The sequence below is a fragment of the Lacerta agilis genome, chromosome 13 (genome assembly GCF_009819535.1).
Source record: "Lacerta agilis isolate rLacAgi1 chromosome 13, rLacAgi1.pri, whole genome shotgun sequence".
In the NCBI taxonomy this organism is placed as follows: domain Eukaryota; kingdom Metazoa; phylum Chordata; class Lepidosauria; order Squamata; family Lacertidae; genus Lacerta; species Lacerta agilis.
In genome coordinates, this window is record NC_046324.1 from 1,498,771 (window position 1) to 1,949,655 (window position 450,885).

The window sequence follows — 450,885 nt, forward strand, 5'->3', positions numbered from 1 at the left end:
AGGAATTATAGGACCAGAGATCCCGAAGGACCAGACAAAACTATTTATGTTCGTGACCACGGCTGCGCGAACTCTGTTAGCCCAGAAATGGAAAGAGGGTACAACTCTGACCAAGGAAGAGTGGCAGTTAAAATTGATGAACTACGCTGAGATTGCAAAACTTACAGGAAGAATTAGAAACCAGGAAGATGAGGTCTTTAATAAAGAATGGGGAAAATTTATAATTTATTTGAAAAGCTATTGTAAGCAATTACATACATTTGTAAGATTGACAGAAAACTTGTAGTAAAACTTTGAACTATGGATTGACAAAGGTTTTATAAAAAAACTGAGTTATGAAAGAGATGCAGAGGGCAAAATCATTACATTAAAATCCACAATTGGTGGGGCGGGGGAGTCAAAAGGGATTGTATGTTTATGTACAGTGGTACCTCGGGTTAAGAACTTAATTTGTTCCGGAGGTCCGTTCTTAACCTGAAACTGTTCTTAACCTGAAGCACCACTTTAGCTAATGGGTCCTCCCACTGCCACTGCGCCGCCAGAGCACGATTTCTGTTCTTATCCTGAAGTGTTATTTCTGGGTTAGCGGAGTCTGTAACCTGAAGCGTATGTAACCTGAAGTGTCTGTAACCTGAGGTACCACTGTATTTAATTCATTTGTTTATGCAAAACAGAAAATGCAAAAATAAAATCTAATTTTTTAAAAAAATCCTAATTTGTTTCTTAGTAACTGCAGGATGTATTAGTACCTTTTGCTACTGAATCCTTAAGCTTAGCATTGCAGGGTGCCATTGTAACCAAATGAAAGCAATTCTCTAAAGATAAAATTTGGGGTTTACAAAAAGAATAATTTATTGATTTTTCAATCCCCCCAATCCAGTATTTCCATCTGAGAAGTTCTGCCCCAACTCAAACAACAATAGTGCCAAATCAGGAAAACAGCTGAAAGGATGAGGATAAGAGAGAGTGGGACTTTTTACCTCTTAATTTGAGTGCTCTAGCAAAAACAGCAGCATCAGCAACAAAAAACAGCCAGTAAACCACAGCACAGATACCAAGTTACCTGCATATTGCTGCTTTAAGCTGGTGTATAGACACACAGGTGTATATTTGAACAAGGAAAAAGAACTCCATCTGAAAATGCAAAAGAGGGGACATTTTACGGTGAAAATGAGGCTTCTTCAATGGAACACACACACACTCCTAGAATGACGGTAATTTTAACACTATTTTAAGCCTTTGTGGAAAATGTAGGGTGGCCCTGAAAGGCAGAGGAAGCCATGTCCCTACGATTTCTGGCTGGTGATCCGCTGCAAGCAGAGCTTCATATAGGAATCCTTATTGCGAATCTCAATCACTGCATCTCGGACGAGTTCAATGAACATCTGAGGCCAGAGCTTCTGCAAGGACTCATTCTTCATATTGATGTCAGCCGCTTCCTTCACCAAGTCTTGGATGTAGGAATGGCAGAAGTCCTTCCTGTCCTTCGCTTCCTATGCAAAAGAGCCATTTTCAAGGGTGAAAGTCAGGAAACAAATTTCTCCAGAGCAGCTAAGTTTAATTTAAAAAATGCCAGAGACATAAGTGTGTAACAGGGGCTGAAATGTTGGTCCTCAGTGAACAACAAGGGACACCGAAGGATCTGTTTTGAGAGCAAGTTCTGCTGGGGTAAGAGAACGCAAGTGTTTGTTCATTGCCAAGCTCCCTTTGGCAGAAGGGTAAGGAAGCTATTTTTCAACTTATAAAGCAAGCCAAGTGTAAGGACGTTCAGTGGTTGCTCATGAGTAAAGCGCCAAACGCAGAACTTCTAAAAACTAAGTTCTTTATTGTGCACAGCTACATACAGTGGAGCAAAACGTCCATCTCATCCATCCGCAGAGTCCAGGAATGACCCCTTCCTGTTCTTTGTCCAGCAAAAGAGGCGCGGGATTCTGAACCCCTGCCTCCCCCTTCCGCGTCCTTCCGGCCTGCGCCCTCGGAGCGTGGGAACCTGACCCCGTTCCCCACTTTCCCCTTGGCGCTGAGGCTCTGCGATCCTGTCAGAAGCCCCTGCACAGCCTTCCTGCCTCCGACTCCCCCTCCCCACTGGAGGAATGGTAGCTTCCGGCGGAGGAGGGGGAGGACGAGCTGGTGAAATGCACAGGAGGTTCCCTATACTGCAAACGCTCCCGCGATCCCTGCGATTGCGGGGAGGGGGGTTCCCTGACACCAAGGTAGGCTAAAAAACAAAAATATTCTAGTCACTTCAGACAGTAACCTGCTGTCAAAGTATTTTCCACTTCAAATGAATATACAAAATGTTAGCTCAGTTCAAATGTCAATATCAAAGCAAGGTGTGACCATTAGTGCCATGTGCTCTCCCTTGCTTGGCAACTGTTTGTTTATTGTTTGGAATATTTATAAAGCACTAAACACTACAAAATACCACAGCAGTGTACAATAAACAACTTTTCTTTGTACAAAAATACAAACCAATAAATCTATCATCAATTTACTGTTTTCTCTTTTTACTTTTCCACAAATGTATTATTATTATTATTATTATTATTATTATTATTATTATTATTATTATTATTCCCTGCTCATCTGATGGGGGGTGGCACTGGAAACAGTGAAAAATAATTGCAACAGGAGAAAAAGAATCAAACATCAAAATGCATTTTCAAAAGCTGTGTCAAAGAGGGAGCCTGTTAGATCTCTCTGGAGGAGTCCCCTAAGTGCACCACAAATAGATCTTCATTTCTCCTGAAGAGCTGCAGACAAACACATGCATCTTACAGGCCTAGCCAGGGGGACTGTGAGACATGTATATATCAAGCTTGCGTATGCCCTTCCAGACTTTATACCATGGGTAGGAAAACTAAGGCCCCGGGGCCAGATCTGGCCCAATCTCCTTCTCAATCTGGCCTGAGGACCGTCTGGGAATCAGCGTGTTTGTACATGAGTAGAATGTGTTGTTTTATTTAAAATGCATCCCTGGGTTATTTGTGGAGCATAGGAATTTGTTCTCCCCCCCCCAAAAAAAAATATAGTCCAGCCCCCCACAAGGTCTGAGGGACAGTGGACCAGCCCCCTGCTGAAAAAGTGTGCTGACCCCTACCTTATACCAACATTTCCCTCGGTCCCAATTTCCTTCTCTCTCCATGGTTTTAAGACACAAATAGTCAAAAGCAAACTTCCCCAACAGTCGTAATGTTAGTATCTGGCAAAAATCAATGTGAGCAAAAGGAAATATGGAGCGCCTCTTGTATTTCATTTTGCTTAAAACAATATCAGCAAAATCCAAAACACGTATATTCTGAAGTAAGTCGTATTGAATTCAGTGAGGCTTTCTCACAGGTAAGTGGGGTAATAATAATGTAAATATTTGTACCCCACCCATCTGACTGGGTTGCTTCCAACACATATATAAACATAATAAAACATCAAACATTAAAAACTTCCCAATACAGGGCTGCCATCAGATGTCTTCTAAAGGTTATATAATTATATAGCAAGGATTGCAGTCTTTAAAAAGCAACGATGTGTGTTTCTTTTAATGCCACAGTTGGCAGGAATCCGCTATTTGGATGTAACTATTAACAACACTGGTGTGTATTTCTTGAAGCTGGCAGTCATTAATCATTTGGATGCAGCAACTTCTACTGTCAATACTGTTGGAAGTCAATTGTTATGAAAAAGTTTGTTAGGCAGTGTACTTTAATATTGTGCCAGAGAGACCATTTCCCATTATTATGTATTGAATTTGTATCCCTGAATTATCTCTCTACACCCACCCACCAGTATTCCTTCTGTGTTGGACACATTTTTTTGATCAATGAGATGTAGAAAACCAAGCAATTTGCCCTCCACTGATGAGTGGGGAGGGGAGAAACTATTGTCGTGACACTGAGGCTTTCTTGTTCAATTATTCTAATCCCCTTCTATGAAGGCTTTCCACAAAGCCCTATGACAATTGGCTCTTTGGAAGCTGTCACAGTGTTTAATCCAACTGATTTATAGCCCAGCTGAAAATGTGAGGTCATGACTTGCTCCTGCAAACCACACAGAACTGTTTTTAATGGGTAGTAGAAGAGAGGGCAAATCCCTTCCAGCTGCCTCAATCTGAAAATGTAACATTAACTTGCTGCCCTCAAGGGTGAACTACCCTTCACATTTATGATGATAGTTTGCAGGTGATGACAAGCTGAGCTGGCAGTTACTCTTCTTCTTACTTGTTCATAGGATGTTTGGTAAAATCCACAGCAGGGGTGGCCTATGTGGTGCCCTTCGGATGCTGGACTCCAACTCCCATCAGCCCCAGCAACGCAGCCAATGGTCAAGGATGATGGGAGTTGGAGTCCAACAACACCTAGAGGGCTCCATGTTGGATACCCCTGATCTACAGGCACATGTGGAACACTGCCTTTCCTAATAACACACACACACCCTGCAAAAACCCTGCAATTTAACCAGTTGTGAGATTCCTCAAGGGACCTTATTTTGCTACCTAGTCTTTTCTTGAGACGTGACGGAATCATGAAGTGAAGCCTTGTTATTAGTTTGTCTTGCATACTACCGGTATTTACTGCTCCAAATCCCTGTGTTACACAGCCTCATATTCTTGATCTTTATAAGAATTCTGTACACATGGCTCTGGGAGTGGGGAAGGTCCTCTGTTCATAATTGACCTTGGCCATAAGAAGCACTAACTGGCCTCAGCCTCAGGCCCACCTATCAATATACAAAAGGTGGTCTCATGTCCTGGCCACATGCAGGCTAGACTACTGCAGTATGTTATGAAGTGGGCTGCCTTTGCAGACTACTCAGATCCTACAAGCGGTGAAGAAAAAGGAATGCAGACTACCAAGAACTCTTTTGGTGGTGGGTTGTTTTTTTAGATGAGTTTTTACATAATGTTTTAATCTGTCTTCTATCTTCTGCTACTTTTTTGCCTATATCCAGGCAATTCTAAACACAATTGCCTGGATATATGTGCTGTTGAACCCAATGGGATTTTAAGACCATACTGTTAGCCACTCAGGTCTCCCCTAAACAACACACATTTCTCAATGACAAACAAATTAACTGTTCCCCACCAAGGACCCCTAAGTGCTGCAGTTGGAAAGCAGTTGGGAGTGTCTGGAGGGGCACTAATCCTGCCTGAAATCTAGAAGGCTACCAAGGCACTTGGTGGACATGGTAGTAGAAGATACCATACCTCTTTCATACACTTTGGCTGCCCCCCCCCATCCAACACCACCAACCGATTAAACGGTGAATTTTAAACCTGGGAACTCTCACTGCTGAAAGGTGGTCAATAAAAATAAATACATCTGTATTTGCTCATTCCCAACTGCACATCTGCACCAAATATATATCGGCAGCTTTCTGCCCGTGAACCCTAACCTATTTATATTCATTTTACAGCAGAACAAAGAAGGAGAAAGAGAATGTCTTTGGGTATGTCCAGCCTGTGCTGAATATCTCCATTTACGACAAATGTGCATATGCCAGCTTTATGAATATTTTTAATAGTGCTACTGCTAGGTTGCAGAGCAGGAGGAATCTGTTATGTTCCAGTTAAATCTCGAAATAAACTGTTTCACTGGATAGAAGTCAACTGTGCTGTTCGGAGCAGAAGAAAATATACAATAAACCCATTAAAAAGTAAATGAGCTACTGTAACAAAAACAAACAGTTGGGAATTTTTATAGTCTCTGCTCCACCTGGGACTTCTTACCTCTAGCTTTTCTGTCTGGGAATCTCTTGTGGTGTAATTCAGCGCCAGCCGACTGGCATTCTCTCCTCCCAGCTTTCGGCGATCATTGCCATCCTCACTGGCAGTCCCCAATTTCTTCCCCTTTGCTTCCAAAAGATAACACAATTGTTTCTTCCTAAGGACAGGCAAGGCAGGAGGGAGAGAGATTTACAGAGCTAAATTATTGTAGGTTGGCCATTGCCTGAGTAACCTTTCATTTGTGCTTGTCCATTCGAATTCATAGGTTCCTGGTTTGCTGAATATCTTGCTGTCCAATTCATGCAAGGTATTCCTCTGTTATCTCAGAATTTCAGCCTCTTGATATATATGTTTGACAAATATTGTAAATGAGTCTCAGAAAGAGAGAGAGAAATAGGGGTGGGGTTTGGGAAATCTAAACACATTGGCAATGGACCAAAATGAAAATGAAAAAAGCAGTAGTGAAACTAAACATTTTCTATATTTAATCTTATATGAATGTTTCTATCTTGCTCTTCTGGTTCCCATGCCATCACGCAGGACAACCTACAACATTTTAAAATAAAAATATAATAACATATATGTCAGGGATCTGCCCTCCGCGGCCAGGCAAGGTCATGGTGGGTACAGGCAGCCCCAGCCACTCCTATCTAGTGATACGTCTCCCAGCGGTTCTTCCAGCACCTCCCCTGGGGAGGAGGAGTTATCCTCAGGCAGCCAGGTGGAGCGCGGGCTCCAGGATGTTGCTCAGAGACCCAGCACCGTCCGGCAGACCCACTCTGAGGGGGAAACACCACTTCCGTCACCTAAGCTGCACAGAGGGGTCAAGAGTCCGCACTGTAAATAGTTTTGACACAATAAAACTGTTAAAAGACAAGACGGACTTTGTCGTTACTCGTGAGCAACCCCCTTGCGGACCTGACAATATATATTAAAATACAAAGAATAAAAACAATACAAATATGAAAAACATAACAAATCCATTTAAAGAAACATCAGATATCAGCCAGCAAGAAATGTCCAGAAAGGAAGCCATCCATTTAACAGGGCAAGGTATTCCACAATACTGATGCATCCACTGTAACAGCCGTCTCTCTAGTCATCATCAACCATGTCTCCACCCGAAGTGGGACCCAAAGAAAGACCTTTCCTAGCGATCTTAAGGAGCTGGAAGAATAGCAGGGGAGGAGGCAGTCTCTCAGGAACTTTGGGTTCCACCCATTATTGATGACAACACACTGTAAACCCCTGGACCAACTCAGTGGTTCCACCAAGACATGTGAGCCTAATTGAAGTTATGAAGCTGCTTTATGTTAACATTAGGATAATAATGCTCTATGAACACAGCTTTGGAACTTTTGTGTTAAGTGGTTTACTAAATCTTCTAAATAAATAAAGGGAGGGTGGCTGTTTTTAATTCTGCCTTTCTACAAGAGTCATCAAAGTGGCTTTCAACAATTAGAGAGAAACATCACAATACAAAAACTAAAGCACACCTAAAAGCAGGAAGGTTGGGGAAAGAACAGTTTTTCTTACCTGTGAAAGGGATATCTGTGTGCACCTAAATCTGCCATCATTTTGGGAAAATATTGCCACCTTGTGGTTGTAGGCAAAATCTGAAACTGAAGTCTCCAGGAAAAAAGAATGAAGAAGTCTCCACTGAAGCAACACAATGATGGCAGACACATGCACACTAGATTTCCATGCAAAATGAAAAAGGAAGTGGAAATTGCTGGTTTGTGTATTTGTGATCAGAAATGGAAATCATTCAAGCAGATACGAGAGTTATTCATTTATGTTGGTGGGGGCTTTAAGTTCACAAACAATACATAATTAATTATGCTCACATTGTTTTGACGTTTCCTTTACATTGTAATGAATGTATGTTACATACATTAACTAGCATACAGTGAGAAAAATAACATAGTATTTGGCAGAAACCATCTGCAGCAGAACAGAAACAGCCATTTGTGATGAATCTCTACTTGAAAGTCAACATACTAGAACAGTAGAGTTTAAGAAGGAGGAAGCAAAACCTTACAGATGGCACAATTCTGAACAATTGCAACAAAGCAGGATGGTCTTCATGGCAGTTAAGGGGAACTGTACCTCTCTAAGGAGGACCTTCCGTTTTGTGGGTATCATCAAAGAAGAAGGTTCTCTGCCAGGGCCCTATTTGTCGTGCAGCAGGGGACTTGAAGGGTGACCTCTAGGGTGGAATGGCGTTCTCATGTGGACTCGAGGGGGGGGGTGGAAGCAAACTAAACAAAATCAGTCCGCCTGTCCCACTACTGTACTGTCTATTCCAAATGTCTCCAGAGATGCTCTTGTAGCTCTCCTCCAGGCAGGGGTGAAGGAAGGCTAACCGGCACCCGGTGCGGGGTGTCGGGGGCGGGGCAAACCGCCCGGCAGTGCATGCATGTGCGCCATACGTATGGTGCATGTACAGTGTCGCTATGTGCCGTGCATGCGCCAGTGGGCAGCAGCGGGACCCTCTGCCCATGGCTGCAGCTCTGAGAGAGCTGAAGCTGCAAAGCCGTGCGCAGCCGATGGCTAGCGGGTAGGCTTGCCTTGCATGCCGCTCTGCAGCTCCCCTCTTTCCCCAGCTCGCTGTAGGCTTGGGAGTCATGGGCGGGGGGAGGCAGCAGCTCCTTCACAGCTTTGCCGGTGGCTTGGGAGTCTTTGCTTTAGGCTTGGGAGTCGTAGGTGCGTGGGGGGCAGAATGTCACCCCTGTCAGGATGGCACCCAGAGTGCGTCGCACCCACCTTGCTCCGCCTCTGCCTCCAGGGACATCTGCAGGAGGCTTCTTTTTGTGCATTCAAAGAAGCTGCCCCTGTGTTAAATTGAATGGGGAAGCACAATCCCAGGGAAGCTCTATGTGTATGCAACTAATCAGAGCCTTGGCATACAAAGCAAAATGACTCTCATGTGTGTATTTATATTTACCTGCAATCTCCGAGGAATGAAAGCAGGCGGCAGTAGGGTACATCTGAAGATGCTACATATGCTAAGACACCAAAGAGATTTTCGGCCATGACCATGTCATTCTGGGTAACCTGCAGAAGGGGAAAGATGGAGGGGTCAAAGTGGGCACAATCTGGGCCATGGTAATACACAATGGGCCAAGGACCTCACCGCTCTGGTTGCATTCAAACATATTTCACACAGGCATCCATTTGGTGAGCATACCTATTTGGACAGCTGGAGGGCTTGTGTTAACTTACATGTTTAATTTAAGATTCAGGTACTGATAGTCACTCTATCCACAATGTGAACTGAAGGAGGTCTACTCTTATTATTAGAAATCTCTGTTTATTATTATTACTAGCTGGCCCAGCCACGCGTTGCGGTGGCTTTTTTTTGTGAAATGGAAAAGGAAGATCTATATATATATAAATGTAAACTGTCCATGTCCACAGCTTCTCCCGTTGAATTTCCGCCTGCCTCCTCTCCGTCTTTCCCCCCGTTTCTGCCTGCTACCTTCCCCTCCCCCGCACTTTCCCTGGTCACCCCGAAACTCTGTTGCTTACTGCTGTATAATTGCAAATGGAGCTCACGTTCTGGAAAGCGGCTGTCGATTGCCATGGCCTGCGAAGGCGCGCGCACACACGCAGGCGGCTTCTTCGGGGGTTGGTGGCCCCGTGTTACCATAGCAACCTGTCCTCTCTCTCTTGTCTCTTGAGGTTTGGTCGTGTTATGCGTTGTCAGGCCCCTTGAGGTGGCGGCTGAAAGTTAGGCCGCAAATGGCGGACAGCCATTTGAGGCGGCGGGTGTAAGTTGTCGCCTTGGGAGTTGGGTGGTGGCTTTCTACTGGTTGCTGGTCGTGACATCAGTGCTGTTGCTGGTGACATCTAATAGGCACGCCATTTTTTGCATTTATTCTTTATTTTAGGTATGTCAGGTGTGTTTTTTTTGAAATTTAATTATCCTATGTTATTCCCTGATGGTCATGGAATGCTGTGTCCTAATTTGTTGCTGTTTGGTCCAGTGGTTACGGAGCAAGTTGGTAACACCCGCGCCCGCAATGGGAACATTTTTATATATATAGATTATTATTATTTTTTATTGTGTTTTTTCCTTCCTCTTCTTTTCATTTTAATTCATTTTTTTTCTTTTCTTGTTAAATTTTCAAACAAAGCAATTAATAAAAAGACACCAAGTGATCCACTTCAAAGCGCTCTCCGTTTCACCAGAAAGGTTTTGCACAAATTTCCAAAAATGACTGGGTTTGGCAGTCATGGTTTCTGGTAGCCAATGAAGGTCAGCACCTCAGTATCCACACCTGCAAAGGCAAGCAAGCATGTCCCTTCCATACCCACAGCTGAGTATGGAGTTTTGCAGGAGGGGAGCAGCTGGTCACCTCTGTGTGTGCCTGTTCCCCCACCTTCCCTCCAGCCCATAACAAGAGCCTAACATCCTGGTGCCATTTTGACAGAGTCCTCCTTGTATTGCTGGTGGCCTTTTCTCCGAAAGTAGATTATGCTGGTTAGAGAACTTTACTGCAGAATTTTACACCAGAATTAAAATGAAAGGTTGCCGCTGAATACTGTATTTGTGGGCTCCCTGGTTTAATAACTCAGTAAAATGTCTCCCACTGAAATAGATGCATTGCAGGGGGTGGGGCTAGTTGACCCTTTGGGCCCCTCCCAACTCCACAATTCTATGATTTGTAAACTGCTTTCTTTTGCATGGCTTGTGCCCATTCTTACTTGGCATTTAAGGAGTGTGTGCTGTAGCATGCACAAGTGCTCTGCAAGCTTCCTCCTTTCACTTTCACAACTGCCATGGCATATAGGGCATAATTACTTCCATTTTACAGACAAGGAACTAAAGCTGACTAACATTTTGCCTGACACTGCACAGTAAGACTGCAACCAAACTGGCAATTATTGCAAATAATAATACATAGTGTTTCAAAGCATTTCACACAATCATTCTTACAACAACCATAAGGTAGAGTAGCATTTTTATCACCTCCAAACAGAGTGGCTGGGACTTGGGCCTGATTTTATGAGCTCACTGCATTACTCATAGATCCACCTATGGAGCATCCTTCCCCAAAATAAATAAATAAATAAATTATAAAAATGCATTAAAACATCAGTCATTAAAAACTTCCCTAAACAGGGCTGCCTTGAGATGTCCTCTTAACATCAGATACCGTAGTTGTTTCTCTCCTTGACATCTGATGGGAGGGTGTTCCACAGGGTGTGTGCCACTACCGAGATGGCCCCCTACCTAGTTCCCTGTAGCTTGGCTTCTCACAGTGAGGGAACTGCCAGAAGGCGCTCGGCGCTGGACCTCAGTGTGTGGGTTGAACGATGGGGGTGGAGATGCTCCTTCATATGGTGCCATAGCCTTTATAATATCTTTCAAAAGCACATTACCTACACTCTCTCTCTGCAGGGCCATTATTCTCCCCCTTCATACTGCAGACTTAGCTGCAGGGATCCTCCAGCTCACATATTTTCCTTTCCCTCCTCCAATATGGCTGCAAGGAAGAGAGTGGAACTTCCACTTCCATTTTAGTTTCACTACAATTTAACCCAACTGCCACTTATCCATTGCATGGTTAATTTTAAATCTGAATTGCTGAAACAAGCCAGCTCCATAAGCCAAGGCTTAACACTGGCTTGTTTCCATAGAACAGGGGTGGGCAACCTGTGGCTGGCTATCCATATGGTGCTGGGCTACAAAGCAGCCCATCCTCTGGCCCTGCTGCTGACCAGGCTGGACAGTGTGAAGGGGAGATGGAGTCAACAACTAAGATAGACTGAAAAGGGAGGCATTCATTTTGCTTGATAGTACAAGATGACTCTACAATGTTCTCATAAATATAATTTATGCTTAGCTAAGAAAAATGTCCAAACTGAGGCATTAGAAATTTTATGGCGTGTTCTGCTTCATAAGGTCCTGAGTTACTATAGGGTAACTATTCCATGTCTTTCTTTTTCCTCCCTCTGGGAGGTTTCAGTTGAGTTTACTGATTTCCCTCCCCCTCCTCTGCTCCACGGTTAATGCATGCCAGAAAAGAATTGGAAAGTAAATCTTGCCATTTGTACTCCTAGGTATATATTTCATTAGTTATCTAATATAAGCCCAGTTTGTAACAAATTATAAACAATGGTTTCCAATTCTCTGTTAATTTAAGTGTTTCCTGTATAACCAATATAACCAATTAAACATACTGAACTTAACAAACGATAGAATAGTTTTGCAAAACAAAAACAAAAAAACTAATTGCAGCACAGATCCTAATTTATTTATTGTTTGCTTCCTGACCTCCGAATTTCTTTCTTAGCTTCTACAATGACTTCCTTTTTCCTTTTTTTGCTGTTGGAATGACAGCTGGCTCAACAGACAGATCTGTCGCCTTGTGGAACACCAGAAAAATGGCTCAGATAAACAACCAATTCATGTAAGCTACGCAAAAGAGGCAGGAAGAACTCTTGCAAGTCCTCTGTAACTGGGGCTCCTTGGAGATGAGACAGCCCTGCTGTGGGACTCCTGCAAGCATACTTACGATTGTTTTACACTGTGAGTAGACCTCTCACACAAGCAATTTCTCTTGCAGAAGTGTGTCAGTGATAAGACCAACTGAACCAGCTCTAAGGTGTCTGAATACCCCCCATTAAAAATGCTGCCTATTCTTACCTCCATTCCATTTATTTTTTGCAGGTTGAAATGGCCCAGTCTAAACATCACGTAATACTTCCACAGGGTGAAGGTGACAACTGGATTTCCTTGAGCATCAACTGTTAGCTGCTCAAGGCGGCGAAGTTGGGCTAAGGCATTGAACTGTTTCAATACAGCAAGGTTGTTCTCCTTAAATTTCAAGTGCTGTAAAGAAACAAGCAAAAGAAGAAGGCAGGCAGCATTAGACATTTAGTGGAAGTTACGACAACTGCAAGGGGCTGGGTGGCCATTTTGAGAAATATCAGACAGCACCCCATTGGCTGGGCTAGTCAAAGGTCTCTGCTCGCTTTGACAGCTAGGCCTTTGCACTGAGACCCAGCACAACGTACCAAATAGGGCAATAGCCAAGACCAGCCGAACATTAGGCAGGGTAAGGTTGCCAGCTGAGGCAGCAGATGCTGAGGGATGTGGAGCAGACATAGCCGAGTACCACACATCCTGCTGCCATCAAGTGCAATGGGGGATGCTCTCCCACTGCCAGTGGTGAAGATTTAACTGCTAGCCAAGGCAGCTTCTGCATAAGGAGTGGATATGCCATCTTATCCTTTGCCTCAGGCAGCAAATCATCTTGAGCTGGACCTGGCAATAAACCAAGGTGCTGGGTCTCTTGCAATGAGTATTCATGAGCTGGACAGGACCTTTAATAGACCCTGGAATCACTCAGCACATGCTGACACCTACATCCAAGCAGGGAGCCCACTAAACGGCCTCAGCCCAGTATACCTGAAGGAGCATCTCCACCCCCATCGTTCAGCCCGGACACTGAGGTCCAGCTCCAAGGGCCTTCTGGCGGTTCCCTCACTGTGAGAAGTGAAGCTACAGGAAACCAGGCAGAGGGCCTTCTCAGCAGTGGTGCCCGCCCTGTAGAACACCCTCCCATCAGATGTCAAGCAAAGAAACAACTATCTGACTTTTAGAAGACATCTTAAGGCAGCCGTTTAGGGAAATTTTTAATGTTTGATGTTTTGTCGTATTATTATTATTATTATTATTATTATTATTATTATTATTATTATTTATTATTATTCTGTTGGGAGCTGCCCAGAGTGGCTGGGGAACAAATTTATTATTATTATTATCCCCTGGACCTCCTCCTCTTCCTTGCTGTTCACCTGCTCTTTCCAAGCACACATGTACAAATACGAGCAAGGAGGTAGAGCTTCCTCTACTCACCTTGTCTCTCTCTTCTAGGCATGCAAAAGGAGCAGTGGTGGTACAGACTAGATGGCTAAGGCTACAATGGCTTGTTTCTGGATATTTCCGTGCTTGTTTGCCCAAGTTAGCATGCAAACTTCTACTTAAACACACGACTATGTGCTTGAGGGTGTGTGTGTGTGTAGTCTGGGTGCCAATTATTTTCTATGGCTGAGAAGAGCAAACGTCTGTCATTCCATCATAGCAGTCAGCAGCCTGTGCCAAATTCTGCTTTTACAAGTTTGCCCAATCTTGAACACAACTACTTGCCACATAATGTCTCAGGAGGCCACCTGAGAACATTCACACATTTTCTGCTACAACATGAATGTCTGCCATCCATGGGAGTAAGTCAAGGGTTGTATGGTAAATTATCTGCTGCATGTGGTACGCCATACAAATAAGAGACAGACAAGCACCAGTCATAAATCAGAAAGTTTTAAAGGGGAATTATACTACTTCATGGAGAAGGAGATCTATTCATCACTGTTAGCCATGATGGCTAAACAGAACTTCTCTTTACCCAACCTCCAAGGAGCTCTGAGTAGTGTACAGGGTGCTCCCTCCCTAACTTTACCCTCACAACAAGTCTGTCAGGCTGAGAGAATGTGGCTGGCCAAAGTCACCAAGTGAGCCTCATGGCCATGGGTCTCCTCAGTCACCCTGGTTCCACATTCCACAATTAGAGGCAGTGTGCTACTAATTATCAGATAGTGGGGAGTATTGAAGGGAGAGTGTTATTGCCCTCATGTTCTGCTTGTGGGCTTTTCCAGAGGCATCTTGATGTCCACTGTGGGAAACAGAAGACTGAACTACAGGTGAAACTCGAAAAATTAGAATACAGTTGTGCCCCGCTAGACGAAAAACTCCCTAGACAAAAGGCATTCGCTAGCGAAAGGCTGTCTCGCAAGACGAATTTTCCTATGGGCTTGCCTCGCAAGACGGAAAAAAAAAAATTCCCGTCAAACCGCTATTCTCCCGTTGGTGCTTCGCAAGACGAAAAATTGGCTATACGACAGCACTCACAGAACGAATTATTTTCGTCTTGCGAGGCACCACTGTATCGTGAAAAAGTTCATTTCTTTCAGTAATTCAACTTAAAAGGTGAAACTAATATATGAGAGATTCATGACATGCAAAGCGAGATACGTCAAGCCTTTATTTGTTATAATTGTGATGATTATGGTGTACAGCTGATGAGAACCCCAAATTAACAATTTCAACTTTGGGGTTTTCATCAGCTGTACGCCATAATCATCACAATTATAACAAAGGCTTGACATATCTTGCTTTGTATGTCATGAGTCTATCTCATATATTAAACTCCAGTAGCTAATGAAAACAATTGCTTACATAAATGGACTTTTCCACGATATTCTAATTTTTCGAGTTTCACCTGTAAATGGAGTCTTGGCCTGATCCAGAAGGGCACCTTGTATGTTCTTTCTTGAACCAAATTAGACATTTGGAAATCCTGCCTCTTGTCCCAGATTGCTAAAAGATCAAGAACAAAACTTCTTACTAGAGAATTGGGAAATCTGATCCTCAGTTTTGGCAACACTGGAACAATTTCATCAAAGTCTATGAAATTAAAGGAGATTGTGGTGATGCTCCCAGCCGTCTGAACACTCCAATTTCGATCAAGGGATTCCAGAGCTCCAGAGCCATATAGGTACACAGTGTCACCTTCTATCTCTACCAAGTGTGAATCCAGGACAGACAGCCCTTGCGTGCCTTTGTTCAAAAGTGAATCAAGAGACCTGCAAGGAGAAATAGAACAGTCTTTTAAAGGTAAGCCCTACTGATTGGCAACTAGCATGTAGCTCAGTAACACTTCTACCCCATGGCATTTAGAATAGATATTTAAAATTACAAGTAATTAATTAATTTAAACACCACTTAATGCCAAAATGGGCTCCTAAGTGGCTCACAAAGTATAAAACCCTATTACACAATGTTTAAAATAAAAACATCCAAAACATTCAATAAAACAATCACATGCAGACAACCCATCAAGGAATGCCAAGACAGATTATTTTAGAAGTGAGAGATAGATAAATTGGCAGGAAGCGGAGTCAGATCTACCATCTAATTCAGTATTGTCTACATTAGTTGTTCCCAAACTTTTCCAGGCCACTGCCTCCTGGGTTCCATAAACTCATCCCCAGTACCCCCTACCCTACCCTATAAAATGCACTATTCAGAATAACAGTTTGCACAACCCACTTTGGAAGATAATACAATAAAATTCAAAACAATAACCATTAATTGCATTTTAATTCAAAATCCAATTAAAACTATTTGGTTTAATTTATTCAACAAAATGGATGAACTTGATGCTGTGATACCAGCTTTTCAAGTCTGATAGTCATTTATACATCCAGCACCCCCTGCCGCCCCCTTAATCTCTTAACAACGCAAAGCAAAAGAACTGAATATAGAAATGTGCTTCCTTGGCGGTAGGGCGGTATCAGCTTGCAATCTATTCTTTGGAAAGGGGTGCCCACAAGCCCTACGCAAGTAGCGTAACTGCTGAGAGAGGGGGCCATGCTAACAAAGAAGTCTTCTTTTCAAATCTCTCCTCTTCTGACGTAAACTCACTAGGCAATGAACCCTGCCTCAGCCTCATCACTGCTACAGATTTGGTGGCCCTGTGCCTGTTAGTTTGGAAGTGAACTAGGGCCACCAAGAGAAATGTGTTCGGAAATTTAAAAGAGTGGTAGTGGAACTCAAGCCCAGCGAGGACTGAATGGGGTCTTCAAGAGCCACAGGTCATCAGGGAAGAGCATAAGGAGGGAATTGAACTGGCTCATCTTATGGTGGGGGAGGTCAGGGTAATGTAGGGCATGAGATTAGAAAACTCCCCTCTTGATCACAGGTAGATTTCAGGAGGGAAGAAAAGAAAAATGACACTATTCCTCTTTCCTGTTCTCCAGAAACCTCCTCTCATACAAAATTTAGCAATGCTCAGGTTCAGGATTGACGTTCAGCCCCCCCTCCAGCCCCACCCCACCCCGCCCCACCCTGCATACAGGTTATACAGGAAGAATAGGACGTTATCAAGGCAGACATGAGAGGCTTATCGGGTAGGCAGGATCAATTAGAATTACAACTTTCTCTGCTTGACACGAGACAAAAATCCAACGTCCTTAGAATAAGAGATTTGCCAGAGAAGGAGGGGGAACAGAATTTGACAACATATATAGCCAAGACACTTGCTGATTGGAGGGGGAGAGCCAAGAATCGTTGGTGGAATCAATAGAAAGTTGTTACCGAATTCGATCCAAGAGGTCAAGAGATAGAAAGGAATCTGGAGACTGCTTGGTAACATTTACTTCTAAGAAAATCAAAGGTGCTATCCTTCAAAAAAGCTGTGAAAGCAATCTCCAGATTGCCGGAACTCAGGTGACCATGTATAAGGAAATCCCCACCCCCCACCCCAATTATAAGATAACGACGCCAGAGATTCCATTTTATAACAAATGGTTTGAAAAAAGCCAACATAAAATTCAGATGGGAATTTCCAGAAGGAGTTTCCTTCAAATTTAAAGGTAGAAAGCATAGATTGGCAAATGAAGATCAAGCACAGGAATTCTGGCGCAAATATGGCAAAGATTTTGAATTTGACAACCCATATCCAGGACCAGGCCCTTTGGGCTCACCAGGACGGGGAGATAAATCACCAATGGGAGGAGGAGAGGCAGGCAGTGCAACAGGTGATGATATAATTTAAACAATCAGGAAAAAGGAGAAGCTTAAACAAACTTTTAGGTTAAAACAAGTAAGAAAACAAAATGGCCACATACTTCCACATGTGGTGGGAGTGCCCCAAAATCCTAACATTCTGGACAACAACCACACGAGAAATATGTAAAATAACCAAGCAAGTCTTAGAAATCACCCCAGAACTGGTCTTACTAAACATCTTCCAAGACAATAATGCCCACTTACAACACAAAGAACTCATAATCCATCTACTCTCAGCATCCAGAAACATAATATCCAGACACTGGAAAGACCTGTCAGGAGTAAACATGGACCAATGGTACCAAGTAGTATGGGAAACAGCCCTACTAGAAAAACTAACCAGTAAGCTGAAACTGACATGGGGACAAACAGTAGAAGACACCTTCACCCCGGTATGGTTCCCCTTCATCACACACACAGCCCAACAAGACAATGACAAAAATTTACCGACAGCATACAAATCAATATGGCTAACCTGACCCAAAACATCCACCAACCCCACTCACACAGGAAACCAAAGATCACCACAGCCAACCACGAACGAACAATCACATCCCACGCCAACCCCGACATCTCTCACTGCCAAAGGAGCACAAGCAAACAACAGAGAACCTACATAAACAACACTGACACCAAACCCTACTCATATCAAGTAAAAAAGAAACTTCGTCACCCCACCCCACCTCTCTCCCCGCCCCCCCACCTCTCCCCCCCCCTTTTTAATGTCTCAACAACACTGATTTGTAAAACTGTTATATGGAAAAATACGAGAGAGACATTGCACTACCTTTGAAAATCTTTAATAAAAATATTTTTAAAAGGGGGGGACAAAAGGGGGGGAAGAAAACAAAATGGGAAATTTAAAAATATTAAGTTGGGATGTAACTGGCTTAAATAATAAAACAAAAAGGAACATAATACACCATATAATTCTCAAGCAAAATTTTGATATAGTTTGTCTCCAAGAAACACATATAGCAAAAAAAAATAAGAGAGTCCTTAGTAACAAAATGTTAGGTATGGAATTCATAACAGCAGATAAATCCAAAAAAAGGTGGAGTGGTCTTCTACATTAAACCAAAATTTGAGCCCAAACAAATATTAAAAGATGATCAAGGGAGAGTCATAGTGGTACAGATCGTGGTGCAAGGCAAAAAAAAATAATTGATAGGAATTTATGCCCCAAATGAAAAAAAATTGGAATTTTATTAAAAAAGAAAGAAAGAAAGAAAGAAAGAAAGAAAGAAAGAATGATTTAATGGATTTTGCAGATCAGAAAATGATTTTGATAGGTGATTTGAATGGAGTGATGTCAATGGACATGGATAGAACAATTAGGAAAAAAGATACTAAAGAGGGCAGACAAAAACCTTTTGTGAATTGGTTGACAATTTGAATTTGATAGACATTTGGAGAAATAAACTGTTAGAGACAGGTGGGTAGCCATGTTGGTCTGCCATAGTCGAAACAAAATAGAAAATTCTTTCCAGTAGCACCTTAGAGACCAACTGAGTTTGTTCTTGGTATGAGCTTCCGTGTGCATGCACACTTCTTCAGATACACAGAAGTGTGCATTCTTCAGATACACAGAAGAAGTGTATCTGAAGAAGTGTGCATGCACACGAAAGCTCATACCAAGAACAAACTCAGTTGGTCTCTAAGGTGCTACTGGAAAGAATTTTCTATTTTGTTAGAGAATTCACATTCCATTCTAATGTACATGGAAGCAATGCAAGAATTGATGCAGTTGTTGTTGTTCAGTCGTGTCCGACTCTTCGTGACCCCATGGACCAGAGCACGCCAGGCACGCCTATCCTTCACTGCCTCTCGCAGTTTGGCCAAACTCATGTTAGTAGCTTCGAGAACACTGTCCAACCATCTCATCCTCTGTCATCCCCTTCTCCTTGTGCCCTCCATCTTTCCCAACATCAGGGTCTTTTCTAGGGATTCTTCTCTTCTCATGAGGTGGCCCAAGTACTGGAGCCTCAACTTCAGGATCTGTCCTTCCAGTGAGCACTCAGGGCTGATTTCTTTAAGGATGGATAGGTTTGATCTTCTTGCAGTCCATGGGACTCTCAAGAGTCTCCTCCAGCACCATAGTTCAAAAGCATCAATTCTTCGCCGATCAGCCTTCTTTATGGTCCAGCTCTCACTTCCGTACATTACTACTGGGAAAACCATAGCTTTAACTATACGGACCTTTGTCAGCAAGGTGATGTCTTTGCTTTTTAAGATGCTGTCTATGTTTGCCATTGCTTTCCTCCCAAGAAGCAAGCGTCTTTTAATTTCGGGACTGCTGTCACCATCTGCTGTGATCATGGAACCCAAGAAAGTGAAATCTCTCACTGCCTCCATTTCTTCCCCTTCTATTTGCCAGGAGGTGATGGGACCAGTGGCCATGATCTTAGTTTTTTTGATGTTGAGCTTCAAACCATATTTTGCGCTTTCCTCTTTCACCCTCATTAAAAGGTTATTTAATTCCTCCTCACTTTCTGCCATCAAGGTAGTATCATCAGCATATCTGAGGTTGTTGATATTTTTTCCGGCAATCTTAATTCCAGTTTGGGATTCATCCAGCCCAGCCTTTCGCATGTTTAATTCCCAAACAAGAGGCTGATGTGTTAGCAGTTAGTAACTATAGTCCGATTTCATTATTAAATAATGATTATAAATTATTTGCTAATATAACGGCCAACAGAATGAAATCAGTATTGAAAGATTACATGCATCAGGATCAGGCAGGATTCCTTCCAGGCGGACAAATGAAGGATAATATTAGAAATATTATTGACATTATAGAGCAGTGTTTTTCAACCACTGTTCCGCGGCACACTAGTGCGCCGCGAGATGTTGCCTGGTGTGCCGTGGGAAAAATTGAAAAATTACTTTATATATAGTCAATATAGGCACAGAGTTAATTTTTTTTAACATTTTCTAATGGTGGTGTGCCTCGTGATTTTTTTCATGAAACAAGTGTGCCTTTGCCCAAAAAAGGTTGAAAAACACTGTTATAGAGTACCCGGAAGTGTGAAATGAAAAGCAAGCAGCATTGATGTTTATAGACGGGGGGAAAGCCTTTGACACAATGTCTCTTGGGAATTTATGGATTTTTTTTCCCAAGAAATGAATTTTGGAGATAAATTTGGGAAAGGAATTCATTCCATATATTCAGAACCAAAAGCACAATTAATTGTTAATTGTTAATCAGGTGGTTACAGAGGAATCTAGTATACAAAAAGCAACAAGACAAGGATGTCTGTTATCACCTTTATTATCTATATTAGTATTAGAAGTCCTGGTGAGAAATATTAGGGCAGATGAAAATATTAGAGGAATTAAAATAGGGAAAAAATCATATAAACTGAAAACCTATGCAGATGAGTTTGGGCAAGTTGCAAGATTTAAATTAAATAAAAGTAAGACCAAATTATTACTTAAAAATCTAAAAGAAGTGGATAAAAAATTATCACAAAATACAGAAATAGAAATCCATAAAAAGTTAAAGATCTAGGAATTTGTCTCACAACTAGAAATATTAATATTTATAAAGACAATTATGAAAAATGTTAGCACGAGATATAAAGGAATTAGAAATATGGGGAAGAATGAATCTCTCCTTAACAGGAAGAATTGCAGCAATCAAGATGAATGTTTTGCCAAAAATGTTGTTTTTATTCCAAACAATACCGGTAATAAGTGATGCGGTTTCCCTCAAGAAGTGGCAAAAAGATATATCCGGAAAGGGAAGAAGCTGAGAATAAAACATAAAATATTAACAGATGTGAAGGATAGAGGAGGCAAATTGTATTATGTATTCATTCTTAAGGAAATCAGCCCTGTGTGCTCACTGGAAGGACAGATTGAAGCTGAGGCTCCAATACTTTGGCCACCTCATGAGAAGAGAAGACTCCCTGGAAAAGACCCTGATGCTGGGGAAGATGGAGGGCACAAGGAGAAGGGGACGACAGAGGATGAGATGGTTGGACAGTGTTCTCGAAGCAACCAACATGAGTCTGACCAAACTGCAGGAGGCAGTGGAAGACAGGAGTGCCTGGCGTGCTCTGGTCCAGGGGGTCACGAAGTCGGACCTGACTAAATGACTAAACAACAACAACAATGATGTATATACAGAAACAATGCATTCAAATGAACTCACTTGCAGGATTTCAGTAATACACTTACAATGGACAAATATAAATATAAAACACACATTTGCGGTTAAAATGTTAAGAATAGATTAAGAATGCAATTTTAATTTTAGTATAAAAGGTATATAAAATTATAAGCAGAACAAACAAATATGTTATAAACCAGAAAGGGAAGTTGGGGGAAGTCGCAGGGGGGTGAATTGAAATTGTAAAAAGCAATTTGAATTTTTGAATATGTTAAAACTTGTTGAAAAATCTTTTAAAAAATCTTTTTTTTAAAGGATTGGCATCCAGCCCTGAATCCTGTAAGTGGTGGTTTCAGGAAGATGGGGGGGGGGGAGTCGTTGTTCTTCCTCACCGCCACTCCTGTGAACTCACCCCCAAGCCGTGAACAGCAATCCAAGTGTCCTGTTCTAGGCTGGATGGAACCCTATGCAGAAACACTTCTGTTAATAGCTGGGGGTGCACTTCAACCCTTTGTTGTAGAGATCTACTTGGAGGTATAATACTAATATATCTTACATGGCTATTGAGAGAATATATATGAAATACTTCCAACAGGAATATGCTTCACAGATGCTGTATTAGGAATAGTATTATTAAGCTTGCTCACTATCCAGTTCTGAAGTTTTAACATAAAACATTTTTATCTAATTTCCCCTGTCAAATATTTGGGAATATTGTAATGTACAATTTGTCTAAGCACTTACTGGAAGAATCCAACCTTTGTGCCAACATGTTTAAAAAAAAAATTGGCATCAACATCAATTGGGCATATTTCTAGAAATCTAAAGGAATCTAGGCACCACTCAGAGAATGTTCATTGTGCATTAAGTTTACTTTCCTTGTGCTGTGCTGTACTGGCTCAGTTCCTCAAATTTATCACGTACAGATCTTTTAAAAAAAGTAATTCCAGAGAAAAGTAGAACAATGATATTGGAAATAAGTTTGTTTGTGTTAACTTTTTAAATTAAAAAAATCAAACATCGCCACTCTGAAATTGACCTATTATACCATGACACAGTCTTTGCCAATAGGATGCCCTCCAGATGTTTTAGACTACGGTTTCTATCAGCCCCAGCCAGCATGGTCTTTCCTAATCTAGGCATGATTCATGTCAACAGCTGGGACATTCTCAGTGTCTTCCCATGAACTACAGACCCTCCCATGCATCGTGACTCCATTACACTAATGCTACTAAAAATCTGTCTGTTTCTGAATAAATATGAGATTAGACACATGCTTGCTGTATCATGGATTCTAGTTGTTCGTCCCCTTGCCAAGACTCAGGGGATTATCTTTGTTCTTTGGAAAGAATATGGGTACTGAAACTCTCTCTTGGGCACAGCAGAGAGTGAGAATGGTGTAGGTCTCCTGTAGGTCCCTCCTTTGGCCAGCACAAGGTGAGAATCTCTGCTTATCTTCCCTTAATCCTGGTTTCTGGGGGCCACAACAGGCTCAAATCCTGGCACTTACTTAAAGCAACAGCTTCTACCTGTATGTGCTTGGCAATTTAATAAAAAGGGGATGACCTGTTATTTTATTACCTACATAATTCTGATTTATAGAAATTCTACAGAGATTAAGAAATGTGAGACAACACCCTGACAAAGGCCTCAAATTTGGGGGGGGGGAGAGAAGCCCTGACAGCCATCCCAAAGTTGGTTACTCCAACATAGGCTGCCTTTAATAGTCTTCCTTCAGAGTAAATGGTGCCATGAACTGCAGGCCCACTTTACCAAAGAGAGGGAGAAATTTAAAAACTCACTGCCTGAAAAATGCCCAGGATCATTGTAAACTCTGCAGGACTGTAGCCCAGCAAACAGTTCAGCTTATTTTGTAATAAAAGTAGTATTTTTGCCACTTTATTTTGAGAGGGGGAAAGGCAAAGTGATTCATCCATCTTCTCCTATAAAAGTAAATTACAGCTTCCAGAAAGAACGTGGAAACTTATTTTACATGTTACATTTTATTATAGACAGCTTGGCTAAAGAACCACAGCATTCACAATCAGGAAATTACTAAGAATAAACCAGCTTCACAGCCCGCCCGAAAGTAAGTAAAAGAAAACATTACACAAAGAACTTTGCTTTAACTGGATGGAGGGGGAAATCTCTTAATACTACACTAATGCAGAGTTCTTGGGGCAAGGAAAGGGGTGGAATTATTAACATTAATAGATGCTACTGTAGGATGCAATGTTTTTTACAAAATAAAACTCCATACAGATGACAGATACTGAAAACAGGCCACTACAAACTATATGCTGGATAATTTGTTCCACTTTGTTGCAAAGTCTAAAGAAACTTAGCTTCAATTACTTGTTTTTGAATGCTTAGAATTAAATATGCATATGGGAGGGGAGTCAAAGCAAGGCATGCTGGGATTTATTCACATTTCTGCCCTGCTCTGGTATCAAGTGGGGCTCAGTCACTTCCCCACCTGCCTTTCCTCCCTGAATTCCGCTGCTAGAGGCTTCCCCACTTGGGCCAGCTGACTTCCACTCTTGCAAGGGAAAGGGGGCTTGAATTTATCTGAATGCACAAAGTGCTTTTCCTTGAGATATTCATTTAAAACATTTCAAGCACACCCTTCATCCACACAGATGCCAGGGCAGGGCATAATGGGGAGGATGAATAAAGCTATTCCAGACAGATACAAAAACAACCAAAAAGTAGAACATCAACTCTCATAATGCCATAGCAAAATGGCATTTTGCCATCTTTCAGAGGCAGGGTGCCACTGAATACCTGCTTGCGGATTTCCTGGCAACATAAAGCTGTGGACCCTTTCAAGTAGGCTGCTGGAAAAGATGCATTCGTGGTCTGATCCTGTGGACGCTTCTTATGTTCTTTTTTATTTATTTGCATTTCTATCCCACCTTTCCTGCCCATGAGCTCAAAGTGGAGTACATGCTTCTCCCCCTCCTTGTTTAATCCTCACAACAACCCTATGAAGTAGGTTAGGCTGAGAGGCAGGGACTGGCGCAAGGTAACCCAATGGGCTGCATGGCCAAGTGGGGATTTGAACCCCGTCTCCAAGGTCCTAGTCCAACACTCTCACCACTACCCCGCCCTGCTTCTCTCATGTTCTGCAGCAAGGCAGGGCACATCATCAAGACGAGTCCCCCGTTTCTCAACCAGGACTAAGACGGAGCCAGCATTACATTTGTAAGGAGGAACTTGCCATTCCCATGTATGAACTTACGGAAAGGAGTTCAGACATTTCTGCCTTAACTTTATGTCAACAAGAATTACAGTATCACAAAGTTTCCATTTAAGAATCCTAAAAGAAGCACTGGTGCCATTCGTTCAAAGATTTTTTTGTCTCATTTTTCCCCTTTTAAAAAAAGCTTAAATAAATTACAATTATTGGCTTTGGCAGGCAAACTCAAAGCTATATGGGGGGGGGGGGAACCAAAATAATTCCAGAAATTATCTTATGAATCATCAACAAAGTAACAGTTAAAGAACAGTTTCTGTTAAAATAACACAGGTGCAGGTGTCAACCAGGGAAGCAGACAGTTCAATTTGTGAAGAGCTGCTCAGAGAAGCCTGTGTTTATGAAGTCTATTCATGCACAAAGAATTAACAGCTTCATTCAGCTGATTTTGCATTATCCGTTTGTTTGTTTGATCTTATTAAACTCACTGTATATTTTGAAAACATGCTGCCAATGGGGAAGGGAGAGAGGGAAATCAGGATTTAAATACCAATAAAAATAGTATTTTGGAAGACTGGGATATCATATGGGGGATCATATACTCCTTTAACTATTAATACTTTAATTTAAAGCCAAATACTAAAATCACTGCACAAATTTAAAATACAGTACACTTACACTCTCTTGCAGCTTCCCTCCAGATGTTAATGGGCTCACAACCCCCTTCACCCCAGGCAGCAACGCCAATGGCCAGGGATGAAGGGAGCTGGAGTCCAGCAACATCCAGGTGGCTGCTGGATGGATCAAAGGAGCACTTTCAGCAGACCTTCATTGGTATTTCTGAAGATGGATTCCTACCATCTACAAAAGTATAGAATCAAAGAACTGTAGAGTTGGAAGGGATCCCCAAGGGACATCTAGTCCAACCCCCTGCAATGCAGGAATCTCAGCTAAAGCATCCAGGGCAGATGGCCATCCAACCTCTGCTTAAAAATCTCCAAGGAAGGAGAGTCCACAACCTCCCAAGGGAGACCGTTCCACGGTCAAACAGCTCTTACCATCAGAAAGTTCTTCCAAATGTTTAGTCAGAATCCATTAGTTGGAGTCCTACCCTCCAGAGCAAGAGAAAACAAGCTTGCTCCATCTTCCATGTGACAGCCCTTGAGATATGTGAAGAGGCTATCATATCTCCCCTCAGTCTCCTCTTTTCCATGCTAAACATACCCAGTTCCTTCAAGTGCTCTTCATAAGGCTTAGTTTCCAGATCCTTGATCATCTTGGTGTCCCTCCTCTGCACACGTTCCAGCTTGTCATCTTCCTTCTTAAACTGTCATGCCCAGAACTGGTGCACCAGTATTCCAGGTGTGGTCTGACCAAGGCAGAATACAGTGATGAAACCTACTGTAAATTTATTGTTTTTCTAAAGTAAATGTTTTACTGTGTACGTTCTACCTTTGTCCTTTCTCTCATTTTGTCTTTCTCTTTAAGAAAATTAAAATTAAAAAATGGAGATGTGATGGGGATACAAACTGGATGCAAAGAGATGAAGACCAATGGCCTACAAACATATTGGCAAATAGTCTGTCACTTTAAAAATGAAACTTTCAAATGGAATGACCAACTGTCCATAACACACATTCACAGAATAAAAGGAGCAGATTGCACAACGCATGAAAACACCACAGGAGATAGCCTGAAGAATAAAGAAGACTGACCAAATCAGATAGCTCATGCAGCAGAGGGTTGTGGGTTCAAGACCCAGGTTGGGCATAAAGATTCCTGCACTGCAGGGGGCTGAACTAGATGACCCTCATGGTCCCTTCCAGCTAAACAATTCTATGATCAAAATTTTAAAAAATTAAAAATGTCCAGTAGCACCTTATAGACCAACTAAGTTTGTTCTTGGTGTAAGCTTTCGTGTGCATTCACACTTCTTCAGGTACCTGAAGAAGTGTGAATGCACACGAAAGCTTACACCAAGAACAAACTTTGTTGTTGTTGTTCAGTGGTTCAGTTGTGTCCGACTCTTCATGACCCCATGGACCAGAGCACGCCAGGCACGCCTGTCTTCCGCTGCCTCCCGCAGTTTGGTCAGACTCACGTTGGTAGCCTCGAGAACACCGTCCAACCATCTCGTCTTCTGTCGTCCCCTTCTCCTTGTGCCCTCAATCTTTCCCAGCATCAGGGTCTTTTCTAGGGAGTCTTCTCTTCTCATGAGGTGGCCAAAGTATTGGAGCCTCAGCTTTAGGATCAGTCCTTCCAGTGAGCACTCAGGGCTGATTTCCTTCAGAATGGATAGGTTTGATCTTCTTGCAGTCCATGGGACTCTCAAGAGTCTCCTCCAGCACCATAATTCAAAAGCATCAATTCTTCGGCGATCAGCCTTCTTTAACAAACTTAGCTGGTCTCTAAGGTGCTACTGGACAATTTTTTTATTTTGTTTCGACTGCATCAGACCAACATGGCTACCTACCTAATTCTATGATCAATTGCACCTGGAGATGGAGGATGTAAACTGAAACTCAATTACTGAATAAATAGCAAACCTCTGTGGTCAAACTAGTAACTTGAGCTACCTGGATCCATGTCATCGCCTCAAAACTCTCTGTAATGCACAAGCTCTTTACTTACAGCCAATGATGTGTGATGGAAAATTGTCTGTTGCTTCATTCATCACAGAAAAAAATTGCTTTTCATAAGCTAATTATTAACAATGAATGACTGTCATTTGTAAATAAATCTTGGCAGTTTCAATTTTTTAAATTTTATTACCGTATCTAAAGATCGGGCACACAGAAGATGGTGCAAGCTTGTTTTCTCCTGCTCTGGAGGGTAGGACCCAAACCAGCGGCTTCAAGTTATAAGAAAGGAGATTCCGACTTAACATCAGGAAGAACTTTCTGACAATAAGAGCTGTTTGACAGTGAAATGGTCTCCTTCGGGAGTTGGTGGACTCTCTTTCCTTGGAGGTTTTTAAGCAGAGGTTGGGTGGCCATCTTTAGTTGAAATTCCTGCATTGCAGGGGGTTGGACTAGATGTCCCTTGGGGATCCCCTCCAGCTCTACAATTCTAGGATTCTAATAAATACAAATAAAATGCTCTATGGCAGTGGTCAGCAAACTTTATCATCAGGGGGCCTGTCCACAATCCCTCAGACCTTGTGGGGGGCCAGACTATATTTTGAAAAATATAAATACCCTACAAGCCGGTCCCGCAGCTGCCTCCAGACCTGCAGAAGGAACGCATTCTGCATGTGCTCAGGAGCGTGTGTCGGCAGCGCCCACTCACTGGCATTGTTTTCTGTGGGCAGGTTGCACATGCAGCGCATCAGGAAGGCGGTGCACAGCTCACCCTCCAGCTACTCCAGTGTAGCTGCCAAGCGCGCCAGCAGCAGCAGCGCTGAGCCGGGCACCAAGCTCCAGTTGAAGCCCCGAAACACACCTGTCACGATGCCCATGGCGCAGCCCAGACCTGCCGGCCTCTCCGTCCATGGCCGTGCTGGGTTTACCTCAGCACTCGGGCAGCGAGGCTTCAGATTGGCTGCAGGAACTTCCTGCAGCAAATCCAAAGCCATGCCAGTGTCAAAGAAGTCAGTCACTGCGCGGCGAGGCATCCATGGCTTCTTTTCAAGGAAACGCCATGCCGCACTGGTTTAGCCCAGGGTGGGGACTGATCAAGCAGGTGGCAGGGTCCGTGAGCCGGCCTTACGTGCCTGGTGGGCTGCATCCGGCCCCCGGGCCATAGTTTGCTGACCCCTGCTCTATGGCATGCAAACTAAACATTTTCTGATGCAAGCTAACTTTTCTGAAGTGAATTAACCTAATTTGAACAGAGAAATTGTCCAGTTCAACATTTTATGGAAAACACACATCACTGCTTATAGCAGGCTGTGGATGAGTTTGGGGAGAGACTGCAGGTGTGTGGGATGGTGGGAAACTGTGGCAAGTTGGATGGTATAGCCTTTAGCTATTCTCTTAATCACAAGATCATTTACTCAATCTTATCTTATAATTATAAGCTCCTTTTCCTTGCTGTCACTTGCTGTTCCTATTTTTAGGGTTTTATTGCAGATTTCTTTTGTGTTTATTTTAGTGTAGTTTATAGAGGAGAGGAGAGAAAGTGAGCCGCCTTGAGGACTTCACACCAGAAGACAGAATATAATTTCCCTAAATAAAGAAGAAAATTCTTGATACATTACAATAGCTTAACCCTTTAATTCCTATTGCAAATGGAATTAAAAAAATTCACAAACATAGAACAGCAAATGAAAAATACTTTCACGTTGCCCTAAAATTCCTGGAACTCTGAACACTTAGAGAATTCTCTGGTTTACTTTAGCAAAAGACCAAATGTGTATACTTCTCCTCATACTTTTTGTGGACCTCTGATTATTTAAATTCCGCCACTACCTTTATAAACAACAGGAAGATGGGGGTATCCAAAACAAGCTGAATCAAAGAGTCACCAAAAGCCTAAACTCCAATTCCAAAGGATCACTAATACTGGAGAATGCACAAAGACACACATTAACGTTGCCTAAACCTTTGGAAGATGTTTCAAACTGATGAAACAGCCAAAATTACACACACAGAACACCACTCTGTAATATATATCAGTGTAATGGAAACTTTCTTTAAAGTTTTTCAGTCTCAAATGCTGGGAGGCAAAGTCTTTGACAAAACTAGTGCTGCCACCCACCCTCCCCACAGCTAACAAATCTCCTCCATTCATTTTAAGAGGAATTTGACCATCCAGTTGCATAATGCCTCAGGCAGTACTTTTATCCCACATTCCATAATTAATATGTTGAATGACAAAATTTAAGGGAGTAATAGGGCATATAATAATATTTTGAGAGAGAGAGAGATGATTACCAAACTTCCTCCAGACAGGAACCAGAAACCATGGTTCCACATGTGATTCTCTGAGGGCCTCTAGTGGCCAATGGCAGAATCACATCCCACTTCAGTAATGGAGAAAGACCATCTCCCATGGTAACATGGGGAGGGAAGCATGTGGCTCTAGATAAGAGGTTCCCTCTCTGCTCCAGCTCCACATGGCAATCTGCAGGAGAATTAAACTCTAAACAAGATGCCCCAGGGTTTCACCTCCAATTTTGGCTTGTTTGTTGTCCCCTCTCCCCAGTACAAGATCCCATTCCTCATGACTGAGGCTGCTGTTGGGCTGTAGCCTTTCCCACTTTGTTGTGGATTTTCTGGATTCTTCCCCCAAGAAGCCATCAAAGTCCAGCTGACTGTTTGATTTTGGCTGTTAGAGCCGGAAAAAGGGGATGAGGCAGCAGGGCAGCAGAAGCAAGAGAATTAAAGTGAAGGATTTTTATTTGTTGATTTCTTTTCTTTTCAGAAAGTGAATATAATAGCAGGGAAGAGAGCAATTCAGAAGCTATGAGTGAGACGAGGGGAAAATCAGGCCGTAAAGAGAATGAATAGTAAGCTGTCTGTTTGGGATGGCAGGAAATGAAACTAGGGAAACACGGAGAGGAAGAGGAGGAGGCACCTTCCTGCCTGGGCGGCTCTAAGAGGCTGCGTGGCCCTTGTTGGGCAGGAAAACAAGGCCTCCATACCTGGTTTCCTCGGGAAATACATATGGAGTACTCCTGCTGTTGTGAGAAGATTCGTTGTCTTCGTTGTTTTCTTGGCTGGAAGGCAGAGAGCGGTTCTGTTGGCTCTCCCACTGATGGGCAATATTGCTAATGGTTAATCGTTTCTTTTCCTGAAATGAGATACAAATGAGATACGAATATACAGTTTGAGAAAAGAGTTTGCTAAAGTAAAACAAAATGGCATTCTGGAAACCAAGATCAAAGAAGAGGAATTACTGTATAGCAATCAGACAAATTATGTTGCTTTCAGTTGGCTATCTGCTTGCTCTCAACAAGGAAATCATAGAATTGTAGAGTTAGAAGGAATCTTTTGCCCAACATGGGGCTCAAATCCACAACCCTGAGATTAAGAGTCTCGTGTTCTACCGACAGAGCTATACTCCCATCCTAAAGTATCAGTTTTTCCATGGAGAAAAAATAAGACGAAGGGAGGGACATAGCAGGGGTTTATAAAATCATATTTGTATGTGGGAAAAGTTGAAAGATTTTCCCTCTCCTTCTTGAGGAGGGGACTAGAATTCCTCAGAGTCATTTGATGAAGCCCATAGATTCAGAATAGACAAAAGGAAGATCTTCTTACACAATGCAGAACAAACATGTGGAATATATTATGTAGCGATATCCACTGGCTAACATGTCTAGAAAAGGGTATATAAGACTCCCCCGTAGATTGTTCCATCGGTGGCTTTTAACCAAGATAGACCCCCTACAATCAGAGGCTGCTAGACCCTCAATGACAGTTGCTGGGGAGTTTGTGGGCTTCCCATAAGCCTGTGAGACGTAGGATGCCATGGCCTGTTCCAGAGGGGTTCTTGTGTGGGTAAGACAGTAGGAAGTATGGACAGACTAGATCAAATACTCTATAGCAGGAGTCCCCAGTTGGCCAAGTTCTGCGGACCCCATTTTTCAAAAGCCAAGCCATGGACCCCCTACATTTTCTAATGTTGATATCTCTGTGGTCGTTTTTGTTATGTGAATGGTTCCGCCATACCCTCCAACATGTCCCAGAGCAAAGCCAGGCCGCGTCTTGCAGGCCATGCTCCTGCATGAGTCACTTGACCCGCACAAGAACATGGCACCCAAAAACAGGACGTCCCATGCAGTTGACAAGTATGTGCCTGGGTGGGTTATGAGACCCACCAATAGGGAACCATGGCTTTATGGGAACATAGGAAGCTGCCTTATACAGAGTCAGATCACTGGTCCATCAAGCTCAGTGCTGGCAGCAGCTCTCCAGGATTTCAGACAGGGTTCTCTCCCAGCCCAACCTAGAGAAACAGTGGATTGAACCTGGGACCTTCCGCAGGAAGAGCAGATGCTTTACCACTGATCATTCTTCCCCTGCAATGAAGGATGCCATGTGGTTTGTTTCCAGCAGGGAAGGAGCAGCCATAACCAGGAGATGCAGCTACCAGGGGGGTGGGATAAGTGAAGGGAGCGAAGGGCCCGGTTCTCTTCCATTTGCATCATATGAAGACCACCGCTTGGTACCTTCAGTAAGGTCTGCTTGTGGCTTTCACGCCGCTTCTCTTCCTCTTTTCGTAAGGCAACAGATGCCATGCGCCTTTCTTCTTCCTGTGACAAAATAAAACAAAACACTTTACTGTGAGACTCACAACTGCACTAGTCAAACTTTGCAAGGTGTCGGTCCATAGTGGGGGTGGGGGGATCTAAAAGTAACAGGGAAGTTTTTACTGGATTTTGTAAAAACACTGAAGTCATGAACAAGCTTTGAAGTTCCACAGAACAGTGTCTCAGGCTGCTAAGCAAAAAATGAAGAAACAAACCCAAAGTATCCCTACTGGGTGGACTGTGTACAGTGGTGCCCCGCTAGACGAATGCCTCGCTAGATGAAAAACTCGCTAGACGAACGGCATTCGTCTAGCGGAAGCTGCCCCGCAAGACGAAAAAGTCTATGGGGCTGCTTCGCAAGACGAAAAATGTTCGTCTTTTTTTTTTCGTTTAGCGGAGCGCGGCTGTCATTGCCGCTTCGCTAGATGAAAAAACCCCTAGACGAAAAAATTCGTAGAACGAATTATTTTCATCTAGCGGGGCACCACTGTAATTCAATTTTAAAAAGTCCAAGCATTCCCATAGCAGAGTATGTTTAGAATACATACCGGTATCTTCCAAGTAACAAAGCAATGCTTACAATGAAATCAAATATTAAAAGGTTCTTAATAATAATAATAATAATAACAATAATAACAATAATAATAATAATATTTATACCCTGCCCATCTGACTGGGTTGCCCCAGCCACTCTGGGCAGCTTCTAGAATATATAAAAACATAATAAAACATTAAACATTAAAAACTTCCATATACAGGTGAAACTCGAAAAATTAGAATATCGTGGAAAGGTTCATTTCTTTCAGTAATTCAACTTAAAAAGTGAAACTAATATATGACATGTAAAGCGAGATATGTCAAGCCTTTATTTGTTATAATTGTGATGATTATGGCGTACAGCTGATGAGAATCCCAAATTAACAATTTCAACTTCGGGGTTTTCATTAGCTGCACACCATAATCATCACAATTATAACAAGGAAAGGCTTGACATATCTCGCTTTGCATGTCATGAGTCTATCTCATATATTAAACTCCAGTAGCTAATGAAAACAATTGCTTACATAAATGGACTTTTCCACGATACAGTGGTACCCCGGGTTGCGTACACTATCCATTCCGGGTTGCGGTACGTAATGCAGGCGTGCGTATAACGAACACAAAAAAACCAAAAAAAACCCGGAAGCAGTGCGATTTGAGTGCTTCTGCGCATGCGCGAAGTGCGCAGAATGCTTCTGTGCATCCAGGGGTCATGCACGGGTCATGCGCGCTCTGGAAACACTTCCAGGTTGCAGGCGTTCACAACTCAAACATCCGCAACACGGGGTGTGTGTAACCTGGGGTACCACTGTATTCTAATTTTTCAAGTTTCACCTGTATACAGTATTATTGTTGTTATTGTTATTGTTATTATATTTATACCCCACACATCTGGCTTGGCTTCTCCAGAAGAATACCATGGTCAATGGTATCAAAAGCCACGGTATCAAAAGACACTGAGAGATCCAGCAGAACTAGGAAACAGCTTTCCCCTCTGTTCCTAGTCTACCGAGATCATCAACCATCTTCCATTATTGGGAAAACTGACACAAAAATTGGAAGTAGCAAGAGGCCAAAAGAAACCTGACAATTTTTATGCAGTCTGGCGTCCATGAAGGGCATATTTCAATTTTCCACCTTCCCCCTCCCTATAATTTTTTATAAATTCTAATTGTTATTGATACAAAGTACCTTTTACTTATGGTCACCAAACTAAGCATTACACAATACTATACTTAATTTCATATCTGTAATAATTGTAAGTTTTGGTATATACGCTTTGACACAACTTTGTTAATACATTTAGAAATATTTACCTGAGTTTTTATTGTTTTATTTTTATTTTTATGTAAGTGTCACATGTAATATGCTCTAATGTAAACAATATCTCAATGCAACCATGAATGAATAAAAACTATGTTACCATAAAATATATTAAAAGGTTCTCCAATACAAACATCTTGTGACCATTACTTTTAAATTTATTTTATTCATATACATCTTGGACGTTTAATAAAAAGCCACAAAATATATTTTTATTAAGAGAAAGTTCTAGAAAGAAGAAAATCTTTATGTGCTGATAGACCCTGCATATTGAATGCAATGAGAGTATTCAGCAGAAGGTTTGTTTAAAAAAGAAAATCCTTGCTGTCAAATTTATTCAGGACATACCTATTCTGACATTTTCATTGTATTTATTTATTTACTGCAGCTGGGAGGATGCCTGTTGAGAGATGGTAATTATAGTAATGTTGGCATTTCCAACATTTTTAACTAAGCTGTTAAATAGGCTGCTAAAAGAGTCATTGGTTCAAAGTAATGCCTGTTTAGCTGCATCATACCTTTGGGATGGAGGAGTTGTTTGGTGCAAGGTTCATACAAACATCTTTGGTGGGAATGCTCATACTGACACAGACGGACATTTCGATGCCTTATTCCAAACATAAATTCAATGAGTGTAGACCTCACTCATTATGGGGTTGTCATTAAGACAAATCAGAGGAGATTGCTAAGCATTTTGTATATTTGTAAAAATATTCTAGTAACTGTAATAAGTTTTTTAAAAAATAATAAAAAAACACAAAACCTGTTTGCACTGTGAATAGTCTGGTTAAATAAAACTCCTTGCTTATTTCAAGGTTTAACCCATCACAGAGTATTCCCCGCAGAGTTTCTCTTACTGTGATCTTCTTCATATCCAGCTGTCGGAGCTGCATCATATGGTGGAGAACAGTGTGCTTGTAAAGCGCCTCTTGCGCTATCGGGTTGCCATCTAGGGTGACGTCTGAAAGGGATGCAGAATCGGCAAGGCACAAGATGTCATCAAAACTAGGTGAAAAGCAAAAGGAATAGAACACAAGTCATGGAACTCAAACATACAACCCTCAATTTCTATCACTATTAACCTTAAAATAACCATTATTAATATCATTCCACTAATTAAAAGTAAGCAGTAACAATACTATCCCCCCCCCCACCAAATAGAGAAAGGTGAATTTTCGCAATAACTGGTCAAGGTTTTTTGACATACAGTATCTGGTTTTATGTGACTTTCAAACTTAATGGGATGTTTCAGTTAACTTTTACAATATTCACTGGTTTTCTGTTGTAAAGGTTTGAAATGTGTGAATTGGGTTATCATATCAGGGATGTCATATCAGTTACATCTATCATTGTCATGGTTTCAATCACCCAAATGTTTATCATGTCTGAGTGACCAATAAACAAAGCACCAATGCACTTAGGAATGAAATATGCTCAGGAGAGGGCTGGCTGTTTCAATTGTCCTTAAAAAAAAAAGTATATCAAAAGGTTTACATGTTTCCTCTGCACCTCTGCTGGACCTGCAAGCTTGTCTTTCCCATTCTCCCAATGTCAAATTTGCCCAACAACACCAATGCAGCGGGGGGGGGGGGGGTAGCGTAGGGCTCTCTCATGCAATAGGATCCTGAACTGAACAAAATACAAAGTCTCAACAGTGAACGAGCGCAAGTAAAGGCAGGGGCTCAGATAATGGCAGGAGGGTGCAATCGCCAAAGAGATGCGAATGTGAGACCACTGATTCAGAGGGCATTTAACTGCAAACCTTCTGGCCTATTTGCTGGTCCCACTGTGGTAAGGGAGGGGGACACACCCTCAGACTTGCAGGAATGGCGGCTGTTGTTGATGATGATTTAAGCAGGAACCCAGAGGTCCTCCAGGTGCAGTGGCTCAGGGGATGAGGCCAAATGCCAAATGCCAAATGGTAGATTGGGGATGAAGTCCATTATTTACTGCTCCCAGGCATCAAATTCCGGAGCAAATCCTTTATCTAATTTCCCCAAACAGATGGACAGCTGGCAGAGACAAAAATAAGGTATTTAAGACACACATCAGTTTTTAGTTATAGGTTTCTATCTGTTTTTAGTTTATTGTTGATTTTAATTTTCTTGAACTTTTTAAATTATTGTCAGTTCTTTTCACTGATTTTATTGTTTTATTTTTTTGGAAACGGCTTTGAGGGTTGTTTTTTTACAATCAGTGTATAAAATTTATGAAATCGAAGTAACAGTAGAAATGACCTTCAGTTACTTTTATCAATAATTTATATTAATTATTGTTGCTGTTGCTGCTGCTGCTGCTGTTGCTGTTGTTGTTAAAATTTGTATGCTGCCCTTCATCTGCAGATCTCTGGGTGGTTCACAACATAATAATACAATAACTCTTTAGAAGAAGCAACTTTTCTTGATCTCTTTCAGCTACACAAAATATAAATGCTTTTTTCTCTTCTGTTGTGCTAGATTAGCTTTTGCAGAGAAATAAAGTATTAATCTAAAATAAATGAATACACTTGACCTTAAAAGCTGGAGTTGAGTATATTAAACACCTGCTACACCCGAGGGATCCTAGACCTTCCCATGATTTCCCCCCATAAGTGGAGAGAGGGCTGGGACCCCACGCTTGCCTTTGCCCCCCATCTTCTCCATGCTGATGGGGGAGGAGCCCCCCAGCTCACTTTCTGTTCTTTTTCTACTGCCTCAGTAGTGGTTACCTCTTTCACCTGCACCTTCTTTTCCCCCTTCTGACACTGCCTTCACCAGGTGAGCAGGAAGAGGCAGGGCCGCCCTCGCAAGGTACCCAAGGATGGGGCGGAGGGCAGTCACCACTGGTGGTGCCTTCCCTAGGGTTGCAGCTTAAGCAAGTCTGCAATATATCTTTAAAAACGCTGCCATTTTTAGTGCATAATCCCTGCTTTAAAAATACTGCTTTATACACAAAAACAATGGCAAAAGTGACAGCAGTTGTGCAGCCTGAGGTGGAACCTTCACTACTTCAGGTGATCTCCTGTGGTACATAGGCTCACAAGTAGGAGGAGAAATAACACATAAAAGACTAGCGATACAGATAGAGATAGAGACAAAGATAAAAGAGGGAAATACCAACGGGGAATATTGAAGGAATACAAGAGAGGGCTAGTCACAGAGAAGGAAAGATTGGGGGAGGGAGGGAACCTCTGCTGGAAAGAAGATTCCCTGTTTCTTATGTACACATTTACCTGGACAAACTAACCCAGGAGGAGCATGGCCAGAGGTACTACTCCTCTCCCCTCATACACACACCCTCGTTATTACATCTGTATTTAAAGTGTCAAGAATTTAAGCTTCTACTTTAAAGAAAAACATAATATTAATGAACTATCACTTTTTATTTAAGCACTAAAGAGTGATAAACATCACGGCTGTCCCAAAAATGGGCTGGCAAAAGTTCTTGTCTTTCAGACACTATGGCTTCCCATCTTGAATGCCATGTGAAAGCAAGAGATGTTCCAGTGTAAGGTGAACACTCCACCAAATCACAAGTATCAGGTTCCCATCACAGGTTAATCAGACATGAAAACACAAGCCTGAACCACAGATAAATAGCAGAAATTTATTTCTTTTTATCAGTAATTTATTAGAAGAATTTCATTTATAAAAAGAAAGATAAAAAACAATCAGAAAAAATAAAATAAAATAGAAAATATAAATATAAATAAAAGAGAAATACTTACATTTCTATACATTAGTATACAGATGCGCAGTCTTATTATCCTAGTACAATTTTTTTTATGATAACCTAATATATTCTTAGTAAATTCATTCCAAATATCATTATATTTATCCAAAGAAAGTCTGTGTTGCTAATATTGTCATATTGTCAAGCCACTGATTAAGGGGAATCATATCTCTATTGTTCCAGTATCAATCTCTTAGCCACCATCAGGGCATGTAGAATCTATTTTCACTGTCCCATTGTCACCTTCCATACAATAGGTATATAGGTCAAAATAATGTTCACCTCTGAAAATCTTAAATTCCTCCATAACTTATTATTTATATAATCCAATACTTTCTCCCAAAACTTAGTAAGTGTGGGACATTGTAAAAGCATGTGGGTTCAAAGAAGCATTATCCATATTACATCTCCAGCAAAGGGCTGCATTAGCCCTTTGTTATACAACGGTAAGGGAGTCCAATAAATTATATATAGTATTTTCTGCTACGTAAGTCTTAATTTAAGATCCATCAATACATCCAATACAGAAGCTAAAAAACTTTCCCACTGTCTGGGTAGCAGTGAACATTCCAATTCTTTATTCCAATCATTGCTTAAAGTCTGGATTTCAAATTTATTTATTGATAATTGCTGACTTTTTAGTTTCAGATGAATTATCCAATTGTTCCAGTATTCCATGTGTCTCAGAAGCTGAGAAGGCTGCCGGACCAAACAGAGTTATGAAAAGATGTTGTAACTGCAGGTATTGCCACTGGACCACAACTGGTGGGTGGTTTCTTTCTCTCAATGCATTGTACATATAAACTTCCTCATCTATCAGTTGGTCCAAGGTCAATACCCTTGCTCCCATCCAGTTTCTTCTTACTACCATGCTTTTTCCAATGTTTAAAGTAGGATTCCCCTAGAGAGTAAGTTTTGCATGTGATAACAGAATGGCAACCAAACAGCAAGAACATGACTTGAGTTACTTCCGTGAACAGAGCTGAGGAAACAGTTTCCTGTGAGGTGACTGCATCCCTGCCTTAGAGCATTTGGAAGAGCTAAACCCTCCTGAGTACAGCATGTCATCACAGGAGAATGAACCCTCACAGCACAAGAAACAGCAAATTCAGGAAAGGGCCATTTAAGTTCAGCCCCAGTCTAGACATTGTAGTTTTCTTTTTCTCCCCTCCCCAAGTACAGAACTACCACCACCATCTAGCGGACCTTTGCTAGAGAGAAACTGGGACACTGGAAGAACGATGTTCAGTTACGCTGAGCAGAAAGTAATTCTCACTGACTGCAGGGTTTACATCCTAAAGGCAGAGCAATATACCTCTGCAGTTTTTCAACTGCTGAGCCCAGCCAAACACTCCCCTACCAAAAAAAGTTAAATCAGGGTAGGATTTATTATCATTCAAAGTGAAACAATCCAAACCATAAAGGAGAGTGGGGCAGATTAAGCTGGAGTGTTTGTAGATGGCTGTGTTCATGTCTAAATTATGCTGCCAAATCCAATCTATGGAAGGATATGCACTGAATGTGAAGTTTAGGTTCTCGGCACTGTTGCAATACATAAACTCTTAAGTACTGAAAGCTCCACCCAGCAAATGGCACATATCCTTCCACAGTTTAAACTGCAGCCAACAAGCAACACTTTCACAACAAAAGAGTTACCGTTTTCACTTATTTCAATTAATTCACTTCCCCATTCCACTTCTCCAGAATATAAGCACAATCAAACAAACAGCAGTAGTTCCACATGGTTAAATTCCACTGAGAGCAATTAAGACCCCTTTCCTGCCTCCCCCACCCTCCCAATGTGTGAGTAATTGCTGCAATCCCAGGCTGAATATCCTGCAGTGAGGAATCGCTGCAACACATAATTGCCTCTGAGAAAGGATGTTAGACATACTAAATTGTGATCAAGGGGGAAGTGCATCCAGGAAAAGAATACATTCACTAATTTTGAAAACAGGCTTAATTAAACGCTGCAGCCAAAATTATATAAAAACAGAATCAAAGAGGGGGTGGGGAGAATAAGATTCAGAAAATGTATTTCCTTTATCATACTAGCAGCTCTTATAAAAAAGGTGTTACTCCTGATTTCATAACTAGGTTCAAGAGTAGCACAGCAAGGAACAAGCTGCATCTTAGAAACTAAAAAAGGATGTTCAATGACCTGCACAAATGGAAGCCTGTAACTTCAATTAAAGAGACATCAGTTTACATTACAGTCTGGAGCAAATATAATAGGCTGTATAATCTAAACCCAGTTAGGGCATTTTTAAAATGATGAGAATAATAGTGATTCACAAACTGACTCAGATATTGACTGCAGTATTAATATCCGGGCTTTCTACTTAAGTATGGTAATGACATATTTTAAAACCGAAGAGAAACATTTTTTCTCTGTGCACTTAGAAAAAAAGATCAAATGTTTTGCTAATTTTTGGTTTCATAGTTGTTCTCCTTCTCCATATACTGTATCATTTATCTAGCAGTCAGACCAAAGTAACCACTGGCAAATATTTAATTTTAAATGGATAGTGGTAGTAAGTGAGGCACTGAGAGAGCAAACGGACTCTCTCCCCGCCCACCAGCAGTTTCTGCTTACCGAGATATATTGTTAAAGCTGAGGAACAGACGTTGGAGGCAGGGCAAAGTATCCACATCTTTCTAGAACGAGAGAGAGAGCGAAAACACCAAATTCAGCATCTGAAGGACAGCATGCTCTACACGCTCTTGCTTCTCTGGAGGATGAAACATGCCTACTGCAATTTACTGTAACCTTGCTGCAGTGCCAACTGCTGTCAAACACGCGGCTCCATCCCTCTATGGTGCAGGTTACAAAGGAGTATTTCAGTGCATAGATCCTCTTGGAAAATGAGCTGGACTGCTTGCAACAGAAAGTGTTGAGCAAAAGAGAGGGGGAGACGCAGCGGCAGTAGATGCTGGCCTCTTTCTGAGCAGGCGTCTCAAAAAAGGAGCTGAGGTGCTGCCTCAGCATTTCAGCTGCAGGGGGAAGCATGCCGCTATGAAACGGAAGCAAAATAAAATCCAATTTTGTAGTCATGCTGTTGTCTAAAGCATCAAAGTGCTAACTCATGCATGTAGCTGTCCAACCAGCAGCAAGCAATACTGAAATGTGCTCTGCAGACGTCTCCCTGCTTCCTCAAGTAGGTTAACGAGTTGGAGTCCCATCATAGACAACACAGAGATGCACTCCAGATCTCACAAAATGGTTATCAGTTTGTAATGCACAGCCTTTGTGGGAACACAGGGAAGGTATATTATTATTATTATTATTATTATTATTATTATTATTATTATTATTATGAGTCAGAGAAGTTTATTTTTGCCATTGCCACCACCAAACTGATTAGTCAGTGGGTGAGGCAACTCTCCAACTTGCAATTAGTGGATACAAATACACCAAGATGATGTTGATAATGATGACAAAGATTTATTAAATTTCTATACCGCCCTTCATCCAAGGATCACAGGGCAGTTTACAATATAAAAACACAAAAATGTAAAACATAGTAACAAACAAAAACAATATCCAAGGGGTTTCTTTGGCTTTCAGGAGCTGGGCAAACAAATAGATGGTTCATGATATGGGCCAATCCATGGTGTTTCTCACCCACATCATGACAGGTACCCGGTAAAATTGTTGATTTTCTGGAACACAAAAACCCCTTCCCTACAGGATGTGAAAAGCAAGACTCATTTGTCATGCAGATGTTTCACTCTCACCACCACAAGGTCTATGCTCAAGATAACAAGGATTAGTTGCTTCTTTAACAATTGTTCTGAGTGCACAGTCTAGATGGCTAATGTAGCAAAAGGTAGATTCTTACAGACAATGCAGCAATTTCAATCTATTTATCCCCCCAACTCTCTAGCAGGATAAACTCCCAGAGTGTCTTACAAATAAAAAAAAGTTCTTGCCCTCAGGCTTATAATCTAAAAAGCTGTGATATTAAAGGGGAAAGGGTCAAAGAGGGGAAGAAGAAAACAGGCAAACTCTAATACCAAATTCTTAATGTTATAAGATCCTCAGGACCAGCTTAGCACATTGTTGTGTACTCCCAGCAAGGAGAAAACTATCACAGCAACGAATGGCCTGGACAATTTTGTCCCTCTCTGGTGTGCTGATTTTCTGCTCAAATGGACTTCATGGACCACCTCTCTCCATATGAACCAATCTAGACCCTGCAATCATCACCTGAGACTCTTCTTCATGTGCCTCCTCCGTGAGAGGTACAGAGGGCGGCAATACGAGAGCCTTTTCTGTGGTGGCTTCCTGCTTGTGGAATGCTCTCCCCTGGGAGGCTTGCCTGGAGCCTTTGCTACATATCTTTAGGCGCCAGGCAAAACATTCCTCTTCTCCCAGGTCTTTGGCTAATTAAACATTTTTTTTAACTATTGGGGGGGGTTTCTTTCTCTCTCTGGCCCTTCCCTGCTGTCCAACTCAGACCACCACCCCTTTTCTCTGAGCCATGCTCTTCTCCAATCCTCCTTTCCTAAAACCTGTTCCTTTCCTTGGTGTATGGATATCTAACCTCTGCTTCTCTTCCTTGCGTAGAACCTTTAGCTTTCCCTCTTCTTACTCAAGAACAATACAGTTCAGCCAATGGCTGTCAGAGACCTTCTGTCTGCCCTGACCTTAAGATTCCAAGGCTTGCAGCAATTCAAACATCCCTTCGGTATATCACTTTATAGATCTTCTGCAAAATATGTATTCATAGGCTCTGTCTTCAACTGAAAACTATACATGACAATAATACATTGATACCAAAAAAACCACCAAAAGAAACTGAAATTTCTTGAATCAAATTTGTTTTAAAACTCCAGAAGCAATATAGTTCATTCAAATTATAGCATTTTTTTCTAGAGCAAATGGATTCAGTTCACTTACCACAATTCTGATCTGATTATATCTAAGATTAAGTTCTGTCAGTGAATCTAGCCCGTTCAGGTTTTCAATGTATGTTAAGCAATTCCGGGCAAGATTCAGCACTCTGAGGTCACTTAAATGGTTGAGATTTTCTATGATAGCAATCTGTAAAATAGAAGATGAGGAAGAATGAGGATTGTATCAGTTGAGCCCAACCCTTCTTTCCCCCCTCTAAGAATGACACCATTAAACAAGCAGCTTCTCTTCTAAGCCTCAACTGTGCCTCCGGATCTTATGGAGGTAAAAAATTGAAATGTGTATGGTCACACCCCTATGCACACTTACATGGGAGTAAGCTCCATTGAGCACTGTAGGACTTACTTCCAAGCAACCATGCAAAGGATAAGTTAACACCAACTACTTAAGAAGCAAGTAACTGGAAATAATAGGGTTAGCAAGCAGTACAGCTGACACATCCCACAGAAATGGAGAACAGAAACAAATGGCTAAGAATGAAGTCTGGAACTCTCAAACGATGGCTTCTCGCTAGAAGTCCCTGCAGTGCCTGCTTTCTAAAGAGCAGCAGCATTTATTGGAACAGCAGAAATCTGGGATTCATGAAGAATTCATAGAGATGTTATTTATGAACTTCCTCTGTCAGTGTTAATGGAATTCCTTCCTATCTCAGCTTTCCTTCTTTCCTTTTTAAAACACACACAAACTATATATCTACACACAGACACACACACATATATGGTTTTATAAAATTATGTTAACTAAAGTACAAACAAAGCATTATATGAAACAGAGCTCAAATATTACAATATGGTTTGAGCACACACAAGATTAAGCATGATTTTCTCAGCTAGTCTGTCATCCTTCCCCTCTGTACACATGAATTCCTTTTAGCAAAAAGTACCATGAATGTTAATCCCTTTTGAAGCTATCTAAGCCAGTGACCATCAATACAGTTTAAGACAGCAAATTCCATAAATTAATTATGTATTGTGTGAAGAGGGATCTTCTTCTCTCTACCCTGGTCCTACTGGAAATCAACTTCTTTGGTTGTATGATGTCACAAGAGAAAGAAGCATTATTCCAATCTAATCTTTCCATATCGTTTTGAATAAAATGATGGGCAGTTTTGCATGTTTTGGTGGGCTGCCATTTCTGCCAGGCCCAGAGTTCACCACTGCTCCCAATACCTCAACAGTGTCAGCTCCAGGTTAGGGAGGGCTCTTGGGCAAGACGCCTTCCATGCTTCGCCTTCGCCCTGTCCCTCAGCAAGTGAGCCTGCTCATTGCAACAGGTCCAGGAGGGAACTCTTCTCCATCAGCCTCCTATGGGCCCTTAGCAGATGCTCAACTCTGCTGATCCTTGATGCTAGCCCTGTACATGAATTGACTAACACTTTTTGGTAGTCAGGTGGGTTCTGTTGCAATTTCAATGGCAGACTCTAATCCTAAATTCACAGAAAATATAGCCATGTTACTCACCATAGCCATCAAAACCAGGTCAGTTACTAAATGGAAAAAGTGGTCAATCAAAATTTTATGTATTTTAAACTATTTCTGACTGTTCACGCATTTTATTATTTTAAAAGGCACAATTTGTGTGCACATATATGCATTTTTTCTCTGCTGTGGTTGTCTTGATAACATATGTTTGATGTTCAATGTCTGTAGAACAAATGACCAAAATGACTGATTTTAACTGATTCATGAAGTGGCTCACAACAATCTTGGCTAAAAAGCACAAAACTGTACAAATATAATGAATCAACATGATAACATTATTAATATGTCACCTACAGGAGAGATCAATTATTTCATTTATTTGATTCCACTTAATAATCATTTCTCAAAAAATTACGAAGTGATTTCACAGTGAAAATATCAATAAAGGCTCAACAAAAATTCCCTATGTCAAAACAATTTTATATATCAAAACAATTTCAAATCCAATACAGTCGCAGATTAGATAGATAGATAGATAGATAGATAGGCTTGTTGATAAGGGAGGGTCTTTGATAGGCACAGAAAAGTGATGGCACCTGAAGAGTAATGGAAGGATTCTTCGAGAAGTATGTGCCACCACACTAAAGGCCCAGATTCTACAAAGTCAGATGGATGTCCCAATAAGATTGTATCTGATTTTGTAAACATTCCGGTGTGCTCCCCCCCAACCCACTGGATGTCTTTTTCTAAATAAAAAGCCCCCAAACACTTTAACTCTTCAATATAGTGAAGGAGCAGGTGGTTATCTAGTCATCTGACAGCCCCAACAAAATGAATGATACACTAGACTCCACAGGCTGATGGTATAGTTAACTCAATGTAAGATTCTGAAAAACTATGCAAAGTTAAGTTCCTTCAATTCGTCAGGTCTCATGAAAACAAAGGGGGGATGCAAAGCAGCATTACACCTAAAAAGCCAGCAACAGGTACCCCATGGCACAAACTGAAAAAACATTTAACGCATCATACCTGATTTCCATGAAGGTCCAAGACATCAAGGCTTACAAGGTTATCCAGGTTTGATATTCTCCTTATTCTGAAACATTCAAGCATTCAAGAAGTATTTTTATTTCAAGGAGGTGAAATTATTCCCATTTGACCCCTGCCCACCACCTGAGGATCTAATCCCAAGCAGAATGCCAGTACATCCCAAACCTCCAGCATACACAGCTCCCCAATGTGAAGGCAAGGACAGTGGGATTCAGCCACAGATCTACCCCTGCTGCTAACGTAAATGGTAAAGCCAACATGCTGAACACAGGCAGAAAAAAGGGAAGACCTCCAGCTTGGAATTGTATGGATTCTGGAAGTGGAGTGTTTAGCAAGAAGGTGGATACAGAACAAGATGCAACAGCAAACTTGGGAAAACAGCAGCTTCCGAGACTTCTTGCACTCCAATAAAGGAGAGTGAAATTATGAATCTCCTAGCAATCTGTTCCTGACTGGCACCAGGAGCTCTCCCTCCTCCAACCTAAGGATGGTTAGAAGAAAAGAAAAACGGAACCCCCACTTAATTCATAGTTACTTGTGGTTTGTCCCATATTCAGACTTGAATTAATAGCCGCAAGTGAACAACCTCCCCTCCAAGTTTGAGGCATCTCGAGTATGTGGAAGAGGACCTTGTATTTCTCCTCTCCTCTCACCCAGTTCCTGTTTGAGACCAGCAGGAGTGGTGAGTAAAGCTCGATAAGAGTCTCAGAGGAAAATGTTGGGATTTGCAGGAGCTGCTCACTCATAGTGGGTGGTGTGCCCTTCTGCACTGCAGGGGGGGGGGAGCCTCACAGAAGAATAGAACTATTTCCTCAAGCTGCCCTCATGCAAGACAGGGCAAAGTTGGCAGGGCAAAGTTGGGACTCTTTCTGGGGTTAGCTCCTGCTCCCAGACTATCCCAGCCCCAAAACCCTCAGATAGTACAGAGTCTGCATCATGTATAGTTTGGCTTGCTCTCTAGCAGAGTACAAGCTGGTATAAGATATTCTGTTTTTCTATTTGTTTGATGTTTTATGTTTTTATATACAGTGGTACCTCGGTTTAAGAACAGCCCTGTTTACGAACTATTCGGTATATGAACTCTGCAAAACTGGAAGTAGTGTTCCACTTAGCAAACTTTACCTCGATCTACAAACAGAAACCGAATAGTAGAAGGGCACCACCATCAGCAGGCCTCATTAGGGAAAGTGCGCCTCGGTTTAAGAAAAGCTTTGGTTTAAGAACAGACTTCTGGAAGGGATTAAGTTCGTAAACCGAGGTACCACTGTATTCTGTAAGCCACCCAGAGGGATATTAATAGTAATAATCTTATTATTTTTTAATATTCAAAGCCAGTATGTACATTTCCGCCACCAACTGGAAAACTATGCAGAGCTTATTAGGGTCTTGAAATATGCATGCTGTCGATTTCACCCATTTCTTAATGTATTTTTTTAAAAGATTTCTTGGGTTTACAAAAGTATGTGCAATATCTCTTTTTTCAAGTTACATTTTCTACAGATCAGTTTCATTTGTTGAGACATTAGTGTTACATCAGGAAGAAAAGGGGGAAAGAGGTGGGGGGAATGGTAAGTGGGGTGGGGTGGGGTGGCGATGCTTCTGTTCTACCTAGTGTATGTGTGGGGTTTTCTCTCGGCGTCTCTTGTGCAGGTTTTCTTTACTATTCACTTGTGTTCCTTTGGTGGTGAGAGAAGTTGGGGTTGACCTAGGGTGTGGTTGTTCGTTTGTGATTGGCTGTGGTGAACTTTCTATGTTCGTTTGTGGTTGACTGTGGTGAACTTTGTTTCTATGTGTGAGTGGGGTGGGTGGGTATTTTTGGATCAGGTTAGCCATATTGATTCGTATGCTGTTGGTAGATTCTGGTCGTTGTCTTGTTGGGCTGTGTTTGTGATAAAAGGGAGCCATACCAGGGTGAGGGCATCTTCTTCTATTTGTCCCCTTGTCAGTTTCAGTTTATTGGTTAATTTTTTCTAGTAAGGCTGTTTCCCATACTGTTTGGTACCATTGGTCGATGCTTTCTCCTGACAGGTCTCTCCAGTGTCTGGTTATGATGTTTCTGGCTGCTGGGAGTAGGTGGCTGATGAGTTCTTTGTGATATGAGTGGGCATTATTGTCTTCGAAGGTGTTTAGTAGGGCCAGTTCTGGGGTGATTTCTAATACTTGCTTAGTTATTTTGCATCATCATCATCATCATATATTATTTAAACCCCGCCCATCTGGCTGGGCTTCCCCAGCCACTCTGGGCAGCTTCCAACAAAACATTAAAATACAGTAATCCATCAAACATTAAAAGCTTCCCTAAACAGGGCTGCCTTCAGATGTCTTCTAAAAGTCTGGTAGTTGTTGTTCTCTTTGACATCTGGTGGGAGGGTGTTCCACGGGGCGGGCGCCACTATCGAGAAGGCCCTCTGCCTGGTTCCCTGTAACTTGGCTTCTCGCAGTGAGGGAACCGCGAGAACGCCCTCAGCACTGGACCTCAGTGTCCAGGTAGAACGATGGGGGTGGAGACACTCCTTCAGGTATACTGGACCAAGGCCATTTAGGGCTTTAAAGGTCAGCACCAACACTTTGAATGGTGCTCAGACACCTACTGGGAGCCAATGTAGGTCTTTCAAGACCAGTGTTATGTGGTCTCAGCGGCCGCTGCATCACGTCTAGCTGCTGCATTCTGGATATTTCTCTTATGGCTGTTGTCCAGAATAGTTGGGTTTTGGGGCATTCCCACCACATGTGGAGGTATGTGCCTGTGGAGGTGCACCCTCTCCAGCATTTTGGTGAGGTTCCTGGTCGTATTCCTTGGTGTTAGGTACCACCTGTAAGTGAGTTTCAGAGTGGGTTCTTTCCTTTTCGTTGATATGGATTTAAAGGGAGGTTTAGACCATATTCTGCTCCACTGAGTGGGGTTAATCTCATAGCCTATGTTGTCCTCCCATTGTTTTTTGATTACGTCAGGGGGTTTGTGGGATTTTGGGGTAGTTTGTATATTGTGAATACCATCCCTTTGCTGTTTCCCTTTGTTGTTAGGAGGAGGTTTTCGAAGATTGTCAGGGGCCTAGTTGCTGCTGATTTTACTACTGGATTGTTTAAGAGGGCAAGTAATTGGTGGTGTGTTAGCCAGAGCATTTGGGTGTCTTCTAGTTTGTCTTGTATTTCTTGTATTGATAAGGGTTTGTTATTTTTGTAGAAGTCTGTTAGGCGATATAAGCCTTTGGTTTGCCAGGTTTTTATCTGGAGGTTTTGTGCTGTGTGAGGATGGAATAATGAGTGCTGTGCCAGAGGAATTAGTGGGGCTGGGGCTGGGGACAGTTTTCCATGCTTTAAGCATGGTCTGTGTTTACCTGTTTAGTGTTGTGGGAATTTTCCTTAGTTTGGGAGGAAATGGTATGCTGTAGTGCAGGCATTTTCAATTGTGTCCCTCTCCAGGTGTATTGATTGTTTTGTCTCATCTTCTAGTATATATGGGAATATGTGGCATACTTGGTTGGCAATATAATATGCTGCTATGTTGGGGATTCCCCATCCTCCCTCTGAGGAGGGGAGGTGCAGGTATTGGGGTTTATTATTGGTTTTTTTGTGTGAGAAGATAAATAAATGTACGTATTTTTCGCTCCATAGGGCGCACCGGACCATAGGGCGCACCTCGTTTTTAGAGGAGGAAAGAAGAAGAAAAATATTTTTCTGGTTTGCCTCCTCTAGAAGCCCTTTTGTTTTTTTAGTATCAGCTAAAACTTCTGCAACTTTTTTTGCAAAGGAGAAAGCCCTGTTTATTTGAGGATCAGCTAAAAGTTTTGCAGCTTTTTTGCAGGGGGAAAAGCCCTGTTTATTTGAGGATCAGCTAAAAGTTTTGCAGCTTTTTTGCAAAGGGAAAGGCCCTGATTTTTTGAGGATCAGCTAAAAGCTTTGCAGCTTTTTTCGCAAAGGGAAAAATCCTATTTTTTGAGGATCAGCTAAAAGTTTTGCAGCTTTTTTTGCAAAGGGGGAAAAGCAAAGCTCCTTTTGCAAAGGGGGGAAAGCAAAGAGGAAAAACCCGTTTTTATGGGGTTCAACTCACATTTCTGCAGCTTCTAAAGGAAAGGGAGCCTTTTCTACAGTTTCCAGACAGATAATCTAATCAGCCAGTCACATGTCGCTGGGGAAACAAACAACCTCCCTCTGCAGCAAATTCAACAATGGAGGCCTGGGCAAGAGGGCAGGGCTGAAAGGGAGCCAGGGACTCTTATCTCTCTCCCGATCTCTTGCTGATCAGCGGGGTCCTTTCAACACCCCCTTTTTCTTTGTAAAATAAAAAGCATGATCCTCTTTTGGCCCCTGGGCAATTCAGCTCCAGGCACCACCATTCACTCCATAAGACGCACAGATATTTTCCCTTACTTTTTAGGAGGAAAAGAGTGTGTCTTATGGAGCGAAAAATACGGTAGGTTTTTCTGCCATTTACGGAGTTGGGCTGGGGGAATCCAGATTGGGAGCGTTTGGAATAGGTAGGTTAGTTTTGGGAGGGTGATCATTTTGATCATGCTATTTTGTCCGAGAGAGTGAAGTTTGTGTTGTTCCATCTCTTTAGGTCTTTGTTAATTTGTCGCCACAAGGGGTTGTAGTTGTGAAGGTATAATTTATTGAGGTTTCTTGTTATTTGTACCCCTAGGTCTCTGAACTTGGTGTAGCAAAGTTTTACCTTGGTGACATTAGCGCAGGCATAGGCAAACTTGGCCCTCCAGATGATTTGGGACTACAACTCCCATCATCCCTGACCTCTGGTCATGTTAGCTAGGGATGATGGGAGTTGTAGTCCCAAAACATCTGGAGGGCCGAGTTTGCCTATGCCTGCATAAGCGAGTTCTTTTTGGATGTGAGGAGGAGTGCTGAAGCACATAGCTTCCAACTTTGCAAAATTTACCTGGAGGCACGACACCATTGCAAATGTATTGAGTTATCTGATTAGGGAGGTTGCTGTGTTTATGTGGTCTGGTGTTGTGACCATTAGGTCATCTGCAGAGAGCCCTAATGTATAGGTTCAATTTCACCCATGTTATCAGTTTACACTTCGCTGTACTGTGGAAGTAGCCAATGGTTTTGATAGCACAGGTTATGCACTGAATTTGGGCAAAGCATGCCTGTGTGAGTATAATTACATAATTTGGCCCAACATTAACAGTCTTTGTCTAACAGCCGACCAATTCTGTCTACTCCATTTGCTTCTATACTCCTTCCCACTGGCAGCCCACCCTCCCACTTGCCCTGGGCTTTGTATGCTTCTGAGAAGTTGGAAGGTTAATAAACATACCATAATATTTTGGCAGCTGAGCTAGTGACTTGTGAGGGTTCATTTCAAGGTACAGCTATGGAGATTTCAAAATCTACAGTCTGCGTTCACCTCAGGTTGTGTTCTTGCTTGGGGAGCAAATTGGCAAAACTGCTATGCTTTTCTCACATCCACAAATTCTGTACCTTAGTTTGATACCACCGCCACCTCTGTATTGTCACATGTCCCAGTTACTCACGGCTGGCTTTGACTTTTCAAGCAGACAGCTAGGTAAGTTGTGCTTCCCAAGCAATAAGAAGTAGATTATGTTGCGTTCCGTCTCTGCCAACTGGAGGGGGACTTATTTGACATTACAGAGAACACATTCCATGCAAGTTTCACAGAGAACACTAGAAACGTGTTTTTTAAGCAGGTCAATTCCCCTCCCTTTTTTACCTGTTATTTCCTAACAGAAGAACACGGAGGGACCTTAGTGTAGTAAGGCCGCTGATTTCCTCTATCTGATTATCATACAGATCTAAGAAAACAAGATGCTGCAAATTAGAAATATTCTGGATCCGTGTTATGCAGTTATGCTGGAAGCTCAGCAGACGAAGATGCTCTTCTCCATCAATAATTGGGCAAACAGTCAGCTTTTGTCTAGGAGGGGGAAAGTTTTAAGTAATGTTTAGTACAGGTGACAACAAACACAGGGAATCACTTCTAATAGCAAACTCAAGCAAAGTGTTGGCATGACTGAAGCAGTGAGAAAAAAGGTAGTTTATCAGCAGACTCAGGGGAATTCCAAGGTTTTCAAAACCACAAAAATACCAGGAAGTCAAAAAGACAGCAATAAGGACTGTAGCCATGAGTACCCATTAAAAGAGAAAACCAGAAAACCAGGGGGAAGCAGGGATGCAAAGGAACTGATTTCCCAAACAGGTAAACTCCTTTTGTGAGGGAACATTTTGCCCTCAAATATTCTATAGTACTTTCTTCAAACTTCTGCTGTTGTTTAAATCCATGATTTTCCTATCGGCTTCCTCCATCCCTGCTTTATTCAACCTTTTGCTGTTATTTTAAACCACCCCACTCCCCCCCCCACTCGCTGTTTCTTCCTTCTCACTCCCATGCCATGTCCACTGCTGTTGCGCAACCTTCCTTCTCTTTTGTTTCCCTCCACCACCCTGACTTCATGGAAATCCAGGATTGTGATGTGGCACTACAAATCTTCCTATGGGGGTTGTGCAGCCTTACATTTTTATGTACATAGGAATAAAACCATTAAAGTTCTTAATACTAGCCACTGCTCATGATTTTCCCAGACAGACTAACAGTGCAATTCTATTCTAGTCAGAAATAAGTACCACTGAATTCAAATGGGGCTTACTCCCAGGTAAATGGAGTTACGACTGTGGCCTAAGGCTGCAACCCTATGAGTATGTGTGATATGATATCATAATAACTCCTTCTATGTAAACATGTGCATTACTGTAAAAAGCATCACCCACCAATTCTATTTTTACCTTTCAAGAGTCAGCCTGTCAGAATGCTGCATTTTCTCTTCTGCAGTTCGGTGCACTAGGGGAAAAGCAGTGTTCCCATAAGTGATATTATCTAATAGAAAAATAAACATTTAAAGGAATTTAACACACATATTATCATTTTACTGTCAAATGATGCACATGCCTAACTAGTTCTAACAACAAACATGAGAGACTTGATGCCAAGGTTGCAATGCCAGAGTTAAGGAAGGGGATGTGCTCCTTATGCACCAGTCTGAGGCAGTTTTGTTGGGAAGTGTTTGTAAGTGACATGGCAATATGACACATAGAAGTAAAGTATGTATATCCTAACTTCACATCTATGCTTATAGGGTCCAAATTAGCCATGACTATACAGGAAAGAGAAGTCAGGGATATTGTGGAAATATTATTCCTCTTGTTGGGCAGGGCAAACTATGCATCTAAATGTATAGCTACAATCTGCAAGTAGGCCCTGTTGGTAATTCTACCGAGCTCACATGGACCCATGACAGGGCTTTCTTGGTGGTGGTTCTGTCTGTGGAATACCCTCCCTGTCTGTCTCACTCCCTAGGCATTTGAAGGCTTATAGGCACTGGCCAAAGCAACCATGAAATTAATAGCTGTGATGGTATGAATGTTACATTTATGATATGTGGGGTTGTGTTTCCAGTATAACATTAAATAAAAACATTGACAAAAATAATAATAATGTGAACCAGCATGGTATGACTCGACAGCCTTCCCCAACCTCAGAATGTTTTGCACTATAGTTCCCATGATCCATGGTCACTGGTGACACTGGCTGGGGCTAATGCAGGCATAGGCAAACTCAGCCCTCCAGATGTTTTGTGACTACAATTCCCATCATCCCTGACCACTGGTCCTGTTAACTAGGGATGATGGGAGTTGTAGTCCCAACACTTCTGGAGAGCCAGGTTTGCCTATGCCTAGGCTAATGGGAGTTTGTGCCTTCTTAATGTTTCAGACTACAAGTTAGGGAAGGCTGGAATAAGAGTGTCAGACTGGAGAGCTGCAAGTTCAAATCCCTGCTCTGTCATGAATCTTACTGACCAATCAAAATTTATCAGTCTAAATCATGGGATTGTTCAAAAGATAAAGCATGACTGGGGTGGGGAGATCCATGGAAGACTTAAATATATTACTTAAATATAATACTGATGAATATAAATATTATATGAACTGGCATAAACAAGCATTGGAAGATATAAGAAAGGTGGAAAGGAAGATGCAGTGCCCATTATGTGAAGAGGAGCAGACACACAGAGCAGGGCTGAGATCTTTGCACAGATGCCCAATGCTCAACCCAGCTTCATACCCAGCATGAAACCTGGCAATAATAATTGTATTATTTATTTATTTATTTATTTATTCAATTTATCAGAAGATCCAAAGGTGGTGGGATACAACTAATAATTGTACTTATTAGTTACTGCCTCAGATAATGAAGGTAGTACACAGGTATCATGGCTAGTTACCAATGACAGCCTTACCATCCATGGATTTGTCTAATCCCCCTTTAATGCCATCCAAGTTGGTCACCCTCACAACGTCTTGCAATAGCAAAATTCCTTCTGTCCAGCCTGAATTTACCACCATTCACTTTCAATGGATGCCCCTACTGGGTTCTAGTTCTATGAAACATAGAAAAATATCTGTTTCTCCATATCGGCCACATCATGCTCACCTCTATCATGTCTTCCTTTACCTGTCTTTCAACAGAAGGCAAATGTTTGGAGGCCTGCTTATCCACCACACCAATGCTCATCACTTACCTGAAATATTTGGACTACCATTATGACAGCCCTGTTGAAGTCTGTATTTTGAAGGGTTAGGAAAGGAGGAGTCTCCAAATGTTGCCAGAGAGCCTGCACCATATTTCACCTCCATGCTGGGAATATCGGCAAAATTTGGTGCTACAGGGACATACAACTTTTTACTGCGTGATATAGGACTTAATCTTCCATCAGCTGGGGAGAAAATATATATATAAGGGTTATGACAGTGCCGCTCATCAAAATACAGAACTACAGTTGCAGTCCTTGGCGCACTAACTTGGGATGAAGTCCCTTTGAAATCAGCAGATGTGCTATAATTTATCAGCTATACCTGAGAATTTCACAAACTATCATACTTGCTATGACCACAGTCTCCCTCCATGTGTTATAGACCCAACTTCTACATGCATAGGAGAGAACCTACATGAGTAGAATAGGCTCCGCAGTATGGAAGTTACCCCTCCAACTCATGGAAAGAAACAGAGACTGCAGTCAGGGGCAGAGCTAGAATGATCACCTCCTATCCCCCTCATTGAGCAGCAGATGATGATGATGATTATTATTATTACAGTTATTCACTGCTTACTACATCCAATGACTCAAAGCGGCATACATATGTAAAAAGTATATACAAATACAAAAGCTTAATACAACATCAAAATAATAAAACACCAGTATTTCCTAGAACAACCATGTCAAATGTGGATGACCTGTGACTTTGGAAGCCCATGCAAAAGGTTTAAGAACCTGTTTGGACTGGAGCTCCCCAACACATCCCCACTGGGTGTGTCAGCCACCCTTTTATGTGTTTGCTGCAGGAAACATCAATGCAACAGCAGTAAATTCACAGTGACTGTATCTGCCGTGTGGATCACAAAGTTGTCCTAAACTAGAAAAAAAATGGTTTGCCTGCAGCTTTGCTACCTATTTCAAGAAACAGTGAGAAATTGAATTACAAATAATGAAAATATGCTACAGCTGTAAAAACATTTATTCTTTTCATAGTTGGCATGCACACTTTAAGAAAGAGGAGTCAGTCTCCCAATGTTACCTTGTTTTCCGGAATAGTTCTTTTCAAGATCATGCTGCAAGAATCTGTTATGAAGATATGGCTGCTCTTTGTGTAATCTGAACTCAAGCTGCAACGGAAATTATTACAACAAACCATTATACTCAATGCAGACACATGAGAAAGTAAGAAAAACGTGGATCTGCATGTATTGGGACTGCAATGAGGCTGCAATCATACACACACTTTCCTGGAAATAAGTTCCACTTAAGTCAATAGGACATACTTCTGAACATACAGGTATAGATAGGATTCCACTGTGCCCTTGGTTTCAGATGTAGACTGGAAATTTCATATAACAGCCCAATAATAGGTTGGTGTGGTTGGGAAATTCAGTCCAGGCACAGGAAACTGGATACAGAGAACTACTTCCATATGTGGAAGGGCCATTACTCAGTAGTAGAGCTTTGCATGCAAAATGTGCCAGGTTCAACCCAGGTAGGGGTGGAAAAGACCCCTGCATGAGATCCTGGAGAGCTGCTATTGGTAGTCTATGTAGACAATACACACAAAGACAATATAAATGGACCAATCTGTTTCAGAATAAGGTAGCTTCCTATTGTCCTATCCATAGTTCTATGAAGCTGTATCCCTTCCCCTCACCACACATATAACCAACCTTGTGTATGATGTAGAATATCAATGTACACTTCTATGTCAGTATCACATTTCATAATATTCACAACAGGGGGCAGTCAATGCCTCACTGTGCATGTGGGATTCCCTTACAGTTTGGGACAGAGAAGTAGATATACAGTAAATCTGCAATTTGCACTCACTTTACATGCGCAATCGCAACATTATCTGGGGGGAAATAAATAAGCAGCAGAGAGCAGGGTGTCTTCGTTTATTTATTTCCACAGACACACTTGTACACCCAGAGGATTTCTCTTGTTTACCATGCTTTGGGGAGGTCATGGCAGGGCCATGGGAAGCTCCCAGAGCCCTTGCACCTCCTTCCCAGAGGCTGGGAGGCAAGGTGGCACCTCACCTACTGGGCTTTGGGAAGGAGACGCAAGGGTTCTGGGATGCTGCCAGAACCCTTGTACCACCTTCCCAGAGCCCAGTAAGCAGCCCTCCGTCTTGGGGTGGGTGGGGGGCAGTTCCAGGGTTTCCTGAATTTGAGCAATTTTGCAATTCAGCACAGACCGCTGGAACCGAACCCCCACATAAGTTGTAGGCCCACTGTATATAAACCAGTTGCTTTAATGCTATGCCTCATGCTGCTCAGATAGACCATTAGTGCATTGCGTTTGAATGTTTTATATTTTTATTTTTTCTATCTCTTAAGAAAAAAATGCTTGTTTTTAAAGAAATGCAGACAGGATATCCTCATAATACCTATTAATCTGTTCCCAGAGAATGGAGTGATTTACTAGAGCACATGGTTAATATGAGGCTGTGTACTCATAGATACAGTATACATTTAAAAGACAACCAAGTGGTGCCAGTAAAGAAATTGAAAAAGGAGGTGGCAGTGATGTGCCCTGCCTGGGTCACCTACCAAGGCAATAAAAATCAGTAGCCAAGTGAAGTGCTGCTGGCTATTCTCACCAGTGATGTAGCATGTGTGTTTACATATCCTGGATCACTATTATTATTATTATTATTATTATTATTATTATTATATGCTGCTCATCAGGGTGACTCCCAACAAAATATATAAAACACAATAAAACATCAAACATTTGATCAGCCATTGTCAACCTGGAGCCCTCCAGATGTTTTGGACTACAATATGCATCAGCTCCAATCAGTACTGCCAAACTTGCTGGGGCTGATGATTGTTGTAGTCCAAAACATGTGGAGGACACTAGATTGACAAAGGCTACATTAGATCATATGCACAGTTGGGCAAGTGATGCCCATTGTCCCGCTGTGAACATGGGTCCCCTAAGAAGATGTGAAACCACACCTAAGTGGAGAACATGGGAAATTTCATTGAAAGCATTGTACTGCTATCATTTGATGACACAAAACATCAAATACACTAGACAACTGTGTACAGCTGTATTTCAATAATAATAATAAAAATCAGGTCTCACAGGTTTGGTTCTTTCTGCTGCTGATGTACTCTGGAGAACCAGCTGAAGCCCATAATTGTTTGCCTGAAAATCGAAAAGTGGTATTAATAACTTTCAAGAATATATAATTTAAATAACAGAAGGTGAAGAATGCTAGAAAATCAGAGACACTCTATAATCTCATAATCTGAAATAAGTGATGGAAGATCATATTAATGAATCTGCCACCACATCCAGTGACCAGTTTTTTACCACGTCATATAACAAACACTCCAATGTATGCTAAAGAAAGATATAATAATAATAATAATAATAATAATTTATTATTTGTACCCGCCCATCTGGCTGGGTCCCCCCAGCCACTCTGGACGGCCTCCAACAGATATTAAAATACATTAAAAACCTGAATTTAAAAGCAATGGAAATAAAAATTGGAACATTAATAATGATCTGTATTTTAGTTGTAAGCTGTCTTGAGTCCCTATTAGGGGAAAAGGTGGGATATACTAATAATAATATAGTACCTCGGGTTACAAACACTTTGGGTTACAAACACTTTGGGTTACAAACACTTTGGGTTACAAACTCCGCTAACCCAGAACAAGTTACCTCAGGTTGTGAACTTTGCCCCAGGATGAGAACAGAAATTGTGTGCTGGCAGCACAGCGGCAGCAGGAGGGCCCATTAGCGAAAGCACGCCTCAGGTTAAGAACGGTTTCAGGTTAAGAATGGACCTCCGGAACGAATTAAGTTCGTAACCCGAAGTACAACTGTAATAATAATAATAATAATAAGTACAAATGAAGGTGACAACATACACTTGTGGCCAAAAGTGTGGAAACCTTTTGGGAAAAGTGTATTTCTGAGGTTTGATGGCTCATTACACCGCTTATTTTTGGAGTAATACCATCAAATTATATATCAATGGAAAGATAATTTAATGAAGAATGTAATGCAACAAAGTTTGTTCACTTATCTGTATTCTATCAAAAGTTATAGCACAACTTGCTTAGGTTGATATGCAGTAGCTTTCCTTCATTTGAATGTAGCCAATGAGCATGAGTGTTTAGAGAGCCAATCAGGCACCATCTTGTTTTGGCAATGATTCAATCAATGTCACAGCAGGATTCGGCTATTGATGCTATGTACTGGAGATGAGAGGAGGACATTTTCAGTTGGTTGGTTCTTTTGTGTTCTTTCATTTAGTGAGCTTGTAAAACGTAATACAGTAAAATTAAAGAAATGGCACAAAGAGTTAACTGGTCACCCAGAAAGCGATGTAAAATAGTACTATTAAGTGAACAATGCTACAGTTATGAAGAAATTAGAAGAAAAATTGGTGGAGACCTAACCAAAGGTGGCATTTCTAATTTTTTGAAGAGGTATAAGGAGACTCAGTCACTACAAAATCAGACTGGTGAAGGCAAGAAAAGGTGCACAACAGCAAGTGACGATAGAATAATTGAGAGACTGTGCCTACGTGACAGAAGAAAATAATCTGGGTGTATACAATACAGTGGGGGTTGCGTACTTACCGTAATTGGCCCCGGTTTACAGTTCGTAACCCGAAAAGTACACGACCCGAACAAGCACGCGAAAAACCCGGAAGTTCGTAACCTGAAAAGTATGTAACCCGGAGCGTACGTAACCCGGGGTACGACTGTATGACATGGTGTAATGTAATGTGAAGTTGAGTGCAACGACTGTTCAACACAGACTGCATGCCTAAATGCTAGAATTCCAAGGAAAAAGCCATTGTTCTCTCTCAAAGATTCAAAAGATTAAACTGAGCTAAAACCCATGTTAACTGCACAGCGGAACAATGGGACAGTGTTATTTGGAGTGATGAGACCAAAATCTCCTTGTTTGGTAGTGATGGCATGAAATATGTGAGGAGAAGAATTGGAGAAGATTTACATCCTACTTGCATTACATCTACCGTGAAACACCCAGTGAGTGTTATGATCTGGGGTTGTATGACAGCAAAAGGTGTGGGCAGAATTTGCGTCATGAATTGGAATGTAATGTCCAGAAATACATGGCCCAGACCTTAACCCAACTGAAAATCTATGGAGCCGACTAAAGAAACTTGTTAGTCAGAACCAACCCAGCAATAAAACCCAATTAATACAGGCAATAATTCAATCTTGGTTTAACATTATTACAGCTGCAGAACTAAAAAACTTGATTCACTGCATGGGAAGCCATTGTAAGGTCATAATTAAAGCTAAAGGTTACCAAACTAAATATTAACTGACATGGTGAGAATTTTTGTGTATCTCATTTTTTCTATGTGTTTCACGTTTCTTTTTTATGACTGCTGTTGTAATAAATAATCCTTCATAAAAGTTATTGCATTACATTCATTAAATTATCTTTCCATTGATATATAATTTTATGGTATTACTCCAAAAATAAGTGGTGTTATAAGCCATCAAACCTCGGAAATACATTTTTTCCAAAAGGTTTCCACAATTTTGGCCACTAGTGTACATATAATAACAATAAATACAGATGAATGTGTATTTATTATTACATTCATCTGCATTATTATTTTTATTCTATTTATATCTTGCCTTTTTCCCTAATAGGGATTCACGGCACCTTAATTATTTTTGCATCCATATATATAAGGATGAGAAAACGTTATATAGATAGATATATATTACATATATGAATTTAAAAGTGGTAAATACACAAATGCAGGTGACTGCTGTGATAAGTCATAGACGTAGGAAGGTGCGCCTGTGATGGGAAAACCCTCCATGAAGGAGCGGATTCTGCTGCCTCTCCCTTTGTCCACGACGGGCTTTGAAGGCGGCGGAGGAGGAGGGAGGCGCCATCCCGCCCAGCGGCGCCCCCTCCGCCCCCTCGCCTCCGCCCCACCGCTTACCGAGACGGCGTGTCCCGGTCGGGCCCCGGCGACAGCTGGCCGGCATTTGCTGGGCACCATGGCAACGGGCTCCTCCTCCTCCTCCTCTCGCGGCGGCGGCGGCAGCGGCACCCAAACCCCTCAGAGCGACGGACGCCTCCTCCCGCTCCCCTTCGGCCGGAAGCCGCCTGGCAGTCGCCATAGCAACCGCAGCGCTTCCGGACAAGGCACCGCCCCGCCCTCCCGCTCCCTCCTTTCTCTCGAGGCTTCGGGGCGACCTTGCCGGGGGGCGGGGCCTCTCGACTTTTCTGGACTTCAACTCCCATCAGCCCTCAGCACCGGCCGCGCTTGGCTGAGGCTGATGGGAGTTGGAGTCCAGCAGCAACCTGGAAGTCTACCCGCCGCCTTTAAAGACATCGGTCTTCACGGGGACACTCTCAGTGGAAGTGCAGGGCTTTCTTTCGGTTTTGTAAAGGCGCCCCGAGAATCATAGACTCGTAGAGTTGGAAGGGATCTCGAGGGTCATCTAGTCCAACCCCCTGCAATGCTGGAATCCTGACACGTGTCAGTCTCCCATCTAATTCAAAAGCATATGCTGCACCCTGCTTAGCTTTGAAAATAGCAGTTTTGTTGCCAGCTGCAAAAGAAGGAGGCCAGTAAACTTAATAAATTGTTGTTGCTGGCATCCATCTGTCTCAGGACATAAAGGAGGAGTGCACTTTGAACGTTACAGCACCAGCTTTGGCTGTAGAGATATACAGGAGAGACATGTTTTGTTGCAGCTGGGGCAGGTGAAGGTACCCGCTTGTGCTGCTGCAGATGCCCTCTACTCTCCTCTCAGTGGTCATTCCTCCTGTGGTCACTGCTGTGGATACACAACCTGTCTGTCTCCAGGTGCTGCCAGGGGTTCCCACATGACAGGGTTAATGCTGCCTGCCCTCTTGCCATGTTGGCAGACATTTTTGCCTGAAGCCATCTCTCCTCCCAGAGCGGGTCCTTGAGGATCCTGCCATCTTCCATTCTGCGGACATGACCATCCCGGCATAGATGTCTCTGAGACAGAAGTGCAAGCGTGCTGGGAATGTGAGCTTGGAACAGCATATCTTTCTTTGTAGTTCTGTTCTGCCATGTGGTGCCCAAAATCTTCCTGATGTAGCGCATGTGGAAGCGGTCGAGGGAGGCATTGCTCCACCTAAGTCATAAAGGGAGTGAGGCCCCATAGAGGCAACACCTCCTGACCACCCTTTTAGCAACATTCACATAAGAGCTGGAGGTGTGGATTGTGTGAGGCACCTGCCTTGCTCCACCCCTATGGCAAGGGCTGGGGAACATGTGGCCCGCCAGATGTTGCTGGATTCCTATCAGGCCCTAGCCTCCGCGGCCAATACTCAGGGGTGGGGGAGCTGGGCTTCAGCAGCATCTGGAGAGGATGCCATTGCGTTGTTTAAGGACATCAGAAGAATCTGCTGGATTTAGTTTAGATTCCTGCACTGCAGGAGGTTGGACTAGATGACCTTTGGAGTCCCTTCCAACTCTACAATTCTATTATTTAGTTCAGCATCCTCTTCTCCCAGTAGCTGACCAGGTGCCTGTGGGAAACCAACAAGGAGGACCTGAGCACAAGAACTGCTTCCCCTCCTGTGGTTTCCAGCAAGGAGTATTCAGAAGCATTGCTTCCTTCAACTGTGGGGGCAGAGCACAGCCATCCCTGCTACCAACCATGGATAGCCCTCTCCTCCATGAATTTGTCCAGGCCTTTCCAAGTTGGTGACCATCACTGCCTTTTGTGGGAGGTAGTTCCATAGTTTAAATATGCACTACATGAAAAAGTATGAAAATCTTTTATCAGTCCTGAATCTTTAAAAATTCAACTTAATTGGAAGTCCACAAGTTGTAGGTAAAGGTAAAGAACCCCTGGACAGTTGAGTCTAGTCAAATTCGACTTTGGGGTACAGCACTCAACTCCGGCGTTTGTCTGCAGACAGCTTTCCAAGTCATCAAAACCACCGAGCCTCTTGAGCTTGATGATCCTAAGGTCAGCAATTCAAATCCACAGTATGGGATGAGCTCCTGCAGCTTTGTCCCAGCTCCTGCCAACTTAGCAGTTCAAAAGCATACCATCACATAATTTTATAAACTTTTATCATGTCACCTTTTTCTTGTCTTTTCTCTGAACAAAAATGTCCCACTTGATCATTTTCACTGCCCTTTTCTAAACCAAGTTTGCCAGCTCTACATTATCCAAATGCGGCCTTACAATCAACTTGTGTAACAGCATTACATCAGCAGTTGCATTTTCAGTTCCTTTCCTATGATAGCATGGAATTTGCCTTTCTCACAGCTGCTGCACACTAGGTCAACATCTTCAGTTGTCCACTATGACCCCAAGGGCTCATTCCTGTCAGCTACTGCCAGTTCAGATCCTATGAGCATTTATATGAAATTGAGGGGGTTTGCCCCAATATGTTATCACTTGACACTGGTTTAGATTGAATCACATCACCATTTTACTGCCCTTTCACTCCGTTAGGATAGATCACTTTGGAGTTCTTCACAATATCTTTTTGTTTCAACCTAAACATTTTAGTACAGTACACTGTATTGAAGACTTGGCCACCTCACTGCTCACCCCAACACTCTCTCTCCATTCCAATATCTGACAAACTATTCCTGCCTCCAGCTTCTTAGCCAATTCCTGATCTGCAAGAGGACCTCTCCTCTTATTCCATGATTACTACTAACCTTACTCATCAGTGAAAGCTTATTGAAAGTCCAAGCACACTATGTCAACCAGATCACAGCTATCTGTGTGCTGGTTGACGCCCTGAGACAACTGGAATAGGTTCCTGAGACTTGCTTAATGCTTAAGATAGACCAGCTGACTATAAAGGAGACAGGTGGGGTTTGGAGGGGCTGAATTGTGGGGCCCTGGTCATCTGCCTGGCCCTAGAGAACCACCATTGCTATTTCCACCCCTGGTCAGCCCGGTGTGGTGTGGTGGTTAGAGTGTCGGACTCAGAGGTGAGAGACACCAGGAGTCACCTCTCCTCTTGGCTCTGAAGCTGAGTGAGTGACCTTGCTCCAGTCCCTGCTTCTCGGCTGAACCTGCCCCGCAGGGTTGTTGTGGGGATTAAACACGAGGAGCGGGGAGAACCGTGGGCGCCCCCTCCAGCTCTTTGGACTGCCATCCATGCACTCGCTCGATCAGCCAGGGCAGCCCAGCGGGACGACCTCGGGGCTGCTGCTGCCCCATTGACCTCGTGCAGCCCGATCCCACGCGGCTCCCTGGAACGGCGCTGCTGCCGGCGACGCGCCCGGCTTTGCGGGGCTGGAGGAGGCGGGCAGCGGCTGGAGGGCGGCTCCTCCTGCGGGGAAGAGGCGGGGGCTGGACGCGGCGCCTCCCGGCTCAGCCTGCCGCTTCGTGCCGCGGTGGCCACGGCAGGCGGAGGCTGCGGCGCGGCATGGCGGAGACGGGCGAGGGCGGCGAGCTGGCCGGGGTCGCCGGACCCGTGGAGATCCGCGTCGCCGCGGCGCCCGATGCCCAGCTCGACGGTGACGACGACGAGCAGGAGGGGCGCCCCGCGCGCCTGCGCCTCGAGCCGTTGGGCAGCGGCAGCTGCAGCGAAGACGATGTCGGGCGGTGCAGCGGCGGCGGGAGGTCCAGGTAGGGAAGGGGCGCCCGCCGGGGGAGCCCCGCTTGCCCCGGGGCGAAACCGGACTCCCTGGCGGCCTCGCCTAGCCGCGCGGCTCGCTTCCTCGGCGCCCTTCGCCATCCCAGAAAAAGCAGCGGGCTTCCATCTCCCTCTTCTGGGCTGGCGAAATAACTTGGTCCCGCCGGCCGGGGGCCCTGGGGGAAGGCTGCGCTGACTGTGTTGGCTTGAGTTTACTCCGAATTAAGCGTGGTTGGTTGGAATTGAGTTGCGAGTCCCGGTGCTGAAAAGGTCCCCGTGAAGGCGCCCGCCGGGTGTCACTTGGCAGTCAGGGAGCTCCAAAGCTGGCTGCCTCGCTTCAAGGCTGATACTTTACAAATGCAGAGCGAGTGACCTGTGGCCCCATTCGGGACTCCGCTCATAAACATTCTCCCAGTCTTTCCCCCTCCAGGCCCCGGGCAGAGAGGTGGGTGTTCGTTGGGCTAGAGCAGCGCAGCTCTTTTCTTCTTTTGTGCAGTCGTTTAGCAAGGCTTGACTCGCGGTATTTGGTGGATGATCCAAACGGCGCTATTAGTCCGCAATAATGAACAAGGGTCACAATCCACCAGCGAAATCTCCTGCTCCTGTTGGGGAGGTAGGACTCGATTGACTCAAAGATTCATTGAATTCCAAAAGTCTAGGATTTCTGCATTTGGGGAATGGAGAGATGTCAGCCGTTTTGCTGGGCTGTTGCAAAAGAAAAAGAAAAAGCCCAATGGCAAGGGAAAGTCCCAAACTCTCCTCTACAGAAAGTGGGAGAGGGGGCAAAGAGAGAAAGAAGTTTATTTTCCACGAGCAGGGCTTCCATAGGAAGTTCAGCGGTTTCCATCTATGATGGAGGGGAGCTCGTCCCGGAGAGCAGGCGAGGGAATCGGTGGAACCGCTGGCTAACCTGTGTTAGCTACAAGGAGGCAGTTTGCCTCCAGCTCAGAGTGACCAGCTTATGTGAGCAGTCACCCTTTTAGGCACGCGCGGCCGTGTGTCTGTGACTGCATTTGCTATAATGCACTTCAGCTCTTATTCCATCCACACAGTAACTAGCACTAATTCAATGCACAAAGAAGACATTTCTGCTTTTGGTATCTGTGGAACAAAGGAGATGCGATGCTGAGTGATATCAGGATTCTTTTTTTTAAATGGTGGTGAGCGTGTGTGCGAGCGCGCGCGGTACTCCATCAGGTCCACAGAATATCAAGGGGGGGGGGCTAAGTCTTTCCTCCCCTTCCCACAACTCGAAGTGTCAAAATCTGCTCACCTGCGGCTGCTACTATCTATCTATCTATCTATCTATCTATCTATCTATCTATCTATCTATCCATCCATGACCATAGGAAACTGTCTTATTAAACCAATTACAGGTAGGAAGCCGTGTTGGTCTGCCATAGTCAAAAAATAAAAAATAAAAAAATTCCTTCCAGTGGCACCTTAGAGACCAACTAAGTTTGTTCTTGGTATGAGCTTCCGTGTGCATGCACACTTCTTCTTCTGTTTCAGTGTATCTGAAGAAGTGTGGATGCACAGGAAAGCTCATACCAAGAATAAACTTAGTTGGTCTCTAAGGTGCTACTGGAGGGATTTTTTTATTTTGTTTTTATTAAACCAAGTCAGACCATCATTCAGTGCCCCTAGCTCCTTACTTATAGGCTTCAGCCTGAGACCTCCTGCATGGAGAGCATGGGTTCTGCCACTGAGCTATGGACCTTCTCCGACAAACTCCACCATGATTGCTAAAGATGCATTTGGTGTCACATCCAGTTTGGATATGCGAAGATGTGAGTTCCATAAAAACCCAAAACCCAATCCTCCTTATAGTTGCCCTTTGGGCATGGGGGCGCCCCTTCCGTGAAAACGTTTCTACCCCAATTCCTCCTGTCCTGTCCCCTCATTTTCCCCTCTCTAATTGCAGAGTCTGGGAACTGCCAACATTCCCTTCCCTCTGCTGTGCAGAAAAAAAGTGTTCAGCCAACACTGGAACTGTTCATATTGGGAAAACTGCTGCCACCTGCCTTCCTTCACCAAGGAAGGAACAGAATCACAGCCCTTAGTTCAGAACCCGTTCTGTCAGGGATGGGGAATCCATGACGGTCGAGATGTTGCGGGATTCCCACTCCCATTGACATCCCACTCAGCCTGGCCAATTGTCAGAGTTGGTGGGCAGAGCGCCGGATCCACAGTCCCGTTGACTCTGCATGCAGTTTGGGAAGCAGTGCGCACGTAGCATTCCCCACAATCCTTATCCATCCTGGTGTTTCTTACGAAATATTCTGCTTTGATGTGTTTCCTTTCCAAAGCAGCTTTGATAAGAATTGAAGAAAAGAACGACCTCGCGTTTTAAGCAGGCCATGTGTGCGCAGCCTCAGAGTGTTGCAGCATCTGGAAGTGAGAATAACATCCTCCTCCCCGCGCAACCCCCGTCAGGCCCGCCTTCCCTTGCCCCCCTTTGCATGATGTTTTGCTATTGCTCCATATTATCTCCTGCTATAGATGCTGTTAAAACACACCCCCTTCCATAAACAACGAAGAGGGTACCCTGCCAAGGGGCACGTGGGCTAGCTTCTCCACCCCCCCCGCAAGGTGCAGGCGTATCCCCTGCATCCTCAAGGGGATCCTATCGCAGTAGCTGACGCAGGCACCGCGTGACGCGACCGAAGAGGCTCCCAAATCCTGCAGGAAGCTGGATGCAACTGGAGCCGGATGTTGCACCAAGCGGCCCTCGTCGTTTCCTCCTCCTCCTCCGGTCCGATCTAGCCCATGCGATGCTGCAAAGTCGCCTTTGGCAGGGAGCCTGGGAGACGAGGTTTCCCCCTACCCCACCCCCAGGGGAGTGGAAGGGATCTCCTGCTGACCTGGCACTGGCTTGGGGGGGGGGGGCGAGAGAGAGCGAGAGCGCTGTGCTGCGCCAGCTGAGCGCATATAATCTGATGCCCCCGAGGATGAGAGGATGAGCAGAAGGAGGTGACCTCCGTTACTTTTCCATCCCTCTAAATCCGTCTGGCTGTGTTCGAGGAAGCCTCCCCGGTGCGCTCGGAGGGTGTAAGCAGCCACCTTCGGAAGCGCTTACAAGTTAGGGGTGGGGAGCCGGTGGCCCCTCTAGGTGGTGCGGGGCTTGAACTCTCCGTGAGGGGAGTTGGAATCCAGCAACATCTGGAGGGTTGCACCTTCCCCAGCCTTATTACAGATGTTGTCCTTCAAGCAGGGGGAGGAGCGGTTAATGCCGCTAGCTAAGGATGTCCCAAATGGGTCTCCACCACCCATAAAGCTTGTGCTTTCATGAAGAATGTGAAAGGGGGGACCTTGGAGGTGCTCAGTGCAGGATCCACAGTTACAGCCTCCCTGACAGATGGACCTCTGGCCTCTTCTTAAATACCTCCAGTGAAGGGAGTTTGCCCCATTGTCAAACATCACCACTGAGATGCTGTCCCTCAAGTTCAGCCCAGATTTGGTTCCCTGCCTTTCCCATCCACTGAACATATTTGTATTGTCTATATAACAACCATTCAGATGTTTGAAGTCAGCTTATCCTCTGTACCCTTAATGTTCTCTTCTCCAGGTTAGATATACCCAGCTCTTGCAACCATTCCTCGTAAGGCTTTGTTTCCAGGAACCCCTCTGGACCAGACCCATGGCCCATCTAGTCTAGCCCAGCGTCCTGCTTACCATGGTGCCTCTAGGAAGCCCATAATCAGGCCCCAGAGTGAACCCCTCTGTTACTTCCTAGCACTTTATCTTCCCTTGCTAGATCATGTGCAGATTCCACTCCTCCCTGAATTTGCCTGATTCACTTTTAAAGCTATCTAAGCTAATAGCCAGCATCATAGCTTGGAACAGTGAACACCGAAACCTTTTCCTAAGAGAAAGTAGCTTCCTTGATGAAATGTTATGGAAGAAATATTGTAAGATGAATGAATGAATCAAGAAAGGAAAGACCTAGATTTAGGGAAATTGTGTCATAACAAGGTGATCTAAAGTACATAACAAACAGCAGACACAATGAATTCTAATTCTATTGCAAATTCAGTTCAGGGACATTAATATTGAGAAGTGAATTTATGATTCTCCTGTGCAAGAGAGGGATGGGCAGTGGTGTCAGGGCAGGACTTTGGGGCAGATGCACAGGGCCCCAACTGTCCAAATGAGCAGGAGGATTCCCAAGGGCAGTAGGACCAGCTTAGCACATTTTGAAGTGGGGGGGGGGGAGAGACGGAAACCATTAAGTCCAAAGTCTAAAATTACCTAAGTGCACCACTGGGGACTCCAAGACCTGTCACCTTCCACACCCTTTAACTGGAGATTGCACCAGACTACACTTTACAAATCCACTTCAGACCATGGGTTCTTTAACTGTAACTCACATCAATGTGGCTATGACTTTCAGAGAGTGTTTGCTTTCTCCAAATGACACTTGGAGAATGGGGGTGTTTTGTCTGTGCTGGATGTATGTGTGTGTGTTGCAGTCTTGTGCATGCATTCAGGCATGCATATGAACAAATGACTTGCTCGGCACCTGTTTCCATCAAGACTCTGGAGCAGTGGGCAGGTGGTTGTTTTTGTGGTGGAGGAAAAAAGATTAGGGTGGCTGCATCACTCAGAGATTAGTGAAATAGGGCAGGATGGCCTGCTAGGAAGCTGCTGTTAATTAGTGTGATTGGCTTGCTGAAGTCTCCCTCTGGACTGTGACGCACTACTGACTGGCAGGAAGGAGTCACCTAGAAATAAATGGATCTGGAAGATCCTAGGCATAATCTTGGATTGCCGCTGTCTTAATGAGCTGGTGCTGGACATCCCCCATAGCAGTGGTGTAGAATAGTAGCTCTGTAGCATTCTGTGCCTGTCTCTCCCTTCTTCACTTACTACTGTTTTCACTTGACTTTATAATAGGTTTCAAGGCAGGGAGAGATCTAAATGAACTCTGGATAATGTTTACCCCAGCCAGTAACCAGGACTCTCTGTCTGAAGCAGAATAGCTTTTGCCCAGTAAGTAGGAAGCACATCCAGAAGACCCACCTGGACTTGCTAACATGGCTCAGCATAGAAGTAACTGAAAACTGTAACCCAAATCAAAATGGTGTGTGTGACCTGAAAAACTTTCTGGTAGGCTACCGAATTGTTGCGAGGGTGTGCCAGAAGAAAGGGTCTCTCTCATTCTTGTCCCACCAGCATCCAAATCATGTTTGACTAGAAAATAAAGAGGAGCCTCCACACAGTGGCTGTCCCACCCAAGGGAGTCCCTCCTTGCCTCTCCCTGATGACTGTCTATTGGCTTGCAAAAGCTCTTCCCTTTGGGAGGGGAATCGGCCCTGGCTGGTGTCCCTTGAGCCTGGAAGCGTGGAAGGCAGGGGGGCCACTACTGTGGGTGATTGTAAGGGAGGAGAAAGGCAGGTGGGGAAGTGGGGGGCTGGCTGTGTGCAGACTGAAGATTGGCAGGGCTCCCTTTGCCCTCATGAACCATCCTCCACTGGCAGACATTTGACTTGCCTCACTGCTGATGTACAGTATTGAATATCCTGGGGCTTCTTTGGGGAGGGGGTTCTCCCTCTGTCTCCTGATATCTTTTATCTTTTGGTTTATTCTTGCATATTTCTGTAAGTGGCCCTGACCATTTTAATGAAAAGACAAGGGTGTAAATGTTTCCCCTCCCTCCAGTGAATGCAGGCATAAATAAGGAGCAGTGCAAGAGTCAGAGATGAGGAGCCTGGGGTCTTCCAGGAACCTGCCGGACTCCAGTGACGCCCCCCCCACCTCTGGCTATGGAGACTGGAGCTGATGGGAGTCAGAGTCCACCAACATGGGGCGGGTCACATACATTGCCCAGCCCAGCTCTGCAATGCATACATATATACAAAATTTTATTTGTATTTCCATAGTTCAAACCATGCTCAAGGTGGCTTACAACATGAAAAATATACGTAATTACAACATAACAAAAGTAGTCATAAGGAATAAATAAAACATCAACAAAATACACAAACAAATTCAACAATTTACACATACAAAAATTTTATATCAACAAAAAACCCTAAACACGACCCCTGCGCAATGCAGACACCAGCAGAGGAATTTCACTTTTTAACAGTGGCTTTTTACTACACTATGCTGACTTGCAGACAGCTCTCTGCATTTGTAAGAAGTAGCTGCTGTCCCCCTGTGACAGTGTTCCCTTGCTGGGTGTAAGTCCTTGATGCACTTGGACTGCAAGGGGCTTACTTCTGAGTAGACATGCAGAGGGTTGACCTGAAGCAGTGCCATCTCCTTGTTGGAAAGTATGACTCAGAACAAAGAGTTTTTCAGGAGTTTACTAAGGAGATTATGGCCAGTCTTAGACTCTCCGTACGCATATACCCTGTATATCCTTCCTCATTTCTGGCAATTGCAAAAATAGCACGCTAACAAGGTGAGATTGGATGCCCCATCAACCTCACCACCCCATGACCACCTTAGTGCCTGCAGGAAACTACACGCAACATTTTCTATCCTGAATTCTGCTTAATTCAGTAAATAAGCTATACTGATGTATGTTGCATGTGTGTAGAAACTAGGCTTGGGTACCATTGTGGTAACTTTGTGAACCTGGACGCTAATGGGATTTCGTTTACTTATTTTATTTTTGGTATTTCTTACCCACCCTTCACTCTAAGGTCCCAGAGTGGTTCACATTAGCTAAACTCCACAAGAAAGGCAGGCCCTTGGGTGGCTTGCTAACCCTGGTGGCTCCCCATATAAAATGTGAACACATTCTCCCGGCTAATGAAAATTGCAAACTTTTAGCATCAAAGATAGAGCTGGAGACCCAGAACATGTTACTGGTTAATGTGTATATTCCTCCCACCTCCACTGTCCCAGCCAAGAACCATCAATGCCATCAATGGGATCTCCTCGCACATGTGCTCGAGAATCTGGACACTATCTGCCCCGATTTACCCATCGTCCTGACAGGGGATTTTAATGCGCGCCTAGGTCAAGAGCGGGAAGTATATACAAAAGCTTGGGAGATCTTGGACTGACTCTACTGTTCTTCCAGACTTCTGCTTATGGGAACGAGAATCACGGGATTTAGAAATCAACCTGGCAGGCTTAAGGCTCACCAAGCTGACTACCACCAGGGCTGTGGTGTGGCTTAATGGGCTGCCAGATTGGGAAGGCTCTGGGAACTTTACCTTCCTTCCCCCACAAGGAAATAGTGTGGTGGACTATATTCTGGTCCCCACTAAATTGCTTCCCCACATGGCTGAGTTCCACATAGGTGATCCTATGCTAAGTGACCATCTCCCCCCTCCAATGTAAACTTGCATTCCCATCAAGAGTGCAAGAACATATAATCAAGCCACCCGCCCCCAGGAACCACGTCCTCAGTATACAAGGATCCGAATTAACGAGCATACACTATCGTTTTTTCAAACCTTGGTGTATTCTGATTGTGTGACTCATTTGATCTCAGTAGGGAATGGTGAACCCTCCCCAGTAACCAGAGTCACTTGGTTTGAGGAACTCATGGACACCTTAATAACTGAATTGCCCCATTCACATCCGCACAGGCCACCTAAGAAAACGGGGTCTGGTGAGTGGACGGATAATGAAATCAAAGACATTAAAGTGGAGGTTAGGAGAATCTACAGAGAGTTTAGAGAGGCAGGCAGCTCCCGATTGCCTGATATATACTTCGCTAGAATCAGGGAACTTAGGGAAACTATCCAGCTCAGCCAGATAAGATACAACATAACTGTCAAGTTTCGGATTTGAAAATAAGGGATCAGCGCACCCTCACCTGTCCATCTTGGAGACCCAAGTTGGAGAGAGAATGAAGGGGTGTCTTGACCTGAATGTGCCTTTTCTGGGCTGTTGTGTCCCGTCCCGTCCCCCTCTGCACCTTGAAGTGTTTTCCAAGTGGTTAGAGATGCATATGAATGGGAGAACCATTAAGCCAGTGGTCCATCTGGCCCAACATCCTGTTCCCCCAATGGTCACCAATTCCTGCATGGTAGGGGTTGGACTAGATGGCTCTTGGGGGTCCCTTCCAACTCTCCCATTCTAGGATTCTCTGCCCCAAAGTGGAGCCCACAAGCAGGATCCGAGCCCAAGAGCTTTCAGCAGCTGCTATTCATAAGCAGGAGCCTGGCCCTTGTGGCTAACAGCCAAGGTTAGCCTCCTCCTCTTCCTCCTCCTCCTCCTCCTCCATGAATCACAGAATGGTGGAGTTAGAAGGGCCCTCCAGGGTCATCTAGTCCAACCCCCTGCAATGTAACCCCTGGAACTTGTCTCATCCTCTTTTAATACCATCTAGGTTGGTGGCCATCCCTGCCTCCTGTGGGAGGGAGTTCCACGGTTTAACTCTGTGCTTCCTTCTATCTATCCTGAATCTTCCAGCTTCCAGGGATGCCCAGGAGTTTCTCGTGTTATGAGGGATGGAGAAAAACTTCTCTCTATCCGCTTCCTCCTTGCCAGGCAACATTTTACGAACTTCCTTGGTGATAGCTCAGTTGGTAGAGCTTGGAGCTCTTAATCTCAGGGTCATGGGTTTGAGATTCCTGCATCGCAGGGGGTTGGACTAGATGACCCTGGTGGTCCCTTTGAGCTCTACAATTCCATGATTCTGTTACCTCCCCTTTTGCTCACCTTTCCTGCAAACTAAACACCTCCAACCACTGCCCCCTTTCTTCCTCGGGGAGTTGCTCCATCCCCATTGCCCTCATTTCTGAACCTTCTCCAACTCCACGGCATCCTGCCTGGGTGGGATCCTGCACGCTGCAGGGGGTTGCAGGTGGGGGGAGGAGCTGCTCTTGTGCTTAAACCCTGCTTGCTAAACCCCCCCCCCCCGCACCTGAGCTTTGGCCAAATCCAGCCAGCTCTTCTTAGGTTCTTCTAAAACGAGGGATGCCTTGTTCACCCAGTGATAGGAAAATCTGATTGTCTCATCCTGAATATGAAAGGGGATTCTTCTCACTGAGTCTGACCCAGCAAATGAGCAGAGTTGCAGGTGAACTGAGCTACTCGATGACATGCTCCATCAGTTCCTCCAGCCCACCTTGGATTTCCCCAGGCTTCTTCTTGGCTAAGCATGTTTACACCGGCAACATTTCCAAGCAACCCAAACCAGCCGATTCAAAGCTCCAGTGGGGCATTGCAAAGGAGCTCTGGGAGGGACCAGAGAGTGGCAGCTGAGTGTTTTTTGTTGTTGTTGTTGTTCTGCTCCCCTGGCTTGCAGCATCCAATCCTTAAAGGCAAGAGGCGGGATTTCTTTGCTGTGGCCTTTAACCCTTGACGGCCCGTGACTTGTGAGCCGGGCAGAAAACAGTCCTTTTGAAAACTGGGATATACACGGGTTTATCAGCGATCCGGGGCAGCAGCGGGAAATGCGTTGAGATAGGGAGTTTTCTGGGGGGAACGGGAGGGTTGACAGCTACGAAGATACAACCAGGCTTGTTGGGATTCGTTGCTTTCAGCCATTCTTACCAATGATCATAAGAACTTTTGGAAGGTTATTGCAGACCCCCCACAGACCCAAGATCATCAACTGACATTGATTCCATCTATGTCATGGGTAGAGCATTTTAAGACGATCTTCTGTGACGATTATATTCCATCAGACAGCCAAGATCTTGCCCCCTCTTCGACCCTGATTGAGTGGCCTCCTGTCTCCATCACTGGTTGAAAAATTAATTTCTCAGATGAAACTAGGCAAAGCCGCAGCCCTGACGCCGTCCCGTCTGAACTAATCAAAGCCAAGCCAGACTGGTGGCCCCCGATTCTAGCAGAACTATTCACTATGGTGGATAGTACTGGAATTATTCCTAACTCAGGGCAGAAATCTATAATTATTCCAATCTTCAAAAAGGGGGACAAAAAGCTGCCATCCAACTATTGACCAATAAGTCTATTGTCAAATATTGGGAAATTTTATGGAAAACATCTATTATCCAAATTAACCATGTCGCTTGATGCAAATAACATCATAGGTCCAGAGCAGGCAGGGTTTAGGCCAGGGAAATCCACCTTACGTAACTGTATAGTGTTATCCCATCTAGCCGCCAAGTATACGCAGCACCATAAAGAAGGCTTATATGTGGCCTTTTTAGCTCTTAAGGCAGCTTTTGATTCAGTCAATAGGGGGCTGTTGTGGTCCAAACTGGAATCACTGGGCCTAGATCCTAGGTTACTTTTCTTGATTAAAAAGCTCTACTCAAGTAACACCTGTTGTATAAGAATAATCCCAGGGGATGAGGTGTCAGACTCTGTTGTTATAAATCGAGGCGTGAAACAGGGCTGTGTACTCACGCCCTCTCTTTTTAACCTTTCCTTAAATGATCTTGCCCCATTATTAAAACTGGTGGATGCCCACAGCCCAAAACTCAATGCATCAAAAATCCCCATCCTCCTATATGCAGATGACATGATTCTGCTCTCACGGACAAGTATTGTCTTAAAGCGTTTGCTAAATGCCTGTATCAACTATTTGTCTAGAATGAAAATGAGCATGAACTTTGATAAAAGCAAAATAATGGTTTTCGGGAACTCTCGTAAGAGCTATGGTTGGGTTTTTGTGGGAAACACATCCAGCAGGTACCCGAATTCAACTATCTGGGGATCACTTTCCATTACAGGCTCCGGTGGTCTTCGCATTGTGCAGCGGCGGTAAATGCCAGCAAGCTGTCTATGCAGGCCATAACGCGCTTATTTGTAACAAGAGGTAACCAACACATCCCTTCTGCCCTCAAGTTTCTTAATGCTAAAGCCAGAATGGAATTCCAATCCAGTCAGTGGAGCGAGTGCAGGCAGCCTTTCTATTTAAGATTTTCGCTGTCCCATGCTGTGTACCGTACGCAGCCTTGTGTCTAGAGGGAGGCCAACATAAGCTAGAGACAGTTGCCTGGATGAGTTTTCTTTTATGCTGGCTAAACATTTGCTTTTCAGCAGATAAAGACACTTTACTTAGCAAAGTTCTGTCAGACTCCTTCCCTTTCCCCAGGGTTACAACTGTTTTGCTCAAAGATACAGCAACTTGGGTTTTCAGAAGATCTCCTAGGTGCCATGGCTTTCACAATCACCAAAACCATGTTAAAAACTAGGTTAGAGGAACTAATTTTAGCTTTGGAAAAAAACATGTCCCCTTCTTTATTTTCGACTCTCTTGGGCGCAGGAATCTAATCCCAATTATCTACAATTTTTGTTTAAAACCTGCAAGAAAGAAGGGCTTTTTTGCTGGCTAGGTTCAATTCTAATCCCTCTAACCTCCTCTGGGGTAGGTTCGCGAGGACGGCAGAAGGAGATAGGATATGCCCATGTGATGCCCACCTGGTGTAAACTCTAGATCACATAGTCCTCAAATGCAAAATATATGATGATCTCCACCAACAATTCCTAGATCAACTATGTGTCCCAAAATGGAAACCAGAGACAGAGGTTATATGCTTCCTATTACAGGGGAGAGACCAGAAGCTCACCAGGACAGTAGCTAAGTTCCTCTATTTGATCTTTTGCCGCCAAAGTACATTACAGGACCCGCCCTTGTTGGAGACCCACAGAGGTGAAATAGATTGCTGGCCTTCTCTTCCCTTTGGCAAGTGACTGTACTAATGATATGGTGATGAGATCATACTGGCCTATTTATTTTGAATGTTTGTAAGTGATGCCAATAAAGGTTTTGATACTGATACTGATTAGCTAAATTACAATCAGAAATTAGTGAATAATCAGCAAACTATAAAACAACAACACCTATATATCTATATCTATATCTATATCTATATCTCTATCTAAGGTAAAGGACTCAAATTTTAGACTTTGAGAAAGCCAACTTCAGAAAACTTAGGGAAACACTGGGTGTGATCCCATGGTCAGTAAGACTAAAAGGGAAGGGAGTTCATGATGGATGGGAGTTTGTTAAAAGGGAGATATTAAAAGCACAACTTCAAGCAGTACCAATGAGACGAAAACATGGAAGGTGCCTAAAGAAGCCAGGGTGGCTATCTAAAGAACTTTTAACTGATTTAAGATTTATCAATGACTTGGATGATGGGCTTGAGGGCATCCTGATCAAGTTTGCAGATGACACCAAATTGGGAGGGGTGGCTAATACCCCAGAGGACAGGATCACACTTCAAAATGACCTTAACAGATTAGAGAACTGGGCCAAAGCAAACAAGATAAATTTTGACAGGGAGAAATGTAAAGTACTACACTTGGGCAAAAAAAAAAAAAAAATGAAGGCACAAATCCTTTGAGAAACACCTGAAAATCAAAAGCGAGGATTCCTGTGCTGAATCTCCATTGGAAGGGACCAGTGCCACTAAATGCCCAGCTTCTAGTTGAAGCCAGCTGGGCCTCTCTAACATAGGGGACAACTAACTAAAGACAGCCAGTGTGGTGTAGTGGTTAAGAGTGGTAGACTCGTAATCTGGGGAACCGGGTTCGCGTCTCCACTCCTCCATATGCAGCTACTGGGTGACCTTGGGCTAGTCACACTTCTTTGAAGTTTCTCAGCCCCACTCACCTCACAGAGTATTTGTTGTGGGGGAGGAAGGGAAAGGAGAATGTTAGCCGCTTTGAGACTCCTTCGGGTAGTGATAAAGTGGAATATCAAATCCAAACTCCTCCTCCTCCTCCTCCTCCTCCTCCTCTTCTTCTTCTTCTTCTTCTTCTTCTTCTTCTTCTTCTTCTTCTTCTTCTTCTTCTTCTTCTTCTTCTTCTTCCTCCTCCTCCTCCTCCTCCTCTTCTTCTTCTTCTTCTTCTTCTTCTTCTTCTTCTTCTTCTTCTTCTTCTTCTTCTTCTTCTTCCTCCTCCTCCTCCTCCTTCTCCTCCTCCTCCTTCAGAAGATCTCCATGATAGAGCTGGGACACAAGGGCTCAGGCAACCCAAGCACCTCTGTATTCTGCTTCTACCCAGTGTGGCAGATGGAGCCTCCCTTTTGAAATGGCAGGAATGCATGTGCTACTGAATCCATATGTGTATGTGAGCAGTGGGGCAGGTGGAGAAGGAGAACCCCCAATGACTCCACAGAGCCTAGCAATCTGCATTTGAAATATCCAGTGGGGGGTGGTAAGGGAAGAGGAGGGATGCAAAATTATGGAGAAGGCGAATGCAATAATAATAATAATAATAATAATAATCAAAAAAATAATAATCAAGGAGCCAGAAAAGCAACCACATGCTACTGGAAGGAATTTTTTATTTTGTTTTGTTTTCACATTAGATTGTGACTCATCTGCCTGTGAGTCACCAGACAAACCAAACACAGGCACGCGTCAAGGCTAATCCTTTGTCCTTTGCCTCTCCAAAGCTGCTGAGGCACAAGAGTATATTGCACTCTTCAGTGTGGTATATTTGAAAAAACACCATCTATTTTTTAATGGGGGTGGGGGAGAGCAGTATTCAGCATCTTTGCTCTCTTTTTCCCCAGGCCAAGTGACACTTGTAAGACAACAGCACTTGATGAATCATATCTCTGGTGTGCCATCCGTTTATCAAGACCTGGCATAATTCCATCACTTAACAAAGTGGTTTTTGCTACCCTTGAGGACTAGAGAGAGGTGACTAAAACATGTGGGTTTTGTTCCCAGAAGATGTAGTGATGGAGAAGGCTGTCAGTGGGTGCTGTTAATATTAGGAAGGGGCTTTCTCTGTACTGTTTCTGACACCTGCTTAAAAACTTTTATATTTGGGGAACATGTAATTCTCATATATATATGTTTTTAAATGGTTGACTTTTAGCGCCCCCCCCCCTCTATATATATACATGTATATATATGGGGGAAAGACACCCACATGCCTCCTGTTTTAAAACCACACTTCCATGTATCTGGGGATTTTATCAGTATTTCTTGGGAATATTTCATATTGTTTTATGTAAAGCACTTAGAGACTTTTGTTGATTAAAAGGTATATAAACCTTACTAAGTAAAACAAAAATAGCCACGGTGGCTGTATGCCACCTCCAGTATTGGGAGTGCTTAGGGGTACAAGAGGGGAGAGGGCTGGTACTCTTAAATCCTGCTTGTGGGCTCTCCAAAGGGATAGGCTTGTTGACTGTGAGAACAGATGGGCCTGTGGTCTAATCCAGTCCTAGCGCTCTTATTTTGTTCTTATATTGGATTGGTAATTGGTGCCTTAAATTGTTCTACATATTGGTTAGTTGCAGGATTCAGCATTTCTTGGCTTTGGATTTCTGCAAAGTGAAAAGGTGTTTTTCTGGGCCTGGCATCAGTAAGTCAAGCAAGCTTGTCAACCTTGTAAAGTGCACAGATTTTATTATTATTACCAGTATGCCATCATTCCCAGGGCTGGCAATCATGTCCAGTTCTCCCTCTAATACATGGATTTCACATGCTTTCTTTCCTGCTCTGTCATATTGGGACACATGAATGAAAACGGACAATCTCTTTTTTTAATTTTAAAAATAAATCTTTATTGAGAATTATAACATTCATACATTAAAAACAATACACAACAAAACAAACATCACACACACACATAACCATAATACATCAAAAAGAAAATTGAACAAAACAAATCATACATATTCATTCATTCATGCTATCTATTAATAAAATATCAATATTCACTACTTGAATAAATAAATCATAACCAATCCAAATTAATCATAAATCATAATACCTAGTTGTAAACTTGACTTAGGCTTCTGCCTGCCCTCCTCCCGGGTTGCTTAATTTACTCGTTACTGCGTTTTCCCATCATTTAACCAAATTTAATGTGAATTTATCGACTTTTTATCTTTCCTTCCCTTTTTTACCAATACAGAATGTTAGAAATGGATCCAAGTTTTTATATTCGGGCACTGTTTTTTCATATATATTCCAAATTTCTCCCATCTTTGATTAAATTTTTGATTACTACCACCTCTTATCACTTCTGTTAATTTTGCCAAATCCAGGAAGCTAAATAATTTTTCTTGCCATTCCTGTATACTAGGTACTTCTTGTGTCTTCCAGTAAGATGCAATCAAAATTCTTGCAGCCGCTACTGCATACAAAAACAAATTTCCACCTTCCTTTTTTACTCCATCATCTAATATACCTATTAAAAAGGCTTCCGGATTTCTTTTAATGTTATATTTCAAAATCTTCTTAATTTCTTCAAAAATTTGTGTCCAGAATTTTTTAATTTTACCACAGTGCCACCACATATGGATGAACGTCCCTGTTTCTTTCCCACATCTCCAAAATAAATTATCTTTGGTTTTATACATCTTATGGATTTTAACAGGTGTAAGGTACCATTTGTAAAACATCTTGATCATGTTTTCTTTTATTCCCTCTGAAGCTGTGAACCTCCACCCTTCCTTCCAGAGTTTTTCCCACGATTTTAACTGTATAGTCTTCCCTAAATCCATTGCCCAATTAATCATTGTCTCTTTTACCATTTCGTCTTTAACTTCCCACTCGAGCAGAACATTATACATTTTAGAGATTATTTTATTATCGCTTTTTAGTAGGTGTGTTTCCAATAAAGAGGGTTCGTTTAAAAAGCCTTTTTGCCTCATATCCTTATTAAACTTACCATGTACCTGATGGTACTGTATCCATCCTGTTAGATGATGATTAATGTCTTCATATTTCTTCAATTTAAGTATCCCTTCTCTCTCTTCCAATAAATCATTATATTTCCCCCAGCTTCTTTCCATATTTACCTTCTTTACGGTGATAATTTCAATAGGCGACAGCCATTTAGGTGTTTTTGGCTCTAAGAGGTTCTTATGTTTGTCCCAAACCCTCAACAGAGATCTTTTAATGATGTGCGCATTGAATCCTTTATGGGCTTTTAATTTATCTTCCACCATGTAAGCGTGCCATCCAAATTTATTTTCAATTCCCTCCAAGTCTAATAATTCTAAATTTTCTAAAGTAATCCAATCTTTTAACCATAAAAAACAGACCGCATCATAATATAAATTTAAACCCGGTAAAAACTGACAATCTCATAAGACTTTGGTTGCCATCTAGAATTGCTACTGTTCATTCATGTTCTACATACTTGATTCTTACAGACTTTATTCTTGGCAACCTATTGCATTTCACTGGTTTTGTTTTCTCTTCCTTTGGGCCTGAATTATGGTGCCTTGTTTTCTTCTTTTAATTTTAAAATATGGTCACAGTGCCACTCAAACAGGTGTAGAATTGCAAAGTGCCGTTGAAGCTTTTCAGTGCTAGCATTGCCTTTGAATTAGAAGCTTCCGCTTGTGGCTTTTAAAAGTACAAAGGTTTAGAAGTACAAAATCAGTCACTTCTAGTTCCCTGCAGGAGAGCCAGGAACTGACAGGCAAAGCCAAAGTGTCACACTAAACAGGAAGCAACAGCAAATAGAAGCTACAAATGGGAAACTCATAATGAACATTTCTCAGAACATTGCTTGAACAAGGCTTAATTCTGAGGAAACATCATAGTAAGACCACTGTTGCATAGCTGCATGTTAAGTGTCACATGAAACCATCATTTTAGTTTCCTAATCAGTTGATTCCATTAAAAGAAATGCTTCTGCAGGTCAGAAGGACTCTCTTCTGAAATTAGCCTTGCAAGAATGATTCCACCTTGCAGCAATATTTCACTTGGAAGAAGAAGAAATGCAGGTGTAAAATTGTAATAAGACATCAAGGTGTGTTGATCAACATCATCTTCTTTTCTCTCTCTTCCTAGCAGTGGTGAGAATGACGGGGATGACTTTGGCCACAACTGGAAACCTCCAGAGCAGGAGCTGATTGTGAAGCTGGTGGCCCAGATTGAGTATTACTTCTCAGATGAAAACCTTGAAAAAGATGCCTTTCTCCTGAAGCATGTTCGGAGGAACAAGATGGGATACGTCAGTGTCAAACTCCTGACATCTTTCAAAAAGGTGAACTTTGTTGCATGGTGGCTGTAAAGTGTTGATTCCAACCAGAGCGGCCAGCAGAGTCCATTTAGGCTATGCTCCTGTATGCATCTAGTTTTCCCTTCCTGTCCCTTTTCCCTTGTGTGTCAGCCCAGAACTTGGATACCAGAGGGCATTTCCACCATAAGAAAACTTTGCTGTCTTTCAGTTACATGGGCCGTAAAGGTAAAGGGACCCCTGACCATCAGGTCCAGTCGTGTCTGACTCTGGGGTTGCGGCGCTCATCTTGCTCTATAGGCCGAGGGAGCCGGTGTTTATCCGCAGACAGCTTCTGGGTCATGTGGCTAGCATGACAAAGCCGCTTCTGGCAAACCAGAGCAGCGCACGGAAACGCCGTTTACCTTCCCGCTGGAGTGGTCCCTATTTATCTACTTGCACTTTGACGTGCTTTCGAACTGCTAGGTGGGCAGGAGCTGGGACCGAGCAATGAGCAACGGGAGCTCACCCCGTCGCAGGGATTCAAACTGCCGACCTTTTGATCAGCAAGCCCTAGACTCTGTGGTTTAACCCACAGCGCCACCTGGGTCCCTACATGGGCCATGCAGGCAGCCTAAAGCTGCAGGAGCCAGTCATAGAATCATAGAGTTGGAAGGGACCCCAGGGGTCATCTAATGCAGTTCTGGCTGTCTTGCAGGATATGCAGCTGGCCCAGCACAGAGCCACTGAGTGTCCTGCTGCTCCCTCCAGCAGCCTGAAGTAGGTCGTTTGTGTGTGCGTTTGTGTGTGCCTGTGTCACTTGGTTTGCCAGGCAGTTAGTACTTGCCCCAGGCTAATGGCAAATTATACAAGTGAATGAAAGCTTCTCCCATTCACTTAAGGGTATGTCATACTATTCTGGTGTTTTATTTATTTGTTTGTTTGTTTGAATTTCTATAGTGCCCTTCACTTGAGGATCACAGGGCTATTTACAATATACTTTAAAACCACAAAAGACGTAACATAGAAAAAAACTAAAACAATACCCCCCAACAGTTTAAAAAACCATGGACAGTTCAAGTAGCCAAAGGCCTGGGAGAAGAGGAATGTTTTTGCCTTTTCTCAATGAGCTACCTTTCTCTTACAGGTAAAACACTTGACCCGTGACTGGAGAACCACATCTTATGCCCTAAAATATTCTGATGTTTTGGAGCTGAACGAAGACAATAGGAAGGTCCGTCGTAACACTCCTGTCCCCGTCTTCCCTAGTGAGAATCTCCCAAGCAAGATGCTGCTTGTCTATGACATCTGCTTGGTTTCTGATCTCCATCCTCCAGATGGAGGGCAAGAGAATGGATGTGTTCAAGAGAAGATAATGGAGCATCTCCTCAAAGCCTTTGTCAGGTTTGGCGTCATCTCGTCGGTTCGCATCCTCAAGCCTGGTCGGGATCTTCCACCAGATATCAAGAGATTCAGCAGCCGATACAGCCAAGTGGGAACCAAAGAATGTGCGATCATCGAGTTTGAAGAGGTAGATGCTGCTATCAAAGCTCACGACTCAATGTGCATCCGGGACAACGAAACTGCCATGAAGGTTATCCTCATTGGAATGAAGCCTCCAAAAAAGAAGGTCCTCAAAGACAAGAACCGTGAAGAAGATTCCAGCAAAGCTCTCAGCAAAACACGTTCAGTGAACAAGAGGGTTGAAGAACTTCAGTTCATTGGTGATGAATCTTCAGCCAACAGCTCCTCCGAGCCTGAGAGCAACCCAGCATCACCAATGTCTGGGCGCAGAAGCAACTCTTCCAACAAATTGAGTCTTTCTGCCTACCAGAACAATCATCTTAGCCCAAACGTGTCTCCAAGATCCAGCCCTTGGAGCAGCCCTTCTGCATTGCGCAAAGTGTCCAGGATGTCCCCACTTGCCGGAGAAGGAAGGCTTAGCCTGAGCACCAGCCCTGAGACATCAGGGAGATACGTGGATTATTCCTCGGACAGTAGTGTTACTCCTTCCAGCAGCCCGTGGGTCCAGAGGCGGCGACAAGCTCAGACTCTGACACAAGAGAAAAGTCCTGTAGGCAGCCCAATGCAGAGTCCAAAAATACAGAATGCAGTTGGGTTACCCGTCGGCGTCCTGCGTCTGCCCAGGGGCCCTGATGGTACGAAGGGATTCTATAACAGCCACGAAAGGAATAGGCCCACAAAGAATGAAGAAGCTTCGTGTGGTGCATCAAACTGATGGACTACTCCAGTGTTGTCCTCCTCAAGGACTTGCATCATTGTAGTATTTTCATTTTTTTTAAAAAAAAATATTTTCTATCTGTGTAGCTTTGTATGTTTGTATTTGCACTTAAATCTATATGTTGTCTTCATTTTCTTTTCTTTTTGTTGAAATCTCAGCTGTGCTGCATTTTACTTTTCTTTTTTTATACAAGGAATAACCAAACATTTTAGGGGGGAAACCTTTTTTATTTTGCAAAGTGCAAATATATTTAGTGTGTGCAATGGTCAGTTGTGCCCATTATTTTAACAGTATGTCAAAGCCTCTCTTATATGTAATCTTTGAAAGGAACTCTGGAGTTTCTGATATATTGCTAGCGTTGACTGTCAAAAAGACAACTGAGTGTTTTTTTAGACAAAAAGTGTATTGGTATGAATAAAAAGCCACAAACATTAAAAAATGTTTCATCTCCTGGCTCATCAGGCTTCAAGCTGAGCAGGTGTGGATTGGATTGTAGAATGTATAAAACTGTTTTCAGCCATGGGTTTGCTTTGTCTTCTCCTGCCCCACATGACCCTTGAGCGTTGCAAAGAATACTGGGTTCAGCAAAACTAATATGAAGTGAATTTTGGGGCCCTGCTGTGATGGAAAATATTTACACAAATTCTGAGGGAATCTGTAAACACCTGAACCAAAATTTGCTACATTAATCTGGGTTGGAGGTGGGGAAAGTTATTAGATCACTGTGGCACATCCTAGGGTAGGACATCCGTTTGTGTGGGGTCACCAGGTTATTTGGACCTAGACATGTCTCACCTGCATAAGCTGAGAGTGCCCCTGAGTGGGCATGGTTGTGTATTTCAGAGAGAAACCAGCAACAATGGGGGTTGTTTTTATTCAGGGAAGCTGTTCATGAACCTTGATAGATTTTGTTCTGAGGGATCTAAAGGGTACTGGGAAATACAGTTGGGGAAAGTGATGTGGCAGACTACAGGAAGTGAGATGCTTATGTGTCAGACTTCGGGGAATTGGATCCCTTCCCCGGTGGCAGTGATTGAGAAGATCAAACAAAAGGAGCATTCTTACCAGAGTTTCTTTAATAATCACAGCAAGAGACAAAGGAATGCATATCTCCCTAAAAAATGGTATTGCTACCAGTAAAGGTTCACCCCCTCTGTCTCCATTAATCTACGCCACTCCTACTCAGGTAATCTGTTGCTGTTGCGCCCTCTGTTCTCTCACTCTCAAAGCCCGTCTAGTCTTAGGCGAAGGGGGGTCAGGAATGCTGTCCAAGGACACTGAATCTGCCAGCTGTCTCTCTCTTGGTGTTTCCTCTTCTAGCTGTTCCTCACCCACTATTTCCCAGCTTTTCCCCTCTCGACTATGCGTTTCTGCAAACCACTGTTCGAAATCAATACTGTCCTCTTGTCGTTGGAAAGGTTCAGGAGAAGGGGGAGGGAGTTCCCACCATTCCTCCTCAGTCCAGTCCCTGACATCATGGAGGAAAAACAACTACACTGCCCTCCTATGGAATGGAAGGCAGGGCCAGCCAAGGAAGTTTTGCTGCCAGAGGCAAAGCAGAAAATGCTGTGCCCGCCCCCCGCCCCGCTCCTATGTGCCACCCCCAACTCCTCTACTGCCGCAAACCCACTGGCAATTGGTTTTTTCCAGCTGGAACTCACTGGATTTGGTGGGTGCCATTGCCATTCTAAAAGAACAAGGGAGGGTGTTCATGGTGAATTCTGGCACCTCTTTTTCTAGAAAAATAGCACTGCCTGCTGCCATCAGCGCACAGCAGAGGTGGAGGTAGAAGCCAGCAAGCAGAGGAGGCTCTCCATGAAGGCTGGATCTGCCAGCCGCCCTGCAGCAACGGCCTCACCTCACCTCATGAGCAGGCGACATTTGAGTTGCCTTCCCATTCTGATTCTAGAGCAAGAGAGAGGAGCCCTTTCCAGCCCAGGACCACATTCCCTCATGGGAAGCCTTCTGGGGGCCACACGCCAGGAGCAGCAGGCAAAAGTGGGCTCTTAGTCATTGGTAAGGCCATTTGCATTCCCACTACACCTGAGGTTTTCCGGTGCCCACCTCTCCATCCAGGCAAGGGAGAGGCAGGGCTAACAAGGGGGCTTGGGGAAGGTCTTGGGGGCCAGATAGTGAGGTCTGGAGGGATACACTGGGCCCACAGGCTTCTGTGTTCTGCCGCTTGTGAATAAACAGCTTTTCTTCTGCTCCAGCCTCCTAATAAGTCTTGGTACTGCAGGGGTCCAGCCTGGCAGTGAAGCCACACATCACAATGGCCAATCAGCTTCAGGCAGGAGCCATTGTGAGGTCATGGGTAATACATATGTAGGGTAATAGTGGTATTAATAATAATAATCAGACCTAGGGCCAGCCAAGTGCTGGGATGAACACAATATGGCTTTCCCCTACAGGTAAGTGTCATCTGCTCAGATGAGGTGACTTCACACTAGGGTCCTCCCTGCTTCTAGGACTGTGATAGAGGCTCTCTAAAGCAGGGGTGGGGGACCTGCCAGGGTCATCCAGATGTTACTGGATGACAGCTCCCATCCCTGCTGACCGTTGGCCATGCTGGCTGAGGCTCAGGGCCGTCTTACCCATAGGCGCTAGGGGTGCAGGTCACCTGGGCTCCAGGCTCTCAGGGGTGCCAGGCCAAGAGTCTGGGGCCCAAGAGTTGAGTCCAGGGAAGAGCATGTCACTTAGTTGGAGTGCCGCGGCAGGCTCTTATGCTGCGGGCGGCTCTGCACCACGGTTTCGGGGGTGACTGAGCCAGTGAGATGCTGAGGCGGCCGGCTGGCTGCGCACCTGGGACTGGGCAATCGGGGGGGGGGCGCACCGGGCGGATCTTTGCACCCCAGCGCCACATATGCTTAAGACAGCCCTGCTGAGACTGGTGAGAGCTGGAGTGCAACAGAATCTGGAGAGAACCACATTGGCACTGTCTTCTAAAGGCTGACTACCGAGGAGAGTACCCTTGTGTTTGGGGCCTGCTTGTGGCTTTCCCACTGGGATCTGGTTGGCCACTGTGAGAACGGGATGCTGGACGGGCCACTGGCTTGATCCAGCAGAGCTTGTGGGTTGTGGAAAGGAAGCAGCTGGCTGATGGCACTAGCATTAAGGCACCACCCGTGTAAGCAGTGCCTGGACCATGAACGGTTGGCAAATAAATCACCTCAAGTATTAAGGATGTTTCCCATGTGTTGCTTTGCCAAACTCAGCTGGCAAGTGCCAAGGGAACTTTACCCAAACAGGGACCCTAAGAAACGGGGGGAGGTGTCAACATGATAGTTGAAACTCCCAGGCTTTGCAGAAGTACAAAATATTTAGGGAGGTAGCAACCTGACCCTCACCCCAAAAATCACAGCCCAATGAATCCTGCATTTGCTCAGTGGCCACAGAATGTTAAATACTGTTCCAGGTGAAATGTGGGTTTGGAGCGGGGAGTTAGGGGAGGGGAGATATAGTTCATGCCAGGAATAATTCTATATTTTTCTCTTTTACTAAATTAATGGGCTCCTGCCCTGACCTCTTCCTCCCCACTCACCCCATAACAGCATTGTTAGTTGTTTCTTTTTGTGTGGCGTATCTGCCTGTGAAATTTCATTGGTGTTTTTAGAGATGGTCAACAAGGCGTCTGGGGAAGGGGGAGGAAATTGCCCTGCTGGGTGGGCACAGCCTTTCTGGATTTCTATTGTAGTAGCTGTAGGATTCATTTGTCAGAAAAGAACAGGAAAACTAAGCCCTTCTTGTCCTCTGCCATGCCTTTCCCACAGAGCTTACATGCCTCCCTATGCCATCGCCCCACAATATGGCATTCACAGGCCCGCCTGCCTCTACGTTCCTAGTCCCGTAAGTATGGATTTCCCATCCCCTATTTTTTTGTTGTTGTCTTAGCCTTGGTGTAGCTCCAAGCCTAGACGACTGCATTATGAGCTCAATGTAAGGCTGCCCTTGAAGAGTGTTTGGGAGACAATCAGTTTCCTGGCTGAGTTGGGTGACCAAAAGTGCACATTGTCCGTGGTTGAAAGTGTGGATTATTTCCCTCTGCCATATACAGGGAACAACCATCTTGTGCTCAACTGCTGGTGCACACACCTCTTTTGACCCCAGAAGGGCGCCCCAGAATGTGCTTACATGGAACTGCTGACACGTACAATAACCCAGAACACAACCCCCGTGCAAATGGGGAGTTGCCTGTACTGCACTTGACATGGGCAGCTCTATGGTTTGGGGCTCTGAATAGAACTGTCCCTTCTATGTGCAAAGTCAATCATTACCACTGACGTAGCTATGGACCCTCTCCATAATGGAGGTGATTATGATGAACAAAGCAGTGCCATTTTTGAAAACTGATTACATTTTAAAAACAACACAAAAGATTATTACTGAAGGAGTTTGGGGAAAGCATGTTGGTAATGCAGTTGGTGAAGGCCCGTGGCTCAGTGGCAGAGCTTCTACCATGCATGCAGAAGGTTCCTGGTTCAATCCCTGGCATTACCACTTAGGCCAAGAGAGAGTCCTGCCTGAAACTCTGGAGAGCTGCTGCCAGTCAGTGTAGACATTAGTGAGCTAGATGGGTAGATGGGTCAACTTGGTACAAAGCAGCTTTCTATATTCCTAATTTTATTTTATTTTATTGTCTCCTGGAAGATTGTAGACTACCGTGGATTCATGAGAGAATGCATTAAACACCGGGGAGCCATGATCATTGATCTGAGCGAGGCTACAGGTAAAAGCCTTATTAGGGTTCAGCTGATGTCTTGAAGGTGCCTGCATCCCTTGTTGCCACCCAAAAGCCACAGAATGCGATTCCCAGAAACTCCTTGCCAAGGTTTCTGCAAACATCTTTTACGTGAGGCATGTTTGGATTGAGACGGGAAACACAGTTCACTCTCCGCTACAAATGCCCTGGAGATTTGAAAACAGGATAAATGCACCTTGATAAAAGTTCATAATGTTTTGTGCTAAACAAAGTAATCTATGTTTATTATGATCTAATAGGAATATGTTCCGTTTTTAAAAACCCTAATTACTGATTTAATTACTCATTTTAAAGAGTAGTGATTTTTAATGATGCAGGTTTATGTGAATTCAGTTAGCTGGGTTTAAATTTTGTTATCTCGCTTTGTGCTGCTGAGGTCTGAAGACCAATGTAATAAAATATATTTGATTCTGCTCTCCAAGTTTTCAGACATGGAGTCTTTCCAAGCCCAGGGAGGCCAGGAATTGAACCTGTAGCCTTCTGCACACAGTGCATTCTCCCACTGACCTGCAGCCAGTTGTTGTTGCTGGCATCTGTCTGTCTCAAGAAACAATGGAGTGCACCTCTGGAACAAAAGTGGATCATTAGCGACCTCCCTGGGGCGCAAGCCTGAGCAGTGTGTAGGGAGGTCCTGAGCTGCCCAGACACAAGATCCCCCTCTTAGTCTCACTGATGTGATCCAAAGGAAAACAGAACAATACCTTTGGCACCAGCTTGCCTTGCCAGTGTGATATTTGCTTTGTTGACAAGTATGCAGGCAGAGCATGAGTAGAGGCAGGCAAATGGCAAGGCAACAGGTCTCCCCAGGTTCTGACTGTAGTTTCCACCACATCCAGCAAGAGAGGTTAACTGCATTGGAAGAAGAGCTGCAGCCAAGTAGAAGGTCCCAGGCTCCATCCCTGGCACTTCCAGAGAGGGTTGTGAGAGTCCCCTGCCTGAAATCCTGGAAAGCAGGTGCCTGTCCTTATGGGCAGGGCTGCCCCTGGGTCTCACTTGTATAAGGCAGCTTTCTGTACTGCTCTGTGTGGGACCCAAAGCTGCGACTAATGGAGAAGCAAGCTGTCTTCAGGTGCTGACTCTGCGAGCCCCTCCATCCTGTGCTCAGGCTGCACATAGGGATAAATAAAACCATCTAGCCTAAAGACACTGTGCGGTCTCTGTTGACCTTCATTCCAAGGAAAGTGAACCCCAAGTAAAGCGCTTGGAACCCTTAGGAGTCTCTTGTTTGGAGATTGGGGGGCATGTATTATGAAGATCAGAGTGCAGCACCCTCGATTCATTCATTCCTAAGAAGAATATTTTTTCTTCCATACGTGGGAAACTGTGCTAAACTCGTCACCTTCCTTTCTTCAGGACCTGGCCTTACGTGGGAACAAAAGTGGATCAATTATGTCAACGTTGTCAACTCCATCAAGCCCTGGAGAGCAGCTGGCAAACCCTTTGGTCAGTGCCTGGGTCTCCCCCTCCTTTCTCATCTTCTTTTCTTTCAGATGACACAGCGTGTGGTTTTCGATGCTAGCCCTGCCTGCACAACCCCCCCCTTTAAAATATGACTCACTTGGTTTTATTAATTTCAGCAGAGCTACTTTGAGTAGGATTAGTTGAATACCACCTGCTGGTTCTTGGAGTGGGTTTGGGCCAGTTCACACATGCATGCCCAACACTCAAGCAATCCCTCCGCCTGCGCGAATGTGGTCACAGGACTTCCTCTGCGTTATTGAGAGCCAGTGAAGGATCATGACTAGCTTGGACTAGGGAGGCCTGGGTTCAAGCCCATGAAAGCTATGTTTTGCCTCCACAGCCAGAGGCAGCAATACTTCTGAGTATCAGCCACTGGAGAGCACAAGAGGAGAGAAGGCTCTCATGCTCAGATCTTGCTTGTGGGTTTCCTCTGGGCTAGATGGGCCTTTGGTCTGACGCACCAGGCTCTTCTTAGGTGACTTTGGGCAAGTCATGCGCTCCCCGACGGGGTTGTTGCAAGGTTAAAGAGTGATATAAGCCACATGTGCACAATCCTGAGTTCCTTGCAGGCAGGTGGGATAGAAGTGTGAAAAATAATGAAATGTGATATATTTCACAGGAACAGAGGGGGCTGCCTTATACTAAATCAGGCTATTTTGGCTGCCTAGCCCAGTATTATTGACTCTGTCTGGCAGCAGCTTTCCAGAGTCTGAGATAGAGATAGATCTATCTCCATCACCTGGTGTTTGGTCACTTTCAATCAGGACTGAATGGCGGGGTGGGGGGTGATGTCCCTGAGAAGGGAGTGAAGGTGGACAGTGATCTGGAAAGCAGGTTCTATCAGTAAAGCTATTCGGAACACTATAGCAGGGGTTGTTGGACTGGACGACGTCTAAGGCCCCATCTAGCACCACATTCTTGCAAAGCTTGCAGACATAAGTCAAGGGCAAGGAAACTGGCTGTTGGTGGCCCTCAGTATGCCGTCCTTGCCCCAATTTTAGGCTTGAAAAAAGCCTCTTATAAAAGGCTGCTTGAGAGCCTACTGGCAGTGCTGATGGCCATTTCCAGAGAGGCAGTATCTCTTTCTGCGCACCTGCAACCCTCTGCTGGAAGGATGAAGTCAGGTAAGAAGCCTCACTAGCTTTTGTCCAGGGGTACCTTGCACTGCAAGATGCTCCACCTACTCCACCTGGGAAGGCAAGATGCTCATGTTCTCTTGGGGCTTTGGCTGTGGATTCTTTCATACAATTTGCAACTCTCTTTGGTATTTTGTAGTGTGTGACCGACTCTGGCTCTGGACCAGTTAAAAGGCAAGAAAGCAAGATAAGGAAGAAAGAAAAGACCAAGACAGCTTCTAAGCTCTTTGTGCTTTTATTAAACTTGCCAGCACCAAATGAGAATGTTTTTTCTGGGGTTTGAACCTGCAAGTGGTAAAAATGAAAACAACCAGAGCAAGAGCAGTCATTCGACAAGAGAGGATCAATGTTGACTGTAAGCGCAGCCCCCTTAAGCATTCCTGAATGTGCCTTTGCTCTTTGGAATGTTGTGCTCCTGGCATTAACTCATTCACTTTTCAGGAGGATGTCACAAGCAGAGTTTACAAAAGCAAAAGGTTACAATAGAATGGAAAAGACAACTTATCTGTTAGAAAAAGCTATGGCTGCTTCTCCTCCTCCACCCTTTTGACAGAACATGATGGCTCTAGGAGGCAGGGGCCACCAGGGGAGTGGGATGCCATGAATTTATTTCTCTCCACAAAGGGCAAAGGTGGTCCTTCCATCTGCATATCAATCTGGCTGCTTCCACTGCAGCCTTTAAAATGGCCATTTGCAGCTCCCATTATTTCCTTGGGCCTCACTGTTATACAACGGGCATTCTTATCCTGCATTTTAATGCCGCCTGCTTTTAATGCTGCCTGCTTAAGCGCCTCTTAAACGTCTCTCTCTTTGCTGACACTTCTCTCCTCTTCCTCGCGGGAGAGGGGTGGGGTTGGGGGACACTCTAGAAATGACAAATCTCCTAGAGGCAGCTCACACTTTTAACATGCTTCTGATCTCATTGCCCTCCCTACAGCAGAGAACAGAAAGGAGCCTCAGCCACCTTCTGCCTGCTTTAAGAACATTCCATCCCAGGATGTTGCTGGGTGACCTTGGCCTAGTCACATTCTCTGAAGTCTCTCAGCCCCACTCACCTCACAGAGTGTTTGTTGTGGGGGGGGAGGGGAGGGGAGGGAGAATGTTAGCCGCTTTGAGACTCCTTCGGGTAGTGATAAAGCGGGATATCAAATCCAAACTCCTCCTCCTCCTCCTCCTCCTTCTTCTTCTTCTTCTTCTTCTTCTTCTTCTTCTTCTTCTTCTTCTTCTTCTTCTTCTTCTTCTTCAGCAATAGAATTCACAACAACAAAAATGCGTGCCCCTAGCACATTTCACAGCTTCAACTGCTACACTGAAAATAATGCATTGGTCAGTCTGAACCATGTCAAGTAACTATGGAAGTACAGTGGTACCTTGCTAGACGAATGCCTCGCTAGATGAAAAACTCGCTAGACGAAAGGCATTCGCTAGCGAAAAGGGTGCTTCACAAGACGAAGTTTCCTATGGCCGCGACTTGCAAAACGAAAATGTTTTGTGGGTTTTTTCATAAAGCCGCGCTTCCTCCGACCGTGCTTTCCGCTGTACAATAGCACTCGCGGAATGAATGAATTTCGTCTTGCGAGGCACCACTGTAGCATATCCACAACACAAACTTTCTTTTCAGTCTAATTCCATAGTAGGTACAATCTGAGGGAATCACTATTCCCAGCCTGTGAAACGTAGTGGAACTTGGCTATCAGACATTTTGAAAATGTGATAATTACAGTACATTCTTGCAGCCCAACGCCAGGTTCTAGGCATTGCAGTGGGTTGGACTAGATGACCTTGGGTACCTTCCAACTTTACAATTCTAAGGTTCAATAAAGGTCCTTACAACATAATGCAGTTAGTCCCATATGATTAAGCAATTATAAATAAATGGTCCCCCCACCCTGAGAATAATGCACTCAGATAAACTGGTTGTGCAGATCTTTTTGGGTAAGATACTTTGGTAATAATAACAGGCTACATCCAGCTAAAACCTACTTAGGGCAGATGCTTTGAAATTAATGTTTGGATTTTTAATTCATTTCAGTGAGTCTACTCTGAGTAGGACTAGCATCCAAGCAGTGGCGGAGCTTCCTTCTCCAGAACGGGGGTGGGGGTGGGGAGCAGGCGGGGGCATGGCGTGTGTTCTGGGGGCGGAGCGGGGGCGTGGTGCACATTCTGGGGGCGGAGCACCCAGCAGGGGGGGGCAGCCGCGATGGAACCCCACTGGCTCCCATCGCCCCCCCTTCCTCCGCCCCTGCATCCAAGGCAACCTGAGAGAGAGAGAGAGGAGGGAGGGAGGGAGATATATGTCAATTTACATAGCAGGAGGAGGGCAAATGAGGGCTGACAGCAGGATGGGACAGCTGCATATTCCTGCATTGCAGAGGGTTGGACTAGATGATCCTCAAGAGGGTCCCTTCCAACTGTACAATACTATAATTCTAGGGGAAAGGAGCTAAAACTCTCTCTCCCACAGTGGGTCTAGGCACTACTATTATAGACAGATCCTACCTGTTGAAGGCTTTGTTTTAAAGGGACCGGAAATTGTGTTCTACCTGAGCTATACATATATCACATTTCTGTAGGGATGCTTGGCATTTGTTGAAGGATGGAAGCCACCTTGAGTAAACCTTTTGAGAAAGAATGCAGGGTATCAATGATAAAAAGAAACAAAAAATGGGTCAAGCTAGACATGACATTAATTGTGTGAACGTGATTAACTTAAACGCTTTACAGTGGTACCCCTGGTTATGTACTTAATTCGTTCCGGAGGTCTGTTCTTAACCTGAAACTGTTCTTAACCTGAAGCACCATTTAGCTAATGGGGTCTCCCGCTGCCGCTGCGCCACCAGAGCACGATTTCTGTTCTTATCCTGAAGCAAAGTTCTTAACCTGAGGCGTTATTTCTGGGTTAGCAGAGTCTGTAACCTGAAGCGTATGTAACCTGAGGTACCACTGTATTTAGTTGTTTCCCCATGGATTTTGCCCTATAGACAGGTCTTACGTTTCCCCAAACCTGTCTATGCCCCATTGATCTTAAATTGTTTAAGATGCTGTACTTAAAAAGATGGAAAGTATAAATTGCCAGCTTCTTTTCTAGTGTAATGTTAATAAACTGACAGTGCAATGCCAAGCTTTTCTACTCAGAAGTAAGCCCCACTGTGCTCAACTGAACTTACTCCCAAGTAAGCAGCTCTAAGATTGCAGCCTCGCGTGCTGCTTCTCCTGCATTCTCCCTGTTCCTTCTCCTCACTTTCCTCAAAATGTGAAATCCTTGCATCTAATAGGGGGGGGGGGGAATCTACTGACAGGGTTTGGGAGCTCAGGAAAAATCCGAGCCCCGAATAGGAGGGATCTGGGCGGGGGAAAGCTCTTTGCGGGCTGCAGCAGCTCCCCGCAGCAGCGCTCGCCTTCCCCACTGGCGAGAGGCAGAGCGGCCTGAGAGCGGACCTCGGAAGGAGCTGCCGGGCGCGGGGAGGAGGTGGGCGCCCAGAGCCGCCGCCATTCTGCTCAAGCCCCGCCCCACCGCCTGTCGATCAGAGCGGGATTCTCCCGGTCCTTCCTCGCCCTGACCAATTGGAGGCTCAAGCTCCGCCGCCCCGCCCCGTTAAGTCCTGCCCTTCGCTGCTTAGAGCTTTACATACTTAAAGGGCTAGAGTCGTACCCCCGCCCTCCCAGGCGCACAGGACAGGGCCGGCTGGCCACCGTGGGGCCTCGCTCACCCACGCCCAAACTCGAGCAGAGCCCGGACTCCAAATCTCGGCACCGGCCTCTCGGCCAGGCGACGCCCCGGTTCCCCGCGCCAGACAGTAACGCGTATGGTTAAGAAGTCCTGGCTGCGTACATACAGACCCGCTTCACCACCTAATCCTTCTGAATGTATAAACTGACTTAGAAAACATCCTGCGCTCTTTGCAGATGACCTAATGGTCACAACACCAGACCCCATAAACACAGCAACCTCCATAATCAGAGAACTCAATACAATTTGCAATGGAGTCGGGCCTACAGGTAAATTTTGCAAAGTCGGAAGCTAGGTGCTTCAACACACCCCTCACACCCCAAAAGAATTCGCTAATGTCACCAAGGTAAAACTTTGCCGCACCAAGTTCAGATACCTAGGGGTACAATAAATTATACCTCCACAACTACAACCCCTTGTGGCATAGCTGTCAACTTTTCCCTTTTCTTGTGAGGAATCCTATTCGGAATAAGGGAACTTCCCTTTAAAAAAGGGGAAAGTTGACAGCTATGCCTTGTGGTGACAAATTAACAAAGACCTAAAGAGATGGAACAACACAAACTTCACTCAGACAAAATAGCATGATGAAAATGATCACCCTCCCAAAAACCTACCTATTCCAAACCCTTCCAATCTGGATTCCCCCAGCCCAACTCCGTAAATGGCATAAAAACCTGCATTTATTTATCTTCTCTCACAAAAAACCAAGAATAAACCCCAATACCTGCACCTCCCTCCTCAGAGGGAGGATGGGGAATCCCCAACATAGAAGCATAATATTGCCAACAAAGTATGCCACATAATCCCATATATACTAGAAGATGAGACAAAACAATCAATACACCTGGAGAGACTGAGACACAATTGAAAATGCCTGCATTACAGCATACCATTTCCTCCCAAACTAAGGAAAATTCCCACAACACTAAACAGGTACACACAGACCATGCTTAAAGCATGGAAAGCAGAAATAGGTAAACTGCCCCAGCCCCAGCCCCACTAATTCCTCTGGCACAGCACCCATTATTCCATCCTCACACAGCAAAAACCTCCAGATAAAACATGGCAAACCAAAGGCAACAAGACAACGACAAGAATCCACCAACAGCATACAAATCAATATGGCTAACCTGATCCAAAAACACCCAACTACCCTACTCACACATGGAAACAAAGACCACCACAGCCAACCACAAACGAACAACCACACCCTAGGCCAGTGGTGGCGAACCTTTCGGAGACCGAGTGCCCAAACTGCAACCCAAAACCCACTAATTTATTGCAAAGTGCCAACACGGTAATTTAATATGGGATAATAATTAATATACCATAATAAAATGAGCTGGGGGGGCTGCCCTGCGTTGTTGAGCTTTTGGGGGGGGCATTGCCCAGAGTCTTTTGGGGGGATTGCCAAGACTTGCAGAGCTTTTGGGGGGGGCTTGGATAACAGTTGTTTTTTGGGGGGAGGAAAACGTTCATATGCATTATAAATGCTTCCTCTGGCGCACGGAGCAGAAACAACACATAGTCTCAAGGATCTCAGGCAGCAACCAATCAACGAAAACCCTTCACAAAACCACCAATCACACGAACTACAGCCTGCTGGCTGCAAAAAACAAAACAAAAAAAACCCACCTGCTTGGGGGGGGGGCAGGAATACAGCTGCTTTGCGGAGATAAACTGCCTCTAAGCTGCTGCCGGCGGGAGCAGTTTACTCATGAGGAGGCATGGGGGAAGCTGCTGCCCAATTTGAAAACCCCAAACAATGGCACTGCTGGAGTGATGGCGGGTGCCAACAGAGAGGGCTCTGCGTGCCACTCTGGCACCCGTGCCATAGGTTCGCCACCTAGGCCAACCCCAACCTCTCTCACCACTAAAGGAACACAAGCGAATAGTAAAGAGAACCTGCACAAGAGTCGCTGAGAGAAAACCCCACACATACACTAGGTAGAATAGAAGCATTGCCACCCCACCCCACCCCACTCACCATGCCCCCTCCACCTCTTTCCCCTTTTCTTCCTGATGTAACACTAATGTCTCAACAAATGAAACTGATCTATAGAAAATGTAACTTGAAAAAAGTGATATTGCACATACTTTTGTAAACTAAGAAATCTTTAATAAAAAAATACGGTGGTTTTTTTTAAAAAAAAACACACTCTGCGCCTGGAGCATGAGTGCCATAGTTGTAGGCGGTCTGATATGGCTATTCAAGCACAGATGCTTTCAGTTGATGCCACTGCTCCTTCAGTTTCATTTTTGTATGACTGGAAGCAAAAATGCAGTTGATGGCATTGTAGGAGAGTTCCCAGATCTGTGCTTTGGACAGCCGGAATGTGTCTGCAAGCAGCTGGTACTCCTGGCTCAGGTCAGTCGCAAAAACACCCTTGTCGTCCGTCTGGCAGTAAAAGAAAATGGTGAAAGGGTTAATTTTATAGGCTTTGGGCACTCAAAGGACCGCATCACAGAATATTTTCCTAGCCAGCAATGTAGCCTGCCTTCCAAAAATACTTTTAATATAAATATAAAGCTTCCTGTTCCTGACGTCAGTGCTGATGGCTGTCGCTCGCGAGGCCAGAATGGCACGGGGTGTGTGAGGTGCCAGAAAGGCCATTATGAGATGGCTTGGCTCAACCAGCAGCTGTTCACCACGAGGGGCAAGCAGAACTTCCATGGCCAGGGGCAGCATACCTGTGAATGCTGCTTGCTAGATACAAAGTAGAGGGAAGGGCTGTTGCCTTCATGCCCTGTTCATGGACTTCCTGGAGGCAGCGTGGCGCAAAGGTTGGAGTGTTGGGCTAGGACCTGGGAGACCAGGGTTCGAATCCCCACTCGGCCATGAAGCGCACTGGGTGACTTGGGCCTTTCAGCCTAGCCTAACTCACAGGGTTGTTGTGCGGAGTAAAAATGAGGACGCCACCTCAAGCTTATGGGAGAAACAAAGTGGGCTATCAATGTAATAAATAAATATCATTTGATTGGCCATTGTGGGAAACCAGAATGCTGCAACAGATGGCTCCTCCTGATCTGGCAGGGCTCATCATCTTCTGACAGAGAAGCAAGACTATTATAACATGCCAATGGGGGTCTCCCTGTCGTTTTTGAAGAGGTTCTCCACCCTGGCATCTTTGTGTGCCTGGATAACGCAGAGTGCCTTACGCAAAGCACGATGGGATGATCCAGGTTGTACCAGAATCCGAAGTGGTGTTGGTCGCTAGAAGGCACCGACTGGCTTTTAAGGTTTGAAGTCAGGCAGAGTTCTGAGGAAGACGAGAGAAGTCTGATTCAGAAGGGGTCAAACGGGGACAGCGAGCATGGAAGGCCAGCCAAAGCACTCGCCCTAAAGCGGACGTGGTCATCTCACACGAGCAAAGCCTCATTCCGGCGGAAGTGTAGCAGTGAAGACAAAGAAGCAGACCCTAGTGTGAAGGCCTTGGTGTTGCTCTGGTTGTGTCTGCGGACTCAACGTGAGATGGTGTCAGTAGTGGCATGTGGCACCCACCTCATACCTCATGGGAGGAAGCACAGGCTTGTGAGAGGGCTTCCACATAGAAACTGGCCCTTCGTTAAAGAAAGGCTTTTCCCAGTGGAAGTGTCCCCAAATCCCCTTGTGAAGCTAGAAACGGCATGTTGATGTGGACTGTGTGAAGAAGGAAGAAGAGAACCAACGGCGGTCAGCACCGGCCACCTTCCTTCCCTCCTCTCTCACCAGGGACTGGCCTCCGCCAGGCCTGAGAAAATGCTGCCGCAACCACAGTTATCATGGTAACTGTGAGCTCTGCCAACCAAGGGTGAAATGGCAAAGGAAAAGTGAATCCCAAGGACCCTCAATCTTTCCTTCAACGCCTTTCCTTACCTAGTGGTATGTGATTTTGCCGAACCAGCTGTACAAGATCCCCCGAGGCCAATGATGAAGAATGAAGAAATGTACCGTGTCCAATTCTGTCAGGTGGCACACCCAGCAGAAGCCTGGTCTCCTCTTCCTGGTTTGGGATCTGAGAGAAGACACACAGATTAACTATGCACTGTCTTTTGACCGTCCTGAATCCACCATTCAGCTTTGTTCCAGTATCATGAGGAAGGAAGGAAACCCCCCCCCCCCGTGTTGCCTTTCTGCCCACTGTGCATAATCTGATGGGCCTCTGCCGTGATTCCCCCATGCTCACCTTCATCCCCTCAATGCATTTGGTCACCCCATTGGGCACCTTTTCAAGTTCTATCAGCTGAAATAACCAGACTAACCAACCAAAACAAGAGCCCCATAAGATCTATTGCAGGAGAGTTTTTTTGGAAATAGTATGTAGTATAATAAATGTTTGTTTTATTAAAATGCAAAATCAAGTGTCCAACAAAATCATCACAGTAAACAGGTGTGAAATGTTGAAGCAGAGATGGGTATAGAGACATCAGTCAATACATTCCAGAGTTTTGGCAAAAGAGAAACTCTTACAAGTCTGTAAAAATCAAAACACCATAAAGATGGACATCCCTTATTTTCCAGAGGGATGAGGTGCCTTTCTAGCAAAGCTTAGTTTGGGAAGCTCTGCATGTATTCCTCTAGTTCACTGCATTGTTCACAGCTATTTATAGGGGAGGCAATCCTGAACAATATCACATCCATCACTACTATAAAAAACAATTAAATGCAAGCGCACACTGAATGCAAATAATTGTTTGTCCCTCTCCAAAATCAATTAGGATCCACCACCTCTCAGTTGAAGGTAGCCAGCCCTCTTTGTTAGCCTATTTTGCTAAGTTTCATTTGTCCCTCACCATCTCCCTTTGCACACAGAAATATAAGCAGGGGAATGATAAGGGGGGGGGGAGGAGTAGGGATGAAAACTGCAGCTTGAAAAAGGGAGGGAGGAATCCCTAACTGGAGGTATAGAACAAAACAAAACAAACAAATTCTGAAATCAGTTGTGTACAGCTGATGAACAAGATTGCTAAAATGTATAAATTACTGTCGAAATTTCAAATGCAAGAAGAACAAATTAAAGTATGCACGATCAAATGAGCGAGAAATCGTGGGTATACCATACAAGTGGAACAGTGGGAAAATGTGTAGACTAAAAGGTTAAAATAGGCACTGTGTTATAAAAGGAAACTTTAATAAAATGATGTAGCATTGATATTTAACACCTGAGAAACTATTTAGAATGTATAAGATATCCCCAATACTTGTTGGAAATGTAAAGAACAGGAAGGGAAGTCTTTCATGCTTGGGGGACATGTTAAAAAGCCACTAACTTTAGATACACATAAACACTGGAGAATTGAGAAGGCTAACTTTCAATTGAACCCAGAACTCTTCTTGCTGGGACTTACAGTTATACAAATAAAAAAAAAGACTATGGAACTTTGTTCCAATATATTAGGACAGTGAAACTTATATACACAAAGACTGAAAGATTAATTATTACCAACAATGGAGGAACGGTTATTAAAATTATTAGACTTAGCTGAGATGGCAAAATTGACATGTTTAATCAGAGAAAAGTCACTGTTAAATTATTAAAGATTGGAAAGCTCTCATAGACCTTTTGCATGAAAAAAAAATGAAATAATGGCATTTTGGTTTGAAGGCTGAATATAATGTTAGTTTATAGAAAGTAGTCATGCTGGGGGTTATATTGGAGTGGATGAGTTGAATAATGTTTATATTTTGCTGACAGATGAAGAATTCTAAGTTCCTTAGTTTCTTAACTTTAATTTTTTTGTTCTTTCTCTCTTGCTTTCTTTTGTATCTGTGTTTTTATCGAGATTAATGCTTTAGTCTGGATAAAAAAGATATTTGATAATAAACTTTGTATCTCTCTTTTTAAATTCTAATAAAATTTATCCAAAAAAGAAGTAGATTATTTACCCACGGACAGGTACTCCAGCTTGCCTTTTCAAGCTGCCAGCTTGAAGGAGGAAATATAAAGGTTTGGGAAAAGATCAAGGATCCCTCCATCGCCTCTTCCTTCCCCTCCACTGTCACCCGAGGTCAGCCATACCCTCAGACTGTCCCAGTGGCAGAGACAGGAAGCAGGGCTAATCCATCAGGGACCTCATTCCCTGAACCAGGCCGGCTGGCCAATTCAGGAACTGCTGTTTAGAAACTGGTGCCTCCATTCTGATTTTCCTCTTCCCTCCCTGTCCTTTCCCCTTGTGTGTCGTGTTTTTTAGACTGTAAGCCTTGTAGTAAGCCGCTTACTACACATTTATGTATTTATTGCCTATGCACAGTTCCCATGTGACCAGTGCAAACTGAACAAGTGGCCCCTACATAGGCGGGACTGTCACACTGCGGCTTTGCTGCGGAAATGGAGGCCACTGTGCTGATGGCAAAGACAACCTGCCTTCCAGGTGATGGAGGGAACCCTACACACATCACTTAAAAAAATAAATCCTGGTGCCACATTTAGCCGAGAAGCTGTTCAGTGAGCCCTCCCACTGCAAGCCCCTGCAGCAGAACGTTACCTCCGAAAGGTGCAACGCCAGCTTCAGCCCGGCTTTCTTTGCTTCTAGGAGAGGCTCCAGAAAGTCCTTGCCATGTCCTGCCTTGAAGGTAAAGCAAAAATATAGCTTAGGGGAGAAGATTATATAATTATGATGTTGTGGAGAATGTGGAGAGAGGCTAGAACTCGGGATGTCCAGAGAAAGCGAATGTTGAGAGGATTCAGAACAGATAAAAAAAAAGTGCCTCTTCAAGCAGCGCAATTAAACTATGGAACTTGGGTGGCTTTAAAAAAGGGGTTGGACAAATCAGGGGGGGGGAGGAGAGGGCTATCGAGGGCTCCTGGCCATGATGGCTATGCTCTGCCTCCAGAGTCAAGAGGCAGCAATGCTTCTGAATGCCAGTTCCTGGAAGTCACAAGAGGGGAGGGGAGTCTTGGGCTCAAATCCTGCTTGCAGGTTTCGCACAGGCACCTGGTTGGCCACTGTGAGAACAGGATGCTGGGCTAAATGGGCCATTGGCCTGATCCTACAGGCTCTTCTTAGGTTCTTAAGATACAGGTGAACAGAAGCCCTAAAACAGCCTCCACCAACCTGGTGCCCTCCAGCTGTTTTGCATTACAACTCTGCTCAGCTTGAGCCAGCACAGTCCCAGCATCCTCTTATTTATTTATTTCCCGCCATTCACCCAAAGGAACCAAGGCAGGTCACAACACTAATGGTTTAAAGCAGGTTGACGAAGGCTGGCTTGAATCATGATAAAAACATATGATAGTTTGGGTGATGGCAGAGGTGTTTCTTCTTCTTCTTTTTAAAGAAAGCTTACTGAAGGGTTTCCACTGAGGTCCAAGCCTACGACCACGCCATCTGTGGAAAGCAGGAACTCTTCGGCCAGTTTGACTGTTTCCTTGGCAACTGTCTGTCCTCCTCTTCTATCCACAGACAACAGAAACCTAGAATATAAATAGCCATATTATTGCAGAAGTAACAACCATTAGCTCACAAATGAGGATTGCAATGTAGGGACTGGTCCGGGTCTTCTTTTCCTGCTCAAGTGAATGCAATTATCTGTGTGGAGCTCCTCTTGCAGGAAAGGCTAGGGAGACAGGGCAAACACCAGATAAGCTCTGGGAATCCTTCGCTGGGGATTCAGCACTAGAATCAGTGGCATTTAAAACAAAAGGAGTCTGGCTTACAAACTTACCTAACATCTATATCCAATCCATCTTCCTTGCATTGTCTTACACCCTCAAGTACAGCTTCCACATAGGTCCTTTTGGTCATACCTATGAAGAGAAGATCTGCATTCCTTTTCAAGTAGAAGGTATAAAGTGTTTGTGACATACACACACATGGCTCCCCCCCCCCAGGGTTTTGCTTCCTGTTATGCCTGGGCCACAGTCATACCCCAATCCATATATCACTAAAGGTCAGGCCACAACTTTTCACAGCACTCAAGCACAGATACAGGCTGGACATTTGCCAAGCCAGGGTTGCACTACTGCAGAAAGCCACTGGGGTCAAAAAACAGCAGGGCTTTAGCTCCATCTGAAAGCCAGGAGGTTCCAGGAAAGGGCACGAGATGAGGCTATTCATATCCAGCCCGGCCCACTGCACCAAAAACTTCTTCGTGCCATTTAGTTATTAAGATGTGTGCTCTCGTAGAGTTTTGTTTCTTCAGCTTGTAAGCTGCCTTGTGTACAGCAATGTAGTAAGCTGTCTATCCCAATCAAAAAGGGAAAAGAAATGAAATAAATAAAATCTATTCCCAATAGTTATGGACTGCTTTTCACCCTAGATGACGAATCTAGGTGGGGAACCTCCACCAGCCCTGGCCTCCCCTTTGGCCCCCAAGGGCCTTTTAGGGAAGCCTTATGGTGAGCAGGTAAGGGAGGGGCTTCAAGGCAAGAACCTGGAGCTTGAAGTGAGCTGAAGCAAGAAATGCTCCCACACTTGACCTCAGCTGGTGGGGGGTGAGAACATGCCTTGCTCAAGAAGGGGGAAGCACTTCTCCCACACACAGCTGCCTTTCTCAACTGATGTTTTCATAATAATTTATTTTATTTGTAGTTTAGCTGAGTGTTGTTGTTTTTTTAATGCAAGCAACCTGGAGTAAGTTTTCTGTAAAGCAGGTAGGAAATAAATTGTTTCACTGAATGTATGCATGTGGAAAGCAATGCCCAATCTTGGAAGGGAGTGGCTGTTGTGAGGTATTTGGATGTTCCACTCTCCCCAAATTCTGGTGATGGGAGAGCATTTCTCTTGGATGAGAACTTGGGGGTGGAGGTGCTTATTGGCAAAGAGCAAGCAATTATAAATTGAAAGGCAAATCCATTTGTCACCGGTGGTCGGCTCATCTCTGGGCGTGCTCCTTAGCTCTAGGTACTTGACTCCATCAGCAGCAAATTCCTGGACAACATCTTTCATTACCTGAAATTATAGTGGTATTTTGAACCTAAAGAATATTCACAAAGCACACTGCCGTTGTTTCAAAGCTTTAACACACATGCACATACACACCCCCTGAAAAAATCAAATCTCAAATTCACTCACATACCTGGTTCCATGAATCTATTTTTCAGAAATAATTCTTTTATCATCATTAAATATAAATATATGCAAAATCTAGGATATAAAAGTTATGCTTCAATTCATTTACAACTAACACTTCAGAAATATTGAAATGTGAATTGTGAAATAGTAAGATATGAGTTTGTATTCATCTCCATGCCTCTAAAAAGACTCCATCCATTAAGAATTTTTTATTAACAATTGGAATTCAGCTACCTACCACTTCTCTGATTTTTAATAATTGCTCCAGCTGCCAAACCTTATTTAACCACTCCTACATGCAATATTTTTCTGTTTCTTCAGTTCTTTGCAATGAGCAGCTGTCCATCAGTCTCAAAACAGCACACACAAGTCAGCCTCAAATCCTGTTCAGCCAGTAAGCTCACTGGGTGATCTTTGGCCAGTGATGATCACGAGTCTAAACCTGCTCTGCTCCAAGGATAACGTCTGAGTTAGGAAGGGCAAGAGATGGCTGTGTGCCCCACTCTGAGCTCCTTAAAGGGAAGGGTGGAAGAAAAGCAGAAATATATATCAGTAATACACCCAGAATACAAAACAATAAAAAAACATGCTTGGGCAGTGATTGATTCCTTTTCATCATCAGCAAAAGACTAATTCTATTCTATTCTATTCTATTCTATTATTCTATTCTATATTTACTTACTGCATTTCTATTCCACCTTCTCTCCTCCAAGGAGCTCACGGTGGTATGGCTAGTTCTCCCCACCCCATTTTATCCCCCAACATCCCTGTGCTACGTAAGGCTGAGAGGCAGCAACTGGCCAAAGGTCACACAACAAGCTTCATGGCTAAGTAGAGATTTGAACCCTGGTCTCCTGGCTCCTAGTCCAACACTTGAGGCACTACACCAGGGGTCGGCCACAAGTGGCCCATGGGGGTCATTTAACCGGCCCATGGACCCCTGCCGTCGCTTGGTCGGCTCCCATGCGCCACGCTAAACCGGCACGGAGCAGAGCGGGGACCGTCTTCTGTAATGCTGGCCGGCTTCCCATTGGCTGCAGGAAGCTCCATGCTATGAGAACACACATTAAAATTATATTTGAGTTAGCTTACCATTAATATGTCTTCAGTCCTATTGGTAATCTGATGGATGATCTGGAACATCTGAAAACACCTAAAGAAACGAAAGGTTAAAAAGAGAATTGCAATGAAAAGGAATTCATCAAAACAAAGGGAAAGTGGCACACTCGCCCAAAAACAGCTTTTTGAACTTGTTTCCAGAGATCACATTTGTTTCAAATAGATTTCTGCATTTATCATGCATCCCTTCCACACACACATGCACCTCTGAATTAAATGTACACATAAAGGAGCATAAATATAAATATAAATAAAAATAAATAAATAAATAAATAATATAAAAAGGAAGACAACTTGTCCTCAGCATTATAATCTAAAAAGCCTCAACACAAAAGGAAAATGGATAGGGAGGGAGGAGGAAAGAAACAAACCTAAAGTTCAAGCTCTTACAAGTTGTTCTAATGACCAGCTGGGATGAAAGCATTCAAGGAACAGAGGCATCAAAAGAGCTGGTCCCTTGGATGCTGATGCAGAGGTCCTCATCCTGCTCTGCTACAGCCTGGCGCTGCCACTTGAGAGTATGGAGGAGTTAATCATGCAGCGGAGGAGGAACAGGAGTGCCAAACAAAGAGTCTGGCCAGGAATTAGGGGGTGAGGATGCAGAATCAGGCTATGCTTCATCTGAAGGTCAGCTGCTGCTGCTGCTGCTAACACATGCAACCTTGCACCAGGGATTTCTCCTTGCATCTAAAGAGCAACACACATCCATCTGACCAACAGGTGCAGAGGGTGGTATTGGGATATGTTGTGGGAGGAGGCAGCCAGGCAGATGGTTCACCTAATAAATTCCAGCACGGGCCCTTTAAGGCTCAGACTTAAGACATACTCACTCTTCCAGGCTTCTTCTCTTGCCCTTGTCAATTGTGGTCATTCCGTTAGGAACCTGAAGGTCTGGTTTCTGGGCCATCAATTTCTTCATGGTAGCAGAACTGATGGAGCCATTCAGGTGGGCATGCAGCTCCTAATTCAGAAGCAAACATGTGCTCAACTCTTCCCAAATTTCATTAGAAGCATTTTAAAAACACCACCTTTCCCTACCAGTCCCCTCTCTTCCTTAACCTTAAGCTGTGACTTCTTATTTCTGGCTGCCTACACAACAGGTGACTTTTTTAAGCGTGAGGGCCGCATTCTCCTCTTGACAGCCTCCTGGGGGCCACAAGAAGTAGAAGTGGTTGGATCAACAACAGCTGATAGCTTCAAGATGCTTCACAGGAAGAAATTCCTAAATGGGATATATAAATTCTCTCTCATCATCCATTAGAACTGACTGGCAATATTCATAAAAGACAAAAATAATTCTTTTTTTACAGAACAACCATTCACTTACAGAATTAACTGCATGCAGTGATGGTCACTAACTTGGGTGGCTTAAAAATTGGGGGGGGGGGGTTAGCAAGCGTAAGAAGCTCAGTAAAGGGACTGTGAAGATTGACTCTCCAGAGTCAGGCAGGAGACGCTCTCAGCCCTATGCCTGGACTGAACCTGGGACCTTTTGCATGCAAGACATGATGCGCGCTACGAAATGCCAGCCTCTGGAAGGCAGCAGATGACTATTCTTCATTGGATATTATTCTCGGCATACAAGGTTCTCCTGCTCCTCCTTTCATCCCCGCGACAACCCTGGGAGGCAGCGACCGGCGCAAACCACCCAGGGAACTCCGGCCTCCCCCGGGCCCTGGTCCGCCCCTCCCCGCGACACCTCCTGGCTGCCGGGTTGCCAAAGGCCGGGCGGAGCTCTCCCGAGGCCAGGGGCAGCCAAGGGCGTCTGTCTCGGGTGGAGGCGCCTTGGGGGCTGGACGTCCATGAAAACCCAGAGAAGCCGAGCGCGGAGGCCGGCGGGAAGGTCTTGGCCACAGCTCCCCTCCGCAAAGCGGCTCTGTCTCTCTCCGGCTCCCCGGCGCCGCTCCCGCCTCCCGACCTCACCACTTTGGGCAGCTCCTGGTAAAAGCGGCGCGCTCCCTCGGGCTCCGCCGCCATCATGGCGCATCTGCCATCGTCCGCCACCGTCCGGCGCCTCCCGGCAGGGACCGCCCAGAAGGAAGCCGCCGAGCCCGAGGCCGCCGCTCGCCAAGGCGCCCTTGCGCTCTTCTCCGGGACGCGGGCGGGCGGAGCCCAGCGCCGGTTCTGCAGCGCCGCCTCCCGTTCTTGCTGGCGAAAAGCTGCCCCGCGACGTTTACTCGGAGTAGTCCTACAGCGCTTCCTCGGAGGCGAGAGCAGCTGCGTTAGCTGGATTGGAGCCTGCGGTGCGATCCAAGGCAGGCTTGCTAAAGGAACTTTTGGTGGAAGCCGGAACCTAGAAGTAATAATTCTTAGAAAGGATCTTCTTGCATTTGCATTCATTTTTCAAAGCTACTGTCAGATCACACATCACATCTGCCTCTACAGACTTTAACCAGTAAAAATAAGAATCACCACCTGGCAACTTTTTTTGGCAGTGCCATTTCTACATGGGGTTTCCCCGCAAACATTGCGAAGTGACAACTCCTCGCTGCCCGCAGACTGAGCCATAAAAATCATAGTCCCATACTTTGGTGACACAAAAAGATGGATCAGTCCCACAGATGCTCTGGTGTTTTTTTTTACAGGGACCACCCCACACCCTGGACCTAAAGGTCAGGGGTCCCTTTACCTTTACCCCCCACCCCCATGTGCATCATTACACCAGGAAGACCATAGGTCCAGAGGTTTGCTGCATCACCACTGCACCAAAAACAAACAAACAGAATCCATGTGACTTTACAGGTTGCCAGGCAGGGCTGCTTTGATTCTCGGCATGAGAGGAGAAAAGGCCTGCAGTCTCTGTCCTCAGCAATGGCTGGGAGAGGTAAAGGTAACAGACTCTTGGAGAGTTAAGGCTTGTCGAATTTGATGCTGGGGTGCGGCGCCCATCTTAGTTTCCAGGCTGAGGGAGCCCCCTGCGCCCTAATGGCTGGGAGAACAGAGCTGTAAGTGCAGTTGTGAAGGACATGGGAGTCTTCCATCCCTTTCTCCCATCAGCCCTAGAAGGCTTTTGCCCCACTGATTCTTATTCTTACAGGATATGGGAGTCTGAATGTTAACTTTGGGTCCTCCCAGTTTTATATCTGAGGACAAAGAAGCGGAAGTGGCCAGAGCAGTCTCTGTGTTAAATTAATGGCTCTAGCCAAGTCTGCTTTTCTATACTTGCCTCCCAAGTATAGAACTATACCTTTGATCAGCATTGCTGTGGCAAATCAATTGGGGCAGGCGTCACGTGGGCCATAAATAAAAGGCTTCACTGTACAGATTAAGTCCAGGTGTATGCCCCTCCACTATACAAATGGCGGATTGAGCAGATGAGACCAATTGGTTCAATGGTCAAAAAGGTCCCGTACAGGGAAGTGAGGCCATCTAGGAAAAGGAAAAGCATTAAAGGAAATATGTGTGGTGAAAGAAAATTTTATTACAGTCATTATATTAGAAGACTCAACTTCTAAGGTTAACTAGCAATAATAATGCAACATTCAGTCCTGCAGGAGCCAAAGTATCAAGTTAAATTAACACATACACTGCATGTACCGTTCTCGGAAATGAAAATGTAAAATTGGATTTACTCGTGGATTTCTCAGGGGGTAGCAGAAAGATACTTTCTCTCTTCTCCTCTTCTTTATTTTCTTCCTTTTTCTTATTTCTCTCCTCTAGATTAGTTTGGCTTTTATTGTATTTTATGTTGAAAACATTTAATAAAAATTGATGATAAAAAGGGAACTTGCTACACATGTAGTGAATTAGTCTACATCTGTCTAAGAAACAGAACTGCACAACTTAAAACACCTTTTTTCATAGAAAAAAAATTAAGTGCATTTAAAAAGCCAAAAGGAAACTCCAGAAAAAACCCATCACCCAATGATCCATTCATTAATTTCACCTTAAGTTAAAGGCAGTCTAAGTACAGATGCTGTACATAAATAATGTGAAATATGGAACAAGTGCTCCTAGGTGTATTTTTTTAAGTCCAGTTTGTGTGTTTCCAAGTGCAATCCATCTCTGACGTTTCTTGCATTGATGGTTAGATGTAAAGTGAGCCGTCGGCAGGGCCCACATAACCAACACCTATGAGCAGTACATCTATGAGAGTCCAGATTCCCAGCCTCCAAAACTGAAGAGTTTGCCCAGACCTTCTCGCCACTGGCCCAAATAGAAACGATCAGCTCCAAAACCGCCGAGTGTGATGCTGCAGATACAACACAATTATGTCTTAGAAGATGTCCAAATCCAGACATCCATTACAGCAAAGCATTTAAATTATTTGTACCTGACAAATAGTATAATGAAGTTGATTAACAATGACTTACAAAATCATCTACTTTAAATTAACCTACTAGTGATTTTTAAAAAAATGAAAACTTTGCACTTATTTTTACAGCTTAACACAAAATACTGGTAGTATCCCATTCTACTTCCAAGACTCAGGACAGGCAGCATGCTTCAGAACTGCCTGAAGACAAAATAAAAAAACCAGACTCCCTTGACCAGCTTAACCAAACATCAAGTCCAAAAGAAAGTACGGTATTTTATTTAGAAATTTAGAAAGCAGGCAATCCTATTCCTACCTTAAAGCCAAGGCAGTTGACCATTTATAGCCTCCTGTCCAGTTACAATAAGCATCTTGGGAAAAGTACGGTTACCTTAAAATAAAAAGACATTAAAATAATAAAGCCAAGACCACAAATAGGAATAGTGCTGCGTAATGAATCCTGTTAGGTTGGCATTGTGCGCTTTGAATGATCTTAATTGATTGCAAAAACACTGACAAATACTTTACAGCCCTGATTTAAGAGTGATATAGGCTGATCTGTTATCAGTGTTGCATCTTTCCCCTTTTTATTCATTAGTATTATTTTTTGCATTTCTCCCAAGTCTGGTATTTTTGCCACCAAACATCTGTTAGGAGTTTTATGGAATTCTTCAGGAAGACCATCTTACTCAGGATCCTTTTAGAGATGTCATCTCTTGTTGAATTTCAAGTGTGGTCAAAGAGGTACTTTCATAACTGATCAATTTTGGTCATAAGGACAAGATCCTGGATCAGAATCCTTTTCATGTCGAGGTGGCTCACCCATCATTTTCAACAGCTACTTACCACTAAATTAGATGCCAACACACATAACTGATAACCTGCAAGGCTTTCCTCTCTGCCTAGTGTCTGCACAAGTTGATTGTGATTATTTATTGCAGTAAGGTCCAGCAATCATCTAATAACCAGAAACTTTCAGGAAGGTAGACAGTTACTACACTGTCTAACACCAAATGACCATCATGATATCATATTACTATAGATGTAAGCCAATAGGAACCCCCTGGGGTGTGAGAGAGAAAACCTTTACCGGGAAAAATGGGATTGGTGGTTTGCATTACAATACCCTCTTGCTCCAAAGTGATAGGCATGGGCAGGGAAGGTTATAACTATGCCTAGACCAATGTATATTACTTCATTTAATAAGCTGGATACCACACAGCTTAGTCATAACCTAAGATCCCAAACTTTTTCTGACTTGTATATTGCCACTGCCAGTAACAATAACTTGGTCTGAATAAGCTGCTCTGGAAATAGTGAATAATATTGTTCAGAAAGACACCTTTCCTCTCCCCACCACGTCAAACCCACACTAAGGCACTGCTTACCCAGACAATGAATATGATCCCGCACCGTGCAATTGGCACTATATCGTTCTCGTGGACAAGAGACCGTTTTGCAGTTTGTAGGATTGGAACAGACATAATCTGATGGAGGGAGCTGCCAGCAAAGCTGGCAAGTCATGTTGATTGTGAAAGTTTCTGGACGATTGTTTTTCTCATCCTGCATAAGAATCAGAAATCTTAACTCACCCTTCTGGAAATAATACACAGGTTAACCAGAGAGCACTTACTGGAGTGTGACAGAATCACCAAATACACTTGATTTTTTGGAAGCTGAGAGCACCTAGGTTCTAGATACTTTTACTAAATTAAGCAAGCACAAAGTCAAACACATGAGCTGTTATGTGCCAAAAAAGAAAAGTCCTGTGGGAATATACTGAAGCATAAAATTTCCTGGATTAGACTTCAACAGGTGCATGAAGGTTCACCCTCAACTGGAGTAGCTGCATGCATTATTTGAGGAAACTGATTGTCTAGACTCATTCCAATCTGGGTTAGTGACTGACTCTACCCTGGGTGCCCTAATGGATGACCTTTATTGAGGGAAGGACCTGGCTGCTTCTGCTTGATCTCTCACCTGCTTCTGATACAAGGGAGCATGGCATCTGTCTATACTGTCTGAAAGAAAGGAGTATCAGGGGCATTGCTCTGGTCTTCTCTTCAGGAACAGTTCCAGCAGACAGAATTTTATCAGTGTTTCTCAGCCCCCAGGCACTTGAGCTGTGAGGTGCCACAGTGCACTATGTAGTCCCCAATGCTATTTAACATCTATATGAAGCCATTAGGAGATATGGAGCAAGGTGTCATCAGTACACTGATAAACCCAGCTCTCTTTCCCCGTAACATCTGAATCAGCAGAGGCTGTGCAAGCCCTGGGTCAGTGCCTGGGTGCAGTGGTGGGCTGGATAGCAGCCAAGAGACTGAGTCTGAATCCTGACAAGACCAATGCACAATTTGTGAACACTTATTGAGTCTGTATAATAGGTCAATTGCCTGCTTTGGGTGGGGAATGTACTCCCCCGAAGGAGTGGGATTGTTGTCTGGGGGTCTCCTGGATCCATCTGTCACTAAGGTTCCAGGTGACCTTAGTGGCTAGGAGTGCCTTCTAACAGCTTTGGCCATTTCTAGACTGGGGCAGCTGGACCATTCGTAGTCATGCATCGAGGACCTCCTAACCCAAGACCATCTATACAACTTTTCAGCACTTGTTAACAACTTCTTCTGCTTTCAACAAAACTTTGAAGTAGACTTTTTATTCCAGTTTTTATCAGCACTGGATCAGAAACTGTATTGATTTGATTTGATTGTTGGTGTTTTTACGGTTTATCGCTTTGGGAAGATTCACTAGAAATGATTCATAAATGAAATGTGATGTATAATATAGAGTATGTAAAACAGGATGTGTCTTTTGAAAAAAATAATCTATAAACGCACATATGAAATGTTATAAGGGGTCATAGCAGCCAACCCCTACTGCTAACCACAAGCTGAGGACTCTGTAATTAAAGTATAGAATTGAATCTTCTCCCTATCAGATAGAAAGCAAATGTCTTGGCCCAACAGAATATCCTTTCATCTATATCCAGCATCTCCTGAATATGGTATCTATTCAATTACATATTTTACATAGTAATTGCAGTGGTACCTCGGGCTTCGGGTTGCGTACTTTTCGGGTTACGAACTCCGTTAACCCGGAAGTGCAACCCGGTGCGTGTGCGATTTGCGCATGTGCAGAGCGTTTTCCGCGGGTTTTTCAGGTTTGCACATGTGCAGAACGAATTGTTCGGGTTACATCCTTTTCGGGTTACGTACTGTAACCCGGAACGAATTAAGTACATAACCCGGGGTACCACTGTATTCTCCTTCAAGCAAGCAAGGTGTAGTATTTCCACAAGATTCATTTTCATATTACAAATGAACAAGCATTCTACTTACAACACAGTGGACCTGGGATCTGGCTTTACATTCAAAAATGGCAGTTTTGCCATAGATGCAGGAGCAATTTGTTTCACAGTCCATACATCCTGGAGGCAGTCGGCTGCACAGTCCATTACTAGGGCATTGGGTCATATACGATGGGGTCGCTGTGGCTTCTGAAGAATTAAAATCTGGTGAGAACAAAAGTTTCAGTATTCCCACACAAAAGGCTAGGGAACAAAATATCTGAAATTGCAAGGTGCTGAACATGAATGCCTAAGCAACTACATTTTCCTAACCTGCTCAATTTACATTTCACCTGTTTTAGTAATGTGTAGCCTATGCATGTTTACCCAGGAGTAAGATCCACCATAAGGCCCAAAGAATTGAATGGGTCTCCCTTATATGTAAGTTATTTTTAGGATTAGGAAGATATGACTGTCTTAAACTGAGCCAGAACTTTAGACCATCTAGCTCAGTACTGTCTACACTGGAATTCCCTGTGGCCTTCTAGATATTGTTGGAATCCAATCCTGATTAGTCCCAACCAGCAAGCCTAATGGTCAAGGATGCTGAGAGCTGTACTCCAGCAAAATATGGAGGGTCTACAGTGACAGGTGTCTTTCCCAGCCCTGCATGAAAAAGATGGGCACAGAACTGGGAACCTTTTGCATAACCCAGCATTTTTCACAATTCAGATACATTTCTATGGGGAAAGTTATGGGTCACATTCAAATGAAAAGGCAAATTACTGACTCATAGGCTATATAGAATTGGCTATATTAATACTCAAACAAACAAAAAGTCAGGTAAGCATTGAGAAATATTACTGGATTATCATTTTGAAACACAAAGCATATTTAAGTACCATAGCTGCTACACAAATAGGAGCTGCATCCATGGAGAGGGATGGTCTCGCACAAGGGAAAGTGAAAAAAAGTACTCTGGCATTTATCAATGCCACATGGTAATAGTATTTGTAATCACATGCATGAGTATTTATTCAGACCTGCTCACAATAATTCATGCTGGTTCCTCTGCTCAATTGGCAGGAACGCCTTTAGTTTCATTAGTGTTCTTTGGCTCTTAGTAGGAGATAAGCAACAACTTCTTTATCTGCAGGGTACAACTGTTTTGTTTCCAAATGGAAGACCTCCTTCATTTTTATGTTCAAGAAAATTATTTTTGTTCCTGAGTCACTCAATGGGCTTTATCCGCAGAAAAAGCTTTTGCTTCTAGTTTGAAAGGCCTCCGAATAAGTGCTTTTGGGAAACAACAACAGGAGTGGTTACTGCCCTCCTGCCCTACTTGTCCCAGAGGCATCTGGTTGGTCACTGCGGGAAACAGGATGCTGGACTAGATGAACCCTTGATCAGATCCAGCAGGGCTCTTCTTATGTTTTTGTTTCCTGTACAGGGGACCAAACAGTCCATTTCCCTCCCATTAAGGGTTACATTATATAGTATGCACAAGTGGAACATGCCCATGTGGAACAGATTGTTGGTGGCAGCTTGGGCAGTGTTCACAAGAGAGACTCTGAGTTGCAAAATACTATGATCTTAAGATTTAAGGATCAAGATATAACAGAACGGTGTGTCTTCTCTCATTAGCAAATGTAAAGCCCTAATTTCGCCATCTCTTACTTTTTCCCTTTTTTATTAAAGATTTTCTTGATTTACAAAAGTGTGTGCAATGTCTTCTTGTATTTTCCATGTAACATTTTTACAAATCAGTTTGGGTTGTTGAGACATTAGGGAGAGAAGGGGGAAAGAGGGGTGGGGGGGGTGGGGTGACAATGTTTATGTTTTACTTAATATATGTAGGGTTTGGTGTCAGCATTGTTTGCGTAGGTTCTCTGTTGTTCGCTTGTGCTTCTTTGGCGGTGAGAGAGGTCGGGGTTGGCGTAGGGTGTGATCTTTGGTTTCCTGTGTGAGTGGGCTGGGGGTGTTTTTGATCAGGTCAGCCATATTGATTTGTATGCTGTCGGTAGATTTGTCATTGTCTTGTTGGGCTGTGTGTGTGATGAAGGGGAACCATACCGGGGTGAAGGTGTCTTCTTCTGTTTGTGTGTCAGTTTCAGGTTGCTGGTTAGTTTTTCTAGCAGGGCTGTTTCCCATACTACTTGGTACCACTGATCCATGCTTACTCCTGACAGGTCTTTCCAGTGTCTGGTTATATTTCTGGCTGCTGAGAGTAGATGGTTTATGAGTTCTTTGTGTTGTAGATGGGCATTATTTTCTTGGAAGAAGTTTAGTAAGACCAATTCTGGGGTGGTTTCTAGCACTTGCTTGGTTATTTTACACATTTCTCGTATGGTTGTTGTTCGTATGGTTGGATTTTGGGGCACTCCCATCATATGTGGAGGTATGTGCCTGTGGAGGTGCACCCTCTGCAGCATTTTGGTGAGGTTCCTGGGCGTATTAGTGCTTATTTTCTTGGCGTTAGGTACACCTGTAGGTTAGTTTTAGGGTGAGTTCTCTTCTTTTCATTGATATGGATTTAAAGGGGGGTTTAGACCACATTCTGGTCCATTGGGTGGGGTTGATTTCATATCCTATGTCCTATTGTTTTTTGATTTTGTCTAGGGAGCGTGGGATTCTTGAGTAGTATTTTGTATATTGCAGGTACCATCCCTCTGCCGTGTCCCTTTGTCATTAGGATGAGGTTTTTGAGGTTGTCAGGGGTCTAGTTGCTGCTGATTTTACTGCTGGGTTGTTTAAGAGGGCATGTTATTGGTGTTGTGTTAACCAGGGCATTTGGGTGTCCTCTAATTTGTCCTGTATTTCTTGTGCTGACAGAGTGATTTCTTACATTTGAGAATTTGTTTCTAGAAGTCAGGGTTTTTTTTTACATGGAGGAAGTGGGACAGAGAGTCCTTCTGAAATAAGCTGTTCTGTAGGCACATATTTCTCACAAACCTCTAAAGATCTGTGCAGAATAAGGTTTACAAAGACATACATTTTCATTCTAAGAAGTACAAGACGGAATGGAAAAAAATACATACCTGATACTTTAGACACTGGAATGTGTGTGCTTGTAGGTACTACTGCAACCTTTGCCAGCTGAGCTTGTGGATGAGAGTGTTCTAAGCTCAGTGAACCTGGGGATGGGGTGGGGGGAAAGAAACACAAAATACTAACAGGATTCAAAGCACGTTTAATTATGACTTGGAAGCAACAGTGTGGTCCAGAGCATCATGCTTTGGTTCAAATCCCTTGTGTCTTCAAAATAAAGTGCTGCTGCTAAGATAAAGTGGCTTGAATTGCTCAGTACACTCCTCCTCTAGAGGCTAGTTGTCAATGCTTTCTCTGACTTTCTCTGCCCAGGGAACTATTACTCTGTAACAGTGCTGTCCCTCAGAATGTATTTCTCATCTTCCTCATCCTAACCAGGACCTCCAGTCCAAGGAGTAGTACTGTTATCTTTCCACACTTATTTCAATTTGAATTTTAAAAGTGTGGGTAGTTCAGACCGATGAGCCGGTAAGTTAAATTACACAGCAGCATCACTACTTTGAATTAAGGTGCTGGGTTGCGGAAAAGAGAGAGAAGAAAAACTGCCTGGTATTTGCACCTCTCAGATCTTTCAAGGCCTCTTAATGATGCACAGTGCAACAACTGAGATGTTTGTCTCTGTTGGACATTTCTTGCTTTAAAAAGTCCTACAGTAGCAAGACTGGATAAGACCTTTCTCTAGCTGAGATCCTAAAGCAACACTGCCAATCCCAGCAAAGGATAGCAGTGAGAAGCCCCAAAGACTGACTTGAATATAATAGCTTTGCAAGTCCTCATAATCAGATTGGGAATAACATAAGAAGAGCCCATCTAGTCCAGCATCGTGTTCTTGGAGTGGTGAACCAGATGCCTATGGGAAGCCTGGAAACAGGATCTGAGCACAGCATTCTCCCCAACCGCAGTTCCCAGCAACTGGTATTCAGAGATACACCCTTTAATCTAGCTGTGTAAATAAGACCACAAAAATGCAAAAATGTTTACTGGCCTACTGGGGAAATCCCTTCTCCGTTAGCCCCCTCACTCCTTGCATGCTATTCCTGGTCACCTATGGCTACCAGGTAATACTTAAACACAAGAAAGGCTGTGCCTGTCACCATATCCTGAAGTAACGAAACCCAGGTACATATTAACAAAATAAAAACATTCCACCCCCCTACTCCATTTCGCTCTCCTTTCTTGGTTGTTTCTCCACCCCACTCCCATCACCTCAATGCCAATTTCTATAGTGTAAGCCTGTTGGGGCAGAGTCCTGTTTTCCTAAGATTTTGAGAGAATGACCCAGCACCATGTACGAGTCTGAAAGAGGCTATTCTAGCCAGCAGGGGAAGCGATCCAAGGATGGCGGGAGCTGCAGTCAAAGGACAGGTTCCCTCTCTCTTGCTTCTGGGCAAATGTCAATGCAGCACAACGACCATCAGACCGGGGGGGGGGGGGCGGGAGCTGGGACGCCAAGGCCAGGCCTCCGTGCCTGCAAGGGAGCCAAGGACCACTAAGGACCCCGGGAACACCGCTCCACGGCAGAGGCCCCGGCACCGCGGGCAAGGAGAGCGGCCCTGGCAGGCTTGCGGGGGGGGGGAGCGGAACGGAGCCCGAAGCCCTTCCCGTGCCAGGCCCGGACGCCCTCCGCCCCCCCCCGGGAGAACCTAGGGGGCCCCTGAGCGCGTGCAGAGTGCAACGGCCCCGCCCCAAATGGCCGAGGGCAGCGGGGGGGGGTGCAACCCCTGAGCCCCAGCGCCTCTTGGATGTTAATTAGTGGGTGCTCATCAATGACTCGGCCTGCTCCCGCGTCCTCGCACTCACCCCGCCCGGAGAGGACGTAGAGCTGCGAGAGGAAGAGGGCGACGCGGCACAGCCTCTCCAGCGCCCGCAGCGCCGCCACCGCCGCCATCTTGGCCTCATCCGCCGGCAATGGAAGAGCCGGAACGTCCCGCCTCCGCTGCGCTCTACGCATGCGCGAACCCCAAGAGCCCGCGGGGTTGGCCGGGCAGCGCTCTCTGCTGCCACCGCGAGGCCGGGAGTAGAATGGCCTGTCTTAACAGCAGACGCCAGAGGGCGAGACGAGAAGGATAGAATCCTAGGATTGTAGAGTTGGAAGGGACCCCTAGGGTCATCTAGTCCAACCCCATGCAATGCAGGAATCTTTTTGCCCAACGGGGACTCCAACCCATGGCTCTGAGATTGAGAGATGCTCTACACACCCAGAAGAGACAATCCATGCACACAGTTATCATTTCCTTACATTTATAGCCCTCCTGTCCTCAAAGGAGCAGTGGAGAAATACATTAAAAACCTCCTGTCTACTTCTCAAAGGCAGGAGAAGCAAAGGACAAAGGCCTTGTTGGAGAGGAAAGCTTTTGCCTTGCACCTATAAATACAATGATGGTGCCTGGGCCTTCCTGAGGAGTGCGTCCTCCCACACCACCACTCTCACTCACCCACTAACCTTTTTGTCCTGCAGGGACCCTGTGAGACACAGTGGGATGGCAGGAAGCCCACCAAGGAGGAGATGGAAGGCAACAGGGATTGTAGGGTCACCTACACAGGCTGCTCCCTTTGTCTGCCGAGAACATCAACAAGGGGAGGGAGAGACCAGCTCAAGCCAAGAAGAGTACTTGGCTCCAAGTGTCAGTTGTGCTAGGACTGTAGAAGCATGGGGAACTAGGGCAACAGGCACTTGAGCACTCTGGCCCCACATCCATTGGTGAAAGAAACAAGTCACCACTTAATTGCCTTTTCAAGCAAGGGCAGCATCAAGGGGGATTGGCCTGGCCAGAACTGGACATAAATATCCCCTTATAGCTCCCCACTTTGTTCTGGCCTTGTGGAACTGATACCCCCACCCCCTCTACCTTTCCTCTCTCCTTGTGCGTATTGTCCTTTCAGTTTGAACGTCAGACTTGATTCAAGCAGGACACTTTTTTAAAAAAGCATGAGCCACTTGGGGAGGCAATTTTTATCATCTACATGAAGCTGCTGGGAGAGATCATCAGGGGGTTTGGGCTGGGTGGTCATCAGCATGCGAATGATACCCAGCTCTACCTCTCTTTCAAATCAGAACCAGTGAAGGTGGTGAAGGTCCTGTGAGTGCCTGGAGGCTGTTGGAAGATGGATGGCGGTTAACAGATTGAGGTTGAATCCTGACAAGACAGAAGTACTGTTCTTGGGGGACAGGAGGCGGGCAGGTGTGGAGGACTCCCTGGTCCTGAATGGGGTAACTTTGCCCCTGAAGGACCAGATGCGCAGCCTGGGAGTCATTTTGGACTCACAGCTGTCCATGGAGGCACAGGTTAATTCTGTGTCCAGGGCAGCTGTCTACCAGATCCATCTGGTACGCAGGCTGAGACCCTACCTGCCTACTTGGACTGTCTCACCAGAGTGGTGCATGCTCTGGTTATCTCCTGCTTGGACTACTGCAATTCGCTCTATGTGGGGCTACCTTTGAAGGTGACCCGGACAGGGCGGTCTTAAGCATATCTGGCGCCGTGGTGCAAAGATCTCTCCAGCGCCGGCGCCCCCCCCCCCGGTTCCCAGAGTTGTCGACCTTTAAAGTTGTTGATTTGTTGACCTTTTTTAAGGGAGCTGGCACCACAGGACATGCTCTAAGTGTTCAAGTAATTTATAGGCGGTACTAGTTGCAGTCAAATGAAGAATTCAAGCCATGCTTCCTCAGGTCATAAGCCTCCTGCCTAACTCCACCTAAAAGAATGAACCATGGAGATAAGAAAGTGGAGAAAGTGCTGAATCAAGGGTTCCCTGCTCCCTCCGAGAAACATCACTTTGGTCCACCAGGTTTGTGGCCCCGTGTGGCGAGCTCTGTTGGGCTCTTGGCTCTTCCCCAGAGTCCTGGATGACTCCAACTCAGCCCGGACTCCCAACCAGGCACCCTCCGGAGCTTTTGCGCCATGTCGCAACAAGCCACTTACACCGCCAGGTAAAGACGGCCGTGGACCCGGAAACTACAACTAATCCAGAATGCGGCAGCTGGACTGGTGACTGGGAGTCAGTGGCGAAGGAAGCCGCTTGGCCACCTGGAGCGGCAAACCCGGGGCGGGGTGTTGCTCCGTAGAGCGCATGCGCAGCGTTGCTACATGCGATGCTGTGCATGCGCGCTACAGAGCGGTGGCAAACCATGAGCAAGCCGCCTGGTAAAAAGCCACGCTCGGCGGCTTGCTCGCAACCTGCTTGGCACACGCTTTGCTTCTTCCGGCTCTGGCAGAGGCGAGGGGCGGGCCAGGGAGGGGCGTCAGCTGCTGGAGTACTGGCCAAAGTACTGGAGCCTCAACTTCAGGATCTGTCCTTCCAGTGAGCACTCAGAGCTGATTTCTTTAAGGATGGATAAGTTTGATCTTTTTGCAGTCCATGGGACTCTCAAGAGTCTCCTCCGGCACCATAATTCAAAAGCATCAATTCTTTGGCGATCGGTCTTCTTTATGGTCCTCTCACTTCCATACATTACTACTGGGAAAACCATAGCTTTAACTATACGGACCTTTGTCGGCAAGGTGATGTCTCTGCTTTTTAAGATGCTGTCTAGGTTTGTCATTGCTTTCTCCCAAGAAGCAGGCGTCTTCTGATTTCGTGACTGCTGTCACCATCTGCAGTGATCATGGAGCCCAAGAAAGTGAAATCTCTCACTGCCTCCATTTCTTCCCCTTCTATTTGCCAGGAGGTGATGGGACCAGTGGCCATGATCTTAGTTTTTTTGATGTTGAGTTTCAGACCATATTTTGCGCTCTCCTCTTTCACCCTCATTAAAAGGTTCTTTAATTCCAGACTTTCAGAAGACATTTGAAGGCAGCCGTTTAGGGAAGCTCTTAATGTTTGATGGATTATTGTATTTTAATATTTTGTTGGAAGCTGCCCAGAGTGGCTGGGGAAGCCCAGCCAGATGGGGGGGTATAAATAATTAATAATAATTCTTATTATTGCTTGAGAAACAGGATAACAATCTAGGAAATAGGCACTTCACCTCCTCTTGCTCCCAAGTGTACTGATTTGTACTGCATGAATTCCATTTAAGCTAACATGACTAGCAACCATGGGAACTCCTCTTCCAGCACCACAATTTTGTCTGATCCCCTAAAGCCATTTAAATTATGATGTTTACCACATCTTGAAGCAGCAGATTCAGTAAGTAATTGGGCATGTTGTGTGAAATAGTAGTTGTCTGTCCCGACACTGTCCACTAATTGCAAACCTTGAGGAGTTCAAGCACTGAGGGGAGGAGAAGGCCCTAACCACTTTTCTGTACTATGCATAATAGTACAAACTTCTGTTAATTAGGTTTTTCACCCCAGGCATCATAGTTAAGGCCAGCCCATGCTGGTTCAGGGGCAACACATAAAGAAACACTTCAATAATTTGTCTAGAGGAATTGTGTCTTTGTAAAGCGCCACCATTTTTAAAAAGTCAAGCAAAAAACACGTTCATATTTAAAAGATGTTGTAGCAATCATGATTACCATTTTCTCAAAAATGAACCATGAGGTGCTGATTTTCCTTTTGCCCCTGTGCAAGGCATAGACATATCAAATCAGTAATGTAGCTTTCTCTATGCACAAACACTGCACATTTAATAATAATAATAATGATGATGATGATGATGATGTATACCGTACTTTAAGGTAAAATAGTCATAATCAGACTTGAATGCGTTATTTCAAATAAGAAAATTACTTATAGAAAAAAGAGGCAAATCATGCTCATTATAATGTAATTTTATTCAAAAGCTTCTATGTGGGCTTATTCATTGGTCTAAAGTGGGGGAAGCAACTCTAATTTGTCAGAGTTTGCATTTTTAAAAAATAAGAGCATGCTATAAGGCTCAATCCATCAGGAAGGTGCACACCCAATGAAATGGACCAAACATCCTGTTCATTTCAATGAGGCTCCAGCAGGACTTCCTGGTGGATTGTGCCTCAAAGCGACAACACTACGTAAATACGGAGATCTCCCGTTTGTGCTGCACAGAACTGTAGCATAACCATACATATAAGCCAGTGAAAGGCTATTCGAGTTCCACACTTTGGAGTCACTCTTCACTTGACTGATCCTTCACTGTGTTTTCCTTTCAACACAGACGCTACTGTTTTGCAACATGACCTCTAAACATAAAGGCAACTCCAACATACTGATGAGAGAATCTAATATGAACAGGTGAGGTTGCCTCAAATAAGATTGCTCAGACAGGCTCAAAATAACTTGTACACTTGCTCACAAAAAGTTGCAGTTTGAGGATATGTTACTCTCCTCAGAAAGCAGTAGCAGTAACAGAACTTCTGTATGAACCTCCCAAGGCCTTTCATTCTATGAAAGGGAGATTTGCTGTGTAATTTTGAAGTGTTATTTAAAGCAAGATGCCTGTGGTATCTAACAATGCTTTTTTACAGTTTACACAACAGCTTCAAGGAGTTTTGTATCACCTTAAAAACTAACAAATTTATTATACTATAAACTTTCATGGACTACCGTCCACTTCTGCAGATGCATGAACCTGATAACCTGAGTAACAGGTGTTGAGTTATGGTTCAGCTTGTGCCATAATAAATAAATAAAATGGTTAGGGATGCATTCAACTAAATTATATTCAGAGGAGACCCCTTGAAATTAATTGGCCTGTTTGTCCATTATTTTTACTGCATCTACTGTGAGTATTTACAGCATTTATATACTGTCTTTTTGTCAGTTTACAATTTTAAAGCACTAAAACAAATAATATAAAATGTAAACTCTGAAGTTGCCTTTGCCTGCTCCCATCACACGATTCCTTCCTGTAAGACCAACCCTGAACACAACCCTAAGTCTTTAAGGTGACACAAGCCTCTTGGTTGTCTTTGCTACAACAGACAGGCTACCCATATGGAAATTGTTTCAAAAGAACCTACATATTTAGTTTTCTGAATGTCATGATGTACTATAGCATCAAACTACTGACTTGATGGAGGGCTGCAGTCCTAAATGTACTTGCCAGGAAGTAAAGCCCACCAAGCATAGGAAACTAAATTCAAGGTGAACACATTTATGATAGAGCCAATATTTCAGCTTTCAGTACACTCTCCATTAGCAATAACTAGAATTCCTCTTCTGCATGTAAAGTGTGTGATGCTTTCAATGCCTTTAGTTTTTCAATGGCAGATGTGACTGAAACTTCTCCGTGGACCTTGTTGTCTCTTGTTCGCACATTCACAGCATTATTGGTTTTCTCCTTTTCTCCAACCACTGCAAGAAACAACGCAAAGCAATGTTACTTGGCACACAGCCACAATGCCTTGTACTGCGGCAATGCTACATACTCACTCAATAAGATGTCCTACTGGATTCAGTAGGGCTGTTTCTGAGCAATGCTGTGGCTCACACTGAGATTTACGAGGCCCATGAAAATCCACAGATGTACTTTTTCAGACTATATCCTGTGCCTATAACTTATTCACTCACATGAACCATCAATTCATGTACTTCTCCTCAAACATATAATGATGCTATGGTCTCCCTTTTCTACTCTCGCCAATCAACAAAGGCCATGTGCACTGACAGATTGTTACACTGCTGAATGGTTCAATTGTTATGAACATTCTATATCACCACTGCAGCTCAGCAAATGTCTAGCAAGTTCTTATATCAATCTACTAAAGTCAGAGAACTTACAACCAATAGTGGTTTCTACTGGCCAGTACTTACTTTGGAGAAAAATTACCAAAGCCACTGTTTTCCAACAAAGTTACATGTTTCTGTGCTTTAATTAAAATCTCTGACCAAAAAAAGGAAAGCTAACTTCACAAGAAAACATTCAGATTCAAGAAGCATTTGCTGGTGCTTTTTTCCCTAGACTATGTGCTTTGCTCTTATATCTTTAGAAGTGAACCTTGCAAATAAACTATTAAGTAACCCAACGAAGTCAGAGAAGAACTAAATAGCCCCTGAACCTATTAAGACTTAGTATGTTATCCAAACATTAAAACTGGGGCAAGCTACCCTGCAACTGGCAGTAAATGAGGGACAGAACTCTTCCCTCTACCCAACAAGAACAACATTTGCTACTTGTGTCAACCATATTGGGATTTTCATTCTGAGTAAGGTGGGAGTCAAAATGATGAACGAAAAGTCATAGATACCAAAAATAAAATTATACTGAGCCAGTTGTGCGTTTCTTATCTTCTTGTTTAAGGTGCAGCTCTGATCTAGATCAACATCAGCCATGAATCCAGCCGCAAAAAAGTCACTGCAAATCTAAAACAAAAAACAAAACAAAAACGTAAAAATGTGTTAAATTTTACAATTTGGTAACATTTCTGTGCCAAATGATATATTCTGACATATCTTGAGAAGCAGACGTTTTCAAAGCTCCAAGGCTTTCATGGCAATCTGTACACTGAGAAACCGCTGCATGTCTGCCACAAAACCCCATGAGTTGCAAGGTATATTTCTGGGGGATGTGTTCTAAATGGGCCCTCTCCATTCAAATATGGCACCAAGCACGTTATGTTGGGCCACATCACTGGCCTAGGTCTAGTGACTGTGCATTTGAGAAGCCTCCCTGTGGTGGTTCATTGGCAGGGAAACTCTCTAAAGGCAAAGAAGCTGACCTTCTGGGAAGCTTGGCCATCATGATCAAACATCTCAGTGCAGAAGAGTCATCAGCCCCCAAAGAATACCTGAGTTCCTTGCAAACAGTTTAAAAGCAGCCGCTGGGCAGCATGCTTAGGTCTAAGTAACATTACTTACAGGCTTATACTGACTCAGACCACTGACCCACCTAGCTCAGTATTGTCTACCCAGAGTAACAACAGCTCCCCAGACAAGGGTCTTTCCCAGGGCTACACAGTGATGCTGTTGATTTAACTGGGACCTTCTGCAAGCAAAGCACATGCTCTGGCAGAAGGAAATTCCACAGAGTTCAAGGCAGAAGCATGCTGAGGGTTGTATACATGCAGCCTCTATTCCTGAAGTTCTAAACAGTGAACAAGTATCTCCTTTACATAATATACTTTTAAAATTTCTATTTAAAATAAAAACAACAACAAAATACACTAGGAAACAATTGCAAAACAGATAGGCTGGAAACAGTAGGAGAGATAAAAATACTAGCAGCAAAGATTCCCAAGCCATATTCAAGTCTTCGGAAATGTCATTAAAGTTAGCAGAGTGCACTCTTGCAGATCTGAACCACTTTTAAAAAGGGTACAACTCGGCTGAAAATTAGGTAAGTCAGGATTTTATACCTATATATAACTACACTTGACCTTAGCCAAAATGCTGAGAGCTCAGTGGTAGAGGATCTGCCTTGCAAGCAGAAGGTCCCAGGTTCAATTTCCACATCTTCAGATAAGACTGGGAGAGATGAAGGCCTGAAATGCTGGAGAGCTGCTGCCAGCCAGTGTAGGCAACAGACTAAATACAAGGCAGTTTCCTATGTTATACCTGAACAAAACCAAAACTTCAGTTGTTGTGCAGTTGCTCCCCCCCTTTTCTGTGAGCACTTCTGCTCTTACCTGTTGAGCATATTCTTCACAGGTGTGGCCGACAGGAACTACCATGACCTGCCGAGGAGAAAGCCAAAAGGGCCTGGCCAAAATAAGAACCTCAATGAATATGCAGCTATTATAAACTTTTTTTTCTACACAGCGTTAATCACAGTTGCTTATACGTCACACGCATACATGCAGACACACTTTGCATTATGGAAATGTTAAGTTCGTATTGTGTCGTGTGCTCATGTTTGCACTACAAACTTCGTAGTGTGTTTCTCAGACTCAGTTTATATAAAATGCAGATCACAGGTAAGTAATTACTTGTGCAAGTGTCTATACAACCCCAACCGCCTTGCATAAAAAATGCTTACCCTCTATGCCACCCATGCAGCCAGTGTTCTGGCAGAGGGTGCTGCTGGTACAAACATCCACTGTGACAAAGTGTTTCACGGGGTGGGAGTGCCGGGGGGGGGGGGGAGGATGGAATGCTCCCAGATGGCTGCTTTACTGCTGGCTAATGCCATAGGAACATTGGGCCTTACTGTTTTATGTTAGAGTAGCTGAAATGCTGCTCAGGAGCTTCTGCTCCACCATCCAGTAGGGAAGCCTTCCCCAGCCGGCACTTCTGAGGGTTTTTAGACTACAACTCCACCAACTCCAGGAAGGGAGGGAGCTCTAGTCCAAAGCGTCTGGAGAGCACCAGGGTAGCAAAGGCCACACTGTAACAGGATGAAATTGTTCTAAACCGTATTTCTGCAGAAATTAAACTTGGTGTTCACGACTACAGGGTGCTGCAACTTTCAAAACTGCTTCCAGTTACTGCTACGCACCATTTTCCACCATAGTTTTCTGCCAGAATGGCAATCATTCGCTCTACCGAGCCCAAAATAGCTCTATGGATTATCACTGGCCTCTTCTTGTCATCTCCATCTTTTCTGTGAAAGAACGGAAGTTAAAAAGTGGAAAAATTTAATACAAGCTTATTGCTATCTTGATTTGAATCTGGTTTCAACCCTCTTTTACCACAGTTAATTCTAGCACATTAAAAGGCACGCTTCTAATTACATTACATTACTGAATTGCAACTTCTCACAAGGAAGAGTTGGGAAGAGTGCCATTTCAACAAGCTGCATCCCATTGACAGATCATACAACACTTTGCATCATCAATCTATTCTGAAAACCTTGAGGCTCTCTTGAGCCTGCTGAAAACTTTCCCTTGTTCAGGATTAGTTCCATTTTGGCTACAGAAGGACTGGCACTCAGATAATTTAGTTTACTGTTAGTACATATTATATTGCTTTAAGGTATTCACAGTTCTTTTTTTACATCAGATTGTTGCAATCCTCAGAAATAAGAGAGCAATTTTATCTCCTTATTGCACATGTGGTAGTCAGTGCTGATGTGGCTCATCTCAAATCAGACTTTGGGCTCTCCACACGGACCCTTGTCCTGTGCTTTCTAACCATGGGCCTGAAAGGTTGTGCCTGGCCCCACCACTTTCCCCCAGAAAACCCACACTTTAGAGATAAATCAGAACAAACAGCAACCTCTGGAAAACATGATTCAGCGCTAAACCATGGATTTTCCTGGGGGAAAGCAGTGGGGCAAACGGAAGTGGATGAGCCCTTACTGTTGCTCAGTTACTATGCCACACCGATGCTCCAGACATCCAAGCATTTCTTCAGCTTGTCACCTTGTACCTCCAAGTCCATTTACAGCCTCCTCTGACCCCTTGTTTCCTAGTTTTAGGCTCTACATATTTAAGCAGATCAGCTCAAGTCCTAAAAGACTCTTATGCAAACTTACCCCACATAAGTAAGGTTAAATCTGATAGGTAGCTGGAAGTCAAGCTGGACAGTAGCACACTGATGGTACCGACCAATAGCATCTCTGATGTTAATATCAATCTGCAAAGGACAACAATGGCAAAATTATAGCTGGGGCTTTGCCATTTATCCTCCACCTATAGGCTTCAATAACAGCATGAATACAAAAGCATGAATATTTACTAACCTTGGGACCATAAAATGCTCCGTCTCCCAGATTTAGCTTCCAGGGCTCCCCCAAGTCATCCAGGCTGTTCTGGAGTTGCTAAGAATAAATCAGAAGAGCAGTTCTTCATTTACATTATCTTGTTGTATTCCTTACAACAATCCTCCAAGATAAATTAGTATTATTATCCCCCTATTGCAGAAGGGAAGCGGATAGTACTGACCGTGGCTCACCTGAAGTTAGACTTCTTCCAGCTTAGCCCCCATGGCACACCAATGCTTAAAACATCTAACCATCCTCCGACCCATGTGTCCTCATGCTCTTCCTTGCTAGTTTAAGTGCCAGAAATATAAGAACTGTTGCTATGACTGCTTCCACTTCTACTTCTTATTTCTTACCTGTCCTACATAAGGTCCAAGGCAGGTAAGCAACTTAACAGTTCAAAACAAACTAGTCACAATATAGGGTAGGTCACACACACACACAGGCATTGGCCAATTTGTGCAGGGGTTATGTCCCTCACCCCTGTCTCTGCCCCCCTTTCCGGCCATTTCCGGGTCGCCATGAACATGCATCCATCAGATATTTGTAAATACGTAAACACACAGAGAGAGAGAGGGGGAGAGACGTCTTCAGCATACAATGGAAACTACATAATAAAGGCGCCACACATGCCTGTGGTGAAGAACTTCCACAACTTAGGGGCTGCCACAAGAATACCCCTCTCAGGCTGCCAGCCTCCCAAACTGTGAGGGTGGTAGGACTACCAAGAACCCCCCCTGGCTGATCTTAACACCTGAGGGAAGGAAGTGGTTATTCAAGTCAAAGTCGTTGTGTTCTCTTTTTAGAGTGGCATAATTAAATTACCCTCTCTGCCTGGTCCCAGAGCTCCTTTTCCCCTAGGAAGTTGACGGGCCTGTGGAAAGATGTAGTTGGAAGGTAAAACCGAAGACAGCATATACAGACTGTAAGAAGTTCAAGCAGCCTTTCATCTCTTCTTCAATCTGAAATTTAAAATGCAAATTAATTTACAGTGGATATGTGTGTGGTGTTTTAATGGGTAGGAGACGATGCAGTAATTGCAATTTATCTCTCCAGGTGCCCACATGTGTGGCTTGAACAGAGTTTTAAAATCCCACCCTTGACAGCAAAATTAAAAGTATAGGAATTAGGCTGAAAAACCTTGATTTGAGCAAGTCCAGTTATGAAGTAAGGAGGCTTCCCCCTTCTTAAGAATGTATCATGCTACAACCTGTAAAAGTAGTTTTAAAATAATATTTAACTTACTTTATATGCACTGGTTTACAGCAAAGGCAGCAGTTAAAACTATGCAGGCACTTTTATTTACAGTATAACCAGCTTTGGGCATGTGCCTAACCAGCTTTAGAGCTGGAGTGAGCTGAGGCATGTCTGCATCCATCACGGGTCAAAGGAAGAGAAGGGGACGAACAGGGAGCTATGTGCTCCTTCCTCTCTAGCAAAAGATGGGAAATGACATCACACAGAGCCATCTCTGCTAATTGTAGTTCTATGGTCTGAATGTCTACTTATCAGCAATGCAAGTCTGCAGATTCAGTCCCTTCTCATGCTAACTAGCAAGAACATGCACCAGTTTGGTTAGATTAGGAAGCCTTTCACAACAGCTGCCATCTATTTAGCACTCAGACCACATAGGGACTAGTTTATCATGAACTCTTTTATCATTAAAAAAAATAGTGAAGGCATCCCTCTACTGTGGCAACCCCAACATAAGCGCAATACCTGCTCCACTGTGCAAAATATATGGGCGTCGTCCTGTTGGAAGCGCCTGACCCGAGTCAACCCACTTAGGGTCCCTGAAAGCTCATTTCGGTGAAGAACTCCAAAGTCAGCAAGTCTTAAAGGCATCTCCCTCCAGGACCGGGACGATGGGCAAACATCAAGCTAGAGACATGAAATAGTTTATTAGATCCATGCACAATTACTTGACCATTTATTCACATGCCCCATTTGTGTCCTGCCCTTTGTCCAGATGGGTTTTCCCACCTTTTATCCTCACAATAATCTTGTGAGAAGGGCAAGACAAGAGATGGTGATTGTCTCAGGGTCACCCAGTGGGTTTCATGCCATAGGGTCAAAATACCTATGATATGGAGATATGCTGTCGGTTCTCCTGACATTTTTTTTTATTATTACAGTTGCTAAACCAAACAATCCACTAGAAGACTTTTTGTGTTTAAAGCAGGTTTCTGTGCGCTGCTCTGGTTCACCAGAAGCAGCTTAGTCATGTTGGCCACATGACCTGGAAGCTGTACGCCGGCTCCCTCCGCCAGTAATGCGAGATGAGCGCCGCAACCCCAGAGTCGGACACGACTGGACCTAATGGTCAGAGGTCCTTTACCTTTACCTAAAAGACTCCAGATTTGATTGACCTAGTGGTGAAAACAAACAAAAATTCCTTCCAGTAGCACCTTAGAGACCAACTAAGTTTGTTCTTGGTATGAGCTTTCGTGTGCATGCACACTTCTTCAGATACACTGAAGCAGAAGTCACCAGACTCTCACTATATATAAGGGTCTGGTGACTTCTGTTTCAGTGTATCTGAAGAAGTGTGATGCACACGAAAGCTCATACCAAGAACAAACTTAGTTGGTCTCTAAGGTGCTACTGGAAGGAATTTTTAAAAACATGGCTACCTTACCTGTAACTAGTGGTGAAGGGAGAGGTTTGGTGGGATTTAAAAAAAAAAAATGCTTCCCCTGTGCCATTTCCCCTGTATAAATCCTGCAACCATCATTAAACCTTGCAGGCATGTATGTTTTCTCCACTGCAGAGCAATTGGGGGGGGGGGAGAGGATGGCACACCAGTGAAAGGTCAACCCCCGTAACAACACGGCTGCTCTGAAGAGATATAAAGTCCACCACCGCTAATAAATTGGAAAGGAAGGGAAGTTTATTCTATAAGACATGTTAAAGACAGTGACAGCCATAAAGGTAAAGGGACCCCACCCTCATAAAAGTTTGTCCCAGCAAAAGAGATCTTCTTGAACAGGGGTGGAGAGTATTTTCAGCCCAAGAGGTCACATTCCCTTCTGGGGGCCACATACCAGTGGTGGGGGAGGCCAGAGTAATATGTAAAAGTTACATTTGCACAGTAGTTCCTGCACACGCATGCACGCACACACACACACACACACACACACCTATCCTACAGTGGAGCCAAAGTGTTTATTAGAGTTCAAGGGCACAATCCAGGCAGGAAAAAACACTCAAGCAGGGTGTGAAGCAGGGCCTGTAGCAGATGTGGCTGAGGAAGGGATGTGGCCTGAGGAAGAGTCCCAAAGGCCAGAGAGACTTGGAGGGACACATTTGGCCCCCAGGTTTGAGGGCTCCTCACCTCTGCTCTTGAATGCGCATGTCCCCCCTATTATGACTTATTTTATTTAATCCAAACTAAAATAAATTTCCAATAGCTCAAAATAATTGGGAGTAATAATGAAAAGAACCACAAACCAGTGTCCAGGGCAGTTCATTGGCTTAAGGGCAAACATTTCCTTCTCAGCCTCAAAAGAGAACATGTTGTCACTGTAGTGCTGCCAGTGGCCAGAAGCCTCCCACAGTTTACTGTTGTAGATATTAGGAGACACAACCTCTGTGAAGTTACGCCGGTGATATTCTTCCTGCGCAAGGAAACCGAATTCTTAATAAGCAGTAGGCCAACACCCACCCACCCATTATTGCTCTTTAAAGTAGTTGCACTATTATTGATTTGATTTATTCCCAGCCCTTCACCCTAAGGTCCCAAGTCAGGTCACAATTTAAAGCACAGTACTAAAAACGCTACTAAAAAACTAAACGAAAAACTAAAACGGTACTAAAAGACCGCATCGAATGCCAGGCAAAGAGGTACATCCTTGTCACCTAAATTTATACCACACTTGCAAACAGGAATAGCCTTGTTGATCAGACCATTTTATAAGCATGTCGATACTTCTACACCCAAAGCTCATACCTGCTTGGAATTTATAATACTTTTACCCTACCCTTCCACAAAAGTGTTGAGAGGGTGGTGTATACACACTCCAAATTTCATCTTCACGAACCCTGTGAGGTAGGTTAGGTTAACAGGTGGTGACTGAGCCACTATTGTGCACTAAGCTTCATGGCAGAGTGGGAATTTAAAGCTGGCCATGCAACTCAGCTCCACACTCTAATCCCTACCCAGCACTTGCTCTTCAGTGGCACCACCTACAAAACGTCACAGTTTGTAGAGTTCCTGCTCTGGGCTCCAGCCCATCAGCCATGCCACTTTCTAGAATACTCCATTCCGCACCCCAACAGTCAGCCAGTATCTCGTAGCCTCTGAGCCTGCTCAGGCCTCACCGGGCTGTTCTTTGGAGTCCCCCTCGTTAGGGTTTCTTTTCTCCTAAAGGTTGTTTTGTACTTCTGAAACCCTCAAGCCAGCTGGTATTTGCTTATTCCAGGTTGAGCAACACTGTTTGGGCTAAATAAAGATCCAGGCCATAACAACCATATAATTAAATAAATAAGTAGCAACCAATGTTCATTTCTCTGCAGGAAAAAAATATATTTCATAACAATTTCAAATTAGTAAATGTCACTTACTTTGATAAAATCCATGAGTATATTATAAATAAAGGCACCTCTGGGCAGAAAGAAACAACTTCCTGGACTCAGTTCATGGAAGAAGAAGAGTTCTTGTTCCTGTATCCGCACAATCAAACACCAGAAGTTAAAAGAAGACAGAAATGAGGCTTCTGCAAGATGGCGAACAGAGCACAGATCTGATCGCTCTGACAGATCTGAGCCCCGCGGAGAGTCAGGGGGAAATGCCAAGGCGAGGCGTACCCCCAAAAAGTATTGAGAGGGTCCTCAATACGTCGAGGGGTAAAGCAGATTGCAAAGAGCTCTCCCGCAATTCCCAGGCCCCTGAGCCGAAAAGCTTGGGAGAGTCGGTGAAGAAGCGGGATTGAGTGCAGTCTTGGCAGCAACGCATCTCCGCGGGAGCGAAGCCTTAACGCTCCGGCCACCAACAGAGATTTTCCATAACCAACATTCAAGCTGATGGGAATGTAAGAAGATTTCCTATTGAAATTAATTAAGCTTAATTCGGTGCCAGACGAAGGATTAAAAGGAAGTCCGTTCTTCATCTTCTAGAAGACATGGAAAAACTGTACATGGAAAAACTGTAAGTGGAAAACTTTATGTTATTTGATATTTACAGTGTGGGCCTGCTGATGGGAGAATTAAAAGTAACTGAAACCCATTCTTTATTTACAGGTAGGTAGCCGTTTTGGTATGCTGTAGTAAAAAAAAAATAAAAAAAAATTCTTCCAGTAGCACCTTAGAGACCAACTAAGTTTGTTTTGGTATGAGCTTTCGTGTGCATGCACACTTCTTCAGATACGAAAGCTCATACCAAAACAAACTTAGTTGGTCTCTAAGGTGCTACTGGAAGGAATTTTTTATTTTGTTTCCATTCTTTATTGTTTGACATTGCTACAGGATTTTAAAGACTTGGTATTTGTGTATGGAAAAGGGAAGGTAGTGCCAGGACTCTGACAACACCTGAGAGTCCTTACGCAGCCCTTCCAAAGCTTTTCCTCAGTTGCGGGAGGAAAGGTTAAGGCAACTGAAATCCACTCTTCTTGGCTTGTTATCGTACTGGAGTACAAAAGTGGAAACTGGATTTTGAACTGCAGCTGCCGTTAAAACTGAACTCAGCAGAGGAAATTTGGATTAAAACAATTAAAGTACTCTGTTGGGGGAATATAAGATAACATATCTTGGCTGGAGGAATCTACAGAGCACTGAACTCGGTTTCCTGTATATAAATCAGAATTTTAATGAGGGGGGGGGGAAACAAGATATATACCTATTGATATACCTATTTTTAAGGATCTTCAAGTTCTGCAACTCTACATTCTACATTTTAGAAAATTGGATATTGAGTTTAGTACTCTCTCTCCTGGACAATTAAGTGGCAATTCTTATGGATATATTGTTTCGGTCTCTTCTTTAAGGTAGATATTTGTTATATATGAATATCAACTTAAAATTTAGATTTTATGTTAAATTGCATATGTGTATAAATGGGTCAATAGAAGGGGGGTAGTGGGAAAGCACAGAAACTGTTACTGTTTACTGGGAACTTACATTGAATGGCCTCGAAACTAATAAGGTAGTGGTGAAAACTGGCTGTTCTGAGAACAACAGAAAGACAAAAATATGACAATGATTAAACAGTCAGGAGTTGAGTCTGGATAGAAGGGCCCAAGTACAGGACCCGGGGGACAAACCTCAATCTGAATTGGTGAATCTTTTTTCTGAATTGGAAAAAGATTTCATGAAAGAGATGAGGGAAATTATGGCTAAAATAACAGACGATTTACAACCCAAATGGATCAAAGCATTAAAAGGGTGACAGAACTGATTGAAACAATAGAATCTTGGACAGGGAGATTTGAGGAAGGATATATTCCTAGGCAAAAGTTGGAGAGGAAGCCTGAACACTGGGAAAAAGATGATTGATATGAAGTCCAAAAGAACAGGGTAGATTTGGAAGTTTTGTGGTTTAGGCAGAGAACACTTGAGGGGGCCTTGGTGAAAGTACAACCTCTGAGACTGAGAGAAGTTTGGAGGGAAGGCGAGCTGGATCTGGAACTTGCCTCAACTGACAGATGTCTGCTGATGAAATTTAAGTACGCCAAAGTTAGGAAAAAGAATGGGAAATAGTCTTGGAAATGGTTGTTGCTTATGTGCAAAATATTGTGGATATTGGTAAATGCTTGCAATTAGTAGGATGGGGACAAAGTAACAGTTAAGCACAGATGTGGAATGCAGAAAGTTGTTTTAAATGATACTCTAGATGCTTCAATGACATCTGTGTTAAATAATGGTAAATGATTTGAAGTGTTAGTAAGTTTTGGGTAATTATTAGAAAATTGGATAAATGATATGGAAATGTAAGAGAATTTTGTTTATTTAAAGAACCAGAAGAGGTTTTGAAAGATACTGGTGTACATGGGGATTGGGGGGTAAAAATGTTCTTTTTTACTGTTAATGTGGAATTAAATTGTGACAAAGAATACAAATTTATTTAACAAAAAGAAGACAGAAATAATCATTATTCTGTGCAGTCATGCAATGCAAACATGTCATTCAACTGACTTATTTTTCTACAGTGAAATCAAGCTGGCATGGAGGTGGATTGCCACTCTCTGCTGTCAAAAACTCTCCCTTTCAGCACCTTGCAAGGTGCTTTGAAATCCCTACTTCAAGACTTCAATATATATTGCACATGGGGTCAAATTTGGCCCTCAAGACAGATCTGGACAAGAGAGCCAAAAAGGTTCCTCACCCTTGCTTCTCTTTTAACCCTCATGTCAGAAAGCTGCTTCACACCTGAACACAGCTGCACAATGCTGGACTGCCCAGTGTTGTTTTTAAATGACAGCACGCCTAGAACTGCAATAGTCCTGAGTTTCAGTCTTGAGTCAACCCCCACTCCTGAAAACATGGCAACTGTTCTGCAGTGTACACTTTTAACAGTTCTAGGGAGCCAAAACAATAAAAGGACTCGTATGTCACATTAAAAACCAACATTTATTGCTGCATTTGTTGCATATTTATTGCCTCTGACAAAGAAACCAGTCCACAAAGGCTTCTGCTGCAATAAATCCGTTAGTCTTAGATAAAAAATGTTTCAAAGCCAAGAGAATGCATACAAACCATACTTTGCCAATTTTCCTGTGATCACGATTTTTGGCTTCCTCCTGGACCTTCTCCCACTCTTTCATCATTTTGTTTTCCGGAAAAGATATTCCATAAATTCTCTGCAGTGTTTCCATGTCAGCCTTTCCCTCCCAATAAGTGGAGGAATTCTGTTGTTGAAAGAGTTACCCCAAATGTAAGTACATTGCAAGAAAAAAAATGTAATCTGAGCCATTTGTGGGAAATAAACCATCTCAGACTGCTTAGTTATGAAACTATCGTAAGCCTGCAATCCTGTGAATTATTTACTTCTGCTTAAGCCCCACTGAATACAGTCTGACAGTAATATTCATTCCTTTAGGTCTCCTGCTGCCCCCATATGCTTGGAACTTCCTCTGAAAACACCTGTGAGATGCACCCCCCCTCCCTCCAAACCCACCTTTTCTGCAGGGAAGCTCAAGGAAGCGCAAGGAGCGACCAAGTCACCCAGGATTCCATCTGCCCAAATAAATTAGTGGCTCCCACCTACTGAGGTGACAGATGTCCCAAAGGTTACAAGAATACCTAGAAGAAACCCTCTGCAGCAGACACTAGGCAAAGGTTTACAGAGAAATTTGTCACTTGAAGCTTTGAGGGTTAGACCTTTTCTCTCAGGCTCACAAGTTGAACAGGACACCACTAAGCAGCAGACTCAATTTGAACTCAATTGAGTAAATAATCATTTAAATGATTTGATTTCTTTATTATATAAAATGTTAATAAATATTTCATTTCAGTCTGCTCAGAATCAGAGACTCTGGTGAGAACTCAATTGAGATACTCCAGTGGAAGAGGAGTGGTGCAAAGAATTTTTGCTTAAACCACATTCTACGTCTGTCTGCTCAAACAAGAGAAATCTCACTGAAGCCAGTTTGTGGCTGGTACTTTATGCCTAGGCAGCTTTCATTTATGTGGCCAGCAGCTCACCCATGTGCTGGAGGAGTGTTAAATTACTGGCACCTATAGAAACATGTGGTGGGACTGCCCTAAGGTTGCAGAATTTTGGTGTAAATTCTTCAATGACCATTTCTTTAATTACAAACCAGACAATAACTCCATCTCCTCATTTGTGTTACTGAATCACAGAGGAGGAAGCAGATTTACAAAATAAAGAGCTTACCTTACATTTATTAACACTACACAGGCAGCTATCGCAAAATTTTGGAAGAAATTTGGTTTGGCTACTTTAGAATACAAAAGTATGGCAGACAGTCCTCCTCAAAAAGATTTCTCATTAAACTAAAAGTACCCAGAGGATCAATTACAAACAACTTTTCTTTTGCCCAATGGTATCATTTTATTGCATATACAAATTAGGAAGCTCGTGGCCAGGTGGTTCCTTCGGCATAGGCCAAGATATGGATCCTGTGATTCCAATTTGTTTGGGAGTATGAGTGAGTTTTCAATAGATAATAACTGTTATTAGAACACACCAAGTACACAGACTACAGAAAATGGGGTTGTTATATATGTTTTTCATAGCAAGCCTGCAAGTTCTCCCCCTCCTGTGTGTGCAGGTATGGTTATTATTTGCTCCCCCCCCCATTTCTCTTTGTCCCTGTATCTTGTTTCTCTCTATTTTCCTTAAAAAAAAAAAACTCAACAAAAGTATTTTGAAAATAACAAAAATTCAGTGGTTTACACATCAACCACCACATTCAATTCTATCAGTAAGAAAAGTCCCCACCTCAAAAAAATAATGTTTAATATAGTTATAGGGATAGCAAAGCTGAGGCAGTATTATTATTCGTTTGTTCTGAAATAGAAGAAAATGTTTAAACAGCCAAGCAATACAACAGCCTTTGGAAGATGAGTGGACACAGCACCATACAAAACTGCATTCCATATTATTTGATGTATAATCCAAGTTTACTACAAAGCAACCCCATTTCAACACAAGGGAACTTACTCCCTGCTATAAGGGTGTTTCACTCTTGAAAATCCTAATTTTTAAGGGCTTGCTTACCTTAAAAATCTTTAAGGCCTTAATTTTTCCAGTATGCCTCACATGAGGGCCTCTGCATAAATCAATCAGCGGACCACACCTATTAGAAGATTATAAAGGTTAAGATGCAATTAGAAAAAAATCAGGTTCCCAGTCCAAAGTCTATAGCCAATCACAAGGTAATCCACTCTGAACTTTGTCACACATGCAGTTGTGTTAATCTGAACTTCTTGCAGTTAAAATGAACCTGAGGCATCACACCAAGCCATGGTTTGTGCTTCCAAAAATATAACTGGGAACCATGCATTATGGCTGCTTGTTTCCTTTTGTTTTGCATCCTTGCAGCGCTTGTTCTCAGAAGTGCACCTCTCCATGGCGCAGCAGCTTCCAAGGTGGAGCAACAGCTTATAACTCCAGCTTTTCAATTCAGACATTCCAAAATACAGCTCAAAACCACTGTCTACAAAATCCACCTCAAACCATACCTTCCATTTCTGATTGCATTGCACAAACTGTTGTGGATCAAATGAATCTTAGTTATGCTTCCCTTTAGCATGATGTATGAACCTGTATGTGTATATTGTATATTACAGATTATATGTTTAATTGAAACAAAAGAACTTCACGAAACTGCATTTACTGATCCTTGCCTCATTTGAACCTCCTTTTGTAGAGTTGAGACTGTCAGATCTGTGCAGCAGCAACCTGCCTTTTGCTTACATTATTCCATAATGCACCATGCACACAGATGGTGTGATCAAAGAATCATCATAGAATTGTAGAGTTGGAAGGGACCTTGAGGGTCATCTAGTCCAACCCCCTGCAATGTGGGAATCTGAGTCAAAGCATCCATGTCAGATGGCCATTCTGCTTAAAAACCTCCAAGGAAGGGGAGTACAAAACCCCCTGAGGGAGACTGTTCCACTGCCAAACAGCTCTTACTGTCAGAAAGTTTTCCCTGATGTTTAGTTGGAATCACCTTTCTTGTAACTTGAAGCTACTGGTTTGGGTACTACCCTCCAGATCAGGAGAAAACAAGCTTCTTCTCTCCTCCGTGATGTATGTTATAAGCAATAATAATAAAGCAACTATGTTCTCATTATATATTTTTTCTAATTTGTTTGAACATACAATTTTCTCTCAAAATTTAAAATTACGCACATCTTACAAATGCCTTCTTCCTAAGTATTTTAAAAAATAGCAGATTTGAAAGTTTGAGTCAAAATTGTGCATCCTTTTACCTGTACACTGTAGTTGTTGGTGTGTCAACCTTGTCATTCAAAACTCGGCATTTAAACTGGTTATACTATGCAGAAGAGGAGCAAAAAGTTAAGGGAGGAAACAAAATGAGAATTTGAATTTTCTTGAACAAGCATGAAGCCATATACTAGCCTTCTGCAACCTGGTGCCCTGGAGATGTTACAGACTACAACCTTATCACCTCTACTCAGTGTGGCCATGGTCAGGCATGATGGGAGTTGCAGCCTGGGCTGCCTTATTCTGTCAGACCACTGGCCCACCTCACTGCCTATTCTGACAAGCAGCAGCTCCAGGGTGTTACTGTTGAATCTTTGTGAACATCTTTTAAACTCACAAGGTGTCCTGCATGCTCCTCTGAGTGCTCCACTCTGCGCGTTGTCAAGCCTTTTGCGGAGACAATCACTGATGCAATAAACTCACTTCATGCCCATGGTTCACGCAGTAAGGTTTATTGCCCGTTTACAGCATAATGGTTCTGTACATCATTAGCCCATAAATCAGTCACTAGCATGCTGCTAGGACTGTCTGCATCTGGAGATGGTTCTCCCCCTCCCAACAGAGAGAAGAGCAGAGAGAGAAATGAACAAACTCAGCTCTTTCTCTAGGCCCAAAGACACACTGTGCAGTTCTGATCTTGAAGCCACCTGCTTCTAGATGGTTTACATTACACTGTGCAGATAAGGAATGGCTACTAGTTTCCGTTTCACATATACCTACAATTATTCCATATCCTTTTATAATTGAAAATGCCAGAGACTGAACCTAGGACCTTCTGCCTCTAGAGTATGGTCCCTCCTACATTCTTATTTTAAATTGGCACAGCAGCCGCCTTATTGTGTAGCCCTTGCAAGATTTCTGGATGCCTTGCTAAGAGATTCTTAAGTCCTTTCTTCAGACATAGCCTGGGAAGACTGACATTCCCACCAGCCAGAGAGTATGTTACGAAACATGCAGGGGAAGCTAGACAGGGAAGAGATGGGTTGGCTGCATATTAGCTATATTAAGCACAGCTTCTTTCAGGACACAATTTCATCACGAATTAAAGAAGATGGTGAGGTCACCAGGGCCAAAGTAACTGCAGGCTAAAGCAGTCTCCTGCTTCTCAAACCAAGCACTGCTAACAGAAGCTGCTGCTCTGAAATAACTACAGGATTAAGCTATACACGACTACTCACAGTGACTTTCCCTCCCTGTCCCAAGCATCATTTCAGAAAAAAACAGACTTTGTAGGACAGGGCTAGGGAAGAGTACCGTGGCATGTACCTGATGTGCGGAGCAAGGAGCATAAAAAAATGGTTTGCAGCCTGTTGGGCAGGGAAGAGGAAAAAGACAACTGAGAAGAAAAACTATTATCCCTAGAGTGGGATGGGGAACCTGTGGCCCTCCATAGGTTGTTGGCTCAAAGTCCCACCATCTCTGCCCACTGTCTATGCTGGGGGGGGGGTTATGTAAGCTGGAAGCCCAACAACGCAGGAAGGGCCCCAGGTTCCCTATCTGTTGAGGGAGTATCTGCATTTACCTGCTGTGGAAACAGCCAGCATGAGCAAGTACTAGTCTTCAGATTCCAAAGTTCAGACCAATGTTTGCAGTAGATGATTTTGAACATTAGCAAACCCAGAGACTAACCTTAAACATATCCAGCAGGATTTCTTTGCGAACTTCTAGCCTTTCAAAAGGCTGCTTCTGTTTTATGATGTTTTTACACAGATTCTCCAGTGTTGGATATTCTGTACTAGATACACCTCTAGAAAAAAGAAAGGCCAATGATCTTAAAGTAAAGGAGCCTGTAGAGCAGAATGAAAGTACATCATCCTCCACCACAAGCTGAAAATCCTATGCAGTTCTTTTTTCACCATTGTAAGGCAGTTTAAAGAAGATGGTCTTATTTATGGCTAAAGTTCCTTTAAATTATAAACATGCAGCACAGCCCTAACCATGTCTACTCAGAAGTAAGCACTACTGAATGCAATGGGGCTTCCTCCAGATAACTGGGGTTAAGGTGGCAGCCTTAGTTTCTATACATTTAAATATATAAATAATGATGCATTTAAAGGGAAAACACTTTAATGAGCAATATAGACTTTTAATATTGATTTAATCATCTTGGATTTTGGGGACAGTGGCAAGGTCGATGTTTAGACACCAGGAAAAAATTGTTTATTTCCACATCTGTATGACCATTTAGCTTGCTTAGCTTTGCTCTGCATACCTTACTGTGGTATGTTGCAATTTTTGTTCTGGAGTGCCTTTGATCATTGTAAACCACTTTGGATACTATTGATGGAAAAGCAAGGTATAAGCATTTTATAAATAAAATACATTTTAAAATGTATGCAATCAAGACATTCAAGTGGCAAAGCTTTGCCTGGGCTGTCATCTGAGCCTGCAGGTAGGGAGATTTTACATGCGTCAATTTTCCCTGTCCCATGAAAATAAATAAATAGCTCCCAACACATAGGAAAAAATAGCATGTCAGCAAAGCTGGACCCTTTCCTTCTTTTTTTTTTTAAAAATTGTGCCACATGGTTGGACAAAGTATGCAACTATTCCAACATCCCATCCCGCCTCCAGCCTCAACTGATACTCTCAACATCTGTACCTCTTGATTTTGCTAAGTAAAGCTAATATTGTCTAAGATTTGCTATATAAAAATATTGGGTTCAGCCAGCTTTGGAGTATGAAATTCTATAACCAATGGTTCTTTCATTAAGAACAGTCATAATTTGCCTCTACATTTCCACTGGTGAAAGGAAATACAGGAACAAATACTTCCTTTGCAGAACACATTACTGCTACTATGTACTGATGCCATGGTGAAGATGGTAAATATTTTAACAGTTTTAAGGAAGAGGTTATATTAAAACCCAAGTTTATACTTCAATTGTGCTATACCAACTCAAAATGCCAACACTTGTTGACAAAACAATACCTGTTTTCAATGTACATGTCATAATAAAATCCATTCTCAATGGGAGGTCCATAGCACAAGCATCCACCATAATAATTTTCCATTGCTTCTCCAAGAATGTGAGCACTAGAATGCCAATAAACCTACACACAAAGATAAAAAATGGATCATGATCCAATTAATTATTAGTAAGTTCCCTATTCCAATCGCCTACTTCCCACCTTGAGCCAACTACTGGGATAACATTTAGATTTGTGTATCTGAGTTGCTTCAGATCAGGGGTTCAAACACAGAATTAGCTAGCAAAAATACCTGATCAAAAGCAATCCCTTAGCATTCATGTTGGGAAGCCGTGGGGGGGGGGGGCGGGGAGCTCCGGCCTGCAATGGCACCCACCTCGTTCCAGCTGAAAAAAGCCCTGTCTGTACAAGGATTTCCTTTGCTGGACCAGGACTTTTGTTTTCAAATAATTTTACAAAGAAAGAGATAAAGATAAAAGTTTACGTACAGATTGAGCTTCTTCACTATCAAACGTGAGCAGCTCCAAGGAAGAGTCTCTTTCCATCGGCCGATCTAAATCCCACAGTTCCCCATTCACTTTGGCTATGATGGCATTATCAGCAAGTCCACGACTAAAGAGAGCAAAGGCATGCTAAAAATGTTACCTCTAAAAAACCTGCCAGAGATGTCCTCCTTTTGAGGCCATCAAACTTTTAATTCTATAGTTGCAGAGAGATGGGTTTGATGGTAGGTCAGAGAGAAAGGTTAAAGCTTAATTATATGTAAAATAGATGTGCAAAAAAGATAATTTAAGCTTTGACTTTCACACACAGTATTTTTAGCATCCCCCCTCTAATCACAGCTATTATATATTTCTCTCCACGTGCTTTTTTCTGTGTGTACATGCACACATAGAATCACAGAGTCATTAATCTAACCCCCTGCAACGAAGGAATCCTGCCCACAACCATCCCTGGGGGGTTCGAACCACTATCCTTCTGGTTAACAGCCAGACACACTGACCATTGCGCCACCACACCTGCCATCTGAGGATGACAAAAACCCAGTCTGCAAGGAAAATTACCTAATCTGTAGAGCTAGCTGATGTGAGTTGTTTTCCAGGATTCCCCCTCCATCTTCCTCCCATCAGCAAGAGTGATTTTGATAGGTCTGCTTTGGCTGGATGCTCTGGAATCAAGGAGAGCATCGTGCTCTTTCTTCAGTGCTTCATATAACTTCAGCCTTTCTTTGATGAAGCTTGGTTCCTGCTGTAGCTGTTAAAAAGTGTGCAGGGCAGAATGTCAGTGCAGGCCTTCAACAGAAATAAGGCATGGAGAACGCATGTGAAATATTATATTATTATTAATAATATATCTGTATGTCACCCATCTGACTGGGTTGCACCAGTTACTCTGGGCGGCTTCCAGCAAACTATAAAAACAAAATAAAACATCAATCATTAATAACTTCCCTATACAGTTGCATGGAAGCTGCCATTCATTGCAAATTACCACCACCAATTACTTTCATATCTTTTCTAGACTGTATCAATAGTAGCTGTAAACACATGGGTCAGAATCGTGAACAGCTTGGACTTCGTTTGACATTTCCAAATGACATTTTCCAATTGCTGTTGTTGAAAAGGCAAGTCACTATTTAGTCTAAAAGTGGCTTATATCATTCCCTGTCAAATGGAAATGGCAAAGGCAAAAATACAGCCGTACATGCCGCTCCCATCCTCCTATATGTGTAGCTCCTCTGGACCATGATTCTATATTTCCTATAACTCTCATTCTAGCTAAATGATAACTCATGCCTTCTTTTTAGCTAGCTGGTCCTTATATTTGACAGCACTGGACATTTGTTAAGCTCATAGTTTTAGGGTTAAGTTCCACAGAATAGAGCAAATGCTGTATTTATTGCTGCTCATCTTCAATTGGGAATCTGTAGATAATCATAGTCCACCTCTTGAAGTCACAATTTGTATTGTAGTGGTACACCTGTGCCTGGGCTGCAACCATCTCAGGCTGTGCACGGGAACTCATCCTTTCCTCCCAGCACTGTTTTCCTGATGACTTCTACCCACCCAGCAGCTATTCTTGAATCCTAAAATTGTAGAACTGGAAAGAACCACAAGGACCATTGAATCCAACCCTCTGCAGTGCCAGAATCCTTTTGCCCAACTTGGTGCTTGAAGACACAACCTGAGATTAAGAGCCTCTTGAGCTAAAAAGAGGAAAGTTAAGGTCAGGGATCCCCATTGTCTCATCTAGTCAGGCACAACAAGGACAAAGACAATACCAAGAGTGGCTACCTGGACACCCTAAAAAGTTCACATACCTCGCTTCTACATCCATCAGCAGCTTGATTTTCCTTCTTCTCCCTTTTATGTGTACCCTGGTGAACAGCAAGGTTTGCATTGGGAGGATCCTAAGCAAAGAAAAGGTAGAACTACATTATATTTAAAAAAATTGCCAATCCAAATGCCAGAATTAAATAAAGTCAAGCAAAAAAGTGGTCAGAATTAGAAGCACAAAGACAGAGAGGGAGACAAGGAAATTAATTTCCAAAGCTCAAATCTCTGAACTGTAATGTCAATTACAGTACATTACTAAAGTGCCATGTATTCTAGAGATACTGTACTTCAGACCAGTTATTAACAGTTACAGGGCCTGCTGTGCCTGCAGAGTTCAATATGGAAGAGACATGTAACTGCAGCTGGGGAAGACGAAGGGGTGCGTGTGTAGATATGTATATAATGTTATAGGTTTTTTGGGGGGGGGCTAAACCCTAGAAATTAATAAATGGTAGGATTTTGATTAATTGGGATGTGGATGAAAGTACAAGCTGCAGAACATTGCCAGACAAGGAATCCCTGGCTCTCTATGAAACCAGCCTGGCTAGCTAGCAAAGAGAAATCTGTTAATATGACAAGAATGGCCTGGCAAGACAGAAGTTGCCAAGGTGGCTGGGCTGTGTGTTGGAGATGACACGAAAAGAGAGGTTTTGAGCAAGGTGTTCTGGGAAGAAGGAGAAGAAGGAAAGAAGAGTGGGACCTATCTCGGGCAGGCTGGCAGCGATGCCTTGGACTCCACGGCTGCACTGCTGTGGGTGGGTCAAGCTCCTCTTGAGATGACCAATGCCGACTGAAGGTGTAAATAGGTGAATAAACCGTAATTCTTAAGCCACGACAGTCTCCGCAGTGTCTCATTCTCCAAAGACCCTGAGTGAGCGCCCAGAACCCCCAGGAATCTTGCTGCATCTGGCAGAGAGTGTGGGCGGCACCCAACTTTTGTAGCAATAATACTGTCACTGTTTGGTATAGGATTGCAACTTTGCAGACCCTTCCCTTGTTAGGAAGTGTGCTGCTCCCCCCTTCTCAAATTTGCACATGCAGAAAGGAAGCGTGCCCGGGATCACACCCTCCTCTCCCCGATGCTCCAGCTGATTCCTGCCTTGCCAGGGGGTGGGCCAGATGACCCTTGGGGGTTGGGGCCCCTTCCCGCTCTCTGCTTCTAAGGGCGGAACGGGAGGTCCTCCTCAGGGAGCCAGGGACCTCCTCACGCCACAAGGTGCGCCCCGCTCTCTCCAAGCGAGCCTGGATGGGGATCTCCCGCGCCCCGTGGCCCCCGGAGCAGCGGCATGGCTTTGACTCCCAGGTGAGGCCCCTGCCTCCCCTCCTCCCCGCGAGGCCTTCTTCTCTCGAGGCAGCGCCTCCCTCACCCACCTGCGCGGCCCCCCGAGGCTGCTCTGGCCGGGGCTCCGGCGGAGGCCTTGTCCCGGCGCGGGCCAGCTCTGCTCCGAGGCTCCGCCGCAGGTGCCCGAGGCGGTAGCGGAGCTTCTCGTTCTCGGCCCGCAGCGCCTGCAGCCCCGGGCTCGCGTCCGGCAGCGGCGGCCCACAGAGGCCGCCAACGCTAATGCCGCTGCCGGGCCAGCGCTCCGGCTCCTTCAGGCGCGCGATCTCGGCTGCCAAGCAGCGGATCTCTTGCTCCTGCCGGGCCAGGCGGGACGCGATGCCCTCGGCCGAGGCGGACGCCGACATCTCCCTCTCCCTCTCCGCGCTCCGGCCTGGCAGCCTGGACGCCGGTCCCGAGCACGCCCGCCTCCGGCCTCGGAGGGAAAAGGAGGAGGAGGAGGAGGAGGAGGAGAGGGAAGAAAGAGGCGGGAGTTTCGTCATCCCTTTCATAATGTATAATTCAGACACATTGGGTTATGGTTATAAGATTATTATTAATTTTAAAATAATAATTCAGTAAATTAGGCCAGCCGAATATATATATATATAGGAGTTGGTCGTGCGATTCTAATACAATTGATGATGATGATGATGATGAGATTAATATTGTTTGAGGCTGATACATGTTTCCTCCCATGAACATAGGGACATCCTAAGGAAAAGTGGACATTCTGGATCAGAATCAGAAACCGGGATGATGTCTGTAAATCTGGGAATGTCCCTGGAAAATAGGGACCCTTGGAAGGGTCTGGAAGGTGCAAAAGGCATGGGCCAGATTGCTCACCAGAACAAGACGGTTCTGAGCACTATCACACCAATCCTTGGCCCAGCTGCCCTGGCTGACAATCGCTTCTGGGGCTCAATTCAGAGGGCTGCAGCAGTGGACCTCTAAAACCTTACATGGCTGAGGACCTCAATGCCTTAAGAGCCGCCTCTCTCCGCAAACAGACCGACCCAGGACGCTGCGCTTGTCCTCAGACCCCTTCTCTCTAGTCTCCCCTCTCTGAGACGTTCGGAGGGCGGCAACAAGAGAAGGGGCCTTTTCTGTGGTGGCTCCCCCGATTGTGGACACTCTCCCCCAGAGAGGCTCGCCTGGCACCATCATTACATGTCTTTAGGTGCCAGGCAAAAACATTCCTCTTTACCCAGGCCTATGGCCATTAAATAATCTGTGGCCTGTAAAAGTGTGGGAGAGTGGACTGTTATGATGATTATTTTACAATTAGGCTATTTGTTAGTCTGCTTATCACTGATGTTATGTGATGTTTTTAATGTACACCACCCTGAGATCTTTTGATAAAGGGCAGTATATAAATTGAATTATTATTAATAATAATAATAATAATAATAATAATTGAAAGGTTGGCAGAGTTCTATGAAGCTAGCAAACAAATTTGGTCCATATAGAGGCATGTAATAGCTGCCACCAAGCACAAGATGGCGGCATTCTTGAATATTTGGTTTTTAAAAAAAATAACACCAGCCCATAGTTTCTCAGCAATAGCAATGAACATACATTTCTTGAACCAGTTATCTAGGGAATAGCATGAAGTGTCATCCCAGCCCTAAACAATCAGTAATCGAGCACTGCCAGGAGATACCTATACTGTAAAAATCAACTGTTTATGTATAAGATCCACATTACCTTTATAAAAAAATAGACTGAAGATCACATTTTTACCTATTAAGTACTGATTTCTCTTAATTTCCAAAATTTATGAACTTTGGCACAACTCCACCACATCTGCCAATAAGATCCTCACTCCTTGCAGCCCCACCTGATCCTGTAACGTGAGCCACACATACCGGGATAAATACCACCAATCAGTAACATTTAAAGAGTTCTCTCTTATGCTGACAGAAACCAATCTAAAGGGTTGGGTGGACCAGATCTTTGTCCATGGAGAGGCCCCAAGATGTTCCTCAAGATCTGACTCCTTTTCCAATTTAAGTGAATCCTGGGGCAAAAAATTGTAACTGCAAAAATAGGGAGCATATGATTGATATCATTCCCCTCTGGATGCCCTGCTTAGTTTCAGCAGGCATTTAAAAGCTGAAACAGGCACCAGCTGAATCTCACTGATGGGAACCTTCAGCCAGAGTCCACTGCCATCCCTACCAATCAGACTGAATTTTCCTGATCCAGGCCCCACCTAATGAGAATCTTAAGCATCAGTCTCTCTCTCTCTCTCTCTCTCTCTCTCTCTTCCCTTGTCAGAGCCTGTCACCATGAATGACTGCTATATAGGCTAGGCTTATACTAATTTACAAAGCCCTGAACAACTCAGGCTCAGGGAACCTCTGGGACCTCATTCACTCAACTGCTGGTATCACCTGCAGGAGCACTGTTGGTAGTCCTTGGAGTTGGCGAGGCTTATTTGACAACAATAAAATGAGCCTGGGTGTCATTGGCCCAGTATTGTGGAACACTGCAATAGAAATTCAGCGGGCACTTTCTGTGCCAACTTTTAAACACCTGCTGCAAACTTTTCTATTCCACCAGGCCTATGCAGGCAATTAAGAACACATCTTTCCATAATACTGTACTTGGCTGATTTCTGATTTTAAACCTTTTCATGTTTTTGGTTTCCTGGTTTTCTGTACAATTGTAAAACCGCTCTGATTTTTTTATCATGAATAGCAGTATAAATATTTTTAGAAATAGAAAAATAAATATTGTAACATGACAAGGCCTCATGGCTCTGTCCAAGAGGTCACAGAACATTTATCTTCCATTCCAATACAAACCTATATACATCATGTCTTCACACATCTCAACAATTATATGCACTGAGATCATTCTGTTCACATTAGACTCTGTTACCAAGGACAGAGCTATCCCAGCACCCTGGCGTGCACTTCCAAGCAAGAACGAAGACATGGTAACCTGTAGGCCAGTCTTCACCAACCTGGTGCCCTCCAGATTGTGCTGGTGCTGATGTGAGTTTGTAGCCTCAAATTTCCAGAGGACAGCAGGTTGCTGAAGTCTGCTGCAGGCTGTATCTCTGCAAGTTATAAATGTGATAGTAATAGCATATGCAGTGGGAAATGGCAGAAATATATGTGAAAGTATATCTTGTGCTGGGGACTGAAGGTGACAGTCTGATGATGATTGAGGAAGGGAGTTGCCCTGGGCAACAGAGGCAGCATGAATGTCTCAAAAATCCTGGAGAAAGCAAGCAGATCAAAAACAAAACAACACTGCTGCAGATTGCAGGAATTTACACGTTAAGAGGGGATGTTATACAAGCATGATCCACAGTGAATAATTACTGCTGGCAGCACACCTACATTGGAGCTGTAAGAATCTCTCTAATCCTAATTCATTAAGTAGACACTATTTATGAGAGTTTTTTGTATTTTATTTTATTATGGGAGTTGACCTAGTAACCAGCACACATGATAGACATGCTCAGTGATGAAAGTTATAAATGTCAGGCTTCAGGGGGAAAACAAATTCTTATCATAAGGCTTTCTGATCATAAATGTGTTGCATGGAACATATTTCCTATGAAATACTACTTAAAAGGAGCAATCACCAATCAATCATACAGATACTGTGATTTGGGGTGGCGGTCCCTCCCAGGTCAAACTTACTATAAACCCTGAAGACACATCCTCTTGTCTTAACACCAGTTTGTCATGGGTTGATTCATCTGATATTTTGTCTTCTTGAAAAAAAAATCCTTTTCCATCTTAAAAAGAGGGTCTATCTTTGAAGATTGGTTACAGAATTAAAAAGTAACATTAGCCCAGCTATTTCCTATCTCCTTCACTATGGTTGCAGAGATGCTTATTAACGCTTGTAAAGGGATAATTAGTGTAAAGTAATCCTCTTAGGGGACTGAAAGCCCTGGGCGTGGGCTTTCCCCCCCTCCCTTTTATAATTTTGACATAGGCCTTTTCTATTCCAGCTGAATTGCAATAACCATAGGCAGCAATACCACTTGCACTCCCTCCATCCTTGCATTATGCGGCCATCGCCTGCTAAAGACTGCACAGCCCAGGCAGAGTTGGAATATCTGCATTTATTTTTTAGCTTAAATGCAAACATGTTTGGATGGTCGGCTCGGTCTTGGTTTTATAACTGCACAAAACTGACAAAAAAAGATAGAGAGAAGAACCGCTGGCTTGCTGATATCCTAAGCAACCACAGGGAGAGAATCGAGGCGAGCTGGATGGTGCAGAAAGTGCTGTCATATCTGGTTTATGAGAGAGTTTTTTCCTTGGAGGAGTACAAAGACATTTGTCCCAGGAGTGCTGTGAGAAGCAAGCTGCGTATCTTTTGAGAAACTGACTTGCAAGGGCCCCGGCGCCTTGTCCACTTTCTGTTCCGTGCTGGAGGAGGTCTGCCCCCAATTGCTCCTTTCCATTCTCCTTGACTATCAAGGTAAGGTCATAGGTCCTGCTCTGAAATGTTCCAAGTGTGTTATTGGCAGTGCCCTCAAATCTTTCCACCCTAATTGCCTATAATTAGAGGCTACTTTCTCTCCTGTGCTAGGCGTTTGCTCCCTTTATAGCACTTTGTTAAAGGGAAACCAGGAGAAGAGATAAAACTGAGATGCAGAAAGAGAATGTGATATAGATGTAATTTAAAGCAGTGTTTGTACAAATAGAAATCTTAAATGATTTAGTTATTTATTATTACATTTTATATCCCACCTTTTATCCAAGAAGCAGAAGAGGGCATGCACCATTATTCCTTTCTCCATTTTATTCTAATAAAATTGAGATGATCAATGATGCCGAAACTTTCCTCAAATTAAAAAAGGAAAAGTAGAAAAATCAGTGATTCATCTGATTATATAGTGGCCACTTGGTTCTATATGTTTCAGTGGATTAGTCAGTGTAATTTGCAGTGTAATATTGCCTATGAGACAGGTAAACATGGATAGTCAAGTTACATTCATGATAGGTTCTACCACATTTTATTTATTATTGTGCTTATATCTCACCTTTGGCTTCAATGAGCTCAAGGAGGCTTGCATGATCCTACCCCTCCTCATTTAACCTCCACAACAACCCTGTGAGGCAGTTAGGCTGAGAGCTATTGACTGGCCCAAGGTCAGATTTAAACCCTGGTCTCCCCTGTTCCTAGTCTGATACCCTAACTGCTATGCCTCACTGGCTTTGAGTCATAGGATCATTACATGAAACCATCCTGAGAGCTATTACTGAAGAAGGGAATGGTCAGCAGACAGTGGAAGAACAACTGCTAAGAGCAGGCTGCCAGCTACAAGTAAATGCAACATAGCATCAGGGCAGCTCTATTACATATCATAAAGAGATTTTGCAGGTCAACCCACAACACCGAAATCAGAATAACTGGATTGCTGCATTTGACTGAAGTCTTAATCCCATTTTCATCAGGGAAACTGGATCAGTTTCTCCTGTGCAACTTTACTCAGAAGCATGTCCCATTGTATTTAGTGGTTTACTTGTAAGTGTGCTTCAAGCACAGCCTATTTTAGCTCAAGCAGGCTGGGGACATGTGGATTTTGGTTTCATGACACTCATGTTGCTTGGGGTTGGGAGGCTGATTTATTCCAAAATTGCCTGTGAGTTTATTGTATTGATTGCACGCATCTCAAACAGAAACTTAAACGACCCGAAAGGCTTTCTATAGTAACAGCTACATTTCAGTAACCAAATGCACACCAAGGTGTGCTGATTAAAAAATAACACACCAACATTAACTTCTCTTCTGAAATAGCCACCGCTTGCTCTGCCATTATTTCACACTTGTAAACTTAATTACCTTTAAAATTGACAGTTGCAAATCCAATTATGCCATAAGGTGACGGGCCATTTACCATAATTTATCTATGAACAGACCACTATGCATCTCTCTGTGTTTCCTTCTTATGATTAACTGGACAGTTTTATGATGCTGACAAGGATGCATATGCAAGAAATTGTGTTTTCCAAATATCCAAGTGAATTCTCACAGGTGCTGATACAGTATGTGGGGACAGAGCAGGGGATCACATTAAGGAGCAAATGGGGGGCGGGGAGCCTCTATAGCAACATTAGAATAGTTTGCAGATCATGTTTCTATCCTTTATTCAGTATTTCCTCACCATTGCCATTTTGCTTTCTTTCTAAATTTTGTCCAGCCTTTGAATTAAGGCACTTTTTGTGAGGGCATCTAGATAAAAATAATATTGTGAATTCTTCACTTCCCTGAGCAGTGAGAAGTTCCAGGGTGGAGCTGCTCAGTGGACGTTTACTTTGGGTGAGAGAGTATTGGACACTTACTGTGCCAAGGCCAGCATCCATGCCCACAGGTGCCTCTTGAAGCCCACAAGCAGCGCAGGAGGACAACAGCACTCTCCTGCTTGTGTTCCAGCGGCATACTGTTTCCGATGCGGGAGATAATATACAGTCATCAATAGCCAATGATAACCACATCAGTTGAACCTACATGCAGGTAAACGGGGCACTTCTACAGTGTTGGATATATTCTACGCATTCTATATACATGAGGTCCCCCAGAGGTCCCCCAATCCCAGCGCCTTACATCTCTCTGGGTGTCCTTATCTCTCCTAACCTGTTATTTCTTCACACACACCCCTTAGGAATACATCATCCTCGGCCTCTTAGCTGTGTCTGTGTTTATATGGCAGGAGAGAGACCCTCCCTAGTGTTGGATGGTTATTCCATGGGTATTCCATAGGCCATAGCTTAGTGTTGGTGTGCTGCTTTGCATGCAGAAGAATTCAGGATCATCCCATGACATCTCCAGGTAAAAATATCAGGCAGTAGAATGTGGGAAACGCCCCTGTATTTCTCTGTCTCTGTCTACCTGAGACCCAAGATAACTTGTGTCAGAGCAGACATTATAGGGCTACACAGCTGTTCGTTTCTCATTACACTTCTCTGTTTGTTATTGGCATTGTTAAACATTTTTAATTGTACAGTACTCTGTTTTGGGACTCCAACAGAGCTGAAAAGTGTGTGAAAAACTGCATAATTGTCTAACAAGTCTGTCATAACAAATCTACATGACTGGTCTTCCATTGAACTAGAGTGACTTTGAATCCAGCACCAGTAATCAAAGGAATCTCTTTGTTCTAATCCAGGTGTGCTGACCAGGAGTTTTGCAGGCACATCTTTCAATAATACAAAACTGAGGACAGTGCCAGATATGGACATTCATGAACCCAGTGAAGCTAGTGACCAGGAAGGAAACCCTTTGCCCGAGGATCACATAAATTTTTCCTTTGACAAATACAGGTAAAAAGTTCTACACTAGTTTCATTTTGTTCTGCTTTAGTCAATCACAGAATGCTTTTTTGCTGACCTCTGAATATTAATTGGATAGGAGGAGTTTCTTACTCTTTTCCTCCCTACCATATGTCTAAGTAAAGGAAGATGTGGAAAAAAGCAGCCTTGCATTGCATGCAGGCCTGTGTGCATTGTTTGTGTGTGCATTATGCCAAAATACTGGATCTAAGAGACAGCTGTATCGCTTCTAGAGGGCCAGGTTGCCACTATGTCCAGAAATGTCCTTCAACAGCTTTGGCTGTAACCTTGAAAAAGCAGGTCAGGCCCGCGGGAGCAGGGGGGGGGGGGGTTTAGCTTTGAATAGTTGGTTGGTTGGGAGCACAGGACAAGGCCTTCCTTGTGATGATGCCAACCCAATTCACTAGAAGGCTTGTCTCTCTACCCATGAGGTCTGCACCACTGAGAAGACATCTCTTTATAAACAGATCTGATTCCCTGTTTAAATTTTGATTAGTCTCTGGTTGCTGTTTCAGTTCATTATGAATGTTTTATTTTACGTGATTGATTTGATCTTGTTCTTAATACACTGCTATTGATTGTAATATGCTTTGAGGTCCTTGAGCATGGTGAAAAAGGGGAATCAAATGATTGAATGTCATTACAAGCACACCAACCCACACACCCCTTAGGGCCCAGATCCCCAGTAAACCTTTTACACTAAGTCAGGGATGGTGCTGTCTGACCTTCCAGACTGCAGGGGGCGGCATAGTGAGGCTGTGTAGTATCCTGAACTGCAGAAGGCGAGGGGCATGACAGCAGAGAGGCACAGTACAAACCCATCAGCGGAGCCAATCCATTGCTGCTGCCAACACATTTGCACTGTGCCCACCTCACCACCATGTCCCTCACAGTCTCCATCCCAGGATGCAACAGCAGTTTGGCCAGATGCACGTCAGGTGAGCAATGCAGCCCCACTACACTGTCCACTTTTGCCTCCCATCAGCCCCAGTCACTGTGGCCAATGACCAAATGTGATAGCCCTGGGTACCTGCTGCCTGGAGTGCCACAGGTCACCCATCCGTCCCTTGACCGACCTGTGAATTTCCTTCTCTTTCAAGGTGGATTTGTGGATGTTCATATATTCAAGTACTCCATTTTTGAATCTCTTCTCAAGCCAGGATTTTTTTCATGCTTTAGTTGGTTATTAAAAAAAAGAAATAATTGAATTTGGCAATACACATAAATATTCATTTTATATATTGTATTTTTAAAATAAATAAAAATCTATTCTCTTTTTTGCCACTGTAGACAGTCATCTATAAACCATTGTTTTAAAAAAAGAAATTATATAGTGTGCTAGGCAAAATGTAGTGACTTGTGTGTGATCTATATAAAGAACAATATCTCCAACCAATAACTGATCTGAACAGTCTCTGTTGTTGAAATTCTGACCTTTTGCTCAGTGTGTTTAATTTCTTGTTCTTCATGTTGTGCGCAGCTAAGATGAAGACATATTCACTCTACAGGGCTGTGCTTATTATATCACAATGTAAGGTCACTTACAGAAGCAAACTAATTATAAAATGCCCAAATGCTTTCTTAAAAAGAAAAGAAATGGATAAATAGGGAGTCAACTGTCAAACTGATGTACGGTGGGAATGCTTAGTGGCACTAAAATAAATAAATTAAATTAAGCTACCACAACATACATTAGGCTGTGATCCAACCTTGCTTTTCAGTTACCTCTGTTCGTTTCAATTGAATTTGTGTTTCCATTGCATAGGGGTTTAATTGGAGGGTACACAATCTTGGTGTCCTTATTTTGTCTATTGGCCCTGGTTCAGAGATAGGGAGACAAGCTCCTTCCACCACTTGCCCCTGTTTGCAAGAGGCTTGTTAAAATTCAAAAGCACTTTGAAGGTTAAAATGGGAGATACAAAACTGATGAAACAATATTCCCCACTTTTCCAAACAGTGAGATGTTTCAGGGGTAGTGCTACTGAGTTCGGTTTCCTTTTGATATGGCCTTGGAGCCTTGGGCTATCTTTGCAATATTTGTTTTATTTACAAATATATAAGTAGAACACAAGTGGAGGCAAAGAGACTTGTCAACTATAGGCAGAAGATCTCCCAGAGAGTATTTTGGGTAATACCACCCTCAGACAGCACTCCCTAAGCTGGAGTGATGCCACTTCCAAACACCATTCCAAACTGCCTCACTCAAAAACTCACTGAGATTTCCAAATATCAGAATATCCTGATCCACTGAAATGCCCACCACTATGGATAGCTGAAGGAAGTGGGGTGGGCAGGAGCCCCAGGATTCTAGGCATGCAAGAAGGCAAGGCAAAATCAGCACATTGGAGAGGGACCTAGGTGTGGATTGCAGGACCACAGTTAATGACCCTGTAGTTAAGGCAGAACATAGAAGTTGTCTCAGCGGCATCCTGGTCTCAGTGCACTCCCCTATGGTATCCAGTGTGCCCCCCCCCCAGCCTTTGGATTTTTCTAAGCACTGCAATTTCAGGCTGTGGGAATACCTCCGCAGTGCTGTCCTGATCCTCTGAGGATTGTGTGTTCCACCATCCAAGTCTGGTGACAGAAGTGTCTCCATGGGGGTTTATGGGAGGATAAACAGACTCCAGTGACTGTGTCTCCACATGGGATGGATTGGGAAGTAGATCCATTTCCTCCTTGGGGTTCCCATCATCATAAGACTTTGCTTCTAAGAATTCCTGGTCTGAGGCCATAATACCAGACACCAATGGCTATTATTTCCCTCCTATTGATAATACAGCACCTAGCTGACCTGAATATAAACCAGCAATCTGCGTAACACATAGCTGAATTTCTCTGGTCTTGTTTTGAAACTTCCTAAACCCATATTAGTGTTGGAGATTCTAAACCCAAACATCAGAAAGGGGGGGGGACACAAGGGGCATAGTGGTAGGAAGTAAGGCCTTCAAGGTAAAAGCATTCACTGACGACTTGATAATAGCGATGGAGAACCCAAGAGAAAGTGTGCCAACAGTTATAAAGATTAACGAATTTGGGTCAGTTGCAGGCTTCAAATTAAATAAAGATAAAACTAAAATGTTAGTCACAAACATGAAAGAAGAGGATAAAAAAGAATTACAACAGTTAAAAATATAAATTTGTATAAAGATAATTATATACCAATCTGGAAAGAGATAAAAAGAAATTTGGAAATATGCGACAGGTTAAAATGATCATTCTGGGGTAGGAATTCACAATAAAAAATGAATGTGTTGCCCAAAATATTATTTTTATTTCAAGCCATTCCAGTAGTAGGAAGCACAATACATTTTAAAACCTGGCAGAAGGACATAACAAAATTTATTTGGCAGGGCAAAAGATCTAGAATTAGTTATGAACTCCTGACGGATAGCAGAGAAAGAGGAGGCTTTGCCCTTCCAAATCCTGAGCTGTATTATGAGGCTGTGTGTCTATGTTGGATCAAGGAGTGGCTGATCTTAAAAAACAGATATATTAGATCTAGAGGGCTTCAACAACCATTTTGGCTGGCACGCCTATCTCTGTTATGAGAAAGCAAGGGTTCATAGAGAATTCACGAACCATGTAATAAGAAGATCTCTTTATGCAGTCTGGGCAAAAAATAAGGGTATTTTGGAGCAAAAAACACCATGGTGGTTGTCACCAACGGAGGCCATGACTGTAAAAAAGGTTAACATGAGGAACGATTGGGTAACATATAAAGAAATTCTCTGGGAGGAAGATAATCAATTAAAACTTAAAAATTTTGATGAGATAAAAAAATAAAGTGACAGGCTGGCTAGAGTACCATCAAATATTTGATCTATTTAAACAAGATAAAAAGGAAGGATAGAACGGTCAGTAAAGACGAGGAGGTAAAGTCAGCTATGGTGAAGTGGGCAGTGGACTTGGGTCATACTATATAGTTGTCAGAGTGGGTGAAATCTATCATATTTGCTTCATCTGTTAAGGAAAGCTTTCACATATATACTTATAAAATGACAAACTCCAGATGGAATGATAGCTTCAATAACATGTAGCCATTTACAAAAATATAAAAAGATGTCTTTTGAAGAAAATGTAACTCAGAGCCAAGCACATATGCCACCCCAACAGCCCTGCATAAATTTAAACAGTGTGGAAAACCAAGGTAACTGTTTCTCCTGCCAACCAGGCAACCAATTGGAAGCTACCAATCTTGTCTATAAATATAACTGTAAGGTGACTATGGCGTCAGTAAAAATATGAGGATATCGATGAAAATGCAACCTTATTTGAAAAAAAAGCAAGCAACTTGTAATAACTTGTCTCTAACTGTCTGTTTTTTTGAGGGAAATGACTGATATTCTGCTCTTCATTGGTGAAAAATAACTCACCATCTTGTGTCTATTACTCCCTTTTTTGGGAGATCTGGAGGCTCATTTTGAACAGTTGATAGAATCTTCAGGTTGGATCCAACGTAGCACTGAGTTAGAATTACTTAGCAGCATATTCATTCCACTGGGGAAATGTTTTGGGCCGGCAGAACAAGAGTAGTGCAAGAGAATGCTTAAGCAGGTTGGTGGTAATTTTGTTGTATAATAGATTGCGCAATCTGTTGCGCAGCTACTTTCCTCTAGTTAGTGCACCTCTTGCGTTGGATCCCTTTGTTGCACAACAAGAGCCCTTGCGCTAGCAGACAGAGAGCATTGAATGCGACCCATGGAGTTGGAAGGGTCCCTGAAGGCCAGCTAGTCCAACCCCACTTGTCAGCAATACAAGTGCAGTTTGGGCAATAATCTTTGATTTGAGGCTAAGAGTGTCACAAGTGTATCGTTATCAGGGCCAGCCTGCCCAAGAGTGAAGCCTTGGGCTGAGGAATCCCTGGCACCTCACCTGCCCATTAGGGTGGGTCATAATTCCCCCACCACCACCGAAAATGTTTCCTCCCTTGATCTTATCTCAGGCATATGGTATAAACATAGTTAAATTTCAAATTTGGGACAAATCGGTTAATATTTAGACCCTGCTCCTACAAATTGAAATTTTGCCTCACCACGAGTGATAAAACATAGGAATTTGACTCATTTAATTCTCAGTATGTTAAATTGTGAACTAATAAACATAATTTTTAGGTTTTATGTAGAGCAATAATAGTTGCATACTATTATTTTCTGTATGCAACTATTATTGCTCTACAGTTCAATTTGTAGGAGCAGGGTCTAAATATTAACAGATTTGTCCCAAATCTGAAATTTAACTATGTTTATACCATACACCTGAGATAAGGGAGGAAACATTTTCGGGGGGGGGGGATTTATGACCCACCCTACTGCCCATGCCACTGCTGTCAGGTTTGTGTGGCCGGGCCGGCTTCTCATGGGAGTTCCACAACATCTCGCTGAACTCACTCAGAGTGACCATTATAGCTGTGTGACCTCAGTAAGCGAGGCAGTGGTGGTGGGGAGATGGCACCTCCGAGTTCCACCTCAGGTGGCAAAATGGGATGGGCCACCCATGAATCTGATGTTCACCTGTGAAATGTTGGAAGGTATGTAATAAAGCTTTTCAAAAATACTTTGAAGACTGAATCCAAGCAATAGAAGTATGAAACTGTGTGTAGATGGTGGTGGTTAAAAACAAAGATTAAGAATGTTGGTGGGAGCAGGGCTGGAGTCCAGATGGTTTCTTTTTAAAGCGTGAGATATGTTCATGAGTTACCAATTGCCATAGTAACCTAATGCAGTTTACATAATTCTGCATTTGATTATTCCCTTCCTGACAGAGCAGCAAGCCTGCCACATTGCTCTTCTTCCTATTGCTTTGAATCAAGGATAGTCTTGTGGGTGAATGACCCCCTCCTGCACAAACAGAGGCTCCACATAAGGGTTCACTGTAATGGTAGATTATCTCCTAATTAGTGACTCCCTTGCCAGTAGGGATGTCACAAGATGTTGAACCAAAGTGAACACTGCCTGCTTCATCCTGCAGGTAGATTCAGAGTGTGCCACATGGCCACCCCAAAAGAATACCTGCCCCAAATCTGTTTGTTTGCATGCATGCACACTCTTGCAGCTTTGGAGGTAGAGATTGTGCAAGGTGGCAGATCAGGCAGCATCATAATCCATGCCTTTGAGAGTCTTGTCAGGAGCGGCATTAAACAATTCTGTATGGAATTGTTATCAACTATTTTGGGCCAGTGTCCGAGGTCACTGCATTCTTTGAAATCACTGAATTTGCTTCCAGTTTCATGTTTCTGCTCTGTCTCTGCTTGTTCCATGGAACTTTCATGTTGACCACTGTGATGTCATCTGTATCAAAAGTATTAACAGTGAGTTGAATATTGCTAGAAAGTGCACAAACTGTGGGAGCCCTATCACTGGTTTCAATGGTGTTTGCTTAACTTGTTTCAACTGTAGGTGTAGACCAGGGATCAGCAAACTTTTTCAGCAGGGGGCCGTTCCACTGTCCCTCAAACCTTGGTGGGGGGCCGGACTATATTTAGAAAAAAATATATGAACAAATTCCTATGCCCCACAAATAACCCAGAGATGCATTTAAAATAAAAGCACACATTCTACTCATGTAAAAACACCAGGCAGGCCCCACAAATAACCCAGAAATGCATCTTAAATAAAAGGACACATTCTACTCATGTAAAAACATGCTGATTCCCGGACCGTCCGCGGGCCGCATTTAGAAGGCGATTGGGCCGCATCCGGCCCCCGGGCCTTAGTTTGGGGACCCCTGGTGTAGACAAACTTGTCATTACAAAATAGTTTGTTAGTTTTTGATGTTGATAATTTTCATCACATCACTTTTCCATGAGTTTACACTTTTGTATCCACTTAAGTACTTTTGCGAACTCAATGTTATTCCTTTAGGGTCTTAACCTCTGTTAAAAGTGGGGGAAAATCTGTGCTACGGACTCTGAAACTTTGAGATTGGGTGTCCCCCCCCCCAATTTTCTTCATAACACTTCTAATAATAATAATAATAATAATAATAATAATAATAATAATATATTATTTGTACCTCGCCCATCTGGCTGGGTCTCCCCAGCCACTCTGGGCGGCTTCCATCAAATATTAAAATACATTTAAAATATCACAGTTTAAAAACTTCCCTAAACAGGGCTGCCTTCAGGTATTTTCTGAATGTCAAGTAGTTGTTTATTCCCTTGACCTCTGATGGGAGGGCGTTCCACAGGGCGGGCGCCACTACCGAGAAGGCCCTCTGCCTGGTTCCCTGTAGTTTTGCTTCTCGCAGTGAGGGAACCGACAGAAGGCCCTCGGCGCTGGATCTCAGTGTCCGGGCTGAATGATGGGGGTGGAGACGCTCCTTCAGGTATACAGGACCGAGGCCGTTTAGGGCTTTAAAGGTCAACACCAACACTTTGAATTTTGCTCGGAAACGTACTGGGAGCCAATGTAGATCTCTCATCTCTCACTGGAGAGCCAGTGTGGTGTAGTAGACTCGTAATCTGGGGAACCAGGTTCGCGTCTCCGTTCCTCCACATGCAGCTGCTGGGTGACCTTGGGCTAGTCACACTTCTTTGAAGTCTCTCAGCCCCACTCACCTCACAGAGTGTTTGTTGTGGGGGAGGAAGGGAAAGGAGAATGTTAGCCGCTTTGAGACTCCTTCAGGTAGTGAAAAGCGGGATATCAAATCCAAACTCTTCTTCTCAGGACCGGTGTTATATGGTCCTGGCAGCCACTCCCAGTCACCAGTCTAGCTGCCGCGTTCTGGATTAATTGCAGTTTCCGGGTCACCTTCAAAGGTAGCCCCACATAGAGCGCATTGCAGTAGTCCAAGCGGGAGATAACCAGAGCATGTACCACTCTGGCAAGACAGTCTGCGGGCAGGTAGGGTCTCAGCCTGTGTACCAGATGGAGCTGGTAGACAGCCGCCCTGGACACAGAATTAACCTGTGCCTCCATGGCTGCGCACCTGGTCCTTCAGGGGCACAGTTACCCCATTCAGGACCAGGGAGTCCCCCACACCCACCCGCTCCCTATCCCCCGAAAACAGTACTTCTGTCTTGTCAGGATTCAACCTCAATCTGTTAGCCGCCATCCATCCTCCAACTGCCTCCAGGCACTCACACAGGACCTTCACCGCCTTCACTGGTTCTGATTTAAAAGAGAGGCAGAGCTGGGTATCATCCGCATACTGATGAACATGCAGCCCAAACCCCCTGATTATCTCTCCCAGCGGCTGCATATAGATGTTGAAAAGCATGGGGGAGAGGACGGAACCCTGAGGCACCCCACAAGTGAGAGCCCAGGGGTCTGAACACTCATCCCCCACCACCACTTTCTGAACACGGCCCAGGAGGAAGGAGCGGAACCACTGTATAACAGTGCCCCCAGCTCCCAACCCCTCTAGACGGTCCAGAAGGATGTTATGGTCAATGGTGTCAAAGGCCGCTGAGAGATCCAGCAGAACTAGGAAACAGCTTTCACCTTTGTCCCTAGCCTGCCAGAGATCATCGACCAGTGCAACCAAGGCAGTTTCAGTCCCATGATGAGGCCTGAATCCTGATTGGAAGGGATCCAAATGGTCCGCATCCTCCAGGTGTGCCTGGAGTTGTTCCGCAACCACCCGCTCAATCACCTTGCCCAAGAATGGTAGATTTGAGACTGGGCAATAGTTGGCCATATTGGCCGGGTCTAAAGATGTTTTTTTAAGAAGTGGTTTAATGACTGCCTCTTTCAGCGGGTATGGGAAGACTCCCTCGCAGAGGGAAGCGTTCACCACCCCGCGGAGCCCATCGCCCAGTCCTTCCCGGCTCGCTTTTATTAGCCAGGATGGGCAAGGATCAAGGAGACAGGTGGTCCACCTTACAAAACTTGATGCAAACCTACTAGCGTAATTTGTTGTTTACAATTGTCTTTCAAATAATTCTGAATTTCCCCCCAATCCTCTAAGAATCTCTGGTCCCATCGGTTTCGGATTCTCCCTGTCCATTTCTGCGTAGTCCATCACCTTCATTTGCCATTGTTCTATCGTCGGTAACTCTTCCTGTTTCCATTTATGTACCAACAATACTCTTGCAGCTGTTGTCACGTATAAAAACAATTTTTTATCTTGTCTGGTTATATCTTGACCAACAATACCAAGTAGAAAGGCTTCTGGTTTTTTTAAAAAATAAATAAATGTATATTTCAACATTTTTCCCAACTCATTATATATCATTTCCCAAAAGCCTTTCACTTTCTTACATTCCCACCACATATGATAAAACGCACCTTCTTTATCTTTACATTTCCAACATTTGTTACTTGTTTTATACATTTTAGCTAATTTCACTGGTGTAATATACAATCTATACATCATTTTCATTATATTCTCTTTCAGTGCAGTACATGCAGTAAATTTTATCCCTTCTTTCCACAATTTCTTCCAGTCCTTTAACTGTATATTATACCCAAAATCTTTGGCCCAATCTATCATGACCGACTTAACCTCCTCATCTTTCAAATGCCATTCCAACAGCAATTTATACATTTCAAACTTTGAGATTGTTGTAATATATATATATATATATTTTAAAAATCAGCTTGAGTTGTGTGACTCAAACTGGGCATACTAGACCCATTTTTTGTAAAGCAATGTGGACTAAAGTCGTTTCTGGGGCCCTTCTGGGATTAGGGGTCCTGAAGCTTAAGCTTCTTTAGTTTCATAGTTGATCCACCCCTACCTGTCTTTTCACTTGTTCAAACTGAGCAGTAAGAAAAGCTATTCAAGTTAATAAGTGAAACAAATAACATTACTTCCACTCCAGAAGAATAGAAGTATAGAAATTTGTCCTGTTCTTCAATCTGAAGAGCAGAAAATCACCTATACAAGCAAACTTTCTCCTCTCTCTTTAGTATTATGAAGAGGAAAGCAAGCACTGGAGAACTTGCTTCTTCTCTGGTTGATGGATACATTTAGGCTGGTCTCCTCCTTGCACCTGTGAAAAGCAGGGGTTGCATTTTTAATGTTTTGCAGACAGAACAAACACATAACCACCAGTTTCTGTTTAAGATGTTTATTAACTCATCATTATCAAGACTGGTATCAGTTTGATGATTTGACCACTAGATGGTACTATATTAATATAATTAAGTAACTTGGATAACAGTCATTCAACGATTGGCAGATTTTTAACATCAATGGTCACAAATTGCTCAGCTGAACATTCATTTTCTCATTTGAAATATATTAAAAATCCCAACAGAACAACTATGCAACAAGGAAGGCTGGATGCCTTATCTCTACTATGGGTAGAAGCAGATGCATCACATAAGATAGTTTTGAGGATCTGATCGAGGACTTTGCAGTTAGAAAAAGTCACAGAAAAAGTTTAAAATATAAATATAGTGGAAGTATACAAAAATAAACATTATTTTCCATCTTACTGTAGGTTTTGTTTATTGTGGTTTATTATTGTTAATATATTGAATTAGATATATATATATAAGGTAAAGGTAAAGGGACCCCTGACCATTAGGTCCAGTCACAGACGACTCTGGGGTTGCAGCGCTCATCTCGCTATATTGGCTGAGGGAGCTGGCGTACAGCTTCCCGGTCATGTGGCCAGCATGACTAAGCCACTTCTGGCGAAACCAAAGCAGCACACAGAAACGCTGTTTACCTTCACACCAGAGCAGTACCTATTTATCTGCTTGCACTTTGACGTGCTTTCAAACTGCTAGGTGGCAGGAGCTGGGACTGAGCAACGGGAGCTCACCCTGCGCGGGGATTTGAACCGTCAGCCTTCTGATCAGCAAGCCCTAGACACTGTGGTTTAGACCACAGCGCCACCCACATCCCTTTAGATATACAGTATATGGGGACACCAAAATCGTTTAAGTGCTTAGGGCCTCTAAAGGTTGTAATCTGGCCCTGTTAACATTTGTTTTCTGCTAAAAAAAACCCTTTTTTATTCTCTGAGATGCTCCTATGTGACTTCCATCAGTGGTGTTTTGTTTCCACTTCCTTAAGCAGAGGAAGATTCTAAAGACTGGAGCACTGAGGAAGAGTGAGTGATATGTGCTTTTCCTTCCACTGCTTCTACTTTTCTTCCTGCATCACGGGACTAGCTGACTCTCAGAGTCCCTTCCAACTGCACAGTTCTATGGTTCCATGATCACGTACAGGGCAGGAGGAAGGGCGTGGATGTCTCAACCCAGGGAGGTGCATGTTCTGTCACTGCATGGGGGAAAGTACATTGCCTTGTGGGGCTGATAGGACTCACACACACCCCAATGCTCTCTCCATTCAGGAGTAGGGAGCGATGGGAAAGGAAGTGTTACTCGTGCTTTTTAGAAAAGGGATGGGGGGCCTTTTCCAGTCCAAGGGGCTGTGTTCCCTCGTGGGCATCATCCAAGGACTAAATGCCAGCGTTGGGCAGAACGAGCCAAAGTGGATGGCTCTAGAGGACAAAGTGGGCAGAGCAATGGGTAGGACTCTCATTTTGTATAGGAGGCTACATTCTAACCAAGCAGAAATCAAAGGTTTCTGTTCACACCCACATCTCTTCCTCCTTCCTCCAGGCATTATCACAGTTCAGTCTTTATTTTGGAGGACAGAGTGTTAATAATGGAGAAGAGTTCACCATTTCTCACTTAAGGCAGGTTCTCTGTGTGCCCATTTGGTCATATCACTTGGCTTTTAAATGATGCAACTTGGACACATACATTAGGTGTACTTCTAATTTGCACTCCTCTAAAGCAAACAACAGGAGCAGGAGGACTTGCAAAAAAAAGAAAAGAAAAAGTCAAGCCTTGTCTTTCTGTTCAGAATGCATGGATGTATTTCTATGAGGATATCCTTGCAGTCTGTTCCTAGTCAAGATCCCTAGTGTGGGGTATCTCCCCACCCCCAGCAGATAATATTCCAAGCCAATGTCATTCAGAATGGAAAAAGGTAGAAAAGCCTCTTCCTTGCCAAAAGCTAATAAAATACATTTTCTGCCTTTCTCTAAACAACTCCATCTCTACATGACCCATCTCTTTTGTCAGAGCAAACACTGCACAATTACCAACATCCCCGATCTGTCCTGTTATTTTGGGGTTTAAATGCTGTGTGGTTCCTAGTGCAAAGTCAGCAGTTAAGATCAGCAGCTGGCAAGCCTGTAAGTGGTTTCTGGGGGGAAATTTGCATCTTCATTTTAGCTCCGTAAATATGCAATGACTGATGGCTGTAACACTGATCTGGAGTGTAGTAGTTTCCTTTCATAGCCTGAGACACGTGATTCGCTTGCAGCAGCAGCAACGGAGGCTGTCCTTGCATTACCCAATACGGATGTTGCTCTGGGGAAGGCTCTGGTTTCTGGTTTCACCCATGGTTAGGTCAAGGTGAATCGCTGAAAGAGGAAGGCATTTGTCTCTGTTTGCTACCTTGAACAGCTGTGCCAAGATTATGCTCAGCACTACAGAGGCAAAGAGGAGGGAGGAGCTGGTAATCCTATCAGGATGTGTATCCTTCCCTGGATCTCTCCTGAAAGGAATACTCATCCTATCCTTTTGGATTTCCTTCTATATGCCATGGTTATACAAAATTGCTGCTATGTCATATTGCCTTCCCACATTTAAAAAAGTTTTCTTTAAGTATTGTTTTCAACTAATTGTATTTAACAACAATTTTTAGAAAGGGATAGCTTAATTATACCTTAGTGTTCCCTGAATTAAACTGGGCTCACCCCAATGTAAGTATGTTTAATACTGTAGCCTTTCTTTCTTTCTTTCCCATCCTTCAACTTAAGGTCCCAGACCAGGTTACAAGATTAAAACACAGTATTAAAAATGGTTTAAAACAACTTACAATCACAGAAATAAAATGGGTCCTAAAAAATCATTTAATTCATTTTTATACCACTTTTCAAGATAAAGCCTTTCCAAGGTGTCTAGCAATATTATTTTCTTTACCACACACACACACACACACACACACTAACCCTTTATTTATTTTTATCTGTTACATTTATATCCCATTCTTTTCTCTAAGGAGCTCAAGGTGGCCTACATGGTTTCCCCCCACCACATTTAATCCCCCACAACAACCCTGTGAAGTAGGTTAGGCTGAGAGGCAGATTGGCCCAAGGTCACCCAGTGAGCTTCATGGTCAAGTGGGAATTTGAGCCCTGGTCTCCCAGGTATTAATATGAAACTCTAACCACTACACTACACTGTCTCTCATGTGATAATTGTGTGATTGTGGCCTGTTACAACACAATTTAAAACAATTCCAAGCAGTAAAGAGTAGTTGAGAAGAAATATACTGCACTGAAGATCAGTCATAAAAAACACTGATGGAGCGTCCCTTAACTTCCATTTGTGGTGGCAGCTACCATCTCAGAAGTACCAAGGCAAACAGATAGGTCTTTTGCCCAGAAGTGCCCCCAGTTGGATGGCATTTCACGGTCATGGCACCACCACAGAGAAGGCACCATTTATGCCACTACCCAGTATATGTCCTCTGGTTATGAGACATTGAAAAGAGCCTACCTCTGAGGACTTGGGCAGGTGGCCACACACAAAGGTCTTTCTAGGTTAACACCAGCACCTTAAATGCAGCCAATGTAGATATGAGTGATAAATGTGCAAGTACTAAATCGGGTCCTCCCTTAAAGAGGGCACGTATTGTGGTGAGACCTGGCAACCAAACCCCTGTGTTGTGGGTGGGTTTGATTGACAGCCACAACACCCAATCGGTAGGTCCCTCGATGCAAGGTTCAATCAGGCCAATGGAATGCAAGCTAAATGGATTGAGGGACCTATTTATACCCATGCATGTGATCCAGAGCCAGGGGCGTGGGAAGGCTCCTCGGTACCCGGGGCGGCGACCGGAGGCACCCCTGGGGGCGGGGCATTGTGACGTCACGTTGTGACATCACGACGCAACGTCACTGCGGCTCCAGCCCCAGCAGCGGGGAAAAAGTCCTTTTAAAAAAGAAAAGCCAAGGCAAGCAGCCTGCTTGCCTTGGCTTTTCTTTTTTTAAAAGGGCTTCTCTCCCCGGTGCCGGGCAGAGACGCCCACGGGCGCAAGGGGCAGGGCGGGCCAGCGAGGATGGGGTGTCACCCTTGTGACAAGGGTGACACCCCTCCTCCTTGCTGGCCGCCCGGCAGCGGGGAGGAAAAAAAGGAAAGCAGGCGCCAGCGGCTGGGTAAGCCAGCAAGCGCGGGCTGCCGATCGCGGGGGGCCGTGCCCCCCACCCCAAGTGTCACCCCCCACCCCGGGGCGGCCCCCCCGCCCCCTCGCTACACCCCTGTCCAGAACTTCCTCTTTCAGTGTGTGCATCGGAACACCCGCCCACCTCTCCCTACTTTTAGGGCTTGTGCGCTTGACCTTGCTATGCCGTCGTGTGTCATTGGGGCAGGTGCACAGCAGGAATTTCCCCCACTTGGCTGATTGGCTGTTGCCATTTGGGTTTCACTTGCCGCGTAGCAAACAGTCACAACTTGTAAGGTTGTGGATAGGCTCTGGTTCAGGTGATAGGGATGGGAGAACTTTCTCGCCATCCTTATGTGAAGGGTATTCCATTAAAGGAATCCAGGGACTCAATGGTTTGGTCAACCCCTGAGAGGGGGTTGTGCCCATGCCTGAGTCCAGGGGGACATTTGATGGCGGATAGAGCAGGTCCCCGGCTTTCTGTTTATCCAGGTGTTCACCCTTGGCTGACCTATGCTGGAACCCTGGGTCAGCGCTACCTGCCACGGTGCAGGGAGCTAGTCGAACCAGAGCCTATGCAACCACTCACTTGCTGTAATCAATAAAGTTGTGGCCTAAATTCTGCCAAAAACCAAACCAAAATTTGAGTCTTGTCTGATTAATTTGGGGGTAAGGTTAAAAGGTCTGAACACGCAAATAGTTAAAACAGCAAAAAGGAAGGTCATAGAACACACCATCATAAAACATTTAAAGCAGAAATGACGAACCAGCTTGGAAGCAATAATTCCAATTCTTTTGCTGTATGCTTTTAACCAGGTTCCCTGTCCTCCTGCACACTTGCAACCACTGTCACACTGACTGATCTGTAAACAACATGGATCTGGTGCTTCCTAGTAGTGCAAAAACATGGAGCCGGGGCATGAATCATTATGGCTAATTTTTACAAGAGAACCTCTCCAAACCACCATCAAAACCAGTGATGCCTCCATGTTTCCAGATGTAGTCTCTGATTTTTTATAATCTTAGTTTTAAAAAATCTTACAAAGAAATCACGCAGATATATGAGGAGAAACATGTGCCTTGTATTGTGTTTGTGTGATTTTCACTATATAGGCAATCACTGGGAGCTTGAATTTGATGGTGGTTTGGAGGGGGGCTCCATGTAAAATAAAACAAATGAAAGATTTCACATTTTAATTCTACTGGATCTAACTTTTACCCAAGCCCCTTGGAAGAGCAAGGGCTGAGTCTGAGTGCATACTTTCACTCTGTTTGTCAGCGATGGGTGGGACCTACCAGATGGGGTGATGTCCACTCTACAACATTCTTTCAAAATCCCCCAAAGAATGGACTATAGTGAGGTAGATTTATGCCCATTCCCCCTGATTCCAGTACCCAATTGCAACTTGCCCTATAGCCAAGTCTGAGCATCCTTAACTGAAACAACCACCTATAGTTTTTGTGATTTTTGTTGTTGTTATAGCACCCTTCAAGCTGAGGTCCCAGGCTGGGTTACACCAATTAGAATACAATGTCAAAATTAAAACACCTTACAATCACAGAACTAAGGTGGGTCCTGAAAATATACCTTTTGGGTGTTAAAAGCCAGGGTAAAGAGGTGCATCTGCAGCATTTGCAGAAACTGTACAATGAAAATGTTGGATGCAGCTCTGCAGGGAGCAAGTTCTGCAAATTAGGGCTGAGCGCCTGTTCTCTCCAGGGGCATCCCCACCCCTGAGTTTCTGAGGGCAGTGGGACTACTAGTAGCTTCCCCTCTGCCAGTCTCAACACTGAGAGGAGGTCTGCAGGGAAGGAGGTGGTCTTTCCGGAATTGGGCACCTGAATCGATTAGGGCTGGCTTTTCCCTAGCTCCCTTCCTTCTGTCCCTCACCCCACCCCATGTTGAATTTGAGATTGTAAACTCCTCGGGGCAGGGGCCTGCCCTCTTGTATTCTGCAAAGAGCTATGCAAACAAATAAATCCAAGATCTCCAAATCCACAAACAGATTATGCAAGGTATTAAATTTTGAAATGCTATATAATCCTTTTAAACATAATGTTTTTAATCTTTTTAAACAGGATGCATTAACCCTGCTTTCCCTGCACATACTCCTCTCTAGGCATTACATTTAAGTGGAGTGTGAGACCGGGTGGGGTGGGGTGGGGAGTGTTTATGTTCTAAATTAGTTCATTCTTATTGGGCTTTAACAAAGCCAGAGGGCAAAAGAAGTAGAATATATAACTAGTTCATTTTAAAAGCAAGGTGTGTGTGTGTGTGTGTGTGTGTATGTATGTGTGTCTGCAGATGCGTGTGCATTAGTGGTGAAGATTTCACATCCTTAACTGAATGCTAATACCTGTCAGTTCTCAAGAGAAATGTAACATTTCTTAAGCAGACCCAACACTTGTTTGCATCAGAAATGCCATGCTATTCAAAAGTGACCTAAATAAAATTTCACCACCAGGCCTCCATGTTGCCATCTTCTCCATTGTCTACCGTTTGTCACAGATGGTGAATGTCAAGGTTCAAGCCATGCCAGGAGAGGGGGGCTGAGGGGAAAGAAGGGCTGCCAGCAACCACAGTGTACGTAAATGCAGACGCTGAAAAGGCTCTGAGCACAAGGCCCATGGGCTGAATTGCAGGGTGAGGGGAGGGATCATATGCTAATCTATATTTATAGCTACAGATTGAAATCTCTGAGCAAATTAAGATGGTGGATGCCTGGCTGGGGCCTCACTTGCTCTGTACTTTTGCAGAATGTCCAGCAGCCGTCAGCAAAGTGATGACCAAAATGAACCCTAGATTTAACAGAGATGCAAGAGACATGAGGCCTACTGGCTAGAGAGAAATAAAAGGTCTGCCTGTGGTGTGTGATGCATATGGCTTCTGTTTCACACATGTGATGTGAGTCATCTCTGAGCTGCTTCTCAGAATACCTACATGGTGCCACGTCTTCTTTCAAATTGCTCCTCAAAAATCACTTTGTTCATTAAACCTTTGGCACAACCCCCAAGGTGCCATCCTGGACTGTAACTCAGCCTATGAAGGAACCACATCTTGCTTCCATTATCAAATATGCTATCAAAGCCCTTAACCAATGAGGACTGGACAACATGCCGATATCTCTCTCCAGAAGAAATGGTGCCCTAGCAGCGCTGGGACCATGCTGGAAGCGGCCAGGAGCCCCCTACAGTGCTGGAGAGCCAGTTTCACCCCCTAGCTAAGGCCCTGCTGGGGCGACAGCATGCGTGCCCACAGAGAGGGCTCTGAGTGCCCCCTCTGGCACGCGTGCCATACTACCATAGGTTCGCCACCACTGCTGTAGCCAAAATCAGTGCTGTATCAAACCTGTCCTTCAGTTTCTCAGAAGTTTTCTTCCTCCACAACAGAGAGTTTTGTTTTTCTGCCTCCTTTGCAGGGCTCTTTATAATTTATTTGTAATTTTGATGGGTGCCAGGTTGGTCTTACCTTGGTAATCTCATGAGGTGTCCGTGTCTGTGCTTTCTTTCCAATAATAATTTCTCCTGAAATCTGCAGCCTCCCTGCCTGCCTCTGTGCTTCCTGATTTGAAAAACAAACAAGCCCCTCATGGGAGGCACTACTTTGTAATATCTTTCAATGTGCTTCAGTTGAAGCACAGGGAACAGGAGAAGTTGCGTACAAAATGGCTGAGATGGGTGCAGTCACCAGCCTGTCTGGACTGCCCTGTGTCCCTCACCTTATATTGTCTATCAAACCTAGTGTGTTGTGCTGACATAAAGTGTGATGGGTGGGGGAAGAAGGGGATTAGAGTTAGAACTGTACTGAGGAATGGGGGATAGATTACAGAAAGTAGCCTATATAGGTATTTGTTTGGGGTAACATGGAGCATTTGGTTCCTAGCCAGTTAGTCCTGGTCTCAGCTGGCAGGCCGTCTGTCCCCTCTGTCACTTGCAGTAAGGGAGGGTCAGTGAGACAGTGTCAAGCGCCTTTGTGACGCTTGTGTTGGGGTGTAATCATATAAGGTCTATAAACAATGCTGTCGGTATTATTAACAACATTATGGACTTGTTGGGGTTTTAGGATAGGGGTGTGGGTATTGGTATGTTCTGGCGCCACCTTTATGTTCATAAGAACAAGTCTTGCTGAAGCTTCACTGGCATGGCTTTTACTAGGGTACATCCCGCCTCCCTAACCTTTGGAGTTCACTGAAATTTCTCTACAAGATTATAGATAAAGGTCATCCAGTTGATACTGTATACTTAGACTTTCAAAAAGCTTTTGATACAACCTCACTAAGGAGGTCTGAGTAGCACTCATGGAAGAAGATAGAAATGCCTTTTATAGATCAGCATCTGGTTAAGAAACAGAGAGCAGAGAGCAGGAATAAATGGAGAATTCTCCCAATGGAAGGATGTGGACAGTGGAGTCCCCAAGGATCAGTATTAGGACCTGTGTTTTTTAAATTCTTCATTTTTAACATTTTTAAAATTCATTTTCACTTTTAACATTTATCATCATACATAAATCATAATCATTTTACAAATAGGATTCTCAGAATCCCGGAACACCCCCCCCCCCATGGTTTCCCCAGATATTCTTTTCAAACTGCATTGTATCATATTCTCCATATTTTCTTAAAACTCAATTTTTATCATAGTTCTCGTTTCATTGCAAGTGTTTTCAAAATCCTGCCAATATTTTCAGTTGTTTACAGTGTTCTTTCAAATAACTTAGAAAATTTCCCCATTCTTTGTTAATTTTTTTGTCTTCTTGATCTCTGGTTTTCCGGGTCATTTTCGCCAATTCGGCATAATCCATCATCTTTATCTGCCATTCTTCTTTTGTAGGTAGATTGTCCTTCCATCTTTGGGCAAGTAGCATCTGCACAGCTGTTGTGGCATACATAGTCTCTTCTGATCCTCAGGTATCTCAGGACCTAAAATACTTAGTAAGAAAGCTTCAGGGGTTTTTTTTTTTGCAAAGGTAATTTTAAACATTTTTTTAACTCATTATAAATAATTTCCCAATATACCTTTATTTTTTTTTGCCTGTCCACCACATGTTGTAAAATGTGCCTTCTTTCTCTGTAATTTTTAACTTTTTCAAAGATGATCTAGAGATGGGGTGAGTAGTGAAGTAGCTAAGTTTGCTGATGATACCAAATTGTTCAGAGTGGTTAAAACAAGTAGAAATTGTTAGGAGTTCCAAAAGGATTTCTCCAAACTGGGTGAATGGGCAGTAAAATGGCAAATATAATGCAAGCAAGTGTAATGTTGTGCATTGGGAAACAAATTCTAATTTCACATATACATGGAAATGAAATCGGAACTGGTGGTTACTGATCAGGCATGAGACCGATGGGTTATCTTGCTGAAGATATTGACCCAGCTGAGGGAAAAAAGGTGAATTCCATGTTAGGAATCATTATTAAAGGGGGATTGAAAATAAAACTGCCAATATCGTAATGCCATTATACAAATCTGTGGTGCGACCATGTATGGAATAGTATGTACAGTTTTGGTTGCCTTGCCTCAAAAAGGGTATTGTAGAGTTGGAAAAGGTTCAGAAAAGGGCAACGGAAATGATCAAGAGGCTGGAGCAACGCCCTTGTGAAGAAAGGTTACAACATTTGGGACTTTTTAGGTATGGGGAGACGCAGTGTGGATGTACAAGAACATGTATGGTGTGGCGAAAGTGGACATGGAGGAAGGTTAATTCCTCTCTCATAATCCTAGAACCTGTGGCCATCCCATGAAGCTGTATGTTGGAAGAGAAAGGGCAGGACAGATAAAAGAGATATCTCTTTCACAAGTGCATAGTTAAACTATGGAATCTGCTCTCACAGCTTGTAGTACTTGCCAGCAACATGGATGTTTTAAAGGGGATTTCGGTAAATTCATAGTTGGCCTTTGTTCTAGCTGACGACAAGAGTTGTGCAGATCTTAAAGTACTGCTGGATGGCTGACCTGCATTCTTATTTCAACATGAAAATAAAATATTGTGGTAGTAATGCACAAAATCAAATGCATGTTAACAGCAACCACATTGCAGAAACAGTGTATGAACTGGATCCCGTCTGGTGGGCTGGAACAAGAGAGCTGAGTCAACATTTGAAAGCTTTGCTGGCCTTGGTGCCTATAGCCTAATGCTTGTTTGCCAATGAGCAGCTTTTCTGTCCCGCCCTGTGTCGCAAGCTGACCCAAAGAACTCCCCCTGGCTCAATATGTGTCAATTTAGTCAAGTGAAAGTAGCAAGAATACCTAGAGTAAGACGTCAGCTGCTTTTGCACTTCCTCAATATATTTTTGGTATATGATCCTGCAGCGAATATTTGGCACTTTTCCTCACATTTTTTAAAAACCTTTAAAATTCTATTCTTCTGCAAGTTACATTTGTCAGGTGTTTCCATGAGGTGTTAGATACGGTAATGGTCCCTCTGCTGGCACCAGCTTTCCCCAATCTGGTGCCCTCCAAACGTTATTGGGCTCCAACTCCCATCAGCCCCAGGCAAGATGGAAGTTGTAGTCCAGCATTTGGAGGGTGCTCAGCTGGGGGAGGCTGATTTATGCCTATACAAGTATTGGAAGCTTATGGCGTCCAGGCTTTGGCTCACTTGTGCATAGAACTGAGCAATGACCTTACACGGAGCTTTCAGGGAGGGGGGAAAGATGAAATTACTGATTAAATATTAATAAGAATAAAATCTGCGGAGCAGGCTTACATGCAGGGTTTCTGTTTTATCTACTCTGGCTGCATACATGTTACATTTGGGAGGGGGGAAACATGTATGAGTGTCTTCTTGTCTTGAAATGGAAACTACAAACAGTTTCCAGATGCTTGCATTGAATTGCAGAAAGACACCTTCACAGCTGAACCTAGCTTCAGGAATAAGCATTCTACAGTACCTTTGTTTCAAATGGTGGTAGAGTAGTGGACCCGTGTTAGCTTTAATCATAATGATGGTTCGTAACAGTAAACCTTGGTTAACAGATACGGAGAAATGTGGGGGAGGGATTTGTGCACAAGGGAGCAGGAGGTGGAGAGAGAGGCAGTTCGCAAGATTAGGGACCTAGGAAGCTGCGTTGTATCAGATCACACTATATGTGCATCTAGCCCAGGACTGTTGTCTCTTTCTGCCAGTAGCTCTTCGGGGTCTCCAACAGAGGTACTGCCCACCACCTGCATCCTGGTCCTTTAGACGAGCTGCTGGGGGCTTAGCTATAAAGCTGGCATCCCTGCATGCAAAGCAAGTGTGCTGCTACAGCTGAGCGGTGGCCCCTCCTTTCCTGTCAGCTTCTGCTGAAGCCAATGCAGCCATTGCTGAAGGCAAAATTCATGGTACTTCTACCACTCCCTCAGCTATAGTTCCTGTTTATAGGTCTGCAGCCCATTGTTAACCCTTTCAAAATGACCCTTTCAGAGTCTCATTCTGGGGTAAACACCAAGTCGGAGAGTAGCTGTGCAGAGACATTCTTCACCCCAGCCTTTTCCACATTCATGATAAAAGTCTGCAGAGAGTCCAGCTGCAGTGCTTTCTTCAGGTTGAATATGTAAAAGGAACCTTTGATAGTGGGTGGCAAGGGCCATCTCTGCACTGACTCTTCATCTCCTATTTGTTCTTTTTCACTTTGAAGAAGTCCCATTGTGTTCAGTGGTGCCAATTCTTTCCTTCATAAGGAAGCCATTCCATAACTGACTGTCATCCATTTTGTTAGTTTCCCACTCATTCATGCAACCCCTCCTTAAAAAAAAAAAAACATATCAGACTAGATTTCAGTTTATCTCCACAGGTGCAGTGCATCCAGGGAGTGCCATTTTAAGGATCTGATGGAAAAAAGACCTTAGTTTTGTGAATTTTAAAATCAACTTTTGGGTCTTTAAGATAATGGTCTATATTGACCCCCCCCCTTTGTACCCTAACGTTACAGAATAATAGCTTTTATTATGATTTAAATACCACCAAATATCTTAAATATGTTTTCTGATAGATCTGGGGCAGTAAATCCCTTCTGGACATCTATCTCTGGAATTACATTGAGAGGAATAAACAGCTGTCGGGAATATAAATGCTAAATCATCAGAATGCTGACTCAGTGCTGCAGAAATCACAATATGTTCGTACAGTGCGGAGGTAACATGTCAGATAGCGGCTACTCAAATTTCCCTGCTTTGGACAGCTGTAAACGCCAAATAAAAAGCTGGAACCTGAGCACAGAATTAAAAGCAAACAGTGAAGTAAGCTTTTTAAAACTTCAGCTTCTGCTAAATGCAAATATAAACGGCTGACATGAATAATCATTCAATTTCCATAGCAAATCTACACTACATGTTTAATGTATTACAAGATTATATCATGGTTCCTCCTTCATCCCACATCATGGGAATTGTAGTTTGGTGAGGATGCTGAGAATTCTCTGGTTAAATAATAATAATAATAATAATAATAATAATAATAATAATAATAATTTATTTGTACCCCACCCATCTGGCTGGGTCCCCCCAGCCACTCTGGGCAGCTTCCAACAAATATTAATTATACATTAAAGTATCACAGGTTAAAAACTTCCCTAAACAGGGCTACCTTCAGGTATTTTCTGAATGTCAGATAGTTATTTATCTCTTTGAACTCTGCTGGGAGGGTGTTCCACAGGGCGGGCGCCACTACCGAGAAGGCCCTCTGCCTGGTTCCCTGTAGCTTTGCTTCTCGCAGTGAGGGAACCGCCAGAAGGCCCTCGGTGCTGGATCTCAAATACCTTCCATTTCAGCACCAGCATTTTACTCCTCTAGCAGTTAAATACTTCCTGTCAGGAGGTGAAGGCACACCAAAATAACAGTAGTTGTTTATTTTCCACTGCACTGGTACTGCAGAGCACACAAAAGAAATATTGTACTGCTGTTGGATTTTATTTTTATTTTTATAAAAAACCTCTTGTCTGAGAAGCTAGGTGCAAATGCATCCTGGTGTAAGCCATACGCAGTGCTCCAAGATGAGCCATGAACTGGGAACCAGTACTTGCACCAGGGGATTAAATTTGAGATGAAGACAGAAGTCAAGGCCAGAAAGCAGGTTGGGATAGATGGGCCAAATGGGAGGCTGGACCAAAGTACAACCCAAGGATACAGGAGCACATCAAAGCTGAAGAAGGCTGTGTTGCTTTCGCAAGGCTTTTTATAAAAAAATATTTTTTATTAAGTTTTCAATTTTAAATTTCAAACTAAACATTTTACAAACTTTAAAATACCCAATTACTCCCCTTCTTCTCCTTCCATGGTTCATTTTATGTATCATACATTCCTGCGTATTTTACTATAACCATTCAAATCAGTTTCCCACTTTTACACCCATCTTTTTTTATTCTGTTGAATTTATCTTAATGTTGCGGACGACAGCCGTCTTGTTAATCATTGACCTGGCATTGCACAGCAGCACCTTCAGGTCATGTGGATCTCCCTTGTTGATTGCAGTATCCTTCTGGTGAAGACCAGACCCAGAGGCAGGGATAGGCCTCAGACAATGACTAAACCTGCCTCCTCAGTGATGACGTGGTCTGGTCTTAGCATAACCCCTCCTCCTACCCGTGATCACTGAGATCGGGTGTCCCAGTGCACTCCCCCCCCCATGGAACCTGCTCCAGCCATTCCATTGGGTGGAGCCCACTCCTTAAAATGTTTGAAGACAAGTTTAGAGTTCTGTGTGACCCTTGACATGAGAGCTGGCAAAAGCAAGCCAAGATACAAGGTGAGCGGATGAGTGGAAGGAAACAAATGTCTGCGAACATTGACATGGTTGGTCAAACATGGATCAAACCATGGCAAACAAAAACCGCTGAACCCTTGATCTGAACCCCCCTCCCCCCAAATGACTCTGCTCGAACCTCTCTTCAAGACCAGACAGCCACAGACAGGACTTCTGGCATTTTAAAATGTGTCCCTCAACAGAAAAAATGCCTACCCACCCCTGCCCTATGGAGTCATGTCTCACTGAAACTATTCCTCTCTATAGCTACAAAAGATGTGTTGAGCAATGTCCTGATATGACCTTAAAGTTTGACCAAAGTTAGTGCTGGGGGTGCTGCACACTGAAGCGAGTTGTGCATGTTTGTGAACCAAATCAGCTTCCCCTTAAGTCATTCATCAAACAACTTTTCCAAAGTGCCTCTGCATCCTCAAAACTGTTCTGCAAAGAAGAAACTGCTGATCTTTCCCTTCTACATGTCTCGTCTCTGATCTCTCAGTAATTATTTGTGTAATATAGCTCCCTTGGGGACAGCAATCCAAACTTTGTCGAGGGGATGCTTGCTCGGCCTTTGAGAGGAGGTACTGCTGTCTATGCCCTCAGCCCTTTGGCCTCGATGAAAAGGGAAGATAAGCCTGTATGTTTGGAACATTTGGCTTTGGGCAAACATTTGAGCAAGGCTGGACATGTAAAGGAGATCAGTTTTTGTTTGTTTGTTTGTTTGTTTGTTTGTTTATAGGAACACACTCAGAATTAGGGAAGCTCTCTCTTTGCAAAATGGTAAAAATTCTGCTAGAAATTAGAAGTGCTGGTTTGCACCTTTCAGGAAGTCAGCGGGTCTGGAAATGAAAGATTACAGAATACAATTTAGTGGGATAAAGAAGTTTTATTCAATTGAGAGAGGGCTGAAGGGCATTATAAGGATGGCCCCGGTGGCCACAGCCCCCGTTCTTTTGCCCCTTCTTCCACTGCTTTAATTTTTTTTAAACTAACTTTGCTTATGAAGTGGCATTCCCCTGCAAGTCATCCTAAATTTGCGCCTACAAGTATAAAACAGCATATGATACTGTTATGTAAATCTGTATCTACCCAGAGCTTTTTAAAGGACCAAGCAGTGTCCCTGGAGAGGACTGACACATTGAACTTGCTTTGGCCATCTTATCTTCAAGCACAATTCCCCTCATCACTGGAACTCCCCCAGCAACCTGTGTTGTGTAATATGCTCCGGAGGCCTGATGTTTCCTTTTTCTTTGGGCTTCATTGATCCTGTGGTATCTTTGGCATGACTAAGCTGCCCTGGAATTCAGCAGAGGAGCTGGGAGATCTTCACATTTTAATCCAGAGGCAGTGTGGAACTCGCTCTGAGAAAGGGTCATCTCCTTTTGTTAGCTGTCAGAAATAGCCATTGCACTGTTATGCCAGTGTCTCCCGGCTTCAAGCCATCCAGCCATTATTAATTCGCACTGTAGTTCCTGCCATCTCTGTGGCCAGCAAACCTTTGCTATGTTATTGCACCACAAAGTAGAATGGATTTAATTTGATAGTCCTTCCTTCACAGCAGGGAACCCTGGAAACTGTAGTTTCTGTGGAGGTGGATGCTGATCTCTTCTCTGCATCCTCACGCAGCTACAGTTCTCAGAAGTTTTTCAGGAACCCGTGACAGGTGAATTGAAATAAGACCAATATAGGTTTACGGTGCAAATTGCACAGCCCTGTGACCAGCTGTATAGTTAAGGCAGCTGGCTTTTACAGCATTGTGTTCTTATATAGCCTGAGATTTTTCTTCATCATACATTCATGGACATTTTTGTCCTGGTAGCTTGAAATTTGGCATGGTTAATCTGTTTGAAGAAGGGTATAAGATGATAGATTTCAGAACATTCTGATGAAAGTTGCCTGCGTTTAACCCCCCCCCCCAAGTACTGATGTTATTTCTCTCTCTCTCTCTCTCTCTCTCTGTGTGTGTGTGTGTCTGTGTTCAAAACACGTCTTAAATTTCTCCTTTTGGCAGTTTAGAATATGCCAAAAAATTAAGGTTATTACAAAGGTCTCCCTTTTGTTTTTTTGGTGAACATCCAGAGTTTATTCCTAACATTACCAAGTTTCAAAGTACCTATTTTAATCCAGCACCAAATTAAGGGCAAGTTGAATAGCACATGCATGTTTGGCTGTTCCCTTTGTGTGGGTGCGGGTGCTGCCACCGCCTGTCTCTGCAATGGCTTGTGTAGTGCTGCTATGTGTGTTTGCAAGACTCTAGACCCAGGCCTTCAGCACAAAACTTTTTCTCCATATGTAATTTATTTGCATAGGTTTTGCATATGCAGATTTAGGCTTTTGAGCAAATTAAGATGATACATAGTTGGCGTCTCACTAGCACAGCCCTTTATAGCATACTCAGCTATCCTGTAAGCAACCTGTCTTTATTTTATTTTTTAAGGGTATAGGAGGGAGAGGAGAAGATCCGTTGCCCAGGACAAAAGACTTATGCTCCTGTGTGTTTGTGTGTGACATGCTTCATCTCTGGTTGCGATGCACACCTCCTGTTCTCTGCTCTCGCGTGAATTTTCATGGATGGCTCAAAAAGCCTTGGAGACTCTCAAGGCTTTTCTGTTATAATGGTGTGGCCACTGCTTATTAAAGCAAGATAAAAAGCAGGAGAGAACCACTTTAAAACCACATGTGTGTGTGTCAAGTGTGTGTTTCAATTTAACTCTCCCCCCTCCCAATTTTATTGACAAGATAGTAATGTGGGGATCTTGTGCAATGTGTTGAGTAGGTAACTGTGTCCAGGCTTTGACATCTGGCACTGGGATCAGCAGGGATCCTGTGAGTTTGAAATAATTTAACCTCTTGCCCTAATCTCAGTTTGCGCTGCTTCAGAATTAGCCAAGGATTTCTTATGTGATGGTCACACTAATCCTTCCAGCCAGGAACATACCTTCCTGGTGATCAAGAGAATGTTCTAAATACAGAGAGTTCTTTCCCTCCCTCTCTCCTTGTAGTCCTTCCTAAGTCAAAAGAGGTTTTCCCTTTTTGCTGTCATGACCCCACTGCCGTCTCGCAGTGACCAGGACATGGAGTAAGAAGCACAGCGTTGCCAGCTAAGGAGCCAGAACCAGTTCTTGGCTTTAAGGTGGATGCTGGTGATCAGGGGACCACAAACCCAAGACAGAAAAAAAAGATCCCACAGCAGCAGGGCTAGTAAAAACAGAATCAGCAGGATTCTCCCATGACCTCCATCCCCACCAACAAGTAATTCATCACCAGCTCCCTCAAACCTGGCGCCAACCCTGATGCAATGCACCTCCCCATCCCTTTTGAGAGCTGGACAAGATCACATAGAGTTTGTGCTCATTACAATAACACAAAAACAATAATTTCCAAGTATGAGCAGAAGTGTGCCTGTGGCATGTACCAGTAGGTTGAGCTAATAAGTCATTTTCTGTTTCTCATTTTTGCAGTCTTGTTGAGTTCTCCACATTTCCACATTAGTTTAGTCCTCATGAAAATTCACTAACATGTTAGTGAAAATTTCTCTCAATATGTATATTTTAATGCATTTTTTCTTATTAAAACACATTTTTGCAATTCCCCTCAATATAATACCATTTGTATGTTACTTTCATAAACATATGCATTTATATGCACACTTTAGAATATGAATTTTTGTATTACTTGTCTGGAGAACAGCCCTCCAAATTTGAAAAGTGTAAAGTTTGAAAGATGCTTGTGCTCAGAAAGTGCAAAGTCATTAAGTTTGCCTTTGAATATGAACTGAGTTGAATTTCCAACCCATTCCTAGTGGAAGGTGGCTTCAAGGCCAGGACTACATCAGGACCGGGTCCCCTCACTGTGATTCTAGGGCCATTCCCTCAACTTTCAGTCCTCTTTTAAAGAGAAAAGTAAACTTCTAGCCCTTTTTATTTATGGGGTGTAGTGGGTCACACCACTACCACCAGCTGAGGTGGAATCCCCTCCCTATAACTTGATATTCTACTCAGTAACCACTATGGGGTTATCTTGTGTTTTTTGTGTGAAGTAAAACTTTGATACTTGGAGACTCAGGCAGAAGTTGAACAAATAAGAAAGATTTCTTTTACAGAATAAAGTTGGTAGAACAAAAGATTTGTCAGGGAATAAAATTGTTTCAGGAAACAGTTAACTCTTTTATAAATATACTAAATTTAGTGAATGTTACAAGCCTCTAAACGAAGTAGTAAACACACAACTTCTTTTAAACCTCAGTTGCTTATGTTCAGCTATTACTCTTCTTCAGTTAGATGTTACAAGTTTCTAGACTAGTTGGTAAATGCTTAGCTTATTTCGAGTTATTTCACTTCTGTTCCTTAATTTAGTTATTACATAGGTGTTACAGCTTAATACTTTTGACAATCCCACTCCTGAGGTACTTCGAATAGTACAGCAGAGCCAGGGGGTCACCCACACCCCTCCTAACTGGTTTGGGAGTCTCCCTTTCCTAGAAGATCTCTCCCCTCCTGACTGGAAGGAGAACCAAGGAGACACATTTCCACAACTTCTGCCCTCCTGGCACGACTGGGTGGGAGGATTTCAACCTCTCTGCCTTGTTGTAATTCCTACTGCAGATCATACTGCTGGTGGTGGCAAAATCTCGGAAGGTCCTTGGCAGGTCATTTAAATAGGTTTGGGGGCTGGACCCAGCAGATGAGATGGCAGTTCATCATCACCCTTGATTAAAAAGTTCACTGCCACAATCCAGGCAGAAATTCTGGTGAGCACGACTGGACAAGCACCCCAAAAGCTATCATCAAGCATTCGAGACAACTTCTAGGCACCAAGGTCCCTTTGGCCCTCCCAATGAAATATTGGAGGCGGCTGCCCCCAAGTTTATGGGCATTCAAATGATATCTGTGTGCGGTATCATGTGATCAGTTATGAGGGGTGGGGCCTACTTGCCCCCCAATATTTTATTCAAGTTGGCACCCCTGTCATCAAGCACTGCTGTCTGTTAACCAAGATCACATGTGATCATAAAAAGATGGTTTCTGAAGCACGTAAAGCGCAAATATTTCTGTCACAAATACTGAAAACTTTTTTGAATGCCAGTGCTGCAGATTTATTTTTTTAAAAAAAAGATTGGCACAGAGACATTTGCTGCTGTAGAGAAATTGTAGGCTGTTGCATTAACTAATAACAATAGGTGGATAAATCAGTTTGCTTGCTTCCTTTCCTGGCTGCCAGTCTGATAAACCTGCAATCAAGTTGGCAGCAGCTGCCTATGTCTACATTTTTGTTTTCATCCTCCATTTTGACATCTCTGCATTTTCTCTCTGCCATAAGAATCCATTCTCAGTTCTAAGTTATCTTTGCTGTTCCCTTATAAACTATATCCACATCCATAATTCACAGACTCCCCTAGGAAAAGGATATTTCCTTATCTGCCCCCCTCTGCTTTTAAAGAAAATTGAATCATATTTTCAAAAACCAGCTGCACCCAGATTCTAATGCTCTGTTTGTGTGTAAAACTCACTTCCAGGAAATAAATCAATAAAAGGGTTTTGCTTCCCCTGTCTTGGCAGGCAGATGGAGGCAGTGGGTGAGGAGCCTGTTGGAGGCAGGCTCTGTTCACCCTCCATATGTGCCCCCCCCTCATTGTGTGCCTCCACCCCAGCTGCCCAGTCTACTGGGAGGGCACAGCTCTTGCCCCGCCTCGGGAACCTGCAACCTATGCTACGCCACTGTGCGTGGTATTTCTGATGTGTGTATGTGTGTGAGCATGTCTTTGAATAGGATGTGTGTATGTTTTAGCCCTGACCACTGCCAGTATGCAGACCCCAACTACTCCCTCCACATGGCATTTGGCTTGGTTTGTGTGTTTGTGTGGTTCTCCTTTCCTGCTTTAGCCCACTATAGGCTGCTTTGGCTGACTAATTCTCTGAGGTGTACGACAGAACGGGTCTCTTAGCCTTGCTACCTTTTAAATGGGAAATGCTGGAGAACTGGCCTGTTTTGGCCTTGTAAATAAGCAAAGCATGATTCCCTGTGCTGTCTCTGCCCTCCGCTCCTCAGCATACTCACTGTGGTTGCATACAATCTACTACACAATTGAATGCACTTAAGTTCCATTGATTTCACTAGGAAATAAACATGCATAACCATACACTGGATTGCAGCCAAGTTCTGAAAGTCTGGAGACAGAAATGTTGTCTTTAATGGCAAGAATGTGAAGAGCTAATGGGAAACTTCAAGGTCTCCTTAATAAAACCCCACACAACTCTCTCACACATATACACAGCATCCAAATTAAAATGTAGAAAATAAATGTTTGGATCCCCCCCCCAATAAATGCCAACAGGGATCAAAAGATTTTTAAAATCTGATTACTAGAATAAAGTTTGCTAATGAGATTCAGAGAGACAGAAAGAGTGTAAAGGTGTTAATGTATGTAGTGTGGATTAGAAAAGAAAAAAGAATAGAAAAGTTAAAAAGTGAAGTTAAATTCTGTTCAAGGAGAAAAAAACATTTTGAGAACCTTGCAGGGTTCATTGAGTACCAGCAAATACTTCACATATTTTTAATTGATTAACCAATTCGTTAAATTTGTACCCAGCCATTCCACCAAATATTGCTCAAGGTATCTAACAATAACATACCAAGTAGAATGCAAAAAAACCAGAAGAGATGGGCAGGTCATAAATAAAACCAATCAAAACAACCACCAATGGGATAATATTTCTCATTTATTCATACTCATCATGCGATTGTGCTGTGTGTCATGCAGTCTACAATGTCAGGCACCAGTTCTTTGCACCCCCAGGGGATATGGACACATCAGACCAGAATCGACCTGTCCACTGTAAGCCAATCTTGTGCCATTGTCAGGTACGTGGTGTGCTGAGTTTTCTCAGTCTATTTAAAATGTTGCTGAGAGAAGGCATACCCGCCAACATTTCTCCATTGAAAATAGAGATGTCCTAAATAATAATAATAATTTTATAAAAATATTTATACCTTGCCCAACTGACTAGATTGCCCCAGCCACTCTGTGTGGCTTCCAACATACAGTATATAAAAACATAATGAAATATTAAACATTTTAAAACTTCCCTATAGAGGGCTGCCTTCAGATGTCTTCTAAAGGTAATATACCGGTAGTTACTTACTTATCTCCTTGGCTCAAGTGTCGCATAACTCCATACCCTCCGACATTTCCCTGGTGAAAACAGGGTTGTCCTAAGGAAAAGCGGGGCATTCTGAGATTGAATCAGAAGAAAATGGGATGGCTTCTGTTAATCTGAGACTGTCCCTGAAAAATATGGGCACTTGGAGGGTCTGGAGAAGGTTACAAGCCAGTCTGCCAGGTCCCAGCTAGGATCAAGCTCCAGACAGTATGGGAGTGGGAAAAGAAACAGAGCTGGCATCACGGGTTGCCACAGGTGCATGTCTGCCAAGGGAGTGCATCCCCATCCACACAGGGGGACCACTAACAAGAGCCTTGGTGCAGGGAAGAGGTGGATTTATTAAGGAAAGGGACTGCTGCAGAGGGAGCCTTGCCAAAGGACCTAGATGCAATACTGCGGGGAAAGGAGAACTGGCTTTCAATTCAGCTGGATCAGATGGAGGAGTGGGTTCAAAATAGGAAGACTCCAAGGAGCAGTGGAGGATCAGGCATTATTTATTTTTAAGGTGTTTTAAAATTGTGCTGATTGTAATATACGTAGTTCTCTTGCATATTAACCGTCAATGATGGAAAAGCAGGATATAAATGTTTTAAAGAAAGGAAACAAATACAAATACAAAAAATATTTTTACACCAAAAGAACTGGCTCATCACAACTGTTAAGTAACAGCTTGCTCCTATGCAAGCACATTGATTTCAGGAAGCCCCCTCTGCCTAGCTGGGGCTGCAGGAAAGATTTTAAGCTCCATTTTGCAAACTCTGCAGAACTATATACTCAAACACCCTGCTCCCTTTATCCATGCCAACTTAAAGATCTCTGCATTTAATTGGATGCCAGAATTGGACACTCACCCTCCTACCTACCTACAAGTTTGCAGATGACACCAAATCGGGAGGGGTGGCTAATACCCCAGAGGACAGGATCACACTTCAAAATGACCTTAACAGATTAGACAACTGGGCCAAAGCAAACAAGATGAATTTTAACAACGAGAAATGTAAAGTACTACACTTGGGCAAAAAAAAATAATGAAAGGCACAAATACAGGATGGATGACACCTGGCTTGAGAGCAGTACATGTGAAAAGGATCTAGGAGTCTTGGTAGACCACAAACTTGACATGAGTCAACAGTGTGATGCAGCAGCTAAAAAAGCCAATGCAATTCTGGGATGCATCAATAGGAGTATAGCGTCTAGATCAAGGGAAGTAATAGTACCACTATATTCTGCTCTGGTCAGACCTCACCTGGAATACTGTGTCCAGTTCTGGGCACCACAGTTCAAGAAGGATACTGACAAGCTGGAACGTGTCCAGAAGAGGGCAACCAAAATGGTCAAAGGCCTGGAAACAATGCCTTATGAGGAACGACTTAGGGAGCTGGGTATGTTTAGCCCGGAGAAGAGGAGGTTAAGGGGTGATATGATAGCCATGTTCAAATATATAACAGGATGTCATATAGAGGAGGGTGAAAGGTTGTTTTCTGCTGCTCCAGAGAAGCGGACACGGGGCAATGGATTCAAACTACAAGAAAGAAGATTCCACTTAAACATTAGGAAGAACTTCCTGACAGTGAGAGCTGTTCGGCAGTGGAATTTGCTACCAAGGAGTGTGGTGGAGTCTCCTTCTTTGGAGGTCTTTAAGCAGAGGCTTGACAGCCATCTGTCAGGAATGCTTTGATGGTGTTTCCTGCTTGGCAGGGGGTTGGACTAGATGGCCCTTGTGGTCTCTTCCAATTCTATGATTCTATGATTCTACCTGTTCTGAACAGAGAAGAACTTCCTTCTGTGAGTAGGTGGTGGCTGATGTTGATGCTTTCCCCCACATTGATGGTGGGCCAGGGGAGGGGGGGGAAACCACACCATTCTGAGGCATTGCCTCTTTTTCTTCTATTAGGTGTGGCAACCATTTTTTGGTTTTGTGCTATGGCCTATGGGAGCCGTTTTGCTAATCGCTCCCATGACACTTTCTCAAAATTGCAAATGTGTCCACCAACCCAAAATAGATAAATAAATAAATAAATAAGCCATTAAAAAAATAGGTTGTGCTTCATGTAGTAAGAACAGCATGGCTCTTGTTCATCTCTTGTTCCTCCCCAGGAGTTTCTAAGAGATCATACCCTCAGCCATCTTTTGCTAATATTAAGGCAATTCCTCTCTTGCTCCTGATTATAACAAATCCTATTACATTAATGTTCATTGTAACTTTAATCTGATTAACTGTGGGACTCTTAACAGTCTACTGTTTTTAATAGAAGTGCTTTTCCTTACAATTTACAAGGTTTTTCAAGATGAATCAAGCATGCAAAACCAGAATCTGACCTATCAGTGACCTGCAAATAGGATTTGGAAGTGGTTCTTTTTTCTCTGTGTTCAAATGGCATCAAAAACCACACTCTAGGTATTATAGAAAACTAGTAAGATCTACAACAAAATGTTGCTGTGTAGAAGATTCCTTCCATTCTCCCTCCCTTCAGTTTTCCATCTCTTGCCATTCCATGGCCACTGAGCACACCCAGTTCTCATGGGGTAGTTTTTGAGTGATTCCCACTCCAAACCTTTTCGTTTTCTTCTTGCACTTCTTGCACTCCTGGAAACCTTGAGTTCTTTCAAAATTGCCAATACCCCCCCTCTGTGTGTGTGTGTGTGTGTGTTTGTGTGTTGTGTCCTTTTGTTTGCATAAGCATTGACACTCTCCCCCTGAATTAGTATATGCCATCATGGGGTGTGAATCACCTTTCCATTAGAATTCAGTATGCAATATTGCTGATACAAACAATATTGTTGTTGGTATCCGTCAGTCTCAAGAGACAATGGAGTGCGCCTCCAGGGGTGAAGCTGAATCACTGCTTTGTAGCACCAAAGTGACCTCCCTGGGGTGCAAGCCTGGGCAGCATATATGGAGGTCCTGGGCTGCCCAAATGACAGCACCTCTTGGCCTCCTCTTGGCCTCACTGAAGTGGTCCAAAGGAAAGCAGGGCATGACATTGGGCAAAAGCTTGGCTGCAGGAGTTGTACAAGGCGCCATCCAAACATCTTAGGAACTCCACTCCGGATTTGTGTAGGGTTTACTCCTTAGCTTTTTCTTCTCCCGAAGATACCCTGCAAGGCAGCGGAAGTTCAGGCTCAGAGTTTTTCTCCTCCTCATAGGGCTCCCTTCCCAGGTTGACAAGCCCCACCTGCCCCTCACTTCCCTCTTGTGATGGCCTGGGACTCGGGCTCAGACTCAGAACCAGAGGAGTCTCAGTCTGCACCAGATCCTGTGCATCAGACATCATCTGAGCCAAGTCCGGGGCCTGATCCTGAAGAGTCCCAGTCTGCACAGATTCCCATGTAGCAAACACCAGCTGGGCCGAGTCAGGGGCCTGAGCCTGTCCTGGCTCCAGATGCGGAGCCTTCTTGCCTTGTTGCCTTCAGCTGGGTCATCACTTACAGCTGTTCCACTACCGGTTTGGTCAGGGGAGGCTGAGGCGGCCCCTGAGGCTAGTAACCCACTGGCGTCTCCCAAGCTGCAGAGACTCAGGTCTGAGAGAAGGAGAGACCTGAGTACTCGCAGGAGGAGTGCTCACCTTCAGGCGAAACAAGGAGGTGAGTCGCCGGAGGATCGGGACCGGCTGTTGCACCGACAAAAATAAAAGGCTGTCGGACCCCACCCCAGGTTGCGGGAGCAACATTGCTGTAGGCCAGATCCTGCACTTGTCCTTGCCTGGTTTCCTGCCCTGGCTCTGTTAGACTGACTCCTCACTGAACCTTTGGATTCTGGACTGGACCTGGACCTCATTTCTTGGATTACCCCCAGGCCCAGCACATTTCTACAGCGTGTGCAGAACCTGCCTTCTTGACCATTGGATCTACCATTGGTCTTGTTGACTCAAACTGCTGGAGCCTGTCTTTACATGCAGGGGAAGCCCCTAACTCACTGAGGGTTTGAGACTCATCAGCTCCCCTCACCTGGCTTAGCCGGCCCATTGAAGCCTTTCCTGGGGTGTATGGAGTGTTAGGGGAAGGGTAGTACCTCTGGTGGGGGACATGTCCTGCTCCTTCTGGGGTAGTTTGTCCACCTTTGGTTCCTTCCCTGCACTCAGCTCTCCCCTGTGGCTGCTAGGAGCTGTCAGCATGTGACAGCAGCCACATGCCAAGAGCTTGGTGTGGACAGAAAATAATTGAACACATTGAATCATATACTGTAGTTGGTGGAGTTTTTGGAGACCATGTAGCCTAACCCCCTGCTCAGTGCAGGAAATCCATAACCACAACAATTCCAGGAGGTGGCTGACACACTAGGGCCGTGTATAGATGCTAGGAGAGGAGATATTTATTAGATATTATCTTCCCTTCTTCACATTTGTGAGTTCAGCAGAGTGCATCCCTTTGCAGTTTAAAAGGGAAGCTTTCATGGGTTAGTTTTAACCTTCTTTTCTGAAATAATGAATCTTCAGAAAAGAAGAAGCCTTTTCACTCCTTTCAGATCAGAACACATCCACCTCTTTGAGGGTGGCTAAATACTGAGGTGCCACATGTAAAACTCGCTGGGAACTAATGGTAGCAAACTTACAATTTTGCTTGCTGTGGTTGGCGTTCTACAGTCCGATACAGTCTTCATTAACTGTATCGTTATGGTTCTTTGTTTTGCTTTGTTTGGTAACATTTTATACACTTCCACACAGTTCCTTGCTTTGAATACTGGTCACTAACCACTCACTAATCAGCCCTGAGTGCTCACTGGAAGGACAGATCCTGAACCTGAGGCTCCAATACTTTGGCCACCTCATGAGAAGAGAAGACTCCCTGGAAAAGACCATGTTGTTGGGAAAGATGGAGGGCACAAGGAGAAGGGGACGACAGAGGACGAAATGGTTGGACAGTGTTCTCGAAGCGACTGGCATGAGTTTGGCCAAACTGCGGGAGGCAGTGGAGGGTGGGGTGCCTGGCGTGCTCTGGTCCATGGGGTCACGAAGAGTCAGACATGACTAAATGACTAAACAACAACAACCATAATAAAAGGAATAGATTGACAGACGGATGATTATGATATGTTATTTATGAAATGCCTCCCACACATATGTCTCAAGGCAATGTGTAATGACAGCAACAGCAAATGAATTTTAGAAGTAGCCACCCATGGCAGAGACCCCTGTTCACATAGCTGGGAGAGCTACATACGCCGAAGTATTGTTTGGTTTCACAGTCTGGTTATAGCTGCAAAGCACAGGTGATCGTAGTGGCAGTGGAAGGATTACAATAATATGGGGCTATTCTCAGCGCTAATGAGATTTGGAGTGCTGAGGACAGAGACCCAGAGGGGAGAGGGCAGCGCCAGGCCTCAAAGGATGGCAGTGGCAAAGGTAGCTGCTCCCTCTGGTTCCTGGCACGGCTGTAGGACAAGAGCTGCAGCATGGCTCTTCGCTAGCAGCAGCTGGAAGAGGAGAGCCCCAGCCTCATGGGAGGTGGCCAAGGGAGGAGCCCAGCAGCCCCCTGCTGAGAGTGGACAAAGGAGAACAGACCCCAGGTAACCAGGAGGGGGGGGCAGCAGCTGTAAGGGTAGTGGGGACTTGGAAAGTTAGAGGGAGGGTGGCTGGGGTGGGGTAGGGTGGGAATAGTCCTTGTGGGGGGAACCACGAGCAGAGGTGGAGGAGCTCCAGGCAGGCGCAGGGCAAGAAGAGGACGCATGGAGGACCAGTTCCTAGGGAGGCAGTGACAGAGCCGTGTGTGTATCTGTGTGCCTGCATGCTTCAGAGAGCAGAGGAGAGAGAAATCCTGGGCAGACATAGGAGAAAGCCGCTGGAAGGGACTCTCCTGAAACGACCTGCGTGTTTACGGTTCAGACCAAGGTCATGCTGAGATTTGTGGGGAAAGGTGTGTGTAGAAAACAAGCAGCCCTTGGGTAGCCTTTATGTGACCACCATGGGGGGGGGCAGTGAAAGGAGAGCTTTGTTCCTGAACAGTGTGTCTGGGTTGTGTGGATGGGCAGTGCAACTGAAGGTAAGAGTTAAAAGCCTGCATGAAAACAAAACACGGCTGGCCTAAGGCAGAATCAGGCGGCTGCATAAGGCAGCCAATTTGGGGCTTAATGAAAGAGCAGCAAGCAGCGGGTTATTTTTACTATGTTCTACTCCAGGGAAGATGCACTTGGATGAGATTTTCTGGCCATATTCACACCATACATGAAAAGCACTGTGACACCACTTTATGCAGTCATGGCTTCCCCCAAAGAATCCTGGGAGTTGTAGTTTGTTAAGGGTGCTGAGAGGGGTCGGGAGATTCCCGTTCCCCTCCCAGAGCTACAGGTCACAGAATCATAGATCATAGAATGATAAGAGTTGGAAGGCACCATGAGGGTAATCTAGTCTAGCCCCCTGCAATGCAGGAATCTTTTGCCCAACGTGGGGCTCGAACTCACCACCCTGAGATCAAGTGTCTCATGCTGTACAGAATGACCAATCCCTCTTCCTAGGGAACTCTGGTTACTGTAGCTCTGGGAGTGGAATGGGGGGGGGGTCCTCCTAAGAACTCTCAGCTCCCTTAACACACTATTATTCCCAGACTTATTTGTTTAAAGTGATATCATAGTGCTTTAAGTGTAAGTTGTGAATGTGGCCTCAGTTTCAGGTGACAAAAATCACTTGGCCAGTCATGGGTGCTGTATACTTTGGACTTGGGGGGCAGGACACTCTTTGATATTCTGCCTCAGGCAGCAAAGTATCTTGGGCTAGCCCTAAATTTATGCTGAGCTGCCTTCAGCTCCCGCTATCTATGTACAGATTTGTGTGTGTGTGTGGGGGGGTATGTTAGAATGTATTATTGCATTTCTATACCCCCTTTTCTCTAAGGACCTTAAAGTACAGGTATGTGGTCCTCTCCCACACTTTATCCATACAACAACCCTGTGAAATTGGTTAGACTGGCCTAAGGACGTTATTCATTAAGACTTTCATGGGCGAATGAGGATTTGAACCTGAGTCACACAACCCCCCCCCCCCCGCCAGGCTCTTGCTGTCCTCCTCCACCAGAATGACCAGACCCACCCTCTGTCAACACAGTTTTGAAAAGCGGGAGGAGGAAGAGGAGCTTGAATACATGAAAAAAAGCATCCTGCTTGAAGTCCAAACAGGACAGGGTCACTTTTCTCCAAAAAAGGACAATCATGTTTTTTTAGGGATGGTTGGCAACCCTAGGCTTATGCAGACAATTAAGAAAACATTTTCAGAAGCAAGAAGGTGATATGTGATTTTAATCTGACTAAACATGCATAGGATTGTGCTCTGTATGTTTGTGGGGGGTCCTATGTACAAACCATACATTTAAAGCACCCCCACAGAATATTGGGAACTGTAGTTTATGGAGGGTGTTGGGAATTGTAGTTCTGTGGGGCTAAACTACAGTTCCCAGGATTCTTTGGGAGTTGCACGTCATAGATGTGCTTTAAATATATGGTGTGTACATAGCCTATGTCAACAATTGGTTTTGGAGGGCAGGGGGAGATGGTACAAATACAAAAACAATGCAGGAGACCAGTTTGAGTTATGGAGGGAAAGAAGAGGACAAAAACAATTTTTTAAAAGAGAGTTTCTCTGAACAGGAACCATTCTTGAATTAGGGGTTGGGGGTGTTTGAAGAACCTTTCATGAGTTGATGTGTATGAGTACATGTGTGTTTGGATGTGTATAGATATGTTTATAGATATAGGAACCCTTAGTAAAATCCATAAGCCTCACCTCTGGACTCTTAACAGAACCATGCTTCCTCCTCCTCAGTTTCCCTGTAATTTGAGTGCAGAATCCCTTGGAATCCCTTCTATTTTTTATACAATATTTTTGTTTATTTAAACAAGAGCATACAGTTCACTAACACATAATAACAAAAGAAAGAAAGAAAAAAGAAAAACAACAAAACTGAATGCAAACAAAAAATAAACATACACATATAATACAAATGTTGGTTGTTTCAGGCACATTCCTACTGGGGTGGTTATTATTGGTGTTGCGGGCTAGTTACATTTTTTAAAATATTTGTTTTATTTATAAATATTAGGATATTGTCCTTGAGGTCTCATGATAGTCTCACATAACTTGCCCCAGGCTCTGAGATGGTTTCCACATATATGACTTTCACCTGCTTATTGCACACTCTTTGACTGGCAGCTGTGTAGATTCTGTTAAATAGCATTGCATTGGACATGATAGGAAAATTCCACCAGGGTCTGCGTCTGCAACAGTAGCCCATTCAAGCATGCTTGTCATTCATTGGTGATGCTCTTATTGAACAATGAGCATGTATTAGCGATCTGCAGCTAAAATGTCTGAACAAGTCCCCAGTTGTGTTGGAGATGATGGGAGCACATACAAAAGTGCTCTCTCTCTCTCTCTCTCTCTCTCTCTCTCTCTCTCTCTCTCTCTCTCTCTGTGTGTGTGTGTATAGGTAGGTAGTGGTGTACCTGTATCTGCTCATTCACATGTACAAAGAACCATCAAGACCACAGCCTTAATTACCTGGAAAGAAACAGGTGAGGTCCCTACAGACTGGAGGTAGGCAAATGCTGTCTCCATCTTCAAAAAGCGGGGAAAGGAAGACCCAGGTAACTAAGGACCAGTGAGCTTGACATTGATACCAGTGAAGGTCCTAGAACAGATAATTCAACAGTCGGTCTGTGAGCACTTAGAAAAAGATGCTGTAATTACAGTGGTACCTCTGGTTACGTACTTAATTCGTTCTGGAAGTCCGTTCTTAACCTGAAACTGTTCTTAACCTGAAGCACCACTTTAGCTAATGGGACCTCCCGCTGCTGCTGCGCTGCCGGAGCACAATTTCGGTTCTTATCCTGAAGCAAAGTTCTTAACCTGAATCGTTATTTCTGGGTTAGTGGAGTCTGTAACCTGAAGCGTCTGTAACCTGAAGCGTATGTAACCTGTGGTACCACTGTACTAAGACCCAGTCTGGGTTTCTAAAAAACAAGTCATGCCAGACCAATCTGATTTATTTTTTGATGGAACTACAAACTTCATGGATCAGTAAGGTTTTTGATAAAGTACCCCATGATATTCTCGCGAGGAAGCTGAAAAGTGTGGATTGAACAAGGTAACTGTTAGGTGGTTTTGTAGCTGGTTGACTGACCAAACCCAAAAATGGTTCCTCATCATCCTGGAAAAAAGTGACAAGTGGGGTGCTGCAGGGTTGTGTCCTGGGCCCGTTGTAGTTCAACGTCTTTATAAATGACTTGGATGAAGGAATTGAGGGGATGCTCATCAAAATTGCAGATGACACTGGGAGGAGTAGCTAATGCCACAGAAGACAGAATCAGAATTCAAAATGTCCTTAACAGATTGGAGAACTGGGCACAAGCTAACAAAATGAAACTCATACCAATAACAAACTTAGTTGGTCTCTAAGGTGCTACTGGAAGGATTTTTAAAATTTTGTTTTGACTATGACAGACCAACACGGCTACCTACCTGTAAAATGAATTTAATAGGGACAAATGTAAAGTTCTGCACTTAGGCAAGAACCAGCTTCAAAAATATAGGATGGGGGATACCTGGCTTACTAGCAGTACATGTGAAAAGGATCTGGGGGTCTCGGTGGACCACAAGTTGATGCAGTGTGATGGGGGGGGAAGCTAATGCTATTCAAGGCTGCATCAAGAGAAGTCTAGTGTCCAGATCAAGGGAAGTAAGAGTACCACTCTCTTCTGCCTTAGTCACACCACAGATGGAATACGGTGTCCAATTCTGGGCACCACAATTTAAGAAGGATGTTGACAAGCTGAAATGTGTGCAGAGGAGGGAGACCAAGATGATCAAGGCAGGGTCTGGAAACTAAGCCTTATGAGGAGCGCTTGAAGGAGCTGGGTATGTTTAGCCTGGAAAAGAGGAGACTGTGAGGAGATATGATCACCATCTGCAGATATCTCAAGGGCTGTCACATGGAGGAGGGAGCAAGCTTGTTTTCTCCTGCTCTGGAGGGTAGGACTCAAACCAATGGCTTCAAGTTGCAAGAAAGGAGATTCTCACTACAGTAAATGTTCAGAAAAACTTTTTGACGATTAGAGCTGTTGCGCAGTGGAACAGTCTCCCGCGGGAGGGGGGGTGTGGACTCTCCTTCCTTGGAGGTTTTTAAACAGAGATTGGATGGCCTTTTGTCATGGATGCTTTACCTGAGATTCCTGCATTGCAGGGGGTTGGACTAGATAATCCTTGGGTCCCTTCCAATTCTATGATTACATGATTCTAAGAGGGGCTTTCCCCACATCAACACACAAATGTAAGAAGAGCCTGCTGGACAAGACCAGTGGAGTGTTCTGTACTCACAGTGTCCCCCTAGATCAGTGTTTTTCAACCACTGTTCCGCGGCACACTAGTGTGCCACGAGATGTTGCCTGGTGTGCCGTGGGAAAAAATGTGTTTATTTGATTCCTATTCAAGAGAATTACTTTATATATAGTCAATATAGGCACAGAGTTAAATTTTTTAACATTTTCTAATGGTGGTGTGCCTCGTGATTTTTTTCATAAAACGTGTGCCCTTGCCCAAAAAAGGTTGAAAAACACTGCCCTAGATGCCCATAGGAAACCTGCAAGCAGGGCCTGAGCACAAGAGCACTCGCCCCTCCTGCAGTTCCTGGTGACTGGTGTTCAGAAACGTTTCTGCCTCCAATTAATGGAGGTGGAACATAGCCCTCAGGGTTAGTGGCCACCGATTCATTCATCTACAACCACACTTTAAACACACCCACACAGTTACTTCTGAATAATCGTGCCTAGGATTGCACTGCAGATGTGTAAGGGTATAGTGTAAGGAGCCCCTTCAATATGTTATTGCTGAAATGCCCCAAAGCATTGTGTTGACATTCAGTGATATAAAAGTTCAGTGTTGATGGTGGTGAATCTGAGATGGCCCATTCACATGTGCAAATAATCACAATAATGGATTGATGAGCATGTGGGTGGCCTGTTCACAAATGCAAATAATCCCTCATTTTGCAAATTTAAACATTCCCCAAACAGCAAACCTACTTCTTCAAAATGGTGTTCAGGGTTGAACTGTATGTGGTGCATTTATGGAACACTGCATGTGTGAATCAGCCTTTCCATTGCTGGCACCCAAAAAGCTCCAAAGCATCACACTGGAGGAGATATTAATGTCATCTCCCTCTTTATACTTGCACGTGTGTGTGTGTGTGTGTGTGTGTGAGAGAGAGAGAGAGAGAGAGAGATGCACTCCAATGGCCTGTTCACATGCAAAGCCATTACCTTATGAAGGCATTTATGTGCCTACATGTGTGAATCAGCACTTCTGCCTCTGAAATGATCCAAAAGCATTGCACTGGAGACCACACCAATATTTTCTTCCTTTCTTTGAGTTTGTGTGTGTGTTGTATCTGGGTTGGCCCATTCCCACGTGCAATCGGGCTAATCATGAGGCGATAGGTACGCACGTGTGAATGAACCCTGGGGGGGGGCGGAACAGGAGCAGGGACCGCAAAGGTGGACAAGAGTGTACGGGCGCGAGTGCGACAGCGGGCGAGGAGGAGGAGAAAAAGGAGCGCCTGTCAGCTGAGGGAGAGAGAAGGAAAGAAAGAAAGAAAGAAAGAAAGAAAGAGAGAGAGAGTGGCAGCAGGAGGAGGAGAAAGGAAGAGGCGAGCGCGAGCTGGGGAGGAGAGAGGGAGCTGCAGGAGGAGGAGGAGGCGAGCGTGAGCCGGTGGGGTGGGGTGGGGTGGGGGCTGCCCAGCGCGAGCGGGAGCGCGAGCGAGCGAGCGAGGGAGCGCGGCAGGAGCAGGAGGAGGAGGCGGAGGAGGGAAGAAGCGCGACGCAGGGACGGCAGATGCCTGGAAATAAAAATTTGATGATTGCATGCAGCGGCTGGAGAGACTCTGTCGGTGGCGGCGGCGGGGACGCAGCAGGGACCGGGGGGGCGACGGCAAAATGAAGTATCAGAAATACCTGACTGTCTTGCAGATGGCCATCGGGGTGACCGCCTCCAACCGGGGCAGCCTCATGCCCTTAAAGAGGAAGCTCTGGTGAGTACCAGGCGCCGCTCTGCGGGTTCTCGGCTGCTGGGGAAGCGGGCGCTGCGCCGGGGATGGGGCGTCCGCCGGCTGCCTGGTGCGCCCCGCTTGGCTTCGGTGCCGGAGATCCATTGCACGCACACACGCGCGACCCTGGGCGAAGGAAGCTCTTCCCGGTGACCTGCTCTTCCACTGCCACGCAGCTCGGCTCCGCGGGGGCCAGGAGTGCTGCATTAATTAAAATACCAACCGTGGCAAATCGGCAGAATCGCCCAGTTTCTTTGCAGTGAAATCCTCCCTCTCTCTCTCTATCTGTCATCTGGATGCTGGAAAGACACCAGCGCACCATGGGGGATTTCCATGAATTATTTGCGGCAAAATGGTCCCCCTTCCCCGCAGAGTCAGACCTTGATGCTGTGCTTAGTAGTTTTTTTCTTCTTCTTTTCTTTGCTTTTTGCAAAAGCAGGTCAGTTTCATCGCCACTCAATGTGTGTGTGCGGGGTGGGGGTGGGGGAAGAGAGGCTTCATTGCCATAACCAATTGGAAGCTGTTTTAGAGTTCAAAAGTGTCATGCTTTGCACTATCAAGCTCCCAATCTATTTCTTTTTTAACTGAGGATGTTGGTTAAATTTGATCTGAGATCATGGATGCTCTTCCAGAGAGATACAGAGGGGGAGTGATAAGGTAGGGCCTTTATGGATTTCAGAATATGGAACATAGTCTTTGATCTGCTTGGTAACAGCATTTTGATTTTAAAAAAAACAAACCCTAGATGAATAAAGTGTGTCTTATCCTTGCCAAATAATTGGTGTTTATGATTGTTCCTGAAAGGGGTGTGTGTGTGAGAGAGAGAGAGAGAGTGTGTGTGTGTGTAATGCATTGTGAGAATTTGACCTTAACTGTTTGATTCAGAATTTTATAGTGCATGTGTGCTTTTCTCTGCTTCCTTCAATGGCTTTTGCTCAGTTTACTAGAGCAATGAGCTCCTCTGTGTGCACACGCACACACAGCATGTTGAGGGGGTAGATTGTTATATTGTAATGATGTACTGTAGGGTGCAAAGATGCATTGCAATAACTGGTGACTTATGAAGGATCAGTTTGACTTCAAGCAGTAGGACATGGGTAGCTTTTAGAAGGAAAAACCTGAAGCAGAATAAAATCTAAAACCTGAAGCAGAATAAAATCTAAAATCAAACTAAATACGCTGACATGGGGGGAAACCAGAGCATAACAGAATTGCCTCAACTATTTGGTTTAACAATATAGCACTACAAGGGGGGGGGGAATGGCAGAACCAAAAACCACTTACTTCTCATATGCAGTTCTTCATCTTTTGTATATGTGATTTTCTTTTTGATGTGCAAAATGAAATGTAGATACATAATGGATGCATCTATCTTTCTCTCTCTTGCCCTCCCTGTCTCTGGCCAACAAAAGAGAGGCATTCATCATAATGTTTAAATTGCATTAACATATTTGAAGCTCCAATCATGTGCACAAGCTTTAAAAGCCACACCTGAGCAGTAACTTGCTCTCATCATGACCCTCGGTCGGTCGCAGTGAGAGTGTAAAATGTCAGAGGGGGAAAGTGCTGATGGCACAGAAGGTAGCTGGAGCATCTTAGAACCACCAGCAAATAGTCTGCTCCTGTTTCCTGCACTTGATATGATTGATTCTCTCTCCATTCAGATAGATTAGCAGAGAAAGAGAATACAGTGGTTACTACTCTGCTCATCTGAAGCCTCGTAGCAAGGAATACTGCCTTGACTATATGTGAAATGCACTTTGCTCACTCTTTCCCATGGCTTGCCCTTTATTCCTCCTGGCAGATATTTTTACAAGCTTGTTCTTTATCAGCTTAGAACCAATGTAGCTGATTTCGGGATCCCAATATAAATACCATAATATCTAAGGAATATGCAAACACCTTGTATGCCTTTTCTAAAGAACTTCATATAGCATATCAACTTATCATAACTTAACTTGAAAAACCATTGCCAAGCCTTTTATGTTGCAGTAAAGAAGAGCTGAAACTTTTATTTAAAAATCTGTTGTTTGCAGGGATTCCTGTGGTCATGTTCTCATTTGTCTGGGATACATAAAATGATAATTTAGCTCACTCTCAGCAGAATCATCTCTCTTCATTTTGCTGATAGTGCATGTGAGTCACTGAGGTGTGTACAGATGCTAATGATAAAACATTATTTGTCAGGAACAAAACTGAGCATTAAATAGGTTCTATTTTTATACTGTTTTGTGTGCTCTCTTTTAAGTACTCTCAGATCATTGTACAACCTTGCTGTAGAAGTTGGGAAAAAATCATTTATAGCTCCCAGCTATCAGGCATGAGTGTATTGTACGTAAGTTTCTCAATGATTGTTATGAAGGATCAAAACAAGGTTGCGCTGTGAGTGTGAAGTCTAATGGACACTTACAGACAAATTTGTTGCTAGGCTGCAGGACATGCTTAAGTTCTTTCTGTCATTATGTTTGCCTTGTGGCTTTAACATCCTTTGACATGACTATGTTTTATAAGTCCCAGTTACAGGTAGGTAGCCGTGTTGGTCTGCCATAGTCAAAACAAAATAAAAAATAAAAAATTCCTTCCAGAAGTGTGCATGCACACGAAAGCTCATTCCAAGAACAAACTTAGTTGGTCTCTAAGGTGCTACTGGAAGGAATTTTTTTATTTTGCTTTGACTATGTTTTATAAGAGCACCCTTAAGCTGAATGACAGCACAACATAAAGACCAAAAGTAAGCAGATGTTCTTTTAAAACAGATTAGCTGTGTTTTTGCCAAAGGTAAGAATTCATCAGCATAAAAATTCTGGTCTTTGATTAAATAAATTTTATTATGTTATTATTATTATTATTTAATTTTTTAATTAGTATTAGAATGATGTGTGGTTTTCATGTACACCTGGAGACCATAGTTTGGATGAAGGTGCTGTTGAGAAAATTACAAAATAATAAATGAACAAAAACTGACCTAAGAAATGTTTTCTGCCTACTTAGTAACAAGAAAAGTATACATTTGACGATGTTACATTGGAAGTGCAGGTCACAACCCTTTTAAACAAACAAACAAACAAAAAATGCACTGCATGTGAAATGAGTCAATCTGATTTTTAATTAGATATTTCAGCTTTTATGAATTCAAGTATCATGCTTTGTGAAAAAAAGAATGAAAATCAGGTGTTACATATTCTGGTTTGCTCTCAGGTCTGTAACGTCTGTGATATATGTTACATACAGTTACTGCAAGCAAAATAGATCGTTTATTAAAAAATGGTTTAAAATACTCTTTATCTTTTGCTGGGGGAGATAATCCACCTGAATCCCACTGAATGAAAAAATGCAAAGGTAGTAGGGACTGTTTGCTTCCTTCATGGAACATCTGCCACTCTAATTTCTTCCACAATAAAAGGTCTTGTCCTATGGAGCATTAAAAGCACAGCTTCATTACTATATGGCTTGTTTTTGTTTGTTTCTCGTGTTTCATCATCACACAGTGTTGGAGAATTTAATTTCTAGGAGCTAATTCAATTTCTAGGGCTGCAAGTGTCAAAACAGTGGGCTGTACAAGAGCCATTTAGAGTCATTAAGAAAATGAATGGGGTGGTCTCAAGATCGATACTTGGGGACAGTCATCCAGATCACCCAAATCACTCTCCTGCTTGGCACCAGTTTAGCAGAGAGGCACTAAGTGACTAAATTCTAACATGATAAGATCTTCCAGCCACGTTAGTTGTCATGCAGCACCGACCTGCCAACCAGTGTAAATTCGAAAGGAAAGGGTTGCCCCACACTGACTTTAACAGTTTCCAGCCCCATAGAAGTTGCCATACACGCTGGTACAAATTCCAATAACATTAGCTTAGGTGTTTAAATATTGAACAGCACCACAGGGAAGAACTGTAGCTCAATGGTCAGGCCTGCCCAGGTAAGGCTGGAAGAAATCCCAGAGTTGTTGCCTGTCAGTGTAGGCCACCCTGAGCAACGTGGGCCAATGGTCTGACTTGGTGTAAGGCTCTGGGTTCCTAAGGGTTTGTTACATGAATTGCTTTAAATGATAGAGCAGCCTTTCCCAACCTGGTGCTCCCCAAATGTTGGACTGCCGTTGGCCCATAGTCAGGCATGATGGGAGCTGAAGCCCAAAACATCTGGAAGGCACCAGATTGGGGGAAGTTGGTTTAGAAGCTTAGTGGGTTAAAAACCCTATGCATGTAGGGTTTATGTAGGGATGTTGCCAACTAAGTTCTACTCAGAGTAGACCCATGAAAATTACAGAACCTAAATTAGTCAGATCTATTAATAGATCTTTCCTTCCTTGGTGGTTTTTAAGCAGAGGTCAGATGGCCACCTGTCATGGATGCTTTAGCTGAGATTCCTGCATTGCAGGGGGTTGGACCTTGGGGTCCCTTCCAGCTCTACAGTTCTATTATTCTAATGGCTGTACTCTGAGTAGGAATAGCATGGGATACAGCCCACTGACTTGCCTTTCCCGTGCAGCCAGCTGGAGAGGCTCTGCTAGATGTCCCTCTACTAGATGAGGTGTTGCTGGTGGAAACAAGGAACAAGACCTTCTTCATAGCAATGCCCAGGGTGTGGAACTCGCTGTCCTGAGATACTGGGTCTTCAGTCACCAGTCCCAAGTTTTGGGGACTTGCCTCCCTGTGCTATTTTAGAAGAGAAGAAGAAGAGTTTGGATTTGATATCCCGCTTTATCACTACCCGAAGGAGTCTCAAAGCGGCTAACATTCTCCTTTCCCTTCCTCTGTGAGGTGAGTGGGGCTGAGAGACTTCAGAGAAGTGTGACTAGCCCAAGGTCACCCAGCAGCTGCATGTGGAGGAGTGCAGACGCGAACTCGGTTCCCCAGATTATGAGACTACCGCTCTTAACCACTACACCACACTGGCTTAGCTTGTTCAGTCAGAGATGGTTAAGTCCAGTTGATGAATTGTGTGTGGGGTGTGTGTGTGTGTGTTCTCTTGTTAATGAAATACCCATTCTAAATTACTACATTGAATCTGAAACTACATGTTAAGGACAAGACATATTACCCCAAATGCAAGACATCATGTGAAAGTCTATGGAATATTTGGGGGCTCTACATCTTTCTTCTCTCTCATATGAGGCAGCTGAGAAATGGATGAGGGAGAAGTTTCAGGATAGCAAGAAAGGAGTGCCAATGAGGGAACCGGTGGTTTTAAACAATAGCAGAGGTTTGACAAGAGCAAGCTAAGATGGGAGACACTGAGAAAAAGAGGTGGTTTAAAACAAGGTTTCAATATAGCAAAAAGAATTGGGAAGGGTTCTGTTGTGTTAGCTTTTGGTGTTAGTTTCTGTTTTGTCCCCATCTCTGCCATTTCTCCTTCCTGGTTAAAACACCTTTTAAAAAAGACAACAGCCTTCCTTTCCCAATCCATTCAGACCTCTCTCAGGACTTTTGTCCTCAGTGTCTTTCCTCCCCCGAGTGCCTATGCCATGGCTGCTGCTGTTGTGCAATCTGCCTTCTGGTTTGTTCCCCGCCCTGACTTCTGATGAGGCCTCACAAATCCTCCCATTGGGGGTGCATGACGACAGCCTTGCCTTTTTCTGTATATAGGAATATACATGAATAGGAAGCTGCTTTGAGTGCTTTCTGCTGAAGAGGGAAGGTTTCTTTTTAAAATAAATAAATAAATAAATAAGCAAGCAATCCTGTAAATAGATAAAAGTATGTGTAAACAAAGTGATACAGAATAACTTCTGCCAATGTGTAGGCTAAAGAACTCTCCTGTGTGAGAGAAAATGGGAATTAATTTGTCCTGGAGTGCTGTTTGTGGATGCAATTCTGATATTTAACAAGTTGACTGACTACCAACTATTAATTCTTGGCATTCATGATTCTCATATGTTATTTCTATGGAGGATAAGTTGTTCCATGTAGCAACATATGCTTGTGGTTTCTCAATTTTTTGTGTGGAGCAGTTCATAATATGTGTCAAGGGAGAATGTACAACTGTTTTTGGCAGGGGTGGCAATCTTGTTTCTGTAAAGGGCCACATTCTCTCAGATTAATTTCCTGGGGTCCATATGCTGCAGGTGGGCAGGGCTTGAGCACAAAGTGTTTGGGACTGAAGCCACAATTGAGTAGGGCACCTTCCTCCCCCTCGCATGCCCTTCTTCATTCTGTTTCCCCTTCTCTTTGTCAGCCACCATCTACCTCTGCTTCTTCCTTTCTTTTACACCACTATTCATAAAAAGGTACCAGAGCGGTTTACAAAAATTGTATGCAAAATCATACAAAATAACCATATCAAAAATGTTAAAATCAGAAATGAGGTAACTGTTATGGAAATATGTTTTCTTAATTGCCCGTAGAAACCGGAAAGAATGGAAAAACCCGCAGTGGGCTTAAAAGTTTAAAGACACTTGCTCCGTCTCTAATGGTAGGGTGTTCCACAAGACTGGGCTGATGACACTGAAGGCTTGGGTTCTTGTTGTAGGCAAATGAGCCTCACCAACTCGGGGAATGACCAGCAACACTCCTGCAGATGATCTCAGTGACTGAGCTGAGATAGAAGGGTTCAGGCGATCCCTGAGGTCCCCAGGATCTGAGTGGTTCAGGGCTTTGTAACAAACAAGAACATTGAACCTGGCTCGGCAGCAGCAGATAAGGAGTCGCACATAGTTGGCCGGATGCCTCCTTCAGCAGTCTGGCTACCTCCTTCTGCACCAGCTGGAGCTTCCAAACTAGGCCCAAGGGCAGCCCCACAGAGAGTGCACTGCAGTAACCCAGCCTCAAGGTTACCAGCACATGGACTACATATATGGAAACATATTCCACATGTTTGAAATGTGTTCTGATGTGGCATATAATATAATATAAACCAGGTCTGCACATCTTACATCTCACCCAGTTAAAAGTAGAGTTGTAGAATAACAGAGTTGGAAGGGGACCTCAAAGGTCATTCAACTCAACCACTTGTCAATGCAGGAAATCAATTTCTACAAGATCCCATATAGGTGGCTATCTTGCTTCTGAGGCAGGGAAGGAAGGATTAGCTCAGGGAGGGGAACTTCCTTCAGCCCAGGGCCACATTCTGTCATGGGCAACATTCCCGGTGCTGCATGTCAGCGTGGACAAAGTCAGTGGCAAAAGTAGGTGGAGCAAAGAATGTGACTTTTTGTGTGCAGCAGGTTACATTCCAGGTTACAAAGCACACATCATACACACGAGTACTTCTGAATACCATCTACTGGGGTCAAACAGCAGAAGTAACCTTCAGGCCCTGCTTGCAGGCACCCTGGCAAGCAGCTTGCATCCTCTGCCTCTGAAGACAGAGCGTCTAGCTAGCATGGCTAACAGCCACTGAGGTCTCTCCTGCTCACACTGCCAGATGAAGTGAGGTGGGTCACTGCTAGGGACAAGGCCTTTTGGATAGTGGCTCCCTGATTATGGAATAGCCTTCCCAGGCAGGTTTTCCTGGCACTGTGTTTTCAGTGCTTGGTGAAGACATTTCTATTTATCCATGCTTTTTAAATAACTTAGGTTTTACAGTCTCGGCCTTTCCATTACTTACTTGGTGTTTAATTGTGCATTGCTGTTGTTGTTTTTAATAAATGTTATAGTTTTTACTGTTTTATAGACTTACATTCAGACTTACATTCTAAAAAGACATGTCACAAAATGAAAATGGCATCTTCAGTGAGAAGGTTCCAGCAGCAGATGGACTGGAAGTGCCCTTCTTTGTCTTCTGAGACCTGGAGAGCTACAACTGATCAGAACAGACAAAATTGGGCTAGGTATATTCTTGGTCTGATTTGCTATGCGACAGCTTCATTAGCGGAGTCTGACATGGCATAAGGCAGCTTCCTAGTATAGGCTGCGGGCAGGAACTCTTGGGAAATGAGGTCAGAAAGACAGTGCTTCATGCTGAGGAAGAGCTTTAAAGGGTGAGGGGCAGCAGAAAGGGTTAGGGTGTGCACAGAACTCAAGTTCTGCAGGCCCGGATTCTAATTTTGATTGCTTTGTTTTAAAGGTTTTTAAAAAGAAAATGGAGAAGCAGATAAGAGAGGAGTGTGGGACCTGGAGTGTCCTCCAGGTGTTGCTGGACTCTCACCCTGCTTGACCATTGGCCATATTGGTTGGAGATGATGGGAGAGTCCAGTAACATCTGTAGAGACACAGGCTCCCCACCCCTGACATGTAGAAACAGCAGGACAGGACAGATCGTTACTTCTGTTACTGAACAGTTTGGAAAGTGCATGATTATCCCTTTGATTTTGTGGAGCTTAACTCCTATTGAATATGTTAAAATTGCTGTTAGCTAAGAGAAGATTCATGCATAGAATCTAAATGCTCGCTCTCTCTTTAGGTCTTTCACACTTATGCCAAGAGGATTGTAAACCTCTTTTGGCAAAAATCCATGAATGAATAGTGCTAGTGTCCACTTTGGGAATATGAGAAGTTGAAAAGGAGATGTTTGCTGACAAGCAGACCAGACAAAGTCCCATACCAGGCACCTGGTTCTTCTCTGATTTAGCTCTGTCCCTCCCTGATGGATGCATGTGTATTGCTGATGTGAACTGAAGTGCAGCAGGATCTGGAGGGCCCAACTCTGGCATAGTGAAAAAGCAGCCACTGAAAGAGAGCACCCCTGAAAAATAAGGATAAAACTTTATGTACCCAATGACTCCAGTCCTCAAAAGCTTGTGCCCTGATAGATTTCAGTACCTGTTGTATTTGCGGAAAGATTATGTTGCTATTGACCCCTGTGTCAGTATATCATCATAGTTTACACTGGAAATGTTTGCAGACCCACCACTTCTCTCTAACCTGTGTTGTTAGTAATTATTTTAATGAATATCACAATGTTCTCTTCATAGTAATTAAAATGAATGAATATAAATATGGAAACTGTTCTTTGGTCAATCAGCTGGAAAGGGATCAGCTCCTTCTCCTCCTTGTGCGTGTTGGTGAGATGTTCAGCTGAGTCCTACTGACCTCATCACTTTTGCTTTAGCATTAAAAAGACCTGGCATTTGATGTGACGTTATTTGGGAGAGCATGCTGGATGGGGGGGGGGGAGTGGGGATACAACCAGGGAGATGAAATAAAGAGAAAGACCCTAGCTCAGAGCTGAGTAACAAACTCTCAGTAGCTGTGTCTGGGAAATGATAGAAGTAATCATGCTGCAAGCACCAAACCCACCATGTTAACTCTTGGCTGTGTATATTCAAAATATATGGTTGCTGCTTGTTGGACCAGAATGGAATTAATGTCCTTGCTATAAATCTTACTGAGGTTGTATGCCTGATATTGCATAAGATGAAGGTGTGATGAATATTGTTGAACAGTGTTATGCATGTCGTGCAGATGCCCTGACAACTTCTGTAGAAATGCAGAAAAGGCACAGAATTGGCTGGAATCCAGTTTTGGCACCCAATATATATGGGGAAGGGAACAGAAAGGGCATTTTGGGGCAGAGGAAACAGAAAACTTTGCCCCACAATAAAAAGGTAAAGGTAAAGGACCCCTGTCCGTTAGGTCCAGTCACAGACAACTCTGGGATTGTGGCGCTCATCTTGCTTTACTGGCCGAGGGAGCCAGCGTACAGCTTCTGGGTCATGTGGCCAGCATGACTAAGTCGCTTCTGGCGAAGCCAGAGCAGCACACGGACACACCGTTTACCTTCCCACCGGAGTGGTACCTATTTATCTACTTGCACTGGTGTGCTTTCGAACTGCTAGGTTGGCAGGAGCTGGGACTGAACAACGGGAACTCACCCCATCGCGGGGATTCAAACCGCTGACCTTCAGCAAGCCCAAGAGGCTCAGTGGTTTAGTGCTACCCGCGTCCCCACATTAGATTACAGTAATAACTATTTCACATTAATGCTTCCATCTAAAACATACTGTTGTGCTCTCCCTACTTCTCTAGGCAGTGAGAATTTATCAGTGGGTTGGACATACTGTACCTTAGTTTGGTTTCCATTGGAAGGAGGTCACTGAAGGATTATTGGTTTTTTGTAATATTTGTGTCTATTTTCAAATAGGCAAGTAGAGCAGAGGTGGAGGCACCACTTCCTTCCTTATGTTAGATGGGAGCCTCACAAAGTGGTTTGCATAAAACCATAAGCATCAATTAAAACTCTGTGATAAAGCAACAAAGGCAAAACTACAAGGGGGAAAGCTTTTTGAAAGTTAATTTGTCCTCCCCTTTGGGCAAGGTGGATCCTGAGGAGACCTGTGATGGCACAGTTGACAGAGGGAGAGGCCACATGAGCTGAAACTCTGGGAGCAAGATGTTCGGCAGCTTTCCAGGTATTTGAAATTTCAATTCTGCTCCTGTAGCCAAATCCACTGTCCTGGATCAGATCTCCAGAGAGAAGCAACTTCCCAAACAGCAGAAGCAGCTTAATTGTACAGTGCAATTTAAAAGTGCATATTAACAACTTTGCTTCGTATAGTGTGAATCCAATAGAAAACAGTTTCTTCTTTTCCATACCTTTATGAGCAAAGTTATTGTGAGATGTGATTGCTCTCATTTCCTCCTCATTGCAGGATCTGTTAATTGCCTGTTCTGAAAACAGGTATTTTTGATATGCTCATTGAAAATAGTCTATGTCAACGATTGTTTGTTTGCTTTTGAACATCTGATTTGTCTAATTAATGTTGTATCTTACATTATCATTTTGCTGTTAGTTTAACCGGTTTGTCAATAGTTGATTTGTAAGAAGGCTTGGGAAAGTAATGAGTGTTTCACTTAAATAAGGAGGGTAGCAGCTTTACATTGTGTACAATAGCTTATAATTGTCACAGGGGCAGGAGATGTCAACAAAGAAGAGTTTTTTCATGGCTTTTCTAAAACCATGAGTTGGAGGATAAGGCTATGAATGGCAACTAGCCATGATGGCTCGGCTTTGCTTCCACGGTCAGAGGCAGTAATGCTTCTGAATACCAGTTGCTGGAAGCCAAAGGAGAGGTCCTGATTTTAGATGCCACAGACATCTTGTTGGCCACTGATGCTGATCCAGCTGGCTCTTCTTATGGTCCTAAGTTGGCTAGTAAAGTATAGCATCCGGCACTAGTATACAATTAACCTATGAAATTCATAGTCGCAAGGTGTGGGGAAGACTGCTGGCTTAAATGTTTTTTTTTTTTTTATAAGATTTTATTGTTTTCTATTAAGACAAAGGGAGAACATAACATAAACAACAACATTCACAATATAAAAATACAAAATACAATACATAAACACAACACAAAAACATAATCAAACAATCACAATAAAAAGAAACATATATAAACCTTTAAACTAACATTTATCCTCTTACTTTTCTTGTTACTATCTTCTCTATTTTGAGGGACTTCCCCCATTCCCTCCACTGTCTTCAAAATCATATATATCTTCAAGGTAGCTTTGTATCTTGTTCTATTCACATTAACTCAATTTTTAATACACTTTACTTTGCTTAATCATATCTTAACTTTAACACCAAATCTTAACACAATTCCTAACAATTAAATTTTTCACACAAAAATATCTTACCAACAATTTTATCTAACATATATCTACTAAAGCCGCTAGGCTTAAATGTTTTTAACAGGTGAGACACATTCTTCCAGCATCTAGAGGCAAAGTGTATCTGACTACCAGTTGCTAGAGGGCAGTGAGAGAGAACTACTGGTACCCTTGTGTCCTGCTTGTGGTCTTCCCCAAGGCATTTGGTGGCCACTGTGAGAAAAGGTACCAGATCTAATGGAACTCGCTTTGTGTTCTTATGATCTAGTTCTTGTGCAAGATGGCATCTGGAGACGTCTAGGTGACTCTGGCTGACCATGGAATGAACTGACATGACCTCTTGTTGGCCTTAGATGTCCTAGTAGAGCACAAAAGGCTTGTGAGTCATCTTTTAGCTCTTGAACTAAATGTAGGGTCAGAAGGTTTGCTTGCTTGTTTGTTTCAAGGGTTTTTACCCAACTCTCCCTTAACATCAGTGCTCAGCAAAATGTTGCTTGGCAGCAGCAGAACATTGAATGCCTATTAATATGCATTTGGCAAAGGAGGGAGTTACAGCAGTACATTGTTGCAGGGTGCTGATTTGAGGATTACCCCTTAGGAAGGCATTTCTTGTTTTCAGTAGAGCAACAATAAAACATTTTGGGCACTTGGAGAATAGCTTCCCCTTTGACTCCCCCCCCCTTTCCCCATTAATATGGTCTTGTAATGCTCATGATGGCATTAAGAAGGTAACTTTCATATGCAGGTCATACCAGTAGAAGACACGTAGAGTGTCTCCAGCAGTGGCTAAGAATAGTTAGAGTAGAGGCAAGTGTAAAAGAGGTCAGCAGGCATCTCAGTCATTTCCTTTTCTCTTGCCAAAGGTTTGTAGGCAGCCTGGCCATGAGGTTGCACCAATTTGCTGTTTATACATGAAGAGGGAACTTTGAGTTCTTGTGAGGTTTCTGACCATGTGGAACTGGAAAGAGATTCCAGGGTACATAGGATGAGGCCACCACCTTGCTAAAGCTGTGCAGGTCTGGGTCTGGTCTGAGTCTGGATGGGTGCCTGGCAGGGAACCCCCGAGTGGGCCACCTTGAGTTCTATAATGGAAGGAAGGCAGAATATAAATATAGCAAAATAAGTACATGAATGCAGCTCTGTCCCCTCCTCCCGCTCAACTTGTGTATGAAACAAGTGCTTAGAAATCAGGTCTAAAAAACTGATTAAAAATACAGTTTTGTTTATTTGTTTTTGCCTACACAACATAATAATTAATGTGACTTTTGCTATCTTGCTGCAGCAATCTCACTGCAATCAGAAGGTTAACATAAATCTAAAAATGGAATAATTTGCTCATTTATAAATTTCCTCCAATGAAGGCAAGAAGAGGTTAAGGTTTTTCTAAAAAAACAAAAAATAAAACACTGAATTAATTCCTCTCAAGATGCCATTAAAATTATTTGGCTCAAAGAGGCAGTAAATCTTGGCTTCGACAATAAATGTTTGGTGATGAATGCCTGTGCAAAATGCTTCAGTGTTGAATGGAACCTCATGTAGGTTTGGTGAAGCCACCCAGGCAAAAATCAGGACGCAAGAAGAGCCATGCTGGATCAGACCAAAGGCTTGTCTAGGCCAGCATCCTGTTCTCACAGTAGCTATCTAGATACATGCAGGAAGCCTACAAACTGGACCTGAGCAATCTCCCCACTACTGATTCCCCACAATTGGTATTTAGAAGTTACATGCAGCCATCATAGCTACTAGCCATCCATAACCCTGTCCTCCATGAATTTTTCCAATTCCCTTTGAGAGTCAAAAGCCTTCATTGAAACTTAAGAAATTGCTTTATATTAAGTCATCCCATCTAACCTCTTGTCTGCTGTCTCTGGCAGTCGGTCTCTGTGGAATCAGTCACAGAAAGGTCTTTGGCCTTACCAGCTGTAGTAGTAGTAGTAGTAGTAGTAATAATAATAATAATAATAATAATAATAATAATAATAATTTTACTATTTATATGCCGCCCATCTGGCTGGGCCTCCCCAGCCAATCTGGGCAGCTCCCAACAGAATATTTCAAATACAGTGGTACCTCGGGTTACATACGCTTCAGGTTACAGACTCCACTAACCCAGAAATAATGCTTCAGGTTAAGAACTTTGCTTCAGGATAAGAACAGAAATTGTGCTCTGGCGGCACAGCGGCAGCAGGAGGTCCCATCAGCTAAAGTGGTGCTTCAGGTTAAGAACAGTTTCACGTTAAGAACGGACCTCCGGAACGAATTAAGTACATAACCAGAGGTACCACTGTACGATAAAACATCAAAAATTAAAAACTTCCCTAAACAGGGCTGCCTTCAGATGTCTTCTAAAAGTCAAATAGTTGTTCATTTCCTTGGTATCTGATGGGAGGGTGTTCCACAGGGTGGGCGCCATTACTGAGTAGGCCCTCTGTGTGGTTCCCTATAACCTCATTTCTCGCAGGGAGGGAACCGACAGAAGGCCCTTGGCGCTGGACCTCAGTGTCTGGGCTGGACGATCGGGGTGGAGATGCTCCTTCAGTTATACTGGGCTGAGGCCGTTTAGGGCTTTAAAGGTCAGCAACAACACTTTGAATTGTGCTCGGAAATGTGCTGGGAACCAATGTAGGTCTTTCAGTACCGGTGTTATGTGTCTCAGCAGCTGCTCCCAATCACCAGTCCAGCTGCCACATTCTGGATTAGTTGTAGTTTCCGGGTCACCTTCAAAGGTAGCCCCATGTAGAGCACATTGCAGTAGTCCAAGCAGGATATAACCAGAGCATGCACCACTCTGGCGAGACAGTCCGCGGGCATGGAGGGTCTCAGCCTGCATACCAGATGGAGCTGGGAGACAGCTGCCCTGGACACAGAATTGAACTGCACCTCCACAGACAGCTGTGAGTCCAAAATGATTCCCAGGCTGCGCACCTGGTCCTTCAGGGGCACAGTTACCCCATTCAGGACCAGGGAGTCCCTCATCCCTGCCCACCCCCTGTCCCTCAAAAAACAGTACTTCTGTCTTGTCAGGATTCAACCTCAATCTGTTAGCCGCGATCCAGACACCTGCCTCCAGACACTCACAAAGGACCTTCTCCACCTTCACTGGTCTGATTTAAAAGAGAGGTAGAGCTGGGTATCATCCGCATACTGATGGACACCCAGCCTAAACCCCTTGATGATCTCTCCCAGTGGCTGCATATAGATGTTAAAAAGCATGGGGGAGAGGACAGAACCCTGAGGGATCCCACAAGTGAGGCCCCAGGGGTCTGAACACTCATCCCCCACCACCACTTTCTGGACACGGCCCAGGGGGAAGGAGCACAACCACTGTATAACAGTGCCCCCAGCTCCCAGCCCCTCTAGACGGTCCAGAAGGATGTCATGGTTGATGGTATCTAAGGCTGCTGGGAGATCCAGCAGAACTAGGAAATAACTTTCACCCTTGTCCCTAGCTCGCTGGAGATCAAGGCAATTTCAGTCCCATGATGAGGCCTGAATCCCAATTGGAAGGGATCCAAATGGTCCGCATCCTCCAAGCGTGCCTGTTGTTCAGCAACCACCCACTGAATTTGAGACTGGGTGATAGTTGGCTATATTGGCCGCGTCCAAATATGGTTTTTTTTTTAAGAATCTGTTTAATAACCGCCTCTTTCAGTGGGTCTGGAAAGGCTCCCTCACCACCCTGCAGAGCCCGTTGCCCAGCCCTTCCCAGCTCACTTTTATGAGCCAGGATAGGCAAGGATCAAGGAGACACATGGTCGGTTTCACTCTTCCAAGCAGCCTGTCCACATCCTCAGAGGTAACAGATTGGAACTGATCCCACGCAACTTGACTACACAGGACTCTAGCACTCTCCTGCCCCTGCTCTGCTCCCATGGTGGAGTCTCCCTCTGATTGTTTTAGCTGGAGAGTTTGGGGATTGAATCTGGGACCTTCTGCATGAAAGCATAAACTCTGTGGTTGAGTTGCAGCATAATTATGGCAGGGATAGTCCAGCTAAGCCAGCCTTACAGGGTTGTTGTACGATAATGCACATGAAGTACTTGCAGCATGCTATAGAAAGGTTAAGCATTATTCCTGTGGCTGTTACTGATGCTGAAACATAGGTAAACCTTATCCATGTTGCTATTTAAAAATAGATTAAAGCCCTTGTCTTGTTACCAACGGGTTCTGGTTCTTGAGGCTGAGAGGATCCGCAGGTTTGCTTTGCACATAAAAGAGTGGTCTGTACTTTAGAGTCTTTTGCATGCTGATAAAATGGGCATTCTTAAGTGACAGTGCTTGCCTTTGAAGCCCTACAGTCAAACAGAGGTCCCTGGTCCCTGAATGAATGCTTGCTCTCATATCAACCTGCCATTACAGAATCACAGAATTGGCAGAGTTGGAAGGAACCTTGGAGGTCATATTGTCCAGCCTCCTGCTCTGTGCAGGTATCTGGAAATGACAACATTTGTGATCGATGGTTCCCCAGCCTCTACTTAGACTACCTCCAGCGAAGGAAAGCCCTCCACTTCCCCAGGCACTGTGGAAGTTCCTTCTAATGTTTAGCCAACATCTGCTTCATTGCATTAGTCTTGGTCCTGCCTTCTGGAGCCCTGCCTGTCTTCCGAGGCCTAGGTGCTCAAAATGGTGCACTTCCTTCCTTGCTTATTTATTCATTCCTGTGGTAACTTGTCCTTTGTTATATAGTGCCATCAATGTGCAGAGTACTTTATAAAGTATAAGAGGACAGGACACTTATACTCCATGATTTGACCTGGGGAAAACAGAGGACGGGGACGGAAACTGAGACAATGGAAAGAGCATGCTTTTATTTCAGTGATAGGCCAAATCCCTTTGCCAGTGCAGGAAATCGGCTGCTCCAGCATCCCTCATAGGTGGCAGTCTAGGCTCTGCTTAAAACCTCTGATGAAGAAGTGTACCATCTTCTGAAGCATCCTGCTCCACTGTCAAATAGCTCATCCTCTCTGGGTTCCTTCTGACAGTCAATCAAAATCCTGCTTGTATCAGTTTGGGCTATACCCTTGGGAACTGGATTGGGGAACCTCTGACCTGAAGGTGGAATGCAGCCCCAAGGCCTCTCCCTCTGGACCTCAGAACTGCCCTCAAGCCATACCCTCACTGGCCTGCTCCGCACCCTCCTTGACTCCTTTTGCAGAGCTGAAATATGTCCTTGAGCTGTGATAGCATCTGCTAGTTGTCTGGATGAAGGATGGAGAAAGGTGCCTGTGTTCGTGTGTATAGGAACGCCCTGGTTTTGCCTGGCTGAAGTAGAGCCCACTGCCCAAAGATGGAAGTCCAAGTCACCCCTCTGCCTGCTTTTGCTTCTGACCACACCTACTTTGGCCTCTGGCAGTGGCCACCTCTGTTCTGCAGACCCTGGAAGGCTGCCCATGACAAAGGGGGGTCATTGGACGGGGAAAGGTTCTGCTTAGCAGCAGCACAAATGTACAAGTTCAGAAAATGTACCTAGGCTTGGTTAGTGCAGGTTATGAGGACAAAGTATTTTGGCCTGTGTGGTGTTCAGAACAGGGTTCCTTCCTTTTAAAAATGCTGTCATTTCTCTCCAACAGGGTAACGCCATCCTCTGAAAATCCCACTGGCTCTAATTGTAGTATAAGCCAAGGAAAGCCTTCTCTAAGAAGAATAAAAGGGAGAATACATAGAAGCAAAAGCCTTGATAGCCTTGATTTCTGTGAGTTCAATGTAAGTACATGATTTGTCCTACCTTCCTTTTGCTTGATGTTCCTGATAATCTCCCCTTAATCAGACAATATGAAAAAGGTTTCCACCTCCTTTTCATTAATTCACAGCATATATCTATCCATATGGTTAAATCAGCAGCTGGTTGTGCATTACCCTTGGTGAATGTGCCTGTGAAAAATCCCAGTCCCCCAGCCTTCCAGAGCACAGCTCTCTAGGTTCATGCAAACAACAGATGAGAAGCTGAAACTGTTTCTGGACTGTACCACTCTAGACTTCAGGAAGGGGGAGCCACATGACTGATTGCTGGCCTGTGGGAGAAAAATATATGACTGGCATGCATACATTTACATATACTGTAAAAGCATTCACTCCTTTGGGTACCTCCTTGCAGCAATCTGAAGTGATGAAATCCAGAAGCAGCATTGGCTCCTCCTTTGCCGTAATATATGCCAGAGCTGCATGCAAGATGTTGCTTCTTGCTCCACTAAGGCAAAGAAGCACCTGCTCATGCAGAGCTTCCCATCTGAGGTGGAGTTGCTTTGTGTTCTCTGACATCTTTGGACTTGGACAATGCTGTATAATTGCTTATTGATACACAATTTACAAAATTATGTTTTGGTTCCTATGAAACACAGGGACTGTTATAACTGAAATAACATTAGCTTCAATGCTCTTCACAAGCATTGAAAGAAAGAGATACCTGGCTTTTTCCTGGAAGTTTGTGGTTGTTACCGTAATTAGCAAAAATTAACAACCCTCTAGGTTACAGTGACATGCCTAGACGTTGTACTCAGCAGGAAAATGCTCAGTTTGGTCACAAATATTTTAGTTATGCCTGTTGGCTATCATTGCAGTCAATTTCATCAGAAAAGTTTGTTTTGATTTGGAATGCACATAGCCAAAGTTAGGTGTGAAAATGGAGCTTCCTTTTCAGTTTTAAGTTTAGAGGCAAGTAAGAGGTGACCTGTGATCCTCTGATGAAGTGTGGTGTAGAAATGTAATAAATAAAATAAAATGTAAGTGTATTATATTATGTATGGGGTAGAGAAAGTGGATAGAGAAAAGTTTTCCTTCCTTGCTCCTAATGCTTGAACTCGTGGACATCCAAGGAAGGTAAATGTTGGAAGATTCAGGACAGATAAAAGAAATGACTTCTTCACGCAACATGTAGTTGAACTCTGGAGCTTGCTCCCTTAGGTGGCTGTGATGGCTTTATATAAGGATGGGGCAGATTCATGGAGGAGAAGGCTATCAGTGGCTACTAGCCAGGATGGCTACTTTCTACCTCCACTATCAGAGGCAGTAGCTGTAAACTGCAGGAGGGTAGAGTGCTGCTTGTGGGCTTCCCTGGCTGACCACTGTGAGAACAGGTGGGGCCACAGGCCTGATCCAGGAGGCTCTTCATGCTCTAGGTTTAACCCCAGCAACTGACTCAGGGACCATAGACCTCTGCAATACATCATTCAGATATAAGTTTAGGCAATGGCCCAGAGAGTGGGAAAACCCTACAGAAGGCAAAGAGCAGCTTGGGGGAAGCATGATTTTCACTGGGAAAACAGGGGCAACGGGTTTTTTGTTTTTTTAAAAAAACTTTCACCCAGTTCAACAGTCTTGATCCAAACCTCTTTCTGGCCCTATTTGACTCATTTTCTTTCAGATGGGGTTTCCAATCTCAGATATCCCTCATCTTGTCTAGTATATTCCACAGAACAAACTAGAATGATACAAGAGCAGGCAAGGGCCAAACTATATGTCATTAGGAGCAATTTTCAGCTGCAAAATTATGTGCATGCTAATACAGTATATACATATACATAGTAAAGGTAAAGGGACCCCGACCGTTAGGTCCAGTCGCGGACGACTCTGGGGTTCCGGCGCTCATCTCGCTTTACTGGCTGAGGGAGCCGGTATACAGCTTCCGGGTCATGTGGCCAGCATGACTAAGCCGCTTCTGGCAAACCAGAGCAGCACACGGAAATGCCGTTTACCTTCCTGCCGGAGTGGTACCTATTTATCTACTTGCACTTTGACATGCTTTCGAACTGCTAGGTTGGCAGGATATACATATACATATACAAATACACACACACACACACACACACACACACACACTAACGTAACATATAGTTTGGCCCTCAATCTCAGTGATAAGAAGTTGTCCAGGGGTAAAGACAGTCTATTTGAATACTGAACTGGAATCCAAAGGCCTGAGATTCATATGTGAGCTATCCATGTAGAAGTTTAAAGGGAGCCAGGAAAGAAACACTTAAATGTAGATAAATGAGGAAGCATCAGATCTGATTTTCATTTCTCTTGGGCAATTTTTGCTCCTTCCCGGTGATGTACAAGGCTCCTTTTAGGTGGACACAAAGATAGGAGTTCCCTCCCCACCTTGAATCAGGCACATTGGATGAAGAAGAATTTTAATTTGCATACAATGAAAAGGTGATGAAAGCTGCAGATGTGCTTCAGAGTCAAACTCAGGTGAATTGCATTTGTGCTATAAAAAATGGATTGCTTGTGACAGACAAGAAGGAATACAGAATCTCAGGGCTTGCAAATTGCTTAAAACCAAACTGTGGTGTTGTTATCAAGTAGGAGAGGAGGATAACCAAACTGATCCTGCCTGGATGTTCATGGACCATGGAAAAAAGAGGGTTTCTACATGCAGACGTGCTGCATTTGCCGGACATTATGGAAACCCACCTCAGCATTTCCACCCCCAAGCAGACGTGTATTCATGTGCATGCTGACTCCCCCCCCCAAAAAAAATGCAGGCATGCCCAACTCACACACAGAATCACTTGCACACATACACATGCCACATTTGTACGCACATCCCAAGAGGACACACACACACACACACACACGGTCACCCAATGTGGGGAGGGGGAAGGGAACATTAAGCTTGTCTTCCTCCATTCCAGGAAAACTTGCACCATAAAATTTGGGGACTTGGCTTGATTCAAGGGAAGCAAACAGCCAATCACTTGATTCCTTTTGAGTCCAACTTTTTTGTGGTGATGCAAACCCACTCCATCTCCCCACCCAATATGTCTTTTTCCCACGCCCCATGAATACTCTTCAGTTTCCTGGTACTGGCAGGCGCGGGTGTCTTAGTTGCTGGCCATTGGGGGGGATTCCATTAGCAGGAGTGGGAGGTGTCAGGTGAATCTGTTGCTCTGCTTCTTGGCTCACCTGAATATTTAGTGCCATGTGCCCTTTGAAGTTGTGTGTGAGGAGGTATGTGATGCAAATAGGTCTATGATATTTGAGTTACCTTCCTGTGTTGCCTGTTTGACTGGCAAAACACAGTCTGTCTTACCTGTCTTGAAACCGGATCTTTCAACTTGGCTTATATGTGCTGAATTTTGAAGTGCTGTGCTTTGGGTGCGACAACCCTAACCCTAACCCACTTCTAACTGAGTGCAAATTTGTTTCCATAGGTTAAAGCAAAGTGACTACTTTGAAGCAGTTCCATTAAAATTTGGCAGCAGAGCACTGTGTTAGATCAATAGAAATGCCTTGCTCACTACTACTCCGGATTCCCTGTTGTGTGCAGTGTTAGAAACTCAGATATATGTGAGGCGCCAAATGTCTCCTTAAACCAGGGTTACAGATGGCAAAATGGAATGCCTAGTTGCCATTTATTGGCCAAACACATTTTCAATACGACTTTGGGGTTCCTGAAATTCATTCTGATTGTGCAGATAAAATATGACAGATAGAATTCTGCAGGATGTGTTGTTCGTATGTGAAAACAGGCAAGACCCAAGGATCCGCAGGCATGCACCTCCAGATGGTGGAGACGTCAGGCACCATCCTGGCAAACAGGCATTTTCACTTGGTCACAAGTGGCCGATGACCAAGTGCAAAATACACCTGGCGCATTTTGAACTCTGCTTGTGTGTGATGCATGCCTCTGCAAACCCTTGCTGCCTGTGTGGTGATCTGCCTCTGATGAAATAATTGAAGCACCTTGCTGTACCAAAAGATTGCAATATTTTTAAGAACCTTATTTATCTGGGGTTAATGTTCTCATGAAATTTCCCTCTAAGATACATGGTTTCCCCCCGCTTCTTTGGCACAAAGGACTCAAAGCACAGTTTCACCATTGTATCCAACTCAGTGGTTATCCTTCTCTATCAGAGCTTGCCTGTCAGAGCAAAGGGTGAACAGAGAGTGGAAAGCAGTTCGGGCAGGATAGAAAGTGCTATGTGCAGCACATCAAAAGTGCTACCTGTGTGCCAGCAACTTTAAGTAACACAAACCATCAGCTTGAACAAATGTATTTGACATCATGGACTTCTTTCTTGTTTATATATTGCTGTGAGTTTATATATTGGCCTCATCCCTGGGTTGTTCCTAAAATCTGACTGTGCTTCAAAGCTGTGTCACTGAGCTCTGTGCTGTGAAAGAGTTTTGCAAGGCAATGGTGACCCTGTTTTGCTGCCTATTCTAGTTAGGTTGAGACTGTGTCTTGTTATCTTGATAGTGGTTAACACCTTGTTTGCTTGGTGTCTCCTGGTGTCCTTTACCTGAGGAATGTGGATTTTGTTCTGGGAGTTTTTTGTAGGGTGGAGCAGGTGTTTGGTGTTATTAATCTCTAGGGCTAGAAAACTTAACATGTAGAGCATCCCTAGGACTGCTTCCGTATTTGAGAGAACATATCCTTCGAGTCTGCAAAGAGAATGTCTCCTTTCCCACCTTTCTTCTTAACAGCCACACGTACGCTGGTGATCCTGTTCCCCGGGGTGGTCATCATTTTCTGGTACCTCTCTCTTTTCCAGCTCCCTGTCAGTGGAGCATCCTTTCACCTGACATCCAGCTCTCTTCTTAAGGCACCTCTGCTTACCCTGCCTCAACCCAAGAGAGTTCCTTCCCTTTTCCTATCCTTTCATTTCCTCCTCAATGTGTCTCTCTCTTCAACTTTAGATTCTAAACCTGGCCTATTATTTCTGACCTTCATACAGTGCTTACTCATGTGTTAGGGTCCTCAACCAAGTGTGGTCTGGTGGACTGGAGGATCCCAGGTTCAAATCCCCACTCTGCCAGGAAGCTTACTGGGTGAAGGATCATAGAATTGTAGAGCTGTAAGGGACTCAAGGGTCATCTAGTGCAACCCCCTGCAATCCAGGAATCTCAATTAAAGCACCCATGGCAGATGGCCATCCAACCTTTGCGTAAAAACCTCCCATGAAGGAGCGTCCACCACCTCCCAAGGGTGACTGTTCCACTGTCGAACCACTCTTCCTGTTGGAAAGTTTTTCCGTATGTTTAGTCTCCTTTCTTGCAACTTGAAGCCATTGGTTGGGGCCCTACCCTCCAGAGTGCGAGAAAACAAGCTTGCTCCATCTTCCATGTGACAGTCCTTGAGATATTTGAAGATGACTATCATATCTCCTCTCATTCCTCTCTTTCCCAGGCTAAACATATCCAGCTCCTTCAACCACTCCTCATAAGGCTTGGTTTCCAGCCCCTTGTCCATCTTGGTTAAACTCCTTAAAAAAATTATATTGTCATATAATAGCCATTATGTACAACTGAAATGTGCAATAGCAGGGTATTCCATATACAAAGCAAGCAAACAATAAATAACAAGAGAAAGAAATATTTCCCAAGCTTGTGTGGATGGATGGTGAATGTGGAGCATCTTAAGTCCAACGCATGGGAAATAAAACCCCACCAGATGACATAAAAGCATTCTGGATCCTTCATCACTCTGGAGACATGCAGTTTAGCTGTTATTTCCCCCGCAGCAGCCAAAGTCTGTAAGTTCTTATACTGCAAAGATAAATGTAGACTTTTTTTTCCAAGGTTTTTTATTGCTGGGCTATTGAAATCCTAGCTGCAGCTAACATCTGTTCTTTAGAGTGACAGATAATTGTGTTATTAGAGATGGGTGAATATATCAATTTTGGTGCCCCTTAGTTTCATACATTGAGTTTAGTTAATATGTCAGTTTCAGTTTTTCTCAGTTTTTCATTTTTCCAGTTTCCAGTTCAATTCTCCACATTTCCACATCAGTTAAAAAAACAAAAAACCACTGGCATTTTAGTGCAAGTTTATCCCAGTATACAAGTTTTTGCATGCAAATTTTCCTTTTGTATACATTTTGCAAAGCAATTTCTCCATTTGTAATTCACATGTGTGTATTATTTTAATAAATGCCTGCATTTATATGCACACTTTGTCCTGGTATATACATTTTTGTTCACATTACTTGACTGGAAAACAGAACTGCAAAATTTGGAGAAGTGTGAATTTCAAAGAATGGCTGGTATTTGGCTCATGTAACATTTTGGAATGTGTGAATTCAAGTTAGTCTGTCTTCAAGTGCAAACAACTGAATTTCTCTCCTGTCCCTAGTTGTGATTCATGTAATAATCCAGATAGTGCAAATTGGATTGGTCGACTGCGATCTACTCCCACTATAAAAAATAAACTGCCAGTGATCTACCCAAAGTTGTTGAGCTTTGTTTTGGAGAGGACGACCAAAACCTGTTGAGCTTCTTCTGGGGAGGGTTCAGCAAAGTTGTTGAGCTCCCCCACCGCCCAGTCGATCATGATCGAACACAGACGTCCTGCGATCAACCAGTAGATTGCGATCGACCGGTTGGACATGTCTGGTCTACATAATTGGGAGAGATCATCAGGGGGTTGGGGCTGGGTGCTCACCAGGATGCAGATATTGCCTAGATTTATCTTTCATTTCAATCGGAACCAGTGAAGGCAGTGAATGTCTTGTGTGAGTGTCTGGAGGCGGTTGGAGGTTGTATGGTGGTCAATGGATTGAGGTTGAATCCCAACGAGACAGAAGTACTGTTTCTGGAGGAGAGGGGATGGGCAGGTGTGGGGGACACCCTGGTTCTGAATGGGGTTACAATGCCCCTAAAACACCAGGTGTGCAGCCTGGGAGTCATTTTGGACTCACAGCTGTCCATGGAAGTGCAGATCAATTCTGTGTCCAGGGCCGCTGTCTACCAGCTCCATCTGGTACGCAGGCTGAGACCCTACCTGCCTGCAGACTGCCTCACCAGATTGGTACATGCTCTGGTTATTTGCCGCTTGGACTACTGCATTGCACTCTACATGGGGCTAACTTTGAAACGGACCCAGAAACTACAACTAATCCAGAATGCGGCAGCTAGACTGGTGACTGGGAGCGGCCGCCAAGACCACATAACACCGGTCTTGAAAGACCTACATTGGCTCCCAGTACGTTTCCCAGCACAATTCAAAGTGTTGGTGATGACATTTAAAGCCATAAACGGCCTCAGCCCAGTATACCTGAAGGAGCCTCTCCACCCCATCATTCAGCCTGGACACTGAGGTCCAGCTCTGAGGGCCTTCTGGCGGTTTCCTCATTGCAAGAAGTGAAGCTACAGGGAACCAGGCAGAGGGTCTTATCGGTAGTGGTGCCTGCCCTGTGGAATGCCCTCCCATCAGATGTCAAGGAAATAAACAACTATCTGACTTTTAGAAGACATCTGAAGGCAGCCCTGTTTGGGAAGTCTTTAATGTTTGATGGTTTATTGTGTTTTAATATTCTATTGGGAGCCGCCCAGAGTGGCTGGGGAAACCCAGTCAGATGGGTCGGGTACAAATAATAAAACATATTATCATTATTATCATTACCATTATCACTAAAAAAATTATCCCACCATTCCTCCCAAAGGAACCCCAGGGTGACAAGCAGCAAAATGTTAAAACAGTACAGTTTAAAATCAATTTTAAGTACTTCTTTGCTTTTTAAAAAAAACAACATAAAAACTTTTAAACCATCTAAAACACTTCTTAAAATGTAGTCTGAAGGTGTCCTCAAGCATGTCTGAGGCCCATATGCAGCGTTTGCCAACTTGGTGCCCTCCACATGTTTTGGATTTCCATCAGCCTCTTCCCAGCCAGCCCAGCTTTGTAGCCCCAAACATCTGGAGAACACTAGGTCAGAGAAAGGTTTTACTAGAACATTGCCTCATAGTCTGCTAGTCCACATCTTTCATCCAGCTTCATATAGAAGCTGCCTTACACCAACTCAGACCGTTGGTCCATCTAGCCAGCATTGTCTACCCTGACTGGCAGCAGCTCTCTGGGGATTGAGGAAGGGAACTTGCTCAGCCCTGTGTTGCCACTGTGACTTGAACCTGGGACCTTCTGCATTCAAAGCAGCTGCTCTGCTATGGAGCTACGGCCCTTCCTTTGCATCAGCTGGTCAAGGGAGCAGAAACTGATATGGCAAAGTTCAGAGGGAGAGCACAATACCACCTCCTTGGCATGCAGAGGATCTGAAGGAGAAGTGAGTGATATGGGCACAATGGAGGTCTTGGGGAAGGTAACTGATTTTTTTGTGTGTGCTGTTCATTGGCAAGGAAAAGAACAGCCCTGAAAACCAGGGTTCAGTTAATAAAAACCAATCTAACCTAATGCATAGAATTGTGTGTTTAAGCATCTTAGCAGTGAGAAACATTGGCCTCCAGTCCTTTGGGAAGAGATACATACAGTAAATAAGATGAAAGCCAAGCGGAAAGTGGCTCAGAATTAAAAGGTTTTTTTAAAAAAAAACCTTAAATGAAAAGAGACATGCTCACTTTCCCTCTTAATCTGCAAATTTTAATTATCTGTAAGTTTTAACTACAAGTGTTTGGTACTTTGCTGTTAATTAGGATTCAGTGGTACATTCTAAAAGCCTAAAAATAGCATTTTACTGTTAGAAAAGGAGAAAGAGGAGCTTTTTACCTTGACAACTGCATGTACAAAAATGTTATTGTAAATGATAAACCTGCGCGATCTATTTTCAGCACCATCTGCCGCTGATTGTGCTTATGAATCTGATTTAATTAAGGGCTTTGGTCTCTTGCTGGAGACTTCTGCTCCAATTTGCTTTCCTGTCGTTGGGAAGTGACAGATAGAGGCTTTGCAGAGGTGGAGGAGGCGGAGGAGGAGGAGAAGGAGAAGGAGAAGTGGTGAGTTTTATTGGGCCCAGGCCCTTGGCTGCTCAGAGTGTGGTAAGCTTTAGATTTTCACAGAGCTCTTGGTTGGAAAATGGGAGCTCTTATATGCTAGCACATATGCTTAACATTCTTCCCTTGTAGATTTCCACCCACATTGCTCCTCTTCTTCTTCTCAGCAAGTGCTCACAGGGAAGTTGCGTTGGTTAGCAAATGGCATCAGCAACCCGCTTCCCCAAGCAGTGAGACATTTCAGGGTCAGTGCTGCTAGGTTCAGGTTGCTTTGGGCGAGAGAACGCTGGAGACTGACAGTATCTTTGTAATATATCTTTCATTTACAAATGTGGAAGTGGAGGACCTGGGGAGGAAAAATTATTCCTACCATAGGCAACACAACTACAGACCCCACATCTGATTCCCAGAGAAAACAACTGCTAGGACCACATGCCCCATGATCCTTCCCTGACTGCCTGAAGTCCAGCTAAACTCAAGTGGAAAACTCTCAGCTTCTGTATCTGTTTCTGCCAAAACCACATGTTGCTGGAGACCATGAGAGGCTGGGCCCAAGCCATCGCTGCTGATGCTCCTGAAGTCTTGGGGTGATAAGGCGGGTTCTTGAGATGGGGTTCCAATGTGACAGATCACTCTACTGCCTTTCATCTCCATTCCTTTTGCTGGCTGGAGCCATTTTAACAGTCTTTCAGTCTTTGTGGAAGAGAATCGCATTACAACATGCAGCAGTAAAGTACTGCTATTTACCATATCTGTAGGGACAAGTGGGTGGGCCTTTTCTCACCCCACCTGGCAGTATGCCACAACATCCTTAGATGGAGAACAACCAGCCAAGGGAGACTGTGAGGGTGAGTTGTGTGAGTTTTTGCAGATGCTGGAAGCTGGAGACTCACAGAAGCATGTCTTAATTTGTTCTGGACTAATGAGTTTGCCTGGAACCCAAATGGGAAATCAAGTTTTACTAGAGTGTAAAAATTGTGACTCCCTCCATCCTATGCTCAGGAAGGAACCCAAACCTATAACAATATTAAAAGCAAAACAAAACCCATAGCTCACATTCAGAGCAATGCTATAGTGCATGCAATGGGTTTGTTTATGTGGCTCCAAAAGGACCCCTTTGTGCAAAAATGACCACTACAATCTTAATTAAGGAGCTCAAGACCAAGGCTACTTTTGCCCAGTTGATGAAAGAACTCTGTCATTCTCACTTCTGCTAATTGTTCTGCTGCAGTCAGGAACAGTGGAACCTCACCCAGGATGCAGGTGCCGCTACATGTATTCTGCCATGGGTCAGCAAAAATTTTCAGCCGGGGGGTGGTCCACCGTCCCTCAGACCTTGGGGGGGGGGGCTGGACTATATTTTGAAAAGAAAAGAAAAAGGAACGAATTCCTATGCCCCACAAATAACCCAGAGATGCACTTTAAATTAAAGGACACATCCTAGTCATGTAAAAACATGCTGATTCCCGGACCATCCACAGGCCAGATTGAGAAGGTGATTGGGCTGGATCCGGCCCCCGGGCCTTAGTTTGCCTACCCATGTATTATACTTTGCTGCTTCCAGAATTATGAGTTTCACTCCTTTGCCATTGCAGCACAGGGATCTTCTTTTGATTTGTGTTTTAAGGCCCTTTTTCTTATTAACTTTTCTTGAAAGCATGTGATGACAACCTTATGTCTGTGTCTAATCTCTCAGTAGGATGCTATTTAGAATGTGCCCTGAAGAATCACCTCCTTTCCTCCCTTCTTATTCTTATTCTTTGCCAGTGCATGATCCCCAACCCATGGGTGCTGCTGTAGCTGTAATTAAATCATGTCCTCCCTCAAAGAGGGCATGTGTTGCGGTGAGACCTGGAGACTGACCTCCTCGTTGTGGGTGGGTAAGATTGGATAGCCACAACACCCAATTGGTAGGTCCCTCAATGCAGGGTTCAATCTGGCCAATGGGATGCAAGCTAAACTGATCAAGGGACCTATTTATGCCCATGCACGTGACCCAGAGCTTCCTCTTTTGGTCAGTGCATCTGAACACCCGACCACCTCTCCCTACTTTTAGGGCTTGTGTGCTTGACCTTGCTATGCCGTCGTGTGTCATCTGTCGTTGGGACAGGGGCACGGCAGGAATTTCCCCCACTTGGCTGATTGGCTGCTGCCGTTTGGGTTTCGCCTGCCGTGTAGCAAATCGTCACAACTTGTAAGGTTGTGGATAGGCTCTGGTTCAGGTGATAGGGATGGGAGAACTTTCTCGCCATCCCTATGTGAAGGGTATTCCATTAAAGGAATCCAGGGACTCGATGGTTTGGTCAACCCCTGAGAGGGGGTTGTGCCCATGCCTGAGTCCAGGGGGACATTTGAGTGGCAGATAGAGCAGGTCTCCGGCTTTTCACTTATCCAGGTGTTCACCCTTGGCTGACCTATGCTGGAACCCTGGGTCAGCGCTACCTGCCACGGTACAGGGAGCTAGTCGAACCAGAGCCTATGCAACCACTCACTTGCTGTAATCAATAAAGTTGTGGCCTAAATTCTGCCAAATACCAAACCAAAATTTGAGTCTTGTCTGAATTTATTTAGGGGGAGGTTAAAAGGTCTGAACACGCAAAATCAGCCATGGTAAAGAAAAGGCAAATGAAACGAACAGCAGCCTGTGTGGCTTATGTCATGCATCCCATAATGGGCTACTGAACTAGGGGATATTTTTATTGAAGGGAGATGGCTCTATGACAGCCTTTCTTTTATAAGACGTTTCCCATCCAAGTTTTTATCTTTGCTTTGAGTCTTTTCATGAGCCTTATTATTATTATGATTTAATAATTAAATGGATTTCCCCGTTCAGTCTGACCCTCGTAGTTTGGAAAACTAGCTTTTGAATTGTGTTTGTTTCATTCTTCATAGGGTTTTTTTACTGTTATATATATACCATCCATTTTATTCAGTTCAAGCCCATTATTTATTATTATTTAAATTTGTATGCCACTTTTCCATATAAACATGCTCACAGCAGCTCACAACAAAAGAAAAATGCAGATCAATACTTCATTACAATATCACTCAAAACAGAACACAACAATCCAACAAATTGGTTTGATTATGTGAACAATGTAACATTTTAAAGTCATCCTTAAGCAAACTGTCAATCATGAAAACATATCAATTAACATATCAGTAAAACATTTGTAATGTTGTAACTGTTCCGATGCAATTGCATATCAATGATAATACAGGCAACAGCCACTATGTGGCACTAATATGCCAAATGATATGAAAATTTAAAAGTTTATGAAATGTTTCATGGTGGCTAAAAATGGAAAGTGTATATATATAATTATATAAGAGCTATCACCCATCTAGCTGCAAGAGGTGGCTCACCCTTTTCTAGCCAAGGGTCACATGGATTCAAGAGCCACATGGCAGGGCAGGTTTGGGAACCAGGAGGGAGAAAGGAAGTGAGAGAATGCCTGTGAGGGACTTGGGCATGGAACAGAATATTCAGAGTAAAAATAAATAAATCTGAAATAGGTGGAAGGGGTTAAGTTTTCCCCCCCCCCCAGGGCTTGTTTTTAAGCAAACAAGCTACCAGCCTGCTTGTAAACAGTTCAGAGGTCTTGAAATTAAGTGACCTATAAAAGCAGATTTTCTTTTTGAAAAAAACAACAACCAAAAACCCCCAGAAGATGTAATATTCCCGCCTCCATTTGTTTAAGTGACAAATCTGCTCTCTCTCACTTTCAGGCTCATGTATAAAGATCAATAAATAAATTACAGTTTTCATGACCAGGCTGCTAAAAATACAACTTAATCTCTTTTATGTTGGACCAGAATGCTGATTCATACATTACACGGGATAATATAGCAAATGTTATTTAAAAGAATAGGGTGTTATCGGACTCACCTAACATTGCAGAGAAAGCACTTATCTGTGCAGTTCTACATACAGCCCTCTAACGTTTTCTAAGTTTTGTTGCATTTTATTGATCCCTTTCAGCATTTGACAGTTTTGCATAAAATGCCCTATTTTAGCCAACCCCAACCTCTCTCACCACTAAAGGAACACAAGCGAATAGTAAAGAGAACCTGCACAAGAGTCGCTGAGAGAAAACCCCACACATACACTAGGTAGAATAGAAGCATTGCCACCCCACCCCACCCCACTCACCATGCCCCCTCCACCTCTTTCCCCCTTTTCTTCCTGATGTAACACTAATGTCTCAACAAATGAAACTGATCTGTAGAAAATGTAACTTGAAAAAAGAGACATTGCACATACTTTTGTAAACCAAGAAATATTTAATAAAAATATGTTAAATAAATGCCCTATTTTACAGATAAATTGTGTGGCTTCAGTGTACGAGTCACAACATATCACCAACTCTCAAGTCCTACATTTAGAGATATACATTCATAGAAGAATAGAATTGTAGGAATGGGAGGGACCTCAAGGGTCATGTAATCCAACCTTCTTCCCTGCAGGGCAGGAATCTCAGCTACAGAATCCCTAACTTCTGTTTAAAACCTCCAACGAAGGAGAGTCCACCACTGTTGAATAGCTCTTTCCATCAGAAAAGTCTTCCTTATGTTTTGTCAGAATCTCCTTTTTTGTAATTTGAAATCACTGGTTCATGTTCTACCCTCCAGAGCAGCTGAAAACAAGCTTCCCCCATCTTTTATGTGACAGTTGGGCATTTCATTTTAGTGGGTAATACTTAATTTTTGCAAAATTCTTCAGTGAGAGGTCTAAAAAAAAATGTTTTGGAGTTTGAGAAATTCAAATCTGCAATTATTTTTGTGATTGGACAACATTTAGCTTGCTATGTCTATGCTTAATGAAGAAGGACATAAACTGCTTTCAGAAAACAAAACAATTTTACTTTTACCTTCTGAAAATGTCAGGAAATGCCAAATAATAAAAAAATAAAACTAGTAATATATAATATAACTGCAAGTACTTGGCAATCATTTTTAATGATTACTATGCAGTTTTACAAACATTTTATTTACCAAGCAAAACTCAATTTAACCAAAAAATGTCTTTTGAACTCCCAAGTCATGTTACAACTTTTCAGCACCCCTCATTTTTGGAATTTGAAAAATTCAGCACATCCAAATGTGACAGCCCTTCAGATATCTGACAATAGCTACCCTATCTCCTCTCAGTCTCCTCTTTTCCAGGCTAAACATACCCAACTCCCTCAATTGTTCCTCATAAGGTTTGCTTTCCAGACCCTTGATCATCTTGGTTGCCTTCCTGCTGCACATGGTCCAGCTTTAAAGTTTGTCCATTGTGTGTATAAAAATGTATTTTCTGGGTTTGGGGTTTTTTGGTCACCCTCCCAATCTCTCCCAATTTTTTCCAATTATTTACTTGCCTCTTCTCCTGGTTGGAGGCAAACAACAAATTGCCCTTTTGTCTGAAGTAGCAAACTATTTTGCCTTGCAAACGAGAGAGGGTGCACGGACAAAACATTCATGAAACAAGAATGACATTTTTTAAAAAGTTCATAAAAAGTAGTTTGTTTTTTTTTAAAAAAAAAAATCCATTTGTTTGAGAAGGACCGCAAAGCAATCTCTGTTATGTGAAGTATTCTACCATTTGCATGTCATTTTAAAAATCCTGAATGTGAACTATTAAAGGGGGGGGGGGAATAGAGCTCTCTCCATCTTGGCTGCAAGTTTCAAGCACCTGGGTATTGGAGGTGTCCTCCTGGCTCCATAACGGCTGCTCTGAAACAACTGGTTTGGGGATTGCTGATTTAAAAGTTCAGACAGGAAAGCCAACAACACCCCCAACTCTACAAGGCATAATAATAATAATAATAATAATAATAATAATAATAATAATAATAATAATAATAATAAATGTAATGAAGATTATAGTGTCACTAGTATTGCCATGCCATGTTCTGACATCATTATTAATGCTATCTTGATGCTTTTAAAATGGCTTTTCCTTAAATCCTTTAATACTGTAAATGGGATTAGTTTGGGCTTTATTTATTTATTTAGGGTGCCCAAAGCATTTAGAGGAAATCTGCTGAGCTTGGCTTCTTGTGCAGCTGACGGTTTTTCCACTTATTCAGCGCCTTCCCTTGCCCTCCTGAAGGAGAGGCGCCAACAGTGGTCCCAGGTTTTGCCAGCTGGCTTGGGCTTCACTTAAATTGACCAGGATCCAAGTGAAATATGGTCACCCACCTCTCTCCCAAGTGACTCTTGTGTATGAGGAGCTGATGCCAACGATAAGAAAAGGATACATACCAAATAAATCAAGGTTGAGTTTCTGTACTCTCCTCTGTGTCCTGTGGTCAGTTGTGCAAGTAGAATAGGGGTGAAGAAAGATGCCATCCCATCTGAAGTCAGGGCTTGACTCCTTTGTGGGTCATAATCTACCAGCAGAGGAGCAGGACTGAAAAATTCTCCTGCTGCTGTGTAGTTTGGATTTCCAATTTTGCCAGCAACACCAAGGATTTGTGTCTGGCAAAGTTTCCAAAGCAGCAACATAGCACAAAGAATTGCACAAAACACCAAGATTTTATATCAGCAATAACCAGACAACAAGGCAAGGACTCTGTACCAGACTTCCTGCCCTACATCTTCTAGGGGCATCAGGGGCTTTGATCTGGAATCTTGGTTCATAATTCTTTTTCTTGGGCAGGTTTTAGTGATTCAGATACCTGTGTTGCCAGACAGGCACTGTGCTTTCTAGCTAATCCAGAGGCTTCATGCTGTCATCCAGTTACAAAGGTGGGTTGTTGTGCACCTTTACTATCTTCTGAGCTTGAGAAGGGCTCCTTGGTCTGAATCCACACAGTCCCTGCCTGATCACCAGTTGTGGTACCAAATTTGGCCCATGGGACTCCTGGTTCAATCAAAGTGAAAGTTGCTTTTTTGAGAAGTCTGGGAAACACTACAAGGATTTTTCATGACTTTGAGGCCAAATTAACCATAAGGAAAGACTGCATATTCTGCTGACTCAATCATTCTTTGGAGAGTGACAAAGATATAGGAAGCAGAGTTCAATAATTCACTGAACTAATCTTTCCAGTTATGCACACAATAATAATGCTAAGAGTGTACAGGAAAGACATGATCTAGAAGAGGCCTGGAGAAAGATGCATCACAAACTGAGTAATGCTCCAGAATGTCTATGACACCTTCAGTTTTTCATTTTGTTTTGATAGCAGCAGTGACACAATGGTTTGAGAAGTTGCTGTCTAGTCCAGCTAGCCTTTTCAATGGTTGACATGTTATTCCCAACCACACATATTGCCAAAACAGGGAGGAAATTTAAAAAACCCACATATATTATAAAGAATAAAGTTTTTTTTTTTTGAAACCAGCTTTTTCAGATCCCCTCCCCCTCCTCCTCTTGCCTGACCAAAGAAGTGGTGGCTTTCCTCTCCTGCACTTCATGACTTTTGGGGTCCTGGACTGGAGAATACAAACTCCAAATTGGATCCTGATTTAGTCACTCACAATTGTGATGTGGCATTAGCAGTTGTTAAGAGCAGGGATGGGGAACTTGGTGCCTTTCAGACATTGTGGAACTCCAACTCCTGCTAGCTCCAGCCAGCATGACCAACAACCAGGTGTGATGAGAATTGTAGACCACCAGTATTTGGAGGTTCCTCATCACTAGTTTAGAGAGGGCAGGGATTGTTCCATTTGGATCAGGAAGGATGGAGGAGAAATGAGCAGTGATGGTTCATCTGGTTAACTGCTATAAACAAATCCAGCAGGTTCTGTTTCCTTTGTGGTTCTGAGCATCTAGGAAGAGAGAAGTAGTGAGTGTTTTCTCTCCAAGTGGGATGTGCTTTCCTGTATCTTGCCACTGCCGCCCAGTGTCATGAACGCAGCTCTCATGCTCTTTTTTGAGTTGATGTTGATTGTTCCTGATCTTTGTCCTTCTAGAGGGAAATGCCTATCGAACTTTGAGATACTGTCAACAGTCATAAAATTCATTGACTTGCACATGTCATTGATGGGGGGAAACCGATTAGGTCATCCAGCTCAGCCTTGGCCAATGCAAGATTGCTCCCCATAGCATATTTCCTGTGGTGTTTTGCCCTATCCAGACTAGCTGATGGCACTCCTGGGAAGCCTAGCAGCTGTTGTACTGCTCACAGGGCCACCACATTCCCCTGTGAACTATGACCCAGAAACAATCAAAATCATGACTAATTAGTGATGGAGGCAATGAAGATGGCCTTGGTATCTCATCTCCAAAAGGCATGAATGAATCCTGGCACAGCAGGGGGAAATATCCACCAGCAGTATCCAGAAGGACAGGATGACTGAACAGACTTATCTTGCTATTTCTGAACCGGCAGGCACTCCTTGCCAAGGAGATGAACATCAATGACTAAATCTATTAGTTCAATATAACCACAATTGTCTATTCAAGTTAAGAAAACTTCTGGGAAAATTTTGAGTTAGCAAACACACACACACACACACACACACACACACACACCCGTTATCTAACATGCAACTCATTGAACTGTTGAATCTGTTGCTGAAAATATTGTCAGGTTATGGATAAAACCACACACAGCATATACAGTACACCATTATTTCTATGGCACCCCATAGGTTTTATGGGCACTGTAGATTCCCATTCCCCCTCCCACCCAGTTGTCCGCTTTTTCCACTCTCAACATTCAATGCGCTTGAGTTCTTCTTACAAGACTGTTTTGGGGTTCCTTCCTACTATATGTATATATATATATATATATATATATACACACACACACACACACACACACACACACACACACACACTTTTGCAAACCTCACGTCTGCCAGTACCTTTGGTATGGGGGTGCTGCTATTCTGTCTACATAAGAGTGGGTACTCTTTACTGAAGCTTAGAAATAAAATATGACAGCCCTTATTGAGCCCTCTCCTCTGGCATGACTAGCCCGTAGGGCCGGGGTCCCCAAACTAAGGCCCGGGGGCCGGATGTGGCCCAATCGCCTTCTAAATGCAGCCCGTGGACGGTCCGGGAATCAGCGTGTTTTTACATGAGTAGAATGTGTGCTTTTATTTTAAATGCATCTCTGGGTTATTTGTGGGACATAGGAATTTGTTCATATTTTTTGTCTAAATATAGTCCGGCCCCCCACCAAGGTCTGAGGGACAGTGGACCGGCCCCCTGCTGAAAAAGTTTGCTAACCCCTGCCGTAGGGGAAGGCTCTGCTCTCTGTCCCATTATTGAAAGGGGCTTGGTGGGTGTGCAGGAGAAGCCATTCTTTATATGGGTATCTGTATTCTGCAACACCTTGATCTGGGAGATTTCTTTTTTTCATTAAAGATTTTCTTGATTTACAAAAGTGTGTGAAATGTCTCGTATTTTTTCCATGTAACATTTTTACAAATCAGTTTTGGTTGTTGAGACATTAGGGAAAGGGGGAAAGAGGCGGGTGGGGTGGGGGATGGGTGAGGCGGGGTGACGATGTTTCTATTTTACTTAATATATGTAGGGTTTGGTGTCAGCGTTGTTTGTGCAGGTTCTTTGTTTTTTGCTTGTGCTTCTTTGGTGGTGAGAGAGGTCGGGATTGGCGCAGGGTGTGATGGTTCATTTGTGGTTGGCTGTGGTGATCTTTGGTTTCGATCTGGGAGATTCCCGACTGGTTGATTAGATGGCTGCCTCCCGGCTCCATTTAGATAACAGGCAAAGACTTTTATTGAGGTGGATTTATGTTTTGTGTAAAATTCTTTTTAACAATCTGCTGTTTTATTGTGTGCATGTGTGTTTGTTCGTTTGCTTAATGACTTTATTGTTATGCAAAAAAGAACAAGGGCATTACAGAAGTGAAAATAAAACATACAGTTGAACATTAACATTGAAATGGGTATCCAGCTGCATATAAAACCCTCCCCCATTATCCATTCATATGCTGTGTAATATATGCATTTTTTATCAAAAATGCATTAGTTCATACACCATTATACTATCTTTGGTAGCTGCAATGATTTCCACAATGGAAGAGTCCTTGCACTAGCAGTTGGGTGAGAGCCTGTGTGGTGTAGTGGTTAAGAGCGGTGGACTCATAATCTGGGGAACTGGGTTCGCGTCTCTGCTCCTCCACATGCAGCTGCTGGGTGACCTTGGGCTAGTGTCTCTCAGCCCCACTCACCTCACACAGTGTTTGTTGTGGGGGAGGAAGGGAAAGAAGAATGTTAGCCGCTTTGAGAATCCTTCGGGTAGTGAAAAGCGGGATATCAAATCCAAACCCTTCTTCTTTTAAAGTTGTGCAACAGAGAGCTCTAACACTACACTTGCTCTAGCACTAACACATTGCACAACAGATCATGAAAACTCTAGTGCAATGAAGCTAGCAGCATCCTGCTTCTGCATTCTCTTGGGCACCAATGTTCCACTGGTACAAAACTTTAACTTAGCTCTACACTGATACAATCTACATTTTTTTGCCAAGGTAAATAAGGTTAGCAGTTCCAAGTTGTCACTTCAGACAAGCACTTTTAAGGCAATCCAGATGGTACCACGTTTTGGAGGACTGTGGATTTTATGTCCACATATATGTAAGCATTTGGGGTTTCTGGCCAAAGCCCTTGTGTAACTTGACAAGTTGTCCAGAACATGTGAAAGATGTCAGCGTTCACAGGTTTGACACTCATTGTGTGAGTGTATGCATTTGTGGTTTTTTTTTTTTAAAAAAGCATTTGTGTTTTTACATTGTGTTGATTGTAATACAACTGTCAGTGATGGAAACGTAAGACACATGTATGGGGATAAGAAACCCAGAATTAATAAAAGAAGATGGTATAAACCCCAGAAAATAGATGCGTCTTCCCAACATAAAGTTATATTATATAGCAAATCAGTTAAGATATATTATAGACGGGATAACAGAACAAGGAGAGTTAGAATTGTTAGAGAGTGGTACACAGGAAATGAGGGAGAAGTTAGTGAATATATTTTTTATTAAACCAAATAGGTAATGGTGGCAGAATATTGAAAATCCCTTATTATGAAACATCATTGAGATATGAGTGAAATATAAAGAAAGATTGATACCAGTAAATTCCCCACTAACTCTGGTGGTGATGATAGAAGACTTCCCAGTAAATTTAAAGATGGAAATTGAAAAAGAAGCAGAAGAGAAGAAAATACTTTAAAAAGGATTGGGTGGAGAGAATAAGAAGCAAAGAACAAATAAGAGAAGCTCTTACGGAAGTAAAATAACTTGGTTTAACTGTGTACAACTGGAGCAATGGACAATGAAGAGGTTAATGGAAAACAAGAAATGCAAAGAATATACAAAATTCAATTGATGATTATGAAAAGGGGAGTAGAAGAAAATATAGTTATGAAAGGGGAAACCAGTGAAATTTATAAAATATTAGTAGAAATGGAGGGTCAACCAGATCAATGAAAAGAGGTATGGGAAAAGGAGACAGCAGGGCAGATAAAGCTGGGGGGAAATATGGGAGAAACACACTCTGAAAATGTTGTCTAACAGGATAAAGAACGTTACTACAAGTTAGTATGAAGATGCTACTTAACACCAGTAAGATTAAATCAAATAAAAAGGAATATTCATTCTTATGTTGGAGGGGATGCCAGGAACATAGCTGTCAACCTTCCCTTTTTTTGCGGGGAATTCCCCTGTCAGTATTATACCATAGACTATAGTACTGATAGGGGAATTTCTCGCAGAAAAAGGGAAGGTTGACAGCTATGGCCAGGAAACTGGAACTTATGTTCACATGCAAACTTTTTGGCAAAGGGCGTTTAAGGAGATAACAAAATCCCTGAGTTAAAGCTGACCAAAAGTACAGAGGTAGCATCGTGATCAAATTACAATGGTGTGGAAGGTTCGCAGGCTATGAAGGACTTGCTCACAAATTTATTGACAGCTGAACAAGTTATTATAGCTAGGAAGTGGAAGGGGCAAGGTGAATATAGAATGAAATAATGGTATAAAGAGGTGTGGGATATAGCTATTAATGATAAATTAACATGTGCTATTAAGGTAAGACGGGGAATATGCAGGAGAAATGATTTTGAGGAGATATGGAAGGTGTTTGTAGAATTTGTACAGTGGTACCTCAGGTTACATATGCTTCAGGTTACAGACTCCGCTAACCCAGAAACAACGCTTCAGGTTAAGAACTACAGGATAAAAACAGAAATTGTGCTCTGGCGGTGCAGCGGCAGCAGGAGGTCCCATTAGCTAAAGTGGTGCTTCAGGTTAAGAACAGTTTCAGGTTAAGAACGGACCTCCGGAACGAATTAAGTTCTTAACCCGAGGTACCACTGTGCTGTTAAAATGGAAATGGGATACACCATCGCAAGAGGTGTTGAAATTTTGGGAGGTTGGATAGTTATAATGGAATGGTCTCGGGGGTGCACATTTTTATTCCTATTTATTTATCTATATATATAAAATCGTTCAAGTTGGATGTTTGTTAACAATCGCCTTTCTGCATAACCCCTTGATCAATTCCATTCAAATTTGGACACAACATTCCATGGCCATATGGGAGTGATCATATGTACTTACATTGTACAAATACCACACCTTTCCCAGGTAAAAATGTGATTTTGTGCAAAAATAGTGCCCTCCAGTGGATGTTAAACAGCACAGCACACCACACCTGTTTCCGACCCCTCCTCCTTCTCTCCCGACGTCACTGCCACCATCCAATCGACAGGCAACTGGCTGCAAATGCTGCTGCTGCCTCCGCCGGCAGGTATAGAGCCACGATGGGCGGAATCGCCATTTTTGCGGTTTGTGGTGCTGCCTCGACCGGGTGTAGAGAGAGGCCGGACGACATCGCCGCTACTCACATTTGGGGCCTCGCCTCGCCCGGCTCCAGAGCGAAGCCGCCTGAAAATGCTAATTGCTCCGCTTCCGAGTTTCTGAAGCCGCCTCCAACGGCTGCAGAGCCAGGCTGCATCCGACATTTGCAGGACTGTCCGGAGCGGCTGGAAAGCCAGGCCGGCCGCAAAGACCGAGTTTGCCCTTGGTGGGTTTCAGGTGTAGGTAAGCATACGCTTTCTCTTTCATACTGTATCTTTCTTTTCCATTTCACCAAATCAGCCACAGCAAGGCATGGCCGGGTCAGCTAGTTTATTTATAAAAGAAAAGCAAAACATAACTATTTTAAGGAAAGGAAACAAATAAATACAAATATGGAAATAATTTTACTATGCAAAGGACTGGTTTGTTGCAGTGGTTAAGTGACAGCTTGGACCTGTGCAAGTCCTTTGATTTGAGGGTGCCTCCTCTGCCTAGATGGGGCTGCAAGAGAGATTTTAAGCTCCTGCCTCTTTTCTCCATTTTACAAACTCTGCAGACCTATATTCTCAGACATGCTGCGCCTTCATCCAGCTGGGCAAAGATGGAAAACTGCCAATCTGTGATACAGGACAAAGAAGCAATTTCTCAAAGGGTGATAGATTGCATGGAACCTCATGAAATATAGATGGATTGTCAAATTTAAGTCACGTCAGAAGTATTTACCTTCCATTAACTATCATAAATCATGCAGTAATTTTGTTTTAAATAACTTTTTGCAATGCAGACCTGAAGAATACCATGAATTGAGGTTCCCGTCCTTCACTTCTTATTTGTGCTTTGGGCCTCAAGAGTCACACAGCCATACAAGAGAGCTGCAGCTGTGGGGAACCTTTGGTCCTCCAGATGTTGCTCAAATGCAGCTCAAATCATCCCTGCCCGTTGACCAGGCTTGCTGAGGCTGCTGGGATTTGTCGTTCAGCCCAATTTGGAGGCCAGTGGCCACACCTGCTATAGAGGAAAAGTTCAGAAGAATGTAACTCAAGAGCAAAGACCCAGAAGCAGGGCTCGAGAGCAATAGCACTCTGCTGTGCATAATTCAGAGAGGCATATTTGCTCCTGGTAGCACAGTACAGTATATAGCAATCATCATAGCTGCCGATAGGCTTCTCCTCTGTTAATTTGTCTAATTCCTTTCCTATCTTTGAGTAGAAACTGTGCTCTACAGGGAGCAGTCATGAGCATCTCTGAGCATTCAGGAAACAGGAAGAAGAATTCTGATCTGCTCCAGTGTTTCCTTCTTGCTTCCTGAGTTCTGTCACCATCCCTCCTGGCAATCTCTACTTGCAAAGTCGCCTTTTAGCCCCTGCTGCAGATGAGTGGGTGTTTTGGGGGCAAAAAATAAAGGCTTGGGTGGGGGACTGGTCTGGTCGGTGGATTAAACCATTTACCTCAGAATTTGCCCTTTGGAAAAGATCCTCAGTTGTCTATACAAATCTACTAACAGAAGAGCAAGAGAATGTGGTTCCTCTTGCTTGCCTTGCAGTGTTCATTCAGACATTGTAGTGACAGTCATGGCGGGCTGGAAAAAGTTTTGGGCAGGTGTTGGGCATGTGGTGCTTAAGGGGGTGGACAAACTTGGGAGAATTACAATGACAGTATCTATTAGTAATCCACATAATACCAGACCATTCCTTCCTGTGCTTAACAAAGCTTCAAAGCAGTAACCCTGATATTAACTTAATGAGTACATAGCGAATCATTTAGTTTGTTTAAGAATAAGAGAGTGCCTTGTTCAAAGGGGGCTACCAGAGGGAGGCAGAATCCATTGATGCTGTTTGAAAAGAACCCTTCAGAGGTTTGCTCAAAGGAATCAAGTTAATATTTGCTCTAAATATAGATATTTTGGAACTTCTATGGTTCTGCTGGAAGACCCCCTTGGGGTGTCTTTGTTACACCAAGTTTGAGTTGTTGCATGTTAATTAAAAGGCAAGTGTTAAATTCTAAACTGTAACATCCTTTCTTCAAATTGTGAAATTATCACCAGGGTTTAAAAGGCGTTAAATAAAAAGAAAGTAACATAGATTCAAAAAGAGCCAGAAATGTTGACTTTGGCCAGGCACTAGTCAGGTGTGGCCTAGGAGAAAGTGCTCTTTGGGAGAGTGCTGGAAGCAAATATTATCAAAGCACATTTCTTCTCCAGAGCTCCTGAAAATAAGAACAATGAACATTTTTAATAATATAATACTAGTAAGTGACTTACACAGGGGTAAAACTAGTGCCATTCAATAGAATTGAGCAATGGTATTTAAGGGTGAAAATATTGTTGGAACAAGGATAGTGTTGTGCAAAATGAACCATCAGCTGTATAGCCAAAGCAGAATCTGTCAGCAAGTTGATGGGATGCTTGATTATATTATATTATATTATATTATATTATATTAGTCTTTCATGTTGGCTATTGTTGGGCCTTGGTGACATGTATGGATGGTACTGTTGTGGCCTTCTGAGCAAACACATTCTGCTCTACTCAGAGAATTGCTCCCTTTTCCCTTTCCCTTCTCTGGCTGTTCTCTGTTCTCCTGTCAGTTCCTTCCAGGTGTGGGGACTTGGGGGCTCCACCCTTCATTAGCTTCCCAGCTGTTCAGCCCCTGCAAGTGAGCTCCTGTGACTCTGACTTGTGCTTTGCTGTGACTTGGCCAGAGGCTGCTTGGCTTTCTTCAGTGCCACTGGCCCTGTCACATCTGATTAAAAGCCCTAATGGGAGAGGAAGCCATTGAAAGCATATATCCAACTGGGAAAGCCTGTTGAAACAAAAAGCATCTTCAGCCTTTTCCAGAAAGTGCAGATAGTGAGCACTTCTCGTATCTTGAAAGGGATGCTATTCCGCAGAACAGGGACAGCCACACTAAAAACCCTGCTCCAGGTTACTGTGGAGTGGACTGCTGAGATCTTTGGAACTTCTAGGAGAGACTCTCTTGCAGATCACAGTGATCTACTGGGTGCATAATGGTTAGGATCAGCTCAAGAAACAAGTACCGGTACTTACAACCTGTCCAGGGGGTACCACTGCTGTCCAAGCCGCCTTTGCAGAACTTTGCATGGAGGTGGGGGCTAGAATTAGATGGCTCTGCCTGCTATTGGCTCTGGCACCACCTGTTGTTGGTGTCTCTGCCTTCCACCATACCAGTGGGCACCAGCTACCCCTGCTCCCTGCAAGACTTAGAACCCTGGTTGTACAAGTTCTAAAGCAGGCTTTGCTTTTCAGAGCTCCCCACCCACAGATGGTTGGTGGTAGGGCTGGTGCCTGAAAAGTTCTCGAGAGACTCCATGGCATTTCAAAGTTCTTTGTGGCCTTGTTTCTTGAGCTGAACAGAGCCAAAAAACAAGATACCAAATTTATTATCTGATTGGCAGTGATAGGGTTCCCCTCTTGCCCCCTGCTTTGGTTTCGCACTGTAGTTCCACACAACTTGGTGTTTGGCCAACAGCCAATTATTTCACTAATTTGGGAGAGCACTTTGATTACCAGTGGGTATATTGATTAAACAAGCATGCTGAGAGAAAGAGACTGCTGTTCAAAGGATGGGCTTTTTTGGCATTCCCTGAAAAAGGAACACCACAAAAATGCAATGAAGATCAGCTTGAGCCATCATTTCAAGAACAAAGAGAAGGATGTTGGGCTCAGTCCAGCTGAGGGAGCTTAGCTTGCTCATTGAAACTTGTAGGACTTAAAAAACAAAAACAAAAAACCTCACTCATTTAACTGGGGGAGGAATTAAGTGTCACATCAAAATGAGCACCCTGTCAGTGCAACTGTTTCTGCTTGCTGAATGAAATGACTTCCCCTCTTCCTACCAGCGTGTGCTGTTGGAGGTGGGGGACAGAGCTACGTCATTGAATCTAGCCCTTTGGCTGCATTTCAGACATCACATTTCTCAATCCTCCAAACCACCCTTTTCAACCAGGTGACCTCCTAATGTTTCAGGTGTACAGCTTCTATTGTCCTCAGCCAGTACGGGAATTGCAGTCCAAAATGTTTGAGGTGCACCTGTTAAGGACCCCTGGACAGTTACCCAAAGATGACTATGGGGTGCAGTGCTCATCTCTGCTTTCAGGCCGAGGGAGCCGGTGTTTGTCGACAGACAGCTTTCTGGGTCATGTGGCCAGCATGACTAAACCACTTCTGGCGCAACGGGACACCATGACAAGTGCCAGAGCACACGGAAATGCAGTTTACTTTCCCGCCACAGCAGTACCTATTTTTCTACTCGTGGTGGTATGCTTTCAAACTACTAGGTTGGCAGAAGCTGGGACAGAGCAACGGGAGCTCACCTCATTGCGCAGATTTGAATGACTGACCTTCCGATCGGCAAGCTCAAGAGGCTCAGTGGTTTAGACCACAGTGCCACCCGCGTCCCTGGTATCTGGTAGCAGAAGGCTTCTCCAGACCACACACCATGCTTCTGTGCTCCCCTCTCACAAGTTACATAATACTTTACTTCCTAGTTTGGCCAAACTCTTATGACTGAATTGTCAAACTATGATTTGAATGAGTTCTTTAAACCAGGATTGCAAGTCATAGCTTGCAATGATATTTGCAAGTTTGGAGCAAATATGGTGCTGCATTCAAGCCAGGAAGTAATAATATGTTTTAAGCCTTGTGCACAAGGAGAGGAGAAATCACAGGGCTTGTCCCTGATCCCCCAAAGCACAGTTTGTGGGGAATTTGTTTTTTTTTTTTTATAAGATTTTATTATTTTCTATTAAGACAAAAGAAAAACATAGCATAAACAACAACAATAATAATACAAAAATACAATACATAAACACAGCACTAAAACACAATCAAACAATTACAATAAAAAGAAACATATACAAACCTTTAAAATAACACTTATCCTCTTACTTTTCTTATTACTATCTTCTCTGTTTTGGGGGACTTCCCCCATTCCCTCCACTGTCTTCAAAACCATATATATCTTCTAGGTAGCTTTTGTATCTTATTCTATTCACATTTGCTCAATTTTTAATGCACTTTGCTTTACTTAACCATATCTTAACTTAAACACCAAATCTTAACACATTTTCTAACAATTAAATCTTTCACACAAAAATATCTTACTAACAATTTTATCTAACATATACCTGCTAAAGCCGCTATTCTATTTAATTCTGCTCAAATATTCAATTTTACTGATTTAACTAGATAGTCTTTAAATTTCTTCCAATCCTGTGACACCTTCTCCTCCCTCTGGTCCCGGATTCTGGCGGTCAGTTCTGCGAGTTCCATGTATTCCATCATCTTCATCTGCCATTCTTCCACCGTTGGTATCTCTTCGCCTTTCCATGTTCTTGCCAATAAAATTCTAGCTGCTGTTGTGGCATACATAAAAAACACTCTATCCTGACTGGGTATCTCTTCATTAGTTATGCTCAGAAGGAATGCCTCTGGTTTCTTACAAAAGGTAACCTTCATTACCTTCTTGAGTTCATTATAAATCTTATCCCAGAAAGCATTTACCGCTGGGCACAACCACCACATATGAAAAAAGGTACCTTTCGCATGTTTACATTTCCAACATACATCTGACATTTTGGTATTCATCCTGGCTATCTTAACTGGTGTCAAATACCATCTGTAAACCATTTTCATTATATTTTCTCTTAAACTATGACAAGCAGTGAATTTAATACCTTTTTGCCACAATCTCTCCCAGTCATCCATCATAATATTATGTCCTATATCTTTCGCCCAATTTATCATTGACGATTTAACCAATTCATCTTTCGTATGCCACTCTAGCAAAAGATTATACATTTTGGAAAGGTTTTTAAAATTCGATTCTATCAATTCTGTTTCCAGTTTTGATTTTTCTACTTGAAAACCAACTTTTTTGTCCATTTTGAATGTTTCATATACCTGATGATAATGCAGCCAGTCGGGGACCTGGCTTTTCACTTGATCGTAGCTTTTTAGCTTAAAAGAGTCCCCTTCCTGCTGCAATATGTCCATATATCTTAACCAGTTTGCAGACATGTTCGGTCTCTTATAGGCTTTGGCCTCCACTGGAGAAATCCATCTAGGGGTCTTTCTCTCTAACAAGTCTTTATATCTAATCCAGACCTGGTACAGGGATTTTCTAACTATATGAGACTTAAAAGTTCTGTGGATCTTAACCTTGTCATACCAAAGGTATGCATGCCAACCGAACATATTATCATATCCTTCCAAGTCCAATACATCAACGTTCTCTAGATTAAACCAATCCTTTAGCCAGCAAAAGGCCGCTGCTTCAAAGTAAAGTCTTAAGTCCGGCAGGGCAAAGCCTCCTCTCTCTTTAGAGTCTGTTAGAATCTTAAACTTAATTCTTGGCTTTTTGCCCTGCCATATAAACCTTGATAAGTCCTTTTGCCATTTCTTAAAACAGTCCAGTTTGTCCAAAATTGGTATGGCTTGGAATAAAAACAGCATCCTTGGTAGGACATTCATTTTTATCACGGCAATTCTTCCCATTAACGACAGTTTCAATCTTGTCCATATCTCCATGTCTTTCTTTATTTCCATCCACAGTTTTTCGTAATTGTCCTTGTACAGGTTCAGATTCTTGGTTGTGAGATTGATACCTAGATATTTTACTGTTTTGACAAAATTGAGGCCCGTGCCTTCCTGTATTCTTTGAATTTGTTCTGCACTCAAATTTTTTCCTAAAACTTTGGTTTTCTGCTTGTTTAATTTGAAACCAGCTACAAGTCCAAATTGTTCAATTATTTCCAAGGCTCTGGGGACACTGCTTTCCGGTTCCTGCAGGGATAACATCAGATCGTCTGCAAAGGCGCGTAGTTTGTATTCCTTCTCTCCCACACGAATTCCTTTTATCTGTTTGTCCTTTCGTATCATATTTAGGAGGACTTCCAGGACCGTAATAAAAAGTAAAGGGGAGATAGGGCACCCTTGTCTTGTTCCCTTTTCAACTTCAAACTCCTCCGATATCACACTGTTTACTATTACTTTAGCTCTTTGTTCTGTATAAATGGCCTTAATGCCATTCAAGAATTTTTCACCAACTCCCATCCTTTCCAGATTCTTTTTCATAAATGTCCAAGAAACTTTATCAAAAGCTTTCTCTGCATCAACAAACAATAGTGCCGCATCCGTATTTATGTTTCTCTCCAGTTTTTCTAAGATGTCCACAATAATTCTCGTGTTGTTACTAATTTGTCTTCCTGGCAAGAAACCTGCTTGATCTCTGTGTATATAATCTTTCAACACTCTTTTCAACCTTGTAGCCAATACATTTGCAAAAATTTTATAATCCACGTTCAAAAGGGATATTGGACGATAATTTTTCATTTGGGTCTTATCAGTATCTGGTTTTGGAATCAGTGTGATGAAGGCTTCCTTCCACGTCTCTGGTGCCCTATCTCCTTCTAGTATTTTATTGCAAATTTCTCTTAGCGGCTGCGATAGCCAGTCTTTCAGTGTCTTATAATATTTTGCTGTTAATCCGTCCGGTCCTGGAGCCTTCCCTACTTGCATGTTGTTTATTGCATCTTCTATCTCCTGTGTCGATATTGGGTGGTTGAGAGTAACTAATTTTTCCTCTGGGACTTTTTGCAATCCATTCTTTTCCAGAAATCGGTCTATTTCTACTTCATCTATCTTCTCCTCCTTGTACAGTTGCTTGTAGAATCTTTGTTTTTTTTTTTTTATAAGAATTTATTGACATTTTTACTTATAACAACATACAACCTTAACCACACCTACATTTATACACATACAAAACAAATACAATTACACATCTAATACAAAAATTGCCATGATTTTTCTTCTTAATTAGACATCTCAAAAAAAAAAAAATTCTTTTTCCAATCTTGACAGTTGACTTCCCCTGCCTTTTCACCTTCGAGTTTATATCCACAATCTACTTTTTAACCTCTTCATTTAAAAAATTAATCTTAATTATATATATAAAGTAAAACATTCATCTTAATCTTCATCTTAATCTTAATCGTCTTAATCTATAAACTTTAACCACTTAAATTGACTTTATTTATACTACATCCTCATAAATCCTCACAAATCATCCTCATCAAATCTATCTCTTCTATCCTTTAAACTGCTGCTTATAACATAAAAACTTGAAATATCTCCTTTCATGTTCAAACAAATAATAAAACAAACTATTGTTGACAGTGTTCACCCTCCGATTTCAAAATACCATAACAGATTGCTTTAGATTTTACTTAATGCTTCACCCCACACCCCCTCTGTCCATTATTCTTCTCCTGATGGCATCAGCACTGAACTTCCTTGCAGCTTCCCTCTCCAAACGTCCACAGATCCGGGCACAGTCCAAAACTCTCCTTGCCACGAGCTCCGAGGTATCCATCTCTTCCTCTCTCAGCTTCTCCGGTTCTTTGTAACATTCCTTTTCTTCTTGTAAATACCTTAATTCTCTGTCCCTGGCCCCCGAGCTCACACCTCGGGGACTGGATATAACAAATCTTGACATCGCCTTGGGGCTGCCACCCCCAAAGAGCGAATTTCTTCTCCGAAGTAGCTCACTCATTTCTTTCCATCTTTCCATCCACCCTCTCAGCTCTTTGGCAAGACTTTCTTCCAAAGTGTCAAAAGTTTTGTAAGCCTCCTCTGTGGGCAGTTGGTTCCATTTCAGACCCCCACACAAGACTTTGACTTTTCTATAAAGTAATTCCACATTCAGGGCAGTGAGCCTTTGTTCATCTGTTAGTCCAGAGTTCAATACCAGTTCAAGGACGAAACCCAACATACTGGCAGAGGAGGAGGAAATGGGTATCATATTTCTTCCCCTGTCTCTTTGTTCGTCGCCATTTTCCTAAGCTGGAGCGCAAACACTGCAACTTTATATGGAGATATTTTCCGCTAGTTAGCTTCCCAAGAAAAAAGTTTGCCAGTCTCATGTATCGATTTTAAATACTTTGTAACCAGTTCTGTGGCAGCAATCCCTCAAATTGGTTAATTTCTTAGGCTCGAAGGGAGGGAGGCAGGCTGCCTTTCTCCTTCCCCCCGGATCGTTCCAAAAACACGATTTCTGCCAAGATTATTTACTCACGACCACCGGGTTCCTTTAGCTCCATTCTTCACAGGTAGAACTTAGACGCTCACCGCGGGCTTTGCCGCCGCATTTACATCCCGGTTGGGGCATGTCCCCGTAAGCCCGGCTCCGTTGTCCCTTCACCCCCACTCCCCCTTTACAGGGGGGGCAAGGGAAGGGTTCGGAGCCTCCGCGGGCGCAGCCGGGGAGCCCAGGGTGCGGGACGCTCTTCCCGCACCCCAACCGGAGCCGCGCGCTGCGGTAGCGCGGCTCCTAACCCCCGGGATGGACCGGGCGCTTCGGACCCGAAGCAGCCCTCGACCACCCGGCGATTGCGTCGCCGCCGGAACTGCTTGTAGAATCTTTGAAAACACCATCTGATTTCCTCCGGTTTCTCCACATTTTTTCCATTTACTACCAAAGTACTGATGACATTTGCCTTTTGTCTTTTCTTCAATTGCCAAGCTAGTAGTTTTCCACACTTATTAGCCGATTCAAATGTTCTTTGTTTCATCATTTTCACTTTCCATTCAATGTCCTGATTCATTATATTGGCATATTGGGATTGCAAGTATTTAATTTCTTTTTGAATTTTAACACATCTGGGATGTCCTCTTAATTCTTTTTCCTTTTCTTTGATTGATTTCAACAATCTCTCCATTTCTGCGTGATGTTGTCTCTTCTTTTTTGCTTTTTCACTAATGAGAAGTCCTCTCATTACAGCTTTACTTGCATCCCAGGCAATTCTTTTCTCCACTTCGGAACTCCAATTTATCTGAAAATATTCTTTCATCTTTTTCGCCGCTCTTTCTACTAGCTTGGTGTCTCTCATCAAAGCGTCATCCATTCTCCATCTGAAAGAATCCTTGGAAATCATTTTTAAATTTAACTGTACCGGATTGTGGTCTGAAAGAGTTTTAGGACCGATTTCTGCCTTTTGTATTTTTGGAGCCAATTCGTTCGAAATCCAAATATAATCTATCCTCGACCATGACTGCTGAGGTTCACTGAAATAAGTTGCCTCTGTATCTGTAGGGTTTTTTAATCTCCAAGAATCCACCAAATTCAAATTATCAACCATTTCGAAAAAAGTCTTTGGGAGTTTCCCATCATTCGTTAGTTTGGTTCTTTGAGATCTGTCCATTAGTGTGGAAACTGCACCATTAAAGTCTCCAAGGCAAATTAATTTGTAATCCAAGTAGTCCAACAGCAGATCATGTATTTTCTTATAAAAAATTGACTTTCCATCATTTGGTGCATAAAGTCCCAGAATCAAAAGTTTTTCGCCTTGTATATTGATTTCAATTGCGATGTATCTCCCTTCTTCATCTTTAAAGAGCTGTCTTGGGCTATATTTCTCCTTTGCATATATCACTACTCCTCTCTTCTTGACCTTGTCCGATGATATAAACTCTTGGCCTAATTTTTTGTTCTGTAATAATCTTCTATGACGTCGGGCTATGTGGGTTTCCTGTAAACATATTATATCCAAATTCTTCTTTTCTATGCTGTAAAACACTCTGCGTCTCTTTGGTCTCTGATTCAATCCCCGGACATTCCATGTCATTAGCTTGAGCGCCATTTTCCTTTCTTTATTCTTCTCCTCCAGTTGCTTCTCCTTTCTTGTCCTTCTCTGAATCCTGGCTTGGGCCTGGTAAGCTTGGTAGTCCCGGCGGTGGTGGAAATTCCGCTAGGAACCTGTAGAGTTGTGCTGGATCGAGTGGTGTACCTTTGAATTGTTCCAGATGCTTGTCCAAAAACTTTTGCTTCTCCGCCAAGGACCTTATTCTTATCTTTTTTCCTTCAAACGTAAATGCCAGGCCTTCTGGAAATTCCCAACTGAAGGGGATTTTCCTTTTTCTAAGCTCAGTCGCCAAGTCGTTGTAAGGAACTCTTTTGTCAAGGAAAAATCTGGGGATGTCCTTATAAAAAATTACTTTGTTCTGCTCTACCACCAGGTTGTTTCTGTAATGCAAGTCCAGAAAATAGTCCCTGTCGTGTCGGTCGTGTAGCACAATCAAACAGTCACTGACTGTTTTATTGCTTTTCTTTCCTCTGGAACCTCTTGGACCAAATCTGAAGGCCTTCACTATGCGCGCTGAGACGTTAATTTCTTCTATCTCCCAAAATCCTGAAAATAACTTCACAATATAAGCTTTTAGGTCTTCCCCTTCCAATTCTGGAAGACCCCTTAGGCGGATGTTGCCCTCTCTCTGATGTAGTTGCAGAAATGCGAGAGACTCTTCAACAGTTCTCTGTCGTGTTCCAATATTCTCTATCTGCTCCAAATCTAAATTGTCCAATTTTTCCTCCACCTTTTTTATTTTTTCTTTGACCACTTTAATTTCCTCAGAGTCCTTTTTCAAGGTGGTCACCTCCTGCCCAATTCTATTAATTTCTTCTCTGTTCTTCCTTACGTTCTCCTCAATTTGCCCAATTGATTTTTCCAGGGTCTGCGTAGAATTTTTAATATCCGCTTTAATATCAGCTTGTAACTTTTCAATTGCTGAGTTCACTGCTGTATTTCCTGATGAAACTTGATCTTGTGTTTGCTTCAACCCTTCAGTGACGCTTTTCAGTCCTGCTGCAATTTCTGCCACGCTAACAACCAATTTCTCCATTTGCTCCTGTAGAGTTAGGGAAACAGAGCCTCTTTTTTTGTGCAGAGCTAGAACCAGCTGTTTTTGATCTAGTGTCCATCTCCTGTGAGCTCTGCAATTGTAATCTCAAGGTCACTCCAGTTGCTGTGGTAACAATCTCAGACATTCACAGCAGAAGGCCAACAGTCCCAAAAGTAAACACCAGGTGGCCAGCAGCTCAGTTCTGAGAACAAAGAGACTGCTGAGCCAGGAGCCCACACCAGTCCCAAAAATCCAACTTTTAGGCAAAGAGTTTAAATTTTCCGGAATATAAATTCCTTAAAGCCAAGAAGGGTTTATTTTCATATAGCCCAAGTCAGTAACAGTTTCTAACTTGCAGTGTTACCACCAAAGTCCATAGAGTAACTTGTATCTGGTTTCAAAGAAGTCAAAATGTCTCCACTGGTAAACAGTCACTGAGACACCAACAAAGAAAAAATGGCAACAATGTATCACAGCCCGCTACTGACCCGGAATCCTAATCCAGAGGGTGAGGGGCATCTTCTTTTGCCATATCAACTGTTTTTAAATCCTTAAACATCCTTTAAGCAACTTTTAATCCACTTTTAAAAAGTTTGGCAGAGTTCGCAAAACTTTCCCGTTAGTCGCGGCTTTGATCTTTTAGCGCTACCAAGCTCGCGCAAACAGTTCAAAGGGAACAGGCTTCCTTTTGCAATTTCCTCTGCAAGCAGTGCTCTTTAAGCTTGTAAAATAATCCAATTCTTTAACTTACAGAGTTTCTTTGGAAGTTTCTGTGTAGGAAGTGCCGGGTGCTCAGGTCTGGCGGGATCGCTGCTTTGATCCTCCGCAGGCAGTCGCTTCTTCAGTCCCGTGCTGGGGCTCCGCTCGCCTGACTTTCCCCCTTACGAGGGTCAATCAGGAGCGGAGACAGCACGTCTGGGACCCACGAAGCCGTCGGTCCACAGGACGCTCTTCCCGTGGCTTTAAGGGACCCGTGGCGCAGGCACGGAGATCCCTATCGCCTAGCGGAGGACGGAGCCATCGGACTCCCGTCCGCCATTGACTCGGCACCTAACCGGAAGTCCAGTTTGTGGGGAATTTGACCCATGGTATCTGAATGTAGCCTTTGGCCTGGCCCTGGCTGTTTTGCAGTGATGTTTCTAGTCCCAGTTTCTGCTTTGTCCAGCCATTTACAGCCAGTCAAGGAGGTTTAAAATGAATCCATAGTTTGATCACACCACAGATGTTGTTGGACTCTCATCATCGCTGGCCACTGTCCATAGGCTTAAAGGCGAGACCCAAAACAGCTAAAGATAGGCTTTAAAACAAAAAATACCCAAGGCAGAGACATAAATAAAATAAAACCAAGAAAGGGACTAATCACAGCAGAGCGGGTGGGTAAAGCTGCGTGGATCCTCAGGAGACCTGTGGCTTCTCGTGGTTAGCACAAGGCCATGGGCAGAAACCTCTGCTTGGAGGAGATGTTGCAGCTCAGGGTCCAGGCAGGCAGCTGTTGAAGCTGTAAGCTTGGGCCATGATGAAGCGGCAGCAGGAAGTGTATCAGGGACAAAATCCTGGTCCATTGACTAAGAAAGGAACTATTACCAAGCTGTTCCTGTTCAGGGTGCTAGCCAGCCAGCCAGCCAGCTATGCCCACCTCCAGGATCAGAGCTGCCAACTTAACGCCAAAGATGGAAGGGACCTGGCATCGCGCATGAGATGTCAGGAGGAGGCTGAACGCGGTGCAGCTTCCATGGCCGGAAGCTCCTCTCTCTTGCTTGGCCTCTTTCCATGACAGGTGGAGGAGTCGCCAGCCTCAGCTCTGCCCTCAGCCTCCTCCGCCCCCTCAACATTGGGAGCCCCCAGCCCTCTCCCAAAGGATATTGTGGGGGCCCAAAACAGCTCGGCTGCCACAAGCTGGTGCCCCTGTCTGGGATATGCTGTTCTGTGCTCCCAGTTCCCATGTTGCTTTTCCAGCGGACACTCGGCATTCTGCGGCTGCTGAGTATGCTCAGTCCTCGTTGGACTATTTGGTGGGAGTGGCAGGGGGGTGCCTCCTTAAGTGGTCTTTGCAGAACATGGTTCTCTCTCCTTGCCCAATTTAAACATCACAACAACCTCCTGAGGTCTCCCTGAGCTTGCTGATGCCTTCCCCTTGTTTTTCACTAGGCCTGTTGGGCTCAGTTTCCATCAACACCTCTCCCCACACCCCAGATCTGCCATGAGAGGGAATGATGCCTGACTTGGCCATTGCAGAAGCCTCCTAAGGTCTGGTGCTGCACTTCCGTAATTCCCTTCTGTCCCTGAAGAGGGTGCTCTGAGACTTGTTAGTGCCGCTCCAGCTTTTCCGGATCACATAAAATAAGACTTAAAATAAGGCTGTTCTGCAATAATGAAAGGGACCTCATCTAGTCCAGCCGCCTGCCAGTGCAAAGAGCGCACTAACTGTTACAGCATCCCTGAGAGGCAGCCTCTGCTTGGAAACCTGCCGTGAAAGAGAGTCTGCCACCTGCTGTGGGAATACATCCCACCATTGAAGAGTGTCTACTGTCAGGATGCGCTTTCTAAATCCTTTTTTTTTTTTTTTGGTAATTTCAACTTGTTGGATCAGGTCCTACCCTCAGAAACAACAGAAAGCAAATTTGCTCTGTCATCTATGTGGTAGCCCTTCAAATATTTGAAGAGAGCTATCATATCACCTCTTAATTGTATATAATTATGATGGGCCCCATTAACTACAAACCCCCAAAATTGGGATCCTCTCCAAACCTGTGGAAAGGTTTTGCAGTTGTTTTGCAGAGTTTTGCAGTGAAAACCCCACATTTTGCAGCACCCCAAAAGCTGAGCAATTGCTGCTTAAAGCTAGGTTCATAGGTATCACCCCAAAACCCAACATTGTCTGATTCACTCCAAATCAATGCCAAAGTTTGGCAACAGTTTTGCAGCATTTTGCAGTGAAAACCCCACATTTTGCAGTACTCCACTAACTGAGTTTAAAGCACACATACTTAGAATATGCCCCAAAGAGCCCTTCAGGATTGCCTTCAGAGTAGTCAGACATAGGATTTCATTATGGTATGTCAAGACATAACTCTGTCCCTTTGGAAACAGAACTTACAAGTCAATAATTTCATGTATGGAGTTGTTTTTTCAAAGTCCCTTTTTATAGCATTAAAACAAAAACAAAAAGCTGTTTCTTGCTATTCCAGTTCCAGTGCCAACGTTTTACAATTGTTTGCAGCGTTTTGTAGTGCAAAACCCATGTTTGGCAATCATTTTTGCAGCATCCCTTGAACTGTGACCTACTAAGGGTATGGTCTTTCTGGTCTCTTCAAATCCAGTCTTGTCCAATTGCCTCCAAAGCTATTGTTTTTTAGGCATAATCTCCCATGGAGTTATTTCTTAAAGTATTTTCAGCAGTTAAAGTTTGATTCAAAAGGACCTGAACGAATTGCAGAAGCATAATGTGTGATGAGTGAATGAAAATAGAACAGTCTGTAGACTGTATGAGCATATTTTTAAAGCTTTAAGATTAAAACAGCATTTATAAATTGTAACGTGTGGTAATATTGAGTCTTTAGGAAGATAGCAATTCAATACTTCTATGGTTTCCTTACCAGGGTTACCTCCCCAATTCTCTCCTCACCCATATTGCAAATTAGGGGTGTAAGAACATGGCCCTATTGAACAATGGCTAGAACTGGCCCTGTCCCATTGAACATAATGAACATGCATAGGAATTGCACTAGTAGGGGGTCAAATTTTTGTTACTACTTCATTTACCTGCACTCCACATCTTGTTACAGTGGAGTTTTGGTTTTGTTCTGCATTAATTTTGCCTATTTTAACAATGCAGAACAGTGAATTTTGACTGAGGCAATTGCATGATAAATTGACCAAGCTGAACTGAGGCTACCCCAAGTATAACAATACTTCTAATGAAAACCCTCTTTTCACCCATGTTTTAGCTTCTTATCCTGATGGATTAAATTAAAGGCCTCTCTCAGCAACCAGCACAGCAATAAATTTTAAACCATTCTTTGTGCTTGACTACTTTTTTTAGATGGCAAAAAGCCTATGTAAGTAGTTAAGTGCATTTGATCAATAGGGGAATCCGGCTGTTTTGATCTCAGCGGATGGCTTCATCGATTTAACTCAACTCAACATAAATGCCCAGATCTTGGCTAAGGCTTTGGCGGTGGTGAGCAGCAAACCTGGAAAATCTGCGACCTGCCAAGCTGAACACAGACTGTAGCCACGTATGGCTTGATTTTGTGTGTGTGTTTAATTTTCATTTATCCAACAGAAAAACAATACAATGTCTGTGAGCAATACCTGCCCCTGCAGTTGAATGAAAGAGCCTTAGGACATGTGGGAGCTGGGCAGAAGAGCTGTTATCCCAGCAGGAGTTATGAGCAACTGAGAGACCCTCACATCCAGCTCCTCCTCTTCCTGGCCCCTGCTGGGTCATCACTTACAGGTGGACTCCTGGCAACAGAGACTGCTCACTTGGCTGTCAAAGAGAGAGAATCAGGGCTCAGTCAGAGGGATTGGGCTGCAGGGTGGGGTGTTAAAGTCAAGATTTCATGAGACAAGCCACCTTCGGCTGCCTGGAACTATTGCACATTCTTCCAGGCCCTTAGTTGTAGCAGAGTTCTCAATAGGGCATCTTGGGTCTGGGTGAAGTGGGAAGTCTGTTTGGGAAAGCATTTTTGAGACAGTCTACACCTATTCAGCAATGGCAATCATTCCTCTGGTGGGGTCTCATTGAATTCTGATCAGCAGTTCCTTTCCCTTTTGGCTGTAAATAAAGGTGTGTTCTGTACGTTATTTTTGGAGGGGTTCCCCCCCCCTTAATATGAGACAATTCTCTGTTGGCCAAGTAACACTTTGTTTTTAACACTACATTTTTTGCTTTAATTATTAGAGAATTTTGTGACTGCAGAAAGATACTGTATGACTTGTGTGAACACTTTGGAAGCAAGACTTCTCTTTTCAAGGGAGACATTTTCTTTTCATTCTTTTAAAAACAGCCTTCCAAGCACAATTTCAAAGGATCTCCCTGCCTTCCATGTATATGTAATAAGGCTCCAGATTTTAATCCATGTCAAATTTCTGAGGAAATTATTTCAGTGTTCCTGATCTTTAAAGTATAGAACATGGAGGTGACCTCCTCTGAACTGATTAGGACAAGCCTGTCCAGCTTTTGATTAATGGGGAGGGAGAATTCAGTTCGGTCCACATTTCATACATGAATAGAAAGGCAGCTATACTTTGAAATTCACACTTCTCTGGTTTTTCAGAGAATCGTAGAGTCAGAAGGGTCCCTGAGGGTTATTTCATCCAACCCCCTGCAATGGTGGTTCCATTTGATTTGATGGGTGATTCTGCCAATTTTGGTTACTCCTAATTTCTTATTATTTCCATCCTTAGGTTAGGTTAAGTTTACCTTATTTCTGGATCAGTTTGTGATTATGATTATTATTTTTAAAATCTGCAGAACTCATCAGTGTGCATTTTTCCTAATACACACATTTCTATATACATTTAAATTTCATTTAATGCACCTTTGTATATTATATTCACTAATATCTGCATCAGAGTCTGAACTGCTTCTGTCATGGGTTCCTCCTGCTCACTAAACCCTGTTGTCCCTTCGGTATTCAGCACCTCCTCCCAGTCGTCTCCCTCTGACCTCTCCTCACCAAACCCCTGGCTCGGGGCCTTCCTCCTCTGGGGGTTCCCTTGGGGGTTCCCCAGCTGGTGCCTCCCAGCACTCCTCTTCGTCCAGCCAGTCCCTGGCAGTAGCCAATGTGGGGGTGAGGAGGTTGAGGTCAAGGACATGAACGCATGCAACCATTCCAGCAGTAAAATGACAACCCCAGCTTGGATTCATGTTTTTGGGTGTCCAGCTTGCAGTTTGATAAGAAAGATCATAATTTCTGTCATCCTCTCATGCAGGAAAAGAAGACGATGGCTCTGGCACACACACAAATGACCAGGAAAGCACAAAACACGCCAAATTGAGCTTTGTCATTCCCCATCTTTTGTTCTTCACACCAGTCACACGTCTGTGTTCTGTGATTTTCTACCAGGCACCTTAACATATAAACATCTGCTTAGCCCCAAATCACCTGCTATTTCTGTAATGGTGGAATTGAAGTCTGCATGCAGCACAAATAATGCTAATTAAATAATGCTAATTATTAAATAGCTTTCCTGGGAAGAGTAATTTCATTTTTGCTTTGGGGTGACTTTTTGGGAAAAGATACTTAGATTGGAGAAAGATGTGAATTCAGAGGCTGCAGAAGTGCCCCCAATACTTGTGTGACACATATGCACTCTTGTGGCTAGGACTGGGCTCAGCGACACCCTTTTTTCCATTTGCGTCAGTCATACTGCAGAGGAGTCAGGGTGGTATAGTGGTTAGTGTGTCAGATTAGGACCTGGGAGACCAAGATTCAAATCCCTATGTGAAGGAGGGGAAGCCTTGAAACAGTAAAGAAGCTAACCTTTAATCAGATAATCATGCCATCTAATTTTGTGTATGGCATATTGGAAAAACTTATCCCGAATCAGTCCTTCATTCTCACTTTTGACACCAGAGCAAGGCACATGGGTTGGAGTAGGACCAAGGATGCACCTTGTAGCAACTGCCCCCTCCCCAAACCCTCCTCTGCCTTTCCTACGTGCGTCTCTCTCTGGCCTCAGAAAGTCATCTTGGTTCTGTTCTGGGTGAAGGAGCAGCTCAGCTTCCAGCCTGCAATCTTCCAGCCCTTGGAGATTCTTCACAAGATGACACATTAGATTTTGTTTCGAAAGGAGGTCTGGAGCTTTTGAAATGATCCTAGAGCACTTCTCAGCTTCCCTCTCCTTCTGAAGTTAAAAAAAGTGACACACTGCATGCAATAGTCTTTGGCATTCTAAATTTAGTTTCTGTAAAGTCTGGCGATACATCGGGAGAATGGCTGAAGCTCATTGGCAAGGCAGGTATTTCGCATGCAGGAGCATCCCAGGTCCAGCTGTTGGCATTTCCAGTTGAAACGATGAGGAAGCAGGTGAGGGAAACAGAATTCCTGCCTGAGATCCCACAAAGCTACGGCCTGTAGAGGAGATGAACCAATGCTTTTTAGGAGAAAGCAGTGCTATTTTTCTAGAAAAAAAAGAGGTGCCGGAACTCACCATGAGCACCTCCCTCGTTCTCTTGGAATGGCAGTGGTGCCCGCCCACCTGAGAGGTGCTGGAGCTGAGTCCAGTGAGTTCTGTCTGAAAAAAGCCCTGGAAGAGACTATAATTCAATTAATGCTTTATATGCAGAAGGCCCCAAGTTCAATCCGTAGCAGCATCTTCGGGTAAAAGGATACCAGGCACCAGAAGCGATGAGAAAGGGACCTCTGCCCTATATTTTCAGTGCCTTTTATTATTTTCTTTATTTCAGATGTTGCTCTTCCAGCTCCCCTGATCCACCCTGAATGGCCTTGCTGGCTGAGGCCAAAAGCATTTGGAGGTCATCACATCGGCTGACCTGGAACAGAACTAGATGGGAATGTATTATTATTAATAATCATCATATTTATTTTATTTAATATATTTATAACCTGCCTTTCTCCCAAGTTGAGCTTCAAGGTGGCTTACAATGTTTCAAAACATCAATTATAAAGTACAGAATAATAAAAACAATCTGGTTAAAAACAGTAATTAAAATACTTCACAACATATCTAAAGATAGCAATTAAAATTTAACTTGCCCTGACAGCAGCAAAGTGGAACTAATGCTTCACTTTATCCTAATAACTCTCTTAAAGGCTCGTTCTCTGAATGCCTTAGCTATGCTCCTGTTTGATCACCTTCCATCCTTGTGCTATCATTTATTTTCAGCTGAAGTGCTGTGACCAACAAAGCTGTCAATTTGTTGTTATTATTTATTTTAAAGATGTGTACCCCAGTTCCCCCTCTACAAAGGAGTCGCAAAGAGAAAGAAAGAAGCAGCAAACATAAACACACAGATATTCTGACCTTTAAAATACAGATAAACTACAGATGACAGTAAAAAGACAAAAGAGCAGCACTAAGCCATCACTGCATGAAGGAGCAGCAGAATTGAAAGCATGGCTTACTGTGCATGAGCTCCAACTTGGGCCTGCTTTGCTCCAGTGCTGTTTTTCTAGAAAAAGAGGTGCCAGAACTCACCATGAACGCCTCCCTCGTTCTTGTAGAATGGCCATAGCACCCACCTGACAGGGGCCAGAGCTAAGTTCCACTGAGTTCCGGCTGAAAAAAGCCCTGCTTTGCTCTTCCTGGAAATAGTGTTACACCTCAACCAATGCAGCTAGTAGGTGGGGTGAGTGAGGCAGCAGAAGCCCCTGGAGTGGCAGCTCCAGTCTTTTCTGTGAACCGCCCTGACACCTCCAGGTATAGGGCAGTATATTATTATTATTATTATTATTATTATTATTATTATTATTATTAGGTGCCCCACCTGCCCTCCTGCGCCGCCCCTGACCTGAACCAAGGAGCGAGGTTTGCTTCACTCCCAACAAAGACATTAGGTAGGCAAAGCTTGCTCTTGGTGGTTTGTTTGGAGCAAAATAAGCCATTTCCCCTGGCTCAGAGGTCATGCTGAGCCAGGGAGCAGGACCAGGGAAGGTAGCTTCAAAAGGCACGACCAACTGTCAACAATGGCTTGCCATAATGTGCAAACTGGGGGAAAGGGGGCTGGATTTGCAAACGGGTCTTTGCAGTTCTTTTTTTCTGGGAGTACTTACATTTTCAGATGTAAAATGTGGGCACTTTCTGTAACAACTTCATGGTGAGTACTGGTACCTCTTTTTCTTTTTAAAAAAGCACTGGTCATTGGTAACCGTTTTTTATCAGATTTCCCCCATAAAGGGTGTTTTCGGATTAAATTAGAGGGTGCCAGAATAGGGGTCTGTTATTTTGATGCCAGCAGTGTCGTCATGTGGACACTGGGGAAAAACCTTGCTTGCCCAAGAGGCACCGATCCCCTGGAAGCACCCAGCCTTGGTCCCAAGACTTGAGCAATCGAGGTAATGTGGTGATTGCCAGGGAGAAGGAACAGAAGCCACAGCAAAATGGCAAGACGGGGGCCATTAAAATGCTAATGCTACTTTTGTCTTAGTAACTAGTGTGAAGTTTGCTGTATAAAAAGCAACCACGGGTAAGAAGCATTTAATATGATCCCTGCTAAAGTGTGTAAATTCCTCAGCACTGTCCTCCCCGCTCATAAAACCCGGGAGAGTTTAGACCACTTGAGACTTACAGCTGTTATGTTATATTGCAATTTGTGAAGGATGATAAAGGGGGATTTGCTGTGGCACAGATCCTCACCCTCTTTGCAAATGTGACACGAGGGATAAATGTAGGCAAGAACCCTGTCAGAAGAAATTATCTGGTGTCTAGCCCTGAAATTGCAGTGGCCTTCACCTTTTAAGTATGTGCTGGATCGAGCAGGCAGGCACATCACATTTCAAGGAGCTTTTCTGCAAAGGACATTTTGGAAAAATTCCTCCAGATGGCAGAATTTCTGCTTAAATAGATCAGACGTGGTGGAAAGAGGCAGAGTCACGTTCCCATGTGGAGGATTAACATTGTTATAATGACTGGTGCTTTGAAGTTTTTCTTTCCAAATGGACTGTTGACATAGAGGCTCTGGGGAAGAGCTTTAACACGGTTAATGCCTATGATATTCAGGGATCATGAAGAGATCCCTGCAAAATCTCACAGCCCTGGCTTTCTCCCTTTCTTTCTGTAACTATAATTCAGAGTATTACAAACTAGCAGTAGAGAAGGAATTAATGTATATGGCAGGTCACACACCAACATTTTGCAAATGTTATAACTTCGCCACAATCAGAATGTATTGCCTAACTTTCACACATTTATGCAGATGTTATTTTATTATTTAGTTTGATATATCCATACATTGCAGTAGATCAAGGCTTCTGGGAAGGGTACCATAGAACATGAAGAAAATTTTTGTTGTTGTTCAGTCGTTCAGTCGTGTCCGACTCTTCGTGACCCCATGGACCAGAGCACGCCAGGCACGCCTATCCTTCACTGCCTCTCGCAGTTTGGCCAAACTCATGTTAGTAGCTTCGAGAACACTGTCCAACCATCTCATCCTCTGTCGCCCCCTTCTCCTTGTGCCCTCCATCTTTCCCAACATCAGGGTCTTTTCTAGGGAGTCTTCTCTTCTCATGAGGTGGCCAAAGTACTGGAGCCTCAACTTCAGGATCTGTCCTTCTAGTGAGCACTCAGGGCTGATTTCTTTGAGAATGGATAGGTTTGATCTTCTTGCAGTCCATGGGACTCTCAAGAGTCTCCTCCAGCACCATAATTCAAAAGCATCAATTCTACGGCGATCAGCCTTCTTTATGGTCCAGCTCTCACTTCCGTACATTACTACTGGGTGAAGAAAATTACTTTCCATTAATAATCATATAATCGGATTTCATTTCCTATATGTCAAATTCAAATACACAAAACTGTATTTACCAAATCTCAAAATTTAGCTTTCATGGTGTGTTTTGCTGCTTTTATTTTTTCTACATTAACTGCTCTTTTTATTTGGAAAATGCAGCCTCTGTACTGCTCCTGTGTTTTGTAACTGAGCTCTTTCCTGTTCGTTGGATGTACACAGCTTGAAATAATAATAATAATAATAATAATAATAATAATCTGCTCATCTGACTGGGTTGCCCCAGCCACGCTGGGTGGCTCTCAAAATAATATTAAAAGTATTAAAAATGCAAAGAAACCATAGTTTATTTATTTATTTATTAAATATATTGAAATACAGATATTCATTTTTAAAAATCAGAGTTGTTTACATGTGTATGCAATGACACAATAAAAAACACAGAGAAAAACTTAAACTCAGACCTCAACAATTGTGACAATATGTCTGCCTAAACCTGATGGAATAGAAGTTTCCAGCAGGCATTTAAAAGTTGGCACAGAAAGCGCCTGCTGAAACTCTAGTGGCAGAGCGTTCCACAAGACTGGGATGATGACACAAAAGGCTCAGTTCCTTGATGTCAAATGAACCTCACTAACTTGGGAAATGACCAATGATGTTCCTGCAGATGATCTCAGCAATTGTGCTGGGATATAAGGATTCTGGGGATCCTGAGATACCCTGGACCTAAGTTGTTCAGGGCTTGGTAAATATATTCAAGGACCCAAGTATAATATTGTTAATAAATTTTGTGGGCTTCCAAAAGATGTTTGGAGCTCGAAATCAATATTTGTAGTCCCACAGGCAACAAACCTCCTATTTGTGACACTCTCCATCTCGCACCAGCTTGTATGTCTGAAGACTACTGCCATACTGATATCCACAGACAGATTTGCCACAAGTCCTGCTGCAGTGATAAGAATCCCAGCATGTTATCCACCTGCCCCCTGCAAACAGTCAGCAGAATAATTCGTGGGAGGTGAATGATTTAGATGTGTGCCATTTCCGTCTTTAAGATAAGAGGGTGGGGGGAGAGGCAACCTTGAGGGATCCCTGTCTCGCCCAAATGCACTACTTGCTGTTGCTGCTCAGGGCCATCTTAAGCATATCCAGCACCGTGGTGCAAAGATCCCTCCGGCGCCCCCCAACTCCAAAACAGGGGTGTGTGGAAAATGTCCTCTGCCTCCCCCACCACCCCGATCCCCGGTGGCGTGGCGGCGGCAATCAAGCAGGAAAATGTGCTGGTGGACATGCTCTCCAGTGTTGGGGCTGCACACCGCCTTTCGCCAGGAAGCAGAAGGAGGACAATGACCAGGAGCAGGCCCTTTTTTAGCAGATGCAGAGGCTTGGAAGGGAAGCGCTTCCTTCCTAAGCCTCTGAAGGGGATTGCTCTCCTCCTGCAGAAGCTTGCGAAGGAAGCTGCACACCCACCAGCCACATAGTTGGCGGTGCGCAGCTGGCAGACATGGCAGACTAGGGCACCCCTGAGAGGCCGGTGCCCTGGTGCAACAAACCACTAAGACCAATGGGAAAGACGGCTCTGTTGCTGCTAGAGAGTCAGTGTGTGTCATTCGCAGCAGCAAGGGGCCCTGGCTAGGCCACTGGAGCTGTAGGCAAACCGACACCACAGTGATAAGGCACAGCGGGGCAATGCTGTCCCAGCACTCCAGAGGCTGGTGCTGAGATTTGCTGACTGCATGGTGACCGGCACTCCCAGGTGATTGCTGCATCGGCTGTGACATGACAAATCAGGTGAATAGTGAGATGGGAAGTCAGGCATGCAAATCAGAGAAGGGAGGGGGAGAGAAAACCCTGACCCCTTTGCAGCTGATCTGTGTCCTTGTCATGTCTCCTTTCGCTTCACTCCCACTGAGCAGATGCAGAGCACTCAGGGAAGGCCAAGCTGCCTAGTTACTACAAGCTGCACATAAGTCTGAACCCCTGAAAAGAATAGCCATCCCTCCCACAACTCTATGTGTGCCGGACAACCAGAGCAGAGAAAGAGGCTGCAATCCTCTTCCTCCTTACCTGGGAACAAGTGCTGTAGAACTGTGGTTGGCCACTGTGAGAACAGATGCTCACCTAGATGGACCGTTGGCCTGATCCAGCAGGTTCTTCTCATGTTCTTACTAGAATTCAGCAGGATCTACTTCTGTGCAGACATGTATAGAGCATAGGAGCCAACTCCTAGGGACCAAGGTCCCTTGGCCCCCCCCCCCAATATTTGCTCCCACGGCAGGGAGCACCACCCTTTCCTGCATGCCCAGCAACCACAGCAAGGTCTTCTGCTAGTGGCCTGAAGGGGTGGGCAGGAGGATGTGGGTGGAGAGGGCCCTTTTTAGGTATCCAGTTACCCTTGGTCAGCCTTCCCAACCTTGATCCCCAGTTGTTGTTGAACTGCAGCCCCCGTCATTCCTGAGCATTCGCCATGCTGGCCAGGAGTGGTGGGTTTCTCTGAGGAAGCCCCTAAGTTGTGGAACTCCCACCCCACAGAGGTGCGTCTGGTACCTTCATTGCACAGATTTCGGCAGATGCTGAAGACACACCTCTTTACCCAGGCCTTTTGGCACCTGAGATGAATGTTTTCACAACCCTAAAAGTTGCTCTCCCCACTGCCGCTTTGCAGAGTAAACATAGAGTAGTATGCAACTAAGTTTTACTCAGGGCGGAGCAGCTGAAATCAAAGAACATGACTAAGTTAGGTCCATTAATTTCAACAGGTCTACTATGAGTTTAATTGTGTTCAGACACCCCAGACCATTGTTTGCCACCCAAAGTACAAGACCACCCTCTAGTTTCATATACCTTAGCTAGAGAGATGCTGAAGTTGCAAGATCCTGTACCAAGGAAGGGATTAGATTAGGTTTCCTCTAGATTTCTTTTCCAACATTCTGTTATTTGCACAATTCTGTGTATCCTGTAAGCCCAGTTTCTGCATTCATAGCTACCGGTAAATGTTCATCAAAAGCTATTTAGAGAATTTTCACTTCATGCTTTGCTGACCCAATGAACTGATTGCGGTCCCTTGGGGTCAGCACGGAAGAACTTCCAGCTCCTCTCCACCTGCTAAACATCTTTATAAAATTCTCAGAATGGGGGGTGGTGGCATTTTCCATATTTTCAGACAGCAGTTTCCAAATGCTCTTCCTTTCCATGGAGCCCAAGAAGCATTTCCAAATGGAAACTGTTGTTGACCCTAACAAAACTACTGGGTTGTCATCACATTAAAACTGATTAAGATCAATCTAACATACTCTGGATAAATCGTATCCTTCTAACATGTGAGAGAAAACACATTTTGGCCCAGGGGGACATGTGACCCTCCGCCAGCTAGTTTCAACAACTGACATACAAACAACTGCTGAAATTAGCATTTTGATGAAAATATTGACAGGCTATGAATAGCATCAAGTATGATACCTAATGTGTGAAAACACTGCATAGTCCACCCACCTTCCATGGGCAACTAAATACTTTACCAAAAGTTTGGCTATTGAGATATTGATTAGAGTGACATGATTCTCTTTGTTCATTTGCTTAAAATCCTGTACCATGCAGATGGTGTGGACATTTAAAGGTAGCATTTTCAAAGCTGTACATACAGTGGTACCTCTGGTTCCATACGCTTCAGGTTACAAACTCCGCTAAACCAGAAATAACGCTTCAGGTTAAGAACTGTGCTTCAGGATAAGAACAGAAATCGTGCTCTGGTGGCGCAGCGGCAGCGGGAGACCCCATTAGCTAAAGTGGTGCTTCAGGTTAAGAACAGTTTCAGGTTAAGAAAGGACCTCCGGAATGAATTAAGTACGTAACCGGGGGTACCACTGTACTTTATTAGCTGGTGTTGGTTGTATAATGGAAGCCAGGATGGCACAGTGGTTAGGATACTGGACTTACAGTGCCGTCTTGTATGTGTCTAACTCAACTGAAAGCTCAACTGAGTTCATGGGTAAAGGATTGAAACCTTAGACCAGGAAGAGCCAAGTTCAAATCCCTACACACACACAAGCTCAGTGGACCAGTCACCATCTCTTAGCCTAATTTACCTTTGATCTTTAACAGAGCACTGTGAGGATAAAAGGGGTAAAACATGGTTATTAGCAGGTGGTTCAGGGTCTTTTGCAACAGGTAGTTAATTAATGGCCTTGATGTCTGGTGGCTGCACACTCCTGTGTACAAACACACACAGACACATTTTGCTGATACCCTTGCAAGCAAACATGTTAAGTTGCAGGAATGAGTTTGTGTTCTTGGCTTGTTTCGTTCCTCACTTGAAGTTAGAAGGGAGGGAGGAGCAAAGTGTATTTCCGCATAAAACCACAGTTTATTTTAATGCTGAATGTGAACCGGGCCACTGTGGTGTATCAGTGTTCCAGTTTTAATGTTTGCTTTCATTTGACGGAATTTTAACTTGTAAGTTTTCCTGGGAGCGTGTTGAAGAGTGAAGTGTGTGCAAACAAATATATAAATGTGTGCATGGATAAAACATTGCCAAACAAAGAACGCTCTCTCCCACCCCCAGACAGACACAGGCATGTGTCCACCATTATGACCTGGGGTATGTGGGAAGAGACTTACACATCATAGCACCAGAAACCAGTTGTGCCAAAAGAGAGACACACACCCCTCCAACATTCCTCAGATGAAAACAGGGAGATTTCTCACTCCCCCCCCCCAACTGAGCCTGCTCAATCCCCATTTTTTCTCTCCCCCAACCCCCGAACATTTCCTATCAAAAGAAGGGTGAGTGCCACTAGCACTTCACCAACAGGACACACGTCCCCCACCATCCTGAGAAAACCCCTTAATTCCAATTTTATTTTATTCTTTGGTAGATTTACAAAAAGAGAAACATATACCAATAAAAATTTTTTATAAACAGGCAAGATGAGACATGGATGCGCAAAGCATTCTTTTTTAAATCACGACTCTGCTCTGCTCCCCCTTTCTTTCCGCCTGGGTGTCCCTTCCCTCTGCCTGCCCCTCAGAGCTGGCACATCACACAGGGCTGGGCCTCTCCCCCTCCTTGCCTCTTCTCCAGCCATGGGGTGCTCCCTTGCTGCTGCTGCCGCTGCTGCCACTGCCATTGCTCAGGACAAGCGTCGGCTCATCCTCCTCCCCAGCTCAGTGACGCTGGAGGGGGAAATAGGGACTTTCCAGGATCAAATCAGAAGCCAGGGTGGCTTTAATAAATCTGGGGCTGTCCCTGGAAAATCGGGGCGCTTGGAGGGTACATTGTACATCAGGCACCCCTAGGAAATGCAGGCCTGGTGAGCAGGGGTTGCTTTTCCTCCAGAAAGTTCAGGTTTTTCTCTGCCGGAGAAAATGGCAACCATATACTTACCCTGTTTCTCCTAAAATAAGACATAGCCATAATATAAGCCATAGCAGGATTTCTATGCATTTGTGAAATATAAGCCGTTCCCCAAAAATAAGCCATACCCCGAAAATAAGCCATAGTGACGCGGCACCTCCCATTAAAACAGCCTGGAGAGGCGTGGCTATGCAGCGTACCGATGCCACACGGTTAAAATAAGACATCCCCTGAAAATAAGCCATACTGTGTTTTGTTGAGCGAAAAAAAATATAAGACGGTGTCTTATTTTAGGAGAAACACGGTACATAGGAGAAAATGAAGACTGACACCAATAGGTGTCATTATGGTTGGGCCTAGCCTTCTTCCCTTCCTCTGCTGACACCCTCCTCTGAAAATGAAGCTTTCTTAAGCCACCCCCCTCCCTCCCTTCTCTTGGCTCCATTTCTTGGTCACACAAAAGTGTGATTGAATACTGAGATTTCCTGAAAAGCATGGCATGGTCACAAATGGTAGTAGTACTCAGAGGAGCTGGGGTGAGTGCTGGTTACAGTACAAGGCTGGGTTCAACTGCACCTGAAAGAGATTTTAAAGGTATTATGTGTCACTTAAAACAAATAAAACCCAAAGTGCTCAATTGATTCCAGGTTTCTAATCTATATCAAGAAAATATAACCAAGATTCCCCCTGCAGAAAATGGGTGAAAACCCTGACCAAAAAACCCAGGCAAATATTTGGAAAGCCGAGAAGTATCAAGGAGTGGCAGATCAGCACAGGAAAACATGGCCTTGTGTATTTTAGCAAAATGCCAAGTGGTTTGGAAAAGATTCAAGAATTGTGATTTGGTCTTGGGTGGGGGAGGCCTGTGAATGCAGCTCTGTTTCAGCATCAACAGGAGCCCACTTGGCCTTCGCTAACAGAAGAAGTGCAGCTGATCAGGTCATTGTTTCTTCCAGGGGACAAAAACCAATCAAACGCTTTGCAATCAAGACGCTTGCCATCATCCTGACACAAGGATAAAGGCAGCACTTTGGAGCTCCTGTAATCAGCAAGGCAGCACAACAAAATCTGCAGAGGGGGGCAGAGGCAAATATTCAGCAGACGCCCCCGTGTATTTTGCTTCACAAATGACTAAGTCTATAACTAGAGATGAAAACAGGACCACCAGTCTCTCATTTTTATTTTGCTCCAGAAGCGGCTTAGTCATGCTGGCCACATGACCCGGAAGCTGCCTGCAGACAAACGCCGGCTCCCTCGGCCTGAAGCGAGATGAGCGCCGCAACCCCAGAGTCGCCTTTGACTGGACTTAACCATCCAGGGGTCCTTTACCTTTACCTTACCTTATTTTTATTTTATTATTAATATTAATGTTCTTAATTACACTTACTGGTCACTTTAAAAACAAAAACAAAACAAAAGTAACTTAAGGTGACTTACAACAATATATAAATAGCACATGTGCCAAAACCAACATAAAACAAAACAGAAAAAATTAAAACACAACCATGTTTTTACAGGACAGGATTAAAACATCCCGCTCACTCAAGGAGGCCACAGACAATGAAAGGAATGATTTTGCCTGGTGCCTAAAGATATGTAAGGATGGCACCAGGCAAGCCTCCCTGAGAAGAGCATTCCACACACGAGGAGCCACTGTAGCAAAGGAGCATTATTGTCTTGCCACCCTCCATACCTCCTGTGGAAGGGGCACACAAAGAAGGGCCAGAGGTGACAACTGCAGGGTCTGGGTCTCATTAAGTTTTTGAGGTCAAAAACAACACATTGAACTGCACCTGGGAACTACTTAGTAGACCGGTGCTGTGTGCTCAGACTGCCTTGCCCCACTGAGCAACCTGGCTGCTGAATTCTGCCCCAGCTGCGGTTTCCAAACTGCCTTCAAAGGAAGCCCCACATCTAACGCATTGCAGTAATATTAACACATTGCCTTGCTTGGCATTGTCAAGACTTGATCTCTCCCCACAACCTCCTGGCTGGTCACTGCAGTTAATATGACTAGGGTGGCAATATGTCCTGCATAACAGAGGACTGTCCACTATTTGAAGAGCTGAATGGTCTGAAGACAAAGAGTCGTCAGAGGTAAGAGCAGGGCGCTTGGAAGTTACCCCAGTAACACCAAGCTCCTGGGTGGCAGGCTGGAGGGGCACAGAGGTCGCCTGGTCAGTCTTTCCCACTATGGTGAGATGTATGGAAATTTTATGCCCACATTTTTTGGGGGTGACATATTTTCCCTTTTTTGGCAGTGTGTGAGTGACCAGCCTAAATATGACGTTGAACTAGGTGCACCTTTGGTGTGATCCAGCTGGGCTCTTACACAATATACTGTATTCAGTGTCAACAGTATACAGAACAAAACACACACAGCCGCTCCCTAGACAGCTTGCAGTCCAAACTGAAAGGGCAAAAGAAGAAGGCAGCGTGGGGACAGGTCAAGACTACCTGAGAAGGTTGGGCATGAGGGATAAATGCTACAGTGCTGGAAAAGTGACGCAGGAGTGATTCTAAGAATAAGGACTTCATAATGCATTTCAAAGCACCCCGTAAGTTAAGAACATCAGAAGAGCTTGCTGGATCAGGCCAAAGTTCCATCTAGCCCAGCATTCTGTTCTCACAGTGGCCAGGCAGAGCATAGCCATTGCGGCTAGTAGCCACCGAGTGAACTTTCCTTTATTTTATTAGTTTTTAATATTGTATCTTAAAATTGCTGAAACCCACCCTGGGACCTCAGGTGAAGAGCAGGTAAGAAATCAAATTGAACAATAATAGTAACAACAACATCAGGAATCACAAGACAGAGAAACCAGAAGGAGAACACTTCAGTCTCCCAGGACATTCTATACAAGATCTCAAAGTAGCTGTCTTATTACAAAAGAATTTCAGAAATAGACTGGAAAGAGAAGTTGCTGAATTGCAACTTATTACCAAACTTAAAACCATGGAGAGACCTGGTCTGAATAGAAACATTGGATTCTTATCTCATTATACATGATATAACTATTTTTAGCCATTTCACCCCTTGCTTTTTCCTGTAAGACCAATTGCAGTCGTTAACAGCCGTCAACAGGTTTACCACACCTATCAGCCAATCACTCATGCCCACCATCCTTCTGAGTAACACCCCTCCCTACCCTCTCACTATATACAGTCATACCTCTGGTTGTGTTCGCTGCGGGTTGTGTTCGCTACAGGTTATGAACGACCCTAACCTGGAAGTACCGGAACGGAATACTTCCAGGTTTTGGCGTGTGCGCATGCGGAGAAGCGCTAAATTGTGCTTTGCGCATGCGCAGAAACACCGAACACGCCGCGCACATGCACAGATACGGCACTTCAGGTTGCGCTTTTTTCATGTTGCAAATGGGCGTCCGGAACAGATCCCGTTAGCAACCAGAGGTACCACTGTATAAGGGTCTGGTGACTTCTGTTTCAGTGTATCTGAAGAAGTGTGTATGCACATGAAAGCTCATACCAAGAACAAACTTAGTTGGTCTAAGGTGCTACTGGAAGGAACTTTTTTATTTTGTTTCGACTATGGCAGACCAACATGGCTACCTACATGTAACAACATTGCTAATGCTAATACTACTAACGAAAATATCCATGGTCACCCTCCTAGCTTAAGTTGTTTCGTTTTAATCAATTACATGGACAATGGGGCGCTTCAACCTGGCCACGTCCCCCTGCCGCGCACACTTGCACCCAGAAGGAGTGGCCCTGATGTTCCATAGCTGAGTGCTCCCTCGCACTTGCTGCAGAGGTTCTGCGTAGTGGAACAAGACTAAACAAGGATCAATAAAGAAATACAGCCAAAGTCTCTGTGGCGTGCACTGGGGCAATTTGTTACGGGAGCTGTTCTGCCCTGTTTACACAGGAGGAGGCTCGATCTGACAGGTTTTGCCATTCAGCAGCTTCAGAAGAAATGTATATAAATCTTCTGCTGCTTTGGCTACATATTCGGGCTTTGGAGTGTGTGAGAGCTATCTTCATACAAATTACATTGCTAGATGAATATAGTAAGGAAAACGTCAAAGTGGCATGCCTTGAGTGCTATTGATTAAAAACAGGATCAAATGTCGAGAAATAAAATACCGTTAAGCTGCAAATAATTCCAGCTATTACCTTACTAGGAAGTATCTTATACCCAGGTAGAGGTTACATGCCATTTTAAAAACAAATTATAGCAAAAGACAAAGGTGAACATAACCCTTGATACCTTTTTAAATTAATATGAATAATGCTTAATGTTTTCCCTCAGTAATGTTTACAGCAACCCTGATGAAGTTAGCCTTTTAGTTTAAATTAAACATGTGGGTTTTAATTAGTAAATACAGAGGGAAACTTTCAGGATATTCATGCTGTTGCTGTATATTTGCTTTTGCCTAAGTAAAAAAATGTTCTGCTCTATTAGCAGGCTCTCTCTTGTTCACACTTGAAGAGTATGCTCTCAACACCAGGTTAAGTTTATATATAATAATATTGAATTTGTCTGGATGTTTGCATTTCAGATTCTTGGACCAAACCATGACAATTAAATTTCAGTTCCCTTGTAAGAGATGTTAGGAGAGATTTGGAGACCTGGCCAAAGACAAATATGTCATGGATAGGCAGGGTGTTGGCTGTAAATGATGGTGTATCCAAAATTCAACTTTTTGTTCCAATTTGCATCCTCTTAGAGCTTTTGAACAAATGGCAAAATATTATTGTGAATTTTGTCCATCAAGGCAAAAGTCCCAGACTGAGATTTTACCATCTTTGCTTTGTCCTTTTCCATCTCTGGAACCTCCTGCTTTTATTTCTTTTTAACAAATAAGTCTGATGTGAGCCAAGCCATTAAAGCAGTGCTGATTGCTTTCCATTGCAGCTCCTTCTAAATGGGTACGGAATGGAGTGGCCAATCCAAAGTTTGAGTCATCATACAATATGTGTGTGTGTGTGTGTGAGAGAGAGAGAGAGAGAGAGTATTCTGCAGAGCACCTGATTCCTCGGGCTGCCCTTCTCATTCCACCTGGAGCAGCAATAACTCCAATCCAAGAGTGAAATCACACTCAATGCACTTGTTGCCTCTGCTGCTTAATGGGATGCGTGTTTCTTGAATATGAGCCCAGCGAGAGCAGTAAATAACTGCTGGAATGGCTTTGGAGGATGGCTCATTTGAGGGCAATCAGGCTGAGTAAGGTGTCAGGCAGCTGCAGAGGAAACACTCCAAGAAAAGTGTTGCGTAGCAGCAGCAGCAGCAGCAGCAAATGCAGAAAGAGCTGGAAGTGAGAGGGCAACCCTGGGTTGGTGGGCAAGATCAACAGGATTGCCCCAGGTGGGACACTTCATGTTCTCTTGGTCACAGAAGAGGATGACCCCCAAGAACAGAGCAGCCTAATCTGCACTGAGGAAAACAAGTGCTGTGTGGCACTTGTTGTGTAAGGCTTGGTTTCCAGACCCTTGATCATCTTGGTTGCCCTTCCCTGCGCATGTTCTGGCTTGTCAACATCCTTCTTAAATTGTGGTGCCCAGAATTGGACACTGTATTCCAGGTGTGGTCTGACCAAGGCAGAAGAGAGTGGCACTATTACTTCTCTTGATCTGGACACTACACTTCTGCTCATGCAGCCTTTAATAGCATTACATTTTTTTTTGCTGCTTCATACAATCATAGAGTTGGAAGAGACCACAAGGGCCATCCAGTCCAACCCCCTGCCAAGCATCAAAGCATTCCTGACAGATGGCTGCCAAGCCTCTGCTTAAAGACCTCCAAAGAAGGAGACTCCACCACACTCCTTGGCAGCAAATTCCACTGTCAAACAGCTCTTACTGTCAGGAAGTACTTCCTAATGTTTAGGTGGAATCTTCTTTCTTGTAGTTTGAATCCATTGCCCCGTGTCCGCTTCTCTGGAGCAGCAGAAAACAACCTTTCTCCCTCCTCTATATGACATCCTTTCATATATTTGAACATGGCTATCATATCCCCCCTTAACCTTCTCTTCTCCAGGCTAAACATACCCAGCTTCCTAAGCCGTTCCTCATAAGGCATTGTTTCCAGGCCTTTGACCATTTTGGTTGCCCTCTTCTGGACACGTTCCAGCTTGTCAGTATCCTTCTTGAACTGTGGTGCCCAGAACTGGACACAGTATTCCAGGTGAGATCTGACCAGAGCAGAATACAGTGGTACTATTACTTCCCTTGATCTAGACACTATACTCCTATTGATGCATCCCAGAATTGCATTGGCTTTTTTAGCTGCTGCATCACACTGTTGACTCATGTCAAGTTTATGGTCTACCAAGATTCCTAGATCCCTGTGCATCTGATTCTTCCTAAGTGCTGAACCTGACGTTTGTCCCTATTGAAATTCATGTTGTTAGTTTGGGCCTAGTTCTCCAAGATCTTCTTGAATCCTGATTCTTTCTTCTGTGGCATTAGCTACCCCTCCGAGTGTGATGTCATCTGCAAATTTGATGAGCATCCCCTCAATTCCTTCCTCCAAGTCATTTATAAAGATGTTGAACAACAACAGGCCCAGGACAGAACTGTGCAACCCCACTTGCCAATTTTTTCCAGAAGGACAAGGAACCATTACTGAGCACTCTTTGTTTTTGTTTTAAATTATTTTCATTAAGGTTTTACAACAAGTTTTAGAATTATCAAAAATTCAAATTACATTTTACATTTTCAGTTAACCGCCCCGACTTCCCCCAACTTCCCTTTCTGCTTTATAGCATATTTATTTCTTCTGCTTATAATTTTATATGCCTTACATACTAAAATTAAAGTTGTACCTTATCAATCTGTTCTTAACAATTTAACCTCATTTTTATATTGTCTATTTATATTTGTCCATTGTAAGTGTATTACTCGAATCCTGCAAGTGAATTAATTTCAATGTATTGTTTCTGTATATACATCATAAAAGGTTCCCAATATTTTTGAAGTCATTGTTGTCCTTATCTTAGAGTCTCTCAGCTAACTTTGCCATTTCAGCGTATTCCATCAACTTTTCTTGCCATTGTTCTTTTGTTGGTGTTTCATCGCTTTTCCATCTTTGAGCTAGAAGAATTCTGGCTGATGTTGTCACATACATAAATAGATTCTTCTGGTCTTTTAACAAAGGTTATCTTGAACATTTTTTTCATTTCATTATAAATCATATCCCAGTAATTTCTGATTATTTTACAATTCCACAACATATGAAAAAGGTACCTTCCTTTTCTTTACATGTCCAGCACTTATTGGAACTTGTTCTATACATTTTTGCCATTTTCATTGGTATAATATACCATCTGTACATCATTTTCATGTAATTCTCTTTCAGCAATATACAATCTGAAAATTTTAAATTACTTTTCCATAACTTTTCCCAATTTTCCATTTGTATATTATGTCCTATATCTTCTGCCCATTTAATCATTACTGATTTCACCTCCTCATATTTTCTCCATCAATAAGCTATAAGTTTTCTTTAGTAATTTACTATTCTGTTCTATTATTTCTCTTTGGAATCTAGATATGGTATAACTAAATCCTTTCTTCTTATCTTCCTTAAAAATCTCGTTTAATTGTCGATGTTGCAGCCAATCCCGGATCCAAGTATTGCAGCTTGCCTCATAATACAATTTTAAATCTGGAAGAGAGGAGCCTCCTCTTTCCTTCACATCTGTTAATATTTTATATTTTATTCTCAGCTTCTTCCCTTTCCAGATAAATTTAAATATATCTTTTTGCCATTTCTTAAAGGAAACTGCGTCACCAAACTGTATTGCTTGGAATGAAAACAACATTTTTGGCAATACATTCATCTTGATTGCTGCAATTCTTCCTATTAAGGAGAGATTCATTCTTCCCCATATTTCTAGATTCCTTTTTTATCTCATTCCAGCATTTTTCATAATTATCTTTATAAATATTAATATTTCTAGTTGTGAGACAAATTCCTAAATATTTAACTTTTTGTGGGTTTCTGTAATTTGAGATAATTTTTTTTAATCCAGTTCTTTTAAATTTTTAACTAATAATTTGGTCTTGTTTTTATTTAATTTAAATCCTGCAACTTGCCCAAACTCCTGAATTTTTTTAAATATAAAATTCTGATCCCCCCCCCTTTGGGGAATAAATTCCTATCAATAAATTTTTTTTGCCTTGCACCATGATCTGAACCACTATAACTCTCCCTTGATCATCCTTTAATATTTGTTTGGGCTCCCATTCTGATTTAATGTAGACCACTCCACGTCTTTTATTTATTTATCTGCTGTTATAAATTCCATTCCTAACTTTTTGTTACTAAGGAGTCTGGGTTTTTTGTTTGTTTGTTTGTTTTTGCTATATGTGTTTCTTGGAGACACGCTATGTCTAAATTTTGCTTGAGAATGGTATATGGTGTATTTTATTCCTTTTTGTTTTATTATTTAATCCATTTACATTCCAACTTAATAACTTTAGGTTTGCCATTCTGTTTTCTTACTTGTTTTGACCTAAAGGTTCTCCCTTTTTTTTTTTGATTATTTAAAATATCTGTATCCCCACCTGTTGCTCCGCCTTCCCCTCCTTCTGCTCTCATTGGTAATTTATCTCCCCGTCCTGGTAAGCCCAAAGGGCCTGGTCCTGGATATGGGTTGTCAAATTCAAAGTCCTTGCCATATTTGCGCCAGAATTCCTGTGCTTGGTCTTCATTTGCCAATTAATTTTTTTTACCTTTAAATTCCTATCTGAATCTTACGTTGGCTTTATTCAGACCATTCGTTATAAAGCGGAATCTCTGGCATCGTTGTCTTATAATTGGAGGGATTTCTTTATACATGGACACCTGAGTTCTGTCAATCTGGAGACTGCTTTCATAGCTTTTTTGAAGGATTGCACCTTTAATTTTCTTAGAAGTAAATGTTACCAAGCAGTCTCCAGCTTGCTTTGTGTCTCTTGACCTTTTTGAGCAAATTCGGTAACAACTTTCTATTGATTCCTCTAGAAATTCCTGACTCTCCCCCATCCAATCAGCAAGCGTCTTGGCTATATATGTCGTCAAATCCTGTCCCCCTCCCCTTCTTTGGCAAATCTCTTATTCTAAGGACGTTGGATTTTTGTCTCATCTCAAGCAGTTGATCCTGTATACCCGATAAACCTCTTGTGTTGGCCTTGATAACCTCCTGTTCTTCCTGTAACTCCTGGGTAGCTTTCTCTGGGGTTTTTTTTTTTTTTTTTAGCTCTGGATTCTATTTTTTCCCCGTTTTTTCCATAGTATCTAATTTATTTGTGACTGTTTTTGCAATTTTTTCCCAAATCCCCCCTTATATCTTGCTTAAAACTATCCAATTGTAATTGCAGTTGAGCCAGCATTTCCTTTTTAAAATTTCCCATTATGGATGATACCTCTGAAGCAACACTGCTCTCTGGGACTGAGTCCCTTTGGCCTGTAAGGAATTTGCCTTTGGTTGATGATGCCATTCCTTTGTCCATCTTTTATTTACTTACAGTTTCCTGTCTATTCTCAAAACACTGGCAATGCAGTAACTTCTCAACATCCCTTATCAGTTGTTCAAGGCCACCTCTAAAGTCTATTTCGGTTCTCAGGCTAATATCAATAGCAGACAGGGCCAGAACCTAAATAGCAGGATATTCACCAAGACAAAAAAAAATCAGCATTTAAACACAATACAAAACAAATCTTGTCTGTGCTCCTCTTCTTTTCTCTTCTCTTAGTGTTTCCACTTAGATTATGCCATACGTGGATTGGTTGTAAATCCAAAATGGTTAATTATAGATCCAAAATGTGAAATGATAGCAGTTAATTATAAATCCAAGATAATTATAAATCCAAATTAGTACCACAAATCTTTACACTGGTCTTCACTAATATTCCTCTTCTCTTGATAAATGTCCTCCAGCTATTCCATGCACTCACCCTTCTCAGGAGTCTCTCCCCACCGCCACCGCCCAGAGTTGGATGATTGTTACCCTGCTTAGCTTTGGGTTGAAAGCTAAGCAGGGTAGACTTCCGGCGGCGACGCCATTGCGGAGCGGTCGTGGGTTGCCTCGGCTGCGAGGCGACCCAGTCCGTCCCGGGGGTTGGAGCCCCGCTACCGCAAAGCGGGGCTCCGATGGGGTGCGGGAAGAGCGTCCCGCATCCTGGGCTCCCCGGCTATGCCCACTGTGGCTCCGTACCCTTCCCTCGCTCCCCCTGTAAGGGGGGAGTGGGGGTGAAGGGAAAACGGAGCCGGGCTTCAGGGGACATGCCCCAACCGGGACGTGGAGCGGCGGTTGCCCCCGCGATGAGCGTTAATGTTCTACCTGTCAAAGTTCGAGCTAAAGAATCCCGGTGTCGTGAGTATTGGATTTGATTTGTTTTTGCGCTTTGACGACGACCTGGGAGACACTTGGAAAGGGAGCCTGCCTCTTTCCCCTCGGGGGATAGAAAATAACTAGCTTAAGTGACTGCTGTTACAGCGATGGCTACAAAGTATTTAAAATTTGATAAGTGAGATTTTTGGATTTCCCTTCGGGGAACAAACTGGTGGACAGTATCTCTTTTTAAAATTCTTGGTTCTTGCGCCCTGGATTCAGGGAAAATGGCCGTGAAGGACTTTGACTGAATGGAAAGTTACTGGTATTAAGATGGAGAAGCCTGAGAACCGAAACTGCAATTTGACACCTATGCCCGCTTCTGCCATGCTTGGCTTTGTTTTTGACTTGGTTACGAACTGCGAAATGACCCATGAGGAAAGGATTATTTTACTGAGACTGGAACTGCTCAACCGAAAATTGGAAATATTGAACTGTCATATGTTAGAAAAATTATACCCCACAGAGGAGACTGTACAGGAAATGGCTGTATTGGAGGAGAACCTTGGCATTGAACTGAAGGGACTGATTGAACAACAGGATGAAAAGATATGGCGACTCCGGAGTAATGGATCGTCCTTTGGGGGTGGCAGACCCAGGACGGAGAAAATTGTTATATCTAACTCCCGAGGTGAGAGCTTGGGAGTGAAGGTGAGAACTCTACGTTTATGTTTAGAAATAAAAGAAGAATGTGATGATGAACCGGAGAGGCTGGGAGAAAAGGTGCGCACCCTGACGTTCTATGCAAGGATTACTGTGGATTTAGTCTGGATCTGTGGATATGCAAAGAAAAAGGACATTTCGAGGAGCAGCCCTGGAGCAGGACGACCAAAGAAAATGGACAGAAGGGGGATAGGGTGAACAGTATTAAGGTATAAAGGAAAAGGGATGTATTATGGTAACCTGAAACTGGTGTGTCAAGACTTTAAGTTTTAGAGAAAGAAAAGAGGTATTCTAAATTTTTGTTATTAACAGCAGTTATAGTTAATGAAGATACTTGTTACGATTTATGTTGGAAATAAGTGGATAAGAACTAGAATCTTGTGTGGAATTAACAGGAAGATATAACATGATTTGATTTATGTTAAGTTAAGATTGGGAAAATATTGTTTATTATGAAACAAGATTTGCTAGAAAGAAGCTTTAGATTTTAACTTTTGGATTTTTTGGAGTTCTTAAGATTATGATGGCATAAGATGTTATTTAAGTAATAATCGGGATTGGAACCGAAGGCGAAAAGGCAGGGGAAGTCTGTACCAAGATTCGACCAAGGATTTTTTTTTACAGCATAAGAAGAAGAATTATTGGTGTTTGTGTATTTGTTTATTTCCAGTTGGTGTTGGGTTAATGTGGGTGTTGTATTGGTTTGTTGTTTGTTGTAAAACCAATAAATTTTTATAAAAAAAAAAAAGAAAGCTAAGCAGGGTAACGGAGCCGCGTTTTAGCCTGGAGCACTCTCAACCGCTTCTCCCTCCCCCTCACCTTTCGGCTTGGGTTTTGGGGCAAAAAGCAGGAGAATGGCGCTTCTGCTGGACCTCTCGACACCTCAAAGACCTTCGTGAGGCTTTCTGGGGGTGTGCCTAGTCCTGGCACTCTCCCCTCTTGCTCCTGCCAGCTTCAGAACGATTGCTTTGATCAGAGCGATCTGTTCCGTGCTGCCATTTTCCGAGCAGCAGAGGACTGAGCACTCTTTTGATTCAGTCAGTCAAAGTTTTGTTTTGTTTGTTTTGTTTTAAACCCTCCCTACAAATAAAAGCTAGCCTATCAGGGAGAAAGAGTGACTAGGTGCGTATGCTCCCTACTTTGCTGGAATTTCTGTTGATGCAAGAGAACATTCAAAAAATGGGACAGTCCCACCTCCACCCACATCTTACAGCCCACTTGCGTCAATCAGGCCCGCTGTATAGAAAACTAAAAGTCCAGTACTGATTTGAACCAGTGAAAAGAGCTGGCTGGGTTAATTGTAAAGAGCAACTACTGGTTAGTTTGGCTTTTCCTTCTCTCTCCCTTTCTCCCTCCAAGGCTGCAGTTCTTCATGCAACCTGCTCAAAATCCTCTTCAACTCAACCAGCCTAGCCGTGCCTCACGATCCAAGCCTCTCTCACATTAATCGAATGGCCTGCACTCCATGTTTTATGGTGCCGCACTGCCGTACTCTTATTAAAGCTGTTATTATGCCAGAATAACTGCAACAATAATTTCAAATGACATTAGGGGATAGCCTTCCACCACCATAGCTGGGGACGGGCCACAGCTCAGCGGCAGACATCTGCCTTGCAAGCAGAAGGTGTCTGGTTCAGTCCTTGGCATCCCCAGTTAGGACTGGGAGAGAACCCTGCCTGAAACTCTGAAGAGCTGCTGCAGGTCAGTGTGGACATTAGATGGACTAATGGTCTGAGTTGGTATATAATGCAACTGCCTATGTTTCTTCAAGAAAAAGTGTGCACACGCATGTAAAGATGCATCTGTAGGTTTTGATCTGAGCTTGGCACATGGACTCCTCAAGCAGGGTGTCCCTGCCCAACCGGACCCCTCTCAGATTACCCCCTCCCCATCAGTGTCAGACAACCCAGTGCCCCGAACATAGCACTGATCTAGAACATGGTAGGGAATGGATGTGTTGCTGGTGATGCCTGAAGTCTTTTGAGCATGGTATATAACTGCCAAGTTTTATTATTTGACTCTAGGGGCTATGATTTCCTCTTCCCTCTTTGTGTACTAGGTCAAGCAAGAGGAGGGTCTCCTCCAGGATCTAGCTGGACTAGTTGACTCTTGGGCTCCCTTCCGACTCTACAGTGCGATGATTCTAAGAGACACTTGCTCTTCCACAACTATAGATTGCTTGATCCATAGCAAGTTTCCCCAGAAACAAATCCTGTAAAGTTCCATGGGATTTATTTTCTAATAGGTATGCAAAAGATTGCAAGTCTAAACTCTAAACTCATGCTATAAAAATAAGAAGAGTCCCACTAGATTTAATTTCATTCACTTTATTTATATCCCACCTTTCTTCTCCACGGAGCTCAATGTGGTATACCTGCTTCTCCCCCTCCTCATTTAATCCCCACAACAATGAGGATGAGAGGCAATGACTGGCCAAAGTCACCCAGTGAGCTTCATAGCTGCGTGGGGATTTCAACCCTTGTTTCACAGATCCTAGTCCAGCACTCTAACCACTACACCACACTGGCTCCGCACGGCATTAGGCCAAATACCCATCTAGTTCAGCATCCTGCTCTTCACAGTGGCCTACCAGGTGCCTCTGGGTGCCCTGCTCAAGCAGCACATGAAGACAATGGTCCTCACCTCTTGTTGCTACAACAGAAAGTACAATCCTCTGCATGCCTTCTCAGAAGTAACCCCCATTTAGTTCAATGGGACTTCTCCCAGGAAAGTGTGCACAGCCATAGTGCCACTGAACATGTAGTAAATCTTTCCAGTCAGCTGTCTAATACCCCTTTTAAATCCACCTGTTAGCAACTATCAACACACCCTGCGTCAGAAAATCCTGTGAAATTTTGCACTGTGTTGCTTTCTTTTATCTGTCCTGAATCTAATGCCACTAAACTTCATTGGGTGAACCCTGAGTGCTAGCATTACCTGAGAGGGAGAGGGAGAGAAAATTCTCCCTGCCTGCTTTCCCCACACAGTGCATCATTTTAGAAACTTTAAATACATGGATGAGGAACAAGTGGACCCCCAGATGTTGCTGGGCTCTAACTCCCTGCAGCCTCTGCCAGCATGCCTAATCATCATGATTCTGGGAGCTGCAGTCCAACAAAATTGGGGAGTGGTGGGCACAGGCTCCCCATCCCTGCTCTGCTGTGTCTCCACTTTGGTCATTTAGGTAAATGGAAAGGCCATAAATAATATACCTTTTTCTCTTTCTCATGGATGCTTTAGCTGTGATTCCTGCATTGCAGGGGGTTGGACTAGATGACCCTTGGGACCCTTCCAGATCTACCATTCTGTGATTCTTTGTGAAGTGTGCTAGAACACACCCCCCAGGAGGTGTATCCAGGTGGCCAGACCATTTGTCACGGTGGTCTTTGGCCTTAGTAGTTTCGGAGGTGAGTGAAGCACACCATGAAGCAGATTTTGTTCCATCACACATCTCCAGTGAAAACCTTTCCTGGCTGTGCCCACTTCCTTCCACTTAGCCTGTCCATTATTATCCAGCCAAGAGGGACCAAAGCTGGCCATAGCTAGAGATCTGTGCATGTATCTTCTCTTTCTACTTTGACTTCCTCCCGTTTTGCTTCTGTCAACACCAGCAAAAACAATAGCAACCGGAAGCAGCTCCAGACTGACTGGTCTTTGGAAGCCCAGTGAATGAGGCTGCCTTGCTGGAATTTGTATTTTGGACACTGGGGTTGAGAGGATGATGATGATGATGATGACGACGACGACTTGTATTCCACCCTTCAGACTCGGTTGCCCCAGCCACTCTGGGCGATGCAAGAGTTGTGAGAACTCTGTGGCTCTGATCTGGATCACTGGCTCCAAACTTTTTCAGCAGGGGGCCAGTCTACTGTCCCTCTGACCTTCTGTTGGGGCCGGACTATATTTTTTTTGGGGGGGGGGATGAATGAATTCCCATGCCCCACAAATAACCCAGAGATGCATTTTAAATAAAAAGACACATTCTACTCATGTACAAACATGCTGATTCCCGGACCGTCCATTGGCCGGATTTAGAAGGCGATTGGGCTGGATCTGGCCCCCGGGTCTCAGTTTGCCTACCCATGTTATAGAACCACAGGTCCCTCCCAAACTGGTAGGTTCTTTGGTGGGTGTGTTCTGCAGTGTGTCAAACCCACCCCACAGCGTTTGTGGTGTATGGCAAGCTCCTTCTTAAAAGAGGCTTCCCCACTTTTATTTCCCAAGGGGGATAATGATCAGTCTGTTCTCTTGGGCATTTGATTTCCCTCTAATCTCAATGTTTACAATTCCTCCCCCAGCCACAAAACCCACTGTGTGTATCCTGGAACTCAGGAGAACACTTCTTGCACCTGATGGTCCACTCAAAACTTGATCCGTAATAAATTTGTTAGCATTGTAAGATGCCACCAGACAACTTATTTTGCGGCTTTTTCTTCTTCAGTCCCTGTTACAAAACATTTGTACATCTTTTACAAATAAATGAAGTGTGCCTTTTGCTTCAGGGCCATTTTTTTTAAGGTAAAGAGACCCCTGACCATTAGGTCCAGTCGCAAACAACTCTGGGGTTGCGGCGTTCATCTCGCTTTATTGGCTGAAGGAGCCAGCGTACAGCTTCTGGGTCATGTGACCAGCATGACTAAGCCACTTCTGGTGAACCAGAGCAGATCATGGAAATGCCATTTACCTTACTGCCAGAGCGGTACCTATTTATCTACTTGCACTTTGACGTGCTTTCGAACTGCTAGGTTGGCAGGAGCTGGGACCGAGCAACGGGAGCTCACCCCGTGGCAGGGATTCGAACCGTCGACCTTCTGATTGGCAAGCCCTAGGCTCTGTGGTTTAACCCACAGCGCCACCCATGTCCCCCCCTTTTTTTAACCCAGGTGCAAATTTATGAATCCTGCTACAACTCACACAATTCAGCAACTTGGGGTACAATTTTGTACCCATTTATCTGGGCATAAAACTCTGTTGAATTTAATGGAGTTTACGTTTGAGTAGATCCGCATAGATTGCATTGTGAGATCAATTTAAGAAGAAGAAGAAGAGTTTGGATTTGATATCCCGCTTTATCACTACCCAAAGGAGTCTCAAAGTGCCTAACATTCTCCTTTCACTTCCTCCCCCACAACAAACACTCTGTGAGGTGAGTGGGGCTGAGAGACTTCAGAGAAGTGTGACTAGCCCAAGGTCACCCAGCAGCTGCATGTGAAGGAGTGGAGATGCGAACCCGGTTCCCCAGATTACGAGTCTACCGCTCTTAACCAGTACACCACATGATTACCAGGCCATCATATCCTAATTTCGCCTGTGGGTGCAGGGGGAGCAGAAGGAGAGGGAGAGAGCACAGTGGATCTTGTGCACACTGGGAAGAGCAGTAATATTAAAGAATCTGGAGCCATGCCAGAACTATTGTGTGTTGTGAGCAATTGGTGCTCTGAATCTGAGCATTGATCATTTGTAGTCCAGATGTTCAGGGTGTGCCAAAGCCCTGCAAGAGGAAGGGCTTGCATGAGATATTTTCTTTTGGGGCTTCCTGGTTCAGCACCACCATTGCTATTGGGAAACCTTTAAAAAGGATTTCTTGTCTCTATTAATAGGTATAGTGCCAAATTTTCTCACTGTGGTCCAGCTGCTGACATGAATTCATTTAGAGTTTCTAATGCTTATTTCTGTGGCAGAAAGCCAGAAGTGTGGAGTCAGCTAAAATCAGCAGGATTAATTCTTAAGGTGAGCAGCATTTTTGGGTGCACAGTAGAAGGCACCTTTATGCATTTGCACCACAGGTGAGCAACCTGCAGTCCCACTTCATTTTATGCAATGCCGCTCCCTACATAGTGCACCTGGAAGCTGCTCCAATCTCCCATTACAGCTCCTTGCTTCTTGTTCCTTTCCTCATTTCCACTGGCTTTTACAAGAGCTCCCCGCCTCAGGCAATATTTTTATTTGACATGGATGTGGTGTTGCTTCCTTCAGATGTCAAGGAGATAGAGAACTTTTAGAAGACATATGAACACAGCCCTGTATCAGGAAGTTTTAAATGTTTGATGCTTTATTAAGTTTTATATATTCTGTAAGCTGTTTCCGCCCAGACACTGTTTCTGATGGTCGAATCACAGCTATGTCTGGGAAATTCCAGATGTATGGCAACCTACCTAAAATGCAGGTTAGGAAAACTTCTTAGGTTGTAACCTCTTCAATCCAGTGGGACTTACTTCTGAGTAGACCTGTACAGGCTTCAGAACAGAAGTCTGAGACAGCCATGGTGAAAATAGGAGCAGCAGAGCAGCCTGGGGCAAGTCTTGGCTCTGCCTGTCATTGACTCTGGCTTCACCCACTGCCCACCGGAGCACTTTTGGAACAAGGGGGCCTAGAGATCTAATAAGTTAATGAACAGGGATGCAGGGAGGAGCAGAATTCTGTTTTTTTTTTTTTTAACAAGGCAACCCCCCCAAAAGGGGGGGGAAATGGGGACAAAATAAAGGTGTATTGAGGAAAGGATAAGCAAATAGGGGTTGTCCTTGGTAAATGGGAACAGCTGGAGTGTGTGTAAGAGAATCTGCTGGAGCACCATGTTGCCTCTCCCGTTTCCAGCACCAGTTGCTGCATTCATTAATGGCTTGTGGAAGCCATTGATTTCCTTGCTGCTGGATGCTAATTAACAAAAATAGAAATGGCGTTTTAATAAAGTGACTTGGATGAAGAAAAATAACCACGAAGTACCATATTTCCCTATGTTGTTGCTGCTGCTGTTGTTTTCTGGAGGACAGAAATAATTAGGCCTGTGATTCTAAAGAGAAATGAAAGCTGTAATTAAGAGGTTTGTCTCTAAGCAAAGCTCCTGGTTTTCTTTTTCGTTGAATCAACCCCTCTCTGGTTCTTCTCTGCTCACTGAGCAAAGTCCCCATCTCTTGCTATTGGAACTTGAAATTCGTCTGCTTTGCTGCTTGATTTGAGTATTACCCCACTGGCAAAGGCAGAGAATGATCCAGAACTTTGAGGAAATCATACGGATATGCACAAACACAGGCAGAAATTCTTGTGCAACAGAAACCCCAAATTCCCACAAAGGGTTCTGGTCTGCTGATCACAGATATAATAAATCATGGACTTGCTGAAGTTCTGCTGCATTTGCTAATAGATAGCATCTTTGTCGGGGGTTGACATCCCATTAATCTTACTCTGGTTTCTCAACATAAAGGTTTCCTTTGGCTCTGCAGACCTGGCCCCACTGCTCCCGCAGTATTGAGGGAGTGGATGTCCAATATCACAGGCTAGCGTGGGATTTCTATTGAAGGCTCCTCCTGTGCTTCTCTTGACCAGGTGTGGGGTTGGTGTGTTGCTTTGCCCCTCCAAGCACTAGTGAAATGGGGCATGAGTCAGCTTTTGGAATCATCGGACTCCCGTGATAAAGTCTTTCTTAGACCAGCCTTGGCCAAGCTGGACTCCTCCAAAACTTTTCAACTACAACTCCTATCAGCTGCAGCCAGCACAGCTGTCATTTAGGGATGGGTGATAACTGATGTTCAATATTGCGATATTGAAACATTGTGTTAGATTGCAATGTTTAGCTGGTGATATTGTGAGGTTTAGCTGCTGATAACATTGCAACGTTTAGCTGGTGAGTTACCGTGATGTTTATCTGTTGAGTTATTGCGATGTTGAAAACCAGGTATCGCCTAGCCCTTACACACATTGTGATTTGCAATATATTGCCAGCTCAAATATTATGAAACAATTATCACAATGTGAACTTCAAACCGGTTTTGAACAATATATTGATCTATTGCCCAGCCCTACTGTCAATGGCCTTTCCTGGCTGTTAGCTCATTGCTTCTTGGCATGGTCTCTTCGCCTGAACCCTGGCCAGGCTCCTACTAGATGACTCCTGATGGCTCAACCCTGACAGAGGCTGCCCGGTGCTGCTTCCTAGCAAGAGGCACACTCAGGACCTGACCTAATGCAGAACAATGGACGGAGCTTCTCGGAGGTGCAGGCTGTAAATCGGGGGCCTCCATGTGTCACAGGGAGCCTTCTGGGGGCAACGTCCCAGCAGTGGGCAGAGACCAAAGTGGGTGGAGTAGAGGATGTGGCTCTTGCCTTTACAAAATGGACTACCATCCATGCAAAAGACAGAGGTTTACACACACACACACACCCCTTGCCTCTTTCCAGGCAAGCAGGATATATTATCACAGTTCAGAGACACATGTCAGCCAGGCAAAAGTGTTTGAGGACATGGAGCAGAGCCAGCAGGAGGTATGACCTGGGAGGGGAGGGGCATGTCCCAGGGAAAGTCCTGCTGGCTGCATTTGGCCCCTGGTCCTGAGGATACCCACCCAGCTGCTGAAAATGAACATTTGGGGAAGCAGGGGCAAGAGCAAAGCGCGCCTTGATCCAACTTTGGGTGGGGAAGGGAGACGTTAAGGATGCAATGACTTCCCAGGATGTGGGATCATGGGCCACTGGGCTCCCCATTAGGAAGCCTCTGACTGAGGTAAAGTAGGTTAGCCAATTGACTCCTTAATTGTTTAACTGTCACTTGCCTCAGCATTGTAGACATTTCGGATTAAGGCCAAGCTGTAAATGGCATTGGTGCTGATAAGTCCCATTACCCTCCGGTGGAATTATCCTCAGTCTGGACGGTCCCACAGTCTCCCTATTATCTGCAGCCAGGAGGGGCTGAGGAATGGCGGAGGCCTCATGGGGCTTGGGGCCTGGGCCAGCCACCATGGGCAGCTATTAGGGGAGCTACAGTGGGGCCGGGAAAGCCTTTGGGTGGCTCCCACCTCCAGAGCCAAAGAAAGCAAGGCCTGGAGAAGTCCTTCGGCTGGCCAGCCAGGCTGGACCGTAAATCTCTGGGGAACAAGGACTCTTTGTGTTGCCGAGAGAGAAGCGATGTGTTGTCCCAGCCTCCAGTTCCTTTAAGAATAATTAATCTTTCCGGTAAGGTTTTATGTCTGCCTTTCCCTCCTTCTCCCTTTTCCTCCCAGCAAGTCATCTGATTTTCTGATACTATGCTTAAGGCTAACCTTTAAATGGTGTTTTATATTATTCTTTGTTGATGCCCCCCCCCCCAGTCCCTCTTCTTTCAGTCAATGTGCAAGTGTTGTATTTATTGCTGCATCTTTTTAAGCCTGTTTAAAATCGAGGCAGTTATTTTTAGCCGACTCCACATAGCTGTTAGCAGAAGCTGTGGGCATTCAGTGAGAATCATGGGTTCTTGTGCATTTTTTGGTGACTTGGAGAATTAATGCAAGATGTTCCAAGTATCTCTGGAGCCTGGGAGAAGGCAGAAAATAGAAAATGCCTGCAAGTGATCTCCGTCAGGGTTTCTGACTTGTGTGGAGTTCCCCCTCCCTTTTTCCTTGCTAAAACAACCCAAAGTGTTGCTGCTTGTTGCTTTTTAAAAGTTTGACTGCTTTTGCACCGGCTTCTGCTGCTCTGTTCACTGTGGTTTTGGCCACAAGAAGAGCAGATTTTGCGGGCATGCCACAGCCATATGCTCAGCAGGGCGCAAATACGTATTAGTTTCAATATCATCAAAGATATAGTTAAAGCCAGTAAAATATACATTGCAATTTCATTGTTGTGTGCTATGAAAGTTGAGGTGGGGAAAACTTCTTGAAATAGTTGAGCAGTTTCTGCAGAGCACTTTTATTGAGGGACTCATGCATGAAGTCTTCTGGAAAGGGTTGCTGCTGAGTGGGGGAAGGGAGCACCCGCCTCTGACTTGGCCACCACCATCTCTGCGGACACCACCTTGCCTTTTCAGGTCTCCGCAAGGGTCGTGCTCCATGTGGTCCCAAACAGGCAGCAAGCAGGTTCCAGGAAAGGAAGGAAGGATTTGAGGGACCGAAGGCATGCATAGTTAAAACCAGGCAGTGGACAAGGGTGAGGACAGCAGCCAAGGAGCATGAGTTAGACAGATGGCATAACTGAGGCACACATTATGAGGCTGAGGTTTTATAGAGTCTGGTGGGCAGGGATTGGCCCTTGTGAGGTCAGCTGACAGAATGATCAGGCAGATGGGTCCTTCGGCCTAGAGGGCACTTTCAACCCACAGAACTCTGTCTGCCGGCCCTGCAGTGGCTTCCCATTAGTTTCCTCCTCGCTGGTTATTCTTGATGGTGGTCCAGCAATAGTGAGCATGGAGCTGTGGTGGGAAAGTGGTCCTTAGGGGTTCCTGCACTGTAGGGCTCTTGACATCAGGGTCTGTGTCTCAGTTCTGTCCTTCTGTGGCCTTGGCTGTTGGCCCTTTTGATGTTGTCTGCCAATCTTCATCTTGCCCTGGGACAGAGCTACCCATCCCTTTTAGAGGGATGCTGCGTAGCAAAGATGCAGTGTGCAGTTAAAGTATGGAAGTACTATGTGGACTTGGTCTCAAGGTATGAACTGAAAGCAGATGAGGCCACCACCTTGCTGAAGTGTCGGAATACGTTGCACGGATCCGCCATAGGATCCACATTTATTTATTTTGTTTAATGAAGTTTTCGGGAACTACTTTTGGTATTACTACGCGCGAAAGCGAAAGCGAAAGTAAGAATGAATAGTTTGGTTCACCAATGAGATTAATCCGCCTTTATTTTGTAGTTCCGGTCATGTTCAAAGTTATTAATGAGCGTTAAACTTGCTTCCCGCCTTTTTGGAGGGCAGCAACAGTGATTTTATTGGTTGAGGCATTGATCATGATGTCACGTTTGTTCCTAAATAAAAGGCTGAGGCTCCCCGCTTAGGCACGTTCTTTTTGGTTAGTCGCACGTTCTCTTACTTTAAGTTCAGGGTTTAGTTTAAGGGTATTGGGAGCGGGCTGGATGGGTTGGATGGGTTTTTCCTTTAGTTAGAGTTAGATCGCGGAAGATCATTCGGTTTAGCTTTAGTTAGGTTTCTTTTAGGTTTAGTCTAGGGCTAGGCTTGCGGAAGATATTTCGGTTTTAGTTTATTTAGTTAGCCTCGCGGAAGATTGGGCGCGCAGGGACTTTGAGCTTAGGAGAACTTAGCTTAGGGGACGAGCCTACGCGGGTTCTGCCAAAGCCACTAAAGATATAACCGGTGTCTGTCTTTCTTTGGGGCAAAAGGGGAGTAAAAGGTTTAAGGTAAAAATTTTAATTTTCCTTGAGTTAATCTACCTATTCAGATTCAGGGTATCTTCTATTTCTCGAGGCAATATTTTGGTTAGAAGGCAACTAAGAACTCATGCACCTTCGGAGTCATTACCCGGCTTACTCAGTTTCCTTCGGATTGTGAGACTTGGCCGGCGCCCGTGCTCAAAAGCACGCAGAACGCTGGCCGCTTTCCCCGCTACTGGTACCTCGTGCATGAGCAGTCCAAGTTTGTGCACGAGGAGCTCCAGCACCCAAACCCCGACACTGAAGCTCAGCAAGACTCGGTCTGGTCAGTTCCTGCGTGGGTGACCACCTGCGAACCCCATCTACACCATTGTAAGAGGAGGCATCATTGCATGATAACAAATAACTGCCCCTATCTTAACTGTTCTAGGAAGAAGTTTTATTTTCTTTGGATATATTTTTGCATACTCTTTGCCTATTATGTGTCTATTTTTTCTGTTTCTTGTGATTTATTATACAATATTAATATTATCATATTATGAATTAACTGACTGATCAATCAATCAGTTAGATGCCAAAATCAATCAATCAGTTAGATGCTAAGCGGTTTAAGAACTATAAAATCAATAGATAATTAAAATACACAAAAGCAATTACATATCCCAGCTTTGTTGTTGTTGTTGATGAACTCAAGCTGTTGTGGGGGAGGGGTGTTTCTCAGATATCCCCCCCCCATTAAGACAATGATGGCACCCACCCCTGCTAAAGTACACCTGTTTTTGAACTTTTCTTACAAGGTAGCTGGGTTGCCTACTGGCAAATAAAGCCCCCAAAAGAAAACTAAACACTGATAGAAACAGCCAAAATTGCCACCCCCCGTTGCTGTTTTAGTTGCTGTTTTGTTCATATTGTAGTGTTTTATAGATCACAATTGTTTTATTGAGGATTTGTTAATTATTTTATATGATTTATACTGTATGTTCTATTATGTTATTGTTATTTATTGTTTGTAAGCCACTTTGAGATTCATTTGAATGAAAAGAGGCATAGAAATACAGTAAGTCAAATAAAATCTGATGGTTGGCCTAAATTTGCATCTTTACGCATAAATCTGCACATGTTATGCAAATTTTGTCTCCTGGAGCTTGTGCCTAGCAATGCCCTTGAGTACAAGCCTGTGGGGTGGATTGGCAGGCCTCAGTCTGCTGACACAGGGCTCTTCCCATCTTTATGGTCTTCCTGCAGCCTCCTTTTTGTAAGGCAGGCTTCATGGCTGAATAGGAATTTGAACCTGGGTCTCCTCACTCTAAATATGTTACACTGTCTCAAGAGTGGGTGACCTTTTTCACTCTGAGGGCCACATTTTGTTCTGGGCAACCTTCCAGGGGCCACTTGACTGTGCTAGGTGGGGCCTGAGGCAAAGGTAGGTGAAGCAATGAAGGGAAATCTTATGTTTGTACAGTTGGCTAGTTTCTACAAACACTCGCACTCCTCTCCAGGTCTTTGATCCTAGCAAGTTAAGAATCGTTATCAGAAATTCAAGTGCACATTCCAGTCAGGCAAAAACACTCAAGTAGGGTGCATGGCCTGGAGGGAGGCGAGGGCCAGATAGAGAGGCCTGAGGTTGTCTTTCCCCTGCTCTCAGCCACCCCTGTTCCTTAATAAAAAAGAAAGTGTCTTCCCTTTTTCCGGCTTAATTTTTGGTTGTTTTGAAGTTTCCCCTGGTGTCTTGGCAATCTCTTATGTATTTCGGTCACGTTGAAAAAGCTGTGTAAGCTTTCTTACTAGAGGGTACGTCTTTAATATTTGTGTTATCTGTGCATAATGCAAGTTGACAGGATCTATATTCAAGGGGGGCAAGTCACATGAAGTGTGGATTCAAAGCTTTCTTTTTGTCAGGCAGAGGACAGGTTGGAAGTGCTGTATGAAGAAGCATATGAAGTTTCAGCCAACTCAGATTCAGCTAGTTGCTAGAGGCAGTAGGATGGCACCTGGTGTTGCTGGTTTTGACCCGGGTGGCAAAACAGTGATCGTTCCTCAGAAGGAGCACCTTTCCTAGGAGGAAATGCAAAAGCATTTGGGGGCTTTTTCAGTTTAGGGAATAAAAGGCAACTATTGGGGAGAATGCCACCCCTTTACATCCATTTCAGTTGCGGACAGGTCTCAGTTATTTCTTAGGTCTACATTGGGATGTCCATAACCAAATGAGCTTTTACTGGAGCCACATCTATTGCTCAAGGAGCTGTCCAACGTTCTGGAGGCCTTTCCACACCTGAGTCTCTGTTTCCTCATTACCCACTTACTGCACCACTTAATCCCAATGATTCAGGATCTGCAACAGGTTTCCACTTGCTGCCAGTCACCTCCACAATTGTTATGAAGTCTTGTCGAATGCCCCGACTCAGAGGAGTCCAATATTTCTCTTCCACCTTTTCACTGGATGAGCTCATGTACCTGGGCTCAACATATTTATTGTGTTTGGAAGGAACACACATGCTTTCCAATGCAGTATGCAAGAATGCAGCCAGAAGCAGTGGCTTTGTAATCAAATCTACTAGAATGAGAGTACAACTTTCTCTCCTCTCAGGGCCAGCCCTACCCTGTTACAAGGTAACTGCCCCTAACAGCAGATTCTGCAAGCTGGGAGCGAGCTGCTTGAGGTCAGCAGTGTGGGGGTGTTGTGTGGCCTGCCCTGTGCCCCATAAGGCAGCCTGTGGGAAGATGCTGTCTTACCTCTGTGTAGAAGTTAGATTCACCTGCCAGGCTGGCCAGCTTCTGTCCATGGAAAGAGAGTGGGAGCCATGTTTCCCTTCTTATCAGACAGCAAAATGTTTTGAGCTGGCCCTGTATTCTCTCTGGTCCCATGCAAGAAAAAAAAAAATTCTAGGTGAAAACGAGTGGAGGGGTTCTAAGTTTTAATATCCTAGCCTTTGTGGAAGGGCTTTAGCTCAGTGGCAAAGCATCTGCTTTGCAAGCAAAAGTTCCCGGGCTCAGTCCTGCAGCATCCCCAGCTGTTGTGCTTGGATAGTGCTTATGGGCTTCGCATCCTATTGAGAACAACTGGCCAGATCCAGCAGGCTCTTCTTATGTTCTTATCTCTGGGTCTGAAACTCTGGAGAGCTGCTGCCAGTCATTGTGGACAATACTGAACTAGAGAGACCATTGGTCTGAATCAGTTAGGAAACTTCCCGTGATCCTTTGCATCCAGAAAAATGTCAGATTTGGAAAGTTTCTGAAAATCTCACTCCCCCACCCTCAGTCAGCCCCAGCCACGCTCAGCATGTGGCACTGTGTCCCCAGCATATGGACCATTGTCGTTATGTTTGCGAGTATCTGCTCTCTCGGGGATCAGCTAGTAGAAGCAGCAGCATGATTATTTTTCTGCATTAAGTGTCTTCTTGGATCTGGCAAGTTATTTTCTGATCTGAACTGTTGTATCTTAGGAGCAAAACCCGTGGTGAAAGGTGGAACAATTGTAAATCGGTTCTGCTTTGACACATGGGGCAGGTCCAGGAAAGGGGGAGATTTCGACCCTCCTGACCCGAGTACATTTCCATTCTGTTGCAGAGATAGGAAGGCAGCCTGCCTTGGAAAGTCACTGCACTTTTACATTATCATTTCAATGCAGTTAGCTGGAGGGGAAGGGCTACCTTTGTTCTCCATGCCTGGTTGTACAAACAGTTCCTTAAAAAAGGAAGTAATATATTCAGCTGACAAAGTGGGATAAGAGCAGCTCAGAAATGGAGAGAGGATATTAGAACCAAGGGATTGAGGCAGTTATTGCTAAGGGGCATGTGTTTAAAGACCTAATCTGAGTGTATATATACCAGGTTGCCTTTCCCACAAAGTCCTGAATCATAACCAAACAGAAGAAGGTAAGAAGATTCTGCTGGATCAGGCCAGCATCCCGTTCTCACTGCAGCCAGTCAGATGCCTGTGGGAAGCCTGCAAGCTGGTCCTCCCTCCGCACAAGAGCCCTCTCCTCACCTGCACTTCCCAACAACAGGTATTCAGAAGTGTTGGGTGCCTCTGGCAGTGGAGGCAGAACAGAGCCATCCTGGCCAGGCTGCATCCCTGTATCACTTTAGGCAGTTGGTCAAGAAGTGAATGCTTAAAAGGGGCTTTGGCTGATACCCTCCCCCCTTTAACTTTCATGCTTTAATTTTGCAATGGCTGTTCTTGAATGGGCCACTACAGTTTGGGGGTTTGGTGCAAACCTTTTTCATCTTAATGGGGAATGTTATTTTATGTCTGTCATCTTTAGCCACCTTCCATTTCATTTGAAAACTAGGCACGGTCTGAAGTGATCCTCCAGATGCAGAGGTAATATATCGCTGAAAACTTGTTCCTGGGGAGCAAGACTAGGGGGCAGGCTGTTTCCTTCACGCACTTCTCTTTGGGCTTCCCGGAAGCATCTGATTGGCCAGCGTAGGAGGCGGGACACAGCTGTACCTCTTAAGGTTCTCAGCTCAAGCTTGGAAGTCCTCAATAGGTGCAAAGACTTGAGTGAGAAATCGGCAGATTCCTTGCTGCCTGTCAGCGGCACTTAAAACACATGAGTCCAGCTAATTAAAAAAGATGGTTTATTGCCAAGAATAAACAGAAAGTCCAGCAGCTCACTTTCGAGCAGCCTCCATCACAGCTTACGATGACTCAACTGGGGTCTGGTTTCCCTTTCTCTTCCTACGGAAAAAACAACGGAAACACGTCCTCTTCCTGCACTGCTTCTCCCTCTCTCTATCTTGTAACCCACCTCTCTGGCGAAGTCTGTAACTTATTGGTTCAGGGTCTCTCTCTGACAGGCTGTCACTGTCTGCGTCTCTCACACTCTGTCGCTTGAACCTTCACCTAATTCCTGTCTGCTTGTTTCTCTGGCAACCTGCATGTCATTCTCTTCCTCCCCCCCCCAACTTCTGCTGGCATTTGCTCTTCGGACAGTTGCAGATTATGAGATGTAGGTTCTTCAATCCTGACATCATCCTCTCCTCTAGGGGTCTCCTCCAGCTCCCCCAGCTCTTCCTCCTCCCCATAAGGGGCAATATGGGGACCTACCCACCATTCCCCTTCATTCTCTTCCCATTCTCCTGTGGATTCTCCTCTGTTTCCATTCCCCATTCTCTCTTCGTCCTCGTACTCATCCTCATACTCCTCCACCCACCCTCTGGGTTTGGGTTTACTGGGGTACCTGCTGTGGAATTCTCTCTGCAACCTCAGGGCATGTATGTTCCAGGAATCCTCCCAAGAATTCTCCTCCTCCCCATACCCCTTCCAGGACACAGTCTCTTCCTCCTTTAGTGAGAGTCCAGCAATTGCGCCATCTTGTATTCAGGCTCCCCCTCCACAAGGATTGGAGGGGGAGGTGGCTCCTTCGTCGGTTGGTACCAGTGTGCTGGCGTCACAGGGGATAACAAGGACCTGTGGAACACTGGGTGTATCTTCATGGATGTGGGTAGTCAGAGCTTGAACGACACAGGGTTGATTTGTTCCACCACTTTGAATGGCCCACTCTCTGGGGATCCAACTTACAACACCGCCCTTTAGTAGGCAAGTCTTTTCTGGACAACCACACTTGGTCCCCCACCCTTATCTCCTTGCCAGTTTGTCTCTGCTTATCAGTCTCCCTCTTGTATTGTGCCTTTCTTCTTTCTAGGTGGTCTCTCAACAGGCTGTGTAACACAGCCATTTCCTCTGCAAACTGTTTTGCGGCTGGCACTGCAAGGTTGTCTTCCTGCCCTGGAAACATTTGTGGGTGTTGCCCTTGACAGGCAAAGAATGGGGTCTGTTGCGTAGATGAGTGTACCGCATTGTTGTAGGCAAACTCGGCAAGCGCCAACTTCTCCACACAGTCATCTTGCTGTTAATTCACATAGCAGCGTGGGTACTGTTGTAAGGTGGTGTTCATTCTCTCTGACTCTCCGTTCGTCTGTGGGTGCCTAGCAGACGAAAGACATACTTTTACCTTCAGTAATTGCATCAGTTTCCTCCAGAACTGGGAGGTAAATTGCATTCTCCTATCTGATATGACTTTTCGTGGCAACCCATGCAGCTTGAACACATGCTCTACCGTCTCCTGTGTCAAAGGCAGTTTCTTGCAGGGCACGAAGTGTGCCATCTTAGAGAACAAGTCTACCACTACCCATATAATGGTCTGTTTCTGTGACTCTGGTAGGTTGGTAATAAAGTCCATCGCTATTGCTTCCCATGGCCCTTGGGGAGTGGGAAGTGGTTGAAGCAACCCTGCTGGTGATTCCCGGGGCCTCTTTGCTCATTGACAAACCTCACACGCCTTAATGTAGTCCTTGATTTCTTCCTGCATTTTGGGCCACCAAAATTTTGTGTCGCTCGCTGTTCCATCTTAAATTGTCCAAAATGTTCCACCATAGGGCTGTCATGGCATTGCCTCAGGACCTTGGCGTGAAGCTCCCCTTCTGGGACATACAGCGCTTCCCCTTTGTACAGCAATCCTCCTCTTTCTGTGAAGCCTTCTGCATCGCTCTCTCCCCGCTGTATTGCCTCTCTCTTCTTCCTAGCAAACATCCTCTGCCATCTGCTCCTGGAATTCGGATGTCTCAGCCACCATAACTGCAGTGAGTTGTAGTGGTTCCGGCTTGAGCATATGTCTCTGTACCGGTGCGGTCTCTGCCTCCTGATACTCTGGCTTCCTGGACAGGGCATCTGCCCTTTGGTTCTGCAACCCTGATATGTACTGTACTCGAAAGACAAACCTGGTGAAGAATGGCTGTCACCTTATCTGCCGCTGGTTCAGGTGCCTCGCCGTCTGCCAGTATTCCAGGTTCTTATGATCAGTGTGCACCTCCACTTGGTGCCGTGCCCCCTCTAGGAAATGGCTCCATGTTTACAGAGTGTCCTTAATAGCCAGCAGTTCCCATTCCCAAATGGTGTAGTTGTGTTCTGATGGATTTAGCTTGCGAGAGTGGAATGGACACGGCCTCAAGTTCCCGTTCTCATCTGCTTGGAGCAACACCGCTTCCAGAGACGTATCCGACGCATCTGTCTCAACTACCATTGGCTGGTGTGGGTCCGGATGAGCCAAATGCTCTTCTGACGCGAACATGGTCTTGAGCCTCTTGAAAGCTCTCCGAGCTTCTTCTGTCCACCGGCAAGGCCTTTTGCACTTCAAACAGTCCATTAGCGGTGTTGTTAACCCAGAGTACCTGGGTATAAACTTGGCGGTAGTAGTTTTCAAATCCCAAGAACCTTTGTACAGTGGTACCTCTAGTTACGTACTTAATTCGTTCCAGAGGTCCGTTCTTAACCTGAAACTGTTCTTAACCTGAAGCACCACTTTAGCTAATGGGGTCTCCCGCTGCCACTGCGCCACCAGAGCACGATTTCTGTTCTTATCCTGAAGCAAAGTTCTTAACCTGAAGCATTATTTCTGGGTTAGCGGAGTTTGTAACCTGAAGCATATGTAACCTGAAGCGTATATAACCCGAGGTACCACTGTACATCTTTCCTGGTTCTGGGCTCTTGCCACGACACCACAGCCTGCACCTTGGCAGGGTCCATGTGTACTCCCTCTGACGTGATGCGGTAGCCCAGGAACTCCACCTCACTGACACTTCTCCAACTTGGCATAGAGCTGGTTCTTTCTCAGCCGCTGTAGCACTTCCTTCACGTGTTCTAGTGCTCCTCAGGGTTGTCTGAGTATATCAAGAGATCATCAAGATAACACAGTACCAATCACCTGCCAACATGTGATTGAGGAACGCCTGGAATATTGCAGTGCCCGACTGTAGTCCAAATGGCATGACTAAGTACTCAAAGCTGTCTTCCATTCATCACCCTCTCGCACCTATATCAGGTTGTACGCCCCCTCAAGTGCAGCTTGGTAAAGACCTTTGCTCAGTCTCTCAAGCAGATCCCCTATGCATGGGAGAGGGTATCGGTTGGGTATCGTCACCTTGTTCAGAAGCCTGTAGTCATTGCAAAGCCTCAGTTCTGCTGAGTCTTTCTTTTTCACAAACAGCACAGGCGTGCCTCCTGAAGCCTTCAACGGGCAAATGAAACCTCGTTCTAGATTTTTCTCCAAAAACTCTCTTGACACAGTCAACTCCACCTCGGACAGGGAGTACAGATGACTGGTGGGTAGCTGGGCCCCTGGTAGTAAGTCGATCTTGAAATCATAAGACCTGTGCGGGGGTAACCTATTGGCTTCCTTCTCACAAAACACATCCCTGAGAGCCTTATACTGCACAGGTAACTGTCCTTCCTCTCCCATGAGAGGCCCGCTGACCTTGGCCTCGCCGGTCTCTGGCACCCTCACCCCTAAGCAATGGAGTTTGCAATGCGCCAATGAGAATGTCATTGACCTCTGCCACCACGAGATCATGGGGTCGTGCTTGAACCTTCACCTAATTCCTGTCTGCTTGTTTCTCTGGCAACCTGCATATCATTCTCTTCCTCCCCCCTGTCTCTAAACTCTGCTGGCATTTGCTCTTCGGACAATGGCAGATTATGAGATGTAGGTTCTTCAATCCTGACACTGCTTTGTTTTGGTCCAGCTTCAGAAGTGAGCATCCTTCTCTTAGCTTCCCCTCTCAACTACACTGTATGCTTGACTTTTCACCTGCCCCCCCCCCAATCAGACATCCTAACTTCTGACTCAGTTGTGATTAGATCAAGGAGATATAGTTGTTTTGCTCCTGCAGAACAAAAGGCACAGGCCAGTTAAGTTGAGATAAGGTCTTTTATTGGACTATGGTCTTGTTATTAAGGGGGGGCAGAGAGGGAGAAAGGTGACCTTTTGAGTCAAAGTTATTGCCTGGCATAGACTTTTTTTAGAAGGAGGAGGAGGAGATGGAGGAGGTAAAAGATTGAATTGAGGTGAGTTTGCAGTCTGATTCTATTGTGAATCACTTTTCTGCCTTGAAAAGTGATGCCTGAGTCAAAAGAAAGTGGATGTTTCTTAATGACTGCAAGTGGTCTCTTGTGTTGATCCCTTATGTATGTGTTTTGTGTCTCTGCATACACCTTCTTCTTCTTTGGTGATCTCTTATGGCCAAGCAAGATTTTCTTCCATGTACATGGTCTTAACAGTGAGTCCATAAGTGACTGTGGAGGCCAATTCTGGATCCACACGTCCTTCCACAGTGGGGTCATATGTTTAGCGGGAGTTGATCATGGTGAGGGTTGGCACATTTCTCCCTTTCATCCTGAGTTTGAGTGTCTTCAAAGTCCATGACACCTTTGATAAAGGCTGTTTTCCAATTGGAGTGCTCGCAGGCTAGTGTTTCCCAGTTGTCAGTGTTTATACCACATTTTTCAAGATTTGAGAGAGTCTTTAAACCCCTTTTGTTGACCACCAGCATTACGCTTTCCATTTTTAAGTTAGGAATAGAGTACCGTAGTTGCTTTGGCAGATTATAATCAGACATCCGAACAACAACACCAGTCCAATGAAGTTGATGTGGAAGAATCATTGCTTCAACACTGGTGATCTTTGCTTCTTCAAGTACACTGGCATTAGTTTGCCTGTCTTCCCAAGTGATATGTAGAATTTTTCGGAGACACTATTGATGGAATCTTTCAAGGTGTGGGAGATGGCATTTATAAGTGGTCCATGTTTCACAAGCATACAGTAAAGTTGGGAGTAAATAGCTTTGTAAACAAGCATCATGGTTTCCCTGCAAATGTCCTCAAACACTCTGCCCCTTTTTTGGAGAAAGCTGCACTCACAGAGCTCAGGCAATGTTAGATTTCGGCATCAGTGTCAGTCCCTTGTGGAAAGATAACTGCCCAGTTAGGAGAAGTGACGGACACTTTCCAACATTACAGCATTGAGTTGGATTTGTAGCGCTGCAGAAGGGTTGTTTTGTGCTTGTTGGTGCAGCACTTTGGTTTTTTTGGATGTTGAGTGATAGGCCAAGCGTTTCGTAAGCTTCTGCAAATATATTTGGGTTGGTTTGGAGGTCCTCCAAACCTTCAGACTTCTGCATACATACTCACCCCCCCAAAAAAAAGGGTCATAATTTAGATTCAGCCAACAGCCATTGTACAGTGAGCTGGCAAAGAGTTAGCATGTTGAAATTAGGCTGCAGAAACCTGGGTTCAGATCCCTCATCAGCCATGTGAAATCCCATGCATAGTTTCCTAGGAGTAAGCTCAATTTACCTCTGGTGCTTCCTTCTGGCTGCATGGACTCAATTTCTTTAAAAACAACAACTCTGGGCTTTAAAAAAAAGATCTTCAGCCAGCAGAGATGCAACCTTTGGCTTTCAATTAGAAGTGCAAACAATCTTACAAAGAACTTTTATCGTTTAACTGTTAGTGTGAAGTAGGACCCCATCAAAAGAAACGAAAGATGCACCCAGCCACTTGATTATTTTTCTCATCATCTGATTCGCTCTTCGAAAGCCTTTCCCAACCAGGTACCCTACAGTTGTTTTGGGCTGCAACTCCCACCATCCTGGCCATTGGGCCATGCTGGCTGGGCTGATGGGATTTGGAGGAGTCCAACTCCAACCAGAAGCCACAGATCCCCAGCCCTGGCCCACTTTGACAGACACTGGATATCAGGCAGGACTTTTTTCTGTCGTTTGCTGTCTGAAATATTTTCAACTGGAGATGCTGGGGGTTGAACCTGGGAACGTTTACCAACCATAGGCTCTACCTCTGATCCATGGCCCCTCAGGTTCATGTCAGGAGATGGGGAGAGAAGAACATCAGAAGAGTAGTCTTTTTCTATGTGCCAGACTTCCCATCTATTCCTTATTACAGATTCTGTATTAAAGACCACTTTTATTTTATGTATTTTATGTTTTGAAGGTTATTAGTTGATGTATTAATTCTCTTTTGTTCTTTGGTGGTGATGGAACTTATTTTCTTTTTCTGTATGGTGTGTTAATGTGAACAGTAACAATAACATTTATTTAGAAGAAGAAGAAGATCAGAAGAGACCTGGTGAATCAGACCAAAAGTCGACATAGTCCAACAGCTTTTTTCACCCAATGGCTACCCAATGCCGGCCGAAGACATTTTGCCACTTGAGGCAAAACAGAAAATGGGTGGGGTGGGCAGTGCCGCTGCCTCCTTCTCTGCTGCTGCTGCTGTCTCTTCCTCCCTCACCACCAGAGGCAAATGGAGGCAGCTTGTGTTTGCCCTGGTATACTGAAGGAGCGGGGGGGGGGAGGCCAGAGAGAAGCAGGTGGTGGCCATGGATGATGAACACAGGAGACAGTGAGCTGCAGGCTCCTCAAGGGCCCACATCTGCTACCCCTCTTGGATGTCCTCACCCTGCCGCCTGAGGTAACCACCTCGCCAAGGCGAATATGTGGGCAAGACCTGGGCCTACCAGATGCATCCTGGAAGCCCATAAGCAGAGCATGAAGGCAACAGCCTTCCCTTGTCATTCAGAGGTAGACTGCCTCTGAACATGGGGGTTCCAGTTAGCTATCCTGGGTAATAGCCACCAGGCAGGGTTGAATCTTCTTTGCAGGGGTATTGCTAGGTTCTTAAAAGATACAGAGGACAGGCACATAGACAGAAATTTATATAACATTCGCACTTGCTATTCTGTATGTACAGATGCAAATTCATAATTTAAATGTCACAGAAGGCAAAACAACTAATTCCCATCAAAATGCATTCTTCAATTAACTCAGTCCCAGATCACACCAAACCAGTTCATTTACCCCCATTTGATTTTCCAGCGGATCCTATTTCAAATGAATTTAATTCCCTTTCAATTATCCACATTAATTACCTCCAAAATTATCTCCAGATAAGGTCATTGTAAATGAACTGATTCCCTGCAAATTAATCTCCTAACCGGTTCAGAATCTCACAAGTCCATTACATATTGAGAACCCAAGGCAGTTAGAAAAAGGGTTGGGACTTGCCCCCATGACCTGACTCCTTTCAGTTTCCCCTATTTATTTAATTTTGGGGTGAAATCGAGCTGCACACGAAACCTGTTTTCAGTTTCAGGGGAGGCAGAGGCTGCTCCTGTTTTAGCTGGTGGAAAGCAAGTAGGTTTTGAGCCCTGCCAGAAATCCCAAATGATGGCTGTGGTGCAGAGAGAGAGGAAGAGAATTCCCTGCTGGAAGAGGCAATGTGGGCGAAAAGACGCAACACTTTCTAAGAATGTTGGTGTATTAAGTTCAGCCCTATGACATTTGACTTGCCAGCCAGAGAGCTTGTCATTTGTTTGTTTGTTTGTTTTCCCCTCCCCATCTCTCCAGCGGTCATTCAATATAGAGTGCCAGGGCGGCAGTTTTAGTAACCAGGCTTCCCACACACATTCCTCATAATGGGGCGTGTGGGAGGTTCATCTAATCAAAGAGGAATGTTGCTCTCTGGCCCTGGGAGAAGATTTATATGTAAACAAGGAAGGCTTATCTCCTGAAATGGCAAGAGTTGAGGATGTGTTTCCAATGGGTGCCTTTCCTGGATTCTTAAAATGCTGCTCTTTAAGCTTTTGAGGAGCAGGTCAGTGTATACAGATTTTCCCCACCTAGGAAGGAAAAGAGAGAGAGCATGAAAAGAGGAGCGAAAAAATGGCCCATCAAACCAAGTCTCAAACTGATACTCAGAAAAGAGTTTTATAGCTCTCCATACATTTATTTTGGCACATTGTGCCGTAAGAGAATTGCTGCAATAAGATACGGAATTTAGGTTGTGCATGTAAGAAATAAGATTGGGAATATCACACAGTACCACCATTTTCTATTTTTCTGCATATCTGTTTGGGGGCTTTGCCTCGTTTATCGGTCCTCCCCACTCCCTCCAATTTTCTCAATGTTCACATGTCAAACAGAAATATTTTAAGGGCCAAACTAGGTGCTTACGCTGTGGGGTTTTCTTTAGCCTGGTTGATTTAGCGTGGTAGAATTTATCGCTTTGGCTTTCTGCGGTAATTGATTGTAGCTGCAATGTTTTGCTCTTTAGAGCTCTGCTTTGGGATGGTGGTTTGTTTTTACAGTTGCATTGTTTGTTCCTACATTTATCCTTCTTTTACTGGGATTGGGATTCCCCCCTCCATCTGCTTGATTTTGTGCAGTCGCTCAGATATCCATTACTCTTTGGGTGACCGATAAATTAAATTAATAAAGAAGCAAACAAGAAATTGATGAAACAAAATAGGAAATTGTTTCCAGTAGCACCTTAGAGACCAACTGAGTTTGTTCTTGGTATGAGCTTTCGTGTGCATGCACACTTCTTCAGATACCAAAGACCAACACGGCTACCCAAAAATTTGATGGGGAGGCTCTGTGCTTTCATTCCTATATCTTCCTTGTTTATTTTATTCCATTTTATTTGTGAAAATCTTTGAACATTTCAAAGCAACATACAAGAATCTAAAACATCAGCCTGTGATAAGTCAGTATGCAAATTTGGTTCAACAATTCATGTAAATTAACAGTCTGCATGGCTGAGGTCCATCATCTTCCGTAGGCATCTGTTTGGCCACTGTAAGAACAGGATGCTTGGACTAGATGGGCCCCTTTGATCTATCCATTGGATCCTCTCAAGCAGGAAGTATTGCAGTTAGGATTGTTCTTATTGTTCTTATTGTTATATTTTTACCCTGCCGATCTGACTGCTTTACCCCAGCCATTCTGGGCAGCTTCCAAAGCATATTGCAAGAGAGCTTCCTCTTCCACCTGAGCCTTGCTGGAGCAGCAAGGGTCTTCCTGAGCCTCTGGCGTGTGTCTCTACCCTTAGTTGTTCTTTGTGCCTGCTTGCTCCTAGCTGGCTTCTCAGACTTCCTGCTGGTTGGGTCTTGGAGTTGGACTTGGACTTGTGGTTTGGTTGCGGCTGCTGCTCTGTTCTATGGCTCCTGGCTTCTGGCTCTCCACCACTTGCTTTGCATGGACCAGCCCTGACTTTGCACCTGTTCTATGCCTACTTCACCACACATGTGCACATTGAATTGTAGATAACCAGAGTCACTATAGAACCATGCACTTGTTTTTTCTTTAAGGGGCCACAAGGGCCTGTTATTTTTGTTGCCACTGTAGAATCAGTTATACAGGTGAGGACTGAATTACACATGGACTGAGGCAGGGATGCCCTCTGCCCCTTCACCAAAGGGCCCCCTTGGTGATGCCTTTTATTATCTTAGCATCCACTGCTATGAGACTGTGCAACCTTTCAGCACACACCAAAGAGCTTGAGGACATGTCTGCTACAACTCAAGCGTCTGGGCTGCTGTCTTGCTCTGTTGAACCTCTCTGTTCCACAGTGAGCCCTTGGGGATTTTTGTATCAAGCCTGATTTAAAAACATTTTGAGGTTGCTATGAATTATATATGGTGGTGCTCATACCTTAGGGAATTTCCTTGTTCCAGGGGAGCACAATGCTGCCTTTCAACCAAACTTATGCCTGGCCTCTGCAGGAGAATTTTTGAAATGGGGGAGCAATCTCAGATGGAGGGGGACTCACTTGGCTCACTCTTGCTGAAACCTCATGAAATCACGTTGCCCTATAGTAATTTCTAGTTAATGCTTGTTCCTTGTCTCATAGATATCACGCCTTTTGGCTCCCCTGATCTAGGGAACCATCAGGCTAACAAAAGAGAAGAGGAGCAGAACAGCCTTAAAGTTGTGGTAACCTTTTTCGTGGGGCAGAGCAATGACATGGATTGGGGGACGGGACGGGACAGGAGTCGCTCTGTGGTGCACACCATATTTGCCTACCATTTCTTAGTACTACCCACATTTCCTCCTTCAATTGGAACCTGGAAGTACAAATGAAAGTGCCAAGAGATAATGGCCACCACCCTAAATAGCCACTCACTGATTCAGCCCACCTCCAATATCAGAAGTGCGCTAGTTGGGGTGGGAAGGGAAGACTGTCTTTGGGGTCAACGAAAGGAAGTCCCTCTCCCCCCCCCACAACAACCCTGTGAGGAGGGTTAGCCTGAGAGGTCCAAGGTCACACAGTGAGTGGGGTTTTGAACCCTGATCTTGCAGGTCCTAGTTCAACACTCTAACCAATACACTACCACTGGCTCTTAGACCTTCCAAAGTGGTTGTCTTAAGATAGGTCCATACAACTTGGGAGACACCAAGTGGACTGTTGCCTACAAGCTGTGGCATTTCCCAGTGGCTGAAATCCCCCACCCCCATTTTATCAGCAAAACCAAGGGGCTGCTGGAGTCCTGTTGTAAATGGCGCATGGATCACTTTTGATTCTGTTGCACAGGCCTGGCTTAACATCTCTCAATAATCTTCCAAGTGCCCCCGCACCCTGTGCCCCAAGGCTAGGATAAAATAATATTGCTTCTTTGATACATCAAAACGGCTGGAATGTATTTAAGGAAGCAGACTCCAGGGGGCTTCTCTTTCCTGCCAAGAACATTAGCTCCACCTGAAACCATAGCACCCAAATTCCATTGCTGAATGCTTTTTAAAAAGGAAATAAAAACAGCAGGCTCTGTATTTTTAAGATCAGGTGATCTGTGCAATAACAAGCACACAATGTTTCTCTGAAAACAGCTCTCTCTGGGCCTGAAAGCTCAACAGGAAGCACACCCAGTCCACAACCTCTCCTATTTCACAGATAAAAGCAGGGAGGTGCTTTTCATGCCCTTGTTCTCATATCAAGGCTTCCAGCTCAAGCACCTGTTGGTCACCAAGGGTGCAGTGCAGTTCAGTTCCGGAGCTTGACATGGCAGCGCCCCAAACCATGCCTCCCAGGAAGTCCAAAATGCAGGCGGCTTTGTTGATCCATTAGGAGAGATCCTCCCTGTCCTGGTGCCCTACATATATTTGGGAGTCCAGCTTCCATCAGCCCCATCCATATTGGCCATTGATCAGGAACAATAGGAGCTATAGCATCTGGAGGGCACCAGGCTGGAGAAAGCTGATCTGTATCATAGGATCATACAACTGTAGAGTTGAAAGGGACCACAAGGGGCATCTAGTCCAACCCCCTGCCATGCAGGAATATTTTGCCCAAGTTCTACTGACTAAGTTATCAAGGGTCTGAATATATGTGATTTTCACCAGAGCAGCTGATGAAGGCAGAAGCTGTATCATTTTGCAACAGAAGTTAAATACTGGGGGTGGGGTGGGGTGTGTAAAAATGCACATAGCGTAAAGGTAAAGGTAACAGTACCCCTGACCATTAGGTCCAGTCGCGGATGACTCTGGAGTTGTAGCGCTCATCTCGCTCTATAGGCCGAGGGAGCCGGTGTTTGTCTGCAGACAGCTTCCAGGTCATGTGGTCAGCACGTGGTGTACCAGAACAGCGCACAGAAACGCTTTTTACCTTCCCGACAGAACAGTACCTATTTATCTACTTGCACTTTGACGTGCTTTTGAACTGCTAGGTTGGCAGGAGCTGGGACTGAGCAACGCTAGCTCACCCCGTCACGGGGATTCGAACCGCCAAACTTTAGACCACAGCGCCACCCGCATCACTAATACATAACATAGGATCTATTAATTATAATCAGCTGACAGGCATACGAAAGGGAGTTGGCAAAGTGTAGTGTAGCATTTAGCATGTTGGACTCTAGCTGGGGAGACGTGAATTCAAATCCCTGCCTCTGGTCAACCTTGAGCCCCTAATCCCTTCCCAGAACTACAATTCCCAGATTGGGAATCAAGGTCTCTTCATAGCAAACTCTGGGAGTTGTAGTTCCGTGAGGGGCATAGGTGTTGCCTAACAACTGTCAGCACCCTTAGGAAACTACAGCTCCCAGAATTCTCTGGGGGAAGCCAGGAGTCTTTTAAAGTGGTAGCATAGTGCTTTAAGGGTATGGGGTGAATGTGACCCTGGTCAGGATTGCACAGAAAGTCATTGATGAAGACGTTTGCCCCCTTTCCAAAGCATTTTCCATTCGCTGTCTTTCTAGGCATTTTCTGTTTAACCCCAGTAACAGATCGGGTTTGCAGCTGTCCACTTTCCCCCGTTTTCTGATGACTGGTGACGCAGCTGCTCTTTTTTCCTCCCTTGACTACTTAGTGAGCCCTTGGGTGAAATTTGGCTTGCCTTTCTCCTCTGTCCCCCTTCTATATCTACAAGAGTTAGACGCAGGCACAGGCAAATTTAGCCCTCCAGATGTTTTGGGACTACAAGTCCCATCATCCCTGACCACTGGTCCTGTTAGCTAGGGATGATGGGAGTTGTAGTCCCAAAAAATCTAGAAGGCTGAGTTTGCCTATTCCTGAGTTAGAGCAACCTTCCCCTTCCAGAGGCTTGGGCCTACAACTTTCATCCGTTCTGGGGCACCAGGTTGGCGAAGGCTGGATTAGAGGCATATCTGGAATACCCCTGACGAAGTGAGGAAGTGCACAGCCCCAGGCAGCTGCCTCATTTCCTCTGACATTGACAGACGACAGGACAAAACTGTGGCGACGGGGATGCTGTGCCCATGTAGGCCCTTCTCCATGTTACATAAGGCGCAGCCACGTAAACATTTGTATGCATCGAGAAGCTGATGCTACTGGTTAAGACAACTCGTAATCTCTCCTTACATTCTGTCTGCGTATGACAGCACATTATAAGTGGCATGTCAATGGAAAACAGATCCGGCCTCGTCATGCCAGGAGAAAAACAGCCAGCGCAATGGCAGTTTGCTCCCAGCAAGTTTCTCTCTTCTCGACTGGACTTTGAACCGGTGCAGCTGCAGGGCTGCTCCTCTGAATCAATGTTTTCCCCAAGTCTTCTGAATGGTGAAATATGTTCATATGAGGACATATGTGTGTGTGTGTGTGTGCAAACACGCACACACACAAACACCACTGGGGGGGGGGAATAAATTGTGCTCTGAACAATTAGACTTGTTATGTTATGTTATGTTATGTTATGTTATGTATGTTATGTTATGTTATGTTATGTTATGTATGTTATTATAATTCCTGTCTGTTTCCCCAGGTCAGGAAGGGTGGAGCTTGGAGCTGTAAGGGAGGTGTAGCAATTGGACCCAGTTACATACCTGGAATAAGAGCATCAATCAGCATCCTGTTCCCCAATGCCTTTTTTCTACATCAAAAGGTGTTGGGATGCACCTCCCTCGGAGACCCTCCCCAGAGCCCAAAGAGGATATCTTCAAGCTCTGGGCAGCGTCTCCTCGTGAGCTGGAGGTGCAGCAGGGCTTTACTGAGGCTGGCCAGGTCTCTCCCCCCATTTCCAGTGCTTAGCTGAGAGGTCCCAGAATGCAGTTCCGGTGAGTTCCAGCTGAAAAAAAGCCCAGCCGTTCGCATAGGCAATACTGTAGATCTCTTTCCCTCTTGTTTGCCCCCTAGTGACTAGTGACATAAAGAAATCAGGACCAGCTCAACATAGTTTGCTGCCAGAGACGCAGGACCAGATGGCACCTTCTTTTATTCCATTTGCCAAAGCTGGCAGTTCATTCTTACTTCAGCACTGGTGGCAGGAGAATGCCTTTCACTTGAAACAGCCATCCAGCTTAGGGAGCACAGAGTAGGCTGCATTGCACGCAAAGCAGAGTCCACTAACTACTGCTCAGTCTGCCTAATGGTAGGGCCGGCACTGGCCATCCTGACTTGTAGCCACTGATAGCTTTATCCTGCTTGCATTTCTCAAACGCCTGTTTAAAACCTTCTTGTGGAGATGTTGTGGGGTGCTTTGAGTCAGCCTATTGCGTGTTCCTTCTTTTCCAGTGCTTGTGTATTGTACAGCCGTGTACATGTTGTCTGAGATTTTTGTGCTGCAAGTGTGCCTGTGTGTGCATGACACTCGGCTCTTCCTTTCTTTTTTTGTCTGCAGCCATCAAAAAAATTGCCTTCTCGGATTGCTTGATCTTGTGGGTGGCAGCACTTTTACTCTCTTGGCTCAGAGCTGTAAACAACCTTCAGTAATATGGATAGTCAGAAAATATGTCAAATTTGTGCAGCTGCCTTGAAGGAGAAATTACTCACTAAAGCCATCCATACCAACTTGTATATGGAAAGGGTAGAGGGAAGCGCTCTCCCTGCCATTATGTGTCTCTTTTCTTGTACATCGTCCCATAATCAGTTGGTACCCAAAGACCTGAAAATGCACTTTCTCCAGTACTGCCTTACCTGTCCAGTAAGATCTGCTGGGAGCCTCTGCCATGAGTACTGGGGGGGGGCATGGAAGGGATGGTCGGACTCCGAGAAGGAGTGGGAGGACTTTGGAGAGTTAGCTCTGGAGGACCTCCAAGAGATGCCTGACCCTAGGCATCCCCTTGTGCCTCCCCTTGCCTCCCTTCCAGACACCCACTCCTAGCTTCTCCAGCTGAGGAGCAACACCCACTGCCTTCTCCTATTGCACAGCAGTCTCCCCCTTCAAGGAAGGCAGCTGGGAGTAAATCTGATGCCAAGCTGGCACCCAACCAGCCTCCATCACCTAGGGCAAGAAGATGCTGGCGCTGGCATGCACAAATCTCACCTAGCCATCTCACTAGAAGGAGTGCCCATTTGCTTGCCTAGCCTTGGGACTTCAGCCCATTGCCCTGCTAAATGCTGTGTCTGCCTTGCCCTTCAAATGGAAGGTGCAGGGGGCTTTTGGGTTCAACATCTTAGCTCTTCCTTAGCTATGCCTTTGATCTCTTGTGTAACCACTGACTTTGCAACCTGTGACTGCCTTGTGTACAAAAGCCAAACTGGAGTCATGAGTTCCAGTTCTGCGCCATACGGGGATAACAGGACAGCCTAGTTTCGACTTTGGCTTCTGCTGGGCAGGCAGTGACATGAGACAGGACATTCACAGTGGTGCTTCCTGGGGCCTGACAAAGATTTGCTAGATTTCTTACCCGTCCTTCACCAAGAGGTCTCAGGGCAGGTTGCAACAATTTACAAGTAATATTTTAAAATCACAATATTAAAATCAGTTTAAAGAAATTGCAGCCCAAAGGCTTATGAACCCCCCCCCCCCCAAATGACATTGGTTGTCCTCCATGCTGGCCTCACTTAGGTTCAAAGTAAAAACCTGTTTTCTTTGCATAGGCCTGTGGAAAGTAATCAGGCTTCCTGCTGATGCTGCTGTTTTGTATATGGAGTTACAATGTTAATGGGTTTTTTAAAATGTTGTTGTTCCGTGTTTGCCTTTGTGTGCTCCCATTGGGAGGAAGGGCAGGATATGAGTACAGGGAAATAATGCTTGGTGCAAGAAGCATCAGAGCACTTCATAAGCTGCACAAATGTCAGTACTGACTATCTGGCTATTTTATTTTATTTAAAGATTCTAGTCCTTAGCAATGTGACAAAAGCATGCTAGGTGAAGTTCTGGCTGGAGGTCTAAGCTGCCAGGCATTAAAACATTTGATAGTTGGTTATACTTGCTGCTTCTACCTGGAGGGAGTTCAGTGAGACTCACCTCTGAGTAGACATAGAATTGTAGAGTTGTAGAGTTGGAAGGGTTGCAAGGGTCATCTAGTCTAACCCCTTCCGTGCATAGGATGGCACTTAAGATTATGTTGTCTTTCAAGCTTATATCATTGATTATATTGTTTTAATCCTGGCAATCTTGCATTGTTCTGATATTGTAAATCTCCAGGGAAACGTTATGAAAAGTGTCATATAATGAAAAACAATATAATAAAATAGAACTAAATAAATAATGTTATGCCAAGTCTTGGAAAACTGCAAATGAGAAGGTGGAGTTTGAATGTCCAAAATAGTTCCTCATCCTTCTTCCATTTGCTATAGTTTTTCTGGATCCGTATCCCGAAACCCACCCATCTCTTACTTCCACAACACCAGGGTTTCCATGGGTGTCATTTTCGGCAAGTAGGAAAGACTTCGTGATCCAGCAGTCTCTGGCAGCATCTGCTGTGAAAGGGACAATGGGAAGATGGAAAAACTGATGTTTTGGGGAGACATGCAGTGCTTTTTTCTGGGGGGTACATAGGGGTCATGCATACCCCTAAATATTTTGTGAATCTAATGAAGTGTGCATGCACACGAAAGCTCATACCAAGAACAAACTCAGTTGGTCTCTAAGGTGCTACTGGAAAGAATTTCCTATTTTGTTTCGACTATGGCAGACCAACACGGCTACCCACCTGTAATTGTGAATCTAGGTTTGGCCTCATTGAGGTGCAGTATTTCAATATGAGTAGAAAAATGAAAGTACCCCTAAACATTATTTTTAGGTAAAAAGCACTGGAAACATGGAAGAAAGGAGGAGCAGACAGAGTCGTATCTCAGGATTCTCTGGACTCACTGGCAGTGGATCTCCATGGTTCCAGACAGGGAACATTCTCAGCTCTATGTGGAGATACCAGTGGTCTTGATTTCAGAAGGCCTTTGACAAGGTGCCCCATGATATTCTTGTAAAGAAGCTGGTAAAATGCAGGCTAGACAATGCTACCATTCAGTGGATTTGTAACTGGCTGACTGACCGAACCCAAAGGGTACTCATTAATGGCTCCTCTTCATCCTGGAGAGAAGTGACTAGTGGGGTGCCACAGGGTTCTGTCTTGGGCCCAGTCTTATTCAATATCTTTATCAGTGACTTGGATGATGGGCTGAGGGCATCCTGATTCAAGTTTGCAGATGACACCAAATTGGGAGGGGTGGCTAATACCCCAGAGGACAGGATCACACTTCAAAATGACCTTAACAGATTAGAGAACTGGGCCAAAGCAAACAAGATGAATTTTAACAGGGAGAAATGTAAAGTACTACATTTGGGCAAAAAAAATGAAAGGCACAAATACAGGATGGGTGACACCTGGCTTGAGAGCAGTACATGTGAAAAGGATCTAGGAGTCTTGGTAGACCACAAACTTGACATGAGTCAGCAGTGTGATGCAGCAGCTAAAAAGCCAATGCAATTCTGGGCTGCATCAATAGGAGTATAGTGTCTAGATCAAGGGAAGTAATAGTACCACTGTATTCTGCTCTAGTCAGACCTCACCTGGAATACTGTGTCCGGTTCTGGGCACCACAGTTCAAGAAAGATACTGACAAGCTGGAACGTGTCCAGAAGAGGGCAACCAAAATGGTTCAAAGGCCTGGAAACAATGCCTTATGAGGAACGGCTTAGGGAGCGGGTATGTTTAGCCTGGAGAAGAGAAGGTTAAGGGGTGATATGATAGCCATGTTCAAATATATAAAAGGATGTCATATAGAGGAGGGTGAAAGGTTGTTTTCTGCTGCTCCAGAGAAGCGGACACGGAGCAATGGATTCAAACTACAAGAAGGAAGATTCCACCTGAACATTAGGAAGAACTTCCCGACAGTAAGAGCTGTTGGACAGTGGGATTTGCTGCAAGGAGTGTGGTGGAGTCTCCTTCTTTGGAGGTCTTTAAGCAGAGGCTTGACAGCCATCTGTCAGGAATGCTTTGATGGTGTTTCCTGCTTGGCGGGGGGGGGGGGGTTGGACTGGATGGCCCTTGGGGTCTCTTCCAACTCTATGATTCTATGATTCTAAAACAGGGACCTTCTGCATACAGAGCAGGTGTCCTGCCCGTGAGCTAGGGCTTCTTCTTTTTTTTCAGCAAGGGAGGCAGACAACAAGATGCGGAGGGCCTGAAGATAGTGTGTGATTGGCCAGGAAGGAACAACAGCCCAGCATGGCTAATGAAGTTGAGTGGGAGTGTTTAACCTGGTTGGGGTCAGAATCTGAGCTCATGGATTCCATGAAATACACCCCAACCCAATAACTCAAGTGTGGGTAGGAACTGCAAAATCCTTTGCAGGTGGAGAGGCTGTAGTTCAGGGGTCAGCAACCTTTTTCAGCCATGGCCAGTCACTGTTCCTCAGACCTTGTGGGGGGCTAGACTATTTTTTGGGGGGAGGGGTGAATGAACAAATTCCTATGCCGCATAAATAACCCCGAGATGCATAAAAGCACACATTCTACTCATGTAAAAACACCAGACAGGCCCCACAAATAACTCAGAGATGCATTTTAAATAAAAGGACACATTCTACGCATGTAAAAACACGCTGACTGTCTGTGGGCCGGATTGAGAAGGTGATTGGGCCTCATCCGGCCCCTGGGCCTTAGGCTGCCTACCCCTGCTGAAGTTCAGTGGTAGAGCATCTCCTTTGCATGCAAAAGGTCCAGGTGTCCAATCCCCACCGCATCTCCAGGGAGGCCAGGGATAAGTTCCTGCCTGAACCTCTGGACAGCTGCTGCCAGCCAGTGTAATACTGAGAGAGGTGCATTGATGGCCTGACTCATAATAAATTGGCTGTGTACACATGTTGCTGGTGCTGGCAGAGTCAGCTCAGGATCTGTTGTACAAAGAAGTGCCGAAAAATGAGAAATGGGAAAGAATCATAATGTTTAAAAATCTGTTATGCAATGAGCCTGTGTGTGTGTGTTCTGTATTTCCTTGCTCAGATCTATAAATAGCTATCACAAGATGAGGAAAAAGGGCTCCCTGGATTGATGCAGATTACAGCACTGATCAGACTCTCCCAGTTCTGGAGAGGCAAGTGTTGGTTGCCTTGTTCTGTTTTCTCTGCAACCTTATCTGATCTGACACTACCTTGATGTTAGCTTTTGTTTGGGTCAGTTTTGTCTAAAACACTCCCAACATGTTTGCTGCTCCTTTGAAGTTTTTTTTTGGGGGGGGAGGGGCTTTTGGCAATCAGAAAGATATGCTTTGAAAGAAGATAAGAAACCTGCTGGGTGAGCTCCCTTGATGAAGCCAAAACACGTTGCAAGGTTTCAGTCCATTATGTCCAGAGAAGGTGGCAAAACATGATCTGTTGGATCAAAGCAGACCTCCTTCCTTGTAGACTGTAGCTCCTCCTGCAAGCAGGCAAGCAAGGCAAAGTTTGCAATATATTAGCTGCATGTGCAGTTTCACTAAGGTATGCTGTATAAGCTGAGCAAAAGAAGAAATTTTGAAGAAACCGTGTTTCATGCTGCTTGTTTTTTCTTCATATATAAGAATATTACGTGCATTAAGGTGGTCTGGGGGCTAGAGTGTTAGTCTAACTCTAAGATCAGTGAGAAGTTTTTAAAAAATAATATTTGCAAATGCAATATAAAGAACACAACAGACTAAAATACATCATAAAAACGGTCATAAAGGCAAGGAGAATAAAAATACAAGTAAAAATATTAGAGCTAGGAAAAAATAAGGGGAAAATATTTTTCCATGGTGGAATAAAAGGTTCACATTTATATAACAAATATCAAGGTGCATCCTTCTGTCCTTGAGAGATCATTAAACAAGGAGTGACCAGTAGATAGAGAATTAATGGTTGACAAAAAGACTCAGCACCATCAAAAATGGATTAAAAGACACAACAAAGTCCAAGGTGCTAGTCATTAATTTCTGTTACTACCTGCTTCCAGAACTTGTATGCAGAGTTACACCCCAACATGTTCCTTGTCTCTTACAACCCCACCTGCATAAGTGAGGAGAACAATAACTTACAATATGAGCTAGCTGGACTGGCGCTAGAGTCTTAGTTAAAAGCATTGAATGAATGAATTATTTTTACGGTCACAGACCAACTTACTAAATCAATAATACAAAACAATACATTAAAATTTGCACAACAAAAACCATAACGTATATATACGTATACAGCCGCATTTAAATATATAGATTAAAATTGGGGTATTAAAATATGGCCTAAAAATTGCCATTTAAGGCTTAGTTTAAAAAGGAAAAAAGAAAGCTGAGAGTCTGGGGCCACTGTGGGTGCCATGGTGCCCATAGGCACCAGGTTGGTAACCCACCTCCTGTATTAGCCTAATCTACTGCACAGTCTTGAAATTGCCATAGGAACAAAGAGCACATTATGGGTCAGCTGTTCACAGCACAGGCCTATACAATCCTGTCTATAAGCCCTGCTTCTGTTGAGCTCAGTAGGATTGCAGTCTTTTACATATGTAGATCAAGGACTTCCAAACTGTGGCCCCTGAACTCCATTCAGGTGGTCCGCAGTGTGTTTGTAGATTTGTGGTTGAAGACAGGAGACAGCACATCTTTGCATGAAATATACATATTGATTTTTAATTGTACTTTTATTGCTTCTTGTATTTCTTATATATTGCATTTTATTGCATTACAATTTGAATTCTATGGAATACAATAAATACTGTAAGAAATAAAACAAGCATAAAATACAATTAAAAGCATCTAGCACAGCTCATAACAATTGCTACCGCATGCAGAAAAATAATTAAGTGGTCCACAAGACTCTCAGCAGTTTCCAAATGGTCTGGGGGAGGGGGGAGTTTGGGAATGATGATCTGTATGATGATGCATGAAGCTAAGGCTTGATGGCCTCATCTCATAATGCAAATGCCCTGTCTAGGTGTGGTACCTGAATATCGTAACTCTGGTGGAGCAGCACCAACATTTTGGCAAAAGAGGCAAGCCTTATTTAATTAGACCACATTCTATTAGCCCTGAAACACAAACAATACCCAGTCATGCAGTGGTCTGCATCTGAGTTTGGGCTGCCGGCTGGCCCGTGTGGAGCGCGACATAGAGGCAAGGGGTGGGCCAACGATTAGGAGGTGGCAACCCTCCTCGCTGGCCCGCCCCTTGCCTCCATGCCGTGGCGAAAAAAAAACCGCTGGAAGGGGGGGGCTATATAAAAATCTGCATGGCCAGAGGGCAAAAAAGCCGAGGGACTTCCATGGTGGACTGGTGGCTATTTATCTAGCACACAAGGTCTCTACAGGACAAACTGTACCAGCTGCATTCCTCAAATCTATAGCAGTGTCAACCACTTCCTTTATATATTGACATCAGCAACATTTGGACTTTCCCGACTTTTGTGATTATACAAAACCATACCATTATTATTTAGATCTGAACTATACATTCAGGTTGGGGTAAAAGGGAGGAGGGTTAGTGTTCATTTCCCCTTGTTCCTTATGTAACTCAAAGTACATTATTTTTGCAAGTATAACATGAATATATACACATATTCCATTGGGTTCTGTCAGATTAGAAGAGTGTGTTTCAATTTCAGGACCAGCAGATCATAGCTGACTTCCCATGGTGAGCGTTAGGCTGTTGGGGCTGCTGGTCTCTCTAACTTCATGATATGCTATGCCCCCTCCATGGCAGCCATTTTGCGACTGGTGCCTCCAGCACACTCTCAAAGTGCAAAGTGTGCCCACCGGGCCAAAAGGGTGGCGACCCCTGCTTTGCGCTCTTGCGTGGCTCCTCCTCAATACAGCAAGACCACCACATGAGAATGTCGGGTGGGTTAGCGGGGGGAGGGGGCAAGTGGCCGTCTGGCTTTTCCCCTCAGGAGCCCCAAAGAGAACAGTCTGTCTGCAAAAAGAACCCAAGTCTGAATGCTTGAAGGGTGTGTTTGCAGCTTCCATAAGATTCAGAAGGAGCTCTCACTGAAAAAAACGAGAGTGAATGACTTCTGCATATCAGAAAACATCTCACTGTCTCTTCTAGCACTTGCTCCTCATAAACAATTTCACACATGAAGTAACAGTTTAGCTGACTCTTGAAGGAAAAAAACATGCCAACTGACAACACTGGTTCTTCTCAGTGTGCAAAGTACCAAAGCAGGGAGATGTTTAACAAGAGGAGCATCTTGTGGAGAAGTGATAACCTCTGTGGGAGGGCAATGGGGGGCAATGCAGAAGCTTTCTTCCCTATTTTGGCATAGTATCATAGAAACATAGAATTTTAGAGTTGGAAGGGACACCGAGGGTCATCTAGTCCAATCCCCTGCAATGCAGTAATCTTTTTGCCCAATGTGGGGCCTGAACCCACGAGCCTAATATTAAGAGTCTAGGAGCCACAGGTGAGAGTGCAGGGGGTACCAAAGGTGGACAAACTATCCCAGAAGGAACATGATATGTCCCCTGCCAAAGGAACTATCCCTCCCCTAATACCCGATACACCCCACAAAAAGAATAAAACCATAAAATAATAAAGACAGCTATTTAAAACACTCACAAAGTGATTAAGATCAACAATGAGCTAAAAACAGATTAAAACACATGTAACATTTTATATACCTGGGCTTGCCTAAACAACGATGTTTTTAGCAGGTGCCCCAAAGGTGCTTGCCTGATGTCAGTTGGCATGGAGTTGCAAAAGTATAGGAGCAGCCACTGAAAGGCCAATTTCCTACATATGTGAAACATGTATTATGTGGCACCTGCAAAGCTATTGAGTGGGCATATGTGAAGTAAGACAATGGTTGGGCTCCCGTTTGCGCCGGGGAGGCCCATAGCATTTCTGCAGAGCCACAGGGTCAGGCGGAGCGAGGAAAAGCTCCTTTGCCAACGGCACGCCACCAATAAGACGGTTCTTGGTTGGTGCTGCTGCTGTGACTCTAGAGTAATCCCACTGATACCAGCTGGGGACGCCCACACTGGGCGGGTTCTGCCAGTTCTGCAGTGCAGATGCCAGGCTGGCAAGCCAGTGGGGCTCCTGGATGAGGAACAGTGAGAGGGCAGCAAACCCAGTGATGGCCCCGGGCTGGCCCCAGCCCTAGCTGCACCACTGTTTCACCCAACCCTAGATGTCATATTTAAAGAAATGTAGAGCCCTCGTGTTCTCTTATGCCCTCTCTGAAAACGGATAAGAAGAAGCTAGAATGACCACCAGGTGACAGTGGCCTGGTTTCCAATTCTCTGCTTAATAATTCAAATGAAAACAATATCACTAGATACTCAGCATCATGTTTTGTAGACCCAAGTTTCTATAGGGATCTCCGTATTGCCACTTACTCTGGCATCAGTGTGTTCTCACCCCATTCTTTGAATCTGTGTACACGTTACCCACAATCCCCAGGTATCTTGTAGTTTCTTCTGAAACACTGTGTTTTGATGTGGTTTCTCCCAGGTCGGCTTCACTCCAACTTATTTTACATTGTGTGGTGAATCCCATGTACATAAATCATAGAACTGTAGAGTTGGATGGGACCATGGGGGTCCTCTAGTCCAGCCCCCTGCAATGCAGGAATCTTATTGCCCAATGTGGGGCTTGAACCCATAAACCTGAGATTAAGGGTCTCCTGCTCTACCAACTAGGTTATCTCATAGGCTTTAGAGTGGAAACATTTGCTGGGGGGGGTCTGGTGTGGGGCAGGGCATGTATTGCGGAGGAGCACCCCACTTTCCACCCACCCTGCCACTTTCCATCTTCACTAATCCTGTTGGCTCAGAACTAAGGTTGCAATTTTAACCATGTCTCTTCGGAAGTAGTGCCATTGGATTCAGAGGAGGCAGACTCCCTAGTAAGTGGGCTAGGACTGAGTCTCTGCAAGCAAGAGATCTGTTTCCTCTCATTTACTTGGGTTTTTTAAAGTGCCCACACCATACCCTCTAACATTCCTCAGAATGAAAATTTTCCTCACTCTCCCCCAACTGATCTTCCTCATACCCCATTCCCCCCCCCCACAGAGCATTTCCTATCAGAAGAAGGGCGAGTGCCACCACCCCTACACCAATGGGACACAGATACCCCCACCATCCTAGGAAAACTCTTAATCCCGATTTTATTTATTTTATGTTATTCTCTTCTTTGTTAGATTTATCAAAACAAACAAACAAACAAACAAACAGAAAACACAATAAATAAATTTGGAAAGGGGCAAGATGAGACGTGGGTGCACAAAAATCAAGACTCCTTGAGCTCTTCTCCGCTCCTCGCTTCTTCCCACACACCCTCCTCCCTGAGCTTGGCAGCAATGGCACTGGTGGGGAAAATAGGGGCATTCTAGGAACAAACCAGAAGGCTTTCATAATTGCAGGACTGTCCCTGGAAAATAGGGACACTTGGAGGATATGCAACACTGGGGAGAATCAAAGCGGTGAACTATCTCCCGGCAGGATCCTGGAGGCTAAAAAGGGATCCGAGCCCAGAATGCACACACAGCTTCCTTCCCCGCCACTTCTGTTGTCAACAACACCTCCCTTTCCACCCAAGAGTGCATCAAATGCTAGGAAGGAGTTTAAACTCCAACTCTGTGGTGCATTCACTTAGACTGGGAGTCAATCCTGTGGAAGGTGATTTGGGGAGGGCGAGGATGAATGGTAAACCAGGGACAGAGAGCTGGCAACATGGGAAGGCATCAAAGCATAGTGATGTATACAACCTCATGCAAATTCGACCTTTAAAAACAGCACGGAAAACTCACCTCCCTGTGTTTTAAGCAGGTAACATGTACATACTCTGGATGTCTACATCCAGGCTGCATGGTCTGTCATCTGCTGGGTTCCAAAAGCAGCATATTCAGGTTTTTAGGTCCCAGTTGACACACTTGCCAAATCGAACCATCTCAATTCACAGGGCAGAAGTGGAGGCACACACTGCTCAGGGCCTCTCCAGGGACATCAGGCGGGGAGTGTGACTGGGGAGTCTGCCTGCCCAACATCACACAGGCATCTTAAGCAAGCTGAGGGAGGACAGAAACCTTGAAGAAACGCTCATAGGAACTTGAATTTTAGTAGGAATGCAGACCATGAAGCGGAGTTTAATGATTCCCCCAAAAAACGTTTTTAAATATTTAACTGTTTAACTGATAATCATTTTCTTTTTTGTAAAGTGCTTTGACCTATTTTAAAAAAACAATCAAGCACTATTTAAATCTTATGAAATAAATAGATTTTTAAAAACATATACAGAAGAAAGGAAGCCAGATAAGTGTCTGAACTGTGCCAAAGTTTGGAAACCAGGCACCAGAAGCAGTCGCCCTTCCCCAGCCCTGTTACAAACTCTCCTTCAGTGCTGGAATGTGGTCTTGAATTGTGATAATGCCTCTTGCTTGCTGGGAGGGAGAGAGGTTTGTGTGTAGAAAAATCTACTGATGTTTGTGTGGCTGGTAAATAACCTGCTTAAAGGTGAGAGTCACATCAGTTGCCCCGCCCCACCATTGCCACACGGCCCCTGGAAGCTTCTCCATGACAGAACGTGGCCCTTGGGCTGAAAAGGGCTCCCCATGCCCGCTTATAATGACAAGAGTAAGATCTTAACCTTTGGAGATTTTCTGTGTTCCCAATTCCTCTTTAACAGCAAGGCTTTTTCTTTTTATGGCCACCGATTGCTCTTTCGGATGAATTTGTTGGAGAAACAGCCATTTTATTTTTTATTTTTCCAAATGGAAACTGCCTTATAGCTACCGGTATGTCCCTCTCAAGAAATAGCTCTGGATTTGAGGTTTCTGGACTGTGGTACACTAAAGAAAGCGAAGAGAAATTTCAAAACAGTCTGGCAGCAGGAAAAACCACACCCTAGCAAAACAGGACACACACAGCTTTATCCGCCTGGATTTGAAACATTGAAGTGCTCTGCATGTTCTTGACATGGTCGTTTTGGAAGCATACAGCCTACTTGGATCTGGAGCCTGAAAAATCACATCCTGGACTTAAGAGGCGTTTTCCAGCTCTGTTCATTTTTTAAAGAAGCAATTTCTATATGATATTTATTACCCCAAAGCACTGTAGCTGATAAACAAGTGTACGGTAACTAGTACAATTATCCACACCCTGCTGTCTGAAGTAGTGATCCAGAAGCACTTTGGGGCACCCAGGACATCTATGTCATTTCTGGTTTACTAGCCCCCTTCTTTTTCTTCCTTGTTCCTTTTTCCCACTTCCTCTTCCTCCCAACTTTGTCTTAAACTGTACAGAGCTTAAGTGGCTTGTGGTTCTGGGGAGCGGCTGGGCTGCTGAATCAGGGTGGGTCTGTTAAGGGCTTTGCTAAACTCTTGTCTTAACATGTGAATTACACATGTTCTGGCTGCTCCTGTGTACCAGGGCCTATCACAAAACCGCCAACATTTTTGCTTTGAGAGCTCATGACAACCACCAGTTTTACTGCACAGTTTTCATTGGGTTTGGCCTGCCCATGTGGTGGACTGAAGCAGCCACCTTGGGTAGCAGAATCCCAGGGGGCACTGGTGCCACAAACGCTGTGCCCACCTCTGCTGCTTCTGCTGCCAAGATTGTGTGGCGACTTCTAGCAAGATCTTGTGAGATCTCACAGAGCTCACGAGCTCTTGCTGAAAGTCACCACGCGGCCCTGGTAAGCGAGGCCTTGGCCACGGGGCAGCAGTGGGCAGTGGAGAAGGAAGCTGCTTGGCGACCCAGAGTGGCAAACCCGGGGGCGGGGTGTCGCTCCGTAGTGCACATGCGCAGCATCGCTACATAGTGACGCTGCGGATGCGCACTACGGAGCGGCAGCACCAGCAAACCGTGAGCAAGCTGCAGAGCGAGGCAGCCTCGCTCCGCAGCTTGTGCGCAAACCTGCTCAGCACACGCTTTCCTTTTTCTGGCTGCAGGTGGAGGCGAGGGGTGGGCCAGGGAGGGGTGTCAGCCGCTGACGTCCCTCCCTGGCCCGCCCCTCGCCTCATAGAATCATAGAATCATAGAGTTGGAAGAGACCACAAGGGCCATCTAGTCCAACCCCCTGCCAAGCAGGAAACACCATCAAAGCATTCCTGACAGATGGCTGTCAAGCCTCCGCGTAAAGACCTCCAAAGAAGGAGACTCCACCACACTCCTTGGCAGCAAATTCCACTGTCGAACAGCTCTCACTGTCAGGAAGTTCTTCCTAATGTTTAGGTGGAATCTTCTTTCTTGTAGTTTGAATCCATTGCTCCATGTCCGCTTCTCTGGAGCAGCAGAAAACAACCTTTCTCCCTCCTCTATATGACATCCTTTTATATATTTGAACATGGCTATCATATCACCCCTTAACCTTCTCTTCTCCAGGCTAAACATACCCAGCTCCCTAAGCCGTTCTTCATAAGGCATTGTTTCCAGGCCTTTGACCATTTTGGTTGCCCTCTTCTGGACACGTTCCAGCTTGTCAGTATCCTTCTTGAACTGTGGTGCCCAGAACCGGACACAGTATTCCAGGTGAGGTCTGACCAGAGCAGAATATAGTGGTACTATTATTTCCCTTGATCTAGACGCTATATTCCTATTGATGCAGCCCACAATTGCATTGGCTTTTTTAGCTGCTGCATCACACTGTTGACTCGTGTCAGTTTCTGGTCTACCAAGACTCCTAGATCCTTTTCACATGTACTGCTCTCAAGCCAAGTGTCACCCATCCTGTATTTGTGCCTTTCATTTTTTTTGCCCAAGTGTAGTACTTTACATTTCTCCTTGTTAAAATTCATCTTGTTTGCTTTGGCCCAGTTGTCTAATCTATTAAGGTCATTTTGAAGTGTGATCCTGTCCTCTGGGGTATTAGCCACCCCTCCCAATTTGGTGTCATCTGCAAACTTGATCAGGATGCCCTCAAGCCCATCATCCAAGTCACTGATAAAGATATTGAATAAGACTGGGCCCAAAACAGAACCCTGTGGCACCCCACTAGTCACTTCTCTCCAGGATGAAGAGGAGCCATTAATGAGCACCCTTTGGGTTTGGTCAGTCAGCCAGTTACAAATCCACTGAATGGTAGCATTGTCTAGCCCACATTTTACCAGCTTCTTTACAAGAATATCATGGGGCACCTTGTCAAAGGCCTTTCTGAAATCAAGATAGGCTATATCCACAGCATTCCCTTCATCTACCAGGCTTGTAATTCTGTCAGAAAATGAGATCAGGTTACTCTGACATGACTTATTTTTCAGAAACCCATGCTGACCTTTAGTTATCACAGCATTCCTTTCTAGTTGCTCACAGACCGTTTGTTTAATGATCTGCTCTAGAATCTTTCCTGGTATTGATGTCAGGCTGACTGGGCGGTAATTGTTTGGGTCCTCTCTTTCCCCCTTTTTGAAAATAGGGACAACATTTGCCCTCCTCCAGTCTGCTGGGACTTCGCCTGTTCTCCAGGAATTCTCAAAGATTACTGCCAGTGGTTCTGAAATCACCTCTGCCAGTTCTTTTAATACTCTTTGATGTAGTTCATCTGGCCCTGGAGACTTGAATACATCTAGTATTCCTGTACTACCTCCTTACTTATTCTGGGCTGTGTTTCCCCTGCTGAATCTTCTGCTCCATATTCTTCAGGTCGGGCATTGTTTTCTTTCTTGGGGAAGACTGAGGCAAAGAAGGCATTGAGGAGTTCTGTCCCCTGTTCACATTTCACCATCTTCTCCTCTTAAGTGACCCCACTGTTTCCTTGTTCTTCCTTTTGCTACGGACATACCCATAAAAGCCCTTTTTGTTGCTTTTAACCTCTCTAACCGCCCAAGCCGGAAAAAGGAAACCGCACGCCAGGCAGGTTTGCGAGCAAGCTGTCGGTGCACGCTTTTTACTCGGTGGTGGAGTTTGGCTTGGGAGTTGCGGGGGGGGGGCGGGCGCCGAGTGTCACCCCCTCCAGGGTGACACACGGGTCGGCCCATCTCGGCCCACCCCCAACCCACCCTCCTTGCTCCGCCACTGGCAGTGGGGGACACTTTCCGGTTTTCACCTCAAGACGGCAAAATGGGATTGGCCGTCCCTGGTTTTCATCAGATGGCTAAGATTGTCGGACTTCCCTGCACCAAGAAGGTGTTGTTAGAGCCCATGGAGTCCTATGTTGAGGCACATAATACAGGCATATAATACCTTGTTAACAAGTCAGTAGCTGAATAAGCTTCCAAAAGTTGTGTAAATCCTGGTCAAGGTTCAACTTGCAACACTTCTGAAACAAACCTTTCTAGTCTGGCCAGGAGGATCCAGGACTGAAATGTCTTTAAGAATGTTTTCCTTAGCGGCAGTCAAGGGCATGGGGTGTTGTGGGGAGATACAAAAGCAAGGGAGATACATGGTCAGTCAGGGCAGGGATACAGATTACACTGTTTGCAAGCCAAAGACAAACAGGTTGAAGAGAAATGCTTGGATATGTTCATGTGCTCCATCCAGCACAAGCCGCTTAATCTTTTGACTTGCATTCTTGACATACTTGGTGCTAGAAACTGACCTGCAGGATTTCACTGTGTATCCAGGCAGCTTCAGGGGCGTCAGATTTGCCCCTGGATCAAACAGTTGAACAATGGAGATGACACTCTATTGTCCAGGATACGTCAACACTATTCCTGCAACCCAGTGCCAAAGCTTGCTGTCTTTCGTGTTCACAGCTCCGCCATGCAAAGTTTGTTGGTGCTGATTAAGCTTTTCTTCCGTTTCACTCCATGAGTGAATCAATAAAGAGCTTTGGGGCATAGACAAAAGGTTCAAGGGAAGAAGGAAATCCTGATTTGCTCTGATGGCTCTGGATAGTGCTGATCTACCTCACAGGGCTCTTGTAAGGATCATTGTGAGACCAAGAAAGGCAAAAGTAGACATGTTAGTCTATGAGAGAAAGAAAAGTTATCAAATCCACAGTTGGGCAGTCTGTTTATTAGGAACAACTAAACAATGGGCAGATTTCGTGTTCTCCAGAACTCTGCATCAATCCAAAACTTACACTAAGTAAGGGATGAAATTGTGTGTGCAATGAGGAAAAATAGATAAAAAGTACAAAAATGAGTACAAAATCAGTTTGTCCCCTGGCAGGCCATACCTATTTGGATGTGATTTTAACTCAGAATTTTCATATCTCACGGGAATGTGGAATGGTCTCCCTCTGGAGGTTATGGACTCCCTTTTCTTGGAGGTTTTTAAGCAGAGGTTGGAGGGCCATAGATGCTTTAGCTGAGATCCCTGGATTGCAGGGGGTTGGACTAGATGGCCCCTGGGGTCCCTTCCAACTCTACTATTCTATTATTCTCCCCATTTTCCACCCATTTGCTGTTTCAGGCAACCCTGCCTCTTTAGAAGCTTCTCCACATAAAAAATGGCCACATAAAAACAAAAACAAAAAACTAGTCAGAAGTGTCTACAGAAAGCTGGTTTGAGTGCTTTTAAAGTGCAGCAGTTGCCCCTTTTGGATTTTCTGAGCATAGGGAAACTCCAGATTTAGCAGAGAGAGAAAGTTTGGAATTCAAGGATGCACAAGGGGTACATAATGCACATTAAGCTGGGGTGCACCTGGACCCAACTCTGCTAGGATTCTAGCAGAATCTCCATTTTAAAAAACAAAGCCCAGCTGTTGCCTAGATGTCTTGCATGCCTGAAGCTAAACACAGGGGCCCGTGGTTAGCCAGAAAGCAGCAGCAGCAGAAGAAATACAGTATGTTGCTTTACATTAGCAAATAGAGATCGCTTTTTGGTAAAAGTGGAAACTGAAACCAGATTATGTAGCAGTACCTAGTGGTTGGAGAGGATGTGACTCTGAAAATAATATGAGATAATTTACACTCTCAAAGCTGTATACCATCATTTGTGCTACTAATAGTTTTGGGGTGGAGGCAACTGGCAGACAATCCAGGCTGAGAGTCTCTTGCCATTGTGGGGTGTATATTTGGACAAGAACGGGACAGATGCATGCACCTGACACACAGCTGAAGGCGATGCATACAGTATGTTTCTCAGTCTTTCTTTAGTCACTCCCAGAAAGTCAAGAGGAGCTGTGCAGAAATAGGATAAAAATAATCTAAAACTGTTCTGCAGCAGGAGCGGGGTGCCATGCAGCCAAACGATATTTCTCCATCATTCACTCCCCGCCTCCCATCCATCGTTCTGATATATATATTGAATATAAATACAGCGAGAGAGAAAGATTGGCTCTGATGCAGGAGGATGCTGGAAACATTATTAAGACAGAGCGAAACGAAGCCTTTGGGTGATGGCTCTGCCCCAGCAATTCTTTCCAATGAAAGAGAGAGAGAGAAGGTTCTTGGAAGAGTACACACGTTTTGCCCACTCAGCAGATCGTACCTTCTTCTGCAGTGCATACAAGGCGAAGGTGCACGCAATCCTTAACAGAAAGAAGGGAGCGTCAAGGAGTTCGGAATGCCTGGATCCAGGGAATGGGCTGCTGCCTTTTTCAAAAAGAGCACTGGATGTGGGCTTTGTTCCGTAGCTTAACAAACGATGTATAGCAACTTAATTCAGAATGAACTCTGTGCAACAACATTGGATGGTTCCCTGTATTGCTCCTGACCTTCTGGCTATGCTGATATTTGAACTGTGATTGTGTGGTGTTCCTTTATATCAAAACAGACTGTTGATTCACCTAGCCCCATGATGATAGCTTGGCTTGTCAGTGGCTGCCTGAGATCATAGCGAGTGCCAGCTCCAGGTTTTGTGGGGCCCTTGAGTAGCCCCTCTCCTTGCCACTGCCTTGGCTGCACATTAATCTTTTATCCTCACCCACAGCAGCCACCAGCGAGGCAGTGGAGGCTCCTTCTCCTTCCTCCTCCTCTTTCAATAGTTTCACGGGCTTGGATGGGGGAGAAAAGGGTGGCCAGAACAACCAATCATCCCCTTGATTGTTCTGGCCACCCTTTTCTGCCCCATCCAAGCCCGTGAAACCATTGAAAGAGGAGGAGGAGGAGGAGGAGGAGGGAGGAGGAAAGGTTGCAGCATTTGGGACTTTTCAGTTTGAGTAAGAGGTGATGTGATGGAAGTTTATAGCATTATGGAGAGAGTGGATACAGAAAAGTTTTTCTCCCTCTCCACACTAGAACTCGTGGGCATCCAATGAAGCTGATTGTAGGAATATTCAGGACAGTTAAAGGAAAGAACTTCTTCATGCAGTGTAGAGTTAAACTGTGGAACTCCCCCCCCCACAGGAGGCAGTGGTAGCCAATAACTGGGATAGCCTTACAAGAGGAATGGACAAATTCAGGAAGAAGAGGGTTATTGATGGCTACTAGCCCTGGTGGCTAGGCTCTGCCTCCACCGTCGGAGACAGAAATGGCAGCAGTGCAGAAGAGGAGCACTGGGTGCAGCTGATGACGATGGTGGGGAGGAGGTGGCCTTGTGGAGGGAGGCCAAGGAGGGTGAGCTGCCCAAGAGCCCCCTAAAGCCTGGAGCTGGCATAGCACATCCTTTTGCCTTGTTGGTGTAGGCATTAATTTTTCATCTAGATCCTACTGATTGTCCTTCATAATAATTATTTCTTTCTTTCCTTTCTTGCATTTATTTATTTATGAAGGTTGTTAGCCTCAGGCTCGTGTGGAAGGGCAGGGTATGAATAAATAAACAACTCTCTGCCTTAAAATTTTCCAGGTGAATTTGTACTTACAAATGGTACCTTTAGCAAACAAAACACTCTGCATCCATGAGCTTGTGAAGGCAGAAACCTTTGTGGAAGGAACAAAGGTTTCCTTCCTTGTGAAAAGTAAAGGGTTGCCATACGTCTGGAATTTCCTGGACATCACTGGGACTTGGAATTGGAAATTGTGTGCGGGCAGAAATCACTTAAATGTTCGGGAAAATCCGGACCTATGTCAACCCATTCTGGAAGTGTAGATTTTTGTGAATTACCTTAAAAATAGCTCAAAAACCTTTTCTTTCTTTTTTGAGATCTTTGGTACCCCCCGGTGTCCCCCTCAAATCGGAAACTCAGCTCAGTAACTTTGCCTCCAAAAAGCAACTTTTGTGTCCAGATTTTCACTTTTTGAAATATGGCGACTCTAATCTATCTAGCCATACAGTCATAGTTTCTGATCCATGAGGGGTTCCTGCACTTAATCAGGATTTCTTTGGAATGACGGTCAGCAGAGGCTGTGGTGTCTTACAGATATATGGTTTATTTATGTGGATATACAACCTGAGCATAGGATGGAGGCGCTCACAGCATCACCTCGCCAAAAAGATCTTGCTTCCCCATTAGGCTTCCAGGGAAACCCCAAGAGCCAGTGTGGTGTAGTGGTTAAGAGCGGTAGACTCGTAATCTGGGGAACCGGGTTTGCGTCTCCGCTCCTCCACATGAAGCTGCTGGGTGACCTTGGGCTAGTCACACTTCTCTGAAGTCTCTCAGCCCCACTCACCTCACAGAGGAAGGGAAAGGAGAATGTTAGCCGCTTTGAGATTCCTTCAGGTAGTGATAAAGCGGGATATCAAATCCAAACTCTTCTTCTTCATCATCACAGCTTCAGTGTCCAGCACAGAGCAAAGCATCAACAAAGACATAACTTCCAACATGACGTGGTCCAAAGTCATGTGACCCGCACAAGATTGTGGGCCCCCAAAAGCATGCTTTTGAGGCACAATGCCCCAAACACATGTATTTGGGCGCCATGCCCCAAAAAAGTGCAGCCTGAAATCGCATGAGAACTTGCAGCAGCCATTTTGATTGTTGTGCTCTTGCGAAACAAAACAAAAAACACATGAGATGTCGCATTTCTTCTTTATTGTAAAAGGCATATTTCTTTTTTAAAACAACAACAACAGACAAGTGCTTATAGGACAAGTGCTTATAGTTTTCTAAGAGCAATTTATTAAAGATATTTAGTTACTAGAGAAAAACAACCCAAGGTGTAATTAACAAATCATGTTGGGTTGGGGCCACTTGCATCATCCGGATTAGCTCTAACCATTTACCGGTAACTAAATTTGAAAAGGCCCCTTGCATTTTGAGAAGGGGGTTTATTATGGATGGAAAGCCACCCAATGGTCCAGGCTCAGGCCATCTGAAGGAGCACTTGCATACAATATCACAGAATGCTACCCAAGCTCTAAGATCAGCCACATCCCTGCTCTCTGGCCTGTCATTCTTTTGAATCAGATTGGCAGGTACCAAGGTAGGGTGTCTGTGTCATGCTTTATAGAGGACAGTCCGTTACCAGGTCACAGTCCTCCCCAGTATGGTAAGATCTCCAGGACCAGAGGCATTACACCGGTGAATACCAGTTGCTGAGGGGCATGATACTGTGTCCTACTTATGGACTTGCTGTGAGCATCTGGTTGGTCACTGTGAGGACTGAATGTTGGGCTTGATAGGCTTTCAGTCTGATGGAGAAGAACCTTTTGACTGGAGATGCTGGGCAGTCCACCCCAACTCTTTTGCATGCAGAGCAGCTCCCCCCCCCCACTCACTCCAATAAACAACCTTCATCCTAACAGTTGGTTAAAATGGTGATAGCCACCATTAATATTAACAGTGCTTTAAATATTAAATTGTATTACTGCTGCGTCTGCAAGCAAAAAATAAAACAATGAAGCTATAATGGGATTTCCTCCATCCCAGAGCAGCTGAAAAAATCGACAAAGATGCCAGCTCTTTCCCAAGCTGCTGTGTTTTCTGTGGTTCTGATGCTTTAGACGTACACTTTTAGAAGATGAGTATGTGTGTGCAAGTGAAGGCTCTAGGGCTCTTCCGTGTCTGTGGCCCAGGGCTGGATTAAGACTTTTAAAGGTCCCAAGCACTGAAAAGATTATGGTGACACAAAGTTTCCTGTATGCTGAAATGTACATGTATGTATGCCATGTACAACAAATGACAGGATCTGATTTCCTTTCATTGTTTCGATCTACATTATCTGGGGATAATGGATAAGTAATAAAAAGAGAACAGAAAAATGGGGAAGGGTGTGGAATGTAGGGAATTCCAAGAAGGTTGACTACTGCCATTAAAAAAAAATCAAATGCCAATTTCCCAAAATTTCTCACTTTTTTACACCCCATTTGCCGCTGTCCTAAGCGTATGCTTGCTTTGTCTTTTGGGTAATCTAGCACTGCTGTGGCCCTGTTCAGATGTAACAACAAACTGTGGTTTGCTGTTACCTGATTGGTTCTGCATGAGCTTCCCACTTCTCCTTGCCCACAAAAGAAAGAGTACTTCTGTTTATAAAGAAACCAGGATATCAAAGCTCAGTTTGTCAGCAAATGAGAAGATCAGACCAGGCTTGGATGTTGACATCCTAGTTAACTAACCAGCTGAACTGAACAAGCCACTGTTTGCTGTGTTTGGATGCAACAACAGTGTTTAATGCTTTAAGTCACCTTCCATTGCATGCAATGAGGAGTGGAACATGCTTTTGCCTGCTCATTCACATACAGCACTGGCACCTGGGGTCAGCAACATTGGGAACCTGCTGCAGACGGTGCCCAGTAGGCAGCCCATTGCCAAACCCTCCTCTTCCTCCCCCATGCTTCTGCTGCCTCTTGCCCTTTCTGAGCAAAACAGCCTGTGAAAAGGACAGTAACTTCCCTATCATGTCTTATCCGCCTCCTGTCTTGGAGGTGGTGCCAATATGCCCAAATGAAGAAGCAAGCACATGGGCAACTGCAGTGAAGAGGAGAATGTGGTGCGGGGCACACTCCCTCCCCCCCCCAAACCTGGCACCTATACTGTTCACATAAGAACCATGGTTTACTGCAAGGGCTGCTATCTGTGGCCCTCCAGATGTTGTTGGATTGATGTGGCTGGTGGTAGCTGGAGTCCAATAACATCTGGAGGGCACTATATTGGCTATCCCTGCTGTTTTGTTTTGTCTAAATTGGTGCTAGTATTACAAGAGATTGGAATGGTGCTTGCATTAAATGAGAATAACACTGATTCTATTTGCTGTACATAACTCTATCAACTGGAACTGCCTTCCCCAGCCATGGACTCTACAGATGTTTTGGACTACAACCCCCAACAGCCCCATCCAACATGGCCAGTGGACAGAGATAATAGGAGTTGTAGTCTAAAACACACAGAAGGCACCATGTAGGGTTGTCCCTGCCCTAGGATGAGCAGTGGGTTTATTTGTGGCTGCAAAACCTTTCAGTGGAACTTTACATGCCTCCATGCTGCTCAGAAATATCTGCAAACTCGTCATCACATTTTGAAAGCTTTATTTTCTTCTGGAATCTTCCACAGCCTGCGTGGATGTCAACTTCTTCTCTTTGTAAGGTTGCCATATCAAATATCAAAGACTGGAACATAACCCTGGGAAACTCAATATGACTGGGTTGCACTTTCTTGAGCAATGGGAATCGTTTATTAATACAATAGTGTGGGTGTTGTACAGGCCATAACACTATTGCAGTGGGAAGTGGGGAAGAGAGGGCATTGCAGTATATCAAGGGGCATACGAAATATGTGCCCAAGTTAAAAATTTGTGGAGAAGGGTCAGTGAGGTGCCTTAAATAAGAAACAAAACTGGTGCATTAGTCTGCCTTTAGAATAAATACTTGTACTGTTTTATGGTGTGTGTTTGTTTGTTTGTTTGTTTGTCTATCTACTTATTTTGAAAAGGAAAGAATGTAATAGATAGAGTGTTTAATTTCACAATGGTAGAACCGTCCAACAGTTTCAGTGTATTCAGTGTGAGTGAGCTACTTGGGAATGGGGAATAAAAGGAAAACTGGTACATTCTATTTTTGCTTTATGTCATGCCCAACAAACATTTCTTCCAGAGTCAAAAGCAGGAACAAAATATTCATTTACCAGAAAAGAGACTCTGTTTCTGGTACATATGGGCAGTTGGAATGTATGTTGTTGACACCCAATATATATATGTGAGTGGTGTGGGTGTAAAACTGTGCTGAGTTTTTAAACAGAGCAGATATTCTTTTTAGGTAGAGAATGGTCTGGGGAAACAAGAGGTTTCTAGCAAATTACCTACTGCATTTTCTCAGTTCAGAGGCTGGTTTCCTGCGGTGATCCCAGCCTTTTCCTTCCTGTCCATTCCACCAGGGTTGGAAGATGAAAGCTACAGAAAAGCAACAGTGAGTTCAAAATCCTGTGGCATTCTGAAAGAAAGCATTTTTTTCATAGACTCATAGGGATTTAATAGAGTGAGGATTATTGGAGATTATTAGACTGGAGTTCTTCAACCTTGGGTCCCCAGATATTGTTGAACTACAACTTCTGTTGTATGGGGTCAAAACAAAATAAAAAATTCCTTCCAGTAGCACCTTAGATACCAACTAAGTTTGTTCTTGGTATGAGCTTTCGTGTGCACGCACACTTCTTCAGATACCATACCAAAGCTCATACCAAGAACAAACTTAGTTGGTCTCTAAGGTGCTACTGGAAGGATTTTTTTTTTATTTTTTATTTTGTTTTGACTATGGCAGACCAACACGGCTACCTACCTGGAACTGTTGTATGGGGTGTTAGGGGAGGGGTAGTACCTCTGGTGGGGGACACATCATACTCCTTCTAGGGTAGTTTGTCCACCTTTGGTCCCTACCCTGCATTCAGCTCTCCCCTGTGGCTCCTACAAGCTGTCAGCATGTGACAGCAGACACACCCCGGGAACAGCGTTAACTGGCCGGCTGAACCAGGTAAGGGCAGCCAATGAGTCTTAAACTATTGGTGTGTTAGGGACTTCCCATGCATGTGAAGATAGGCTCTGGTGGATCGATTGGGTGGCACCAATAGTGGGTCCAACAGTCAAGAAGGCGGTTTCTGCAAGTGCTATAGAGGGAAGTGAGGGGCAGATGGGGCTTGTCAGCCTGGGAAGGGAGTCCATCTGATTGTAACCCTCCACTGCCTTGCAGGCTATCTTCAGGAAAAGAAAAGGCTAAAGAGTAAAGCCTACACAAATCCTGGGTAGAGACTCTAGGACAGTTGGATGGCACCTTGTACATGATATGATAGCCATGTTCAAATATATGAAAGGATGTCATATAGAGGAGGGAGAAAGGTGGTTTTCTGCTGCTCCAGAGAAGCAGACACGGGGCAATGGATTCAAACTACAAGAAAGAAGATTCCACCTAAACATTAGGAAGAACTTCTTGACAGTAAGAGCTGTTCGACAGTGGAATTTGCTGCCAAGGTGTGTGGTGGAGTCTCCTTCTTTGGAGGTCTTTAAGCAGAGGCTTGACAGCCGTCTGTCAGGAATGCTTTGATGGTGTTTCCTGCTTGGCAGGGGGTTGGACTGGATGGCCCTTGTGGTCTCTTCCAACTCTATGATTCTATGATTCCTTCCAGCAACTCCTGCAGCTAGGCTGGTGCCAAATGTATTGCTCTGCTTTCCTTTGGACCCCATCAGTGAGGCTGAGAGGGAGGTCTTGCCGTCTGTGCAGCCCAGAACCTCCCTACATGCTGCTCAGCCATGCGCCCCAGGGAAGTTACTTTGGTACTGCTCATGTAACATTTTTACTTCATCTCCGGAGGCACACTCCATTGTCTCTGAAGACAGATGGAAGCCAACAGCAACAGAAATTCCTGTACACCCAACCAGCTTAGCCAAAGGTCTTAGATGGTTGTAGTTTAATGACACCTGGAGGGACCCAAGGTTGAAGGTGGTGTATCTTGTACAATCTCCTGCTCAGGAGAGAAACGTGTGGCCCTCCAGCCATTGCCATGCCAGCTGAGGCTGATGGAGTTGAGAGTCCCTCACCATTTGGAGGTCTGCAGGTACCCCTCTGGCTTTAAAATGCTGGTCAGGGGCAGCTTTGTCACAAGGCAAGGCTGTGGGGCACCAGCTACTGCACATTTCTCCTGTGCATGCCCCTGGATTCTGGAGCAGCTCTAATTCATTTCAACAACACACGTAGAGAAATCCCTGATGTGTTGTACTCCATGCCACTTAGTGAGAAGGGGTGTCATTTGGATTTTCCTCCACTGCAGGCATGACAATGTTTTAGACCAGTCCTTTGCAGTGTTTGATAAATAAGGCACATCAAGACAGTCCCCTGGTGCTTAAACTGTAAATGGAATGCCTGGATTTCAAAAAGAGAGAGCACTGCTTCTTGTTCTTATTTTGTAGCGTTACCCAAGGCCAGCTCTGCCATTTAATAAGAGCTTTGTCTGAGCTGAATCTTGGCAGTGTTGAGGCCAGATCCTGTTTCAGATACAAGCAAGGGGTCCTAGAATCCAGGCTGCAATAAACCCATTCTTGGTAACATTTAGAAGCGCAGAGCAGAGTCCCTCATTTTCCAAATTAAGCTCTAGTGTCAACTTTAAGCAACTGTCATTCAAAGCTGAGTGGAATCATAGTATTGTAGAGTTGGAAGGCACCCCAAGGGTCATCTAGACCAACTTTTTGCAATGCAGCAAATAGTTAAAAGTGTTCACAGCCAAGAGTGCAGCTGGAAACTAGAGACTGGTGCCATCTACACCCTTTGCATATGGGCAGAGCGCTCCGTGCCTGGGAGGAGCAGTAGAGCTCTGCTGCCCCTGATGTCCATGTGTTGAGCAGCCAGCGCAGCAACTGATTTTGCCAGGGGAGGAAGGTGCTTCTTCCTCTGAGGACTGTAATTGCCATCAAGTCAGCAGCCTGAAGGAAGGACTGTGTGGCAGGAGCTGCCCTTCCGCCTGGCCTGGACACTGTCCCCTACTATGCTCCTGGATCTGATCTGGAGGGACAAATGCTTCTGGGGAGGAACTGCTCTTTACCAAGGTCAAGACAAACAGGTTCACCACTAATGTTAGTGAATCGCCATTGTTCTACTTGGCAGCCAGAATCTACATGGACAGAACTATCTAATTGTATTATAAGAACTGTAACTTTAAGAACTGGTGCTTGCTTTCTCCTCCTCCCTCCCATTCCTTGTTCCTCCTGTGTCACATCTTTTTAGATTTTGAGTTTGAGGGCAGGGACAGTTTTAGCATTTTTTGTAAGCTGCCTTTTCAACCAAAGGGCAGGGCATAAAAGCCTTCAAAGGATGAAAATGAACTCCAATTGTGCAGGGCTCCACACCAGGTGGCAATGCTCTGTGCGCTTAGGCTTCCCACATTCAAATGTTTACCGACAATTCAGGGGCTCACACATGAGCTTCATGTGAAAAATGTGTGAAGGGGACTAAAGTCACAAGAAATGCAGCCTGGGGGAGTATCAAGCATGTTGGCAGCAGGTGCAGGAAATGGACACATGTGCTCCAACTGCACTTTCCTGGTGCCTGTTGGCGATTCACCACCTCTATTTTTTGCATTTGGCGGGTGCTAAATTTTTGTGTGTGCTAGTCAGGGGGGTTCTGTGTCTCTCCTCCCCTCCTCTTGGTATGTAGACCTCACCCATGCCTGGGACTTAAGGCATGGGACTGAAGTGTGCTTAACCTTGCCTGTATTGTGCCTCCAAATTTATCTGCTCATGTTATCATTTCACACTGATAAACAAAGCAGCAGGGACAGAGTTCTCCTGCCTTTGCAGGAACCCAAATAATCACTACCTCTACTTTACATTCAGCGTGGAAAATGTGTGTTCCAAAGTACACACACATTTGCTTGAAGCTGACTTTACTGTGGTGATCCGGGGGACCACAAGGCTTGATTTCTGCAAACCAGCCTTTTCCAGTCTGGTGCCCTCCATCTACAACTCCCATCACCCCACGTTTGAGCACAGGTTGGCAAAGGCTGCTGTAAATCTTTGCTGTGCACGCTTCTGGCAGTGCTCATGGCTTGCTCAGAATGCAGCACTGCAGCTCCACATAGTTCTAGGCCTCCGCGAGTGATCAAATTATGCCCACCCTGCATCTTTGCTCTAGCTGACTCTTGCAGAGCAACACATTTGAATTTAAGATCACATTGCTCATTTTCAAGGCCCCAAGTGATGTAAGCCCTGTGCCCAAGAATTGGTTTCCTTTTTTTTCTTTTATTGAAGAACAGGGTATTTTAATGCCATCATCATCGCAGAGGCGTCTGTGGAGGGGATACATTGATTGAAAATGTCTAGTAAACCAGATCAGTGGTAGGGTATTTGGCGAGCCAGCATGGCATTGATGTGGGACTGAGAATTGGAGTGATCGTTCTGTGGTATTATGGCAGTGGACAAAGCTGTATTCTAACTTTCGAATAAATGTGTATAATTTTTTTTTTTTTTTAAAAGAATTAGTATTGGAATCTCAAACTACAGTGACTGACACTTTGCATCTCCACTGCAGGGATCCCTTGATCGCCTCCCTCCTCTACTTTTGTCCCTCCTCACTTTTAGAAGGGCTCAGAGGCCTTGCTTTTCTCAAAGGCCATTTGCAGGATCCACACTTGCCTTTCTTGCTTCCCTATATAGGGAAGTTTTTAATGTTTAATATTTTATTGCACTTTGTATATGAAGGAATCTGCCCAGAGTGGCTGGGGATTATCATTATTATCAGCACCAACTGAAAGTTTTATATGAATTCGGCATGAGCCAGGTTGAGTTCGCTTGTGCCACCATGGTAAGAAGTGTGGCTGTGAGCCTACGTGTCTGTATTCAAAAGGTTGCTAAGTTGAGTTCAATGGGATGTGCTCCTAGGAAACTGCACACTGGATTGAGGCTATGCCACTAGACCTCAGGCACTGATGCCTTATTGATTTTAGAAGAAACCTGTTTTCTTTCAACAAACCTTTGCAGAGTGCTGTCCTTAAGTTGCTTTATGCTGCTACTGCCTTTTAGCCTTTTAAAAAGAATGTTTACTGATTGGTTCTATTGATATTTTGGTTTTTATTGTGCTGAGTTTTGGTTTTGATCTTAAGTTGCCTTGGGTATTTCCTTGTTAGGTGTGGTATAAATGCAAAAGATAATGAAGATGCTAATGAGATCTTCTCCCAAGTTAAGTGCTGCAGCCACCAGTTATCAAAACTGCAAATATATGGCCTGTGATTCCTCATCTGTGCTAAATAGGGCCTTGGTTTTCTTTTGGATAAAAAGCAGAAAATTTGAGTTTCCCACCTGCATTTTGGCAAGCTGTTCTGATGCAGATCCCAAAAGCTTTGGCAACAAAAAACCTGTTAAGACATTAAGGTACCACAATTCTCTTATCTGGTTTTGTTTTGTTTTTGCTGCAAGAGACAGTGTGTGGCAATTTTACACCCTTACCTGGGCACAAGCCCAACTGAACTCGTGGAATTTACTGTACAGGACTACTCAGTATAGGATTGCACTGCTCAAACAAGGCTCTAGGAATGGTTATTCTGATTGCTGTTATAAGAAAAAATCTGCCCTTATTCCCTTATGGGGTACACAAGAGCCCTTGTAAAGTCCTTTGCAGGTTCTCCATCGTAGGAGTAAAAAACAGAGGCCAACCAGAGAATAATTAGAAGCAAAGCAGCCAGTGAGCTTGTTCTTTATTGTTCTGTTGCAACAGGGTACCTTCCTCACACACAGGTGAGCAGGGAAGAACCTCAAACAACGGGCCGCCTGTCCTTAAAAAGACATTTCTAAAAATCCCCCCTTGGAGTCCGCCCCACCCCCAGAAACCTCACACATACATCACAGAAGAGCTGCAGCCCAAAGCCCATCCCCATAACATTGCAAAACAGTATACTGAAAACACGCTGGGCCTGTGGTAAGAACAAGAGTTCACAGTCTTCCCAAACTGGCGGCTGCTCTCTCTGCAAATCCTCTCCCTCCTCCTCCTCCTCCTCCTCCTCATGCGTTTAGGTCTCTCTGCAACCCGCTCCATCCTCCCGTCCGGTCCTCTGCCTAGCAGCAACGGGAGCGCCATGCCTTGGCCAGCCTCCCTCCACCCGTCGCCGCTGATAGGCTCGTCCGGTCCAGGGAAGTCGGTGGCCCAGTCACCGCCAGGGTCCGCAGCCCGAACCAAAGCGCTGGGAAGCAAGGGGGGCGGGGAGGGAGCCAAAGCGGGCCGGGAAGCGCTTGCGGAGGTCTCGGGAGCGTTTGCAAAATCTCTGCCCCTTTTGCTCGGAGGGAAGCGAAACAACTTTCTTGCAAAGCGCCTTTCTTCTTCTTTTTAAATGCCATGCACATTTATTTGGAGCGGAGGGAAAACATCCCGCTAGATGGAAAGGAGGAAGAAAGCAAAATGATGGTGATGGGGAAAAGTCCTCTAGCATCCTAAGCTTCAGTGCTTCCCGGCCGCTTGCCTTCGAAGCACCTTTATTCCCGCGATTATATTACTATTACCCCCTAATTCTTTGGTTTTGCACGCCCGTGCGCGAGGTGCATCCGTGCAAGTCAGGCTGCGTGGGGTCGTCTCTCCCCTGTGCCCCCCCCTCCCGCCTCGCTCCGTTTCCCCCTCCGGGGAGGAGAGAGATGGACACTCCCAGCCAGGCAGACATGTCAGTGGTTGCTGGGAGAGACGGGGGAGGGAGGGACGGAGGGAGAGGGAGGGAGAGAAGCGGGCGGCTAGGCGGGCGGGCAGGCGGGCATGTAGCTGCCGCGGAGGACGGAGAAGCCTCGCCGCTCAAGCCGAAGGAGGCAGCGGAAGCAGCAGCGCCCCCCCACCCCACCCCCCGCGGAGTTGCCGAGCCCGAGGCAGCGGCGACTCTAGAGACCCCCGGCCAGCCGCGAGCCTTCTTGTGGCCGGACTTTGAGCTAACTTGGCTCGCCTGCTCCTGCTCCTCCTGCTGCTCCTCAGGCGGGCGATGGTGGCCGGGGCAGCGGCGTGAGAGGAGGCGGAGGCAGCGCGCGCAGGCACGGCGCCCCCGGGCGCGCGCGCGAGAGAGAGCGGCCACCCCGGGACTCCCTGGCGGGCGAGAGGAGGCGGAGGAAGCGCCTGCCTGCCTGCTCGCTCCGCCCGCCCCTCCCTCCCTCCTCGCCGCCGCCGCCGCCGCCGCCGCCTGCTCTTTCCCCTGCCCTCCTCCGGGGACGGGAAGGAAACAAGATGTCTGCCCGAGCCGCAGCTGCTTCCACCAAGGTAAGCGAAAGCCGCCACGGCTTGGGGGGCGCGCGCAGGGGGGGGGGGACACACACACACTCCCGAGCCAGCCTCCCTTCCTCCCTCTGCCCCCGCCTCGCTCGGTATGGGGAACGAGGGGCTGCCAGGTGGGGGCGGGGGGTCCGTGCACGCTGCCTCGTGGGCGCGCGTACCTTAGCTTTTCGTGGTGAGTCGCCCCCCGCCCGCCCGCGCAATTCCCAGTGTGGCGCGTCGCGAGCACCTTTATAACTTGAGGGGGGGGGGATTTCTGGTTCCCACGGGGCTTCCCCCTCCAGGCCCACCACCCGACGAAAATGTGATTTAAGAGGAGTGTGTTTTGGGGTTCCGGCTTAGAAGTCTGTAGAAAAAACACAAAACTCTTGCCCCACCTCACTGCCACTCTTTGCTCACAAGTCTGTTTATTGTTTAAATGCCCCACTCTTACAGACTTGGGCTCAGTACAAAATGATTTTTAAAGCAGTTAAAACCAAGCTCTGTGAACGTTTGGGGAGGGTCTGACTTGGTTGTGTGTGTCTGAAGTTAATGGAGCTCCTCTTTTTAGGTTCGCACAATTCTTCTTTTTCTCAAACTCCCCCCCCCCCAACACCTGTTGGGTGAAGGTCTGGCTGGTATGGTCAGGATACCACCAAGCTCTAGATTAGTTCCTTTTGGAGTGGGTGGAAAGAGTGGATGGTTTCTCCTCTTGGTGGGCAAGTTTTAAAAGTTAAGCTCTACAGATGCTTTCAGAGGGGACCCAAGAGAAGAAGATTTAAGTCTCCTTACTCAGGAGTAAGTTGTAACTGGGTTCAGTGAGACCTTTGCCCTAAATAAATGCACTTGCCATTACAGCCTTATCCTGAGCACATTTTAAACACAGAAGTAAGCCCCTCTTGGTTCATAGAGACTTACAGTTGAAACTTGAAAAATTAGAATATCGTGGAAAAGTCCATTTATGTAAGCAATTGTTTTCATTAGCTACTGGAGTTCAGTATATGAGATAGACTCATGACATGCAAAGCGAGATATGTCAAGCCTTTATTTGTTATAATTGTGATGATTATGGCATACAGCTGATGAAAACCCCAAAGTTGAAATTGTTAATTTAGGGTTCTCATCAGCTGTACACCATAACCATCACAAAAATAACAAACAAAGGCTTGACATATCTTGCTTTGCATGTCATGAGTCTCTCTCATATATTAGTTTCACCTTTTAAGTTGAATTACTGAAAGAAATTAACCTTTCCATGATATTCTAATTTTTCGAGTTCCACCTGTATTCCCTTACTCGCCTTGCGCTCTGCTTTTGACATTGTACGAGAAGGTGGGGTGGATTCTGCCCTGCAATTTGTCAGGCAGCCAGCTTTTAAAGTGAGGTGTCTCAGGGTGGAAACTTCCTTCCTGTGTGCTTTTAAAATACAGATTGGGAAGTGCAGGTGGCTGGAGTGCCTAGCTGTGGGGTTGCAGTTTTGCCTTGTAAAAAAATGCAGCAGAATACGTTTGCTTTGGGAGTTTTCAACTCCCATCTGAATCGCATGTTGTTTCTGTGCTTTAATCTGGGGTGTGAATGGAATTGGGCTGGGTTTGTTGTTTTTTTAGCACATGGTGTGTGTGATGTTTTTTGTACTCCAAAGGACCTGTCCTTTCTTAGGAATTTCACATAAGGAATTCCTGAAACAGCAGGTTTCACAATTCCTGAAATACAGGATTTCTCAGCAACTCCCTTTGAATCAGCTGCTGCTGACATTGTGCAAATATGTTTGGGTGGTGCTGGGAGCCCAAGAAAAGCTCCACCTGCTCTGTAGGTGTATTATATGCTACAGGTGCATGTAGTACTCTGACCTCCCTCAACTCTGCAGGAGTGAGTGAGTGAGTGAGTGAGTCAGCTGTGCTGTTTTACTCCTAAGGGAAGGAGGTGGAGTTGAAATGCTCAACAAGTTTCTCCTTATGCGTGAAACCTTAGAGGATTGGCTGGAAACTTTTTTGTTTTAAAAAAGGTAGAATAAAGCTTCCCCTTCCTACTCTAGAATTATAAACAGTTCTTTTGGAGACAGTACATTGGTTGTTTTATGTTTGCTGCGTTAAGGAATATTGCTCGATAGTTCACTGGAAGTGTTTGCTCTCAAGTGAAACTGTGTAGTTTCTGTCTGATGTCATCTCTTGGTATGCGCTTGCACCTGAACGGTGCGCCTCTGATACTGCACTAATGCAGTGGCGTTGACGCTTGGCACAGATTCTTGGCAGTAGGATCAGTTTCTGGTGGCATTCATGAATACTCATTCTCCAATAGGTATTGGGTACAGTTTCATTTTTAACCTAAGTCTCGCTTTATTGAGCTTGCAAAGTTTGTGACTCAGAGAAGCACCAAAAAGTTCATAGTAGTTTTTAAATTTCATTTTTTGACATTATCTTGGCACTTGACTTGGAAAAATTATTATAACCTGCATTAGAGTATTTTTCTTCTCAGTCTCCAAAACGTGTTCATTCTTAGGTTATGTCAGGTGAGCTATATCTGCCTTGGCTAACCTGGGGTCATCCAGATGTTTTGAAGAATGATTTGCATTATCTCTAGTCAGCATAGCGGATGGAGATTGTTGTCCTGCACATCAGGTTGACCAAGGCTGAGGCATATGAATCAGATTCATACATTTTCTTTTGGAAATGGCACATTTATTACTTTGTTCTAGCAAAATGTAGGAAGGGGGCAGAGAGGGGGGAGAAAACCAGATACTTAAATATAACTATGATGCTGCCAAGGAATCTGAAATATTTTTCAGCTTTTCCAAAATTGCTTCCCTTAGAATGCTGGTTATACCTGTCATAAAAGTGAATACAGTACTGCTTTCATTTGTGTTCTCTTTGCCTTGTGAGAGTGGCTGTGTAGCTGCTGCATTGCCGTGTAAATATGGCAGGGAGTGCAGTGGTCTATTTAGGCCTTTTGTGTTGCTCCTTGTTCTTAGTAGTGAGGAACGTTTTTTCCCCTTTCCCTGATTTTTGTTTTCAAAACTCAAATGTGCATATGAACAGGAGATTTGAACTGCTTGCTTCAAAGCATCATAGCTAGAGATAACGCAATTCTGTCTGATGGTTGTGCAGTGTGAACTTGAGGATGTAAACACATAGCACAAATTTTAAAGAGTGTTTGAAGAAGATGAACTAAAGTCATGTCAAATTTGCTCTGTTCCCACTCACTGATACATTGTGGTGTTGCTTTACAACAGGGAAGGGGCTGGGCACCTTCCATAAGGGTATGTACCCTCCCCCCCTTTTAAAAAGATAACATGAACAGTGGAGTAGCTTTAGAACACTTTGCTTTCAGAAGAAGTTAAAACAAATGAATTGTATGGGGGTGATTTTATTTTGTTTTGTTTGTTGCTTTGGTAGTCTTACTGCTGCTATATTTACTTGCTATGAATACAGAATAGAAAAAGTGGGGAAACTTTTGAAGGGCTTTTAACAAGAATGAGGAAGTATCGAGTAGATGCCCATGAAACTTCTCAGTCACATTCCAGGTGGCACCCAAAGTGATAACTGGTGGACAGGTAATTGCATTTTCTCTCTGATTAGCAAGTTAGTTTGGATACTGGTAAAATGCAATTTCCAGTTTTCACATACCTAGGGATGGAATATTGGATTTTCTCCTTCACCCTTCTGCACAAGTTGAGAAGAAAGTTGTTTAGACCCGTTTAATATCTAACAGCTGTGTCTTCCTTCCACAATGAAACAATACTATGGAAAGGCCTTTACTAATCTTTACTAACTGCTTTTAAATGTGCAAAGGTAACCATTTCAACCAAGGCTCTGTACGTAGAGGGAGGTACAGTAACTGAAATCTTGGGATATGTGGTCTTCCATTCCCTTCCTGCAGTAAATGACATTTTAACAACTGCATAACTTCTCACAACGCAATGCTTTCTTGTCTTCTATATTTTGGGTAAGTTGGTCAATATATTAATCTGGATTCTTTGTCTAATGAGAAGTTTCTTTGTATAAGTGCTGACTGTCATTATTTGCTTAATGCTCTACTGCCAGGAAAACCTCTGCATCCTTATTGAAGGGTTTTTGCTGGGCCTGGTGATGACACCACGTAAATATTTTAGAATTCAAAAGGGATGATGCAGGCATTGCAGTAGACATGGAGATCCAGTAATTAATACTTGCTTCATTCTTCTAACAAGGAAGGAGTTGGAAGTTTTTCTGTTCGCTTTTCTGCATCCAGAAAGTTAAGCAGTACATTTAGATTCTTGTGCAGTGGCAACCTTGGAATAAATCTGTCATCCCCATCTTAAAATAGAAGTTTTGCATTTTGAATACCAAAAATACAGTTCAGGTGGTTTTTATTATTATTTGCTATAGTGTAGTTTATGCTGCTAGCTCAGTAAGACTTCAGCATACTAAATAAGACTTAAAATGGGACACTTTAGGACAAACGGATCTCTTGTGTATTTCTAAGAGTGTATGTAACTAGAGTTGGAATAGGACAATGTGTATTGCCTGAAAACTGCACATGTCCCATCAAATAGGCAAATTGAATATGATGCCTGCCTTGGGTTTAAGGACAAGAAATACTAAATGTAATAAAGGCCCCCTACAATCTCCCCCCAATCATCAGCTTGCCTGTTGGACACCTGCCCATGGTTTAAACTTTTATTATATGTCATTGAAAGATAACTTAGAATAAGCCTGTTTACTTAAAAGTAATTTATATTGTCTTGTGAGCTAATTTTACCATACCAGTGTTAGAAACTGGGATAGAAAAACTAGGAGCCAAATGGCTTCTGGGACCTGGGTTGTGGGCACCAAAACAGAATGTCTAGTCACCACCGGGGGGCGAGGGGGGGGCCTGTCCGGTAACACTTTTTCAATATTATTTTGATAAGCATGAATTAATATGCAATTCCCGTGACACATTGTTAATAATCATATTTTTAGCAGAAATTCTTAATACATGTTTAATTTGGTGTTTACAGTAAAATTATTGGTACCATACTTCATGTTTCAAAACACTCTACTCTTTATTGTTAAACTCCTTAACATATTGTCTATCTTTAACATATACTTTGAAGCTTCAAAGCACATACATTTCGGTAATCCTTGAGTGTCAGGCAGGCACACAAAAAATAGCACCCAGACTTTTTGAGGTGCTTGCAAATGGGGAATCTTTAGGTGCAAAATGCACCTGGCTCCCTACAGCTTTCTAACTCTGTCCCATGCCCATGAATGCATTAAAGAGACCTGAGTTGTTGTTGTTTTTAGGTTTATTTCAATTGAATGAAGCTGCTTTATATTATCTAAATTGGGATGTGGAGCTAGGCACTGCAAAGGCCACAAGTTTATATCCAGTCTGGTTTATCAGGAACCATGAATTGTGGTAGTTGGCTCTGTCCTATGAAAAATAGGTGTGAAAAATAGAGTGAAAACAGAATTCTCTGTCTGTCATCAGTTATCTATGTTTTATAGAAGGTATAGTCTAATCCTTATGTAACTCTTTTTAAAACTACGACTTATTAACCTCTTAGGAGGAATCTGTTGGGATCTTTTTTGGTCTAGTTGATGTTCACGGGCTTGGGTGTAGGAAGAGTTGTGGGCACGTTGTTGGCTAGGCCTGCGTAAACACATTCCAGTGCCTCTTTCCGGTGGAATCCACAAGAAAACAAATTACATTGTTGACATTGACAGTCTTGTTTCCTGTCATGGTTCCATGTGGTGTCATTTGTTGCCATTCCTGTTATGTGAACATTGAACTCTGAATTTCTTCATAAACAGCTTTGGGTAGTATGGTGAAGTATGTTCAAAAAATAAACAGAATAATCTGCTAACACAGGGTCCTATTTTTAGTAGGCTTGTATAAATGATATCACTTAACAAAAGAATTACAGGACCGTCATGTACGCCTTCCCGCTGTCTTGCCAGTTTCTCTTTGAGCTGAGTGTGTGGCAAGACAAAGCAATTTTATTGCATACACATTGCCATGCCACCCCAAAAGCTTATTTTAAAATTTCTACACACATCCTTCTGTAATTTGACAGAAATTGACACCAGTGTAGAGAGTGACATGTTCCTAATAAGATTTATGGGAGGAAGACTAGTAATAATCCATATTCCTTCTTCTCCCCCTCCCCCTGCCCCCAATCAAATGTGATTTGCAGTAAGAGTTGGGTTGAACATTTTTTGGCAGTTATGCATAAGGCTGCAAAATTGAACTCCATGACACTGCTGAGTAATCATCCTGAGGGGTGCACTTGGAGACAGTTGTCATTTTAGGACATTGGGTGTATTCCTGCACAATGGCTGGGTTCAGATGATCATATCTGTTTAATAAAATCAGATATGTGTGAACCTTGTGGGTGTGCACGCAACTTTTATTTGAGCAAGGCAGCAAGCAGACAAGACTGTTTTCCATTAGCTGTAGTTTACTGTTTTGTCTGACCTGGGAAGCTATGGCCAATAGCTTTGAAATGAGCCAGAATAAGAAGGTATAGTTTGAAGTTAGCATAATATTAGTTTTCCAGTTTGGATAAAACAGGAAACTAGTTAGTTGAAGAGTTCCTAGTAATTCACTCACTCCTGTTCTGAAAGAAGGGTGGTATGCATGCCCACAGGGCTGGTTCCTATCTCAACTTTCTCATTGGGCTGGTTTGGACAGTGATTGACCTAAATGGAGTATGGTGATCACCAAGCAGCCATAGTGTACTCAATTAGACCTAAGTGAGTTTGGACTGTACTGGGTGATAAATCTGTGTGTCTTATTTTTTAGACTGACATTTGGCCATGCTGGCTGGGGTTGATGGAAGTCCAACAACATACAGAGGGCCATAGGATTCCCACATCTGTTGCAAGAAAACATATTTGCAGTCTGGTTACTTATGACTGTCTTCACTAATGGGCATTGCAGGGTCTCATCCTAGTGGGCCAATAAATATTGAGAGTTTGTGGGATATATCGGGCTACATTTTTTATTTTGAAGTGCAGCCACACTGGGTGTTTCGTGATGCTGACTGTTTCTACTAATCATCATCATTGTGTTTAGAGTAACTTACGGGTTTATTGTGTTTAGAATAGCTTAAGGGTGATGCTGTGGTCTAAACAGATCGGGCTTGCCGATCAGAAGGTCGGCAGTTCAAATCCCCACCACGGGGTGAGCTCCAATTGCTTGGTCCCTGCTCCTGGCAACCTAGCAGTTCGGAAGCACGTCAAAGTGCAAGTAGATAAATAGGTACCACTGCAGCGGGAAGGTAAGCGGTGTTTCTGTGCACTGCTCTGGTTCGCCAGAAGCAGCTTAGTCATGCTGGCCACATGACCCGGAAGCTGTCTGCAGACAAACGCTGGCTCTCTTGGCCTATAGAGCGAGATAAGCGCCGGAACCCCAGAGTCGTCCGTGACTGGATCTAACGGTCAGGGGCCCCTTTATCTTTACTTTTAAGGTAATAGATTACTGCTTTTTATGGGGCATGCTATTGAAGAGATATAGACCAAAAACTTAGCTTTTGTCACTGTAGATTCAGGGTTTCCCCCCCCTACATACCCAAAAGAGTCTGCCTTTTGAGGGAAATGATGGTCAATATATACAGTTCAAAAAATAGTATAGTCAAAAGGTAGAAAGGGTTTTAATTCTTTAGAAAGAGGTCAAGATGAACATTTTTTTAAATGTCAGTTGCTCAGTCTAGTTTTAGATTTCTTTTGAGTTGGTGTAAGATACAAAACATAAACCTTGCACTTCTAAAATACTTCCCCTAGCGTGGCTTCTAACAAGAATGAAGATAGACTGTTTTGCTTTTTGGTGAATGGGGGTTAATATCATGTTTGTTTCTGTAATTTTGGCACAAGGGAAGTCTGCTAAGTAAGGAATAAGCAAGAAGGCTTGTGAAATAAGGTGGCATTATGGATTCCCCCCTTTCAAACTTCCATGCAGGGTTTTGTTGGACTCTGGTATCAATGGAATACTATGGAGAGCTGGATGTTGAAGGGACAGTGAAATGTTTGTTATCTGAGATGGCAAAGATGATGACAAAGATATGATGCGGAGGGGGGTGTTCAAATCAAATCATGCAGACTGCAGAGGCCAAACACACATCTTAAACATAAGAAGAACTGATGGATGAGGCCAATGGCCCATCTAGTCCAGCATCCTATTCTACAGTGACCAACCAGATGCCTGTGGGAAACTCAAAAGCGGGACCTGAAAACAAGAACACTCTCCCCTCTGGTGGTTTCCCACAACTGGTATTGATAAGCATTGCTGCCTCTCTGACTGTGGAGGCAGAGGATAGCTATCTTTGCCAGCAGCCATTGATAGCCTTCCTTTGCTTATTTGTCCTGAATCGTCTACATTCAGTGTCATGGGATATCCCTGAGTATTGTGAGCGAGGGAGAAAAACCTTTCTCCATGCACTTTCTCCATGCCAGGCACAATTTTGTAAACTTCTATTATGTCACCTCTTACTCCCCTTTTTTCTCAACTAAAAAGTCCTAAGCGCTAGTCATTATCATGACTTCTAAAACTGGCTCCAGGCTTCTCTTAAGGGGCTGTTTGTAAGGTGTGGTGAGCATTCCCAAGGCTTTAAAAATATTACATAACTTAAAAACAACCACAAGAAGAAACAACAGCTTGCAAGGATATGGCCTTAGTCATTCGTGTCCCCTCTGGCTTGAAAGAGAGAATTGAGGCTCATTTGAGGCACAGCGCTCAAGGCATAGTAAGGTTGGTGACTTCCAACCAATATGTACTTACTACTGTTCTGAAATATTGTACTGTAGTTGGTTGTATATTACCAGAAAAAACTCAGAACATTATGATTACAGCCTTCCCTGCTTGCCTGAAAAGGGCTTCCTAAGAGAGGTTTGCTTGAGCCATCTTGAGTCCTGGACTGGGGAAAAGGTGGGATGATTTATTTATTTATTTGAGTTTTGCTGTGCAGCAGTCTTACTAGACCTCTAATTGTTTTCTGTAATGAGCCTTGCTCAGCTTGAATTTGGTCCTGTGACTCTAGTGCAGCCTCCCACAATCAGATGTTGTTGGAGTCCCACCTTGCACCGTTCCTGACTGTTGGGCCTGTGGGATGGGGCTGATGGGGAAATGTAACTGTTGGATAGCTCAGTCAGTAGAACCAGAGACTCTCAATCTCAGTGTTACGGGTTTGAGCCCCACGTTGGGCAAAAGATTCCTGCATTGCAAGGGGTTGGACTAGATAACCATTGTGGTCACTTTCAGCTCTACAGTTCTGTGGTTTTGTAACATCTGGAGGGCACCGGGTTGAGGAAGGGAGTTCTAGTACAACCAGGCTGGGTTGACCCCCAGGTGTTATGGAGGCTTGAAGAAAGCAGGATAGTATATTATGATTAATTTAAGTTCAGAAGATCAATCTAATTGCAGTTGCAGTTCTAAACAGTTTCATGTGTCACATGACATAATTAATGTCATTAGAAGCTGCATCAAGGTGTTGTTGTTTTTTTAATGAAAGGGGTGATTTTTCATCAGCCTCATTATGTGTGGGGTGGGGAGATTTAATCTTTCCCTCCCTGCTCTCTTTTGGATGCTCCTCCACCAGGCAAAGAAAAGACTAAGGCAGGCTTCCTCAACCTTGGGCCTCCAGATGTTTTTGGCCTACAACTCCCATGATCCCTAGCTAGCAGGACCAGTGGTCAGGGATGATGGGAATTGTAGTCTCAAAACATCTGGAGGGCCGAGGTTGAGGAAGCCAGGACTAAGGGATAGCATAGTAAGGGAGACAGTTTTAATTGGGAGTGCAGATGAAGGAGGAGGGTTTAAACCCTTCCTCCCCAGCCAGTTCTGCAGTCCTGATGACATTTCCCCTGCCTCCTATTTAAAAAAGTATTCCGACATCCTGGTTGGGTGTCCCACAACCCCAGAGCAAATGCACATTTAATGGTACGTATAGTTTGATCTAAGGCTATGGAACACCCGGCCAGGATCTGGCCCTGAATCAGTTTGAGAAACGAGGTAATGTTTAATTAGGGTTTTAAAAATCCTAATTAAGCATATGTTCGGGAGGGATATGGGAGAAGATGCTGACACCCCCCCCCCGCACACACATATTACAGAAAGCAGTGGGGTCAGTCCTGCTGAGGTCTGCTTTTCCAGTGTGTTCTTTGCAAGGAACACGCTGGTGAAGCAGATTAGTGCAGCCTGCAGGATTGAATCCTGTGCTCCAGCTGATGAGTGAATGGTTCAGTCCTGCTCTGTTTGACTTCAGAGTAGGCACATACAGCCAAAGCCTCTCCTTCCAGCCTGATGCCCTGTCCCTGGCAGCCCCCAATTGCTCCAGGAGACCTGCCCTGATCTGGAGCTGCCTCCACCTGACACAGCCAAAGCCCCCACATCCAATTGAATCAACCTGGGATTCAGCCGAATCTGGTGTGCCGCCCTAGTTTGCACCACCCAGTTAACTTGGATTGATTTCTGAGTAAGCTTGGTTAGGATTGCCATGTTGCTTTGCTGCACTTTGAGTTAAAGATAAGCTGAGTATTTTGTCTTTTTCTTAAGAGTATTGAGATATTTGTTTGGCACTGTGGTACTGAACATAACATAAAAGGAGCCTGTTGGATCAGGCCAATTGCCCGGCTAGTCCAGCATCCTGTTCTCAGGGACACATTTTTCATCTAAGTGGCTTTTAGCTTCAGGGTCTCAAAGCACCTTTGTTGAAGTAGTGTGGCATGATAGATGCATCAAGGAAAAAAGTTAATTGATATTTTAAGGTTGGTTTCTAAGCAGTTGAATATCCTTTAACTTTTTGGCAGTCACGGAGGAATGCTGCTTTTGTTTCACCCGTGCCTGCCTGTACCTGTGGTTGCAGCCAAAGCACTGGAGAGCCTTAGAGAAAACTGCAGCAGTTGACCCCTACAGCTGATAACGCCCAGCTTTTTATCACTCAGAGTTCTTTAGCAGGGGGCAGGGGTGGTTAGTTGGGGGAGGGATTGTGACCCATTGTCTGCGGCTGGCTTCAGCTGCCCATGTGACCAAAGTCTTGCTGGAATGTCTGTTGAGCAGGTCATATGACTGGGAAAACTAAATTCATGAGTCAGTGGAGTTTGCAGAAACCACTCTGTGGTGGACATTGAAGAGCACTTTGCCAGACTTTTCTTCTTTCCTTTGGTTTCAAAACACCAATCACATTTTTTTATTTTTAGAGAGGTGTTAATAATATATTGGTTTTCAAATAGCATGTTTCTCAAGTGATTGGAGAATTTCTAATAGGATGCTGCTTACTAATCCACTGTGAACAGATGTATTCCCTCCCCCAACCCTGTGGGGATTGAGCAGAAAGGGAAATTACCTATGCATGCAGGGAAAAAGTTAAGGTGGAAAAGCACAAAAACCTTTGGACATACCCTCAGATCTAGGATGCCATACAAATGGAAAGGTTCAGCATTTTTATAGCCTTCACATGCATTTATCTTGGTAATCTTTACAGCTGTGTGAATTAGACCTCAGGTTGCAAGGGAAAGACTAAGGGAATAGCAGTTTGCTTTAGACCATCAGGGTGTCTCCCCCTCCTGCTGCGACCAGCTCCTCTGCCCCCCCCCCCGTCTCTTAGGACCCACAGAGAAATGAACCAGGCTGAGCTGTGGGTGGTTGTGCACAGACACAGCCTGAGACTGTGTGGGAAAGATCCTGGAGAGGAGGAGTCCTAGTGGGCACTGGAATGGCAGGGATCTTCAGTCCTCGCAACCGTTTTATTGAGGGCAAGATCTTCTAATAAGTGTTGCTGAGACCACTTGGCTGGAGCTGTGCTTGGATAAAGAGTTAACTTCATTCACTTGCCTCAAGTAATTTATAATTTTTGCTGCTGACTTATGCTCGACTCCAGCCCTGACATTGGTCCACCTTCGATGTTTGGGGAAGGGACCCTTCTGTGGTTGTGCAGCCTCCCCACATGGTTTAGAACCCAGAAGCAGCAGGGATCTCAGTCACACGAGGCTCCTGCACAAGCACAGTGTCCCAGCACTGCACAGCTTGCCTTCCTGACACATGGAAGGCGATGGAGACAGAGAGATGAGGCCAATGGGTTCTTCCATTGCTGAACAAAGCTACTGTTCCTTTCATTTTTCCGTGCTTCTGCATGATGAATGAGGCCAGCTTCACAATGAACCTTCCTGTCTGCTTTCACACACAAGATAAGTGATTGAAGTGAAATTGAATAAGCTAGCCGGCTTTAATATTTCATGCCTTCCAGATTTTATGTCCTTCCAGATGACTTAGGACTGCAACTCCCACCACCCCTGACCAGTGGCAAATGCTGATGGGATCTGAGAGAGTCTGAAATCACTTGGAGGGATGCAAGTTCTTATCCCTGCCCCAAGCATAACACAGTCATTGGGTAACAGCAGAGGAAAGCAGGCATAAGAATTACTTGTCTAGAATTGTCTGCAGATTGGAGCAGGTACAAGTCAAGGATAAAACACAAATAAGATGTGCATTTTACTTTGACTTAAGAAATGTACTTGTTAAGTCACACTTTTAAAAAAGAAGAGATTAAATTGGAATGTAATGCAAGCATGTAAACAAATACCGTATGAAAGTTGGTATAGCACAGCGATTATGTGACTGAACTGCAAACCAGGAAGTCTCCAGTTTGAATCTCGCCTCTGCTATAACCTTGCTAAATGGCTTTTAGATAAATCACTCCCATCTTCATCTGCAGTTGGGGGGACAGTAATACTGACTGACTATACAGGGTTCTTGTAAAAATTACAAGGAGAAAATGTTGGTTAGAGTGTGGTGCTGATAGCGTTCAGGTTGCAGGTTCAATCCCCATAAGGGACAGCTGCATATTGTAGGGGGTTGGATCCTCAGGGTCCCTTCCAACTCTATGACTCTATGTCCTTTCAGCACTTGAAAGGGCTATTCAAATACTAAATATTATCATTAAAACAGGTTCCATGATCCTTTATGAGGCACACTGAATTGAATCTTGCATTTCTGTGCAAAGGAACGCCCTGGGACAAAAGTAACTCACCTCTGAAACTGTTATCAAAGTAGACATTGTGTGTGTTTAGACTCAACCAAAAGACACTTGGTTCTGGACAGTTTCTGGGCATTTTAGACAATAGTTCTCTGCAGCAGCTTTTGCCAGCCTAGTGATCTTTGGATGCTTAGGCGTAGTGTAGGCTGGGACTGATGGGAGTTGTAGTTCAAATAATCTGGATGGCTCTGCAACAGACGGACAGAGCTTCTCCTGGAGAATCAGTAGCCAATCAGGAGGGGAGGGTAGATTTAAAAGAGAGAGCCTGGCAGTTAAACAGCCAGATAGGGCTTGGCTAGGGATTAGCTGCGTGGTTTGGTGTTTTCTAGGCAGAGCACCCCACATTATTTCCCTGAGGGGAAGGAAAAGGCCCTAGAAGCAGGCTGGAAATGTTTTGCTGGCTTAATAGAACATACAGCCATTCTAGGAGGAATCAATTTAATGAGAAACAGGTTTAAAGTGGAATTTTAAAGTTAAGTTCTGAATTACTTCTGTAAAGTGATTTTGACCAAAACAAAGTGTTGTGCTTCCTCAGAGCAAACATTAGACTTTAACCCTCATTGAGTTTGTTTTAATAAAATTCTAGTTTTGTTTCTGATGTGCCTTATCCTTACTTTGATCCACTGTTCTGTTGGAAGCCACCCAGAGTGGCTGGGAAAACCCAGCCAGATGGGTGGGGTATAAATAATAATAATAATAATAATAATAATAATAATAATAATAATAATAATAATAATAATAAAATTACTGGTTGAGGGAAAAGCGATCATAGGGTTTCCTTTCACTTTATCTCACCAGCAATGTATCACCAGCCAAACGTTGTGGTCTGGCAATATACCGTGATGTAGAAAAAACAAGCTGCATGGGCCTCAGCCTGTGAGGCACCGAGTGAAATTGCCGCAGCTCTCACCATGGGAGCAGAGGCCATTTCACCCCAGTGCCTAGCAGGCACTGGACAAGGCAGCTTGTTTGTGTGGCTCAGCTGGAGGGCTCCCCATCCCCTGCCCAGCCATCCCTGGTGCTCTCCCTGCTTGTGCAGGAGCCAGTGCCAGGCTTGGGGTTCCCTTAACTCAGGGGCAGCAGACTTTTTCAGCGGGGGGCCAGTCCACTGTCCCTCAGACCTTGTGGGGGGCCAGACTAGATTTTGGAAAAAAAAATGAAACAATTTGGAGCGGATTGGGCTGGATCCGGCCCCCGGGCCTTAGTTTGCCTACCCATGCCTTAACTGCTTGGCTGGGTGGAGTAGCAACCGCACACTCCTCAGCCAAGCAGTTTAAAGATGCAGAGGGAGGAACAAGCTGTATTTGCACCTCGCCAATGCATTTTTTTTCTCCCTCTGCGCAGTATGAGGGCAGAGTGAGATGGCGGTTTCAGTCGGCGATATATCACTAGTGAAACTGCCACCGCTCCTGAGTCCCTCTGCTAGCAACGCTCACTGGAGGAAGTCACTAACAGAGGGATTTGGGAGCGGTGGCGGTTTCACCAGAAATATCCTGCTGAGTGAAGCCAACATCACTGTCTGCTCCTCATACTGGTCCTGGGCGATACAGTATATTGATACATCGCCCAGGTCTATTACTGACAGGGAGTGTCCTAAATTTTAAAGCACCCAAAATCTGCTCGTTACCTCACTCCCATCTTTATTTGAGGGAGTTTGCTATGGGCACCTGGTAGCTGAAGGCTGCTGTACCTGAGAATAAGTCTAATTAAACTTGATGGAACCTTCAGTGTGATGGAACTCTATGTGTCTACTCTGAAGTAAGTCTTCAAGTAAGTGATCTGACTCACTGCCAGAGCACAGGTATGGAGAGAACCAAACAGAAAACCCATGTCTTATGGCTGTTTCCTATAGTAGATGTAAATTCTGTTGCAAAAGGCATGTGAGCATCCTGTTTTTCTTACTACTTTGCAGCGAACATTTGGTATGCTGTTCCTTCTAAAAAATCGTCCTGATAGTGGAGGACATTTCTTTTAATGCTGATTGTGTGTTCTGTCTTCCCTAATTATTTTTGAGGGAACTCTCCCCCTCCCCTCTCTTCTCCTGGATCCTTCCATTCTGTCAGTTTCATTGGAGTCTAGTCCTCAGTGTGCTGCTTTGCTCTTGTAACCCTTTCCCCTTTTGTAATCCCCCTTCCCCAGCCTGCACTAATTACAGACCTGGAAATGATACTGCTTACAGCTGAGTAGGGCTGCAGAACTGCAGCTCCATTTCTTCCCAGGAATGCTTCACCATTCGCTGCAGGGAGGTGGGATGTGATACAATTCCGCCCCCTCCAGTTTGAAACCAGTTGTTAGGAAACTGAAACAATGTAAGCATCTGGTGTACAAAGCCTTGAACAGAGCACACTATGTTGCCTCAAGTGCTTATTTTTCCATGATGTGAAAGGACAATGGGGCAAAGCTGCAGAAGTTGTGGGTGAGGTATATAGCTATTTCTCTTGCTTGTGAAAATAGGGGGGTGGCAGGGAGAGATAAGATGCAGGATGTTTTGCTTCCCGAGAACAGCATGGCTACATTTTTTAAGCAGGCAAACAATGAATCATTTGTATACAGTAGTTGGAGTACATAGACATGGCTTGAGTGTGCCGTAAATCAAGTTAACCTGTGAAGAGGGTTTCTAGGTGAGTTGCTGAATGCAAGGCTATGAGTAAACAGTGTGGGGGCAGTTGGCCACTGCTAGCCAGCCAATCCCTCTGCCTTACTTCATGCAGTTGTTGTTTTAAGGACTGTGTCCTTAGTTGAAAGGACCATGTCCATGATGCTCAAAACAACAACCATAAGCATAGGTATTGAAAATAAAAATCAAACTTATTAGACACTTTTTAAACCAAAGTAACTGGAAACAATAATTAAGTAAAATGTACATTAAACCAGCATGAAAGAGAACAGAGAAAAATCTAAAACACTTTCATAATTTCAAAAGGCAGGATTAAAACATCTCATCTTTTAAAAGAGGCCACAGAGATTTAAAAACTAAAGGCCTGGTGGAAAAGTTTTTTTGCCTGGCACTGAAAGGGTGTTGCCTCCTTCCAGATCTCCCATGGAGAAGGGGGCACATGGAGAAGGGTCCCAGATGGCAATGGCAGGGCCATAGTCAATTCATATGGGGAGAAGTCATCGTTCAGGTGCAGGTAACTGAGGTTTATGTGTTTGTCAAATAAACAAATAAAAGGGGGCGGGGTCTGGGAAGATTGACTTTGGGTAGATTGGGTTGTAGGAAGGAACTCCATAATGTCTGTGTGGCTGTTCTGTACAAAGGTAGAATTGCATCTCTCTCCCCCCCCCCCCATCACTGGCTTGAAGCCACCAGAAGGTCGGCCATGAGGAAATGTCATTTCTCAGGCTGCAAAAAAGTTCTCCACCCCTGTTCTCGTTGATGTGCCCACAGGTCACTTGTTCCACGGCAAATGGAGATGGGAGGAGATTGTTTGAAGGAAAGACCTTGGTAGAAAGTGTGTGCTCTTTTCCCCTCACAGGCATGTCCAAAGTGAACAGCTTTGGGGTAAATTCATAAAAAAATCTCAACAACTTCCATCCTAAAAAAGCCCTTCACTTCATCAAATCTGGGCCTCTTTGAAAAAAGTTTGGACATCCCTGCTAGTGTATCCTGTTTGGCCTCGACCTGTTGTAAAACAGATTTAACAAAATGGTAGGGATCGACTGTAATTGTGTTTCTGCTCTGAAACGTTTACCATGGAAGCAAAAAATGTTAGCACTCAGTGCTTTTAAATACTTTGCTTATCTGCTTGGCATTTAAACCGCCAAATAGCACACACAGAAAGACTAGGTCAAGAATGCCTTTTGACTAAATTAGCTTTCTAAATGAGACTTCAGGAAGCATTTCATAATACAAGCCTTAAAAAGAAAAAAAGGAGTACAAAAGACTCAAACAGCCTGATGTGTGTGCTAATTTAAGGCAAGTAGATCCAGGCATTGTCACCGGTCCAACTAAGAAAAGTAACTAACACTCCTGAGAGAGAACAGCTTATTCATTCCCTCCCCCAATACAGGAAAAAAAAGAAAAGTTGCTGAACTGATAGCCTACAAATATTTCTGGAAGTGTTGGGGGATGATCAGTGGTGCTTTGAGGGTTTTGTGTGTGTCTTTGCCAAGATATTTAGAGAGAAGCCTTGATTTTGTAGCACAATGGCTTCTGTTAGCTTTGTTCTTAGAGAATGCCATGCATGGAAGCAGGGCTTGTAGCTAGGGAGTGGTGAGGTGGGCCCCCGCCAGGGGCGCAGGTGAGGGGGGTTTGCAAAGTCAGCTGCCGAGACCCTCTGCCAGGCACCCTGCTCCCGGCTGCGCTCCTTGACCCTCCTGGCAGCTGGGTGCCACAACACCCCATCCCGTGCCCCAACACCCCATCCCGTTTGGCCATGAGGCGCCACCTCTCCCGGACCTCACTTGGGGTCGTGGCTGGGAAGGTTCACCAGCCTCGGCCCCTATGCTGCCCAGCCCACCTCACTGTCCACGCCCCTGCCTCTCCGGGCGCTTGTGGGGGGGGGGAGTTGCCAACTTCAAAGCCTGCCTACTCTGGAGTCTCTGTCTCTCTCTCTCTCTCCCCCCTCCCCCCCACACCCTCCCTCAAGGGAGCCAACTTGAATAAAATATGGGGGGGGGGCAGGTAAGCACTGCCCTGTATAATTGAGATGGAGCGCATGCACACTATTTGAATGGCAATGCCCATTAACTGGGGGCAGGGGGGGGCAGAGGATCCCTGGCCCCAAGGAGTTGGTTCCCATGCCCTCCTCCCTATTAAAGTGGGGTGCTCCCTACTTTATGCAACCTCACTTATGCATGCAGGGGCCCAGAACGGAACCCGCGCATAAGTGGGGAGACGCCTATATACTATCATCTAGATCAGCCTTCCCCATCTTGGTGTCTGCACTCTGTTTTGGCCTCCTTCAATCAGAATTCATTAGAAAAAAAGAATTCATTACAAGGTGAAGTGCATGAGGAATTGAATGGGTGCAGGGCTGGGGGGGGGTGTTGGAGGAGAGGCGGAAAGAAGAGCTAATTTGTTCGTGGCTAAGGGGCGCGATCTGGACGGTTCTGCCAGGGGCGCAAGATCACCTAGCTATGGCTCTGCATGGAAGAGGTCAAAAGAGCTTATTTTGTGGGCCCTGGATAGCCAGGGATAGGCACCCCTGTATGCCTTCACAGCTTCCATGACTGGCAGGAGCCCCCGACTCTGAGCAAAAACAACAACCCCAAGCTGCTTTTATAATTCACACCCTTTTCTTTTATGCTGGTTCTTGACTTTTTCATCTTGCCCTTCTTCACTGATTTTGTTCACTGCTTTGGCAGTCTGTTTGAAAAGCAGGTTAAAAGTACTGCAAAGAATAAATATGTGTGAACCCAATAATATAGCTCTCTAGATTGTGTTGAGCTTTCTGGGTGCAAGGGGCTCACACAATCCTTTTTAGGATTCTCTTTCTTCCATTTAAGCTTAGAGGGTGGGCCTTGGCTGTGGACAGTCATGTTGCTGATAGCAAGTCTGGAATTGGTGCCAGTTAATGGGATCCAGTGTATTGCACTAGTTCTACTTCTTTTTCCCTTGCTCTTTGAAGAACTCTGTGATATGACCAGCCAGATCATCATGTTCAAGCTCTCGCTTTGCAAGTGGGGTTCTGAGGCTGTGAGTAACTGCCTCCAAGTCGTAATAAGGCACAGCACTTAAGCTGGATGGAAGTGCTGGTGGATTAGTGGGATGGGGGTGTCACTTGCTAAAAACTGGTTTAATCAGCCCTTAAGGGCCCATTGACCTGGAAAGTGTTTTTGTTGGCCATGTAAATACTTCAGTGGGTGAAACTCAGTGGTATGGAACTCACTGGGTAGGTGGACTTGGGCAAGCAACTGTCAGGAAGGATAGTTTAAGTAACCAAGTGAGGATTTTGAATTGCTGAGTGAAGTGCGATTAAGAAAGCTCTGATATAATTGCACCAAAAGAGCTGATTTGAGGTTACAGGATTTGAGGGAGTTCAAGCATTAAGCAAATTGATGATTTCATAAAATACTGGATTATGAAAATGGTAAATGGAATAAAGTTAAGCTGCAGTGAGACTGCAAGATAGAAAAAAAAAATTGCAACCAAGCTACAAGCGTAAAAGAAATGGGAGATAAAGCATGTATGGTATGGTCATACTTAATCCATCTGTTAAAGTATCCATTTTGGCCTGGCAAATATATGTCAAACTAAAAGGTTATGACATGAAATTCAGCAAGTCTCTTTTTTTCACTGTAAATCTGTCTTCCCATTCCTGAATTTTCTGCCGAACAATTTCCAAACGTTCCTGGAGACTGGATGCAATTGTGCCAATTGGGATTTTGCCTTGCCTCCCCCCTGCCTCCACCTTGTTTATTCCACTGTGTTTCAGCTGCATATTAACTAGACTGTTTTAACCGAAAAACAATTGCTGCTTGTAGGCTCCTCCTGCTCCTTCCCACGTGGAGATGGATGTTTCATAGATCAGAGCGCTGGTTCTTTTAATAAGTGTTGCAGCTGAATCAGTATTTCTGCTATCTATTTATTGAAATACCCTTTTTTCCCCTGTGGAGGGGATGCTGTGGCAAAGACCTGCCAGCTGATAAAAGATAAAACCCATTTCTAGCCAGAAAGCCAGCTTTCACTAACCTGGTGCCCTCCATTTGCTGTTGCACTACAAATCACTGATGGGAGTTGTGGTCCAAAAACATCTTTAATGCCCAACTTCTAGGCCCTTCCATGTATCTTGTAATATCCAAGGTAGAGTAAGACTGCTTTTTTGCTTATGTGCTTGACTTCATGTTGCACTTCTTTCTATATCTGTATCACATGCATCCTCAGTTGTTCAAAAGTTTTAATGCTCATGCAAGCCTTCGGCTATTCTGAAGACATGGTACTTTTGATATAATACAGAAAGAAAGCTTAACTATACACCAGGACAGCTGTCTTGAGATAAATAAGGAATGCTCATAGATGCCAGCTTTATTCTCATGACTGCTGATGGATCCTCAGGTCTCTTTCTCTCCCCCACCCACCCCCTGGAATGGAAATAAAGGTCACCAACTGAGTGGTGGCAGTTGCACAGTAGTTTTTCACCAGTGTGGCTAGTAGTTAATGATTTGGGTGGTTTTGAGAGTGGTAATGTGGATTGGTGCAGATGCATCATTTCCTAAGAACATGAGGAGCCTGCTGGATCAGGTCAGTGATCCATCTAGTCCAGCAACCTGTTCTCACAGTAGCCAACTAGATGCCTGTGGGAAACTTGAAAGCAGGATTCGAGCACAAGAGCCCTCTCCCTTCCAGCAACTGGTATTCAGAAGCATTACTTCCTCTGGCCATGGAAGCAGAGCATAGCCATTGAAGCTAATAGCCATTGATAGACTTCTCCGTGAATTTGTCCAGCCCTTTTTCAAAGCCATCCAAATTGGCAACCTGCCTCCTGTGGAAGGGAGTTCCATAGTAAGTATGCGCTGTGTGCAGGGGCGGAGCAAGGGGGCGGGGCGGTCTGCCCGGGTACCGCCCTGGGGAGGGTGACACTCTGGGGGCAGGCCCCACCCCCGCGGTCGACACCGTCGGCGCGGCAGCTTTTAAAAGGCTGCAACGCGCGAACAGCAGCACAGCGTCTGTGTTGCTGTTCACGCTCTGCAGCCTTAAAGGTTGCTGCACTGCATGGAAGGGGTGCCGGCCGATCGCGCCCGCCATCTTGGGTGGACTGCGCATGTCCACACATGCGCAGTCCACCGAGGAGGCTGCGTCGTGACGTCAGGGCGCGCGCTCTGGGGAGCCGCGCGCCACCCCCCCGGGGAGGGGTGCCTTAAAGTCTGCCGCCCCGGGCGGCAGAGCGCCTCGCTCCGCCCCTGGCTGTGTGAAGAAGTCCTTTCTTTTATCTGTCCTGAATCTTCCAGCATTCAGCTTCAGTGGATGTCCATGAGTTCTAATATTATGAGAGAGGAAGGAAAATTTTTATCTATCCAGGTTCCCCATGTCACGCGTAATTTTATAAACTTCCATCATGTCACCTCTTACTTGCCTTATCTCTAAACCAAAAAGTTGCAGATGCAACCTTCTTTACTTTCTGGACTTGTTTCTCTCATTGCTCTCTATGCCCAGCTTGGTTTGCTGTCACCATACACTTAATGTTACATCTGCATCAGCGCTAAAGATTCCCTTCTAACCAAAGTTCAAAAATCAATTTCAAATCCTGTTTTTGAACTCTTTATTTACAAAGGCAATCCTGGTTTGTGTTTATGCAGATATAATGTTTCAGAGGGAGGAGGTTTGTTTGCCTTTACTCTCCCAATGATGCTGGACTTTGGCTCCTACCTTACTTGACCATGCTGCCAGGGGCCAATGGAAGTTTGAGTCCAAACACTTCTAGAAGGAAGGAGGTTGCTAAAGTCTGATCTAGAGAGCCACAGGTTCTGTGCCCCTGGCTTAAAATAGAGGGTTAGACTGAGAAAATAAAACACCTCCCTGGGCATCTAAAAATAGTCCCCAAGAATCTTGGTGTTTCTTGTGGCTTTGAGCATGGGTGGCTTCTGAAAGCTTGAGGCTACTTCTTGGATAATGGAGGAGGAGAGATTTGACACTCGCTAGACTCTTGAGAGTCCCATGGACTGCAATAAGATCAAACCTATCCATTCTGAAGGAAATCAGCCCTGAGTGCTCACTGGAAGGACAGATCCTGAAGCTGAGGCTCCAATACTTTGGCCACCTCATGAGAAGAGAAGACTCCCTAGAAAAGACCCTGATTTTGGGAAAGATTGAGGGCACGAGAAGGGGACAGAGGACGAGATGGCTGGACAGTGTTCTCAAAGCTACTAACATGAGTTTGAGCAAACTGCGGGAGGCAGTGGAAGACAGGAGTGCCTGGCGTGCTCTGGTCCATGGGGTCACCAAGAGTCGAACACAACTAAACGACTAAACAACAACAAAAACAGTGACAGATTACATAGATTCATTCAAGGAAGTAAAACAATAAATGAGCATTGTCTGGTTATGGTCATAAGTTGCTTGTCTTATGCAATTGTGTGTGTGTATGGCAAGGGCTTTATAGTGAAACAATATATAGGTGGATTCTGAAAGATTTTATATTGTTCTCAATTGCTTTGCTTAAGGTTGGCCTAAAAAAGCTTTGCTTGCCTTGAAGGATGAGGCATACCGTAATTACAAAGGTTTTATTTGCAGCAATTGTAGTAGTTGGACTCTGTTGAGACATTGGATGGGATGAATAGATTGTATGTGGATGGGAAGCCTCTCTATCTAGCTGTATAGATGATAGGCTAAAATCAAATACTTTTAAACTACGTTTTTATAATAAAATTTTGCTAATTGCATTTTTGAGGAATTCTTTGTTTTATTTGTGTGATGGTGTTTTAAAAACCTAATCCCAACTCCATCTGTTCATATTTACTGAATGTGGGCAGATTTTGTTTTCAAGTGGTAATAGATATTTGGGGCTGCAATAATAGACTTTAGGTCTAACTGATCTTAGTAAGATTTGCTGGCTGCTGTGATTAAAGCAAGATATTGCAGTCCAGTGTTAAGTGAAAATTTTAAAGCACAAAAAGGTTTGCAATTACTCAGTTTTTGTTTGTTTTTTTGACCCAAAAACATTATTGTAAAGTTAACTCCCCATCTATAGCTTTTCACAAAACCACCTGATTGTTTTCCTTCTCCCCACGCTACTAGATTTCCTAAGGAAATCAACACAACTCACTTGCATTCTACAATGTAACATTTCTTCCCATAGGGTCATTCCCCTTGCTAATTGGATGGGGTCACATCTTAACATTGTGTTTAGAAATGAGTGTAATGAATGGCAGAATGCAAGAATGACAGCTAATTTGCCAAGTCCTGGCCAGCTGTAAACTTCCTTAGGAATTTGAAGTATTTTTCTACCACACAGAGTGATTGCTTTCTGGTAGGTAGGACATAGGCTGCCTCTTTATATTGCTGCTGCTGCTGCTGCTGCTGCCCTGTGCTCAGAAGGTTGTGTGAGTACCGGTAGACTAAAACTGAGCCAGAAATTATCAATAGAAAACTGTTTAGGTTTCCTCTCCAGTGGGTGTAGATACCTCCAAACACCCTCCACTGAATTGTTTTATCTTCTTGTGGTTCTATTTTGTGCAAAAGATTTATCTAGCCTTTTTGAACTGATTTTACTTTATACAAATGTACTTTATGAGCCATTTCGTCAGCTGCTCTGAGCTTCTTTTATATAAAAAGCAGTGTATCCATTTCCAGATACTCTCTGACAGTTCCTTGGGGGAGGATCACAATTTTTGTGTAGGCTGTCACTGCAGGTAATCGCAGCAGCAGAACTTGTGTGTGTTGATGCCCTAGCCACCACCTTGTCCTTCCAGGGTGTCCTCAATAATATGTTGCTCTAGAACACCCCACTTTCCATCAGCCTTCAGTTCCTATTCTGAAGGAGAGTTGTCTGATTACTTATCAGTGGCCAGGCTTTTCTTCCTTCCTGCAAAAGCAAAACAAAACGCAAACCAACAAAAGGGTGTTTCCAAGCAATGCTTCAGCAGGCAAATTCCCCCCCCCACCCCCAATCTCCCATCATACCAATTTGCTCTCCCTATTTACAGAGCAGAGAGTGCGAACTAGGTTTTAGCCTAGTGTGGAAGTACTTTTAACATCAGGAATTCAGTCACTTAATGATTACGGAAATTGTAGCTGAGTGAGGAAATGAGTTAATTAAATGTAGACAAATGTGCATGAAAGGATAGTTCTGGGTGGGGGGAAGTATATTTTGTAAAACGTGTCTGCATGTATTGCTGTCTTGGGAGAGGTGTCCCTACTGTGTAAAAGACAAGGCAAGATGCCTTTTCAGAGATGCTGTCAAATATGATTCTTGCATGGGGAAAATTTGTAAAACAAAAATCTGCTTGGTTAATCGGGATGCTCTTAAACTGGCTAAAGATTGCAGTCCTAGATTTTGAGGCACAATTTAATTACATTAATGTGGGGTAGCATAATATATGTGTTGGGGAGTTTTGTGCAATTAAACCCTCTGGACATCTTTTGCTGTTCAAGAATTGCAGCAGTTGCTGAATCTGTATCCCTTGAGCTATAGATGCTGTATATTGTAAAACTAAGAGCTATGGCTGCAAATAAATGCAATGTGTAGAGCAAGTGGCTGCTGCACCAATTGTCTGTTTTGCCTGCGCTACCACCCATTTTAAACTGTGTAACCCCGCACTCTGGGAGCAGGAATTGGTGCTGAGTAGTTTAATATAAAGCTGTTTGTGATGGAGAGGAACATAAGAGTCCGTGGAAAATTCCCTGATAATGAGTATTTTTATTTTATTTTATTATTATCTATACCCATAGATGTTAGGGCGGTTCACAACATAAAATCACATTATGAAAAACAGAAAATGCAGAATAAAAACAAAGGCAACCCAATAATCCCCCCTTCCACAACACATTTTAAAAGGACATCGGATGTAAATCAACTGAAGACCTGGTTAAAAAGGAACATTTTTGTCTGGTGCCTAAATGTGTATAATGGGGGGGGGGGGTCAACTGAGCCTCCACAAACAGGGAGCCACTGCAGAAAGGTCGGTTCTCGTGTTGCCAGCCTCTGGACCTGACATTGAGAAGGCACATGAAGAAGGGCCTCAGAGAATGATCTCGAGGTCTGAATTGGTTCATAATGGAGAGAGGTAGTCCTTGAGGTATTGTGGTCTTGAGCCATGTAGAGTTCTATAGAACAAAACCAGCACTTAGAAACTAACTAACTGGCAGCCAGTGCAGTTGAGCTAGGATTGGTGTAATATGCTCAAACGTTCTTGCCCTGGTGGGCAACTGGCCACCAAATTCTGCACCAGCTGATGTTTCTGAACCGTCTTCAGAGGCAGCAGCCCTAAGTATAACAAATATAATTATGAGTAACGCCAGTGGTTCATCTAGCTCAGTATTAACTATACTGACTGGCAACAGCTCTCCAGGGTTTCAGGGAGTGTTCTCTCCCAGATCTCCCTGAAGATGCCGGGGATTGAATTTGGGACCTTCTGCATGCAAAGCAGGTGCTCTACCACTGAGCCATGGCCCTTCCTCAAAGAGAAAGGCATGTAGTACAGAAAAAGAAAAAGCTCATAAAAGTGAGCTGAGCCAGGCTGGGCAATGGGTTCCACAGGGTAGTGAATGCTTCCTCTGTGAGGGAGTCTAAAGGATATTTGCTGGGCCCCAGTACATTTCTGAGCGCAATTAGAAATGTTGGTGCTGACCTTTAAAGCCTTAAACAGCCTTGGCCCAGTATACCTGAAGGAGTGTGTCTGAATGTTGGACTTGGGGTGCCTTTGGCCTGATCCAACAGAACTGCTCTTGTGTGCATATGAATTACTTCTGAGCAGGATTATTACAGATTGCACTGTAAACATTGTTTAAGATGAGCAAGGGAAAGGGGCAGTTTGTGCTGGAGATGCATGGAGGCATAAGAGAAAGAGTGTGTGTTCCCAGATTGGTTGACTCCAGATTTGTTAGCAATGCTTTGTATGGAGACAGAGTTCGGCCTGAACTGGATCTCTACATACTTGTATAAGCTCCTTCCCTGGGAGTAGTCTGGTGAAATGCGGTTGGCATGAGCTTCATTATTAAAATATTAGGTCTTTCTAAAAAAAAATTTTAAACGTGGTGTGCTTGGTTGTATTTAACATCCTTGGTGGAAGAAACAGAGCCAGCACCAGAGGAAACGCTAAGTTCCTTGCTGCCCCCCATCATGTGCTGCTGTGTTTGTGTCTGCAGCTGGTAATGAGCTTCCTGGGCTAAGAGGCTGATGTATTTAAAATGGGTTTTGCTGCTTGGCTCAGCCCCATGTAGTGGCAATGTGCTGCCATGCAGATTTAATCTTCCAAGGGAAGGAATGTGGGGCCAGAGCTACTTGCTGCAGCAGGTGCAGTAAAAAGGCTGAGAGAATGCAGCTAAAACGCGCATCCAGATTGTCCACTGTGGAATTTGCTTCTCAAATTGGCGGGGGGGGCAGATTCTTTAGTTAATTTTGGAAGAAGGGATTAATGGCAGCTGCTGATGCTTCCATGGCAACAAGGAGAGCAAATAATTTGTGTATAACAACATGTGAAATATATTAAGATTCTTACTGTGTGCAAGAGTGTGAATTTGTTTCGCGGTATAATCTTCATAGCCTTGAAGGATCAATTTAGTTACACCATCTTCTGTACGGATATATTCTTTGGGGCTATTTTTAAAAAATGATTGTAGTATACTAAAGTTAAAAACGGGTACTGTAGCATTGAACACAAATTGCTTTTTCTGAGTCCAGGGTTTAGAGGATTAAAATTTAGAGCAAGGAGGAACTTGCAAGGCAAGTTGAGTGAAAATAGCTGCTATGTTCTGCTGGTTGCAGAGGTAGAGGCTCTAGAGCAGTTACATCACAGAATTTTATGGGATCCCCATTAATGCTATTAGATAACACTCTTTCTAAGCTTCGGATGAGTTGCAAATCTATAGTAATTTTTCCTCTACCCTTTCTCAAGTTCATGTCAGTAGTTAAAAGTGGAAGGATAGCCACAATGCCCATATCATCCTTCATTGCCCCATATATCTGCAATACTGGCCCAAAGAGTTGTACAGTTCTTTTGAAAAGTAGGTATACAGCAGGGGCAGGGAACTTTAGTTTAGCTTGAGGGCCGTATTCCCTTGTGGGCAGACTTTTGGGAAGCAGGCATGCTGGGGGCATGTTATGCCAGAGGCAAAGCTGGGTGGGGCAGTCAATGTGACTCTTTATATAAGGGGTAACATTCAATGGTGTGGGTGTCCAGTAAATTAAAGTAATTTGCATCAGAAATTTTTCACCTTGCATTGGAACATTTTCTGATCCCCTATAGAGTGATCTAATTTAGTTTTACTTGTCAACCTTTGACATGTGTACATCTCATTGTTAATAAATTAGCTCTATACATTCATTCCTTGCTTTTTTAAAAACAACACCACTTGATTTATCCTGTGTTGCCCAAATTATGTTCCTCATTTTTTCCAGCCAGCTTTATTTGGAATCTAACCCTGCTGATCTGTGAAAAAAGAAGCAGAATAGGTGTATCCAGTGCAGTCCTTTGCATAACTGTCTGTCTTGGTGAAGCGTTATACCCTGACTAGATTACAGTGGTACCTTGGGTTACATACGCTTCAGGTTACATACAGTACTCCACTAACCCAGAAATAACGCTTCAGGTTAAGAACTTTGCTTCAGAATAAGAACAGAAATTGTGCTCTGGCGGCGCAGCGGCAGCAGGAGGCCCCATTAGCTAAAGTGGTGCTTCAGGTTAAGAACAGTTTCAGGTTAAGAACAGACCTCCGGAACGAATTAAGTATGTAACCAGAAGTACCACTGTACTTGAATGCACTCTGAGTGTGCCCTTGAAGATTATTTGGAAACTTGAATTGCAGCAGGTAGAATGCTTGTGAAAGCTAGTTGTTTGGATCACATTGCATCTGCTCCATCCCAGTTATATTGGCTGCCTGTTCATTTCTGGAACTAATTTAAGGGGCTGATATTGTATTTTGAAGCCTTTCATGCTTTGCGACCAGACTATCTGAAGGACGGCCTGCACCCATATGGATCTGCCCAGGCGTTAAGATTTGGGGAGCAGTGAGAACAGCAGGTTGGTTGTTGTTGTTGATGATGATGATGATAAATTAAATAAATAAAATTTATTACTTATACCTTGCCCATCTGGCTGGGTTTCCCTAGCCACTCTGGGCAGCTTCCAGCAAAATATAAAAACAAGATGGGTTATATTAAAGACGGGCCCTGTTCTGTGATGGCTCACAGAGATGCAGATGGTCTCTGTTGGGTCTTTAGATAGCCTTAAAGATGTTTTTCCATCCTCCATTTTATAGAGCTCTTTTTTATCAATTGGTTTATGTTAATGTTTTGATCATTTACAATTTTATATGTATTAGCTATGTATTGGGACGCGGGTGGCACTGTGGTCTAAACCACTGAGCCTAGGGCTTGCCGATCAGAAGGTTGGCGGTTCGAATCCCCGTGATGGGGTGAGCTCCCGTTGTTCGGTCCCAGCTCCTGCCCACCTAGCAGTTTGAAAGCACGTCAAAGTGCAAGTAGATAAATAAGTAACTCTCCAGCGGGAAGGTAAACGGCGTTTCCGTGCGCTGCTCTGGTTCGCCAGAAGTGGCTTAGTCATGCTGGCCACATGACTCAGAAGCTGTCTGCGGACAAACGCTGGCTCCCTCGGCCTATAGAGCGAGATAAGCGCCATGTCCCCAGAGTCGTCCACAACTGGACCTAACAGTCAAGGGTACCTTTACTATGTATTAGCTGCCTTGTGAAGCTATAACCTTGTATTTATAAAATGTTGAAAGGTGGGGTAAATTTATATAGACATGTAATTTTTTTAAAGTCCTTAAAACAATATTGCAAAAATCTCTAGAAGAGTAGGTGTCAAGTATGTATGTTCTGGTGGCTGAGTTGCGTATTATATATAAAAGCAGCTGCGTCTTGGATGATTTGCAGAGAGGTTGATAGCCAGTACCTGCTTTGAGAACATTTATTCTAGGGAACAATTTTGGCTGGATCCTAATTGCACTTAAATGCCGCTTTGGACTTATTTTCCACTGAACTAAAAACATACTTCCATCTTTTTCTGTAGAAGTGCTTTGTTTATAAACAAGAGCTTGGAAATGATTATTACCCCCACCTTCCAAGCTCACTTTTCTCTTCTCAGAGATGTACATCCAAGAGAAAGCAAAACAAAAAACCAAGAGCCGTATTAATGAACAAGAGTTATCACTTACAGGATCAATGGAGTGCTTGATGCTCCTCTCTTCTCCCTTATAAGCACCTCTGTGAAGCTGTCAGAATTTAGTGACTCAACAGAAATTACCTTTTGGATACCTAGAATGTACAAGCAGCATCCCTCTACTTCCTTCTTGGTAACAGTCATCTTGTTTTCCTTAACTACATAAAAAGTTCATTACCATTGGGGTGGTACCATTGGGCTTTTTCATCTAGAGAGCCACATGTCAGTGGAGGGTGCAGCCAGAACCAAGAGTGGGGTGGAGCAGCAGATGTGTCAACTATATTCCGTTTGTGTGCAGACGCAGGCATGAACACACAGATGGATATATCCATCCTGGCAAGCAAGGGGTATTTCTGCAATTCAGAAGCACATTCCAGCTAAGGGAAAGCACTTGAGGGTGCCATGGAGCAGGACTTGGAGTGTGTGGGGATTGGGGTGGGGACATGGCCTCAGGACAGTCCTGAGAGCCAGGTAGATGTGGAGAGCCGCATTTGACCCTTGGACCTGAGGTTCTCCACTCCTACATTAGTGTGACTAAAAAAAAACAGGATGAGGAGCAGAGTTTGGAGGAGGTATGTATCTCCCCCTTCCAGGAAATAGCTGCCCATATCCTCCCATTTCCTGAATTCCCTCCCTGGGAGAAGAGCGCAGGAATGAAATCTGAGGATGGTTACTGAGGAGTCAGCCATGCTTCCGTCACTGGGAATAGATGCAGCTTCCCCAATGCTGAGAGCATCTGCACGCTCAACAGTCTTGCAGGACTCAAGAATCTCATGAGCCTAAACCTTGGCAGGTGAGTCTGACAACCTGTTGGGACAACTTGGTTGTTTCTGTGTTCTTCCAAGCTCCTTGTCCTTAAACTTGGGCCACTGTCTCTAGCCCAGCTAGCCTCACCTTTTCTGTCATGTAGCCTGAGTATAGTGGCACCAGTGATTTGTTATCTGTTGCCAAGCCTGTATCTCTTCTCTTCCCCCCCCCCCAATAACAGTATTTCCCTTACTGTCAGATAAAAACCTCTGTTTTTGTGGTCTGGGCGAGAGCTAGGACAACATGTTTATGGTATTGGGGTGATATCTAGCTAAATTCTGCTCAGAGGAGACACGCTGAATTGAATGGATATGAGTTGGTCATGTCCTTTAATTTCAGTGGGTCTGTCTGTGAGTTTGACTATCATAGGATACAGCCCATGTGTGTCATATTTACTGTCCTCATCCACACTACTGTGTGCATTTTTCTGATGTAATGTTAGGACAAAATGCCCATCATGATGACAGCTGGAAGGGCCTGCACATTAGAACAAGTGGTTTTTTTTTGAGGGGGGGCGGTGAGGAGAGAGTATGAGTGCTATGCACACTAAGACACAGGATCAGACCAGAGAGGAGACTGTTTCATGAGAATCTGGGAAACACCCGGTTTCTCCATGTTTAGTAGATGGGGGTTGGAAAGGATTCAGCATTGTTAAAATGGAAGTGTTTGGCACACAGATGTTGCTTAATGTAGCTTTTGCAAAAATGGCATATTTTTGTCCCCAGCCCACCAGAGAAAAGGAGAAGAGGCTGATTAGACAGAATCAGTGGTAACTTGGAAGCTCTTGGCTACAGTCTTTAGTACTTTAATGCTAACACAATGAATTACAGTTTTTACTTACTTAACTTGATTAAGATGGCTTCAGAAAGTTAAAATGAACCCATTCCAGCCTGCTAGCTAATTAATTAAGCAGTTAAGGGGGAAAAGCCCTGGAGTTTTTCCAAAGAGAGAATCCCATTTTATTGTGAAATTACAATCCACCAGGAATTTGTCGTGCTTAAAACTCTCTGAAAGGATTGAGAATTGAGCAATACAAAGCTTTAGTTGGTTGATTATCCTAATTATCATATATGAGAGTACGGATTATAGTTTTGGCTTCTGTTATTACACAAGTTACAGTATTTAGAATTGTACTTAAAGAAAAAAAATCATTTGCTTCGGTAATATTGTGTACACAAGATTGTGAAATGACTATTGGGGCTTTCTTTGCAACAGTACCAAAGCCTTTGTGTCCCAAGGTGGACTTGAAACCAAGTTTCCCAGTTGATGTCAGACCATAGGATCCAATTCTGAATATCAAGACAAGCACAAATCATATTTCTGCTGTAATGACAAACTATGGTTTCCACTTAACAGGAAGCTAGGAAGGAAATTTTGGAATATTCAGGGAACTTACGACTCTTGCAATATTTCTGGATTCCTAATACTTAGCACACCTGACCACTGGCCATATTGGCTGGGATTGATGGAAGATAGAGTCCAATAGCACCCAAAAGGCCATAGGTTCCCCATACTGGTTTAGGAGATAGAGGGAAAGTATGAACTGAAGGTTTACTTGTGTAGCACCAAACAGTGGCTTGGCATTATGTGTGAACCCATGTTGTATTGTGTTTCATATGCAATGCTTTTACTCTTCTTTAAATCAGCATGTACTGGGTCTGGTGGTGGAGTCCAGGGGTAGGCAACCTAGGGGTAGGCAACCTAAGGTCCGCGGGCCAGATTGAGATGGGCCACATCTGGCCCGCGGACGGTCCGGGAATCAGCGTGTTTTTACATGAGTAGAATGTGTCCTTTTCTTTAAAATGCATCTCTGGGTTATTTGTGGGGCATAGGAATTCCTTCATTTTTTTCCCAAAATATAGTCCAGCCCACCACATGGTCTGAGGGACGGTGGACCGGCCCACGGCTGAAAAAGGTTGCTGATCCCTGATCTATCCCAACCACCTGCAATACTGGAATCTCAACACACGGTCCTCCATCCAATTTGAAACCATACTGGATCCTGCATAGCTTTTACAAATGTGCTAGCAGTTTTATTGCTGCACCAGTAAGAGGACATTTTAAATTATTATTTATGCATTTGACAAAAACAAATACAGTTGCATTTTCTGAATCAAATAGCCAGCATAAAGAAAGCACGTTTGGTTTGGAACTGTTCTGCCATTCCTGTTTAATGGTTGAGGAGAAAAAATGCTGGTGGGTGGTTCAGTCCTGCTCAGCCTTGCTACATACCTGTACACCTTTTACCTTGTTGGGAACATGCCTAGAGTGCAGTGTGAGGTAGCTTGAAAGCCCTTTTGCAAACAACCCAGTGCTGCACTTCAAAGTCCCGACAGCTTGGATTCCTAAGCTTGGTATCACCTGGCATCACTATGACATCAGATGACTGACATGTGTATGGCCCTGCTCACCTGTCAGATTTTGCCCCCCCCCCCAGGGTTGGGGAGATAAGAGGCTAGCCCACCATCCAGTAAAAGGTCTCCACTACTGGTATAGGCCACAGTGAGCTAAGTGGATCCAATGGTCCCATCCTGGGGTAAGGAGCTTTCTGTTTCTTGTGAGGACACTCTGGTTAGGGTTTTATAACTGGATTACAGTTTTTGCTTTGCATAGAAAGATGGGGCTTACCTGAAGCAATTTGGGAAACAGCCCCCCCTTGCTATATGACATTCATGTTTTTAATTTTGTTCAGGTTTCATAAAAAGCTTGTAAGACAAAACAAAGCTAGAGATTTATTTGCAAGTCACATTAGGTAAACCACAGGAATCTATGATTCAAGAACCTAGGACTTGTATGTTGGGTAAATGTCCTTTAGGTCAGGTGTCACCAAGCTTTTCACACCCAGGACCCACTTTTAACCCAACATACATTTGTGGTCTAATTTCTTAACATTTAGCCATGTATTTGCATGGTGGTGCTGCTCCTGCTGCGACCCTGTTGCCTCCGGCCGTGGCCCACCAGCTGAAGACCAGTGCAGTAGGTCATGCAGTCACACTGTTAGATAAACAAGGATTTTGAAGCGTGATGGGTTTTGACAAACTACCCAGTGGTGGAAGAACTTCTAATCTCTGCAAAGTTTTACAGTATGTGGTAGTTAAAAAGTGACTTTCAGTAAACTAATTTTGTGACTCTCTCTCTCTCTCTCTCTCTCTCTCACTCACACACACACACACACACACCCCACAAACATTTTCCTTCTCTTTCTCTGGCTCTCTCACACCCCTATTCTGTAGCTCTTACACAGTATTTTATGAAGCACAAATTACTGCTGACCCCCTTGCTGGAGCCATATGGTTCTCTCAGAAAACATAAGACAAAAGTGGATAAGTTGCAATTCAGTGGAGGTAAATGGTAGCAAACTAAAACAGATTTGGGGCTAAATTTAAGTAACTGCATCTAGTTGGTTGTGCCTTTCACACGCCTGTTTTTTCAGTGGTGAGCTCTATCAACTCATCTACTACCTCTTGCACACAAGTAAAATGTATCTCTGTAACACTAAATGTCTTTGGTGGATGCATCTTTGGAGACCATATTTTGTCACTGGCTTTGCTATAAATGCACAGTCATTTTAAAAAGATGTATAATGTGATCATCACATTACAGTACAGTCTTACTAGAGGCAAGAAACCCAAGATTCCTTCTTCTTACTGGAAGTAACTTTGTTTTTCTGGGTCAATTTTGAATAATAACTCTCAAAGCATCGGTTACCATGTCTGTGAAATCCCAGTCAGATATTAGTCAGACTGCGTTAGGTGTACATTTCTTGGCCTTCAGTCAACAAAACAAATACAGTGGTACCTCGGAACTTGAATGCAATCCATTCCTGGAGACCGTTGACTTAACAGAGATGTGAATGCCTGGGGGTGGCAGCTAATGAGGATTTCCCCTCCACCATTTCCAGTGGAATAATTTTAAACTTTGGGAAACACTGAAATAAACTCCTCTTTGGAATGAGTGAATGCTTTTTTAGGGCAAGGTTTTACTCAATCTGTACTATGAAAACTAGGCAGATCTCCTGTAGTAAGAGAGTGATAATTCCCTTGTGTACTGTAGACATTTGCAATACCTAGTTGCACGATGCATTTCTGCACATGGTGTGATGCCTTTTTCATGAGAGGAGCATGCAGGTCTTTTGTTTCATTGTGAATTGCTGCTTTCTTCATTCCCATGGCATTTGATCTAGTTTGACAGTACTACAAGCAAGTATCCTGCCTCTGTTGTCTTTCTGGCCTGGCCCCTCCCATGTATTAATCCCCTTCGTTTCTGCCCTCAAGTGTTCAGACACTTTGCTACAGAACTTAAGGCATTTGTCCTTTTCAGGCTCCAGTCCACTGTTAGAATCTCAGATATATAAGCTAGGTGCCAAATGGCTCCTTAAACCAGGGTTATAGTTGCCAAAATGTAAGGCCTAGTTGCCATTTTGGGGGCAGACAACTCGAAAGTCGTATTTTTCAATATGACTTTTTGGTTCCTGAAATTTGTTATGATTGTGCAGATAAAATATCATGGATAGAATTCTACAGGATGTGCTGTTAGTGTGTGAAAACAGTTAATATCCAAGGATCCCCTAGCATGCACCTCTAGATGGTGGAGATGTCAGGCACCATCCTGGCAAACGTGCATCTTCACTTGGTCGCAAGTGGGAGATTTTTATTTTATTTTTTAAGTTTTATTTTATTTTATATACTGCCCTTCATCCGAGGATCACAGGGCGAATTACCTTATAATAACAGAAAAAGGCATGACATAGTAACAAACAAAAGCAATCCCCCCTCCCCAGTTTAAAAGGCCATAGATTGGTTAATTCAACAAAGACCTGGGAGAAGAGGAATATTGTTGCCTGGCAGCTAGATATGTAATGAAAGTGCCAGGTGAGCCTCCCTGGAGAAAACCTTGCAGAAGTGGGGAGCCACTGCAGAAAAGGCCCATTCTCCCCACACTCCAAGCCTCTTGTGGAGGAAGCACATGAAGAAAAGGCCTTTAAGCAGATTGGCCTATCTGAGTTACGGGATTCTTCTGCAAATTTCATAAATTGATAGAATATAAATCATACTAAGTTATAAGCAAGACATTGTGGTGTTGAGAGCAGTAACATAATTTCAGGTTTGATGAGGCAGTTAAGTATTTTATGTTTCAGTTTCCCCCAAAATTTCCACTTTTCACTGCGAGAAAACGGGCTTTTCTCATGGCTTTGAAATTTATGGAAATATTAAATTTCTAGTACAGTGGTACCTTGGGTTACAAGCACCTTGGGTTACAGACTCTGCTAACCCAGAAATAGTACCTCGGGTTAAGAACTTTGCTTCAGGATGAGAACAGAAATCGTGTGGCGGCGGCGGCACAGTGGCAGCGGGAGGCCCCATTAGCTAAAGTGGTACCTCAGGTTAAGAACAGACCTTTGGAACGAATTAAGTTCTTAACCCAAGGTACCACTGTAGGAAGACTGCAGGGTGAATTTGATTTAAATCATGATTTAAATCACTAGTCAGTAAGACTTGATTTAAATCATTTTTTTACAGAAAGACTCATTCTTGCTGGTATAATCTTAATATTGACAACCAGATGAAGGTTTCATTTCTGGAATAATAAATTATCAGAGTAGTTTTCACAGTTATATAAAAAATTACTGATTTGGTTATACCGTTAGAAATACATAGATAATTATGAAATTATTGTGAGGTTTAATAAGTTACCTGTTTATATTTGGACAACTTTTCTGCTGTACTTTATTGGAAGGAGAAAAATAAATGAATACATGTTTCCTTTATGGCAATTTAGACAATTTATTTAACTAAAACAATAACATTATAGCGTATATATCCATGTTTGTTAACTGATGTGGTTAGAGAGTTTATTGTTTGGACAATGTCAGGCAAGCCCTGGGAAGAAGGGCCTGGAACCAGTGAACTCTTATTAGTTGACTGGCAAGCACTTCAAGGTCTCGCCAAGGACTTACAGATCCCAGTTGCTATTTCTACCACAAACCCTTTGGATTTGCTTCCACATTCAGGTGCCTATTCTGTACAGTTAAGTTGTTGGAACCCAGTGAGATTGGGAAGAGGTTGCCAGCCCTGAAGAGCCTTCAGCACTTGCTTCAGGTCTGAGTTGCACAATTATTCCACAAAGATCCCAAGACTTGTGGAGTATTCTGCTCACAAGGTTGCACTTCCATTTTCCTCCTCTAAAAACGAGGTGCGCCCTATGGTCCGGTGCGCCCTGTGGAGCGAAAAATACGGTACTTGTCCAGATCCATTCCACTCCAAACAATCTATTCATTGAACCTCTTGGAACTTAGCATTTAAGAGGTTAGGGGTTGATTCCGTGTATATAAATTTGCAAAGGAACAATGGGATTAAGATTTTTCCCTCAACTCTGTATGTTTATTTTATAACATTTTTCCTGTGAAGAAAAGGCATGCTATCTCTGCAGACACAAATTCACACTTTTGAAAACTTTTTGAAAACAAGCACCTGTGATAATATATTCTCATTAGAAAAAACTGCCCCAAATAATCTTACAAAAATCCCTGGAAGAGCATGACACTGTGAATGGATTAATGGAATTCATTTATCAAAAAAATTAAACATTGCATATAAAGCCTTACGCTACATAATTAAAAACAAATCCTTATTTCCTGATGAATACCCTTTTGACTATAATGTAACTTAAATAGAAAACTATCTTTAGAAAGATTTTTCCTCCAAATCTGATTTAAATAAAAAAAAATCCGATTTAAAAAATCATTGATTTTTATCCACCCTGGAAGGCTGGACAGTATCCGTGCCTGAGACCCACTTTCAGCTGGAATAGATGCTTTGGGGTCAGAGTGGTCTGTCTCACTGTGGGAAATAGATATGTTATAAGTTACTGTAGCATGTTGCTTTAGTTTCTTTTAATGCAGGATTGCCAACATTTTTGGGTCAGTAGACAGATTTAGTGTGTTGAGTGTCACAAAATGGATGCCATGGGGGCATGGCATAACAAAAAATGGATGCAGTCAGAGCATTCCATAATGGTTGTCACATCTAAGGGCAGAAAGGCAGGGCCACAGAATGGTGCTGGCATGTCCCCTCATCCATGAAGAAAGAGGCGCTTGTATCACACACACACACACACCCTGCTCCCTTGCAGAGAGAAGCTGTTTGCTCAGAACTTCCTTGCCTCTACTGTGCACTATGCTTCTCTGTCAAAACTTGATCTGAGACTGGAGGAGTGGAACCATTTCCTCCCTGACCTTTGACTCACTGCACATATGAACAAAATGATTAATTTTATGTGCAGATCATGGGAGTAAACGAGTAAAAATGGGGAGGGCTTTCATGTCTCCACTTTCCTCCAATGAATTAAACGCTAAAGCCTGTGGTGGTAAATTTTCATCAAATTCTGAACTACTTTCAATCCCAACAGGTGTTTATGGAGGCTTTTTATTGATACAATTCCCATTATAACATGGAATCTAATTTTAGTCCATTCATTACAAGAGCAAAAACATTGATATTTCAAGATTATTATTTATTAAATTTATATACAGTTATATACCATCCATAGATCTCAGAGCATTTATGATGGCTTGCATAAAACAAAAGTTTATTACTGCCATTCAATGGCATTGCGTGGGGAGGGCCAGAGGGGCAGTTGACCCAGGCACATTTGGGTAGGGGGGCGCATTCTACTCTCCCCACCCCACCCCCACACTGCTGTGCCCCTGCCTTCCCACAGCCCTTGGTGGGTGCAACACACACATGCCTTGCAGCATCGTAAAGTGACGCAGGACTGGAAGGCATTGTGAGTGTGCCCTTTGGGCGCTAGCCGGTTGCGCCCACCAAGGCTGCAGGCAGGCAGGGGTGCAGCACAGCCCCACTGAGTGTGGGCTTCATTCACCCTCCATGCTCTGCGCCCTGCCCCCCAGGCGCCTGCCTCACACGCTACGCTGCTGTCGCCACCATAAGTAGCAGATTTTGGAATCGCATTCAATAAATTATTTCAAAATGTGAGCTTTTTGAAATATTTTACTATTTATTGATAGAGCTTTAAAGGAGTTATATGACAGCATTCACTAAAGACTGAAGTTTTAAAAACAACAACAACTATAAATGGGTTTAAAAAGCCAATTCAAATTAGTGAGGTGGGGGGACGGGACAGGGTGAGTTATGGCTACCTTCTGAGTTTGAACTTTTCTCCTGATTGCCAATGAAATATTTCAGACTGTGATTTAGACTATTGTGGTCTGACCCACTCAGGGTATCATTAAGCAGCGAGCAGTGCGTCTTGGTGTACATTTCCTTCTGAGTGTAGAAAACTTAGACTTCTAATTGTTAGGCTACACAGTTTTCTTTAAAGCTTTTTAAACCCTTTATTAGTGAACTGAATTTCAAAACATATTGCCTAACTTTGTTAAATGTGTACTATCAAAAAGCAACGTATGCATTTCAGTCAAGAGCAGTGTAGCAGCTTCTATTATTTATGGTCTGATAACCTTCCAGCTTAGTGGGATGTGCATTCCAAAGTGGTGATGAGCACCTTGCTGAAATCTTAATCCAGGATGTACCCTTGGATGCCTAAGGTAATATTTGCCCATCTTAAAGTGATGAATTATTTTCCAACTGGGATGTATACAGAACCTTGTGGCTGGCTCTGCCAGGTGACTAAGCTTGATGCTGGGGTGGTGTTACTATAAAAATATTAGTAAGGTATTACCAATGTGTTAGTTTCATCCAGAAAAGTAAAGACAACAACCTGCTCCAAAACCTCTTGTTTCTGGCATTTAAAATGTCAAGAGTGCTGAAGAAACTTACATGACTTTCATGACTTCTGCTCTGTTTGCTAGGTTTTATGATCCTTTGATAGTGGCAAAATTCTATCAGCTGTAAGCAGGGGTGGGTTAATGTTTTGGAATGCTTGTTGGTTTCATGAAGATAGGGACACTTCCAGTTTTGTAGGGCATCAAAACCTTGAAGTAGGTTTCAAAACATTTGAAAATGTTATTTTTATTGTTGTTGTTTTTTAAAAATGGCCTCAGTTTGTAGCTTCTCTACAAATTGATTTTAACTGGTCTAGTAGTCTGCCCGCAAAAAGCAAGGAGTTTTTGACTCCCAGTTTTTAACTCCAAGGGTACCTTGGTTCTCAAATGCCTTGGTACTCAAACAACTTGGAACCCAAACAATGCAAACCTGGAAGTAAGATTGATTGATTGTGAGTGCAATAGATGGTTTATTGCTTTCATTTTATGGCTCAATGGTCTTGTTAGATAGTAAGATTCGTGTTAAATTGCTGTTTTAGGGGTTGTTTTTAAAAGTCTGGAAAAGATTAATCCATTTTGCATAACTTTCAATGGGAAAGCGCGCCTTGGTTTTGGAACGGACTTCTGGAACAGATTAAGTTTGAGAACCAAGGTACCACTGTATAACAATAGCAGCCCATCCCAAGTAAGACTGCCAAAATGAAAGAAGTGGGGTTGCAGGGTGAGAGACTAGGAGGGCATTTTGTGGAAAGAATGAGAGATCATTTCTGGTATGCAATAGCTTGGCTGTATGTGCTAGTTATCCTGGCTTACGGAGAGTCGAGTAGATAATTAGCTCTGCTCCCCTAAACCATCATTTTGGATCTGCCTCTGCCTCCAAGCCTAAGGTCTACCTACCCCTGATCTTACTGATTTGAGAAATAAGTTGCCAAGTGAGAGCACAGCAGTATTGGTTCCTCTTTAAGCAAAGTCGTGCCCTTTAATGGGAATGTTAGCCTATTGCGTGGGGCCCCCTCTGTCCCTCCCAAGGTTCCTCTGTTCCCCACCTCTTCCTTCATTGCTCTTCATTGGAGTAACCTCTGTGATTCATACGAACGCAGCTTGCGTTGGCAATGTGTCCTTACTCTCATGTTTTAGTCACATTTCCAGTTCTGGAAATGCTTTTTGTCTGGTTGCCAGCTAAGGTGGAGGAAAGGTGAAGAACAATTTTGCAAGTTGCCCCCCCCCTGTCACCTTGGTGTAGCTGCAGCTAAAGGAACTGAGCACCTTACAGAAGTTGAGATTGTGTATCTTGAGGCATCAGAAGATCTTGTGGCCCCAACCTGCTGGTGGTATCCCACAAGGGCAGTTTCCCATAGACTAGCTCAGTCTTTCCCAGCCTGATGTTCCCTAGTGTTTTGGAATGTAACTGGTATCATCCCCAACCATGGGCCATGCTGGCTGGGGCTGATAGGAATTGTAGTCCAGCTATATTTGGGAGGCTCTAGGTTGGGGAAATCTGGAATAGCCCATCTCATCCAGATTACATGCCATGCCATAGTGGGCTAGCAGGAGAGAGCAAGGGGCACCAGGATAAAACTTGAATACATAGATCTCTTGGTATTCACAGGCTAAGGTGCCTTATACAGGCTCCACAGGGAGTAGAATCAGGTGCTTCTCAGTTTAGAGTAAGTAGCCTGTGTTACAGGGGCAGTGGGGTTCTTTCTGGAATTAAAATACAAATCTATCTTGGGCCATCCCAGTCAAAACAGTTTTCTCTAGGTGTGGCAGTCAGACACACAAGAGGGGTGAAGAACTACAGAAACCCTTATCTGCACCAATCAATCTCAACACAAACCCTCAATTATCTTTCCTAAAAGTTGTTAAGTGGTAAGGGTGGTGTTGGATTCGCAGAGATTCGGAGAGTGGCAACTTTCATTATAACATTTATGTATGCATATTAACATACAAAATTACACTGGCACAAAGTTACAGAGTTACACTTAGTCCACCTAGCTTGGTACTGTGCCCTAGTCCTTCTCTCCAGGATCTCAGACAGAAGTGTATAGATGCAGGACATCTCAGGTTCAATCCCTGGCATTTCCAGTTATGTGCTCAACTACTGAACAATAGTCTTCTATGTGGGTGCTGTTATTTTAAGTTATATAGAGTGTTTCACGGTGCAGTGCCATATAAGCTTGCACAGAAGTAACATGTGCCCTGCTGAGATTGCTCCATAATAAATGTGTTTAGGATGGCAGGCTGTGGCTTCCCACATGGTGCCCTTGGGCACTGCAGTGGCCTCAGACATCCTCCTGCCAAGGCCCACTCTCCTCTCAGTTGGTTTTTTAAATCTGTTTTGGGTGGGTTTCCTTTTTTTGGCATGGGCTTCCTTGGTTTTTTTGGGGGGGGTATTTTATTTGTTTTCAGAGAGTTGTAGGTATTTTGTCTGCTTTTTGGGCAATGGGATTCTGAGTATCTCTTACGAAAAGGGTATTTTGTAATGCTCATGACAGGTTTTTTTTTTTAATTTTCAGATGTGGAAACCCTGTGGTAAAAATATTGTAAATAGCTATTCATATTAGTTTCTCTTTCCTCCCCCCCCTTTTTTTTAAAAAGGAGAGGGAGCAGACAATTGCCCACGTACATTTTCTTGTCAAAGTAATTATGTTTGTAGGGGTGAAAGTTAAATGTATTACTGGCTGGGTAAATTTTGCTTTTTCATTTTGTGTGATGTCACACAGATTGCTTGCTGCTTTAATGCTCTGCTTCATACTCAAATTACATAAGTCATCTGGCAACAAATGTTGTACCCCTTTTGGATGACTGCTTCAGAATATCCCAGAGGATAACCCCCTCTCTCATTCTGATCTTTAAAAAAAGGGGGGTGGAGATTTAGACTTGGCTGCTTATCATGCAGGAAACATCCTGGAGCCTTTGCAGAATGCTTGTCACATCTAAAAATGTATAAAGTATACAGAACAAAGGAAGATTGAGGGTATGACATGGCTTACAGGTTAAGGGTTAGAAATCTGAAACGTCTGTACTTTATGAACTTAAATGAATGGTGTGGCCAAAATTATACAGGCAAAGTTACTAACCCTGTCATTTGTAGCCACAAATCCTTGTGAAGTTTGTACACAGCTCCCTAAAAATATATAACTTGACTGTGGAATTGACAATCAAGTAACATAAATACAAATCATCATGAGAAAAAGAACATAAACATCAATGGCTGTAAGCAGAGATAGGGAAGAAACATTGTGCCTGGGATACCTCTCAAATGTGCACATCTTGAAAATGATTGGGAGAGTCCAAAACCAACTCTTAAGCAGTGGGATTCAGTGTGAAACTTGGGGTTGCATCTCAAACATTTCACACTATATAGTGGTGATGCCTTTTGAATAGTTTTTCTTGGAACACTTCAGTTTCCTGAGAGCAGTTCCAAGTAAGAAGACAGCAATGGTAGAAATATTTAGATGAAATGCAGTTTGCTGGTCCCTGTTGGTTTTTATCATAGGAAGCTGCCTTAGACCATCTTATTTGTCCATCTAACCCAGCACTATCTGCTTCAACAGCGACCTCCAATCTTTTCTGGTCTGTGGGCACATTTGCAAACCAGAGAAACAGTTGTGAGCACCACACACAAGTCACAATGAAGCACACACTACCAACTATTATAGTGGCTACAACCTAATGATGTTTCAAGCCTAATTCCAGATGAGGAAGGGGACTCTTTGCAAGCCAGGGGAGTGTGCAGAGCCGTCTCATCCATAGAGGCCGGTGGCGCGGCGCGCCAGGGCGCAGGGCACCCCAGGGGCGCCCCCGTGAGCCCGCCGGCATACCGGGCTCCCCCTCCCCAACCAGCCCCCGCCCCCATGGGCAGGCGGGCACTCGCGCGCTGGCGGGCGGGCGGGCTGTAAGCCGCCCGCCCTCACCTCCCGGAGCCCCAGCTGGAGCGCTGGAGCGGCGCGGGGCTTTGCGCGACCTTCCAGCACTCCAGCTGGGGCTCTGGGAAGCGAGGGCGGCCGGCTTGCAGCCCGCCCGCCCGCCGGTGCGCGAGCGCCCGCCCGCCCCCCCTCATCCTCCGCCCGCCGGAGCGCGGGCGCCCACTCCAACGCCACGCCTCTCATCCCCCGCTCGCCCACCCCCCCTCCCGAGGGGCGGCCAGCGCGGGAGGGAGGCGGGCGGAGAGGCGGCAGGCTGGGGGCGCCGAGGGATCGTTGCGCCAGGGCGGCCAATCCCTCTAAGACGGGCCTGGGAGTGTGTTGGGAGTCTGTGCACGTCAACACTAGTCTTGACTTGGATTCAGCTGTTCTGTTTTCTAGACAACTTGTTGATCGCTTTATGCCAATATGTTGCAAGGGGCCCTGGGCATCTGCTTGGGAGTTATTTCGACTTCTGGATTCACCAAGGGCAACAGTGGGAATCTTGGGTGTGTGGGCCAAATGTGGCCCTCCGGGCATCTGCATCTGGCTCTCCTCAGATCTTTCCCCAGGCCCCACTAACTCTCCTTGAGTGTTTTTGCTTGGATGGAATATTTCTTGAATTCTTGATAGTGCTCCTTGCCTGCCTGCTAACCAGGCTACGCTGCAAAAGGTAAAATTTGTGTTTCCTTGCTCCACCTACATTCTCCCCTTGTCTGGCCCACTGCTGGCATCTGACCCCTGGATGGCTGCCCAGAAGAGAATGCAGGCCTCAGGCTGGAAAAGATTCCAGGTGGCTGCCTTACAGTCATGTGAAACTGAAGGACAACATACAGTCATGGGAAAAAGAAAGTGCACCCTCTTTGAATTCTGTGGTTTTTCATATCAGGACATAGTAGCAATCATTTGTTCCTTAGCAGGTCTTAAAATTAGGTAAATACAACCTCAGATGAACAACAACACATGACACATTACACTGCTATGATTTATTTAACAGAAATAAAGCCAAAATAGAGAAATCATGTGTGAAAAACGAAGTACATCCTTACTGCTTCCATAAGAATTAAGATGTTACATAGCAGACGGGGCTGCTAATCAAATGCCTTTGCTTAATTGATCATCAGCAAGTGTGCCCATCTCTAAAAAAGTCAAGGTTTTAGCAGTATGCTGGTCTGGAGCATACAGATGTGTTTTAACGCAATGCCAAAGAGGAAAGATGACACAATGCTCTTAGAGAAGCAAGTGCTGCTGCCTATGAAACTGGGAAGTGTTCTAAGCCCATCTCCAACCAATTTTATGTCTGTCATTCTACAGTGAGAAATATTATTCAAAAGTGGAAAACATTCAATACAGTTGCCAATCTTCTCAGGAGTGGATTCCCCAGCAAATTCACCCCAAGGTCATACTGTGCAATGCTCAGAGAAACTGAAAAAAACAAAACCAAGAGTTATATCTCAGACTCCTCAGGCCTCATTTAGCATGTTAAATGTTAAAGTTAATGACAGTACAATTAGAAAAAGACTGAAGAAGTATGGCTTGTTTGGAAGGGTTTTCAGGAGAAAGCCTCTTCTCTCTAAAAAAATACGGCAGTACGGCTTAGGTTTGCAAAGTTGCATCTGAACAAATCACAAGGTTTCTGGAACAATGTCTTTGGACAGATGATACCAAAGCACCTCATACCAACTGTCAAGCACAGTGGTGGAAGGGTGATAATTTGGGTTTGTTTTGCAGCCACAGGACCTGGGAACCTTGCAGTCATTGAGTCAACCGTGAACTCCTGTGCATACCAAAGTATTCTACAGTCAAATGTGTGGCCAGCTGCCCAATAGCAGAAGTTTGGCCAAAACTGGGTCATACAACAGGATGAGGACCCCAAGCACTCCAACAAATCTACAACAGAAAAAGAAGAGAATCAAGGTGTTGCCCTGGCCCAGTCAAAGTCCAGACCTCAACCCAATTGAAATGCTGTACGGGACCTTAATAGAGCTGTGCATAAACAAATGCCAGCAAACCTCAATGAAGTGAAGCAATGCTGTAAAGAAGAATGGGCCAAAATTCTTCCACAACAATGTGAGAGATGCATAAAGTCCTACAGATTTTTTTTCCATGTTATTGTTGCTAAAGGTGGTTATACAAGCTCTAGAATCATAAGGTGTGCTTAGTTTTTCACACATGGTTTTTCCATTTCGGCTTTATTTCTGTTAAATAATGACACAGTGTAATATATCATGTGTTGTTGTTCATCTGAGGTTGTATTTACCTAATTTTAAGACCTGCTAAGGAAGAGATGGTGGTTATTATGTCTTCATTTGTAAAACCACAGAATTCAAACAGGGTGCACTTTCTTTTTCCCATAACTGTACATGCATGTAAATCAGATCAGAAGTTAAGGCTTGTTGGCACTGATCCAGAGGTGTATTGGGGCGTGGGAGCATAGCTGTCAACTTTCCCCTTTTTTAAGGGGAATTCCCTTATTCCGAATAGTATTCCTCGCAAGAAAAGGGAAAAATTGACAGCTATGTGTGGGAGTCGAGGACTTTTCATTTGGCCAATGTGTATGTTGCCCATAAAATGGGTTCATTAGCTCTTGGTCTGAATATGCCAGCAGGTGGCTGAGCTACGTGCTACATTACAAAAATACTGATTCTATTTTCCTTGGGCAACACAAAGCAGCTGCATTTTTGGATAACCTATTCCGACCCCATCCTCAGCTTACTAACAACGCTACTATTCATAACTGTGAACAAACATGGTTAAATATAAAGCAGACAATATCTTTTTTTTTCTTTAGGAAGAATAAGGGATTAGTGGATCTTCTTGATAAGTATTCTTTATATGTACATCACATTTAAAAACAAGTCGCTGTGGAGAAATTTTGTGGGTCAATAACCTCACAAAATTTACTAGCCTGCTGAGGGAGTGGTTGAGGAATGATAAGGGGGGGGGGGGAGAGGAATGATAAGAGGGCTTCATCCCTGTTGCAAAAGCCTGCCACACTTCCATGCTGGTTGGGGGGATGGGCTTGTGGCAGCCCACCTGATTTCACTGCTGGACACAGAAGTCATGGTAGGTGGGAGTGTTCCGCTTTGTCACTGCAGCCTCCCCCCTTGCCTGCATGTGACCTTGTCACCCATGGCTCCTAGGCTGGTGCTGAAATGCTACTTCAGTGTCTTGGTTGTTGGAATCCATCTGTCTGAGAGACAATGAAGTATAACTCCAGAGGTGAAGTCAAACTCCTGGAGAATCATAGCACCTGCTGTGGCTGCAGAGACCTGTAACTCCTGTTGCCTCCTGCGTTGTTTTTGCTGCATTAGCAGCACAGAAGTGACCTCTCCAGAGTGCAAGCCTGGGCAGTTGGTATGGAGATCCTGGGCTGCCCAGACAACAAGACTCCTGTGTCAGCCTCGCTGATGGGGTCCAAAGGAAAGCAGAGCAATACATTTGGTACCAGCTTACATGTAGCTGCAGGAGTTGCTGGAAGGAAGCGGACAAGACTCCATCTAACTGTCTTAGATTTGTTTACTCCTTTGCCTTTTCTTCTCCTGAAGGTGTCCCTCAAGGCAATGGGTATGGATTTTCTTCAGGGTGTCCTTCTGAAGTGTCTCTATTCAGAAGTATATTGCCTTGATACATGAGGCTCCTCTTTGGGTCACCCAGTCCTAAATGCTAGATTAGACTGAAGTGGTCTGGCAATGTGTTCTGTGCATAGCATTGTTCTTGCTTACCCTGGGCCTTTTCCCATTTTTTAAGCTGTGTTGGGATAGGTGCATCTGTGTTGTGATGGGTGCTGCTGTAGCCTTTTATCTTTTTTAAAGTAGCTTCCCTTTGCAAGCTGAATTGGTTAAATTTTCTAAGCAGTGGTGTGATATGTGTGCTCAGTCCTCTTAGAATACTCTTCCTGGACCCAAATCATCTAGGATTTAAAGATGCATACAGGGACCTGGGACTTGGGAAATTAGAAAACCAACTGGCAGCCAATGAAGTTGCATTAATGTGGACCCCATGTTCTATGTGTGGCAGTGATATATTGAACCAGCTTTGGAAGAACTCTCTCAAAGGTTGCCCTGAATAAAGTACATGTCACAGTCTCCAAAATTTCTGTTGATGTTCAGATACCCTAGATACAAGTGGTGAAGTTGTATAAATGTGAAGTATTTGCTTCCTCATGTTGTGAGATCAAAAAACCCAATAGGACTCTTGGGAGCATTTCTTTTGTGTGCAGATTTTCTCCTCTTCGTCACCAGTTGCATGATAGGAGTGTCCCGTGTCCCCCCCCCCCCCCCGTGATAAAAAAGTTCCAAAATGTAAGTGACTAACAGAGAACAAATTTCCTCTTGTAGGGGGCAGGCTTGAACAGGCTCTCGTTTCCACTTTTCCTAAGTCATCATAGATAGAGATTATTAAAGATAATTATTAAGCACTGGGCTATTCTGAGCTTGACATATACTCAATAAAGTCAGAAGTCAATAAAGCCCAAGACAGAGTAATGTGCATATTAAGGAGAATGCAGATTAGGCATTGTATAGCTTGTCTAAATTAAATTTGCATATTGCGTCGTTCAAAATGAAACTCACGTAATATACACCTGACTACCTGCCATCAGTTCCTTTGCTGAAATGAAATTAAAAAAATAATATTTCCTTCCAGTAGCACCTTAGGTAAAGGTAAAGGGACCCCTGACCATTAGGTCCAGTCATGTCCGACTCTGGGGTTGTGGAGCTCATCTCGCGTTACTGGCCGAGGGAGCCGGCATACACCTTCTGGGTCATGTGCCCAGCATGACTAAGCCGCTTCTGGTGAACCAGAGCAGCGTACAGAAACACCATTTACCTTCCTGCCAGAGCAGTACCTATTTATCTACTTGCACTTTGACGTGCTTTCAAACTGCTAGGTTGGCAGGAGCAGGGACCGAGCAACGGGAGCTCACCCCGTCGTGGGGATTCGAACCGCCAACCTTCTGATCAGCAAGCCCTAGGCTCTCTGGTTTAACCCACAGCACCACCCGCACCTTAGAGGCCAGCTAAGTTTGTTATTGGTATGAGCTTTCGTGCGCATGCACACTTCTTCAGATACCAACCATTGTTGAAATGGTTAAAATGCTTTGTGCAGTATTACTGTATATTAGATGCTTTCAATTATTCAAGAGTTGCTGAAGAAAAAGATGCATCCTCAGGGGCTGATGTTCACCTCTTTCCTTGCCTTCATCCTGGGACTTAGGTGTGGTCCTTGCTTAGACTTAGATGGGTCTCTGCTCGCCTTTGAGTTCTTTGCTCAGATCTTGCCTAAAGGAATGGGTACACAAAGATAAGAAGGCTGGATTTTACAATTTTGAAATAACCAGCCAGATCTTGGGTTCTGGACCTCTTTGTGAATAATAAAGCAGTTTAGTCACTAATTTCTGTTCTGGCTTGCATTTTCTGCTTTGTTTTAAATATGTGCTCTTTTGAGCCTGACATATGTTATGACTTACAAGAAGCAAGGCATTTAAAATTCCAGCCTGCCTTTGGTTCGAGGGCAGGAGTAGATAATACTGGACAGGAAAAAAGAAATTAATTGTTTTTCTCCCACATAACACAATAAGGGCCCCATAAACCAGGCAGTCATTTCCAGGATTACTTTCCTGAGTGCACAGCTGTGCACGTTCCCTGAAAGGACCATTTTTCTAACTCGGATACAGAAACACGATTGGGAGGAAATGCTTCTCTTGATGCTGTTGCCTCTCCGTTAACAGGCTATATCTTAAACAATTCTCAAAGTATACAGGGTTTTTTTATCAGTAGTTGCCTGTAGTAACAACAAGGCAAAATTGTACAGAGTATTGAATTGGTACTTCTTCACTATTCAAATAAAAATCAGGTGTAAAAATTGGAGCACAGTTGGATGCTTGCCCCCCACCGCCAGTAAAAATTTAAACAGAGTTCCAGAAAAGCAGTACTTTGCTTAAATATCATTATATAACTTTGGCTATGTTCCCACAATCTGATAAGAATGGAATGTGGTTTGTTTACAAAGTTTTCAACTAACTTTCCAAGGGATTTATGTCTTCCACGATTATGGTTTGTGAAGGCAGGAATCACTTTTAACCTGATGATGTTGGAGAAATCTATTAACAAAACAATTGCATCCGTTAGTGACTATGCCTGGACAGAATTGGGATAACTCAAGCTTGGACTGCTTTTTTAAAAATGCAAATGTTGAAGGGGGTAGTATTTAGGCTGTGGCTTGTTTTTCCAGGGCTAAACTTTTTAAACTGGCAGAATGAGGGCACCCAAAGATGCAGAGGAAACAAATAACTAATTCTAGTGGAAAGGCCAGGAACAGGGTTAGGATTCTATCCTGTGCATGTACTGTAGGAAAGTGTACTTGGGTGTGGGTGGGTGGTAGTAGCTTCATTGGTTGTGGGTCAAGGAATACAATTTTATTCTGGAATCTACTGGTTTCATACCAGGTAGAATATTTGATTTTCAGAAGAAGTATTCTGATACCCCCTTTGAGTATTTATATACTCTTATTACAAGGGAAGCCTGTTTAACTGCAAGCATTTGGCATCTTTCTATTTAAGCAAAATAACAATGCTGGCAAAATAACAATGCTGGCTTCAGTTTTTGGAGGGCCCTTGGGCAAGGCCTTACTGCCCCACTCCCTTTCTGTGGCCAGAGGGAAATCATAGGGGAAGCAGGTGATGGTTTTCCATTTCCTCACTCTTGCAGTTGTTTTTAGGGTTGGGAGAGCAGGTGAACAGACAGGAAGACCCCAGAGGAGGAAGGAGACAAGTTCCAGAGAGGGGCAGTGGGCTCCACCAGAGTGTGGCACTTTGTAGGTGCCGAGCTGTGTCAATCCTGCCACCCGCCCTGTGAAAACAGCTCCTTTTTTCCTCTTGGGAAAGGCCTCTGCCCTTGGGAAGGGGCATTTTTGAACAGAATTTGATCTTTGTATGAAACCTGTCTTACTGCAGGTTGGACATAGAAAAGAACAGCAGCATTAGTATAAAAACAATCACGTATTTTCCTTCAGTTCCAAGATTTTACTTTGACTTTAACAAAGGCTTTGTGACTGACCTGTCAATGGCCGCTGGACTCTTCATGTCACAAAGTGTCCTGTCTGGGGGGTTTCCTTGTAAAAGGAGCCCAGGCCACTTCTCATGAATGAAAGGTCTTGCAGCAACACAGCTTGATGTGAGTTTTGCCTGTCCCTCTTTTTTGGCCCATTATGAAAACTGTGCTCTTTCTTTTTTGGTAATCCAGTTTTTAAAATATGCTCCTATCAATACTCTTTAATCTGGCTGTCTGACATAGAAACCCATTTTGTTCCGCTATGCTGGAATTCACGTGAGAGAAGATTAGCATACACGGAACTGCAGAGTCAGTTAAACGTGACCTTCCTATATAGTACAGTAGCTCAACATGTCATAATCCATGCCTAGCGTAAAATGTGTGCCAAATAATACTTCTCTCAACAAAGCACCACAGTATTTTTGTAGTCGGGAAGGCGGGGTATACTTAAATGATAGGTAGCTGTATCTGGGTGTTGGGCACAGAACCAGTTTTATTCATTTGCAATGTTCATTGAAATGGAGAGTGCTGATACTATAACAAACATTTCATATGTTTATTGACTCTGAAGTCTCATGCATTCTGCACGTTGTGTTGAGAGGAGTTTGAGCTGTTCTCTGATAATTTGTACATTTTCACCCTTTTCAGAATTTTAATTATGGTTTACGGAGGAGGGGAAGCTATATTGGTTCAGCTTGTTTATTTGATTGCAAATTATTTATCTCTTCTTTTTCTGCTGCTCTGGTGGGTAGGGTGGGAGAAGAGCTCAAGGGGCTTTCTTAAAACAGGAGCCCTAATACCATCAGTCTTAAATTCTTACTGAAATAATCCAGGAGAATGTGGATGTTGCATGTTTATCTCTTTGGATGGTTAGTGTAAGATGCCAGAGATTTCATTAGAAGCACTTGCTTGACGCAGTTTTCATTTATGTGGCTTGTGATAGCCATATTTCTATTAAGTGTTCTGAAAGTGTGTTTTAAGCACAGTTAAATGGAGGGCAGAGAAATGCAACCCACTAGTATTTGCCACTATAGGAGATGCATTATATCAGCACATAAGGAAATAATGTTAAAGAAAAACTGAAGGCATGCAATAATGGGGACTAGAATAAATTTATCACTTTGTGTTCCCTGAATATGGGTTGTCAACTATATCAATAAGTATTTTTTAAAAAGAGGATTGACTATCTGGGTTTTCTATATTGTAAGACTTCTTTGTAAAACAATAAAAATTAAGAGTGGCTGAACTAGACAAAGCACAAAACATTAATTTTGTAGTTAATCATGCTGAAAATAGAGGAATTGATAGGAAGAGTTGACAAAGTAGTCCAGTTAAACATAGGATGTTCCGCTGATCAACTTTGTAAATTTAATTCAAAAACAAAACAAAAATGTGCTATCTGTCTGCCTTCATTTTATTCACTGTTACAAAGACCCAAAACCATTTTGAAAACACATGTACATTTTAAAGTCCTTATTAGTACACTGTCTTTATTAGCGCAACCAAGGTATCACAAAATAGTGTGCAAATGTTCAAGTTCTCCAGAAATCTTCCTCAGTAAAGAAAGCAAGTAAAGAAAGCAAGAAAGGAAAGAGGAAATATTTGGCTGGCTGTAAAGTCATCTCTGTCTGCATCTTGTAAGATTACACTTGTACTTGGATTGTTAGCAACGGCAAGAAAGTAATGTTGATTACTTTTTCCTTCCCTTTTAATCAGAGCACAACAATGGAAGAAACAGCTATATGGGAACAACACACAGTGACGCTTCACAGGGTAAGTTTCTGCCATTATAGATCTGTGTTCATAACTCAGGATACTGTCAGCTCTTGAAAACAATAGCAAAAATCCAGATGTCCGGAAGGAAAAAGAAAGGAAACTGGTTGTGTCATATTCCGTTGTTTGAAATTAGTGTGGTTTATTTATAGTCTCTTGACCACCTTTCTGTAGCAGCACTCCAGGGTTAGGGACTGCTAGCTTGCCTCTTGTTTGGACAAGAGGGAGCTGGATCCCCTTCCCCACTTCAACTTCAGCTATCCAACAGTGAGCGGATCCTTTGCATTTCCAGAAGTAGAGCATATCCTTTGAAAGCAGAAGGTCCAGCATCTCCAGGGGAGCTGAGAAAGGCCCCTGCCTAAAACACCAGAGTTGTTCTCAGTCAGTGTAAGCAATACTGACCTAGGTGGACCAGTCATCTGCCCCAGTAAAAGGCTTTCTCACGTCTGGGTTCTGCAGAAATGCCCAGAAAGCATATTGAGCTTCATAAAGAACATTGGACTTCTTAAAGGCTTCAGTTTTTATTGAATTTTTTTATTTATTTACTGTTGCTCTCAGTGCTAAGTAGAATTTGATGACTCGGGACTCAATACAAACCCCCACCATTGTACAGAAAGAGAGCAAGACTGAGGTTTTCCTGGGAGTAAGCTGCGTTTGGTTATAGAGGTTCTGAGCACGGATAAAGGGGGCAGGGGGCCAAATATTTAAATAGAAATGGTATTAACTTCCCAAGGAAGTCACAAGTGGCCAAGAAGTCTAGATGACTGGGGGAAGACAGTTAAGTGGTAGGACAGAACAAAGCTCCATGTTTTCCTCATAGAATGAGAAGGCAATAGCCAGCCAACTTGGCTTAAACTGCTGGACCAAGCAATGCTGGTAAAGGGACACAAATCACAAGGGAGTGTACATCCCTTTTCCTGCAGCCTGTTTTGCAGCTTGGGATCCCAGGAAGGACAAGGGCATTCTAGCATTTTATTTAATAACTGGGGGCTGCTTTCCCTGCTTGCCAACCTTGCCTGTCCACTAGCCCCTTGGCCAAGTGCTCTAACCCACCACCTCGCCCATCCCTTCACAGCACCCCAAGCCCCACCCCCTTTGAAAGGAGGTCAGGAAGCGCTTCACAGAGCTGCTTGCTAAACTGCTCCAACCCACACACCGTTAAACCTTCCTGCAGCTGTCTTTAACCGGGAGGGGGCATTTCACAAAGTGAAGCATCTTCCTCCCCACCCCCATTACAGAGCTCCCCCGGGGGACCCTGCTACCAGGGCTGCTTCCTCACTGCAGTTGGTGTGGCCACAGATAGGACTATCTAAGGCAGCATGTGACTACAGCCTTAGATTTTATTCCCCAACTTTTCAGTATGGCTGACAAGACAAAATAAAAGTTTCTAGCCCCTAGGATTGAAAAGATACATCCATTCATTTTATTTCTAAACCACTCTCCATCCCAAGGGAATCCCAGGGCGGTGATTAGCAAGAAATAAATGCAATAGCACAGCATATAAATTAAAAAAGACCCACCATAAAACTATTATATCTTGCAATTCAACATCATGACTCACAAAAATAATTCTCAACTCACTCCTCCTCAAATGCCTGACTGAACGAAATAGCCTTGCCAGGTGATGAAAGGCTGGTAAAGAGGGGAACAGTGGTGTTACTAACAGGAGGGTGTGAACTTGCGCATGGTCAGTGGCTGAGTAAGATATCCAGAGGTTGGAAGAACATTCCTCTCTGCTGAGTCTTTATGACCGACAATATAAAAACAGCCCATGCAAACTTGCCTAATTTTATGCAGATTGAAGAATGCCATTGTGTCTCAAAATTATTTGGTTTGGCAAAGTGTAGCAAAAGATGTTCCTAGCTACATTGTGTGCACAGGTCTAAAAACAGGAAGTTCTGTGAACAAGAAATGAGTTTCAAGGAATTAAGCAGCTAGAAAAGAGCACCCTTCCCCCCCCTTCTCTCCCACCTCATCCACATGTGCCACATATTTTCCCACCTTGGCTGTTCGTGACAACATATAAGAAAATGCATCCCTCCAAAGTAGCCCGCCCCCCTTGCTTTTCCCAGGTTGCAGGAGGGGTAAAGCCTGTAGCATAGGATCAACAGGACAAAAAATGTCCCTTTAAGTTAAGCACCCTCAAGCTCTGGCGCAGGAATGTAAAATTAGATAAGCTGCTGTGGACTCTGTTCAGCTTGGAATCTCTGGGAGAATATGGAAAAGCCACATTCCTCTTGAAGCTTTATTATGCTTCTTTTTTTAATTTCCCATTAAGGAGAAGAAGGAGTGTGTGTGTGTGTGTGTGTTATGGGGGGGAGTAGCAGTGGACTAGTTGGGTGTATGTTGTTCAGAGATGAATTGTAGCTGCACAAGTTGGTACACGATTGGCCACTTTTAAAATGCGTGACACACAACATATATTTAAGAGCAGTTTAAACACCAGTCTAGTTGGATTACATCATGGTACCACAAACCACACTTTAATGCTGTCGTAACACTGGAAATTCTAGTATATTGACTGTTATGATACAGGTCTCAGCATTCCTTATCCTATCCCTGATGACTGAGTGCTCCAACAGTTTCCTGTCTTGCTGTGCATTAAAAATGCATGGTCCTATCTTGGCAATTATTGACTTCCATTTGTTGTTGTTCAGTCGTTCAGTCGTGTCCGACTCTTCGTGACCCCATGGACCAGAGCACGCCAGTTCGTGACCCCATGGACCAGAGCACGCCAGGCAATTATTGACTTCCATAGATTGTGGATTGAAATATAATAGGATTAGATCATAGAATCATAGAGTTGGAAGAGACCACAAGGGCCATCCAGTCCAACCCTCTGCCAAGCAGGAAACACCACCAAAGCATTCCTGACAGATGGCTGTCAAGCCTCCGCTTAAAGACCTCCAAAGAAGGAGACTCCACCACACTCCTTGGTAGCAAATTCCACTGTCGAACAGCTCTCACTGTCGGGAAGTTCTTCCTAATGTTTAGGTGGAATCTACTTTCTTGTAGTTTGAATTCATTGCCCCGTGTCCGCTTCTCTGGAGCAGCAGAAAACAACCTTTCTCCCTCCTCTATATGACATCCTTTGATATATTTGAACATGGCTATCATATCACCCCTTAACCTTCTCTTCTCCAGGCTAAACATACCCAATAGATAAAACAATTCAAGCCAATTTTGTGTGTCCAATCATTGAACACACATAAAGAAACCGTGTTTGTGTGTGTGTGTGTGTGTGTGTGTGTGTGTGTGTGTGTGTGTTGGCATCCATCTGTCTCGAGAGACCATTGAATACTGTGCCATCAGGGTAAAGTCAAACCGTTGGAGAGTTAGCAGTGTCTGCTGTAGCTGTAGAGTCCAAAATGGGAGACGTGTGTTTTATTGCAGCTGGAGCAGATGAAGGTATCCAGCTTACCTTATCTAGGACAGATAAAAGAAAGGACTTCTTCACACAGTGCATAATTAAACTGTTGAACTCACTTCCACAGGAGGCAGTGATGGCCACTAACCTGGATGGTTGCAGTGATGCTTCTAATTCCCAGTTGCTGGAATCCCACTTGTAGGTTTCCCTCAGGCATCTGGTCGGCCACTGTGAGAAGAGGATGCTGGACTGGCTCTTTATGTTCTTATGACTTCTTCATTCAGTCCACCACAGTATGATTGCCTGACAATCTCAGGTTGATTTGTTGCGCTGGTGCAGTGAGACATATACTGCAGTCTAGGGAATAAAGCTTTAAGTGAGAGGCCTTCCAAAGTCACACAGAGAGCTAGGCTGCACCATATGCTCTTAATTCCTGACTGAAAGAGAGCTTTCCAGAGTTTGAAAGTTAGCCTTCTTTCACCAACAGAAATTGGAATAATAAGAGGTATTCCTTCATCTCCTCCTTGTCTCAAGTTGGCTGGACTTCTTAAAGGCTGGATTTTGTTCTGTGTGAAGAAGCATCTGTTTTGCTAATTGGATTAGCAAAACCACAGAAGAAGTTGCAACAGACAAAATTTTTAAGGTTTTTACCAGGAATGAGAGGAGTAATATTTCTTGTCTGGTGTAGGTTTTTGCCCAGCTGTGAGTTGGACTGAAATTGTGGCAAGTCCTGATCAAATATTCCTTTGAAAATTTGGAGAAAACTATAATACTTTGAGATAAGGCACATATGGAACATAAGAAGGCCCCTTGGGTATGAAGCCATAGAGCTCACTGAGTCTAGTTTTCTGTTTAGTAGCCAGATGTTTCAAAAAGGCTGGCAAGCAGGCCCTGAAAGCAGTCCTCCAGGTGTACCCCGCAGACCCCTAGGACCACCCCACTCAGCTGTCTATTCTCAGTCCCTTGTGTTCAGAGCTATATTGTGTCTGATGTGAACACTGAGTTTATAGTCTTAATCTAGGAACACCAGTAAATTAAAACCAAATATTTCACTGAGACTCTTGAATTCATGAAAGATTCTTGCCTTTTGGTGTGTGGGTAAAGAATGCTTTGCATTACCTTTAATGATTATGTGTGCATAAACAGTATAAAGGTGGTTCAATCGCTATCTCCTAAGCTCTCATTGGGCTCTTCCTGGCAGGGCAGAATTGAGGACAGAGAAAATGAGGTTCTCTGGTTAATAATAATAATAATAATAATAATAATAATTTATACCCCGCCCATCTGGCTGGGTTTCGCCAGCCACCCTGGGCGGCTTCCAACAGAACATTAAAATGCAATAATCTATTAAACATGTAGCTCCCCTTTTTTCAAAGAGAGAAAAAATGGTTGGAAAAATTAGGAAACACTGGGTGAGAAATCAGGAGGAGAGTTTTGCCTAGTTTGGGAATGTGTCAGGCAGCTGAGGTGGCTTTGGATCTGAGCCATTTCTCATCCTCCTCTGCAGCCCCCCAAGCTTCCTCCATTTGATGGGGTCAGGGGCCAGAGACTTCTGTGATATCTGAGAGGGGGACCCCATATATATTCTTTAGTCTATTGGAACAACCCTTCCAGCATTCTTAGGACTGTAGACTAAATGCCCATTTAAAAAAAAAAAAAAAAAAAAAGTTCCCCCCCGTGAGGTTTTTGGTGTTTATTTTTAAAAATCTCTGGGATCCTAATACTAAAGTCATTGTCAAGCTTGCTCTACGACATTCCCTAGCAGAACCACCAGATGACAACCTTCCTTTTCATTCCTGGTATTGTTTTCCTAGAGTGCAGCTTACACTTGTGAAACATGAAAAGTAAGTACTATGCAACATACAGAGGCATTCATGCAAGATGGAATGCTGTGTCTTCATGCCCCTCTGGGTTTAGAGTTCATTCTAAATTATAGTGGAATATAAAGCACATGAGTTGGCCTTGTAAAAGCTTTCAGAGAAGAAACACCTGGAGAAGCTGCTTCTGTTCTGAGGATGGTCTCATCACAGGGAGCAATTATTTTTTTAATTGGGACAGTCATTTGGACTAAAACCAATTCTTAATATTTGTATACCATGTTAGAATTAAAGAGTTGCATGTCTAATCCATCAATTACATGTGGGTGTAAATAATAGTTTTGAAGCAAGGCCCACATTTCCATCCATTTTAGATTATGCATGCATGGATCATAGCAAGCATTGGCTTAGTTCAGAAGTATTGGGAAGGCTATTACACCAAGCTGGTCTAAACCGCCTCTCCTTTGTATACTGGTGGATGAGATCAAGTGTTTTCACATCCAACTTGAAACAAGTGAGGGTTGAGCACCTTCTTCCTGCATGCCCCTTTGTTTAAAATGGCAACTCCTGTGGTTTTGGGCATGATATTGCTGGCTCCAACTCCAATCAGCCTCTTCACCATAGCCAGTGGCCAGGGATTATGGGAGCTGGAGTACACAATATACGTAGGGAGTCTCATTGGCCACACCTTCCCTACAGAAGATTCCTGTTGCCTGTTTGGTCCAAACCATGTGTGCAGCAGGTCTGTAGTCAGACCTAATTAATTGGAATTCAAGGGGAAGTGCTAAAGCTTTAAAATCAGGGAGAATTAGAGTAGACCCCTGTATTGTGACCTTCAAATGGTCTTTGATAGAAAAAAGTAGCACCCACACCTGTTGCTTTGACAACTCCAGATCAAATACACTCAGTTTTCAAGTTAATGTTCTGGCTTCTCTGTGTGCCCCACCCAAGGGAGTTGTGGAAGGGACTTCATGAAAACGGGCCTTGTCAGTAGTGCCACCCCCACCACCTGGGGAATACCCTCCTCAAGGAGACTCACTCACTTGGTACCTTCTCCATCAGTGTTTAGGTGCCAGACTAAGACCTTTCTGTTTACCAGTGTAGCCTCATGGTGGTGGTCATCTTTTTAGTGGGACTTGATCCTTATTAGTACATCACTGGATGTTATCCATTATGTGCTGTTAAGTGTTTTAATTCTTTTCTGATTTCAAACTGTTTTTATGTGCCATACTTTATTATTGTCAAGTTGATTTGAGATTCTTTATTGTAAAAGGAAACTGGTATGTCAAAGAGAGAAACAATGCAGCCTCTACAAACTGAACTGGACTATTTGTGATTATCACTGTCTTGCAACCTCTGCTTTCCATTTGGAAGCCAGAGCTTCATTGTTCCCCACGTTTGGGGATGCTGTGACATTAACTGCATTATAGGCTGGTTTCTGTCTCTGAGAGGAAGGAAGAGAATGAAGGGCTGATAGCAACAGGTTGTGAACTGAAAAATTTGAGAGCCTCGGGATGTTTTGCTTGGTATAAAGTTGTTGCTTTGTTCAAAATCCTGATACCTGCATTTTTAAATAGATGGTATTAATGTTATCTGTTACATGAACTTGTTGATACCTGTAATCCAAGCTTCTTTCTGCTCTGTCATAGGCTCCTGGATTTGGATTTGGTATTGCAATATCTGGTGGAAGAGATAATCCTCACTTCCAGAGTGGAGAAACATCTATTGTTATTTCCGATGTGCTCAAAGGAGGCCCAGCAGAAGGACTACTACAGTAAGTTAATTTTGGGGAGTGGAGCTGTATGGGGATGGTTTATTCCTGCTTATCATCTTATCCTCTGTTCCTGTAAGTGCTGTTGTAAAATTTATTCTTCCTCTCCTTAACCATTGTTGAAGGAACAGGGTTGACTCGAGGATCGTATTTCCTTCAGTGAGGTCATATCCACACCATAAATTTAAATCCTATGACTTCCCACATAGAATCCAGTGAGTTGTAGCTTAAGGGTGCTGGGAATTTTAGCTGTGTGGTGGGTAAACTACAGTTTCCAAGATGCTTTGGGGGAGAGCATGACTGGAATAAAGTGGTACAAATGTGATTTAAATGTATGGCTGGGTTGTGATCTTTTTCCTGTCCCTCTTCTCTGTGCATCCTCAATCCCTCCCCCTGCTTCGCTACACCATGGTTTGCCAATGCCTGCATGGGTGTTACCATCAAACACAATTTGCTCCTAACCTTGGTTTTTGCATCCAGTTTCAAATGCAGGTTTGGGGAATCCTGTTTGCCATTGACTGTGGCATTGGAGGAGGCAGTGTGCAGTCTTCTTGCAGCTGGCCCATTTCCTCCCCCTTAACAATGTTTATGGGATGGGGAAGTGTGTCTGTAGTCTCAGAGCTGGTGGCATCAACTTTTTAAAATATAGAAAAGGAACTTCAGAAATGTAGAAGCACATGATGCATATTACGAACAAAACTGATTCTGATAACTTTGTGGAAGAGAAGATCTGCATCCACAAAGCACCTCTGTTGGAGTGGCTATATAGCATAGTAATAGTAAGCTTTGCTCGTTTTCTTCAAGGCTTTTTCTTTACTCTTTTACCAACAAGCTTTTTACTTATTTTAATTTTTTTCCAGGGAGAATGACCGTGTTGCAATGGTCAATGGTGTTTCTATGGATAATGTGGAGCATGCTTTTGCTGTTCAGCAGCTGAGGAAAAGTGGTAAAAATGCCAAAATTGTAAGTTGGTGCTTTATTCCATACTCCTAGATGTGTGCGCAAAGTATTCATATACCAGAATTGTTCAAACAAAATGATTGCAGCCTTGATGGTGGGTTCATTGACATCTATCATACAATAGCACAAAACTTTTTAAATAACTTTTTGCTAAAAGACGTTAGCTATGTGTGTTTGAACTTCTCTAGGCATTTTAGCGGCGGGGGCGAGGAATGAAACCCTAAAGCAGACTTGATTACTTACTAGCTGGGGCCACAGGGGATATGCTTAGCCCTCCCATGGTATCCACTGATTGTAGCCCTGAACTTCCTCCTGCATTTGCTGCCTAGTAATGAACAGCAGCTAAAGAATACTCTTGGGAGTAAAATGGTAAAGGTAAAGGACCCCTGGACAGTTAAGTCCAGTCAAAGGCGCTCAACTTGCTTCAGGCCGAGGGAGTCGGCGTTTGTCCACAGACAGTTTTCTGGGTCATGTGGCCAGCATGCCGTGAAGGAACAGGGAGAAAGGCCAATCTTTGGAAGAGGCAGTCTGGGCCCATTGCTCAGCCTGTCTCCATAATGGATGAGTGGGGGAGCATAGAGTGAAAGAGAGGGTTGGGATTTTCATTTTCCTGCTCCATATCAGGTGCTGGCCACATGACTCGGAAAAGCTGTCTACGGACAAACACTGGCTCCCTCGGCCTGAAAGCAGAGATGAGCACCACATCCCATAGTCTAATTCAACTGGACCTCCCCACCCAGGGGTCCTTTACCTTACTTTTACCTATAGAACTTAAGATTATTGGGAACAGAGGCACAAAATGTTCAGCAGTGCAGAGACATCACTGTGCCTTCTAAACCTTTTGGCACAGGTGTGCATGTTTGAGCTGTTTATCAGCACTTGCGGGTTCAAAGTTGAAGCAGCGAGGTGGAGCTTTGAGGATTCAGGCAGGGGAGCTGGAAACAGGAAAGGAATGTGTTTGCTTTGCAGAGCTAGCATTCCAGGACAAATTGTCTGAAGGCAGTGTTGCTGAGCAAAGTGGGTCTAGGTCTAAACTGTGCCCACACAAGGCTCTCTGTGACTCTGCTCCTTGGCAGCATTGACAAGCAGGATAGCACATGTGCAAAAATGTCTTAAGGCTTAAATAAGCAATCCATTGGGATGTGCTACTGGTGCTCTACAGCTGGCACTGTGCTAGAGTTGTTGTGCAAACCAAGCAAACTCCATCTTGGATATCTAGGTATTTCGCAGAATTCTGAAAATGCAGAGTTCACATAGAATTCCTCTGCAGACCTTTCTCCATTCCCAGATGAAACCTGATCAGGTTTAAGATTTTCATTCGTTTGTGCTTTGGATTTTGTACTCTTAGCTAAAATGTTAAAATACACATAAGCAGGGCATGTGACAAAAAACAACAACTATTCAAGTGCGATAAAGCGCTGATGGTGTGGAGAGTATACCATTTTAAAAGACCAAGGGGATGTCCACCTATCAATGGGTGAACAATCTAAAACGAACAGCAGGGCTTGTGTGGATGCAGTGAGCAAACAACACTGGAGAGAACGTGAAGAGGCATATATCCAAAGATGGATATGAGATGCTGTAGGAGAAGAAGCTAAAATGCAGAGTGTTGGATCATGATCAAACTTGGCATGCTGGGGCTGGTGTGAGCTGTAGTCCAAAACATATGGAAGACACTAGATTGACCGAGGCTGCAGTATCCTGTCCTCAGTGTCCCCTTTTTCTGTAGATCACCGAAGGAACTGTAAGCACTGAGGGCAAGGCCTCAGTACCCATCCCCAAAGTCTCAGGTTCCCAGTATTCATTGCTTCTCCTCAGTCTGTCTTCATAGCAAGGCAGAATTGTGCCTAGCTTTTCATATGCCCTAGGTATTAAATGGCTTTACTTTCCTCTCATGCCTCAACAAGCAGCTTTTTCCTTCATTCTCAGCACATACTATTTGCCACTGCATGGTGCAATTATATTGATTCCTGCTATTCTTTCAGACAGAGTGCATAGATAGCTTTTTCTTAAATCTGCAAAACAACCTATCATCAGCAATAGATCAGTCTGCCTTGTGGTAAACAATTGTAATGCTGTATTGTGTGAAAAATCGTAACACATTCATTGTTCCTCACATAGAGCGCATTGTAGTAATAACATCATGAGGTTACTGGTGCATGGATTGCTGTGGTCAAGTCATCCCAATCCTGGAATGGCCATAGCTGTTCTGCTAGTCAAAGCTAGTGAAAAACACTTTTAGTCACAAAGGACACTTTTGCCTCCAGTGGCACAGCGTGATGTCGTAGCATCCATAGACTTTGCACCTGCTCCTTCAGGGCAGACAACTTACCAACTTCATGGATCCACAGAGCCTCTGTCTTCCCAGATTCAGACTCAGTTAGTTAGAACATCTAGCCCACCACTGGGTCTAAGCACCGGTCAAGGCCCTGCACAGCCATTCTCAGTTCAGACGTTGTTGTTGTTGTCGTTCAGTCGTGTCCGACTCTTCGTGACCCCATGGACCAGAGCACGCCAGGCACGCCTATCATTCATTGCCTCCCACTTCACTCCAAACCTCCTGATGCCTACTCCCACTGGTGTCATATAGAAGTTAAATAGCATTGGGGACAGAATAGTTACCTGTTTCACCTCCTACCTCAAGAACCAGGGGGCTGAGAAAACCCTCATGCTACGTTGCATTCTGCACCTGTCCCTTGAGATAAGACTGGACCTTCTGCAGAACTGTGCAGCTGATACGCATCTCCGAGAGGCTGTCCTGGGGGATAACCATAATCAGTGATCTCAAAAGCTAATGAGAAGTAGAAGCAGCCAGGTCTCTCTTCCAATAAGATCCTCCATCAGGGCGACCAAGGCCAATTCCATCCTGAGCCTGGGCTGAACCCAGGTTGCAATGGGTCTGGGCAATCTGATTCCTCCGAGAAGGCCTGCAACTCTGCCACTGTGACCCTGTCAGGTACCTTGCCTCCACCTCCTTCAAGGCAAGAGTCACCATCCCCTCATGCAAAGACACATTCACTGCACCCAGGACCCACCCAGTCATTCCCCATGACTAGCAAACATTTTGTCAGAGTAACCAGGCTGCAAAAACTGAAACTGATCCTACAAATCATGACATTGAAAACTTCACTTCAAGCTGCATCTGTCATGGTGTCTAGCTCACTACAGGGGTAGACCTGTTATCCTCAACGTGCCTGGGAAGCAAAGAACAGAAAGTCTCTTGACCTTCAGACTTAGTCCTAGACTCCAACCACCTATACAGGTGCCAGTAGCGTATGGACCACCTTGAAGTGTTCTGCTGGGGTAGAGGCAGCAAAGTAGGCCTACACTAAACAATGGTTTGGAGGGTCAAAAGTATGCTTTGAGCTCGTGTGCTTCCTCTTCTTTTCTGACACGCTGGTTTCCTTCTCTTCCTTTTTGGTTTTTCATGATGAAGTAGGTTTTCAGACTGTAGTTGGTAGGCAGTCTTGGTTAGTACTAGCTATAAGTCTGCCCAATTTAAACTTTCACAGCAACCTGTGATTTGGCAGTCTAATGGCTGACTTGAGTCAGTAGGTTGAGCTTGATAGTATCTTTGCTGCTGCCTGTGACTAGTTTAAGTTTAAGCCTGAGCTTGAAACCCAAACAATATTACTGCTAGTAAGAGGTGTTGGGTAGTATGTGGCAGATTATATATTTGCAGACAGGAGTGGGGTTGCCTAAGGGTAAAAGGGGTTTGTGCATGAATCTCTGCAAGTGTCACCTGTAGCTCTGGGCAATGTTTTCTGCATGGATCATTTCCCCCTGTCCTGTTTTGCTTGTAAGTCTCACGTGCATGATGCAGATTATTTATCTAGCTCACTAGGTCACTTGACAATTTTCATGTAAGCAATGTCTGAGGCAGATGATCATAAACTGTAGGCTAAGCTACCCCTTCTTAACCTCTTACCCCTGCTTAACCTCATGGAAGTTGAAAAACCCTTGGTTGTTGCCTAGAGCAGGGGTGACCAACTCCCAAGAGACTGTGATCTACTCACAGAGTTAAAAAAAACCCTTTTGGGGGGTTCAGGTCAAAGTTCTTGAGCTTTTTTGTAGGAAGGAAAGTCTTGTTTTTTGGGGTTCACGTAAATGTTGTTGAGCTTCTTTAGGGAGGAGGAAAGCGACACTGAGCTTTTTTTAGGAAGGAAAGCCCTGTTTTTGGTGGTTTTTTAGGTCATTTTAGGAATGCAGGGCAAAGATGTTGAGGTTGTTGTTTTTTTTAGGGGAGACAACGTTTTTTAGCTTCTTTGGGGGAGCCACTGATCTACCGGTGATCTACCACAGACGTCCAGTGATCTACCGGTAGATCACAATCTACCTGTTGGACATTCCTGGCCTAGAGAACACCATGCACATTCCTACACCATACTTTGGAGTACACAAAGAATATTGTTAACCCTCAGAATTACGTTTGATCATAAAAACAGCTTTGTGCTTTTCTCAGTCTGAAAGAAAGAAAGTTGAATTCCTCAGTTTTGAGGACAAATGTGTTGCTCTGCAGCAGGTTTTTGTTTTGTTTTGATGGCTTGCCAATGATACTACAAAGGTCTGTATCGCATGCCTATTGACACAGCACATTATGAGAGACTAAGCCACTTTCCACTCCAGCAGTCTTGTCAAGCATTGAAATATTGATGAAGTTGCAGTGTCTGTAGATTATGGGATTCTTTTATATGTTTTGTCCTTTCTCAGAAGCTGAGAATGCCCCCTTCCGTTTTTGGGTGGGTGGAGAAAAACTTCATTGAGGACTGTGGTAAGGATGGTGTGCTTGGATGTATCTGGGGATCTTAGACAACTTTGTGCTGTTTTTTAAACAGCTTATCAGCCACCTTCTTCTACTGTGATAAGGTATATCAATCAGTCATCAATCAAGTTTATTAGGAGATCAAATGCAGGTTATAGCCAGACAAAAGCAATCACACAGCACAGTGCAATGCATCTCCCTACCACAACTCCATCAGAGAGGGAGAGAGGGCTGTCAAAGAAATTTTGCAGTACAGATCTACACTAAGTTACTTGGAAGTAAGACCCATTAAAATGTGCTTAGGATTGCAACCTTAGCTGATCAGTCTTTTAATAAACTAAGTTGGCATATTTTTGCATATGGATAAGACAATAGTTCTGATTTTTAAAAGTATTCTTTTATAGCAGGGCAGGATTCTATAAGCCCCGATGGTCTCCCTGTTCTGCTGCAGAATTTAGAATGCTTTTGTTTCAGAAGCATTCAAGAACCTATCTTCAAATCATAGAGCATTGTCAAACTGGCTTCTATAGAGATGCCATTGTCTCTCAAAAACAATGGTGCAAGTGAAGCTTTTCGTTAGACCATGGGGAGCGACTGTGGTGCCAGACTGCAGTTCCCCTCATCCCTGACGCTTGGCCACACTGCCTAAGGCAAGTAAGGCTTAAGTGTTCAGTGAGGTGCCGGGGGTGGGGAGGGGAGAGAAGCTGTCCTAATTCTTCGCAGAACACCTGTGTGACACCATCATTCTTACTACTTTCAAAACCTTCCTCAAGACCAATCTTGCCCATGAAGCCTTTAGCACAGACTTACGGTTCCCATGCCCTGCTGATTCTAAGCTTAAGCACATGTAACTAACCGACCCACATATTCATTCATGTTTATCTCTGCATTCTCTTCCCTCCCTTTCAGGGGTAATTAGAATCATAGAGTTGGAAGGGACACCAAGGGTCATCTAGTCCAACCCCCTGCAATGCAGGAATCACAACTAAAGCACCTATGACAGATGACCATCCTCTGCTTAAAAACCTCCAGGGAAAGAGAGTCCATGACCACAAGGAAGACCATTCCACTGCTGAATCGCTCTTATTGTCAAAGTTTTTCCTGATCTTTAGTCAGATTCTCCTTTCTTGTGATTTGAAGCTATTGGTTCCAGTCCTACCCTCCAGAGCAGGAGAAAAAAAAAAGCTTGTTCTCTCTTCCATGTGACAGCCCTTAAGATATTTGCAGGTGGCTATCATATCTCCTCACAGTCTCCTCTTTTCCAGGCTAAACATACCCAGCTCCTTCAAGCGCACCTCATAAGGCTTGGTTTCCAGACCCTGCCTTGATCATCTTGGTCTCCCTCCTCTGCACACATTCCAGCTTGTCAATATCCTTCTTAAATTGTGGTGCCCAGAATTGGACACAGTATTTCAGGTGTGGTGTGACTAAGGCAGAACAGAGTGGTACTCACTTCTCTTGTGATGCAGCCTTGTATAGTATTAGCTCCCCCCCCCCCAATCACACTGCATCAACTTGTGGTCTACCAAGACCCCTAGATCCTTTTCACATGTACTGCTAGTAAGCCAGGTGTCCCCCATCTTATATTTTTGAAGCTGGTTCTTCCTCCCCAAGTGCAGAACCTTACATTTGTCCCTATTGAAATTCATTTTGTCAGCTTGTGCCAGTTCTCCAATCAGTTAAGGACATTTTGTATTGTGGTTCTGTCTTCTGCGGCATTAGCTATCTCTCCCAGTTTGGTGTCATCCGCAAATTTGATGAGCATCCTCTCAATTCCTTCATCCAAGTCATTTATAAAGACATTAAACAACAATGGGTCCAGGACACAACCCTGCGGCACCCCGCTTGTCACTTTTTTCCAGGATGACGAGGAAGCCTTAATGAGCACTCTTTGCGTTCAGTCAGTCAGTCAGCCAGCTACAAATCCACCTAACAGTTACCTCGTTCAACCCACATTTACCAGCTTCCTTGCAATAATATCAGGAGGGTATTTCCATGAAACTATGTTTTTCTTTAAGTCTGAAGTCCACACTGTGGTGTTTTTTTGTCACACAATTGAACAGTGAAGTTGGTGTGTCGGAGAGGAGCACTTCAGCCCTTTACTGTTTCCCACCTCACCAGGATGCCAGCTTATCCTGTCTAGTCATGTTTCATGGGATCAATTTCAATCTGTTACCTCCGAGGATGTGGACAGGCTGCTTGGACAAGTGAAACCGACCACCTGTCTCCTTGATCCTTGCCCATCCTGGCTAATAAAAGCGAGCCGGGAAGGGCTGGGCGATGGGCTCTGCGGGGTGGTGAACGCTTCCCTCTGCAAGGGAGTCTTCCCATACCCGCTGAAAGAGGCGGTCATTAAACCGCTTCTTAAAAAAACATCTTTAGACCCGGCCAATATGGCCAACTATCGCCCAGTCTCAAATCTACCATTCTTGGGCAACGTGATTGAGCGGGTGGTTGCTGAACAACTCCAAACATGCCTGGAAGATGCAGACCATTTGGATCCCTTCCAATCGGGATTCAGGCCTCATCATGGGACTGAAACTGCCTTGGTCGTGCTGGTTGATGATCTCCGACAGACTAGGGACAAAGCTGAGAGCTGTATCCTAGTTCTGCTGGATCTCTCAGCGGCCTTTGACACCATTGACCATAACACCCTTCTGGACCGTGTAGAGGAGTTGGGAGCTGGGGGCACTGTTACACAGTGGTTCCGCTCCTTCCTCCTGGGCTGTGTTCAGAAAGTGGTGGTGGGGGATGAGTGTTCAGACCCCTGGGCTCTCACTTGTGGGGTGCCTCAGGGTTCCGTCCTCTCCCCCATGCTTTTTAATATCTGTATGAAGCCGTTGGGAGAGATCATCGGGGGTTTGGGCTGGGTGTTCATCAGTATGTGGTGATACCCAGCTCTACCTCTCTTTCAGATCAGAACCAGTGAAGGCAGTGAAGGTCCTGTGTGAGTGCCTGGAGGCGGTTGGAGGATGGATGGCGGTTAACAGATTGAGGTTGAATCCTGACAAGACAGAAGTACTGTTTTGGGGGGAAGGGGGGCGGGCAGGTGTGGGGGAGTGCCTGGTCCTGAATTGGGTAATTGTGCCCCTGAAGGACCAGATGCGCAGCCTGGGAGTCATTTTGGACTCACAGCTGTCCATGGAAGCGCAGGTTAATTCTGTGTCCAGGGCGGCTGTCTACCAGCTCCATCTGGTACGCAGGCTGAGACCCTACCTGCCCGTGGACTGTCTCACCAGAGTACCTTTAAAGCCCTAAACAGCCTCGGCCGAGTATACCTGAAGGAGCGTCTCCACCCCCATCATTCTGCCCGGACACTGAGGTCCAGCGCCAAGGGCCTTCTGGCGGTTCCCTCACTGCGAGAAGCAAAGCTACAGGAAATCAGGCAGTGGGCCTTCTTGTAGTGGCACCGCCCTGTGGAACACCCTCCCATCAGATGTCAAGGAGATAAACAACCACCTGACATTCAGAAAATACCTGAAGGCAGCCCTGCTTAGGGAAATTTTTAATCTGTGATATTTTAATATTTTTTAAGATTTGTTGGAAGCCACCCAGAGTGGCTGGGGAGACCCAGCCACATGGTCAGGGTACAAATAAATTATTATTATTATTATTATTATTATTATTATTATTATTATTATTATTATTATTATTATATCCTCTTTCAGGATGCCCACTCATCCTGTTTTCTTTTGCCTCTTCTTCCAGTGTTCTGTAACATTTCAGGGGTCTGCTGAGAGTTACCTTTTGGCTCCCATTTGGCATCTAAATATTAATGAAAATGTTGGCTATCCTATTTCCTTATTCTGTACAGGCTCTTCTGCTTTGCATTAAGGAAGGGCTTCGGAAGGAATTATTGTTGTTTATTATTGTTGTGCTTTCAGGAATCTTTGTGTACTAAAATATATCTGTGTGGGAGGTCTTGTGTATTACTCAGAATTCAGGAAACCTCTATTCTGGGTTTCCCCAGCAAAATCATGACTGACTACTCAGTGGGATATCACTCTGCTGGACATAACCTTCTGGCCTCCTACTGCTCCTTCCCCAGAATGGATGGGACAAGGCAGTCTGGATTGGCCTTTGGGAAGCAAGTGACCCTTTTGCCTGCCAGTCTGTTGTAATGCAGTCTGCTGTTTTATGCCTTTTTTGATAATAAAGTTTCATTGACCATGGTTCACATTTTTACTGGGTGATATCCACCTAAATCATGCTCCGAGTAGACCCACTGAAATCAATAGACTTAAGTTATGTAAATTCATTTATTACACAGAGTCTACTTTGAATGTGACGCACTGTTTAGGTTTGAATGTTTTTCTAAGCCACCTTGAGTGTATTTTGGGAGCAGAAAGGTGGGGTAAGAAAATGGAATAAAATGAACAATTACATATTTTCTTCCTGAATATTCCCCCAGAAACAAAAACAGTTAACAGTTTGCCACCACTAGATAAGAATGAAATCTACTATGGTGGTGAGCCAGAAGGAAAATTACTAGCATGAGCACAACTATAAATTCTGAAGGGTGCATGCAAAATGTGTATGTCCAAAACATTATACTTTCTAGATTTACATTGTAGGTAGTTTGCATTTTATTAGAAAGTGAAGGATGGCTGTTGTACATTACAGACAATCCGAAGAATGAAAAAAGTTCAGATTCCGGTAACTCGGACAGATCCAGACCCGGTCTCGGAAAACGATGAGGACAGCTATGAAGAGGATACACACGACCCCAGAAGTTCCCGCGGAGCTTCAAGTGTGAGTCGGAGGCACGAGAAGAGCTGGGTGAGGGACCGAAGTGCAAGCAGGGAAAGAAGTTTATCGCCGAGGTCGGATAGGAGGTCGGTGGCTTCCAGCCAGCCTGCAAAACCTACAAAAGTCACACTGGTGAAATCCAGGAAGAATGAAGGTATGTTGTGACTCAGCAGTAGGACTCAAAAGAGAAAGTGTTCCCTGACCTTGCACCTCATGTCATGTTTTAACCAAACAAGTTTTTTAACTTTGTATGCTTTGCATGTATGGCTTAGTCTTCTCCAACCTGGTGCCCTCCAGGTGCTTTGAACTACAACTCTCATCAGCATGGTGCTTGATGGGAGTTGTAGTCCAAAACATCCGGAGGGCAGCAGGTCAGGGAAGGATGCATCAGAAGGAAATAGGAGGTTTCCATTTATCTCTTCATTTGCCCCAAAGAGTTTTTTTTCACTGGCCAATCAGCCATAATGTTGTACTTTGAGAGTCAGTTGGCTTCCTGGGAGAGGAAGTAAGAGGGAGTTGTCTTTCCTCCTCTCTTGTGTGCCACTTACCACTAGCTTGAAAAAGCCATTCTGGAGAGAAATGGTTCAGGTCTGGCATATATATATAGGAGAGTTTAGTTTCTACATGTTGGTAAGGTTGAGGAAGGCAGATTGGGGAGGATGACCATATTTAGTCCTGCTACAAGGCAAGATGAGAAAGTCTCCCTGGAGTTGTTGAGCTGGTAGAATCTGAACTGTGTTCATGGGCCATGGAAGCCCCTTTATATCAACAGAGGTGCAGCCACCTGTTTACACTTCAAAGAAGGGTACACATAGTATCTGCAGAAATATGTTTGGAAACAGAAAGCATTTTTCATTGTTTTGATATATGCACATACTTTTCAACTTGAGGGTGGGCCTTCATTTCATAGAATCAGTATATTTGTAGAGTTGGAGGAGAACAGCCCCCCTCCCCGGGTCATCTAATCCAGCCCTCTGCAATGCAGAAATGACAGCTAAAGAATCCCTGAAAGATGGCCATCCGACTTTCCTTTTAAAAAATCTCCAGTGAAGGAGAGTCCATATCTTCCAAGGTCATTCTTTCCACTGTAGAACAATTCTTGCCATCAGAAATTTCTTGCTAGTGTTTAGTCGGAATCCCCTTTCTTGTCATTTGAATTGGTTGATTCAGGTTCTACCCTCTGGAGCAGTGGAAAACAATCTTGTTCCATCTTCCATGTGACAGCCCTTCAGATATTTGAAGGTGGCTATCATATCACCCCTTGGTCTTCTCTTCTCCAGGCTTCCCTTCTTCATAATGCTTGGGGAGTCTTACTTTGGCATGGGAGTCTGCTTCCACAGAAGGAGGTTTATTTTTGCTTTATGGGATTAATCTCCTGTATAGTGTTTAAGCCATCTCTGTTCTGTTCTTTTTGGATCTTGTCTTGGTTAGGGTCAAGTTAGCAAGCTTTCAGATTGCACAGTACTCTTTCAGCAGGAAGTATTTCATGCAAACTGAAAGCTACTTAACCTGGCCCAATAAAAAGTACTCATCAAAAATGTGAAGCATCTTTTCTTTGGGGATCGACACAGCAATTGTTCTTGCTAAGTACAACTTTCAAGGAAAGAAGGAACAGATTTGTCCTCTATTTCACATTTCCCCATTTACCATCTAAACTTTTTAATGCAAGTTTGGGGAGTTTTGCTTACCTGAACAAAGTGTGATGCTAATTTAGCTTGCTAAATTGCTGGCAAACAATTTGGTTATTCTGATTGCTGCTTCTCCCAAGAATGAATTTGCACAATCTCGCTATACAGCCATTCCTCAATTATACAGAAGACTGCAGATTGCCTGTTAATGACCCGGGAGTCAATCTCACAGCAGTGTTTTGCATACCAGTTACAGAGCATGCTGCACTAATTATGCAAATTTGAGATCCAGAGCCATTCAAAACTTAAGTATTTCATAGTTAGGTAACAATATTCCCTGCCTTCTAGCTGGATGCTACCATTCCAGTAACAATTTCTGTACAACACTGTATTGGCAACATTCAGATTTTTCTAAACCTTTTCTCTTTTAAAAAATGAATGTAGTGTCACAGACATCAAGTCATGTGAACCCTTCCCAAATGATGCACGACTCTGTAAGCTTAGGTCTAACATTGCAGGGAGAGAACAAGCAGTGATAAGGATGTAGCAAGGATAGTAATAGTAAGGTACCCCTGACCATTAGGTCCAGTTCCGGACGACTGTGGGGTTGCGGCGCTCATCTCACTCTGTAGGCCGAGGGAGCTGGCATTTGACCGCAGACAGCTTCCGGGTCATGTGGCCAGCATGACCAAGCCGCTTCTGGCGAACCAGAGCAGCGCACGGAAACGCCGTTTACCTTCCCTATTTATCTGCTTGCACTTTGACGTGCTTTCGAACTGCTAGGTGGGCAGGAGCTGGGACCGAACAACGGGAGCTCACCCCGTCGCGGGGATTCGAACTGCCGACCTTCCGATCGGCAAGCTCTAGACTCTGTGGTTTAGGCCACAGCACCACCCGTGTCCCTTTTGATAGTAATAGTAGTATCTCCCAAATGATTGTTTCCTTGGCTAAAATTGGAGGTATTGTGCTACTTAAAAGCTTCGTTTGAACATAACAGACTGTGAATTAACATGAAGATGCAAGTGTGCTGGTTCATGAAGCAAAAATGATGTGACATGCTTTGTTTCTCTCCCAGCTGAGCTGCTCCTGTGATTGCAGGAACTAAGCCATGGTTTGACTTAGCATTATGTGTGAGCCTGGACCCATTGTTTGTCTCAGTGCAAACAACCATGAATGGTTGCCCAGGCTTTTGCTTGGCTTACTGCTTATTGGTTTGCTGTGTGTGGAGCATAGGGGGCGGGGGGGGGGGGACAAATCACAAGCTCAGATTCATGCACGACACTTAAGCCAAACCATGGCTTCATTTCTGGTGGCATGGTGGCAGCAGCAGAACAGAGTAAGGGGCAAAGGGGCTGCTGTTTTGTTTCTGTGTTCCAGTGCACTTGCTCATTTATAGTCAGCCAAGAGAGCCCTCCTGCCACCTTCCCAAAAGGAGGCAGCAAGGCAGGTTTTTACATTTATTGAGAAGGTTGACAGGCAGTTGCTCTTTGTGTCTATGTAGCCTCTGGGAGTATAAAGGTTGCTTAAATCCTTCCCCACTTTTTAACAAAGGAAGGTGTTCTTTGAATACAAACATTACATTCTAATGGCAATCAAACAAATACTTGAAGAAAAGCAGTGGCGAGGTTGTGTGTGTGTGTGTGCGCGCACGTGCACACACACACACACACACACACACACACACACACTGAGGGGTGGAAGCTGAGGGGGGAAGAGCTTTTATCAATGGCTGGAAAAGCCTGAATGGATTTTAAGGAGCTGAAAGCCCACTAGAGAGTTCTCATTTATGGGGAGAGCCTTTCTGAATGAAAAAGCACAACACTGTGTGTATGAAGGGCCTCGGGTGCAAACATTCTCCTAATCTGTGCAGCAGCCTTGTAAGGCAGGCCAGTTTTGTTATCCCCACAGTACCAATTGCAAGGTATGCGTGGAGACTCTTAGAACTTAGAATCACAGAGTTGGAAAGAACCACAAGGGTCATCTAGTCCAATCCCCTGCAATGCAGGAATCTAACTGTTCTGCAATGAAAAATGCCACTGCATGCCACTGCTTCTGTGCCTGAGACCCTGGAGAACCTCTGCCAGTCTGAGAAAACATTAATGGGCTAGATAAGCCACCTTTACATTAATATTTTCAACTGCGGAAAAGCTCAGGTAGTCATGCTTTTAGTTAAGGTCAGGGATGGGCTTATGCTTTCTGAGCCATAGCAATGCTTATGGGTTCCCCACCTTTTAGCTGTAGTGTGGGCTGCATCAGGAAACCCCAGTACATCCTTGACTCTTCCCGTATGTTGGCACAGGGTGGGAGCAGGGAATCAGTGTTGTGAAGGACCTTCCCCACCCCGCTTCAAGCACGGAGGAGTAACCACTTCCAACCTGCTGACTTGAAAACATTAAGCCATACTTACTGTATCTTATTTCCTGGCAACGCTCTCTCTGTGTCCAGCAAACCATTTGGGAATTCTTGGGACCAAGAAAGACTGAATTTATGGGAGCAGTGGTGGTGGCCCCTGAAAATGCTTGTTAACGACAGGCATGCATTTCTTTTCTTTTTATTTGAAACAGAATATGGATTACGCCTAGCCAGCCACATATTTGTGAAAGAAATATCCCAAGACAGTCTGGCAGCAAGAGATGGCAATATTCAGGAAGGTGACGTCGTACTGAAGGTACAGTAAATGTGTCCCCCCCTTTTTTCCTTTTCCTTTTTATTTGATGAAGGAGAGAACCCTGTTAAACACTTACACAACCGGTCTCCTGGTAACTTGATGGTTTTGAAGGGACCAATCCTGATTCACTGGAGCAGAAGATTAAAAACAGGGTGAATGTAAGCTCCTGTGTATCAACCTGCAACAAGCACAGCTGTGCTGTCTGGCGTCAATGGGAGTTGTAGTCCAAAACACCTGGAGGTTTCCCATTTGGCAATGGCTGGTATTTAGCAAAATGTCATTGTTTGCCAAGTCATGGCAGCAAAAGGCTAGTGTTGGGGACCATTTGCCAAGCCCTTGTAAAGCACAGTAGGGGTGTTCCACATGTGGAAGACTGAACTGCCTGACGGCATCCTTGCTTTGGACAAGAGCTTGAGGAGCTAAATCATCTTGGCCAGTGGATATTAGTCCCTTACTAACTATTCAGTGTAAAGCATTGACAAATCTCTGAATCCCATTGACATAATTAGGGCACTGGGGTGGGTTCTCCCATTCCTTTGGTGTCGAGTCACGCAATTACGGTAATCCTTCTATAGGTGTTTTAAGGTACTCAAATGCAATGATTATGTTAAGCTTCAAAGTGTGATTGTTATTCCCATAAACCAGTTGTGTAGTTTTCTACCCTTTGGCCGGTGCCCTGGATTGAGTATTTAAACTGCACCCATCTCCCCTCCAACCCAACACAAGTCACATCATCTCAGCCTTTCTGTAGTGTGCTATTCAATGAAGACATGTTCAAAGCATACCCATCAGTGGACTTAAATTCATTTATTTCTAAGGGTCTGTTCTGAGTATGACTTGGTCAGATACCACCACAGCCAGAGTGTATCTGAAGAAGTGTGCATGAAAGCTCATACCAAGAACAAACTTAGTTGGTCTTTAAGGTGCTACTGGAAGGATTTTTTGTTTTTTGTTTTTTTGTTTCAACCAGGCTTTTGTCTGTCTGTCTTGTCTCTTCCTTCCTTTCCCTCTAGTCTTCAAAGTTGCCATCAAGGCGAAACTGCTGACTTTCTGTTCGGTTCCTATCAGTAGTACTTTTGCTCTGTTGCAGATAAACGGAACAGTCACGGAAAATATGTCATTGACAGATGCCAAGACCCTAATAGAAAGGTCAAAGGGCAAGTTGAAGATGGTGGTTCAAAGGGATGAACGAGCAACTTTGCTGAATGTCCCAGATCTTTCTGATAGTATTCACTCAGTCAATGCTTCAGAAAGAGATGGTGAGTATGGATCTGTTTGTCTTTAAAGGTAGAAACAGGGTTGTTGTTATATTCCAGTTCCACAAAGATGTAAAATGTATCTGAAGAAGTGTACATGCACGCGAAAGCTCATACCAAGAACAAACTTAGTTGGTCTCTAAGGTGCTACTGGAAGGACTTTTTTATTTTTTATTTTGTTTTGAAAGATGTAAAATGTTAAATGTAGCAAGACTCGCTGTGTGTATATAGACAAGTGAGATGGGGTGGATTTTTGAGCTGGTACAAGCATTGATCATTAGAATTGCACGCCTTTAAAAATATATATCAGTGGTTTCTCAATATTGCACAAGTAGAATTATAGTTCACACATAATGCAAAGCCATGGTTTGTTTCACCAACAAGTGGTTTGTTTCAACATCTGAACATAGCCCAGCAGACAAACCATTGCCTGTTTTCTGCCAAACAAACCACAATGTGAAACCATGGTTTGTTGTTGGCTTATGGGTGGTCACTTACTTTAACTACAGTTTAACATTTATGTTCAAACACAACAGTCTCGCTTAACTATAGTATCCCTGGCCATCCCATACCAGATGCTCGCCAAGCTACAGAAGCACCAGGCAAGAGCAGCTGGGAAGCAGATAAAGCTTTGAAGGAGGCCTGTGAGGCAACTTGTGGTTTGTTGAAACCATGGTTAAACACGCCCACACAATGGCTTAGCATTATATGCAAATTTAGCCAGTAGAAGTGATTTGGTGGGGGGCGGGGTGTAGATGGTTCAATACACTTCATATAAGAAGTTCTGCAAAACCTTATATCCATTTTTGGGCAGGTCATGTCATCATTTTTTATAAATCATTTCATGGAAAAAAACAACTTTTATTTAACAGACATTTCAGAAATTCAGTCGCTGGCATCCGATCATTCCAACCGATCACATGACAGGCCCCGCCGCAGTCGTTCACGATCTCCTGACCAGAGGTCAGAGCCTTCAGACCATTCCAGACATTCTCCACAGCAGCCCAGCAATGGCAGGTGATGGTAGCCTTGTACTATTTTAAATCGACTTGTTAAACAAAATAGTAGACTAGACGCTTGGGGATATGTGCGCAGTATTTAGGTGCATGGCAGGCCAGCTATGTAGTTGCATGGTGCAGCAATTAATGGAATCCAGAGACGTGACGCCACAGGCATAACTTAGCTACAAAATTTTAAACTGCCTGAATTTTGCATTGTTTGTTTGTGTCTGACTTGCTCTGGTTAGCCCAAGTGAGACAGGAGTGAGTAATGACGCTTCTGTACGTAGCCTGAGAGGGAGGAGGTTTCAGGTTTGTGCTTGTATACAATCTCTGTTTTGACTTGTACACTCAAACACATGTGCTTGCTTTTGTAGGGGGGTGGGGCTAACACAAACCATTCCACAGATTAAAGGTGGAAATGGCTATTTGGAGAGTATTTCATGTTTTAATATTGCAGATCCATTTCTTTTGCAGTTCGTATCTGGACCCAGTTCAAGGTGCTAGGCGTTACTTTTAAAGTCTTCTGTGGCAGGGATGGGGAGCCTGTGGCCCTCCAGATGTCACCCCCGCCAACATGGCAAGTAGGAATTGTGGGAGTTGAAGTCTGACAGCACCTGGAGGGCCACAGGACCAACCACCCCTGCTCTACAGTTAAGGACCAACCACCCTTTCCACCCTTTCCCGGCCCCCACATGCATCGGCGAAGCGCCTATAAGCGTGCCCTGCCCCTGTTACACCTTCTTCTGGGTCCCAAAGGACCCCTGCACCCGCGATTGCACATCAATTGGATGTTCTTAAAATGGTCACTGCCGTCTCCTTGCTCCACCATCATTAGAGATTCACCTGGTTTTAAAGCACAAGAGGGTAGCAATGCCCAGGTTATGAAACTCCCTATCCCAGGCAGCCTGCTTAGCTCACACCTGGTTGGTGGTGTTGCAACATCACCTTGCTGTGACATTTATTATGTGTTTAACAGTGGCCCTACATCCTTTTTAAGTGCCTGCTGAAAAGATTTCTATTCTGCCAGGTCTGTGCCAGCAATTAAGTATACATCATTCCACAATGGTTAATTGATGTCTGTGTTTAAATTTTTATGGTTTTATTTTTTATTGCTGCAAACAGCACTGACATTTTTAATGATACAACTATACAAATATTCTAATAAGTGAATTCCGAGCGGGCAGTCGGGGTAGTCCCTGGGTGCTGTTTGTGAGCCTCAGCCTGTCTTCTCTCACCTTCAAAGGCCTGAGACAGGCATCTAGAGATAGCTTTTTAGACTTGATCTGAGACTCAGTTGTGAAGATACTGATACCGTGGTTTGTTGGTAATTGCTGCTATTGCAGAGCTGTGTTTTTGTGGTGTAAAAAATACTGTGTTCTGGATTGTTCAGCATTTTTTTATTTGATATTTGAGTTGCTATCCACTTCGGAAGAAAGGCGAGCTATAAAACTGAAATATTTTTTAAATCTCTTCATCTGTCTTGATTCCTTTCAGCTTTTTGCTCTATTTAGGTGTTTTATTAGAAATTGGCATCTAGCTCTCCACTGTTGGAGACACGAAGCTGGGCTAGATGGCTTGTCTTGGAAAAGGCAGTTCTTGGGGGTGTTCAGAAGTTAATCTCATCTGTGGCAGAACCATTTTTTGGAAACCATCTCCTCCAGTAAAAGAGCTTTTGCCCACCATTCCCAAAAGGCACAGATTGATGAAAGAGGCAGAAAGTGTTCTTGTGGACAGGGCTCAGATGCCATTCACCTTATTGTGACACTGGAGGCGTACAAGGATTAACTGGGAAGTGTTGTGTGTCTGAATTGTGTGGATTTGACTGGCAGGACGGAAATTTGTTAAGAAATGAGCTGCCACTGATGAAACAAACATGAAGCTGACTTCACTTTTTGTGACTGAAGGTTATTTTAAAATGCTGCAGCATTAAGCATCCTTTTTATATATAAAAAAAACCCTTCCTGACACAGCACAGATGTTAGAAGTAAAAGCAATACTGGCAGAACACATGCACAGCGAAATAACACCTTTGATGACTCATGGGAAATGCAGCTGTAATTTTTAACAGCATTCTGTCACCTAGGAACAATGAGAGTGTCAAGACACTTCATGTATCTTAAACACTGGGAAAATTGAATGCTTACTAGAAAGTTCAAAAAAATGGGACGAGCTGCCATTCTTACATTTAAAAGGAAAAAAACTTTGACCGCAGCTTTATTTTCCTTGTTGAAAGCTATACCTTGCCTTTTTGTTTTGGGGCTTCCTTGTCCAGTGCATTTGGGAAGGGATTGAACCACTATTCTGGTACTGCTTACCTGCAAGAGTCTACCATCTTGTTCCTTAATTGATCTCAGTCATTCTTACTGTTGTAGCCAAAGGCCATAAAAACCATGACATTAAAAGAAAAAAGTAATTTTCAAAGCATATGCATGGTGGGGTATTAAAAAATAAACTTTACAGCCTCAACGTATGTCTCTAAGAGGCACAGTGGCTTAGTTCACGAACGGGTGCAGCCAAACGTCTCATTTCCCTCCTTCACTTCCTTTGTTTGTGCAAATCACAGTTAGTCATTAACATCTGAACTGGGTTACAGACTATATTTTGCTTTTCTTTCCTGTCACAACAAAATTAGGGTTTATGTGAGAGCAAGGAAATGAGGGAGAGAATTGGGAGTGTGCAGTGGCTGAGGGAGAAAGAGTGAGCCCCAAGTTCAGGCACAAATAGCCAAACCATGGTTTGCAGTTAGATGCATGGAGCTGCCAGTGATGTACATCAACTGTCAGCTGCTTCCCATTCATTCCTTTGTGGAAGCTTATTCCTGTTGGTATCTGGCAGTCCTGCGATGTGCTTCCTCTCTGTGACATTGTCAGATTGAAGGTATGAAAGCAAATGGACTGTGAAGTCATGACTTCCCAAATGTCATTCACATAAATAACATCAAATAATTACGAGGCTGTGAAGAGGTGGGTGGAAGAGAAGAGGCTGAGGTTGATAAAGTACTGTTAGACAAAGCAGTACTTCATGCTTCAATATTTTAAGAAATCACTTAGTTGCACAGCTTAAGGACAGCAGCCATCACACTTTCACCTGGGAAGCAAGCAACCCAGCCAAACCTGGAAGAGTGCATGGTTGCAAAGTAAGGTTTGGCAGCCTACAGTCAGTAGACCAAATCTCACCACCTGAGAGATGCTCTGGGTCCCTTTTCGGTTAGTAGTCTTCAACCATTCTTCTGCATTAAAGATAAGGGAGCCCAGGCCTCCATTTCATCATCTGAAACAAGCAAGCAAATTCAGTGAACCCATTGGCGTGACTCACTTTTTAGGTTTGTGTGGGTCCTAGCACACAAACTGAAGACAAATGTTCTAGATCAAAGGATTGGCTTGTCCATGGGAGAGGGCTGTAGCTTCCCCCATTTTCAAGCAGTCAGGTTCACCTCCCCACTTCCAACAGCCAAGATAGTATTTTAAGCAGGGCTTGAATGAGATGCAACCTCCTTTCTTTGAGATCCACCACAAATCAGAAGATTTATCCAAGGTATGGTCTGAAGGAACTAGAGACTACCACTTTGCTGAAGCTAAACAGGTCTGAGTCTGCTCAATGCTAGGATAGGAGACCTCCTGGGAACCTCAGGTTCCATTGAGGTATATGCTTAAGAAACAAAAAGAAAATTAATAAATGCTGAGCTTGGTAGACTAATGGTGGGATTCATCTGTAAGGCAGCTTTGTGTGTTTTGAGTAAAGCAAGCTGAAGTCCAAAAATTAGATGGTTAGGTTGGAGAGGGTGTTGGGAGTCAAAAGAGGCATCAGATGTTGGGTCCTCCTTTCAGATTTCAGTAGCTGCAATAATTCTATGTGCAGTTTCTCCAGTGGAACCACAAGCAGCAAAAAGAATGAGGACTGTTCAGAAATGCAGCCCTGGGGTAGATGACGTGTGTGCCCCCCCCCCCAAGCAATGTGACAAAGCTTACTTTTGTAATGATGTTGTCATGCTATGTGTGTTCCTGCTTCAACAGCAGTAGCAATGTTGAATGTAGCAAACGACCATGCAGCAGGATGGGGCCGGGACCCCCAGTATGTTTAACTGTGGAACAGGAAGTGGCCACAACATTGTGCTGTGGTTTTTGTATTTCCTTGTGTTTATTATAATGGTTTTTGCCTATAAACGCCACTTTTTCTAGCTGTTAAGCATTTAGCATTTGTTTTCAAAATCGCAAGGTGTTCCTGCATGAAGTGCTCTTTCTTCGATGTGTATACAGTATTAATCAATAACATTGCTGCATAGTCTTTTGGTTATTTAAATGTCAAATCAAATAATTGGTGCTTAGTATTTGAATGCCTCCCCTCCATGCAAAATAATAATAATAATAATAATAATAATAATAATAATATAGTTTATTATTTATACCCCGCCCATCTGGGATAACTTGGTGGCAGCTCTGTTCCTCTTCTGCAAAACTGCTGTGTTTACAAAATCTGTGCTTGACTTCAAGCATGGCCATCCAACCAATGACTTGTTGCTGTTTGCAGTGTGGATATTGAGGCAGCGGTGCCATCTAGCTGTAGCAGATTGATTGTATGGTGGCGAAGAAAGCACTCTGTCTCTCCTTTTGGGAAATTTGCTAGTCATTTATGGTGGGGGACAATTGTTTAGGAAATCAAAACAAGTATTGTTTTCTCTTATTTAGTTATTCATTATATCTAAGTTAGGTTTGGCGAGGGGTGGGAGGTAAATCTGTGTGACTTTATAAAAATGGTTTATTCTGTATATCCTCCGAAGGAGAACAGGGTTTCTCCCATTTTTCCTAACACAACCCTGTGAGGTAAGCTGGACTTGAGAGACAAGCCTGCCTGAGTGGGAATTTGAGCCTGCAAAATTCCAGCTTTGGTGACGGCGTCCATTGGGTGTCACAAGAACCATTTCCCAGCCCCCTTGAGAGATAGCATGGCACTGTCTCCTTAGCCCAGCAGTGAGGAACCTGGGCGCGGTGGGGGGTGGTGGAGCTCCAGGTGCTGCTGAACTACAATTTCTACCATCCCTGACCCACTGGCCGTCGTGCTGTCTGGGGCTGTTGGGAGTTGGATCCCAGAAACGTTTGGAGTGAAACAGGTTCACCACATAAAAAGTGAGGAAGTCTGTAGCAATTAGTGCCTGCATCTCTGAGGATCTTGCCTAATCTGTGCTAGACATTTCCACAGGAAATCCTCAGAGCAATGTCACCTGCTTACTATTTTTATGACGGGTGTAATCTACAACTACTTGATTCTCTAGATTTCCTTGGTGGAATTACTGTTGAAGATTTTTAAATGAAGTTTTGTTTTTTCTTGATTTAGTCTCCGAAGTAGAGATGATGAAAGAATAGCAAAGCCAGGAGCAGTCTCCACACCTGTGAAAAATGTAGAGGAACCCACAATTTCCAAATCACTGGAAGAATCTGTAACGGAGAGAAATGATAAGCAGACTCCGCCACTTCCTGGCAAGTATTAAGGCTACTGCCTGGTTAAATTGACTAGGATTTCTTCAGTCACCTGTGTTTTAAACCAGTTAACATATTCAGTCTGCATGTGAGGTTAAGCAATCATTCTGAAGCAAAAACATACTCAGCATTTTTAGATGACCTGCATCTTTGAGGCATTCCTTCATGGGGTAGAGAAAGGGTGAAGGGCTGTACCTCAGCGGTAGAACATCTGCTTTGCATGCAGAACGTCCCAGGTTCAATCCCCAGGTTAGGGCTGGGAATGTTCGGTCTGATGGACCAACTGGCTGGATTGCTATAAGGCAGCAGCATCCTATGCCTCTTCTAAGATGGTGTTTATCATATACAATTTTTAAGTATACTGTACACACTTTTTTATTTAAAAAATCTGCTTGATCAATCAGGTCATGCTTTTAGTTGATCAACAGTTGTAAAAATAGATCAGTTTATTAAGTGTTGCAACCCCTGGTATGTATAGCTATACTTCTGTATTATAGCAGTTGAGGATTTTATTTATTTATTTACTTCCCATCCTTTTCCTAAGGTCCCCAGGACAGGTTACAAGATTAAAACACAACATTAAAAAACAGTTTAAACCAATTTAAAACAATAAAAAGTGGGTCCTAAAAACATACGCTTCAAGTGTCAATAGGTCAGGTAAAGAAGTGTGTCTCCAGCATTCTCCAGAAGCTGCATAAAGAAGAGGCCAGGCACACCACTGGGAGGAGGGAGTTTCATAACTTAGGGGCCACCACTGAGAAGGCCCGCCTAGGCTGCTGCCTGCCCTCTAAAAAGTGCTTGTGACTTCAAATATAAGATTGGATTTTATTTCTTCTAGTCTAATTACCTCCAACTCAAGTTGGGCTTACCCCATTTGAAAAAATATTAATTCCTCATGTTTAAAACCTACAGTTCCAGTGCCACTGCTTTCCTGCCCCCAGCACTTAAAAACATCTCATTGTACAATTCAGACAATTCTTAACTTATCTCTCCCATGCATGATGCTGCTCGAAGTGGATCGCTTTTTGCTATACCTTGCTGCATGGCTCTATGCACTCCTGAAATATATTTCCCTGGTTCCCTTCTGTCTTGGGTTTAAGACATCCTTTAACACAACTTAAGGTCTGCTCATGAGTTAACTAATCTAAGGTGGTGACATTTCCCTATGGCTAGCAAATCATGGGTGTTGGTCCTGGGCAGACGTTGGTCTTCTGCAGCTGTGCCTACACCATGATAGAGAAACATTCTAGCGCTTTTTGAATGCCGAGCTTCACATTGAATCTCAACAGAATATCTGTCCTAGGCTTTCAAGTTAAGCTTACTCCCTGAAAGGGATGTAACATATCTGAATTTGTACATTTTTTTAAAAAAATGTAAAAGATCAGTTTTGAACAGTAAATTAAACATGAGCAACTAATGAAAATTAAACACGGCCATCTATGTACTTACATTTATCCATCATTTTTTAAAATGATTACCATAATATTAATTTCTATAGTCATGTTAAATTATTTTAATAAAGCAAAAAGCTGCAAGTCATATTGTACCCTCCAATTTATTGAATGCTCTCCAAGTAGAAGTTTAGCTTTTGTATTTTGAAGCATATACTATCTGCTGAGCTTTTTACGCAACCACATTAAATACAGTACATAATAAATTAAAAATTCTAGTACATTAAAAATAAATGTATTACTTCCCAGTCTGTCCTCTTAAATACATAATTGTATAGAACAGCATCTTTACCGGCCTCACGCCTAATGATACATCTCTGATGTCAGGTACAAGGCAGATGGGTGTAGAAGTTTGGCAGGCCTTATTTGGCTGACAGTCTGGAGGCTCCCCACCGTTGCCTTGGGCACAGTTTAGAGGCAGAAATAAAGATGTGTTAAATCTTGATCAAACTGAGGACTTAAAACCACTGTATTGGCCCCTGTTCTTCCTTAGATTGGATCTGAATGAACTTTGCAAAGGAGCAAGCCAAGTCATACCTGTTTCCTAGTTCTGCTGGATCTCTCAGCGGCCTTTGACACCATTGACCATAACATCCTTCTGGACTGTCTAGAGGAGTTGGGAGCTGGGGGCACTGTTATACAGTGGTTCCGCTCCTTCCTCCTGGGCCGTGTTCAGAAAGTGGTGGTGGGGGATGAGTGTTCAGACCCCTGGGCTCTCACTTGTGGGGTGCCTCAGGGTTCCGTCCTCTCCCCCATGCTTTTTAATATCTATATGAAGCCACTGGGAGAGATCATCAGGGGGTTTGCGCTGGGTGTCCATCAGTATGCAGATGATACCCAGCTCTACCTCACTTTCAAATCAGAACCAGTGAAGGCGGTGAAGGTCCTATGTGAGTGCCTGGAGGCGGTTGGAGGATGAATGGCGGTTAACAGATTGAGGTTGAATCCTGACAAGACAGAAGTACTGTTTTTGGGGGGACAGGAGGCGGGCAGGTGTGGAGGACTCCCTGGTCCTGAATGGGGTAATTGTGCCCCTGAAGGACCAGGTGCACAGCCTGGGAGTCATTTTGGACTCACAGCTGTCCATGGAGGCGCAGGTTAATTCTGTATCCAGGGCGGCTGTCTACCAGCTCCATCTGGTACGCAGGCTGAGACCCTACCTGCCCGCAGACTGTCTCGCCAGAGTGGTGCATGCTCTGGTTATCTCCCGCTTGGACTACTGCAATGTGCTCTATGTGGGGCTACCTTTGAAACTGACCCAGAAACTGCAATTAATCCAGAATGCGGCAGCTAGACTGGTGACTGGGAGTGGCTGCCGGGACCACATAACACCAGTCCTGAGAGATCTACATTGGCTCCCAGTACGTTTCCGAGCACAATTCAAAGTGTTGGTGCTGACCTTTAAAGCCCTAAACGGCCTTGGTCCAGTATACCTGAAGGAGCGTCTTCACCCCCATCATTCAGCCCGGACACTGAGGTCCAGCGGCGAGCGCCTTCTGGCAGTTCCCTCCCTGCGAGAAGCAAAGCTACAGGGAACCAGGCAAAGGGGCTTCTCGGTAGTGGCGCCCGCCCTGTGGAACGCCCTACCACCAGATGTCAAAGAGAACAACAACTACCTGACATTCAGAAAATACCTGAAGGCAGCCTTGTTTAGGGAAATTTTTAATCTGTGATATTTTAATGTATTTTAAGATTTGTTGGAAGCCGCCCAGAGTGTCTGGGGAGACCCAGCCACATGGGCAGGGTACAAATAAAATGATGATGATGATATTTGTGTGTGCTTTAAAAATGCATTTTGTTCAATCTTCTTTTGTGCTTTCTAAACAGAACCAAAACCAGTCTATGCACAGGCGGGTCAGCCAGATGTGGATTTACCTGTTAGTCCATCCGATGGCCCTCTTCCAAACTCAACCCATGAAGATGGAATGCTTCGGTAATGGAACTCTTGCTTTTCCTTGTCTTTCACCAGACCAGCATGGGCAGTGTCAGTTGTGTATCTGCTCCCTGACAGATCTGTCGGATGGGGGGAACCTGTGGTTCTGCAGGTGGCCTTGGATTCCAGCTCCTATTAGTTGCACCCAGCATGGCCAGTGGTGAGGAGTGATAGAAGTTGTGGTCCAGCAAAATATGGAGGGCCACAGGCTCACCATCCTTCACCTAGCACAGTGTTTCTCAAACTTGGGTTCCTAGCTGTTTTTGGACTACAACTCCCATCATCCCTAGCTAGCAGGACCCATGGGTCAGGGGTGATGGGAGTTGTAGTCCAACAGCAACTGGCCTAGTGGCTGCAGTTTGCTGAGCCAGTGTCTTCAACCTACAGTTTCATTGGGAAGCTTTTGTGCTTCCAATACTGGAGGACCCCTTAAAGTTGCCATGATTTCCTTTAATGGTCATTCCATGCATTATGTAGAAGCAAGGCTGGTTCTTCCACTAAATCACACTCTGTAGGAAGCTGAAATCCATCCTGGTGCTATTGAGCATACCTGTATGATGCAAGTGTTTTATCTTGTTCACATTACATGCTTAGGTGTATGTGTCCAAAACATAAATGTATACAGAGGATCTATGCACTTCTGACAAACCCTCCTTCGCTCACTAAACCGTCACTCAATGATGGTGTCAAAGCCAGGTCAGTGAGCAAGCTGTTATGTGCAAGTGAAGCAAACCTAAGATGGAGAAGGATCACAGCTCTGTGGTAGAGCACCAGCTTTGCATGCAGCAGGTCCCACGTTCAATCCTCAGCATCTTCAGATGGGCCTAGGAATGTCCTCTATCTGAAACCTGAGAGAACCATTCGCAGGCACTGTGCACAGTAGGAAGCTGGGTGGACCAACAGTCTCACTCTGTTAAGGCAGCTTCCTATGTTCCTGTTGGGAGAAATGGAAGTAAAATGACTGTTCTTCTTCCACACCCCATTTTGAGCACCCATTGTTGGCCCAGGATCCTGATTTAAGGAGGCAGCTGACATTCAGTGGAGAGGGTTGGGCAAGACAAGATTCCCAGGTACTCTAGAGCAAAACAGCTCCCCCATTCCTAGTAAGTAATCATGAGCTGTCTTTTAAAATAGCATAATCTGTGGCCTGTTTCCATTTTGCAGCTGGAAAGTTACATGGCCTAATTTTATAACTGCCTGAAACAGGTGCAAACATAAAAGGATGCCTCAAAATGGGTGGTCTCTTAATAAAAGTATGAGCAGGGTTGGTACTTTAGGTCTGTGTAAAGACTGATTTCTTTTTAAAAATCATTCATAAAAGTATTTATTTGCTGCCCTCTCACAAAACATCCCAACATGAAAAAATTGAAAGCAATATGAAACAATCATTAAAATGGCTGGATACTCAAGGGGCATTTTAGACAACTGTGTAGATCTGCTGGTATTAAAAAATGTATATCCAAAGATACCTGTAAATCTAAGGTGAGGATGCCTGCTGAATCTGCTGGAAGAGTGTTCTGCAGTTTGGGAACAACAGCACCAAATGCCCAACTTCTAGTTGAGGCCAGTTGGGCCTCTATAACCCGTATAACCTGCAGGAGAACTAACAGCACATCTTTGTATGATTTCAGTGACCCTGCTAGGATATAAGGGCTTTTGACAGCATTTCAGAGTACATGAAGAAACCATGTAAAGGTTTTGTGGCCAGGGATGGGCTGGCAAGAGACAGTTATTAAAAAATATTTCCTAATCCATGCAGGCCAAGCATGAAGCTTGTGAAATTCAAAAAAGGAGACAGTGTGGGCTTGCGGCTGGCTGGTGGCAATGATGTGGGGATATTCGTAGCTGGTGTTCTAGAGGATAGCCCTGCTGCCAAAGAAGGCTTGGAAGAAGGAGATCAGATTCTCAGGGTAGGTGGCAATCTTGAACATTAACATGATGATGATGATGATATAGATAAACAATAAATAAACATTCCCTGGGTGGCTTGCAGAAAAATAGTAACAAATTATAAACTAAGAATAATAAATAATAATAAAATTAAACAACCCTTGCATGGAGGTAGCATACAATTTATAAAACTAGGTTTCTGAAACATCGTAAAGGTAAAGGACCACTGGACAGTTAAGTCCAGTCAAAGGCAACTATGGGGTGGGGTGCTTCAGGCTGAGGGAGCCGGCGTTTGTCCACAGACAGTTTTCTGGGATATGCGGTCAGCATGACTAAACCACTTCTGGCATAGCAGTTTAAAGGCTTGGGTTCATCAAAAGTTCTTCACCTAGTTCCAAAGTACCGCAAAGAAGGTACCAGGCAGGCCTTTCTGGGGAATGTGCCACTACCAAAAAGGTACCCAGAGCAGGGCATTCAAAGATGGTCTTACGGTTTGGTTGTGGAGAGTTCTCAGCATGATTTGCTTAGGCGAAAGAGACTATAAGTTCATGGCACATGTGCTACGAGATACAAACATAGTAATGCAACTAAAGAGAATGTCTAGTTGCACACTTGGGTTCTGTCAACTGCGTAGTAACTTTTTGAACTGTTGCTTTCCACCAGGTGAATAACGTAGACTTCACAAATATCATCAGGGAGGAAGCAGTACTGTTTCTGCTTGACCTCCCTAAAGGGGAAGAGGTAACAATTTTGGCACAGAAGAAAAAGGATGGTAAGTAACTGCCGTTTAATGAAAGGACAAAAACTATTTCGATAGACTCTCTTGGATAATAATCAAAAGAGAGCTGTCCTCAATTCCTTGGATTGGCAGCAGTGGGGCTTCCTTATCCCGGTCGCTTCTTTTAAAGGCTGCAGGGTCTGCAATCTAATACTGTTGTCTGAGTCATTGGTATTAATTGGTCCAGGCTCACCGGTAGTACCGTATGCAGCAGCAAAACAGAACCAAGCTACAACATTCCTTGCCTACACCAGGTGTGTGCGCACTTCAGGCTTGTGGGATCTGCTTTGTGTGAATGGGAAATGGTAGAGGTAGAGCCCATTACTTAATAAACCCCATGATGCATTTGACAGACCTGAACGTTTAAGTATAATCTACACCTGAGTTCCTTCAAAATGGGGACACTAGCTTTCTGATTTTGTGCTGGAGCGGTGGAGTATTTCTGATCCTGATTTGTGGTGTATTTTGTATTTTGTTTTATAACTTCATTGTTAATTTTCTGCTGTTCAGCACTTTTTTTTCTTAATGCTAATCGTAGACATTTTTGCAAATAAATTAAATTCAGTCCTGTCAGTTTATTCCTGTAGCTTAATGGATCGGCACATTACAACACACCCAAGAAATTAGCTTTGTTGTGCTCCCAATTCAGTGTGCCTGTCATTGAAGTGTCTCAAGAGTTCCAAGCAAATTTACTTGGGATCTTTGTTCATCCCTGACCATGAGTACATGCTGGTACTGCAATACAAATTAGTTCTCGAGTACGTTCTGATAGTGCTGAAAACCATCCTGCCTTTTGCCATTTTCAGGTTTTTTAACCATCTGCAGTAGGGATGGGGATCCTGTGGCTCTCCGGATATTGTTGGACTCCCATCAGCCTTGGACAGCATGACCAGTGGTCAAGGATTATGAGAATTGTAGGCTAGTGACAACTTGGGGAACCACAGGTTCACCACTCTGACCTACGGAATTCAGCTTATTCTCAAATCTATTGTTTGATTCAATAATAGTTTTCTGTAAAAACAAAATAAAAAATAAATTAATTCCTTCCAGTAGCACCTTAGAGACCAACTAGGTTTGTTCTTGGTGTGAGCTTTCGTGTGCATGCACACTTCTTCAGATACAGATTTCGTGCATGCACATGAAAGCTCACACCAAGAACAAATTTAGTTGGTCTCTAAGGTGCTACTGGAAGGAATTTATTATTTGTTTTGTTTTGATTATGGCAGACCAACACGGCTACCTACCTGGAACTGGAACTATGGAAGTTTTCTGTAAGTGCTGGAAAGCATTAAGTTTGTGCTTTTATTCCATTCTTGCAGTTTATCGGCGCATTGTGGAGTCAGACGTAGGAGATTCTTTTTATATAAGAACTCATTTTGAATATGAGAAGGAATCTCCCTACGGACTTAGCTTCAACAAAGGAGAGGTGTTTCGAGTGGTGGATACATTATACAATGGCAAGCTTGGATCCTGGCTGGCTATTCGGATTGGCAAGAATCACAAAGAGGTGGAAAGAGGCATTATACCCAACAAAAACAGGTATTTCAGAATAGCTCTTGGGAAAGCATTTATTTGGCTGAACGGCTAAGCTTTTGTAAACCTGCATTGTGCTGAATTTCTTGGATGGAATTGCTGAAACTTCAGACTAGTTAATTTAAGAGTTTTGCTTTAGAGCATCAATTTGCAAACTTCAAGCTCCCATAACTGCAATTCAGAGTACATATGCAAGGTACAGATTTGCCCTTGATAATCATATCTGTATTTTGGATGTGTGAAGATGAAGCATTGGAGATGCTGGAGATGCATGCAGCTGTTTCAAGCTATAGGGCGAACAGCAGAATCCTTTTTGGATTTAAACATTTTGCTTTGCCTGGAACCAAAGTTGGGATGTGAAGTGGCACATGCACAGAAAAGCCTTGGAAACGCAGGTCTAGGAGCTAAGCCAGGCTGCTGTTTTCCCCCCAGTGTCAGTGTTCATTGTCATTGTTTCTTCCACACAGAGCTGAGCAACTGGCTAGCGTGCAATACACCCTTCCAAAGACAGCTGGTGGGGACCGTGCAGATTTCTGGAGGTTTCGGGGCCTACGTAGCTCGAAAAGAAACCTCAGGAAAAGCAGAGAGGACCTTTCTGCCCAGCCAGTTCAGACCAAGTTTCCTGCATATGAGAGAGTTGTTCTTCGAGAAGGTGGGTTTCAAATGAAATTGAAATGTTACTGTGATTAACCATGTTCAGGGTTTGTGTTTGGAAAGAGGGGAAAGGAAATGGCTTGGCATATAGAACGTTAACATAAGGGTGAAGGAGGAGTTGGAGAGAACGTGAAGAGATGATGATGATGATGATGATGATGAAGATTACTACTGCAGTTGTAAAGAGCCTGGAAGTTTCACACATTAAAATATAAGTTTCTACCTACAGGATTCTTAATCTAATGGACATGATACAAAAGGAAAAAGGAGTTTGGAGAGAATATGAAAGCAAGCATTAGAGCTGCTGTTCCCTCCTTAGCCAACAGCTGGAGAAGTGAAAAGTTGGAAGATGTGGACAATAGAAGGGATTAGTTGGGTAGGAATGGGTTTAGGATATTTCCACCAATTGATTGCATTCATTCCAGACCTCAGCTTGCTCAAGTAAACACTTTTATTCCCTAGGCATAACAAATGCCTGTGGTGTTTCCTTTCCAGTCTTCCAAAAAAATGGCTTGCCCTTCTGGTGTTTTTGTTTAAACCCATTGTTTAAAACTCCAAACCTTCTTTCTCCTGTTCTGCAACACTGCCTTGCATCTTTTCCCTATAAAAGTGTACTGTAAAGGTTTGGTGGTTCAAACCTCAGTGATGGACAGATTCCCCTTGGCTCTATAATGGAACCAGCTCTGAATGTGTGATCTTTCTTTGGTAAGCATTTGAGAGAAAAGCTTGCCTGCTTTGCCCACCACCTACTTCTCTTCAGCTCATAATGTTGGCCTATGTGTGCTGACAGCGTAACACCTGGGTGCCTTGTTATATTGCCCTTGCTGGGAATGGTTGATTGGTTTCACCTGCCCCAGTAGCAGCCGTGGCAGGAATTCAAGCACACACATGTCCTGAACAAATCCTGCTGAGGCCAAGAGAGGGCTTTAGGTCGAAAAGTGGGGAAACAGCCTCCTAACGCACTTGCAAGAAACAGTCAGGATAATTGGCCGACCCAGGTAGAGGTGACACTTTCCAAACAAAAGGCTGCTTGGTTGGTGGACTTGGTCACATAAGATTACAGTAATCAACTAGAGCTTGTTTCATCATTAATTGGCACTTAACATTAAATAACTTCTGTGCCTACTAAACAGCAGCTGACTTGTGGCACTTCTTCTGCCAACTGGTGGGTTTTTTTTTTTTTAAGTAAACACTTTCATCTTAAAATGTCAGAACTCATAGCACACTAAGATTGACATTGCTGTCAGTCTTTATTATTATTATTATTATTAAAAAGATGACTGACTGTTCCCAATACTACCCTGCCGTGAATCTGTTGTCCCCCCCCCAATCTCCCCAGTATGTGCCTTTTGAAAGGGATTTTTTTTTTTTGTCCAGACCCACTTTTGTGTTTCAGCCACACCCACTTTGACATGCGCCTGCACAGGTTTAGCCATGGGTCAGTGCAGCCCTTGGCATGAAAAACAGCCATCCCCACTCAACGCCATCAAAGAATGTCTTGGTAGTTTTTTTGTTTTCGTTTAAAGAAGACTTACTATGATTTCCCTTTAATTCCAGCTGGATTTCTCAGGCCTGTAACAATCTTTGGACCAATTGCAGATGTTGCACGGGAGAAACTGGCAAGAGAAGAACCAGATATTTATCAGATTGCAAGTAAGCACCTTGCCTCTCTTCTATGTTCTATGTTTTCCCAGCTAAACCCCCTCCAGCTTACAGGTGCAGACCAAAGTTTTAAAACAATTCCTGGGATTAGAGAGGATTGATTTGTTTACCTGTTTACCACTTATATGCCAAAATGGCTTCTAAGCCATTAATTACTATAACATCAATACATAATTAAAATAAGCAGTAGCAAAGCCATGGGGGAATTAAAGCATTCTTAATTAAAATATACAATAAAACAATTTAAAAGCATAACTCTTGAAGCAGTTAAAAAACCTGTTAAAATAAAATAACAAGGTCAGTTCAGGACAGTGCTTGCTTAAACAGGTGTGTCTTCGGGAGCCGGTGGAATGCCAGTGCTGATGGGGCCCCTCGTATTTCAGCACGGAGGGCATTATGAAACCTTGGTGGCACATTGTATACGAGGAGACAATGACTTGAGAGCATAGATGAGAAGTTTGTGCTCTCTTATGCCAATATTTAAATGCTGATGAAACATCCAAGCAGGTTAAATGAGGTGTCTCTATTACCAGTGGCTTCCTCATTTATGTGGCAGAAAAGACTTTTAAAATACAACACACATGAATATCTAGATGTTGTAAATGCTCTAACATTGGAAAACAACACTGCTATATTGTGTCAGACCATTCACAGTCTTGCCTGCTGCTGACTACCAACCCCATACCTGTTCCTTTTTAAGTGCTGGTGCTGGGGAAAGAACACAGGGCCTTCTGCACACAAAGCATGTGTTCCACCACCAAGCTGTTAATCAGCAGCCCAACCTGTCTCTGCAAGGAAATGAGTGGTGTATTTGTGTGATTCAAAGTAAAGCTGGTGTTCTCTTGCACATTCAGCTAGGCCTGGGAGATATAGCATCATATCGCCCAGGACCGGTATGAGGAGCAGACCGTGATGTCAGCTGGAGGGAGTCAGTAGAGGGACACAGGAGCAGTGGTGGTTTCACCAGCGATATATCACTGAGAGAAGCTGACATCCCACTTTGCCCTCATACTGCGCAGAGGGAGAAAAAAGCTGTATTGGTGAGGCGCCAATACAGCTTGCTCCTCCCTCTGTGTCTTTAAACTGCTCAAATGAGTGTGCAGCTGCCCTTGCCTCAGTCAAGCAGTTAAAGCTGGCGGTGTGGTGCGGGCTCCATGAAACTGCTCAGCTGAGGGGAGTGTGGTTGCTGCTCCCTCTAGTGAGCAGGTAAAGGAGCCCCGGTGCTCCGCCCGTTCATGGGTTCCCTTCCCCCAGCTGAGCAGCCCCAATGCTCCAGCTGAGCAGCAAGAGCACCAGGGCTGTCTCAGCGGGGCGGTGGGGACACATTCCCTCCTCCCAGCTGAGCAGCACAAACAAGCTGCATTGTCCCAGCCCACGAGCTTTGGTGAAACCGCCTCAGCTCTTGAGGTGAGAGCTGGGGAGGTTTCACCCAGTGTCTCGCGGGCAGAGGCCACTGCATCTTGCTTTTTCAACATCGTGGTATATCAGCACCCCAGAATGCATAAGCAATACTGTTCTGTCCTAACCATGAAAGAAGTGACTTTGGAAAGTGATGTTTGAAAGCTTATAGAAGATTTTCAAAGAAGAAATTTGATAATCTTGTTACAGGCGGTAAAAATTTTACATGTAACTGACCCACAGGTGTTGATTAACTGTTTTCTCTTTAACAGAAAGTGAACCAAGGGATGCTGGTACAGACCAGCGTAGTTCAGGCATTATTCGTCTGCACACAATCAAACAAATAATTGACAGAGTAAGTGATTAAATGCTCATTTGTATGTTTCTTGTTGGGTCTTTCATGCAGGAACACAGAAGATGATAAAACCATTTTAAGGAACACATTAGCCACAAATTACTGAAAGTGTGGGAAATGCAAGACATGGCATGGCAAGGTGTAATTTAGACATTGCTGCTGCAGTGTGAAAGTCGTGTTTCTGTGGTTTCACCCATGATGCTGCTGGGATGAAATGCCACACACAGCCATGTGGTGGGGATTGTTGTACAGATCGTTGCCAAGAATTGCATGGCCAGGACCTGTGCAATTGTCCTGACCCCTTCCCCAGCCTGGTGCCCTCCAGGTGTGTTGGACCACAGTTCCCATCAGCCTCCTCTCTTCACACCCTGGACCTTCCAGTTTGCTACAGCAACCCCTGGCTGAGCTTTGGATTTGGCACCTCAGCTTCCCCCTTGCTTGCTTCCTTTTTGGTGTTCTCTGACCTTCATATGAGGTTGAAATGTAGTTCTTTGTAAATTTCAAAGGAAAATGCCAGTGGTGTGCAACATTCCAGGTTCGGCAAATGGTCTCCTTCCAGAGTGCTTTTTACTCATGTGTGCTTGCATGTTCATTGACTAGCTAATCCTCCCTGCAGAAGGAACTAAACTGCCACTTGTGCTAAATGTTAAAGAAAACCCCTCTTCTGTCCACATGCTAAATATGCAGGATAAGTGTGGTATAGATTTTTGAGGACCTACAACACAAAATCCTTGACCTGCTTATTAATAAATTATGCTTCAGATAGAATTGAATTTCATGCAGCAATTTGGAAAAAAGTAACCCGCACTTTGGTGTTTGTCTCAGAGAGTTCTAAATTTTAAAGATCTATAACAATGGTTATGATGAAACAAGAAGATGGACACAAAGCTTAAAATCATTCTGCTGTTTTATTGTTCTGTTCAACCTTTCTCAACAATCCTTACATTTTCAGACCTCCCATATCTGCCTTTGTATTCTCTGTTGACTGCAGAATTAATCTTCAAGGTGTCCAGCTTCACTCTTCCCCCTGCCTCCCCTTTCCTGGTAATTGACTCTTCTACCTGCCTGATTTTTCTGCTCTTGAATACAGCTGCAGATGTGAAAATAGTTTAAAATAATTGATTTTTGTGGAATCAGTTAGATTAAAGGTGGCAAGTTTGAAACCTTATGATGCACACTTTTAGGAGGCTTTAGAGAACAGGTCAAGAGCCCTTGTTTTCCTGGGTTGTCTGACTGCTTTCTTTCAATATTTTCTGTTTCTCAGGACAAGCACGCCTTATTAGATGTCACTCCAAATGCAGTGGACCGCCTGAATTACGCACAGTGGTATCCCATTGTGGTGTTCTTGAACCCTGATTCAAAGCAGGGCGTAAAGACTATGAGGATGAGGCTCTGCCCAGAATCCCGGAAAAGTGCCAGAAAGTTATATGAGAGGGCCCACAAGTTACGGAAAAACAACCACCACCTCTTCACAGGTGAGTGCACCAGGATGGAGAAAAAGGCTGAGAAGAAGCCAAAGGGTATGGGGAGGGAATGATGAAACAATGCATTCTTTTTCTTTCACTATGTGCTTACAACAAAATTTAATAGAGGATTGGACAAATTCATGGAGGATAATGGTTACTAGCCATGATGGCTGTATTTTGTCCTGACAGCCGGAGGCCGTAATGCTTCTGTATACCAGTTGTTGGAAGCCACAGGAGAGGGAAGTGCTCTTGTCTTCAGGTTCTGCTTGCCAATGGCCCATCTAGTCCAGCACCATCATCTTACAGTGGCCAACTAGATGCCATAGGAAGCCTGCAAGCTGGACTTGAGCATGAAAGCACTCTGCCCACCTGCAGTTCCCAGCAGCTGGTATTCAAAGACATTACTGCCCCAGACACAGTGCCATTTTCAATAGTTTTGGCGTTGTTTTGACAAAACCTCATTCAAACTCTGTATTCTTATTTTTAGCTACTATTAACTTGAATTCAATGAATGATGGCTGGTATGGAGCTCTTAAGGAAGCAATTCAGCATCAGCAGAATCAGCTGGTGTGGGTTTCAGAAGGAAAGGTATGGAATCTATTTTTGTTTTTGTTTTCTAAGCTGTTGCAGTGTAGTGGTGACATTTAAATGGACCTGTCTGCCTTTTCATTTGGGTTTGATAATTTTGAATAAGTTATGGGAAGGTGTGTATTGGAATAATATGGGAAATATCTTATTCTCAGCTACGTCTTCAGCATGGATTCATGAATTTCTTCCAATGAGGCATCTCAAAGCAATTTATAGTGCAATAAAACATGTATAAAGCAATTGCAGATACAAAAGCAATCTAAATACAAAAGAACTTCATATAAAACAATTTTTAAAACCCAACAATAATTACATGCATAAAATCAGTTTCAAATCCAATGCAGATACAAACCTGAATAACATTATCTACTTAGAAGGCTTGTTGAAAGAGGAAATTATTCAACCCTTTTGGTGCCTCTCTCTTGTGTGTGGATGGCGCCATTTTGGCTACCTAAGGACTGGCACTTCCTCTGAACCTTAGAAAAAGAAGCAAATGATGTTTGCATATTCCTACAATTCAGCTTTTGCAAGTGGTTGAATTATGCCTTCTCACAGAGGCAAGAGTAGATACTGAGGGGCAAGGGATAGCCTCTATGAAGGGGACCCTTGGGAGAGTGCAGGATGTGTCTGTGCTGATCTCCATTGATCCCCTTGCAGCACTTTGCTCTGTACAAACCCTTTTTCTACCCCAAATGTTTGTCCTAGTATGGCGTAGCATCCACTGCAGCATAAAATCCCTAAACTGCCTACATGCTTACCCAGTGCCTTTCTAGTGATGACAGGCATTTCACTAGTTTCTGTGTATTATGTAAGGCTTTCTTCTTTTCTTTTCTTTTCTTTTCTTTTCTTTTCTTTTCTTTTCTTTTCTTTTTTTGGGTGACTGTTAATATATATTGAACTGACATTTTCAGGGCAGCAATTCATTGCAATTCAAAGATCTGTCATGAGAAGTAATAGCTAATTTGCAATCCAATTGCTTCGAGTATAGCTGGGGTGATTTGTCATTCCAGTATTGGTTTACTTTTAATTTCATTCCCTGTGTTAGGACTACTTAGGGGGTTTTGAGTTCAGACAGTGTGTTGACCCTGCAGAATTGGGGACACAAACAAAGTCAACTTGAGCAACACATAATCCTTAACATTCTAAGTTTTTTTTTTTTTAACTCTGAGCTTTACAAGGAAAGGTGCTGAGAACTAGCCTTGTTGTGCCCAGGGTGATGGATGACACTTGCATCTTTTGTTGTTCAGAGCAAAGGAAAGGAAGAAAAGAGAAGAATAAGCTTTAATTAGATTACGCATGCTTAAGTCTTGCACAGAACAATGGCTCATTAATTACTAGTGGCCAGGATCCCATCCCCGGCACGTGACACCATGAGCAGGAGAGGTGAGGTGGAGGGTGGGACACAGGAAAGCCAAGACGAGACTTAAGAGTTGGCGACAGTAACCACCAGTCTGGTAGCAGGCAGCAAGGACAGCGAATGTGGGTTCTCGGTTGCTTTCCATGGTGCCAGCTGATACTTCACAACTGGCTGAGGGGATTCTAAGAATCTGGGTTAGGGTGAGCTTACCTGCTCGCTCTGCCTTCACTGCACCAGTGTACAGGATGGAGGAGGAGGAGTGAGGTGTCATTAGCCTAAGGTTACCAGATGTCCCTGTTTCCCGAGGACAGTCCCCAGATTTACAAATCAGTCCCCATACAAAATCAATTGAAGTTCAAAAGTGTCCCCGGATTCATTGAAGAAAAACTGGTAACCTTACACCCCCCCCCCGGTTACCTTTCCTTATCTGTGGCCCAAATCCTGTCAGCTGATATTTTAGATCATGGAAATATGTACATAAAAAAACAAACCACAAGGCTACACATCCTGGTAGGATCATAGGGACTACCTTGTGCTAAGGTCAAGCCAACTCCTCCTCCTCGCTCAGCACTGTCATCACTGACTGACAGCAGCAGCTCTCCAGGGATTTAGGCAGGTTTTCCCCAGCCCTTCTTGGAGGCACCATGGATAGAGCCCAAGGCCTTTTGCATGTGAAGCCTGTGCACTGTGCCACTGAGCTGAGGTCCCTCCCAGTGGTCTGTAACCCTTGAAATCTGTTTCTCTAAGATTCAGGTGCAGGCGAGTTACTCTTCATTCTGCACAGAAAGACATGGTGTTAGAATTTAGCACAGCAGCTCTCCCCCCGGCCATGTAAACACCCAACCCTCATGTGTTTGACACAGGCAGATGGTGCTACTAGCGACGACCTCGACCTCCACGACGATCGCCTGTCCTACCTGTCGGCTCCCGGCAGCGAGTACTCCATGTACAGCACAGACAGCAGACACACCTCTGACTACGAGGACACAGACACAGAAGGCGGGGCCTACACAGACCAGGAGCTGGATGAGACACTCAACGATGATGTCGGGACTCCTCCTGAATCAGCCATTACCCGGTCCTCTGAACCCGTGAGAGAAGATACATCAGGGGTGCATCATGATAGTCAGCCATACGTTCCTTATGCTGCCGCTCAAGCTCAACCGCAACCAAACCACCGGATAGAGTCTCCTGGGTTTAAAACAAGTGCTGCTCAACCGGTAAGGAATAAATACTTGCATGCAGGTTTTAAGCAATAAGATTAAATACAAAGCCCTGCAATTTTCTCCCTTGGATGCGTAAAATGTGGTCCCAATTGGTCTTCGTAGCTTTTTGGTTTTTACTCTACCTTAGCCACTTACTTCTCCTTCTCAGTCCATTTGTTTGTTTGTTTGTTTGTGTGTGTGCACAAACTGCATTGAGTGTTTAGGAGCATTGTCTTCTAAATGGTGCATTGAATAGCTATCATTTCGTTTTGCAAGCCCTGTGGGTTTTTGAACCCATTTAAACACTGGATTCATATAGTTGGCATTTCAGTTGTTCAGGGGGACACATGCTCTTCAGCATAATAAATAAAAGTATCAGCACTTTTAAAGAACATGTCTGCCATGCTGGCTTCATGGTACAAGAAAGTCTGGCAACTAGTATTAGCAGAGAAGCTAACCTCAAAAATAAAAATAGCAAAGGAAATGAAAACAAGAACCTTTTCAGTAACTGGTACTGCAGGGAAACATTCATAGCTGTCAACTTTTCACTTTTTTGTGGGAAATTCCCTTATTGTAGCAGTGGGGAACAGCAGGGAGGGTTGACAGCTCTGGAAACATAGAATTATTTGGCTGGTATGACTGTATAGTGCACACAATTTCACCACAGGACGGGAAGTATGATATTGCAAGATGCATGTCTCTGAGAGTGGGTTCCTGTTGTTTCAGGTTGGTTGGTTGGTTTGTATTGGTTAATTGGAGAATATTTTTTTAAAATAAAAGATAAAGAATAGTAATAAAAAGATCAGCACTTTTAGAAGAACATGAGATTGTTTCGCACCTCTCCCCATCAAAAAGGAAATACTTTGGAAAAAGATGGAAATTCAGTTTAAAAATAACCATGGTGCCTGTTCAAGAGTTGGGCATGAGCAATCTAAAAATGAATCCACTTTAGCATTATATGAATTCCAAATGAATTCTATCTCTTAGCTAGAGGCCTCTAGAATGATTCAAAGGAGTAGGCAACATGACGCCCTCCCAATGTGGTTGGACTCCAGAGAGGTGGTGGGACGCAGATGCCGTGTAATTGGGCGCCATGTGCACTTGCAGCTGGAGGCCACTGAAGTGGCTCAAGGAAGGAATAAGAAACGGGCCCTTTGGACATGGTTGGACTGAACCTCCCATCAGGTCCAGTCAGCTTGGCCAGTGCTGGGGACTGATAGGAGTTGTGGAACTACAGATCTGGTTGGAGCACAAATTCCCCAGCCTTGACTTGAACAGTGATGAGAGTCACAAGGAACAGCAGCTTCTTCTCCTTGCCTTGCTCTCACCTTCTGGGTTGTGGCATGGATTGGGTCCAAAGGAAGTAAGCAAATGTAACAATGGCAAGTGTGACAGTGGTTGCCATTGTGATGATGGCAACAAGGAGGTGAGCACACTCTGAGAGAGGTGTCACTGATAACATCTTACCCAAGGAACCCCTAAAATTTGGAGCCAATGCTGTCATCTTTTGTCAATCTGCTGTTAATTTTACAAGCTGCCCCATTTTTCTCTCTGGCTAGCCAAATAGGATGTGGGTTATATAAACTTTGGTATAGTCATGTACTCCAAAGAGGAGGTTTAGCTTTATGAAAGCAGCTGGCCCCAAAAATGTGTTTCCAGATGTCGTTGGATTACACCCAACCCCCCCCCCTAGCGGCCATTGACCATGCTGGCTTGGGCTGGTGGGAGTTGGAGTTCAGCAGCATCCCGGACCCTAAGGTCGTACTGAAGAACAGTTTGGTCCTGGTGTACAACTTGATCTTTTGCAATTGAATTTGTTGGGTGGTTGTGGCTAATATGATTTTTTAATGGGAAATATGTCCACTTTACCAAAAACTATATTTTAAACACTTCACAGAAAGCAGAAGCCTCACCTGCAGCCCCCTACCTTTCCCCGTCGCCAGAAACAAACCCTTCAGCCTCATCAACTTCTGCTGTTAACCCCAGTCTAAGTCTCACTAATGTCAGGCTGGAGGAGCCTGGCATGGCTTCTTACAACTCTTACCAACCACAAGCTGGCCCCCTAAGAACACCTGGCACTGAGGCACCTCACATAATGCTCAGAGAACAAGAGCCGCCGTCCTTATCGCCGCATATAGATCCAACAAAGGTACCTCCTGCCTGTGCTGTCATGTTGCACGGATTCACTCTGCACATGATCATTCTTGCTTTGCCCCCCCCCCCTTACTAAAGGTGTCCCCTTGTGATTTCCCTCCCACTGAGCATTTGTGCAGCCTGAAAAAGAGCTTCTCTGCTTTTTCTTTTTAATAAAAATAAATATCTAACTCTTGGTTTTGCTTTGTTGCATGAGTTCAATTTGTTTTTCTCATTTCTGCTGGAAAAGGAATGCATAAATCAGAAGATGTTGCAAGCCCACTTCATTTCAAAGCTTACTTTTACTTCATTTGTGTGTGGCTTAAACCTTCTCTTGTTCATTGCATTAGTTTCAGAGAAACATGATTCTGTCTTCCAAATCTACCTGTGTTTTGTGCGTTACGGCCTTCCTGTATACTAAATGGAAATTGTTCGGGTTTTTTCATTTTTATTGGCTGGATGTGTCAGGATAAGCCAAAGATCCTCAAACAGTTCCCAAAATGAGTAATTCAAGAATAAGGTCTCAGCATAAGTGTGGACCTGAGATGGGAATGGTGAACTGTGGCATTCAGATGTTGGGCAGGAAGTTGAACCAAGGCCCAAAGTCAAATGAATTGAAGCAAAAAGTTGGGGGAAGCTTCGCAGACAACAGCAGCATTAATGAGTGCATTTAACTGGGGTGCTGGTGCCAAGGTTTTGGCTGGATAGCATTTGGACTCCTGACCCCGTCCAGACTGAAAGGGTAGGAGAACCATTATCCCTCCAAGGGGCAGCATCCCAGTGGGGGAACAGAGCCAGAGGTGAAAGTGGGCAGGCAGCAGGTGACACTTGCGAGCCACACCTGAATGTCAGGTTTACACCTATCCACCCTCCTCCTAGGCAAGCCAGAGGCCTTCTCACAGTCAAAGGCTACATTGCAGCCAGGCAAAAGGGCACAGAGCAGGGATGGTGAGGTGTGTGACCTGGGCAGACTCCCAAGGGCCAACTTGGAGGACCACCTTCAGCCCCGCGGCTGAGGTCCGTCCCCCCAGGCTAGATTAATCAAATAGGGTTTGGGCAGCTAAGCTAATGCTGCTGATTAAATCAGGCAACTTCTTTTTACTTATTTTTGCGAATACTTAGGCAGATTTTCATGTACTTACAAAAGCCAAAACTTGCAAGCAGCTTCTTAAAACTCAATTCCTCCTCTGTGTGGAAAAAGTGAAGGGGAAATTGCCTCTTCCAAGGTTATGCATGTGTGCTGCATCTAAAAATGAAGTGTGCTGTTCTTCTTTTTTTTTTACTTAATCCGTTAATTAAAGCTTGTGCAGTTAATCAGTTACGATTAGGGTACTAGTTAAAACAGGTAAGCTGCGGTTGTAGTTTTCCTTCGACTTGTTAGTTCTTCATGCTCGTGCACCTGAAACAAACCACTCTCTTTCTACAGATGTACAGGAAGGACCCATTCAGCAACGAGGAAGCCCCTCGGCCGAACTATGTCTTGAAGCAGCCAGCCCAGAGGCAGGAGAAGGACTCCAATCTGACCTATGACCCTCAGGCCCAGTACACAGAGAAGCAAGCTAGCAGAGATTATGAACCACTGGCCTACAGGTATGACTCCTCAAACTACGTGGACCAGTTTCCCCGTGGCTATGACCCTCGTCTTCATTACGAGGAGCGTGTCCCTCCCTATGATGACCATTGGACCTATTACGACGAGAACCAGCCCTATCAGCCCCGGCCACCTTACAGCAACCAACCTCCCAGAGAGTTTGATCCCCGGCAGAACATAGAAGAGAGCACAGAACACAGCTGCTACTTTCCAGCACAACCTCGCTTTGAAGAGCCGCCTCCCCTGGCTTACGACAGCAGGCCCCGCTATGAGCACGCAGCTAAAAACTTCAACGCCACTCAGCTGAGGTATGAAGAGCAGTCCACTGCTGCTTATGAGGTTCACGGAAGATACAAAACAGAGACTCAAGCCTTCCCCCCAGCAGCGCCCAGGTCCCCTGAGCCCAAGCATTACTTTGAGCCCCAGCCCAGAGGCTTTGAGCAAGGTCCCCCGCAAGGGTTCAGTGCAAAAGTGGGACAGTACGAGCCTCCTCACGGCACTGCAGGTGCGCACCCTCCCCTCCCATTGCAAAGTAAATCAGAAGTTCTGCCTGCCAACAGTAAACCACTGCCTACCCAACCAGCCGAGGAGGAAGATGACCCAGCCATGAAGCCGCAATCAGTGCTGACAAGGGTTAAAATGTTTGAAAACAAAAGATCGTCATCACTGGAAAAAATTAAGGACTCCAATGATGTTCCAGTAGTCAAGGTAAATGCTCAGTGGGCTTGTTTTAGCAACGGTTGACAATCGTCTGTGGTTACTTGATGCTGGATTCCTTTTTTAAATCTGAGGTCCTTGCGCAAGACTTAGTTGGCATGAGCTGAATCTTTAATGGAGATGGGGCACTTAACCTCATGGATGAAGGATTTTTCCTTCTCCAGATCTGTCAATTTCACAGTCTTGGGGCCTTCTGGGACCTGGTGTTACCCTTTTCCTGGGACACTGAATGGTTGTTTTCCACAGTTAGGACATTGTGGGGTTACTTTAGTAGACTGCACACTCACTTTGTTTTCAAACTTTGTTTTCAAAATGTTTTCAAACATTTTAGCCACACCTAACCCTTAGGAAGTGATGGATACCAGTAAATGAATGGTGTTGCTGCCATGATGCTTTTACCAAGTGAGACTGGTCCATCATTCTAGCCTATCACTTGTCTATTGTGGGAGGCATTGACTGTCTAGGTTCTCAGACAGAAGTCTTTGCTATCACCTGCTACCTGATGCTTTTAGCAGGAGTATAGGCCGGCATCAGCAGCTGGTGTGGTTGGGAATCTGCTGAGGGCCCACAGCCCAGCAAGGGGCCCACTGGCAATTCCACCTGCTGGCGCACATTCCTCTTCGTGCTGGACCAGCAGCAGTGTATCGGAAGCTGCCTTCTTAGTTGCGTTCATGGTAGATCATCAGCGATAGTTTTCTGTGATAAACGAACAAGGCCACTGTAGTGTAGTGATCTAGAAATGGGATCAATAACTCTGGCACAAATCTGTTTTCAGCTTTAATGATTTTTTTAAAACCTATTTGAAGAATGTCAACACTGCGCTGCTACCACAAAAGTTCCCAGAGCAATAACTCTGGCCTAATTTACAGAATTCTTGTGAGAATTACAGAGGTCTAATGTGAAGCAGTGATGACAAAGGCAATTTCCATGCTGGAGATCATTAGGAAAGGAACTGAAAAGAAAACTGTCAGTAGCATAATATCATTATATAAATCTATGGTGTAACTGCAATTGGAATATAGTGGTACCTCAGGTTACATACACTTCAGGTTACAAACTCCGCTAACCCAGAAATAACGCTTCAGGTTAAGAACTTTGCTTCTGGATAAGAACAGAAATTGTGCTCTGGCGGCGCAGCGGCAGTGGGAGGTCCCATTAGCTAAAGTGGTGCTTCAGGTTAAGAACAGTTTCAGGTTAAGAACGGACCTCCGGAACAAATTAAGTTCTTAACCCGAGGTACCACTGTACTGGGTACAGTTCCAGTTGTTTTACCTCAAAAAGGATATTGTAGAGCCACTAAAATGACCACGGAGATGGAGCAATTGAAGCACGTGGGCCTTTTTAGTTTAGAGAAAAGGCAAGTAAAATATGACAGCATAGAAGTTTGTAAAATTGTGGATGGCATGGAGAAAGTGGACAGATTGCCCCCCTGCCTCTTAATATTAGAACTCTTCCACAAATGTTGGAAGATTCAGGACTGATAAAGGAAAACACTTTTTCACATAGCACATAGTTAAACTATGGAACTTGCTCCCAGAGTAGGCAATGGTAGCGACTAACCTAGAGGATTAGAGAAATTCATGGAACGGAGGGCTATCAGAAGCTGCCAGCCATGATATCCATGCCCTACCTCCACAACTGGAGGCAGCAATGCCTCTGAATGCCGGTTGCTGGAAATGGCAGGAGCCCACTCAGGTCCTGTCTGCGGGTTCCCCACAGGCATCTGGTTGGCCATTGTGAGAACGGGATGCTGGACTAGATGGGCCCCCATTGGCCTGATCCAGCAGCCCATTCTTACATTCTTACGTGCTAAAATCATTCCCACTGAATCCAGAATTTGCATTTTAAAGCAAACTGACCTATCAGTTTCCAGGCTTCTATGCAAATCAGAACACAGTTAATAATCAGACTGCACACATCTCTGAATTCAAAAATGAGGAGGTGCATGAAAATGTGTGTTTTCTGAGAAAAGTACAAAATGTGTACAGTTTAAATGCATTTTTGTTAGTGTGTGTTGGAAAAATTGCCACAGAATACAGGAACAGACTCAAGTGTATGAAACAAGCATGGAATGGAAATGGACTGAACTAACCATCAGTACCTTAAAATGATCCTTTTTATATGAATCCATCCTGAGGATGCCTTTTTTATATGATAGCACTAGAGTGTTAGCATTTTATCTTTTTGTTGTTCTAATTTGGTGTTTATGTGTGTGTGCTTTTCAGCAACCTCCAGAGCTTGCACCTAAACCTAATATCGCCCCAATGAGTGGTCCGAAACCAGTCTCCCAAAATCAATATGAGCATGACAAACCAGCTTACAGGTAAGCACAAAGATGCAGCTTTAAAGCGGAGGGCTGTTCTCACAAGCCCACAAACAGCCTTTCTGGGCATTAAGTGGTGTAGGAAATGATATGAAATAAATAAATAAATGATCTGCGTGTCATCTAAAAAAGAAGAAAATATGCTGGGGGATTCCGCACAAGACCCATGACTATTCTGGGCCTTCTGAGCTCCCTCTCAGGTCAGAGGGTGGGGCTAGGGGCTGTTCCTGGTCTCTCTGCCCTTGGACCTCAGAGCTCCAGTTCATCATAAGGGAGGGTTGCGGACTGCCCAGCCCTGAAAACCAGCTAGCTGTCCCTGGAGTCTTCTTTCTTCTCCAGCTGCTACATAACTTCAATCTTATGCTGTTCTGTAAGTCATCCCATCTCTCTCTCTCTCTCTCTCTCTCTCTCTCACACACACACACACACACACTACCTCCTCTAGCGTTTTCTGGTGCTTATAAAGTGGAAGCAAACCTTCCTGCTTGCAACCCCCCCCCCCCCCCCCCCGTTTTCCTATCCCCACTCTCCTGGGCATTGTCAGGGAGCCAAACTGTATCAATGTCTCTCCTGGGCTCAGTGCAAATGCCCCTCCCCTCTTTAGAGACATTGTGCCGCCTTACATGAAGATGTGTGCAGATTTAATCAGTCTGTTCATTGGCTAAGTACACTTCAACTGAGGCTTCTGCAATTAGGTGGCGGCCCAATTTTTTAACTTTGTATAGAATCCACATCTGTTAGTAGCAGCTCAGTCTACACCAGTGTTTCCCAAACCCTTTCAGGCCACTGTCACCTTGGTGCCATGAACTCATCCCCAGTTCCCCTCCCCCATAAAAAGTATCGTTCACAATAGTGGCTTGCATAATCCACTTGGATGACATCCTTCTGTCTCGGGAAACCATGGTGGGGTGCACCTTCAGGTAGGAAGTCAAACCATTGGAGAGTTAGAGCGCCTGCTGTGGCTGGCTGGAGAGACTGATCTGGGAGAGAGACACGTTTACTGCAGGTGGGGCAGATGCGGTTGTGCTAAGCACTGTCAAGAACTGTACACGTAGGAAAACATGGTTGCTGGCAGAGCAGTTGACAGTGCCCAAACTACCTGCCTTAGAAGAGTTGGGTGTCCCTCCCTGCCATGACGAGCTGAAGAACACCATCAGCTCTAAGCTGTGTGGTAAATCCCCAGGACAGGGTGGAATCTCAACAGAAGCCCTGAAAATTGGCCTTGATTTCTCCCTCATGACACACCTCCATGGCCTCCTCTTGCAGTGTTGGGAAACAGGAGCCATGCCACAAGGCATGCACGACTCTGGCATTGTGACCTTCTACAAGAGCAAAGATGACCGCCATGACTTTAACAACTACCGTGGAATCTCCCTGTTGAGTACTGTAGGGAAAGCCTTGGCCCGTGTCATTCTCAACAGATTACAGTCACTCACTGACAGGGCCTATTTTTAGAGCTCCAAGGTCAACAATCGACATCATTCGCCTTCATAGACCTGACAAAGGTCTTTGACCTCATCAGCTGTAAAGAACTCTTCACACTGCTCCACGAGATGATTGTGTCCTTTCACAAGAACCTGAGTGGCACCTTCCACCGCCCACAGCTCATCCTTCCCTATAAAGAGCAGCGTGAAACAGGGCTGTGGTCGTCTTGCCCAAACTCTCTTTTCAGCATTCTTCCCCCTGCTGCTCTCCTATGCCTTGATCCACTAAGGATATAATAACACAATAAAATTCAAAACAGTAATTGCACAATTAAAATTCAATTAAAAACTATTTAGTTTAATTAATTCAACACCATTAATGAACTTTATCCAGTGATGCCAGCTTTTCAAAGTCGGAAAATGATTTACACCTCCCAGTGCCCCCACCATTGCCTCTTGCCACCCCCTAGATAATCCCACTGCCTACTTGGGGAATCACTGTTCTAGAACCTTGTTCCTTTTTAATGAGTGACAAAAAAATTCTTAAGCATTTACTTTTTGAAATATTTCTGTTTAGGGCACCAGAACCACAAAGACCTCAAGCGAAGCCCCCTGAGGACATAGTTCGGGCGAACCACTACGACCCTGAGGAGGATGAGGAATACTACCGCAAGCAGCTCTCCTATTTCGACCGTCGGAGTTATGAAAACAAGCCTGCTGCCCAGGTCCCTGCTGGCCACCTGGCGGAGCCTGCGAAACCAGGCCATCTCCATAATCAGCTGAACTACACAAACTACCCTCCAAAGTAAGCCTCCCCTCTTTTGCACTTCTGTTATCATTTCAGAGGTCCCCACCTCTAATATCCGCAGATTCCAATACAAATATAGCTTCGTTAACCCATCAGAGAGGAGGGTTTCCAGGGGGTGGGGAGTTGCTGTCTTGGCAGGGCTGGGGGTGCCCAAATGTGGGATATAGACATAGACATATATAAATATGTTTATAGTGGGCATTTCTTTTCAAATGAACACTGTGTATGCGCACACACACACACACACACACACACACACACACAGGTTATTGGGTTTCCAGCCTCCCTCATCTGTGGTGATGATGGCCCTGTATTTATTTGGTTGTGCATAATTCACACACAGAGAGAAGCCTCCCCCCATTATAGCTAATAAGATTCTTTTTAAGCATTAAAAAAGGAAATACTATGTAGCATAAAAGTGGGCAGGGAAAGTAAATAATACCTTTACATAAAGGAAGCAGGATACCAAATCTAGAAGAGGGAAAATAAAATGAGTGCCGTGCCCACCACCACCCCACATTTTAATCCTTACAACAACACTGAAGTGGGTAGTGAGTGGTCCAAGGTCACTCACTGAGCTTCATGGCAAAGTTATTGAACCAATGAATGGTGAACCCTATTTCACTATTGAAAATAAACCACAGAGCAAAGTCAGAAGCCCAAATGACAATGCAGCTATTTTTTCCTTTTCAAACGAGGTTCTTTCAAAAATGGAAGATGGCAACATGAAGTTGGCCAAGTCTTTCCATCTATCATACAAAAATGGGCCATGTTCATTGCATCCTGAAGCATGGATTCACCCCTTTCTTGGGGATTCTACGTTCAAGTAAAGACTGAATCCAAATCATCAGTTAGCATTTGCATAAGACTTTAGAGTGTTGGTGAAAGTGACTTTGCAGTTTTAACCTGCAGTCCAGGTTGCACTTTGCTTGTATGCCTCCCCCCTGCCCTCACACCCCCAGATTTCTCCGCTGCTTGCTTCCTTGTTCACCTTCCAGGCTTCACTTTTTCTGTCATGGCACCATCTGCTGCACCTGGAGCAGAACCACAAGCAATATCATGCTCATTGTGCACAGTACTGCAGACAAGCTCAAAGCCACTATGGTGGTAAAGAGGGAAGGTTGTGGGTCGCAGGGAGCGGGGACAGGGACACAGCTGCCATCCCCCACTCCTGCTGGCTTTGAAGAGTTGGCCATCTTTCCCCTGCTTCATTTCCTGCTACATTTCCAGCTGTTTCACTGGCTGGAGAGCTACAAGTACAATGGAACATGGTGATAGAATACATGGTGCCACTGCAGGATGCAGGTGGGGGGATGCCAACCTTAAAATGTTCCCCCATGTTAACTAAAGCATGCCTTGATAACTATAGATAACCATGTATTTGGAGGCTTCGTTTGCTTAGAAAACACAGCAGTGGAGAATGTCTCTAACCCACCAAATGATCCTCTTCTTGTAGAAAGAAAGCTTCAGAAGAGATTGTATCCCTCTAATGTTGGTCTGCACTACCATTTCCTGAACTACTTGTACCTGGGATAGAGCTGTTTTGGAGTGATGGGCTTGGTCTCTGTTAAAGCTGAAGGCAAACTTCAGTCTTGCACTCAAAGATACATAGGTGTATTTTTGTTAACTGCTAACAGAAGAGCAGGCAGGCATCTCCTTCCACAGTTGCAGGATAGCTTACTTAACACGGCCTCCGAGATTTGTGTAGTTTACCCCCAGTTAGTCTGGTTCCATCCTGAGAACTCCTGGGGATTGATTGATTGATTGATTGATTGATTGATTGATTGCCAACCCTTCACCCTAAGATCCCAGGGCAAGTCACAACATTAAAAAACAATATTTTTTTAAAAAAAGAATTAAAACAACTCTCAGGCACAGAAATAAGGTAGGTTCTAAAAATATACTCCAAAAAATATACACCTCAAGTGTTAAAAGCCAGAATAAAGAGGTATGTCTTCACAGCATTCACCAGAAATGAAATGAAGTGCCTGACAAACCTCTGTGGGGAGGGAATTCCACAAATTAGGAGCCACATGCTCTCTCCCAGGCCACCACATCCCCACCCTGACGCCTCAGAACAGAGGAATGACCAAGAGAGCCACTTTGCTGATCCTTGCACCCAGGAAGTTCTGTAGGGGAGGGGGAGATCTTTCAGATATTTGAGGCCTGAGTAATTTAGGGCTTTAAACACTAACACAAGTGTCTTTATTTGGGCTCAGAAATGAACTCTAAACCAGTGCAGCTGTTTTTAAATGGGTTATATGAATGGAACCTCTGCATTGTGGGCCAACTAAAGTTTCTGAGTTGTCTTCAGGGGCTGTGTTGCAATGGAATTCAGTCTGGAAGTTACTGGGAATTGAGTACAGTGAGTGGCCAGGTCATCTCTGCAATGGCAATGATGCACTTGTCAGCTGTAGCAAGAGGCGCAACAGAATATCATTGCATTGTAGAGTTGGAAGGGATCCCAAGGGTCATTAGTCCATCCTCCTGCAATGCAGGATTCTCAACTAAAGCATCCAGTGAAGGAGAGTGCACCACCTCCCAAGGGTTAGGGTTCCACTGTCAGAGAGCTCTTCTTGATGCTTGGTTGGAATCTCCTTTCTTGTAACTTGAAACCCAGAAACTTTATTGTAACTTGTGGTTCCCAGAACTGGACACAGTACTCCAGGTGTGGTCTGACCAGGGCAGAATAGAGTGGTTCTGTTACTTCCCTTGATCTGGACACTAGACCTCTGTGGATGCAGCCATTAGCTTTTTTGGATACTGCATTACATTGTTGACTCATGTTCAGTTTGTGGTCCACAAGTTTATACAGACTTTGAACAACAGTGGGCCCAGGACAGAACCCTGCAGCACCCCCTTGTCATTTTTCCCCAGGATGATGAGGAACTTCTTTGGGTTCGGTCCACCAACTAGCTGCAAATCCACCTAACAGTCACCTTGCTCAACCCACATTTACCAGCTTCTGCAAGAATATTATGGAGGACTTTGTCAAAAGTCTTACTGAAATCAAAATACACTGTTCACAACATTCCCCTGATCATCCAAGCTTGTAACTCCATAAGAAAAAGAGAGATTTGTCTGACATGACCTATTTTTCATCTTACATGACTTGTCACCTTTGGAGGAAAAAGCAAATCTTTTCTTCTGTCATCAGTTAGACATTCAAGAGACCTGTACCTGAACAGATGGACAAAGAAGAGAAGAGTAACCTCTTCCTAGTGGTTTTATCTCTATCTTGGAAGAACAGAAGGAATTCAGGATTATGGTCGACTGATTGCCTTGCTTTAAGGCAGCAATGGGGAGCCTGTGGTCCTCCAGATGTTGCTGGACTAGAATGCCCACCCACCCAATTTCACAATTGGCTGTGCTGACTGGGGTTGATAGGAATTGTAGTCCAGCATCCCGTGGAGGGACACAAGGTCAGCATCCCATCAACTGTTCTCAAAAGTCACTGTAAAGAATAGCCACAAATAAAAGAAGAAGCAGCAACAGAGAACCCTGTAGCTGACTTATTTCTCTTTTCATCCCAACAGGGGGAAGCCAGTAGACGTGGAGCCTCTGGACAGGGCTGTTGGCGAAAAGCGCTATGAGCCAGTTCCTCAAGTGACAGCCCCTCCCCCTGCACCCCCCGGACAGTACACCCAGCCGCAGCCTGGGAATAACCCCATTGTGTCTCTGCAGCCCAAGTCTGCACTTGCTGAAGGTAGGAGCCTCAAGGCTTGATTTATTGAAATGTTTGGGGAAACTTGTTTAGGAAGGGAACAATAATTCAGGTCATACAAATGCTACTAAACAGCCATAGTTTAAGAAAACACCAACAAAGCACAACTAGGAAAAACACCACTAGTCTGTTTTGGGTCGGGGGGGGGGGCTCTCTAGTAAAATATGATGTGGTCCTGTGTAATTTACTGTGTAAATGGCTTTTGAGATTTAGCTGGCTACGAATGGCCTTGTCCTGATTTGATTTGAGTTTCCTATTCTCACGGCTGGTGACATCCAAATCCAACAGTGGCTGCTCTTCAGAAGAACAGACCTGCTAGGGCAGCAGCATGCCTTCTGCAGCTCCCCATGTATCCTCCAGATGAACTGTAGACAATCAAGGGATCCTGCCCCAAGCAGATTTGGAGTGGGTGTCATAGGCAGAGAACAGGGGAAGTTCCGTTGCAGGATGTTCTAACTTGAGAGAACTGAGCAGGAACTATTCATATACTTTTGAGCGCGTAAGGACTAAATACCTCTTTTTAGATGAAAGCTGAGATTCTTAAACAAATTGCTACCACCCAGTAACAGCTACTTTTTCTTTTTTGTCTGTGAAATACTTTGCAAACCTAAAAATGTTACCTTGGCATGCCATGTATTTAATTCTTCTAACATGTTTTGTTGCAGTCAACTCTGTGTCAGACTTTCAGAATTCCACCCTGTCCAAGCCCGAGCCACCTCCGCCTCAGAACAAGCCAGCTGCTTTCCGGTCTGCCAGCCGAGAAGACACTGTGCAGTCCACTTACTACCCTCAGAAAAGTTTCCCTGACAAAGGCCCGGTGAATGGGACAGAGCAGATCCCAAAGACGGTCACCCCTGCTTATAACCGCTTCACGACAAAACCTTACACAAGTGCTGCCCGGCCATTTGAACGCAAGTTTGAAAGCCCAAAGTTTAACCACAACCTCCTGCCAGATGAGAATCTGCATAAGCTGGAGTTGCCATCCAAATCTCAAAATTCTCCCCAGCCAGTTTTAAAAGCACACAGCTCGGCTCAACCCCAGCCCGAGTTTGACAATACAATGGAGACATTCTCTGTCCAGGCCGACAAGCTCAAATATCAACCAAATAACATCAACGCTGTGCCTAAAGCCATTCCTGTCAGGTAAGTCATATTATTCCCCATGTGACTGTGTTTGCTTCACAAAAGGGTTCGCCCCAATGCCTCTACTCAAAACAGTGAAGCTTGGATAAACTTGACAGCTGAGAGAATCGCTGCACTTTGCCAGTTGTACATTAAGCTTTCATAAAACTTCATAACCCTTGGGTAGGGAGTATAGCCCCTTTGTAGACCAAACACATTGAGTCCTGTTTAATCCAGTTTACTCTGAGATCTCCTTACAAAATATGATTGGGTGTCCCTCAGTCAAGGATGCTTCAGCTGAGATTCCTGCATTGGAAGGGGCTGGACGAGATGACGCTTGGGGTCCCTTCCACCTCTACAATTCTATTCGATCTGCAGAACTGGTACTGTTACAGATGCCACATAATACTTGTTCCACATTTCTAAGAAATCAATCTTGTAGCGTGGCAGCACCCACACTTCAGAGCTCCCTGCCTACTGACCTCAGGCGGGCGATTGCATTGTATTCTTTTTGGTGCCTGCTGAAACCATTTTTCTCTAGGCAAGCCTGCCCAGATATGTAGAATGCTGACATCTGTTTCAGTCTCTATTTAGCTTATGGTTGATTTCATTTTTTTAATATTTTAAGCAGCTGGGTTTTGGTGATCTTATTGTTTCTTTCTTTTTGAAAACTACTTTGAGGTATGTTTTTTTTCTTACAATCAAGTGGTATATACATTTTATTAAACAAACATACAGTGGTACCTCGCAAGACGAATGCCTCGTGCAACGAAAACTCGCTAGACGAAAGGGTTTTACGATTTTTTAGGTGACTCGCAAAATGAATTTTTTTATGGTCGTGCTTCGCAAGGCGAAAATGTTTTGTCTCCCGTTGCGCCGCATCCCCCCCCCCCTCAGCAGCTAGAGCCAGAGCCGCCCGCCAGCGATTGGAAGTTCCTCCCCCAGGCGGCTGTGCGTCCGATTGGAGTTTTGCTTTCCACACTTCGACACTGGCTTCAAAAATACCCCTGGACTCCCGGAGAGGGAGGAGTAAGTGGGAAGCGCTCTCTCGCTCCCAGGCAGAGTCTGCGAAGGCAGCAGAGAGAAGCTTCACCCCCGCCCCACTGCCTTCCGAAGCCCTCGCCCGCTGGAAACGGAGCCGCTCCTCTAAACGCTCCTCGCGACTGAGATGCCGCACGCCTAGTGTAGCTGAGGCAGCGCTCCTACTACCCACGCCTTCCCTCAGAAAGATGCCGCTGGGCTTCAAGGTGTCTGAGGCGACAGCTCCCAGCCAGGTCTGAGGAGGGCGCACTCAGCCCTGAAGCAGAGGGAGAGGGAGAAGCACAGCCACCGGCTCGCCGGCCCCACCACCACCAGCAGCAGCCCAGGCTCCTTCCCCGCGCCTCGCAAGACAAAATTTTCACAATACAAAACGACTTGTGGAACAAATTAATTTCGTCTTGCGAGGCACCACTGTATAAATAAATAAGACTCACCCACACCCAGCATCTGTATTTGGAATCTTTTTAAGCAGTAGACCTGTAAAAGATCCACTACTTGAGATCCTAGAGGAAGTAGCTAGATGACATACATACAATTTTTTTTGCAGTGCAGCATGATTTAATTTTATTTAAAAGGGAAGAATCCTATGGCTATATGGTCCCTCCTGTTTATTCAAGGTGTGGATTGTCTGAAAGTACATTTAGGCAGACATAGGCTCTTTTCTTGGATTACTTGTGATTGGCAAGCAAGGGAAACAAGGGTGGTAACCCTTCATTCTTTCATTTGGCAGGTTTCTTTGAGAACTCCTTAGCCTGCTTGCAATATTGCAATTGTTTTGTCTTCTCCAGCTGGATTTAATGTTACATATTATTTTAGTGGGGGTTTTTTGTTTTTGCATGCAAATTTTCTTTCCCCCTCCCCCGGTTATAGTTTACAAATTTAAATAATAATAAAATCCCCAGTATCTGTAGTATAAATTATTTCAATAAGCAGGCCAGGGAAAGAATCCCTGCTTGAGATCCTGGAGAGCTGTTCCCCATTACAGTAGACAGTATAGAGCTAGGTGGACCAGCCATTTGGCTCCAGTATGAGACAGCTTCGGACTTGCTGTTGAATTTACAGTTTACAATAATGCAGTGTAAAATCAGTAAAAGAAGGTCCATGCATGCAGACACAGAGGGACCATACGCCTTATGCTGAGCCAGGCCAATTAGCTCTTAAACTGGGCTATCTGTGGCACTCCAGGTTTCCGGCAGGGGATGTTTGCAGCCCAAGTGGAGATGCTAGGGCTTGAACATAGGATCGGCATGCCCCCCAGTGGCTCTTTGTGTGCTGCACAATCAGGATCTTTGCTACTAAGCTCTTTGTAGCAGCTTGCATGGTATGATTCTAAACTCCTGTGCTTGCTCTAACCAGCTGATCAATAAAGTCATTTTGCTCATGGAAGAGGAGGAAAGGGTGGAGCTGGTTCATGCGTCCTAATAATGGCTGCTCCTAGAATGAGCTGGTTGGAGGAAGGGGAGATGGGCAGGCTGGCAGGGCAGGCTCAAAAGAAGCCCCATTGTTTCCTCTAGCCCTGAAGTTACAAATGCAATGTCCTTCCTTAAGGCATGAATCACCTCTCTCCTTGGTAACAGGAGAAATAATTCTCTATGTCTGATTTTAGTCCTTCTGCTTTGGAAGATGACGATGAAGAGGATGGACACACTGTAGTAGCCACAGCAAGAGGAGTTTTTAACAGCAACGGTGGCGTGCTCAGCTCCATAGAGACTGGCGTTAGCATTATTATACCACAAGGAGCCATTCCAGAGGGGATAGAGCAAGAGATCTATTTCAAGGTCTGCCGAGATAACAGTATCCTCCCTCCTTTAGACAAAGAGAAAGGTGAGCGCCTTCATAATACTCACATATTCTTCAGTGTCTTTTTCATTTCCACGTTACCCATGCAAAAAAAGATTCTGTTGTTTTTTTAAGAGGAGGAAGGGGAAATGGAAAGTAGTTATTTCTCAGGATCCAGGAGGACAGCTGGAAACCACATGGGAAGACAGACACACACCCTTCCCCTTTGGTGGTGGGAGTGAGGACTCATAAAGGAACATTTCAGAGTGGAGACAGGGCTTTGCCCTTTCCTTTTTTGCTAGTAGTGGAAGATCCTCTCAGAAAACTCAGAAAATGTCAAACAACTTGACTTCCAACTTAGCAGGGGAAAAACTAACTTGGAAGATGGTGGACTCTCCTTCATTTGAGGTTTTTACACAGAGGTTGCATGGGGGTGCTTTGCAGGGGGCTGGACTGGGGACCCCGGGGGCTCCTTTCCAACTCTACAGTTTTATGATGCTAGCAGAAGAGTGAAGGGAAGGTCAAGGGAGGGGGGGAATCGCCAAGGTCTGCATTTTAAACAAACCAAATTGGTTCAAACTTCCTAAACTAACAGGGAGATCAGAGTGCAACCATTTTTCAGTCTTCATACTTCTCTGACTTTGGTGGTATAGGTGTGGATTCACAGGTTCCAAAATGTGCATTTTAGGTAAAATGCATCTGACATATGTATGTTTTGGGTTGTATCCAATGTAGCACTAAATTAAAGTCACTTGGTCATATATTTGAGTTTTTGAATTCATCCTTGCAGCTGCACTTGAGGAGTGGGGAGCATGCAAGCCCAAGTCTCACATAAGCTCATCCTTGTAATTCTGTGCTTTGTCCAAACCAACACACTGTGTGTGTTAAACGTTTTTATCTATAATGTCAAGGTGGAATGTGACGGGGGAACTTGCCTCCTAGATACGTTGCAGTACCATAACCCTGCAATTTTTGCAGAGGTTACTTTCCAGGGATTATCCCTACAGCCCAAATTGTGTCTAGTGAAAACACATTGGGTTGAATGGCAGGTAGGATTGACAAAGTATTTTTTCCCAGCTGCCCGCCCCCTTTCTGCCCCATTTGTTTGTCTGTTTGCCAAGTGCATAAAGCTGAATGTGCACAAGTTAAATGCTTGCAAGTTGTGGGGTTACTGGATGACTTAGAAGTGGGCACTCTGCCTGGAGTTTCCCTGATCACCTCTTTGAGCTTACTTCAACAAAGAATTCCCCTCATAGAAAGGTTGCCATCCTTTGCAGTGTGCCTGCCTTTAAGATAATATTCTCAAGCAGTCTTCCCTTAAAGCTTCAGGTGCTGTTGGGTGATTCACCAGCTCCACCTGTCATGGCCACTCAGGGAGGCCAGGAGATGATCCCAAGAGTGTCTGGAGGGCCACAGTTCACACCTCTGGTGCAGATAGCATTAAGTACAAGAAGTGTTATCTCTTGCAAAACTTGTCCTTTTTGTCTGTTTACCACAGGTGAAACGCTACTCAGCCCTTTGGTCATGTGTGGGCCCCATGGACTAAAATTCCTGAAACCTGTGGAGCTGCGCTTGCCACATTGTGCGTCTATGACCCCTGATGGTTGGTCTTTTGCTCTAAAATCCTCCGACTCCTCGTCGGGTATGCTGTCCTCCCTCTGTCCTTTTGGGGCTTTTGGGTGCTATCGTATAATTTAAAACTCGCCTGACTGAAGGCGACACTGTGTAATATAAAGATATTACTAAATCACTGTATTTGTGTCAGCTCTCCCATTTCATTTTCATTACAAGTGTCTTTCTCACACTTAACTCATGATGCAAAATCATTGCAGAAAATCATGATTGATAAACCAGAATGGCAAGGTAGATAATATAATACTATACTATTGTCATTGGTCCATTCAGTAGTACAATTATCTACCTTGTTTCCTATCTTTCACACTCTTCCTGTCTTTCTATCTCTTCCTGTCCTCCTTTCTCTCTCTCAAGGACTAATACTGCTGCAAAACACTCTTTAAGATGAGAAAGTCACACTTTCATTTATTTTTTGGGTAAATTGCCTAAGGAATTCTGATTGGGCTTTGTAACCACATATTCACATCTTTTTTTCCTTTATTGACCATAGAATGCTGTAGTAGTCCCAGTAAACTGAACTTGAAGCATTAATATTTTGGATAAGCTTCCTAATGCAACAGCTGCTTATGTATAAATTTGACCTTTCAAAGGGACGGGAGCCTCTCTTTGCAGAAGAACCCCATGCAAACTCAGTTCCAACACATTTGGGCTCTCCACACAAATTTGTGCTCTCTTCTAAATTCTGAAATGTTATGGAGAGGTGGTCGTCTGTTTCCCCACCCACCCCCTATGGTTGAGACACATGGCTACATCCCTTCACTGCCCCCTTTCCCATAGCTATGGCAGCTGCCCCCTTCACTGAAGGGCAGGGGAAGCATGGTTGGTTTTAAAGCCTAGTGACAAAGATAACATTTCGTGAAGTGGCTGCAAAGCCACAGCCTTGAGTGAAAAATGAGTGTCTTCTGCATATTGGACAAAAAAAATGTCTTAAAGGAGGGGGGTTCTCAGCCACATAACAAATAACCTCTTTGACGCCCTTAAATGTATACATATCTGTATATGGTATATAAAAGTAATGTACTTATGTGTACAGTATTTAAAAATGTATTCATATTTGTCACTGATGTATCTATCCTTTTCAATGCCACTGTTTCAATGCGCAAAAAAAAAAAAGTTAGGCCATCAGACGCTTCTCTGATAAGGGGGGGATCCAGTTACCTAGAGAAATCTTGGCCGGTTGACTATTGCTGGTATACTATGCATGTGTTGCATGCAGCTGTTTAACTGTGTAAGCAAAAGCAGAAAGTGCTAAAAATGGACAGTTTCAAGTAATAAGGATCCAAAGTTTTGCCATTTATAATCCATATAATTCCTTCAAACCGTGCTTTTCAGTCATTATTTTGTAAAGGATGAACCTTATCATGAATTTACTTGAAATGAAAAGGAAGAAGGGAATATGTTGGTTCTTCCAAGTAACCTCTGCTATTGTGCTAAAGATCTTCTTCCTTTCCAAGTTAGAGTCTTATTTGTGTGTGCTCATTCAGCAGGTGTGTGTGTGTGTTAAGGGGGTCACCTCTTTCTGTCTGTATCGGAGCTATACATCCCTTGCAGCTAACATAGTTAAATGTGGTGTTATATCAGTAATCTTGCTCCTTGAGACAAACTTCACAATTGGCCAACTCTGTCTTCTGATGTGTAAGCCATACTGTGTCTTAAATAAATACTTGTTTTCTCTCTTTTTCTAAAAACAAAACAAAAAAAACTTAATTGGTTATGGGATCTCTTTCTCGCTCTTTCTTTCTCTTAAGCTTTTCCTAACATGTTTTCCATTTTCTGTCCTTTGAAAAGAACATTTTATTATACATACTAACCTCTTCTGCAACACATTTTTTACCAAAAAAAAAAAAAAAATCAAACGTACTGGCACATTATGCTAAAATATGTTACCTTGTTTCATCTCATTTCATGGAGTAGAGGGGGCAGCCAACTCCCAATTTAAATGGGCCAGAGCACAAACAGTTAATTCCCGAGTACCTTGTATATTAAGCTGTTTTAGGTTGAGCCTTACTGTAACGCCACCACAAACTGGCCTCACATTTTTGCAAGTCGCCGGCACAAAATTTTGGCTTTTGCATTTTCAGGCTATGGTTTCACTGTATGTAGTAAACAAATTATGTGAATATAGTTTATTACCTGTCAGGCTATACCAGCCTTCCCCAACCTGGTGCCCTCCAGGTGATTGAGCCTGCAACTCCCATCAGCCCAAGCCAGCCAGCAGAGCTCTGCATCATCTGAAGGGCAGGTGGGGAGGTTGGACCACATATCTGTATTACAACAAAGAAAAGGTCTTCTTTGCTAGAAATCTAGCTTACACATAACAGTTTCTCCCAAAGATATTCCACTTGAAGTGTGTTGTTTATATTTAAAAGGACTGAGTTTTTATTTTTGTAATAATAAAATGCCATTTTGGTAACTGGGACAACTCCACCGGCTGTCATAACCTAAAATGCAAACCAGGTCATTGAGTATGCCAACAAATTCTCAGCGAATCATACTTCTCTAGGCTCCACCTCAGGTGTTGTCTCCCTTTCAGCATATTGATCATTGTGTGCATCATGTTCGTTTCCATGGGTTACTCGACAAAACTGTGGGACTTATTTGTCTTCTGTAGGTCTGCATAACTTATATATGTGATCTGGAGTATTAATATCTAGCCTTGCTTAATACCAAAAGATCGCAAGAGCTTCATTGTGAGAGTGTGTCTTGATGCGCATATATTGATTAAAAAAGCAACACAGAGGTAGTGCGTCTCCACCCACAAAATGTCACACAGCAGTTGTATTGAACTACAGATGATCAATAATACCTCCACATGGAATGATGTGGTAATCAAGGAAAAGTTGAATTAATTTTCTCAGGATTCTAGTTTATATAAGTGGGATGATAATTTCACGTATCCTGTTCCTCTTTGCCCAGAAGTAGATCCTGCTTTGTTCAGTGGGGTCTACTTTCATGTAAACACACACAAGGATTGCAGGCACAGACTTGGAGTGTACAGTTCAACGTGGCCCATGGGCCACTGCACCATAAGATGCCTTATTTACCTACCTCAGATTTGCAATAAACCTTACCTCCTCTGCCCCCCCCCAAGAGAAGTTCACTTTTTAAATTAGTGCTGTACTTGCAACCCCTAAATGAGGTCACACATGTTGAAGACTGCACAGGCAGCCTTAAAAGGACAGGAAGCTGTGGCCCTCCAGACATTGTTGGACTCCAGCCATCATGGCCCAGTGACTAGGGGTGATGGGAGTTGTGGCCTAAGGCCTATATGGAGGGCACCCTTTTGGGGAAGGCTGAGCTATTGCACCATGGTAGAGCAGTTTGCCTGCAGCTAGCCTGCTTCACAGTGGAGACAGTTTCTCCCTGCACCCCATGACAGTTGTTGGAGTTTTTTGTGTTTGCCCTATGATGAAATTTAAGTTGTAGCTAGGTTGTCCGAAAGCTTCCCCTGCAGGTGCTGAAGTCCAAAACCAGTGCTTTGGGTATGCTTCAAGAGTATTCACATGGTGGACTTGGTTCATGTAGCCTGGTTGCCCTTGGATCCCATAGTTTGTGACATGGAAGTCTCAGGGTTTGACAGTCATCCAAAATCCTCCTTTCACCGTTCTGTTTATGAATCAATCTTATTATTAGATTCTCAGCCTCTATGCCTTAACAAAGCGCTTTCTGGCTACCATCATACTATGTGGGTCTGCAGGGTGAGTTCAGAACAGGAACTTCTACCATGGGCATAACTCCTTGGAGATGTTCAATTAAGAAAAGGTTTAGAGCTGCTAAATTAAAAGTGTGGGTCCCTGTATAAAACGCGACACAATCTATACATCAAAACATATTCTGGTTAGCTTTAAAGGTATTGTTATCCAAGATGTTCCACCTTTTGATGATGGATACTAAACTACTACATTGTTTTCCTCCCACAGGTGACCCCAAAACCTGGCAGAACAAGTCTCTTCCTGGGGATCCAAACTATCTTGTTGGAGCAAATTGTGTTTCGGTTCTGATAGATCACTTCTAACCCTTTCGTTAGCAGACCAAACCAAGATTTTAAAAGCAGAGCAAAACAAAAACACCTTGCCTAGAAACTGAACCAATCTTTTTTCAAGTATTAAGAGTTATCTTAGTGTTAAGCAATCTTTGCTTTGACTAACAACGGATAATGAGTACGTTCCTGAACCATGGTCAGGTCAGGGTTTATGCTGTTAAGCAGCAGGGCAGATCAGCCAGGGACCAAGGCAAGGTTCTTATGGGTTCCCTCTGGCTTTCCTTAACTGGACACTTCTAATGCATCATAGCTTAAAACTCACTCAACTACCACTGAAGCAATGCAATTCATTATTATTTTCAGGTGAACTGGCATTTAGTTAGCGGTCCACTACTGAATTAGGTCATTTTTCTTTCTAAAGCTTTTTTTCCTCTCTCTCTCTTTTTTATATAAACAAAACACTTTAATGTGTGTGTTCAGAATATGCAAAGACTCTTTTTCTTTTTTAAAAAACAAACAATTTTTTTGATGCATTTTGCCCACAAGGTGGAAATTAAAAAATTGGCCAGCACAATATAGAAAATTCCTCCTCTGTTGAGAAGGGAGAGTTACATGCACGTCTACTTTGATTGTACATGAAACACACTTTTTTCCTTTTGTTATGGGGAAAGAGCGCATGTGGTATGACTATGGTTCATTTGCCTCTGTGGATCTGTAAATTAACCACATCTACAACAGACACGTTAACCAGCAGCCTTACCCTCATGTTTTTTACTAGTCTTAGCTGTCATCGTAGTTCTCCGTACTACTAAGTTTGTATGGCTTCTGTGCTTACTTAGATTAATACATATTGAGAGGGGTTGAAAAATTAATTCATTTTGTGAACTTGCTGATTTCGAGAAAGAGGGAGAGAGAACTAGGCACACTTGTTTTTGTGTGGATCAACCAGAGGAGAAACCTGAAGAACATGATGGTATGTTTTCTGCTATGCATTTTGAAAATTTATAGATGTTATAGATTGCTTGTATATAACTCGTGCAGACCACTTTTGTTCTTGGTTTGTAAATTAACTTTTATAAGCTTTACCTTTTTATATATATAAATATATATAAAAATACAAAACAAACGTTTCTTAATATCTTTGTATTCTCATACCTTTTGAGCCTTGAACTTTGACATCTTGCAGCAATAAAGCAGCATTTCTACAGTACGTGAAAACAAGGACTTTTTAAAAAAAGAAAATGCACAAAGTTCTTACCTTTTTAAGTGCTGCATTTAAAGACTAACTCAGAAGTCTATAGTTTGATTACATTCTTGGAGAATAAAAGTATCCCTACTGTAATTTGTGATAAGGATGCTGTACTATGTGCCCTGAAATGTATTTTTTTACTAATAGACAATTTATTATGGCACATCAGCACTATCTCTGTTTAGATAATATACCACTGCATTCTGTTAATCAGTTATTTAGCTATTCAGGTGTGGCTGATTTTTTTCTTTCTTTGCCGTTATTAAAAATTACACATTTCTAAGTATACAGAATAAAAACTGTTTTTAAAATAATAGAATTCCAGAATCTTCTTGTTTCTGTCTGAAATGCATGCATGTGCACACCTAAAGATTTGGAGGTCCTGATTCACTAAACTTTTACCTTACATCATGAATACAGTTTTATTCAGTTCAAGACATATTGAGTACAAGGCTTAATGCACAGTTGGAATGAAGCAGACTGAGCTGTTAAGGCTCTGCTAAAAATAATGTGGTTTGTTGGTTTTTTTAAAAAAAGAGATGCTTCAGAAATCAAGTTGTATCTAGCAGTGAGACATCTTATATTTTTCACATGAAAAATCCCCTGTTTGCACACTGTCATGTCTGTCTAAAATTACAAATTTTATTCTTGTACTAAGAAGTGAAACGTGTTTTTTTTAAGGGAAGAAACAGAAGCAATTAGGTAAGTGAAATATGTTTTCCAAGTAACAGATAACTTGCTCTACCCAATAGGTAGTCCTTTTGCAGTTTCCCTCCCTGCTCTATCCAGACATTGCGCTGTTTGTTTGTTTGTTTGTTGAGGAAATTTCACAAGGAGAAGCTGGTCCTTGTGCAT

At 44.0% G+C, this 450,885-nt stretch overlaps 6 protein-coding genes across 18 annotated transcripts; 2 read left to right on the forward strand and 4 right to left on the reverse strand.

The window, feature by feature from the left end:
- Positions 1–827: 827 nt before the first annotated feature.
- Positions 828–59,490, reverse strand: LRRC49 (leucine rich repeat containing 49). Of its 6 annotated transcripts, none has more exons than XM_033166772.1 (17): positions 59,373–59,490; positions 56,501–56,563; positions 54,438–54,525; positions 53,384–53,524; positions 51,591–51,681; positions 50,521–50,724; positions 44,805–44,871; positions 42,340–42,483; positions 40,033–40,094; positions 34,583–34,730; positions 31,782–31,865; positions 30,252–30,400; positions 15,133–15,370; positions 12,375–12,560; positions 8,667–8,776; positions 5,723–5,876; positions 828–1,493 (listed from the first exon to the last, which is right to left on the reverse strand). In XM_033166772.1, the coding sequence occupies exons 1-17, from the start codon at positions 59,430–59,432 to the stop codon at positions 1,287–1,289; spliced, it is 2,196 nt and encodes a 731-aa protein (XP_033022663.1). In that variant the 5' UTR covers positions 59,433–59,490; the 3' UTR covers positions 828–1,286. The 6 variants fall into 6 exon arrangements, with proteins under 6 accessions (XP_033022663.1, XP_033022662.1, XP_033022661.1 ...); XM_033166771.1 differs by having other exon boundaries at positions 51,591–51,645; positions 53,384–53,578; XM_033166770.1 differs by having other exon boundaries at positions 53,384–53,578.
- A 3,431-nt stretch (positions 59,491–62,921) lies between these two features.
- Positions 62,922–82,123, forward strand: LARP6 (La ribonucleoprotein 6, translational regulator). Of its 2 annotated transcripts, none has more exons than XM_033167485.1 (3): positions 62,922–63,015; positions 79,681–79,876; positions 80,976–82,123. In XM_033167485.1, exons 2-3 carry the CDS (start codon positions 79,835–79,837, stop codon positions 82,065–82,067), a joined length of 1,134 nt encoding a protein of 377 aa, XP_033023376.1. In that variant the 5' UTR covers positions 62,922–63,015; positions 79,681–79,834; the 3' UTR covers positions 82,068–82,123. The 2 variants fall into 2 exon arrangements, with proteins under 2 accessions (XP_033023376.1, XP_033023375.1); XM_033167484.1 differs by lacking the exon at positions 62,922–63,015 and adding an exon at positions 76,426–76,560.
- A 13,192-nt stretch (positions 82,124–95,315) lies between these two features.
- Positions 95,316–105,259, reverse strand: ADAL (adenosine deaminase like). Of its 2 annotated transcripts, none has more exons than XM_033166749.1 (10): positions 105,193–105,259; positions 104,100–104,230; positions 103,243–103,303; positions 101,940–102,027; positions 100,802–100,883; positions 100,424–100,550; positions 99,622–99,702; positions 97,013–97,151; positions 96,316–96,416; positions 95,316–95,554 (listed from the first exon to the last, which is right to left on the reverse strand). In XM_033166749.1, exons 1-10 carry the CDS (start codon positions 105,247–105,249, stop codon positions 95,363–95,365), a joined length of 1,059 nt encoding a protein of 352 aa, XP_033022640.1. In that variant the 5' UTR covers positions 105,250–105,259; the 3' UTR covers positions 95,316–95,362. The 2 variants fall into 2 exon arrangements, with proteins under 2 accessions (XP_033022640.1, XP_033022641.1); XM_033166750.1 differs by lacking the exon at positions 105,193–105,259 and adding an exon at positions 104,329–104,491.
- A 1,411-nt stretch (positions 105,260–106,670) lies between these two features.
- Positions 106,671–115,780, reverse strand: TM2D3 (TM2 domain containing 3). Its single transcript, XM_033166751.1, is given in 8 exon segments — positions 106,671–107,376; positions 107,379–107,461; positions 107,841–107,892; positions 107,895–107,915; positions 108,913–109,087; positions 110,863–111,035; positions 113,849–113,944; positions 115,659–115,780. Coding segments are annotated over 8 exon segments (768 nt in total). The 5' UTR covers positions 115,747–115,780; the 3' UTR covers positions 106,671–107,296.
- Positions 115,781–120,236: 4,456 nt separating this feature from the next.
- On the reverse strand, positions 120,237–143,239 carry TARS3 (threonyl-tRNA synthetase 3). Its single transcript, XM_033166880.1, is given in 22 exon segments — positions 120,237–121,075; positions 121,969–122,083; positions 123,346–123,418; positions 124,155–124,259; positions 125,133–125,233; positions 125,340–125,417; positions 126,186–126,238; positions 126,241–126,322; positions 127,080–127,219; positions 127,222–127,241; positions 128,811–128,977; positions 129,924–130,022; positions 133,055–133,201; positions 135,037–135,115; positions 136,257–136,321; positions 137,902–138,019; positions 139,205–139,326; positions 139,692–139,815; positions 140,268–140,292; positions 140,295–140,457; positions 141,524–141,613; positions 142,911–143,239. Coding segments are annotated over 22 exon segments (2,430 nt in total). The 5' UTR covers positions 143,226–143,239; the 3' UTR covers positions 120,237–120,926.
- A 49,733-nt stretch (positions 143,240–192,972) lies between these two features.
- On the forward strand, positions 192,973–450,341 carry TJP1 (tight junction protein 1). Of its 6 annotated transcripts, none has more exons than XM_033166574.1 (29): positions 192,974–193,187; positions 210,262–210,394; positions 380,723–380,779; positions 387,613–387,737; positions 388,595–388,697; positions 398,080–398,359; positions 402,398–402,501; positions 403,592–403,760; positions 404,630–404,774; positions 410,090–410,232; positions 413,511–413,616; positions 415,376–415,526; positions 416,170–416,278; positions 417,604–417,823; positions 418,285–418,469; positions 420,029–420,124; positions 421,804–421,886; positions 423,151–423,361; positions 423,840–423,940; positions 426,161–426,517; positions 428,400–428,651; positions 430,062–430,934; positions 433,169–433,266; positions 435,268–435,495; positions 439,035–439,204; positions 439,888–440,365; positions 442,992–443,209; positions 444,663–444,806; positions 448,720–450,341. In XM_033166574.1, exons 1-29 carry the CDS (start codon positions 193,021–193,023, stop codon positions 448,812–448,814), a joined length of 5,601 nt encoding a protein of 1,866 aa, XP_033022465.1. In that variant the 5' UTR covers positions 192,974–193,020; the 3' UTR covers positions 448,815–450,341. The 6 variants fall into 6 exon arrangements, with proteins under 6 accessions (XP_033022468.1, XP_033022470.1, XP_033022465.1 ...); XM_033166575.1 differs by having other exon boundaries at positions 444,663–444,767; XM_033166576.1 differs by having other exon boundaries at positions 444,663–444,746.
- Positions 450,342–450,885: the final 544 nt, after the last annotated feature.

What these genes read in the sequence shown, in the direction of transcription:
- LRRC49 (XM_033166770.1), bottom strand. Translation starts at nt 59,432, where the DNA reads ATGGTGCCCAGCAAATGCCGGCCAGCTGTCGCCGGGGCCCGACCGGGA. An exon ending in AGCTTTAACAATATATCTCG is followed by an intron (nt 34,731 to 40,032) that starts GTAAGCAGAAAC and finishes CTTTTCACCTAG; the next exon opens with TTTTGATGACATCTTGTGCC. An exon ending in CCCAGACAGAAAAGCTAGAG is followed by an intron (nt 1,494 to 5,722) that starts GTAAGAAGTCCC and finishes TCTTTTGCATAG; the next exon opens with GAAGCGAAGGACAGGAAGGA.
- LARP6 (XM_033167485.1), top strand. Translation starts at nt 79,835, where the DNA reads ATGGGATACGTCAGTGTCAAACTCCTGACATCTTTCAAAAAG. An exon ending in TCCTGACATCTTTCAAAAAG is followed by an intron (nt 79,877 to 80,975) that starts GTGAACTTTGTT and finishes TTTCTCTTACAG; the next exon opens with GTAAAACACTTGACCCGTGA.
- ADAL (XM_033166749.1), bottom strand. Translation starts at nt 105,249, where the DNA reads ATGATGGCGGCGGAGCCCGAGGGAGCGCGCCGCTTTTACCAGGAGCTG. An exon ending in AAGAGAAGAAGCCTGGAAGA is followed by an intron (nt 103,304 to 104,099) that starts GTGAGTATGTCT and finishes TCGTTTCTTTAG; the next exon opens with GTGTTTTCAGATGTTCCAGA. An exon ending in ACCTCAGTGGAAACCCTTCA is followed by an intron (nt 99,703 to 100,423) that starts GTAAGCTTTCTT and finishes TTTACCTTCAAG; the next exon opens with GCAGGACATGGCAAGGACTT.
- TJP1 (XM_033166574.1), top strand. Translation starts at nt 193,021, where the DNA reads ATGCAGCGGCTGGAGAGACTCTGTCGGTGGCGGCGGCGGGGACGCAGC. An exon ending in CGCATATAGATCCAACAAAG is followed by an intron (nt 428,652 to 430,061) that starts GTACCTCCTGCC and finishes CTCTTTCTACAG; the next exon opens with ATGTACAGGAAGGACCCATT. An exon ending in CATGACAAACCAGCTTACAG is followed by an intron (nt 433,267 to 435,267) that starts GTAAGCACAAAG and finishes ATTTCTGTTTAG; the next exon opens with GGCACCAGAACCACAAAGAC.